The sequence below is a fragment of the Leucopleurus acutus genome, assembly GCF_964270905.1.
Source record: "Leucopleurus acutus genome assembly, chromosome: 2".
Classification (NCBI taxonomy): Eukaryota; Metazoa; Chordata; class Mammalia; order Artiodactyla; family Delphinidae; genus Leucopleurus; species Leucopleurus acutus.
The window spans coordinates 125681702-126164128 of NC_139143.1; the positions used below are offsets into that span (position 1 = coordinate 125681702).

General features: G+C 39.2%; 3 protein-coding genes across 11 annotated transcripts; 2 read left to right on the plus strand and 1 right to left on the minus strand.

Annotated features, from left to right (window-relative positions):
* Window positions 1-9074: 9074 nt before the first annotated feature.
* USP33 (ubiquitin specific peptidase 33) lies at window positions 9075-73048 on the plus strand. 2 transcript variants are annotated; one of them, XM_082863100.1, is made up of 24 exons: window positions 9075-9274; window positions 36467-36598; window positions 36802-36855; window positions 37288-37350; window positions 38487-38639; window positions 40877-40979; window positions 41719-41788; window positions 43288-43401; window positions 45875-45953; window positions 47085-47496; window positions 49821-49961; window positions 51230-51345; window positions 52510-52682; window positions 52783-52877; window positions 53877-53910; window positions 55544-55589; window positions 56034-56214; window positions 56617-56743; window positions 57889-58058; window positions 59206-59287; window positions 59932-60040; window positions 70212-70314; window positions 71484-71552; window positions 71954-73048. In XM_082863100.1, exons 2-24 carry the CDS (start codon window positions 36518-36520, stop codon window positions 72109-72111), a joined length of 2733 nt encoding a protein of 910 aa, XP_082719226.1. In that variant the 5' UTR covers window positions 9075-9274; window positions 36467-36517; the 3' UTR covers window positions 72112-73048. The 2 variants fall into 2 exon arrangements, with proteins under 2 accessions (XP_082719226.1, XP_082719227.1); XM_082863101.1 differs by having other exon boundaries at window positions 52807-52877.
* A 21147-nt stretch (window positions 73049-94195) lies between these two features.
* ZZZ3 (zinc finger ZZ-type containing 3) lies at window positions 94196-193889 on the plus strand. Of its 3 annotated transcripts, XM_082832740.1 has the most exons (14): window positions 94196-94326; window positions 136108-136241; window positions 137855-138008; window positions 143074-144629; window positions 173994-174132; window positions 177193-177340; window positions 177427-177542; window positions 178860-178931; window positions 179965-180066; window positions 180718-180813; window positions 183191-183343; window positions 189363-189497; window positions 192024-192124; window positions 192444-193889. In XM_082832740.1, exons 4-14 carry the CDS (start codon window positions 143125-143127, stop codon window positions 192586-192588), a joined length of 2712 nt encoding a protein of 903 aa, XP_082688866.1. In that variant the 5' UTR covers window positions 94196-94326; window positions 136108-136241; window positions 137855-138008; window positions 143074-143124; the 3' UTR covers window positions 192589-193889. The 3 variants fall into 3 exon arrangements, with proteins under 3 accessions (XP_082688866.1, XP_082688868.1, XP_082688867.1); XM_082832742.1 differs by having other exon boundaries at window positions 136108-138008; window positions 177430-177542; XM_082832741.1 differs by lacking the exon at window positions 137855-138008.
* Window positions 193890-199261: 5372 nt separating this feature from the next.
* On the minus strand, window positions 199262-436190 carry AK5 (adenylate kinase 5; the record flags this gene model as incomplete). 6 transcript variants are annotated; one of them, XM_082863290.1, is made up of 14 exons in its annotated part: window positions 199262-199324; window positions 215015-215203; window positions 227505-227621; window positions 230078-230241; window positions 259310-259354; window positions 261556-261598; window positions 312127-312203; window positions 319893-319983; window positions 387155-387346; window positions 420479-420592; window positions 420689-420858; window positions 424791-424958; window positions 431667-431853; window positions 436131-436190. In XM_082863290.1, the coding sequence occupies 14 exons, from the start codon at window positions 436188-436190 to the stop codon at window positions 199262-199264; spliced, it is 1680 nt and encodes a 559-aa protein (XP_082719416.1). The 6 variants fall into 6 exon arrangements, with proteins under 6 accessions (XP_082719416.1, XP_082719415.1, XP_082719418.1 ...); XM_082863289.1 differs by having other exon boundaries at window positions 199262-199330; XM_082863291.1 differs by having other exon boundaries at window positions 199275-199330; window positions 215011-215203.
* Window positions 436191-482427: the final 46237 nt, after the last annotated feature.

Below are 482427 nucleotides of genomic sequence, written 5' to 3' on the forward strand. Positions count from 1 at the left end.
AAAGATGCCACCAGAAAGCTACTAGAGTTAATCAATTAATTTGGTAAAGTTGCAGAATAGAAAATTAATTCACAGAAATCTCTTGCATTCCTCTACACTAACAATGAAAGATAAGAAAGAGAAATTAAGGACACAATCCCATTCACCATTGCAACAAAAAGTATAAAATACCTAGGACTCAACCTACCTAAGGAGGTAAAAAAGCTGCACTCAGAAAACTATAAGACACTGATGAAAGAAATCAAAGATGACACAAACAGATGGAGAGATATACCATGTTCTTGATTGGAAGAATCAATATTGTGAAAATGACTATACTACCCAAAGCAATCTGCAGTTCATTGTAATCCCTTTCAAATTACCAGTGGCTTTTTTTTTTTTACGGAACTAAAACAAAAAATCTTAAAATTTGTATGGAGACACAAAAGACCCCAAATAGCTAAAGCAGTCTTGAGGGAAAAAAATGGAGCTGGAGGAATCAGACTCCCTGACCTCAGACTATACTACAAAGCTACAGTAATCAAGACAATATGGTACTGGCACAAAAACAGAAATATAGATCAATGGAACAGGATAGAAAGCCCAGAGATAAAGCCACACACCTATGGTTAACTAATCTATGACAAAGGAGGCAAGGATATACAATGGAGAAAAGACAGTCTCTTCAATAAGTGTTGCTGGGAAAACTGGACAGCTACATGTAAAAGAATGAAATTACAACACTCCCTAACACCATACACAAAAATAAACTCAAAATGGATTAGAGACCTAAATATAAGACTGGACACTATAAATCTCTTAGAGGAAAACTCTTTGACATAAATCACAGCAAGATCTGTTTTGATCCACCTCCTAGAGTAATGGAAATATAAACAAAAATAAACAAATGGGACCTAATGAAACTTAAAACGTTTTGAAAAGCAAAGGAAACTACAAACAGGATGAAAAGACAACCCTCAGAATGGGAGAAAATATTTGCAAATGAATCAAAGGACAAAAGATTAATCTCCAAAATATATAAACAGCTCATGCAGCTCAATAGTAAAAAAACAAACAACCCAATCCAGAAATGGGCAGAAGCCCTCCATAGACATTTCTCCAAAAAAGACACACAGATGGCCAAGAAGCACATGAAAATTTGCTCAATATCACTAATTATTAGAGAAATGCAAATCAAAACTACAATGAGGTATCACCTCACACCAGTCAGAATGGACATCAACAGAAAATCTACAAACAACAAATGCTGGAGAGGGTGTGGAGAAAAGGAACCCTCCTGCCCTGCTGGTGGGAATGTAAATTGATACAGCCACTATGGAGAACAGTATGGAGGTTCCTTAGAAAACTAAAAATAGAATTACCATATGACCCAGCAATCCCACTACTGGGCATATACCCAGAAAAAGCCATAATTCAAAAAGACACATGCACCTCAATGTTCATTGCAGCACTATTTACAATAGCCAGGTCATGGAAACAACCTAAATGCCCATTGACAGACGAATGGATAAAGAAGTTGTGGTACATATATGCAATGGAATATTACTCAGCCATAAAAAGGAACGAAATTGGGTCATTTGTTGAGATGTGGATGGATCTAGAGACTGTCATACAGAGTGAAGTAAGTCAGAAAGAGAAAAATAAATATCGTATATTAATGCATATATGTGAAATCTAGAAAAATGGTACAGATGAACTGGTCTGCAAGGCAGAAATAGAGACACAGATGTAGAGAATAAATGTATGGCTACCAAGGGGGGAAAGTGGCTTGGGGGTGGTGGTGTGATGAATTGGGAGATTAGGATTGACATGTATACACTAATGTGTATAAAATAGATAACTAATAAGAACCCACTGTATAAGCAAATACATAAAATTAAATTAAAAAATGTAAAAAAAAAAAAAAAAAAGCCAGAGGGACTTCCCTGGTGATCCAGTGGCTAAGACTCTGGTCTCCCAAGGCAGGAGCTAGATACTGCATGCCACAGCAAAGATCCCACACGGGGCAGGGAATATCCTGCGTGCCTCAACTAAGACCTGGCACAGCCAAATAAATAAATAAATATTTAAAAAAATAAAGAGCAATCATAGTAAAATTAAACCTCAAGGAAACAAGAATTCTTATTTTGTACATTTAGAATTCATAACGTTACAAAGGTCTAGAAAACCATGTGCTATTTCTAAAAGTAATAAAATGGAAAGAACTGTATCTGCTGTCTATACATTTAAATGATAAACATTTTTAAATGTATAAGAAAATTACTGGGACTTCCCTGGTGGCGCAGTGGTTAAGAATCCGCCTGCCAACTCAGGGGCACGGGTTCGAGCCCTGGTCCAGAAAGATCCCATATGCCATGGAGCAACTAAGCCTGTGCGCCACAACTACTGAGCCTGTGTTCTAGAGCCTGTGAGCCACAATTACTGAAGCCCGTGAGCCTAGAGCCCATGCTCCGCAAGAGAAGGCACCGCAGTGAGAAGCCTGCGCACCACAACAAAGAGTAGCCCCTGCTCGCTGCAACTAGAGAAAGCCCAAGTGCAGCAATGAAGACACAACAGAGCAAAAAAAAAAAAAGAAAAAGAAAAAGGAAATTACTATCTCTTCAAGTTAGACACTATATCATATTTCTTTAATATTTTCACATTTATTCATCTCTTTAAGCAGCAAATTTATTAATTTGTCCATTTCCTACATTGTGCCCTGTAGTGTGCTCAATGCTGAAAATACTAGGGTGAGTAAGAAAAATCCCTGTGCATAGTTTGGTTCAGGAGACTGAAAAGTGAAAAAATTATTGCAATATATAATAATGACATTACACTGTATAATTTATAATCAGCAGTATAATATCACTAGAGAGCATGACATAGAATACAAGGAAGGACCCACATGATCTGGGAAAGTTGATGAAAGCTTCTCCTAGGAGGTGACTCTTGAGAGATGAGTAGAGTTCACTTTGAAGATAAAGGGCAAAGGACAAAAGGTCATTCTAAGGGATAGGGTTAGGGAAAGCAGCACTAAATAGGAGAGGCACAAGCAAGTGTTTTGCCTTTTAGGAGAATGGGATGTAGATTAGAATAGTTTGAGGGCAGTGTGTTTTGTTGGGTATAACAAAAAATGAGATAGGAGGAGTAAATTTGGCTAATACTAAAGCCAAAGGGGACTAGGGTTAGGGGAGCAGGTGCCTAGGGCACACAATTTGGAAAGGTATTCTCTGGTTCAGACCAGTGCAAGATCCTTAGATATTAACCCCTAGGAAATTTTCTCCTTTCACCCTAGACCCTTGGTAAGAAAAAATTCTCTGGGGCAACAAGGAGTCATTAAAGAGCTACATGATTGGATTTGTGTTTTAGGAAGAGTTGTGTTCAGAAGTATGGCACTGTACTAGAGTAGACTGAGACTAGAGTCAGAAAAACTTGTTAGTGAACTCTCAAAATAGAAATAAAGAGAATCCATAGAGGAAACTTCCTAAGTTCTGTCTCCCATGTAGTCGATTCAAAGTCTATTGATTTTTATCTCCTAAGTAGTTCTCACAGCCATCTCCACTGCTGGGCCCTTACCTTCCTTTGTCTGGATTCTGCAATAGTCTCCAAACTATGCTAATCATTACTATCCAAGTAATCTAATATATACATCTCATTATGTCGCTACCTTTCTCAAAGTTCTTCATGGATCTTTAGAGGGAAAAGTCTACTTAGCAGACATGATCACTCATGATCTGCCTTCTGCGTCTAGACTGTTGTGTTTCCCTGCCCTCAGTCTCTGCTCTAGTAATATCGACCCCTTACCCCTAAGTTCCCAAATTAGCACATGGCCTCTTGCTCATGTGCTTTCACCTATGCTGTTCTCTCTGCCTAAAAAAATCCTTCCCCATCTAGCTCATCAGAAATCTTCTTTCTCAGCCTTTAAACCAATATCGTGTGTGTGTGTGTGTGTGTGTGTGTGTGTGTGTGTGTGTGTGTGTGTGTGATATTGGGTTGACTTGACCCCCTATTTTTCTCTCTTGGAAACTTTCATTCCATTCATCCACATAATTGTCTTTGGAGCTGCTCTGTTCTTTTATGCCCCTGACCCTCTGGTTGAATGCCCCTAGGCATGCACTTAACCCAGGTGAAGACAATATGCCCATTATTTGGGACTTTTTAAACTAGGAACTCTGCTCTTAGAGTTGTAAGATGGAAAATTTAAGAAATGAATGAAAAAGAGATCATAATACCAGGGAAAAAAGCTAAAGCCTTTGCCTAAGATTTTGTCTGAGGAATAGAGAGGGATCCTCAGAAATATTCAGGGACAGTAATAAGAGAGAATAAAATTGGTTTCTGCTTACCCCCTACCAAATTCAGTTTGTTCATCAAATTAGGAACCACAGTTTCATTAGGTTTCTGTCACTTATAACCAAAAGCATAAAGCCTCAGTTTAAATCAGGGTTTCTCAACAGTGGCACTAAAAACGTTTTGGACTTTCCTGTCATGTTAATGCAAAGGAATGTGACTCTTTTTTCCTCCAGTCCTCTTCAAGGATATTGCCAAATATCTACCAGGGGGCTAATACCCACTGTCCCCAGTTGAGAGACAGCAAATATTTGAGGCCTGCAATGCTGATCTCTGAGAATATTGTGAACAAGACAGAAATACTTACAGTTCAGAGAAGATAGGCAAAAAATTAGGTGCACACAAAAATCTTAAAATAATTCAAATTCATAATAAATTCTCTGAAAGAAACAAACAGGGTACTGAAATGAGAAATAATGGGGTGAAGAGTGCTACTTTAATTAATTAATTTGTTTGTTTAAGAGTGCTACTTTATTATTTTTAAAATAAATTTATTTATTTTTGGCTGCATTGGGTCTTCGTTGCTGTGCATGGGATTTCTCTAGTTGTGGTGAGCAGGGGCTACTCTTCGTTGCAGTGAGCGGGCTTCTCATCGCGGTGGCTTCTCTTGTTGCGGAGCATGGCTCTAGGCATGTGGGCTTCAGTAGTCGTGGCACGCGGGCTCAGTAGTTGTGGCACATGGGCTTAGTTGCTCTGTGGCATGTGGGGTCTTCCCGGACCAGGGCTCGGACCCATGTCCCATGCATTGGCAGTCAGATTCTTAACCACTGCACCGCCAGGGAAGTCCAAGAGTGCTACTTTAAGCAGGGAATATCTGGGTAGGAATTAGGTAAATGAGGGATAGGAGTTTGGTATCAGGTCAAAGTATATCTGACAAAAGTGTGTCTGAGGGAACAGCATTTGCGAAGGCTTATTCAGTCTAATTACATGAGCATTGAAATGTATGTTTTGTGCTTTGCTATTTTACTTGCCCTTAGTTGCAAAAAAGGAGAAAGTATTTGCTTTGATATTCTTTTCCTGCCCTGCCCCATCCCGGTCATCAGCCCCATTTGGAGAGCCTTCACTACCTGGCCTGATGCACAGCTCCAGGGCATACAGTTCACATCATATTGGACACGAATGGCACCTCCAGAGTTCTATACCAGAATTAGTGTGATTCAGCTGGTTGTTCACACTATGGAATCTATAATCTCTCCTCTCTGAGAGGGGAGTTGATAGATTTCCCAATGATAGCATCATTCCTTACAGCCTACTGTTGAGGTATTATTTGAAGAAAAGTAAGGGATTAAGGATTCTAGATAAAGGGATAAAAGGATAAATGTAAACCATGAGTTCGCAGGGAGGGTGGGAATCCATGAACGCTAAAAGTGGGAGAGAGATTGCATTGTCAGAGTGCATTTGCTTCGTTTATAAGGACAGATCCACAACAAGGATTTGACCTGGTGTCCACATGAGAGGCACTTGCCTGCTGTCATCTAGGCAATGAGCCACACCTGCCTTGAACAGTCACATCATTTGTCTTCCCTTTGCCTTAGGACCCCTGAAGGACAGGTAAGCCAAAGAGGATGTTGGTTATCAAGCAGGTTGGTGGGGAGACTTTGGGGTTGAGCTAAATTTGCTCACACTCTGCGGTAACATAACATGCCTGATACATTTTCCATGCAGGAATTTCTGGAGCAATGACTTTTGCCTTTTGTCTATTTAATTGTCTTATTGATTCATGGAAACACACACACACACACACACACACACACACACACATATATGCACACATATATACACACATTTATATATGAACTCTTTATTAGTTATATTGGGTTGGCCAAAACGTTTGTTTGGTTTTCCTCTGTAAGATGGCTCTAGTAGTGCTGAGGTGTCCTTAACTCCATTCGAGACAATTTTGTTAGATTGTATGTGACAGCTGCCATATCAGCATGCATTAAAAAAAAAAAAAATTGGGCTTCCCTGGGCGCAGTGGTTGAGAGTCCGCCTGCCAATGCGGGGGGACACGGGTTCGTGCCCCGGTCTGGGAAGATCCCACGTGCTGCGGAGCGGCTGGGCCCGTGAGCCATGGCCGCTGAGCCTGCGCGTCCGGAGCCTGTGCTCCACAACGGGAGAGGCCACAACAGTGAGAGGCCCGCGTACCGCAAAAAAAAAAAAAAACTTATCAAAACTGGTGAATTTTTGTGTAGCCATTTTAATACGGAAGATGGAAGAAAAAAAGCAACATTTTTGGCATATTATGCTTTATTATTTCAAGAAAGGTAAAATTGCAACCGAAACGCAAAAAAAGATCTGTGCAGTGTATGGAGAAGGTGCTGTAACTGATCGAACGTGTCAGAAGTGGTTTGCGAAGTTTTGTGATGGAGGTTTCTCGCTGGATGATGCTCCACGGTCGGGTAGACAAGTTGAAGTTGATAGCAATCACATTGAGATATTAATTGAGAACAATCAATGTTATACCACACAGGAGAGAGCCGACATACTCAAAATATCCAAATCAAGCGTTGAAAATCATTTGCACCAGCTTGGTTATGTGAATTGCTTTGATGTTTGGGTTTCACATAAGTTAAGCAAAAAAACCCTTCTTGACCATATTTCCGCATGAGATTCTCTACTTAAACGTAATGAAAACGTTCCATTTTTGAAACAAATTGTGACGGGCGATGAAAAGTGGACACTGTACGATAACGTGGAATGGAAGAGATCGTGGGGCAAGGAAGTAAAACACCACCAACCACACCAAAGACCGGTCTTCATCCAAAGAAGGTGATGCTGTGTATATGGTGGGATTGGAAGGGAGTTTATTATGAGCTCCTTCCTGAAAACCAGACGATTAATTCCGACAAGTACTGCTCCCAATTAGACTAATTGAAAGCAGCACTCAACGAAAAGCGTCCGGAAAGAGTCAACAGAAAACGCATAATCTTCCATCAGGATAACACAAGACTGCATGTTTCTTTGATGACCAGGCAAAAGCTGTTACAGCTTGGCTGGCAAGTTCTGATTCATCCACCGTATTCACCAGACATTGCACCTTCGGATTTCCATTTATTTTGGTCTTTACAAAATTCTCTTAATGGAAAAAATTTCAGTTCCCTGGAAGACTGTAAAAGACACCTGGAACAGTTCTTTGCTCAAAAAGATAAAAAGTTTTGGGAAGTTGGAATCATGAAGTTGCCTGAAAAATGGCAGAAGGTAGTGGAATAAAACGGTGAATATGTTGTTCAATAAAGTTCATGGTGAAAATGAAAAATGTGTTTTTTATTTTTACATAAAAACTGAAGGAACTTTTTGGCCAACCCAATACATATTTAAAATATCTTCTATTTGCTGGCTTGATTTTTCATCTCTTAATGGTGTCTTTTGATGCAGAGATGAGTTTTTTATAGGTGACACAATTTTTGGCAGGAATATTACTAAATAAGGGAAACAGTTTCAAACCTCCTTTTTCAAAATGCTCTCTTCATTGTACAAGTTTCTTTCCAAAAGCAGTTCTCACTCATTTTTGAAACACAACTTTTACTTTGGGGCCATAGGATAAATGTATATATTAAAAAAATTTTTTTTATTAGCATATCGTTGACAGCTACTTGTCATCACAGCAAAGGTCAGAAAATTTAAAACACTTGTCTTTTTTCAAATAAACCTATAAAACTCTCCTTTAAGTCAGATAGTACTTCGCTACAAGACATCAGGGAACAAATGATTTTCATGATCGTTCTCTTATGTCTTTACAGAGGAGTATAAACATTTAAAAACATTTAGATATTTGATTTTTTAAAAATAAAAATTAACCACATTGCTGACATACTGAAGCATGTAAACTGCAATATTTTGAAATATGCTGACCATCAGTGAACCCAGGATAGGTTGTGGTGCAAACTGAGGCCTTGGTGTCAATCCCTATATAGGATGCTGGCAAAACTTCATTTCTTCTATTTTTACCATACGAATAGAATTGAAAGCTCTCATATTCTCTATTTGTTTCTGATGGAGATTGAGCCTCTTACATAATGCTTGAGTACAAGCTCCCATTTGGGAGGCCAAAAAGATAGAGGTAAACAGACATGTTGAAACTGGCAATTTGAACAATTAATTAATATTAATTTAACTATTTTTATTATTTGCATATCAATTGAACGGATTTTAACAGATCCATAAATTACAAGGCAGATCTCTTCAAATGCTCTAGTCACTAAGCAGATACTAAAGTTTCAATAAATATTTAATATGATCTTGATTTTGGCTTAAGGGAAAATGGGAGAGATGAATTTCTACTTTGTAGATGTGGAAAAAGAAACGCAATGACTTTCAGATAGTCTATGTCCTAAGACGTTGGGAGAAGAAAGAGGAGAGGAAGGGAAAAGGGTTGAATTGAATTAAGTAGTCTAATTTTTCTTTGCACAAAGTCGGAAACCTGAGGCCCTTCAGTGGACAGCCTTAACACAAATTCTGTAATGCATAGAGACAGACCTGCTAATGGTCGTAGTGTGACTGCAGAAGAGGGGAAGAACACGTGTAGAAACGAAAAGTGCCCCAGATCTAAAACTGCTCTGCACGTACGGTCCCTGTGCCGCTAGCTACTTTTGGAAGTCCCAGCGGTGAGAGCAGCTTGGGTCTCCACACCTGGAGCCGTTCTCCGCGGCCACGCCCCAGAGGCGGGACGAGCTTTCCTCGAAGCCCCGCCCCTGCCCGCCCTCCTCGCCCTCCTGCGACGCCCTAGAAGCCGGTGGCGGTCGCGAAAACACCGGAAGGAGCTGGAGCCGTTGCGGGAAGTGGCCGGGAGGCTGGTATCCCGCAGGCTGAGCTGCGGGTCCGTTTTCCGGCCTTCCAGAAGCGACGCCGCCCCCTCCTAGGCCAGGGGAAGAAAAGCGGAGCTGGTGGGAGGTGCGGCCGCAGGCCACCGTCGGCCGCGCTGGCGGGGCCCGTGGGGAAGGCCGTGGAGGTGAGCGCGTAGCTGTTGGGAGGGGCGCGGGGTCGAAGTGCGCCTCGCCTTTAGCTAGGGATCGGTCTGTGTTTTCGCTCCCGCGCGCCGGGGCTGTGGCTGCTGCAGCGGCTTCTTTTTCTTGGTTCCGGGTGGTGGTGGGTGCGCGGGTGGGTAGAAGGCCTAGCCCCCTCCGGTGCTCTGCGCTGCAGGGATGATTGGTGGCCTCCCCAGTAGGGGCGGTGGAGGATGCGAGTCAGTCGTAAATTTGAGGAAGGGTCCCCAGGGGGCGCTCCCCTGGGAAGCGGGAGGAAGGAGGGGTGAGAACAGTCCCGAAGCGGGTCTCCTCTCTTTTCCTCGGTCTCCTCATGCCGGCTTATCAGTCCAGCACGGTGGGCGCAGGCGACTGAAAGCCCCGCAGTGCGCTGGCTCCTGGGTTCTGGTTTCGCTTTGCGGCGTAGTTGGGGTGATCGGACCCATTCGTGCAGCCCCAGGGGTCCCGTTATTAATTGTTGTCAGCAGGAAAACCTAGGCGTCAACGTCACCGAAATTTTTCTTAGACGAATATTTAATCCTTACTGTTTCACCGGTTACTCCTTGCGGTCTGTCCATCCGCAGCTTTTGTTTGAGTCAGTTTCCATGGTGTGTGGTTTCCCAGACCGTTACTCTTACATATTTTACCTACTACAAAATGCTCTTCATTTGAATATTTACAGGGTGCAAATTGAGCTGTTGGATGACTATGGGTGTTTTGCACTCAAGTATTTTTAGGGTTTACGTCTCATATAATCAGTATAAGGCCGGGAAAATTGGGCCAGAGGGGATAACGCTGGCAGGAGCATAGGCTCTAAACTTACGATAAGGATCTCTAGACTTATTGCTTAATAGATGTATAGAATAGTAGAATTTTTTAGTTTAATCAGATTATTTTTCTTTTAAGGAAAACTTGTTTCAAAAAATAATGAGGCTGTTCTAGTTCCACTTCTGGTTGAGACAGTTGTATCATTTGGAAAGGTCTGACCAAAGCAGATAATAAGCTATTTGATTTGAACCTAATACGAATATTGTTAGTGAATTCATGCTATTAATATAAACATGGGGAAAAGTAGGAATCTTATTGAAAGACAGTGCTAATTTTAAGGAGAAGTAATAGTAATAAGTTATACTACACCGGAGGCTTTATGTTATTTAATTTACTTTGGCAGGATTAAAATAAAAAGGACAGTACAAAAGTATTGCAGGAATAAACTATTTGACCTCTTGCCATATGCAAGAGGGATAGTCTACTTAAGATTGCTTCTTATTTTTGATCTGGTTTATAGCCAGCTTTCACTTTTTTGTCTTGAGCTCTTTATAACTTACGCCTTTATAACCTATTTGTAAAAAATAACTGTGCATTTAATGACGTTAGATTGTAGTAAATAGATTATTTTAATCGTTTGAAATTCAGAGTTAAGGAGATAATTTTTACATTTATTTATTGTTAGAATTTTCAGTGACCTTTCACATATACAATCTTATTTGATCCTCATGCCAGTCCTCTGAGTTAGAAATGCCAAGAAGTAAAGTCTTTTCCCATGACAGAAGCATTTCAAGATTGTGTAAGGATCAGAATTTCCCTAAAGCCTGAAATAATCTTGAAGTAACCTTTGATATAAATTGGAATTCAGCTAAGCATTGGAACACTGTGAAGTATAACATGGGACAGACTCTGGACTCTTTGCAAGGAAATGAAGTACATACATGGTGAAAGATTTTTGGTGAGAAACATGAAATGTAGTCATTTCCCAAAAATAAAGGAATAAGTAACAGCTTTCTTTAGTGTTGTTTTTAAACTTTTTTTAAAGTCTGCATGTGATTTCAGGAGCATTTTGATAAATAGGTTAGTCCCAAAGAGTCTGAGATAAGCTCAGTTTGTTTGTCTGTAAAAAGGAGCATGAATTTTGTACTAATACTTAAGAATGCATATATAAAAATAAATGTTCTTTTCAAAAGTTACTCTAGAAGGCTATGTAGGTCAATATCTATGGGTCTATCAGGGAAAGAAAGCCCTTTGGAAAATAAAAAGAATGGAACATGGTTTCTACCCTTAAAGAATTTAAAGTCAGGCTTGTAGTCAAGTAGGGTAGGTTTTTACAGAACTGTGGTAAAATGTCTTATGACTATTACAATCAGGAATTTAGGTGAGGGAGACATTACTTGTGATTGAATCTTGATAGAGATGATATTTGAGATGAGTGAGCTTTGCAAGGTTTTCAACAGGCGAATATTGGAGAACATTTCTAAAAACAATAGATTATTGCGTTCCTGGAAAGGTACAACTTATATTTGAGAAAGGATCAGTACAATAGTTTGGCTGATAATAAGTTATGATTTATCTAAGTTAGAAATAGGAGATGAAAAAGACAAATCACGAAGGGCTTCATTGAAGATGTTTGGTTAGAAGAGGTATATGATCCATATGAATGCAGAATGAGCTGTAATTGGGAGATGATTGAGACCAAGAGAACACTTGGGCAGCTTTAGGTTAAGCAAGATCTTGAAAGTGTCACTTTTTTTTTTTTTTCAGTACGCGGGCCTCTCACTGTTGTGGCCTCTCTCGTTGCGGAGCACAGGCTCCGGACGCGCAGGCTCAGCGGCCATGGCTCACGGGCCCAGCTGCTCCGCGGCATGTGGGATCCTCCTGGACCAGGGCATGAACTCGTGTCCCCTGCATCGGCAGGCGGACTCACAGCCGCTGCGCCACCAGGGAAGCCCCGATAGTGTCACTTTTGTGGCCCTTGTAGTTTCTCCAAAGTGCTATCTTGTAAGCAGACCTTGAGATAACATGGGTGCAGGTGAGATGCCAGGAAGCACAAGTGAGGGAGTGGGTAAAGAGTCAGGAAAGGGAAAAAAAGCCAGTGATGGGCAACTGGGGGTTAATCCTGTGGAGATTTTTGTAGAGCTGCCTTAGAATTGTCCTACTAACTGAAGGGTAGATGGGGAGTTTTTCCACCTACTCTAGTCCTCACTGATGGAGATTGTTCTTGAAATGTTTCGAGCACTTCCCATTGTCTTAGCTAGGGTTGGGCAGGCTCCTGTTGGTGGAGGTGGGAAGCTGTCAGGATACTATCTGTACCAGCTGCAAGGTGAGCTGAAGGGATGGGGGCCGGATGTCAACTGTGTCTGTTAATAGGCATTCTTATTAAATAATCAAGATGTGAAATAAAAGCCTCAATTTAGGTGGAGATCTAGCAGAAATGTGAGTTGAGAAGTGGTGGATAAAAGAAGCAAGCAGTAGAATTTGGTAACTGGTAGAATATAGAAAATGAGGGATGCTAAAATGGCACTGAGGTTTGAGAGTTATGTAACTTGTGATTGAGGAGAGTTGACAGAAGGTCACTGACATTCAAATTAGTTATTTCAGGAGAATAAAGGAATTACAGTGTGTTGAAGAGTGTTGATAAAGTAGAGTGTAGGTGACCAGTCATTCAAAAGGGAAAGTAGGGTGGAGATTTGAACAGTGCTGCCACCCCTACTAGATACACAGTGTCTGACCCATACTTGATTGGGCCTTTGTTAAATTAGCCTCTAAATGCCTGGGGCTAGCGCGTCCTGAAATATGGCAGTATGGTGAAAATATGAGACTGAATGTGACATAAGAAGATTTCTTACATTTTTTAACTATTTATAAAATCCTGAAGGAGGAATTGCTAATATTTTTAGTAGAGGCATTATTTAGATGAATAAATGCTGATTCTTTTTTATAATCGACAATATTCTGGTAAAGAAAAAAATTGGCAAAATTTCTTAGAGTGGTTCTCATTTGAATATGGTGGTTGCAATTGTTTTTCCATGATTCTACATGTTCTGCTTAAGTAGTTTTAATGACTGTCCCATAATGTTGATATTCTGTTAATTTAATTACCCCTCCACCTTGCTCAGAAGTGACTTAGGGTGAAAATTACCATCAGCTGGTTTGTGCTTCGTTATATTCATTGATTCTTGTTCTCCATTTCTCTTCCTCTTGCTTCCTCCCTCTTCTCTCTTCCCCCTCTGCCTAGTGTTTGTCACAATTATTTCAACTAGATAAGGCTACAGTTGACTATACTTTGCTGTTATTGGACAGATTTTTTTTCTTTGTAGGAAATGCTGATTAATGTTTACAAATCTTGATTAAGGAATTTAATTTAAAGCGAGGTTGCCGGGTTGGAGCTATCTTTTGGGTGGTTTATTGTGGCAGTGTTAAGAATAGGTTCTAGAACAGCTAGATTGCAGGTAGAGCAATCAATTAGGAGATTATATAGTTCTCTTAATAGACTCAGTAAGCCTCTCATTAATTAGACTGTTAAGGGTCAAAGGGACAGATGTTTTTAAGAAAAGGGAAATTAGAAGATTAGTACTAAATTTCTTTTTCTTTGTTATGGTTTGAATGAAAATTAAGAACGATTAGGGGAAGAGTTATAGGACTGTGATATCTGTGTGAAGATTTTAAGGAGTTTGTGTTTGCTAGAATATTTGTTTAAAGGACAAGAGACACAGTTCTTAAAAGTGCTCATCAGGGGACTTCCCTGGTGGCACATTGTTTAAGAATCTGCTTGCCAATGCAGGGGACACGGGTTTAAGCCCTGGTCGGGGAAGCTCACATGCCGCGGAGCAACTAAGCCTGTGCACCACAACTACTGAGCCCGTGTGCCACAACTACTGAAGCCGGCGCGCCTAGAGCCCATGATCCGCAACAAAAGAAGCCACCGCAATGAGAAGGCCATGCACCACAACGAAGAGTATCTCCCGCTTGCCGAAAGTAGAGAAAGCCCGTGCACAGCAACGAAGACCCAACGCAGCCATAAATAAATAAATAAATTTAAAAATAAAACAGTGCTCATCAGGGGACTTCCCTGGTGGTGCAGTGGATAAGACTCCACGTCTTATCCACTGGGGGCCTGGGTTCGATCCCTGGTAAGGGAACTAGATCCCACATGTGTGCTGCAACTAAGAGTTCGCATGCCACAACTAAGGAGCCCATGAGCCACAACTTAAGACCCGGCACAACCAAACAAATATATATTTTTAAAAAGTGCTCATCAGCATATTTTATAGATTAAAAGTCTCCACGGACTCTTATTATGGATTGATTTAGAATAAAATAAACTTTTCTGCCTATTGTACTCTTTGCTGATATTAATACTTCTATTGTCAATGTTTTTGGCTTGCTTTTGTTGTATAGTAATTTTCTTCTATGGTAAATATGGAAAAATAAGCTGTAAGGTTATTATAATGTTGTATTTTTACAATTAAAATAATTTTGAAACCTAGTATTTAAAATAGTACAGTTGGGCTTCCCTGGTGGCACAGTGGTTAAGAATCCACCTGCCAGTGCAGGGGACATAGGTTCGAACTCTGGTCCAGGAAGATCCCACATGCTGCGGAGCAACTAAGCCTGTACGCCACAGCTACTGAGCCTGCGCTCTAGAGCCTGCAAACCGCAACTACTGAGTCCACATGCCACAACTACTGAAGCCTGCCCACCTAGAGCCCGTGCTCCGCAACAAGAGAAGGCACCGCAATGAGAAGCACATGCACTGCAACGAAGAGCAGCCCCCACTTGCCTCAACTAGAAGAAAGCCACACACAGCAACAAAGACCCAACACAGCTAAAAATAATAAATAAAATTAAAAATAAAATAAAATAGTACAGTTGGGGGCTTCCAGGGTGGTGTAGTGGTTAAGAATCCTCCTACCAATGCAGGGGACATGGGTTCGATCCTTGGTCCGGGAAGATCCCACGTGCCCCGGAACAACCAAGCCCGTGCACAACTACTGAGCCTTGCGCTCTAGTGCCTGCGAGCCACAACTACTGAAGCCCATGTGCCTAGAGCCCGTGCTCCGCAACAAGAGAAGCCACCACAATGAGAAGCCCGCGCACTGCAACAAAGAGTAGCCCCCGCTCGCTGCAACTAGAGAAATCCCAGGCAGAACAACAAAGACCCAATGCAGCCAAAAATAGATAATTATTTTTAAAAAAACAGTTTAAAAAAGTAAAAGATAAAATAGTACAGTTGGACTAGTCAGATTAGTTGTAGTAATGGAACAGTTGTATAGGTTGAAACTACTGACAGACAAATCAGTTTTTCTGCAGTCACAGAATCTTAGAATTGACTTTAGGGCAAAATGCTGTCCTTTGAAACACCTGACAGTTGGTCTTCCAGCCTCTGTGTGTAACAATGATGGGGAACATCCTACTTCCCAAGGTTCCACCTTCCATTTTTATATAACTCTAATTGTTGAAAATCTTCACCATTGACTGGAGTTACTATTTCTAAATTTCTCAAGTTACGTAAAAAAGAAAAGATCTCTCTTACTTTGGTCATAATGTCCAAATAATTGGAATGCATGTATCAAGTCCTCCAACTTTTTTTTTTTTTTGGCTGCTTGGAGCGACTTACGGGATTGTAGTCCCCCAGCCAGGGCCTGGGCAGTGAAAGTGCCGAGTCCTAACCACTGGACCGCCAGGGAACTCCCCTCAAGTCCTCCAACTTTTGCCTTCTGCTGTCTAAACATAACATCCATACTTTCAATTTTTGCTCATAATAGTTAACATTTATTGAGTGCTTACTCTCACTCTGTTCGAAGTAATTTATATATGTTAACAAATGTGTTATATAACACCCCCCCAACTCCACGAGGTAGATTTTTGTAATTATCTCAGTTTTATAGATGAGGGAACTGAGGCACAGAGAAGTGCCTTAACCCTGGTCACAAACCTAGGACATAGTGGAGCTTGGATTTGAACCCAGGTAGCCTTGCTCCGGAAACTTTACTTTTAGCCATAGTGTTGTCTTTATGAGGATACAGTTTTCAAATTATTTAAGACTGTCTATGGAAGGCATTTGTACTCTGTAGCTTTTAACGTTCTTCATAAATAAAACGTTCACTAAATAATCTACTTAGTTTATGAGTACAATAAGACTGGCTTCTCTTTTTATTGTGAAACCTATTCTGTTGATAAATTGAGTGAGAACTGCACTGTTGTTTCCTTCGTCTTTTAGCATCTAGAATCTAAATACCTGAAACCCTTTTTTTGGCCTTACTTTAGACAGTAGACTCTTTTTTTTAAAATTAATTAATTAATTTATTTTTGGGTGTGTTGGGTCTTCGTTTCTGTGCGAGGGCTTTCTCTAGTTGTGGCGAGCAGGGGCCACTCTTCATTGCGGTATGTGGGCCTCTCACTATCGCGGCCTCTCTTGTTGCGGAGCACAGGCTCCAGACGCGCAGGCTCAGTAGTTGTGGCTCACGGGCCCAGTCGCTCCGCGGCATGTGGGATCCTTCCAGACCAGGGCTCGAATCCGTGTCCCCTGCATTGGCAGGCAGATTCTCAACCCCTGTGCCACCAGGGAAGCCCCTGACAGTAGACTCTTTTAATGCCAATATAGAATACTATATCCATCCTTGTTAATCTTAGCTCATTTTTCTAAATAAAATGTCATTTCTTTAATTATTTTTATAATTTTATAATTAGATTTAACTAGCCTGTCTTCTGTGTCTTTATCCAGATTTTTGTTAAGAATTTTGAACAGTTCTGCCATCTGCTAATACAGAGTTTCTTCTGGATTCATATTAATCTTCTGTGTAACTAATAAATTAGCAACCAGTTCTCATGACAAATTTTTTTGTCACAGTCGCTTGATTCTGATTCTTTATAAATAGCTTTACTTTTTGGAATAGACTAGATAATGGAATACAGGCAGTTTTTCAATATTAAAAGTTTCTCCTTAGGTTACCAACTATGTCTTGATGTGTAACAAATATTAATAACACTGGTCCCTATGCTTTTCCTGTATTAAAACTTGAATGTCTGCTATTCTTTTATTAGGATGACCGGGTCAGAATTTGGGGCCTGAAGATTTGGGGATTGTACTGCTAAAAAGTAATATCTTCCCCACCCCCTTAAAAGTAATATTTTCAAAAGCAGTTTTGAATCTACAGATGGGCACTTGAGCCCCTGCCAAAGCTGTACATCATACAGCATGATGCTGTCATTTCAACCTGGAAGATTTTTCAGTTGTTATTACCATCATTATTGCTGAGGAGATTTCAAATTGTCCAGATAGGGTAGATAGAGGGAAAAGTTGTCTGATAAAAGATTGCAAAGGTCAGGACAAATTGAGATCAAATTATGGAAAGCCTTAATTTCCATGCACAGTTTGAATATCTTTTGCTCTCTAGTAATTCCCAACCTGTGATCCCCAAGCTTCCAGAGGAGTCTTAGAGTTTTGTAGATTAATAGTTTTGTAGATTGGTATATTTTGGAGATTAAACCCTTGTTGGTTTCTTCACTTGCATATATTTTCTTCCATTCTGAGGGTTGGCTTTTCGTTTTGTTTATGGTTTCCTTTGCTGTGCAAAAGTTTTTAAGTTTAATAAGATCCCATTTGTTTATTTTTGTTTTAATTTTCATTACTCTAGGAAGTGGATCAAAAAAGATCTTGTTGCAGTTTATGTCAAAGAGTGTTCTGCCTATGTTTTCCTATAAGAGTTTTATAGTGTCTGGCCTTACATTTAGGTCTTTGATCCATTTTAAGTTTATTTTTGTGTATGATGTTTGGGAGTGTTCTAATTTCATTCTTTTACATGTAGCTGTCCAGTTTTCCCAGCATCGCTTATTGAAGAGACTGTCTTTTCTCTATTGTATATTCTTGCCTCCTTTGTCATAGATTAGGTGACAATAGGTGCGTGGGTTTATCTCTGGGCTTTTTACCCTGTTCCATTGATCTGTATTTCTGTTTTTGTGCCAGTACCATACTCTCTCGATTACTGTAGCTTTGTAGTATAGTTTGAAGTCAGGGAGCCTGATTCCTCCAGTTCCGTTTTTCTTTCTCAAGATTGCTTTGGCCATTTGGGGTCTTTTGTGTTTCCATACAAATTGTAAAATGTTTTGTTCTAATTCTATGAAAAAATGCCATTGGTAATTTGATGGGGATTGCATTGAATCTGTAGATTGCTTTGGGTAGTATAGTCATTTTCACAGTATTGATTGTTCTGATCCAAGAACATCGTATATCTCTCCATCTGTTTGTTCATCTTTGATTTTTTTCATCAGTATCTTATAGTTTTCTTTTCTAAAAAATAAATTTATTTATTTTTATGTATTTGGCTGTGTCGGGTCTTAGTTCCAGTGTGCAGAATCTTTGTTGCGGCATGTGGGATCTGTCGTTTCAGTGAGCAGGCTTCTCTCTAGTTGTGGTGTGCGGGCTCTTGAGCGTGGGGACTCAGTAGTTGTGGCACGCGGGCTCTCTAGTTGTGGTGCACAGGCTCCAGAGCATGCAGGCTTAGTTGCCCCGTGACATGTGTGATCTTACTTCCGCGACCAGAGATCGAACCCGTGTCCCCTGCATTGGAAGGAGGATTCTTAACCACTGGACCACCAGGGAAGTCCCAGTATCTTATAGCTTTCTGAGTATAGGTCTTTGGCCTCCTTAGGTAGGTTTATTCATAGGTGTTTTATTCTTTTTGTTGTGTTGGTAAATGGGACTATTTCCTTAATTTCTCTTTCTGATCTTTCGTTGTTAGTGTATAGGAATGCAAGAGATTTCTGTGTATTAATTTTCTATCCTGCAACTTTACCAAATTCATTGATTAGCTCTAGTAGTTTTCTAGAAGCATCTTTAGGATTTTCTGTGTATAGTATCATGTTATCTGCAAATTAATTCTCATTAAGCTGTTTAAATACCAGAACATTAATAGCAGAATGGAGAGAACTGATCTTTCTCTAGTCCCCCTTTCTTCTTTGCTGTGAAGCAACATTCTGAGTACATAACCTTCAAAACGGTATTTTTATCCTTTTACAGTGGATATGTACATACAGATACTATGTGCTATTATGCATGTTTTGTTTTGGGGCTTTATTTTTTTTGAACATTGTTTTCTTATTTTTTTTTGTTTTTTTTTATTTTAACTGAAGTATAGTTAATTTACAATGTTGTATTAGTTTCCGGTGTACAGCAAAGTGATTCTGTTGTACATATATATATTTTTCACATTTTTTCATTATAGTTTATTACAGGATAATTAAATATAGTTCCCTGTGCTATACAGTAGGACCTTGTTTACCTGTTTTATATATAGTAGTTTGTATCTGATAATCCCAAACTCCTAATGTATTCTTCCCTCAGGTTTTAAATTTTTACTTCAGTGGTATCATAGAGAATGTATTATTTTGCATCTTCCTTTTTTTCCATTCAACATTATGTCCTTTAGATCTATTCATGTTGATAAATTATCCATCCAGTTCATGAAGTTAAACTGATGTGTAGTGTTCAGTCATGAATATATATACATATATATAGACGTATATATATGTATATGTGTATATATATCCAACCTTGTATTGATGCACTTAAAACATTTTACAGTCAAAAGTGAGATAACATACTGTCTCAAAAGCAGTGAGAAGAATATTTCCATCCCATTGGCAAACATTGGTATTAAGAAGAAAATGTATAGTTTAAATACTTTTATTATTAAGTAAATAAAACTAAGAGAATTAAGTTCCCATATTTAGGGATTAAGAAAATAAAACAGAAACCAAATAGGACATGGGGATTAAAGATAAAACTGTAATTAATGGAATTGGAAACAACAAAACAAAAATAGTGGGAAGGATAAATCCCAAAGCTGGTTCTTTGCAAGGACTGATGAATTAGATAAACCTCATATAGAAGAGAAGAAAATGGAGTAAAAATATGCAATATTAGGAATGAGGAAGGAGACATCATAGACACCCAGGTATCTGGAGAGGTTGACGGAATTTTATGCAAACCTTCTTGAGAATACTACATGTTATGCCATGATGCCAAAGTTGAAAGTGAAGATTAATGGATAATTTTTTTTTTTTTTTTGCGGTACGCGGGCCTCTCACTGTTGTGGCCTCTCCCGTTGCGGAGTACAGGCTCCGGACGCGCAGGCTCAGCGGCCGTGGCTCATGGGCCCAGCCGCTCCGCGGCACGTGGGATCTTCCCGGACCGGGGCACGAACCCATGTCCCCTGCATCGGCAGGTGGACTCTCAACCACTGCCCCACCAGGGAAGCCCTAATGGATAATTTTATACCAAAATATAAATTAATAAAGTTGACCCAAGAAGCAGAAAAGTTGAATTGACCAGTTCTTGCTCAAGGATTGAAAAGGTCATTGAAGATCTGTCCTTGAAAGAGGCAGCATAACAGATGGTTTCACAGCTGACTTTTATTTAGTTTATAAACATATAGTTTTTTTAAAAAACTGTATTGTATGTTATTAAAGATGCAAAGCTACTCAGTGCATTCTGTGAAGTACACATATTGGGTTGGCCAAAAAGTTCATACGGGTTTCTCCATAAGATGTTACAAACTTTTTGGCCAGCCCGATACTTTTATCCCTGATTAAAAATGCTATCAAAAAAGGTCAATCTCACTTACATCTAGAAATGCAAAATTTCTAAATACAATATTAGCCAATAGAATCTAGATATGAAATAATGGACTAATAGTACATTTTGACCCAGTAGGGTGTATTACATCAGTGCAAGGATCCTTAGTATCAAGTCTGTTAATATAATAGATAATATCAACAAATGAAACAAGGAGTCTAGGAAGCCATCAGTAGCTGCTGAAAAGACATTTTTTAAAAAAAAAAACATCTTTATTGGAGTATAATTGCTTTACAATGTTGTGTTAGTTTCTGCTGTATAACAAAGTGAATCAGCTGTATGCATATGTATATCCCCATATCTCCTCCCTCTTGAGTCTCCCTCCCACCCTCCTTATCCCACCCCTGTAGGTGGTCACAAAGCACCAAGCTGATCTCCCTGTGCTATGCAGCTGCTTCCCACTAGGTATCTATTTTACATTTGGTAGTGTATATATGTCAGTATTACTCTTTCACTTCATCCCACCTTCCCTTTCCCCATGTCCGCAAGTCCATTCTCCACATCTGTGTCTTTATTCCTGTCCTGCCCATAGGTTCATGAGAACCTTTTTTTTTTTTTTAAGATTCCATATATATGTGTTAGCATGTGGTATTTGTTTTTCTCTTTCTGGCTTACTTCAGTCTGTATGACAGACTCTAGGTCCATCCACTTCACTACAAGTAACTCAATTTCGTTTCTTTTTATGGCTGAGCAATATTCCATTGTATATATGTGCCACATCTTCTTTATCCATTCATCTGTCTATGGACACTTAGGTTGCTTCCATGTCCTGGCTATTGTAAATAGTGCTACAGTGAACATTGTGTTACATGACTCTTTTTGAATTATGGTTTTCTCAGTGTATATGTTTGGGATTGTTGGGTTATGTAGTAGTTCTATTTTTAGTTTTCTAAGGAACCTCCATAATGTTCTTCATAGAGACTGTGTCAATTTACATTCCCACCAACAGTGCAAGAGGGTTCCTTTTTCTCCACACCCTCTCCAGCATTTGTTTTTTGTAGACCTTGTGATAATGGCCATTCTGACCAGTGTGAGGTGATACCTCATTATAGTTGTGATTTGCCTTTCTCTAATGATTAGTGATGTTGAGCATCTTTTTTTTTTTTTTTTTTTCCTGTACGCGGGCCTCTCACTGCCGTGGCCTCTCCTGTTGCGGCGCACAGGCTCCGGATGCGCAGGCTCAGCGGCCATGGCTCACAGGCCCAGGCGCTCCGTGGCATGTGGGATCTTCCCGGATGGGGGCACGAACCCGTGTCCCCTGCATCAGCAGGCAGACTCTCAACAACTGCGCCACCAGGGAAGCCTGAGCATCTTTTCATGTGTTTGTTGGCAATCTGTATACTTTTTTTGGAGAAATCTCTGTTTAGGTCTTCTGCCCATTTTTGAATTGGGTTTTTTGATACTAAGCTGAATGAGCTGCTTGTATATTTTGGAGATTAATCCTTTGTCAGTTGCTTCGTTTGCAAATATTTTGTCCCATTCTGAGGGTTGTCTTTTTGTCTTGTTTATGGTTTCCTTTGCTGTGCAAAACCTGTTAAGTTTCATTAGGTCCCATTTGTTTATTTTTGTTTTTATTTCCATTTCTCTAGGAGGTGGATCAAAAAGGATCTTGCTGTGACTTATGTCATAGAGTTTTCTGCCTGTGTTTTCCTCTAAGAATTGTATAGTGTCTGGTCTTATATTTAGGTCTTTAATCCATTTTGTGTTTATTTTTGTGTATGGTGTTAGGAAGTGTTCTAGTTTCATTCTTTTACATGTAGCTGTCCAATTTGCCCAGCACAGCTTATTGAAGGGACTGTCTTTTCTCCATTTTATACTCTTGCCTCCTTTATCAAAGATAAGGTGACCATATGTGCGTGGGTTTATCTCTGGGCTTTCTATTCTGTTCCACTGATCTATGTTTCTGTTTTTTTGTGGCAGTACCATACTGTCTTGATTACTGTAGCTTTGTAGTATAGTCTGAAGTCAGGGAGCCTGATTCCTCCAGCTCTGTTATTCTTTCTCAAGATTGCTTTGGCTATTCGGGGTCTTTTGTGTTTCCATACAAATTGTGAAATTTTTTGTTCTAGTTCTGTGAAAAATGCCATTGGTAGTTTGATAGGGATTACACTGAATCTGTAGCTTGCTTTGGGTAGTCCAGTCACTTTTACAATGTTGATTCTTCCAATCCAAGAATGTGGTATATCTCTCCATTTGTTTGTATCATCTTTAATTTCTTTCATCAGCATCATAGTTTTCTGTGTACAGGTCTTTTGTCTCCTTAGGTAGGTTTATTCCTAGGTGTTTTAGTCTTTTTGTTGCAGTGGTAAATGGGAGTGTTTCCTTAATTTCTCTTTCAGATTTTTCATCATTAGTATATAGGCATGCAAGAGATTTCTGTTCATTAATCTTGTATCCTGGTACTTTACCAGATTCATTGATTAGCTCTAGTAGTTTTCTGGTAGCATCTTTAGGATTTTCTATGTATAGTATCATGTCATCTGCAAACAGTGAAAGCTTTACTTCTTCTTTTCTCATTTGGATTCCTTTTATTTCGTTTTCTTCTCTGATTGCTGTGGGTAAAACTTCCAAAATATGTTGAATAATAGTGGTGAGAGTGGGCAACTTTGTCTTGTTCCTGATCTTAGAGGAAATGGTTTCAGTTTTTCACCATTGAGAACTATGTTGGCTCTGGGTTTGTCATATATGGCGTTTATTATGTTGCGGTAAGTTCCCTCTATGCCTACTTTCTGGAGTGTTTTTATCATAAATGGGTGTTGAATTTTGTGGAAAGCTTTTTCCGCATTTATTGAGATGATCATATGGTTTTTATTTTTCAGTTTGTTAGTATGGTGTATCACATTGTTTGATTTGCATATATTGAAGAGTCCTTGCATTCCTGGGATAAACCCCACTTGATCATGGTGTATGATCCTTTTAATGTGTTGTTGGATTCTGTTTGCTAGTATTTTGTTGAGGATTTTTGCATTTATGTTCATCAGAGATATTGGCTTGCAGTTTTCTTTTTTTGTGACATCTTTGTCTGGTTTTGGTATCAGGGTGATGGTGGCCTCATAGAATGAGTTTAGGAGTGTTCCTCCCTCTGCTATATTTTGGAAGAGTTTGAGAAGGATAGGTGTTAGCTCTTTTCTAAATGTTTGATAGAATTCGCCTGTGAAGCCATCTGGCTCTGGGCTTTTGTTCGTTGGAAGATTTTCAATCACAGTTTCAGTTTCAGTGCTTGTGATTCGTCTGTTTATATTTTCTGTTCCTTCTTGGTTCAGTCTCAGAAGGTTGTGCTTTTCTAAGAATTTGTCCATTTCTTCCAGGTTGTTCATTTTATTGGCATATAGTTGCTTGTAGCAATCTCTCATGATCCTTTGTATTTCTGCAGTGTCTATTGTTACTTCTCATTTTTCATTTCTAATTATGTTGATTTGAGTCTTCTCCCTTTTTTTCTTGATGAGTCTGGCTAATGGTTTATCAATTTTGTTTATCTTCTCAAAGAACCAGATTTTAGTTTTATTGATCTTTGCTATTGTTTCCTTCATTTCTTTTTCATTTATTTCTGATCTGATCTTTATGATTTCTTTCGTTCTGCTAACTTTGGGGGGGGGTTTGCTTCTTTTTTCTTTAATTGCTTTAGGTGTAAGTTTAGGTTGTTTATTTGAGATTTTTTTTTGTTTTTTTAAGTAGGATTGTATTGCTTTTAACTTCTCTCTTAGAACTGCTTTTGCTGCATCCCATAGGTTTTGGGTCATCATTGTTTTCATTGTCATTTGTTTCTAGGTATTATTTGATTTCCTCTTTGATTTCCTCAGTGATCTATTGGTTATTTAGTGACGTATTATTTAGACTCCATGTTTTTGTATTTTTTACAGTTGTTTTCCTGTAATTGATATCTATTCTCATAGTGTTGTGATCAGAAAAGATACTTGATATGATTTCAGGTTTCTAAAATTTACCAAGGCTTGATTTGTGACCCAAGATATGGTCTATCCTGGAGAATGTTCCATGCGCAGTAGAGAAGAAAGTGTATTGTGTTGTTTTTGGATGGAATGTCCTACAAATATCAGTTAAGTCCATCTTGTTTAATGTGTCATTTAAAGTTTTTGTTCCTTATTTATTTTCATTTTGGATGATCTGTGCATTGGTGAAAGTGGCATATTAAACTCCCCTACTATGATTGTGTTACTGTTTCCTCTTTTATGACTGTTAGCATTTGCCTTATGTATTGAGGTTCTCCTATATTGGGTGCATAAATATTTACAATTGTTATATCTTCTTGGATCGATCCCTTGATCATTTTGTAGTGTCCTTCATTGTCTCTTTTAATAGTCTTTATTTAAAGTCTATTTTGTCTGATACAAGAATTGCTACTACAGCTTTCTTTTGATTTCCATTTGCATGGAATATCTTTTTCCATCCCCTCACTTTCAGTCTGTATGTGTCCCTAGGTCTGAAGTGGGTCTCTTGTAGACAGCAGATATATGGGTCTTATTTTTGTATCTGTTCATCCAGTATATGTGTTTTGGTTGGAGCATTTATCCATTTACATTTAATGTAATCATCAATATGTATGTTCCTTTTACCATTTTCTTCATTATTTTGGGTTTGTTTTTGTAGGTCTTTTCCTTCTCTTGTGTTTCCTTCCTAGAGAAGTTCCTTTAGCATTTGTTGTAAAGTTGGTTTGGTGGTGCTGAATTCTCTTAACTTTTGCTTATCTGTAAGCGTTTTAATTTCTCCATTGAATTTGAATAAGATCCTTGCTGACTAGAGTATTCTTTGTTGTAGGTTTTTCCCTTTCATCACTTTGAATATGTCCTGCCACTCCCTTCTGGCTTGCAGAGTTTCTTCTGAAAGATCATCTGTTAACCTTATGGGGATTCCCTTGTATGTTATTTGCTGCTTTTCTCTTGCTGATTTTAATATTTTTTTTGTAGTTAATTTTTGATAGTTTGATTAATATGTGTCTCAGAGTGTCTCTCTTTGGGTTCATCCTGTATGGGACTCTCTGTGGTTCCTGCACTTGATTGACTATTTCCTTTCCCATGTTAGGGAAGTGTTCGACTGTAATCTCTTCAGATATTTTCTCAGTCCCTTTCTTTTTCTCTTCTTCTTCTGGGACCCCTAAAATTGAATGTTGGTGCATTTAATGCTGTCCCAGACGTCTCTGAGACTGTCCTCAATTCTTTTCATTCTTTTTTCTTTATTTTCCTCCCTTGTAGTTATTTCCACCATTTTATCTTCCAGGTCAGTTATCTGTTCTTCTGCCCTGTTATTCTGCTATTGATTCCTTCTACAGTATTTTTAATTTCAGTAATTGTGTTGTTAATCACTGTTTGTTTCCTCTTTAGTTCTTCTAGAACCTTGTTAAATATTTCTTGTGTTTTCTCTATTGTGTTTCCGAGATTTTGGATCATCTTTACTATCATTACTCTGAATTCTTTTTCAGGTAGGTTGCCTATTTCGTCTTCATTTATTTGGTCTTGTAGGTTTTTACCTTGCTCCTTCATCTGTAACATATATATATATATTTTTTTAATTAAATTAAATTAATTTATTTATTTTTGGCTGTGTTGGGTCTTCGTTTCTGTGCGAGGGCTTTCTCTAGTTGCGGCGAGCAGGGGCCACTCTTCTTCGTGGTGTGCGGGCCTCTCACTGTCGTGGCCTCTCTTGTTGTGGAGCACAAGCTCTAGACGCGCAGGCTCAGTAGTTGTGGCTCACAGGCTTAGTTGCTCCATGGTATGTGGGATCTTCCCAGACCAGGGCTTGAACCTGTGTCCCCTGCATTGGCAGGCACATTCTCAACCACTGCACCACCAGGGAAGCCCTGTAACATATTTTTTTGTTGTTTCTTTTCTTTTTTCTTTCTTTTTTTTTTTATGGATGGATGGTGCTGTATTCCTGTCTTACTGGTTGTTTGGCCTGAGACATCCAGCAATAGAGTTTGGAGGCAGTTGGTTAGAGCTGGGTCTTGGTGCTGAGATGAGGACCTCTGGGGGGCCTCACTCTGGTTAATATTCCCTGGGGTCTGAAGTTCTCTGTTAGTCCAGTGAGTTCGACTTGGAACTCCCACCACGGGAGCTTGGGCCCGACCTCCAGCCTGGGAATTGAGATCCCGCAAGATGGTCGCTGGGGGTTCCTCCCGTCCCCTTAGGTCTCCGTGGTCCCCCTCCAGTGCCTGGTAGGTGCCATAATTGTGAGGAGATGTGAATTCCACGTCCTCCTAGTACACCATCTTGACTCCGCCATGAAAAGACATTCGATAGAGTTCATTAATACCATTTCTAACTAATATAATAATATAAATCAACTGTACTTCAGTTTTTAAAATTAATTTATTTTTGACTGCATTGGGTCTTTGTTTTTCTAGTGGCCAGCGGTGGCAACTCTTCATTGTGGTGCACGGGCTTTTCATTTCAGTGGCTTCTCTTGTTGCAGAGCACAGGCTCTAGGCACGCGGGCTTCAGTAGTTGCAGCACAGGGGTTCAGTAGTTGTGGCTCTCAGGTTCTAGAGCACAGGGTCTGTAGTTGTGGCACATGGGCTTAGTTGCTCTATGGCATGTGGGATCTTCCCGGAGCAGGGGCTTGAAGCTGTGTCCCCTGCATTGGCAGGCAGATTCTTAACCAGTGTGCCACCAAGGAAGTCCCTGTACTTCAATTTAGAAGAACATTTCTGATTTTAAAAATGTAAGTACACTAAGAATGGAAAAAAATTATAGCAGATATCCTAAATGGCAAAACATTAATAAAAGGACCCTGACATGGATGCTTACAGTCACCTTTATATTCAAGATTGTCTTTAGAGGTTCTAATAAATGCATTAAAACAGTAAAATTAAATAGCTGGTAGTAATATTGGAACAGAAGAGGTAAAATTATCAGGTTGTCTAGTGTACTTAGAGAGTAGACAAGGAAATGGAAATGGAACAGTGAAGGAAGTATGTTTTTACAGTTATCAAACTATTCTGTGTAGAATATTAGTCTCTGAATTAGATTAATATAATATGGGCATAGACAGATGAGTTTAAAAAAATAGAAAATCCAGAAATATTTTATGTGCCAATTTAATAAAGAATAAAGATAGAATTATAATTCAGTGGGAAATGTGTTGATTGTATAATAAAGGCACTGGTACAAATGTCTGCCCATCTGGAAGAAAATAAAATTGGATTCCTGTCTTAAGATAAACTCCAGATAGATTAAAAGCCTTGTTAAAAAAAAAATTTAAGGGTATTCTACAGCTTTAGCTCTATAAATTAGGGTGAAGGAAACCTTAAGATTGGAAACTCAGATGCTATTATAGAATGAGATCTGTCTGATTTTATAAATGCAAACTTTTAATAATAAAGCGTACCATAAGAAAGTTAACAATAGTTTTGGCACTAAGGTAGGCATATAGACTAATGGAAAAGCATAGAGCCCAAAATAACGCACACATATAGTCATATTTTAAGAAAATCTATTATCAGCTTTACTGAGGTATAATTGACAAAATTTTTTTAGGCTTTTTTGTTTTGTTTTGTTTTTGCGGTACGCGGGCCTCTCACTGTTGTGGCCTCTCCCGTTGCGGAGCACAGGCCCCAGACGCACAGGCTCAGTGGCCATGGCTCACGGGCCTAGCTACTCCACAGCATGTGGGATCTTTCTGGACCGGGGCACGAACCCGTGTCCCCTGCATCGGCAGGCGGACTCTCAACCATGGCGCCACCAGGGAAGCCCCTGACAAAAATTTTTATATATAAGGTGTACAATGTGGCAGTTTCATATAAACATACATTGGAAAGTAATTACCACAGTCAAGCTAGTTAGCATTCATTACCTCATGAAGTTACTTTAATTTTTTTTCTTGTCATGCCCCCACCCCTTCCCCTTTGGCAACCACCTGTTCTCTGTGTTTATGTGTTCGTTTCTGTTTTGTTTTTTAGATTCCATGTATACGTATTTGTCTTTCTTATTTTGACTTATTTCACTTAGTATAATACCCTCTAGGTCAATCCATGTAGTCACAAATGGCAAGGTTTCATTCTTTTTTATGGCTGAGTAGTATTCCATTTTGTGTATGTGTGTGTGTGTGTGTGTGTGTGTGTGTGTGTGTGTGTGTGTGTGTGTGTGTGTACACCCCACATATTTTTTATCCATTCATCTGTTGATGGATACTTAGGTTGTTTCCATATTTTGGCTGTTGTAAATAATATTGCATTAACATAGGGATGCCCATGTATGTTTTTGAATTAGTGTTTTTGTTTTCTTCAGAAAAGTATGCAGAAGTGGAATTGCTGGATCATATGATAGTTCTATTTTTAATTTTTTGAGGAACTTCCATACTGTTTCCCATAGTGGCTGTACCAATTTTCAATCCCACCAGCAGGGCACAAGGGTTCCCTTTTCTCCACATCCTCACCAACACTTGTTTGTTTTCCTTTTGATAATAGGCATTTTGACAGGTATGAGGTGATATCTCATTGCAGTTTTGATTTGCATTTGCCTGATGATTAGTGATGCTGAGCATCTTTTCATGTGTCTCTTGGCTAGCTGTATGTCTTTTATGGAAAATGTCTATTTAAAATGCCCGTTTTTAAATCAGGTTGCTTGCATCTTTGATGTTGGGTTGTATAAATTTTTTGTATATTTTGGATATTGATCCTTTATCAAATAAGGGGCAATTGTGGGGTCTTCTGTTGTGGCAGCGCTGACTGCTGTGGGTGTGCTAGTGGCTGGGGCTGGCCCCTGGCCTGGTTGGCTGCCAGGTGCTGCCTCTTGTAGAGGTTGCCAGTCAAGAGTGGAGTTTTGTTTCCTGCAGACCGCCAGCTTTCCCATACTCAAGCCCTGCTGGCCTTCAGAGCTAGATATTCTGGGGGCTCATTTTCACTGTGCAGATCCCTCAGGCTGGAGAGCCCAGTGTGGGGCTCAGAACCTTCACTCCTTGTGGAGAAACTCTGTAGTAGTGATTTCTTTTTTAATATTCCTTATTTTTGGCTGTGTCTGGTCTTAGTTATGGTACGTGGGATCTTTCATTGTGGCACGTGGACTCTTCATTGTGGTGCGTGGGCTTCTCTCTAGTTGTGGTGTGCAGGCTCTCTAAGTTAGTTGTGGCTTGTGGGCTCAGTAGTTGCGGTGCACAGTCTTAGTTGCCCTGCAGCATGTGTGGTCTTAGTTGCCCAACCAGGGATCCAACCTGCGTCCCCTGCACTGGAAGGTGGATTCTTAACCACTGGACCACCAGGGAATTCCCTGCAATTGTGATTATTCTCTTGTTTGTGGGTTGCCTACCCAGGTGTGTGGGTCTTGACTATATTGCATCTCTGCTCCTTCTATTTATTTCATGGTTCCTTCTTCATATCTTTAGTTCTGGAAAATCTTTTCTGCTAGTCTTCAGGTCATTCTCATAGATAGTTGCTCTGTAAATAGTTGTAATTTTTGTGTGTGTGCAGAAGGAGGTGAGCTTGGGGTCTGCCTACTTCACCATCTTAGTAAAGTATCCCCTGGTCAAATGTTTTTTGTCAAGAGTGCCAAGACTATTCAGTGGGAGAAAAAACAGTCTTTTCAAGAAAGGGTATTGGGCAAACTGTATATCCATATGCAAAAATATGACATTGGATCCCTACCTTACACAAACATACAAAAATTGACTTTAGTGGATCAAAGGCCTAAACATAAGAACTAAAACTCTTAGAAGAAAACATAGAGGGGGGAACTGTGACATTGGATTTGGCAGCGACTTCTTGGATCTGACACTAAAAGCACAGGTCACAAAAGTAGTAAATAGATAACTTGGATTATATCAGTTAGAAACTTCTGTGCATCAAAGGGCACAGTCAACAGAGTGAACAGGCCACCTATGGAATGGGCGAAAATATTTGCAAATCGTGTATCTGGTAAGGAGCTAAATATCCAGAGTACATAAAGGACTCCTACAACTGAACAACAAAAAAGCAAAAACTCGATTAAAAAAATGGCTCAAGTACTTGAATAGACTTTTCTCCAAAGAAGGTATATAAATAAATGCCTAACAAGCACATGAAAAGATGCTCAACATTACTAATTGCAAAAATGCAAATCAAAACCACAGTGAGATATCACCGCAATTGAATGTTATTCAGTCTGGAAAAGGAAGGAAATTCTGGCCCAAGCTATAAAAATCAATGAACGTTGAGGACATTATGCTAAGTAAAATAAATCACAAAGAAAATACTCTATTTCACTTGCGAAGTACCCTGACTAGTCAAATTTGTAGAGACAAAAAGTGAAATGGTGGTTGCCAGTGGTTGGTGGGAGGGGGAATGGAGAGTTGCTGTGTAATGCTGTGGAGTTTCACTTTTGCAAGATGGGATGAGTTCTGGAAATTGATTGCCCAACAGTGTGAGTGTACTTAATGCTACTGAACTGTACATTTAAAAATGGTTAGGATGGGCTTCCCTGGTGGCGCAGTGGCTGAGAGTCCGCCTGCCGATGCAGGGGACACGTGTTCGTGCCCCGGTCCGGGAAGATCCCACATGCCCGGAGCGGCTGGGCCCGTGAGCCATGGCCGCTGAGCCTGCGCGTCCGGAGCCTGTGCTCCGCAACGGGAAAGGCCACAACAGTGAGAGGCCTGCGTACGGGAGAAAAAAAAAGAAAAAAATGGTTAGGATGATAAACTTATGTGTATTTCATCAAAATTAAAAATTAAAAACTTAATAGACAAATAGTAAGTTTGAAAAATGGTTGCAGTATAGAAGACAGGATTCTGTTTACAAGAAGAGGCTATCAACCCAATTGTAAAAAGGGCAAAGATTTAAAGAGCCATTACATAAAATAACAAATCTAGGAGGCTATAAAATTCATGAAAAGACAGTCTCACAGGTTGTCAAGGTAATGCAAATTAAAGAGTCTCGTGCTCCACTGACTGAGCTAGCCACGCATGTCAAGACAATGCAAATTAAATACTAGTGAAATATAACAGCATACCCATCAAATGACAACAGTTAAAAAAAAGAAAGCCAGTAATACCTTTACTAGTATAGAAAATGGTGTTGATGTACAGAAAATGGTATTCCCTTATGAGTGGAAATATGAATTGTTATAGCATTTTTGGAAAGTAATATTGTAAAATCTATTTTTATAAATTGGCCCATGTAATACAAATATAAAAGCCCACCCATTATGTTTACATGGATTTTTTAGTGGCAGAATATGGAAGCAAAGTGAAAGTCTATTATTAGAAGAATTGATTGAATGCATGCATCCATGTGTGAATGCATTTCGTATGTATCCATGAAAATTTTGACATAAATGGATGTCTTTTAAAATATTATTGAAAAAATAAAATATTATTGACAAAAAAGATGGCCATGTATATCTCTGTATGTGTATTTGTGTATGATTTATATAGAAAATTATTAAAGCATACCTACAGGTTTTATAGTGCAGGTATGCTGGTGATAAATTCTTTCAGCTTTATTATGTCTAATGCAGTCTTTATTTTGCCTTAGTTTTTGAAAGATATTTTCCTAGGTATGGAGTTCTTGGTTGACAGTGTTCCTTCAGTAAACTGTAAAGATGTTGCTCCTCTGCCTTCCAGCTTATGTTGTTTCTAGTATACATTCTGGGTCTTTTGGGGCTGCTTTTAAGATGTCTGTCCTGTCACTGGTTTTAAGCAACTTGTTTTTGATATGCTGTGCTTTTATTTGTTCTTATATCTTGTGTTGCTTCAATTTGTAGGTTTTTTAGTTTTCATCCTGTTCAGACTTTTCCATCTAGCTGAGTGATGCTCTTGTTTAAGTTTCTCCATCTTTGTGTTTCATAGATTCTTTTGCTGTGTCTTCAAGTTCATTATTCTTTTGCCTTGTCTTATCTACTCTTAATCTCATCCATTGTATTTTTCACCTCAAATTTTTTTTTTTAACATCTAAATACTTGATTTGGGTCTTTCTTTTTTTTCCTATCTTTCATGTCTCTCCTTATCATTTGTATCCTTTATTCTATCATCTGTCTTATGTCTGGGTCCCTTAGTTTTTCTTCCCCACTGAGGGTCAGATTTTCCTTCATTGTATATCTTATAATTTTTTGGGGGTTTTTTTTTTGCGGTACGCGGGCCTCTCACTGCTGTGGCCTCTCCCCTTGCGGAGCACAGGCTCCAGACGCGCAGGCTCAGCGGCCATGGCTGATGGGCCCAGACGCTCCGCGGCACGTGGGATCTTCCCGGACCGGGGCACGAACCCGTGTCCCCTGCATCGGCAGGCGGACTCTCAACCACTGCGCCACCAGGGAAGCCCTATCTTATAATTTTTTTAATTAATTAATTAATTTGTTTATTTTTGGCTGCATTGGGTCTTTGTTGCTGTGCGTGGGCTTTCTCTAGTTGTGGCAAGCAGGGACTACTCTTTGTTGTGGTGCACTGGCTTCTCATTGTGGTGGCTTCTCTTGTTGTGGAGCACGGGCTCTAGGTGTGTGGGCTTCAGAAGTTGTGGCACGTGGGCTCAGTAGTTGTGGCTTGCAGGCTCTAGAGCACAGGCTCAGTAGTTGTGACGCATGGTCTTAGTTGCTCCACGGCATGTGGGATCTTCCCAGACCAGGACTCGAACCTGTGTCCCCTGCACTGGCAGGCAGATTGTTAACCTCTGTGCTGCCAGGGAAGCCCCTGTATATCTTATAGTTTTTGATTGGATGCCAGACATTTGATTTTTACCTTGTCAGGTGCTGGTTGTTTTCATTCCTTTAAATGTTCATTTTTTTTTTCTGAGGCACAGTTAAATTTCTTGGGAACAGTTTGACCCTGTAATGCTCTCTTTTGAACTTTTTGAAGGCAGAACCAAAGTAGTCTTTCTTCTAGGGATAATTTTTTCCCAATACTAAGGTGATACCCTTCTGAGTATGCTATTTTATTCCTTCTGTATTATGAAATCTTTCAACTCTGGTGGAAACACAGACAGACCTGGGTTGGCTTTGAGAATTGTTCTACCTGCTCCTTTCCAATAGTTCTTTCCCCTTCTTAGGGTAGTTTAATCACAGGCACATGCTCATCAGTACTGGTTGAAAACATAATGGTAGCCCTTTACGAATCTCCAGAGTTCACTTCTCTCTATTCAGTTCTTTACTGTCTGTTACTCACCTTGGCCTCCCTGAATTTTCAACTCTGTCTCTTCAACTTAGAGAGATCACCAAAATCTGTTTGGGTTTTCTTCTACCTGTACTGTGGCCTAGAAGGAAATTCTCTCCAGGCAGTAAGTTGGGGTAGTCACCTTGTTTTTATCTTCTTATGGATCAGTGTCCTGCAGTACCTGTTATCCAGTGTCTGTGTCTGAAAACCATTATTTTATATTTTTTGGTCTGGTTTCCTACTTATTTGAGAGGGTAAATCTGGTCCGTGTCACTCCATTATGGTTGCAAGTGGGAGTATTTGGGTAAGAGGGAAAAGATATCTAATTACAAAAGGAAGTGAGAGGTGGGTGGGAAACCCTCCTCCATATATAAATAAAAAATGGAAAATATTAATTATTTTAAGTTTAACTTCATGCTCTGAAAGTCAGGAGCATGGCTTATGTAATATTACGTAGTAATGTGGTATTTATAAATAATGACTTATTCAATATCAACCCCAGCCTTATTCCTGTTGTATTTTGTAAGTTGCAGTATAATATTGGACTTATCATTTGATTTGATTTGATAGAAGCTTTTTATTTAATGTGTTTTCTAATGTGTTAATATTTCAGCACATTTATAACTGTTTATTCTTTCCTAGAAAGTTTCTTAACTTTTTCCCAAATAATTTTCTCAAACCCCAAAGATGAATGAAAGTTCATAAAATGCCCTGTTATTAAGAATGTACAATCCGGGACTTCCCCTGGTGGCGCAGTGGTTAACAATCCGCCTGCTAGTGCAGGGGACACGGGTTCGATCCCTGGTCTGGGAAGATCCCACATGCTGCAGAGCAACTAAGCCCGTGCGCCATAGCTACTGAGCTTGTGCTCTAGAGCCCACGAGCCACAACTACTGAGCCCCTGTGCTGCAACTATTGAAGCCCACGTGCCTACAGCCCGTACTCCACAATAAGAGAAGCCACTGCATTGAGAAGTTTGCGCACCGCAACGAAGAGAGCCCCCACTCTCTGCAACTAGAGAAAGCCTGTGTGCAGCAACAAAGACCCAACATAGCGATAGATAGATAGATAGATGGGTAGAATGTGCAGTCCAAAGACGACCTAGAAATCCTTACTGAGTTAGACTTGAGATGTTTACTTGGAAATCACTCACTTAAACCATTCATAAGATAATCTGGGCATTGAATGCAGTGTATAAGTTTGCTCTATGATTCATAAGATTTAAAGTAGAGGTAGATAAAATTTAGTGACATTACAGTACATTGTGATGTCTTGGAGGAAATTAAGTTCACTGGGATTGCAAAATACTTTGCCTTCTGTTTACTTTAATGGAATTGAGGAAACTCCTGAAGAATATTAGGAAAATTATTATTGATTTGGGAAACTACCTCAGTCTTAAACTGGTTGTCTCATAGGGGAGGGAGGTCTGAGACCTTTACTGGTCATATAAAAAAACCTCAAGGGATGATGCAGAGTGCCTAATAAAGTTTTATGTGTATGTGTAGTATGTGCTACACACGTGACATATACTACCTCATTTAACCCTTACGGTAGGAGTACGGCATTCAGCACTTACTGGAATCTTCAGTCTATTTGACTTTAGAGTCCTTGGCTCTTACCCATGAGATATATAGGTGGATTCAAATCCTAGTTTGAATCCTATGTTAACAGTGTGAACTCAGTTAGGTTTTCTTCTCTTATTAGCCTTATATGCAGATGAAGATAATAATGGTGCCTATCTCAGTGTTGTTGGAAGGATCATATGATAATGTGGTTCTCAACCTGGGATGACTTTGTCCCCAGAGGACATAATTTTACACTGTCTAATGACATTGGTTGTCAAAGCTCAGAGTGGTAGTAGTGAGGGTGTTCTGGTATCTAGTGGGTAGAAGAAGGAATGTTGCTAAATATCTTACAGTGTACAGGACAACCCTCCACAAGAGAGAATTATCTGGCCTGAAGTGTCAGTGGTGCCAGGGTTGAGAAACTCTGATATAAATTGACTGTGCTGGTTTATTGCTAGGATACCAAACTATTTCATTATATCATCAGTGGGCTATTGCTAGTGTGAAAATGAAGGTTTCCATTTGAATTCTTTTTCTTTTCAATTCCAATTCTAGCCTAAGGGTTAATCTTTTTAAACGAAAAATAAGAAGGGATAAAAATACTTAAATTGAATAACCTGAAGTTTTTTCCCTTTTATTTACCTCTAAAAAATGAAATGGGAGGGCTTCCCTGGTGGTGCAGTGGTTGAGAGTCCGCCTGCCGACGCAGGGGACACGGGTTCGTGCCCCAGTCCGGGAGGATCCCACATGCTGCGGAGCGGCTGGGCCTGTGAGCCATGGCCGCTGAGCCTGCGCGTCCGGAGCCTGTGCTCCGCAGCGGGAGAGGCCACAGCAGTGAGAGGCCCGCGTAACACACACACACAAAAAAAAATGAAATGAGAGAAAGGGGAAAAAGCAGCAAAAGTAATGGAGAAACAAACTTACATTGACTCATAGGTATCAATTTTAATAAAATGATTATTTATTAGTAGAGAAACTTCCAGTGTTGAAATTAACTTCAATTGTGAAAGTACCCTAGATGTATTTGAAAATATACACTTTTGTAGGGCAAACTTATAAACATGTATGCTTCTTGTTTTATCTTTTAATAATTTTTAATATATTAGCACTTTTAAAATTGACTTTTCTGGTCAATTTTTCTGTAGGTATTACCTCATTTGGAAAGCCTTGAGAAACAGGAAAACATTTCTAACAAAATGTCAGCTTTTCGAGGTCATTGTCCGCATTTGGATTCAGTTGGTGAAATAACTAAAGAAGATTTAATACAAAAATCTCATGTAAGAAAGAGGGCTTTTTTTCTTCCTTTAAAAAATCCTTTAAAAGATCATATTCATTTTTCTCCCAGATATGTGTTTTCTGTAGATTACTACAATATTCTATGTTCATGAATCCAAATTTTTTATATATGATATTAGTGAATGTATATATTTGGCTGTATTTATGTAACGGTAATGTTGCCTGTGTGATTTTCCTTTCATAGGGTTCTTGTCAGGATTGTAAAGTCAGAGGACCAAACCTTTGGGCGTGCCTGGAGGTATGTGTATGTTTCTTCTCAAAAGTTTGATATAAAAATTTATATCTGAATAAGGTTAACTAGAAGATTTTTTTGACACTTAGAGGACTTCATAAATGAACATACTTTAAGAAGATCATTATCGATTATAAAAATTAAACTTTAAACTTTGGGCTTTAACTTACAGTGCTTTTTTGCAGAGTTTGGTAAATCACTAAAATATTTTACCCTCACCTTTTATTAGCGGAGACATATCTTTTAGCTTATAAATATTCCAGTTATATTCTTTTGTGCCTAGTACCTTTTGGTTAAAATAACTGACTTGGGAAGTCATTTAATCTTTCCGTTAAACCATGTGATCAGAACTTCATTGTAAATGTAATTGTAATGCTATTATTGTAAACTTACATGTTATAAAATACCTAATTTTCCTCTTTATATAATTATTTATAGAATAGATGTTCATATGTTGGCTGTGGTGAATCACAAATAGATCATAGCACCATACATTCTCAGGTATGTATGTAGAAAAATTTCGTGCAAGACGTTTTTCAAAGAGAGCCTGAAGGAAAGGGAAAGCAAATACAACATTAAGTTGTAATTCAAAATTTTGTCCGTTTTTCTTTTTTTTTTTAATAAATGAGTTAAATCTTAGCTTATAAAAAGGTGGGGAGGGGAATTGCTAAGATCAGTATTAGAAAGAGGTTGTAATTAAGAGAGTAGTGATTTAAGAAATGTACCTCCAGATGTATGGAGGTGGTAGCTGAAGATATTAGTAGGATATGGAAGTTGAAGTCAAGAATAGAAGCCTAGGCTATGACAGGGCCTGACTGACTTCAAGTCTCAACTCATATACCTTTTTCTCTACATCCTCCTTACTGGGGTCCTGTTTCTATGTCACCCTGGTTGTTTGGTGCTTGTGTGTAATTCTGGCATGCTTCTTTTACAGATTAGATAGAGCTCCCATTCTAAACTATACATTTTCTTGAGAATGAACTGTCTTGTTCATATTTATCTCTACAGCATTAACTGTTCTCAACCAGGGTTCTTCAAGAGAATTAATTAAGGCTCTCAGGCATCATGGTACATAGTTAATTTACTTCTCTTTGGTGCATCTAGAATGGTGGTACTCTGTACCATTCTTGGGAGAATTGAGAAAATAGTTACTCAGATCATTGTCTATAGGGCATTATTCTCTTGCAGAACTCTAGTTGAGAAAGGCTGGAGTTTCATATATCCAAGATCATATTCACTATCGCTTGAGCTGTTTTGTGCTTTGATTCATGTCATTTATATTCTTTGCCATTCTGATCTCCTGGAACAGTTAACTGTGCTATTGTCAATTTTCTTGTATTATAATTACTTGCTAACCGCAAAGCAGAGTCTTATAATAACTCTTGTGTTTATCTTTATAATGAATAGTGGTGAAAAATGACAATAGAATAACTTTTGGAGTAGGCTTAGATATTGTTACTATTCACTATGCATTAACAATTTATCTAAAAAATGGTTTTTTGTTGCTCCAGTTTAAATTTTCTCTTTTGAGTATATTGTTATTCATCAAAGGCCAGCAGTTTATCTTCTATGATCTTTTGAAATGTTTTCAACTATAATTTTGACTCTTCTTCCCTCTCTCCCATGAAATTATACAGGAGACAAAGCATTATTTAACTGTGAACCTTACCACTCTTCGAGTATGGTGTTATGCTTGCAGCAAAGAAGTATTTTTGGATAGAAAATTAGGAACTCAGCCTTCATTACCTCATGTAAAACCACTTCACCAAACACAAGAAAATAGTGTCCAGGTAATAATCTAAATCTGTGTAATTAAAATATCAAATATTTTCAGGTAATAATTTCAGAATTTGTCATGTAGCTGAAATCTAAAAGAGCCCTACCTCACCTGTACTTTAAAAAATTTCCATAATGTGCCTCTTTTCCTCGAATGAAACACCGAAGCTGGCCTTTGTTCTTTTATAGAGTGATGGATTAGAGTGAAATTGAAGCCCACACCTGTCTGAAGATGGAAAAGCACCTGATGTGTTTTTAAAAACTTAAAAAAACAGCTGGTTTAAATAATGTTTCTTTTTCTAGCCAGTCTGATTCTAGGAGAGGTGATGGGCCTTCTTTGATAGGCCCTAATTCAGCTCTCTTTTCCTCATTTCCCTCCCTGCTTCACCCCAATGTATATTACTGTAAACATTTTACTAATTTATTGAAAACCAGATAGAATACATTAAAGCTTAACATCAGTGTTTGGTTACAAAAGATGGGTAAGCTTGCAAAGATTGGTCACTTAATATTGAGACTTTTCTAGTCATATAAAAAATAGGAAAGGGAGGGACTTCCCTGGCCCTCCAGTGGGTAAGACTCCGCGCTTCCGCTGCAGGGCGCATGGGTTCGATCCCTAGTTGGGGAACTAAGATCCTGCCTGCCGCGTGGCGTGGCCAAAAAAAAAAAAAAAAAGAAAATATAGGAAAAGGAATGAAAAAAATAAGAATAGTTGGCGTCCTATCATCATTTGGTCTGTATGGTTTAGTTAACACATCAGTGAGTTTTTTCCTACTGTGTTATAGAAATCACATTGTATTTCTATAATTGTGTTCTTTGATACCAATTCTTAAGATATTTTGTGTTGTATCTTTGTATCACATTCTGATGGTAGATATTTGTGATAGTAAATTTGCTTGCCTCACACATTATATAACTTCAAGTGACTAGATTTTAGACGAGGTATACTTGTTGCATTTCTAGTTTCATAGTTGAATAACTCTAGTTTATAAATTACCATCATTACTGTTTCTCCTACTGATACGTATTTATCATTCAAAAACGTGTTTTTTGGTTTTCTTTTGAATGCCATGGTAGTTTGAAATTAAGTTTACCTGAACCCTCTAACACTGCTAACAAAAATGTGATAATTAAAAGTTTAATCACATGAGGAACTGATAACAGTTTATAATAATCTAAAGAATAAGTACAGATAGTTCACAAAGAAGAAATACAAATTAAAACACATCGAGAAAATAATCATCACTGACTAAAGGAAAGTAAGTTAAAACAGCTATCTGCCATTTCTGCCCAAATAGATTATGATTGCAAACTCTTAGTGAATGCTGAATCTGGTTGAATAAGTATACTGATACTTTTCTGATAGCTTGTAAATAATTTTCTGGTGAGTTATATTTATAACACATAAAAGGCATGAATTTAATTTCATACAACTTCCTGATGATCCCATTGTTGAAGAAATTACTCAGAAGAAAAAGAAAGTTATTTGTACAGATTTTTTTTAGCAGTATAAAATTTACAGGCTGTTTGAACCCAGTTCATCAGAACATTAATTATAGAATAACAGTATTGGAAACCATTCAAATGTCATTAAGATTTTTCAAACAGTTTTGTAGGAGGTAAGATTTTGAATGATTTTTTTTTAAAGCTGCTCTACTTCTCTGTATTTCAATACACCAAAGTGAGAATATGGGGCCTACCCAACTATCTAGTATCTACAGATGCCAGGAAGGTAAAGTAAATGTATAAAGTGGGTGGGTATAAGTGCATATATGCATGCCTTGAAGAAGAGAAATAGGCTGTAATAAGTTGGAGAGCACGTGCTAAGTACATTCTGCTGTTCAGTTTCCTCCTCCCACTGATGGTTGCTAAATGGGTTCAGTGTACTTTGATCTGCTATTAGAAGAGAACTTGCAGAATTTGATTTTTATGTGAGCTCACTCAATTTTTAAAATATTAGCTCAAAGTTTTGCTTTTGTTTCGGTTTTTGTCCTTTTTTTTTAAAACAGTGTGGACTAGCATTTGACCAAGTCACCAGTTGCAACCTCTTGAGTTAATCCAATTCTCAGGAATTAATATTGGAATTTTAAAAAATATTTAAAACTATTTCATACGCGTAAAAGGATGCAAAATAACTTTAGTAACAAGTATCAGGAGAGATTGTAGAAGTCTACAGATAAGCTGCGAACAAATTAAAAAAAATTTTTGACCTAAGGATTTGTTCAAGCCTGCTATCTTTTCTGTTATCCAGGATTTTAAAATACCCAGTAACACAACACTAAAAACTCCTCTGGTTGCTGTATTTGATGATCTGGACATAGAAGTGGAAGAAGAAGATGAACTTAAGGCAAGAGGTAAAATAATTCTCCTGTGTAACACTCCTTTGTATGCTACTGTCCATTTCTTTAGGAAATTGTATCATGTGAATATTTCAAAATCTAGAGATGATCAGAAGATAATTACAAAAATTTCTAGGAATCAGATTATCGGTTATGCTTTTTTAAAAAAATTATCAGTTTACATAATTAATCAGGGTGCATTTTTAAGTTCTACCTTTTTTTGTTTATTTATTGTATTATGCATCACTTGAAAATACCAAGGAAATATCCTTTTGTTTTTAATGATGCATGAGTGGAAGTAATGCTAGTTGACAGTATTTGATTGTAATAAATCAATAAAGTAATTGTATTTTAAAAATGTTCTGAAATTTGACCTAGTAAAATTGTATCTGTGAAAAAGCAAACGGACAACTTTGATGCTTCTTTTCTCTTGCATCACTTTACTAAAGCCCACAGTTCTTAGTATAAACTATCTGGATAGTTTAGTACAGACTTTTCTGTTTTATAGTTGATGTAAGGGAATCTTAACCCTTTAAGGATATATTTAAATAATTTTCTGAAAATTAACACTTTGGTGTAAGTCTGACCTCTTTGGTTATTCAAGTTGCTGTTTGTATTTCTATAATGTATTTTGTATTTCCTTAACATAGTTTGGGAACCATAATAATTACCTAGTTACATATTCAGCGAACACTCATAAAATTGAGTCATTGCATTATTGAATGATAACATAACTTATAATTTTTCCTAATAGGTCTTACAGGTTTGAAAAATATTGGAAATACTTGTTATATGAATGCAGCTTTGCAGGCTCTTTCCAATTGGTAAGTAGATAAATTAAGTTTGTTAGTATAGTTTTTTAAAGTTACTCTTGGAGGACTTCCCTGCTGGTGCAGTGGTTAGGAATCTGCCTGCCAAGGCAGGGGACACGGGTTTGATCCCTGGTCTGGGAAGATCCCACATGCCACGGAGCAACTAAGCCCGCGCGCCACAACTACTGAGTCTGTGCGCCACAACTACTGAGCCTGTGCTCCAGAGCCCACGAGCTACAACTACTGAGCCTGCGCACGTGCCGCAGCTACTGAAGCCTGCGAGCCTAGAGCCTGTGCTCCGCAACAAGAGAAGCCACTGCAATGAGAAGCCCGCACACTGCAACAAAGTGTAGCCCCCACTCACTGCAACGAGAGAAAGCCCGCGCACAGCAACAAAGACCTAGTGTAGCCAAAAATAAATAAATAAAATAAAATTATGAAAAAAAAATAATAGAGTTACTCTTGGAGCAGAAAACCGTGCTGCTGTAGTACACTGAGAAAAAAGGAGTGAGAAGAGAAAAGAAAGAAATATACATTAATAGTAATATGGGAAAGAGATGACAATTATATTCAATTCCCCTAGCCAACAGGATCCCATTAAATCCTTGCTGTACCTCTTCCCTCACCCCTCTCAACACATAGTGCTGCCTCCCCCGCTTTTCTGAAATGCCCCCACTTAAAAAATTATCTGGATTAACTAAAGCCTAAATGTGTAAATATTCCTGAAAAAGTTGTTTCCTCTTTCTTGTTGAGTAACTCTTAAGGTAGAGTAGGTAAGAAACTGAGTTGGGACATAATCCATTGTTGTCCCAATGGGGTTGCTTTGATCGTGCCTGTAGTTTCCTAAGACTGCTGGTCCTGGCTCAGACCCTAGGTGGTTGTATGTCTTTGAGGAAGTTATTTGTTTTTACATCTAGAAAACAAGGAGCTTAAACTAATTAATTCCTCAAATCACTTTTAGTTCAGAGGTCCTAGGAAAATATTTTATATTTTTCTGTAGGTGGAAAGTCTCTAATAAAGCAATTAGTTTTTTTTTTTTAATTATAGTCCTGTAAAGTAGGTAGGTGCAGTATGGAATGCTCTGCAGACGATCACCCAGGGAAGAGATGAAAAGTTGAGGAACCCTGATAGTTATATACCTGGTAAGAGCAGAAAAAACAATAAAGAGGGAAAAGAGTTACCAGAGAGGTCAAGAAGAAAAGTAAAAAAGTGCATTACATTGGTCAAGAGAAATGGGTGAACCACCTGTGACAAATGCTACTGAGGGGGAAATGAAAGGTGTTTACTGGATTTGGCAGCATTGAGGACTCTGATGTGGTGGGTCAAATCTGATTTGATGGGTTGAGCAAGATAATGAAGGAAAGAATGTGAAGCTGTAAAAGGGAGCAAAGAAGTAACAGATACAGGGCTCTATGTGCTGTCAGTTCATTGAATGACTAGAAGTCAATCAGTATTAAGCTGTGACTGCACTCTAACTTTTTTTTTTTTTAACCTTTTTTTTTTTAAACTAGCCCACCTTTGACACAGTTTTTTCTTGATTGTGGAGGACTAGCCCGAACAGATAAGAAACCAGCTATTTGTAAAAGTTATCTCAAACTGATGACAGAGCTGTGGCATAAAAGCAGGTATGTACTTAATATGTTTATTTTCATTATTATATTTTTAAATGAATATCATAAATATTAAACATTTGCAGGTGCATTTATAGAGCTGTAAAAGAGATTTGAGACATTCAGTTTTGGGCATGTTATATTTGAAAATGAACATCCAAATGAAATATCTGGACTGGAGATAAAATGTTGAACTGTTAAAGCTGCTGTTACTGACACTTTTGATTTTTAATTCAGGAGTAGGCATTCTCACAGTGCTAAAATCAGACCATAGAGGCATATATGAATGTTTATTTTTCTGTTTATCTTTATTTATTCTAAGTGTAGCATTAGAAAAATAATTGTTTGCTGTAATATTTTGTATTAGAACTATTCAGAAAGTTGCATTTAATAGTTCCTAAGAACTGCCCAGCCTTTCTTCTAAGAAAACAATCACCAAAGCTTTCATGTACTTATATTCTTAAGTGCTTCAGTTTTCTTTGAGATATTTGACTCCCTACTAAAGAGTATCTCTTGAGTTAAAAATTTGTTATTACTGTCATTTCAGTATGCTAGGAAAATATTGTTTTAATGAATTATTTTGGGATGTGAAGTTATATATCATTCACATTTCTAATATTCAAGAGACAGAATTCTCTCTTGTCATTTATCCCTATTGGGTATTACCTGTTGCTGCCAAGGGTTCTAACATTTCTAAGTTCCTTACTGCATAGCTAGAACTAACCCTTAACTGCTATGTTTAAGCTTCTTTGCCCTGCAACTATAAACTTAATATTCTTGGAAGTTTACTAAACTTCAGAAGTGTTATAGTACAGAATTTTAAGTGATTAAATCTTGCATCTGGTTTACTTTTCATTTTTGTTTTCATGAATATTTGATGGCTGGTATAAAATTTTTATTTAGATAGTGTACTAGATATACTTATCCCAGGAATTTTAAGTAATTAAAATATTATTTTAAGTAATTAGAAGTATTTTTTGAAAAATCATATAGTGGAGCATAATCATTTCATTGGGGGGAGAACAATAAATTATGTAGCTTAAATATCAAAAATAAGCTATTTTGATGAACCTGTGAAGCATAATACTAGGCAAGTTTTTTGTTTGCTTTTGTTCTCTTTTTTTCTCACTGTTTTCTTTTTTAAATGAAGGGGCAATCTTTTTTTCTTTTTTTAAAAATTAATTCATCAATTTATTTATTTTTGGCTATGTTGGGTCTTCATTGCTGTGCGCGGGCTTTCTCTAGTTGTGGTGAGCAGGGGCTACTCTTCGTTGCGGTGCACTGGCTTCTCGTTGTGGTGGCTCCTCTTGTTGCGGAGCACAGGCTGTAGGCGCGCGGGCATCAGTAGTTGTGGCTCGTGGGCTGTAGAGCGCAGGCTCAGTAGTTGTGGCACACGGGCTTAGTTGCTCCGCAGCATGTGGGATCTTCCCAGACCAGGGCTCAAACCCGTGTCCCCAGTATTGACAGGCAGATTCTTAACCACTGCGCCACCAGGGAAGTCCCTGTATTTTTAAATTTCATTTTATTTTTTTATACAGCAGGTTCGTATTAGTTATCTATTTTATACATATTAGTGTATATATGTCAACCCCAATCTCCCAATTCGTCCCACCACCACCACACACGCCCTCTTTTTAAAAAAAATATTTATTTATTTTATTTGTTTATTTGGCTGTGCCGGTTCTTAGTTGCGGCATGTGGGATCTAGTTCCCTGACCAGGGATCACACCTGGGTCCCCTGCATTGCGAGTGCGGAGTCTCAGCCACTGGACCACCAGGGAAGTCCCAGTATTGGGCAATTTTGAATGATTCTTTTTATTTTTTTTTTGCGGTACGTGGGCCTCTCACTGTTGTGGCCTCTCCCGTTGCGGAGCACAGGCTCTGGACGCGCAGGCTCAGCAGCCATGGCTCATGGGCTTAGCCGCTCCGTGGCATGTGGGATCTTCCCAGACCGGGGCACGAACCCATGTCCCCTGCATCGGCAGGCGGACTCTCAACCACTGCGCCACCAGGGAAGCCCTTGAATGATTTTCTGAAACACAAATACTTTTCAGTTTAACTCTTTGAATTTTTGATTGTTCGTTTCTTTTTTTTATTATTATTATTTATTTTTGGCTGTGTCAGGTCTTTATTGCTCACGCGGGCTTCTCTCTAGATGTGACACGCAGGCTCCAGAGTGTGCGGGCTCAGTAGTTGTACCACACAGGCTCTTTAGTTGCGTTGCATGGGCTCCAGAGCACTTGGGCTCTGTAGTTGCGGCATGCGGGCTCTTTAATTGTGGCACGTGGGCTCCTTAGTTTTGGAGCGTGGGCTTAGTTGCCCCACGGCATGTGGGATCATAGTTCCCTGACCAGGGATCAAACCTGTGTCCCCTGCATTGGAAGGTGGATTTTCAACCACTGGACCATCAGGGAAGTCCCTGATTGCTCATTTCTAAAATAAAAACTAAAAATCACAGATTTCTTCCTAAAACTGTTTTCTTCCTCAGGCCAGGATTTGTAGTGCCTACTAATCTGTTTCAAGGAATTAAAACTGTAAATCCAACATTTCGGGGGTATTCTCAGCAGGTACGTCTTTATTGCTCTTTATTCATAATATTAATCTTTAATACATTTGCAGAATGCTATTATGCATTATACTATTATATACTCATTTTTTTATTCTAAGAATAATAACCCCATATCATATTTTTGGCTTACATTTTTCCACTTTTAATTTCATATTTTTCTAGAAATTTTAAATTTGGGGGTGTTTAAATATGTCAGTATATTCTAGCGCTTTTAGCTTTGAAAAGTTCCACATCCAGAGATAAATTTTACCTGTATTTTCTGATTTAATAAAAAAAAAATTCTTTAGACATGTGTCATTTATTTCACATTACAATATAATCCAAATTTAATTTTCCGCAAACAGCTAACAAATTGTATGAAAGTACAGATTTAAGAATTTTCTTATCTGGTTTTAAAAGTTTCTTCTTTATTAATTTGATGCTTACATTAATGTATAATAAGGTCTAGTTTCTGGGCTTTCTAATCTGTTTCATCGACCTGTAATTTTTTGGATTGACACCAATGGCAGTTTCAATTACTGTACTTTATATAATGTTTTTTCATGTTAATACCTGGTCCTCACATGTGTTTCTTTTTCAAAACAATACCTGTTCTCTGTTAACTTTTTCTGTTGCAAATTCCTGGATCACAGAGACTTGGTAGACATAAGTTGGGGCCTACGAATTTGTATTTTCAATAAACATTCTAGGTTGATCAAGGATTTTTGAGATACAGTGCAAAATTGGATAAAGCTTTAGTTTTAAGCCAAACTTATACTTGAATTTAGGATATCTCTCTCAATTGTTATTGTCAGATGAGGCAAATCCTTACTCAAGTTTTTTAAAATAGCAGCAGTACTAAAGCTGACCTCCAGATCATCTTCAGTTTTTTGTTGCTGTTGTTTATTGTTTTTTTTAGTTTTAATTGAAATACATGTTCAGTTTTTTAATTACTTTCGTTTTATTTACATAACTTTTTAGAACTTAGTGCTTCCTATCCCTCCAATGCCTTATGTCTACAAAGTTGTATTTCCTTAGTATAATGCTACACATTTAGAAATCAGTTGCTAACCACATTTTGTATATTTTCTCATTTCTACATACATGTATTTTTAATGAAATGGTAATATCTATGTTGCTTATATATTAGGATGCTCAAGAATTCCTTCGATGTTTAATGGATCTGCTTCATGAAGAACTGAAAGAACAGGTCATGGAAGTAGAAGAGGATCCTCAAACTATAATGACTGAGGAGACCATGGAGGAAGACAAGAGCCAGTCAGATGCAGATTTTCAGTCTTGTGAATCTTGTAGCAGCAGTGATAAAACCGAAAATGAAAATGGGTCTAGAAGCTTTTCTGAAGATAATAATGAAACAACAATGTTAATTCAGGATGATGAAAACAATTCAGAAATGTCAAAAGATTGGCAAAAAGAGAAGATGTGCAATAAGATTAATAAAGCGAATTCTGAAGGAGAATTAGATAGAGACTCTGTGTCTGAAACAGTTGACTTCAACAATCAGGAAACTGTCAAAGTGCAAATACACAGCAGAGCTTCAGGTGACAATTTTTATAATTTTCAAATGATAGTGTTTCATTTTTAGACAAAGGGTGCAAAATGTGTGTTTTTATATATATATATATATATATACATATATATATATAATTTTGTGTGTGTGGGGGGGGTGGGTGGTACGCGGGCCTCTCACTGTTGTGGCCTCTCCCGTTGCGGAGCACAGGCTCCGGACGCGCAGGCTCAGCGGCCATGGCTCAGGGGCCCAGCCACTCCGCGGCATGTGGGATCTTCCCCGACCAGGGCACAAACCCATGTCCCCTGCATCGGCAGGTAGACTCTCAACCACTGCGCCACCAGGGAAGCCCCAAGATATGTTCATATTTAAGATGATATTTGTAATTTTACCATTTTCTGATTTGGGGGAGAGCGGAATTAGCCTGACATGTGACTTTAGAATACATTTCTAATTTACATGTTAATGTTCACAGTTTATATTTAGCATAATAAAAATGAAATAGAATAATTAATAGCTTTAGCTTAATATTTTGTGTGTAGTATATGACATTATAGTTCAACCATACTAATTGAAAGAAAGAGGGTATTAAATAGATGTTACTTTTGGGCTTTCTGACTAGTAGAGTTTAGTACTATTTGCATGTGAGTGTTAAGTTAATGTCATTTAAAGCAGATTCGGTTGAGATCTGCAAAATAGCAAAATAATCCAAATTGTAGACTGTTAGATTTAGATTGCTCTCATTGGAGTCATATCAGCTATGAAATACTTGGTGTATGTTTGGCATAGGAGTTTAATTAACTATAATGAACCCTGTTACGATAGATTATACCGTTATACATGTCATTGTTCCTGTGGGAAAGAGCAAGTGGCCAAATGAAAGATAGTTGAGCTAGGTTGCTTTGCATTTTACATTTATTTCTTCTAGGGTTAACTTGTGTTAGCTTAATGTGGTATTTAATTCTCCAAAGCACATAAAATTAAACCATCAGAGGTTCAGATTCTCTGACCTTAAAATAAGTGGCAGACAAGGAACATAAAAAATGTATCTTTTGTAATTACTGAAGAGTAGGAACTACTAAACAATTTACTTATGTTTTTGAACCCCACATTTTTTCTGGAGGAGAAGGATATTTCCTTAACCACAGGAATACTTGTGGTTCACCCATGTGCAGTGCATAAATGCCTTCTAGTCAGGAGAATGTGTTAGGCTCCTTGATTATACTGATGTTATGTTTAGAAGTTTAGATGTGGTTAGAAGTTGCTTAGTCAGTAGATATGTGAAATTTCAGTATTGAAAGACTTAGCCGTCTGCTGTCTAGCCTTTCCTCATCAAAAGCCTGATGAAGCCTGATTACTTGACCTACTGGTTCTTTATTGCTCCATAGCAAGTTTATGCTTACAATTAGTAACTAATTGATGACCTGGATCAGGGATCTGAGGTTTTACATTTTCTGATTGAAAAATGTGACAAAGACCGTATATGACATGCAAAACCCAACATATTTACTATCTGGTCTGTGACAGGAATCATTTGCCAATCCCTGACCTAGATGATATTAACTTTATTCCCTTCTGAAAGGCTAGAGCGAGTCTCCTCATCTTTCTTCCCCCAATATTATGCAGTCTGCTTTTAGTCATGGTTGGGATAATGAAAAATGCCTCTGTGAAAGTAATAAAAGTCATTTATTTTGCATTATCTGGAAAAATCCCTGAAATCATTCTGTTTCAGGGTCTGTTATGTACAATTCTCTTTTCTTCACTCAAATACTTTTTGAGCAGTCTCTTGCCCTGGAATATATGTTATGTACTAGGAATCCAACAGCAAATCAAGATAGCTCTCATAGAGCTTATATTTTCTTGATTCATAATTTAATTCCAAAAAAGGTGTTTTTTTCTGACAGAGGGTTTTATTTCCTTTTATAACAGAGTAAAATAATTTATAATTACTTTATGCCTAAATTTCTTGTTAGATTTTGCTTACTATGTCAGTTTGGGAGGATAATTTCTTTTTCTCCCATATAGTTTTAAAGCTTTCTAAAAAACTGCCCTAAATTGCTTTTGTTTTTTAAATACTGAGTTAGGACAAATATGATCCTCTTTGGCTTTATATTTCCACACTTATATTTGCACAGTTTCTGGATTGCCTACAACAGTAATGTGTTATAAACGTTAGTTAGATTCCTAGGGGGAAAATCACTGTTAGTTTGCTTAGCAAGCCTAATGTCTATCAGGTGTTTTACCTGACATTTATTAATGTGAGTTGTGTTCAAAATCTCAGATGAAGAAAGCTTTATTTGACAGGTGGAATCATTTTACTATTTAATGTAATAATACAAATTTTAAATATTACAGAATATATTACTGATGTCCATTTGAATGAGCTGTCTACATCACAGACCCTCCCATCAAGTGAAGGTGTTAACCCACGTTTATCAGCAAGCCCTCCGAAATCAGGCACTTTGTGGGCAGGATTGGCACCCACACACAAAAAAGGTAGAAGTTTCAGTTATTCAGGTTCCTTTGCTTTGATAGTTTAAAGTGTTAATTATGAAATATTATTCAAGCTTTTTAAATTGACAGCATAGTTTTACACAACCATGATTTAAAATTTGTGTGTGTGTGTGGCACAAATTTACATACAACAGAATTCACTCTTTTGGTGTAGGGGTCTGAGTTTCAACATGTGCACAGATTGTTACCATCACCACAAACAGAATATAGAACAGCTCCAGTACCCCAAAGAATTCCCTTATACTACCAGACCCTCCCACTACTCCTCCCAAAGCCCCAGCCCTGTGAATCTGTTCTCTATTCCTATTTTTCCTTTTGCAGAATGTCACATAAAGAGAATCATACAGACGTAGTCTTTTGAAACAGGCTGCTTTCACTTAGCGTAATGAATCTGAGATACAGTCATGTCGCAGGTCTGAATAGTTCTTTTTTATTACTGAGTAGTATTTCATTGTGTGACTGTACTACTGTTTATTCATTCACTGACAAATACTTGAATTTGTTTCCAGTTTTTGGCAATTATGAATAATGTTGCTATAAACATTTATGTACTGGTTTCTGTATGAACATAAATTTTCATTTGTTTAGGGTAAACACCTGGATGTGGGGTTATTGGGTTTTATGTTAGTTTTATGCTTAATGTTGTATGAAATTGTTTTTCGGAGTGGCTGTATCATTTTGCTTTCCGACCAGCTATGTATGAGAATTCCAGTATTAGAAAATGTAAAACTGTAAAACTCTTATAAGAGTTTTCATGACCTTGTGTTAGAATTCTTTAAAAACATCAAAGACATCAAAAGCATGATCCGTAAAAGAAAAAAAATTCAAATCTTTCTTGGCAAAAGACACCATTAAGAGAATGAAAAGATAAGATTGGAAGAAAATATTTGCAAATCGCGTAGCTGACAAAGGACTTGTATATAAAATATATAAAGAACTCTCAAAGCTTAATAGAAGCCTTTCTTCAAATAAAGCCTTACTTGGGAGCAAAAACAAATAAGTAAAAGCAAAACTATTCTGGTTGAAGTCAAGATGGGAAGCTGAATACTTTCTATTTCATCATGGTTTCTCTTTGAGGTTTTTGTGTGTGTGTGTGTGTGTGTGTGTGTTTTCTTTAGGTAATGCTTTTGAATGGTATTTTGACAAATTTCTTCAGCATAGTAATTTTGCTGTTAAAAGATTTCAGAAAAAAATGCTAAAGGAACTACTTTGATTTCTAAAAAATTTCTATGCTTGTTTTTCAATCCTAGCTCAGTCTGCATCATCTCCAAAGAGAAAAAAACAGCACAAGAAATACCGGAGTGTTATTTCAGACATATTTGATGGAACAATCATTAGTTCAGTGCAGTGTCTAACTTGTGATAGGGTGAGTATGAAAGAATTATAATACACAGGAAATTTCTGTCAAATGCTCTTTTTTTAAAAAAAAACCTGACAAAATGGTGTGAAAGTTTAATGTCTTTTCCTTGTTGTTGATGATTATACATGTATTTCTTGTGTTTGAAGAAATATAAATTGATTCTAGGAGTAGAACTTGGTTTTTGGAAGCAATAGTAACATACTGATTTAAGGATGGGTCTTGACCTGTCACTGAACAGGCATGCATTTAGCAGGAAGGATTAACTCAGTTCTTCATCTCTGGTCACATACAAAGGAGATATGTTGCTCAGCAACGAGAATTTGTAACACATGCATATTCTTCCAAGGCTGATGCAATTAGTAGGAAACTGTTGTTATTCACAGGCACAAGGCTATGTATGTATCTTCTCCACTTGGTTGTATGGCTTATAAATATTTTCCCATGTTAAGTTTGGATTCAGATAATAAAAGTAGTATCAGGTTCATAAACAAGAGCATGAATTAAAATCATCATGAGATTTTTAATAATACCTCTAAATTCCTGAGTTTCCTAGAGATTTTCTTAAGAACAGTTTTACTTCAGTGCAGTGATGAATATAATTAAGATGAATGTAAAATGAACTATCTCAAAAAAAAACCCAAAAAAACCCCAAAGTAAGTTTTCAGTTATTGTGTTAGAATTAAGTCAAATCTAAGGGTTTTCAATAGGGTTATCTTAATGTAGGCTATTTTGGTACCAGATATTTAAATGGAATTATCCTGAAATGTTTTCAGCTGTTTAGGTTTCGCATCTTGTTTTTTAAGCTACATTTAAAAACTATCACTAGAGGTCATTTTCAAAAATAAATGCAGTAGTGCTTAACAGTCTGGAACTCAGGCTACAGTGGCTGTGTGTGAGATACTTCTCTTTACTGCAATGTCCTTGACTAATGGGGATGTTAGTAGTTACCTCATAAGGTTTATGTGAAGATTAAATTTAGAACAGCACCTGGTACAAAGCAATTTTGCTTTCGTTATTACTATTTTAGCTTTTTTTACTATATAAAAAGCAGTTTGTTTTTTTGTTTTTTTCTTATTATAATTTGCTTTGATCTTTGCCGTCTAAAATCTATCCTCAAATGTTTGTGCTGGATTATTTTCATCCCATTGTTAAAACACAAAACAATTTTAGGTGTCTGTAACCCTCGAGACCTTTCAAGATCTGTCCTTGCCGATTCCTGGCAAGGAAGACCTTGCTAAGCTGCATTCATCAAGTCATCCAACATCTATAGTCAAAGCAGGATCATGTGGCGAAGCATATGCTCCACAAGGGTGGATAGCTTTTTTCATGGAATATGTGAAGAGGTATGTATGTGTTTTCTTTGTATTAGTTTATTGTTAAAACTGCTGTTTCTGCTGTACTGGCAGAACATTTCCTTTCTTTTTTCTGTCAATAATGTTTCAGGTTTGTTGTCTCATGTGTCCCTAGCTGGTTTTGGGGTCCAATAGTAACCTTGCAAGATTGTCTTGCTGCCTTCTTTGCCAGAGATGAACTAAAAGGTAAGAAATACGAAATAGTTTTCATCTATGGCTAAACTGTTGTGAGTGATCTGAAATACTAGTGGGACAAAATATAGAATGTATTCATAAAAGCTGAGTTTTTTTAAAAATTTATTTTTGGCTGTGTTGGGTCTTCCTTGCTGTGTGTGGGCTTTCTCTAGTTGCGTCGAGAGGGGGTTGCTCTTCTTTGCGGTGTGCGGGCTTCTCACTGCAGTGTCTTCTCTTGTTGCGGAGCACGGGCTGTAGGCATGCGAGCTTCAGCAGTTGTGGCATGTGCACTCGGTAGTTGTGGCTTGCAGGCTCTAGAGCGCATGCAGGCTTAGTAGTTGTGGCGCACGGGGTTAGTTGCTCTGCAGCATGTGGGATCTTCCTGGACCAGGGCTCGAACCAGTGTCCGCTGCATTGGCGGGCGGATACTTAACCACTGCGCCACCAGGGAAGCCCAAAGCTGAATTTTGAGGCAGCTCAAATAGTACTTGCCCATATTGCCATAGTGCCAGTATCTACCATGACAACATAAACACTATAAATAATATCCTGAAATAATTGATACAAATTCCTATAGTACTAGACAATACGGTATTTGAAGTGTCTAAAATCTTCCCTGGGATTGAAAAAAGAGAAAATTCAACCAAAATATAAAAAACTTACTTGTATATCTGGATTAGTCTGAATTTCTCTATAGTATTTAAGATCCAAGCCTTCACTATTTTTGTGTGTCCAGCACCTTGCTTGGACATATAACAAGCAGTCAGTAAATTTTGTTGAGTGAATAAGTGTACAGGATGTTATTTGAGATACGCCTTCAAGGTTGAAAAAAGAGCAGGTAAAGGGTGTTGTAGGTGTGGTAAACGTGCTGACTCGAGCAGAGACTAAAAAATGTGAGCCTTGTGTTACTGTTCTACTGGTTCAGCATTGCAAGCTCAAAGAATTGCAGAACCAAAAGAAAATAACTTGCTTTTAGTTTGAGAGGAATGACCAGATCTGTTCTGTTTTCAGGTGACAATATGTACAGTTGTGAAAAATGCAAAAAGTAAGTGTCATTGGCAATGCTTTCAATTGCATGTTTTGTATTTTAAATGGTATTTTTCTTGGGAATTTGAATTGGGCATGTAGGGTTAATTTTCCGTTTTATTTAGAAAAATATAAAGGCCAGTAAGCTTTGTCCTAGTAAAAAATGACTGGTTGTTCTGCAACACAAATCTGAGGTTAAAAATTTAACAAATTTAATCAGCTTAGCTAAGATGTGACAGTGTATTTTAAGATATAAAATAAGTATGTAATTTTGCATAAAACATTTTCCAAATATGTTGTAAATATATACTAGGATATATAACATATTTTTATTACATAGGTTAATTCTGTCATCATAAATAACGCAATATTCTTTTCTGGCTTACCACCTTAACAGGCTAGATTTAGGAAGTGAAAGTGACTGTAAAGGTACATAGTTTCAAGTTTGTGTAAAATTCAGAAAGGTTATACCATCTCTAATGTTACCTGCTGTATGAGGGCCGAATAAAGAAGACAGTTAAGAAAAGTATGATTTTATTTCTTTATATCTACTACTAGCTGCCTTTTTCTGTCTTGTAATAAGTTTAGGCTTTTAAGGCTTCTTGTTGATGAGTTAGAAAAGAAAAGTAAATGGAGAATTGAAAGCAAATACGTCTGAGGTAGAGTGAACTGGAAAATTTTTCTGAATCTCTCTGATAGAAAAATAATGGCCTCCGAATAAGATCTATTAATAGAGTCTTCATAATACAAACTTCTGGCTTTTGTCAAAAACCCAGGGAAATGTTGATCTGCAGCTGTTGGTCTTCTTCATTACAAAAAGGAATAGTATATTGTTAGGTCAATAAGGAAGAAAAGCTGCTTTGCACTTTCTAGAAAAAAATACACCTCTAGTGAATTGGAAAGTATTTATTATCAGTTTGTCCTTGAAGCCACAGCTGATAGCTGAAGACTGAGTTGGCCCAGAGGGGGAATCTTTCTTGGAAAAACAGTGCCAACTAGGAAAAAGATAATAGTGAAGATGGAAAAGAACTTGCATCTACCCCAGAATCCAGAGTAGAGATCTGTCAAGTATAAATTAATATTGATTATTGGGAATTCTCTGGCAGTCCAGTGGTTAGGACTCTGCGCTTTCACTGCCGAGGGCCCAGGTTCGATCGCTGGTTGGGGAACTAAGATCCTACAAGCCGCGTGGTGTGGCCGAAAAAAAATTTTTTTTGATTATTAATAATAACCTCTCTATTTTAAGTTATTTGTTTTCACATTTAGGAATAAAGGTTGTAATATATTGACCTGACCAACCAATTCTATAAAATTGGGATTTTATTTTACCCAGTTTTACGTGATACCTGAATGTTATAAAGGCATAGCCAGGCCATAGATAGTAGAAGATTTTCATCAAAGAATTATACAACTCTAAATTTTTATTACTGATGTCTTAATTTAAATAATTTTTTTACAATAAGGGGTTCCAGTGTTTTATTAGTATTTTTTTAATTGGTAGTGTATAATTCAGTAGTAAGCATTTTTAGTCTGATACCTTTACTTCTGCATTTTCTAAAAGATTTTGCTGTATATTTGAAAATACTAAAGGTTTTGTAGATTTGTATGGGAAACAGGTTTATTAAAATTGGTTTTCTCTTTTCACCCCTCAGATTGAGGAATGGAGTAAAGTTTTGTAAAGTACAAAAGTTTCCTGAGGTATGGGCTTTATCACAGTTTAATTTATTTTATGTGATAGGTAAGGTATTAATATAACACAGTGTAGTAAATTCTTTAGCTTTGGTCGAAGAATGGAATGGTTCTATTGACCAGTGGCTGTGTATACCCTATTAAGATTATCCATTTTTTAAATATTGAGTTGCATACCAAGTAAGTGCCCTTAGCAGTAAAACTGTGTTGAACACAGTTTAATCAGATACTGTAGGGTCTTGCAGGCATAAAGTGTAAAATTGGAGAAGCCAGTAGCTATGAACTTAGGAAGTACCATGTTTCATCATTTCCACATTTTAACGTCTCTGGAATCAGGTTATCAGAATTGCAGGGTAATGTTTAATCTTGACAATATGTATATTTAATAGACTCTTTTATGTAGCATATGAAACAGTAGAATTTTAAATAATCCTACGTTTCTCTTTTAAAAAGATTTTGTGCATCCATCTTAAAAGATTCAGACATGAACTGATGTTTTCCACCAAAATTAGTACCCATGTTTCATTTCCACTGGAAGGTCTGGATCTTCAGCCATTTCTTGCTAAAGATAGTCCAGCTCAAATTGTTACCTATGATCTTCTGTCAGTCATTTGTCACCATGGAACTGCAAGTAGTAAGTATCCAAGTTTGACATATGTTTTTAGATTTTAAAGAAAAGAAACATCTGAATTGATCTCTTAAACAAGACCCGACTGAACAAAAGAAAAAAGTATAAAAGTAGATTTTTATTAATTATTTTATTTTGGTTATTAAAAACATGTCAGAAATTTTAGGAAATTAAATAATTTTACTCTGAAGTTTAAAATACTGGAAATTATGTTTTATATGAAGATAAATAATAAGGACTTAAACATGATTATTTTTACACTGGGTTTTTAAGATTACGTTCTCTGTCCTGATTTTCATTTCCTCAAGTGGTGGTGGTAAGGGTATCTACTGGAAAAGAATACGAAGATAGTTCTTGCTACATCTTTTTATTACTGAAATTATTTAAATTTTTTCTGCTTTAATTCAGGTGGACACTATATTGCCTACTGCCGAAACAATTTAAATAATCTCTGGTATGAATTTGATGACCAAAGTGTCACTGAAGTTTCAGAATCTACTGTACAAAATGCAGAAGCTTATGTTCTCTTCTACAGGTGAGGAAATAACTCTCCTGGATAGGCTGTTTTGACAAATATGACAGAACATCTCATGTTGAGGTTAACAGTGACTTTTAAGACTTTCAAAGTGGATTTCTGAGTAAAGATTAGAAATTGCTTTACTTTCATTTCATTATGTGAGTAAAAGTGAAAGGTTGCATGCAGAATGATCTTTTGTTAAGAGAATGGTAAGTCATTTAGTTGAAGGGCAAAGGAATATATTTTGTTTTAGAAAGACTGGTTTTAATTTTAAAAATTAGGCACTGACAGTAGGAATTGTCTCCTAACATAACTAGTAAAGGAGGTATTGGACTTCCCTGGTGGTCCAGTGGTTAAGACTCCGCGCTTCCAATGCAGAGGGCATGGGTTCAATCCCTGGTCGGGGAAGTTCTGCATGCCACGCGGCATGGCCAAAATAAAAATTAAAAAAAAAAAAGGTATTAATATAAAAATAAATCCTTGGTACCTTTTAGTATCTTCTAAAAGATTGTAATAACTACTAAAACAGGAAAGCAGATTAACTGTTTAGATCTTATTAACAATCATTTGAATGTCTGTTCTATAGCAATAGTTATGTGGATACTAGTAGTTAAGATATAGTATCACGCCTAGAGTGTGTAATGTAGTGGGGGCAGGGTGGAACAAAGTATATCTCTCATGAATAATTTTCAAGACCTAACAAGATTCACAGTACAGTCCACCCTCCATATCCATTGGTTCCACATCCGAGGATTCAACCAATGGCATATTGAAAATATTGGGGGGGAAAAGATTCCAGAAAGTTCCAAAAAGCAAAACTTAAAATTGCACACCAGTACTATCTACATACCACTTACGCTGTATTTACCAGTGTTTGCATAGCAGTTACATTTTTTAGGTATTATAAGTAATCTAGAGATGATTTAAAGTATATGAGAGGCTGTGCATAGCTTATATGCACATGCTACACCATTTTATATAAGGGACTTAAGCATCCACAGATTTTGGTATTTGCAAGAGTCCTGGAACCAATCCCCCACGGATATAGAGGGATGACTGTGTTAATGTGTGTGCTAAGTCTAATAAGTGAGCGGAAAAATCCACTTACTAATCTAATGGAGTAAAATGCATATTGAATTTAATGAATCACTGTCCCTTAATAGGAAGAGCAGTGAAGAAGCACAAAAAGAGAGGCGGAGGATATCAAATTTGTTGAACATAATGGAACCAAGTCTCCTTCAGTTTTATATTTCTCGACAGTGGCTAAATAAATTTAAGACCTTTGCTGAACCTGGCCCTATTTCAAATAATGATTTTCTCTGTATTCATGGAGGTAAGAAACTCTATAATGGAAAGTAGTGGTAGGGATTTGCTGTTAAATAATTTACAAATAGGGAAAGAGCCAAGAATTTTCCTCTTCCATTTATTTTCCATTTCCCCATCTACATTCCAAGTTAAATGTGTTTATTTTGCTATGGTTTCAGAAATTAGCTTTTTCTTCTAATTATAGGCAATCTGTAGCCTTTTCATAGAACAGATATTTACTGAGTACCTGTTCCAAACCCTGTGCTAGAGCCTGAAAGTACCAGAAACACTATTTCTATTTGCATAGCTTTAATTTCATAGTAAAGACAGATGCATAAACAGGTAATTATGGTGCAGTGAACACTTCTATTGCCCATCATTTTTCTCAGCTGAGAGACATGCAGCTCCAACTGTATCCGTGGCTCTTATCCCTTTTGTCTAAATGAATAGCTGGCTCTTTTCCTAACTATGAAAATGTACTCGGAGTTTAGTAAAAAAACCTCATGCAGTTATTTGCTAAATGTAATTTATGCCTTTGTGACTGTGTTAGTGCTTGTTTCTATGACAACCTTAGCGTGACACCTTAATTAAATTTCATGGTTGAAGACTTGATATTCTCATTAATTAATTATTTTTGCAGTGAAACCACAAGAGATAGTAGAAATGTCCTATATTGGATTTAGAAATCTAAACCTTGAAAATATTTCTTTCTTTTTTTTTTTTTTGAAAATATTTCTGTATGTGAATTTTTCTCATATTATTTCCCTACTTGAGCTACTAACTTAAGTTTCTTCCGGTTCCAAATCTCCCTATAATCCTTTTATGGCATTTATCTGTGCCTGCCTTTTATTATGGTTATTCATATAAATTCTTCATTTCTACTGCTAGCTCATAAGCTCCATGAAGGAAAGATTGTCTCTGATTTATCTCTGGCTTGCCCCAATACACAGTCAAGGCTTAGTAAAGATTTATGTAAGTTAAGTACTTGAACATCTTGGTTAACTTATTTTTCTCTATTTCAAGAAATATGTTCATCTTTAGGAACATATACTTAATTTTTAACCTTTTGGGGAGAGGTTTTAAGAATAATGATTGGAAAAGATGCCAGTGATTAATCATTTAAAAGTAATATAACAGAATTTAAGAATGAGACAGACCCATTTAAACTTTTTTAGGTGTTCCTCCACGAAAAGCTAGTTATATTGAAGACCTGGTATTGATGCTGCCTCAGAACATTTGGGATAACCTATATAGCAGGTTTGTTTTTTTAAATCAGACAATATGGTATTGTGGAAATCAGTTTGTGAAATTCGTTAAAAGGAGATTGGATTATTTTGTATATGCTCCCTGTGCTGTATGTTGCTTATGTGGAATATTCCCTTCTTCCTTCATTTATTCACTCTGAAGTGTGAGTAGAGAGACTTTTGTGGCTAGTGTGGCCCTAGTCTAGATAATTAATTCTAAGTTTTATGTTCTGATAATCTGTATCTCTAAAAGTATGCCGTGACATTTTTCTTAAATATTTTTTCTTAAATATTGAAAATAATTCATTCTATGAATTCTTAGTGGCCAGGGGAAGCCTCCTTCTAATTAAAACTTGATTAAAACTGTGGCTGTGTATAACTTAAGATTTATATGTTGTATGCTAACTTTTGACAGCCACTTCTTTTACTTTATGTTGTTGCAACAAACATATTTTGTAACAAAAGTAGCTGTAAGGGAAAGTTGAAATACAGATGAATCAGTAAGTCAATAAACTGATAAAATCAGCGACCCTGAAAAACATAAAATCAGGCCCTTACGATAATTTGGTTTTTACATTTTACTAAAACTTGGACACATTTCCTAGAACATCAGCTTACTTCCAGATTATCATAATTATTAAATTCTTCATGCATTAGGTATGGAGGAGGACCAGCCGTCAACCATCTGTACATTTGTCACACTTGCCAGATTGAGGCGGAGAAAATTGAAAAAAGAAGAAAAATTGAATTGGAAATTTTTATTCGGGTAAAAAAATGATGCTTTTCAAATTATAAAAATGATCTAGAATAAAGATAAAGAACTGACAATTAGAGGAACGATGTTAGTGAAATGATTGGACGAAAGAGTTGTAATACATTTTAAGTCTCATGGGCTCATAACAGTGAGAGACCCCAGTCAGGTGACTATAGTTCTAGTGAGTTAAGTTCTTCTTTTGGGGGTTTTTGTTTTCATGGATTGGTAATAAATTTTGTTTTATGTATTGGCACTGGCAAGAAATCTCTTTATTGAAATGGTAAATTATAAGTTTCCTTAAGTTAGTGGTTTTTCTGAAAGCATCTACTCAGATTGCATTCTTTACTTCCACCCCTTTGTGAAATATAATATTGTTTGGGGGGACTCTCTATACTTATACCTAGTTCCCACAAAGTGAGTATGTTATGAGGCATTTCTTGATTGCAAGAAACAGAAAGTCTGATCACAGAATCAATAGGAAGAGCTGAATAACCAGGTTTTATTGGACAAAGACTAGTATAGTTCCATTTGTCTAGGTAGCAAGAAGTAAGTTTCTTCAAAGTGCTGCTGTCGGTAATACAGCTCCAACCATTTATTTATTATTCGGGTTCCTAATAGAGAATGCTACTAGAGTTTGAGTCACCTGAGAGGCATGTTCATTGATATTTCTATTGAAATTATATTGGTGGAGGGATAATTCTATAAGGGAAGATTGAGATTCTTTTAGTAAAAGAAGGGGAGAAGTTAATTGAGCAGATATTATAGATGAACAGTACATTCCATGTTGTGGCCACAGGCTTTTTCATAGATTTAGGGGTGTTTTGTGTGTGTGTGTGTGTGTGTGCCTTTGCCTAAAGTAAAGCGATTTTCACATACACAGGAAGATATTACAGGTGTGGATTGATCTACTGTGCTTGAGCCTCATTTGCTTTCTAAATATAAGGAGGCAAATTTTAGTTGAATAGTAAAAGTAGTTCATTCCACGAATGCTTAAATAAATGGCTAATGACTATATCCATTAGGGTTTTTTTTTCAATATTTATTTATTTATTTGGCTGCGCTGGATCTTAGTTGCGGCACACAGGACCTTCATTGCTGCGTGCAGGATCTTTAGCTGCGGCATATGAGCTCTTAGTTGCAGCATGCATGTGGGATCTAGTTCCCTGACCAGGGATTGAACCCGGCCCTGCTGTATTGGGAGCATGGGTTCTTAACCACTGGACCACCAGGGAAGTCCCATACATTAGGGTTTGATCAACAGAAGCCATTCTAAGTACTTTGAGTAGAATAGGAATACAGGCAATGAAAGACTTAAATAACTACTAAAAAGACTGGGCAGTGAAAATCAAGAAGACCATAGCTGACTTTCAGGAAATCTGGAAGGCTGCCATACTGGAGGTAGGAGTGGGGACAGCAGCTCAGAGTGGGGTCTCAGAGCCCAGACAAGGTAAAGAAACTTCTGTGTAGTGGTGTGGGCCTGGTCAAGGATGTTGGAGCCCAGGCAACGTAACAGTGGATGCCCGTGTTGGCTGGAGATTGCTGTGTGAGGCGGCACAGCTTAGTGGTGGTGGTAAAATTGAGGGATTGATTCCATGTGTAGGATTGATCAGATAATATGAGTGTAATGAGAGCCAGATTTCTTATTGTCAGATAAGGGAGTTACAGATACTGAAAGAGAGGAAACTAAAATGGACTCTTTGTTACTGGATTAAAATTGTAGGCATCTTTGTGAACTCACTGTGTTAGATACATATATACATACAGAGGTATAAATGTGTGTATATGTACACATATATAGAAATAAATGATGTACCTAAGTTAATTTCCTAACTCTGGCACTGAAAAGGCCTGGAAGCAGTAATAACTACAGTAGGATTGAGCATACCTAGCTCTCTTCGGATCTTGGCTTCTAAACATCTTTCTCTAGTAAAAGGAACCAGCCCTCCTTGGAGAAATGGCTGCTTTCAGGGCTGGGGCAGGGGAATTACAAGATGAGCTTGGAATTTCTTACTGTTCCAGAAATTAAAGAAGTTTTTGAAGAATGATGGGGAAATGTCAAAAGTACACAGAAGCCAGCTTGAAGGGACTTTTACTTGCCAAATTTGGGACAATTTATGCTTCAAAATAAATTATAATGGTATTATAATGCATTAAACAAAATAGGAGATATTGTGTTCATACTGTTATAAATAAGTGAATAAATTGAAAGACTGATGCGGAATGGAATATTAACATAGTTCCAGCTTATTCCCCACAAAATACGTATTAATTTTGAAGAGAAAAGACTAAGCAAGAAGAGTCTGGCACCAACTCAAGGAAGTCATTAAAGTGAACATCAGTAGCAGTGGAATATATCAAAATCATGTGCTAGGATAGGATACAGTGAGAAGAACACAGCATCGCTTGTTTGGTAGACAGTGCATAACCTGAGTTTCAAATGAGGAAAGCCAGGCAGACCCAAATTGGGGGACATTTTATAAAACAACTGGCTTGTAACCTTCAAAATTGTCAAGATCATGAAAGTCAAGACTGAGGAACTGTGCCACCTTAAAGGAAATATGAAGTTACATGCAACAAGTGATTCTTGCTTGTTTTTGTTTTTTGTTTGTTTTTTTGGCTGAGCGGCATGTGGCATCCTAGTTCCCGGACCAGGGATCGAATCCGCACCCCCTGCAATGGAAGCGTGGAGTCTTAACCACTGGATCGCTAGGGAAATCCCAACAAGTGATTCTGAACTGGATCTTCTGGCTATAAACAACATTATTGGATCAATTAGAAAAACTTGATGGAGTCTGAGGATTAGGTGCTAGTATTACATCGATGTTAATTTCCACATTTTTATCATTTGTGTTAAATGTGTAGGAAAAAGTCCTTGTGTGTTTAGCAACTTACTCTGAAATGGTCTAGGAAAAGAAAATTTCTTCATATTGTACGGGAGTTTTCCTGTAAGTTTGAGATTGTTTCAAAGCTAAAAAGAAGTTTTTAATTGCACAGAGCTTCTGGAAATTACCTATGTTGCTTACCACTGGCAAGTCTCAGGAGAATGCTCAGAAACTTGATAGACTTGATAAGCCGCTAATCTCAGGACCCTGGTGGGTTATCCTGAGGATGCTGCTGTTAAAGATGTTAGCTGCCCGTGGCACCGAATGAGGGATTCTTGGGAAGATGCTTGGAAGTGGTGGAAGAACCCTACTTGTGCCATCTGTGGAGGCCTCAGTCCTGCCGCAACTGCCACCTGAGGACGTGGGGGAAGTTTCTCTTTCTCTTGTGCCTTCCATATATTGCATATATCATTGGCAGTGACTGAGCTGGAGCACTACTGGCAAGCGATCCTGGAAAATGAAATGTTCTCTTTTCATAGAAGAGAGTGTAAGAAGGAATGGAAATGATGCATTAACAGACAATAAATACAGTATAGTTTGCCCCCCTTGTCATATGCATTCATGCGTCAGCAACAACAGTAGCAATAGTATCATGTTTCTGCCTAACATGATGCAGCTAGCTCATGTACCACTAGATGCAGCATTTATCCTTTCCCTAAACTTGGAAAACCCAAAGTCCCACCAGTCAGTGTATCCATTTCTGGATGATGATCATTCATATTTAGTTCAGTCAGTTTAGTCATAATCTCCCTTTTATATTCTGCAAGCTAAAGAATAAATGATAAGATTAACCACCACCAACATACCTTATATGAAATAGAGGAATGAAAGGAAATATAAATCGGTAATTTTTCACAAATTTAGAAATATTTACAAATATGTATTGGGTTGGCCAAAAAGTTCATTGGGTTAGTGAATACATTGTTCAATAAAATCTTGGTGAAAATGAAAAAGGTGTCTTTTAGTTCTACTTAAAACCAAATGAACTTTTTGGCCAACCCAGTGCATGGGGGAAGGAAGAAGTATGTGTCTACAGCTTATAACTACCCATTCCATATTCTCTGTTTTCTCATCCAGCACTTCAGCTGGTTATTTACCTGATGAAGTAACCCAGACCTTCGTTCCTGAAGAGTCTGAGCTCTTTGTAGTCTTGCCTGTGTTAGATTTCTCTAGTTGGCTATGAGCTTTTAATCTGTGGATATGGAAATACTGAATGGTGCTTATAGTGGATTGAATGCTGGCCCCCCAAAAAGGTGTTTCCGTGTCCTAATCCCTGTGAATTGACTTTATGAAAAGGGTCTTTTTATATATAAGTAAGGATCTTGAGACAAGATCAACCTGGATTATCTGCATGGACCCTAAGTCTAATGATAAGTGCCCTTATAAAGAGATGCACAGAGGAGAGATACACAGAGAGAAGAGGTGAAAGCCATATGAAGACAGAAGACAGAGACTGGAGTATACACTCACAAAGCAGAAGGTTGAAGAGGCAAGGAACCAAATCTCCCCTTCTCCACAAGAAGCACGGTCATGCCTACACCTTGGTTTGGACTTCTGACCTCCAGAACTTTGAGAGAAAAAATCATCTGGTTTCAGCCACCAAGTTTGTGGTGATTTGCTATAGCCCCCTTCTGAAACTAATACCGTGGGTATAACCTGATTTTCAGACATAGTTCCCCTTGTTTCTGTTGTGTAGTAGTCATTTTATTCTACTTTTTATATAACCCTACCCACTTTGTCTCTTGGTTCAGTGACATGAGGAACCCAAAATGGCCAGAGGAGTGTCTCATCTTCCAGTCCAGTAAAATCATTGTTGTGTCCCTTTGGAACCTAATACCTCTAAACTAGTAGAGGCCAAAGTTGTGATAATTAGAAGCAAAAAAGCTTTTGTATCAGTAGGTAGTAATAGATAAACTCTTCTACTTCCTTTACCTGGTACCTACTCTCATGTTTTCTGGTTGTGGGAAAAACAGCACCATAGGGTTGTTTCTAGTTTGAGGCATATACTACATCCCATAGGATAGTACCAACCCCACGGTGTTTTGCCACCCGGGCACAAAAACAGTATTCAGTAGGCCAGCAACTTTTAGGTGATGCCATATGGTAAAGTCAGTGAATTCTATGGATGTGAGCCCATTGCTTCATTTATTTTGTGTAAAATTAGTTACATAATCAGAGGTGATATGGGATATCATCTCAGGAAATGAGACATTCAGTAAGACCAACAACGGTGATACTGGAAGAAACACTATAGGTTAGGAAGGTAGGCCCAAATCCAGTTCTAAGCATTTGTAAATCATTTATCATCAAGGGGCTTGTATATATCCAGATTATATAAGATTATATAAAGAATTCGTACAACTCAAGAAGATAGATATTCCAATTTAAAAATAAGAAAATATTTTAATATACATTATCCTTAAGATATGAGTGATAAGCACATGAAAAGGTACACACTCTCAGCAGTCATCAGTAAAGTGCAAATTAAAGCCACAGTGAGATACCATTACATACTTCTTAGAATGGCTAAAATAAAGAAGTGGACAATATCAAGTTCTGACAAAAATGTTGGGCTTCCCTGGTGGCGCAGTGGTTGAGAGTCCACCTGCCGATGCAGGGGATGTGGGTTCGTGCCCCGGTCCGGGAAGATCCCACATGCAGCGGAGTGGCTGGGCCCGTGAGCCATGGGGAAGATCCCGCATGTAGCGGAGTGGCTGGGCCCGTGAGCCATGGCCGCTGGGCCTGCGCGTCCGGAGCCTGCGCTCCGCAGCGGGAGAGGCCACAACAGTGAGAGGCCCGCATACCTCAAAAAAAAAAAAAATGTAGAGCAACTAGAATTCTCATATAAACACTGTTGTTGGGCATGTGGTGTCACATGCCGGATGACAACCAGTTTGACAATTTCTTATAGGTTAAACAAACACTTAGCACATGACTCAGCAATCTCACTCCTAGGTATTTACTCCAGAGAATGAACAGTTACGTCTGCAAAAACCTGTACACAAATGTTCATGAGCAGAATTGCTCATAATTGCCCCAAACTGGAAATTGATGTCTATTAGGTGGCAAATGGATAAAAAGGCTGTGGTATACTACTAAGCATAAAAAAGGTAGAACTACTGATGCATGCAGCAATATGATGAATCTTAGGAACATTATGCCAAGTGAAAGGAACAAGACAAAAACGACTATGTAATGTCTAATTCCACTTATATGAAATATCTAAGAAAAAGATAGGGACTTCCCTGGTGGCACATTGGTAAGACTCTGTGCTCCTGATGCAGGGGGCCTGGGTTTGATCCCTGGTCAGGGAACTAGATCCCACGTGCATGCCGGAGCTAAGAGTTCACCTGCCACAACTAAGGAGCCTGCGAGCTGCAGCTAAGGAGCCCTTGAACCACAACGAAGACCCAGTGCAACCAAATTAATTAATTAATTAAAAAAAACGCAAAGTAGGTCAGTGGTTTCCTGGGGCTGAGAGGAAGTGATTGTAAACTGGCACAGGGGAGTTTTGGGAGTGTCAGAAGTGTTTTAAACTGGATTGTGTTGGTGGCTGCACAATTATAAACTTACTGAAAACCATTGAACTTTACACTAACACTGTGGATTATACTTAAATGAAGCTGTTTTATAAAATGCAAGTCTATAATTATTCCATAACACTAGGGTTTTTTTTGTCTTATTCTACCACCACCCCTTTGAAAAAAAGAAAAAAAGCAATGTCTTAGTATAAAAAAATAACAGGACTTACGTGGCAGTCCAGTGGTTAAGACTGAGCTCCCAATGCAGGCAGCCTGGGTTCCATCTCTAGTCAGGGAACTGGGACCCCGCATGCCACAAAAAAAATTAAAAAAAACAAAACAGAACACTAGAGTACAAAAATAGGTGCCCTTGCTAGACTGGAAATTAAGTGGAGTTTCTGAAAAATTGAGAAAGCAGATAGGATCAGTTTGAAGAAGCAGACCAATGTCATGGGAAATGACCACACAGGCTTTAAGCTTGGAAGCGGCAGATACTAATAGTGATTTCAGCACTCTGCCCCCTGCATTGTACTAAGCAGCAAGCACGAAGGTGTCTGCTTGGATTGAGCAGTGAATGTGGACCCTTGGGTTGGTTAAAGAAGGCGTTAACCTTAGCTAGCTTGTAATACCTAGAAAGAATTGTGTCTTCCTAAGTTATGCCTTAAAATAAATGATTGATTCTCAGAGAGATGCATAAGGATATTGTATCCTAAAAACAAAACAATACTCAATAGATGGGTTGACTGAATGGCAGAATAAATACTGCTGGAGAGCATATTAGTGTACTGAAAGATCTAGTGAAGGGTTTCTCCTAAAATGAAGCACAAGGATAAACAGGTGGAAAACAAAAGTTTTGACACGTTGGGTAGATACAGAATCCAATGTTTTTCTAATAGGTATTTTAGAAGAGAGTAGAGAGGTGGAACTCCTTTGAGAGCAACAGTTTAATTTCTGAGAACTAGAGAGAAACAGATGCCTTTAAATAACTGGGGTGATTATACTTAACTCAATTTTCAAAAGCCCCCACCTAGACACATAAGGAAGAAATGTCCTAATGCCAGAGAGAAAGTCCTGAAAGTGTCCAAACCTGGTAATGCTGTGAATGAAGTGGATTCATCTGACAGAATCAGTCTAACATTACATTTCAGAAATCTCAGTTCTCTAAGGATAAGTTGTACATCACAGGAAGTCCAAACTTTAATTCTTTACCTGGAGACAAACATGCCTTGATTTCATCAGAGGCAATCACAACATTATTCATTGTCTTTCATTGTTCTGTGGAAGCAGCTACCTTGTGTCCCAGAAGGATCCTTGCTCTCAAAGAGCTTACATTTAATAAATAACAAATACATTATATATCAAAAGGTAATGAGTTCTATGGTGAAGGAAGATATCTACAGGATAAGAGGATCAGGAGTATAGTGATGAGGGGAGGAGTCAGGTGCAGTTATAAACAGTGTGATCAAGATCGGCCTCATTGGGCTTCCCTGGTGGCGCAGTGGTTGAGAGTCCGCCTGCCGATGCAGGGGACATGGCTTCGTGTCCCGGTCCTGGAAGATGCCACATGCCGCGGAGTGGCTGGGCCCGTGAGCCATGGCCGCTGAGCCTGTGCGTCTGGAGCCTGTGCTCCGCAACGGGAGAGGCTGCAACGGTGAGAGGCCCGCGTACCGCAAAAAAAAAAAAAAAAAAAAGATCGGCCTCATTGAAAAGGTGACATTTAAGCAAAGACTTGAAGAAGGTGAGGGAGATATTCAAATATCTGTAAAAAGAAGGGATGCCCATGCAAAGGCTTTGAGAGACAGGAATGTATCTGCTTGATTTTGGGAGTAACAGAGAGGTTTGTGTGACCACAAGTGAATAAATGAGGAGGAAAGTACTAGAAGATGAAGTCAAATCATGGGGCCAGAACATAGAGGTACTTCTGAGCTATTATTATAAGGATCTCTGGGGACAGTGGCAGGGTTTGGATTAGATTTGATCATAGGGGAGAAATGAGCTGAACTTCACTGTTTTTTGTCCATAGGTAGTATGTACCGCGGGCATTTAGTTACCCAGCATGAGATATCTGCAGGAGTCTCACTGTCTTTTCACACTATTACAATTAGACAATTTTCAAATACCCTTCATTTTCCTCAGGCTCTGTTGCTGTTCCTCTCTCTTTTTTTTTTTTAATTAATTTATTTAATTTATTTTATTTTTGGCTGCGTTGGGTCTTCGTTGCTGCACGGGCTTTTCTCTAGTTGCGGCGAGCGGGGGCTACTCTTTGTCGCGGTGCAGAGTCTTCTCATTGCGGTGGCTTCTCTTGTTGCGGAGCACAGGCTCTAGGCACACGGGCTTAAGTAGTTGTGGTGCACGGGCTTAGTTGCTCCGTGGCATGTGGGATCTTCCCGGACCAGGGCTCGAACCCGTGTCTCCTGCATTGGCAGGCGGATTCTTAACCACTGCGCCACCAGGGAAGCCCCTGTTCCCCTCTTTCTATGCCAGTTTTTCTGTCAGTTTGGTTTTTGGTTTCGTCTTGTTTTGTTGGGTTTTTTTTTTTTTTTTTTTTTTGGTTTTTTGTTTGTTTTGTTTTGGCTGAGCTGCGTGGCTTGCGGGATCTCAGTTCCCTGACCAGGGACTGAAGCCGGGCCAGGGCAGTGAAAGCCCGGAATCCTAACCACTAGACCACTGGGGAACTCCCCAATTCGGTTTTTTAATTGAAAGTCGTAGAAGTCAGATTGGCTAACTTAAGCAAAAAAAGAAATTTATTGAAAAGAAGATTTGAATAACCAGACCTCCAGAAATTCAGGAACCAAGTTATTCCTGTATAGCTAACAAAATTGACATTGGAATGACTCCGTTCCAATCATTAGGTTACTCCTCTGAAGATTTCCATTTCTAGTAGTTTTGCCTAGTTTGAGTCATATACCCATTTCTTGGGCCTTGGGACTAGAGGAGGAAGTGGAACATCTTCAAGGACTGTCCCACCACTTTTGAGAATTTATCCTATATATATATATGTTGTTGTTTAAAATATTTATTTATTTATCTTTGGCTGCATTGGGTCTTAGTTGCTGTGCCTGGGCTTTCTCTATTTGTGGCAAGCGGGAGCCATTCTTCATTGTAGTGGCTTCTCTTGTTGCGAAGTACGGGCTCTAGGCACGTGGGCTTCAGTAGTTGTGGCTCACGGGCTTCAGTAGTTGTGGCTCACGGGCTCTAGAGCACAGGCTCAGTAGTTGGGGCGCACGGGCTCAGCTGCTCCGTGGCATGTGGGATCTTCCCTGACCATGGATCGAACCCATGTCCCCTGCATTGGCAGGCGGATTCTTAACCACTGCGCCACCAGGGAAGTCCTATATATATGTTTATTGTCTATGAAATAACACGTACAGAACTTTTCGTTTCAACATTCTGTTTGTAATAGCAACATGTCTACCAGTATCTTAAGTGAATGGAAGTAAGATGTAGACAGTGGGTATGGTATGTTTAAATAAGTTTTACACATCAGATTTTTAATAAATATGTGGAGTATTTATTGCCTTGAAGACTTTATCTTGACCATTTTCACTTATCCAATCATTATGCCCCTTTTGTGTATACTTGATAAACTTTGAGATATAACCTAGAATGTTTATTAGGTGTTACCATGTATCCTAGTATTAAGTTAACTTAGCATCAATGTAAGTCACATTCTTTGTGTGTGAGGAATTGGCCTTATCAGATGCTGAAGTAGAATGGTTGTATTGTTCTGCTACAAAGCAAGTTCTAGATTTTAGATGACTAATTTTTTTCCCTCTATAGCTCAACAGAGCATTCCAAGAGGAGGATTCTCCAGCTACTTTTTATTGCATCAGTATGCAGTGGTTTAGAGAATGGGAAAGTTTTGTGAAGGGTAAGGATGGAGGTAAGTGTTTAACTGAAAGACGAAATTCTTTGCAGATTTTTTTGTTTATTTAACAAATGTTTTTTGAATATCTACATGCACTTGGGATTACACTACTGAACAAGAGAGAAAAAATGTACATTCTAGTTCATATGTTGGTTATTTTTAATTTTTTAAAAACTTTCATGGATTATAGCATATTCATAGCAGATATAAAGGAACTGAATAAAAATTAGTCTGTGATCTTAACATTGAAAAATTTTTTAAAAATATCCTTCCAACAATAAGATTGGTTAAACCATAGTTTATCCATTACAATGGGATACTATGTGGACTTTAAAAATTATTTGTGTAACAGTGTTTAAAATTTAAAAATAAGATGTTCTTGATATATGAAAAAGGTTATGATGCAGTATGCATAGTTGGAACCTTTTGTTTTAAAAAAGAAAAAGGCAAACATATGCAAAGGCAGAAAGACCTCAAAGGTACTAGAACAGTTTGCCTGTCTTTCTGTAGTAGGATAACAGTATCTTTTTCCTTCTTGTGCCTTTTTGTTTTTTTAAACAGTTTTTGATAATGAACATGCACTGTACTTTTGTATCCAGGGGGAAAACAAGGTTTCTTTCCTTAAATTAAAAAAAGGATGCACTTTGGGAATTCGCTGGCAGTCCAGTGGTTAGGATTCCGCACTTTCACTGCTGAGGGCCTCGGTTCAGTCCCTGGTCGGGGAACTAAGATCCTGTAAGCCACAGGGCGCAGCTTTAAAAAAAAAAAAAAAAAAAAAAGGATGCATTTTAACATTTCATTTTATCATGCTTTTATTTTTAGTTTAATGGCGGTCTAAAACCAAGAATTGCATTTCTTTTTAAATTACAAAGAATTGTTCTTTTGTAGCATTAAAAGTGCATTTTAACCTGTAATCCCCAAATGGATACTTAAGAAATCATTTTTATTAAATTTTGGATGGTAGTGAGAGAACTTCTCTCAGCTTCTTTCCTGGTTCCATTTTGGGGGAATTAAGACCCAAAAAGGAAGAAGCTCAGAAGAAGACAGTTAAGAACTGACTATAATAATCTGACTAAAAAATAATCTGATTATACAGTTATATCCTTCATTAATTCAGGCATAGAAATATGTAGTTCTTTGGTACATTTATACATTTTGATTATTTGTTTTTCCTTTTGACTTAGATCCTCCAGGTCCTATTGATAACATGAAAATTGCAGTCACCAAATGTGGCAATGTGATACTCAGGCAAGGTAAGTTTGACTAATACTATTAAGCCTTTACTTGTTAGTAATTTGTCACACTGTTAAGAATATATCATCACTAGCCATCTATACCACCTTTATGTCCAGCTCAATGATGTAATTCATACGTGAATTAGGACAAATAGTGGAAAAATTGCCAATGTTTAATTTTTATCTGAAGAAAGATTTTAAGGCTGTTAATAGGAGGCAGGAAAAAGGATCTCTGACTTTTTAAGGCAGACCATAAAGTTGCAACTTGTAACAGTATGGGCCGGTAGTCTGAAGATTCATGTTCCAAAAGTTCTCAATTATTCCTAGAGTATTCATGCTGGGGGTACATTATGAAAGTTTTTGCAGTATGAATATGTAGGTTTGTAAATATTATTCTTTCTCTATATACTTAATTTTAGGAGCAGATTCTGGTCAGATTTCTGAAGAAACATGGAATTTTCTACAGTCTATATATGGTGGAGGGCCTGAAGTTATCCTAAGACCTCCGGTTGTTCATGTTGATCCTGATGCAGTACAAGCAGAAGAAAAAATTGAAGTAGAAACTCGGTCTTTGTAATTTTGAGGATATAGAGAGTTCTAATGAGAAATCATTTTCACTTCTGCTGACATGTTCCCATGCAAAAACATTCCTAAAAGCATGTTTATTTTCTTGATTTTTAATATTTTATCTTTCATTCCTTCTTACTGGGCATTATGGAAGAATGTGTCAAAATGTATAATATTCTACAGGTTGGTATATTTAATGCTAGATAACTTATCATAAAGTCTTTCAGTGTAATATTTTTGAAAAAAGAAGGAATAATTGTGATCATTTGGTAATCAGTAGGTTATCCTTGATCTTTATACTACATGTAAATCCATAGTATCCTTTGTAGCTTTGTAAATACTTTTGCTTTGAAAACTTTTCCATTACCCTAAGCCACCATAATTCTGACCAATCTTTTCAGTTCCCCAAAAACCTAATTTAATTGTATAGTTTTGACATGGCTTCATATAATAAAGAGCCTATTTTAAATGGAGAGTAGTAGTCAGAAAAATGTTGTTAATCTCCTAAAGCTCAGGAAACTGTTAGAGTGTCACGCCTTTTGCACTGCAGCATATAAACTAGCATATTAATATTTACAAAATGTCTTTTTGAGTGTATCAATGGTGTATTTAGTCTGAGTGGAATTTGTGTCAACAGATATTAGTAATTTATTGCCTCTTACACTGTAAAATGTTAAATTTCAGTTCCTATAACCCTGAATAGTATTCATTAATATCAGTAAAAAACTTAGGGTTAGTTTTAGGGCACTTTTTATTTTGAGAGCATGGAGTACAGAATGTGTCAATGAGATTGTTGATAAAGCTGAAGCCTCTTGCAAAATGATTTTTTAAATGAAATGCATAAAGTCTTTTTGAATAATATAATATGCACTGCTATTTGCTTGATTATGTGATGTCAAAAGTTTAACTATATTCCAAGTACAAAAACAAACTGGATTACTTTGAGAATGTTGAATAGCATTCACAATGGCTTTGTTTTGGTTTGGGGCAGCCGCCACCAGCTAAAACAGTGTTATTAAAATTAGTTCAATAAAAATGATTTAAAAATGTAGAACTTGGATGTATTTATTTGATAGATATTAAGGGTGAAGGGTATAAAGGTTGTTAATGTTAGTGTCTTGTTATTTCTTAATCAGAAGTATGCAAAATAAGAAGTCATTTGGTATAGTATTTAAAGTTTTGGTATTTAGTGAAATGAAATAATCAGCCATTAGAATCTATTTGAATTTAAAAAAAATAGTTTTTAGTTTTCTTCTTTCTCATGATTATGCTATAATCCTCTTCAAGGATTGAATGATATAACTGATCTGTCTTTTTTTTTTTTGGGGGGGGTAGGAGTTTTTATTAATTAATTAATTTATTTTTGCTGTGCGAGGGCTGTCTCTAGTTGCGGCAAGCGGGGGCCACTCTTCATCGCGGTGCGCGGGCCTCTCACTATCGCGGCCTCTCTTGTTGCGGAGCACAGGCTCCAAACGCGCAGGCTCAGTAGCTGTGGCTCACGGGCCTAGTTGCTCCGCGGCACGTAGGATCCTCCCAGACCAGGGCTCGAACCCGTGTCTCCTGCATTAGCAGGCAGATTCTCAACCGCTGCGCCACCAGGGAAGCCCAACTGATCTGTCTTGTATCACCAGAGATCAGTGTAATGCCTGGCATTTAGGAGATAATCAAAAAAGATTCATTTTTAATAGTGCTTGCTATTTATTACATATTTATGATGTTTCAGCCACTCAACTAAGGGCATTACTTATATATATATATAAAAATAAATTTATTTCTTTAGTTAGTTTAGGCTATGCTGGGTCTTTGTTGCTGTGCGCAGGCTTTCTCTAGTTGCGGTGAGTGGGGGCTATTCTTTGTTGCAGTGTGCAGGTTTCTCATTGCAGTGGCTTCTCTTTGTTGTGGAGCACAGGCTCTAGGCATGCGGGCTTCAGTAGTTGTGGTACACGGGCTCAATAGTTGTGGCTCGCGGGCTCTAGTGCACAGGTTCTGTAGTTGTGGCGCACGGGCTTAGTTGCTCTGCGGCATGTGGGATCTTCCCGGACCAGGGCTTGAACCCGTGTCCCCTGCATTGGCAGGCAGATTCTTAACCACTGCACCGCCAGGGAAGTCCCGCATTACTTATATTTAATCCCAATTACAACCCCATGACTTAGGTCAGGTGGTTTGCCCAAAGTCGTACAGCAAAGAAGTAGCAGATATGGGACTCCAACTAAAGTCATTGCAACTTTATACCACTGTTCTTATTCACCATATTTTCTCCCACTGAATTATTTTAAAACAGATTATAGTATTACTATTAGATTCATTAATAGCATCTGTCATTGGGATATATAATATGGTAAAGAATACTGGTCTTGGACTTCGCTGGTGGTCCAGTGCTTAAGACTCCGTGCTCCTACTGGGGCATGGGTTCGATCCCTGGTTGGGGAAGTTCCGCATGCCGTGCAGGGCAGCCAAAAAAAAAAAAAGAATACTGGTCTCTAAAGGTTTATATAATTTTTTTTACATTATAATAATCAAAATACATAACAAAAAGTACGTAAAGGATTATTAGCAGTCCCATAGACTCTCAGCTGAAAGTTGGCATATGTGTTAACAGGTGTCAAATAAAAGATATGGTTTATCTGAGGATGATTTTCTTGGAAATACTTAAGCTGAGAAATAGGAAAATTGCAGTTAAGGGATAGTGAGAGCCTACAATATTTTAAGAATACTACATTGATTTATAACACGAAGGTGATTAGTTTTTGGACTCTGGAGTTAGTTTGCTTCTGTTCAAATCCTAGTAGATAAGTCATCTTCCAGCTGTGAGTTGGAACAGAACTTAGAGTTCTCTATCTCCAGTTCTTTTCATCTCTTAAACGAGAATGTTTCAGGTTGGGTTTTCCAGGACGCAGACACTGAGATGGAGGTAGAAGTACAAATGATTCTTGGGAAGTAACATCAGTGAAAGAAAACGGGAGGAAGCAGGAGTTATCAGAACATAATGCTGACCTGACAGAGTTTCTGCCAGCTCCGTGGAAAGATCTGGAGCTAAGGTTGTCCATTAGAGAAGTCTTGCATTGGGCAGAAATGGGTAGGCTCTTGTACTGTCACTGACTAGTGGCTACCTGGAAAAGAGAGTGACCTCATATTGACACTGCAGGGACTAATAGCAAGATGCTATCAGCCAAGCACTCTCCTCTCATCTGGGTAATGAGTGCTTTCTTGAAGAGTGGTCTGAAAATCTGTGTGTATGCCATACTTGATCATAAGATTATGATAGTTATGTGTATTGTTATATATATTATACTTAACATAATTTGGCACTTGATGATGTAGTCCCTTATTCTCTTTCTCCTTTTCAAAATGTGTAACTTTTAAGGACACATCTTTGTAAGAGGGCTGCCAAAAATATTTAATCTGAATCTAATCATGAGGCGGGAGGGAATTGTGATAATTGTTTAAAAAAGGCACATTATACAGAACAGCTTTCCTGGACTCTTAAAAAAATTAGTGTTATGAAAGACAAAAAAAGACTGATGAAGTTTAAGAGAACATGACAACAAAATGTAATGTGTGATCCTGGATTGGAGGTAATAATTTATAAGGAGTGATACTGGGACAGTTGGGGAAATTTGGATAGGGAGTATATATTACATAATAGTAATGTATCAATGTTAAATTTCTTGAGTGTGATAACTACTGTAGTAATGTGAGGGAATGACCTTGGTAGGAAATACATGGTCAAGTTTTTAGGGTTAAAGTCATGCTATATGAAATAAACATATGTGAGAAATAAAGCAGGGAGAGAGAGTGCAAAGAGGTGGCAAGTGTTAATAATTGGCGAATCAAATCAAAACCACAATGACATGTCACCTCACACCTGTCACAATGGCTATCATTAAAAAGAACACAAATAACAAATGTTGGCCAGGATGTGGAGAAAAGGGAACCCTTGTACACTCTTGGTGGGAATGTAAATTGGTGCAGCCACTGTGGAAAACAGTATGGAGGTTTCTCAAAAAACTGAAAATAGAACTACTATATGACCCAGCAGTTCCATTCCTGGGTGTATATCCAGAAAATATAAAAACACGAATTCAAAAAGATACATGCACCCCAATGTTCATAACAGCATTATTTATAATTGCCAAGACATGGAATCAACCTAAGTTGATTCCATCTGCAGATGAATGGATAAACAAGTGTCCATCTGCAGATGAATGGATAAACAAGATGTGAAATGTATATATATATATACTCAGCCATAAAAAGAATGAAATGTCATTTGCAGCAACATGGATGGACTTGGAGGGTATTAGGCTAAGTGAAATAAGAAAGAGAAAGACAAATACTGTATGATATCACTTATATGTGGAATCTAAAAAATACAACAAACTAGGGAATATAACAAAAGAGAAGCCGACTCAGATACAGAGAACAAACTAGCGGTTACAAGTGGGTAGAGGGAAGGGGTGAGGGGCAATACAGGGGGAGGGGATTAAGAGATGCCGACTATTAGGTATAAAATAAGCTACGAGAGTATATTGTACAGCACAGGGAATATAGTTAATATGTTAAAATAACTATAAATGGAGTACAACCTTTAAAAATTGTGAATCACTGTATTGTACACCTGTAACATATAATATTATACATCAACTGTACTTTGATTTTTAAAAAGGTTAAGTAAAAAAATAATTGCCGAATATAGGGGTTCACCCTATTCTTGGAACTTCCAATAGGTTTGAAATTTTTCAAAATAAAAAGGGCATTTCCTGGCAGTCCAGTGGTTATTTAGGACTGCACTTCCAGTGCAGGGGGCATAGGTTCAATCCCTGGTCAGGGAACTAAGATCCCACGTACCGTGAGGCCAAAAAAAAAAAAAAAGTTGGGGTCAAAAAGCAGTTGTTACCAACCCTACTTCCCAAGTTTAAAAAATTTAATCTCCCTTGATCCTGACAATGACTCCATTGCTCAGAAAGGTTATGATTTTGCATTGCAAGATTATGGATTCGGGTTAATTAAGAAGTATATACTCCGATACTCATATATCCTGAACTATTACTAAACTGCTTGCAGTTTTAAAATGTAGTTTAAGAAGGCATAGAATTTCAGAACCATTTAGAATCACTGAACTTAAAAAGTGAAGATGGGAAGACTAACAATATCTATATACCTTTACATGGTAATCATAAGATACTTATTTTTGCATCAATTTAGTTCCCAGAGTTTAGTGACATCTTTAGTGATCCTTTGTCAATTCGTCAGGATAACATACTACCACACCAGCTCTTCCAAACCTTGCCTTTCCCTTGGTTGCAGTAAATAATCTTACCCCTCTTTTGTTAAGATTGAGGAGGCATAAGCTTCTTTGTCTTCTGTTGCCACCTCTTAATATTTGGCATCTTTCTGCATTAGAGAAAGGAGAAGCCCTTCTGTTTCCTTCTCTGACTTCCTGTCTTCACCCATGAATTTATTTATTCATTCAGGGTACTTTTCATGCCCTTTCACTTCCCTCAGTACATTGTTTTTTAATTAAAAAAAATTTTAATTGAAGTATAGTTGAGGTACAACATTATGTAAGTTACAGGTGTACAATATAGTGATTCACAATTCTTAAAGGTTATACTCCATTTATAGTTATTACAAAATATTGGCTATATTCGCCATGTTGTACAATATATCCTTGTAGCTTATTTTATACCTAATAATTTGCACCTCTTAATCCCTGACCCTTATATCGCCCCCACTTCCCTCTACCCACTGGTAACCACTAGTTCTCTGTATCTGTGAGTCTGCTTCTCTTTTGTTATATTCATTAGTTTGTTGTATTTTTTAGATTGCACACATAAGTGATATCGTACAGTATTTGTATTTTTCTGTCTGACTTATTTCACTTAGCCTAATACCCTCCAAGTCCATCCAAGTCCATCCATTTTCTGCAAATGGCAACATTTCATTCTTTTTTATGGCTGAAGTGGTAATCCATTGTAATACACCTCAGTACATTTTAAAATTAAGTATCGGGACTTCCCTGACGGTCCAGTGGTTAGGACTCAGCGCTTTCACTGCAGGGGGCACGGGTTTGATCCCTGGTCGGGGACCAAGATGCCACATGCACCACATCATGGCCAAAAACAAAACAAACAAATTTAAGTATCCACACCATAGACTTTCTCAAACTTCCCCTTTTCACTTGCACCTTCCCCTGCCTTCACTCTTGCTAAATTTTCCCTTATTGGGAGGGAGAAGATGAGGGAAGTTAGTATTTCCTAGACCAATTTGCCACACCATATATATTTTTTTATTGAGGTATAGTTGATTTACAATGTTGTGTTAGTTTCAGGTGTACAGCAAAGTGATTCAGTTATACATACATATATCGATATATCTATTTTTTTCAGATTCTTTTCCCTTATAGGTTATTACAAAATAATTGAGTATAGTTCCCTGTGTTATACAGTAGTTCCCTGTTGGTTACCTATTTTATATATAGTAGTGTGCATATGTTAAACTCCTAATTTTCCCTCCCTCCACCCTTCCCCCCTGGTAACCGTAAGTTCGTTCTCTAAGTCTGTGGGTTTCTTTCTGTTTTGTAAATGAGTTCATTTGTATCATTTTTTTAAGATTCTGCATATAAGTGATATATGATATATGTCTTTGTCTGACTTAACTTCACTTAGTATGATAATCTCCAGGTCCATCCATGTTGCTGCAAATGGCATTATTTCATTCTTTTTAATGGCTGAGTAATATTCCATTGTATATTGGAATTTCTTTATCCATTCACATATTGATGGACATTTAGGCTGCTTCTATGTCTTGGCTATTGTAAACAGCACTGCAATGAACACTGGGGTGCATGTATCCTTTCGAACAATGCTTTTCTCCAGATATATGCCCAGGAGTGGGATTTCTGGATCATATGGTAGCTGTTTTTAGTTTTTGAAGGAACCGCCATACTGTTCTCCATAGTGGCTCTACCAGTGTACATTCCCTTCAATGGTGTAGGAGAGCTGCCTTTTCTTCACACCCTCTCCAGCATTTATTTTTGTCGATTTTTATTTTATTTTCGGCTGCATTGGGTCTTTGTTGCTGCGCGTGGGCTTTTCTCTAGTTGCAGCAAGTGGGGGCCACTCTTCGTTGTGGTGCGCAGGCTTCTCATTGCAGTGGCTCCTCTTGTTGCAAAGCACGGGCTCTAGGCATGCGGGCTTCAGTAGTTGTGGCACACAGGCTCAGTAGTTGTGGCTCGCGGGCTCTAGAGCGCAGGCTCAGTAGTTGTGGCGCACGGGCTTAGTTGCTCCAAGGCATGTGGGATCTTCCCAGACCAGGGCTCAAACCCGTGTCCCCTGCATTGGCAGGCGGATTCTTAACCACTGCACCACCAAGGAAGCCCTGTTGTAGACTTTTTAATGATAGCCATTCTGACTGGTGTGAGGTGGTATCTCATAGTTTTGATTTGCATTGCTCTAAATAATTAGCGATGTTGAGCATCTTTTCATGTGCCTCTTGGTCATCTTTATGTCTTCTTCGGAGACATGTCTTTTAGGTCTTCTGCCCATTTTTTTATTGGGTTGTTTGCTTTTTTGATATTGAGCTGCATGAGCTGTTTGTAAATTTTGGAGATTAATCCCTTGTTAGTCAGGTTGTTTGCAAATATTTTCTCCCATTCCGTGGGTTGTCTTTTCTTTTTGTTTATGGTTTCCTTTGCTGTGCAAAAGCTTTTGAGTTTAAGTGGGTCCTATTTGTTTATTTTTGTTTTTATTTCCATTACTCTAGGTGACGGATTGAAAAGATATTCGTGAGATTTATGTCAAAGAGTGTTCTGCCTGGGACTTCCCTGGTGGCACAGTGGATAAGAATCTGCCTGCCAGTGCAGGGGACATGGGTTTGAGCCCTGGTCCGGGAAGATCCCACATGCCACAGAGCAGCTAAGCCTGTGTGCCACAACTACTGAGCCTGCGCTCTAGAGCCCGCGAGCCACAACTACTGAGGCCTGCATGCCTAGAGCCCATGCTCCGCAACAAGAGAAGCCACCTCAATGAGTAGCCCGTGCACCGCAATGAAGAGTAGCCCCTGCTCGCCACAACTAGAGAAAGCCATCACACAGCAATGAAGACCCAATGCAGCCAAAAATAAATAAATAAATTTATTTTTTAAAAAAAGTGTTCTGCCTATGTTTTCCTCTGAGAGTTTTATAGTATACAGTCTTACATTTAGATCTTTAATCCATTTTGAGTTTACTTTTGTGTATGGTGTTAAAGAACGTTCTAATTTCATTTTTTTACATGTAGCTGTCCAGTTTTCCCAGCAACATTTATTGAAGAGACTGTCTTTCCTCCATTGTGTAGTCTTGCCTCCTTTATCATAGATTAATTACCCGTAGGTGCATGGGTTTGTTTCTGGGCTTTCTATCCTGTTCCATTGACCAATATTTCTATATTTGTGATCTATATTTATTTTTGTGCCAGTATCATACTTACTGACAAAGTTCTTACTTGATTGGTCTACACTCTTGTTACTGAAACAAACTTGGGTCCCCTTGCCTGTGCACAGTAAAGCCAATCTACTGACACCAGGTCGTGGTGAAGGAAAGTGCAGCATTTACTGTAAGGCGCCAGACAATGAGTCCAGGGCAGCTAGTGTTCAAAACATCCCAACTCCCCCAGTAGGTTTCAGGGAGACATCTTTATAGGCAAAATTTGGGGGCAGGGCTGCCGGATGTGTAACTCTCCTTTAATTGGTTGGTGGTGAGGTAACAGGGTGGTATTCCAGGAATCTCAATCATCAGCCTTCTGGTTCCAGTTGGTCTGGGGTCCAGTGCTTATGCTCAGCCTGAAGTTACCATCTTCCACCTGGGTGGGGATCTTAGTTCTTGTAGAAGAACTCAGAGATATGTATCAAATTGTTATTCACATCCCCCAGGAGGAACCAGGATTTCACCCCATTCTGCATTATTGTTTCTTTTTTTAGAAAAATTATTAATTTATTTATTTTTGGCTGTGTTGGGTCTTCGTTGCTGCGCACGGGCTTTCACTTGTTGCAGTGAGCGGGGGGGGGGGGGGGGGGGTGGGGGTGGGGGGGTGGGGGGTGGGGCTACTCTTCATTGCGGTGCGTGGGCTTATCACTGTGGTGACTTCTCTTGTTGTGGAGCACAGGCTCTAGGCGTGTGGGCTTCAGTAGTTGTGGCTCACAGGCTCAGTAGTTGTGGTGCACAGGCTTAGTTGCTCTGTGGCATGTGGGATCTTCCCGGACCAGGGCTGGAACCCGTGTCCCCTGCATTGGCAGGCGGATTCTTAACCACTGCACCGCCAGGGAAGCCCCTGCACTATTGTTTCTTGATTGCTCCTCCTTTGTTTTTGCATTCCCTCATTTCCCTGGTTAGCAACTGTTTGTGTCTGCCTTTTGGAATACAGGGGAGGTCTAGGAGGCTGAATGAAGCCTATTTCCTACAAACAAGAAACAGGGGACATAGAAAGGGTTTATACCGGGAGGGCCGCACAGGGTCCTGCTCTGTTTCACTCCTTGCTTCCACTTCAGTATTTACCCTCTTTACTTTTCAAATCTCTGGCCTTTACTGTTGCCACCTGGCTCAAAAAAATTTTTTTCTCTTATATGGCTTATTAGCAATCATTACTATTTTCATAACTAACTTTGGAATATTATTTGCAGTTAATTATATCAGAAAGATGCAATTTCCTTGTATTTTGAAGCTACTCCCTTAAGTCTCAAAGGAAGATGATCAGTTTGAATATACTAGTTACCATTTTGAAGGATTGTGAGTAAAGAGATTAGGAAGAAACTGCTGTGTAACCCAGATTGGGACTTGAACCCACAGTATTTTAACTGAGATCACACACCTGGTCTCAGGACTTAATGAAGCTCAGGTTCTTGATGTCTCGTCACAGAAAGAATTCTGAGAGAGACAAAGTGATAGGTAAGAAGATTTGTTTGTGGAGAAACACACCCCACAGAGTGTGGGCCGTCTCAGAAGGTGAGAAAGGCACCAGGGTATGGGGGTTGTCAATTTTTATAGGGGTGGTAATTTCATAGGCTAATGAGTGGGAGGAGTATTCCAGCTATTTTGGGGAAGGGGTGGGGATTTCCAGAAGTTGGGCCACTGCCCACTTCTTGACCTTTATGGTCAGCCTGGGGACTGTCATGGCGCCTGTGGGTGTGTCATTTAGCTTGCTGATGTGTTACAATGAGCGTATACTGAGGCTCAAGTTCTAGTGGAAGTTGACTTGTCTGCCATCTTGGACCTATTTGCTTCTAATCAGTTTATGTCATGTCCTTGGGCTGTGTCATTCTTCTAAAGGTTGTGCCCTGCCCCCTTACCTCCTGTTTCTCTAGGGAAAAAACAATGGGCTATCATTCAAAACTATTAACAACACAACCACTACTAATCCCTACTAATTTTGAGTTCTTAGCAAGTGTCAGACATTAGGCTAAATGTGTTTACAAACAAATTAATGTTCCTGAGTACATACAACTATTAAGTGTCAGAATTCAAGCCCACATGTGTCTGATTCCAAAACCTATGCTTCTGTCAGAAGTCACAAGTAAATTTCCAGTTAGAAAGTCCAATGACTTTCTCAGTGACAACTATATCCTGAAACTTCCCTCCTTCAAGTTGCATGGTGCTGCTTTCCACCCATTTTTTTCTTCTCTGCATATCTGCCTACTGTGGCTTCTCTTTCTGGATGTTAAATGATAAATCTCTGTCGTTCTACCTTTGTAAATACATATCCTCTTATTTAGGGAGCTCGTTTACTCCCTTGCTTTCAACATCATGTCTTTTATTATTATTTTTTTTGGCTGTGCTGCACGGCTTGTGGCATCTTAGTTCCCTGACCAGGGATTGAACCCAGGTCCTTGGCACTGAGAGCAGGAATCCTAACCACTGGACCACCAGGGAATTCCCTGAATATCACTTCTTTTATTTTTTTTAACATCTTTATTGGAGTATAATTGCTTTACAATTGTGTGTTAGTTTCTGCTTTATAACAAAGTGAATCAGCTATACATATACATATGTTCCCATATCCCCTCCCTCTTGCATCTCCCTCCCTCCTACCCTCCCTATCCCACCCCTCTAGGTGCTCACAAAGCACCGGGCTGATCTCCCTGTGCTATGCGGCTGCTTTCTTTTACTTTTTTATTTTATTATTTTAAAAATATTTTTAAAAAATATTTATTTAGCCTGTGCCAGGTCTTAGTTGTGGCATGCAGACTGTTAGTTGCAGCATGCATGTGGGATCTAGTTCCCCAGTGGTCCACAAACTTTTTGGCACCAGGGATCGGTTCTGTGGAAGACAATTTTTCCACAAAATTGGGGGGGTAAGGTTCAGGCGGTAATGTGAGAAACGGGGTGTTCAGGCGGTAACGCGAACTATGGGCGGCGGCAGATGAAGCTTCGCTCGCTCGGCCGCTGCTCACCTCCTGCTGTGGGACCCAGTTCCTAACAGGCAGCGGACCGGTGCTTGTCCATGGCCCAGGGGTTGGGGACGCCTATACTGCCCTGATCAGGGATCGAACCCAGGCCCCCTGCATTGGGAGTGTGGAGTCTTACCCACTGGACAACCAGGGAAGTCCCAATATCACTTACTTGAAAATGATTCTCAAGTATATTTTACTACCCTCAATGCCTCTTACAAACTCAAATTTCTCTTTGCCGAATGTACCTACTTACATGTCAGTCACCTAAAACTTGAACAATCTGAAAAGCAATATAAGTAGTCATTGGCAGAATGGGCTTCAGAGCCAGTGTATCGATTACTTTTGCTACAATAATGCTATGTAACAACCACAAAAACTCAGTAGTATACAAGAACATTGATTTATTTCACAAGTCTGGGGAGTTGAGCTAATCAGGCCTTGGCTGATCTCCCCTGGGCTCACTCCTCACTCGTGTATCTGCAGTCAGCTGAGGGACGGCTAGGCTGGCCTCTAACCTTTGCTAGGCTCACTCATTTGTTTAGGGTTGGGCTGATGGAGGATGACTTCCATGGAGATGACCGGAGCAAACTGGTTCTGTTTCTTATGTCCTTCAACATGTTCTCTTGGTCATGGCAGAGGGACAAGTCGTTTTCAAGTCTCTGCATATGTCCTATCTGCTAATATTTGCTTGACCAAAAAGCAAGTTGTGTGGTGTAACTCAGAATCAAGGAGAGGGGAATACATTCTACTTTTAATGATAGGCACTTGGCAAAAGACGTGGATACAGAGAGATGTGAACAATTAAGGTCATTAATACAATCAATCTACAATAGTCAAATTGCTTACATTGAATACGGGCTCTTCCACCTATTAGCTGTGTGACCTTGGCAAGTTCTCTCACCTCAGTTTCCTCATCTGCAAAATGAGTATCTACCTTGAGTTGTTACGAAACTAAATGTTTAAAAGATACAAAGTACCTAGTAAATGCACAGCATCTCTCTCCCCAATTTTGGGTGCATATAACATGCCCTGTCAGATGCATAATCCCACAGTGCTTTTCACATGTCACCAATGGCAGAAAGTCCAGGACACCAGCCCATCCCTCTATAGCGCTCCAAATACTAAGTAGATGGTGACTTTGATAATTCATGTCTGAATTGTGTATTGTGTGGCAAAATTATGGAGGCATAGTTATTTATGATAGCAACTATCCAGGTGCAGATTTATCAGACAAGCCTTTTGGGTTTAAGTTCCTTCAATTCTCTGTCTCTCACCCATGTGAAGTTCTGCTACAGGACCTGAGGACACTGAAGTATGAGACTGTTCATGAACACAGCAGCTGGCATAGTTCTCTAACAGTAAAGTCATGATGCTACTCACATTGAAGACGATCCTTTGTAGTGTGACAAAGGGCCCCAAAGCTTACTGACTTAAAATCAAGATTTATTACTTTTCATAATTTTCTGGGTCTGGGTGGTTCTTCTCCCTGTGGTGTTGTCTGGAGTCACTCATGAGGTTAACTGAGCTGGCAGATTTGCTGTGCTGGGAAGTCCAAGAAGGCTTCTCACATAACCAGGGCCTTGGAGCTGTTGGCTGAGGCACTACATTTATTTCCATCAAGGCCTCTGTCTCCAGGATCTCATCCCCTAGGGCCTTTCCATATGGCTTCCCTCTGTAGAAGGATAGCCCAATCTTCCTTACTCCCCCGCAGCTACATTCCAGGAAGGTGAAAGAAAATGCTGCAGGCTTCTAAAGGGCTGGGACTGGACCTGACACAGTACCATTTTTGGCCATCTTCTTTTGGGAGGGAACTATATAAGGGCTTGAATACCAGGAGGCATAGTTCACTGGGAGACACCAATATAACTGTCTAACATGTTTGATGAGCCTGGTGAAGTGAGGGGGTCATACAATATTTGGTTATCCCACTTTTAATGATACAAGGATTGATCAGTGGGTTCAGATGGTAAGACCTCAATCCTTTCATCGTAAAGTTACTGATCAACTTATCAATGAATAGTATTATCTACTGATATTATTGCCTGATTCAGTTATTTCATTACAGGCTGAAAAATGGTGATTTTTCTAATTCTACCATTCTTTTTGAGGGACTTTTTCAAAATCTTCTTTACACTGTAAATGGACTGTGGAAAAAGAAAGTGGTTATGGATCTGTGATGTGATAAATGTCGAAACCAGTACTAACCTGGAGCCCTTGGGGTCAGTTGAGATCGCTCCTTTAGTGCTTGGTTTAAAGACCCTTGAGTGCAACCAGTTGGGGCTACTTGTAGTTCCCCTCTCACATTGCCACACATTCACATTCATGCAGTTCCCTCTGCTGAAAATGGTCTTTTTTCTCTGCAAAGTCATGCTGTAACTCAAATGCCAACCCTTGTAGAAAACCTTTCCCAAGTCCTCCTCTGTTGCCGCAATACTTTATTTATATCTCTATGTAGAACTTCTGCAGCTCAAACTTCGGTAAGCTACTTAACCTCTCTAAGCCTATTTTCTCATCAAAAAAAAAATGTGAATAGTGTCACATGTTGGGTTCTCCAGAAAGAAGACTCTTACATGATTAGTGTGCATATTTATTAGGGAATGCCCTTTGGATCATCACTTGTGAGAGAGAAGGGAAGAATGGGGCAGAGGGAGAAGTCGAGCTGCAATGCAGTCTTTTATTTTTATTTTTTTTATTATTTTTTTTAACATCTTTATTGGGGTATAATTGCTTTACAATGGTGTGTTAGTTTCTGCTTTATAACAAAGTGAATCAGTTATACATATACATATGTTCCCATATCTCTTCCCTGCAATGCAGTCTTAATGGAATGCAGGTTGTTCTGGGGATGGGATGATCCATCAGAACTGTCCCAACTTGAGGTGAGAGGGCTGGGCCTTCCAACAATTTGTAGACAGATATCTGCCTCCTGGGGAAGGGGTGTTACATTAGGCAATGCCAGAAGGGGTCTGACATCTGATGGCTATGGCTGTCTGTGGGCAACACTCCTGGCTGCTGGGGTAGTATGTCCCTCATTCCTGAAGGGGATCTGAGAAGTACATTTCAGTGTCCCACACTAATAGCATCTATCTCAGGATTACTGGAAGCCTAAAATAGGATACGGTATAAAAAGTACACAGCATACTGCCTGGCACACAGGACTCAAGAAGAGCTAATTGTTAAGGTTACTATAAATTAGTACGTGGCTCTTAAAAGCATATAGAGCAAGGTAGGGAAACCTTGTTTTGTTAATTTTTGTGTCTCTAGTCCTAGTATAGGGCCTGGAACTAATTAGATTCAATAAAGGCTTGTTGATGTGTCAGTATAAAAATATACCTGCCATCCCTGGTCTCCAAGCAGATATTATTTTGAGTTGAACTCTCAACTAAAACAAATACAAAAAGGCATTTCAAGCATTTAATAACTTTTATTAGCAAAATAAAAGGAGGCACATATCCACTTGCCTGAAAAAAAAGTTTCAAACACAAGGTAAACAAAAGCAATGAAGCACTACTGGACAATTGCTGAAGAGCTCCAGTTAAAATAGCTTCTACCACTGCATTTGATATTTTTAGAATATAATCTTCAAATTATACAGAGGGAAGGAGATTTAGTTCAGCTTTTTCACAGCTCATAAAAGGTGAGGTTGTCAATGAAACTACCAACCCAAAGTAAGTACTTATCTCCATCAATGGGTATTGGGCCTTTATTTTCCTCCATGATCACTATAGTTCCTTGATATAATTTAATACAGTATCATACACTGCTTTGTGCCAGACACAGGTTCTGTGGATATAGCAAGATCAAAGGTTACAAAGTCCCTGCCTAAAAGGATCTCTGGACTCCCTCTTGTGAGAGTACCAGAATCACAACTGCTGAACAATTATCAAGAGGAAGACACTGGAATTCCCCAAAAAAGATACCCCACATCCAAAGACAAAGGAGAAGCCACAATGAGATGGTAGGAGGGGCACAATCACAGTAAAATCAAATCCCATAACTGCTGGGTGGGTGACTCACAAACTGGAGAACACTTATACCACAGAAGTCCACCCACTGGAGTGAGGTTATGAGCCCCAGGTCAGGCTTCCCAACCTGGGGGTCTGTCAATGGGAGGAGGAATTCCTAGAGTATCAGACTTCGGAGGCTAGAGCGATTTGATTGCAGGACTTCAACAGGACTGGGGGAAAGAGACTCCACTCTTGGAGGGCACACACAAAGTGTGTGCATTGGGACCCAAGGGAAGGAACAGTGACCCCATAGGAGATTGAACCAGACCTACCTGCTAGTGTTGGAGGCTCTCCAGCAGAGGCGGGGGGTGGCTGTGTCTCACCGTGGGGAGAAGGACACTGGCAGCAGAAGTTCTGGGAAGTACTCCTTGGCATGAGCCCTCCCAGAGTCTGCCATTAGCCCCACCAAAGAGCCTGTAGGCTCCAGTGCTGGGTCGCCGCAGGCCAAACACCCAACAGGGAGGGAACCCAGCCCTACCCATCAGCAGACAAGCAGATTAAAGTTAGATTGATCTCTGCCCACCAGAGCAATACCCAGCTCTACTCATCACTAGTCTCTCCCATGAGGAAGCTTGCACAAGCCTCTTAGATAGCCTCATCCACCAGAGGGCAGACAGCAGAAGCAAGAACTACAGTTCTGCAGGCTGTGGAAGGAAAACCACATTCACAGAAAGACAGAGAAAATGAAAAGGCAGAGGACTTTGTACCAGATGAAGGAACAAGATAAAACCCCAGAAAAACAACTAAATGAAGTGGAGATAGGCAACCTTCCAGAAAAAGAATTCAGGATAATGATAGTGAAGATGATCCAGGACCTCAGAAAAAGAATGGAGGCAAAGATATAGAAGATGCAAAAAATGTTTAAAAAAGACCTAGAAGAATTAAAGAACAAATACCTAGAAGAATTAAAGGACAAACAGAGATGAACAATACAATAAATGAAATGAAAAATACACTAGAAGGAATCTATAGCAAAATAACTGAGGCAGAAGAACAGATAAGTGACCTGGAAGACAGAATGGTGGAATTCACTGCTGTGGAGCAGAATAAAGAAAAAAGAATATAAAGAAATGAAGATAGCCTAAGAGACCTCTGGGACAACATTAAACCCAACAACATTCACATTATAGGGGTCCCAGAAGGAGAAGAGAGACTGAAATGACCTGAGAAAATATTTGAAGAGATTATAGTCAAAAACTTCCATAACATGGGAAAGGAAATAGTCACCCAAGTCCAGGAAGTGCAGAGAGTCCCAGGCAGGATAAACCCAAGAAGAAACACGCCAAGACGCATAGTAACCAAACTGACAAAAACTAAAGACAAAGAAAAATTATTGAAAGCAACAAGGGAAAAATGACAACATACAAGGGAACTCCCATAAGGTTAACAGCTGATTTCTCAGCAGAAACTCTACAAGCCAGAAGGGAGTGGCATGATATATTTAAAGTGATAAAAGGGAAGAACCTACAACCAAGATTACTCTACCTGGCAAGGATCTCATTCAGATGGAGAAATCAAAAGCTTTACAGACAAGCAAAAGCTAAGAGAATTCAGCACCACCAAACCAGCTCTACAACAAATGCTAAAGGAACTTCTCTAAGTGGGAAACACAAGAGAAGAAAAGGACCTACAAAAACAAACCAATAACAATTAAGAAAATGGTAATAGGAACATACATATTGATAATTACCTTAAACGTGAATGGATTAAATGCTCCAAGCAAAAGAGCACGCTCTCTGAATGGATACAAAAACAAGACTCATATATATGCTGTCTACAAGAGACCCACTTCAAACCTAGGAACACATACAGACTGAAAGTGAGGGGACGGAAAAAGATATTCCATGCAAATGGAAATCAAAAGAAAGCTGGAGTAGCAATACTCATATCAGATAAAATAAACTTTAAAATAAAGAATGTTATAAGAGACAAGGAAGGACACTACATAATGATCAAGGGATCAATCAAAGAAGAAGATATAACAATTGTAAATATTTATGCACCCAACATAGGAGCACCTCAATACATAAGGCAAACGCTAACAGCTATAGAAGAGGAAATCGACAGTAACACAATAATAGTAGGGGACTTTAACACCTCACTTACACCAATGGACAGATCATTCAAAATGAAAATTAATAAGGAATCACAAGTTTTAAATGACACAATAGACCAGATAGATTTAATTGATATTTATAGGACATTCCATCCAAAAGCAGCAGATTACACTTTCTTCTCAAGTGCACATGGAACATTCTCCAGGATAGAGTACATCTTGGGTCACAAACCAAGCCTCAGTAAATTTAAGAAAATTGAAGTCACATCAAGCATCTTTTCTGACCACAACACTGTGAGATTAGAAATCAATTACAGGGAAAAGAAACGTAAAAAACACAAACACATGAGGCTAAACAATACATTACTAAATAACCAAGAGATCACTGAAGAAATCAAAGAGGAAATCAAAACATACCTAGAGACAAATTACAGTGAAAACACAATGATCCAAAACCTATGGGATGCAGCAAAAGCAGTTCTAAGAGGGAAGTTTATAGCAATACAAGCCTACCTCAAGAAACAAGAAAAATCTCAAATAAACAATCAAACCTTACATCTAAAGAAACTAGAGAAAGAAGAACAAACAAAACTCAAAGTTACAGAAGGAAAGGAATCATAAAGATCAGAGCATAAATAAATGAAATAGCAACAAAGAAAACAATAGCAAAGATTAGTAAAACTAAAAGCTGGTTCTCAGTTTGCAGGGCAGAAATAGAGACACAGATGTAGAGAACAAAAGTATGGACACCAAGGGGGGAAAGTGACAGGGGGGTGTTGTTGTTGTGATGAATTGGGAGATTGGGATTGACATATATACACTAATATGTATAAAATGGATAACTAATAAGAACATGCTGTATAAAAAAAAATTCAAAAATTCAAAAAACAAAAAAACCCTAAAAGCTGGTTCTTTGAGAAGATAAAATTGATAAACCATTAGCCAGACTCATCAAGAAAAAGAGGGCGATGACTCAAATCAATAAAATTAGAAATGAAAAAGGAGAAGTTACAACAGACACTGCAGAAATACAAAGCATCCTAACAGACTACTACAAGCAACTCTATGCCAATAAAATGGACAACCTGGAAGAAATGGACAAATTCTTAGAAAGGTAACCTTCCAAGACTGAACCAGGAAGTAACAGAAAATATGAACAGACCATTCACAAGTAATGAAATTAAAACTGTGATTAAAAATCTTCCAACAAACAAAAGTCTAGGACCAGATGGCTTCAAAGGTGAATTCTATCAAACATTTAGAGAAGAGCTAACACCCATCCTTCTCAAACTCTTCCAAAGCACTGCAGAGGAAGGAACACTCCCAAACTCATTCTATGAGGTCCCCATCACCCTGATACCAAAACCAGACAAAGATACTACAAAAAAAGAAAATTACAGACCAATATCACTGATGAATATAGATGCAAAAGTCCTCAACAGAACACTAGCAAACAGAACCCAACAACACATTAAAAGGATCATACACCATGATCAAGTGGGATTTATCCCAGGGTTGCAAGGATTCTTTAATATGCACAAATCAATCAATGTGATATACCATATTAACGAACTGAAGGATAAAAACCATATGATCATCTCAACAGATGCAGAAAAAGCTTTTGACAAAATTCAACATCCATTTATGATAAAAACTCTCCAGAAAGTGGGCATAGAGGGAACCTACCTCAACATAATGAAGGCCATATACGACAAACCCACGGCAAACATCGTTGTCAATGGTGAAAAACTGAAAGCATTTCCTCTAAGATCAGGAACAAGCCAAGGATGTCCACTCTCGCGACTATTATTCAACATAGTTTTGGAAGTCCTAGACACGGCAATCAGAGAAGAAAGAGAAATAAAAGGAATACAAATTGGAAAAGAAGAAGTAAAACTATTACTGCTTGTGGAGATGACATGATACTATACATGGATAATCCTAAAGATGCCATGAGAAAACTACTACAGCTAATCAATGAATTTGGTAAAGTTGCAGGATACAAAATTAATGCATAGAAATCTCTGGCATTCCTATACACTAATGATGAAAAATCTGGAAAAGAAATTAAGAAAACACTCCCATTTACCATTGCAAGAAAAAGAACAAAATACCTAGGAATAAACCTACCTAGGGAGAAAAAAGACCGGTATGCAGAAAACTAAAAGATATTGCTGAAAGAAATTAAAGATGGTAGAAACAGATGGAGAGATATACCATGTTCTTGGATTGGAAGAATCAATATTATGAAAATGACTATACTACCCAAAGCAATCTACAGATTCAATGCAATCCCTATTGAATTACCAACGGCATTTTTGGCATTTTTTACAGAACTAGAACAAAAAATCTTAAAATTTGTATGGAGACACAAAAGGCCCCAAATAGCCAAAGCAGTCTTAAGGGAAAAAAAGGGATCTGGGGAAATCATACCCCCTGACTTTAGACTATACTACAAAGGTACAGTAATCAAGACAGTATGGTACTGGCACAAAGACAGAAATATAGATCAATGGAACAGGATAGAAAGCCCAGAGATAAACCCATGCACCTATGGTCAACTAATCTATGACAAAGGAGGCAAGGATATACACTGGAGAAAAGACAGTGTCTTCAATAAGTGGTGCTGGGAAAACTGGATAGCTACATGTCAAAGAATAAAATTAGAACACTCCCTAACACCATACACAAAAATAAACTCAAAATGGATTAAAGACCTAAATGTAAGACTGGACGCTATAAAACTCTTAGAGGAAAACATAGGAAGAACACTCTTTGACGTAAATCACAGCAAGATCTTTTTTGATCCAGCTCCTAGAGTAATGGAAATTAAAACAATAATAAACAAATGGGACCTAATGAAACTTAAAAGCTTTTGCAAAGCAAAGGAAACTACAAACAAGATGAAAAGACAACCCTCAGAATGGGAGAAAGTATTTGCAAATGAATCAATGGACAAAGGATTAATCTCCAAAATATATAAACAGCTCATGGAGCTCAATATTAAGAAAACAACCCAATCCAAAAATGGGCAGAAGACCTAAATAGATATTTCTCCAAAGAAGACATACAGATGGCCAAGAAGCACATGAAAAGCTGCTCAACATCACTAATTATTAGAGAAATGCAAATCAAAAGTACAATGAGGTATCACCTCACACCAGTTAGAATGGACATCACCAGAAAATCTACAAACAATAAATGCTGGAGAGGGTGTGGAGAAAAGGGAACCCTCTTGCCCTGTTGGTGGGAATGTAAATTGATACAGCCACTATGGAGAACAGTATGGAGGTTCCTTAGAAAACTAAAAATAGAATTACCATATGACCCAGCAATCCCACTACTGGGCATATTCCCAGAGAAAACCATAATTCAAAAAGACACATGCACCCCAATGTTCATTGCAGCACTATTTACAATAGCCAGGTCATGGAAGCAACCTAAATGCTCATCGACAGATGAATGGATAAAGAAGATGTCACACATATATACCATGGAATATTACTCAGCCATAAAAAGGAATGAAAGTGGGTCATTTGTAGAGATGTGGATGGATCTAGAGACTGTCATACACAGTGAAGTAAGTCAGAAAGAAAAAAACACATATCGTATATTAACGCATATATGTGGAACCTACAAAAATGGTACAGATCAACCGGTTTGCAGGGCAGAAATAGAGACAGACGTAGAGAACAAACGTCCGGACACCAAGGGGGGAAAGCAGCGGGGGGTGGTGGTGTGATGAACTGGGAGACTGGGATTGACATATATACACTAATGTGTATAAAATTGATAACTAATAAGAACCTGTTATAGAAACAAATAAATAAAATTCATAAAAACCCCACGAGATCTCACATTCTTGGTGGCAGAGGACAGATAAATAAGGTCAGCAAGTGATAACTGTCATGAAGAAATGTAAGCGTGTAAAGACAGCAAAAGCGGCGGTGCAAGTGTGCTCCTTTGGATAGAGCGGTCTGCGAAGACTCAGATATCGATCTTTGACAAAGGACCTGAAATACGCGCCGAACGAGTTAAAAGAAATCTGGGGGAAGTGTTCCAGACAGAGGGAACAGCAAGCGCGAAGTCGTGAAGTGGATCGAGCCTGCGTGTTGCAGGAACAGAGGGAAAGCCAGAGAGGTGAGAGAGGGACCTATGCGGTGGGAGATGAGGTAGGCAGGAGCACATACAATATACACACAGATATTTTTCTACCTGAGACCACATTACTAAGGAAGGGCGGTATACAAATCTCTCAAGAGGCCACAAAAGGCAGGATGAAACGGACTTCCAACCGCGGCGCTCCAGGGACGCCCTTCCTCCAAGGCTAGAGCCAAGTTAGTCAGCCGTAGGAGATGGACTGGGTCCCGCCCTCAGAAGACCAACCCTTGCCCAGGAGCGGGGGCGGATCGCGGGGGTGGACCTCGCCTGGGCAGCCGGCGCTGCACCGGCCGCGGTTACCAGCAGGCGGTGTAGTGAGCGCGCCTGCAGCTGCAGCCGCAGCGGCAGCAGCCCGCCAGTCCCAGCAAGGACGAGAAAGGAGGGGACCGGAAGGAGCCACTGGTGCTGCGGGAAGTGGCAGGAACGGGAGGCGGGGACCCACCTGGAAGCGCCCCAGCGCCGCTGTCGAGCTTCCTGCGGCGGCGGCCAGCCGAGCCAGTGCCGTGGCGGGGGCGGAGAGCGGCCACGGCGACGGCGCCTCCCGGAGTGGCCTGCGGTGCTCGGCCCCGCCCGAAAGGTGAGCAGGCGCTCGGGGCACGTGGTGGGGGCCAGATGGGGGAGGGGGAATGGAGGAGGAGGGATCTTGGGGATGATCGGCTTTGGGACCCGGATTTGGAACCGAGTGCTAGGAGGGGGTGGATTGGAGGCGGCGGCGGCGACGGCGGCGACGGCGAAGCCCCCACGTGGGGCGGGGGGGCGCGCGCACGTGTGCGCGGGCAGAAGGGGGGCGGGGAGGGCTCTGGGGAGGGTGGCGGGCGCGCGCTCGCTCAGTAGTGGTCCACGTGACCGGCACGCCGAGAATGTTTCCACGTGACAGGCTCGGAGGCTGGCTGAGGCAGAAGATTGCTGTGTCTGTGTAGCGCAACCGTGGTCGTCGGAGGCTTTAGGGTTGTTTGCCGCTTTTCATCTCTACTAGGGGGGTATTAAGAGAAATATAAGGCGGAAAAGACTTCCCGCTCTTTCTCTGTTATACACATTCTTTTCGTAAATGAAACCCTTTCTAAATGCCGAAGTACTGATTTCTGTGTACCGCCATGTTGGTTCTGGGGAAAACTCGCGAGATGCTAGTGGGTTTGTTTCGCGAGATCTCCCGATTCTCGCGGGACCTTGTTGGCAGAGCAGTTGTCCTGGATGGCGGAGCCCTGGGTTCCGGGGGCCTGGGACCCGCAACTCTTTCTGCAAGGCAAGTTGCGAGGGAGGGGCCGGGGGCAAGTGCCTCTTGGTGCCGGGAGCCGTGCTGCGTCATCTTCCTGTAGTCTTGAAGGGAATACATTGACCCAATTGAGGCGACACGATCCTCCTCCCCACCCCCCTGCGGGCGCTTCGCCACCTGCAGAAGCCACCCCTCAGCCCGGGCTCCTTCTCCCCCGCTCAGTGATAGTTCCTCCCCCGTCTCACTGGAAGTACGGAGCCGTGCTAGCACAGACGTGAGGATTACATTGGATACCGTTCCTCTTACTTACAGACGTTCTTGTCAGTTTTTCCCCTTGTTACAATTTTCTGAAGAATTCCAGACCTGTTAACCATTCTGTCGCTTGTTTCTGCTGCAGAACCTTTCTCCACGGCCCCTTGTCAGACGCTTAAAATAGAACGCATTCCATTTTTTCTCTCTGGGCATCATTTACTCACATTTATTTGGTCATTGATAACTCCCTCATCACTCTAACTTTGTGTTTACGATAACTTTTGGCAGTATTTGGAGGGATCCTTTATATCTCTGACAATACCTGATGTCAGAATAAAACCATTCTTTTAATTTTTTTGCTACGTGCCTATTAACTCATAATTATCGATAAGTTTTTTTTTTCCGACAGGATTTTGATTACTATTGTTATGAGTTTGCCATCTTTGTTGTTCAGGGATGATTGATTTAGTTTACGTATTTAAGGCAATAGTGGAATGTTTTAAGTCGAATTTAAAAGCAAACTAATCTTCGTAAACTTTGATGTCAAAACTTGAGTTCAATTTTTCCTTAAATGAATTTGACGCAAGATTAGTTTTTCTCCAACCCGTCAATGTTTTATCAAAGATGAATTTATAGTATACTTTTTTTTTCGTATTTTTGAGCAGTCTGGATTTATTTAGTATTCGTAGTGGTAAATTAATCGCAAACTAATGAGATAATTAGGTAATCCGGTCATAATTTTTTTTAACTACAAACGTGTTATTTTCCTCTACACTTAGTACAGAGAAAAATAAAGGGTAAAATTCTTCCTGTTACATTCTACCAAGTTGCCTCCCTCAGTCCTAAATCTCTGTAAACACTCTTAGCGGTAGCTATGTATTATTCCAGATATTTTCCATGTGTTTTATTTTTTTTTAACAAAGAGGAGGAAACGGAGGGGTGTTGTTTTAAGATACTCTGTCACAACATTAGCAATCAGTAAAATTTTTTCTGCTCACTTATATTTTTATTTAGTGGTTTTTTGACTCATGCATACATGCTTTAAAAAAGTAAATTTTTTGTACAGATATTTTGGTGGTATAGTTTTGTGAAAATAGCTTGAGTGATAGCATTATTTTTACTGTAGAGTGGTATGCTGGTTGTTCTGTACAAAAATAAAGTACATGTGAAATTAGATTTAAAGATATAAATGTTTTGTCACTTGAGTTTTATATTTTTATGTTTAATAGTTGTGCTGTCTATTTACATTTATATTTATATGTTTATATTTCTTGATAACTTATATATTCTAAACTGTTACCCAAGTGTGTATATCAGAGTTTTCCAGAAGTTTAAAAAGTTATCAGCTTAATTAAATAGTTCTCAACTGAAGAGTGGAAGATACATCAGTAGTTAATACAGACAAACATCAGTAGTTAATACAGACAAACATACTCAAAAGTTGCTAAGCAGCATTTTGTGATTGTTTTTTGTATTTTTCCCTCCAAACTACCAGCAATATTATTTATCACACTTGTCACGTAAAAAAAGTGACCACTCGTTTTGGTCACTGTAGTTTTCTCTTGTAATAGTTAAAGTAGGAATGTTGGGGAATAAAAGTGAGTGTTGAGAGGTGAGATGTGGGAAAGAGGAAAAGGAGACACGGGAGTGTGTATAGGTTGATATTGAAATGGAATTGGAGAAGTTGCAGAGAAAAGAAAGGATGGTAGAAGGTTGACAGAGCCCATGGTCCAAAAATAGTCTGTTCATGATGGCAGGAGGGTGACTTGAGTTGACCAGAATTTGGAATCAGTATGTGTGGCAATTTTTTTCCTCTTAAATAATTTTTTTTAAACAGGTTTCAGCCCACCCCCAGATGTGCTTGATATCACCTGTCCCCCCCCCCAAAAAATAAAATCAACTGAAGTTGATGTTTAATCGGAACTTTGTGAATTCTTTACTTATTTTATGTTTTTAGAAGTAGGAGCTTGTGAAAATAACAGTGGATTCAAAAGATCACAGTTCTATAATGGCCTTTGCAAACTTTACAAAGTTTTGCTTGGGAATTGGGCCTTGAGAGTTGTCATGTGCATCTGATCCTTGTAATAATATATGTTACTTATTCGTACAACTTTGTTCTATAAACTGTTTTTGGTAGAGGATCTTAGGAATTAGCAAACTTTTACAGACACTAAAATACCCATATACTGGGTAGAAATATACTGAGACAATACAAGAAGAAGAGAAATATGTGAGTTGAGTTTTGCTTGAGTAAAAACCAGAAAATTTTATTTTCCTCTTTCTCAGTTATTACTGTCATAGTAGTGACCTATGAGAGCTAATGAGCTTCAGTAATCAGAGGATATTAACAAAAGTGATAATATGATGTCCTCACTTGGATTTTTTTCTTTAGATATGACACAATGCTAGTTTCCATAGACCTGTAACTTTGTAACTATATAGTGTAATACCTATGTTACATATTAATTATATGAAGAATGTACATTTTATTTCCTGCCTCTTCCTGAACCAGTGTCCAAGACAGATTACAGGAAATTACTTGACCAGAAATATCAAATACGTGCAGGTGCTTTTTTAAACAATCTGCCATTTCATATGAAAATTCATTGTCAGTTTAAGTACAAGGAATATTTGCTGCAAGTCTTTGCATGTTTTTTGTTTTGTTTTGTTTTTTGTTTTTTTGGCTTTGACAGTGAAAGCGCAGAGTCCTAACCACTGGACCACGAGGGAATTCCCAGTCTTGATTTTTAAAGTACTATTTAATATATATGTGGTATACACTGTAGTGCAGTTTTCTATAGTTAATATCCTGATAACCACTGTAATTATGCTTTAGAAAACACTATGTGTAAATATTTCCCAAAGTCATAAGTCTTGCCTTCTAGAACCATGCAGTATGGACTTTGCTATTTCATTTGAACTTGTCCTTCTCTCCTTCTTTTTCTTTTCATCTGTTATTTCTCAGCTTACTTAGGTAATTTTTCTCTGGTCAGAGACAAGTGAGTTGAGTAACTTTGAGGAGACTATCAAACTATTCAGTTATTATGATTATTTTGGAACTCCAGAATATGTTTAAGTTACAGTTAGTAATTAAACATTTTTTGAGTGATTGTGATTTTAGTCATTTCAAACAGCAGAGATCCTGAGGCTTCAAAATAACTGTAACCAAGTATGATAAGCCTATGAGCTTTATTCAGAAACTACTAACTGGAGTAAATAACTTAACATTTTGCAGCCCCAGCAGGGTTGGTTATCTGATTTTTCAGCCCACAGATTACAATTTGCAAGGTTGGCCATTGGAGTTAGGCACACTGACAACTGAAATGTCATCTTATTTCAAGGCTACTGAAGAACTATTAAAAAGTATATGGAACTATAAAAGGATAGTGTTTTAAGGCCATTTCGTGGAGACATACGGTTCTATAATCATCAACTTCTGAGGGAATCACAATGTTGTAGAGTAGTATAGTACATGGTCTGTCACAGTGATGATCTTAATCATAAATAAACTTTTACTCTATGTACTGTGTTTAAGGAACTAAGAAATTGGTGTCTTTTTAGAAGACTCTTATAAGGGTAAACATTTTCAAAGCTTTTTAATAAATTCATTTCAGTTTTCTAGAAAATTCACTTAACAGAAGTCATCTGATACCCCCCCAAAAAATGGGGCTGCTGTGTGTGGAATTTTCTTTGTTTTATTTTATTGCTTTTATCTACTTATTTCCTTATTTAGTATTTCAAGGAGTTGCCTCCCAAGTAAGACTCTATTACATTTAATATTTGATATCAGTAATAATTAACCAATTGGCTAAAGATAAGCACGTTTGTTGATGAAGGAATTTTCAGAGCAGATAATTAGAATTAGTAAATGACCTGTCTGTGAATCAGTTATATAGTTCTGAATCCTGGTAGTGAGTCTCCATCCTTAGCACAGCTGAATGTCCAGAGGTGAGAAATGTTTCTTTTTGTAGTAGATTTTGTTTGTTGCTTTGCTTGCCTTTTCAGTCTCTTTTAATATGTTAATTTAAACCTTACGCGCCCTTCAGTGGTAGAGTGATGGTATATAGCACTTGATTTAGGTATTAAGTGTGTATATTTGTGTGTGTTTTAATGATTTTGATGGCTGGTTTGAGGATTTTGAATCTTGGGAATTAATATAACCATATTAAAATTTTGATGTATTTCTTCTATTATTTAAAATATATCTTTTACATGTTTACAGATAAAACATTTAATTTCATGTCCTGCTTTTAACCTAATGTTAGGTAACATTTTCCCATTCTCACAATGAGGTTGTTTTTTTTTTGTTTTTTTTTTTTGTTTTGTTTTTTTTTTTTTGCGGTACGCGGCCTTTCACTGTTGTGGCCTCTCCCGTTGCGGAGCACAGGCTCCGGACGTGCAGGCTCAGCGGCCATGGCTCACCGGCCCAGCCGCTCTGCGGCATGTGGGATCTTCCCGGACCGGGGCGCGAACACATGTCTCCTGCATCGGCAGGCGGACTCTCAACCACTGCGCCACCAGGGATGCCTCACAATGAGTATTTTTAACCATCATTATAAGTGGTTGTATGATGTTCCATGTGTAGATGTATATCATTCTCCTGTTCTAGTTTTTTGCATAAGAGTGTGAAGAACATTTATATATAAGGTGTTTCTTATTTATAGTATTATCTTCTAGTATATTATAGGTATAATTTTTAGGTACATTTTAAAGGCTCTTAAAATCGTGTCACGATATTTGTCAAAAGGATCAATTTATATTCACATTGGAGTGGCTGTTGGCTCTATACATCAACATTAAGTATTGTTTATAAAAACGTAATACGGGGGATTTCCCTGGTGACACAGTGGTTGAGAGTCCACCTGCCGATACAGGGCACACCGGTTCGTGCCCCGGTCCGGGAAGATCCCACATGCCGCGGAGCGGCTGGGCCCGTGAGCCATGGCCGCTGAGCTTGCGCGTCCGGAGCCTGTGCACTGCAGTGGGAGAGGCCACAACAGTGAGAGGCCCGCGTACTGCCAAAAAAAAACACAAAAAACCGTAATAGGGGATAAGTCGTATTATAACATTTTTTTTCTTAGATTACTACTGGGGTGAAACATTATGCTTAATAGGTGTATTTCTTTTGTGAGTTTTTCAGATAAACAGAATTTTAAAATTAATATAATCAAATCATTGGCCTAATTTTGTTTTGTTTCTGATCTTACGAAATTCTTCCTTCTCTAGAAATGTAATAAATAATACTGATCTTAATACTATTTATTTTAGTTTTTCTAAGTTAGATTTAAATAAATTTAACTTTTTATCTCATGTGGCATTGGTATGAGAATGTAAATGTTTTCCTGCAAATCGGTAATTGTCTCAAGTCTATTTATTAAATAATTTTTCTTTGTTTTGCGTGTTTCATTTTTACATTTTAAATGTTTATATCTTATATTGCTTATTTTTAATCCCAAATTAAAAAAAATTAGTATTGTTTTTTAGATGATTCTTACTACATGTTTAATATCTTTTGCCCTGGTCTCTTTATTGTGTTTGTTTTCTTATCGATTTTTGAAAGCACTTTATAATTTGAGGATAATAAAAGCTTATTTTGTACAAAACAATGTTTTATAATGCCTTTTGTCAACCAAAATTTGAAATATTCTTTTCCCATATACCAGAATTAAGTAGGATTAAATGAAGCAATTTCTCCTTTCTTGAAAAGATAAAATATGAAACTATGTAAAGGTATACAGTACAAGAGGCTGTGAAGAGAAAAACTACTTTGGTAGATTTTGTGGAATTAAAGAAATAAACTTCTAAGATCAACAATTTAGGATGTGTGCTTAAGGTGTTTCCCTCATTAAATAGTGATATACAACTTGACATCATATCCCTCTAAAATATTTAGAAAAAAAAAGTGTTCATTTGCAGTTCTAGGACTCAAGTTCCAGAATCACAATTCCTTTGTTTTTCAACTGTTAAGAATGATGGCAATGTTGTGTGTTTACTGAAATTAAGTAATGAATCTGAGAAATTCTATGTGAGCATTCGTGAGGGCATCCATGCCAAGGAGAGCTTTTTAAATGTTTAAAGTTCTTATTGTTTACGAAGGTGTGGTTTGTTTTTTCCTTTATGAAATAATTATTCAAGATAATAAAATAATTTTTTAAAAAGTGAGATATTTATACTTACATTTTAAAACTGTAATGTTCCAAGCTATTATTTTATTAAATATTGACTAGCACTTTCTGTTGGCTACAGAATGGTATGGTTACATAATTGCTAGGAAGAAAAACCAGATTAACTTTGTATGAAAACGTAATATTTGAAAACTCATATGTCCTGTGCTTGGGTATTACATAAAGAGAATTGCAGATGAGGAACCAGGTGTGATGAAATTTCCTTTTACCTTGGATTGGGATGAGATTTATAGGGATTGGAACATAATTTATATCTTTTATTTCTACTAGAATTCTGCTACCCCCTAAGGGGTGAGTTTATTTTTCAGAAGTGCACTGAAGTGGTCCAGGAATAGCAGTTGCTAATTGTGTTCTGGCATTTACTTACCTCCTTACTAATAACTTTTTTTAAAAATTGGACAGAAGTTTAAGGAAAGTAGATACTGCAGCTCATATATACTTCCCCATTAGAAGCAGATTTATGTGTTTCATAAATAGAGTGAAATTTAGCTTGGCTGTATTATAGAGGGAGGTACCAAGATTTTTTCCTCCTGAAAAAGGTGTGTATGTTTGTGAGATTTATCTACTGAAAGCCCTTGAGGAGCTTTCTAGTACTTCTACATATTAACTCTCTACTCCCCACCCCAAACCTGTAATTCTTAATCTGAATGGTCTCCACTATTTTTTTTTTTAATACATTTATTTATTTATTTATTTTTGGCTGTGTTGGTTCTTTGTTGCTACTCATGGGCTTTGTCTAGTTGTGGCGAGCGGGAGCTGCTCTTCATTGTGGTGCGCAGGCTTCTCATGGCGGTGGCTTCTCGTTGCGGAGCACGGGCTCTAGGTGCGTGGGCTTCAGTAGTTGTGGCATGTGGGCTCAGTAGTTGTGGCTCGCCGGCTCTAGAGTGCAGGCTCAGTAGTTGTGGCACACAGGCTTAGTTGCTCCGCGGCATGTGGGATCTTTCCGGACCAGGGCTGGAACCCGTGTCCCCTGCATTGGCAGGCGGATTCTTAACCACTGCGCCACCAGGGACGTCCCTAAAAATTTTTAATGTTGCTTTTGCAGTAATACGTTTCATTTCCTGAGGGAGAAATTCCCCCCCCACTTTAAAAAAAAAAGTAAATATGATTAGCATATTAATACACACAGAAAGTTCTCCCAAATGTACAGTTCAGTGAATTTTCACAATATGAACACACCTGTGTATTACTGAGAAATAGAACATTATCAAAACCCCGGAAACTGTCTTGTGCTGTATTGTGGTCATTAACTCCCCACGCCCATGAGAAATCACTATTTCGATTTCTAGTACCGTAGAATAATTTTGTCTGGTTTTGAACTTTAACTTCCTTTATAAACGTTAATGCATTGTTATCCTGTTTTGATATAAGTAACGAGAAATCCTAGAACTTGATCTAGATTATACTTGGACATCTCAACACTTAGACATTTTTCTCATGGTATTCATAGTTTTCAGGAACTCTAGAAGGGGACATCAAAGAACCACCTTCTTTGCTTTCAGATTGTGTGGTATACCCTGTTTGTGTTTTAATGTTGTTTGGGCAAACAGGATGCTTTTAATTTCTGTCATTGATGGCCTTCAAGAGTACCTCACCTTTTTTTTTTTTTTCCTCCTACTTAAAAATTTTGTTTTGAAAACTTTGGTATAGCATTCCTGACCAGCTAATGGCTTTTTGGACTTTTATCCTATGAGTTGGCAGCTTTTTTTTCATTCTTTGAATTCCTTTCAAGCAGTGATTCCCATTCACATTTTTATGACAGCTATCCTGTAGTATCTGCTGTTATTTCAAAGAATGTCGTGAGTACCCACCCCTCCCTTTCCCTCTCCTCTCATAAAAAGTCTCAGGTTAAGTCATTTTACTTTTAAAATATTTATTTTGTATTTATGAACATTATAACATTGTGGTATACAGATTATAGACCAAATTATAGGCTACTAAAAAATTGAGTCAGCTGTACCTAGTTAGCAACTCCTTTCAGGCTGGCTTCAAGTGTTAAGTGTAACTTTCTTATGAGAAATTCTCCCTTTGTACTTTCTTTTCTACCCCTCCATTTCACTTTCTTAATTTTAAAGGAAGGCATAGGAAAGATTTATTACTGTGTTCCTGCACATAGTTTTTCTTTCATTTAAGTCCCACAGTTAGCCTGGAAGATACACTTAATTTCCTTTATAAACGAATTTTGCTTGCTGTCACTAAGTAATTATTAGGACCAGAATATTATAAATAGCCTGTAGCTGTCAAAATTAGGTGTTTTGTTCATGTATAATTTAAGAGTAACACGTACCTACATTTTGTACCCTAGTGCTCTTTCATTTGCTGAGCTTCTGTGGAAATTAAACGTTATGCAAAAATTTAGACTAATTTCTAAAACAAATTTTTTTTTTTTTTGCCTGGATATTTTAAATGTTTGACTTTGGGCATCATGTTATAGGAGAACATCTCATGAAGAGTGAAGGAGAAAGTAATTGACTTTTGTAAAGATTATAGAGTTACCACTAAATTTGAATAAATGCTGTTCTTGGTGAATGAGTCAGGACAATTTCCAGGTTGACCTCAGGCACATTTATGGGTAGGTACTTTTCTTTCTATAGTTAGCAAAATTTCATGAAGGAAATTTTGATTCGTGTGTAACTATAAGGCAGTTGTTCTCAAACTTTAGCATACATCATAATTGCCTGGAAGTTTTGTTTTTATTCTTTAAAAACAGTGCATGAGTGTCAGGTTTAACAGATTAGGAGATCACACAATACTAGGGTGTAGTAAGGGCACCTACATTTAAAAACAAACAAAAACCCCACAGATGTTTCTGATGTACATCCTAGCTGAGAACCTTTGAGCATTATTTCTTAAAATATCGTCCTGGGAATTTCAGTTGGCAATCTGTTAAAGGTGCAAATTCTCTCAAACTCGGGTGAAACCTAGAAATCTATTTTAAACTAGCCCTCCAAGTGATTCTGGTGTGTGCCAAAGCTTGAGAACCATCCTTGTAACTCAGAAGTGACCTTCCTTGACACCTGTCTGGGAGCTTGTTAGAAATGGAAATTTCAGACCTTCTCGATAACAATCTCATTTTAACTAGATTCCCAGGCAGTTTGAATGTATATTGAACATTGTGAAGGACAGCTCTAGATGATTTTTATTACCATTATAAAAATAATACTAATTTAAAATTATTGAACATTTGCTGTATGCTAGATAATGTAAATACTGTATTCATTATTATTTGGTCCTCACAACAACCTTGTAGGGATGTTATTTATGTATGTATGTATGTATGTGTTGGGTCTTTGTTGCTGTGCACAGGCCTCTCATTGTGGTGACCTCCCCCGTTTCAGAGCACGGGCTCCAGGTGCGCGGGCCTCAGCAGTTGTGGCTCGCGGGCTCCAGAGTGCAGGCTCAGTAACTGTGGCGCACGGGTTCAGCTGCCCTGAGGCATGTGGGATCCTCCCGGACCAGGGCTCCAACCCATGTCCCCTGCAATGGCAGGCGGACTCCCAACCACAGCACCACCAGGGAAGTCCAGGGATGTTTAGTTTTATCCTCATTTTGCAAATGAGCAAGTTGAGGCAGAGAGGTTAAGTATCTTGTTCAGTGTCACACAGGCATTGAATGCAGGGTTTAGGATATGAACTTAAGCATTCAAACTCTACTTTTGGGGTTTGAGATGCTATCATCAGGACCATTTATGTGCATGTATATGTGTCTTCCTTGTTTTTCGAGCTCCATTGTATTGACATATATTCTAATGAGTTTTTTGTGTGTCAAATTTTACAGTGGCATTTGAATTTTCTTCCAGATCTTATATTCAAGGACTGTTTTTGCTAAAATATTGTGTTTTATATACAAAAACAGAACTGGAAGTAGCTGTGATTTGAATACTTCGGTTTTTAAGAATAGAAATCACTTAAGTTTATTCATCAAGGTGTTACTTATCCAAACTCTTTGTTCCCTTATACTTTTGTTTTGTGTGCAATTGTAGTAAGGCAGCTCTTACTGGTTAGTGTTTCATTTAAAATTTTGCACAATGATAAGTTCATATATTCAAAAACTGTATTTGTTTGTTAAAGAGGACCGGGCTTCCCTGGTGGCGCAGTGGTTGACAGTCCGCCTGCCGATGCAGGGGACACGGGTTTGTGCCCCGGTCCAGGAGGATCCCACATGCCGCGGAGCGGCTGGGCCCGTGAGCCATGACCGCGGAGCCTGCGCGTCCGGAGCCTGTGCTCCGCCACGGGAGAGGCCACAACAGTGAGAGGCCCGCGTACCGGAAAAAAAAAAAAAAAAAAAAAAAAGGACCACAGTTGTAGTTCAGTACTTAGAGGCCCCGATGTGCTGAAACTATACTTGGGGTTCATTTCAAGTAAGCATGCATATTTGCAGAATAATAAGTCTAAATGATGGCGTTTATTTCAAGGTAATAGTATAAGAAAGCATTCTGGTCACCTTATTAATAATAGGTTATTTTGGGAGGATTTGAGTCATATTTTTTAAGTGTACAATTCACTGATTTTTAGTAAATTTACATTGTTGTGCAACCATTTCCACAGTCCAGTTTTAGAACATTTCCATCAATCTGATTTCTTTTTCTTTTTTTGTCAGTCTCACTTTCAGCTTATTATAGATTTTTAAAAAGTCAGCTGGTGGGTTTCCCTGGTGGCGCAGTGGTTGAGAGTCCGCCTGCCGATGCAGGGGACGCGGGTCCGTGCCCCGGTCCGGGAAGATCCCACATGCCGCGGAGCGACTGGGCCCGTGAGCCATGGCCGCTGAGCCTGGGCGGGCGTCCGGAGCCTGTGCTCTGCAATGGGAGAGGCCACAACACTGAGAGGCCCGCGTACCGCAAAAAAAAAAGAAAAAGTCAGCTGGTGCATTTTAGAAGTCCTTCAATATAGTATCATACTACATTATTAGTTGTAAAAACCTGTGTATAAACCTTAATCCATAAACCTTTTTTTAACTTACTTTTAAGAAATGGGAAAAAAAATTAGTGTTCTAGCTCTTAGTTTCTGTTCACTCAAATCAGTTAACTGATTGGCAGTACTCAAAGTGATGTGAATGGTAGTGTTTAGGCCTAGGAAACATTCTTTCGTTCACTTAATTGGCTATTCAATCGTATGAAGAGAGAATGAGGAGAAGAGAAAGAGAAGATAATTAAGGGAAACTATAGTTCCATGATGATATTGACAAATACAGAGTTCTGTTTGGTGGTTGCTTGGTTTCTGGAAAACTATGGTAAGCATTTCTGTTGTCTTGATCTGAATACCTCACAAGAATGACAGTTTTTTTTAAAAAAAAAAAACCTTTTTCGCTACATTGTTTTAAGAATTTTGAGGATGAGTAGCACATTATGCTGAATAAGGTAGTTCAGCCACCTGACTTTTTATGTCTCTCACCCTGGGTTTTTATGATTGCATATAAGGCTCTTTTAACACAAAAATGTCTGAAAATTACGTGTGGCATAATGTAATAGAATTTTTACTTTTTTTTTTTTTTTTTTTGGTGGTACGCGGGCCTTTCACTGTTGTGGCCTCTCCCGTTGCGGAGCACAGGCTCCGGACGCGCAGGCTCAGCGGCCGTGGCTCACGGGCCCAGCTGCTCCGCGGCACGTGGGATCTTCCCGGACCGGGGCATGAACCCGTGTCCCCTGCATTGGCAGGCGGACTCTCAACCACTGCGCCACCAGGGAAGCCCTTTACTTTTAATTAAGTGGATTAATTAAACAATACATTAACAATAAAGATTATCAGAGCTTTTGATACATTATTCGCTGGCAGTTTAGTCTCCTGAATGTGGAAGAGAACTGCTGGTATGAAATTGATTCCGACCAACAAGGAAGAACAGTGAGGGACGTGTGGAATTAACTATTATTGAACATTTGTTTTGGGCAGGTGGACCCATTTTATAGTCTCTTCTTTGTGTTGTAGGAAAAAGAACATGGGCTTGGAATCAGACCTGGATTTAAATCCTGGCTCTAGTACTTAGAAACTCTGTGACTTTAAGAAAATTGCTTATATATAAGCTCTTGTTTTCCTCAATATAAATGATACATACTTTCTACTTACATATAGTGTATAAGGCACTTGAGATAAAATAGGTGCTCATTAAATCTGTTCTTTATTGATGTCAAAATGGAGACTCAGAGAAGTTTGTTACACTAGTAAGTGACAGATAATCTGTCTGATTTCAAAGTCCATGTTTTTCCAAAATACTGTTCTTTGTCTCCTAGATAGAAATGGAAATCATGGGAATCAGAAGTTGAGACTGTGTCACTTTGGATTTTAAATTATTAGGTAGGAATTCACAGAAAAGCAAGTTTCAGAAAGGTCAGAAGAAAGATTGGTAATGACCACAGATGATGTAGACAATATTGATAGAAGGCACTTAAAAATGAAACATGTTATTTTAAAAAATGGAGCATGTATTAAAATTACAAAAAATTTCCACTGAGGGGAGAAAAATGCATGAGTCATTCAGAGAAAATATTGTGACTTTCACATAGGTAATTTCTAATAAACTTCAAAAGAAAATGTATCAAGAATACCTGCATTACTAATGGTTTATAACTGATGGTTAATACTAAAATGTGTCAGTAGGAATATGGGGAGGCTAGAGCTCTGAATGAGTTAAAGTTTGCAAAAAATGCTTAAGCCAACAAGGGAGGGCTTTAGCTAAACTCAGCAAGATAAGTAAGGAAGAAAGAGACCCATTCATTGGGGAGATATTAAATAATGACAACTACTCAAATCCTGTTTTACTTCTCTTATGTCTAGGAAGATGACTTTCATACTGGAAGGGACACAACCTTGTTTAAAGAGGAGACTATTCCATGATTGTTATGTGGTAAAGAGCACCTAGTTTCATTAAATAAATTTAGATCTCTAGTTCTAATGAATTACTTAGAGCAGTGAAGCATCATTGTTTCTTGATGTCTGTGGCTGCTTTTGGGTGTAAAGAAGACCATTTACAAGTTTTGGTAAAATAATATTGAGTAGTTAACAAATTTAAAAACTTGTCTTTTAAGTTCAACTTATATATTTTATTACTCTATTAATAAGTTGAGCAAGTTTCATATAAACTAAGAATATTTTTGTTATCCTGGGTGGGGGGATGACACTTTGATTACTGTATCTTAGTAATTCTTGCTGAAGAGATTAAATCTCCCTTAAAACATCCTTTCCAGGTAAAATGGCTTTTGTACTTGTTTTCTTTTTCTGTAATACACTTATATATTTGCATGCCTTGCTCCCTCATTTCTTAGGTTCAAATGTCACTTGGTCTAGAGAGGTTTTCCCTGATGAAGGAGTTTCCAAGGGGCATCATTTACATAGACTTCCCTGCGAATGATGCTTACTGGTGTGACCCTCTTTATACCATCTAAAAGAGCACTTCCTCCTTTCAGTTTCCCTGGTTTATTTTTCTTCACAGTAATTATCATATTTGATATTTATTGTTTGCCTCTTCTCATTAAAATATGAGATCCACGAAGGTTGAAATTGTGTTTTCATAATTCACTGATTTATGTTCACTGATTTAATTCTCAGAGCTTGGAACAATGCCTAGTTCATGGTGTATGCTCAGTGATTATTTGTTGAATGAATGACTTTATATTGTAAAGTACTTGGAACAATGTTGAGCACTAGGAAAATGCTCTTTGAATGTTAGCTGTTAGTAGCACTACTGCTGCTGCTTAACTTAATTACATTCCTTATATTTACACATTAATTATACTGGTTTTTATTTTATTTTTTTTAGCACTTTATATACCTTACAGAGTAAATGTAAAATTTCAACAAGCAGGACTTTCCCGAATACTTAAAACTCCTTTAAAATTAATAAGTGGAACTTATAACTATAGTCAGTCATAATTTCTCTTAAGCATTCCAATATTGCTTATTAACCAAACCAAATACTTTATACCTTTAAACTTAATGTCCTAAGGCTGAAGTCAGTTACTATTTTAAATTTAGAATTATAAGACTGTCAGATTCTATAATGTTAAAGTTCTCTTAAACACTATAAAAACTTAAAAAATACATAGTTGTAAACTTAACATGGAAATATTAATATTGTGGGTTTGATATATAATACTTAAATTTTAGTAGTATTTAATTCTAATTCACCTTGGCAGAGAGTCTGTTACTTAAGGGAATAGTTTTGTTGTCTCAAGCAAGTTGAAATTTCTGTGACACAGTTTATGAGCACAGACCAGTTACCATCTCTTGACTGGCTGATTATCAACCTGACATTGATTGGCTTCAGAAGCTGCCTTTGTCCAGGTGGTTTTTCTCATTCCGCACACGGACACATTGAACCTTTAACAAAAATCGTGATATGATAACAGTGGAACTCCAAGACAATGTCTTTTGGTTTCTTCTCCATTCAAGTTTAAGGCTTTTTGTAACTGCCTTTTAATTCCATTGCCTGATAAAGTTCTGTAAACCCCACCCAGGTTGTTTCACCACTTGATTGGATTCCAAGAATTCATTTTCTACCTATTTGGCTAATGCCACAGGTTTTAGATCATTTAAATGACACAAAGGAACTGAGAGAGATGTTGATAGCTTTTGTTAATTTGTGGTGAGTCAGAGTATGCCAGAAGATTAGAAGCAGACAGTCTTATTTAAAAAAAAAAACAAAAAGAGTAGTTTTTTAAATCATTTTCCAGTCCTTGGAGGTAAGGTAGAGAAATAGGCTAGTTCATCAGCATTAAGAACGTTACATTAATAGGTGTAAAATAACCTTTCTTAAATACTGGTACAGAGGGATTTATGTCAAACTTAAGAGATATATCTAAAAAGGCTTTTTTTGTCCTTGTCTATTTTAATATTTTTATTAATACTTCGCATAAATATACAGTTGTGCTTATTTTCTGAACAACTCAACTGGCAAGGATAGATGACTAAAAAGAGCTTTCAAAATTTTGTCTGAAATCACAGGCAGGAACCTATAGTTTGAGTTACTTAAAAGTGAAGAATTTCTGAAAAAGTATGGAATTCGATTGAAAAAGTTCTCTGAGTAGAATTCTATTCAGTTCACCAATTTTAAGGAACTGTACTAGAGAATAAAACATGAATTGCACTGTTCCCTCAAGGAGCCTGTAATCAAGTAAGGAATATACACACATCAAACTATACATTGTAAATTCTGTGATAGAAGATTTAAGTGTTATGGGAACAAAAGAGAGCATTTAATTCTGATGGATCACTGAATTGGGTTTTGAGGAAGAAAAGTTTTCTAGGAGTTGAAGATGGGAGAAAGTCATTGTGGTGTTTTGTTTTGTTTGTTCTCTTTTTTTTTTCTAATTAGGGGACTGAAAAATCAGCCAGGGCTGTGTTTATTAAGACATATTTGTGAATAGATAAATAATACATTGGAATGGGAGATTAATTAGGCTATTACAGTTGTTTAAATGGGGTGATGATGGCCTGACCTGGAGCAGTAACAGTAGGACAGAAAGAGTAGGTTTTTTCCAGGATATTTCAGAAGTAGAAGAAGTAGGGTTTATTGATTGTATACTGATGGGAAAAGGAAAGAGTTAAGATGTCTCAAAGTTTTTTAGTTTGGGTGATTAGATATATGTCCTTTAGATTGTTGACATAGGGAGGAGATAGTTTTTTGGAGGTAGAAAGAAAATGACTAGGGATTTGTACTTGTTGAATACAACTACTTTTGGGATATCTAGATTGAGAGCTCAGAATATGCCAGTCTGAAGTTTTGGGTATTGGTTGGGGCTAGAAATATAAAACTGTTTATAGATTAAATTTATCTGAAAGAGTTTGACTTCAGCTATGGAGAGAGGGTTAGAAAGGGCGGGACATGTACATTTTGTTGGGAGCAGAGAGGAGTCACATTGCATGAGAAAATGGAGGGGGAAAGCCTTAGAAAATTTATCTCAGGTAGGAGGAAATCTAGAAGGAAATGAAGGTCAAAGATGGGAGTTTCAAAGGAAGGAGAGAAGCGATGACTTGATTAAAAGCTCCAGGGTGTGGCTACTGAGAAGAGAAACCTTTGCAGCTGGGGGAAGAACTAGCTGGATTTGATAGAGAATTTTTGGAGTTTGGTTTTGCATAATCTCAGAGATCCAACTGTGTGAGTTGTTTAAAAAAGAACAAAACAAAACAAATGAGGTACCAGGTTGTATTAATGGGATTCTGTCCATAATAAGGGATATACTGTAATATGTATTCCATGTTGGTTAGAACATGTTTACAATGTTGGCCTTGCTTTTAGAAGCTGCATTTTAAGAACAGTAAATGAAAAATTGAATGTGTCAAGAGGAGGGTAACCAGATGATGATGAAGTGTCTGAGAACCTTTGAAGGAGTTTGGAGTGCTTACTGTGGAGAAGGGATGACGTGGTTGGAATGGGTGGAGAATGGGAAGCAGCAGCTATTTTCAGGTAGTGAAGGGCTGTAATGAAGTTTCATAGAGTGGAACTAGATCCAGGTATACTGCCAGACTTTTTTCCTTAACTGAGATATTCTTTTAAAAAATCACAGTTACAATGATCAAAATCAGGAAATTTAACATTAATATAATATCTAATTTATAGTCCATAATAAAATTTTGTCAGTTATCCTAATAATTACTTTCATCGCTTTAAGATCAAGGATCATGTGTTGTATTTAATTATCCTGTCTTTCTAGTCTCCTTTAATCTGGAACAGTTCCTCAAGTTTAGGCCCATTATTTTGTTGAATGTACCTCAGTTTATGTTTCTGATGTTTCCTTTTTTTAGATTCAGGCTATATGTACTGATACCTTCAATTCCAGTCACTGCAGTGTGTATTCCAGTTTTCCACCCTGATATATTTGTAACTCTCTTCTCCAATAAAGGTAATTAAAAGGTTTTTTTTTTTTTGCATCATGTTTAAAAGTACCCTGTTTCCACTTTGAACTGCTCAAAAATGGAGAAGGGGATATCTTGTGAGTTTAGAAACTCCCCTGAATTGGATAAAGGAAACTGACAACATTCTACAATGATCTCATTTTATTTATATGATAATTATCAATATTAAGATTGGTATGCTTTCCTCTTTTATACAAGAGAAAATCGCTCCTCAGAGAATTGTAGTTTGTTACCAAATATCTAAATATAAAGTTCATATTCATTTTCCTCTGAGTGTCAAAAAAGCTGTTAGGGTGTGTCTTCAGGGCTGAATAACGTCTGAGGGTGTTTTCAATCATTTCATTGGAAGTTTACTTTTTGTATGCCATTGTTAACTGCATGCTTTTCTGGGTGATTTTTATGAGGGGATCTATGATTTTTTTTTTTTAAAGTTAAAACAATTAATGCTCAATTTATTGATGACAAATTAGGGTGGCAAATGCACTTAGAGTACATATGGAATTTGAGTTCCTGAATTTTCCCAGAAAAGTTTTTATAAATGAAAAATATATGTTTTGTTTATGTTGTATGTTCATAAATGTGTGGTTCCTGTTGGAACAGCTATTGCTAGATATAAATTGGAAGAAATGGAGATTAGCCCAGAATGATTGGAACCTTGGATTTGGTCACAATGATAGTATAAAGGGAAGGGCTCTAAAATAATGGGATAGAAGTAATTGTGGCCTGTTACTTAAGAGGCATACCTTTACCTGCTAGAAAATGAAATGTGCCTCTTCATTATTATTGGTCCCTATTGATACGTCTCTACTGTAAGTTTATTCTTCTAGCTTCTTATTTATAGGAGTGTTAATTGCAAATGTAATAAACTTTTTCAAAACCTTTTTGTTGAGGTATAACATAAATACGAAAAACACATCATCATTAAGTATAAAGGTCAGTGAATTTCCAGAAACTGAACCAACAGCTAGATCAAGAAAGAGAGCATTAGCAGTACCTCCTTTCTTTTCTTCCTCCCTCCCTCCCTTCCAAAAAAAAAAAAAAAATATATATATATATATATATACACACACATGGCTGCACCAGATCTTAGTTGCAGCATGTGGGATCTAGTTCCCTGACTAGGGATTGAACCCAGGCCCCTGCACTGGGAGCATGGAGTCTTACCCACTGGACCACCAGGGAAGTCCCAGCAGTACCTCCTTTCAGTCACTTTCTACTTCCCCATGCCAAGGGTAACCTTTATCTTGACTTCTGATAGTATAGATTAGTTTCTCTGATTTGACCTTTATGTAAATGATATCACATAATGTTAATTTTCGAAAGATTTTAAACCTAAATGTTTTTACTACTTTTGTTATGAAATCATATAATCATAAAAGTTTTATCCTTTCACTTCTAGGGAAAATATTATCTTTTATATTTGTATGATTAGTTTAAAATGTGAGTCTGCGCTAACTTTTCCATCGATTTATAGGAATTTTCATAGCTCTGTATGGTGAAGTTTATGCTGACATTTCTGGAGAAATGAACAAAAATTACATTAATATATTTCTTCTGGATAAAGATAAAACTTTTTTTAGTGAAAAATAAAATCATAAGTGGTTTAGTTATAAAGCAGGGTTTAATTTGGAATATCCAATTTAGGTGTTTTCTATAAGATTTTGATGAACATACTGATTGGGAAAAGGGGTATTATTGTAGAAAGAGAGGTATAAAAAGATAAAGGACGTTAATGTTATCCAGCGCAGGCCCATCCCTCGTCCTAGGGGTGGAATATATTATCCAGGCTAAAGCCGGATCAGCTCACCACTGGCCAAGTGATTGGTTCATGAGAGATGAGCACATGACTGAAGTTAGTCCAATCAGAGTGAATCTCAAGGCTTTACTGTTACTGGAGTGTAAACTCAATAAAAGTAGGGACCTTCCTTACCTGTCTTATTTCCACTGCTTCCACAACATCTAAAACAAAGTAGATACTTAATAAATATGTTTGAATGTTAAATATCCAAAAATGGAGCTAAAAGTGGAATAAAAACTGGATTTTAATGACATCGAATTCCTGTACCTCAGCTAAATCTACCCCTAGGTCATTCAGTTACTAAGTCAGTAATTTTCTTTGTTTGCTTATACCAGTTTGAGTTTGGATTTCTCTCACTTGAAACCAACAGGTAATAGGGAAATAGGACAGGAAAAAAAAAAGATAAAAAGACTTTAGTGATAAGCGTTTGATATTAAAACCAGAAATTAGACGTGATAAAGGAGAACAGCATAAAACTATCTTTTAGTAGGGAAGCTTGATGACACTTGACATCTTTTTTTTCCCCCCCCCGATGTCCTGTGTTTCTTGGTAAATAATCTTTTACACTGGGGTTTCTTACAGTGGGCAGTTGGGCTGTGACCTTAAAACAATGGAGTGAACTGGCATTTGGCAGTGGTTCCTGAGAGATACCTTTAGTCTGAAGTTCTGATAATCAGCCATTTGGCATTCGGCACCTGTGTGTTTCTCTGATAAACATTGCTGCCTCAATGTCGAGTTACTCTGTGGTTTTTCAGATAAGAAAATATTCCTTAGGTAAATTGAAATACCTTAGAATCAGTATATATAACCATTCTGTAGCCTTGAGCAGAATATCAGAACGCCTTTACAGAACTTCTAGCAAGTGTCCCTTTTAACCTTTATTGATTTCTGCTATATTTATGACACGCCATCTTCAGTTTTTTGTTTTTTCTCCGAGATGTGTAGGAATTGGAAAAAAAATTAAAATCTGAGACCTTCACCGCCACACACTTTCTTTGAAATGCAGTTTTTTTCTTTTTTAAATCAGAATATCAGATTAAACATTTTAAAATTTAAAAAAGTTGATTAAGTTTATTAGAAAATGTTAAATGGAATAATAAATTGGTTAGCCTATATCTAAAATCGTCTTTCCTTAGTAACATTAAAACACTTAAAGGTACATCGAGTGATAGCAAATTATTGTAGTATAAGCAACCTTTCTATATAAAATATGCTTAATAAGGATTTTTTTTTTTTTTTTAAATGCGGTATGCGGGCCTCTCACTGTCGTGGCCTCTCCCGTTGCGGAGCACAGGCTCCGGACGCGCAGGCTCAGCGGCCATGGCTCACGGGCCCAGCCGCTCCGCGGCATGTGGGATCTTCCCGCACCGGGGCACGAACCCGTGTCCCCTGCATCGGCAGGAGGACTCTCAACCACTGCGCCACCAGGGAAGCCCCAAGGATATTTTAATGCATTGTTTTGTAGTCACCTTAAATTTAAAAGTTTTAACATATTCAGCTTTATATTAACAAGTATAAAATATAAAAATATAAAAGCTTTATCTGAAAAGCAACTTGACGGTGTTCATCACAACCCTAAAAAAGTTCATATCATAGGACCCAGTAAGTCTGTTTTAAACAAGTAGTCAGGGATGCAGAAATGTACAGAATGTACAAGGACATGCATCAAAGGGTTATTTATAATCAATAATAAAGTATCAGAAGTAGTCTAAATGTCCTAACAGAATGGATATGGTTGAATTAGGGACTGCTTACAAGGTTTTTCTATATCCATTAACAATTTTAAGACTTAACCGTGTGACATGTTACGTGTGTGTGAGGCAGGATGTAAAATTAAGAATGTGAATGTGAGGGCTTCCCTGGTGGCGCAGTGGTTGGGAGTCTGCCTGCCGATGCAGGGGACACGGGTTCGTGCCCCGGTACGGGAGGATCCCGCGTGCCGCGGAGCGGCTGGGCCCGTGGGCCATGGCCGCTGAGCCTGCGCGTCCGGAGCCTGTGCTCCGCAACGGGAGAGGCCACAACAGTGAGAGGTCCGCGTGCCACAAAAAAAAGAATGTGAATTTTGACTTAAAAAATGCACATATAATAGGAATGGAAGGGAATACACTAGTATATTAAGTGGTTGTTGAAATGGGTTAAGCTATATTTGTACTTTATATTAAGGATGTGTCTAATAATGATTGTATAGTAATTATTCATTTAACAAATAGTATTGGACATCAAGCTCTGACTGGGCTTTGGATTATAAAAGAGAAGAAAACAAAGTCCTTCTAGTGGAGATTATGTGTAAGTTGTGGGAGGTAGCAAGCAAATATTCCATTGAACCTTATTAAAAGGCTGTTATTTGATCATTTTTGATCTACTAAACTGGAAGTTTCATATGATTTAAACATATGTCAGATGGTGATAAGTGCTGTCGAAAAAACTGGAAGTAGGGTAAAGGGGATGGAGACTGTGGTTGTGTGGAGGCAAGGAGTGGCCATCAGAGAATATCATATGTAGGTGATCAGGGAAGCCTGATACAGTGATATCTGAGCAGAGGACTGAAAGAAGTGAGGGAATTAACCAGAAAAGTATTCCACACTGATACAACAGTAAATTGAAGTCCAGAAGCCTGCAGTTGTATACTGTGCTTTATGCTTGTGAGAATGCTTTACCTTGTTTTTGCAGTATCATGTGTTCTAAACACATGATCCTAGGTTAGGTCAATTATATTAGCACATTAAAATTTCTTAGGCAGAAAAACAGAATTAAGATAATGATTATCTTCTATGTGTTTTTTAGGCATGTGTATTTTCTGGATAACAGTTCCCAACTCTTTCCCTATAAAACTTCTCATTTATTATTTCCCCTCTAATCTATATTTTCAAAGGCTTTTACTAAAAAAATTGCATTATTAATCGTTATGATCAGCACTGAGATAACTAATGTGGCCATATAACTTTCTAGTCAAGAAACAGGTAGAGTGATAAGAATGTAAATATGGTTGATTTTCATTATTTGCAGGTTTTGTATTTATGATTTCACCTCCTGCTAAAATTCATTTGTAACACCAAAATCAATACTCCTGGAGCTTTCATGGTCATTCACAGACGTGCAGAGTGGTGAAAAATTTGAGTTGCCCAAGGCACATGTTCTTAACTGAGGTTGAACAGGGTCATGACCTGCCTTCTTTCAGCTCGCATACTGTAAACAGTGTTCTTTTCATGGTCTATTTAGTGCCATGTCTTTCACATTTTTGTGTTTTGGGGGGTGAGATTTTGTTGTTTAAAGTGAACTCCAAGTGTCGTGCTGAAGTGCTGTCTATGTTGTGATGGTTGTGATGTATCTTACAGAGAAAATAGAAAATATGTTAGACAAGTTTCATTTTAGTACTAGTTACAGTGCTGTTGGCTGTAAGTTCAATGTTAATGAATCAATAATGTATATTAAATAAGGTGTATTTAAACAGAAACGTACATAAAACAAGGTTATGTATTGATCAGATGATGAAAATGTGACCAGAGGCTTGCAGGAGCTTAACTCTGCATTTCCCTTAGGAGAAATGGTTCAGTATTGGCTAATTCAGTGTTTGTGGCAACTTTATGGAACATAACTACTGTGGATAATGAGAATCAACTATATGATACTTGTGTTATGGCAGTTTTAGGTTTTTGAAATATTAAAACTAGCTTGGGAACTCCTTAACCTCTATAGATTCTTAGAGGTGGTGGAGCATCCACTTAGAGGTGGATTAGTATACTGGTGAATTTTTTTTGTCCTTTCTGAGATAATTGATAGTAAAAATTCAAGAATTTAGAGGAATTGCTAGAGATCTGATAAGATTTCAAGGGTTTTGCATTTTGATATTCTGCCCTTGATGATGATATCAAAAAATATTTCTGGGCTTCCCTGGTGGTGCAGTGGTTGAGAGTCCGCCTGCCGGTGCAGGGGACATGGGTTCGTGCCCCGATCCGGGAAGATCCCACATGCCGCGGAGCGGCTGGGCCCGTGAGCCATGGCCCCTGAGCCTGCGCGTCTGGAGCCTGTGCTCCGCAACGGGAGAGGCCACGACAGTGAGAGGCCCGCGTACCGCAAAAAAAAAAAAAAAAAAAAAAAAAAAAATTTCTGGGAGGACTCTGTCCTGAGAGAAGAATGGTAAAATGTCCTAATTCAATATGACTCTTTACCTTAGTTTGTCTCCTGTTGATTTTTTTATTTGCTTTTAAGATTTTTCATAGTCTTTAAAAATTTTTTTAATTTTATATTGGCATATAGTTGATTAAAAATGTTGTGTTAGAAGACTTTTCCTAGTCTTCATTGTTGGTCCTTGATATCTGTGTTGACCAAAACCATTGAGAATTCTTAGGACAGATGGAACATGTCTTTTAGAAAGGGTTTAGAAAGGGAACATGTCTTTGTTAACTGTGACTGGCTTTTAAAGAAACTGGCATTACATAACATCCTTAAAGATAAAAATCACTGAATAAAGTTAATGGAAATTTATCCTTTTCTCCAAATTTAACTAATTGATAAATTCATAACCACTCTAGAGCATTACAGAATTTGAATTTAAAATCATTATAAATATAAGACCTTTAACAACTGAAGTATAGTGGATTTACAATATGTGTAAGACTTGTTTTTAATATTTTAAAACAAGCACTTACAATCATAATTATTTGTAACCATTTTCAAAATGTTATGTACAGCTAGGCAGCTCTGAAAGATAGTTTTAGTGAGGAATATTACTGAAAGGAAGACATTTATACAAATTGAAGTTAATAGAGGGATCTTTACGTCAGACATTTCACATAGGCCTTGCTGAATTATTAATACTTACATTGCAAATGTTTACTGAAGGTGAACCATTGTACAGAGCTGAGATTCTGTCTTAATGATGGTAAGTGCATAGTAACATAACGTGCTCAGTTAATTTATCTTGAAATAAATTAGTCCAAGAATCATTTCCAAACTAGTCTGTTCCATGAACAACCAAGCTAGTTTGGACCTCAGAATGATGTATAGATGCATTCCCATTTCATTTTTTGAAAGTCATCAGTCAACTAAGGGAATATTTTTGACTTACGAAGTTGAAAAGTTCAGATTGTTTATCTCGCTTCAGGCAGAACTAAATCAAATTGTTTAAATGATGGCCCTTTAGGGCTCTTTTTCCTTCTTTTGCTTGGGCACAGGGAGTTTCAACCTTATTTTTTGCTACTGTAGAGAAAAATCCTATCTGTTAGGCTATTTCATTAGCCATATAAACAGATCTCATGGAGGAACTGTGATTGGTGCTGCTTGAGTCATATGCTCTGTGTGTGTGTGTATGTGTACATATACATATATACATGTAGATGGAGTCAGCCATGTTTAAATCAACTGTATCAACACACATTAGTTTTACTTGTTCTTGAACTTTATATAAATGGAAACATACAGTATGTACTCCTTTGTGTCTGTCTTCTTTGGCTAAACATTATGCTTATGAGCTTTTTATTGTTGCATGAACTTTTAGCTTATTTTCATTGTTGTATACTATTTCATTGTGTGAATAATCAACAAGTTATATATCTATTGTTGATGGGCATTTAGGTAGTTACAAATAGTGCTGCTATGAACATTCTTATACATGTCTTTAGATGAACATATGCATGCATTTCTCTTTTTTCCCCCATATGTATACATTTCTATTGGCTATATACCTAGGATTGAAATGATTGGGTCAGACAGTGTGTATTTATTGAACTGTAGATATTGACAGTTTCCCAGAGTGGTTATATCAGTTTACACTTTTCCCAGTAGCGTATCAGAGTTCTTCTTGCTCCACATTCTTGGTCAATTTTTATTTTTTTATTTTTTGCCGTGGTGTAGGCTTGTGGGATCTTAGTTCCCCGACCAGGTATTGAACCCGGGCCCTTGGCAATGAAAGCACCAGAGTCTGAACCACTGAACTGCCAGGGAATTCCCTCTTGTCAATTTTTGTTTTGCCTTTTTAAAAAATCATAGTCATATGGTTTTGATTTTTGTTTCCTTGATGAATAATGAAGTAGAGCATCATTTCATGTTTATTGGCTAATTGGCTTTCATTTTTTGTGTGGTCAAATCTTTGCCTGTTTAAAAAATATTAGGTGTGTATCTTGTTCTTATTGGTTTATAGGAATTTTTAAAATATATTGGAACATGAGTCCTTTCTTGATTGAAATATACATTGCAAATATCTCTTCCCACTCTGGATTGGCCTTTTCATTCTCTTAATGGTATCTTGTGCTGAACAGAAGTTCTAAAATTGTAACATAATCCAGTTGATCCATTTTTTTTTCTTTTCTTTCTTTTCTTTTTTTGTTTTTTTTTTTTTTTGTCCACAACACGATGGGGATCTTAGTTCCCCAACCAGGGGTCGACCCAGTGCCCCCTGCAATGGAAGCAGTCCTAACCACTGGACCGTCAGGAAATTCCCAGTCCATTTTTTCAAATGCTGCTTTCTGTGACCTGTTAAAGAAAATCTTTGCCTGTTCCAAGATGATAAAGCTGTTCTCCTGCTAAGAAGTTTTTAAATTTTTCTAAAAAGTTAAAATTTTTTTTTTACCTTTCCCATTTAGATCCGTAGTCTGTCTGAATTGATTTTTGTGTATGGCATGAGGTAGTAGTCAAATCACATTTTATTCCATATGGATATCTAGTTGACTCTCTGTAATCTATTGAAGAAAACCTTTCTTTCCCCACTGTACTATAGTTTTACCTTTGTCATGAATCAGATGACCATATTTGCTCATACCCCTTTTGGTTAAAAAATAAGTAGCTGGGGCTCCCCTGGTGGCGCAGTGGTTGAGAATCTGCCTGCCAATACAGGGGACACGGGTTTGAGCCCTGGTCTGGTAAGATCCCACATGTGGCGGAGCAACTAGGCCGGTGAGCCGCAACTACTGAGCCTGCGCGTCTGGAGCCTGTGCTCTGCAACAAGAGAGGCCGTGATAGTGAGAGGCCCACGCACCGCGATGAAGAGTGGCCCCCGCTTGCCACGACTAGAGAAAGCCCTTGCACAGAAATGAAGACCCAACACAGCAAAAATAAATAAATTAATTAATAAACTCCTACCCCCAACAACAACAAAAAAAGTAGCTGTTTCTTTTAAATGTTTAAAAATACTGTCATGACTAAAATCCAGTCAAAGTAAAGGTAATTATAGAAGAAGCAATTTTAATTTTGATCTTACAAATCATTTGTTTGATCATGTTGTGTCAGTATTAACTATTTAATTGGCTTCCTTCTCTTAAGTTTTCTATTCTAGGAGACAAATAGGAGATAAATACAATGAAGGGCACTTTTCGTATCAAGCCTTAGGCTCTGTCTTATGTTCAGTCTTTACGCCTTTCCAAAGGTGGAAATCTTTTCCCTCTTCATGAACAGAGAGAGGGAATGAGTTTGCAGGAGAGACTGAATGACTTACAAAGAAGTATAAAACTCTTCTAGTTCTCTGTTAAATGATGTCATTGTTTAAACAAGAAGCATACACAGAAAACAGTAATGGACCTGTCAAAGTATCTTGTGCTTTTGATTAGCACTGGGATATTCTCACAGACTTCATGTAAGTAGGGTAATGGTGTTATTGATATTCTTAAGTAAATCTATATTTTAACTTCTGGTAAATTTGACTGTTGACAGCCATTGGGAGGAAGTATTAACATAGGTCATGTATCATCTGTTTATTAGATATAACCTCTCTTGTTTTCTTCTGGAAGGAGTTTTTCATTCACAGTGTTTATAGAATTATTACCATAATATAGAGAGCCACATAGTCTCATAGATTGAACTCTGGTTTGAGCAATAAGACCTAGGCTCAAATTCTGGCTTTACTAGTTGTGTGATCATAGGCGTTTCTTGAGTTTGTTGCCGTATGCTACAGGAAATGAAGATCATGCCTATCCTGTATACTTTTGAGATTATTGTGAAGGCATAATGAGAAAGTTGTTATTGTAAAGCACAGTATCAAAGTGGTTAAGACTCTTTTCTGCCACTTAATTATCTGTGTAATGTTGAAGAAAATATTTAACTTTTCAAGCCTTAGTTTTCTCATGTGTAAAATGGGAATAATAATAGGACCCCCCCCCCCAGGTTTCTGAGGGTTTTAAATGAGATGATGAATATAAACTATAGTGCCTAGCATTGGACATAATAAATGTTAACAATCATTATTATGTGTATCTATTGATTATGTAATACGTACTGGGAGTACTTTATATAAATTATTTCATTTAATTCTCAGGACAATTCTGTGTGGTAGGAATGCTTTTTCCCCATTTCACAGGTGAGGAATGAGTGTCAGTTAATTGCTCAAAGTCATATAACTAGTAAGTAGTTTAGTTTGGATTGGAACCTAAAACTCTCCCCCCACCCCAACACCCAGTATATTAAGATTCCTTTCAGATATATGCTGTAGGTACCTTTACACCATATAGACGAATCACCTTTGATTCATGTTTACAGATTTTTTCAAAGACTGATTTTGAGTTTTCCAGTGTTTTCAAATATCTTTTATTCCAGTCTTCCTAGGTTTCTTTAATTTGCTCGATAAACTAGAACTTATACTACAGAAATAAACATGCTTTGTTGATATGTAATTAAGAACAGTTAATAGTTTGTTTATAAGCCACTAGACTCCTTGAGTCTGGCTGACTTAGCTATTACAAAGTGACTTTAGACTTTGCCTCTGTTAAGGGAAAAATACTCTGATTTTATCCTCTCTTTGTAAGAGCTTACTTCAAGTTGAAGTGCAAAACTGTAATTGACTTTCTAGCCAAGGGAAGAAGGTCAAAAGACCCCAAAATGAAAAAGTACCTAGCATTAAATATTTCTGGTTGATGTCTTTTGATGCTGCGTCTGGGAAAATAGAAATAGATATTGTATTCAAGGGAAATTTGGAGAACTCTATTGAGGTTTTCTTCCTTATTCTTTTAATTTTTTTCCTGATGCATCCAGTTTTTGAACTTGGAATACTAATAGAGACCTTTAAATTATCCTTAGGCATTATGATGGCCTTTCACATTTCATTCCATCACTGTAAAATGGGCAGCATTCAAATGAACTCTCTCACTTGGTGCTATATATTTGTTTAAAAAGCATTTTTAAAAGAGTTTTTATGAAAAGGTTTATGTATTTGGGATCAAAAGATATTCTACTGATAATTCATCTGTGTAGTTGAGGATGTAAATCATTGGGAAAATGTGAATTTTTATCAACAACTTGGAATATATGTTCTTTGTGGAGTTAGATATAAGTGTTTATAAAAGATAACTTGTGTATTTGTAGGTCGTAATAACACCATTTCCCAAACATTAATCGTTCTCCTATAACTTTATTGTTTTGTTTGCTGAAGATTTGACTCCCTTAATTTTTCTTCAAACTAACATTAGAGCATTCACTTATATACCATAAGTCAGAGAAAGCAGATTAAATGATCTTCCTTACCCTTGTGCTGTGACATCATTAAAGTGCACATAATGTACAAAAAAATATATATGATGAATGATTGGATATGGGTATGGGTGGGTGGGTTGGATGATAGAGGAAAAGGGAATTAAAAAGGTTACTCCTAGGATTTTAGCTTTGGCAGTAGGGTATTTTGTAGTATCATTCATTTAGGTAAGTAATTCTGATGGACAGGTATTGGTATTGGGGCTGAAGGGAAGAGGTGAATTCACTTCTGAACAAGTAGAATTTGAGGTTTTTGTAGAGTCCAGCGGGCAGTTGGATATAGAACTGAAGCTCTGAAGGGAAATGTAGAAGCTGCTGTATAGATTGAGGAGCCCAAAGCATTGAAGTTATTGTGCAAGGATAAAAGAAGGCAGTAACAAAGGAGGGAGTAGGACAGAACCTTGCAGAGTACTCCTGAGCAGAGGAGGAGTAATTCTTAGAATCTTTGACTTTCTTTTAAAGCTCCACATCCAGATTATTAATGATAGTGAATTCGATTTGGCCTGCTTTCAAAAGCTAGGTTGAAGTGGCTACTTTCTTGCCACTTCCTCTGATAATGCACTGGTATTTCTCCCATAGCAGTAATATTCTCTGGAACTGTCCTTCATGTTTCTGCTCTTGCTATCTACAGTCTGTTCTGCACAGAGCTGTTGGAATGATCCTTTTAAATAAATGTCACATCATGGTACTCCTTGATTAAAATTCTCCAGTGGCTTTCATCTCACTCTGAATAAAATCCAAAGTCCTTACCATTGCCTACCAGATCCTACATGATCGCTATTCAAATGTTAGGTCGTTCTTAGAGATTGTCATACTGAGTGAGGTAAGTCAGACAGAGAATGACAAATGTCATATGATAACGCTTATATGTGGAATGTAAAAAAATGGTACAAATGAACCTGTTTACAAAACAGAAATAGAGTCACAGATGTAGAAAACAAACTTATGGTTACCAAGGGGGAAAGGTGGGGGAGGGATAGATTGGGATTGACATATACACACTACTATATATAAAATAGATAACTAATAAGAACCTACTGTATAGGACAGGGAACTCTACTCAATACTCTGTAATGACCAATATGGGAATAGAATCTAAAAAAGGGTGTATATATGTATATTATAACTGATTCACTTTGCTGTACAGCAGAAACTAACACAACATTGTAAATCAACTATACTCCAATAAAAAAAATTAATTAAAAAAATGTTAGGTCATTAGAGAATTCCCCCCTGACCACTCCCATCATTTTCATTGTCTTATCTTGCTTTTTTTTTTTTTTTTTTTTGCGGTACGTGGGCCTCTCACTGTTGTGGTCTCTCCCGTGGCAGAGCACAGGCTCCGGACGCACAGGCTCAGCGGCCATGGCTCACGGGCCCAGCCGCTCTGCGGCATGTGGGATCTTCCCGGACCGGGGCACGAACCTGTGTCCCCTGAATCGGCAGGCGGACTCTCAACCACTGCGCCACAAGGGAAGCCCTTTGCTTTATTTTTTGTAGTACTTATCTGACATAATTTATCTGTTGAATTGTTTATACAAAATGTAAGCTCTGTGAAAGCAGGAATTTACCTCTTCCCAGTGTCCAGAACAGTGCCAGGACCACAGTTGGTCCCAGTTAGTATTTGTTGAATGAGTGAAAACAAGTGACAATATTGGATGTAGTCACTTTCCTGCTTAAACGTTTATTCTTTTATTCCCTTTGTTCAAATTTATTAGGATACTCTTGTTCCCTTCCCATTATGCTCTTGAGTTCACATTCACACAGCAGTCAGAATGATCTTTTAAAACTGTATATTAGATTGTGTCATTCTCTTCTTTAAAATTCTTCTATGGAATAAATACTTCAGATTAAAAGTACATAACAAGGGCTTCCCTGGTGGCGCAGTGGTTGAGAGTCCGCCTGCCGATTCAGGGGACACAGGTTCGTGCCCCGGTCCGGGAAGATCCCACATGCCGTGGAGCGGCTGGGCCCGTGATCCATGGCCGCAGAGCCTGCGCGTCTGGAGCCTGTGCTCCGCAACGGGAGAGGCCACAACAGTGAGAGGCCCGTGTACTGCAAAAAAATAAAATAAAATAAATAAAAGTACATAACAAAATTAAAAAGTAAATTTAAAAAACCCCAAAGATCAAATTCCTATCATGGCCTACAAAGCCCTTCATGATCTGGCACCTGTCTGCTTTAAAGCTTATTTCATTATGCTTCCTCCCTTGCCCACTTAAGGTCCAGCCTAACTGGCCTCATTTCAGTTCCTCTGATATGCCAAGGCTTTTTCTGTTTCAGTACCTCCATTGATACTGTTTACCTTTTCTTAAACATTTTTCCCCTTACTGATTTATCCTCCATATTTACTTTTAATTTGCATAATGTCTCAGTAATAATGTTTAATTAATGTTTTCTAAGCATCAGGGAAATATGAGAGGCCTTGCTATAAACTAGTTTTGGTGAATGAAATACAAGTGAATAGAAGAGTATAGTAAGTAGTAATTTTCAGACTCCTAGGGGAATAGTTTGAGGGAGGGTGGGCAAGCTTACTGTCATGCAGTGACTTTACCCTTGTTTTTAACTAGAGCAGCTTTACTTTCTTCTGTTTCTTTAGCATATAATTTAAGAGTTCTTGCTTTAAAAAAGAGTTCGGAAAATACCACATGTGCTCAGTGGTATGATAAGAGCTATGCACAGGATTCCCTGAGAACATATAGCTTCTTTATGGCTAAAGTCTTTTTTTTTTAATTAATTAAATTTTGGGTGTGCGTTGGGTCTTCGTTGCTGTGTGCAGGCTTTCTGTAGTTGTGGCGAGCGGGGGCTACTCTTCCTTGCGGTGCGCGGGCTTCTCATTGTGGTGGCTTCTCGTTGCGGAGCACAGGCTCTAGGCGTGCAGGCTTCAGTAGTTGTGGCGCTCGGGCTTAGTTGCTCCATGGCATAGTGGGATCTTCCCGGACCAGGGCTGGAACCCGTGTCCCCTGCATTGGCAGGTGGATTCTTAACCTCTCCGCCACCAGGGAAGCCCCACATAGCTTCTTATAGGAGTTGGTTGCATCTGATCTGTGACTTGAAGGGCAAGATAAATGTTAACTAGCAAAGGAAAGAAGGTAAAGACACTTGAGGCAGAGGTAGTAGTTTTAATCCTTGGTTGTTTGTTTATCAAAATTATCCTTGGAACTCTTATATACCTCTACACTTTGTGATAATTCATCAAGCTGCACGTTTAAAATTTGTGTACTTCTCTGTATGTATACCATACTTTTAATAGGTAAGTTAAAAATAACATAAAAAATGAGATAACATAGGGGACTTCCCTGGCGTGGCGGTCCAGTGGCTAAGACTGTGCTTCTACTGCAGGGGGCATGGGTTCGGTCCCTGGTCAAGGAACTAAGATCCTGCATGCTGCGAGGTACAGCCAAAGAGAGAGAGAGAGAGAGAGATAATATAAAATTTAGATATAATAAAATCACCCCTTTAAAATGTATAATTCAGTAATTTTTAATATATTCACAAAGTTCCATAACCATCACCTTTAGAATACTTTCATCACTCTAAAAAGAAACCCCATACCCATTAGCAATCACTTTCTACCATCTCCTCCCTTCCTCCAGTCTCTGCAACCACTAATCTCCTTTTTGTAGCTTTTGGCTATGAATTTGCCTGTTCTGGATATTTCATATAAATAGAATTATACAATATGTGACCTTTTGTGACTGGCTTCTTTCACTTATGTTTTTAAGGTTCATCCATGTTGTAGCAGGTATCAACACCTCACTCCTTTTTATGGCTGAATGAATATTCCATTGTGTACCACATTTTATATATCCATTCAGCAGTTTATGGACATTTGGGTTGTTTTCACTTTTTGCCTATTATGAATAATGTTGCTATGAACATTCATGGACAAGTTTTTGTGTGAAAGTGTTTTCTTTTTGCTGGGTATATATCTAGGAGTGAAATTTCTGGGTCATATGGTAATTCTATCTTTAACTTATTAAGGACCTGCCAGACTTTTCCAAAGCAGCTGCAACATTTTGTATTTACACCAGCAAGTTATGAGGGTACCAATTTCTCCATATCCTGTCAGTATTGTTATCCATTTTTTTGTCATATTAATCATAGTGGGTATGAAGTAATATTTCGTTTTGGTTTTGACTTATATTTCCCTGATGACCAATGATATTCACCATCTTTTCATGTGCTTATTGGCTTTTTGTACATCTTTTTTGCAGAAATACGTATTCAAGTCCATTGCTCGTTTTTTAGATTGCTTGTCTTTTTGTTTAGTTGTAAAGGTTCTTTGTAGATGAGTGATTTACAGATATTTTCTGTCATTCTGTGGTTTGTCTCGTTATCTTGATACAGTTCTTAGAAGCACCAAAGGTTTAAATTTTGATGATTCCAGTTTATCTGTATTTTCCTTTGGTTGCTTCTTTCTTTTTAGTTTTAATTTTTAAATTGTGGTAGAATATCCATAACATAAAATTGGCCATTTTAAAAATTGAAGTATAGTTGATTTACACTATTGTGTTAGTTTCAGGTATAAAGCATAGTGATTCAGTATTTTTGCAGATTATATTCTATTATAGGTTATTACAAGATTAAAGTATATAATTCCCTGTGCTGTATGGTATATCCTTGTTGCTTATCTATTTTATAGTAGTTTGTATCTATCAATCCCATACTGCTAATTTGTCCCTCCCCCCTTCCCTCTCCCTTTTGGTAACCACAAGTTTGTTTTCTGTATCTGTGAGTCTGTTTTGCATATATATTCATTTGTATTATTTTTTAGATTTCACATGTAAGTGATATAATATAGTATATGTCTTCCTGTCTGACTTATTTCACTAAGCCTAATCTCTAAGTCTATCCATGTTGCTGCAAATGGCAGTATTTCATTCTTTTTGTGGCTAATATTCATGTGTGTGTGTGTGTGTGTGTGTGTGTGTGTGTGTGTGTTTGTCCGTAAAATTGACCATTTTTAAAGTGTACCGTTTTGTTTTTGTTTTTTGGCCGCATTGGGTCTTCGTTGCTGTGCGCAGGCTTTCCTAGTTGCGGTGAGTGGGGGCTACTCTTCATTGCGGTGCTTGGGCTCCAGGTGCATGGGCCTCAGTAGTTGTGGCACGCGGGCTCAGTAGTTGTGGCTCTCGGCCTTGGTTGCTCCGCGGCATGTGGGATTTTCCTGGACCAGGGCTCAAACCCGTGTGCCCTCCATTGGCAGGCAGATTGTTAACCACTGCGCCGCCAGGGAAGTCCCTAAAGTGTACAGTTTTAATGGCATTAAGTACATTCACATTGTTGGGCAGTCATCACTATCATCCACCTCTAGAACTAATTTGGTTTTGTAAAACTGTAACTCTATCCATTAAACAATAACTTTCCATTACCCTCTTTCCCTAGTCTCTGGAAACCACCAGTGTATTTTCTATCTCTATGAATTTGACTACTTTAGTTACCTCATATAAGTGGAATCGCGTAGTATTTGTCCTTGGTTGCTTGTGCTTTAAGGGTTATATGTAAGAAACCATTGTCTAATCCAGGGTAACAAGGATTTATATTTCTTCAAGGAATATTATAATTTTAGCTCCTACACATTGGTCTTTGATTCATTTTTAGTTAATTTTTGAATGTAATGCAAAAATAGGTGTCCAACTTTCTCTTGCATGTGGATATTCCATTTTTGTTAGCACCATTTTTGGGGAAGATTATTTTTTCCCCCATTGATTTATCTTGGTTCCCTTGTTGGAATAATTATCTTCTAAATACGGAATCTACAGTTATACCACTTCTTCTTTTTTTTTTTTAATTTATCTATTTATTTGGTTGTGTCGGGTCTTAGTTGCGGCATGTGGGATCTTTTGTTGTGGCATGTGGGCTTCTCTCTAGTTGTGGCACACAGGCTCCAGAATGCACGGGCTCTGTAGTTGCAGCACACAGGCTCTCTAGTTGAGGTTCATGAGCTCAGTTGCCCCGCGGCACGTGAGATCTTAGTTCCCCGACCAAGGGTCGAACCCACGTCCCCTGCGTTGGAAGGCGAATTCTTAACCACTGGACCACCAGGGAAGTCCCTCCTTGTTTCTTAATATTAATAATTTATATATTTTTTTCCTGATCAGTCTGGCAAGAGATTTATCAGTTTTATTGATGTTTGTTTTTCTGTTTTCAGTTTTCATTGGTTTCTGTTCTTTATTATTCCCTTTGTTTTTTTATATGGGTTATATTATTCTTTTTTTCCCTAGTTTCTTAAGGTGGAAGTTGATGTTGTTATGTTGAGTTCTTATTTCTTTTCTAATGTTTTCTGCTATAAATTTTCCTTTAAGTGCTGCTTTTGTTGCATCCCACAGATGCTAATATGTTGTGTTTTTATTTTCATTTAGTTACACTATTTTCTAATTTCTCCCTTCATTTCTCTTTCTTCTTTGACTCATGGGGTATTTAGAAACATGCTATTTATTTTGAGATATTTCGGGATTTTGAGATATACTTTTAGTATTGATTTCTAATTTAATTCCATCATGGTTAATTTATATTACTTGAATCTTTAAAAATTTATTGATATTCTTTCCAAGCAACTTTTTCCAAATAACTATTTTAAAACTGATTTTAGACCATTTACATTAGCTGTAGTTAAGTTTAAACCTACTACCTTGCTATTGTTTAAAATTTTTTCCTATATTGTCTTTGTTCTCTTTTCCCTCTTTCTGCCTTCTTTTGGATTTAGTATTTTTTTTTATGTTTTATTTTATTTCTTTTGTTGGCTTATTAACTATCATCTTTTTTTTTTTTTTTTGCAAGTGATTGCTTTTAGGGTTCATAGTCTACATCTTTAACTTATCACAGAGTATCTTGAAATTATATTATACCACTTCACATGTAATATAAGAACCTTACAACATTGTATTGTTGTAAGGTTGTTGTTGTGCTATTATTACCTTCCTGGTTGTTGTGCTACTATTGCCTTTCTGGTTGTTGTGCTATTATTACCTTTTACTTCTGTGCATGTTATAAACTTCACAGTATATTGGTATTATTTTGTTTTAAATAGTCAATTATCTTTTTTTAAAAAATAAATAAATTTATTTATTTATTTATTCATTTTTGGCTGCATTGAGTCTTTGTTGCTGCGTGCAGGCTTTCTCTAGTTGGCGGTGGCTTCTCTTGTTGCGGAGCACAGGCTCTAGGCGTGCGGGCTTCAGTAGTTGTGGTGCATGGGCTTAGTTGCTCCGAGGCATGTGGGATCTTCCGGGCCCAGGGCTCGAACCCGTGTCCCTGGCATTGGCAGGGGATTCTTAACCACTGCGCCACCTGGGAAGTCCCAGTTATCTTTTAAAGAGATATAACAACTAAGGGGAAAACTCTTTTAGATTTACCCTCATTTTCCATTTCTGGTGCTTTTCATTCATTTGGTTAGATCCAGAGTTCCAACCAGTATCTTTTTTCTTCTGCCTGAAGAACTTCTTTTAACATTTTTTGGGGGTGGGTGGGGGCTGTGCCACGCAGCATGCAGGATCTTAGTTCCCTAACCAGAGATCGAACCCACGTCCCGTGCAGTGGAAGCGCAGAGTCTTAACCACTGGACCGCCAGGGAAGTCCTCTAACATTTCCTATAGTTTATTTCTGTTGGTGATGGCATCTTCCAACATTTACCATTTGAAATCATCTTTATTTCAACTTAGAGAACATATCTTTCAAAAACTATCGAATTATCAGTTGATAGTTTCTTTCAGTATGAAGGTAAACTTCACTGTCTTGTGTTGTTTCTAGTGAATAGTCTGCTTTCAATCTTATTCTTCCCGTGTATATAATGTGTCATTTTTCTCCATCTGCTTTTAAGATATTCTTTTTTTTTTTAACTTATTTAAAGCAATTTGCTTATGATGTGCTGTGCTTTTCTTCATGTTTCTTGTGCTTGGGGTTTAGTCTCTGTGATCTGTGTGTTTATAATTTCCGTCAAATTTGAAAAATTTGGGGCCATTACTTTTTCAGACATTTTTTTCTGCTTTTGTGCACTCCAGTTACCCATCTACTAGGCCGCTTGACGTTGTCTCACAGCTCATTTATGCTTTTTTAATTCAGTTTTGTTTGTCTCTGTGCTTTACTTTGTAGTTTCTGTTGCTATGCTTTCATGTTCATTGACATTTTCTTTGCAGTATCTAATCTGCTGTTTATCCCAACCAGCATTTTTCATTACTAGAAGAATCAATTCTTAAAAATATCTTTCATATCTGTACCTAACATGCTTAACCTTTCCATTTATCTTTCTGAATGTATTAACAACAGTTATAATAACTGATTTAATGTTCCTGCCTAGTAAATCTTTCATGTATGTGTCCTTTTTAATTGATTGATTTTCTCATTATATGTAGTATCTTCCTGTTTCTTAGCATGTCTGGTAATTTTTTATTAGATGCCAGGCATTGTCAGTTTTACGTTGTTTGGTGCTAGACGTTTTTGTATTCCTATAAATATTTTTGAGTTTTTTTCTGGGATACAGTTAAGTTCCTTGCAAATGGATTTATTCTTTTGGGGCCTGCTTTTAATCTTTGTTAGGTGGGACTAGAGCAATCTTTAGTCTAGAGCTCATTTTGTCCCACTACTGAAGCAATGCCCTCCTGAGCACTGTACTTGATGTCTTATGAATTATGAGTTTTTCTACTCTAGCTGATAGGTATACAAACTATTCCTGGCCCTGTGTGAGCCACGGGCAGTGGTATACTAGAGCTTGTGAGGGCCAGTTTTCAAAATATTGGGAAGTTTGTGAGCTGGCTTAATTCTTAATAGAATTAAATTATATACACTTATAGTTAAATCAGTTATATTAAGAATAAAGGTGATAAATACTCAAAACTCATTACTTGCAAATTATATTATTACTTATTACTATTTTGATGCTTTGGTGGTAATTTATTATATCACTATTTTAGAAATATTCTGTAATGTTTAATGTGTTATCATGTATCTCTTCCCATCTTTGCACTCAGTGTTATTCCTTGATAGCTTGAAATTGGCCATGGGTAGGAGTATTCACACGAGAGTCATTGGTAACCCTGCAAACCAGGAACTATAAACCACCAACTGCCCTTGGTTGTTACACATTTTCTAGCATACCCCTGGCTATGGGTAAGAGTGGTTTTCCAGGCCTTGGATACACTGCATATACTGATCAGTGCTCAGCTCAAGACTTGAGGAGGATCTCAGCAGATCTCCTGAGGTCTTACTTGCTCTCTCTGAAGCTGCCTCCTCTCTGGTACAAGTGTTCTGGGAACCTTAGCTACTTGGGTCTCCCCAGACTCTGTGCTTCATTTTCTTAAATCAGGGAGACTGCTTTGCCTGGGATCACCCTCCTCACTCTGAAGCTTGGAAACTCTCCAAGCAGGAAGCTGGGGCTTTGCTTTATTTGTTTCTTCTCTTTCATCGATCACTCTCCTATATTGTCTGGTTTCCAGTGTCTGAAAAACATTTTCATATATTTTGCCCAGATTTTTAGTTGTTTCGGATAGGAACCTAAATCTCATCTCTGTTACCCTGTCTTGGCCAGAAGCGGAAGTCCCTTGGAAGTTTTAGATAAGAGAGTGACAGAAATGTGCGCTTTAGACCCCGCTGTAGACCATGCATTTGTAAGGGACAAGACTTAAAGTAGAGGGACCAATTATAAGTCATGTGGGTTAGTTCAAGTGAGAAGTGATGAAGGCCTAATGTTAGTCATGGATGACACTAGAGAGGTGGGGAACGATTTGAGAAACGTGTATGGGGAAGAATCTAGTTCAGGGTTTGTAAAAGGATGGGTCATGAGCCATTTACATCTCAGTCACCTGTAGTGTGTTTGATAAAAATGAAGATTCTGTGTCCTGCCCCACCTTTATTGAATCTGAATTTCTAAGGATGAGGTTTAAAAATTTGTATTTTAAATAAGCCCCTAGGGTAATGCTTACAAACACTAAAGTTTCAGAAGAAAGTGATGGAATTTTTTTTTTCAAAGGATGAGCCTCATCTTTGGGGGATCCCTACATTGGAATGACCTGAAGTGGTTAATTAAAAATAAAGATTTATGTGTGCATGTCCAGAACTGCTGAATCTGAATTTCTGGGGCAGTTAGTTCTAGGAATTTCCTAGGCACACTAAAGTTTGCCTGCTTTGCAGGTATAATCTTACTGAACTTCATAGTAACCCTGAGATGTAGTCGGCAGGTATTATGTCTCCTGTTTTATAGGTGAAGAAATGAAATGCAGAAGTGCAAAGTGGTTTTCTCTTGGTCAAACAGTTATTATTGATGGTGGGTAGAGAATCATATTTCCTTCTCCTTCCACCAAATCTGATGCTCTTTCTATTCCTTTCTGTTGACTATGTAATAGGCTTATCTCTGAAATCTGTAGGAGGCATCCAAGACATTGCATCTGTGGTTACAAACAATTTAGGGAGCCAGGAAAGTGTGATCTTCTTGGTCATACTTTGTACCAAGTGAAAATTCGGTTCAGCTCTCTATAGCAAGTAACTGTGATAAACTTAATTGTCTAGAAAAAGTATTTTTGTCTTTGACCATTATCTTAATGCTTTTTACAACCAGCTTTGAATGTCCCTCTCTCTGTTTTCTTTTAAAATCACTTAAAGCCATAGTGTACTGCAGTGCATGTGTTCAGTATTTTTCTTGTAACAACTGAAGAATTGGGTGTGAGATATAAATCTATATTATAACCTTTGTTCTAAGTTTTTATCCCCAAGGTCTTATAAAACTAAAAAAAAAAATTCAGTGTCTTATAATTTAGATTGCATTTAGCTTGGATGTCACTGTTTTACTTTTATAGTATGTTGTGTGGCTTATAACTTTGCTATATTAGTAGAACTGATATATTTTCTAGTGAGATTTTCTGTAGTCTTTTGAAGTGATTTCATACGTGCCATGAATCTGAGATCCGTAATCTGTTTAACACAGTAGTACTAGTGTTAGACTGCAAATGGTAGGAAAAGTAATTCTTTTCAGTCAAGATTGGTTTCTGGATTTGCTTTTGGAATTCTTGAATAGTCAATGAATTTTGTTAGTACGTGAAAACAAGCAAAGCTCTGTGGCAAAGAATAAATAAGCCCTTAGGAATGGGATTTAAATGGTTTGTTTTCTATTTTGTATGCGTTTCAAAAGACAAAGTAGCTAAGTTTTTTAAACTTCTGGAAGTAAGTTATATATTTAAATAGTTCACATTTAAAAATTATTGTAGCTTGTCACAATTCTAAGTAGCTTTTCTGCTCCAGAAAGCATATAGTATTTGTGCAGAATCTTAAATATGAAATGTATAGTGAATGAAATGAAGACTGCTATGAAGGGAATATAAGAAGAGTTTTGACTATTTTAACTCCTTGCTTGTTACAAGAGAATTTATATCAACTTTTAAATTTAGGAATACCTAGATCTGTATTAACTTTTTTTGGCATTTCCTAAAGTCTTTTTTAACGTTTGAAAACAAATGAGGTAATGCACTGACAGTCCAGTGGTTAGGACTCTGTGCTTCCACTGCAGGGGACCCAGGTTCAATCCCTGGTCGGGGAACTAGGATCCCACAAGATGTGTGGAGTGGCGGGGGAAAAAAAAAAAGAAAACAAATAATAGGAATGAAGTGTTTGAGGATAGATATTAGTATTTCTTAATCGCTGTCTATTTTTTTTTCCTCCAATTAAAAAAAGTTTAAATATAATTGATATTATGTTAGTTTTCTACTGTACTTTAGTGAAACTTTTCACTGAGAACATCTGTCAGGTTGACAACTCCAGTAACAAATTTTATCCACAAAACAGATGTAAGGCTATCTGTATTTTCTGTGCAGATTTTGGAATTTGGGATGGTACACCATGCTGAATCATTTTAGAATGCCATTGATAGATTTCTTTGACATACATATGACTTTTTTTAAGCTTATTTTTCCAATAATAAATGGGTAGAAATGACTTAAAGTTTTATATAATGCTTTTCATTATCATTGTAAGCACATTGATGTGTTTCTCAGACTTGTAACCTACAACCATGTGTATGTTTTTAAGAAGGTTACTTTTTTTTAAGGAACGTTTGTACAGCTACATCTTGATTTGTTTCTTCACTTATTTTGTCACATTTATTTTCTATTTATATTCAAAATAACGTGGTCAGATTAGTCACAGAGGGATAATCTAACCAAGACAAAAATGTTACTTTAAAAGACATAGAATGTTTTAAAGTCACATTTAGGGGAAAGTCATGATCTTTTTTACTGCATTCTTAAGCTTCTAGATTTATTCCCTAATACTGTTATAAAACACAAAAAAGTACTTTTCTATTAATGTCTGAGAAATTACAGATATATCTGTATGTCTACATTGGTAGTCAGAAAAGGAATCTAAGAAGCTCTAAAACTTGTAAGAATTTTAATTTAGAATTAAATTTGAAATATTTTATGTGGGTACTGTGAGAAGCATTTGTAAGAGTGTTAACAAATCATCTTAGCTGCTAAAAAGTAACATATTTTGTAGCTAAATATAAGGAATTATTTGTGAAATTTATTAGAAAATGCAGTGTGTGGTGTGTTAAGAAATATTATCAGTTTTATCCACAAATCTGTAAACAGTAACACATCCATAGTGACTATATTGTGGTTTCCCTTCACAGATATCAAGTTGTGCTAGTACAACCATATAAATAAGTAATACCTGAAGTCACAGTGTAACATGGACATTAACAGTGATGACAGATAAATGCAGACGCTTGGGAATCAAATACTAGGCGAAACACTTTTTAAAAAGGTAAGAAAAAATGTAATCTTAATTAAGGCCAAGTGGGCTTTAGTTAGTAGAAGTAATTGAAGTTTCCTTTTCACTGTATTAGGCTTTTAAGAAGCCTAATCTGCCTAATCATCTGCATGATCCTGTTTATCTTAATACTGGTAGGACTCAGCTGTAAGTATCAGTTCTTCTGTGAAAATAACTGTTGCAGATCTCCTTGCCTGGCAAATATCATAATGGATGATGTTTCAACAGCAAACCCTACCCAAATAGGATAGTAACGTGACTGATTGGAACTTGATAGAGCGCTGGAATGGGCGTGCCAGCGGATACTCAGAGACACATCCTAAACTGTGGATCCTCTTTGGCTCTGTTGTTTGCTACCATCTCCATACACCATACAGTATAATGCTTTACCATGTTTGTGAAAGGATTTCAGGGCTGAGTACAAAGGCGTTGGCAATTCGAATGTTATAAGAAGAGTGAAGTTTCAAGTCAAGGGTTACTTTTTTGTAGGACCATTTTTCACTGTGCACCCTCCTCATGTTAATTTAGAACATTTTTTAATGTAGTATTAAATAATTTTATTTAGACAATTTTCCTACCTTGTGCTTTTCAAGAATTTAGAAGACATATCTGGGAGAGGTTGCATCTATAGATATTAGATATTAGCCTTGTTGCCCTCTTGCTGACTTAAACTGTAATCTATTTATTTTTTCTAGGCAGTAAATCTAGTTTACAAAGCTTGATAATTGCATCAGTTTTTATTTAAAAAATTTTTTTGCATTAGTTTTTAAGTTGCAATCTTTTACCAAAAATAGTGTCACTTCTAGAGTATCTAGTTTTATGTTTATAATAAAGTGACAGTTTCCATCATGAACATCGTTAGTCTTTTTCCTGGTGTTCCTCCTTGTTTTTGGATGGGCACTCATAGTAACCCATTTATCCAGATTCTCTGAAAAGGATATCATAATACATTATTATAAAGTAAAACTGTAATTAGCCATACTGTCCAAGAAATGGATTATAATTAGATTAATTAAAATATCTGGCCAACTGGGTACTAAAGCCAGAAAATCCTTATGTTTTTGTTTTTGTTGAAAATCCATATGCCAAAAATAATAGAAATTTCCCTTTATAAAAAATTTCCCTTTGTAAAGTCTTGTAGCACTTTATATAACCAAAGTTATAGTGTATATATATTGCAGAAGACTTGGTTGATTCTTTGTTGTACATAATCTAAATTAATTTTGTTGTTCAGTTTCTAGTTTTAAATACCTGAAAGCCAAACTTTGGGAAGGCCTCTAGAATAAGAGTAAGAGATTATAAATTCCGTATGAGAAATCTTCTTATCAAGGGCAGTCTTTGGGTCACCTCAAAACAATATTGCCTTAGACTCTAGAAAAGAACTGAGTTACATTTTGACTCAAAATAATACTGAGTTGTTGTAAAGATTTAGTATGTTTCAAGCTCTTTTTGGTTTGTTTTTGTTGGTTTCTAAAAATCCTTTTCCAGTTTCTTGATATATCTGAGGCTACAAAGCTAACAAGAATGACCAAAGATGTTACTAAAATATTTTAGCATAAGTTAATTTGATTCTTTAATTCTTTTTTTTTATTATTTTATTTTTAAAGAAAGGAATTTAGGAAGTTCTAGTATTCTCCATGGCTGAAGCTGAGAGTCTGAAACCATGATGCTTAAGCTCTATTCTAGATCATAGCTCCAACTCCTTCAGGATATAAGGAAAAGAGATAATATTTCCACAATGATAGATCTTTGGTTATACAGGTAAGTTATTTAGTTTTGTAGTAGTGAAGACAACTATAGTCTGTTTGTTTGCCTGTAATTAAGGAGAGGAGGCTTGTTATTTTTCTATACTTCCTTCGGTGCATGGAAAATTGTGCAGTCTGGGTAGCTGTTCATAGGAGCGCAGAGCTATAGGGAATGGCGTAGGGATGATATATTTTTCCAACAAGGGATAAATGAAGTGACTTAAAGTACATTGGAATCTCTAGAGCATTATACCTTTCTTTGACACTCTAGGTATTTTTGATTCAAGGGTAGTATGAAATTCCTTGACTTCTCTTTCTCCCCACTTGTCTTTTTAAGTGTATATTCATTCAGCTCTCTCTATATCTATGTCTCTCTGCCTACCCCCTCGCCCCTCTCTGAATGGGGAAGAAAGAAGAGATCCCTTTAAACAGGGGATCAAGGTAGTATGTAATAGAGTTCCCAGGGTTCAAAGAGACTGATATTAAGAACCTTAAGTTGAATTACATAGATAGGTCCCCAGGTCTCACTCTCCTTCTTTTAACCTTATAGATACTTTTGACATTATAGATAATAGTGGTAATTGCTCAGCGAAGAAATTTGTCTTAAAAGAATTGTATGACAAGGATAGTCCCTAAACCGTTATTAAACAGTTCCTGTTTATGTTCTAGACAAATAGAAAAAGAATCATTGGTAACACTTCGCAATTGCTCTTGTTCTTTTTGCCTTTCACTTTGGTTTGTCTACATGGTATCATGACCAGTTCCTAAAAATTGTTCACTTACTAAAACTAAATAAATATCAGCTAGAACATTGATGTTAATGAAGGATTGCCAGTCCTTCAATTCCCAAAATAAACCATACTACTTCAGTAATTATAGTGGAAAGAAAAGCTTACAGGCAGTGTCTTTGAAATATCTTTTGAGATTTCTAAAGTAAAGGTGATAGATAGCTGGAGTAGTGTTTCATTAGGTGGACCATTTTACTTTCAGTCACTGAAACAGTGGTACAGATGTGATCACAGGGGCTGGAAATTTATGATCTGAAACATAGCTGATACTGTTTCAGAGAGCGTTTCAGAATCCTATAATTATATTTGAGAATCCTATAATTAGATCCTACAAGTAGATTCAAATTTGGGAGAGGGTAGTTCAGCAGTAAATAAATGGGTGAGACATTGAATTATAGGTAGGATTTGGGCCTTAATGTGAATGGACAGGGTAAAATTTGGTTGACTCTCCTTCTGAGATATGTCCTGCAATAGAATGAAAACTCACGAAGGTGGGGAAGAGAGGAATTCTAGTGATTGATTATATTCTCTTCCCTCTATTGTGGAAAATGCCATATTCATTAGTTTGTGGGTAACATAGGAAAAACGTCATTCTAGTTGCTAGATTGGGTTTTGCCCATATGAATCTGTTAACTAACAGTTTCCCTTAATTCTAAAACTAGAGTGATTGAATTACCAGTTCTAGTTGGGTGCTGGCTAATGTTTAAACCATGTTAACTATTTACTTAACTAGCAGGGGTATTTTCTGAGATACTTTGTTTGTAAATGAGTTTTTTTCTCTTCCTTTAGCAACCTAATTTTTGGCTGGAATATAATTTTGTACTCCAAACCTCTTCACTAAATTTCTTTAGTAACTCTTGTGTTATGCAGCTAAAATGAGGAAGACAACTGCTTTTAGTCTATAATACTTTACACAGCATGGCAAAACAATGTTGAGACTTGGTTGAGATAATTGGAACATTGTTAGTCTGTCTTTTCGGTAATTGAATTTTGCACTCAGTTTATCAGATAACTACAGAAAATATGTGTCTTTATAAATGCTTATTCAAAAATAGAAAAGATAATGAAGAAAAAGGTTAGAACAGAAGAAAAAAATCATTAGAAGGAAGAGTGTTGAAATTTCACTTAACTCTAATCTTCAGAATTTTAACCAATTTAATACCTTAAGTATATGTAATATGTTAATTTCAGGCAAGAGATTTTTATAGTCCTCTATTTGGTGCTTCCTTAGCCAAAGGGATAATGGTTTTATTTATAAATTTTTTATTATTAGGATCAAATAAATAATTAAAGGATATGTTATAATGGTCTAATTTAGTGTGAAACTTGATATATTTTAATAGACTACTGTCTGGATGCAGTGGTCTAAGGCACTGCTTCTCAAACCCTAATAGAGACATTTAATGACCTGGGAATCAAATTAATTGGGAGGTCTAAGGCAGGGCCTGATATTCTGCATTTGTAACAAGCTTCCAGTAGATGTCCATGGCGCTAGTTCTCAGGCCACACTTTTTTTTTTTTTTTTAAGACTTTTATACTTTACTTTAAGGACAGTAAATATGAGTCACCAAATTTCTATACAAAATATCCTATTGGTTTCTTTATTATTATTATTTTTTTTACTTTTTATTGGAGTATAGTCTATTTACAATGTTGTGTTAGTTTCAGGTGTTCAGGCCACACTTTGAGTTGCAAGAGTTTGAGGTACCACAAGGGTTCTTATCACAAAACAGTTTCATATAAAATATGGCCCAATAGCATAGGGTTTGAGAACTCTAAAACTTGGACTTCATTGTAGTTGTGAACGGAATAAAAATATTTTTAGGGAGCAAAAGAAATGAAAAAAGTTTTAATATTTCATGTTGATCAGTGTTTTGATTGATCACTGGAATGGTGCAGAAATAAAACAGACCCTCATTATAGGTGGTGTTTTATAATGATATATATATATTCTTTGTTAGTAGTTTTGGGTACTACGAATAATAGGATTACTTCATTAATAATGATAAGGCAGAAATTTTGCTCTCATTTGGGTTGGTGTGGAGAGAAAAGGTCTAGGAATGCCTGTTACCAGAGTCATTTGAAGTTTATATGCCCTCGATTGGCATCATATTTTTAAAAATAAAGATAAACAGTTTTTTGTGTGTGTGTTTATAAAATATTACTATTGCCAATATTATTTTTGAACCATAAATCATGAATATAATCAAATTGGCATTAAAGATATTTGCATTAGGTTTTATAAATAAAGTTTATAAAATTAGCTTATGTTTGTTATATTTACATAGGTATTTAATATTTAAAAATCTGTAATCTTCAAATTTGAAGGCTTCAGATTTGGATACATGAAACAAATACATTGATTTTAATATTTTTTAGTTTGTGCTCTTTTGAAACATCATCTGAAGTTTAACTTAAAGTTTTGTAATTAAAAGTGGATGTTTATGGGTCATTCACTGTTTATTACCTGTGAATAAAAATAGACTGTAATCTTGATAAGAAGATTTTAACAGAAGAGAATTATACATCAGGTCTGACTAATGAGTCCCAAAAGAGTAAAAGTTTACTTTGAAAAGCATTATTTTTAAGTTCTGATCAATGTTCCATACTTACTGTTCATGTGATTGCTATGGAATTCTCTAGAAAGAATTTTCACACTTTAATCCCAGGGCTGATTTTGTGAGTCTTGTAAGGTTTTAAAAAATTGTTAATTAAAAATTTAGAAGTATGCCATACTCTGAAACAAAACTAAATTCAACTGACTTACATATTTTACAGGATACTTCTTCACTTTATTCATTTTGTCAGCAGGCAGGAACAAGAAGGCAGTTTCTTCTTTTTGTATGTGATACCGTGTTGCTGTATCTTCTGTAGCTCTTAATAACCTTTCCAACTGTTAGATACTTCTAAGTTGAGGCAAAGGAGAGATTGTATTTGATTTGTGGGGAGAGGGGTAGAATGGCATTAGGAGGGTTATAGGAGAGTGAGCTTGTGGGAAAGCTGGCAAAAGGGATGAGGGAAGAGGTTCCTGTGCAGCTTTGTACTACGACCATTACTGGCCTCTTTTCTCTGTCCATCCTGCACCCCATTTGAAGTCAGGCAGTGAAGTGGCAAAGTACCTTTTGAAAGCTAAATAGAGGAGGAGCAGAAGAATGGAGACTTGAAATTTTAACAGCTCCTTTAATTCTGCTTGTTGGGAGAACCTTGGAAAATAATCACTGAATCGCTCAGTTTATACAAATGGATCAATCAGGGCAGTTTTCAGTTTCCCTCTCATTTGTATTATAGAAGCACCAAAGCATCCACACCAGAAAGCCTGCTCATCTCCTCAACATGCATTAATACTGTGGCATACACATATACTCAGGAGTTCAAAGAAGGAAAGGATGGGGTTATATGTGTATTCCTGATTTCTTAAATGTAATATTTGTTCGGCAGTGTGCTTCTTTCCCTTTTTCTTCTATCCTCTTTAGAATACTTCCTTTCACTTGCTAATTTGTGGCTCTACTTCTAGAGACTAGGGTGGCTTGGCTTTGCTCTGTATTGCTCTTGGCAAGTATAAGCTACGGTTGTGATTTCTGTTCATCTGCTTAGTTATAAAAAATTCTACTGCGATTTCTGTTCATCTGCTTAGTTATAAAAAATTCTACTGCAGCCAAATTTTTTTGGATGCCATGTGGTTTGTTATCAAAGAATTTGACCTGAAACTCATTTTAGTAAGAGTGAATTAAAAAGAGCAGAGCCTGTCTTTTTACCTCCCAGAAGTGTTGAGAAAACATGAGAAGTGATTGGGATAGTTTATATGATAGCTGCTATATAAATTCAAGATTATTATTTTAATAACCAAGATGAAGTCCTTTCTTTGAGAGAGATCTTTCTGGGCGCTTTGCCCCTGTATATCTGAGAGGTAGATACATAGCGAGGAAGGTTAAGAGCGTGGAATCTAGGGCCCTGCCCAGCAGTTTACTAGCTGTGTGAATTCGGACAGATTACTTAAACTGTATGTGCCTCAATCTCCTCATTTATGAAGTAGGAATGATAATAAGCACTTATTCTAATTGTTATTAGACTTAAGTGAGTTAACGTATGTAAAGCATATAGAACGATTCCTGGAATGTATTAAGTGCCATATAATTATTAGCTAATATTATCACTTTTGGAAATGTTAATAAAATAATTATATCACAAAATTTAATATGGCTATACATGGATTAAAAAGTTATAGCTTTATACTTTTGTTTTAGGTGTATTAACTATTACCTTTTTCTCATTATTTTGTTTACGTTTTTGAAGGTTTCCCAATGAGTGGATCATGATGACCGTATTGTAGGGACTTGCCATAGTATGGCTGCTTCCCGATCTACTCGTGTTACAAGATCAACAGTGGGGTTAAACGGCTTGGATGAATCTTTTTGTGGTAGAACTTTAAGGAATCGTAGCATTGCTCATCCTGAAGAAATCTCTTCTCATTCTCAAGTACGATCAAGATCACCAAAGAAGAGACCAGAGCCTGTGCAAATTCAGAAAGGAAATAATAATGGAAGAACTACTGATATAAAACAGCAGAGTACTCGAGAGTCATGGGTAAGCCCTAGGAAAAGAGGACTTCCTTCTTCAGAAAAAGATAACATAGAAAGGCAGTCTGTAGAAAATTGTGAAAGAAGGCAAACAGAACCTGTTTCACCAGTTTTAAAAAGAATTAAGCGTTGTCTTAGATCTGAAGCACCGAACAGTTCAGAAGAAGATTCACCTATAAAATCAGACAAGGAGTCAGTAGAACAGAGGAGTACAGTAGTGGACAATGATGCAGATTTTCAAGGGACTAAACGAGCTTGTCGATGTCTTATACTGGATGATTGTGAGAAAAGGGAAATTAAAAAGGTGAATGTCAGTGAGGAAGGGCCACTTAATTCTACAGTAGTTGAAGAAATCACGGGCTATTTGGCTGTCAATGGTGTTGATGACAGTGATTCAGCTGTTGTAAACTGTGATGACTGTCAGTCCGATGGGAACACTAAACAAAATAGCACTGGTTCCTATGTGTTGCAGGAGAAATCAGTAGCTGAAAATGGGGATTCGGATACCCACACTTCAATGTTCCTTGGTAGTAGGAAGGAGGACAGTTATATAGACCATAACGTGCCTTGCACAAATTCAGAAGTGCAGGTCAAGTTGGAGGACCACAAAATAGTAACTGCCTGCCTGCCTGTGGAACATGTTAATCAGCTGACTACTGAGCCAGCTACAGGCCCCTTTTCTGAAATTCATTCATCTTTAAGGGATTCTGAGGAGGAAGTAGATGTGGTGGGAGATAGCAGTGCCTCAAAAGAGCAGTGTAATGAAAACACCAATAACGCCCTGGACACAAGTCTTGAGAGTATGCCAGTCTCCGGAGAACCAGAACCATCTTCTGTTCTAGACTGTATTTCGGCTCAAATGATGTCTTTATCAGAACCTCAAGAACATCGGTATACTCTGAGAACTTCACCCCGGAGGGCGGCCCCTACCAGAGGTAGTCCCACTAAAAACAGTTCTCCTTGCAGAGAAAATGGACAACTTGAGGAGAATAATCTTAATCCCAGTGAAACAAATGCACCTGTTAGTGATAATATAAGTCAGTCTGTCACAAATCCCGATGAAATTTCTCACAATGAAAAAGGCATATGTTGTGACTCTGAAAATTATGGGAGTGAAGGACTAAGTAAGCCATCCTCAGAGGCAAGACTCAATATTGGACATTTGCCATCTGCCAAAGAGAGTGCCAATCCGCACATTACAGAAGAGGAAGATGATGATCCTGATGTTTATTACTTTGAATCAGATCATGTGGCACTGAAACACAACAAAGAGTATGTGTAAATATGGTAACCATGAATTCTGCTTTGTTTATTATTCCCCAAGTTTTCATTTATTCATAATGTCTATAGCATTTTTATTACAGCTAAAATTAATGCTTTAGCTGAAATTTTGGGTTTAACACAATGATATTCTCAACTCTTAAAAAAAAATTTTCCAAAAAAAAGACTAACATCCAGCTTTATTAGCCTTCTCAATGGTGATATGGTTTTCTAGTTTTAAGATTTCACACATCTCAAATTAGAAAAGACATGTGGAAACATGGTCGATGGTGTTTTTATTTTTTAATAAGTTTTATATTATTTGAGTTAATTTATAAAATAGAAACATCTTTAGTTATCACAGTACACTTGTAGAGCTTTATGAAGTGTATATGGTGTCCACATAATGTAGAACAATTAATGAGTGAATAAACATCATCCAAATAAGGGAAATCTGGCAGGCTACAAATCTACATTTATCTTAGTTATTTACATCTAATTTCCAATTAAAACTTTTGATTTAAACAATGTGCTTCATGCATCATCTTTGACTTTTGTGATGTAGAGAAGTAGATATTACTGTTAATACTGTGACAGCTAGTTGTATGTTGTAATTAGCTTATTAGCAAGAGTTAAGTCTGCTCTATAGTTTACATAAAGCATTTGAGACAGATTTCTTTATTTTCCTGATTCTAAATTATAAGGGGAGACTGTATCTTAAAATACTATCTGTTCTCAACCTTTGTGATAAAGGTACTTTTTAAAATAAAGAATTCCATGTCCAGATTTATCACGATTTTGCTTAGATTTTCTTTACAGTATTCTGGGCAATAACAAATGAATTGGAGCTATGTCTAAATCGTGAAAGGAACTGTTAACAAAAGTGCTTATCATAAATATCATGATCAGCAATAGTAAAAGATAGACTTAATCACGTTTACTTTTACAGAGTAGGCTTTTGAATAAATATCACAATCAGATTATATAAACTGTAAAAATACTTATTTGAGGAACCTTTTTAATGTTTTTGTTGTGGCAGCTGTCAGATCCTGCTATATATTGGATGAAAGTATCAAATCCTGCCTTGTAGAATATAATAATCTTTTGCCATGCATTATAGATAGTTTAGATTTGTACATGATAACATGGTGGCCTTTTAGCATAGGTCTCTTTTCTGAAAATTTTCTTCTGTTTTCTTTATAAACAGCATTTTAATATTGTGTTTCATAGATCATTTTATCTGAGCATTTTACTTATTTTGTGGAACTGTTAGCATTTTCATGTATTTGAAATGTTTGAAGTCCAGTTTGAGATGAAAAAAATTCATAAATGAAGTTTTTTCAATTTGAGATAAATTGAGTTCTTACCATTAGTATCATGTATCACTTTTCAAAAGTAGAGTTTTTTCCTGCAGGCACTAGGAAGCAGAGCATGTGTCTTGGGGGAAATACCGAAAAGTCTGGAAGTATGCATATTTACAAAATGATACTCTATTCTATTCTTTGCTTTTTATTGTTTCTTTGGCAAAAGAGGTACTCTCTTATTAAGGGTCAACTGGTTATTAATCATGGAAAATATTTTCCCATTAGTACATTATGTTACTTTTTTGGTAAGAGCTCTTCTGGTGATTCTGAAGAATGATGTTCCTATAAAATGATTCTCTAAAGATAGTGGCCATAACATTTGAAGAGTAAGGTGCATATTCCTAAACCTTTGAGAATGAGAACAATAGTTTCATGGGTTCCTTAGGATATACAGAGTACTTTGGAATTTGGATGATAGTTGCTTTATTAGGACAGTGTTCTCAAGTTAAATTAGTGCCTTGTTGGGTGACTTTGGGCAACAGAATTGATTCCTTCTTGCTTTTTTGCTTTTTCCAAATCTTTTGAAAATAGCACCTTTGACCTTTCACTTTTAACTTTTTTTTCCCCCAAAGGAAGCAGATCAGCAGAAGTGGGATGGAGAGGGAGCATCTTGATTAGCATCTTCGTTAAAGATAATTTAAGAAAAATTGGGATGAGGTGTTTGATCATATCACATGTAATCTCTTCCAGTAAAATCCCTGTTCCTATCTAGAACCAGGAGATGGTTAGAGAAAATGTTTTGACTCTTTTTACCCAAATTGTCATTGGTGAAAATAGCATCATGATACCTGTCTAGTGCTTTTAATTCTCAAATAAATTTCTGGCAGTTGGAAAATGTTAAAAGGTACTTTGGGGAAAGAAAGAAAGAAGAAAAAAAACCACTTGGGGTAGATGGATTATTGTCCTCCTGCACACACAGATCTCCACCACTAGGGAATGAGTACTTCCTGATGGCCAGTTTAGAAAATATATTATGAATAGAAGACACTGAGTGTGACGTAGCTCTTTGTCTGGAGCCAGGAGGCCATAGCTCTTTGTTCCAGTTACAGTTCTTTGAATTAACATTAATTAATCAGCAACCTTCTGTCCTAGCATTCATCCTATAATTTATCCATCTTGTTTACAGGGATATCATATACAAGGTCATCTAATCACTTCTAAATGTTTGAAAAGATATTCTATGTCGAGTCCTAGACTTAGACCCGATTCATGGTAATTAGGCCATAGGCCAGAGAAATGAGCCTACAGATGTTTTGGGTGCTTGCCCTGTTTCCTCTCTAGATACCATCCCTCTTCTCCAGCATATAAACCCATAGGTGCTTTTATGTATTTATTTATCCAAATGGAGAACTCCACTGTGATCAAGGGACTGAAGAGTATCTTCTTCTCTGGTGTGATTCCAGCTGTGGAGTATTTTACTACAATATGCCTTCTTAAAGATTAGGGGGTGGGGAATCAAAAAGAAATATACTTCAGCTCAAGACACTCTCATCTTCTAGGTTGATAGAGTCTGTTAAAGTGGTAGATAATACCTAATGACTCTCTTTTTGGCCTAAATAGCTGGACTAACTGAGATCATGTGCTTAAAACTGTGGATTGCTCTTTCTGTTTGAGAATGGACCTTTTGCTGATTTTGAATCAGAGACACTGAAACTGACCTCTAAATTTTGAAGTTCTGGTTCTAGGGAGAGAAGATATGGAAGATTTCAGGTCCTGGGATTTAATGTTCAGAGCTTTCCTTCCAATTCACAAGGCAGTCACTGGAAAATAAATTTTCAAATAAAAATGTGATTTGGTCAGTTGCCTCTGAATTCTCATTGTACAAGAATACTTAAATAAATTTGTACTTGAAGGGCCTTGGATAGCTTCATGAAAGCTTTTATGAACAGATAGAGGGTGGAAAGTCAGATTTAGGGTTTCTAGATTTTTGAGGTCTTACAAATGATTTAACTCATTGATAATATTGCTAATGTTGATATTGATTTGTAAGTTTCTAGATAATGAAAGCATAAGAGTAAGATAGTTATTGCTCATCTAAGAGTGTTGCTCATGTAGTGTTCAGGTAAAAATCTTGTTTTCAAATCATATTAAGGAATATTATAAGAATTGTAGTTTCAAACTTGATTCTCTGAAAACATTAATGCACTAAATAATTATATGTCCTTCTGTTGCACAGTGCTTATGAGGAATCATTTGATACTTCTTCAGTTTCAGAAGCTACATAGGAAAATCCTCATCAATTCTTCTAGATTCACTACTTCCTATGAGACTACTTTTATTGTTTGTCAAGGTAATTTCTTTCAAAGGGCCAGAAAACTCCAAGACTAGGGATGGATTTTGCTTAGAAAGCACTAGAGTTGAAATCCGGCCCTGGATAAAATAATTTTACATTTGTACTGTTTCATAATTTACAAAGTAATTTCATCTGGTTTCTCATTTGACACCCACAACTACTTGGAAATAGACAGCATAGGTGGCAGTCTCTGTTTCCTAACTCATAATCAAGGTTATTTACTTAAAGTATGATGAATTCTGGGTAGAAATGGGGTTAGAACTTCTGTCTTTCAGTTGATAGTCTGAACTAGGTTCCCTGATCCAATAAAGATTTATTCCATGGACTTTTGGGATTTCTAGGTTGAGGACTCTAATGGAGCAGATCTTGGATACCCAGTTTTCAAAATTTGTTAGCCCAAGTTTAAGCTCTGTAATTGTAATCATAATTATTTGGTTTTATCTGTCAGAGAATCAGCCTTATAGGTAAGTAACCTGTTTATTGAATGAAATACTTTCATGTTCATTTTTTTAAAAAAATAAATTTTATTTATTTTTGGCTGCGTTGGGTCTTCGTTGCTGTGTGCGGGTTTTCTCTAGTTGCAGCGAGTGGGGGCTTCTCTTCGTTGCGGTCCGCAGGCTTCTCATTGTGGTGGCTTCACTTGTTGCAGAGTGCGGGCTCTAGGCGCTTGGGGCTTCAGTAGTCATGGCTTGTGGGCTCTAGAGCGCAGGCTCAGTAGTTGTGGCTCGTGGGCTTAGTTACTCCACGGCATGTGGGATCTTCCCGGACCAGGGCTCGAACCCGTGTCCCCTGCATCGGCAGGAGAATTCTTAACCTGTGCCACCAGGGAAGCCCGTGTTCATTATTTTGAAGAACATTTTGTTAGTGTGTCTGTGAAGGATAACTTCCATGTACAGTAAACTGGGGAAATAAAATTACAGCTACAACTTGACTTTACATAGAGGATTTGGATAATGTGCAAAAAATACTTTATGGAGGGTAGTTTAGAATGCAATTAGGTATATTAAAGTCAAAAGTTACTAGGGAAAACTCATGGGAAAACACTGTGGAATACAAGAGCCAGATTGGCCCCAGTAGTTTGACACAAAGATTAATGGGAGGAGGGAGATAAGTGTCCTAAGTATAAAATTTTGGGTTGAAGTGGAGTAAGCCATTGACTAGTCAAAATATTCAGTGAATTCTTTGTTTTTTCCTTTGAATACCAACATCTTTTATTTCAACTAATGTCAATGGTTTCCAAAAGTAACTATCTGCCTGTGACTGAACTATATTTATACTCGAGTGTAATTTAATCTGTTCTTTTTGATTTAGGGTCATCTTTGCTGGCAGGGGTTATGTGGTGATACTTTTTCTGGCATCACTGCCAGAAGGTCTGTTTTCACCTGTGTTAAATGATTTGGGCTTCTCCGCTTTTTATGCTCTTAGAATGTGGCTTCTTTTCTAAGTTCTCTGGCTTCTTATGATTTTCTTAATTTTTGTTGACTTTCATTAGTCACTTGTGCTGTGATGGTACTTACTTTCTAATAATTCAGCCTTCCCTTCTAATTGCTTTCAGTTTTCTTTCAACTTGGAAACCAAGAATAACCAAGCTTATAAGAATTGTCTCATGATTTTTAAGAGATGCACTGAGAAATTTCTTTTTGAATTAGTAAATGAGCATTAGTTCATGAAATTTTTTTTTTTTAATTGTGGGTTTTCTTGTTTGCTTCCTCTCTGATTTGGAGGCTGTGTCTTATGTAAGTTACCAGGTATCTAAATTTTGAATAAACAATAGTTGTTTCTTTATACATGGCAATAAATACTCATTAGAAATAAAACCTATCTAAAATAATTATCATTTATTTGAGACTGATTGAAGCTTAGCCTTTAGTTGCAGGAGCTTTATTTTTGTAAATTTTTATAGTAGGCTAAAAATGTTGTATTTTTACGTATTAGTAGCCTATACCATATATACTGTTTCTTTGATGATGAACGTCATCAGGTATTATAATGTACAGTAATAAGTGGGAAGATCTGTCTGTGACTGTTCTACTCCTCCCCACCCTCCTCCCTTCCTCCCTCTTACTTTAGCGGAATCTCTCTACCACATTTCCTTTGCATTATTATGGAAAGCTGCTTCTACTTGTCTCTTTAATTTCTGATTTTAACAGAGGGAAATTTGTAAAGGGATGAGAGGAGACTGAGTAATTTGTTCAGGGTTCTCTCAGTAGATAGAATTCTCTGTAGTGTGTTATGATTTTATTTTCACATATCTAGTAATATTTGTGTGGTAGACATTGTAAATATGTTGTTGACTGTCTGGATTTTGTTCTTTCTTTAAAAAGTGTTGAAATTTGATCTGACAGGCAGTTAATTTACTTGATAATAAGCTTGGTCTTAATAAGGCTTATACTTTTAGCTCTGTTAGGGGGAAGTCCAGAGTAGCCTGTGCTCTAGATCTAGTTTAGCCTCACTTCTATGCCATGGCCTTTCTGGTGTCTCTTTTAAAAAGGTCTTTACTCTGGCTAGTTGAAACCCTAATGACTCTAGCTAGCCTCATGAGAATACTGGTAGTTACTCTTTGCTTGGTCCTGTGGAATCTCATGTTTTATATGTACAGCTTTATGTTCAAGCCAAAGACTCTAGGTTTCTGTGTTCCATCCTTTTCTGTTTCGCTTCTTCTTTGGTGCTCTGTCCCACAAATTCCAGCTGCTTCAGCTTGCCCAAACTCTGTTTTCTGTCTCTCTGCTCATCCAGACCCCTTCTTATTTCATGATACTGATGGTACTTCTATGTAGAAAGTGAGTATGATCCTAGGGCTTAGCTCATTTGTTTGCCCTCTCTCACAGGTCATAGTTCTGCTCTGCCTGTTGTCCATTGTCTGACAGTAATTGTTTCTATATTTTCTCCAGTTTGCTAGTTATGTATAGCAGGAGGGTATTCAGTGTTAGCTACTCTGTCATAACTGGAAGCGAAAATCTCTGATTTAATTTTAATATACATTAGGTGTGTTTTCTTCTCATGACACTCACGCCCAGCCTACGGTTTGGCCATTTGGAAATGATTTTTTGTTGATGCTCCTGTGACAGTGAGGGCTAGTTTTTTTGTTTTTGTTTTTTAAAAAAAATATTTATTTATTTATTTGGCTGCACCAGGTCTTAGTTGTGGCATGCAGACTCTTAGTTGCAGCATGCATGTAGGATCTAGTTCTGACCAGGGATCGAACCCGGGCCCCCTGCATTGGGAGTGTGGAGTCTTAGCCACTGGACCACCAGGGAAGTCCCTAGTTTTTAGTTATACCTTAAAAATCAGTTTAAGTGACTTCTTTTGCTAAGAAGCTTAAGTCAGAGAAATTGGACTAATAACGATTTGAATTGAAGAATGAAGGTAAAAAGAAACTTGACATTGTTTTAGTTGTGTTGATGAGGTATTGTTATGGTTGAGGCAGAAGTAAAAAATTGGGTTACTGGTTGATATATACTTCAGGAGGAGAGTAAAAGAGAAAGTGACATACAAGAAGATATGAAACATTATTTACTAGGTTTAGAATGGTAGCCATAAATGATTAAGGAGTAATGTAATATATCTGGATTTTAGTTAGCTCTTTTTCTTAGACCCTGCAGATCGTTTTGCTGGACCAAACTTTCTGTATTATATTTTCAGAAAGCCATGATGAATGTTCCCTTTTTACGACTATCAGTTTAATCCAGTTTCTTTTATATATTTTTTTCTTAAATAAAATTAAATGTAGAGTATTATGCAGAAATCTATTTTGCCTGGTACCGTAATTTTTATCATTTGTATTAAGTTGAAAAATTTTGGCTGAACTCTTTCTTTCTTTGCTACTTTTCACTTGTCTCACATTATCTTTCCCTATAATTTTTAAATGTATTTTTATCATGTTTTAAATAATAGGTCTCAGAATATAAAAGCATAAGATTATTTTGCTCTGCTTAAACTTTAGTTAGAGAGCAAGGGTCATGCTAAAAGTTTATTGGCAATGAGGGTAGGAAGTGGGAGTGAAAAAGATTACAATCAAAACCTAAAGTATCTTCTTAATAAACACTTCAAAACATATATATGGGTGTGAAGAGTCAGGTTAAAGGCAACAAATATAACATTTTCTGTCAAAATTAGAGTTTTTCTTAAGGCACCAATCATGAGTAGATAATGTTTGTGTTTTTCTTTTTATTTACTTATTTTTTATTTTTGGCTGCACCACACAGCATGCAGCGTCTTAGCTCCCCAACCAGGGCTGGAACCTGGGCCCCTACAGTGGAAGCATGGAGTCTTAACCACTGGACTGCCCGTGAATTCCCAGTGTTTGTGTTTTTAAAATGCTAACTCGTTTAATTGTAGAATCTCAATATTTAAAAAATTTTTATTTGTAAATTATTTTCAGAGGTTGGACTAGATTTGAGGAGTGTTCCAGTCCCCTTCCATTACTGTTCTAAACTGGTACTGTGGAGCTGGGTAAATGTCTTTAACTTCTATGGTTGTCAGTTTTCTCATCTATAAAGTTGACATGATTTGATTTCTGTAATTCTAATTATTGTTTCATATATGTCTGTCTATCTGTCTATCTGTATATATGATTTTGAATTCTCTTTGTCTGCTCTTCCCTTTACTTTTGGCCCTACTCAGGCTTCAGTTGTTTACTTTCTTCATATTTTGCATGCTCTCTGGGTATTCTCACTGCTGTGAAATTGCCATCTTATATACTGATGGGTTTCCAAATTTACATGTCCAATCAGATTATTCTTGAACTTTGGACCATTTATAAGATATCTCCATTTATATGTCTCACAATAACTCAGTGGAACATGTCTAAAGTTGAACTCATCGTTGCTTCCTCCATACACACCCAATAAACAACACCATCTTTTTAGTTAGTTGGTAGGATCTTTCATTTGCCCAGTCTAGAAAAACGTACTCCTATTTTTCTTCAGTTACTTCTTCACCATACCCTCCTCTCCCACCAATGTTGATTCAACTTTATTTCTTTATTATTAATGTCACTTTCTTAAATTAATCTTAAATTAATGCCACTATCTTCTCTTTTCTAGATTATTGGAAATGGTTCCTCAGTTGCTTTCTGTGATGAGAGTGTATTGTTTCCCCCATGGATTCCTGTATTGTAGCTGGCATAAATGTCTTTAAAGTAAAACCTATTCTTTTTTTTTTTTTTAAAGAAGATGTTGGGGGTAGGAGTTTATTTATTTATTTGTTTATTTATTTATGCTGTGTTGGGTCTTCGTTTCTGTGCGAGGGCTTTCTCTAGTTGTGGCAAGCGGAGGCCACTCTTCATCACAGTGTGCGGGCCTCTCACTATTGCGGCCTCTCTTGTTGCAGAGCACAGGCTCCAGACGCGCAGGCTCAGTAGTTGTGGCTCATGGTCCTAGTTGCTCTGCGGCATGTGGGATCCTCCCAGACCAGGGCTCGAACCCATGTACCCTGAATTAGCAGGCAGATTCTCAACCACTGCGCCACCAGGGAAGCCCCAAAACCTATTCTTTAAAATGAATTACTGCATGATTTTAAAATATTCTCCTTTACTTTCTGCCTCTCACTCTGTATTTGAAACAGATTAAGCCTTTAGTTCCTTGATGATTGTATTCTTTCACTCTAGAATTTCTCATATGCCTAACTACTTGCTCTAGTCCACTCTTACCCCCTTGCCCTGGTTACCTTCCTTTCCCTGTCTGCAAAGGGAGAAGGCTGTCACAGTTTAAATATCATATTCTCTGTGAGATCTTTCATATCTTCCCATGACTAATTAATTACTGCTTGTGTTCTCTGTCATAGCAAATTATAATTTCCTGTAAACATGTACCATACAGTGAACCTCAAGCTCTTTGAGGTGTCCATGCCTTACTAGTCGGTTGATGTATCATCATTGATATGTCAAGCCTTATCCTGCTTTGAAACTGTCAGAAAAATTTGGCATGCTTTACATACTAGAAATTTTTTTATGCCATTAGTTTGACTTTTAAGATTCTGAATTTATGGAGTTAGTATTAGTGATGATTTCCCCTTTTATTACTTAAAAATATCTAGACTTTAAATTTTCAAAAGAAAAAAATGAATAACCTGCATAATCATTCACATAGTTCACTAAACTCAGGAACTGGGAAGAGATAATGGCAGGGGGTGGGGAGATAAAAGGGTGTGTCTCATGATCAGGGATGGTTGTCTGAACACAGTACCTGGTTAAAATAATGTTTTTACATGGTCACATAAAAAAGTAAATTCAGTTGTTAATACCAGACCCAAAGAGAAGAAGTCATTGTATTATAAAACAAATTTACAAGTTTGGTATGATCAGAATGTTTTATACGGCTTCAGATATATTTTTACAATCTAGAGTTTTGCCAGCAGCCTTTAGAAAGCATATGGAATGATAAGAATTTGGTTGAGGTTGTCTTTATTGAATTGAAGGACTTGAAAGAAAATGTGTGTCCCTGTCTATGTATGTGTGTCTGTCCTGTTATTTAAAGATTTTCATCAGAGGTTATTATCCACCTTTCTCTGTACAAACTCATAATTTTGAGTAGATACTAGAAATAATTAAATATGACAAGACATATCCTGTGCCTTTGAAGTTATTGTGAAATGATCAGATACCCTAACAGATTTGTAGTTTGCTTATATTTGAGGTGTGTTGCCTGTTAGAGTATTAGCTTATAACTAGAAATTACTAGCTTGTCGCAATTATTTGAAACTTTAATTTATTTGCAATTCCAGAATAGAAGGTGAACTTCTTAGATGTTACAGAGGATTGTTTCTTAGAGTGGGTAATCTAAAACTCTTGAGTAGGGAAAATATGTGAATCTTGGTCTGACTGGTCAGGATTTTTTCTAGATGACTCTGCAACTTTTATAATATTGACCACAATACAGTTGCACTCAGCTTCCTATTTAAGGAAAACTCAAGAATTCTGTTGATTAGATTTAGAAAAACAGGTACTAGGAACAAGTTGAAAGATCATCTTTTAAGGTTTATTACTACAAGAAACCTGGAGTCTTTAGGGAGGGAAAAAACCGCATTATTTGGAGCCTATAAAAGTGTGGATTAAACAGAATGATACATTCTTTTAAAAACTCCCTGTGAAAGCCTTTGTATGGTTCTTCAAAAGGTATTCAATTTGAATACAAAATATTAAAATCCATTAATTAGTAAGGAACCTCTTCAGGTTATTTAAAACTAGTGAGAGAAATAAAGTCAAGGTTGTCGGAGCTTGTTTTAGTAAGAACTTGCTGGTTTCAGGAATCAGAAACCCATTCAAAGTATGTCAAATAAAAAAAAAGTTTATTTTGAATAAATAGTAGACAGTCTTATGAATATCCAGTGTCAGGAAATAAAGTCTAACCAAGCCTCATGAAATTATAACCTGTCAGTATCCAAGATTATACTCTCTTACCTCTGTTTCTCTTTGTGCAGCACGGACTGTGGTTTTTCTCTTTACCAATGTTTCTTTGCACACTTTTTGCCTTCTTTCTCCCATAATTTCAGTTTGCGAATGGCAATGACTTCCCACTGTGCTTGCCCTGATCCCCACACTGCGTCATCTTTATTCTGCAGAGCTGCTTCTCACATTCTCTAAAGAGAACCTGGTTATTGACTTTTCAGTAGATGGACTCTCCTGGGTCAGGTTTCTATCCCTGGCAAAATTATCAATGGTCAGGGGTGGAATTACTGTGGGAGGGAGGTGGGGTGGAGCTGGAGACAGTCTGTTGTGGCGTATCCTTTCTGCAAGGATATCTTCTAGGAAAGAGGTTGGTGGGCAGTGTAGGTGGTCAAAACATGCCCATTATAGACCAGTTGGTGTTTTGGGTCAAATTGTATTCTTGATCAGTTAGATATCTATAAAATGGGTTGTGGGAATCCTCGTACATTGCTAGTGGGAATGTAAAATAAAATGGTACACCTACTGTAGCAATCTGTTTGGAAGTTCCTTGATATATTAAACATAAAATTACCATATGATCCAGCAATTCCACTTTTAGATATATACTGAAAAGAATTTTTAAAAACAGGTATTCAGGTAAAAAACCCTTGTACACAGATGTTCATGGCAGCACTGTTCACAGTAGTAAGAGGGTGGATACAACTCAAATGTCCATAAACTGATGAATTGATTAAAAAATGAAGTTTTATCAATACAGTGGAATACTATTCAGCCATACAAAGGAATGAAGTACTTTTACATGTTACGACATGGATGAATTTTGAAAATATTATGCTAAGTGAAAGAAGCCAGACACAACAGGTCACATATTATATGATTTCATTTATGTGAAATATCTAGAAGAAGCATATTCACAGAGATAAAAAGCAGGTTAATGGTTGCTAGGGGCTGATGGTTGCACAACATTGTGAATGTACTAAATGCCACTTGATTGTATGCTTTAAAATGGTTAAAACGGTGAATTTTTTACTATGTGAATTTTAACACAGTAAAAAGAATGACAAAGTATGGGTGAGGTATGTGCATACCAGAGGATGCTCAAGAAAATCCATTGGGAGATAGGAAGAAAATGCTATTTATATGTATTTTTCCTTATTCTTAAGAATTTTGGGAGTTCTTTGTATTTGTTTATAATGTATATAATAAGTACAGTAAAACATATAATTTATAAGGAAGTATACATATATTGGAAGCAAGTGCCACAATTTTTATTTTATTTTTACCAGTAGAGCTGCTTGGTACAAAAATATGAAAATCATTGTTTTTAACAAGGAAAAGTCAGTTATTAATCATTAACTTTTTGCTTAAGCAGGGAGTTTTTAAAAAAAATATTAGTAGATTCTCTCTTGAAGTCAGGATCATAGAATCCTAATAATACATTGAGAGAAACTGTTGGCCTCAGCTGGCATTCACTTTACAGTGAAAACAACTTTGGGTTACTTTAGCCAAATCATGGTGATCTATTATAATTAGACTGACTTTTTTTTTTTTTTTTTTTTTTGCGGTACGCGGGTCTCTCACTGTTGCGGCCTCTCCCGTTGCGGAGCACAGGCTCCGGACGCGCAGGTTCAGCGGCCATGGCTCACGGGCCCAGCCGCTCCGCGGCATGTGGGATCTTCCCGGACCAGGGCACGAACCCGTGTCCCCTGCATCGGCAGGCGGACACTCAACCACTGCGCCACCAGGGAAGCCCTAGACTGACATTTTAAGTATTACTATCATTCTTAAGAAGAACACCAAAGGGATCTTAGGAATCAGAGACTTGTGAATTTTCTTCATACTGGAAATTGAAGCCAGCAATGCTAATGATAATAAATATGAATACTGGTTATTTAGAGAAAAACCAATGATTTGGGGGAGAGGAATCATGGTTTCTGCAAGGGCAAGGATGGGAAACATGCCTAGCCAATTAATGAGAATTCTTTAAGAGAAAATTGTTAATAAAGAGCACTCAGGAATGTATAACGTATGTAGACTTAGGAGCCTTCGGGAAGGTTCCGTGTTATAATTATTTCTTTTTAAATATGTGATTAAAAATATTAGTTAATTTGAAGGGATCTTTGACATACAGGAATCACATAGTGGTTATATTGATATTAGGTAACATGTGACTATAGGTAGTACTACTGATTTGCTAAGTTTTATTTAAAAAGCAAAAATAAGTAGAACATCTTTCACTTTACAGATATCAGTGCCTCACTTTACTGGACTCAACCATCATGCTCAAAATGTTCTTGGAACTCAGTTTCTACCAGCTTACAGAATATCCTCAGTGGCAATAATTTTTGAAGGATATTTAATTTTTACTTGGTTTCTTAATCAGGTTTGGTACAGAAATACAACATGGAGAAATAAATATACTTTGTGTCAGAAATGAAATTGTAGGTAATGAAACTGATGTTCTTTCATTCCTCACTAACCTGAACCTAATGTGACTAATGAACTTGGCTCTGAAGAATTTCAGAAAAACTTTATAGCCATTTTGCATATGCATCATCTATCACTATCTTCTTTCCTAGATTGTGAGTTTCTTTGAAGGTGGGACCAGGTTTGTTGTACATGATGTAGTTTCTTCACATTGATTTAATCATTACTGTCTTTGTTAAAGATTTAGAATATTTTATGGATCTCTCCGCACCTCCTCTGTCTCATTTTTCTAGTCATCATAGTAAAAAAATTCTGGGAAATAATACTGTGTAAAGACCATCCTACTCCTTGATTATATTCTATAGTTCTGCATCTGTTTAATTTTGAACAACCTTTCTTACTACCCTAAGTTGATGTACTGTGATGGTGGTGTTGCCATTTTTTTGTTAAGTAGAAAGAAGGCTTCCTTGAATTATTTGGTCTGCTGATCATCACTTGTGAAAGCAAAGAGAGAAAGAGAAGAGGGAGCAACTGGGGCTACACCATTGTGGAGATTGATGGTTGTAGATGCCTCTACTGCTGGTGCCATGCTGTGCAGTCATTCCTGCCACCCCATTCATTGAGGCTTCTTTGAAGAATAAATGAATATTCTTTTTACATTTGCTTGCTTCTCTAATATTAGAAGTGGATTATAACTTCTAGTCCATTGCCCATGGTTAGACTCTGAAGCTATGTTTTGATATGAAAGTAGATAAACATAAATATTGTGAAGGATTTGGAACTTGAAGCTAGCTAGGCACACCCTGGGCTCTTCTGTTGTTTTTTTTTTTTTTTCTCGTTTTATTTCTCTTTGCTTTCAAGACTGTACTCACATCTGATTTTTATATCCAGTCATCCATGTTATTTTTAATTCTTTGCTACTTTAGGATGAAGAAACAGTAGTTAATAAATCGTTTAATAAATGACTGGACCAGTCTAGGGTTCAGCGTGGTGAAAGTCAGCTCCTAGTTGTAGAAGTGGCAGCTATTATGCTAATCATCCATGTAATTAAACCTGGCTTTTATTTTTCTCTTTAGAGGAACAGCAAAATTGCTTGTTTACTGTTATGACCTACTGGATAAAGAGATTTATTCTAACACTTTACAGTTGCTGTGATGTTAATGGTTTCAGAGGCTGTTTTATCCCTCTAAATTTATAGGTGTAAAAACCTAGACCAGAAAAGATAAGTCATGTTCAAGATTGTAAAATTAGTGGCAGAGTTGCCACTTGTTCCATGTTTCCTGACTCTCAGACCAGGCATTTTCTACTCTTAATTTCTTATAAAAGTTTAAAATTGTTACTATTATTATTATTTTGGTCTGCATAACAGTCCTGAGGGTGTGCTAGTTAAATTTTACCACCTCAGTGAAGAAACTATAAACTTCTCCAAAATTTTTTAAATGGACTTTATTTTTTAGTACAGCTTCAGATTTACAGAAAAATTAAGAAGAAAGTACAGAGAATTCCCATATGTCCTGCAGTATTTCCTCTGTTAACATCTTGTAGTAGTATAATATATTTGTTATAATTAGCGAATTGATATATTTTTTATTAATTGTATATAATATAGTTCAGTTAACATATAAAATTTATTAAAGTAAACACTTTGTATTCAGAGTTCCTTGGTTCCGGAATCCCAATTAGTATACCACATTTCTTTTAATTTTCATGTCTCCTTAGGCTTCTCTTGGTTGTGGCAGTTTCTCAGACTTGTCTTGTTGATGACCTGGGCAATTTTGAGGGATACTGGTTAGGTATTATAGGTGCCTCTGTATTGTAATTTGTCTGACTTTTTTCCTCATGATTAGACTAGGGTTGTGGGCTTTTGGGAGGGAGACCGCAGAGGTAAAATGCCATTTTTATCATGTCATATCAAGGGATATACTGTTAATATGATTTATTGCTGTTGATGTTGACCTTGATCACTTCACTGAGGTAGTATTTGTTAGATTTCTTATTGTAAAGTTACTCTTCTACCAGTATCCATATTGTATCGTTTGGAAAGAAATCACTGTACAGCCCACACTTAAAGAGGGTAGATCATTTACATAAATTATTTGAAATTCTTCTGCGTGGGATATTTTTTTTTCTCTTTTCTTTCATTTAATCAGTCATTTATTTAAATCAGTATGGACTCATAAATATTTATTTTTATACCTTGGGGTATAATTTAGTACTGCTTTATTTTATTGCTCAAATTGTTCCAGCTTTGGCCATTGGGAACCTTTCTGATGGCTCCTGTGTCCCATTAAGGTGATACATTTTTGTTGTGTGTATTTGTTTTTTTGAGCACTTTCTTACTTTTTGGAACTTCAAAATACTCCAGACTCATCTTGTATGTTTCCTGCCCCAGTCCTAGAATCAGCCTTCTCTGCAAGGAACCTCAGTTCCCTTTATTGGAAAATGGTATTAGAAACCAGTATTTGAGTGCTGTGAGTACTCACTGATACTAGGGTTGCTGTTGCTTTTATTTAGTGTCACAGCAGATAGAGCAAGAAAATATATGTGTGTATACTAACCTGTGTATACACATATCTATAAATCTTTGTTTTAAATAATTTTTTTTTTTTTTTTTTTGCCGTACGCGGGCCTCTCACTGCTGCGGCCTCTCCCGTTGCAGAGCACAGGCTCCGGACGCGCAGGCTCAGCGGCCATGGCTCACGGGCCCAGCCGCTCCGCAGCATGTGGGATCCTCCCGGACCGGGGCACGAACCTGCGTCCCCTGCATCGGCAGGCGGACTCTCAACCACTGCACCACCAGGGAAGCCCTGTTTTAAATAAATTTATTTATTTTTATTTATTATTTTTGGCTGTGTTGGGACTTTGTTGCTGTGTGCGGCCTTCAGTAGTTGTGGCTTGCAGGCTCTAGAGCGCAGGCTCAGAAGTTGTGTCCCCCCACCAAAGAAGTGGAAGGAATAGCAGTGGAGAATAAGGAATTTTCTTTCTTTTGATTCTAATAAAATCAACGTATTTATTACATTATTTAAGACCTGGTCTTCACAAATTTATTCTATGGTTAGGGCTTCAAAAGTATAATTCAGCTAAATGCAAGTGAAAACAAGCTTCTATTTAAGAGAAATATGTTATACTCAAATTTCTTCAGAGATGGAAGAGTTATTCCTGCATGCTGTTGTATTAGGGATTGTGTGTTTAGACCAATACTTTAACAGCAGCTAGATGATGTTTTAGTCATTTACTGATGAAGGTAGAACTTGCCAACTATTACCCAAACAAGGTGGTAAAAGTAAAGATCGTCAGACACTTTAAAATAAGGGCACACTCTGTAAGTACTGATTTTCTTGGCATGGATTATTTTCGTTTTCCCTTAGCTAAGAAAAATAAATGATGTTTCTATTTTTAATATACAGGCTAATATTTTATAAACAGATTATATTTTTGCCTTTAGGTTTTTTTTCAGTCAAAGCCATGTAAGTGAAAAATTTTCCAGCTTAAAAAAATATTGTGTGTGTATATAATTTAAATGGAGAAAAGAGCTGGTCTAAAACAAAGCCAAGTATTCTTTAAATTTTTTTTTTTAACCAAAAACAACATAGGAGGCATAAGACTATGTCTAAGCATAAAGGGAACGAGGGCTGATACTATCAAATGCTCACTGAAAGTTTTTGAGATGTGGGAAGCCTCAATTCAAACATATTTGCATTCAGAAGCGAACAGCAAGGTTTGGAGATCCAGGGAATGGGTGTAGAACATAAGGGATTGGTGAGTTGACTGTTCTCACATAGCTTACTAGAGATATTACTTTTGGTACGTGACACTGCCTAAATTTGCTTTCTTGATTTGTAAAGACTTAAATTTAGCTCACAAATAATTTTTTAAAAACATTTTTATTGGAGTATAATTGATTTACAATGTTGTGTTAGCTTCAGGTGTACAGCAAAGTGAATCAGTTATACATGTACATATATCCAGTCTTTTTTTTCGATTCTTTTCCCATATAGGCCATTACAGAGTATTGAGCAGAGTACCCTGTGCTATGCAGTAGGTCCTCATTAGTTATCTCTTTTATGTATAGTAGTGTTTATGTGTCAATCCCAGTTTCCCAATTTATCCCTCCCCCCCTTAGCCCTGGTAACCCTGTTTGTTTTCTGTATCTGTGACTCTACTTTTGTTTTGTAAATAAGTTCATTTGTACCCTTTTGTTAGATTCTACATGTAAGTGATATCATATTTGTCTTTCTCTGACTTACTTCACTCAGTATGACAATCTGTAGCTCACAAATAATTTTTAAAAATTGTATTGCAGTTATACGTTATCTTTGCCCTTTAGTTGTTAAATTATTTCATTCATTCATCTCAACTGTGAATAGTAGTTTCTAATATTGATAATTCTTTTTTTTTTTTTTTTTTTTTTTTTTTTGCCGTAAGCTGGCCTCTCACTGTTGTGGCCTCTCCCGTTGCGGAGCACAGGCTCCGGATGCGCAGGCTCAGCGGCCATGGCTCACGGGCCCAGCCGCTCCGCGGCACGTGAGATCTTCCCGGACCGGGGCACAAACCCGTGTACCCTGTGTCGGCAGGCGGACTCTCAACCACTGCGCCACCAGGGAAGCCTGATAATTCTTTTTTAGAAGATACTTATTTATTTATTTGGCTGTGCCAGGTCTTAGTTGCGGCACGCAGGATTTTTAGTTGCGGCATGCTGGTTTATTTCCTTGACCAGGGATCGAACCTGGGCCCCCTGCATTGGGAGCACGGAGTCTTAACGGCTGCACCACCAGGGAAGTCCCTAATATTGATAATTCTTACTTTTTTTTTTTTTTTTTGCGGTACGCGGGCCTCTCACTGCTGTGGCCTCTCCTGCCGCAGAGCACAGGCTCCGGACACGCAGGCTCAGCGGCCATGGCTCACGGGCCCAGCTGCTCCGCGGCATGTGGGATCTTCCCGGACCGGGGCACGAACCCGTGTCCCCTGCATCGGCAGGCGGGCTCTCAACCACTGCGCCACCAGGGAAGCCCGATAATTCATAATGAATCTTTATTGCTTTTTAGGATTGATACAATGTAGCAGAATAGAGCTGCACATTAGAATCATTTATGATGTTTTAAAAATATATGAATGCCTAGTCTTGCCCTAGAGATTCTGATTTAGTCTGTGGAATCTCAATCACCCCTCTCTCTTTTTTAAAAAGCTCTCCAAATGATTGTAATATTCAGCCAGGTTTGAAAATCATTGCCTTACATAGGATAGTTTTAGAACCCATCTAAAAGTTTCAATACTGAGACTAATTTTATTTTTTTTTGGCCACGCTGCAGCTTGGGGGATCTTAGTTCCCCAACTAGGGATCCAACCTGAGCCCACGGCTGTGAAAATGCTGAGTCCTAACCACTGGACCGCCAGGGAATTCCCTACTAATTTTTTTTTTTTTTTTTTTTTTTCGGTACGCGGGCCTCTCACCTCTGTGGCCTCCCCCGTCGCGGAGCACAGGCTCCGGACGCGCAGGCGCAGCGGCCATGGCTCATGGGCCCAGCCGTTCTGCGGCATGTGGGATCTTCCTGGACCAGGGCTCAAACCTGTGTCCACTGCATCGGCAGGCGGACTCCCAACCACTGCGCCACCAGGGAAGCCCCCTACTAAATTTTAATGATTCAACTTAAAAAGAGAAATTTCAGATTGGTTTTTCAATTAAAATATTTCATTAAGAATTTTAAATTTGGATTTCCCTGGTGGCGCAGTGGTTAAGAATCTGCCTGCCAATGCAGGGGACACGGGTTTGAGCCCTGGTCCAGGAAGATCCCACATGCCGCAGAACAACTAAGCCCATACACCGCAACTACTGAGCCTGTGCTCTAGATCCTGCGAGCCACAACTACTGAAGCCCGAGTGCCACAACTACTGAAGCCCACGCGCCTAGAGCCCATGCTTCGCAACAATGAGAAGCTCGCGCACCGCAACAAAGAGTAGCCCCTGCTCGCCGCAACTAGAGAAAGCCCTCGCACAGCAAGGAAGACCCAATGCAGCCAGAAAATAAAAAATAAATAAAATTAAATTTAAAAAAAAGTTAAATTTATTTTTAGGAGAAAAACTTTTAAACTTAGAACATGTATTTTCCTTTTTTCTTTTTATGACCCTTAAAAGTGAGTGCTAATCTTTAATTTGGCATCTATAATAAGATGTCTTCTGACATTTATTAAGCATAACTATTATAATCTACAATAATATTAAAAAATTCTTATATTGTTTATAAGCCATTAGATGACAGGCAGCATAGAATTTTAAAGGGCCAGTCCAAATAGCATTATGTCAGAAGTGGTTTCATGGTAATATGTTGCACTCTGATCATATTTTTATTTATTTGGTCTTATACTTTGAAGAGCAAGTAATAAGTAAATGTCTGTAAATTATCAGATATAGTTTCCCTCAGTCTTCATTTGTGTTAATATTCATTTACTGAAAAAGATATGTCCTTGAGAACATCTTCCATCATTTCTTTGATTCTAAGAAACGATTGAAATCTTTCAGTTTTCTGGAACACTTCAGCTAATATATAGTAACATTTGAAGAACACAACAAAAATGCAAACTCAAATTACATGGATTTGTTATGATTAATTTAAAAATAGGTATTATTCTTACAAATATGATTTTCTAATGTCTTACTAGCCTAGCTGAAACTTGAATTGGCAGGCTCTTGAATAAATAGATGGTTCTAGTTTTAAGAAATTATTATTTTTTTCTAGACATAGTGATTTTTGTCTGCCATGTTCAGAGTGCTAGGTTTAACTAATTAGTTTAGAACTGTCTTAAAGATGGGGTGAAAAAAATTACAGTAGCTTGTTAATCATGCTCATAAATCATGTAAACATAAATGATTGTGTATGACCAGCATCTATTTTGACTTATTAAGTGTTCTTAGTTAAGTGTAGGTGAAATCCAAGTCGGTCACTGGCATTGTGATTTAGGGCTCACAAGTCTTTCAGTGCTAGGGTAATTACCTTTGGTTGAAGATGGTGCTTCAGTACTATAGATCCTTTTTTTTTTATTATATTTGATTAACAATGCTGTGTTAGTTTCAGGTGTACAGCAAGGTGATTCAGTTATACATGTATCTGTTCTTTTTCATACTCTTTTCCCATTTAGGTTATTACAGAGTAGTGAGCATAGCTCCCTGTGCTATACAGTAGGTCCTTGTTGGTTATCTATCTATTTATTTATTTATTTATTTTAAAAAGGTTGAGCCTTCTTTTAATTAATTTATTTTTATTTTTGGCTGTGTTGGGTCTTCGTTTCTGTGCAAGGGCTTTCTCTAGTTGTGGCAAGCGGGGGCCACTCTTTATCACGGTGCGCGGGCCTCTCACTATCGCGGCCTCTCTTGTTGCGGAGCACAGGCTCCAGACGCGCAGGCTCAGTAGTTGTGGCTCACGGGCCTAGTTGCTCCGCGGCATGTGGAGACCAGGGCTTGAACCCGTGTCCCCTGAATTAGCAGGCAGATTCTCAACCACTGCGCCACCAGGGAAGCCCTATTTATTTATTTTTATAAATTTATTTATTTTTGGCTGTGTTGGGTCTTCATTCGTGCGTGTGGGCTTTCTCTAGTTGTGGCGAGTGGGGGCTACTCTTCGTTGTGGTGCACAGGCTTCTCATTGTGTTGGCTTCTCGTTGTGGAGCACGGGCTCTAGGCACGTGGACTTCAGTAGTTGTGTCATGCGGGCTCAGAAGTTGTGGCTTGTGGGCTCTGGAGTGCAGGCTCAGTAGTTGAGGCATGCGGGCTCATTTGTTGTGGCTAGCGGGCTCTAGAGTGCAGGCTCAGTAGTTGTGGCGCATGGACTTAGTTGCTCCGCAGCATTTGCGATCTTCCCTGACCAGGAATCGAACCTGTGTCCACTGCATTGGCAGGCAGATTCTTAATCACTGCACCACCAGGGAAGCCCAGTTTTCTGTTTTAAATACAGCAGTATGTACATGTCATGTCCAAACTCCCAGTCTATCTCTCCCCACCACCCTTCCCCCTGGTAACCATAAGTTTGTTCTCTAAGTTTGTGAGTCTCTTTGTGTTTTGTATATAAGTTCATTTGTATCAATTTTTTTTTTAGATTCCATATATAAGCGATATCATATATTTGTCTTTCTCTGTCTGACTTACTTCATTTATTATGATAATCTCCAGGTCCATCCGTGTTGCTGCAAATGGCATTATTTCTTTTTAATGGATGAGTAATATTCCATTGTATACATGTACCACTTCCTCTTTATCCATTCATGTGTTGGTAGACATTTAGGTTGCTTCCATGTCTTGGCTATTGTGAACAGCAGTGCAGTGAACATTGATGTGCATATATTCTTTTGAACCATATTATTTTCCAGATATATGCCCAGGTGTGGGATTACTGAATCATATGGTAGCTCTATTTTTAGTTTTTGAAGGGGCCTCCATATTGTTCTCCATAGTGGCTATTCCAATTTACATTCTTACCAGCAGTGTAGGGGGATTCCCTTTTCTCCACACCCTCTCCAGCATATTGTTTATAGGTTTTGTTTTTTTGTTTGTTTGTTTTTTTTTTTTTTGGCTGCGTTGGGTCTTCGTTGCTGCATGCCAGCTTTCTCTAGTTGCAGCGAGTGGGGGCTACTCTTCCTTGTGGTGCGCGGGCTTCTCATTGCAGTGTCTTCTCTTGTTGCAGAGCACGGGCTCTAGGCATATGGGCTTCAGTAGTTGTGGCTTGCGGGCTCTAGAGCACAGGCTCAGTAGTTGTGGCGCACAGGCTTAGTTGCTCCATGGCATGTGGGATCTTCCTGGACAGGGATCAAACCCATGTCCCCTGCATTGGCAGGCAGATTCTTAACCACTGCGCCACCAGGGAAGCCCTTGTATGTAGATTTTTTGATGATGGCCATTCTGACTGGTGTGAGGTGATAGCTCATTGTGTGTGTGTGTGTTTTTCTTTTTTTAAGATTTATTTATTTGTTTGGTTGCACCAGGTCTTAGTTACAGCAGGTGGGCTCCTTAGTTGTGGCTTGTTGGCTCCTTAGTTGCAGCATGTGGGCTCCTTAGTTGTGGCAGGTGGGCTCCTCCTTAGTTGCAGCTCCAGGGCTCCTTAGTTATGGCTCGTGAACTCCTAAGTTGTGACACATGGGCTCCTTAGTTGTGGCATGCAAAGTCTTAGTTGTGGCATACATGAGGGATCTAGTTCCCTGACCAGGGGTCGAACCCAGGCCCCCTGCATTGGAAGCGCAGAGTCTTATCCATTGCGCCACCAGGGAAGTCCCCTCATTGTAGTTTTGATTTGCATTTTTCAAATAATTAGTGATGTTGAACATCTTTTCACATGCCTCTTAGCCATCTTTATGTGTTTGGAGAAATGTCTGTTTAGGTCTCCTGCCCATTTTTTGATTGGGTTGTTTGTCTTTTTGACGTTGATCCACATGAGTTGTTTGTAAATTTTGGAGACTAATCTCTTGTCGGTCGCATTGTTTGCATATATTTTCTCCCGTTGTGTGGGTTGTCTTTCGTCTTGTTTATGGTTTTCTTTGCTGTGCGAAAGCTCTTAGGTTTAATTAGGTCCCATTTGTTTATTTTTGTTTTTATTTCCATTACTCTAGGAGACAGATCGAAAAAGATCTTGCTGTGATTCATGTCAAAGAGTGTTCTGCTTTTGTTTCCTCTAAGAGTTTTATAGTATCTGGTCTTACATTTAGATCTTTAATCCCTTTTGAGTTTATTTTTGTATGCTGTGAACAAATGTTCTAATTTTATTTTTTAACAGGTAGCTGTCCAGTTTTCCCAGCACCATTTATTGAAGAGACTGTCTTTCCTCCATTGTATAGTCTTGCCTCTTTGTCATAGATTGACCATAGGTGCGTGGGTTTATTTCTGGGCTTTCTATCCTGTTCCATTGATCTATATTACTGTTTTGGTGCCAGTACCATACTGTTTTGATGACTGTAGTTTTGTAGTATAGACTGAAGTCAGGGAGCCTGATTCCTCCAGCTCCGTTTTTCTTTCTCAAGATTGCCTTGGCTATTCGGGGTCTTTTGTGTCTCCATACAAATTTTAAGATTTATTTTTTCTAGTTCTGTGAAAAATGCCATTGGTAATTTGATAGGGATTGCAATGAATCTGTAGATTGCCTCGGGTAGTATAGTCATTTTAACAATGTTGATTCTTCCAATCCAAGAACATGGTATATCGTTCCGTCTGTTTCTGTCATCTTCAGTTTCTTTCATCAGCGTCTTATAGTTTTCAGAGTACTGTACAAGTCTTTTGTCTCCTTAGGTTTATTCCCAGGTATTTTATTCTTTTTGATGTGACAGTAAATGGGATTGTTTCTTTAATTTCTCTTTCAGTCTTTTGTTGTTAGTGTATAGAAATGCAACAGATTTCTGTGTATTAATTTTGTATCCTGCAGCTTGACCAAATTCATTGATGAGCTCTAGTAGTTTTCTGGTAGCATCTGTAGGGTTTTCTTTGTATATACTGTCACGTCATCTGCAAACAGTGACAGTTTTACTTCTTCTTTCCAATTTGGATTTCTCTTATTTCTTTTTCTTCTCTGGTTGCCGTGGCTAGGACTTCCAAAACTGTGTTGAATAAAAGTGGTCAGAGTGGGCACCCTTGTCTTGTTCCTGATCTTAGAGGAAATGCTTTCAGCTTTTCACCATTGAGTATGATGTTAGCTCTAGGTTTGTCATATATGGCCTTTATTATGTTGAGGTATGTTCCCTCTATGCCCACTTTCTGGAGAGTCTTTATAAATGGGTATTGAATTTTGTCAAAAGCTTTTTCTCCATCTGTTGAGATGGTTATGTAGTTTTTATTGTTCAATTTGTTGATGTGGTGTATCACACTGATTCACGGCTATAGATCTTTTTTTTTTTTTCTTTTTTTTTTTTTTGGCGGTACGCAGGCCTCTCACTGCCGTGGCCTCTCCCGTTGCGGAGCACAGGCTCCAGACGCGCAGGCTCAGCGGCCATGGCTCATGGGCCCAGCCGCTCCGTGGCATGTGGGATCCTCCCGGACCGGGGCACGAACCCGCGTCCCCTGCATCGGCAGGCAGACTCCCAACCACTGCGCCACCAGGGAAGCCCCAGAATCAACCTTTCTAATGGTCCCTTTCCCATCTGCATTTAAACATGCTTACGTCTTTTCTGATTTAAAGATTATCTTTTCATTTCCCAAATACCTTTCAACTAATTACTTTCTCCCCTTCACAGCTAAATTTCTTGATTAAATTGATTATATTTCCCATTTCTCCTTTGTTAACTTTTCACTCAATCCTAAAGTATTGAAGTCTAGCTTAAACCTCCCAGCACGCCACTGAAGTGACTTACTAATGATTTCCTTGTGTGAAATCTAGTGGACATAGCCTTTTACCTTAGATTTTTTTTTAAATTAGAAGTTGGCTTCACTGGCCCTCCTTCTTGAAATTTTTTTCTTTTTTAGTATTTCTTTTGTCCAGGCAGTCACCAAGTGCTATAGAACCTACCATATAAATCTCTCAAATTACCTACTCACCTCATTCTTTCTCCATGCCCACTACCTTAATACAGTCTGTCTTTCCTCTTGGTTATTACAATAAGAGCTCATTAATTGGTCTCCTTCTGGAGTCTTGCTCCACTCTAATCCATTCTCCTTGTTCTGGTGTGAATGGTTTTTGTAAAAAGCAACATTTTTTTCCTTCAGCTTAAAACTCCTCCAGAGCTTCCCATTGCCCTTGAAATCAAGTTCAGTCTTGACTTTACAGACCCGTGTGTAATTGATCCCATTCTTCCTCTCGAGCCTCAACTCTGTCTTCACTCCCAGTCGTACCAAACCTCTTTTCTGGTCTTAGGTTCTGTGCTTTGCCTAGAAGCATTTCTGCATAATGTTCCTTCTGTTTGGTTGGAAAAATTCTTGAACTCTTCTTCCCTTCTACACCTCTTCCCCAGCTAATTCCCTTTCTTCTTTCTGGTCTCAGCTGAACTTCTTTTGGGAGGCTTTTCCAGACCCTCAGAGACCTCTGTTTAAAGCCCTCCTATATTGTGTGCATTCCTCTTTACAACACTCATACCCCATATTGTAATTGGCTGTTTACTTATTTGTGTCGCCCCCTTGACTGATACCTCTGATAGGAAAAGGCCCTTTGTATCCCGAGTGTTTAATGCAGTACTTTAGCATAGGAGGTGAATGAGTTAATGAAAACAGAATGAAATCATACTGCTTCTTCAGGTATTTGTAACTAAGAAAAACTATGTTAAAAACCGTACTTTGGCATCAGAGTATAGAAATATGTATGAAGCTTGTTTAAGCCTTCTATTTACGTTAGACCCAAATAAAACAAAAAGTGATGAGACAAGGAAAATATAGCTTAACTGTCATGCTTTTTTTTTTTGTTGTTGTTAAAGTATTGTAGACAGAGATTGTAGACTCCAATCTAGATCTATCCTAGGCCAGTTTCCAGGTACTAAGATAGACTCGGAAAAATCTGATAACTTTTATTGTAGAGGCCATTGAAAGAATGACTGTATCTTCAGGATATTGATGAAAACTTAAGGGAAATGCCTTTTTTTTTTTTTTTTTTTTTTTGGCGGTACGCGGGCCTCTCACTGTTGTGGCCTCTCCCATTGCGGAGCACAGGCTCCGGACGCGCAGGCCCAGCGGCCATGGCTCACGGGCCTAGCTGCTCCGCGGCACGTGGGATCTTCCTGGACCGGAGCATGAACCCGTGTCCCCTGCATCGGCAGGCGGACTCTCAACCACTGCGGCACCAGGGAAGCCCTTCAGGATTTTTTAATGCTTGAATTTCCTTTAAATATCTCTGTGAACATCTATGGTGATTGGGCACTGTCCTACCATCTTTTATTGGTTTTGACTGAGAGGTTTTTCTTCATATTGTGCCTTATCACAATTTGATTCTAGTTTGCCCCTTTGTACATTATAAAACAAGTCTATTTTCTTTTCCACATAACTGCATGTTACATAAAGATTGAAATAATATTTTATTGCAGGTTCCCATTTCTTGGCTAATTATTCCTCACATCACATTATGGAACAAATGGCTGGCATGATTTGTGCCTTGGTTTACTTATCTGTGAAATAAGGGTAATGGTACCTATCTTGTAAGTTGATTATGAGAATTGACTAATTGCACATTGTATAATATATATAGTACACATTCAGTAAATGTTTGACACTATTTGTTATTTCATATTACATAGTCTCCCATCCATCTTGTGTGGTCATGAACCTGTTTGTCTCTCAAAGCAGAGCTGAATGCAGTAGCGAGTATGATTCGATTAGCCCAGGAAGAGTACAGTGGCCACATCACCGGTTAATTTGAACTCAAATTGGAGTTTTCTTTTTAACTCATTGTGGAGAACTTCAAGCATACAAAAAAATGGACAGAATGGTATGATGGACCCTCACATGTCTATCCTCCATCCCCCACAACATGGCAGTCCTGTCCCATTCGTTCCCATCCAGTTCCTTTACTCCCTCTCTGGTGTAGTGGTAGATCCTCTATTATACCTAAGCTCTGTTCCTGATTTACTTTGATAATTACTGAAGCTTTTTTACTGATAATTACTGAAGATAATTACTGAAGGATAGTGCCTAAATTAATGAACAGATAAATCTTGCCTCAATTGATGCCTGGGTCAGATTCCAGTGGTTTGCTTTTAGAGGTGAAGTGAGTGGATGGGTAGGATTGAAATTAGATTTGTCTGTATTATACTGCTTTTTAGATGTCATGCCAGTTTTTTATTTTCTCCATCTCTGCTTAGGGATATGTATGATAATCTTATTGGTAAAATCTCTGAATACTCTAGGAAATTATTCAAATTAGCTGGCCTAGAAGACTTAAATTCACTATCTTCTTACAGTCTTTTTACTTATTCTGGACTTTTAAGTCTTTACCAATGATATATTAGGTCTTTCAATTTGCTAATCATTTAATCTTGATTGAAGAGAAGCAAAATAGGGAGTGAAGAGTTATACTTTCTTTGTAATCTCTGTTGGAATTATTTTTTAAAGTCAGAATCATTGTGGAATAATTTACATACAGTAAAAATTGTTATAATTTACTGACTTCAAATAGAGGCCTTTCTTCCCAGTGGCCGTGACTGACTGTAGCACTTTTTTCAAGCCTCTGCTTGTTTTTCCCTATAACTCTGTTCTTACTTGTGCCTCATTAATTGTTACTTGCTTACAGTAGTTTGCTGCAAGTTTAATAGACTCATAATCATTTTCATATTGATGATACAGAAGTGTGTCCTATTTAAAGCAGGGGTCAGTCATCACAGAGACACCATGTAAGTCTTTGGTTATTCAGCTACATGGGGTAGGTATTCTGAAGGTGAAATATGGCAATTAAGAGTATTATAGAGAGGTTAGGTTCTACCTGACTCAGTACAATCACCCTAAGATTGAGCGTGGGTGAGCCTGCCTGGTAAGAAAACACCAGCACCGTCAAGGTTTGTACACACCATATACCTCAGAGCAAACAGAGGCAGAGTGAAGGTGAGTTTAGGCTTAACCTCAGTAACTGATCCAGGAGTAATTTAGTACAGCCCTTGGTTTCCAATTCAGTTCTAACTTTTGAATGAAGTATCTCTAGCTTGAGAGAAGCCTTACCCTTCAGTGTTAGGAGTTTTTACCTTGATTATTAACCATCTCATCAGGGATTAGTGAACAAGGGACTTGAGAATAAGAATATGTTTTAGGCAGGGGGCTGAAACGGTGTTCTAATAGAGAATGTCATGTTGCAGTTACGCCATGGCTGTGAACATCAAAATTGCATTGTTTTACCCTTGAAATTTCTGCTTGTTTGCTAACTTCCGGACTTAAAAGTTTCAGTATACTTTTTTTTTTTTTCCAGTATACTTTTGATTGCACAGAACATCTGTCCATTTGTTCATTCAAAGAATATTTACTGAGCATCTATATGTTGGGAAGTGTGCTGCACACTGAATAAACAAAACAGTGGACTTTTCAGATGTGTTTGCCATTATGGAGTTTATAGTCTGTTGGGAAACAGAATGAAATTTATTGAAAGCCATAAAGAAAAATTGTGCTTCACTAATATTTTAAAGACCTAGTGACTTATTTTGAAGTGAACTTGGAGTGATTTGTTCTTGGTTCTTTTGCAAAATGCATTCGAGTATTCAGGGTTTTTGTGCTAACGTGTTTCCTTATGTGTATTGATATGTGAAATTAGACATTAGAGAGGCAGGACAATTTGAACTGGGGTTGGGGGAGGAGAATATGAACAGATAGTAGGTTTGTGTGGGTAAAATTCTATGTTAGCTGTGCTAAATAGACTGTTATAGGCAGGGAAGTAAGAAATATCTTTGAGTCCTTTCTTCTGTAAAAATGTTTAATACTTAAGAATTGACAGGGAAGTAAACTTCCTCTAGAATGGAGGTATAACAGAAAGAGCAAATGAGAACCATGCCAACTAAGATCATGTCTGAATTATGTGACAGTTTCTTGTAACTCTGGTCAAGAAAATTTGCCTCAGATTTCTTATTCCAACAGAGTACAACAGAGGGACTGAATTTGGTGATCCCTCCTGGTGCTAAAAATCTTACGATTTAAAAAAAAATTATTATTTTTTTAATTTAGCTGTTTCTTAATGACTTGGATTGCTGGAAAGTCAAGATGCTTGCTTTCTGACTTTCTGTACTTGTTCCGGTTCAAGAATTAAGAACTTTAGATGGGAGAATAAGGCTTTGCTTTCTCTAACTGCTATTTTCTGACTAGGTACTTCGTAACTCAGAAAGACCTCATTTATTCCCAGTAATATGTTTTACTAAAACTCTTTCAGGTAACTTTACAAAGACTGTGTGACTTAATAGTAGATCACGGCTTGAACTCAGTTTTTATTTATTGTTGTAACTAGAAAATTTTAGTGAGGGCTTTTTTTTTTTTTGTCTCTGTAGTTATCAGAGACTGTTACAGACGATTGCTGTACTCGAGGCTCAACGTTCTCAAGCAGTCCAGGACCTTGAAAGCTTAGGCAGACATCAGAGAGAAGCACTAAAAAATCCCATTGGATTTGTGGAAAAACTCCAGAAGAAGGTATATATTGAACAACTTTTAAGATTTATTGAGATGTATTTGGTAATAACTCGGTTTATTCTTTTTATATGATTATATACTTGTTTAAATGTTTAATTTTTTCCCCTTCTGTAATTAACCCATATTACTGAAGGCAGAATACTGCCTTCCTTCACCTCCACCAAACACACAATAAAATATACCTCAATGAAGATAGCTAGGAGCTTTAATTGGATGTGTGTTTAGAAACTTGATGTCCTGTTCCTAGCCATTTTTACAGTCTTTTTCTGTTACTTTCTTCCTTCCCCATCTTAAAAATATTTTCCCTGTTTTGCTTTCAGGACTTCAAGATTGTTGAAGCTAAAAGAAAAAATAGTATTTATTTACTGCTTAGTTTAGAGTTACTTTTCTAACTCTGAACGTAGTGAGATAGAAAACAATGGTGATACAAACAAAAACTATATTTTAAATGTCTTTAAGGTTATGGTTGCCAAGTCTATGAGAATGAGGTATATAAATTTTACTTAATTTTGAAATGTTCTTTTATTTTAGTGTAAAATTCCTTATAATTTTATTTTTTCCTTAAAACATAACTTTCATATTTAAGCAGTTAACCATTTGAAAGTGATTCAAGTTTTTATAACTTTCTTAGTGTGTAAACATGGAGATAATCTAGATGTGCATTTATGCCATAGTATGTGTCTTGAATTAGGGGCCCACTAATTATTCAGTAAATTTGAGAGGCAAATATTAATCAGCATTGTCTGAAAAGATTAAAACTGAAAAACTATGAAAAAGAATCCTCTTTTTCACCTTAAACAACACAAAAATTTAGCCTGTTCAGTATGAAAAATTTAGTTATTAGTTACTAGTTTTTAATGAGTCACAGAAGTGGTCTACCAGGTGTTGAGGGAACAGCCCTGGGGACTTCATTTTATTTAGATGATTTTTGTTTGGATTTGGATTTTTCTAGTTATGTTATTTACTTGACAAGCATTCCTTTCTCTGCTTTCAGAACACTGAATATCATAATAGACGTAGGATCTATATATTGATTTGTTAAACCTTCTAGAGTTTGTAGAACCCTATTGTACCCTCTGTGTTATAGTGGGCCCACTTAGGTGTTTATTGATTCTGCACTGCTGTCATGAAACAATTTGCTGGTGCAAAAAGATACAGTACTTACAGTGTTTACTTATCATTGATTCAACTAAAACAGATGGTGTTTTAACCTTAATCGCATTTTATTCATGTTCTTGGGTGGGCAAAAAGATGCAGTTATGCACATTTACTAGATACGTATGTGGTTGGTTATTTGCTGGTTTTCCATTTCTGTGTTTAGTTTAGAACTGAATTTCTTTTCATTTTATCTCAGAAACAGAGATGTGATATTGACTATCTTAAGAATTTTTTAAAAAATGTACAAATGTGTATTAAATCCCAGATACTTTGGTAATCATGAAAGACTTACGTTCCTTGGAAAGAAAATTTTCTGCTGGATTTAATTTAGAAGTTTGAGTTTTCACTTTTTCTGTGTCAACTCATGTATGCTTAAATTGTCTATTTTCTTTAGGTTTACCAGAGTAGTTAAGTTGTTGACATGTGATCTCTTTGTTTTACTGGACATCTAAAAACTCCTAATTGAAATTAAGGAAACTTGGATTATATATTGGTATATAGAATGCAGGGAACCTTTACGGCTTGTTAGCTTTCTTTGATATTACTACCATCATTATTTTAAAAGACACTCTGTTCTAATTTTTCTAAAGTTGAACCTTAGACTAATATGTGCTATTATGATGATGGTGCTAATATAATATGTCACAAGCAAAATAAGAATTAAGAATTCTGTGTCACAAAGTGGATTTTGCCTGCCAATTTCATAATTTATGACCTGATTTTTTTCTCAACGTTTTATTTTGAAAAATGTTAAGTAGACGAAAAAGTGGAAAGTACTGTATAGTTAGCACACACATCCACCCCCAGATTCTACCATTAACATTTTATTATATTTGCTTGATTGAATGTTTATGCAATTCTTCCATCCACCATTCTATCTTATTTCAAGATGGAAAGCATTTGATGCATTCCAGAGTTGCAGACATGCACACTTAACACCAAAACACTTCAGAAGGCATATCGTTAACTAAAATTTTTTTTTTAGCTTTTTCAGGTGAAATTTACATACAATGAAATTCAGAAATCCCAATTTTACCATTATATGAGTTCTGACAAATACACCCACCCATGAAACCCAAATCCCTATCAAAAGATTGACCATGGGCTTCCCTGGTGGCGCAGCGGTTGAGAGTCCGCCTGCCGATGCAGGGAACACGGGTTCGTGCCCCAGTCCGGGAAGATCCCACATGCCGTGGAGCGGCTAGGCCCATGAGCCATGGCCACTGAGCCTGCGCGTCCGGAGCCTGTGCTCTGCAACGGGAGAGGCCACAACAGTGAGAGGCCCGCGTACCGCAAAAAAAAAAAAAAAAAAAAAAGATTGATCATAATGACCTGGTTTTAGTAATTATGACAACTATTAACTTCTCTAAAGGTGGTTGGCAGAGTAATTGAATTCCAAGTAAACTAAAGATGTAGTTTTGATTCTCAAAATGTGATGTTTTTTTGTACACGTGCTGAGTTACATAGTGTGAAAATAATTAATAGTTTTATGGATAAGTCAGGAACACATGGGTCCATTAAAAATGAATTCTGTGTATCAAGTCATATCTATTATATTTCAGTCAAACACATTTCATGTGCTGTTCTTAGAGATAAAAATCTTTCTTTGCTATTTCTGTTTAAAGTGTGTTAGTGATAAAGTACAGTATGTTTATATAGTTCAGCTCTAGACCTCTAAAAATAGTGCTTATGTTTTGTTAAGTTCATTTTCCTTTACTTGGCTATCATTTCTGCCATTTAGTGTTTATACTGTATTAACTTCATTGGCTGTTGGATTCAAAAAGTGAGTAGAAATGCTCAGTTGATGATTATTTAGATTTGGAGTCATCTGAAAATTTGGTTGTAGTTGATAATTTCTTGAATTAAACTTAGTTTGTCACTTTCATTTTTTTCCCCCACCAGGCTGATATAGGGCTTCCATATCCACAGAGAGTTGTTCAATTGCCCGAGATTGTATGGGACCAATATACCAATAGCCTTGGGAACTTTGAAAGAGAATTTAAAAATCGCAAAAGACATACTAGGAGAGTTAAGCTAGTTTTTGATAAAGGTAAGAAATTACATGATACGAATTTAATTAGAGAACTACCTGACAAAGTCTTGCTTTAATAATCCTATACGTGGTTTTCTTTTTAGTAGGTTTACCTGCTAGACCAAAAAGTCCTTTAGATCCTAGGAAGGATGGAGAGTCCCTTTCATACTCTATGTTGCCTTTGAGTGATGGTCCAGAAGGCTCAAACAGTCGTCCTCAGGTAAGCAGGATAAAGTGTTAGAGCAGGAAAATTTGAATTGTAGACAAAACATTTTAACATTTTGCTGGTTTGTATTCTTAAAATTCAAGCAGTCTTTCACTTGAAGGTATAATGAGAACATGAACTTTGAAGTTAAGAAAAAGCTGGGTTGAAATCATAACTCCACCACTTACTAGCTGTGGAACTTCAGATGTCATCTATATTAAAGTCTCCAAGCTGCAGTTTCCTCTTATGTAAAATGTGATTAATATCACCCTATTTTGTAGAGCTGTTGTGAGGAATATAATGAGTAGTACATGTAACATGCCCAGTTCAGTGCCTGACACATAATACAGTATTTATTCTAAAAATAAGAGCTCTTTGTGTGTAGTGGAATGTAACTAGGATTTGCTGGTTGTAACCTGGCCTTGCTGCTGTTAGTTAGATGAACTTCAATAAACATGTGGGTTCAGAATGAAAAAGTAACATTTCTTTAAAATAAATAATAGCCATAAAGATAGTGGTATGTTGAGCTATGTAACTAGTTAAAAATATTATGTACATTTTAGTAAAATTGATATTAGGCTCCATTTTATGAGCAAGACATACATTTAGGATATTACTTTATTATTACTTAAATAAAAAGCCTAGCACATTAAAAATATTATAATGGAAAAAATTCCACATATAATTTCCTCATTGTTAGCAAAGAATATATATGGTACATTATTATTTCTAAAACTGCCCTAAACAATCAGTACATATGATCTCTTCAAGATGTTTCCCCACATCCTTAGGCTAGAAATAAAACTGTTCATATTTCAAAAGTAAAGAATAAATAGATAACAATAGATAGCACCTGGTGTGTATTCATGCTTTGTTTCCTTGATTTTTCTTTGTGAGGGTGGATGTGATGCTTTATTTAAAAGATTGGGATGGAAATACTCTTCTGAGGTACAAGACACTAATTGGAAAATGGATTTGTTAAAAATATTTGAATTCTTTGGTTTTCAGATGATTTGCAATCTACCAAAGAAAGGTAATTCAAATAAAATATAAGCAATGTAACAATGATTATTAAAAAAAAAGAAACATTTCTTTTTCTTTAAAATGAAGTTGCTGTCACCTATATCTCAAGATTGCTAGGAATATAAAACCAAATGAAATAAAAGAACATGAAAACATTTTGTAAGCAATAAATTATGTACACATTAAAAAAATAAATTTACTCACATATTTTGAAATTAATTAAAAATTTCACAATTTGTGTGTTATTTGGCTATATCAAAGGGCAGTCTTTGTTTTTTCTCTCTGACAAAAACCTTGTTTTATATGCAGATGATAAGAGGACGCCTGTGTGATGATACCAAACCTGAAACATTTAACCAGTTGTGGACTGTTGAAGAACAGGTAATAGGTATTTCTAAATTGTGTAGGTTTAAAAAAAAAAAAAAAAAAAAGCAGTTAAAATTAGGGCCAGTATTATGAGTAAAGTGTATATTGTTGTATGTAATCCCTCTTAACCATGAATTTAAAATATTTAAACTTGTTTCTGTATACCTTTTTGCATACTTCAAGAATTTTGCATTCTGAGAATATATGAATTCCATTTTGGGGATAATTTTTAAAGAAGGAACCTGGGTTTTGGGGAGGGGATTGAAAAAGATATTGAAACAGATGGAGTAAAGTTTTTGTAATGCAGCTTTGTGAGACAGAAAAACCTGGAGCCAAGTAAAGCTGTGCTTCAAAGTGAATTCTTGTTTTTGTTTGGAGAGGAGCTGGCAAAGCCAAGGTCAGAGTGTTCTCTACATTTTGGCATATAGCTAGGATTGTTTGTGGGTAAGGTTTGAGACACATCTCTATCTCATGTGAGGATTAGCCCCACAGCTATAATGAGTTTATCAGTTTATAAAAAGCTTCAGGAAACTTTTATTTCCAACATTTGGACTGTTTTGCATCCTTAGGACTATGGGAGAATTTAGGAGATAGGTCAGAATATTAAAATTAAATATTTGAATGAAGGACCACACAAAGGAGGAAAAGATCTCTTTTAGTATTCTGTCTAAATCCAAATGAATTTACATAGTTTTGTCAGATCCATAGTGGCAAGCCTAAACATAGTCTAGCAAGATAAAGTGGTCAGTGGAAATCACTAAAATATGTAACATATTAATTAATTATTTTCTTTGTTGGGGGTGCTTTCCTTTTTTTACTGAAGTGCATAGAAAATCTTTATAAGGTCTTTCATAGGTTTATTTTCTAATCTTATTTTTCTTGTGAAGTCTTAAATTCCTTACTAGAAATTTTTCCTATCATGAGAATTTCTAGTTGACCTATCCCCCAGAGTTGGGAGGGAGTATTATAGTTTAAGATGAAAGTTGAATGTATTTATTTAGAAACTCAGTATTAAACTTTCTTAAATTTGGTCTTTGGTTTGGCTTAGAAAAAGCTTGAACAACTACTCTTGAAATACCCTCCTGAAGAAGTAGAATCTCGACGCTGGCAGAAGATAGCAGATGAACTGGGCAATAGGACAGCAAAGCAGGTAATTGAGGAGATAGCCCCATATTGTTGGCATGTTTTTGATGGTTTTTTAAATGAAGGATAGTGAAGCTAAAATCAGTAGACCTGCCCCTTCATATTTAGCTACACAGTGCTATAGTATGTGGAGTTTTAAAAAACAACATTGTGTGTTTTTCTGTTGATTTTAGAAACAACTCTGAGATAATTCTGCTTTGGATCATTACTTAAAAATAAAAAAGTAATGGACTTGGTGTCTCTTGAATGTTTAATGAGTGCACCAGTTTGTGCTTTTTGGTTAGACTGTGCTAATAGATTTGTGATAGTGCCTTAGTAAGTATTCCCTGATTGTCTTTCTAAAAAAATATCTGTCAGTTTTCTCCTTCACATTCCCATTGATATTAATAGATGTGTTTTTATGCTACAAGCACTTGTGTTCACAAGTTGAAACTGTGTTTAGCTTTGGAATCAAACAGATTTAATTTATTTTAACAATTTTTTTGTCTCTATTTTAAAACATAAGTGTCTTTGGTGGCAGTTTAAAATTATTTCTAGATTTATGGTAGATTTTAAGTTGTTACTATTCATTAAGATACACATGTATGTTTTAAAAAACTATTCTGGTACTGCATGTCTTGTCATTTATTACGTTAAAAGGCTTGTCATGTTTCCTTAGGTTGCCAGCCGAGTGCAGAAGTATTTCATAAAACTAACTAAAGCTGGCATTCCAGTCCCAGGCAGAACACCAAACTTATATATATACTCCAAAAAGGTAAAAAGAAAATAGGTAAAAGTAAACCTTAGATCTCAGATTAAATTCATCAAAGTCAGAGTTCCTATGTAAAAGTTTATATATTTATCAGAACAGGGTTATTTTATTTTTAAAATTTGACTCACTGTAAACATTTTCTTATATATGGTAGGATTCCATTATTGCTACTCAGTGAGTTTCAATGATGATTATTCATTATTTTCTTAGGAGTAGGTTAGTTTATGTGAATGAGTGCTGTTTGAAAGATATTAGATTGTATGTCAAAAAGGCCTTTGTGATGTTAAAGTTTTTAGGGTGTTTGATTCTTTAATAAATATAATCAATTTCTGTTTTATACATATATTATATAAATCCAAGGTTAGAAATATTTATTAAGATATTTAATCCTCACTGTAATTCTAGAAGTGTAGGTAGTATCACCTTCACTTTACTCATGATAATATTAATAGATAGCTTTTGTTCTTACTGTTGAATGCTCTGGGCTAGGTACTGTTCTACAACCTTTTTATAGATGAGAAAACTAAGTACATTGAGTAAATTGTCTAGTCACATAGCTGGTAAGTCTGGGAATCATTGATCTTCTGATTCTGCACCTAAGCCTTTTCCACTGTTCTCTGCTGCTCTGTACAGTGAAAAAGCTACTGTCCCTCTCCTACATAGAACACTGCGTAGAATTATAGCCAATTTTTTGCTTTAATTGCAAAAAAATAAAGCACATCATTGGCCTTCTTTCATTTACTTGGTAAATCATCTGGGTACTTCCACTCCCCCGCAACTGCCACCATTCACCTAAAGAGAAGCTAGGAGCCAATCTAATGCTGTTACCCTTCCTTAGTGAAGCTAACTGTTTTACATTTAAGAATATTGTCTATATAGCTCCATGTTTTAAAAATTTTGTTCTTATTCTTTTTACCAAGCTATGGAAGCTTGTTTTAATTTGTCAGATGTTTTAAATATTTTGGATTTTTTTCTCCCCAAATATAGTATTATCTATTAGATATGTAGAGTTCATCCTGTAACTTCAGAATGTTGGAACTTTGATAACCACCATTAACTTAACAGCTTTAATTTTCGTGATTTCTAGGTTATCTTTAGATGTGTTGTGCACCTTATGTTTTCACCACTAAGACTAGACGATGATAACAAAAGGAATACTAAAGAAACCTAAATGTGTTCCGTTCTTTGGGTGCACTGAATTTTAAGTTAACAGACATTTTCACTGCAGAGATCTAGCCCAGTCATAGACGTGGTTAGAGGTTTTTTGTTTTGTTTTGTTTTAAATAAATTTAATTAATTAATTTATTTAGTTTTGGCTGTGTTGGGTCTTTGCTGCTGCGCACAGGCTTTCTCTAGTTGCGGTGAGCGGGGGGCTACTCTTTGTTGTGGTGCGCGGGCTTCTCATTGCTGTGTCTTCTCTTCTTGCGGAGCACAGGCTCTAGGAGTGTGGGCTTCCGCAGTTGTGGTATGCGGGTTCAGTAGTTGTGGCTCATGGGCTCTAGAGAGCAGGCTCAGTAATTGTGGCGCATGGGCTTAGTTGCTCCGCGGCATGTGGGGTCTTCCCGGACCAGGGCTTGAACTCGTGTCCCCTGCATTGGCAGGCGGATTCTTAACCACTGTGCCACCAGGGAAGTCCTGACATGGTTAGAGTTTGAATTTTGAAATGAAATGATGGTTCTCTATGTGGCTGAGGTTATTCTTTGTGGCGGTGCTGTTAGTGAAGAGAGGAAGTCTGCATAGGGGTTCAAAGGGAGGCCTTTGGCTCCACAGAGGCCTATTTTATAATCTTGATTCTACCACTGCCTAGCTGCAGTACCTTGAACAAGAAAGTTAACCTCCTCATGCCTCCGTTTTTTCACCTTTAAATTAGAAGTGATAATAACTACTTTACAGGAGTGTTTTGAGGGCTAAGTGACATTGACAAAGAGTAAGCAGTCAATCAGTGTTAGATACTATTTTCAGACATTCATCGTGTTGGGGAAATTTTCTTTTTACTTGATAGTTTCATATCTGGCTTTGGCTAACTTCATCCTCCTTGATCATCTGTAAGATGACCTTAGAGGAGCTCAGCATGTGAATGCCAAGAGTGTAATAAATGTTGGGGATACAAATATAAGCTACATAATGAGCATATGGTCCATTATATTCCACGCAGGTATTCTGCCTACATTTCTGTTTGTTGGTTTGGTTTGTTTTTATTTAAGGCTTGTTGTCTTTTTAAAAATCCAGATAAAATAGAAAAAGCAACCACGTAAGAGTATGCTGAAGGGTAGAGGTGCAGTCCTTCTGATTAGGCAGATTTGCAGGAAGTAGCATTTATATTTTTGATTCTTTTAATGATTGTCCACTATCCCAATTAAAAATTTGTTTTCTCACTTAGTCTTCAACAAGCAGACGACAGCACCCCCTTAATAAGCATCTCTTTAAACCTTCCACTTTCATGACTTCCCATGAACCACCAGTGTATATGGATGAAGATGATGACCGATCCTGTTTTCGTAGCCACATGAACACTGCTATGGAGGAGGCATCAGTAAGTTATCTATTTATACTATATTTATATCTGTCTTTCTATCTGTCTATCTTTATCTATGTATTATACAGATCAGGATACAGAATGGGAGCACCAGGATTTCCTAATTATTCTTATTCTTCAGAGAATATTGCTTTCTTTTCTTTTAATTAACTAGTCAAACTTGTTTTACAATGGGCTTTAAAAATGTTTTTATGAAGAAACTTTCAAGCATATACAAAAATAAACCCATGTGCACCCATTATTCAACTTTAACAATTATCAGTTTGTGGCAATCTTATTTTCATCTGTACTTCCTACCCACCCAACTTTCTGTCTGGGATTATTTTGGAGCAAGTTCCAGACATTACGAAATATCATTATCATGTTTATCAAAAGGTACTTCTTTATATAATCCAGATATACAGTCAATTCACATTTCCCCAGTCATAAATTGCAGTAGTGCCTCCCCCCCTGCCGCCCTTTTCTCTCTCTTCTGTTTTCCCCTCTCACATTTGTTTTGTTGAAAAACTGGGTTATTTGTCTTGTAGAATTTACCTCAGTGTGGATTTTGTTGTTTGTATCTCCTTGGTGTCATTTAATCTGTTCCTCTGTTCCCTGAATCTCCTATAAATTGATAGGTCTAGATAACTGATCAGATTCAGGTTTATTTGTTTTTTTTGTTTGTTAGGGTGGGCAGGACTACTTCATGTATACTTTTATCAGTTTGACATAGCATACATTGTTGCTTAGATCCATTAACTCATTAGATGTTACAAAATAGTAAAATTCTTTCTTCATTTATTTGATAGAATGTTCACAAAGTAACCCCCACATCAACTATTTGATTATCCTAAGTTACATACAGAAAACGCAGCTAACTGCTTGATTCTTCCCTTTATTTTCTTGTTTTTAAAATAATGAGTTTGTTCTCTGATATCCTCCAGATTGACTCATGAGGTTTGAAAATTTTTGTATTCTTATGAATTGTTGGACTTAAAATATATTTAATATGTTTCAGTGCATTGATATTATTGTCTTTATTAGTATACAACTTGGCCCATTGGTTGGTTGTAACCTATTCAAGCTGGATTTTGAGTTCTTTTGACAAGACTCTAGTAATCTTTTATAGCTTTCTTACTGTCCAGTAGGACAAGGAAATTCCAGGCTCATCTTGTATATTTCCTGCTTCAGACCTGGAGTCAGTTCTGCTTTCTTTTATTGAGAAATGGTATTTGGAGGCTCTGTCATGTTACAGGATGTTACTTGCTACTGGATTGATCATTGTATCTAAGCCTATATAGTGGACAGACCTGAGAAATATGTTATATATTTGTTAAAATTAAAAGACATCATAAATTCATCATTTTATTTCAAATTCAACTTAAGGACTGTGGGAATTTTACTTAACCCATATTGATCTTTAATATGTATCATTTTTCTCCCATGCTGAAAATTCCAGTTATCAGTGACATCAACATAATGCTTACTTTCTTTGTCTCACACTGCCCACAGTAGTCTCAGAATTTAATAATACTAACACTACCATCAACAATATGATCCTGAAAACAGGTTTTTTGGGTAGCACTGTTTTTGCAGAGCACAGGCTCCAGATGCTCAGGCTCAGCGGCCATGGCTCACGGTCCCAGCCGCTCCGCGGCATGTGGGATCTTCGCAGACCAGGGCACGAACCCATGTCCCCTGCGTCAGCAGGTGGACTCTCAACCATTGCGCCACCAGGGAAGCCCCGGGTAGCACTGTTTTTGCCTTAGGATATACCCAACTACACAAATAAAGTCAAATTATACTTTTTAAATCCTCTTGGACTAATTCCTCTCTGTGTTGTCATCAACTGGATGCTATTTTAGGTTAATTCATTTCATTTTACTTTACATTCAGAGATTCCTTTTTATTGCTGTTAATATTTTTTATTTTACTATGCTAAAATTCTTCCTCAATAAGTAACATGATTCTGATTCCTTGCTTAAAGGACATGAAGATTGCCTTATATCTTTCTTAGTACTTTGATTATATATGATAACTGGAAAAGGAGATTTTAATGAAAAGTCAGCAGATAAAAATAAGTCTCCTTTGTTCTGTTTCTAGATTAATCAAACACTGATTGTATAATTTGGTATGAAACTACTGTAAAATGACTGTATTCTTAAATTTTTTTTTTCTTTTTAAACTTGTCTTTTTGAAAAACAGCTAGATTCTGCTGTGTCTTAAGATATGGCATTTGTGTGTAATTTTGTATTTTGTGACTATTAGAATTACTCATTTGAGAAATGTTTATTTACACTTAATATGTAATAGGCTCTGCTAGAGGTCAGCTCCATAGTTATGAATAAAATGTCTATGATCATGGGGTTCTCATAAATCTTAGTTTTGTGGGAGGAGATAAATGTGTAATCACATCAATAAATTACAAAATTTTAAAAATGCTTCAAAAGTATGTGTCATTGTAATTATTTTAGAGGTACTTAATTCAGATTGAGAGTTTAAGTGGAAGACCCAAGGAAGTGATAGTCAAGTTGACCATTGAAGGATGAATAAAACTTAGCTAGGTGAGGAGTGATGATGGGATGCTTAAAAGAAGTACATTTTGAGAAAATTGGCAAAATATAGTATAGGTGGTTGAATTTGATTTAGCTTTTGTTTGGTTGATTTTATTTATTTATTTTTAAATGAGCACCAGTTCACATCACTCTGATTACTTTAAAATAGCTATTTAAATGTATATTTATGAATCCTCTAGTGTAAAATTTATAGATTTCAGTTTCTTTTCAGAAAAGCAGTAGCTAGAGAGACAATCTGTATACCATTTAGACCCCCTTGAAATTGGTCGTAGTATTTCTCCTTTAAGTAAATTTAAAATGATTATAACTAGGAAATCTGTTTATGGGTGAGCATTTTAAAAATATTTGTTTTTTTGTTCATTTTAAAGTAACATTGGTTTATAACATTATATGTTTCATGTGTACAGCATTGTAATTCAACTAATATATATGCGCTACAGTGTGCTCACCACCAAAAATTCTAGTTTCTATCCATCACCATACATTTGACCCCCTCTACCCATCTCTCCCTCCCCCTACCACTCTTCCCCTCTGTGGAAAGAACACCAATCTGTTCTCTGTACCTGTGTGTGTTTTTGTTTTAATTTGTTTGTTTGTTTATTTATTTTATGTTTTTTTAATATTCAACGTAAGAGTGAAATCTCGGTATTTGTCTTTCTCCTCTGACTTATTTCACTTTGCATCAATTCCCTCAAAGTCCATCCTTGTTGCCACAGCTGGCAAGATTTTATCTTTTTTTTTTGATGGCTGAATAGTATGGAATTTTAATTTTTAATTGTTCTGAATACCCATAACAGAAAATTTACCATCTCAGCCAATTTTGAGTGTACAGTTCAGTGGTGTTAAAGTACGTTTACGTTATTGTGCAGCGAATCTCCAGAACTCTTTATGTCTTGCAAAACTGAAACTCTGCATCCAGTAAACATCATCTCACTATTCCCTCCTCCTTCTAGCTCCTGGCAACTACCATTCTACTTTCTGTCTCTTTGAGTTTGACTACTCTGGGTACCTCATATAGGTAGAATCATACAGTTTTTGTCCTTTTGTGACTGGCTTATATCACTTAGCATAATGTCATCAAGGTTCATCCATCATGTAACGTGTCACAATTTCCACTTTACGGCCAAATAATATTCCATTGAGTGTGCATACCACATTTTATTTATCCATTCTTCTGTCAGTGGACACTTGGGTTGCTTCCACCTTTTGGCTGTTGTGACTAATGCTGCTGTGAACACGGGTGTACAAATATCTGTTGGAGTCTCTGCTCTCAAATTCTTTTGGGTATATACCCAGAAGTGGAATTGCTGGATCGTATGGTAATTCTGTTTCATTTTTTGAGGAACCACAGTACTGTTTTCAGTAATGGCTAGAACATTTTATATTCTCATCAACAGTGTACAAAAGTTTCAATTTCTCTACATCCTTGCCAACACTTATTATTGTTATTACTATTTTTTAATTTTGATAGTAGCCATCTTAGTGGGTGTGAGGTGATTTTACTTTTTTTTTAACATCTTTATTGGAGTATAATTGCTTAACAATGTGTTCATTTCTGCTGTATAACAGAGTGAATCAGCTATATGTATACATATATCTAACTTAATCTTGTTGACCAAATTTAATAATACTCTTAGACTTAAAATGCAAATTAAAAAATTTAGCAGAGTTTGTATTCTTTGTATTTGCCTAAAATATCTAAATTTAATACATTTTATTGTAAAATTTCTTACTACATTATTTAATTATTTGGGTTACATCATATTTATTGGTATTACGTATTTATTACATTATTTATGTTGTCTTTCTCAGGGGTAACATAGGAAGGCAGTAGCTATAATTTAACATCTTTAGTTGACAAGAATTTGAAATGGATGAAAGATAGTGGGAGATAAGGTAGTTGAAGTGTGAGATTGTAAAGAATCATTATCCAGCTGAGGCCTTTGGGCTTGACACTGTAGATAGCGAGGAAGCCATTTTTAGCAACAGTGAGACAGAGGAGGGAGTGGATACTATAGAGGACTGATTTGAGAGAGATTTTAGGTAGTATTAAATAGTGACAGAATTATGTTTTATTAGATATAACAGTATAAAATTAAGGATAACACTTAGATTTAGGCCTTGGGCTGCTAGGTGTGTAAGGGGTTAGTTATATGGACAAATCTGGGTTCAAATCACTTGATTCTGCAACTAATTAACTATGTAAGCTTGAGCATATGTTATAATTTCTATAAACATCAGTTTCCTTGATATAATATAAATATAGTAGTGAAGAATACGTAACATGGAGAGTAGGAGGAACGGGAGGTGCAGGGGTTGTCTGGTCCAGGATTGAGAATTGATGGAACATGGGCTTAATGAATTGGGGATGCTTTTAGGAGGGTTGTGGAAATCAGTGACCATGGGATCAGTCATGAGGTAGCAAAGGGAAGAAATGGATTCTGGGTGGCAGAGCACAAATAAATTGGGAAAATAGGAAGCAGTTAGTGATTCATCTGTCAACTTCAAATTCATATAGCTTTTACTGTTCATTTCTTTATTGTAAATAATAATCTTTGTAACTTAAGTTTATCCATTTGAGTAAGAGGAATGTACTGTCTTGATCATTGGGAGTACTGAGCAGAAAACAGAAGAGATTAGTTTGCTTGTTAAGAAAATGTCATATTTACCTGAGGAAGCTTAAAAATCTGTTAGATTGGAGAAGAGGAGCTTCCTGCAGATCAGGAAAAAGATTACAAGGAGTCTTCCAAGTCGCCATGAACTTGTTGGGATGGGGTTGAAGCTGCGTTAGTGTATGACAGAGGTGGGAGTCATGCCTTGTTCCCTTGGTACTTGCGTATGAAGATGCCTACTACTCAATATTACTATTGCATTAAGAATCCCTCCAGGGCTTCCCTGGTGGCGCAGTGGTTGAGAGTCCGCCTGCCAATGCAGGGGACACGGGTTCGTGCCCCGGTTCGGGAAGATCCCACATGCCGTGGAGCGGCTGGGCCCGTGAGCCATGGCCACTGAGCCTGTGCTCCGCAAAGGGAGAAGCCACAACAGTGAGAGGCCCGCGTACCGCAAAAAAAAAAAAAAAAAAAAAAGAAGCCCTCCAGAAGTATTAGTCTAAACTATTGCTGATAGCAGCGCTGATTTTCTATGAGCCCTAAAAGGTTGAGGGTCTCTTTGGCCTCTCCCGTTGCGGAGCACAGGCTCCGGACGCACAGGCTCAGCGGCCATGGCTCACGGGCCCAGCCACTCCGCGGCATGTGGGATCTTCCCAGACTGGGGCACAAACCCGTGTCCCCTGCATCGGCAGACGGACTCTCAACCACTGCGCCACCAGGGAAGCCCGAGGGTCTGTTAAATGTGAAAAATATCTTGTCAATAGAAAAATACTCTTTATCAGTATTTCTTATACTAGTTCATTTTAATTATGAAACTAACAGTTTTGTTTTGTGTTTTGTTTTTTTCAATAGGATGAAGAAAGTATTCCTATTATGTATAGGAACTTACCTGAATATAAGGAACTATTACAGTTTAAAAAGTTAAAAAAACAGAAACTTCAGCAAATGCAAGCTGAAAGTGGATTTGTGCAACATGTGGGCTTCAAGGTAAATTCTATTTAATTCTTCTATTCATTTAATTTTTGAAAGGGTGATAGGATATATTTAAGGTGGTTTTCGGAGCTTTAAGCTCCACGACTTTCAAGCACACAGATAAAAGTAAGTTTAGCTCTTGTCCTGTTCATTTATACAAAGTAGTGTGCCACAGTTACTGGTGTCAAGAGATTTATGATTCAGTAGAGATAGAGAAGAAAAATATACAGGTATACTTTGAGGTAATATATGAGATGAGAGGTTTTTCTAGCTATTTCCCCACCCCAAATTTACTGAGATATAACTGACAAATAAAAACTACATATTTGTGTACAAAAAATTTAAGATATAAAAAAAATTCACCTCGCATAGTTATCTGTTTTTTTTGAGATAAGAACACTTAACATCTGCTCTCTCAGCAAATTTCAAGTATGCAATGCAGTATTATTAACTATAATTACCGTGTTGTACATTAGACCTCCAGAACTTATTCATCTTATAACTGAAAGTTTGTACCCTTTGACCAATGACACCACGCCCACCTCTACCTCCCCCCACCCCACCCAGCCCCTGGCAACCCTCAGCAACCTCCATTCTAAATTTAACTTTTTTGGATTCTACATTTAAGCGAGATCATATAGTATTTGTCTTTCTGTGTCTGATATATTTCACTTAGCGTAATGTCCTTAGGTTTCATCCATGTTGTCACAAATGGCAGGATTTCTTTCTGTTTTATGGCTGAATAATACTCCGTTGTGTGTGTGTGTGTGTGTGTGTGTGTATATATATAGAGAGAGAACACATTTTCTTTGTCCATTCATCCATAGGGCTATTTCTTTTGTTGTTGCTGTTGTTCATGGATCAGAAATTTCTTTTCCCCTTTCAGATTCCGTTATCTCTGCTGTTTTTTGAGGGGCTAGTAGAAATACATTTATTCATGCCACAAAATTTTGAGATATCCATTTATGTTCCAGGCACTTTGCTAAGTGCTAGGGATTCAGCAGTAAACAAGATGGACTCACATCCTTCCCTATTCTGTTTTCATCTCATAAGTGATTTAGAGAAGTTAAATGAGTGAATTAGTTGAGTGTGACTAGTGTGCATACTGGAGAGTAGTGAGAGGCTATTTAGTTGCCTTGGAAATTTTGCTAAGGAGTTTAAACTCTTCTAAAATGTTGGAGAAACTTTGAAGGATTTTAAGCAGAGTAACATGAAATTTGCATTTTGGAAAGATCATCCTATTTTCTTAAACAATACAACCCTTAGGAAGGCAGTGGGTTTAGAGTGGATAACTCTTAATTCTGACTACAGTATTGTTAAATTCTTTAAATAATAATTTGTTCATGTATATTTTTTATGTAATTGAAAAAAAATTAAGTGAAGGGGGAAAAAGATCATTCTGGCATTAGTATGGAGAATGGATAGGAAGAAAGCAAGGCTGAGGGCAGGGAGACTAGTTGGAGATTCTCTTCATTAATTTAGACAAAAGATGAGAATGTCCTGAACTTGACTGGTGGCTGTAGAAATAGAGAGATTGACAGGTTTGAGAACACCTTAGATGTTAGAACTGGCTATACTTGGTGGGATTGGAGGAAGTAAAATTGAGACCATGAACTACAGATTTGCTGGTAGTGGTATACATAAAAATACTGATGTGTGCTGTGACTTAATAAATTTAAAACAAAATTCTTATACCTCTGATCCTCTGGAGTTGCTATTAGCCAGAATATATTAAATGATTTTCTTTTCTAGATCTTTCAGTGGTCCTGCTTCTCCATTTAGAGATTTTCCTAATTGACAGCTGTGTCTTTCCAGGAAGAAACTCTCTCCACTTCTCATAATTTTGTTGTAAGACCCAGCTGTGGCTTGTTTGCCAGTCTGTCAGCCACTCTAGTTGGCCTGATGATCAAAGAAACTAGAAATGAGATTTACTTTGATTTCCAAGATTGCGCAGAACACACCGAGGGCTACCACACTGCCACAACACTGAGAAAGAGCTAAATTTGCCTTTTCTTCATGGTGGGCGTTGGTTATTAGGAGCCTTCAAGGCTTTGGAAAGTAACTCAGTAAGGTGAAAGTTCAGAGAGGATTTTGTGTTCAGTTGGGTTTATGTTAGCTGTGGTATCCTGTTTTAAATACTTCTGTAACATATTTGGATAGTTTTAACAATGGTATTAAGTCAGTGGTTCTAAATCCCAGTCATTGTACACTGGTCTGAGGTACCTTTCAAGTCAATAGCTACTAATAATCAAATGCCCAAGTTTGCAGATGATTTACTTAAGATTTTTAAAAATAAATTAAAGCATATTATGATGTTCCTCTCACCCATCTGTATTGTAGCTCAATCTTGAATGGATAGAGTTTCAACTATTTTGCTAGAAATTGTGCCTAACTTATAACCATTTTTTGTGTTATCCCACTATCTTGTGCATGGGGAGAGAGGAGAGAATGTTTATGTGCACATTATGTGTTGCCCAGCAGGAAAAAAGAAAGCTTGAGAACAATATAGTTTAATACTTTTTCTCTCTGAATTTTTAATAGTGTGATAACTGTGGCATAGAACCTATCCAGGGTGTTCGGTGGCACTGCCAGGATTGTCCTCCAGAAATGTCTTTGGATTTCTGTGATTCTTGTTCAGACTGGTAAGTGTTATCTATCATTTTAAGTCTTAAATTTTGACAAGAGCTTCTCAGACACTAGTGAGTTTGATTTCTAAACTGCTTAGAAAATCACCACATTTAATGGGTTGAACTTTGTTGTTCTAGACAATTAAGAAATTATCCTTAATGACACCATATCTGAAGTAACTTTCCATTAGAGATTTTGAGAGATTATTGGATTTAAACAGGTAGAGCTGTGAGGAAGTTTGATAATATCTAGACCAAAATGCATCCAATGCCATGTAATGATGTGTTTGTATGTGTGTGTGTGTGTGTGTGTGTGTGTGTGTTTTCTTTTCAGCCTTCATGAAACAGATATTCACAAGGAAGATCACCAACTAGAACCTGTTTATAGGTCAGAGACATTCTTAGACAGAGACTACTGTGTGTCCCAGGGCACCAGTTATAATTACCTTGACCCAAACTACTTTCCAGCAAACAGATGACATGGAAGAGAACATCATATACTAGTCCTCTTCAACACATAGCAATGGTATCATTGTGAATTATGTGCACAGTTTGGAAAGATTCTCTACTTTCCCTGAAATGACACTCACAGCATGACAGCTTCCTGAGTGTTCTCGTCAACAGCTCTGCACCGTTGTGGCTCTAGATCACTGTTCAGCAGCTGAACATTCCTGGTGAGCAAAAGGGTTTCCCTGGTGAAATTCGCACCACCACCTTAAAGCCTTTTAGGTGGTGATCTTAAATGGGTGAGATGGAAATGAGAGCACATATTAAAGAGAGAGTAAATTCCAAAGGTTTCAAAGAACTTGGTCATAAATATGCTAATGAGAAGACAAAGTATTTATATTAAAAGTTTAGTAGCTTTCAGTTTTGTGAAAATAGTTTCCAGCACAGAAACTGACTTCCTTAGACAAAGTTTTAACCAATGATGGTGTTTGCTTCTAGGATATATACACTTTAAAAGAACTCACTGTCCCAGTGATGGCCGCTGATGGCCTTTAGTAAATTGGAGCTGCTTAACCATGTTGTCTAATTTCTTTTAACCACAATGAACTGTCCTTATTACCAACAGTGAAGCACTACAGGAGGCAACTGTGGCATTGCTTCCTTAACCAACTCATGGTGTGTGAATGTTATAAAATTGTCACTCAGATATATTTTTTAAATGTAATGTTATATAAGATGATCATGTGATGTGTACAAACTATGGTGAAAAGTGCCAGTGGTAGTAACCGTGTAAAGTCTCTAATTCACAACATTAATTCCTTTAAAATACACAGCCTTCTGCCTCTGTATTTGGAGTTGTCAGTGCAACTCATAGAAGAAAACTGCCTAATAGAAAAATCATATATATGGTAATAATTTCCCTCTTTTGTAGTCTGCACAAGATCCATAAAAGATTGTATTTTTATTACTATTTAAACAAGTGATTAAATTTAGTCTGTGCAGTGAGCAAGAGCTCACATGCATTCTTTTATACTGCTGGATTTTGTTGTGCATCATTTAAAACATTTTGTATGTTTCTTCTTATCTGTGTATACAGTATGTTCTTGAATAATGTTCATTTGTCAGAAGAACTGTGAGAAATAAACTATGTGGATACTGTCTGTTTATATTATAGAATGCTTGTTGTGACTTCCTTCGGCTAGATTTTGGATTTTATTTTTACTAGTATTAAAACCAAAACAATTTTTTTTAAGGTTTTTTTTTTTTTCCTTTACCTATCTGTCCATTAAAAAAGAGTAAGGACTATATGATGGAAAAGAAGGTAAACTTGAGAAGCTCTGTAAAAGATGGTAATGTTTTCACTCAGTGTGTGTGCTGAAACACTAAACTAGGTTAACAAAAAAGAATATGTACCATGGTTAAAGAAAAAGACAATTATTAATGTCCAGATGTGAAAACTAAACTTAGGTTGAAAACTTTTAACCTATCATTCTTTCTGATGAAATAAGCCCCCCATGTGTTAAATAAGTGGTTTTTGAAAATCGCTGTATTCCCTGGAAATTATTATTGACTACTGGAAAAGAAAATATAAATATTCTAAGATTAAGTATACTGACGCAATTTTTAGAGTCTCCTGTTTTTTCCAATTTTAAATCAAGGGGACATTATTTACCAGTCCTCTTCAATACATTGCAGGGTACTGAAATAATACCCTGAATTCTTTCAATTGAGAAAAGTAATACAGTTTTAACTATAGAAATATGAGAATTTTAAAGTAATATATTGATTAAAGAATACTGATGATTTTGATAAAATATATCACATCAGAAGAAAAGGAAATGGACTTGAATTAGAGTTTTTGCTCTGGAATTATTAGTTGGGGCAAGAAGAGGGGAATCATTAACATTCTGGGCATTTGGCTATTATACTTCAAGTGAATATGCCAGAGATCTACCTTCAACTTGTAGTAAAGTTGAAGTAGCACTTGATGGTAACTTCTGTGTTTGCATAGAAGTAATACCAGTCAGTTTTGGAGAACCATTCAGAGCCATTCAGAAATCCCATAAAGTATGAAGTGTGCTTTGAAAGAGTGATACAATTGATATTTATATAAGCAGAATAGACAAAATAAATCCACTTAAATGTATTTTTTAAGGACAAAGATTTTGAGAATTTTGAGTAACAAAATTTTCTGCTTGAGCAAAGATGTGTTTATTTTGCATTTTTCAGCTCCAAGCAAACAGTCCTCATGGCTTTAAAAGGGTAGTAGTAGTGGTAATGTGTTTTGTTGTTGTTTTAATGTGAGGACTGCAGGAATGCACAGGGCTCTCATTTGCAAGTAGGCCTTCCATCTCCTACATAGAAGCATTGGTTGTAAAAGACAACATAGACCTACTTATTAAAGCATCACTTATTTAGTAGTATTCAGTAGGTCAGTTGTAGTTCCTGAAATATTCTGCTCAAGTTATTTGCTAAGAACTGAAGGAACTTTTAATGACACCTAAAACCACTGCTTTAATGTTTTTAGGCAGAGGGGATTTTGGGTGGTGTGTGATGTGTGCTAAGAATAATAGCAGACACTGATAGAGTGCTTGTTACGTGCCAAGCAAGCATACAGTAACAAATTTAATCTTACAACCTTATGAGGCAGGTTCATTTTTATCCTGTTTTCATATGAGGAAATCTAGCCAGAGTGGTTAAGTAACTTGCCCAAGGTCATATAGTTAGTAAAGTGGTGATGCTTAGATTTTAGCCCAGACAGATTGCTTCAGAGTCAGCGTCTGAGCAAGAATGTTCCCTTTGTGTCAGGGGTCTCAGAGATGGTGGAGGTGGAGGTGTGCAGGAGTTGCTTTTCTGTCTTCTCTTCTGGTGCGGTATGCACCCTAGAGTACAGACGTGAGCGCACGTCCAGGTTTATAGCTCAGAATAGAGCAGCATATCTGTGGATGGGGAAACCCATCGATATGTGAAACCGTCTGCCCCATGATGAATTAGGAAAACACATAATTTACATATTCTAATTTGACAGCAAACATGTGGTCATGAGGCTTTAGGCAAAGCTGGGACTGAAGACTTGGGTCTTCTGCCTCAGGTACGATTTGTTTCCATGCATGTTTGGTGCCTCTCACTTAACCTAATAGTATGCTGTGTCCATTTTTCTCTCCTTTTCTCTTTTGTTTAAATTAAATTGCAGAACACAACAATTTACTGAGGTATGAGGAACATTTTTTTTATGAAATTAAAAAAATAATATATGACATGTATTAAGGATAAATACTTTGCAAATTTCTATGGTAGTTATAAACATAAGAGTGGCATGCTGTATAAACTATACTTCTTACTGTGGATAACAGAGTTTGAAGGGCATTATTCTAGGTACACTGGGTAGATTGAAAGCCTCCAGATAACAAGTAGATTTTTACACAAGATTATGTCCTATTTAGGTTCTAAAGGTTTGTTTTTATTTCATCTTGAAGAAAACTGGGCTTCTGTTTATATGATCCCAGGAAAAAAAAAAACAAAAAACCTTTTCCCCTACAGTTCAAGTAGCTGATTAAATGGATTTTTGAGCATGGTGTCACATTTAGCTCCATGAGAACAGAGACCATCTGTGTCTATATTTATCCCTAGGGCCTGGCTCTTAGTAGATTCTCAATAAATATTTATTGGTAGTAGGACCAATGTTTTGGTTACATTTTTCTCTAGGAAGTTAGAGAAACCACCTGTGTCTGAGTGTGTCTGTGAGTGCATCTGTGGGACCCTTAGAGGGTTTGCCTCAGGAGATCTCCTTTACAGGGGTCTGGGAGGAATAAAGGATCATTACATCCTATTTTATCTGGAGGATGTGGTTCAAACCTGGGTGGCTGAGATTTTGGTTCTCTCTGGGACCCCATTTTCTGCCATGTTTTTAGAGTGATATAATGTTAACTAGCATGGAAATTCTGGGTCCTAGTCTCAGTTGTGGAAGTGAGACCCTCAACAAACGTTGACAAAGAGCTGCCTCTTATTGAGCACTAGGAACTAGTAAATGATTTACATGTATTATTAACCTGCTTAATCAGCACAACACCTCTATGAGGTTGCTTACTATTGTGACCTCCATGGTACAGATGAGAAAACTAAGGTTCAGAGGATTTAAATGTTAGTTCTCCATAATGACTGCTATGTGTGGGACTGAGGATACAGAGCCTTGCCCTTCTGAAGCTTATATTCTAATGCCGAAGACCTGCGGTAAACAAGTAAATAAAAAATACTATGTAATTTTATGCAGACATAAATGCTGTGAAGAAAAATAATGCTTGAAAAAAAAATGATGGACGAATCGGGACCAGCCTGCCATTTAGAGGGAATAATCAAAGAACACCTCAACAACAAGGGTAAATTTGAACAGAGACCTAAATGGAGTGAGGGAGTTAGCCTTGTGGATAATCTGAAGGAAGAGGCAGAAGGATAGCAAGGGCAAGGGCCCTGATCCAGTACAGAGCTTAGCTTGTTCAGGCAACGTTAAGAGGGCCAGTGTAGCTTGAATCAAATGAGTAAGAGGAGAGTGGTAGTTGTTGAGGTGAGAGAGGGCAGAGGGCCAGATCAGGTGAGGCCTTGAATGTAGATCATTGTAAAGGAGTTTGGACTGTGTTCTGATGTGTTCTACATACAGACAAGGTCTTCTTCGAGGAGCAGAGACCTCTAAGGTCCTTTCCTGCTTTAGTGACTTCAGTGATGTCATATCAAGCCATTCAAGTCAGTCGACCTGTTTTAACAGTTCTGTAGAAGACTTGCTTTGCACCTCTAGATACTCTTCTTCCGGGCAAAGCCATTTACCCCTGCTGATCTTTTTCAAGAGGGTGGCCAACTGCAGCCATAAAAGCCATGGCTGGGCTTGTCTGCTGCCCTGCTGTCTATCAAAGCTGTGGTGGGCATGGGCTGTTGACCAATATGTGGTATGTGTTTAAAGAATGTTAATTCCTACAAAGAGTCACTTTGTGTTTTCTGGCACAACTGATGATTTTCATCCTGTAACTCTTTTTCTAATTTACTCAAATACTCCTTGTCCTCCCCTGTAGAGAGTGTTACAACTCGGGGTAGTAATGAAATATTTCACAACCGTGTGAGTTGTAGGAACATGCCCCTTTTTGTTAATAGAGGCGTAATTGTAACCAAAGAAATTTAATTTCTTCTTTAGCAAACACTGACATTTCTGTTTAAGAATGACTGCTAGAGTAAAAGGAAATACCATGTATCATGAATTACACTGGAAGTTCTTTCTGTAATAGCTCAAAACTGGCCTATGGCCAAAATTAAAACCATATGAGCATATCATAAATCTCAACTCTTACTGTGTTTGCTTCTAATTCTGTTTGGAATAAGGCTTCAAATGCTTTCCAGAATGATGTGAGTTACAAATAAATAGAAAAAAGTTATCCTGTGTTCCATTTACTTTATTTATACATATCCATTTCAAGAAAAAAAAAGATTTTAAAAATACAGTTCTGTCCCAGAAATGGATCCTTATCTGCACAACCATTGAAGAAAAAAAAAATCATGCAAACGGAAACTGTGGTCTTTTCTAGTGACTGAATGGAAGATGCAGTTATTCCAGTAGAATATATAAGAAACTCTTATTTGGCAACTGATAGCACAAAAGAGAAACCAAACTTCACCAGTTTGGTTTGAGGAAACACAATTTTACATACGGATAAAAGGTTTGCAAACCCCTGGAAATGGCCTGTATGGAACAAATACAGCATTGGTATCTGTTAAACATGGTGTACTGACATGCCCTTTCCACCCACGTCAGTTTTGTTACTATATTTCTTACTTGCTTGGTAACTAGATAATCATTTAAAACCAAAGCCATAAGTTGACATTAGTCCAGTGAATGTGATACCAAACCACCGCATGCTTTTAAATTCTGTTTGGTCATTGGTTTTAACGTATAATTCCCCAAATGCACCACCAGCTATAGAAGAGACTAGGTTATTAGATAATTTATTCAATTTGTTCACTTAGCCAATACGACACTATTCCAAGTAGCCAGTATCATAGAAATGAATAGAGAAATGTTACCGGTGACTAGTCTAGATTTTGCTATCTTGGAAAAGCTATACAATTTCACATACAAAAAAGCTCTTATCACATTTTTTCAAATTTAATCAAATTTCTTATGAACAATTTGTGTTGTCTCGTCAACCCAATCTCTTCAGCTCTGAGCTGGATGAGACTTGAGGAAACGTCCAGAGGAAGAGGCTCAGGCCTGCCCCCCCATCTTAAGGGCCTTAATCAGGTAACAAGAGATAGATCTTCAGAAGAGGAAGGAAGATGTGACAGGGCGTTAGGGATGCTAACTCCTCCCTATCTGCAGAGAGTAGAACCGAATGATCAGACCCTAGTAAGTCCTGAAGGCACAACTGACACAGATGGGCACTGCACTGCTGTTCATGTACTAATTTAGCTCAGAGGTGATAGAAAAGTGTGCTGCTGTGAGTGCAGACAGCTGTCTGACTTAGGAGGAAAAGGTTGGATAATACCAAATACACCATGCATGATTTCCAGACACCTTTCAGGTCAAGCTGGGAAGCAGACAGCAATGTCAGGATTTGGGGGTGGGGGGCATACAAAAGGTTTAAATGGAAACATACAGTGTTAAGGGATGAACTTTTAATATTTTTCTCTGTCTCCACTCTCCTTAACATACATGCATTTTTGCCTTCAGAAAATAGAGTCAATAGCTGTGCAAAGTTGAAGAAAAACTTCCTCTGGCGTCCCCTCTGCATTTATCTGTGTTAAAAAGGAAAGAAAGAGAAAGTTAGTCTTAAAAAATGTTTTTAAATAAGGCCACTTTTAGTAATAAAAAAGATTACCTGCTTATAAGTTGCTGTGCAAAATTTTAAAATACAGGACTCCAAAATCACAGAGAAAAGCGTAGTTGTTTGAAAACTAGGTGCCTAATTAAAAAAACAAGACACGACTACACACCTATTAGAATGGGCAAAATCTAAAACACGTCATCAAATACTGGTGAGGATGTGAAGCAACAGGAACTCTCATTCTTTGCTGATGGGAATGTGGAAGGGTACAGTCACTTGGGGAATGAGTTTGGCGGTTTCTTACAAATTAAACATGCTTAGCATATGATCCGGCAGCCTGTGCTCTGGTACTTACCCAAAGGAGTAGAACACGTATGTCCACACAAAATCCTGCACACACGTTTATAGGAGCTTTATTCATGATTGCCAAAACTTGGAAGCAACCGAGATGTCCTTAGGTGAGTGGATAAATAAACTGTGGTACATGCAAACAATGGGATATTATTTAGTGCTCAAAAGAAATGAGCTCTCAAGCCATGAAAAGACTTGGAGGAAACTTAAATGCATATTGCTAAATGAAAGAAGCCAATCTTAAAAGGCTGCATACAATATGATGTAATGGAAAAATGGCAAAACTGTGGAGACAGTAGAAAAGGTCGAGAGCTGGGGGGAGAGAGGAATGAGTAGGTGGAACGCAGGATTTTTATTGTAGTGAAACTATTCTGTGTGATATTATAATGGTGGATACATGTCGCTATACGTTTGTCAAAACCCACAGAACGTGCAACGCCAAGAGTGAACCCTAATGTAAACTATGGACTTTGAGTGGTAATGATGTGTTGATGTAGGTTCATCAGTTATAACGAATGTGCTACTCCTGTGTGGGATATTTTTGTTCTGGGGGGTTTTTTTTGGCCGCACCGTGCGGCTTACAGGATCTCTGTTCCCCGACCACGGATTGAACCCAGGTCCCCTGCAGTGAGAGCTCGGAATCCTAACCGCTAGGCCACCGGGGAACTCCGTGTGGGATGTTGATAGTGGGAGAGGTTGAGTGTGTTTTGGGACACGGGGAATATGAGAACTCTACTTTGTGCTCAATTTTGCTGTGAACCTACAGCCCGTCTAACAACGACAGCAAGAGCTAGGTGCTTATTGAGGTAGATAAAGTAATGTTAAAGGTCACGGAAAGGCTTTGAGTTAGTTAAAATGAGACCTTATGAGTGTTCTGGAGTGTTTGGAGCAGGGTAGGAATAGGGCAGAGGTTGGGGGATGAGAAGGACGGGTGTGGAAAAGAAAGCAAAAGTTGAGACCTCAACTTGCAGGTGTGCTAAGTGCTAAGGGCAGAGCCCTCTTGGAGATTGTTGATACGCCAGGGCAAGGAGCCAACAACAGAGGAAGTAGGAGGGAGCTGATTTCCTGGGCATGAAGGCACTACCACCCGCTCCTCTCAAAATTTCCTAATATTGTGCCAACCACTGAGATTTGTCCCACCGCACATGTAGCATCCATGATGCGAATGAGACTCATGGAGGGAGCGGGGTCGTGAGCTTGCTACAATGCAGCTTTTTCATACTTCATCTCCAGAGGTTCTCATTTGGTGAGTTCGGCTGGGCCTTCTAATCCGCGAATTTAATCAAGTTCTACAAATGATTTTGATGTGGATCATCTCGGACCACACTTTGAGAAACTCTAGATGATTGCTTCAGTTCCTGTCTACCTTCTTTGTGCAGACGAGTTTTGATTTCACAACCCCTGGGATTCCAGAGGTAGAATGAATGCTCAAAAGGAAAAAAAAAAAAAAAAAAAGTACACATTTAGGGACTTCCCTGGTGGTCCAGTGGGTAAGACTCCACGCTCCCAATGCAAGGGGGCCCGGGTTCAATCCCGGGTCAGGGAACTAGATCCCACATGCCACAACTAAGAGTTCGCACGCCACAACAAAGATCCTGTGTGCAACTAAGACCCGGCACAGCCAGATTAAAAAAAGGAAAATGTTTAAATGTCCTAGAAAATAGATAATAACGATGTTTGTAGAAGCATTGTTTATAGTAGTCCCAAACCGGAAAAAGTGCAAATGTCCATCAGCAGTAGATGGATAAATAAATTGTGGCATAGTCATATAATGGAATACTATAGTAATGGAAAAAACAAACTACAGCTACATCCAGCAACATGGATTAATCTCACAAGGTTGAGGGAAAGAAGTTGAAAAAATATGCATTCAGTACGATTCAATTTATATGAAGTTCAAAAATGAGCAAAGCTAAATTATATCGATTAGGGATCCATACACAGATGATATAACCACAGTGAACCAGGGAAATAATTATCATAAAAGTCAGGGTGGTGGTTACTTCCTGGGGAGAAGAAGGGAGATTTGATTGGGAGGGAGAGACATGTGGCAGAGCTTCTGTGACTGTGCTGTTTCTTGACCTGCATGGTGATTACACGGTGTTCATTTTATAATTCTTCAAATTTTACATATAACTTTTACACATTCCTGTATGTATGCTGTATCTCACAAGGAAAAAATAAAACCTAAAAACATTTTTTCAGCTTCTACCCCTCTTCCCCATAAACGTATCATACTTGATCCTTACAGGAGGGTTAAAGAGCAACCCGCAGTTGGTTTGTCTCCCTGGCTGGCGGCTCTCCATCTGGGGGGCAGGGACGTTGCTGTTTTCTGTCCCTCATAGCACCTTGCTTGTTGCTTCACCTCTTCTTCTTTTCCCTTTCAACCAACAAACATCTTCTGGGTGCCAACAATATATTACATGCTGGAGAAACCACGGTGAAATGGACATAATGGTCCTGCTCTCAAGGAGCTCACAGCTCAAGGGTAAAGACAAACAACAGGAATTCACGCTGTTGTCAGATAAGCACAGGAGCTCTGGATAAAGGGATACTTTACACCATCTTGGAAGGGCAGGAAGCTTCCTGAGGAAAGTTGTCGTCGTCATCATCATTAAAAATAATACACTTTACTACTAATGAAGCATAAGTGCTATATTTTTTCACTTCCACCCTTGCTTTACTTTCTCGCTTCCTTTTCTCCCCTCCCTCCTGCCCTCTCTTAATCCCGTCCATCCCTCCATCCCTGCTTTGCTCACTCCCTCACTCCCTACTGGGCTCCCTCCATCTATCACACCGTCCCTTTTCTGCTCCTCTCTCATTCCCTCTCCTCTCACTTGCTCCCTTCTTCCAACCCCTGCTCCCTCCTCCCCTCCTCCCTAGCACAAGTGCTTTTAAACAAACAGGTAATTCTAACAATGATCTTAGGCGACAGGTATTGTTATCCCCATTTCACAGATGATGAAACTCAGGTCCTGAAAGACGAATTAAATTTCCCAAGGTCATACAACTAAGCAAGTGTCAGACACCTGTTTCAAACCCAGGTCTCTGACTCCAAAGTCCTTGTACTTGTTGACTACATCCTTGTATATTACATCCACCAGTTCAAAATAGCTGGATGGTTGAACTTAGTGGGAGTAGCAAGGAGTGAAGCTGGAATAATAAAAAGAGGTTGACTATAAAGAGGCCAATAGACTATTATATAAGAATAATGGGGAGTCGGGTAATGGTTTTTATGGAATAGGTTGACATAATCAAACAGAAACATTTGTTTCCTCAGAGATTGGCTCTAGATAGGTATCTAGAAAGTATCCTCTAGATATCCAGTGATCCCACTCCTGGGCATATATTTGGAGAAAACTATAATTCGAAAAGATACATGCACCCCAATGTTCACAGCAGCATTATTTACAATAGTCAAGACATGGAAGCAACCTAAGTGTCCATTGACAGATGAATGGATAAAGAAGATGTGGTACATATATACAATGGAATATTACTCAACCATTAAAGAAGAGTGAAATAATGCCATTTGCAGCAACATGGATGGACCTAGAGATTATCATACTAAGTGAAGTAAGTCAGACAGAGAAAGACAAATATCATATGATATCGCTTATATGTGGAATCTAAAAAAAAATGATGCAAATGAACTTATTTACAAAACAGAAATAGACTCATAGACATAGAAAATAAATTTATGGCTACCAAAGGGGAAAGGCACGGGGGAGGGATAAATTAGGAGTTTGGGATTAAAATATACACACTGCCTTATGTAAAGTAGATAACCAGGGACTTCACTGGTGGTCCAGTGGTTAAGAATCCATCTTGCAATGCAGGGGACCCTGGTTCAATCCCGGGTCAGGGAACTAAGATCCCACATGCCGTGGGGCATCTAAGCCCTCATGCTGCAACTACTGAGCCCAGGTGTCACAACTAGAGAGCCTGTGTGCCACAACTAGAGAGAAGCCCACGCACCACAATGAAGAGCCCGCATGCTGCAATGAAAGATCCCGTGTGCCGCAACTAAGACCCAAAGCAGCCAATAAATAAATAAATATTTTTAAAAATTAAAAAAATAAAATAGATAACCAACAAGGACCTACTGTATAGCACAGGGAACTATACTCAATATCTTGTAATAACCTATAATGGAAAAGAATCTAAAAAATGAATATAAATGTATATGTATAACAATCACTTTGCTGTACACCTGAAACTAACACAACATCGTAAATCAACTATATTTCAATTAAAAAAAAAAGTACCCTCATTTTCCCATTCCTTCTTCACTTTCCTCACAGAAACAGGCTATTGTAGGAGCAGAAACACACTCTTGGAGCCCATTTTCTGACCCACTATCTGGACTTTATAGAAAGATATGGATTCTCTCTTGTAAAAGCTGGGCAACTTGGTTTCAGAAACAAGGGCTAATGAGCACAAGCATCTGAAGGGCGACACTTGATACTTTCTGACGTCTGAGACTGGGAGGCAGAAGGCTTTGCAGCGGGATCTTGTCAATCAGGCCAAGGCTGATGTTTGGGGGAAGCTGCAAGCTGGGTTGAGGGAGTGAGTCATGCCCTGGAGCTTTAGCTGAGCCATCTCCCGCTTCTATTTCCATCCAAAACCTCCCTCTTCATTTTGCTTTGTGGCTTAAATCCAGGGCTTGCTTTATTTAATTAAATAAAAGAAAGCTGCTCATTGCCATCCAGACTCACGTGCTGTGGTGTGTGCCTCTGTGGAGCCTAAGGACGTGAGGAGATTTCAAGACAGAATCAAATAATGAGACTTTCTAGATGCAAAAAGCAGCCTTTGACTTGGGTGAGTGGGAAATATATGAAGTTAATCTGAGACCCTCATTAGGCCCAAGAAGCAGAATTCTGAGAACAAAAATTGTGAGGCAATGAGATAACATCTTTTTTCTTATAGAAGCTCTGTGTGTGTGGGCGGGAGTGGGGGGGGGAAGGTATAGACTGGATTTTTATGGAGCAAAAGAGAGCCCAACTGAACTGAGTGGGATCAAAGCCTTCTGTCTACTCTCCAGATTTCTCCTTCAGTTCTTCAGAGATGACCTGATCATTTCCTGAATCTCATCTAATTCCCACATGGGGAATATTTTAAGAGAACAACAAGTGGTTTTTATATTTTCATATCTAACTGTGGAACTCATAGGAAATGGAAAAGAACCAACTTCCTAAGTGCTTTCTAAGCTATAGGAACTATTCTTAGTGCTTACAACTTGAGCAAATTTAAATGAGCTCACAAGGTGCTAGTGTTTAGTCCTTGATGAACAGATAAGAATCCTGTGTAAATAGCATACTAATTGTACAGTGTGAAGAGAACTTCCTCAGCAATTGTGCAAACTCGAAAATAAGGTGTCCTCCCACATACGGTAAGTTTTCACCCCATAATCAATGTGATAATATTAATTTACAGCAACCCTTTTTTCCCATGAAGAGTAAAAGTAAGCTTCATGATCTTTTCCCAGAGGATCTCCAATTCTGAATCAGCAGAGTCAGAATGTATGAGGTTTTCATATATTTAATTTAATTGAAAACCAGGTGAGTGGATTTGCTTCTGACTTGAAGAATTTATCACTTTTGGTCTGAGACTTGATATAAAATCCTGCAGTAAGTGATACCCTGATCAATATACAAAAGATTTTTTTAAATAAACTAAAGGCAAGTGAACAGGAAATATGATTAAATTTCTGAGGTTTCACCTGACTTCTGGAAGGAAAAGTAGAGCAGTCAGAGATAGTATTTCTGCCCAGCCATCAGCAGAACAGATTGCAAATTAGGAAAGTAGTCACACCACCTTGGGAATTGCACGTTTTGTCTACTCTTTAGTTCCTTGAATTTATGAACCATAAAACAGTTGGCTGGGGCATATACCTTGAGAAAACCATAATTCAAAAAGAGTCATGTTGGGCTTCCCTGGTGGCGCAGTGGTTGGGAGTCCGCCTGCCGATGCACGGGGCACAGGTTCGTGCCCCGGTCCGGGAAGATCCCACATGCCGCAGAGCAGCTGGGCCTGTGAGCCATGGCCGCTGAGACTGAGTGTCTGGAGCCTGTGCTCCGCAACGGGAGAGGCCACAACAATGAGAGGCCCGCGTACCACAAAAAAAAAAAACACACACACAAAAAAAAACAGGGTCATGTACCACAATGTTCATTGCAGCTCTATTTACAATAGCCAGGACATGGAAGCAACCTAAGTATCCATAGACAGATGAATGGATAAAGAAGATGTGGCACATATATACAATGGAATATTACTCAGCCATAAAAAGAAACGAAACTGAGTTATTTGTAGTGAGGTGGATGGACCTAGAGACTGTCATACAGAGTGAAGTAAGTCAGAAGGAGAAAAACAAATACTGTATGCTAACACATATATATGGAATCTAAAAAAAAAATTAAAAAAAAAAAGCTTCCGAAGAACCTAGGGGCAGGACAGGAATAAAGATGCAGATGTAGAGAATGGACTTGAGGACACGGAAAGGGGGAAGGGTAAGCTGGGACGAAGTGAGAGAGTGGCATGGACATATATACTTTACCAAATGTAAAATAGATAGCTATTGGGAAGCAGCCGCATAGCACAGGGAGATCAGCTCGGTGCTTTGTGACCACCTAGAAGGGTGGGATAGGGAGAGTGGGAGGGAGACGCAAGAGGGAATAGCTATGGGAACATATGTATATGTATAGCTGATTCACTTTGTTATAAAGCAGAAACTAACACACCATTGTGAAGCAATTATACTCCAATAAGGATGTTAAAAAAAAAAAACAGTTGGCTGGGGCTTCTCTGGTGGCGCAGCGGTTGAGAGTCCGCCTGCCGATGCAGGGGACACGGGTTCGAGCCTTGGTCTGGGAAGATCCCACATGCCGCGGAGCAACTAGACCCGTGGGCCACAGCTACTGAGCCTGCGCGTCTGGAGCCTGTGCTCCGCAACAAGAGAGGCCGCGACAGTGAGAGGCCCGCGCACCGCGATGAAGAGTGGCCCCCGCTCGCCGCAACTGGAGAGAGCCCTCGCACAGAAACGAGGACCCAACACAGCCAAAAATAAATAAATAAATAAATAAAAAAAAAAAAAAAAAAAAAAAACAGTTGGCTGGTTCAAACACTGCCCAGATGGAGTGTTTTTCCTGAATTTTCCTACACTGTTCAAAACATTGCTTGAGTTTCATTGGCGCCATGGGGCTCCTGGGAAAAAACCAAGCTGCTATTGAGTGTTTTATGATGATTGTGTGGGTGTTGGCCACCTTTTTCCTCTTCTAACCCAGTCCTCTGTTCAACCAGACAGAGCCCCACACCACAGGGATCCCTCACAGCCAGAGGAGAGCGTGGTGCCCAGCCATGGCCAAGTCCTTCACATGCAGCACTTGTGCACGTCTCTGGACAATCATTAGATGCGCTTTTCCAAAGTCGGGGTCATGGAAAAGGCTGCCCCTGGGGAGTTGTCCATTTCAGAGATCTGGTCAGGCCACACATTACTCCTCACTCTCAAGGCCTTAGAAAGAAGGAGGACTATGTACACCTTTACTTTAGAGAGCTTTAAGGACAAGCTTTAGCAAAAATACAAGGATGATTCATAATCTGCACATTAATGATGGTTCTATACACAGGACTTCCCAAAGTACCAGCAGTTTGTCCATTTAAAATGTTACCTGCTACTCCCTTTCCTTCTTTCTCTCCCTCTCAATTCTGTCTGTAGTTTAAATTTGACTAACATCTTCTCACAGACATGAAAAAACAAAAAAACAAAAAACTGTCCTTTCTTAAAGTGACTTTTCTAAAACAGATCTGATCAGCCATGTCCCTGCTTGAAATTAGTGGTTCCCTTCATTACTTGCAGTACCTAGTTCAAACTTTCTAGAAGAGGCTAGAACTATCCAGGATACAGTAAACACTAGCCACAGGTGGCTACTGAACACTTGAAATGTGGCTAGTATAAATGAGGAATTAAGTTTTTGATATTCTATAATTAAGGTGAATCTAACTTTTAAAACTAATATTTGACTCAATTATTGGAACATTAAAAAATATATTTGGGGCTTCCCTGGTGGCGCAGTGGTTGAGAGTCCGCCTGCCGATGCAGGGGAAACGGGTTCGTGCCCCGGTCCGGGAAGATCCCACATGCCGCAGAGCGGCTGGGCCTGTGAGCCATGGCCACTGAGCCTGCGCGTCCGGAGCCTGTGCTCTGCAACGGGAGAGGCCACAACAGTGAGAGGCCCACATACCACCAAAAAAAAAAAAAAAAATATATATATATATATATATATATATATATATATATATATATATGTATATTGAACAAGTTGGGTATGTGAAATCTACCTTTTCAACTGGAAATTTTATGAGATACAAATACCATTCTAGTATTTCTGATGAAAATTTAGAATCTGAATTGAGATATGCTTAAATACCAGATTTTGAAGACATAGATTGTAAAAAGAATATAAAACCATCTCATTAATGATTTTTTATATTGATTACATGTTAAAATGATAACATTTAGGCTATATTAGGTTAAATAAAATATATTGTTAAATTAATTTCACTTGTTTCTTTTTACTTTTTTTTGGTTAATGCGACTGCTAGGAAATTGTAAATTACCTATTTGGCCCAGATTATACCTCTGTTGGACAATGCTGATCTAGAATATTTATTGTATGAAGGAGGAATGAAGCCTCTACTTTGCTTTTTAGTCAAGTCTTCGCATGATCTAACAATTCCACTTCTGGATATTTACCCGAAGAAAACAAAAACACTAATTTGAAAACATATATGCATCATTATTCACGATAGCCAAGATACGGAAGCAACCTTAACGTCCACCAGTAGATGAATGGATAAAGAAGATGTGGTACATAAACAATGGAATACTACTCAGCCATAAAAAGAATGAACTCTTGCCATCTGTGACAACATAGATGGATCTAGAGGATATTATGCTAAGTGAAATAAGTCAAGACAGAGAAAGACAAATACCGCATGATCTCATTTATATGTGGAATCTAAGAAACAAAACAAGCAAACAAAACAAAATAAAAACAGACTCATAGACACAGAGAGAAAATGGGTGGTTGTCAGAAGGGAGGGGAAGGGGGTTTCGGGAGGTTGGCCCAAATTGGTGAAAGAGATTAAGAGGTACACACTTCCAGTTATAAAATAGATAAGTCATGGGGATGTGATATACAGCCTAAGGAATATGGTCAACAATACTGTAGTAACTTGGTAAGGGGACAGATGGTCACTAGATTCATTATGGTGATCATTTTGTAATGTATTTGAATTTCAAATCACTATGTTGTACACCTGAAACTAACGTTATATTGTGGCTACTAGAAAATTTAAAATTACACATACGGCTCACATTTAATTTCCATTGGATGGCACTAGGGTAGAAGGAAGAGAGTTACGTGTTCTTGAGAAAAACAGGGAACAGCGGTACATAAAAAATATAGCAAACGTTCCTGAGTTAAAAAAAACTGTCATGCCATTGAAAATCAGTGAAAAGCAGACCTATATCTGGACTCCAGTTTTAAATTACACGGAAAAACATTAAAATTTTTTCTTTAAAGATGCTAGTTGAAAAAAGTTTACTTCCAAATTTGTTTTTGCCTTTCTTCCAGCACACTAAATGCTTCAAAACAATGGGGCAACGTTTACTGACTTGCCATAGAGAAATACTGTGACCTAAATTTTATATACAGTGAAACGGTTATTTGTGTAACAAACCACCATAGTGACATTCTCAGGTATTCGTGGAGAGATTGAACTAAAAATTAGGTCAAGAGTTATTTTAGCCAACTGAAAGAAGAATTTGAGTACAGAGAATTCAAGGTATAAAAGTAATCTGAGTTTTTCCTTGCCTTGTGCTAGACTCCTATCTTAGGAATGCACTTGGCTAAGGGCTATCAAGTGGCTTTTGCATCCAAGGGGTAAAATTTGATTCGATGCTGCCTTCTGCTTCCACTCCTTTCATGGAAGTTGCAGCAACTACATTTCTCATTCTTGATCCCTCAGTTCACAGGAAGTCTCCTGCCAGGTTGGATGACTACCCAGAACAATAAATGGGTACAGCTGTATTTTGGGACTTACTAAAAATGACTAAGCTATTTATGAAGTTGGGACACTGCAGCAGAAGAACTGTTGAACGAATAACTTATTTTCTCCTTTACAAAAGCCAAGTTGCCAAGGAACTGGATTTTCTGCATCTGTTGAATGCATGTTTAATGAGTCATTGGCCTCTCTTTTTATGTTTTAAATTGATTAAGACTAATAAATAACCCAGGGATGGATATCATCTGTTACCAGGACCACTTCCTCTATGGCCTGGGGTTATTTCTGGGCTTATGATGCCATGAGCAAAAAGTATATTAAAAAATCAAGAGGGCCTCGCTGGTGGCGCAGTGGTTAAGAATCCACCTGCCAATGCAGGGGACACAGGTTCGAGCCCTGGTTCGGGAAGATCCCACATGCCGTGGAGCAACTAAGCCTGTGCAGCACAACTACTGAGCCTATGCTCTAGAGCCCACGAACCACAACTATGAGCCCGTGTGCCACAACTACTGAAGCCCGCGCGCCTAGAGCCCATGCTCTGCAACAAGAGAAGCCACCGCCATGAGAAGCCTGCGCACCACAACGAAGAGTAGCCCCTGCTCACTGCAACTAAGGAAAGCCACGCACAGCTTGCACAGCAACGAAGAAACAAAGCAGCCAAAAATAAATAAATTTATTTTAAAAAAATGAAGTAACACAAATGTAAGAAAATATATCAAAATGTTCATTAATTGTTATCTTTGGGTTGAAGATTTCTGGATAATTTTTATCTTTATGCTCTTAAATTTTCTAGTTTCTTTTTTTAAAGTAGTTGATACTTTTATCCTTAGCAAAAGGAGAGGTTTTAAATATCAATTTATACACTTCTGTACATGCCACTTGAGGAAGCTATTTCTGGAATTTCTCCCAGTTCACAAGATCTTCTCTTCTGGAAATTCCTTGTTCTCCCCTCAGTTTTTAGGGAAGAGTCCCAGGCAACCATGCAACCATGTTTTTATTAGTCAGGTCTTCATTCAAATGCTACCTCCTTAGAGACTTTCCAAGCACCTGTCTAAAGTCCCCACGCCTAACAAGTCACTCTGTTTTGTCTTATTCATAGAGCTAATCCTATTAGCAATTATTTTACTTCCTTGTCTACTGCTCTTCTCTTTTCAGTGAGGGACTTTGTCTTGTTTATTGCTGTGTCTCCACACGTGCTATGCGCTCAATAGAACAGCCACAACAAGTGAAAAAAAGCCCCACGTGACCCCGCCTGCCTGGCCATAGCTGATAGGACCAGGGACTGGAGCAAAACAAGGCCAGTCAGAATACTTCTCTCTGGAATTTGGAGCTGTTGTGGTAACATGAACATGGAAGCTGCACGTTTGCCATATTCTAGCTTCTGGGCCAGAGAAAGAGAAAAATCAAGATGAGAGAGAGAAGGAGGGAAAGACAGGTGTGAAGAGCATAGGGAAGCCTGGTCCCACGGGCTTCCTGGACCTGCTGCATTTCAGCCTCGGTTCACATAACCTTACAAGTAAGCTCCGTGTTTCAGGTCAGGCCGGCTAGGGTTGGTGCCTCTTACCTACAACCTCATGAATATACCTGTGGTCACCATCATGCTTTAAAAATTCATAGCCAAAATATTTGAAGGAAATAATCCAGAATGTTTGCCTCTGAGTGATGGGACTACCTAGTTTTCTATATTTTCTAAAACAAGTCTGTGTTACTTTTATGATTACAAAGATATGTTTTATGTTTTTTGTTTTTTTTCCCTGAGAAGCATGGAGTGACAGACCTAGGGTATTCCAGGAGATCCCATTCTGTCCATCCATTTTATTCTGCTGAGAGGTTTAGCTGTGAAATGACTCACCAAGTTCCCAAAGCTCATTCACACCACTGTGGCTTGGGTTTTCTTATGCCCAGGCCAGTATTCTCTCTAGCAGGCAACCTCTGGACAATTATTGTGCTGTTCACTTCAAAATGCTACATTTCAATTATTTCTTCAATAATAAATTCTCTCCCTCAAGGTGAAAAAAGCTTTCTCTTACAGGTCAACTCTAGTGAGTTGTGTGTGACTACCTGTATTGCTGTGTTGAGAGTTTCTGAGGCATCCAGACTGGGTAGGAAGGTAAGTACCACAGCTGACGAATGATGTCTGCCCTGAGTGCAAGGAGGAATGGAGTGACATGGATGAAAGTTCTAATTCTTTCTTAGATGCAGCGCAAAGCTGGCGTTGTGAGAGAGGAAAACGGAAGGTCAGGGGATCCATTTGGATCACATATACTTCTATCCCTTGGTTTATGTTACAAGAATTTCTAACTTTATTGTATGATGATGGCATAACAAAGACAAAGAATAAGGCAGTGGCTATATAAGTTTTGCTTTGCTTTTTTTATTACTTTTGTTTGAAATTTCATTGCACTTTTCTAGCTAGTTGGAGGCCAAAAGGGCTGATTATCATTAGGCAGTAAATGTGTCAGGGGATGGATCGACCGTAAGCATAACTGGGCAACACAGGTCTGAGGGAAGTGCTTTTGGAGGGTCCTGTGTTTCTGGGCTGGACCACTGGGCAGCTCTAATTCCTAAAGAAATCTCACTAGCTACTGATTCATCTCACTTGCATCTTGAAGTGCATTCACCAGCCCCATCTAGTTTAAGAAAATTTCTTGGGCTTCCCTGGTGGCGCAGTGGTTGAGAGTCCGCCTGCTGATGCAGGGAACACGGGTTCGTGCCCCGGTCTGGGAGGATCCCACGTGCCGCGGAGCGGCTGGGCCCGTGAGCCATGGCCGCTGAGCCTGCGCATCCGGAGCCTGTGCTCCGCAGCGGGAGAGGCCACAACAGTGAGAGGCCAACGTACAGCAAAAAAAAAAAAAAAAAAAAAAAAAAAATTTGCCAAGTGGATCATACATGTTACCTCACCACAGACCCAACAGCCAGCATCTCCAAAATGGGGGGTGGGGTGGAGCTGCAGAGATGAGCCACGTGGGACGGGAAACTCCCTTTCCCATTAACTTAGATATTAAATTTCTAAGGAGGATTCCAGAAATCAGCTTTGTCTGAGAACTTGCTTACCCCCGCATGCACGTGCCAATCGTTTGTGAGTGTGTAGAATTTAGGTTGGAATAATACAGTATAGAGGTAGAAGGGCTTTTCTGACTCTGAATTACTTAGGGACTTTTCTCACCTCTGCAAATCTTGAAAGTGGAAGGTAATTTCCATGTGTGTTCTAGGCGGCACGAAGGGTGGAAATCACCAATCCTGGAAAGGCCTCTGCCACCTGAATTCTGAATTCTTAAGACCCTGCTCTTACATAGTGCACTTTTTGTTTGCTTGTTTCTAAACATCTAGGTCTTTGTTTTATGTAGCAACCGGAGGTTACATGAAGTACAGCAAATAGGATTCGTCTTGCTCATCAAGTCCTAGCAGTTGGAAGTAGCTGCCTGGTGCGCTGTGCTAACAACATCATGAGGCCACGTCTGGGTCTTGAGGAAAGCACCACGATGCTGTAGCAGTGCCTGCTGTGGGTGCAGAAGGCGGGGATGATAGCTCTCATGTCACATACATGACACCTCTGAGTTAAATCATGGAGCACCTTTCAGATTCGACACAGGGCTAAGTTCGTAGGAGTCTGGAAAATGGACCATTAACAGGCTCAGAAGATAAGAATTCATTATCAGTGGTTTTCCCCAAGGAATGGATCATGTAGCTGTCTCCGAGACAAGTTTGTTATTGATTGACTCATGTCTCCTTGTAACTTCCTGGGAAAAGCAGATAGTAGCTGTTCACTCTCTCTCCTCTGCATTGGGTCCTCAGGGTTTGGTTCCTGCGTACTCCCCAGCCTCCCAGTGGTCTCCTGGCCTGACCTTCTTGGGACCCATGCTCCACAAGGCTGATGGAGGGAGCTTTCTAAATGGAAGCCCTGACTATGTCTGTCCCCTTTGGTAGTTCGCATCATCATCCTCAGGATAATTATTGGCTCTTATGATAGGTTCATCTTGATCTGGTCCTTGCTTGCCTCTCCACCTCCACCTCTTGTCACTTGTTTCCTTGGCACTATATGTCACAGCCAAGCTCTTTCTGTGTGAGGTTCTGTGTGAGGTGCTCTGCTCCCCGTACGGCACCTGCACCTCGGGCTCAGCTTAGTTCTCCTCTGGTGAGCTTCCTCAGTGCCTTCTGTCTCCCCTCAGACCAGGTTAAAGGGCCCTTGGAACTCACTCTGTGCTTGCTTTCACCCCATATTGTGACCCCCAGGTGTGTCTCTCTCCCCTACTAAACCCAAGGTTCTAGCAGGCAAGAACCGCATCTTATCACCTGCATCCAAACCACCAGGGCAGTGGATGGTCCATAGGAGGTGCTTGATACATAGTTATTAAATGAGTGAATGAATGGGGATTGGGTAGTTTTCCCAAATTCATGAACTTAACAGGGACTCAGCATGGATTAGCGCTCATGATCATTGAGTTGACACCACCCATTTCCTCATCGTTTCACCTCATCTGCTCTCCTGGCCCCATATGCTGCTTCTCCCAATAACACTAGTCATTGCAAGAAACTGAGGCAGCCAAGGGCCAATTATGAACTAGGCAAAACTCTAGAAATGCAAAGTTGTTGAATTTTAGATCTAGACGAGACCTTCTGGATCCTCCTGTGCAGCTGAGGTCTGGGAGGCAGAACTTATGCCTCATCCATGCCTCCCTCCCTCCCTCTCCCCTCCCCCTCCCCTCTCCCTCCCTCCCTCCCTCCCCCCGTCCCTCCCTCCTTCCCTCTCTCCCTCTTTCTTGGAAATAGGACTGGTTTCCAGCAACCATAATGGCATCTATGAACATTGTATAGCCAGCTTTTCATGGTCCATATGATGACATACAAAAGTGAAGAGAGGGCTTCCCTGGTGGCGCAGTGGTTGAGAGTCCGCCTGCCGATGCAGGGAACACGGGTTCGTGCCCTTGTGCGGGAAGATCCCACATGTCACAGAGCGGCTGGGCCCGTGAGCCATGGCCGCTGAGCCTGCGCGTCCGGAGCCTGTGCTCAGCAACGGGAGAGGCCACAACAGTGAGAGGCCCGCGTACCACAAAAAAAAAAAAAAAAAAAAAAAAAAAAGTGAAGAGAGTAAGGGACCCATATTTTGGCCCAAATTGTGCAGCTATATGCAGTTCTAATTCCAAGATCCCTTAACCGAAATTTCCTATTTTTTTCTCTTTTTTTTGAATAAAAAATGGGTGGCTGGTTCATTTTGGGGGGCTGTGAGGTGACTCACCTTACGTAGCTGTGTTTTTGTCTCATAGTAGGCGACCATGGGGATGGAGGCCCGGTAGTAGGTCTCAAGGCGCTTGGTGATAGCGGTTCTGTCGTCCGCGTGCGGGCTGCCCCCACTCCTCTGGAGAAGGCGGTTGGTCATGGTGTCTGCCGAGCAGTCCATACAGATCACCAAGCGAGGGTCTCCAATCTGGGGATGGGGAGGGGGCACAACATGCTCAGAAATTCCATTCAGCGAGGTTCTGGAAAGACCTGGGATCCCTAGTTCTTTACTTCTGCTTCCTCAGGGTCCCAGACCTACACTGTGGCAGAGTTGGGACAGGACATCACGGCTCCTTATTTCCACATCAGCGGCTTTCCACAGGCTGCCTCAGAGCTGTCTCTTGTCCTCAGCTTTTAGGTCACCTCATGTAATGCAGGAATTGTATAGAATGCTACCCAATGCAGTCACAATCTGTCCTCCACACTAAGGGGAGGGGTGTGTGTGTGTGTGTGTGTGTGTGTGTGTGTGTGTGTGTGTGTGGTGTTTCCTGCTGGGAGCCCTGCCTGACCTACTGAGACAAGCTAATCACCTCTTTCTTTGTCCACTACTATATCTTACATGAGCCACCAGGAGCACAATGTGGCTGTGTCTGTACTACGTGGTGGTCAGTACAGCATAATGGTTGAGCACACAAAGGTTCGAGTCAGGCAGCTGAGGGTCAAATCCTGGTGTGGTGACTTGTCTCCAAGATGGTCTTCATTGATTCATTACCTTCATGTACTTTAAGCTCTTCCCCCCATTGAGACATAGAGCCCATTCCTCTACCTCCTTGAATCTGAGCTGAACTGTAACTGACCAACAGAACATGGTGGAAATGATGCCACATGCTTTTATTATTTATTTATTAATTTTTAACACCTTTATTGGAGTATAATTGCTTTACAATGGTGTGTTAGTTTCTGCTGTATAACAAGAGTGAATCAGCTATACATATACATATATCCCCATATCTCCTCCCTCTTGCATCTCCCGCCCACCCTCCCTCTCCCACCCCTCTAGGTGGTCACAAAGCACCAAGCTGATCTCCCTGTGCTATGTGGCTGCTTCCCACTAGCTATCTATTTTATATTTGGTAGTGTATATAAGTCCATGCCACTCTCTCACTTCTTCCCAGCTTACCCTTCCCCCTCCCTGTGTCCTCAAGTCCATTCTCTAGTAGGTCTGCATATTTTTTCCCATTTTGCCCCTAGGTTCTTCATGACCATTTTTTTTTTTTAGATTCCAAATATGTGTTAGCATACAGTATTTGTTTTTCTCTTTCTGACTTACTTCACTCTGTATGACAGTCTCTAGGTCCATCCACCTCACTACAAATAACTCAGTTTCGCTTCTCTTTATGGCTGAGTAATATTCCATTGTATATATGTGCCACATCTTCTTTATCCATTCATCTGTCTATGGACACTTAGGTTGCTTCCATGTCCTGGCTATTGTAAAGCCACATGCTTTTAGAAGCAAGATCATAAGAAGTTTTGCAGTTCCTGCCTGGTCAACTGCCATCTAAGATGTCCAGTGACTCTGACTGCTAGGCTGGGAGGAAGCCCAAGCTAGCCACACAGAGAGGCCATGTGGACAGAGATGCCTGACCAGACCTTGGCTGTTGTAGACATCCCAGCCCCTGCTCCAGACATGTCTACTCAGCCTTACCAACTATCTGACTGCAGTTGAATAAAGGACCTCAAGCGAGAACCAGCCAGCTGAGCCCATCAACCCCCAGAACCTATGAGAGAAAATAACAAATTGTTTCTTTAAGTTACCTGACTTCATCATTAACTAAAGGTGTCACTCAATTTCTCTGCACCCCCAACTTTCTCATTTGTTCAATGAGGATGATCACAGAATTGCTGTGAGGATTAAATACAATTAAATAAGGTAATGTAAGTAGATTGCTTGGCACATGGAAACACTTGGTAAGTATCAGTCACTATGTTATGTCCCGTATTGGGCTATGATCTCTTTGTGTGTAGGCGTTAGGAATGCTCAGCTCCTGATCCCAAGTCTTGTATATAGTAGGTAACAAAGAAATGTTTTCCTGAATGAGTGATAGTGTATGATCGGTAGTGTGTCTCTCCCTATCTCCCCATCCTTCCCTTAAAGTGTTCTTTTGCTCATGATGTCTCTCTCTGGAGGATACCAACCTTGCCTCCACTACCAATCTCAACCCTGGATCAAAAGAAATTGTTGCTCTCTTCTGATCTTGCAATGTAAACGAAAGTTTACCGCCCCACTGTGGAAAGCGCCTGGGAGGGATGGGAACAAAGTCAGGGTAGGGGAGGACTTTACGACAACACGCAGAGCCGTTAAGTTGTCAGTAAGTGCTGTTCAATGATTTATCTACCCCCTCTGAAGGATGTACTTTAAGAAACAAAGTGGAAAAATTCTCCAAAATCTAGAAGAGTGAAATAAGCCTCTGGAACATGTCATCTAACTCTTCTGTCTTTATTAATTGAAAGAAAAAAAAAAAAAGAGCATTTGAGCAGTAAGAAAGCCGGGTGAAAGTTTAGAAGACAATGACCCTTGTCCACCAGCAGAGGGCGAGCTTGGGAGGCAGCCTAGGGCTCAGTTACAGAGTTTGGCTCCTGGAGCAGTTTCCGGTCGGGGTTGTGTTTGGATACTAGGCGAGTTTTCTTACTGTGGCGGTTTTCAGGGCACTTGTGAGGACACGGATGACAATTCAGGGACTCATTTAGGTACAAACAGAGATAATGTGTGTCTGAGCAGGAGCTGGCAGTAAATGAACCGAAATAAGTGCAGGACAGAGAGGGAGCTTCCACCTTGATTCTCAAAGTATGGGCTGTGAACCAGCCGCACAGGCTTCATCTGGGAGCTTGTTAGAAATGCAGATGCTCAGGCACCATCCTCGACCTGCTGACTCTGGATTTTAAGAAGATCCCCAGGTGATTCTTCACAAAATAATACCTTGAGAAGCTGCTCTCCTGCCAAGATTGGGGTTTGACCTAACCTCTTTCTCCTGGAGTCAGCACTCCCTTCCTACAAAGAAAGCTGTCAAGCAGCCATTCCATTTGGAAGTGGCCTGTACCACTGATTCTTTTTTTTTTTAATTAATAGATTTTAAGTTTTAGGTTTACGGGAAAATTGAGCAGATAGTACAGAAAGTTACCATATAATTCCCCTCCCCTGGTTTCCCCTATGATGTCTTTAGGGTGGTACATTTGTTACAATTAATGAAACAATACTGAAGCATTAACTGAAGTCCATAGTTGACATTAAAGTTCATCCTTTGTGTTGTACATTCTATGGGTTTTGACAGTTGCATCATGTCATGGTCCACCATTATAGCATAATACGTAATACTTTCACCCCTCTGAAAATCTCCTGTGCTCTTCCTATCCATTCCTCCCTCTCTCTCTTCCCTAACCCTGGCAACTACTGATCATTTTTTTTTACTGTTTCTATAGAATTGCCTTTCCCAGAATATCATAGTGTTGAACTCATCCAGTGTGTAGCCTTTTCAGGCTGGCTTCTTTCACTTAGCAATATGCGTTTAAGTTTCTTCCATGTCCTTTCATGGCTTCAGAGGTCATTTCTTCGACTGATGCTTTTAACACCTACAAGTTTTTGAAATGTTTGAGTGAAATACCATTCAATCATTTTTCAAAACGCTTTGATATATTTCTTTAGAAAGTCCCTTGGAGTAGCTCTGCCTTTTTTCCCTGGACCATGGTTAGCCTCTAACACAGCGGTCCCCAACCTTTTTGGCACCAGGGATGCATTCGTGGAAGACAATTTTTCCACAGACACGTGGGGCGGAGGGAGGGGGATGGTTTAGGCGGTAATAAGAGCGACGGGGAGCCATGGGGGGCGATGGGGAGAGGCAGATGAAGCTTCGCTCACTCACCCGCCACTCACCTCCTGCTGTGTGGCCCGGTTCCTAAGAGGTTGAGGACCCATACCAGTCTGCATCCTGGGGGCTGGGGACCCTGCTCTAACATCCCGTGGAGGGGAGAACAGAGAACTCTGTCCTTGTCTGGATGAGTCACAGAGACTTGGGGACAGCTCCATGTCCCCAGCACTCCCCTGCTGGCTCCCTGGAATTCTGCCACTGCAGTGCTGGGCTCTTCATGGCCTTTGGGTATTCAGGGGACCCTTATTAGAGCACAAGTGCCCTTGGGAGGGCATTGAGACATGTAAGAACATTTCAGCAGCGGGCGCACTGTGCCATCGCTCTAACTGCTGTGGGGAGCAAATGGAGGCCCACAGAGGTTAACTGGCCCCAAATCACTGAGGACTAGTTAGTGACAGTCCTGAGCCAGCTGCACGGAACTCCAAAGCCTGGTGACTTCACCCTAGTGGAGGGTGCCAGAGCCTTCAGAATGGGACTCAGGCCAGATGCCTGGTGGGCCAAGTGGAGCCAGGAGAGGAGGGTGGGGTAGTAGGAAAAGAAGTGGACGGTGTCAGAGGCCATTTAGTTTTATTTTGCGGAAACTTGCTTTCGCTGCCTCTGGGGATCTAGTTGGGATCAGCAGTCACTCCAGCTGAGAGCAGCCCGCCAGGATGAGGGTGTCAGCTGACTTGTGATGATGGCTTTGCCTGGAGAATTCCAGCAGGTGGAGCAGTAGGAGGCATTTTCCCTGCTCTCCTCTGCCCCCCACTTTAGTTTTCTTCTGATTAAGTCAGGACACGGGTTAGGCCATATTACCAGTGGGCAGGGTCCTGCCATTCAGGAACTTTCGACGGTTCAGAGTACCAGCTTTCTTGTTCTCTCTGGGTGCCTCAGTTGCCTCATTTTAAATGAGGATGACAAGAGTTTCTGCCTCATAGGACGGCTGCCGAGGATTAAATGAGTTAATACATGGCCCATTTCAAGCACTGCATAAATGTGAGATAATGTTATTTAATGTGGGCCTGGCAAGATTCATTTTCATCCCTTTGCACTTCGTAAAAGCCCCTATTGGTCAGATTTGAATTTAGAAAGAGTCAGAGGCCCCACCCGTGCTTTTAGCCTAAGTCGTACACTCCAGCGCGTCTACCAGCCTCACTGCACTGGGAGGGAAGGACCGGCTAACAACAGAGCCACAGGCCTATTTCCCATTTGCTCTCACTCCTGAGCTTTATCCCCTTGGGGAACCTCAGTAGAGGAGGGGTGATGGGGTCATTTCAGCATTGCTGAACACACAACCCTAATAATAATAATACCACCCCATCGCCACCGTAACGTCTGCCCTGGTGCTGCCATTACATAGCTCAAAAGTTCTGCAATGAACCGGAAGTTGGAAGAAGAGAGTGGAAAATCTCAAGTGGAAAATCCCAAGGTGGTCCCAAGGCTTGCCACAATTCCAAACCACTAGGACACACCAACTAGAAAGTTCCTTGGCCAGACTCATAACTTTTTTTTTTTCCTGCTAAGTGTTCATTCCAAAGATTAGAATGCACTTATAAACAGAACCACTGATTCTATAGATGAACAGTGTTACGAGACAGTTCAGAGCAACCAGGCAGAGCGATACACTGTCATTATCCACACATCTGGGAAACTCATCTGCATAGTCAGGCTAAGGGCAGAATTTCAGCTAAGAAGCTTCTGGGAGGAAAAGGCAAGAGCAAACCCGTGCATTTCACTTCTGTTAACGTGTGTTTAGCTTGGCTGCTGAAATGTTGGGTTAACACAGGAAAGCGTTTCCATTTCACACCAGGGAGTCAGGCTAAGCACACACCCTCCTTGAGATGAAAATAAACTATAATAATACCTACTGAATAGGATTGTAAAGATTAATACAATTAATACAATCCTGAATAGGACTGTAAAGATTAATACGATGACATGGGTAAAGCATCTAGTTCAGTTCCGGGCACATTTTAAGTGCTCAAAAAATAACAGCTATTATTCAGACAGTTATGTATCCTGTACGATTTTAACTGCATGAAGATAGGTACAACCAAGACCGGAAGAACAGACATCAGAGTGTTATCTCTGGGTGGTTGGTTAGTCTTTGTTTTACATTTTCCTGTATTGTCTCATATCTATATAATTCCTACTTCTATAATCAGGAAAAATATACATAATTTTGAAAAAAAACCATAACAATGTATTGAACATCATACGCAGGCTTATACATATATAAGGCACATTTCAAGGATTTCAGCCAATCCTCCCAACAAGCACTGAGGTAGCAATTTTTTCTTTTTTTAACTGAAATATAGTTGACACACAATATTATGTTCCTTTCAGGTGTACTACGTAATGCTTTAACACTCGCATACATTATGAAATGATCACCATGATGAGTCTAGTTACCATCTGTCCTCATACAAAGTTATTACGATATGACTGACCATATTCCCTATGCTGTGTGTTATATCCGTGACTTATTTACTAGACAACTGGAGGTTTGTACATCTCAATCCTCCTCACTTATTTTGCCCACTCCCCACCCCCTCCCTTCTGGCAACCACCTGTTGGTTCTCTGTATCTATGAGTCTGTTTTTGTTTGGTTGGTTTTTTAGATTCCACATATAAGTAGATCATGAGGTATTTGTCTTTCTTTATCTGACTCATTTCACTCAGCAAAATACCCTCTAGATCCATCTATGTTGTTGCAAATGACAAGATTTCTTTCTTTTTTTTTTTTTTAATGGCTGGAGGTAGCTATTTTCCACCTATATTTTATAGAAGAGGAAATTGAACTCTGTAGAATCAAATGACTTGTCTTGGACTTATAAAGCCAGGCTCTAAATACAGGCCTGTGCCACGAAGTGACTATAACCAGGGGTTCACAAATGGGGTGGGAGCTGGGGATGGTGGTTAGAAACCCCAACTCCTCCTTCATATTCCTTCTCTCTCTCTCTCTCTCTCTCTCTCTCACACACACACACACACACAGAGTGACAACCTTCCCTTCCTTAGCACACTATGTTGGATACTGAAGGCACAGATCATTAATTCGATGGGGGGAAAAGTAGGCTTGGGAACAGAAGATAGGGTGGTCATAGAGAAAGCACATACAGACTTACCCCTAAGCTGTGGACATGAGCTTGCACCTGGTCTTTAGTGGTGTTGTGTATGGTAGCCAAGCAGATCCTCAAAGGACCTGCCTCTCAGAGCAATCAGCTGTAGTATGCAAAAACATCAGCCTAACTAACTGAACGGGACTTTTTTCAGCCATAGATGGTCCCAAGCATCAGACACACATCAGTCTCTGTGATACAGAAGGGCTGGTGAGGCATCTATGGGCTGGAAAACCACCCGTAGGCCTGAATGGGCTTCAAACAGAGTCGCAGGCCTGACAGGTACACAAAAAACACTCACTGTGCTTTCAGCCAGGTTTATTACTCTGAATCTCTGGGGAAAATCATACATCTGTATTTGTCTTTGCCAAATTTCAAATGAAATGCTTGCCTGTAATTTGGACGGGGCTGTACAAATGATTGAGTCCCTTCAGGGCATAAATGAATCAACAGCGGCTGTTCCGTGTTTGTCGCATCTTTGTTGTTCTGGTCAGGTTTAAAGCAGTGCTTATTTTGGAGGGCTGGATGTGTTCTCTTGCACACAAGCCAAACTGATATTAGAATCTTCTAAATTGTTGTACCCAGGGACAAATCAAGATCACGCTTGATCTTTGCAAATTCCTTCCAGCAGAATGCAAAAGACTGTCTTCGTAGACATCTCACTTGAAGGTCGCCGGTTCATAAATGAAAGGGGCACTTGCATATTTTTGGAAGTGCATCATGAATTTTAGCATTGGTTGAAACTATCCAGTCATCATGTTGATGACTCTTTCTCACTCCAAAGTTCTAGTTAAGCCTCTTATCTGACACTTTCTAAAACCTGTCTGAATGGGACCCACAGCGGGGAAGGAAGTTTTGCTTTACTTCAGGAAGATCGTATGGATGATTTGAATTCATATTTACTCAAAGGCCAGGGATAGACTGGTTGGCCATCTAGAGTCCTGAACTCACCCATCCTGGGTTATAAGCAAAGGAGGAAGGCATGACGGAGCAGGAATTTATGGGCTTGAATGAAATGTGATTGAAAAATGGGTGACCCTAAAGTAGATAATATTTTATAACCTTTTATAGCTTAGGAAACACATTTATGTGTGTTACATCATTTGATGCTCACAAAACCCTCTAAGTAGGATTTGGCAGCTACATTATTTTCTCTGTTTTACAGAGGAGGAATCTGAAGTTGAGTGACATGCCCAGGGTCACACTAATCTATGACCAAGGTGAACATCCAGCTTTTTCGACTCCAGACAGCATAAGTGATGCGCTTTAAAGATGTCACCGTGGGAGGCTCTGCATGAGTGCAACAGTGCTGTCACTGCTGCAAACAGTTCGGACCCCATAGGCCTAAATTCAGATATTTGCCTTCAGACCCAGTTTAAAAAGTTCCCAAAGGAGAACAAAGATCGTAATTTTGTGGTTGTTTGCACACAGTAGTTGACAAAAAAGATGTTTCTCTTTACCCTACACCTTATTTATCACACTTGGCCATTTGGGGGTTTCAAAGAATATTCTACTACCACTGAGAGCAATTAAAAAAAAAAGACATTGGGCTTCCCTGGTGGTGCAGTGGTTGAGAGTCCACCTGCCAATGCGGGGGACACGGGTTCGAGCCCTGGTCCAGGAGGATCCCACATGCCGCGGAGCGACTGGGCCCGTGAGCCATAATTGCTGAGCCTGTGCATGCGATGAAGAGTGGCCCCCACTTGCCACAACTGGAGAAAGCCCTTGCACAGTAAACGAAGACCCAACACAGCCATAAATAAATAAATTAATTAATTTAAAAAAAAAAAAGACATTGAAAAGGATATTTTCCCCAGCACTTCCAAGCAAGTTCATGACCTTTCCGGACTGTCCCAGAGACCCTGCCAGTACTCTCGGACCTTAAGTTCACGGGCAAGGTCAAGTGTGGGATAATCTGGTGGGGTGCTGCCACCTTGAAGCCTGAACCTCAATCAACATTGCTGACTGGCAGCAGTGAGCGCTCATCTCCCTTGTGTGTGTGTGTGTTTTTCTTTTTTTTTTAAGGTTTTGCCCTCTTGTGTTTTAATGGCGTGTTCACACAACTGCCAATTTCTAATAAGCAGGGAGTCCCTAAAGGGCCCCGACCACCCCTTCCTCTTCTCTGGATCTCCCCTCACCCTCGGACTTGCAAAGGCCCTAATTCAGAGGTGGTGCAGGAAAGATGCCTTTGTTCCTCAGTTCAAGAGTATCCCCAGGAACCTTATTTACAGCCTGGACACTGGCTGGAAGATCAAAATAAACAAAAATGTAAGACAATCTGCGGAATACTTAATATTGTTAAGATGTCAATACTACAAAAGTGATCTACAGATTTAATGCAATCCCTATCAAAGTTCCAATGACATTTTTTTGTTGTTGTTGCAGAAATAGAAATATCCACCCTAAAATTCATGTGGAATCTCAAGGGACCCTGAATAGCCAAAGCAACCTTGAAAAAGAACAAAGTTGGAGGGCTCTTACTTCCTGATTTAAAAAACTATTAAAAAGCTACAGCAATCAAAACAGTGTGGTACTGGCATAAAGTCAGTAACTTAGACCAATGGAATATAATATAGAACCCAAAAATGAACTCTCGGATACACGGTCAAATGATTTTTGAAAAGGGTCCAAGACCACTCAATGGGGAAAAAACAGTCTTTTCAATCAGTGGTGTTGGGACAACTGGTGATCTCCATGCAAAGAATAGAGTTGGACCCTTACATTACACTGCTTACAAAAATTAGGTCAAAATGGATTAAAGACCTAAATGTAAGAGTGAAAACTGCAAAATTCTTAAGAGAAAACAGGGGAAAAACTTCATGACACTGGATTTGATAATAATTTCTTGGACATGATACCAAAAGCACAGGAAACAAAAGCAAAAATAGATAAATTGGATTATATCAAAATTAAAAACTTCTGTGACTCAAAGGACACAATCAAGAGTAAAAAGGCAGCCTATGTAATGGGAGAAAATCTTAGCAAATCATATATCTGATAGGGGGTTAAAATCCAGAACATACCCCAGACTCCTACAATTCAACAACAAAAAACAAATAACCTGGTTAAAAAATGGGCAAAAGACTTGAACAGACATTTCTCCAAAAAAGACATACAAATGGTCAACAAGCACATGAAAAGATGCTCAACATCATTAATCATTAGGGAAATGCAAACCCAAATCACAATGAGATACCACTTCACACCCATTAGGATGGTTACTATCAAAAAAACAGACAATAAGTGTTGGTGAGGATGTAGAGAAACTGAAACCATTATGCACTGCTGGCGGGAATGTAAAATGGTGCAGCCACTATGGCTGGCAGTATGTATACATATGTATTGATTCCTCAAAAAATTAAAAATAGAATTACCATATGATCTAGCAATTTCACTTCTGTGTATATACCCAAAAGAGTTGAAAGCAGGGTCTTGAAGAGCAATCTGTACATGTACATTCATAGCACCATTATTTACAATAGGCAAAAAGTTGAAGTAACCCAAGTGGCCATCGATGAATGAATGGATAAACAAAATATTATTCATCTTTAACAAGGAAGGAAATTTTAACATATGCTACAACATGAATGAACCTTGAGGACATTATGCTAAATGAAATAAGCTAGTGACAAAAGGACAAATCTGATTCCACTTATGTGAGGTACGTAGAGTAGTCAATTCATAATGACAGAAAGTGGAACAGTGGTTGTCAGGGGGCGGGGGACAGGGAAATGGGGAGTTTAATAAGTGTAGAGTTTCAGTTTTGCAAATTGAAAAGAGTTCTGGAGATTGGTTGCACAGCAATATGAATACACTTAACATGACTGAAGTGTACACTTAAAATCGGTTAAGATGGTAAATTTTATGTTCTGTAAATATACAGAACATGATAAAATATTACCATCATTTTTTAAAAAACTAGAACAATCCTCCCAATTCCATTTTGTAAAAAAGTAGTTGATTATGTAAAAGTCTGAGCTCCTAAAGTGGTTTGTTTGGTGGGAGAAGGCTGTTTAGATTTCTGGTACATGAGTGCCCATCAGGAACCACCTGGAACTGCCACAGTCCCAGGTGCTGCCACACAAAACCATTTCCCCCTGCCTACCCCCATCTTGTTGATAAAGGCTCCTGAGTTGAGATTCAGAAAGTCAGTCCCGGGGGTTAGGGCCCACCCTTGGCAACTGCGCCAGGGAATTTCTTCTCTGACTCTGGTTGCAAATAGGAAATGCAAGGGAAGGTGAGCAACTGTCCTTTAAGTATTTAGATACCATCTAAGGAAATTAATTAAAACAGAGACTCAGAAGGAGGTCAAACTAACTCCCAGGGAACACACAAGTACCATTACCCCTAATCAACGTTGCAGTGTTAGAGATGGATGGAGATAGGGCCCCCCAAATCTTAGTCCTACCAGTAGTTGTCACTTACCAGTGAGTTGGCACTTACTAGCTGTGGGGCTGTGGGCAAGTCATGTAACCTCTCTGGGCTTAACTCATCACCTTTACCATGAAGAAAATACCTCCTCTCTCTATCTAAAAGGTTATTAAAAATATATCAAATGAAATAACATATATAAAAATGCTTTTAAAACTAGTCTAAAGAGATGTCTATATAAATATTAATTCTTGTAGGCTCTGGAATCTTTGTTTAATAAATGAGGACAATTGTTTCCCTCTTCCTTGGACTTTGTAAAATTAGAGATAATGTGTGTAAAGTGTGTAGCCCAGGACTTAGCCCAGAGTAGGCTCAATAAATGATGGAACAATATTTTTTACTTCCTGCTGTTCCCCTGTGAGTGGCCTCCTAGTGAAGAGGGTGGGACATATATCTGATTCTGGGATGGTCATAGGGGTACATATATCTGATTCTGCCTGTCCAGCAACCTTTCTCCTTGCCTTCTTCTAAGGGCATCCTATTTTTCTTTGGGTAATTCCCTTGCCTTTCTTTTCATGGTTCAGGTGTGGTGCCCATTCTCCCTCCTTTCTTCCCATCCTTGCCCTGGTCCTCCAGGCTGGACCAGGATATTCCTGGATATCCACAGTGATTGGTTCAGTGATGAGCCCAGGACCTGATAATCCAGGATAATGAAAGAAAATCCTGGGTGTTTTGCTGGAGAATAGAAACACTTTTCTGTGAGATCACTTAGATGGTAGAATATAAGCCTGTAACAGGAAGAAAATGAGGCCGACGCAAAGAAAGAATATCCAAGAGATGGAGAACGTCAGATCACGGATGAACAAATTTGAATACGTGGATCCAACCAAGTGTGAGCTGCTCTTGGAAGTTTTAGTTACTTGAACCCATAAATCCACCACCAGCATTCCCACCCTCCACCCTTCTTTTGGCATGCATGGTGAGTTTCTGCCATTTGTAATAGAAAGTTTTATTTAATGTAATTGAGGAAGGCATAGACTTCAAATTTATCCCCCGGCCTCGATGATGTCCCCTACTTTTCTTCTGCTATGATCCCCATAACAACACTCACCCTACGTCCGAACTCTTCCCCTTGCTTCACTTCCTGAGGATAGCCATCAATCAGGAAACCCTTGGTGTTTCTGAGGTTGGCCACCATGGCCTCCTTCAGGAGCTCCAGAACGATGCCCTGGAGCAGAGGGAGAGCAGTCAGGACGCGAGCTCTTCCACAGAACAACACTGGAGTCAGCACAGTTCTCCCGAGCCATCCCATCACGGGAGGAAGAGAGATAACAGGAAGATGTTGAGAACAAACTTATGGATACCAAGGAGGGAAGGGGACGGGAGTGGGGTGAACTGGGGGACTGGGATTGACATCTATACACTAATATGTATAAAATAGATAACTAATGAGAACCCACTGTATAGCACAGGGAACTCTACTCAACGCTCTGTGGTGACCTAAGTGGGAAGGAAAACTAAAAAAGAGGGGATATATGTATATGTATAACTGATTCACTTTGCTGTACAGCAGAAACTAACACAGCAGTGTAAAGCAACTATACTCCAATAAAAATTAGTTTCAAAAAGATTAACAGCAGGCAGCAATATACTGTATTTCATCAACTCCAAATCTCACCCTCCTCCCATTTTAATGTTTATGGAATTGGTAGGTACCTTACAGTCAGTGCTGGGTCATAGTTTAATAGCGTTTTTTTTCTTACCGGTATATTTTTATTGGTTATATTTTACTGAGGTGTCTAAAAATAATGACACCTTAGATTAGGTGAAATATAGTGCTATATTTCATACAGTAGCACTCCTTGAATTAGGCCTAATGCCAGTTTAAAACTAGACAAAACACAGTATAAAATGTGCTTCACTGTTGATTTGTTCCAGTAACTATTTTATAAAATTTGACACGCACTGACTTGAGGAGACTTTCAGTAGCTATGAAGTAGCACTTTCTAGCAATATCACTGTTAAAAAATTTGGTTTAACTTGCGCTCATGGAAAATAAGGAAGGAGGGATACATGGAAGCTTAGGAATGGATGTAGGAAAATGCCACCAGCTGCCCAAACTGGGGGGAATTCCTTGTGTTCTCTGGGTCCCAGGCATCCTCTGACTTTTGGCAGGGACTTGAGGAATGCAGCCATCGTAAGGGCGGTCAGAAACTATCCCTAGATAATAACGAATTAAATCTGCATGAAGCTTACCTTCTAGTGAAAAAGACAGATAATAGACGAACAAGTAAATATATAGAAATAATCAGCTAGAGAGAACTACTAGGAGCGAAATTAAAGCAGGACAGAAGAAGCAGAATGTTACAGGTGCTATTTTAGAGGGGGTGCTCAGCAAGGGTCTCTTTGATAAATTGTGATATTTAAGTAGAGATCTGGATGAAATAAAGGCGCAAACTATATGCATATATGAAGGAAGAGGGCTCTGGCTAAGGAAAGAGCAAGTGCAAAGGCCCTGAGGAAGGAACAGCCTGGCCTGTGGGAGGAACAATGAGGAAGTGACTGGTTGGCTGAGAGTAAACGTGAGAGTGGTGGGGAAACAGCGTCAGAGAGCAAGCTGGAGTCCAGAGCCACGGGAAGGACTTTGGATTTCATTCTAAGTGTGGTGAGGAGCTGTTGGAAGCTTCTGGGGAAGGGGATAAACGTTTTCAAGAAATCACTCTGGCTGCTGTGAAAAGGGTAAACTGTGTGGGGAAAAGAGTGGGCAGAAGGAGGCCCACTGAGAGTCATCTGCAATGGTCTGTTTTCTTTCATGAGGACCATTCTGGCTTCCAGGTGGGAAACAGACTGTAGATCGTTGAAGAGGAAGCATAAATCTCTGTTAGCTAATAGGGGCTGCATTGTAGAAGCCCTGACTACAGAGCCTAGTGTGGGACCTAGTCTGGAAGGGATGAATGTTTTTTGATACCAGTGGCATCTAGCTTCTCAAAGACGAACAGTGACTTGAAAACAAACAAAAAAAGGTAAATAAAAGGGATATATATATATATATATTTTGCGGTACACGGGCCTCTCACTGTTGTGGCCTCTCCCGTTGCGGAGCACAGGCTCCAGACGCGCAGTCTCAGCGGTCATGGCTCACGGGCCCAGCCGCTCTGCGGCATGTGGGATCTACCCGGACCGAGGCACGAACCCGTGTCCCCTGCATCGGCAGGCAGACTCTCAACCACTGCGCCACCAGGGAAGCCCAAAAGGGATATTCTTTACTTCAGCCACACAGGGAAGATACCAAATTTCAAGTTAATGTCATTATACCTCTCAGAGCTAGACCAAAATGTTGTTTTTTATTTTCCAGTGGGTTCTAATTCTAAGTTCTGCTGCACCAAGCTCACTTCTGCTTTGAAGATTTTAACTCTAAAGCGGGGACCCATATTAGAAGAAAATATGAAACAAGGTAACATTCAAGGGGCTGGCAGAGCAACAAGACAGAAGGAACCTGGGCCTGGACAACTTGGTCTGGCAGATGGGTCTCTGCTGCTGACCTCCTGCCTACCTCTGGACTGTTACATAAGAAAGAAATGAAATACAGCTATTGTCCTTTTTGGGTTTCTTTGTTTCAGAAGCTTAGATTAATTGCAACACTCCCAAATCTCTCCCCAGCCAGAGAAGGCAGCTGTTGCTTACTGAGGGCACCAGCTCTCCACGTTCCATGATGTTTCTGATCAATTTGCTTCTTTCAGATTCTGATGACAGCTCATTCCGCAGGAGCTTGCCAGTCGAGAGATGTGTAAATCCATATTTTTCCACCAGCTTTTCACACTGTGTGCCTTTGCCAGAGCCTGGGCCACCTAGAAAAGAAGTCGTGTATCAGACATCCATCCCAAATCTGGTGCCTCATTTTGGGCTACAGTCACCATGGTGAGCAGGCCTCAGTGCTTCATCCACCAGCATGGACTGAACAGTGATGATTTACTGGGAGCATGTCCAGAGCTGTGGATACAGTGGAGAATGGGACACAGACCTTGCCCTCAACAGCTTACTGTCCATGGACGGCAGATGGTGTTGTAGACAAAACACAGCAGTCACTATAGGTGGTCTAGTGGGGAGGAGTTCCAGCTGTTACAGGGGGCAGAGTAGGGGTCCACAATCCCAATTTGGTAGACATGCATGTCAGAGAAGTTTCCTGGGGCACTGAATCCGCTCATGTGCAAAGCACGGACCACACTGCCTGATACACCGTGAATGTTCAACAAATGCTAGCCATTACTTTTTTTTTTTTTTTTTTTTTTTTTGCGGTACGCGGGCCTCTCACTGCTGTGGCCTCTCCCATTGCGGAGCACAGGCTCCGGACGTGCAGGCTCAGTGGCCATGGCTCACGGGCCTAGCTGCTCCGCAACATGTGGGATCTTCCCGGACCAGGGCATGAACCCGTGTCCCCTGCATCGGCAGGCAGACTCTCAACCACTGCGCCACCAGGGAAGCCCGCTAGCCATTACTTTTAAAATAAATTGTTTTCAAATTTATGGTTACCAAAGCGGCAAGAGGAGGGGGATAAATTAGGAGTTGGGGATTAACATATACACACTACTATATATAAAATAGATAACCAACAAGGACCTACTGTATAGCACAAGGAACTATACTCAATATTTTATAATAACCTATAAGAGAAAAGAATCTGAAAAAGAGAAGATAAATATATAACTGAATCACTGTGCTGTGCACCTGAAGCTAGCACAACATTGTAAATCAACTATATTTCAATAAAAAAATTGTTTTCATTTTCAAACACAAACCTACAGAAGAGTTATGAATACAACGAACTTTCTGAAACATTTAAGAATCAGCGGCCAGCATGATGCCTCATGGCTACAGAACACTTTAATGTCATTTCTTCCGGACAAGGAACCAAACACATCCTCCTAAATAACTACATCTTCAGACCCCATTCACATTCCAGTGGAATTGTCCCAGTCATCTCAATAATGTCCTCTGAAGCCGATGGATCAAGTTCAGAATCATGTGCTGCCTTTGGTTGTCATGTCCTTTTGGTCTTCTTCCCGAAGGAACGGTTCCTCTGTGTTTCCCTGACACTTTTGAAGATTATAAATAGTTATTTTATAGAATGTCCCTCAATATGAATTTTTCTGTTGTTTTCTAGCTATTATTACTGATGATCTCCCATAGTCTTTTGATGAACATTACATCTTGACTCTTTCCTTGCCGTTCCCTAAGTTCAACTAGTTGCTAAGTTGTAAGCTTTCACATCTTGAAAATAATAATAGTTAACCTTTGCCAAGTGCTTACTGTACTGGTCACTGTTCTAAGCATTTTGTGTATATTAATTTTAAATGATCTTAAGAGAGGCAGACACTGGTATTATTCCCATTTTACAGATGGGGAAGCGGAGGCACTGAGAAGTTAGCTGCCTTAGGTGGCAAGAGCAAGTAAGTAGCAGTCTAGGATTCGAAGCCTGGACTCTGGCTCTCAGAGGTGTTCCCACCTCTCGCGGCTGCTGCGCCCAGATTCACCTCCATGGTTCAGGTCCTTATGCTCTCGGTGTACGGCAGCCATCCTGCCTCTGCGTTGGGCAATGGGTGAGGCTTTGAGGTCCAGCAGACCTGCTAGCAGGATGATGTGCCTGAAAAGCATGTCACCACCCAGCTCAGAGCATTCAGTGCCTTGCCATTCCTCACAGAATGAAATCCCAACTTCTTAGAGTGGCATTTCTAGCTTCTAGAATCTAGTTCCATCCAACCTCTCCAACATTTTTCTTCATTTCTTATCCTCACCCAACATTGTTATGTCCAACTGTAGACTGTTCCTTCCTCAAGACATACTTTTTACAAAAAACTTTACTTTGAGATAATTGCAGATTCACATTCGTAAGAATAATATAGAGAGATCCCGTGTATCCTTTACCAATTTTCCCTTGTGGTGACATCTTGCAAAACTACAGCATAATATCACAACCAGAATATTAGCATTGATGCCATGAAGATATAGAACATTTCCATCACCACAAGAATCCCTCATGTTTTCCTTTTATAGCCACACCCACTTCTCTCCTACACACAACCCCTCCATCCTTAACTTCTGGCAACCACTAAATCTGTCTATAACTATGTCATTCTGAGAAAATTATATAAAAGGAACCATAGACATCAAGATATGCTTTTCCAATGTGCTTTTGCTATTCTCGGGTCCTCAGTCTGGAAGGTTTTGCTTCCCCCTCTAAATATCAAGGTCCTCTTTATCCCCTAGGCCTGGACCCAGTGCTGTCCCCTTCTGGCATCAGCTTGTCCCCCTCACCTCCCTTGGGGTGAGTGATGTAACCAGGACTTGGGTGCCCTTGGCCTTGTCTTATGCTTGGTCTAGGTCTCCCACTCGACTTTCTGCCCCACAGTGCCTATAGCACAGCCCCTGTACACTGTAGGGGCTTCTTAATGCCTAGAGGATTCCCTGTTAAAAGGAAATATTGAACTGAAATGTAAAACACTGTTGAGGTTTTTAGCATAGCAATGAGGATTTACAACTTGTTCTGCAATTTTCCTGGCTGGCCTCTCTTCATATTCAAAACTCCTTTCTCAGAACAATTGGCAAGACCCCTCTTGAGGGGCATTAGTTGTGGTCCCTCATCAGTAGAAGGGCCTCTTACTCCCTCTCCTGAGCCTTGGCAGGAAATCCAGGAAAGGTGCACGTTTTCTGACTTCTGCTCATCCGTACAGCTGCTCTCAGCCCAATGGGGTGGGTTCAGACCCCTCACAGTATTGTCATGGATGGCCTAGATGTAGTAGGAAAACAGCAATTACAAAGGCTTGCAAAAACAATGCAGACCATCTAGCAGGAGCGGCCAATTGCCAGCTGATGCCACCTTTTCTCCAAGCACTGTGACTCCTGTCTCCTGAGATAATGGAAATGGAGAGTGGAAACAAGCGAAGGCCACTTAGGGGAGAAGGGCTTCCAGATAAAGGAGTAAGGGGAACAAAGGGCTAGGCTCCTGCAGCGGCCGGATTTACCTAGAAACTCTTTTGCTGGGATGGCTGGAAACCAGTCACATGGGAAAGATATTTTCAGACTTGGCTTACAGGGCAAAAATGCTGCGTTCCAATTATTTTCTTCCTTCAGCAACCTACTAATATGACTATTACAGTTTTTGCTCCTCTAAAATGTTATTTAATAAATCTCAACACAAAGGCAATTAAAAATCTTCAGCTCAAATTAACCGCAGCTGTGTGTGAAACGGCAGCCACTGCCCCAGTTAGAAACCTTTCGAGGGAGCGACAGCTGCAAATTCTTAACATTCTTGGGCAAACGGTGCAGGCACAGCGGAATTTTAAGTAATCTACACAATGGTTTGATTCTTCCCACGGCTCCAAACCCGAGAACAAAGTGATTATTATCACTGCCGTGAAGGCACAAAAACTGCTAGGAGATGTATGAATTTTCATACACTGTCTCTGACATTTCTTTGAGGCCTTCACTTATGACTTTTAAATGAAAAGCAATGGAGCTTTGATATCCTTCTGGGATAATTTGTTACATGGGAAAAACTCTTTCAAGGTGCCACATATCTGAACAAGTGGGCTGTGTTCTCTGGTGACGAGACGGCTGACAGAGATGAGTAGCTGTCACATTTACTGTCATCTCACTGATTTTTCCTGTATCACTACTCAAGGCTCAACCCCTGAACACACCTATACACAACACTGCGTGCTGTGATTCAAAAAGACAGCCTGGGGTAGGAGGTTCCATTTCGAAAGGGTCTGTCAACCTTCAAAAAAAAAAAAAAGTGAAAATTCTTTATTCTCAAGCAATGTGATTAAAATTTTTTTCCATGTGAGGCCAAAGGTGCTATATTGTGAGAAGTGTAGATACTGGGAACGTCCAGCTCAATGCATCCCTTCCCTTAACGCTGCACCGAAGGAAGGGGAAGAACAGCCTGCAGGAGATTTGCGAGCCCAGGGTCCATGGCTGGATTCTCCCTCGCGCGTTCTCCTTGGTACCTGGTGTTCTCTGAGGTGGAAGTGAGACAAGGTGCATCACCTGAGCATGCCCGCCTGAGCCACCTTTGCCAGCGTGCTTTTTATCTTCTGGGGCAGTCCTCTCAGGGGACAGCTCCTGAATTCATTAGCTGGGCTCTGCAGGAGAAGACCTGCCTCCTATGTGACTTTGCAGGGTGCCTGGCCTCAGGGCGAAAAGAACAAAACGGCGAGCTGGTGTGTTAGAGCACATTCTGCACTCAGAAAGAAAGCCCAAGTAAATACTGATGTCAGGTTGTTAATTAGCTGGATCCCAAATACAAACAAATGCATGGACGTAAGTTTCTATTACACTTAACAGTGTTTTGATAATAATGGTGTAGAGCAGGCTCTAGTGTCCTTGGTTGACATTTTATTGTATCTTGTTAACTGTAGGCTGCAACATGGAACTAAGCATGAGGCCTATTAATACTGCTCTTCATTTGACAAACATCTGTTGGGCAGCTACTGGGGTCAGACACTGTGCTAAAAGCTGGGAAGCGAAAGATTCAGAGGCCCTGTCTTCTATCAGAGAACTCACCCTCTAAGGGGAAGCCGACAGGTGAGCCCAGCATCACAGCAGTGTGAGGGGGGCTACAAGCCAGGCCTGTCAACACCACTGCAGGGGCGATGGGCTGGACTCCTCGCTCAGGCAGGGGAAAGCACGTATGATTACCTTTGCTAACACTGGGGAAGTGTGGAAAAGAAGAGCAGAAGGCTGAGCTTGGTATCTTCAGCAAAGTGACTTGGAACATGAAAAGGTCTTGCAGAGAACGGTGGGACAGGGAGCATGGTGTACTGGGAAGGGCACAGGACAGATGGGTCAAGTAATAACCCCTGGCTCTACCACTTACTAGTCCAGTGGTTCTGGGTGAGTCTTAACTTCTCTGAGTCTTAGCTTCCTCATCTGTAAAATGGGGGGAAATAAGAACCAACTCTCTGCCTCATTCTACCTTTGCTCTCCCTCCTCCTCATCTTCCATTCCTGACCAGTCAATAAGCTACTTTGAAAAGCTGAGTCTACATTCAAAAAGTTTCTGAAATCTGTCCCTTTGTCCCAAATCTCCCTTGTCACATCTCTCTGCCAAAAAAAGTTGGTGCTTGATAAATGCTACTTATAACAAGAGGAGGTTACTCATCCCATTAGCTCTTCCTGAGTTACATCTGCAGGGTGTCATCCAGCATATCAAGGTTGGAATCAAACATAATCCAGGACTTCCCTGGTGGTGCAGTGGTTGAGAGTCCGCCTGCCGATGCAGGGGACACGGGCTCGTGCACCGGTCTGGGAAGATCCCACATGCCATGGAGCAGCTGGGCCCGTGAGCCATGGCCGCTGAGCCTGCGCGTCCGGAGCCTGTGCTCCGCAACGGGAGAGGCCACAACAGTGAGAGGTCCGCGCACCGCAAAAAAAAACAAACAAAAAAACATAATCCAACAACAAGTATGGGGACTAGCCATCACTCCGAGACGTCCAGACCACTTGCAGGTAATTAAGATATATATTAGTGTGTGTGTTCACACACACACACACACACACACACACACACACACACACACACACACACACACATATTTGACTGTACATTTACAAATATATGTATCTGGTTTGGAAAACTCATAAAGTTTATTTTCTCTAAGGCAAAGCAGAGGGGACAGCATTCTACAGGTTCTAATGTCATCAACAAAGCTTTGCAGGCCTTAATTCCCATCCCACCCCAGCCTCACTGTTCTCTAAACCTCTTTAGCACCAATAACCTTCATCACTAACCCACTTTTAGCTCGCCTTTGATCTAGATGAACTTGAGAGTTCATTACTTGGGTCTGTCCTCCCACCCTGCTCGCGTCTTCTTCTTCTCCCTGGCCCTTTTCTCTTGACCTCACTTCTTCTCGACTTGTTCTCTGTTCTCACTGTGACCGCATCGAGTAGGTCCATTCCCTTCGGGCTCCACTCACCTCCCTGACCAGCTGGACACCAGGCCCTTTCAAGTAACTCTGAATCCTTTGCACCCTTTGAATTCTATTGTGCCTGTGATGAGAACCACCAGCCTGCTCTCTGCCCAACCCACCATTTACTTGATTTGCATCTACTCTGGGTAGCTAAGAATTCCATACGAAGGTCAGAAAACCGAGCCAACTGGGCTTCTATCTAACCTCATAATAGCTTTTAATGCTTCCTGGCAGATAATCTTCTTTTGCTGATACCAAATTCGATGTCCAAGGATGGATTCTAATATATTTCCCCATTGTCCATAAATCCTCAAACATACTCTTGGTCCTCTCACTTTTAACAGGCATTTACATCTTCCTATTATTCACTAAGAAGGTGAAGATTATCTTCTTTCCTCAACATTTTCAAAATATGTGTGTCTTCATCCTTTGTCCTCCATCTCTCCTTTCTCTCATTTGGAAGATGCTATACAACTAGTCAGCCTAAGGCTAACTTCTCTGCTTTGGCTCTCGTAGCACCTCAGCGTTTTCCTCCATAGCATTTTTCACAGAATATAATTACTATCTGTCTGTCTGTCTATCAATCTATCAATCTATCTATCATCTATTATCTATATATCCATTGTCTATATCTTTCACCTATCTCTTATCATCTATCATATCTATCATCTATATCTATCATCTATATCTAACCATCATCTATATCTACCTATCATCTACCCATCTACTGTCGCTATCACCTATCCTATCTATCTATCATCTGTAGTTTACTTTAAGTCTGTCTTCCGTGTTAAACTTTACAGGATATGAGTATGCTTTGCTTACCACAGTGCCCAACATTGTGCCTCAAATACAGTTGTCTACTGTGTTTATAAGTTGTCTACATTATAATAGTGACTGAAATAGTAAATACTTTAATGGTGAATGGATCCTTTCTTCCTGCCTGCTCCAAAAACTTGATCCTCTCTTTCTAGTCCACATTAAATTCATTCCTCTCTGTTGGCACCATCTCTTCTGTAAACAACATGCTTAGCTCTTCCCCATCCAAATGAAAATATTTCCACCGTTGTCTGTATCCTCTAGTTATCTTTACATTCTTTCGCTTTTTTCCGGTAGCCTGAAACTGCCCATTTCCGTTTCCTCCTCTTTTATTGACTCCTTAGCCTCTTGCAAGCTACCTCCTACCCTCATCACTCTCTGAAATTGATCTTTAAAGTTCGACAGTGATTGCATAATTGTCATCTTATTCAATGACCTTCTTCTAGCCTTGACTGTCTTTGACTGTTTAGTAGCATTTAACACCACTGATAAACATCTTAAAATTCTCTTTTCCCTTGATTTCCAGACACACAATTTGCCCATTTTCTCTCCCTTCCTTTGCCAGACAGAAACTCACAGAGAGTACAAACTGCTTTGTTTATGTTGGTCTCCCCACAGAACCTTGCGAAGTATCACAGGCAATTGTTGAATAGAGTCAATGTCTAGGAGGCTTATGGCCCCACAAGAGTGACAACTATATTCCTTTTCCCATTAAAGGAACCCTGGACCAAAGGAATCGAGTTCTAGGTTCACACCCCAGACCTTTATCTGGTGAGATGACTTTAATGGAGTCACTGCTCCTCTCTGAGCTTCAACCTCTTCAATTACAAAATAGAGATGATCAAAATGCCTATTGGTTGTGAGGACAAAATGTGATAATGCACATAAATTGCTTGGAACGGTAGCTGGTACGGTGACATACTCAATAAGCATCACGTTGATTGTCTGTAAAATGAGGCAGCTTGTGTTAGTGCTGCCTAGAGGTCCTCCCAGCTCTAACATTCTGTGCTTTCACAAAGATTAGATACATCATTTCATATTGTGGTACTATTTTAACATCTTTAAAGACAGCCTTCACAGTCACAGCCTGTGAAGGTATCAAATCTTTTGTAAATCAAACTATCCTATTTTTAGATAGTCCTCAGTGTTGTTTAAAAATCTATCAGATTTCTACCTCTTGAAATATTTCTTTCTGTCTGAATGAAAATGGGCTTCAAGATCGGGTTCAGGTTTTTGTAACTGAATGATTCCTTTAAGAGAAAAGCTATTCTGCCATCACATCATGAAATGACTGTGCCCTAGGAATGATCCTCAACCACTGTGGGCCCATGAGTCACTTTAAATATCCTGTATCTTGGATGAGCTGTGTCACCATGCAGAGTTTCAGCAGGGTTGCTGGGAATTGGCTCTCTCTGACCAGAAACAGTTACGAAAAATAGATCTTTATCCTCAAAGACAGTACCTCTATTCGTTCTGAAATGCACTGCTGCTTCAGGTTATTTGCTGAATAGGATGAAGAATGCCAGTGATAGGGTCAGCTGAAGGTTATGTGGAAGAATTTCACACGGGACTGGGAACTTCTTGATAGCAGGGACTGTGCCTTATTTATTGGTACGTGGTGTATAGTAGGCACGCAATAGTTATCAGATCAATCAATGAATAAATGACTGAATGAATGGATGGTGAATGATCTGGGAGCTTCAGGGAGGTAGCCTCCTAACATTGGGAGTTAGGAGACCTTGGTTCTAGACCATTCCTGGTTTGAACTAGCCAAGAGATCTTGGGAGAGTCACTCTGCCTCCTCAGATGCTATAGCTTCCTTGTCTGTAAATCAGAGTCTGGATTAAATTAGTGTTTTCCTGTGCTATTTTATATTACATTTCCTAAATATTCCAGCTTCTCTTCAATAGTGCTTCTCGCCGAGGAAATATTACTCATCCCCACCTTTTGAACTTAAAAGTCCCCAAGTGACTTGCTTTGGCCAATGAACTGGGGGCAGAGGTGGATGTGTGTCATATTTAGGCAGAGGTTCTTATAGCCAATGCATGGTTTTCTGTGTCTCTTTTCTCTTTGCCATGAAACTAGTAATATTTTGGATAGTAGGGGCTCCATCAGAATGGTTACCAGAGTGCAGCCCAGTCAACTGTTGACAAGCATGTAGCATTAGTCCAGAAAAAGAAGACGAGGCGGAGGTGGAGGAGGAAGAAGAAAAAGAAGAAACATCTTTGTTGTTCTACATCACAGGGATTTTTAGTTATGCTTCTTACTACAGCATAACTTAGCTTCTTCTGACTGATACGTTCCCAAACTTGACTGTACATCAGAATCACCTGGGGAGGTTGAAAAATTGCTGAATCAGCAGATCTCTGAACCTCTGGGGTTGAGGCCTTGGAATTTATAGTTTTAGAAAGTTCCCCAGGGAAAGTATACAGATACTGGCAATTGACTTTGAAATATGTAAGGAAAAAAAGATGTACTGATGGATGGATAAAGGGGTGGATAGAGGGAAAGATACGTGATAAAACAGTTATTGTAAATGTTAATGGCAGAATCTAGGCAGTGGGTTTACGAGTGTTCACTGTAAAATTCTTTCAGCTTTGCTGAATATTTGAAATATTTTCAAAATAAAAAAGATCTTAAAAAAAATTTCCTCAGGTGATTCTGATGGTTAGCTTGATCTGAACTTCTAGACCAGATAATCTAAGGAAGGCCATTTGCTGCGAATGCCCCAGTGGTCACTGCAGGGAGTCTGTAGTATTGATCTTTCTTTTAATATTTACAATGTAGTAAGTCTTAGATAATGATTCTTTCTGAGATAATGATTCTATCATGAGTGAACACTTGCTATAATGGTTAATGAGAATCCGTATTGCCTTATCAAAAGCAAGGCTATCCTTTCTGTTGCAGATGAGGGAACTTTTTGTTTTCTCAGCATCGAGCTGGAGGTAACAGGAGGGGGACTATGGATGATTTTATACCAACAGAGTGGGTCAGAGACAAGTTCGAGGGGTCACTGCAGACCATTCAGATAAAGGTATCCGGTTCACAGTGCTTTTGGCTTGATATTTGACCCTAATAAGTATCTATCTATATGTTTTATTTGTAATAATTCATTTAATGCTTACAACTATGTGAAGTAGGTGCTCTATTATGCAGATGAAAAAACTATGCCCAAGGGCCAACTGTACCTTGGTAACCACTAAGCTCTATAGCCTCTCATATGTAAGGTCATTCTGGAAATCAGACCAACTTGCTGTGCAGAAAAGCACTGTACAGTCTTCAGTCAATCAGAATGGTCACCGGGAGATGGGTTTTCATCATGGACCCCTAGGATTGCCCGCTGAAATACGGGCTGTCCAGTAGATATTGCATGAAACATACTTATACTAAACACTGTCACTGCTTATCTAATCCAAATTTAATTGTGTCTCATATTTTTATTTGTTAAACCTGTCAAATCTATCAGGCCCCACCAGTTATTAGCTTAGAGACTTCTGGGAGACATGATTTTATCTCTGTTCTGACAACTGTAATGGTTTGTGATTCTGCGATTCATTCAGCTAATACCATCACAGCCATAGCGAGACAGGTGAAATGTCTAATTAAGACAAGACGCTGAAACTGGTTTCCATGACTCTAGCTCTTACGTAGACAGATGACAAGGAAGGTTCAGGTCTTGGGGGAGAGGAAATCACAGGCACCATGATGGTGATTCCTAAACATTTACACCCCATGATGTTCCTACAGCTCACAGCACTCCAACCCCATCTCATCCCAACAGGGACAGAGACAAGATTTCCAAACTGCTCACAAGTAAATACCACTAAAAACCCTGTCCTCTGTTTCTTCACCCGGAGATCTCCAGGGTCTATTCCAGACACAACTCAACAAACTTACAGACTGGAGCCTTCTAATAGGTGCTTCAACAGGCTCTGCTTGTTTGGGTCTCTGAATTCTTGGACTTCATTCTTCTAGAATACTCATCCTCTTCCAAATTCTTAAACTTATCAAGCCACCTTTTCCCCTGTTTTGTAGACCCTTCACACTATGATCTTAGGCACACATTAAATGACTATAATAGGCAATTTATAATCCAAATTCTCCTCTCTATTTTTTCCCTTCTTTTATTTTTTTAATTTTTTTTTTTCCTTTGCGGTACGCGGGCCTCTCACTGCTGTGGCCTCTCCCGCCGCGGAGCACAGGCTCCGGACACACAGGCTCAGCGACCATGGCTCACGGGCCCAGCTGCTCCACGGCATGCGGGATCCTCCCGGACCGGGGCACGAACCCGTGTCCCCTGCATTGGCAGGCGGGCTCTCAACCACTGCGCCACCAGGGTTGGCGCCACCTCCCTTCTCTTACATAAAATAATTTTTCTTGACTGTACAAGAAATATATGCTCCTTATTGAATATTTAGACAACTTGAAAAAGTGAAAAGAAGAAAAATCTCCCATGGTCTCACTCCCCAGATGTAACTGCCAAAAATACATTTTGTTTTGTTTCTTTGCAGCTTTTTTTTTCTACATATGATTTTCTGGTTTGGTTTTTGTTGGGAATCTGTCTGCTTTGATATTTCTTCTCTTTGGGCTTTTGTATTCTCATATGAAAATGAGCTTGTTGGACTAGATAAATTCCAAGGTCATTTCCAACACTACCATTCTATGTTTTTGTCTTTGTTAGGGAACTTGGAGAATATTTGTGCTTGTGGTCTATTTTTGTACTGTAAAAGGAAGTGAGGATATTTAAGATGGTTAGGGACATTTGCAGTGAATGTTAGTTGGATTCCATCTGGGGTTTTGTGTTCAATTTTGGGCCATACCATGGAAACTGGAAGTCTTATGCACTGTGATGAGAATATAAAATTGGTGTAAACTTTCTAAAGGGCAACTTGGTAATATAAGTCAAAAGTTTTAAAAGTTTTCAGGTCAATGGATTTATCCTAAGGGGAGAAAATCATGTTTTAGTTACATAGATACTCACAGCATTTTTAATGAAAGCAAAAAATTTAGTAAAAATGCATGACAATAGGCATAAACTCAATAAATTATAATATAGCAATACAAAGGAATAGTATGTGGTCATTAAAATGATGCATTGAGGAATGTACAGTGGAGAAAGGACAGCCTCTTCAATAAGTGGTGCTGGGAAAACTGGACAGCTATATGTAAAAGTATGAGATTAGATCACTCCCTAACACCATACACAAAAATAAGCTCAAAATGGATTAAAGACCTAAATGTAAGGCCAGAAACTATCAAACTCTTAGAGGAAAACATAGGCAGAACACTCTATGACATAAATCACAGCAAGATCCTTTTTGACCCACCTCCTAGAGAAATGGAAATAAAAACAAAAATAAACAAATGGGACCTAATGAAACTGCAACGCTTTTGCACAGCAAAGGAAACCATAAACAAGACCAAAAGACAACCCTCAGAATGGGAGAAAATATTTGCAAATGAAGCAACTGACAAAGGATTAATCTCCAAAATTTACAAGCAGCTCATGCAGCTCCATAACAAAAAAACAAACAACCCAATCCAAAAATGGACAGAAGACCTAAATAGACATTTCTCCAAAGAAGATATACAGATGGCCAGGAAGCACGTGAAAGAATGCTCAACATCATTAATCATTAGAGAAATGCAAATCAAAACTACAATGAGATATCATCTCACACCAGTCAGAATGGCCATCATCAAAAAATCTAGAAACAATAAATGCTGGAGAGGGTGTGGAGAAAAGGGAACACTCTTGCACTGCTGGTGGGAATGTGAATACAGCCACTATGGAGAACAGTATGGAGGTTCCTTAAAAAACTACAAATAGAACTACCATATTACCCAGCAATCCCACTACCGGGCATATACCCTGAGAAAACCATAATTTAAAAAGAGTCATGTACCAAAATGTTCATTGCAGATCTATTTACAATAGCCAGGAGATGGAAACAACCTAAGTGTCCATCATCGGATGAATGGATAAAGAAGATGTGGCACATATATGCAATGGAATATTACTCAGCCATAAAAAGAGACGAAATTGAGCTATCTGTAATGAGGTGGATGGACCTAGAGTCTGTCATACAGAGTGAAGTAATTCAGAAAGAGAAAGACAAATACTGTATGCTAACATATATATATGGAATTTAAGAAAAAGAAATGTCATGAAGAACCTAGGGGTAAGACAGGAATAAAGACACAGACCTACTAGAGAATGGACTTGAGGATATGGGGAGGGGGAAGGGTAAGCTGTGACAAAGTGAGAGAGTGGCATGGACGTATATACACTACCAAATGTAAAATAGATAGCTAGTGGGAAGCAGCCGCATAGCACAGGGAGATCAGCTCGGTGCTTGGTGACCACCTGGAAGGGTGGGATAGGGAGGATGGGAGGGAGGGAGACACAAGAGGGAAGAGATATGGGAACATATGTATATGTATAACTGATGCACTTTGTTATAAAGCAGAAACTAGCACACCATTGTAAAGCAATTATACTCCAATAAAGATGTAAAAAAAAAACACGATGCATTGAAAGAAGACAGATAAAACCAAATACATACAGTGTGATTCCATTTACATAAAGTTCAAAAATATCTATGGCATTTTTTGCAGGGGGCAGTGAATAGAAGAGGGCACAGGGACGCTTCTGGGATTTTTGTGGTTATGCTTTTTTTTTTAACATCTTTATTGGAGTATAATTGCTTTACAATGGTGTGTTAGTTTCTGCTTTATAACAAAGTGAATCAGCTATACATATACATACATCCCATCTCCTCCCTCTTGCGTTTCCCTCCCACCCTCCCTATCCCACCCCTCTAGGTGGTCACAAAGCACCAAGCTGATCTCCCTGTGCTATGCGGCTGCTTCCCACTAGCTATCTATTTTATATCTGGTAGTATATATGAGTCCATGCCACTCTCTCACTTTGTCCCAGCTTACCCTTCCCCCTCCCTGTGTCCTCAAGTCCATTCTCTACATCTGTGTCTTTATTCCTGTCCTACCCCTAGGTTCTTCAGAACCATGGATTCTGGTTATGTTTAATCTCTTGATCTGCGTGTTGGTAAGATGCGTGCATCCACTTAGTGAAAATCCATCAAGCTAAACACTTATGATCCAAGTGCTTTTCTGTTCTGTTTCAGTTCAGTTACAAAAAAACCTTTAAAAAATTAAATCATTTATTCAGTTTTACAGTCTTGGAAAGATGCCCATGATATCTCGTTAAGTATAAGAAGTAGGTTTCAAAGTTGCATGCTCTCATTTTGATGAAAAACATATACTTAAAATATATATACATAGAAAAAAATCTAAGAGGAATGTAAGTCAAAATCTTAATACTATTCACTCCCAGGCTTTGGGACTTTTGGTGATTTGTTGTTGTTGATACATGTTTTCTAGAAAGAAGATGTAATATTTTGTAAAAAGAAAAATCCTTAAACAAAAATTCTGGAGAAATTTTGGCTACATGTGTTCAAGAGACCTGATGGGGTGAAAAATGATGAAATTAGAATTTATGCATTCATTCCATAAGTTAATATGGAGAATCCACACGAGCAATACAGTATTTCAGTATTGAGGACACAAGGATAAGACAGTGCCCAACTCTCAAGGAGCTTACAGCCTATAGAATAACAGAAGAAGCTGGGCGTTCTTAATCAGATGAAAACATGACTCATAGGGAAGTTATACATGTCTTCAAATATTTGAATGGCTACAATGATGGAGAGGAAACTGATTTGTTCCGTGCTGCTCTGCAGGGTGGGATTAAACAAAACAGCGGAAGTTTTGACAGAGCAGGTTTTGACTAGATCTTAGGAAGACCTTCTTAAAGACAGTAGCTGTGCAACAGAAAGAGACCCTCTCACCTGCAGGGAGACCAAGCACATGCAGCCAGTTCTCTCCACTGGGGCCCAAGGATAGTCCCCTCCAGTGATGTTGTGCAGTGTTGGAGTTAACATTTTAATTTAGGGCTCTTCCTTCTTCGGAGAGGACTTGAAAACAAGGGCTCTAACCAGTTGTTTTTGTTCAGTCTGAGATACTGGAGATGCAAACCTTTTCTTTCTTTCTTTCTTTTTTAAAAAAAATATTTATTTATTTTATTTTATTTTTGGCTGCGTCAGGTCTTAGTTGCGGTGTCTGGGCTCTTAGTTGTGGCACGCGGGCTCCAGAGTGTGCGGGCTCAGTAGTTGCGGCATGCAGGCTCAGTAGTTGTGGAGTGCGGGCTCTCTAGTTGTGTGGGGGCTCGAGGGAGTGGGCTCTGTAGTTGTGGCATGCGGGCTTAGTTGCCTCATGGCATGTGGGATCTTTTCCCCGACCAGGGATTGAACCCACGTCCCCTGCATTGGAAGGCAGACTCTTAACCACTGGACCACCAGGGAAGTCCCACAAACCTTTTCCAAGTTTGCATCCTCCTACCCCTATTTTCCCTGAGAACATAAAAAAAAAAAATCCTGTAAAACTAGAAGGTAAATATGAGAGGTATATGGGCAGATTCATCAAGGGAAGTTTTTCCCTCCTGGTGCTGCCTCGCCTGTTTACCAGCCCTGGACTGGTCCTTGGTCAACATCTCTTTGATCACATCATTCCTCAGCATCCAGGGCTTCTGTGATTTGGCCATTTCTTTTCTGTTCCTGGGCCAGGAGGGGCATACTCCTACCACTGTGATTGGTTCCTTACTTAAAATTTCCCTTCTTGGAGCCCCCCATCTCCCCAACCCTCTCCCAAACTTAGAGGACCCCACCCATTCGCTGAGGCTCCCCTTGGTTCTCAGCTTCTCCAAAAAGGGGCTCCCGACCATTCAGCCATTGTGCTTTCTTCATCCCCTCATCCCTGCTAACACTCACTGAACAGCTCCTTTGTCTACCTGTCCTGTATTGGTTCTAAAGTTTTCATAAGCATTAATCCTTGCTTCATCAAATAGATTATAAGCTCCTTGAGGGGTGATGACATTAAAAATTTAAAAAATTCTCCCTTATATTTACTGTAGTGATGATGCATAGTTCAGCTTTTTCTTGCTCTCCTATCTTTAATGACAATTTAGCAACATATGAACTCCAGTCCATACTCCCTCCTCTGAAGGATGGTGACACTTGGAAATCAGTACAACCAATGGAATGATTTGCTAGCTCTTTGTTTTGTATTTTGTATGCTTCCTGGCATCTATGCTAGCTACATAGTTGTGACTGGAACTTGATTCTGATACAGAAGCCATATGCTACCTTACCCAGCAAAAGCCATATTTGTTTTTGTCTTTGTTTGGTGAGAAGGGGCCAGGAAGACTTCGTGAAGAGTCCATATTGCTCTTTCAGGACCCATCCAGAGGAAGAATCTCTTAGTTATAGCTGGTTCTTAAAAATGGCCAAGCCTTATAGTTTTACTTAAAACCTCTGCTCTTATAATTATGACTCCAAATGGTTATTAGAAGACAGGTTAATACTGTTATTTCTGACACCGTGTCTTTATTTACCACAGCTGAGCATGGGGAATGTGGGGACAATAACTTAATCTTAGCTCATCATCATCTTGCTTTCTCATTCATTCATTCATTCTAAAGACTTATATTGAACACCTACTAAGTGCCAGGTTTCTCACTGCTTAACATTCTCTTCCATTCTCAACAATAGATGTTGGAATGAATAGATGTTGCCCCCCCGCAAGACCAAGCTGAGGACTTCCAAGAAAAACACAACTGTGCTCTGCATACTGCTCTGCCCATGCCAGCTTCCCACGTGTTTACTCCAGGAGTTAGTCCAAGCAGAGAAATATATAATTGGACCAAATATGTTCCTTCCCCTTTAAACTAAGGTCATTGGGGAAGTGTGTGGTGCGAACATGGTGATCAGCTTTCTGGTAGAAGATGTTCCTTGAGGAGTGGTAGGACCATCAGGAGTGCCCCAGAAAATATGGGAAGAAAATATCAACTGGGTCACAGGAACCTGTCACGTTAAAGCAAAATAGCCGCATTCGCTTACGAGGAAAGAGTCCTTCATTGCCTTGACCATCTGATGGTTTAAATATATTTCATTTACAGCTAAAAAGGGACTTCCCTGGTGATGCAGCGGATAAGAATCCATCTGCCAACGTAGGGAACACGGGTTCGATCCCTGGTCCAGGAAGATCCCACGTGCAGCAGAGCAACTAAGCCCGTGCGCCACAACTACTGAGCCTGCGCTCTAGAGCCCGTGCGCCACAACTACTGAGCCCACAAGCCACAACTACCGAAGCCCGCGTACCTAGATCCTGTGCTCTGCAACAAGAGAAGACACCGCAGTGAGAAGCCCGTGCACTGAAATGAAGAGTAGCCCCTGCTCGCTGCAACTAGAGAAAGCCCGCGTGCAGCAACAAGGACCCAATGCAGCCAAAAATAAATAAATAAACAAATGAACATGTTTTTACAGCTAAAAAGGTGCTCTGAGACTCTCGGTCCTAGAGCTTGGAGCAAAATGAGAGGGAAATACTTTGGGAATGTTACATATAGGAAGGCCAAAGGCCAAAACAGTCACTGCCCCCTTAATCACTGGCTTGTTATTCTGCTTCGTTCCTCAAGGCTAAATATGGTCTCCCAGAGTAAAAACTTGTTGTGTTGTTGTAAACAACTTCAGGAACGTGTCCACAAGAGGAAATGGCAGCCAACAGGCAGGCCTAAGCCAAAGGTCTAAGAGATACTTCCTCACCTCAACTCACCCTGATCCTAGCCAGCCACACTTATTCTAGGTAACACCCCATTCAACAATCAATCCCTTAGGGAGTGTTTAATTTGAATGAACGACATCAGAAGCAGATACAGCAATTTAACCAATCTCTGAACATCTGTCATGGCTGCTGATGGGTTCCAATTGTAGGTTCCAATTAACTTCTGATTCCATCTTTCGTCCCCCTTTTATCAAGATATTCTCTTTCTTATTGGTTGTCTCCCCTAACTCAATATACAGTAGTTATACTGATGGCTACTGCTTGTTGAGTGTTTACTAGGAGCACTGTGACATGTGTTAACTCATTTCATTGTCACGTCAACCCTATGACCTTGGTACTATCATTGCTTCCACATCACAGATGAGGAAACTGAGGAAGAGTGAGTGTAAGGATGTTGCCCAAGGTCACACAGCTAGGACATGAGAAAGCTGGGATTTGAACTCAAGTGGTTCATACTCTTAACTAGACTCTGTACTGTCTCTCTATTTATACAAATGTGCTTGACTCTCTTATATTTAAGAACTATTTCACTCTGGAGCTTCTTTTTCCTTTAGATACTGTCCTAAGTCTTTTCTTTCTCTTAGAATTGAGTACATCTTCATTCCCTTACCTCTTAATCACCCCAAACCCACTGACTTTCCTTTCTCGTTTTCCACTGGAATTGCTCTTACCAAAGTTACCAATAGCTCTTTGGTTGCTAAACGCAACAGACACTTTTCACTACATTTTATTTAAACTTCCCTGGATGAAAACTCTCTCCTCCCTTGCCTTCTATGACACTATTTCTTCCTGTTTTCTTCTTTCCTCTCTTTCCTCCTTCTGCTCTGGCATGGGTGTTTCCAAGCCTCCAGATCTCAGCTTTCCTCTAGCCTCCCTCTACCCAAGCTCACTGGGTGATCTCTCCCACATACATGTCCTCACCTACCATTGATATCCTGGTGAATTCTACATCTCTGTCTATAGCCAGAACTTGTATTCTGGGTACCAGATCTCAAAAACCTCTTGTTGAATGGACATTATCTCTGGATGTCCCAGAAGCATCTCAGTCTTGAAATGTTTAGAACTGAACTCTTTATGGCTCCCCAAAACCCACTTCTACCCCACATTCCTTGTCTCCTTGAATGGCACCTCTGTCCACCCGGTGGTCTAAACCAGCCACTTCTGAGTCATGCTAATTCTTCTCATTCACCTGTACACACAATGGATTTTTTTTTTTTTTTGCAGTACGTGGGCCTCTCACTGTTGTGGCCTCTCCCATTGCGGAGCACAGGCTCTGGACGCGTAGGCTCAGCAGCCATGGCTCACGGGCCCAGCCGCTCCGCGGCATGTGGGATCTTCCCGGACCTCAACCCGTGTCCCCTGCATCGGCAGGCGGACTCTCAACCACTGCGCCACCAGGGAAGCCCTAGATCTATAAATCCTGTTGATTCTACGCCCCACAATCTCTTGGATCTGTTTCCTCTTTTCCCTTTCAACTGCCTCTTTGTTCCTCACCTGTATGACCATCCAGATGACCTGTGGACTGACCTCCCCACCGTAGCCTTGGCTCCCATTCCCTGCTGTCACGGTGCTCTTTCTGAAACCTGCGTCTGATGACACGTGACTGAGGAAAAGCCCTGACGGCTCCTCACTGCTACAGGATTAAGTTCATATCTCTTAGCCTGGTCACGATCCAGACCTTGTCTCATCTCCAGCTCTGCCTCGTACCACTTCCCACCCCCTCACCTCTGGGGCTCCCTCTTGCACACTTTTTCCCTCTCTGTGCGTGGGCCCACCCCAGTCATCTTCCCACTTGCACTTGGCCAATTCCTTTTCTTCCTCAGGACTCAGCTCTGACTCTCCCCTCTCCACCCTCACGTCCCCACTTCATCTTTCTCTCTATCACCTATGTTTCTGCCATTGCATGTACCAGCTGTACCATTTCTTTGTCCCCTTCCTACAACGTGAGCTCCTTGAGATTAGGTAGTCTTGTCTTTTTTCTTTGTACACTTAAGTCTATCTCTTTGCTGACATATAGTAGAAACTCAAAAAAATGTACCAAATGAATTAATGAAAGTAACCCAAAAGAATATATACCTAATGGAATAATTTAATATAGCAGCAAGGGAACAGATGTATCATTCGGGGAGTTAAGCAGCCCCCTTAAAGTCTATGTATCCTTTAGCTTAGGCCATTTTTTCCTCCACCTCCATACTAAGCCATCGTTTGAGATCAATATGGAGTCAGGGTACTCCATCCAACCCACAAGAAAGCACCAGAAGCACCAAGCATCCTCAGATCCACCCAGCACTACATCTTCAGACATTTGCTAGTTGCAGCCCTTGGCCTTCTGAAATAGTTTTGGTAAAGCTCACAAAAAGGTACCCACAATATGTCTTAGTAAAAGACGCAATGTATCAATATATTCTGAAATCAATGTGCTCTGGGAGGGGTTCAGTAATGCTTCAGATATGGCATCAAATTGTTTCCTTTTTTGAAGTTAATACGGAATTTCATATAACTGGGAGAGACATAGCTGGGGCACTCAGAGGTCTGTTTCATTGATACTCATTTGATGTCTTATTATTTTGTCATTGTTTTCAGACATCAATAGCTAAATATACAGGAACAAAGTAAAATAGAAAATTGAGGTACGTATTCAAAGAATTATGGCAAGCCCTTCCCTCATCTACCATAGTCTCACAACCACACCTAGATTTTGGCCTCCTCACTATATATTTACATACCCTTCGATAGCATGAGCTTTGAAGTCTGAGAAATTTGGTCTGAGTCTTAAGTCTGTCACTTACTAACTGTGCAACCTTAGGAAATTTACTTAACCTTTCTGGACCTCCATTTCTTCATCTGTAAAATGGGGAAGTATATGAGTACAGATGATTGATCTGATGATTAAATAAGATAATATGTATAAAGATGGCACAGTATATGGAACATAGTAAGTCCCCAGTATATGCCAGTTTTAATATTCTTATGAGGTAAATAAAATAAACATTTTTGAGGTAGAGGATGGGAACTTTGGCTTATTCAGTTGTCTTCACACTTCATTTCCTTGCGGCCATGTCTCTGCTGTACATGCTTCCAATTAAGAAAACAGTTCGCAACATGTCAACTCATTGGCTATTCAAACTTGGGGTGAATAGAGGACAAACATTATTTTGCCATTTAAAAGAAATTCAGAGAGGCTAGGAGATGAGTGACAAAGATGGCAGAGTAGAAGGACCCTAAGCTCACCTCCTGTCATGAGCACACCAAAATCACAATCTGCAGAATGACCATTGTTGAAAAAGACTGAAACCAGCTAGAAAAGATCCTCTACAGCTAAAGACATAAAGACGGAACCACAAGATAGGTAGGAGGGACAGACTAGAGATATAATCAAATCCCATACTCTTGGGTGGGCGACCCACAAACTGGAGAATAATTATGTTATAGAGAGGCTAAGGGATTGGTCCAAAGGCACACAGAGCTTGGACACAAACATAAGATTTTGGGTGTTCTCTCATCTCCAGTGCTGGGTCTTGGGTCTATAGCATCTGACAGCGTCCAGTGATCATCCTTCATGGGTCTTGGAACAAGCAAAAGGGGCTTTCAGTGAGTCAAGCTTGGAGATGTGGCCTTGACTGAGTGAACAGGCTCAGTACCTAAAACTTCACCAGGTGACTGTTGGTGAATTAACGGCATTTCCAAAAAGAGCTCAACAAATGGGTAGGGAGACAATGAGTGTGAGGGTGTGAGGTCACCTTCACTTTACCTGGTAAAACTTACTCACTTGTGCTCTTTTCCTTTTAACAATAATTTGCCCTTCTGGATGACGTAACTCAGCAACGTTCTTTTCTTTGAGGAAATAATTTTAAAAACATGGAGAAAAAAATCCCCTCTGCCATGTCATGCAGTGTTCCAAGGATTGTTTAATGTCTTTTTGAAACTCACAGTTCTTTAAGCATAGTGAGTCCTTGATAAAGGTTCATTAATTTGGTCTGTATAAATGAAGAAAGTGTTTTGTTCTAGTCAAACATACTTAGAGCTTTTTGCAGTGAAAAGGTTTATGTAATTAAGTAGGTTCATAGTCAGCACGCAATGCCTGCATTTCTCCAACGTTAGAAGATATCCCATTGTTTTGTAAATATATTTGAGATTGTCTTGGTCTTTCCAGTGTGTCTCCCGTTACTTCCATCCTGAGTGGCCTGGACTTTGAAAAACAGGTATCGGCCAGGGTGAGTGCCAAAGGGCCCCTTAGTAACTGCACCCCTTCAGGGGAGAAAGAGCCGTGGCAATCACGCGGCTGTGTCTAGAGCAGGGATGATGTTTCACAGTTAGGGCAAGCCACAGGCTTTGGAGTCAGATGGAAACTTATTTCTCTATGTGAACTCAGCCTAGCTCATGAGCTGCCTGTTTTCTTTTCATAGTGGAAACTCAACCAAGTCTAGGCTGGGTTTTCTTAGGCTAATCCAATCATTTTTGATAACCCTGATAGTCCAGTTCTTTGTGTCCCCCACCACCCCCCCGCAATTCCTATGTTAAATCCTAAAGTCTAATGTGATGGTATTAGGAGGTGGGGCCTTTGGGAGGTGCGTGGGTCACGAGGGTGGAGACCCCATGAATAAGATTAGTGTCCTTATAAAAGAGGCCCCAGAGAGCTCTCTAGCCCCTTCCGCCATGTGAGGGCACAGTGAGAAGATGGCTGTATAGGAACCAGGAACAGGTTCTCACCAGTCACTGAGTCTGTCGGTGTTTTGATCTTAGACTTCCTGTCTCTAGAACAGTGAGAAATAAATTTCTGTTTTTTAGTCTATGGTATTTTGTTAGCCCAAGTGGACTTGGACAGGCTCGAAGTTCAGTTTCCAAGTCAGCGCTGTCTCCCATCTGGAGGGTTTTCTTCACCCTTCCTTCAGTCCTGGTCTTCCTGGTGCTGTTAGTTCCCTGGGGTGTGTCCCCTCCACCTTCCATTCAGTCCCTTTTCTGAAGTCTCCTCCTGGTCCTCCAGATGCATTTCTCTTTGCCAGTTCTGACTAGCACCCAGACTTTCCTTTCAGGCATCCCTTGTATGACGGGGTACAGAGAAACGTTCAGAACTTTTCCAGGCCCACAGGAGCCCAGAGAACCAGGGACTTTTGGTAGATGCACCCCTTTCCCCTAACCTCACATTTGTGAGGTTATTTGCTTTTTTTTAAAAAAAATAATTTATTTATTTTTGGCTGCTTTGGGTCCTCGTTGCTGCGCTCGGGCTTTCTCTAGTTGTGGCAAGTGGGGGCTACTCTTCATTGCGGTGCATGGGCTTCTCATTGCGGTGGGTTCTCTTGTTGTGGAGCACAGGCTCTAGGCACGTGGGCTCAGTAGTTGTGGCACACGGGCTCAGTAGTTGTGGCACACAGGCTCAGTAGTTGTGGCACACCGGTTTAGTTGCTCTGCAGCATGTGGGATCTTCCTGGACCAGGGATTGAACCTGTGTCCCCTGCAATGGCAGGCAGATTCTTAACCACTGTGCCAACAGGGAAGTCCCGGTTATTTGCTTTTGAAAGGACAAGTGAAAACAAGGCACAAGGGAGTTTTTCCCTCCAAGATCTCCCAAACACTAAGTCTGGGGTTTCATATAGCTGCCGAACAACACACCCCCAAATCTAATTAACCCTAGGGTTCTCATAGTGTGGTCCACAGACTCCGGTCCCCTATTTTGATTACAATACTAAGAGGATATTTGCTTTTCACTGATGATGCAAAAGCAATGGATGTAAACCTGTGGTGCCAATCAAAGCCAATTATTCTAGTATTCTTCACCACCATGAACTCACAGAAAAAAAGAAAGAAAGAAAGAAAGAAAGAGAGAAAGAAAGAAAGAAGAAAACAATGCCATTGTTACTTAAGAATGCTCTTGATGAAGCAATGAAAAAGTTTAATTTTGACCTTAAGTACATATTATTGTAATATTTTGTGAGACAAAATGGGACGATGCGTAAGGCACTTCAGCACAGCCAGGTACATTTAATGGTTTTCTCAAGAAAAGCACTGTGTGATCGTTTGAGTTGTTGAACTAGCTGTTTTTTAGTTGAACACCATTTTTACCTTCTGAAAGACTGAATAACAGATAAAGCTATCGTTTCTCAAACTTGAGTATCTGGCAAACATTTTCTTGAAAAGTAATAAAGTGAGCCTGTCACTTCAAGGAAAACAACTGGCAGCATCTTTGCTAATGATAAAATCCAAACTTTCAAGCCCTGGATCCATCATTTACTAGTAAATTACTTAACTCTCTGACGTCTTACTTGAAAAATAGGATGGCGATAATACTCCATAGAGCAGATACATTAAGTAAGATAACATTATAAAGCATTTTGTACAGTGCCTGCTGTGTAAGTGTTCAGTAAACATTGGCTTCTATCATAGCTACATCAAGTTAAAACAATCAGATTTCATTTTCATTTGTAATGTGACCAAATACATGAGTCAATTCCACCAAAAGTGTTTAACCTGATCTCCAAGGAAATACTCTCTAAGAGTTAGATTTATTCATAGTTCTTTAATAACAGGGCAACTATGAAATGACAATAGACCTTAATAAAATAATGACAGGCATTGAGATATTGGGTTTTAAGCAAAAATTCTCATTTCTTTAGTTTTCCTCCAGGAAATAAATAGGACTAGTTGTGCGGTGGTGAAAAAATGCACAGAATAACACAAAATATTATACAAGTACCTCCCAAAGCTTACTAGTTAAAAGCGGTAGTTCAGCACCAATGCCAAGGTACACAAGGCCCTCTGTGTTCCTGCTACACTGAAAGCTACAGCCATTGAATGATGTCTTGATCATTATGCCATTAGTCTCACACTTCTCCTGTAAAGTCAGATGATTTTCCAAACTGAAGAACTTCTACCAAGGCTTTGGATAGGAATTCAATGGGAATGGGAATTCAGGTTATGTTACATTTGGGGGATAGGCAGGCCATGAAAAGCAGAGAAGGGAAAAAGAAGCCAAAATAGATTGGATAATAGCAAGATAATGATCAAGAGATTTAAAAAAAGAAAAAAGGAAAAAAATGTACCAGAAAAGGTTGTGAAAAACTGTAGGAGCCTGTTAATGGGATGTCACAGGGCTCTTTAAGATATTTTGCATTTTCCAAATAATTTTCTGTTTTCGGCAATGATTGCATCCCAGTCTTCAGCACAGTTCTTCTTCTTTTTTTTTTTAATTTATCAATTAATTAATTTTTGGCTGCATTGGGTCTTCATTGCTGTGTGAGGGCTTTCTCTAGTTGCGGCGAGCAGGGGCTACTCTTCGTTGCAGTTCATGGGCTTCTTACTGCAGTGGCTTCTCTTGTTGTGGAGCACGGGCTCTAGGAGCATGGGATTTAGTAGTTGTGGCTCACAGGCTCAGTAGTTGTGGCTCGCGGGCTCTAGAGCACAGGCTCGGTAGTTGTGACGCACGGGCTTAGTTGCTCTGCAGCATGTGGGATCTTCACGGACCAGGGCTCGAACCCGTGTCCCCTGCCTTGGCAAGCAGATTCTTAACCACTGCGCCACCAGGGAAGTCCCCAGCACAGTTCTTATATCTTGTTTGTGAACAACCATAGAACCCTTTTCAATCCTTTTGATCACCAGGCCCTATCCTGTGAGATCTCTTATCTGTTCTTTGGAAGGCATTTCTCTATAAATATCTACTGAGCTGCCTTCTCAGTAGCAATAATTTTCTCAGAGGCAATAATTTTCACAACATTCAAAGGGCCAACTAGGTCCATCCTTGTCACTTTTCCCTTTGATCCAGACGGTACACTTTCTCTGAACAATTTTTTGACTCAGAGGGTAGTCAGTGCAATTATTTGTCCCCACTTAAAACTATTTTGCAAATGAGCAGGAAATAGCAGCAGCTTGGAATGGGGCGGAGTTGTGTGGCTTGTTCTCCGTGAGAAGGCAGCAGCCACATGGCGTAAGAAGCGTCTGGTTAGGTTCATAGTTAACCTGAAAACCAACCTGCCAGAAGCAGCCTGTCAGTTCTGGTCCAGGAATTCCAACTGCTATTTCAGTTGTTACGGAAACTGACCACACTGCTTCCTAAAGAATTCATTATTCCAACAAATATTTGTTGTTCTAGTCATTCTGGGGCATCTAAGTGAGTGATGCAGACACAGGGATGGAGAAGCACAGCGGAGGAAGGCTGGAGATCAGAGAAGACCGCACAGAGACCTAAGAATTAAACCTGACCTTGGGGCATGATCAGTCAGGGGAGAAGACATTTCAGGTGAGAGGACTGGCAAAAGCAGGGGAAAGTTCAAGAGATAATAATGGTGCAGGTGAGGTTGGGGCTGAAGACTCCTGTGTGGGAAAAGGGGAAGACACGTTGAGGCCAGTAGGGAGAGAGCTTGGAGGCCAGACTAAGGAGTTGGACCCTTCTCTGGGCAAAAGGGAACCAGGAGACTTTAAACCAGGATACTTTAGGAATATTAATATTATTATCTTAAGACTAACAGTGAAGATGTCAACCTAGGTTCTGGCTAATACTATAACCCCACCTGTCTTGGTAGCTGTCAGGACAATAATTTGAAAAACGAAAAATTCAGCCATCTTCTCATATAGACAAAACCACACTTACTTTACTGAAATCAGCTGACTGTGGTTGATTAAAGCTCATCAAAACTGCTATGGGTGTGTCGACGACAGCCTGAGTATTTTTATGAGCTTCAAATTGACCTGCAATAATACAGCCTCAAAATACCATCCTGCCATCTGTCGAGAAAGTACAGTCGATCCTTGAACAATGCGGGGCTTAGGGGTGCGAACCCTCCCTGCAGTCAAAAATCCATGTATGACTTATAGCCAGCTCTCTGAATACTTGGTTCCTGCTGATACGTGGTTCTGAATCCGTGGATTTAACCAACCTGGACCGGGTAGTACTGTAGTATTTATTATTGAAAAAAATCAGCGTAGAGGTGGACCCGTGCAGTTCAAACCCATGCTGTTCAAGGCTTAAGTATATTTAGAAGTAAAGCCTTAATTTTCAAGCAGAATCCAGTAAATAGCCTAGAAGGAGAACCATCATTTTCCTTCTCATTGCAGTTGCTTTGTACATGGCCCAAACAGTAAGCTGAAATCCTTCTTTTCTAGAATAGTGACTGACTAACAAGTTGAAGCACAGGACAGTCTGGTTGATATAAAAAAAAAGAAAAACCTTTATTCAGAGCGGCAGTTTTTAGTGTGGTCTGTGGACCCTGGAGGGTCTTAAGGTTTGTCTGGTGCCAGACTTTTTTGTTTTCTTGGCCGCACTGCATGGCATGTGGGATCTTAGTTCCCCAACCAAGTATCAAACCCGCATCCCCTGCATTGGAAGCACGGTATCTCAACCACTGGATCACCAGGGAAGTCCTGATGCCAGATTTTATATTGTGCTATTTCACCTTCTGAAGGGCATGGGCTTAGTAACAGATGAGCTGAGATCTTTAGGCCTGGCTAGATAGAAGCAATATTTGAAAATACACTCAAAATTCAAGTATGGTGCCAAACAATGGGTACATCTGAAATAATATTATTCTTAGAGACAATAACAACCACCACAAAACATGCTGTACTATTTTAAAAAGCTTTTTTTTGGACCACATTATTAAAAACACAGATTGCTATGTGATAATAAAGCCTCATTCTTTGGATTCCTGAACTTCAAGTTTAAAGAGTTTCCCCTTTTCCTAATTTGGCCTCTAAGATAAAAGCTGGACAGAAAGTATAATTTATTGTGTATACTCTAGATGCCAAGATAATTGATTAAAATTTGTGTGGAAAAGGGAATTTTCTTTGAAATTATGATGATGAGTTTCTTTTAGGTAAGGAGTAGACATAATGTACTTTTACTTTCTGAAAAGAATGCAAACTAAGTGAGGCAATTGTCCATCCAGTTCCCAAGGCTAAGGTCAACTAGAGACAAGCAGGTCAGAAACAGAGTTCAGTTGAGCTCAAGAATTCTCACTGCTTAGACACGCTGTTCACTTTGGCTAGACTTCGTCTTCCTCTCACCTCCCACTAATCCCTTCAGTCATCCATCTTTTCCTTTAGTTCCCTGCTTAAATGTCGCTTTCACAGGGCCTTCCCTGATCACCCATTTTTACCCCAAACACTTCACCCTGCTTGTTCGCTGTTTCAGCTCATTTCCTTCCCAATGCTTTTCAAGGTTTGTGATAATAATTTGATTAGTTCTCCTTTTCCTCTAAGATGGAAACTCTCTGATCCCTGCTCACTGCCCAGCATGGGTCCAATATTCAGTAAGTAGTTGGTGGATGATTAAATGTGGGGGACCATCTAGGGTGACAACCCACATAACTCAGTGGTGGGGTGAGGAGGGCCCGGAAATGGGGAACCACAGCCATGGACCCTGGTCTCCTCTCTGCCACCAGTTGCTTGAATGACCTGCCTCAAACCCCTTAAGTTCTCTGTGACTCAGTTTCTTCATCTGACAATGAGGGAGGTTTACTGAGAGATTTCCAAGGAAGAATCCTGACTTTAGGGTGCAAGATTCTAAGTATATCTGAGTATATTTCTAGGGTGCTGATAACCATTCTTTTTCCCACTCATTGAGGAGGTGTGGACCTTTTCATTATTTCTGAATATAAATAGGTATTTTCTGAAAAATGTACAGTATTGAGTGTATTAACTTTTCTATAGACTTGACTAGCTAGAGGGAAAAGCACTAAGTTTTGGGAGGTGATCTGATGATATTTTGTCCTATTCTATGTAATCTTAACTGCTGTGCAACTAGTCCCATTTATTCCCAAGAGAAAAACTGGAAATCTGGTTCTCATACTAATAAGCTCTGTGACCTTGGACAAGTTGCTTAACCTTCTGAGGCTCACTTTTCTTGTCTGTGTAATAGATATGTAATAGGGATGGACCGCCAACCTATAAGATTGTGTAAGGATTAAACGAGATAACTTGGAACATAACAGGTGCTCAGAAAATGCTGGTTAACCTGAAATGAATTTTATCCCACAATTTGTTTCCCAATCAGTTTCTTTGTACTAGGGCATAAAACAAACGAGATTGTTTTTGTTGTTAGCTGTATGGAATGCAGGGTATGGTTATTAAGGTATACTTGAATATGTGGTTACTGATGTATTTAGTTTAGGGAGGAGCAGGTCATTGTTCAAACAGAAAAGGTGTTAGATTTTAATAGACGTAGGTATCCTTTTACCCGTGGGATTATAATGCATTTTATTATCATAGAGCTAAACTCAGGAGTTTGATATTCCTTAGAGTCCTGCTTTGTCTATGCTGAAAAGATACAAAGCCAAAGTAATATAAAACTGTATAAATGAAAGGAATGATCCGGAAGCCTCGGGGGTGTAATCTTGACTAAAAAAGGGCCAAGACTTCAAAACAGGTTGAGAAATGAGTAGTCTTTTTTCCTTACCACATTGTTATTATTAGCAATTACATTTGAAAATTTGAGGGTTGTTACTCACCAATCAGGAAAATAATTTTACACTTTCTCAAATCTTCCATGAAACCTTTAAAATAAGAATAATTTAAGTTATACAGAAAGAAAAACTGTATTGAAACCCTGGTTTTATACTATATAGTATATAGTATTATATAGTATATAGTATAGTATAATATATACTATTACATTATGTATTATAGTATACAGTATTCTATATAATATATAGAGAATAGATAGGATAGAGATAAAACAAAAGTCATGAAGGTGGGGAGTGAGAACTGAATCTTGGGAACCACTGCTTTAAGGCAAAGGAATGATTAGGGATTTTTGGCAAAGTGCGAAACTCTGCAGAGTTTGCGGAGCCCTAAAAGATTTCCAGTTGTCACGTGATGTAGTAGGTAGTCATGAAGTGGTTCACTTATATACACAATGCTACATTTTTGCAGGAATCCACTATTAGTTGAGTGAAAGGCCCAACTCTACCAGAGAGAGATAGAGACAGAGAGCGACAGAGAGAGAGAGAGAGAGGGAATAGGGCATGAAGAATTGAGTTGGGGTAGAAGAAGAAGGAGACAAGGGAAAAAGAGCTGGAAACAGAGGAAAGAGGTGAATTTGGGGGTCTTTGGAACCATTTGGTTTTCACATGAAAGGATTTTTTGTTATCGTTCTCTGAAATCAAACAGATGCTTCAGTCTCTTTACAGAGTAGCCCATGGTGACTGGAAAAATCGAGTGTTATCTGGAGCTTTCTGTTAAAGGCAGATAGATTGATGCTTTTAACTTGTGGAGCCAAATGGTCATCTCATGTTCTCCATACTTCTAGTTTGCTTTTTTCTTCTAGTTTGCTTTTTTCTTCTAGTTTACTTTTATGAAGCTGAGCAACATTTAATGTATTTGCAATCTAGGAAAGTGGTTATTATTGTTAGTATTAGTAGTAGTATGGTTATCTTATTCCAGTTTAAAAAAATAGTTCTTTTTTTAAAATTACTAGTTATTTTTAAAAATTAGTGATGGTACATTCATAAAATGATAGTACATTCATACAATGTGGTCATTACAAATTAAGTTTATAGAGAGTTTTCAATGACATGGGAACAGGCTTTTGTTATGATAGGTACAAAATATTGGAGATAATGTTTGTATATACACATGTATTCTCAACTAGGTAAAGATAGGTATATAGACAGTACACTGCAATAAAATAAACCAGAATGTTACCCATGATTATTCAGAGGTCATAAGGTCTTAGATGGCTCTTATTTTCTACCTTAAAAAAATTTCCACATGAATGTGTGTTAATTTTATAACCAGGAAAAGAGGAAACGTTATTCAGCAATCAATCAATCCCCATCCAGTTGGGGCTGAGTTGATTATTTGCACTTGCTTCATGTTTATGTGCCTTTTCCTCATGAGTCACCATTATGTGATTTGGTGACTGCAATTTTTACATCCTGCTTTTGCCATTATCATCAAATGACACTTTATCTACTACCCCATGCTCATGGAGCAGCAGGATTAGAGCTGGGGTTATTTAGAAAGCCAATTCACTTACTTGTATATGCTCCCAGTCAATGTAAATATATTTCCAGTGACCATAATTATAACAACAGTTATCACAGAGTGGAAATGATAGCAGGTATTTTTTTTCTAGGGCAATCATGAAACTTATCTTTTTCTGGTCAAATTCACATAATTTTATCTATTTTCAGTTCCATGTGTAGCTAATTATGGTTGGATTTTTTTAGTTTTGGCAAGACTTTTAACATGACAAAATTATGAAGCAGTATAATTTAGGTGTTTCTTAAGTTGCATCCCAATGGTACACTGCAGAGTAGTAACCACGATGCAGGAAAAAGACTTTTGTGTTCCAATAAAATTTGAAGAATGGTGAATTAAAGATAGCCAGCTCTCTTTCCTACAGGACATGTGGGAGTCTTGCTGTGCTCTTATATATGTGAATCTTCCAAAGGGGATTGGGTATTGTGTTTTCCAAACATTTTAACCAGAGCATCCTCTCTTCACTGAGTGTCTTGGGGCTCGTGTTCTCTGGGCAGTGAGGAAATGCATCTCTTAGTAAGGTGTCCCTTTGATTCTTTACATGGACCAAAAGGGGAGAGATCCAAAGAGTCCCAATCTTAATCATGTTCCCTGGCTAAGGGAAAAGTACAAGCTGTTGGTAGATTGTTATCTCTTAGTGGTGTTTAATAAAAAAGACATGCTCAGAGCTACTAAAATGACAACTTTGGTCTGATCAGTAAAGAAAGCTCACCTCCTATGGTGTCTTCTTCAAACACATTTAACTGGTCATCACCCTGTTTATAAAAAATCAAAATATTAGATGATAATACTAACAGGCATTGTACTAAACTTCTTGCCAGCATTAACATACTTAACCTTCCAAACGACTCTGTGAAGGAGGTACCATTATTGCCCAGCTTTTACAGATGAAAACCATACTGAGTTCAAGAAGTTAGTTGCCCAAGGCCACATAGTCATGAGGGACAAAGCCCAGATTTAAACCTGGGCTGTCTGTCCCCGGAGCTCATGCTCTTTGTAACAGGTGCAATATCCTGCCTTTTTACTTGGTGCATAACTCTCTGTGGTCAGAAAATCTGATGTAAAGAAGACAAAACTGCTAGAAGTACTTGAAGCCCACTGATAGGAGGAGTACAGCTATTTTACAAACAACTCCATGATTTACAGCTGGACTTGGCAAACTTTCTGGAAAGGGCCAGATAGTAAACATTTTCAGCATTGTGAGCCATATGGTCTCACTACTTAACCAACAGCCTCAGTTTGCCAATCCCTGAACGAAAGCATGAGATAAGGGAAGTTGGAATGACCAGCTTTGATTGATGCCTGCCTTTTAAATTTCCATTTTATGTTTTAATCAAACAGCTCCCCCTTTTTCCTTACAGAAAAACCTATGATGGTTGGGAAAAAAATCCAGAAAGGAAATCTGTAAAAAGGCATTGGTGAGATTTCTCACTCTCACCTATGTCTCTATCCATCCCATTTTCTCACTCCCTCATCCCTTAGAGATAACCACTCATAAAAGTTTTTTGGGGGGTATCTTTCCAGATACACAAAAACTGACTTCTAGATATCTATGGATACACTTGAGTATAACTATATGATCTTATTACGTCCATTACACAGAAAGAAGCAAACATATTATGTATGCATATGTGTTTATAATATACATACTAATCTGATAATACTGTTCTTCCCTTTGCTTTTTCACTTATCAATATATCCAGGAGAACCTTCTGTATCCGTACAGATGTTCTTGGGTTATACAGTATTCCACTGTGTATGGAAGGTACCATAGTTGTTATTGTTTTTAACTAGTTCTTTATTGATGGACCATTGAGTTGTTCGCAATCTTGGACTATTTTTGAAAAAGTAGCACAATGAGTAAACTCATATAAATGTCATTTCACACATATATACCTGTAGGATAAATTCCCAGAGAGCGTGCTGTGCAGGCAAAGAATAAATGTATTTATAATTTGGATAGATGTTTCCAAACTGCTCTCCCTAGAGGCTGTGTAGTTTTTCAGGGACAGCCTCTGGCTCATGCTTTACTCCAGCCTCTTGCCTCTAATTTGCTTTGATACAGGAGTCAGTTAAATGAGGTTGCCTGGTTGTATTAATGCTCCCTTTAGGTAAACTGCCACAAAAGCACTTTGTTTGAAAACAGAGCCTTGCCATCCTTTTTTAGAACATACGCCTTCAGGGCAACTTTATTGCTTGTCTTCCTAGATTTGCCTGTGTATCCAGAGCTATTCCAGGTGAGGGAAGAGTATTCAATGGACTAGTTATTCAGGGACACATTTACATTAATTAACTCCTTTCCATGAATAGAAGAAAACATCCACTATTCCTCAGTGAGCCTCCGCCCACTACCCTTACTGAAATCATTGCATTTCACATTGTGCAGGGATCGTCTAATCCAACTCTACCACCCCTGCTCTCCCATTTTACAGATGAGGAAATTGGTAGTTGCAGAGGCCATGTGAGGGGCCCGTGGCCATATCATCATGTCCTTAGTGAGGCCAGGGTTGGGATGAGAACTGCATCTCCTACCACACAGTCTGGCTCCTAGAGATTTAGTCCCATCATCTTAGCTACCATAGTGGACCTGTTAGTGTCCTGCTGCTCAGCTGGCTGGTACACCCATCCCCCAGCTGCTGCTAAGAGCACACAGGAGTCTGGTCCCTCCCTCAAGCTGGGATGACTGGTATAAGTTGTTCCCCAGTGGTCCCCCTGAGATCAAGTTGAAGCTAATATCCAGCTGGCTTCTCCCCCTGCCCTATCCTGCGTCTCTCCCTGTCTCGCGAGAGCACACCTAATAACACACTTGCAAAGAATCCCCATCTTAGCCTCTGCTTCTAGGGAAGCCCACGTGAGACAGGGACCTACTTGAAGCAATTAATATGTTTGCCTAAGATGCAGCTACATAGAAAGAGGCTCAGTAGCCTTTGCTGGAAAAGAATCGTTTAATCAGACTCTGCTTATTGCTTGTCAAACAGCTATTGAATATATTCAGGTAACGTTAAGAGGAAACCATGAGGTCTTTTCTCTCAATTTTTTTTTTGGGGGGGGGGTACACGGGCCTCTCACTGTTGTGGCCTCTCCCGTTGCAGAGCACAGGCTCCGGACGTGCAGGCTCAGCGGCCATGGCTCATGGGCCCAGCCACTCCGTGGCATGTGGTATCTTCCCGGACAGGGGCACGAACCCGTGTCCCCTGCATCGGCAGGCGGACTCTCAACCACTGCGCCACCAGGGAAGCCCCTTTTCTCTCAATTTTTAATATTATTGTTGAATTATCAGACTTACACCCACCTTATAGACCAAACTGTAACAGATCTTTCTTGTACCTGGCTATCATGTCTTGGGAGTTTGATCAGGGTTAATCTGAATTCATAAAACAATGCACCAGGTTATAAAAGGGCCTTTCTGACCTTTATTTGGCTTCTTGAGTCTGACCTGCTTTTATCCACAGGTCTTATTCACAGTCTTCTGTTCTGTTTGCCCAAGTGCTTCAGATGAGCCCCAGCTTCATTTCCATGAATGCATTGATAGTAAACAAGTTTCTGGAGCATAGATGCAACCGTCAAACACTCTCCGTCAGGAAAGTGCTGCACTGCACTTAGTGACATGAAAACCCAGGTGAATGGGCTGTTTGCAGGGTGTTATTTCCCGGTGATGCCCAATAAACTTCACAATTGATCTTTTGTATATAAAATTTATCTGACATCTAAACACACACACGTACATGAAACAACCAGTGAAAGGCAAACACTTCTGGTTTTGGTGAAAAGATGTCATACAGCCTCCGGGGGCCCTACTTCTTTTTCTTTTCAAATGCTAGGTGTGTTCTGCATAAGAGGCATTCATTTCAGAATGTCAGTTATATAAGGTGCAAAATGTTAGATAAGCTTCTTGGAGAAATGGCTGATAAGGTGTTTATATCCAGTTCCACTGTAGCTGCATCTTCTGTGAGGCATTCTTGGAGAAAACACAACCCACCAACAACCGAGTTCCACCCTGGGTACCTGTGGGTGCCTCTGGGGGTTGCAGCCTTTTACCTTGTTGCTGCTCTATCCACTAAGCCCTTTGTTGCCTGTAAGTCTGAATGCGGGGTTAGACTTTGTGGGTACAGTGAGACATAGAAGACTTTCTGCAGTGTAAAACTAGGCTTTCGGGGCAAGAAGCGGCATACCAAGTATGAAGAAACTTACGAAGAGAGGTAGTACAAAAACAGGCACAGATTTATGTAAGTGCCATCTGTGACTCACTAGTCTGGAACCCAGACACAGCCTGCAACGACGCTGTTAATACTGGCGAAGGTAGGAAAGGCTGCAGCAAAACCACTAGCCCCCAAAACCCAACTCAGGTTGCCACATTTTTTTTTTGTGCTCGGTATTTGATAATATGTTGGTAGTTGATGGTGAGAAATCTAGAATCCTGTTGAACACATTTAGAACCTCAGGGTAGGATTGGTGGCTTTATGGGGAAGCTGGATTTGGACTACAGATTGGTTTTGGTCTCTATCCCTCATTCCCAGTCAAGCCAGAGCCGTAGGAGAGTAAAAGCAACCTGCATTCAACTTTACTTCTCTGCGTGGATCTGTAGGCAAGCAACTCCTTCTGCAAGGCTGGATCCTGGTATTCTTTGTAGGAAGAGCAGCTAATTGGTGTGTGTTTGTGTTTTCCTTTTGGATCAGAGGTCCTATTATCTTCACCTTGAGATATGGATGTTTGGTCGCTCCCAGTGCCTTGAATTATTGGTGGGCAAGATCCAAACAACATAGCTTCATAGATGGTTCACCATCTATGGTGAAGTTCTTCATCCTGCTTTGATGTCAGCACAGCATCTGCTCCTGGTTACGGGACCAGTGGCCCTGTCACAAGCAGATCATGTCATAATATGAAGCTGACACTTAAACAGTGCTTTACAGCTGAGGACTGACCTCAGTGCCCTGATATCAAGCTACATTTCCTCATCAGCATCCTCTTACTGTTATGTGTGTGTGGGGGGGGCAGTCATCAGATCCTCTACTGCCCCTCCTTGAGTAGACGGTGTTGATTTTTAAAAACCTTTTGGGGACCACAAAACAAAACCTCCCCTGGGAAAGAGAGGGAAGTAGTAGGTCATTTGGGGAGTGTTTTCCTAGTTCTCGTTTGTATTAAACAGCGTGTGTGTGGATGTCCCTGGTGGCACAGTGGTTAAGAATCTACCTGCCAATGCAGGGGACACAGGTTCAATCCCTGGTTTGGGAAGATCCCACATGCCGGGGAGCAACTAAGCCCCTGCGCCACAGCTACTGAGCCTGCACTCTAGAGCCCGCAAGCTACAACTACTGAAGCCCATGAACCTAGAGCCGATACTCTGCAACAAGAGAAGCCTCCGCAGTGAGAAGCCCGTGCACCGCAACGAAGAGTAGCCCCTGCTCGCCACAACTAGAGAAAGCCTGTGCGCAGCAATGAAGACCCAATGCAGCCAAAAAATAAATTAAAAAAACAAACAAACAAGTGTGTGTGTTTCATGGCATAAAAAATGTGTATAGCTTCAAGTGGGATTATGAGAAAGAGGCTTTATATAATAATAAAAGGTCACAGCAAAGATTAATTTTTGGCCTTAAAATTCACAAATACTGCAAAGAAAAAACTATTTTCTTTCTCTGGCACTGAGCCCAGATAACAATCCATTTTTAATTTATTTTCAAAATCCAAAAAAAAATTGATTTCAAAGAGATTCTGTAGTTTCTGAGACAATGTGAGGAGCAGTGTTTTCTAACTTTTTCTTACTTCAACTAGTACTAAGCAGATCATCCAAATTCTGGGAGAATCATGACCCATGAAATGGCATATGAGGATTTTCCATTTAAATTTGTCTAAAGACACTATCTCTGATTATAAGAAGCAATAGCAGGGAAGTAGGGCTGGGGTTAAGATGCAAAAGGTCCTGCAGTTCTCAGAAGGGTTCATCTTTACTGAGAACCAGAATCTTAACAGGAAAGAAGAATAAGCAAAAAGGAACAAATAAAACAGTACCATGTCCCCATTTTGGAGCCTGAAAATGAGATTTTTGGATTCTCTTTCTTTATGCCTGTTAAGGAACAAAACCAGCAAAACACCTCACATAAACAATTTTAAAAATGCTTATCGGGGGGTTTCCCTGGTGGCGCAGTGGTTGAGAGTCCGCCTGCCGATGCAGGGGACACGCGTCCGTGCCCCGGTCCAGGAAGATCCCACATGCCGCGGAGCGGCTGGGCCCGTGAGCCATGGCCGCTGAGCCTGTGCGTCCGGAGCCTGTGCTCCGCAACGGGAGAGGCCACAACAGTGAGAGGCCCGCGTACCGCAAAAAAAAAAAAGTTATCGGAACTGCTCTTTGGGTAACATTTGGAGTGTTTGCAATATGTGTGATTTCATCTGGTCCTCCAGAAAACACTAGCAGGTAGGCAGGTTTGCTATTTCCCATATTTCAGATGGGGAAACTCAGGCTCAGAAAGCTTATGTGACTCGTGCAGGATGCTCCAGCCAGTGGGGTTCCCTGATTCCCAAGCTCGTGTTCTAAACACCTCTCCTGCTGCCCCAGAAGGAGGGTGATGACTTGTCTGTGTGTCAAGTGCAGGAGGACAGAGTGTATCGAGCGACTGCACCACAGCAGGGTAGGGAACGCTCATGGTGTCACATGAATAGAGATGAAGATGGATTCATCTGCTAAAAGAGGGACTGAAGCTGGATCCTGCTCAGCAAGTGATTTGAAAATGGAACTCTCAAGTTTTACTGGTGAATGAAGTTTTGAAATTCCTCAGATCTTCAGCAGGAGAATATTGGAAAATGGAACAATGCCTACATTGTATCAGCAGGAAGAAGGGAGAATGGTCCTTGAGAAATGCTTTGAGTGTTTACAGTTCTTTTCTAAAAATGTTTTCATTTAAAGTAATGGGCAATTTGGAAAAAAAAGTATGGGAAGTGGTATGTAATTTAATTACACCCAATAATTTATTTGACAGCAAGTTCCATTTCTCTTTCACTGAAGTCTACACAATTAGAGGTCTTGCTGTGGAAGTACTTGTATAATTGAGTAAACAGGGAGGAAAAAATATAGGGGATGCTAGGCTAGCCTTTTCCCCATCTTATTAAATTGCTTATTTAAACTACTTTAAATAGTGGTTTACAGATCTAGTTCTTGAGGAGGAATGATAATTTTCTTCTTTTATGTATAAATTGAAATGTTTGTGTCTCTAATGAGAAATTTTAAAGAAAGAAGTTTTTCCCTGATGTTTTCCTGTAAGTTCCTGTTTTCATCATCTTAAAAATACGTCCAACTCAACTCATTGCTGGAAGAGTACGGAGGAAACACTTGGTCTTGGCTTCATGTGCCAGATTTGGCCCTAGGGCTTTGCAAGGCTGGTGGTTTAAAGAAGGGACCAAAGTTCTCATTCTGATTTCATCTCATTTAAAGTGAATGTTGGCCATAAAGTCACACCTGACTAGAGTCTTACCAAGGAGAGTTATTTGGCCTTTGCCACTTTTGTTTTCTGATTCCTTATGAAACAGAAATAAAATGGCAAAGCTTAGTGTCAATCATTGGGAACTACAGAGCATACTGGCCTGTCTTGGGTACTTTTGTAGATGCTATGAGGATATAGGCTCTTCATGAGATAGCCTCAGCAAAATGGAAAATCAGATTATTAGATTAAAGCATACTGTAGGTGTGTTCATGTGTTCTTCAGAGAGAAAAATATTGCACAGAATCATTCATCATCCTTTGTCCCACCATCTTTCTTTAAAAAGGAAGTAAGGTTGGGAGAAGGCATATCTGGATGGGGTGAGCAAGTGGAGGGTTGGAAGAACTCCTTGCAAACTCCTCCTGATTCCTCTTCCTTCTGAGTCCTCTGCTCGTCACGGGTGTGCCCTCTGCTTTCTCGGTGGCCTGAAGTACTTCATGCCTATCACTATTACAGATGCAACAAACAGCTTTCCATGGACCACCCATACATCTACAGTCTAGCTCTGACCTTGCCTCTACTTCTCTCACTTTCGTTATTCTCCAACTTCAATGTCTGTGTTCAGTTCCTTGAGGTTTTAGGGGGTAAGGCTGAGTGAGGAGTGGGACAGGGTTAGTTAGTGGCCGTGGAGCATAGAGCAAAGAGGAGCTAAAGATGATCTCCAGGCTGGAGTTGGGAATCAAAGAGGCAGGTCGAAAGAAGTGTTCTTTCCACTAGAAGCAATCACTAGACTTGAGACCATGGGGCTTAAGTCTCTACAAGTCCCAGGAAGGGTTCAGGAGCAGAGAACTTGGAGAGACTGCAGGGTAGTTGCCATCTACAGCTGCTATCTACAACTTGGATAAAGTTCATGCTGTTTTGCCCAAGCTAGTTAAGATAAACCCTACATGAGATAAATAAATCTATTCATTTTCCTAGAACTTGACCTGTTTAATCTGGCCTCTGAACACCTGCCTTCTGTGTTTGTCCAGCGTGGAATTCCTTCCCCTTTACCCTGAGTTTGTTTACATTCTGCCTCTCCTCCCAACCCTCCTCCTCCCTGAGCCTTCTCCAGTCACTGCTGCATCAGTGAACTCCAGGTGCATCAGTAATTTGACCCAGAGCATCTGTGAATGGTAATAACAGCAACAGGAGCAGGTAACATTTTTGGATCACTTGTTACATGCCAAGCACAGTACTGAGCACGTAACATGGATGAACTCATTTAACTGTATTGTTGTTTAACTTCTTATGTGTAGGATTCACTTTCACAATAACCCCCCTGAAGATTGGAGGCTGTCTTTCATCTTTTTGTAACCCCAGTTACTACGATGGAGATGTGCTAAGTGAAGATTTGTAAATGATAAAGACAATAAGTCATTTTTTTTTCTCCAAAATTGGGGAAGAAGAGTCATATAGAAGGTACAATGTGTAGATTTCTCCGGAAAGAAGGGCAGAAGTAACCTAAGGAAGAAAGGTCTAAATGTCTAAGATCTATAGCTTTCCAACAGTGGAAAGGTTAATTTGGGAGGTGGAGAGCCCCCAGCACCAGAAGTATTCAAGCAGACGTGGAATGACTATCTGCCAGTGAGGAGATTCCTAGACATTGTAAGAGGTTAGACTACATGCTGTCTAAAGCAGCTTCCAATGCTGAGATTCTACTGTTCATTCAACAATTCTACAAATATTTATTGAGCTCTGTGGTAGACAGAATGCTATGCACATTCTCAAAGATGTCCACCTCCTAATTCTTGGGACCTATGGATATATTATCTTACATGGCCAAAGTGACTTGCAGATATGATTAAGTTAAGGTTCTTGAGATAGGGCAATCATCCTGGATTATCTGGGTGGGCCCAATGTAACCACAGGGATCATTATGAGAGGCAGGACGGACGCAATCAGAGAAGATGTGATGGCAGAAAATGTCGGAGTGATGCCATTTGCTGGGAGGCGGCTACAAGCCAAGAAATGTGGGCAACCTCTAGAAGCAGAAAGAGGCAAGGAAATGGATTTCCCCCAACTACTCCAGAAGGAATGCTATCTTGCCGGGACCCTGATTTTAGCCCTGTAAACCCGTTTTGAATTTCTGACCTCCAGAACTGTAAGATAACAAATTTGTGTTATTTTAATCCACCAAGTTTGTGGCAATTTGTTATAGCAGCAATAGGAAATGAATACAAGCTCCTCCTATATGCTAGGAACTATCCTGGATGCTGGGAATGTAATAGTGAACAAATAATTTTGACTCACTGACTTATATCAGGTATTAGTATATTAGTATATTAGGTATTTGAGTTTGCAGCAAAGGGTTACAGATGATGTTTATCCACTGAAGCTTTTATTTGAGCAGGATTCTATGTGGAAGAAGAATGGAGCCACTCTGGGTGGAGGTGGTATGGAAGGCACCAGAGCTCTGCCAGGGCCACCTCCTCTGCCCTCCTCCCTAAGCCCTTCGGCAGACACCCCTAGACCCCTACTCAACAGCCCACCTTCTTCTTGCAGGCTGCAGCCACCTCCCTCTTCCTCTGCATGATGGGTACAGGCTTGTGGCCAAATCTGGGCCAAAAGGATGTAAAAAGCAATCTTTGAGGGGTGGGTGCTTCAGAGGAGAGATTTCCTCCCTATTCAGAAGAGAGAGGGACCCACACGGGCAGAATCAGCCTCACTCACTTATTCCAGTTTTGCAAATGGCTGTGTGGGGAAAAGCGCTGTTTGGAGGCACTGCTGCCATCTTGCGACCTTGAAGGGAGGTCTGCCCACATGCCGAGAAGGGCAGATAGGAAAGAGGGAACCGGTCTGACTGTGTGTGGCCACTGCTGCACCAACTCCACAACCTTTTATCCCTGGACTGCGGTTAAGAGAGAAAACCACCTTTTAAATTGTTTAAGCCAACTGTAGTTAGGTTACGTGCAGGCAACCTCACTGAATCCTACTGAATTTATCCACAGTTGCAAAATCCTTTCTTGGGTGAACAATGGTGCAAGTATATAGAATTTCAGTTTTTGCCTCTACCTGAAGGCATTTACCACTAATTTGATACAGAAGTTATTAAAGGTTAATAATGTTCAGAATCCAGACTTAAAATCAACATGCTTTTAGAGCTTTTGGAGGACTCTATTTCAGTACTCTAAGCATTTGGCCGCTATACAGGTCTGGCATGTACACGTGCTGAAACTGGCAGTCTTACAGTTTCCAGGAAGGATGCTTTGTTGCTGCTTGTCTTGCTTTTCCATTACAAATTATGATTCCTTTATATTCCTTATCATCCGCTTAAGTTGTTTACTTAATGCTATCCGCTTTGCACTGACAGTCTTTGTGGACAGACTAAGATCAGCAAGTTCGATGGTTCACGGATAAACTTCCAGACTATTCCAGGTACAGACTTTGCGTCTCTAAACACCCCAACCTGCTGATGCAATAACACCCCGATGTGCAGAGTTAGTTTTTTTGGGGAAAAAGGCTAACAGGTGAAGTAGGCAGTGGAGACAATTTTAAAAAAGCATTTCAGGGGCTTCCCTGGTGGTGCAATGGTTAAGATTCTGCCTGTCAATGCAGGGGACACAGGTTCGAGCCCTGGTCCGGGAAGATCCCACATGCCGCGGAGCAAACAAGCCCGCGAGCCACAACTACTGAAGCCCGTGTACCTAGAGCCCATGCTCAGCAACAAGAAGCCACTGCAATGGGAAGCCTGCACACCGCAGCGAAGGGTAGCTCCCGCTCGCCACAACTAGAGAAAGTCTTCATGCAGCAATGAAGACCCAAAGCAGCCAAAAATCAATAAGTAAATAAATTTATTAAAAAAACAAAACAAAAGCATTTCAGTGCATTCTAAACCCTGAACTAATGTTTCCATCATTTTATCATATTGGTTATAATAACAATAACTACGTTTATTGGGCATTTTCTCATTTTCAGCCTACTGAAAAAGGTGCTATCGTTCCCAGTCTACATATTTGAAGCTGTGTCTTAGGGGTTAAGGGAGGTGCCTGAGTCATGGAGCTAATGTGAGGGCTGAGATTCGAACTCAGGTCCGTTTGATTCCAAAACCTGGGCACCAACATTTAAAGCTATAGCTTCTTGGGCTTCCCTGGTGGTGCAGTGGTTGAGAGTCTGCCTGACGATGCAGGGGACACGGGTTCATGCCCCGGTCCAGGAAGATCCCACATGCCACGGAGCGGCTGGGCCCATGAGCCATGGCCGCTGAGCCTGCGCGTCCGGAGCCTGTGCTCCGCAACGGGAGAGGCCACAACAGTGAGAGGCCCGCGTACCTCAAACAAACAAACAAACAAAAACAAAACAAAACTATAGCTTCTAAATGTGCCATTAAAATAAGAAAATTCAAAACCATGGAGACAAATTATGGGGATTGGGTTGTGTTTGCATCCATACGGTGTTTTTTTTCCTTGAAAATTCAAACACTGTTTTGGCATCACCACATACTGACCAAGCTTTTTGTCAAATAATTATTTTGTATTAAAAATAATTTTTATCTATGAATATTTCTTATTGAGGCACAATTGACAGGTAACATTATAGTAGTTTCAGGTGTACAACATAATGATAGTTGTATATGCAAAATGATACCACAATAAATCTAATTAGCATTTGTTACCATTCATAGTGATAAGAACGTTTAAGATCTACTCTCTCAGGAACTTTCAAACATGCAGTACAGTGTTATCAACTATAGTCACCATGCTGTACCTTATATCCCCATGACTTACTTATTTTCTAACGGGAAGTTCGAACTTGTTGATCCTACCTCCCACCTCTGGCAACCACCAATCTGTTCTCTGTACCTATGAATTTGTTTGTTTTTTGATTAAACCTATAAATAAGGTCATACAGTATTTGTTTGTCTCTATCTGGCATATTTCACTTAGCACAATGCCCTCAAGGTCCATCCTGGTTGTTACAAATGACAAAATTTTCTTTTCTACAGCTGCATAATATGCCATTGTATATGCATTCATTTTCTTTATCCATTGATTCTACCTATGCGTAATGACACTGCAAAAACACTTAAAAAAAGTCCAGTCCTGTGCCTCAAATATATTTGCCTTCTCTTTTCTAGCACGCAGTAGGTGCTCAAGTGTTACCATCACAGAGAAGTATCATTTGTTGAGTTCCTGCCAGGCACCACAGCAGTTGCTTTCACAGATATCTCATTATTCTTATGCTAATATCATGAGGTGGGCTATACTATCCTCCATTTGCAAGTGAGAAAATTAAGGCTCTGAATATTTTAGTTTATAGTTTTACTGCCTTAAAAAGAGGGAAAAGGCATATTGGTTGTTACAAAATAATTTTAAAAATTTTATATTGGAGTACAGTTGATTTACACTGTTGTGTTAGTTTCAGGTGTACAGCAAAGTGATTCAGTTATACATATACATATATCCACTCTTTTTTTAAAGATTCTTTTCCCATATAGTCCACTACAGAGTACTGAGTAGAGTTCTCTGTGCTATACAGTAGGTCTTTATTAGATATCTATTTTATATATAGTAGTGTGTATTGTTACAAAATAATTTTGAGGTTGTTCCTTTTCTGCATCATCATATCAAACAGTCTGTGATAGGTTAGTGGCAACTGTGGCCTCACATTTTCTCTCTTCCCTGCATTCTTGCCCTTGCAATGTCACTTTGCACATACTCTCATTGAGAGGTGAGTCTCATTCCATGCCCTTGAATCTGTGCCAATCAGACTTGCTCCAGCCAACAGAATGAGGAAGAGTGCTGGTGTGCCGTTTCTGAGGCTATGCTTCAAGAACCTTTCTTGCTTCCACATTCTCCCTTGGTCCCCCGCCCCTGCCATGAGGATGAATCTGAGGTAGCCTGCTTGAGGATGGGAGGCCATGTGGAACAGAGTTCCATTCATCCCAGAGAGGCCATCCTAGACCAGCCGGGCCCTGGCTGACCCAGCAGTTGACCAGTTAGGGTTCTATAAAGAAGCAGAACTAGCAGGATATAACTCTACCTACGTATCTCTATCTCTATCAGAGATTTACTACAAGGAATTGGCTTACACAATTGTGGAGGCTGGCTAGGCAATTCTGAAATCTAGAGGACAGGCTGGCAGGCTGGAAACTCTAGGGCAGGAGGTGACGCTGTAGACCATAGAATTTCCTCTGCCTCAGGGAAACCTCAGTTTTGCTCTTAAGGCCTTTCAGCTGATTGGATGAGGCCCACCCATATTATCAAGGATAATCTCACTATTGGTAGAAACGTAAATTGGTGCAGCTGCTATGGAAAACAGTATGGAGGTTCCTCAAAAAATTAAACATAGAGCTACCATACAACCCAGCAATTCCACTTCTGGGTTTTTATATGAAGGAGATGAAATCACTCTCTCTCTTTTTTTTTTTTTTAACATCTTTATTGGGGTATAATTGCTTTACAATGGTGTGTTAGTTCTGCTTTATAACAAAGTGAATCAGTTATACATATACATATGTTCCCATATCTCTTCCCTCTTGTGTCTCCCTCCCTCCCACCCTCCCTATCCCACCCCTCCAGGTGGTCACAAAGCACGGGGCCGATGTCCCTGTGCCATGCGGCTGCTTCTCACTAGCTATCTACCTTACGTTTGTTAGTGTGTATATGTCCATGACTCTCTCTCGCCCTGTCACAGCTCACCCTTCCCCCTCCCCATATCCTCAAGTCCGTTCTCCAGTAGGTCTGTGTCTTTATTCCCGTCTTACCCCTAGGTTCTTCATGACATTTTTTTCTCTTCTTAAATTCCATATATATGTGTTAGCATATGGTATTTGTCTTTTTCTTTCTGACTTACTTCACTCTGTATGACAGACTCTAGGTCTATCCACCTCATTACAAATAGCTCAATTTCGTTTCTTTTTATGGCTGAATAATATTCCATTGTATATACGTGCCACATCTTCTTTATCCATTCATCCGATGATGGACACTTAGGTTGTTTCCATCTCCGGGCTATTGTAAATAGAGTGCAATGAACATTTTGGTACATGAGTCTTTTTGAATTTTGGTTTTCTCAGGGTATATGCCCAGTAGTGGGATTGCTGGGTCATATGGTAGTTCTACTTGTAGTTTTTTAAGGAACCTCCATACTGTTCTCCATAGTGGCTGAACCAATTCACATTCCCACCAGCAGTGCAAGAGTGTTCCCTTTTCTCCACACCCTCTCCAGAATTTATTGTTTCTAGATTTTTTGATGATGGCCATTCTGACTGGTGTGAGATGATATCTCACTGTAGTTTTGATTTGCATTTCTCTAATGATTAATGATGTTGAGCATTCTTTCATGTGTTTGATGGCAGTCTGTATATCTTCTTTGGAGAAATGTCTATTTAGGTCTTCTGCCCATTTTTGGATTGGGTTGTTTGTTTTTTTGTTATTGAGCTGCATGAGCTGCTTGTAAATTTTGGAGATTAATCCTTTGTCAGTTGCTTCATTTGCAAATGTTTTCTCCCATTCTGAGGGTTGTCTTTTGGTCTTGTTTATGGTTTCCTTTGCTGTGCAAAAGCTTTGAAGTTTCATTAGGTCCCATTTGTTTATTTTTGTTTTTATTTCCATTACTCTAGGAGGTGGGTCAGAAAGGATCTTGCTGTGATTTATGTCATAGAGTGTTCTACCTATGTTTCCTCTAAGAGTTTGATAGTTTCTGGCCTTACATTTAGGTCTTTAATCCATTTTGAGCTTATTTTTGTGTATGGTGTTAGGAATTGATCTAATCTCATACTTTTACATGTATCTGTCCAGTTTTCCCAGCACCACTTATTGAAGAGGCTGTCCTTTCTCCACTGTACATTCCTGCCACCTTTATCAAAGATAAGGTGTCCATATGTGCATGGGTTTATCTCTGGGCTTTCTATCTTGTTCCATTGATCTATCTTTCTGTTTTTGTGCCAGTACCATACTGTCTTGATTACTATAGCTTTGCAGTATAGTCTGAAGTCAGGGAGCCTGATTCCTCCAGCTCCGTTTTTCGTTCTCAAGATTGCTTTGGCTATTTGGGGTCTTTTGTGTTTCCATACAAATTGCGAAATATTTTGTTCTAGTTCTGTGAAAAATGCCAGTGGTAGTTTGATAGGGATTGCATTGAAGCTATAGATTGCTTTGGGTAGTAGAGTCATTTTCACAATGTTGATTCTTCCAATCCAAGAACATGGTATATCTCTCCATCTATTTGTATCATCTTTAATTTCTTTCATCAGTGTCTTATAATATTCTGCATACAGGTCTTTTGTCTCCTTAGGTAGGTTTATTCCTAGATATTTTATTCTTTTTGTTGCAATGGTAAATGGGAGTGTTTTCTTGATTTCAATTTCAGATTTTTCATCATTAATGTATAGGAATGCCAGAGATTTCTGTGCATTAATTTTGCATCCTGCTACTTTACCAAATTCATTGATTAGCTCTAGTAGTTTTCTGGTAGCATCTTTAGGATTCTCTATGTATAGTATCATGTCATCTGCAAACAGTGACAGCTTTACTTCTTCTTTTCCAATTTGGATTCCTTTTATTTCCTTTTCTTCTCTGGTTGCTGTGGCTAAAACTTCCAAATCTATGTTGAATAACAGTGGTGAGAGTGGGCAACCTTGTCTTGTTCCTGATCTTAGTGGAAATGCTTTCAGTTTTTCACCATTGAGGAGGATGTTGGCTGTGGGCTTGTCATATATGACGTTTATTATGTTGAGGAATGTTCCCCCTATGCCTACTTTCTGCAGGGTTTTTATCATAAATGGGTGTTGAATTTTGTCAAAAGCTTTTTCTGCATCTAATGAGGAAATCACTTTCTTGAAAAGATATCTGCACTCCCATGTTTATCATAGCATTAATCACAGTAGCCAAGACAAGGAAGCAATCTAACTGTCCATTGACAGATGAATGGATAAAGAAAATGTGGTATATACACACAATGGAATATTATTCAGCCATAAAAAAGGGAATCCTGCCATTGGCAACAACATGGATGGATCTTGAGGGATTATGCTAAGTGAAATAAGTCAGACGGAGAAAGACAAATACTATATGATCTCACTTTTTTTGTGGAATCTAAAAAAATAAAACAACCCATAGATACAGAGAAGAGACTGGTGGTTGCCAGAGGTGGGGCTGGGGGATGAGCAAAATGAGTGAACGTGGCGAAAAGGTACAAATCTCCAGTTCTAAGGTAAATAAGTCCTGGGGATGTAATGATATACAGCATGGTGACTATAGTTAATAATATTGTATTGTATCTTTCACAGATGCTAAGAGAGTAGATCTTAAAAGACATCACAAGAAAACAAATTTGTTAACTATGTGTGGTAATGAGTGTTAACTAGACTTATTGCAGTGATCATTTTGCAATATATACATATGTCAAATCATTATGTTGCATACCTAAAAATAACACAATATTATGTCAGTTATATCTCAGTTTAAAAAAAGATGATCTCCTTTTCATAAAGTCAACTGATTGTAGATATTAAACCATAGTTACAAAATACCTTCACAGTAATGCTTGGATTGGTGTTTGATTAAATAATGAGGGACTTATATCCTAGTAGCCAAGTTAACACATAAAAGTGACCGTCACACTGTGGAAGTGTGAGAGCTGAGTCCAGCTTTGATCAGTGGATCTGCTCAGTCAACACTAGTGTCTCAAGAAAAATAATAAATGGATGTTGTTTTAAACTCTGGGCAATTTCACAGCAGTAGTTCACTGATACACAGCACCTCTTATTTTGAAACGGTATTTGGAAATCCTTCATCCCAAGCACTCTGCCCTCTCGATTTGGGCTCTCTGTTATAACTTTCCCAAGACAATGCAGAAGAGAGCTAAGTTTGGTTTCTGGAATGAACTAGCTGTGAGCCTCCTGGAACATGTTGTACTTTATATCACTTCTTTGTTCTAAAATCTTAGTACAAAGTTCCACAGGAGGAAAAGAGAAACATTTTATAATCTTTTGAAAAACCTTTGACAAAGAGTATTTGGGGAATACTTAAAAGGTACTGATAACATCATATTGGAAAAGCACACATTCAACCCACTACCAAAAAGCAACCAGATATAGAAGACAAGGAAGCCAGCCTGCTCTCTACTACTGCTCAGTCCCTCATACAGAACGCTGCGCAGAAAAAAGAAACAACTGCCAAAGCAGAAATAAAGGAAGCTCAGGTAAGACAAGGTTTTGACCATTAGCTTCGCAAATACACACATACATTGTCAGTCTTGGCCTTCCCGAGTGTTGTCCCTGCTCTGATTATACTCACTACTCAGCAGCAGGCCCTGTGCAAGAGATTGCAGGGTGGAAAGAGGGATACTCATGGTCGTATGTTCAGGAACCCTGCGCAGGAGAAATCAGGACCCCTGCTTTACAAGAAAGGAAACCGAGGCCTGGGGGTAGGGGTGACACAAGTGTCAATGTCACACCTCTGGACGTGAGCCAGGGGATCAGATACAAAGACCCAGTGAGCTTTTCCCGATCTATGAATGAACAAGAGAGGAGACGACATTATTTTCTACGCAGGAGTTATGTTAGCACATATTCCAGGAGTTACTATTTGTTATACATCCACACATGTCCACATCTAAGTTAATCTGGTCCCACAGAACACACTGTATTTTCTCTAGATTTCAATGTCTTGTATTTGTGTAGTGTCTCACCCAATGGAGAATGTTTCCATTTCTAACACCTGCCACGCAGTGTGGCATGCTAAGAAAGGTGCTGGATTCCTATGAGCTGGGTTTGAGTCCAAACTGCTGGGTGTTTTTGGTCATGTCAGTGAGGCCTTCATTCAACACCGAGGCCTGCTCTGCCAAGCACTGGCCTGGGTGAGCAAACACACATGGTCCCTGCACTTACGAGCTTCGTGTCTAGCTGGGGAGACATATTAATTAGATAATCACATAAAGAAATGTATATTAAATATGGATCTATATAAAACACAGGGTCTTAGGAAAGTTAAATCAGGAGCTCTGGGGCTTCCCTGGTGGCTCAGTGGTTGAGGGTCCGCTTGCCGATGCAGGGAATGTGGGTTCGTGCGTGCCCCGGTCCGGGGAGATCCCGCGTGCCGTGGGGCGGCTGGGCCCATGAGCTGTGGCCGCTGAGCCTGCGCGTCCGGAGCCTGTGCTCCGCGGCGGGAGAGGCCACAGCAGTGAGAGGCCCGCGCACCGCAATAAAAAAAAAAAAGTGAAACAGGAGCTCTGGTATGCACTGGGGTCAGGGAGTGGGCGCTAAGTTGGCCAAGTGGGCAAGGCGGGACGGTGGGTGGGGAAAGACAAGTCTGTCCCAGCTGGAAGAGCCCTCAGCTGCTGCAAAGGAGGAGCAGACCACACCCTAGAGGAGCCGCGGGAGGCCAGCAGGGCTGGACACAGAGTCGGGAGGCTGGGAGGACGGTGCGCTGAGGCATCCTGCGGGGCCTCAGGGCCACGGTGAGGACTCAGGTCTTACCCCAGGAACAAAGGGCAGAGAGGCATTGAGGACAAGCAGGGACGTGACATGATTGGTTCCGTGTTGCATTAAGATCATTCCGTGAACCATGGCTTAGAGGTGTCCTTCTGTCTAAAGTGATGAGAGCAATGCCCACGCCAGCAATGCCCACGCCAGAGGGTGGTGGTTAAGAGGAAATGAGGCAATTAAAAGTTTTATAAATAGCAAATTATTGTACACATCTAAGGTGCTTTTATTATATCCTTTGTTTCTTAGTATATCAGGGAGGAGTTTTTTCTTTTGTTTTTTTGTGTTTTTTTTGTGGTACACAGGCTTCTCACTGCTGTGGCCTTTCCCGTTGCGGAGCACAGCCTCCGGGCGCGCAGGCTCAGCGGCCATGGCTCATGGGCCCAGCCGCTCCGCGGCATGTGGGATCTTCCTGGACCGGGGCATGAACCCGTGTCCCCTGCATCAGCAGGCGGACTCTCAACCACTGCGCCACCAGGGAAGCCCAGGAGTTATTTTTTGTGTCTTCAGAAAAGTCACATCTCTTGTTTAATGTTCTAAGTCTGGGGTGCTAGAACCCACCCACTATTCCCACCTACTTTTCCCTTACAGGATCCACTCCACTACCTTAACAATAGAAATCTATAAGAGCGGCCTTCCGTGGAAGTTGGAGGTAAGCAAATGTTACCCCAGAAAATTCTGAGATGAAATCTGGGGCTCACGTTCCCAACCACGAAGACAGCAGGCCTAGCATCTGGCTTGGCAGGGAGAGGGAAGCAGGACACGCTACTTGAAATGCAAAGTGAGGCGCAGAGTCTTAGGAAAGACTTGGGGAAAATATCTCACCACACGTTACCTTCTTTCTTTCTTTGTAAAAAAAAGAATGTTCAGCTCAAGAACAACTAGAGTACATTTTTCTTCCTTTTTTTTCACTTAATTGAGCAGTTGCCACAGCAACTCAAGAACAGACTACTCACTGCCTTCAGTGAATTGCAGATACACATTTTTCATCAACTGAAAGTGGCAGTGAGCTTTTAAAGGAGGTAATCTTGAGCTGTTCCTTTTTTTTCCTGGCCTGATATCAGTATTCTCTCTCCACAGGACCCTGAAGTGGCAGCACTTTGCTTTCATGAATGAGAAAAAATGAGAAAAATATGTCCTGGGGAGAGAGGGCTTAGAAATTTCATCAGGATTTGGACCTGCCAGCAAGTCAACAACACTCCTCCAGGCTCATCTGTGTCATTGTCTGCTCCCACATACCCTCCTGGCTGTTCCCCTGTGTGCACAACCATTTCCAACCTCGATACTCAGCCTTTTATTTTTACCTAGAATGACCTGCCTAGCTTCCTACAACTCCTCTTGTTAGAAGGCCCATTTTAAGACTGAACTCAAGAAACTCTCTCCTTCCTCTCATTGGGATTAATCTCCTTCTCCGACGCGCTCACAGAGCGTGTTATGTCTCTGTGATAGTGCACACCACATCATACTCTCAGTTAGTTGTGAATTTTATTTATCTTTTCATCTTCCACAGTGCCTTGAACACAGAACATAGTAAGTGGCTCCCTCCTCATTAACTCGTAGCACTTCTATAATTTCTCAATGCAATGAACATTTATTGGACTCTCTGCTCAGCTCCCATCCTGCCCCTAAAATGTGACTCTAGCCACCGGTGACTGGATCAGCAGTGCACCCAAACCAAGTTTGGACAATTAACGTCCTTCCCTATGAATTCAGATGGAGAGAGATTGGCTTCTGTGTTGGCTGGACCAGTTGGTAGACCACCATGTAAATACGACTAGCAAAAGAAACAGGTCTGCAAAGAGAGAAAAGAAGGTAATGCATAGAGGGGTGCAGACATACAGTGGAGGGAAATTCTTAATGGCCTTTCAGCACCTAATTCAGCATTGTTCCAAGTGCTTGGGTACATTCTTCTTTGGATGTGTGAGAGGTCCCCAAAGCTTTATAATAAGTTTACCTTTATGGTGAAGCTAAACAGGTTTTTGTAACCTGCAACCAAAAGAATCTTAACTAAGGTACTCACATAATGAGGGTATGTTTTTGTAACATGCTTATCTTTCCCACAAGCCTGAGATCTTTGAAGGTAAGGACTAAGAGAATCTTAATTAAATTTGGTAACCCCAGAATCTGGCACTGTGTCCGGAATTTAGTAGGTGTTAAAAACATAGTTGTTGAATCGACATATTGACATTTTCTTGACTCAGATGAGATGCTTTATAAAAGCACTAAATCAATGTGGGCCTAACTTATTAACAGACTAACTCTGCTGAGCTCTGGCCACTTACTCCTCTCCAGACGAGAGGGGGAGTATTTGGGAGAATTCTCAATTGTTCCGAAGTCAGGCAGAGAGAAGGGGTGCTAGTTATTGGGTCTCCCTCAGACATTAGGAGGGAAGAAGAAGGTCCTCCCTCCCACATTCTCCTGTAATTTTTTTGAAATGGTTCATTAATTCACACCCAACTAATCCATATTTGTGATAATCCCACAGGATTATCCATTAAGATCAGAATTCTTTGCATGCCATAAAAAAGGATTTGATGTTAAGCTTCAGTTAAGGCAGCAGGGATACAATTAAATTAGTCAAGAGAAAAAATTTTCAGATACCCTGAGGCAATGCAGAGGTTCTAGTTTGCCACAGAATTGATATAAATTACTTTTCTTCATTAAAGCAGGGTTCAAGTTATTAATAATAATATTCTTAGCTTATCTCAAGAATATTTTCAGCAAATCCAGTTTTATTATATTAAGGCATAGAGACCTACAAAATTCCCCAATTATTGTGTGTTTTTTCTACTTTTATGCAACTTCTCAAAAATGGTGAGGAAGCATATTGACTAGTATTGAAAGAGGTTCACAACATAGTGTTATGTGAATAAATAGGCAACTAAAGAGTAGAATACTGTGATCCCATTTTTATAAAAATATATGTATACACAAAAGTTCTTTATAAAAATTAAAATGTTAGCATATTAAATGGTTTAAATGTGGGTCCATGGTTATAGATCCTTTTCCTTTTATTTATTTGTTTGCTTGTTTCATTTTAAAGTTTTTTATTTTTTTTATTGTGGTATAACTGACATATATTAGTTTCAGGTGTACAACATAATGATTTGATATTTATATATATTGATATTTATATATATATATATGATATATATATCATAAAATGATCACCACATAAGTCTAGTTAACATCTTTCACCATACATAGTTATAATTTTTTTTCTTGTGATGAGAACTTTTAAGATCTACTCTCTCAGCAACTTTCAAAAATGCAATACAGTACATTATTAACTATAGTTGCCATGTTGTATATTACATCCCCAGGTCTTATTTATTTTATAACTGGGAAATTTGTACCTTTTGACCCCCTTCACCCATTTCACCTACTTCCCCCCAGCCCCTGCTTCTGACAACCACCAAATTTGTTCTCTGTAACTATGAACTTGGGTTTTAAAAATTTTTTTTAATTCTACCTGTAAATGATATTATACAGTATTTGTCTTTTTTTTAACATCTTTATTGGAGTATAATTGCTTTACAGTGGTGTGTTAGTTTCTGCTGTATAACAAAGTGAATCAGCTATATGTATACATACATCCCCATATCCCCTCCCTCTTGCATCTCCCTCCCACCCTCCCTATCCCACCCCTCTAGGTGTTCACAAAGCACTGAGCTAATCTCCCTGTGCCATGTGACTGCTTCTCACTAGCTATCTATTTTACATTTGGTAGTGTATATATGTCCCTGCTACTCTCTCACCTCATCCCAGCTTACCCTTCCTTTTCCTTTTAAATACATCTTATAATTTCTATAAAATAAACATGTACTACTCAAGTAAAAAAAATATTAAACAGAAAATTCAGGACTCACATATAACTCATCCATTCATCCTTCTACCCATCCACCCATCCACCCATCCATTCATCCATCCATCCATCCAGTTATTCAACAAATATTTGTTAAGCCCCTACAACGTGCCAGGCCAAGTTAACCCAGATCAAGACAGCGAAAGTGTTCCTTGGCCTGTTCATCTTCTTGTGTGGAAGCTGTAATGCTAAAGTTTATGATGTGGATAATATAGACCATCTTGTCTCTTGTCTACAACTTTTTATTGGGATAAGAGCTTATGGACCTTGGAAAGACAGGAAATGGTCTTAGAAAGTAGAAAGTCAGAAATGCTTTCTACTTTGTTTGTCCTTCTACAAAGGAAATTACTGTTTGTCCTTCTACAAAGACTACTTACTGTTTGTCCTTCTACAAAGAAAATTTTCTGTTCTTCAAATGATATTCCTAGTATATTTTGGTTGACCCTCTGAATCATTTTAAACCAACTTGAAATGTAGATTGGCAGGATTGGCATATTAACTTCCAAAAGACAATGGGTATTATGTTTTTTTCATTTTTACTGGTGCTGATGTACATGAGCAAACGAATGTTCTAATCTGGGTTTGGTAAAAAATCCCTGTTTCAAGGATGGAGGAGTGTGTCTACATAAAAATATCCATTCTTTCTTTGTCATGCTTTGTATATTTCCTGTGACATTTATTATCATTTTAAAAGCTCTTCATCTGATTCATCTTTTGCAATGAAGCTAGGAATGACATAATCTCTATCTACCCCTTTGCTTATTTTGTGCGTATGGTGACCCATTCTGTTAAGGTCCGAGTCGCTTTATCAGCATCCATTAGACACAGTCCCTGCCTTTGAATATGTTCTTTTTTCTGTCTTGATGACTCTTTTTTTTTTTTTTCTGTACGCGGGCTTCTCACTGCTGCGGCCTCTCCCGCTGCGGAGCACAGGCTACGGACCCGGAGGCCCAGCGGCCACGGCTCATGGGCCCAGCCGCTCCGCGGCATGTGGGCTCCTCCCGGACCTGGGCACAAACCCGCGTCCCCCGCATCGGCAGGCGGCCCCCCAACCACTGCGCCACCAGGGAAGCCCTTGATGACTCTTTTGTTAAAGAAATTTATATTCTTGGACAAGATCTAGAACTGTGTCGTGTTTTTGAGATCCTAGATGTACCTGAAGCCTGAAATGATCACTCTGCTCATTGTAAGACTGAGATTTAGAGCCGTCACAGATTTCTCTGAATGTCAGTGTTTCCACTTGGTACTTGCACAGTACCAGATAAAAGATTGTAAGCTTTATTTCTTTAAAATAGGATAAATTTTTTTAATTTAATTTAAATTAAAATTTTAATGATTCAAAAGTCACAGGTATTTAAGCAACTATTTCCTAGTTCAAGAAACTTAAGACACATTTAAATAGTATCTCTTCTTCCTGCCCCAGCTCCTTATATTAGTAATGATGATAATAATAGCTCCCATCGATTGAGGCCTTACTATGTGCCAAATAGTATGGTAGCTGCTGGGGATATAGAGGTGAACAAGACAGTGCTCACAGGTATGCATTAGATCTGTATGTAGTTCTCAAAGTGTGGTTCCTGGAGTAGAAGCATCAGCATCACATGGGAACTTGTAAGAAATGCACATTCTCAGACTGTATCTCAGACTTACCGACTCGGAAGCTGTAGGCGTAGATATAATTACATGAATTCTTTTTTTTTTTTTTTAAGTTTTGGCTGCGTTGGGTCTTTGTTGCCGCACACAGGCTTCCTCTAGTTGCAGTGAGTGGGGGCTTCTCTTGTTGCGGAACACGGGCTCTAGGCACGTGGGCATCAGTAGTTGTGGTGCATGGGCTCAGTAGTTGTGGCTCGTGGGCTCTAGAGCTCAGGCTCAGTAGTTGTGGCATATGGGCTTAGTTGCTCCGTGGCATGTGGGATCTTCCCGGACCAGGGCTTGAACCCATGTCCCCTGCATTGGCAGGCAGATTCTTAACCACTGTGCCACCAGGGAAGCCCTTACATGAACTCTTAAAGAGAGGGATAGGATGGTCAGAGTCCAAATAGGAGATGTAAGAAAGTAGTAGTTGTCAGAGAGGGATGAAGGGAGGGAGGCAGAGGGATAGATAGGTTTGAAGAGGCTACACTGCTGACCTTGAAGGCAGAGGAGGGGGCCACAAGCTAAGGAATGCAGGCAGCCTCTGGAAGCCAGAAAAGACAAGGAAACAGATTCTCCCCTAGAGCCTCCAGAAGGCAGACAGCTCTGCTGACATCTCGACTTTAAGAACTTCTGACCCCCAGAACTATAAGTGATAAGTTCGTGCAGTCTTAAGTCACTAAGTCTGTGGTAATTTGTTATAGCAGTATTAGGAAACTAATACACTGCCTGACCATGCTGGACTAAAGCTTCGTACTTCAGAGCCCCCATGCACACAGAGCTGTTAACCTGTCTCACCTTTAATATAAATGGACAGCTGTGGATCCCAAAATTTAGGAAGAAACCTTCAAATATGAAAGAAAGGGGTCCAAATAAACAAAATACGTCCAGAAGAAATAAAAATAATGTAAGAAATGAGGAAAATTTAGAAAGTAATCTAAACATTATTATTCTCAGAAAATATATGAGATATTACAGCCCAAAATAAAAACTTATGACATGTGAAAGGAACAGTTAGAAAAGAAGAAAGAGCTCTTGAAAATTAAAAATATAATAGCTGGGGCTTCCCTGGTGGCGCAGTGGTTGAGAGTCCGCCTGCCGATGCAGGGGACACGGGTTCGTGCCCCGGTCCGGGAAGATCCCACATGCCGCGGAGCGGCTGGGCCCGTGAGCCATGGCCGCTGAGCCTGCGCGTCCGGAGCCTGTGCTCCGCAACGGGAGAGGCCACAACAGTGAAAGGCCGCGTACCGCAAAAAACAAAAACAAAAACAAACAAACAAAAAATATATATATATAATAGCTGAAATCAATTCCGTAGAACAATTGGAAGGTGAGCTTAAGGAATTTCTCAGAAAGCAAAACGTAACAGAAAAGTTAAGAGGCAGAAAATGGGAGAAGAGAATGAGAGGGTCAATTCAGGAAGCCTAATATCCAATAAAGCAGGGACAGGGGACATCCTTGGTGGTCCAGTGGTTTAGACTCAGCCCTGCCAATGCAAGGGGTGCACGTTCGATCCCTGGTTGGGGAACTAAGATCCCACATGCCGAGGGCGTGGCCAAAAAAAAGGATTAACTAAAAAGCAAGAACAGCAATAGCAGAAGGTAGAAAATGAGCCAAAAAAAAAAAAAAGATTATAAAATGTTCCAAGGTTGAAGGACCTGAGTCTCCACCTTGAAAGGTCACATCAAATGCCCAGTGCAATGAATGAAAAAAGATCCACACCAAGACTCATCACTGTGAAACTTCAGATCTTTAAAAACGTCCAGGGATGGGGGGAGGGTGGGAAGACATAGGTCACAATGACAGAGGATGGAAAACCAGAATAACCCCAGACTGCAGTCCGGTGAGGTAGAAGGCAATGGCATGATGCCTTCAACATTTTGAGGAAAGCTGACTGCCACTCTTGGATTAAATACCCAGGAACCCATCAGAAAATTATGAGGAAAGTGTAAAACCATTTAGTAATGGAAGACAAAAAGTTTTACCTTCCATCAGCTGTTTTTAGGGAAGCTATTATAGGATGTGCTCCAGAAAAATAAAAGAAACTTTAGAGAGGAAGACATCAGACCACAGACACTGGAAAGAGGGTCAAACAGGCCCACGCAGAGGAATTTTATAGACCTTCAGAACAAGCTGCACAAGACAGGTGAGAAGAGCAGGCTTTAGACTTCAGTGATGCCCTGCATGCCACTCCTTATCGTTCTTTGAGACTAGAGTGACCAACCATCCCTGTTTGCCAAGAGCAAGGGGTTCCCAGCATGTGGAACTTTCCGCTTTTAAATCAAGACAGAGCCAGGCAAGTTGGGATGCTTGGTAATCTTACTTGGAACTGTGGGCCCTGCTCATTCTTTCAAGTCTGCTTTTACATGTGTTCTCTCTTCCCTGCACACACGCTCTCTGCCTGGACAAATCCTACTCACCTTCTAGGCCCCAGCTCAAGTTTGGAGATGGGGAAATGTACCCATGTCCAGGCGGCTCTGCTCCAGCAGGTGTAATACCAGAACACAGTCTGCTAACCTCCTGAGAAGTCTTTTTAAAATTAATTATTAATTAATTAATTATTGGCTATGTTAGGTCTTCATTGCTGCGTGCGGGCTTTCTCTAGTTGCGGCGAGCTGGGGCTACCCTTCGTTGCAGTGCACGGGCTTCTCATTGCAGTGGCTTCTCTTGTTGTGGAGCATGGGCTCTAGGCACAGGGACTTCAACAGTTGTGGCTCACGGGCTCTAGAGTGCAGGCTCAGTAGTTGTGGTGCAAGGGCTTAGTTGCTCCGCAGCATGTGGGATCTTCCCAGACATCGAACCTGTGTCCCCTGCATTGGCAGGTAGATTCTTAAGCACTGTGCCACTGGGGAAGTCCCCTGAGAAGTCTTTATTCAGGCTGATGACGAATGAGCCCTCTCCCTGCTCAGAGGGGAAACGGCTTTTGGAGTGGGGTTTAGTTCCATTTTCCTGCAGGTTCAGAGACTACAGTCTAATCTTTGTAGGTATTTAAAAACTGAAAATCTTGAGAAATTATTTGCTGTTTTAGGAGCTTCTCTGGTGGTTTTCTCCACCAGACACTTTGCAAAGGCAAAGCTGAAAAACTGTATGGAACTTGCAAAATCCCTGGCACCCCACTTACACTTACTCTGACTTGGGGTCACCTTCATGAACTGGCACACATTTTTCACATTTAAACAAATTTGAAAAGATCATATTTTCTTACATTTTGGAAAGCACTGCTCCTGGTGCTTTTGATCTGCTCTACTATTTTTGGGCACTTGATCCCTTTCAGCTATCAGCCTTCTAAGCTAGTGGCGGTGGGTCTCACGCCAGCTGCCCATTAAAATCTCCTAGAGAGCTTTTAAAACATAGTTTTGCCCAGACTTCACTTTCCATAGTGAAGAGCTGCAGGTAGAAAGAAGTGCTATCTATTTAACTGACAATTTTTTTTCTTTATTAATAAATTAATAAATATTAACTTCCTGCTTTGGTAAATCTATTTGAAATCACTTTGGAAAACATAAAGACAACCAGATAGCTATGGTCTGGTTTATAGAATTTAAATATACGTCAGTTGAATGCAATCATTCTCAGAGTAAATAAAAGCTGATGAAAATTAAAATGATTAAAAATATCTAGAAATAAAGCTAGTGAGATATGTGATGAAGAAGTAATCATGTCTTACTTTCTGCTGTTGGTTCATTACAAAAGCAAATATAAATAAACAAGAGAATGCTAAGCGCTAGGAGTAGCATTGTCCAAGAAAGGGTATGATTAAAGTAGGAATTGAGGAGAGGGGAATGGGCCAATACTGCCCTTCCCAGCCAGGAGAGTGCAAATATTCCAGCAAAAAGGTTGGTAGTTTGTGAATTGAGGGGACCTGACCCCACTCCTACACCAACAGTCCCAGGAAACACCAAGACCAATAGTGGGTTTGGAAGGTGGATGTCTGGGATCTCAACTGTCCCTGTGGTCCAGCTGGTCACAGTAGCATGCCTGCTGTGAGTGCAGCAGTCCACTTTTGAGTGGATAAACACAGGCTTGAACAATAAGCCGTCTCATGTGGACCATAAAGAGCTAAAACCAAAGACTCTTCCTCAAACTTTTTGGACCAGGTAAGTCTTCTCAGACTCTACTAAGAACCTGAAGGAGAGGAAGAAGGGGTTTCTCATACCATGACTGAGAATGAAACTTCCATTACCTACAAGGACAGGGCCTGATTTAGAAAAATACAGAAATGTTACATGGAGGCAGTCTACAGTCCTTACCTAACTACTGTACCACTGTTTCTAAAAACGTTTCTAATTTAGCGTTGATATGTATACTTCAAGTACAGCATAACTGTGCTTACACAGTTTTTTACTGATAGAATTGCACAAAGTGACAGAATTGCATAAATCCAATTACTTTGGGTATATAATTATTTCATTTAAATATTTAAAAGAATCAGTTTGGTGAGAGCAGTTTGGAAATGTGTAGTAAAGTTGAAGATGTACAAATCCATTGAAAGATTAGCTGGCCAACTGGTTCCATTTTACTTGTGATGCCCAGAGGGCTGTGCTGATTTCCCATCTTTCCATTCACCCCAGCAGAGATTTGGAAGAGGAAGAGATTTAGGAAAGACAAGGGCCAGTCTCTTTCCACTTTCTCCCCTGTTATTTGTTATAGAGAAACTCCTACACAATTGAATAAGAAAGTGCCAGGATGTTCACTGCACCAAATTTACAGAATTAAACATTGGAAACAACCTAAATGCCTATTGTCAGAAGAATGGATAACTAAATTGTGTTATAGTCTTACATTGGAATGCTATGTTGCAGTAAAAATGAATGAAGCAGAGTTATGTTATCAGCGTACATTGAGGAGGATATGTACAAGATGGAACAATTTATAAGGGTCAGAAACATGAAAAAAAAAACCTACATTGCTTGGAAATACACAATCTATTTTACATCAAATAAATCTTTATTGAATACCTGCCCTGTGCCAGATGGAGTTTTAAGTGCTGGTGATATGTCAGTGAATAAAGCAAAGTGCCTGCTTTCCTGGAACATATATTCTAGTGACATAGCTGCACACAGAGTAGAAATATAAAGACAGATGTGGGATTAATAAAGACTGAATTCAGACTAGTAGACACCTCTGGAAAGGGCCAGGGGAAGTGATTGTGGCAGGGCACAGAAGCCTTCAATTATTTGCAATATTTTATTTCTTAAGCTGGAAAGTGGGTAAATGGTGTTTGCTATATCATTCTCTATATCTTTTAGTCTGTCTTATATATTTTATAAAAATCAATTTAGTTTTGTTTCCTACTTCTGCTTCTACAAATTTCTTTCGTTCCTTTAAAAACACGTTTTCCTCCATAGATAATAGGAAGGTCAAATGAAACATAAGAAGATTAATGGAGATGTTCTGGGAACTAGCTTTAAGTATTTAAGAAAGCCTATGTGTTTGGAAATGACACAAACTCTTGGACATTTTGAATAATATTGTTTCTAGAGAAAGGAAGAAGGTCATGAAAACACCAGCACAGAGCCGGGCCCAAAGAAACTAAGCAACTGCTTGTGAAATTAAGGACTGATTGTGGACTTAACTTGTTTGCAAGGAAAAGCCTGGGAGGGGTTCTGCTACACGTCCTAGAGACTTAACCTAGCCTGGCCACGAGGGTGACTGACATATTGGAGGACTGGCCTCTTGATCAACGGACTGCAGATATTTTAGTATTTAATGTACACTCTGCATCCTGAGTCATGTGGGACTAAATCTGATCCAGTTTGACAGCTCTTATTTCAAACAATTTAGATAAACAGCCTTATCTAAAAATTCTTCCTCCTTAGAATTCTTTTGTCCCATCAATAATCCTTGCTTTATTATTGAAGTGTATCTAATTAAAAAGAAGGGGAAATATTGCAATACTACCCTTAATACACTTTGGTCCAATAATCCCAGTATTAGTAATCTCTCCTAGAATAATGATCAGAGATTTGGGCAAAGTTGATGTGTAATGATATGCCAGGGCAGCAATGTTTATAGCAGTGAAAAGATGAAAAATAAGTGCCCTGCAGTGGGGGAATGATGAAAATAAATATAGCACTCCTAGTGCTATATTTATAGTAGAATAGTAGAATTCTATTTTATACTGTCATTAAAAATGTGTTTACAAAGGTGATTCAATGACATGGGAAAGTCTATATTATTAAATGAAAAATTTGATTATAACTTGATTAAATATCTATCTAGTAATCAATGAAATGCTCCAAAATTAATGTTAATTTTCTTTTTTATGCTCATTATAATTTTCCAAACTTTCCCTGGCATGTAGTTTTGATTTTATAAATAAGAAAAAAGTTGTTAAACTAAAAAAAAAACAAGGAAATGGAAGCATATGATGTACTGAAAGAGAAGCAATCTTGACATTTTGACGGACTTGACATTTTTTACAATCTTAGACATTTGTTTACAGGGCTTGCTCATTTTATATAAGCCTGTGAAGAGATTAACTCCTATGATTGCAAATACTAGGATAAAATATAAGCTAGTTTGTGTGTGTGTGTGTGTGAAGAGAGGTTTTCTGGGGATCATTATTATAGATTCTGGGGCAGCAGCATGACTTACTGGAAAGAGATGAACTTGGAGTGAAGACATTACTAGTTGTGTGACCTTGGGGATAATGATACTTTCCTCCCAGTGTTGTGGTTAAGATGAAGTCAGATCATGAGAGCTCTGGGCACAGGATAGGCACTTAATAAAAGCTGCTGACTCTGAATTTTCTTCAAGGTTATGAACATACAGTAAAAAACTGCAAGTTTTAGGTTGTGTTCTCTGCCAATTTCCTCTAGACAAGATTAATTAAAAAGCAAAGTGGTTTTAAAAGGAGTGTTGTTGCATTTACTGTTTAGAACCAAGCGTGTTCTTCATGAGTCAGCAAGCTTCTAAATCAAAGACAAGACAAGCAGGGCTTCCCTGGTGGCGCAGTGGTTAAGAGTCCGCCTGCCAATGCAGGGGACACAGGTTCGAGCCCTGGTCTGTGAAGATTCCACATGTCTCAGAGCAACGAGGCCTGTGCACCACAACTACTGAGCCTGCGCTCTAGAGCCCGCAAGCCACAACTATTGCAATCCGCGCACCTGGAGCCTGAGCACCGCAACGAAGAGTAGCCACCACTCGCCACAACTAGAGAAAGACCGTGCACAGCAACAAAGACCCAACGCAGCCAAAAAAAAAAAAAAAAAAGACAACACAAGCAAACAGAAGCCCCATCCCTAGGACTACATGGTGTGCCTCCAAAGTCCACCCCGTCTGTTCTTCTCTGGGCCCATTCCCACTCCTGACGTCGTGGGGAGTTCTAGCAAAATCATCCAAGGGTAAATAAGCTCCAACTGTCTTTGATTCCTCCTCACCCCAACACCCCCTCTTCCTTTACATCTTGGAACTGAACGTGGTTTCTTGGTTTTCCAAAGTCCCCTTCAAGGGCTATCCTGAAGTGGAACCATAGTGTGGTGGTTGAAACTTAGTCTCAGTAATGTCAGACTGCCTGGTTTTGAATCCTTGACATGTTACTTAACCTTTCTGGGTCTTAGTTCTACATCTGTAAAATGGGAATTAAAAAAAAAAAGCCTCACAAGATTGTGGCCAGATTTAATGCATGTAATGTGCTCTGAATAGTGCCTGAAACATAGAAAGCACTCAAGAAATTTTAGCTATTATTATGATTACTTTTCTTGCAGGTTCTTACTCTAAAAATCCCTCATAAATGCAAGGCTAGAGAGCAACGTCCTCAGTGAGGAGGTGGTGGAGGCTAGGAGCACAGGTTCTGGCACTGGAGAGGATGGAGAGGGTGCAGTGTGGTACAGCTCTGCCTCTCTCCTGCTGTGTGATCTGGGAAAAGTTGCTTAGTATCTCTAAGTCTCAAGTGAAACTTGGGGCTGCAGGTAGGGTTGTTAAGATAACTGAACACTACTTACCATTGTGCCTCATTCTCCGTAGGTACTTGATACATTTTAGCAATTATTATTGTTCTAAGTGTATGGTATATAATATCTCATTTAGTCTTCACAAAACCCCCGTTTTGCAAGTGAGGAAACTTTGGCATTGAGAAGTTCAAGGTCACACGGGTAGTAATTGGCAGAACCAGAACTTAAATCCAGACGGTCTAACACCCCAACCCATGGTTTTAACCACAGTACACCCCTGCACAACACCAGCTCTGCTTAATGATAAGGAACTCATTTGTGCTTCAGGGTCAATGGCCAACAATTACTTAATATGTTTCTACTCCTCCTAATAGGGTTACCTTTTAAAAGAAAACTCCTATGATTTTTGATATTTCATAATACAATAATTTTTACTGGTCTGAGTTTAAGCCTGAAAAGGATTGTACAATTAACAATGTTCTAAGATGATAGAAATTTTATTCAGCTGCAGTTAGTTACATTTGGTTAAATGATATAAGCTAATGATGAAAAATTGAGAGAGGCCTTCTAGTGACACAGTATCACCCCCCTTTAGATTCCACAGAGATAGGATTTTAGGTACTGAAGCAGGCTAGTGGGGGTGATATTTAGATATTTCTGGGATAATGATGGTGGGAGTTGATGTTACACACACACACACACACACACACTTTGGCCCTTTCTTAAACAAACAGACTCAGAGATGGGAAGGACCTTAGGAGGCATATAATTTTCCCACCCAGTACAAAAATCATTTTTTGTAAGCATCCCTGAAGAATGACTACCTAGAATTTGTTTGAATATCTTCAGTGAGGTATCCAGCTGGATAACACTAGTTAGAAAACTCCTTCCTACGTTGATCTGAATTCCACCTTTGTAATTACCAGCTCTAGGACCTGATTCTCTCTTACATAGTAATATAGAAGTCTAGTTCCCTCTTCGAAAATAATATGGTCCCTTACAGATAACCGAACTTCTTCACTGAACAGTTAATTGTTGAGCATGAGTCAGGTGCTATGCAAGGCACTGGAAACAGAGTTGTGGACCAGACCACAAGCCCCGCCCACCATGGCGTGGGGGGGCCATACTCTCAGGAAAACGTACTTCTCCACTTAGATATTTCCAGATCCTTCAACCACTTCTCGTCTGACAGTTTTTAGATCCCTTAACATCCTGCTACCCTCTTTGGAAAACATGTAAATTAAAAACATGTCACCATTGCATGTAGATTTGTTTTAATCCCTGTTCTCTGTTTATAGTTTATAGAATATCAGGCTTCTTCCTTGTACATCCCTTTGAGATTCTTCTTTATTCTGTTTGTGAAGAAAATATTTCTGAATTGCCTTCCTATACTTTCTCAAGCATTATTCAAAGAATTGAGGAATTATAGTGAAGTAGACATTGTCCGGGTCCCTAGGTATAATCTCCTGGGGGAGAAAGACATGTATACAAAGGACCATAACATATGTGATGAGTGCTATGACAGAAATAGGAATAAGTGCTGGTAAAAGTAAGGCAAGTCTGCTGAAACCTTTCAGGATGGGACTGGAATCCCAAGGAAATGTTCACTGTTTTATTATTTTCTTCCTCTCTGTGCTATTACTTAATGTATTTTGTAGGGAGGGGTCCTTCCAAAATCCTGAATGGTAAAACTGTTGTTCTATAGTATTTTCTATCTACATTCAAAAGAGGATATGAGAAACTTACAGTAAACAATCATTATGTTAAGACTTTATGTTTCTGTAACTACACGTATACTGCTTTACATCTGTTAGAATGCCTTGATAGAGAAATCAGCTCTTTAATCTTCACATTATTTTCTTCATTCTACAGATTTGGAAACTGAGGCTCAGGGAAGTAAGTGGATATGTCAACATCACGAAGCCACTAAGTGGTAGAACCAGAACTCAAACCCGTCCAGACCTCTAAGCCTGGGGGCCTTTATTTGCCTAGCTGCAACCACCATTCCTGATAAAACCATGGATTTGACACAAAAGTTCCTGAAACCCCATAGAAAAAGACAGATAATTCATCAGTTGGTGGACAATGGTAACCTCGCTCCTTGGCAACGACTCCGGGGAGCAAAGGGCACCCTCCCCACATCCCTTTCTTGCCACTCACATTTAAGTCTGTATGAGCCTGTGTTTGCTTTTAGATTGGGTTTTCAGGCTTTTGTGCACTCTCCCCACCCTTACTTCTGTAAATACATAATAAGCCCAGAAGGTTATCTGGTTTCCCATTAACAACAGTTTCCTGTCTTTTAAGTCTCCAAGTCACATCACATCAGGGGTCACACATGAGTTCTATTTCCTTTCCTTTATTATGCAGGGATGCTATTATGTTATCACAAATATTTTCATTTTGCCTTCAAAATGACAGGGCATTCAAGGTTATTCCGGTTAATAAGATGTCACAGGAATGAAATTAATTATAAAACCTGTCTGACAAGAATAATAAGGTTTTTGAAAAGAGAAAAACAAGCAGTCTCTACTGATCAGTCCTTCATATGTTTTTACCCCTGGAGTATATCCTATTGCTTTGAAAGAAGGAATTCTATCAGTTCTTATTTCCTTCTGCAAAGATTTCTCCTCTAGTCCTGTGATGGGTCACACCAGACCTGCATTGTGATGAGGCATCCACTTTCATGTCTCAGAGTTTGGAAATATACTGAACTTCTGGCTCAAAATGGTAACCTAAGTGACAATGTTGCTGTTTAATGTTTAATATCTATACTGAAAATACGAAGGATACCCCTGACTTTTCAGTGAAGAATGGTGAAAACACATCCTTATATAATTTATGAGGTTTGAAAATGGGACTTGTCTTTCTTCTTACAGAATCAATTAGCTGCAAAAGGCCCGTGGCCCATGGAGACAGTCAGGAAGGGCTGGCTGCCTGAACGTGCAGCAGATATTTTTGTTTTAATGTTTGGGGAAAGCTAGACTTACATCTTTCTGACCTTGGTCCTTCTCCCTCTCCTAAGTCCCTGCTTTCATGCTTCCAAGAGGCCACCAATAGTTTTCACTACCAAGTACAGGTACTTCTTACAGAGCTGAGAGGTAAACCTGGCCATTCCAGCTTCCCAGCTTCAGTCAGTCCTTGTAGAAATTGCCGGAAAAACCTGACTTATCCATTAGAATAGGACTCAGGGTGTCAGCTACAACTCGGTAAATCTCCAAATTATGATCGGTGCTGTATTGCTGAAATATACCGCTTTGGGAATGGCACTATTTTAAATCAGTTTTACACATACAACCTAACACAGGTTTTGGCTTAGTGTAATATTTCTTGATTTAGAAGCTGAATATCTCTACGGAAATTCTTTTGAAATACACACGTGTGCACACACACGTTAAAGTCTGTTATCTGCTCTGACCGGGGAGTGTGGCATTATGATTTTATTCAGTCAGTCTATTTTGATCCTGGCACTGTCCCTGTCACAGTGTAGTAGACACAAAAGAAGTACATGATAGCATCCTCCTTCTCAAGAAGGAAAGAAAGAAGAGGAAATGTTTACTGGATGGTCGACTGTGTCAGGTGCTTTTATGTGGATCATCTCTTTTAATGCAAATAGCCTGGGGGTATTATGTCTGTATTTTCAGATGAAGAAACTCAGGCTTGAAGAGGTTAAGTAACTTGCAACTCATAAGTCTGGCGCTGAATTTGAACTAGGTCTGTCTGGCTCCACAGTAATGCTCTTTCTCATAATGGATGCATGAAGGAGACAATCAAGGAGTAATAGGAGTCAGTGTGCAATGAAATACAAAATTACATATAATCAAGTGTTAAGACTTAGGGTATGAACCTCAAGTGCTTTGGGTGTTCAGTGGGACAGGCAAGAAATGAATGTCTTCTCTAATTATTAAAGAAGGTCTCAAGGAAGAAGAAGCAGGGTTTGAAATGATCCTTGTAGGATTGCTAGGATCAAATATTCTGTTTAATAAAGAGCTGGTTCATATTTGTGACATAGAGTTATATTTTTAAAGAAGTCAAATGTACTTCTAGGTCTTCTGGGCTTTGCTCCCTAACTGTGGTCTGTCCACTTCCCTTCCTGTCCTTGGTGCACCATCCCTTACACTGCTAATGCTCTGCCCTGTTAGCATATTCGGTAAAATTCCATTACTGAGTGAAGCATACTATGGACAATCTCTGAGCCCCTTGGGAGTTCCTCCGCCCTCTTTAGTATCTATAGTCCTAGAAGAGTGTATGGCATCTCTGGGACACCCAACTAACATTTGCTAAAAAAATGGAAAAAAATGAAAAGGATTGATTGGTCAAAACCCAATTTTCAGGACTAATGTCAAATGGGCTCTCATACTCTATATTAGACTCCAGTCCTGTTAGGTTTCCTTAGTTCATTCTTTGCTGGATTCCACAACATTTCAATCCTCCACTTGCCTCAAATCTTGCACTCTTAACAGATGGTTTTGCCTCATCAGCATCCCACTATTAAACATACAAACCCACACTCCCATCCGATCAATGTTCCTTCTGTTACAACGCGCGTGTGGTCCCTCTTCTGTTCTTAGGCCTGTCTCTCCACCTGTGCTTGAAAACCCTGTGCTTTAGTTCCTCCTGCATTCAGAGGAAATTGCCTCTCTGTTGTCTATTATCCTTCTCATGAATGAGTGGATCCTTCCTATGAGTTTTTAAACATGTTCAAGTGTCTTCTATTACAAACAAACAAGACAGCCTCCCCCAGCAGCTCTTTGGAAGGTCAACAATTTCGTTTCTATATACAATGGTCATTTTCCATTCTTCCTTTTTCTAATCTTTGAATCAACACTTGACACTCTCTGCTTCTTGAAATACTGTTTTCTTTGGCTTTTAGAATATCACATTCTGCTGACTTTCCTCCTATCTTTCTAACAGCTTCTTTCACATCTCTTTTGCTGCCTTGTCTTCCTCTACCCAGCCTTTAAATTTCCTCAGTACTCAGCTTTAGACCCCCTTCTGTCTCTTCTCAATTCTGCTCTCTTTCTTTAAGTATCTCATCTCCACTCAGTTTCAAGCTCTACCTATACTCAGAAGCTCACAAATTTATATGTCCAGCCCAGATCTTTCCTCTAAGCACCAGACCTGTGTACTTAACTCTTCACTTGAATTCTCTACTTGGGTGCATTAAAGCACTTTGTACTCAGCATGTCTAAGATGATACTCATGCTCTTTCCTTATGGAGCTGGTGTCTTCTTAGTGTTCTTGCTCGGTAAATGTCACTACCATCCACCCAGCTGTACAAGTTAAAAACCCAGGAATCATCTTCAACAGCTTACTCCCTCTTGGCTCTCATTTCCATTCCAACACAAAGTCCTGCTGATTTTACCTCACAAGTACCTCTCAAATTCATCCCTTCCTGTCAATCTCCTCCACTACTCCACTCCAAGGTACCATTCATGATCTCTTGCCTGGACTGCTGCAGCCTCTCCCTGGACTTCCCGGATCCATTCTCACCTTCCTCCAAGTGTTCTTCATATTGCAGCCAGAACAATCTTTTTTTTTTTTAATTTAAACACAAATATAATGTTAACACACCCTCCTCTACCTGAAACAAGAGAAAACAACTCTTCAGTACTTCCCACTGCCCCACTCACCAGGCTCATCTCACACCCCTTACCCCTTTACTCTGCAATTAGTCACACTGGCCTCATTCCAGATGCTGTGCCTCTTCCTGCTTATACAGGCTATTTCCTCTTTCTGAACATCTCCTGTGCCCCCCATCCTTTCCTTTTCTTTCACTTTCTCACACATACCTGGTTACCTCTTACTCATCTTTCAGATCTCAACTGAAGCATCTCTTGTCTTAGAAAAGCCTCTCCTCACCTCACTGATCACCTGACCACGTCTATGCACTGCACTATGTACTTCTTTTATTTTTATTTTATATTAGAGTTTAGTTGATTAACAATGTTGTGTTAATTTCAGGTGTACAGCAAAGTGATTCAGTTATACATATACGTGTATCTATTCTTTTTCAAATTCTTTTCCCATTTAGGTTTTTACAGAATATTGAGCAGAGTTCCCTGTGCTCTACAGTAGGTCCTTATTGGTTATCTATTTTAAATACAGCAGTGTGTACATATCAATCCCAAACTCCCAATCTATCCCTCTCCTCCTCCTGGTAACCATAAGTTTGTTCTCTAAGTCTGTGAGTCTCTTTCTGTTTTGTAAATACATTCATTTGAATCACTTTTTTAGGTTCTACATATAAGTGATATCATATGATATTTGTCTTTCTCTTTCTGACTTACTTCATTTAGTATGATAATCTTCAGGTCCATCCATGTTGCTGCAAATGGCATTATTTTATTCTTTTTAATGTCTGAGTAATAGTCCATTGTATATATGTACCACATCTTCTTTATCCATTCATCTGTCCATAGACATTTAGGTTGTTTCCATGTCTTGGCTATTGTAAACAGCACTGCAATGAACATTGGGGTGCATGTCTCCTTTTGAAACATGGTTTTCTCTGGATATATGCCCAGAAGTGGGATTGCTGGGTCATATGGGTAGTTCTAGTTTTAATTTTGAAGGAATCTCCATACTGTTCTCCAGAGTGTCTGTACCAATTTATATTCCTATCAACAGCCTAGGAGGATTCCCTTTTCTCCACACCCTCTCCAGCATTTATTGTTTGTAGATTTTTTGATGATGGCCATTCTGACTGGTGTGAGGTGATATCTCATTGCAGTTTTGATTTGCATTTCTCTAATAATTAGCAATGTTAAGCATCTTTTAATATGCCTCTTGGCCATCTGTATGTCTTCTTTGGAGAAATGTCTATTTAGATCTTCTGCCTATTTTTTAATTAGGTTGTTTGCTTTTTTGATATTGAGCCACGTGTGCTGTTTGTAAACTTTGGAGATTAATCCCTTGTCAGTTGCATTGTTTGCAAATATTTTCTCCAATGCTGTAGGTTGTCTTTTTGTTTTGTTTATGGTTTCCTTTGCTGTTCAAAAGCTTTTGAGCTTCATGAGATCCCATTTGTTTATTTTCGGTTTTATTTCCATTACTCTAGGAGATGGATCAAAAAAGATATTGCTGCAATTTATGTCAAAGAGTGTTCTATGTTTTCCTCTAAGATTTTTATAGTAACTTGTCTTGCATTTAGGTCTTTAATCCATTTTGAGTTTATTTTTGTGTATGGTGTTAAAAAATGTTCTAATTTTATTTTTTAACATGTAGCTGTCCAGTTTTCCCAGCACTATTTGTTGAACAGAATGTCTTTTCACCATTGTATAGTCTTGCCTCCTTTGCTGTATATTAATTGACCATAGGTGTGTGTTTTTTTCTGGGCTTTCTATCCTGTTTCATTGATCTATATTTCTGTTTTTGTGCCACACCATATTATTTTGATAACAGTAGCTTTGTAGTATAGTCTGAAGTCAGGGAGCCTGATTCCTCCATCTCCGTTTTTCTTTCTCAAGATTGCTTTGGCTATTTGGGGTCTTTTTTTTTTTTTTTAACATCTTTATTGGAGTATAACTGCTTTACAATTGTGTGTTAGTTTCTCCTGTATCACAAAGTGAATCAATTATATGTATACACATATCCCCATATCCCCTCCCTCTTGCATCTTTCTCCCACCTTCCTATCCCACCCCTCTAGGTGGTTATTCAGGGTCTTTTTTGTCTCCGTACATATTTTAAGATTTTTTATTCTAGTTCGGTGAAAAATGCCATTGGTAATTTGATAGGGATTGCGTTGAATCTGTAGATTGCCTTGGGTTGTGTAGTCATTTTGACAATATCGATTCTTCCAATCCAAGAACATGGTATATCTTTCCATCTGTTTGTGTCATCTTTGATTTCTTTCATCAGCATGTTATAGTTTTTGGAGTACATGTCTCTTGCCTCCTTAGATAGGTTTATTCTTAGGTATTCTATTGTTTTTGATGTGATGGTAAATGGGATTGTTTCTTTAATTTTTCTGTCTGATCTTTCATTGTTAATGTATAGAAATGCAAAATATTTCTGTGTATTAATTTTGTATCCTGCAACTTGACCAAATTCATTGATGAGCTCTAGTAGTTTTCAGGTAGCATCTTTAAGATTTTCTATGTGTCATGTCATCTGCAAACAGTGACAGTTTTACCTCTTCTTTTCCAATTTGGCTTCCCTTTATTTCTTTTTCTTCTCTGATTGCCATGGCTAGGAGTTCCAAAATTATGCTGAATAAAAGTGGCAAGAGTGGACATCCTTGGACATCCTTGTTCTGTTCCTGATCGTAGGGGAAATGCTTTCAGCTTTTCACTGTTGAGAATGATGTTAGCTGTAGATTTGTCATATATGGCCTTTATTATGTTGAGGTATGTTCCCTCTATGCTCACTTTCTAGAGAGTTTTTATCATAAATCGGTGTTGAATTTTGTCAAAAGCTTTTTCTGCATCTATTGAGATGATCATATAGTTTTTATTCTTCAATTTGTTGATGTGGTGTTTCATACTGACTGATTCGTGGATATTGAAAAATCCTTTCATCTCTGGGATAAATCCCACTTGATCATACACACTGCACTATGTACTTCTTCTCCCAAACACTTAATTCAGTTTTAATATTATATTTATGTGATTATTCTACTATTATCTATTTCTACCATAAAAGCCATGATAGTAGGAACCATGTCTTCTTTTGCTCACCATATATTTTCAGTAGCTCATATAAGAGTCTGGAACATCAGATATTCTCTACTTTAGTTGAATGAATACATAAATTAATAAAGTTGAAGTCATGGGCAAGGCTGAAGCAGTTGTAAAAGAAGAGGGACCCTCCCACTCCTGACAGAGCCCATTAAGGCATCTGGATGGGTTTTAAACAGAATGAGTATATAACAGTGTCAGACATATTCTTCCTTCCTTGAAAGCTGGCATTAAACAAACAAACAAGAAAAAGGAACTTGGTGAACACAATATTTTAAAGGCAGGGCAGAGTAAGAAAAATCATGCTGGGGGGTGGGGAGGAGACAAAGAAATAATGGCCATAGAGGTGGCATAAGCCAAGGGAGCCAAGAGTTCTGAGAAAGCAGAAGTGCCATCAAGCATCTGGAGCCCCAGACATTGTAAGAAACAGGAAATGTTCTCCTGACTTGACATTAATTAGATGACTCTTAATTGTCTCTTAGGGGAATAGGTAGGCAGAAGTTGTTTTATAGAACAGAATGGAAGGTGAGGATGTAGGAGCAGGGCAGCTGACATCTCTTTCACCAAATATGGTGTTGAAGGAAAGGGGAGAGGAAAGACAGTATCCTACTTGGCCTTTCTATGACACTTGGCACTGTTGATGGCTATCTCTTTCTTCAAAGTGGGGATGGTGGCTTGTTAGATAGAGAAAAAAGATACTCTGAAGATGAGAACTTTAGAAAGATAAAGCAGTATCAGTTACTGGCACAAGGTCCTGGGGCAAATGGAAGGAATGGGATCAAGGACTTGGGCAGATGCTGCATCTAGAAACTCTGTTGTTAGGAGCATATACATTATGAATTGTTATGTCTTCCTGGAGTATTGACTGCTCCCCCCCCCCCTTAACCATTATGTACTGCCCTTCTTTATCCCTGATAACTTTCCTTGCTCTGAAGTTTTGTCCTGTCTGAAATTAATATAGCTATTCCTGCTTTCTTTTTTTCTTTTCTTTTTTTTTTTTTGCCGTACGCGGGCTTCTCACTGTTGTGGCCTCTCCCGTTGCAGAGCACAGGCTCCGGACGCGCAGGCTCAGCGACCATGGCTCACGGACCCAGCCACTCCGCGGCATGTGGGATCCTCCCAGACCAGGACACGAACCCGGGTCCCCTGCATTGGCAGGCGGACTCTCAACCACTGCGCCACCAGGGAAGCCCCCTGCTTTCTTTTAATTAGTGTTAACCTGACATATCTTTCTCCGTTCCTTTACATTTATCTATATGTGTCTTTATATTTAAGATAGGTATCTTGTAGACAGCATGTGGTTGGATCTTGTATTTTGATCTACTTTGAAAAACTTTGTCTTTGAAGTATTTAGATCACTGATATTTAAATTGTTTGTTGATATAGTTGGATTATCATCTAGCATATTTGTTACTATTTTCTATTTATTGCCCATGTTCTTTGTTTTTATTTTTGTCTTCCAAACTTTTTCTGCATTGGTGGCTTTAACTGAACATTTTATATCATTCCATTTTCTCTCCTTTCTTAGCATATCGATTATATTTCTTTTTAAACCTTTTTTTTAAAAGGGTGGTTGCCCTAGAATTTGCAATATACATTTAAACTAATCCAAATCCACTTTCAAATAAGTGGACAGTACAAGTACCTTGTAATAACAAAATATTCCTAATTCCTCCCTTCCATCCCTTGCTGTCATTCATTTCATTCATACATAAACACACATAATCAAATATATTGTTGCTATTATTTTGAGCACACTATTATTGGTTAGATCAATTAAGAATAAGAAAAATAAGTTTTTATTTTACCTTCACTTATTCATTCTCTGATACTCTTCCTTTCTTTATGTAGATCCAAATTTCTGACCTACATCATTTTCCCTCTCTCTAAAGAACTTCTTTTAGCATTTCTTGCAAGGCAGGTCTACTGGTAACAAATTGGCTCAGTTTTTGTTTGTCTGAGATAGTCTATTTCTCTTTCACTTCTGAAGGATAATTTCACAGGATACTAAAGTCTAGGGTTTTTTTCCTTCAACACTTTAAATATTTTACTCCACCCTCTTCTTGCTTGTATGGTTTCTGAGGAGAAGTCAGATGTTTTTCTTATCTTTGCTTCTCTGTAGGTAAGATATACTTTTCCTCTTGCTTCTTTCAAGATGTTTTTCTTTGTCTTTGATTTTCTGCAGTTTGAATATGATTATGGGTAGATGTAGTTTTTGTTTGTTTTTATATTTAACCTGCTTGGTGTTCTCTGAGGCTTCCTGAATCTGTGGTTTGGTGCCTGACATTAATTTGGGGAAATTCCCATCATTATTGCCTCAAATATTTCTTCTGTTTCTTTCTCTCTTTCTTTTCTTTCCAGTATTCCCATTACATATGTTGATATATTACACCTTTTGTAATTGTCTCACAGCTTTTGAATATTCTGGGGTTTTTTTTCAGTCTTTTTTCTCTTGACATTCAGTTTTGGAACTTTCTCTTGTCATATCCTCAAGATCAGAGATATTTTTCCTCACCCATGTCCAGTGTATTATTGAGCCCAACAGAGACATTCTCCATTTCTGTTACAGTGATTCTGATCTCTAAGATTTCTTTTTTATTCTTAGGATTTTCATCTCTCTGATTACATTAGCCCTATGTTTTTGCATGTTGTCTACTTTTTCAATTTAAGCCCTTAGCATATTAATCATAGTTTTAAAGAACTCCTATTCTGATAAGTCCAGTATTCCTGACTTATCTGAAGACTCTTGTTCTAATGCTTGTTCAGTCTCTCCAAACTGTGTTTTTACCTTTAGTATGCCTTATAATTTTTTGTTGAAAGGTGTATGTGATGTACTAAGTAAAAAGAACTGCAGTAAATAAGCTTTTAGTACTGTAGTGGTAAAGTGTCGGGGGAGGAGACACGTTCTATGGAGTGTACATAGTCCTATGATTAGGTCACAGTCTTTTGTTGAGCCTGTGCCCCTGGACTGTGAACTTCACCACTGCTTCTCAGGTTTCCCCCACTTAGATGAGACAGGATGGGTATTTCCATTCTCCTAGGTAGGTTAGGCTCTAATAAAACCCCAGTAGGTTAGTTTCTCCTGAGAGCAGAGGCCTTGTGAAGAACAGAGTGCTCGGGTGGCTTTCAAAATGATTTTTTTTTCTCCTCCACCTGCTGGAAAAATGAGGAGATTGAATTCACTGTGAGAATCTGGTAGAGCTCCTAGTGGTAAAACCCACAAAAGTTTGGGGACCCCATGACTGGATGCCCATGGAGTTTTTATCCTCAGACTTGCCTACATTGAGTCTCCAGCAATTCATCAATTACAGTTTAGGTTTTCTTACCCTGGTCCTGGTTCTTGTGGAGGTTTTCTGCTCTGGTAAGTTGTGATTCTCTGAATCTGCCTGTTTCTCCAATTTTAGGAGCAGCAGTTTGCCTTGTGACCTCACTTCTAAGAAGAGACTTTTCACTTTGTTCAGCTTTTTACTTGTTAGGACAGTGGTAATTTTTAAGCTCCTACATGCCAGACTGAAAACCATAAGTGCTCCATTAGGATTCACTTAATTGAAGCAATGGTGGCCTCTGTCAGCTACAGAAAGACACTGATTGCTGAAAAGTTGGGTCTAGGGGAGGAGAGAAAGGGGTTCATATTTATGAAGCATTTGTTCCGTACAAGGTACTTTACACTCCCTACTTCTCCAAACAGCATGTCTAAGTGGGGTTACTGTCATCACTTTTGAGAAGAGGAAACCCAGGCTCGAAAGAGTTAGCAAGAGTTAGTAAGTTATCAAAACGTTACATATTAAGTAGAAGAACTGGAAATCGTTTTATTGACTTTTTAAAAAAATGGACATTTATTGAGCACACACTGAGTGTTGGGCAGGAGAGCAGAACACAGTTCCTGCAATGCAAGAGGATATTACAACACAGGGTCTCATGGACCCCCCAAGAAGGTGACATGTAATGAGAAGGGCTTCCTCAAGGAGAAGTGTGGTTCTGATGGAGCATGAGTAGGGGTTAACCAGCATAGGGGTGATAGGGTTGCGGAAGCTTCCATATAGAGGAAAGAGACTGTGCAAAGCACAACCCACTTGGGGGGAACTGCAAATGGCTTGGTGTGGCTGGAGCATTCAGTGTGTTTTGGTGATTGGCAAGGGATGAGTTTGGGGAAGGAGGGGAGAGGGTCAGACTCTAATTTGAAAGTTCCCATGTATTATGATAAGAGGTTCTGATTTAATTCTGACATCAATGAGGAGCCATGAAGAGTTTTAAGCAGTGGAATGTGATGATTGACTTGGCTTTTCAGCAAGATGATTTTGATGGGTGAGGAGCCTGGGGAAGGGAGACTGGTTAGGAGACTGTCTCAGTGGTCCTGGGGAAGAAGGGTCAGGGTGGGAACCAGGACAGTGGCAGGGGACCTGGGGAGGGAAGGAGAGATGCCTGCACAGGAGAACTGACCAGGTGACCAGCTTCTTGATCAAACTGATGTAGGGAGGGAGAGAAAGGAAGGAGACTAGGAAGATGCCCTGGTCTCTGGCTTGGGCAGCTGGGAGGATGGTGGTATCCTTCACAGAAATAGGGGAAGCAGAAGGAAGAACAGATTTTGTGGGGGAAGATTGTGAGTTCAGTTTTGGACATGTTGAGTTTGAGATGCACATGGGAAATTCAGCCAGTGCTGTTTAGCAGACAGACATAGGCACTGGGAACCCACCAGGGAATTTTGAGTGAAGCTGAAATGCTCACATTTCCTCACTATTCCTTGTGAACAGAGCCCCAACACCGTTGAGGTTTCCATGCCTTAGGAAAAGAGAAACTGGCTGTGGTCAAGCTTCTAAAAGGAGAATAAGTGCAGTGAGGACTGAAGGGTCCCTGGCCAGGATGCTGGCGGGTACCCACACTGAAATAATAGACCAACAGAGCAGAGCTCAGCAAGGAAAGCAAGAAAGAGTGAGCCAAGAAGTAGGAGGAGTGCCAGAGAGAGAACACATGGTGGGGGCCAGAGCTTTGTGGCCCAGGCTGGCTTCGCACTCACTAAACCTGTCTCTCTCTTCCTGGGCACCTGAGTAAGCTCCGTTTTCCATCCTTTTGCCTCTTCGCACAGAGGGAGAGCCAGTGACTAGGGATGTCAAATGATCGTGGGAGGAAGAAATGTGCAATGAAGAGCAGGTCCCCCTTCCCATGCCTTTTCCCTTCCCATCCATGATCCCTCTGGAGGTCTCGCTGGAAGGAAAACACTCAGACTTTGAGTTTTATTTGTTACCGTACCAGAGCCTCACCTATCTTTCCTGATCCTGGCTCTGCAGTCAGACGGCTGCGTTTCAATTCTGTCTTTACCTCTTGCCAGCTGTGTGACCTTAAATAAACTGCTTAATTTCTCTGTACGTCACTTTCCTTATCAGTAAAATGGGGGTAATAATATCAATTTCACGTAATTGTCTCAGGATAAAATGAGGTAATAAATGTGAAGCACTTAGAACAGTATTAAATACTATAGAAGTGTTAGAAGCTAATGGAGAGGACACTGTCAAGAAATGGGGATGGTTTATAGCCGCGGTCAGCAAACTACGGCCTGCAGGTCAAATCCACTCTGCTTCCTGTTTATGCACAGCCTCTCAGTTAAGAATGGGCTTTACATTTTCGAATAGTTGAAATAAATCACAGGAAAATATGTGGAATTCAAATTTCAGTGTCCATAAATAAAGTTTTACTGGAGCACAGCCATACTCTTGTTTAAGTATAGTTGTGGCTGCTTTTGCACTACAATGGCAGGCTTTGAGTAGCTGCAGCAAATCCCTTATGGTTCACAAAGTCTAAAATATTTACGACCTGGCCCTTTACAGTAAAAGTGTGGTGGATCAAAGGCAGCAAAGGTCAAGAAAGATAACTAAAAAGTGGTAACTGGGGGACTTCTCTGTGGTGTAGTGGTTAAGAGTCCGCCTGCCTATACTACAAGGCTACAGTAATCAAGACAATATGGTACTGGCACAAAAACAAAAACATAGATCAATGGAACAAGATAGAAAGCCCAGAGATAAACCCACGCACCTATGGTCAACTAATCTATGACAAAGGAGGCAAGGATATACAATGGAGAAAAGACAGTCTCTTCAATAAGTGGTGCTGGAAAAACTGGACAGCTACATGTAAAACAATGAAATTAGAACATTCCCTAACATCATACACAAAAATAAACTCAAAATGGATTAGAGACCTAAATGTAAGACCGGACACTATAAAACTCTTAGAGGAAAACATGGGAAGAACACTCTTTGACATAAATCACAGCAAGATCTTTTTTGATCCACCTCCTAGAGTAATGGAAATAAAAACAAAAATAAACAAATGGGACCTAACGAAACTTCAAAGCTTTTGCACAGCAAAGGAAACCATAAAGAAGATGAAAAGACAACCCTCAGAATGGGAGAAAATATTCACAAATGAATCAATGGACAAAGGATTAATCTCCAAAATATATAAACAGCTCATGCAGCTGTTTAATATTAAAGAAACAAACAACCCAATCCAAAAATGGGCAGAAGATCTAAATAGACATTTCTCCAAAGAAGACATACAGATGGTCAAGAAGCACATGAAAAGTTGCTCAACATCACTAATTATTAGAGAAATGCAAATCAAAACTACAATGAGGTATCACCTCACACCGGTTAGAATGGGCATCATCAGAAAATCTACAAACAACAAATGCTGGAGAGGGTGTGGAGAAAAGGGAAGCCTCTTGCTCTGTTGGTGGGAATGTAAATTGATACAGCCACTATGGAGGACAGTATGGAGGTTCCTTAAAAAACTAAAAATAGAATTACCATGTGATCCAGCAATCCCACTACAGGGCATATAACCAGAGAAAACCATAATTCAAAAAGACACATGCACCCCAATGTTCATTGCAGCACTATTTACAATAGTCAGGTCATGGAAACAACCTAAATGCCCATCGACAGATGAATGGATAAAGAAGATGTGGTACATATATACAATGGAATATTACTCAGCCATAAAAAGGAATGAAATTGAGTCATTTGTTGAGACGTGGATGGATCTAGAGACTGACATACAGAGTGAAGTAAGTCAGAAAGAGAAAAACAAATATCGTATATTAATGCACGTATGTGGTACCTAGAAATATGGTACAGATGAACCGGTTTGCAGGGCAGAAGTTGAGACACAGATGTAGAGAACAAATGTATGGACACCAAGTAGGGAAAAACATGGTGGGGTGGGGATGGTGGTGTGCTGAATTGGGCTATTGGAATTGACATGTATACACTGATGTGTATAAAATTGATGACTAATAAGAACCTACAGTATAAACAAACAAACAAACAAAAAACAACTAATACTAAAAAAAAGAAAAAAAGAGTCCGCCTGCCAATGCAGGGGACACGGGTTCGAGCCCTGGTCTGGGAAGATCCCACATGCTGTGGAGCAACTAAGCCCGTGCGCCACAACTACTGAGCCTGCACTCTAGAGTCTGCGAGCCACAACTACTGAAGCCCGTGGGCCTAGAGCCCGTGCTCAGCAACAAGAGAAGCCACCGCAGTGAGAAGCCCGCACACTCCAGCGAAGAGTAGCCCTCGCTCGCCGCAACTAGAGGAAGCCCGTGAGCAGCAAGGAAGACCCAATGCAGCCAAAAATAAATTAATTAATTTATTAAAAAAAAAAAGTGTTAACTGGAATTGGTGATAGATTACCAATGACCTTGATAATGGCTTTATTTGGAGTGTGAAAGCATAAACTAGATTTTGGTGTTGGGGTGATCATAGTTTGATTCCTGACTCAACTGCTTGTTAGCTGTTTGGTCTTGAGAAGTCATTTAACCTCTATGAGCTCCAGTTTCCTGAGCTGTAAATTGGGGATAAACAGAGCTACCTTCTTGAGGTACTGTAAAGATTAGCAATAATGCATGTAAACCATAAAACACAGTGTCTAGCTTACAGTAAGTACTCAATAAATGCAAGCCCTTGCTTCATTTAATCTTCTGTCCCCCAAATTTCTGTTCCTTTATAGGTGATGCCTTTTCACCTTTAATATTTTATTTTTGTCCTCTGTGCTCTAGATGTTTTACATTATATGCCAAGTCTTTGCTCAAATCTCACCTCTTTAATGAGGCCGTCCTAGTTAATATTGACTCTCCTGTTTAATACTGTAATCTGCCCTCCCCAACCCAGCATTCCTAACCCTCCTACCGTGTTCTACTTTTTTTTTCTTCTCATAGCACTTAACAATCTAGAGAGTTTACTAATATATTATGTTTATTGTTTACTATCTGTCTTCCCCACCTGTATGGAAGATCCTTGCCTGTTTTATACAATTAGATATTCCAAGTGCCTAAATGGTACCTGGCACATAGTAGGTGCTCTATTAATATTTGTTGAGGAACTAAATGGAAAAAGAATAGGTGAGGATTTTTTTTTCCTGCTCAGGACTGGATGTGCTTCTTCAATCTGGGGACTTGTTTTTTCTCACCTCTTTAAAGTTCTCAACCATTATCTGTTAAAATGCAGCTCTGCCCCATCCACTCCATTTTATCCTCCTGGAACTCCTGTTAGAATATGTTGACCCAATCATTCTATCCTCAGTGTCTCCTAAGTTCTTTCTTTGACAATGATTTAGCTCTCTGTTTCATTTGAAGGAAATTTCCTCAGCTCTATCATTGTCTGTCTCTCTCTTTTTATCGGGGTATAGTTGTTTTACAATGTTGTGTTAGTTTCTACTGTACAGCGAAGTGGAGTTCCCTGTACTGTGCAGCAGGTTCTTATTAGTTATCTCTTTTATATATATTAGTGTATATATGTCAATCCCAATCTCCCAATTCATCCCACCCCCCACCCCTATCACTGTCTCTTTTTAGCTGTATCTAGTCTACTCTTCAACCGTTAATTGAATTTTTATTGCAATGACAATATTTTTTTTGTGCCTAGAATTTCTATTTCTTCCTCCCTATTCCTTCCTGCTTCTTCCTTTCCATTCTTTCCTGTACTTGTTTCATGGTTTCTAATCTTCCCTTTATCTCCCTGGATATTTTAAATATTCCCAGATTAAGATTTCTTTCAGGCTTTTCTGTTATCCCCAGTCCTTGGAGTGTGAACGCTTCCATTTGTTTAATCAGCTGGATTTCTTGCTACGGTTCATTCCTTGGTGCGGTCTGTAATTTTGGATGGTGAGCTCACCCTTCACAGTGGTTGTCTGGCATTTGCCCTTGCTGGGGTCTTAAGAGTTAGCAACTGAAAAGGCTCCAGAAAGGCACCACTGAATGGCCTGTCTTTGGAGGTGAGGATGAGGGTGGCAGAGTGCAGGTGTTAAGGAAGGTGCCCTGAGTTCACTTCCCCACTGTGAAACTATTTGCGTAACTGTGCGCAAATTACTCTTGGAGTCTTAATTCTCTTAATTATAAAATAAAGATAATAATTCCTATTTCCTAGAGATGTTGTGAGGAATTAGTACAATAGTCAAGTTAAGGAACTTAGCACAATGTTTAGTATGTATGAAGTGCTTAATATATGCTAAAAATATTTTAAATACTTGTCAATATCTTCTCCTTGCTTTGTGATATAAGGGAAGAAACATAATGCTTGTGAAAATAGCTTCTGAATATGTATATGAAACAGAGAGACAGCCATTACATTTGGACACTGGTCAGATCTATCCCCTTTATTTATTACACATATTAGCTGAAAATGGGGGAAAAACAATTCCAGAAGAACACGCTCACTTGGCTTTCAGCCACCACAGAGGAGCACTGATGAGAGGTGGAAGGAAATTTCAGACATGATGCTTTTTAAAAAATAAGGCCTAATTAGAGACTGGGATCATTTGCCAACTATTTTGGATCATTCAAATAGAGCAGGAGGAAGAGTTCTTCTTCTGAGAAAAAAATGACCCAGATAAATTTCTTTGGTTTTATTCAAATAGAAAATATATTAATATCTTGGCTGTGTTGTCCTCGGTCATCAGTCTCTTTCAAAGGTTAGAAAGAGAAAAGCAGAGCCCTGAACCTGTAACCAATGCTTAGTAAATACCGTGGGCTTATTACAGGGAAGGGCTAGAGACACAGGCAAATTCTTGGCCAAGAGAACCTCATGTAACTTCACTTCTATCTCATGTAACTTTTGACCACAAATCTTTCCTCAATTAATTGCCACTTTGAATCTGTGGATAAGGGAGGGTTAAAGGGCCAAAGTTAATGTATAAAAGCTGTATGATTTATCATGGAATAGATTATTTTAGTTCTCTGTAAACATTTCACAGAATGATTTGTAATTCTAATTTTCATGAAACATTTATAAAGACTAAAATTAGAAACATTTAAATAGAGAAATATTTTTAGATTCTAAGTACCTGATCTTCATAATCAGATCCTGTATCAGTGATCTCTCCAGTGTCCAACAGCATCGAAGGATCAAGGTCACTTGAACCTAAGATTAGGAAAACAAAGATTACCTGATGGAGGCCATCCGTGTACATTTCTGAGGCAAACAAACGCCCACCAAGTTTCCATATTGTCTTATTTACAAATATTTCCAGACTCTTCCCATCTGCCAGGCACTGTTTGGCCTGCAGATGGAAAATGCAGATGTAACAGAGCAGGACCCTATGGGCCCTTCCCAGGACAGACCTCCTCCCCCATATCCTCTGCTTTAGCTCCTCTCTGAAGTACCTAGATAACAGTATCTGATGCACATTTCCTGCATTGTTTTACAGAGGTTAAAACCACCACCAAATGGAAGAAATTACCTACATGATGATCATGAACACCTAGCTCCCAGATTTACTAGTGCCTAAGGATTGAGAATGTTAACCCCTGTGACACTGCCCAGTCACCTCACCATCAACCAATCAGAGAGCTGTGCACGAGCTGATCACATACCCTGGGACACCTCTCCCTCACCTGGCTTTTAAAAATACTTTGTTGAAACCCACAGAGAATTTGGGCTTTTTGAGCACTAGCTCTTCTGAACTCCTTGTTGGTCACCCTGCAATAAATGCTTCACTTTCCTTCACCACAACCCGGTGTCAGTAGACTGGTTTTACTGCATGTGGGGGAGTAGACCCAAGTACGGTTTGGTAACACAGATACCTAGACACTGTCTGTGCCCTTAAGAAGACAATGATCTTGTGGAGGAGATGAATTTATCAACAGCAAGGTTCAGAAACCAAAAAGAAAGACTAATTCTGATTAGTAGTGGAGGAGATGATGGGGGTGGGATTCTTCACAAGGAAATAGTTTGTGAGTCTAAACTGTGAGGGTGAATACGGGTGGTCCAGGAGGAGAAGTGGTTTAAGGGTGTGCCATGGTGGCTGAGGAAGAAGGAACACCAGGAGCAAAGTACAGAGTGAGAGTAGAGCAAGGGGTTTCCAGGAAAAGAAGGGCTGAGTTTGCTCACTCCATGAGAACCTGAGAAGTTTTTCCTCTAGCCTTTGGGTCACCTTAGTCCCCGAAGGTGAGAAAAATCAGGTTAACTTAATGTATTAATATAGAGTTTTTTCCCCCTAGGTGCTACAGGTTACACTGAATTACCTTCCCATTAATCCCCAAGGCTCACACTTAAACCAGTAATTTTCTTAATGGGACTCCTGAAGCACAATTGATTCATCGTCCTCATCTAATGACTCTTTCTTGCTGGGAAGTATATATTACCTAACTAGCCAGAAAGACAGAATTCAGTGCTGTCCATAAAAAGCCAGGCACCCTGTGAAGAAACCAACCACTCCACGCTTCATTGTAAACTTGCCCTTGCCAAATAACTCTTGTTCAGAATATGCAATGAGTAATGTTTAATGAAGATGAATCTTCAAAAAAATGTCAAGCATCTCACACACTTCTCAGATATGGACCTCTCCCAGAGATGCTGCTTCCATACTTTCTTCCAGAAAAAGAATCAAGGTGTGTCCCTAAACAGTCTTTCGTCATTTCTACTCTTCTCATCATTACCCCTGCTGTTCACCAAATTGACTAAGTACTAACCCATTATCAAATCGACTAAGTACACCATTGTTTATTGTGTTTGTAATTTAAAAAAAATTACAAACAGTAATTTTTGTAATTACAGTAAGCAGTAACACCATTGTTTATTGTGTTTGTAATTAAAAAAAAATTTTTTTTAAATACAGTAAAGGCTTTCAAAATGGAGATACTTGACCCATCAAACCATTTTGGAAAAGTAACTAACTGTAGAGCTACCATGTATAGTTGCATAAATGTGTACTGCACAATTCTTGGTGATGCCCTTGGCAACACAGTGTTAATGAGGTGCTTGTAGAATGGAGTTAGGAGGACTATTAATAAAGTGAGACTAGAGGGGTGATATGGAAACATTTTTAATTTTATATATAATTTTTTAAGTAGAAGGATTATATACTTGTAATTTTTCTGTCTCTGTGTTTTAAGTATTTTTCGGATAAATACTTTTATTTATAAGGTGTACCTTATAAATAAAAGGCGTACCTTAGGGCCAAACTACCTGATGTCTCAGAACCCAGTTGGAAGACCATTTTGCACTTATGTGTTGGGAGACAGTAAAGATGTCAGAAGTAAAACGTACATTTTTCCATTTTAAGATCATGGACATTTTAGAATTTAATATTTCATAGAATCCTACCCTGTCACTTTAGAAAAGAGGAAAATGAGCTGTGGAGAAGTTATATATCTTGGCCAAGGTCATGCAGAAAGTGACTGAGATCAAAGACAGAAGTCACTGCTCCCATTTCTAACATAGCCTGCTGACTCCAAGTTGTAAGCAGGGAAAATCCAAATGGCTTTATAAACACGATCTTTCATTACAGTGCTCTATAGGGGAGGACCTTGGAGGGGTGTGCTATCTCTTCTACATTCTGAGAAAATAGGAACAGTGAACGGCCGATGATGAAGTGGGTCACTGGGTGGCTGCGGAAAGGGGAGAATAGAAAGTGGAATAAAGAGGTGTCACTCCAGCCTGTGACAGTCAAGGTGGCTGCTACTGACAGCACCGTTAAAGGCAATGCCAATTTTAACTAGCTTTTGCTACTTCCGCAATATGGATATTATTCACCATTGACTAGTGGTGATAGATACTCAAATGATACCCTCCCCTTAGAATTTAGAGTGATTCATGTGCAGCGAGCAACGTGATCTGAACACAAAGGCTCATTAAACATATAGCTGTTTCAGTTCCTGTGTCCTACTTATTTAATTAGAAACTGTTCTTTTGGCCGTTTTAATAAAGTACAATGTGAAGGACTCTTAGACAACCCAGTTAACAGAGATATTACACATTAATATTTGAAAATGGAAAAAGATTATTAGAAAACTATCTTCAGCGATGGTAGAATGAAGAGGTCTTTGTTTAAAAAGCAACTTCTGCTTATAAGGAAGAAGAGATTGGCTTTCCTAATAAAATGTTTTGAACAGAAATTTTATTGTATCATCAAGGGGTGGAATTTCTTGACGTGCTGTTGCTCTTGGCAACAGTACTAATAGATCATAGAAGGCATAGCTCAGATGATGATTGAATAGCTTTCATTTTCTTTTAGTATTGGTTGCTTAGTTTGCTGAAAATGGGACGTTTAATAACAGTCTAAGGCTTGACATACAAAATAGGGAGGTAAATATAACCATATGTACACATTTTTGCCATCTTTCATTGGATAATTTAACACATAAAACAACTGCAATGATCTTGTTACTCAAAGACAGCAAAATTAGGGCCTTTTGCAAAAGTGATGGTATGGCTTTCATTTCCCCCTATTTTGAACTTCTTGATTTCTTTTCAGATTTAAAAGTATCCTTCCCATAGATAACAGAGAAAGGTATGAGTTGAAACAGAACCCCACAGGGGGCACTCAGTGTCACTAGTTTTAGACATTGAATGGTCTTCGGAAATATTTTCAGGTTGTTTCCTTAAATTTAAGTGGGACGATGACAAATTGGCTTCAGAGGTACAGGAAGGCTAACCATACTGCCTTCTGGGACACTGGTAAAGACTTGTTTCCTCCTAGTGGATCTTCGATCTGAAGTTTGAGGAAGGCCCTCCTCCCACTTGGAGTACCAGATAGAGGGAGACTCCTGCAAGGCGGGGTTTCCTGCACCGTGAAGGGCGTCTGCAGATAAAGCTCCTCTCACATTTCTCCTGCCCCGTCTGAGGAAAGCGGTCTCTCCCTTCTCCTGTCTCTTCTGCTAAACCGTCAGCAGCTTTAGGTGGGGTTGTATTTCTTCTCTGAATCTAAGAACAAAACTTAGAAATTCTATGCATTCAATACATATATGCTGAATGACTGAAAAATGGATAAAAGGACAGTTATGTTTCACTTTTGTGGATCTCAGTCTTTTTTGTTTTTAGCATATTTATTGGAGTATAATTGCTTTACAGTGGTGTGGATCTCAATCTTAATCATTCGCTCCATTCGCTCTTTGAACATTAAATCCCTCCTAAGCGCCTTAGGCATTAGGCACGGAGAATCCAGCTCTAATTCCAACAGGCTTGGAAGTGTTAGTAGCAGTTTGTGTTAGAATTCCTTTGAAGAAGGGCATTGTATTTCTTTGGAAAAAAATATCCTGGCAGTATTTGGGACTAGAAGGAAGCTCCTCGAGGGAACTGGGTGTTGGGGGACTGTTCTGGGTGAGAAGAGAAGGGGGGATTTTCTTTTTTTTTAGTTACTTCATGACAGCGGTGGGGGAAGGGAGGAAGAGAGGGAGAAGAGGGTAGAAGTCAACCTAGGAAAATGGGGAAAGGCTGTGCTGCATAAGATGTGGTCTCTCCCTGCGACCCCTCAAATCCTCAGCAAAGATACTAACCTATACTTAACCTTTTAAACGGGACAGCCGCATGCTTTATACACATAAGCCATTTACTCTTCACTGTCCTATGAGGTAGCGTTAATATTCTTTCCTTATAGATGGGGACACTGAAGCCCAGAGACACTGAGTGATGTAGGCAGATGACTCTGCTAGAAGTATTACTGGAGGGCTCCATGGAGGAGGAAACACCACAGACAGGGTGCAGAGGTTCAGGGATGGCATTCTCTGGCCTGGAGGCAAGGAAGTGCACACTCTGCTCTGGAGCCAAAGGAAATTTGGTGTGGCTGTGAGTTGATGGGCCCAGGTGAGTAGCCCAGCTGAGGTGGCCAGCTAGAAGAGAAAGGGCTAATGTGGCATCTCGCATGAGATTCATCCCGGATTTCAAACCAACGCTCACGCATACTCTGTCCTCATGAAGTCTTGCACTCTTGTAAAGGAAATAGAGTTTTAACAAACAATCCTATACCTAATTATATAATCACAGTTGCGATGAATGCCCTGAAGGTAAAGGGCAGAGCGCTACACAGGGATGTAGTCTGGGATGGGGTCTGAGAACGTTTCCTTGAGGAAATCACATTTAAACTGAGATACAAAGCAGGACCCGGCCAGATGAAGGACCGGATGAAGGAGTGAGAGAGTAGAGGGATGCAAATGGAGATAGGTGGTTCCAAGTACTTTGTGCAAATGGCCAGAGGCGGGAAGGTACCTGAGGCATTCAGGTGCTGGAGGAAGCTGGTGTGAGGGAGGGGAGAGGTGACGCTCTGACGGGGACATGACCACTGCAGGAAAGCCAAGGATATTTTTGTCACGGTTAGAACCCTGGTGCTCAGCCTGCAGGAAAGTCATGGAAGGTTTTGCTTTGTTTTGTTTTTTGTCAAGGGGCTGCATTCTGGGAGGATCCCCATGGCAGCAACAGGATTCCTAACAGACGGACAGGCCGGGCCAGGAATGACAAAGGCTTCGATGAGTTCGCTAGGGATAGTGAAGGAGGCCCGGACTCCCAAGGTGTCTCTGAGGAACGACGATCCATGATCGGTGTGAGGTGTGAGGTGTGAGGGCAGGGACACTTTTGCCTGGCTCTCTTAAAAGAGAAAAACTGCATGATCTCCCTTGCATGTGGAACCTAAAAAAGTCAAATACATAGAGGCAGAGAGTAGAATGGTGGTTGCCACAGACACGCAGGTGGGGGAAGTGGGGAGATTTTGACCAAAGGGTACAAAGTTGCAGTTACGTAGGAAGAATATGCCTAGAGATCCAATGCACAGCAAGGTGACGACAGTTCATAATATGTATTGAATACTGGAAAATTGCTAAGAGAATATGTTTCAGATGCTCATTCATCAAACACAGAAGAATGGTAACTATATGAAGATGAAGTATGTTAATTAGTTGGACTGTAGTAATCATTTCACAAATCAAATCATTGCGTAGTATATCTTAAACATATACGATTTTTATGTAAAAAATTTAAAGGAATTGAAAGCTATTCACGTGGAGGTGATATGGGAGCAGTGGGGCAGCTGAGATACTGCAGAGAGAGGATTGAGGAGAAGGGAAGAGCCACGGGAGAAAACCTGGGGGCTGCTGTGTCACAGAGCAGAGGCCACGGACATGACTTGTTTAATTGACTGAGTTTAATTGACCAACATTTACAAGCTGGGAGATTTCACCTGCTGGTGCAGGCTCACCAGGGCTGTTACAGATTGAACAAGTTTACTTTAAGGCTGGAGCAGAACCCAGTTTTCAGGGGTCTTGGAAGTGGAAGGGATCTAGGGGGAGTTGAGGCTGTGAGCACAGACCCCTCTGTTCATAAGCTCGGAGTTGTAGAGAGGAAGGAGTGGTCTCCTGGAAGCCTCTGCTATGGGCCAGGCACTGTGCACTCTACCAAGGGGACATGAAGAGGACAAAGACACAGTTTACTGAATTGCACACAAGCCAGCCCAGCTACATCACTATAGGACGAGGCTACTTTGGAGCAATGCTACTTGAGAGCCATAAAGTGCTGGGAGTTCTAAAGAAGGGGCCGCTTAAATCTTCTCCTCTGCTCCACTGTTTGGAAACTGAGGGTATCTAGCCGATAGATATTTGTTATTAGAGGTCTAAATGAATGTTCTAAATGAAACATTAAAATAAAAGCACAGGTGTCAGCAGTTTTCAGAGCAGTGGTACTTCTGTTTACATGATCTTACATGCTTCTCAACAACACTCCCTCTTGCCCTGCGATAGGCCATCTTTCTGTAAATATCACTGGAAAATGAGGCAGGCGAGTTTACGTCAGCTGTCTGTGCTCTGCGGGTCTGTCCAGAAAGACTACTGCCTTTTAAAAAACTCTGTCTTTCTTCGAACCTACTTGCAGTGAGCTTCAAATACGGCTTCAAACTTTTAGGTGTTTAGCCTTTTCCTTTACAGCCTGGAACTTTTGGTCTTTATTCACTGAGGCCGTAACTGAGAAGAAAGGTGAGGACTGAGAAAGATTTGAGAGTCATCCACGTAGAATTGATGGTTGAAACCAGGACGGACAAGGAACTGACCCAGAGAAAGAGTAAAAGAGAGTGAGAGAAGGGTCAAGGACAGAAATGTGAGTACCGCCTACTTAAAGGGGTATGATTACCCTGCACGATTGTCCAACGTCAAACTTCTAGACATAGGAAGACAAGGGGCAGAGCCACAACAGGGGCTGTGGGTCGGGATGGGAGCAGCTATCACACCAAAGAGGAGGCATTTCCCAGGTGGCACAGGAGAGACAGGTATGAGTTAGGGAGTTCTGGAGGAACTGTAACTTTTATTGTTGCACAAATTGTGGGTTAGATCATTATAAAATTATAGTAACAGAGGTCCTTTGCTACATTGTGACTGCCTGCTAATTTGCACTTTCAATGACTGGAAGAAAGGCAGTAACTGTTAAGAGCCAGATGTATGGCTCTTTTCTATGTCGTTTTGTGCCTTTATTTTATTTTTTTGCAGTACGCAGGCCTCTCACCGTTGGGGCCCCTCCCGCCGCGGAGCACAGGCTCCGGACGCGCAGGCTCAGCGGCCATGGCCCACGGGCCCAGCCGCTCCGCGGCACGTGGGATCTTCCCGGACCGGGGCACGAACCCGCGTCCCCTGCATCGCAGGCGGACTCCCAACACTGGCCACCAGGGAAGCCAGGTGCCCTGGCCACCAGGGAAGCCCAGTGCCTTTACTTTTAAACCAGAAGTTGTAAAGACCTGAGGACAACATCATGCTTACGACCTTACGGCAGTTTGTTGAGCTCCAACCTTACTACAAAGCCCTAGACGCTCGGCAGGGGATCAGGGTATACTGCAGCCCAAAGGACACAGCGACTTACCTGCTGCAGCCTCTTTGTTTGGAAATAACTTGCTGTCAACTGCCATGCTGATGTCATAGAACACCTCATCCTCGTCTCGGTCGGCATCAAACTGGGAGAAATCACGACAGACAAGTTGGGAACGTGAGGATACATAAATTAATTCATTCCAAAATATAATGAACATTCAACACACAACTGTATCTCTAATGAAGCAGGACAACAGGAACTGAGTCTTTAATCAGATATTTAGAGGGTTTTTCAAGCCCGGACCTCATATCAAACAGAGAGGGGTGTTAGGGAGTAAGTGTACGGCCACTAACGGTTAAGAAAATTGTGTAGAATTTTCTTAATTTCTAAAACAAGCTTTGGAAAAACCCATAACTTGTGCTTTTCTGGCTCGTAGTTTTGTTTTGAAATCTTCCCTGCCGCCGCCTCCTTCATGAAAAAATATTTCTAAACGACATGGGGGTAGATTTTCTAATTTATTGTTAAGAAAAGAAAAAAGAGACCCCTCAAACCAAATTTTAGCTACCATACAAATACTATAGATGCTATTCTATAGGTATAGTCTACAGACACTATAGGTTCAGATGTAACAAAAATTATGGATTCAAATATTTTATCATTCTCTAAAATTTACATAATTTTAAATATTAAAAATGTGGTTATATTTATAAATCCTCTATTTCCCAAGTTATTCAGTGTTTTTTAAATATTTATTTATTTGGTTGTGCTGGGACTTAGTTGCAGCACGTGGGATCTTCACTGCTGCCTGCGGGGTCTTTAGTTGCAGCATGTGAGATCTAGTTCCCTGACCAGGGATTGAACCGGGGCCCCCTGCACTGGGAGTGTGGAGTCTTAGCCACTGGACCACCAGGGAAGTCCCTCAGTGGTTTTTAGAAATACACTTTTGTCTCTTTGTTTTTTTAAAATAGGCTTACTGAGTTATAACTGATATACAATAAACTGCATGTATTTAAAGTGTACAAAATGGTAAGCTTTGACATCTGTATACACCTGTGAAACCATCATAAAAATCAAAATAGTGAACATCTCCATCACCTCCCCCCAAAGTTTCCTTGTGCCCCTTGGGAATCCCTTCCTCCTGCCCCCCCCCACCATCAGGTAATCATTGATATGTTTTCTGTGACTAGAGATTGCTTTGCATCTTCTAGAATTTCATGTAAAAGGAATTGTACAACATGAAATATTTTTGTCTGGATTCTTTCATTCTCCACAATTATTTTGAGATTTATCAAGTTTATTCCTTTTCATTGCTGAGTAGTATTCCATTGTATGGATATACTATTAATTCCATCCTGGGTATGTTTCATCTTGGACATTGTAGCTTTTATCCATAGATGTTTGATTTGAGTCTTTAAAAATATCTATGTCTCTATTTAAGGTGTTAAACACATGAACTACAATTATAACTTCTAATATCCTTCTCTACTGATTCCTACAACTGAGTTGGTTTTCACTGATTTCCCCCATTATTATGGGGCATATTTTCCTGTTTCTTTGCATGCCTGGTAATTTTTTACTGGATTCTGGGCATTGACAATTTGACCATGTTGGATGGTAGGTGTTTTTGTATTTGTATATTCTTGAGCTTCATTCTGGAATGCAGTTTAGTTACTTGGAAACAACTTGATCCTTTCAGGTCTTGTGTTTAAGATTTGTTGGACTGGACCAGAGCAGTGTTTAGTTTAGGGTTAATTATTCCGCCCTGCTGAGGCAAGACACTTTGAAGTACTCTACCCATTTCCTTGTGAATTAAGGGATTTTCCAGTCTGGCTGTGGAAACAGGCACTCTTCTCAGGCTGGTGTGAGCCCCAGCTACTGTTTCTGCTGATCCTTTTGGGTGTTTTTTCCCTCAGCCTTGGGCAGTTTGCTCATATGCATGCCCTGATTAGTACTCTGCTGGATGCTGGAGGGGAACCCTCTGCAGATCTCCAGAGTTCTCTCTCTGTGCATCTCTGGTACTCTGTCCTCTGCAGTCCAGCCACCTTGGATCTCTTGCACTCTCAGCTCCATTTCCTCAACTCTTGGAGTCTACCATCTCCACAAGGCTTCCTTCTCCCTGCACTGTAGCTGGAAAGTCTCCAGTAATAAGCTGGGGACAATCACAGGGCCCATCATATTTGTTTCCTTTCTCTCAGGGAATCACCTCATTGTCTGATGTCCAGTGTCTTAAAATTGTTTTTTTTTAAAATATATATTTTCTGTTTATTTATTTTTGTTTGTTTCATGGGATGGAAAATACAGTCTCTTTTATTTCATCTTGGGGTTTTTTTTTTGTTTGTTTTGTTTTGGTTTTTTTTTCGGTACGCGGGCCTCTTACTGTTGTGGCCTCTCCCGTTGCGGAGCACAGGCTCCGGATGCGCAGGCTCAGCGGCCATGGCTCACGGGCCCAGCCGCTCCACGGCATGTGGGATCCTCCCAGACCGGGGCATGAACTCGCGTCTCCTGCATCGGCAGGGTGGACTCTCAACCACTGCGTCACCAGGGAAGCCCCCATCTTGGTTTTTAACCTTAATTATTATCTTGAAGATATTTGAAAAGATTTAAGTGATTTATTCCTTTATATTTCCTACTGAAGTGCTTCATTATTTTTAGTGAGAGGAATTTAGAAGCCCAAATTAGAAAGTTATTACCTAATCTCCCCTTACACAGTTAAAGCTCATCATATGGTGCTTTAAAGTATTTTCACTATGTCACATCAGCCCACGGGAAAGGTGAGGCAGATTGTTTTGTTTCTATTTTACAGGTGAGGAAATACCTACTCAGATATTATGACTTTCTCAAGTCAAACAGCTGACAAGCAGAAGTAGGACTTGCACTTAGGATGACTGACACTTTCCATCCTATCAGGCTACATGTGATCATCATAGTCAGACAAATATAGCCCTGCTGCTCAAATGAGTGTTAACAGCCCTTCTGTCTAAACGCAAGGGTGAGAAAAGCAGATGGTGGTTAGGGCAGATACGAGGGGACCACCAAGGCAAGATTAGTGCCACCTTTATGCACTGCTTCCCACACCCATAGACCATGGCTGGTTTTTTTCTTTCAAAATGTCTGTCAGCTATCATCAGTAACGGGTAAGTTCTACTAAGAGGGGATTTGTTTTTATTTTTCTCTTGGGCTTTTGAAAGATGGGTGGCAGCATATAATTTTATAAATAAAAAAGCATAAGCTTATGTTTTAGCCGTAGTTCCCCAGAGAACAGAACGTAAGGCAAAACTTATAGGTTAACACTTTATTGGGGGCGCGCGTATGCATGTAATCCCAGGGCAGTAAGTTTGAAAGAAAAAGGGAAGTGAGACAGAGAAGGAAGCAAAGCAAATGTAAGGTGGCATGTTACTGATCTGGTCCCCAGCTTCACAAAGTCACAGCTGTCTCCAGAAAGGCTAAACGGAACCAGTACATCTCAGAACAGTCTGAGGAGGGAGGTAGGGAGAGGCATTTATATGCTGTCTTTTCAGTTTCCTGCTTCCACTGGTCCAAGTTTTCCTTATGAAGAGTTAAGTCCCCCCACCTCTTGGTGGGGCAGCCCCTGGGAAGCCAGATCCCATGCCCCAGGGAGTGGCAAAAAATCTGGATCTAGAAGTGCTGGAAGGTGCCCAACCCCCTGCAGGTATGGTCTGGTTGAGCCTGGGAGCCATCTCTGCACAGGCTCCCACCAGGCTGGGGACGATGAAGCCCAGCCTTCATCCTTAAGAGGCTGGCTGGGTCCGTCAGCCACGCCGGAAGGCAGGGCATCGGTGGACAGCTCTCCATTCAACAAGTGACCGAGGCCCAGGGCACATGGGCCAAGTGAGTCAGGGGAAGCTTGTAAACTGGTTTAGGCAGCTTAAAACTCAACCAGAGCTTGATTTGAATTTCTGCTTTCCCTGTAGCAGCAGTCTGATCTTGAACAACTCATTTCCTTGTTCTTAGCATATATACAATGCAATTATTATTATTATTATTATTATTATTATTATTTTGCGGTACGCGGGCCTCTCACTGCTGTGGCCTCTCCCGTTGCAGAGCACAGGCTCCGGACGTGCAGGCTCAGCGGCCATGGCTCGCAGGCCCAGCCGCTCCGGGGCATGTGGGATCTTCCCGGACTGGGGCACGAACCTGTCTCCCCTGCATCGGCAGGCAGACTCTCAACCACTGCGCCACCAGGGAAGCCCCATACAATGTGATTATTGTGAGGACTAAAGAGGTGGTGTATTCAATACCCCAATAAAGAGCCTGGCATAACTGCAGTCCTTCTTTTTCCTCCTTAAGGCTGAGGGAGTATGTTCTATAGACCTTTGATTGCTTCTGTACTTTGAACAAGGCGTGTGTATGCTACACACACACACACACACACACACACACATACACATGCATACACTTATTTTTTTTTAAACTTGGGGATTGTGTAATAAGGAATACAACTGACTTTGAGATTTTCTAGGAGATATTCTATCCTCCAACTGATTTGAACAAGGATATGTTTAGCTCTGGCAGACTAAAGTACTTAATTGTCCAATCCAAAAGGCAAAATGCAAAAAGTAAAACATCATTCATGAAAGCATTCAACAAATATTTGCTGAGTATCTACTATGTCCTAGGTAGATTCTTCAACTGACCACTCTTAAGTGATTGGACTACGAACAAGGAGCCCCAAGGAAGGAAGATGACACCCACACAGCCAACTCAACTCTGGGATTATAGAGATGTTGTTGAAGCCCACTGACTCTTGCATCAGGACCACAGAATTTAACCTCGTCTTCCTTATTTTCTGTAACATCCCACTTTGACAGCTCCAGGACTAGCATGGGACTCTTGTCTCTAGTCGTTTGGCAAATTATGTGGCATCCGGACCTTGGAGGGCACTCTGATTGGGTACTATCAGGACAACTGCCACTTAACGGACAAAGACCTTTACAAATTGGTAACATTCAGTGTTGGAGAGGTTGTGTGTATGGTGAGTGGAGAAGTGGCTTTTCGATCATCAGACTTTTTACTTACTATCTGTTTTTGCACAAACCATACACATCCGTGGTTCTCAGCCAGGAATAATTGTGTCCACCCCTCCCACCCCTGCCCCAAAATTTGGCAATCCTGGTAGATATTTTTGGTTGTCACAACTGGAAGTGGGGAGGCTATTGTCTAGGGATGCTGGGGCACGAACCTTACAGTACACAGGACGGCCCTCTCACGATGGAGAATTATCCAGTCTAAAATGTCAATAGTGCTGAAGTTGAGAGACCCTCATCTACACCAAAGCATTCTCAGTTTTTGGGTTTCTAAATAGTGTTTTGAAACTGAAGTAGCAATGATCTCCTTTCTTTCCTTTCTCCCTCCCTCCCTCCCTCCCTCCCTTCCTTCTTTCCCTCTCTCTGATTTTGACCTGCAAGAACCCATGCTGTAAACTTCAAAATACAGAGGATAGTAGAAGTGATAATACTGCAGGGGTAGCATAGGTATAGGGTGATGAAGGTTCTAGAAATAACAGTTTCTATAGATCTCGTGGGTCAGAAACAAGCTTTGGGGGCAGATGTAACTGTATGCCACTAGGCCAGATGATGTCCGAGGTTGTTCCCAGCTCTGAAATTCTGTGATTAGGTGGGCCCTTTATCTTTTTGGTGACTGTTATTTAATATCTAGCAATCTTAACAAACCTCTTGTCTTATTCTGAGGGAAAGAACTCGCAGAGGACACGGTCTGCATGATTGTTTTATGTCATTTAATGTAAGAGGGCTGGGGAGGTCAATTGGAAATTTCAAAATGAGATGCTTACCAAATTCCCCAGTTCACTCACAACATGTTTTAAGTTGAATAACAAATGTTGTAACAGCTTTCAAAATCATACAAAATATATCTAGATTAGGAAAGGAAATTATAGTAGATTGAGCAGAATTAGGCACCATCTGAGGAGAAAGCAACAATGACGGTTTGCAATTTTTTCTTTTTTTTTTTTGCAGTTATGGGGGCCTCTCACTGCTGTGGCCTCTCCCGTTGCGGAGCACAGGCTCCGGACGCGCAGGCCCAGCTGCCATGGCCCACGGGCCCAGCCGCTCCGCGGCATGTGGGATCCTCTAGGACTGGGGCACGAACCCACGTGCCCTGCATTTGCAGGCGGACTCTCAACCACTGCGCCACCAGGGAAGCACAACGGTTTGCAATTTTAATGGCAGAAATGAGCCCTTGTTTGTTTTCTTTTGGCTCTGATTTTCAGACTGCAAGAGGCTGCCCAGATCTTCTCCACAGAGACAAGGCATTCTGTATTCTTAGCTCTGCTAGCTGGGAATGTTAGGTGTATAAAATATCCTGAAAGGACTCGAAAGGGAGGATAACAGTTCAGTCTTTCTAGATTCCACTTTCATTAAACTTAGCTCTGTCTCCTGTATTTTCTCTGCTTCAACATTTGAAAAGGAAATAAATTGGCTCTGTTATTAGTATTGTCTCAGTTTTATATATCCCATAAGTATCCTTCTCTGAGCATCATACCAGCTTCTTCAACATTTTACTTCTCCCTGGTTTCCTGCAAGGGATTTCAATTAAGTATGCTGTCTACCAGATGGTTTTCATCATTTGCTACTGGAGACCCTTCAACATGCAAAACACTGGCCCTTCAAATCTTTTCTTTTATATGTCTCGAGACTTCCTTCTAAAGAACTGATTGGTTGGTGTCCTCTTTACAGTACTTTGTTTTCCTCCAACGAAAATTGGAGTTTGTACTAAAATAGTGATCATTAAAAAAACTTATGGTCCCGGGAGTGAAATCTGTAGTTATGAGCGATGGAGTAATCACAGTTTATATTATTCTGCAGAACTGTCTTTCTAAAGCTTCATAATTAAACACAAAATTTGAAGAGAAGCATCGAAGTAGAGTTGGTTGGGGGTGGGGTGGGTAGGGACAACATTCTGTCTGGGAAAGCCAAATCATGTAGGTGGTGGAACCAGGATCTGAATCCAGATCTGTCTACATCGAACGGCCAAGGCTGTTAGGATCAGGTCTCAGCTCCACGGGGCAGCCACAGATCTTAGCTGGGCTCTTGCAGAACAAACCAGAATTAAAGCCCTAAAGGAGAACTCTCAGGACAGACTGAAGCCAAGCAAAGCCAGGTCCAGATGCGATATACTCAAATATTCTTGATCTTGTTTTCCATTTTGAGGCCATAGTAGGTGATTTTATTTCTCTGTAAAATATGTGTACCCTGCCAGATGGATGTGTCTGTTGGCAGAAGAACCTCTCTGCAGGCCGGCCAGGAGCATCAGAAGAAGCAAGGACAGGCAAAGCTGACCGCAAGAGGCAGAAGATGTCCCAACTCCAAATAGAGCTCTCTCTCGCGGTCTTTAGCTTAAAGTTATCAATTTCACAGGGAAGCTGGCTACTGCTCCTCCATCCTGTTTGTCTACTGTTGACTCTAGTTGTACCTTCTCCAGTAGCCTTCTACAACTTAAACAACCCTGTCCTTTAGTGTGTTAAGAGGACTGAAGTCTTCTAGCGTGGATTCTGTTTTTCTCCTCTCATTACCACTCAATCCTTCCTCAGTAATCAGAGAAAGAGTAGGCCTGCCCTCCTTCTAAGAGCCTCTCTGGGGTTGGAGAGTAGATTTCTGGTCTGGGTCCATTTTCAGTCTAGCACTTCCTGTGGAAGCTGCTCTGGTTTTGCCCCAGGGGTTCCCTATCCCCCAGCACCTGAGGCACAGCCTTGGCTCAGCTGCTCCTCCTTACATCCCAGCCAGGGCTTCAGCCCTGCCCCTGACTGGGCGGCAACATTCCAGACTCCTTTCCCAGAGCTCCTTACTCTGGGTTGTCTCATTAGGGGATGGGGGATCCAAAGCCAGACCGCCTGCAATAAGAGGGGAGAAACTAGGTCTCAGGACTTGCAGACGGTTGCTGGGAAGAGTCAAAGCGTAAAGAATCCAAGTTGGTGGTGGAAACTGGGTCTGGAACAATTTTTGAGCTGAATGGTATGTGGCTACAGTAGTTGATTTTTAATACTTTGCAGGCTAAAGTAGAGCCCTAGAGCAGACATCCTCAAACTGAGCAATGTCCAGATAATGAACCGATATCAAGTGCTCAATATTTTGCTCATGGATCTGTTGGCACTAGGAGAGGACAATTTTCAGGTTAAGTTGCTCCATGTGGCATCTTAAAAAAACGCCAAACTCCAGAAACAAGAGAGTAGAATGGTGGTTGCCAGGGCCTAAGGGGTGGAGGAAATGGGGAGATGTCAGTCAAAGGGTACACATTTCCATTATAAGATGAATAAATTCTGTGGATCCAATATTCAACATGGTGACTATAGTTAACAATACTGTATCATATACTAGAAAGTTGCTAAGAGAGTAGATCTTAAATGTTCTCACCACACACACACATACACACACACACACTAATCATGTGAGGTGATGGGTGTGTTAACAACCTTATCATGGGAATCATTTCACAACATATATGTGTATCAAATCATCTCATTGTATATCTGAAACTTATACAATGTAATATGTCAATTATATCTCAAGCTGGAAAAAAAGTGAAGTAAAATTAAGTTGCCACAGAAAGCATATATATAAAGGGCATAGATATCCTTTTTATTCTTTTCGGCCTTGCCTTGAGGCTTGTGGCCTCAGTTCCCTGACCGGGGATTGAACCCGGGCTCTTGTCAGTGAAACCACGGAAGCCTAACCACTAGGCCAGGGAACTCATTTTGTTTTTGGCCGTACCGCGTGGCTTGCAGAATCTTAGTTCCCCAACCAGAGATCGAAACTGTAATTAGTCTAATGGAGGTGTAGCTGAAAAAAAACCCTATTTTAGTACACGTGAACGGATTTAATATATTTTTAAGATGATACTACTAAATGATGCGTTGTTTCTCACTCGGAAGTTAATTAAAGAAATAGATCTGCAGCCCAGCAAATAGGTTGATACAGTGGATTTTGTCAGATAAGAAAAGTTTTAGAATGCGTCTTAGGATCAGGATGGATCTACAAGATGCAATTCAACTCAGTAAAGATTTATCAAGCACCTACTTTATCCTAGGTATGCGCTGGGTACTGAAAATTCATGAAAAGAGGATTAAATCATGTAAGCTTTTCTGTAATTATTAAGGCACAAACAAGGATTAAAATACTTTGAAAAGATTTGATAAAGAAAGGTTACAGGAAGAAAATGGAGGAAAATAGGCAAGATATACTCACTGTAGACAAGAATCACATCACGTGGTTCCTATATTTTCTCTACTTCACCTAGCAGGGTGCTGAGCCCAGCAGTTAGACAACAAATACTTGTCAGACTCAGTTAACCAGAAAATTCAATTAATTAAAGTACCCTTTCCCTTCCTATTTTCTCTTTTTTCTCTCTCGTCCCAGCATTCCAGCAATTTGAGACTTTATAAAACTACAAGGTGGTGGCATAAAGATTTAAACCTCTGCCAAGAAATCGTGCAAACTAAAACTAGTTAAGAGCCTCAGAAATCAAATTTCAGCCTCCTGTGACATTTGGTACCTCTCATGATTACAGGCTCCATTCTCTCTAGTGCTCAAGTGTCTCCTCTGTAGAGCCCTAAGTGGTACCCTGGAAGCCTGAAAAAACCACCTGCTGCCAAAGCGCCAGATGTGTGACTAGGGACTAATTTAGGCCTTGGGAAGATCAGGCTCCTTCTTTCTTTTACCAATTTTTTCCTTTCCTTTTTTTTTCTCCCAGTTGAGATGCTTCATTCTTTTATTTTTAAAAATATCTCACCAGCGGTGTTGACTTTAACAACCCTAGCCAAATGTGGCCAGTTCATAATCACATGGGAGATTTAGTGGAGATCAAGTGGAATCAAAGAGATCAGCTCAGAAAACGAAAAGCAAAGGGAAATGTATCTTGCAATGTCAACACAGGACCTTAGGATGAAACATGTTGCTTACAAGCAGAAAAAGAGTTAGGATTTTAAATCAAATTCCTTTTTAGTTAGTACACACTTTCTATGTTACCAGTACTGAGAGATTGTCTCTCTATACAAATTTCTTTAGGATGGCAAAATTTCTTTAACACTGATGAAAACAGATTTTATTGGAGTAGCCAGCAATTGTTCTGGATAATAAAATAGCTCTTAGAAGGATCATGCTAATGTTTCCCCTTGTTGGATACATGGACAAGAAGTATTATAAGTATGACTTTGGAGAAATAATTTAATTTAATTCAGTCAAATATGGCAGTGCCTTTGCCCTCATGGAGTTTAAGGTCTATGTTGAGAAACTGATAAGTAAATCATTAATAACAGTTCCGTGCAAGAAGGGCCTTGATGAGGTGTACATGGGATGTCCTGGGGGTTGGGACTGTGCAGGTGGGCAGTGTGGGGTTAGGGGAGGGTCAGAGAAGGTTTCCTGAAGAAGCTGATCCGTGAGTCAGTCTGAACAAGTGAGACTAAGTGAAGTGAAGAAAGGAAAGGAAGGGCATTTCTTTCAGTGACAAGGAATAAAGGTACGAAAGCCACAGTTTCTTTGAAGAAAATGAAGGTGACTTTGCCTTAAAATTTTGGGATTCACCTTCTGAGAAGGGATTGGGTGGTGATGCACCTTCTTGCTTCCTGAAGTTATTTGACAGCTTTCTTGGGGTTTTTGATCTGGTAGCTGCTTCCTCTACCAGAAATCCCTGGGCATGTGCATGTACTAACTGTGTGCTGGGCTGTGTCCACAGGAAGGTGACAGATGAGTTCATGGGCATAACAATAGTTACCATTTATTAAGCACTTTCTATCTGCCAGGCAATAGGTGAAGCACTTTGTAAACATCTCAATAACACCCAGAACAACCCGAGGTGTCACTCTCCCAAGGAAATAGTTAGCTCAGAAAGGTAATACTTATTTAAGGTCAAACTGGTGAAGAACAGGGTTTGGGTATGAGCTCAGGTGTGTCTTACTTCTGTCTTACCGTACTACACGTGTGCTCTTAAGAACTAAGCTACTAAAAAAAAAAAAAAAAAAGAACTAAGCTACTTTGCTCTGTGAAGAATAAATCCTATGCAGTTAGTTATCCCACATTCATTTCTTTTTTTTTGTTTTAATTGGAGTGTAGTTGCTTTACAATGTTGTGTTAGTTTCTGCTGTGCAACGAAGTGAATCAGCTGTATGTATACATATATCCCATCCCTCTGGGACCTCCCTCCCGCCCACCCCCCAACCCACCCATCTAGGTCACCACAGAGCACTGAGCTGAGCTCCCTGCGCTATACAGCAGGTTCCCACTAGCTATCAATTTTATACATGGTAGTGTGTATACGTCTTTTTCCCCTGTATTTTTAGTTTTAAGGTCATTTCCAATTTCAGAGCCATTTAAACAACCATCCTCACTTTTTCCTTTATGCACTAACCCCAGGTTTAGTACTTTGTGAAAATGTGGTTAGTACCAAGTTCCCAAAAAATCAATCTGGTCTTTGTTTCAGAGTAATTAACTTATTAACAAGATGGCTATGATTTGATGGTAAAAAGTAATTAAAAAAAAAGAATGGATGATTATTTAACAATTTAATAGCCATTGGGCCCTTTGGATAATTCAGCTATTTTGTTCCAAGTTTTAGGAAAAATATAAATGAAGCAAGCAAGAAAAATAAAATTATGAGAATGGAAATCAGATTTATAATAATAGGATTTATATTTAGGTCCATGGACAGAGGAGAGGAATTAATGTGCAAATGGATAAAAAAGCCCTATAAATTCTTCTGATGCTGACTTTATGTGGTTTTTGCTGACTCAACTAAAACGATGGTTACTCTTCACATTCCTCTGCTAAAGTCATTAGACCTTTGACTAGAAGCAACATGTAGAAAAAGAGATTACTTGTCATCCATAAGCAATATCTATATTTTATTTGTTGAATTGTGAAGTGGGTCATCTAGAAATTCCATTGGCCACATATCACTCAAGCAATCTTGCACTTAGCAAATTCAGATCATGTGTGGCCCTGGGTTGATTCTGCTGGGTAAGTATGGTATTGATAGATCTTTCAGGCAGTAGCTGAGGTGGGTGGCTAGAGAGGATGAAGATGAGTGAAAAAGGGGATACAGATGCAGAATATGCCTCTATCTCATCCCATGGAAACTTGTACACGTGTGTCCTGCTTCACCTTCTCCATCACTTTTGTTTGTTTGAGGCTAATTTTTGTTTAATTATTCCTCTTTTTCATTTTCAGATACACTTGAGACCCTAGAAGAAATACTGTCTAGCCTCCCATAGATATCAGCAATGAGAGATTCTGTTCTATGAAGGTGTGACTTCCCTCAAAGATGAAATGAGCATAGCCTCTGAAAAGTGATTAGCCTCTCTCTGTGCTGTCTCCAGCCAAGTCTGCTTCTCTTTATGATTTATCTCTGCCATCGTGGACATGGTGAACTTCATCCTAAAGGGGCTGGGAAGTGGTAAGCTTACCTAAGGTATAAAAGGTGCATAGTATTTGCAAAGCAACAGACTTCTCCAAAATTTTATAGACAGCATTCCACATGGTACACATGGGAGACCAAAAGCCAATGAGAATCTGTTAAGAGCCTCAGGACAAAAAGCTGAGCCTGAGAAAACCAAAACTAATGTCAATTTCAAATGCAACCTTCAGGCTCATAGAATAAGGCAGCTTTGATTACACAAAAGCAAAGGCAAATATATCAGCTTTTACAAAATGATGAAGTGACTTTGTAGGATATTCAGGAAATTTATCACATCCTGCAAGACCTCTTGCAAGCTATTGGAAGGTTCTCATAGATGGTTTTCATTTACTCAATAAATATTTGAGTACCTAACATGTGCTGTGGGTATGGTATGCAAAGATGTTTTACTCCAGTATCACATAGTAGAATAAAGAAGACTGCGTTTTCGCCTGTTATGAATGTCCTCTCCATTAAAGGTGAGAAAATGACACTATTGAGTGTGTGGAAACTTTTATTAATTTATTCATTAAAAACACATCTTGTGCACCTACTATATGCCATGCATTGGAGGTTCAGTGCTCGGTAAAATAATACTCTTGCCCTTGAAGAATTCATAGTCCAGTGAGGGGACATTCACTTGAACCCTAACATTAGTATAGAATAAAGGCAGTCACAGAGCTATAGAGAAATGTACATGGGAGATCAGAGGAGAAAGGAGGATTAATTGGTCTCAGAGAGGAAAGGGGGATTAAGAAGGATGTGTGGATAGATGGGATTTGAGGATTAGAAAAAGTGTCAGAGGAGACGAAGGCATTTGAGTCCCAAATATTTAGGACCCATAAATATTCTTGTCTGGGTTTGTGGCTGCCCCAGATCTAATAAAGATACTCTTCTTTATCTGACAACAATTTAGGAATCAGAATACACGCAGCCAGATCTACTCAATTCTTTATCTGGTTGGAGAATTAGGTTTCTCAATAATGTCAATAATAATTCATTGTTTTGCTTTGACCACAGGTAACCCTCAAGGGAAATGATGAGGTGTAGAGAAAGACTCTTAAGCTAGATGACCTGGATTCAAATCCTAGTCCTACCATTACTAGTTGTGTGACTGTGATTCTCTAAGCCTCTTTCCTCATCCATAGAAAGGTGATAGCCATAGTGCCTACATCACAGGGTTGTGGACTGCTAAAAGGGTTAAGTAAGATAATCCATTATTACTGTAGAGCTTGGCACATAGTAAATCTCAAAAAGCGTTACCTATTACTATACTAGGGAGTAGCAAATGGTTGTCTATGTAGAATCACATTTCCTGGAAGCACTTAAAATGGGATAAATTCTTTTAAGTCCAAAATGATTTACATCTCTTTCTGACAACTTCTTAGATCTCATCATTGCTTCTGCTTTTTAAAAATCTCCCTGGTTGTAATCAACGATGCACCTATAAAAATTTTTAAAAATCAATAAAAATCTCCCTGGCTTACATTTATTTTATAAATATCATTATAACATTGATAAAGGAAATAAAAGCCACAATAGCAACAAATCACCCCAATCTGTGCCTCACTTTCACTTTTCCACAATCTTTTTTGGACCAAACGTTCTGTAACTGAATAAATGAATAAATAAATGAATTGTGATCTCAACAGTTCTGTCTCAAAAAGAAGTATAAGGTATCATAAAAATCATGCCCTAAGAACTAGGCTACATTTCTGTGTTTACCCCCAAAGCTGGGAATAACTGTAATATAAAATGATTTCCTGAATTTTAAAATATTTAAAAAGAAGTCCCATCACTATTTCCTGGTAGGAAAGGCAAAAATGGAAGATTGAGGGCAAAGTGATAAATTTGGAATGAGAAACTACAGCAATGACGTTAATACTAGCACCAAAACAGGTTTCCACGGAGTATAAAAAGCAGTCCTTTGGCCACTAAAAGGCCATTTCCTTTTGGCATAAAATCATGACCTACTTAGCGGTCTTGTCAGGAGAGTGAGAATCCTGATTATGAATGTGCAGATTCAGGTTCTGCGTTTCCCTGGTCGCAATGAACCCAGCTGGACGACAACCGAGGGGGTTAAACATAATCCCCTGAGCACACACTGAAGAGAAGGCAATACGAGTTCTCTATTTAAAATTCAGATACTTTTTTTTTTTTTTTTTTTGCGGTACGCGTGCCTCTCACTGTTGTGGCCTCTCCCGTTGTGGAGCACAGGCTCCGGACGCGCAGGCTCAGCGGCCATGGCTCACGGGTCCAGCCGCTCCGCGGCATGTGGGATCTTCCCGCACCGGGGCACGAACCCGTGTCCCCTGCATCGGCAGGATGACTCTCAACCACTGCGCCACCAGGGAAGCCCCAGATACATAATTTTTAAAGATTTGTAAGTAGCCAGATACTTGTCTCACTTTAAGATAATATTAGTATTCATTTAAAATGTGTTATTTTAAGTTTTTCAACATGTCAGGTGAATTACAGAGGGATGTGGCTTAAACTTTAAGTGGCTTAGCTTATAAACGGCACAGAGCAAACTAGTAATTACCCTGAAGAAGAGCAAAGCCACTCAGTAGAACGGCCCCAAATGTGTTTGAGGATTTCCTCCATAAGATTCATGAGAGTTTAAGTCTGGAAACTTGCTCCTTGGAGGAATACTGAAAAATAATTAACATCCATTTTAATCTCATGCCGTCTAATAGTATTTATGGTATATTTTTAACTGCAGCCAGGCCTAAACATAAACAACCAATTTAGAAAGTATAATTATATATGTGCTTATTCAGTGGTTAATCTATCACATAGCAGAGACAAAAAGACTGGGAATCTTCTAGATATTTCAACCACTCTGCATGTTCCAAGGATTCTAGAATTTCTTATTTTATTCAAGCACCACCTTGGAGTTGATATGCCCGGCCTTTCAGAAGGAGGGAGGTGTAGCTGGTAGTTCCATCTTTTACAAGGAAAACGAAGCCACTCTGTGAAGCTATAAATGACCCGGGGTCAGTGGTTTTCAACATTGGTTTTACTCTATTCCACCTTCCTCATTTCTGAGCATTTGGTACAATGAAGAGGTTAAGAGTGTGAGCTCTGATATCACACCAGCTATGTGACTCTGGAAAACACATCATCTCAGTTTCTGCAGGTATAAAAGGGGGGTAATAACAGTTCCTACCTCACAAAAATCATCCATGCATAGTGTCTGCACATGGCAAATGTTTTATAAATGCTAGTTATTGTTATTATCTATTTTTTATTATCTGGTTTTCGGTGTCTTTCCTGTAGCATCTATCCATTTATTTACCCACCCATTAGCTATTAATTGAGCACCTGCTAAGGACAGACACTGGGCCACATCAATAGCCTGAGGATGTTTTTACTTGAAGAAGGTCCTGAGAGAGACAAATATATATACCAGGTTGGTAAACCCTTCCCCAGCTGCTGAGAGTATTGGCTGCGAACAGCTCACCCCCAGACCCTTTCCTGGAGGACTGCTCTTGGCTGACGGGTGCTGCCTGGAAGCAGCCCCCTATCCCCTGGGCCATCTCTGTGCAATCCTCTGTACGGAGCTGCTGGTGAGATCAGGCTGAGTCTGGACTGCTCCTGAAATTTTTAATTTGTATCTGCCTTCTTTCCCTGCCTTCTCCTGTTCCCCTCACTCAATGACAGGTGTATTCTGAGAGCAATCCCTCAACAGACCCTCTCAGAAGCTCTGCTGCTGCAGAATACAACCCAAGACAAAACATGCCCATGTAGTATTCATACACAAATTTTGATAATGCAGCTTTCAAATAAATATACCAATAATGATTAACCATAAATTTCTAGAACTTCTTTAAAATACACAGATAAAAATAATCTATTGTTCTTCTAAAGCGATTGAACATGTACTTTTAAAGTATTCTTTAATTTAAGGCTTCACTCTGCCTTTTTTTAATCTTAGCTTTCTTAGAATTTCCTCACTTTTAAACTAAGAAATCATGCTGTAAAATGGATATAAAGTAAATAGAACAAAAATCTTATTTATGAATTTTTAAAAAACATTTTGGGGTTTGTTTTTTATTTCTTACATTCTTTCAAAACTGGAATAAAGGGCTTCTTTTCTGGATGCGTTGGTGATTTTGATCATCTCTCTGGTGCAGTGTTTATTCCCATTGATATTTTTTCTTTTACTCTTTATGAGTGATCTGGGTTTGTCATTCTGTGTAGAAGTTGGTTGTTAGCTTCACAAATTCTGGGCTCTACGCGCTCACCTAAGTGTCCAGTGTTACAGTTTTACCAACTGTTTAATGACAGTGGTAATGAGCCACCCAAGACACATACAGCAGTCTGGCAAAATACAAGTTTCACAAAGTGAAACGTGCTCTGGTCAAAACTTTCACATCTCTGTTTTATAAACTATGACAGATAATGAGGTTATGAATAATTATAGATGAGTGCGTGGTCTAGGCATTTCATCCTATTGGAGATCACGTTGTATCAAAGAAGTTTTTTGTGAAGCTAAGCATAACTGATTGTAACTGGGTATGAATTCAGACAGGAGCAGAATGTGCTTCTTAATATTCTGCAAGTGTCCTTTCAAACAGCTAACTATCTTTTATAACTGGTGATCCTTCCCCAAACCACAGAATCACAGCGTTATATCAGACCTCGAGTGTCCAGCTGAGGCTCAATTCTCACTCGAATTTACAAAGACCCATGTTTGAGGTCTGCCTGCCATATAAATCATCCTGTTTTAAAAAAGAAGTTTAGAGGAACTGTGGTTTCAAAATAATGACAATTGTTAAAATAGTAATAATTTGCAATTATTTTACCTCCCCAATTTCACATTAATCACTTTATCAATTTCTTTAAAAAGGTAAAATTGTATTCATTTCCTCTAGCTTCCTCTTTTCTGTAGTCTTCTCCCTTCTCACTGTGTCCTCCAGTCACTTTTCTGTACTTTACTTACATAATTCAGCATTTCTGCTGCACCAGGCAATCTCTGTGCTCCAGATAATGCCACTTTTTCTCTTTTCTTCTTTCGTATCAGTGAGGCCCAGAAATTCTTCTTGTGGTAGCTATAGATTCATCCAATTTCTTTCCCAGCATTTGGAACAAGAATTTGCAAATATCTTTCCCACATGTTTCAAAGTTGAACATTACCATTCCTTCCCCATCTCTGCCATTTTCTTCTCTCAGGAGGATGTGGTCTTGACATTCACCAATACTGCATCACATCAAAATAATTCTACAGTGTCCCTCTGGACATCAGAAAATCATCCTTAGGCTCTCTAGCTTAAATACATGGCAGGCCTCCAAATACAGTCCATTGCAACTTAGGCTTTGGTTTAGTCAAAGAAGTCAGTTACTGTAATCAATGCCATAAGCTTTACACATCCTTAATTATGCTATTCGGTTATCACTGAACCTTCTATTTTCCAGGCAGGATAGTTCTCTTTCCCTGAGCTAGATCCTTTTCCTTCCAGTCCTCCAGTTCATCTCTACTTTCTGCCACATTCTCTGATCTTCTGAATTTGCTTCCTTAATCTGTGGTCTGGGACTCAGCCTGTCTATTGAAACAGCAACTCTTCTGATCACCCCATCAAAAACATCTTGCTACTTGGCCATTCTCCTTTAGGCCAAGAGGAGAAAGCTCGAGGCTCGGATCAATCTTCTTCTTCTTTTTATTAAAATAGATCTCATCCTTCCCACACTTTGTTTTCAGTAGTGCATGAGTTCTCTTAAGTGTCAGGTGTTATGTAGCTGACAAGATTTAAAAGTATTTCTCCCACATTTCATTCTAAATTATCACAGTTTCCCATACATGAGGAATGCTTACTGTGAAAAAAGAAAGGTAAGACGCAGAATATTCTACATGGATTTTGGGTTACTCTGAGACACTAAAGATTTGGCAGCAAAGGCTGTACCTGAATGCTGAGAACAGCTTACAGAGAGAGAGAGAGAGAGAGAGAGAGAGAGAGAGAGAGAGAGAGAGAGAGAATGAACAAGAGAGCAAATGATAGGGGTTGTGATCCCCCAGAAGAGAATATACAGTTTAATTTTCTCCCTAAATGTAGCATATGACAGGGACAGGGCATCTCTGATTCACTTTTCCTCCCCTTTAATGACAACCACCTGCTAATCTAGCAGCTTGACTTATGCCATAAAATATAGACATCACCACGGAGATCTTTGAGGCTGGTCTGAAGAAGCAATGAATACCCAACCCTTGTGATAGTCTGTGGGCAGAGTTATGGAAGATGAAAAACGTCATGGAGTGGAATAAGGGATTCAAACCTTGGGCTTGTTAAGGCCCCATTTATTTATGCATATGACAATGGAACTTTTAAACAATGTGATTGTTAATGTGCCATTAGGTCAGAATGGATGAAGAATCAGTGATGCTTGTTCTTGTTTAAAATGGCAGGATAATCAGAAAATAAGTAGCTTGGAAATCAGTGTTAGAAAAAGTATCCAGGTGGTGGTTTTAGCAGCCAATTTTAACCTAGAAATAATGGTTTATCTTGCTTTAAGCAAACATTTAATGGTGGAAAATCTAGTCTTAAGCAAAAGATAAATGAGGGGATTATTATTTACTTTTCAAGCGACTTGATTGTTCTCTAAAAGTGCAACTAGGCAGACACACCAGGTCCTGCTAATTCTCAGCAGAATGTAACTGATTTTGAACAAGATACAAGAGGCTCATTCTCGCTCCATTTTGCTAACAAACTTGCCTGTGATTTGGGATGTGTCTGGTTACATTTCTTTACCTATAAATGGAGACATTCTGGGTCCAGTCAGTAGTTTCCAACTTGCGAGTCTCCCTGGGGTTTCAGAAAGCAGTGATAAGCATCCCTCAGTAACTTTTCTAGGTATTTTGTATTTCAGAATACAGTGGAGGTTGTACCTTTATTCACAAAAATTCTCAAAGAGCCAACTAACACCTTGCGTTTATTTGCTTGCCCTTGTTAACTTGGTAAAGTAACAGTAGTTAGCTTATGCTAGTCAAAGGCTCTGTCTGATTGGTTGTAATGACATTCTAGAAATTTCCAGTGACAGGATAAATTAATTTTATTTCTTTAAAATTTATTTTATTGAAGTATAGTTGATTTACAATGTTGTGTAATTTTTACACACATATTCTTTTTCATATTTTTTCCATTAGTTTATCACAGGATATTGAATATAGTGCCCTATGCTATAAAAATAATTTTCAAAATTCCTTGGAGGTGTAAATATTGTGAATCTCTAAGCTTTTCCATCTGTAATATTCTAATGTCTTTCCTTTCCATTGCCACAGCCATTGTTACAGTTAAAATCGCTCTCACCCCCTAACTGGAATATTGCAATAACTGCTTAATTCTTCTCCGATCTCTGGTCTGATCTCCTGATCGTAGCATCCCACATACCACCACCAGGCTGATCTTGCCTAAGTCTTGCTCAAAAATGTTCAGGGACATGTTATTTCCTATGAAATAAAGTCCACACTTGGCATTGCCTCTCCAGATTGCTCCTTCAGAATTATTCCCATTACATCCCCCTTTTAAAATATGAATTTTGGGACTTCCCTGATGGTCCAGTGATTAAGAATTTGCTTTCCAATGCAGGGGACGCAGGTTCGATTGCTGGTCAGGGAACTAAGATCCCACATGCTGCGGGACAACTAAGCCTGTGAGCCACAACTATTGAGCCTGCGCACTCTGGTGCCCGTGTGCCACAGCTAGAGAGCTCGCGTGTTGCAACGAAGGACCTCGCATGCCTCAACAAAGATCCTGCGTGCTGCAACTAAGACCCAACACAGCCAAATAAATAAATAAAAATTTAAAAAATATACAAACCTTACGTTGCTGCCAAGCTGGTTTACTACTGGTATGGGCTAATTGTGTCCCCCAAATGCAAATATTGGAGCCATGACCTTCAATACCTTAGATTGTGACTGTTTGGGGAGATAGGGCCTTTAAAGAGGTAAGCAATAAAAATGGGGTCGTTAGGATGGGCTCTAATCCAATATCACTTATGTCCTTATAAGCAGAGGAGGTTTGGACACAGACAACACAGACAGAGGGAAGACCATGTGAGGAAAAAGCAAGAAGGTGGCTATCTTCCACCTAGAGAGAGGTCTCAGAAGAAACCAAGCCCACTGACACCCTGATCTTGGACTTCTGGCCTCCAGAATGTGGGAAAATAAATTTCTGTTGTGGAAGCCATCTGTTCTGTGGTATTTTGTTACAGCGGCCATAGCAAACTAATACACTATGGGTCTCACCATCACATCTGAGCTGCTTTTCTTTGCTCCCACTTGCCTCCTGTCATGCCCGTGGGAAAGGCCGCGGCACCCCTCCGCTCACTGCCTGCTTCTTACCACTGCGCGACTCTGCCTCTCTTCTCCGTGAGCTGAAGGCCACGTCAGACCATCTCTTCTCTGAAGTCCTGAGGCTTTCCATTCCATTACTTTTATTTAGTACTGGGAATATGCTGCCTTACAGTGTTGTCATTCTGAATAAACCACAGACTCATGGAAGGAATGGAATGTCTTATAGATCCTATATTCCTTCACAGAGCCTAAAATAGATTGGGCTTTACTAAAAGGGCTCGGAGATAACGAATATTGATTGATTTATAAAAATTAATCTACACGTATTGCCAGGAACACAGCTATTCTATTAAGCAAGGTTATGACTATTCCAAATTTTTTTTTTTTAATTAATTTATTTTTGTCTGCGTTGGGTCTTCGTTGCTGCGCGCGGGCTTTGTTTCTAGTTGCGGCGAGCCGGGGCTACTCTTCATTGTGGTGCGTGGGTGGCTTCTCTTGTCATGAAGCACGGGCTCTAGGCGTGCGGGCTTCAGTAGTTGTGGCTCGCGGGCTCTAGAGCACAGGCTCAGTAGTTGAGGCGCACCGGCTTAGTTGCTCCATGGCAGGTGGGATCTTCGCAGACCAGGGCTCGAACCCATGTCCCTTGCATTGGCAGGCAGGTTCGTTTTTAATTTTTAAAAAAATTTTTATTTTTTAAATTTTATTTATTTTTTTATACAGCAGGTTCTTATCAGTTATCCATTTTATACATATTAGTGTATATATGTCAATCCCAGTCTCCCAATTGGCAGGCAGGTTCTTAACCACTGCGCCACCAGGGAAGTCCCCAAATCATTTTTTAAACTTAAAAATAATTAAATCAAAACAGTACATCCACAGAGTTAAAAAGAAAAAGAATATGTTATTGTAAGGCTTAGTGAAAAAGAGCACTCTACTTTTTCTTGCAGGTAAAACACATTTTTACTTTAGATGTTTCTTCTGGAAGTTACTGCAATTATGAATAATATAGTTATACTGCTATTTCTTGATTTATCAGTTTTAGGATTTATCTCTTACACCTCTTTGCACCTCTTTATTGTTGTGATCTCTCGATAATATTAGATCACTTTTCCATTAAATAATTAATGCTTTCTTATGCATCTTGCTCCTGTCCTGTGGTGACACTATTTTCTCCTATTGCTCTGAAGATGTAACTAGAATATTATTAATGTTTTCTCTCATTTCCTGCATGTCTCATCATTTTCATCATTTTCTGTTGTTTATATTGCACCTGCTTTCATGCTGGAAACTCTCCTCAAAATTCTTTTTGGTCGGAGTATTTTTAAAAAAAATTTTATTGGACTATAGTTGATTTACAGTGTTGTGTTACTTTCTGCTGTACAGCAAAGTGAATCAGTTATACATATACATATATCCACTCTTTTAGATTCTTTTCCCATATAGGTCATTACAGAGTATTGGGTATAGTTCCTGTGCTATACAGTAGGTCCTTATTAGTTATCTATTTTATAAATAGTAGTGTGTATATGTCAGTCCAAATCTCCCAATATATCCCTCCCCCACTTCTCCCCTGGTATGGTTGGCATATTAATGAGTGAGGACATTTTGCCAAGAGACCTCTCAAACGTTAGAATATCCTTCACTGGGGCCCATTAGTTTCTCTCGAGAGGTGTGACTGATCTCTAGCCAGAGGAGAGGGTCTTGACCACTGACGCAGTGCACAGGGCAGGGCAAAGGGCCGTGGTCTAATGACCTTGTGGCCAGGCTCTCAATCCACCTTCAGCCTATATCTCACCTTGGCTGCTGTACTAGGTGTTATGGGCTGACTTGTGTCCCCCAAAATTCATATACTGAAGTCCTCATCCTCAGTACCTCAGAATGCGACTGCATTTAGAGATAGGGTCTTTAAAGAGGTAATCACATTAAAATGAGGTCATACAGGTGGGCCCTAATCCAGTATGGCTGGTCCTTATAAGAGGAGATTAGGACACAGATGACACAGAGGGAAGACCATGTGAAAACCCAGGGAGAAGACGGCCATCTGCAAGCCAAAGAGAGAGAGGTCTCAGAAGAAACCAAGCCTGTGGACACTTTGATCTCAGACGTCTAAGCCTCCAGACCTATGAGAAAATAAATTTCTGTTGTTTAAGCTGCCCAGTCTGTGGTACTTTGTTATGGCGGTCCTAGCTAACTAATATGCTTGGTGTGTTTCATCTTGAGTTTTTCCTGGTTTATTTCTGTGGAGAAGAGCTCTCAGAATTTCTCCCAGGGGGAGGAGCATGGGAAACCATGCTCTGTTCATGGGAATCAGGTGGGAGGAGCCAGCTCTTTTTCAATAAATGTCTGTATTTGGTGCTGAGCTTATCTTTATGTTCTGCCATACCTGGTACTTCCAAATCCTGAACCTCTCCAAGGCCTTGCTTTTTCTTGTTCATAACCTCCTTTTATACAACTTAAACTGTGACTTCCTTCTTTCCTGTTAAATCAGTCACTTGTATCCTTCCTGCCTTCTGTCTTACAAAAATTTATTGGACTTTCTTAGTCATGGATGGCCTCTCCTGTTGTCATTGTCCTTGTACTTTGTACATTAAAAAAATCCTTCCTCATCACTTTACTGGACTCTTGAGACGGAGAGGAAATAAACATGAGTAGGTCAACTAACCGTTCTTAATCTGACTCAAATCTTTACTTAAAGTTAAAAATTGGAAATAAAAGCCATTTTCAATTAGTTACTTAAAAGCAGGATTAAATGTAGTAATGGTTAAGTCTTACTTCTGATTAAAAATATTATTTACAATTGGATCTTAAATTTTATGATTTCATTGTATGGCTATATAGATAGCTTACCTAAGGATTTAAAATGGAATAAATAATAGTTATACCATGTAAAAAAATAGGGTATAATGCTGAATCAAATTTGATCTCATTTATAAATAATAAAATTAATACAGCATAAATTACAAAACAACAAATTTTTAGAGTAGTTTTATTGTAATATGAATTGACTTGTGTATTATAGCGTTTTAATAATGTGCATTATTAGTACCAGGAATAAAGAGTATATTCACCAGAATCTGTTAATAGATTACTATGAAGTGGGGGAGATGCTCAAGACAGGGCAGTTTAGCTCTTCTGTCAAGATATTTTGGATATTCTGTTTTCATAAAATTAAACTGAGATTTTACAATGTGTAAGTATGTGCTTCTGTTTTTGTTCCCCTCTATCTGACTCCTAATAATGGATATTTGGACCAAACTTTACCTAGTTAGGCTTCAAATTACTTCTGTTTATTAAGCAGCCACTAGACTTTAATTTCTCTTCTGAATTACGTGGCATTACATAGGTCATTAAAGGATTCCGAGTTCCATTTCTTGACTGGTTGCCTTTTACAGGACTATGTGCAGTGCTACCATTTTTTGCATAAACAGTTGTTAAGGAAGGGGGGTAAGGTGGTGATAGTCGCTATGGATTCCTGAATGTGTGTATTATCTCTAACCCTCTCAGAGAATTACTGTTTGATTTCATATTTACGTTCTGTACAAGCCCTTGGCAAAACACTGCCTTTGCAAGTTAAAGTTAATTTAAAAAATTGCATTTTTCAAATGTTTCAATATTTATGGAGCTTTTCGACCTAAAACTGCAAATATTTCTTTGCCTTTATGACCCTTCTGAATGTGTTCACATAGTGTTTTCTTGGCATTTTTAAAAACATATATTCAATGTGTTATCACATTTTGCAATCATTTCTACTGTCACACACGGATCAGGTACCGTTCTTGGTGTTCAACATTTATCCACTCATTCAGCCCACTAACATATCTATGAAATAGGCACTATTTTCTCCTCATTTTACACATGAGGAAATTAAGGAACACCGAGTTTAAGAGTTTAACCCTACTGTTCAACATCTAGTAAGGGACAGACCTGCACCCACGCAATTCATTTCCACTAATCTATACTTCCTCTCACTCCATGACTACTGAATAATCCATAGTCCTGCTGTTCATCAATTTTTTATTATTATTAGTGCCATCATTACATACTTTTAGAAGAATTACTGAATAAAAGGGGTGTGCTCATTTTGATTGATGTTTTTTTACACTTTGAATTGGCTTCCATAGCTATCGTTGGGCATTGGCTACTTCTAATTTTCCTTAAGAGTCAAACAGACTAGTCGAAAAAAGTTTCCTATTTCTTTTCTTCCTTGTTCTTCTCTTTCCCTTCCCTTTTCCTTTGTTTTCTCTTTTTCTTTTCCTATTTTTCCTTTGCATTCCTTCAGAGGCAGCATGGTGTGGTAGAAAGAACTTGGGTAAACCAAGATCTGAACCTCTCTGACCTCTCTGATTTATTTAACCTTTCTGGATCTCAGTTTCCTCATCTTTAAAACACAGTCAGCAATATCTACCTGGAGTATTTTAGTAAGGATGGGAAATCATATCTATAAAGTGTCTGGTGCAGTGCTTACTCAAGTAAGTTCTCAGTAAGTGTAGTAGCTATAATTATTATTACACAGTCCTAGTAATATTGCTACATAAAATGATAGGGTCATTTTGAAAGATCTTGTTACATAGTTTCAACTATTTTTCATAATGATTGTATAAAACTTACATGGCTGCCTGAAATGTATTAGTGTAAACTACAGCTCTGTTATTGTAGAACTTCATTATTTTTGATAATTTAAGTAGTGTGAGGTGGCACTGCACATTTTGGTTAATCAGTATTTCCTTGATTACCAGCCAAGTGTGAACAGTTTTTTCCTAAATGATATTTATTCATATCTATCTGTAAATACGGACTTGTTATTGTGCTTTTAGCTTTCTTTAAATGTGAAGTTTAGATGTGAATATAACTATCACATTCATGTTGGTTTCATTATATCTCTAGTATAACATATTTTAATAATAAAATTCATTTACTTATTATTTCTTATGTTGGTCCAAACGTAAAAGCAAATATATTTACTTTCAGACTTGGAGCAATCATAGCACTGCATTTTTCCCTGAAAAACCCATATATTTTGCTGTTTTGTTCAACTGGAGCTTACTGTAGCCTATGGTATAAAGTTTGAGTTACACTGATTTTTCTTTATATTGACAACTGTTCATTCCACAGAGCATTATCACCATTTAAAAATACTTGATTTAACATACATCTATATTTTGCACTTTTCAATCATTTTATTAAGTTCTTTATATTTTGACATTACATTTTGATATTTTGATTGGATTTGAACTTTGAGTCTTCTTAAATATTACAGTCAGGAGCAAGGTATATGTTGGCTTTCACTCAAACTGTTCTTTATTTCTCCCATTAAGGCTTGGCAATTTTATCTGCTCAGTGTTGGAGAATGTCATATTAGTTTAAGTAGAAGATATTTATTATTTTCATTGATACAGTAAATGGGAACCCTTTTTTCTTTATTATTTCTCAGTTTTTGACCAGTCCCTTTACTAAATTTTCAATGCCTTTAATTTTTGTCAATTTGATTACTATGTGTCTCGGCCTGTTTCTCCTCGGGTTTATCCTGCCTGGGACTCTCTGTGCTTCCTGGACTTGGGTGGTGGCTATTTCCTTTCCCATGTTAGGGAAGTTTTCGACTATAATCTTTTCAAATATTTTCTCGGGTTTTTTCTCTCCCTCTTCTCCTTCTGGGACCCCTATAGTGCGAATGTTGGCAACGTTTAATGTTGTCCCAGAGGTCTCTTAGGCTGTCTTCATTTCTTTTCATTCTTTTTTCTTTATTCTGTTCCGTGGCTGTGATTTCCACCATTCTCTCTTCTGAGTCACTAATCTGTTCTTCTGCCTCAGTTATTCTGCTATTGATTCCTTCTAGTGTATTTTTCATTTCAATAATTGTATTGTTCATCTCTGTTTGTTTGTTCTTTAATTCTTCTAGGTCTTTGTTAAACATTTCTTGCATCTTCTCAATCTTTGTCTCCATTCTATTTCCAAGGATCATCTTCACTATCATTATTCTGAATTCTTTTTCTGGAAGGTTGCCTATCTCCACTTCATTTAGTTGTTTTTCTGGGGTTTTATCTTGTTCCTTCATCTGGGATATAATCCTCTGCCTTTTTATTTTGTCTATCTTTCTGTGATTGTGGTTTTCATTCTGCAGGCTGCAGGATTGTAGTTCTTCTTGCTTCTGCTGTGTGTCCTCTGGTGGATAACGCCATCTAAGAGGCTTGTGCAAGCTTCCTGATGGGAGGGACTGGTGGTGGGTAGAGCTGGGTGTTGCCCTGGTGCATAGAGCTCAGCAAAACTTTAATCTGCTTGTCTGCTGATGGGTGGGGCCGGGTTCCCTCCCTGTCGGTTGTTTGGCCTGAGGCGACCCAACACTGGAGCCTACAGGCTCTTTGGTGGGGCTAATGGTGGACTCCAGGAGGGCTCATGCCAATGAGTACTTCCCAGAACTGCTGCTGCCAGTGTCCTTGTCCCCATGGTGAGCCACAGCCACTCCCTGCCTCTGCAGGAGACCCTCCAACACTAGCAGGTAGGTCTGGTTCAGTCTCCTATGGGGTCATTGCTCCTTCCCCTGGGTCCCAATGTGCACACTACATTGTGTGTGCCCTCCAAGAGTGGAGTCTCTGTTTCCACCAGTCCTGTTGAAGTACTGCAATCAAATCCCACTGGCCTTCAAAGTCTGATTCTCTGGGGATTCCTCCTTCCATTGCTGGACCCCCAGGTTGGGAAGCCTGATGTGGGGCTCAGAACCTTCACACCAGTGGGTGGACTTCTGTGGTATAATTGTTCTCCAGTTTGTGAGTCACCCACGCAGTGGTTATAGGATTTGATTTTATGGTGATTGTGCCCCTCCTACCATCTCATTGCGGCTTCTCCTTTGTCTTTAGATATGGGGTGTCTTTTTTGGTGAGTTCCAGTGTCTTCCTGTCGATGGTTGTTCAGCAGTTAGTTGTGATTCCAGTGTTCTCGCAAGAAGGAGTGAGCGCACATCCTTCTACTCTGCCATCTTGACCCAATCCTCCTACTAAATTTTCTAACAGCTTGTTGTAGACTACATTGTGTCCTCCCCCTAAAGATATATGTTGAAGCTCTAACCCTCAGTGTGATTGTATTTGGAGACAGGGCCTTTAGGGAAGTAACTAAGGTTAAATGAGGTCATAAGGGTGGGGACCTAATCTGATAGAACTAGTGTCCTTATGAGATGAGGAAGAGACGTCAGAGCTTCTCTCTCTCTGCCATGTGAAGACATAAAGAGAAGGAAGCCCTCTAAAAGCCAGAAACAGAAGTCTCAAAAGAAACCCAAGCCTGATGTCACCCTGATCTTGAACTTCTAGCCTCCAAAACTGTGAGAAAATAAATTTCTGTTGTTAAAGCCACATGGTCTATGGTATTTTGTTACAGCAACCCAAGCAGACTAATATAGAGCTTTTAGTTTAGTATCCTGGATTTTCTAGCTATGAATAGTTTGCAATGGTGATATTTGTCCTCTCTATTTCTCTATTGATCCCCCTTTTTTGAACTTATTACAATGGCAGGAATCGAATAATGCAGAAAGCTCAAGTACAAGAAAGTGAACTCTTGTTTTGTTTGGAAATGTCTGAAATATGTCTTTGTTAAGTATAGTGACTCTTAATTTTAAGTAAATCTTATTATAAAAGAATCATTTCATGCTTAAATTTTTACTTTTCAAAAAATCCAGGCAGATGTACATTTCTATTAAATGTCTTTTTGAGGAATCTATTCATAAACTCATCATGAGTTTTTAAAATCATGCTGTTGATATTTATCATAATAATGGTTTTTCTCATATGGTACTACATTGTGTTCTAGGGGTAAGCTTAATTTAGTTATGGCAGTCAAACTGATGAACATATTCATTCATTCTCTTTGCATTTCTTTTATTAGGCTTATCAGTGAGTTGTCTGCACAAGAGGTTACTTTTAGCAATAAACTTAGCCAAATTTAGGTTCCAGATGACAGGTACCTCAAGAATCCTGTGATACTGGCTGCAGAAGTGTTACTGTTACTGTTAACAATAACATCATACCATGTAGGGTTTGAGGGCTGGAAGATCCCTTAGAGAACATCTAGTATCCAATGTTAACTCTTGGTTAACAGTTGAAGAAACTGAGGCCCCAAAATGTGAATGACTTACTCAAGAGCCCACAGATAGTTGGTGGCATAAGCTAGAATCACAACATATAGAAACTGTGTTGTAAGCTCTTAGAAGGGATAGCAATATTGAAGTCAAATAGTCATTGCCATCATTCTCCCCAGTCTTACATTTTGTGCACAATTTCTAAGCACAGACAGAGGAATAACTAAAGGATTAGGATATCGGTCTTACAATAAAATTTAAGAGGAATTGGTTCATCTAATTTATGGGGGGAAACATTGAAAGGTCTTAATATCATCTTCATGCAAAAAAAAAAATTCTTAATGAAAGGAATGCTTGAAAATCTGTTTCACAAAAGTTCACAGAGGAACTGCTGGGTGAAAACTGCTGCCTGAGATACCCAGGCAGTGTGGCAATGGACTTCAACCTGCACAGCATCTCCCTGCACTGAGAGGTGGGGGAAGGTGCCATATGTACATGGTGAGGGAGGCCTGGCGAAGAGTCCCTGAAAGTTAATCATTGGGTTTAAGTTTTTTTCTCATTAAACTATTACTATTTTCTAGAGTTTAGCTGAATACAATAGGGAATGCTGAGTGCTCTAGGTAATAATGATAGGAGAATACTGGTAATGAAGAGATAGACTTACCTGGGAACCCCAAAAGTTTATGGACTTTTGTTTATGAGCTGAAGAACGATGGTTCAGAATTCCTATTTCAGAATTCTGTTAAGCAAACCTCTGAAGTAATCCTGTTGAGTACTCAGTAAAGACATATTTTATAACCGCCTCTTTGTGTATCTGTCTCACCCTCAGGTACACGATGTCTTTGAAAGCAGGGACTCTGGGCTGTTCTTTGCAGCCTCTGGTGCTGAGCACAGTGCCTTGCACAAACTCGCCTGGAGTTAAATATTGGTTGAAGAAATAAATGGACAACTGGAATCTGGGCTAAACTGAATCTCTTGTTTAAGAAAGAGAGAATTTTCTTTATTAATGTTCCGAGAGGACTTGAACCTTAAAGCATTAATAAAAGTAAATTGAAAAGTGAAGTTAAGATTTTAGTTTCACCTCTTCCACATCCCCTCCTTGGTCTAAATTCCAGTCACAATAAACCTGCTGTTTCCTGACCATGCCATGCTTTTGCCGCCATGCTCTCTCTGCCTAGACTGCCTTGGTCTCCACTCTTCGCCCAGCTAAATCCTATTTTCCTTCATGGCTCGGCTCAGAGACACCTCCTCTTGGAGATTTTCCCTGACCTTCTTAGAGGGCCCAGTCTCTGCGGCACACTTCTATCTTGACAGTACTTGGTACTCAGTATTGTGGGGTTAACTGTCTGTCCCCACGACCAGTTAGTGCGTTCCTTGAGGGAAGGGTTGTGTCTTAACCATGTTTGTGCCCCATGCTTAGCACAGCGCCTGGTACAGCAGAGGTGGTCAATACATGCATGTTGATTGAATGAAGACGTGTGCTCACAATTTTCCATTGGGGTTTAACACAGTGTGTTATATATAGCAACTATTTGAGAAGCTGAATGAACATCCTCCAGATACATACAGGAGGGAGAGGGTAGAGCCCAAATGGCTGGAAACACAGGCTCTGGAGTCGTGACTCGTGCTAGACCTGCTCTTGCACTTACTAGTTCTGTGACCTTAGGCAGTCATGTACCTTCTCTAAACCTTAGTTTCTAGTGTGTAAAACCAGGGATAACAATACTGCTCACAATGGCATGGGGATTTGGGAGGACTGGCAGTGAAATGCTTAGTACGGTATCAGATGCTTGGCAAGTGCTCTTAAAAGTGAGCTCTTAACTATATGGTTACCAAAGGGGAAAGGGGGTGGGGAACAGATAAACTGGGAATTTGGGATTAACAGATACACACCACTGTATATAAAACAGATAAACAAGGACCCACTGTATAGCACAGGGGACTATATTCAATATCTTGTAATAACCTATAATGGACAAGAATCTGAAAAAGAATATATGTATATGTAAAACTGAATCACTTTGCTGATTCATTACACCTGAAACATTGTAAATCAACTACAATTAAAAAAAAATTTTTTTTTAGGGCTTCCCTGGTGGCTCAGTGGTTGAGAGTCCACCTGCTGATGCAGGGGACACCGGTTCATGCCCGGTCCGGGAGGATCCCACGTGCCGCTGGGCCCGTAAGCCATGGCCGCTGAGCCTGTGCGTCCGGAGCCTGTGCTCCGCAATGGGAGAGGCCACAACAGTGAGAGGCCCGCGTACCGCAAAGAAAAAAAAATTTTTTTTAAAGTGAACTGTTATGATGAAGTGAAGCCCTGAGAGCTCTAGGCTCGGGTTTTGCATGTTACTGCACTTTCCTTCCAGCCTCCAGGGTTGAGGTGTGGTGTCCTCAGCAGTTCCTTTTTTTTTTCTTCCTCCGGTTTTATTGAGATATAATTGACATACAGCACTGGATAATGTTCTCAGCAGTTCTTTTCACCGCCCAGCCCTGCTGGGGAAGATGCCAATAGGAGCTGCACCTGGCAGCCATCACATGTCAGCTGGCCTACGCAGTGCATATGCCTTCTGAACAGTTTCCAGCACTCTACTCTGTGGGCTCAGTGCGAACCTTCAGGATGTTGTCATTAATAATTATTAGTTCCTTGGAACCCTGCAAGCTGTTGACATGCTACAGAAACAGAAAACCCACAGGGGAGAGTCAAATATGTTTTAGATTCCTTTGGCTTTCAAGGCCTGTGTGAAATGCATAGTTTAAGCACTGACCCAGATCAGTTATTTATGAGTTTTAGGTTCTTGTCATGTACAAGTCATAATCTGAAAAATGCCATGCAACAAAAACATGGAGAGCAAACAGCACTGTCCACAAAGTCTACTATCTCTCTTGTTTCTGCCCCAACATTTATTTTCTTTTCAAATTTCAACTTGGACATCTTGCCTATTCTTTAAAGACAGATATACCTGCCTCAGCCCACGTGTGCTAGCCACAGGGTTAAGGAAACCAGTAATTAAATCATAAATTCAGGACATAGAACATGCTCCTCCATCCTCAAATTTACTACATTTGCAGGTCTCTTACTCACCATGAAGATTATTTGAATCACTAGAAACAAAGGACCCTAAATGGCACTTTAAAAGTGTGCAGAGTACAGCCCTCAGGAATCTCTGATGCTAATCTGTTGGACTCATAAATCCAAAGGACAAATAATCATCCTGTTACCTGCTGTCAGCAGAGAAAGGAAGCAAGAAACCTGAAGCTTCTCCCTTTCAGGGGTCTGCGTTAATGATGGTGATTAATGTACTCTGCAAACCACAGTGAGCAGGTCTCCAGAGGAGGTGCCAAAGATGCCAACTGCACCCATTGCGGGGGGGGGGGCACTTACGCACAGGGAGACAGTCTGAAGCTTCCTGCCAGGGCTCACCCAGAGCTAGGGATCTCTGCCATACACTGATCCCTCCTACTTAATCACTGGTCCTTCTCATGCTGGATCACCCTAGACCCACCAAGGTCAAAAGGCACATGACATGTTTGCACCACAGGACCGTGGGACAATGCTGCATTAGTGGTTAGGACTGGGGAGCAAAATTAAGAAACATGATTTTACAGAATGAATGCAGTGTGTTCTCTCTTGTGCCCACTGTGGTGTGTTTTTGCCCAGACTTCCCAAGCCTGTGAAAGCATGTCCCCCATCCAGATGAGCAGCTGGAATAATAACCCACCTCAAACACTGTTTATTGTACCTCTTTTCTGTTCAAACCTATGGCAGTTTGCTGTCCTAAGATATCTAAGCCTCCCCTCAGTCTAGAGAGTCTAAGTACTTCTGTCACTTTAGTTGCATCAACCCTAGTCCTTGTAGCCTTTGCAGCTCCATTATTCTCCCTGGAGAGCTTCCTCAGTTTCGCATACTTTTTCACATACACTCACTTCAGTTCATATGATGACGTCTCCCCGGTTTCTTCATCAATGCAACCTTGTTTTAGTATACACCTTTAATTAATCAGGCACCTTCAAACACTATTATGCCGTTTCACGTGTAGTGTAAGGCTCTTATGATCGTATATTCCTACCTTTCATCTTTTATGCTCCTGCATTTTACAATTTACATTGTTGTACATCTTACTTTTAAATATGCTATAAACACAAATTACACGCCTATTGATTTTACTTTATTTATTTACTTATTTATTTATTTTTGGCCGCACCACACGGCTTGTGGGATCTTAGTTCCCTGACCAGGGACTGAACCCGGACCCTCGGCAGTGAAGGCGCAGAGTCCGAACCACTGGACAGCCGGGGAATTCCCTGATTTTACTTTAGACAGTTTTCTTTTCAAGTAATTAAAAAATAAGAAAAAATAAGTTTTCCTTTAACTTTTCTTGAATTGTAGGCCTGCTGGCAATGAATTCTTTCAGTTTTGTATTTGTCTGAGGAAGTCTTCATTTCTTCATTTTTGACAGGTATTTTCACTGGTACAGAATTCTTTGTTGACCTTTTTATTTTTGTTTCAGCACTTTGAAGATGTAACTTCATTATCTTCTGGCTTCTGAGTCTTCTGAGAAGAAGTGTGTTGTGATTCTTATCTTTGTTCCTCCGTATACAACGTGTCTTTTATTCTCTGGCTGCCTTCAAGACTTTCTCTTTGTCTCTTATTTGCAGCAGTTTGATTATTATATGCTTAGACGTTGTGTTTGTTTTTGTATTTACACTGCTTGGTGTTCTCTGAGCTTCTTGTATCTGTGGTTTGGTGTCCATCATTAATTTCTGGAAAATTATTTCTTCAATTTAAATTAAATTTAAATTGTTTTGCTCTATTCTCTTTCCTTCCTCTTCTGGGATTCAAGTAACATGTATGTTAGATTATTTGGTACGTTCAGTTCTGTGGGCTTTTTGTTTGTTTTCCCCTGTTTTTCCCCTCTGTGTTTCACTTTGGGTAACTTCTATTGAACTACATTGCAGATTTCTGATACTTTCCTTGGCTGTGTTGAATAAAGCTGTTTCATAATTTTTATTAAAAGAATGTAATAAAACAACATAAGTGTTATTAAGGAAGAGGTATTCACAAGTTGCTAGAGAAACACAGAGGAGGAAAGTTTCACCGAGATTGTGACATTCAAGTTAAGTCTTAAAGAATGAGTAGGAATTCTCCAAGGGTAAAAGGTGTGCAAAGTAGCATCTTTTACAAAAGCCAGAGGTATAAAAATGTATTCCCCACTTAAGGAACCACTAGTATTTCAGCAGAGTCAGAAAGGAACATGGTAGAGTAGTCCTAAGTTCATGCTAAGGAATCCTCATTTTATTCAAGAGGTAACAGGAAAGCAATGAAGGATTTTAAGCAGTTGAGTGACATGACCATACATGTCACCCATGAAGCGTGTGCTTATTGTCTGGAAGGGATTGGGTTGGAAAAAGGGAAATTGGTAGGTTATTGTAGAAATGCCAGCAAGAAGGAAAGGGAGTGGGTGGAGGGCCTAAATGATAGCTGTAGCAGTAGGGATAAAGAGGAGGGGCCAACCCAAAGAGATACCTAGGGATTAGGATGATGAGAACTTGGTCACTGATTAGAGGGTGGCCTAGAGAGACTGAGGCTCCTTAGGAGATGGTATTAACATTTTTTTGAGGTAAGGACGTAGGGTAGAAGCAGGGTTGGGGAAGGGCAGAAATTGTAAATTCAGTCTTGGACGGACTGTGTTAAACTGTCCATGGGACATCCAAATAGAGAGGACCCCAGTATCGAGGAGCCTGATGTATGGGCTTGGAGCTGCCGCAGAGTATGAGGAGAAGAGGTGGTAGGGGTCAAGAGAGAAACCAAGAATGACAACACAAAGTCTGAGAGGAGAATCAGCCTACAAAAGATGAGGAGAGGATGTTCTTCGTACTTCTGGGGCAAGTGACTGTCACATTACTTTGAACACTCAGGTGGAGTGATGTAATTGCTTACTTCAGCTTTACTACAGAGCCATGTTATTTAATGGTATCACTTAATGAAAGTGGGACTTCTGTTTATTTCTCATTTTATCCAAATCCCTTTGTACATTGGCTGACATTGTGCAACCTTTCTAGTAAACACACCACCAAAAAGCTAATGGTTCTTTTGGAAAATCAAAGAGGAAAAAAAAAAAAAATCAAAGAGAAGACCCACAGGAACACCTACACACACCACTGATTAAACCAGTAATAATTTTAAAAGATGGGTTTTTTTCCTGGCATTGAGTGCACTGAAGTTTTCACTTTTTAGCTTGGTTTTACATCAACTGTAGACATGGCAGGCGCTTGGAAGTGAGCATCCTCAGAGCCTGCCTCAAACTGCTCGCCCTCCCTCTTGATTTGTACTAAGTAAGTAGGAGGAGAGAGGCAGAGAGCCTGAACTGTGTGCCTGTAGACTGTAAGTCAAATTATAGTCATGTTCCCTAATTATTGTTCAGTGTCTGGAGTTTCAAGTAACATAAACCAGTGGTGCCTTCTTTGAGTTTTCAGGCAGCGCCAGAAGTCTGAGGCTGTGGCGAATATGTTAAAGCACTGAAGCACGACCTTTACTGCTACTTTTTTTCATAAGAAACTGAAAAACATTAAAAAAATTACACATTAGCTGTTACACAAATCTCTAATAACTTAAGCACCTAGCTCTTTGGTATTTTACAATATATTTGCATTCACATTCTTTCACTTGAGCATAACAGCAACCTAGTGAAATGGATATTAACATGATTTGTCCATTTCCAAAGATGAGAAAACAGAGGTTCAGAAATTAAGTCATTAGGTCACACATATACCAAGCGGCAGGGTTGAGAATCAAACCCGGCTTCCAAACTCCAAACCATGATCCTTTCCTTATACGACATTGTCTCTTGTATGGAACCAGTACTTTGAATCTGTTTGATTACTGCAGTCTCTCTGAATAGCTGCATTCTATTGTGTGGGCATAGGGAAAAAGTAGCCAGTGCAACATTAAGATGATCCAGTGGGATACAGTTTCCCAGCCCTACAGGTTATCTGCTGTACAATATCTCCAGACAGGGACCTAGGAGGCACAGCAGGGACCCTGAAGAACAGCTGCAAATTCAGTGCATCAAAATATTTGTGACTTACAGAGACTGTAAAACAACAACAGCAACTTTTCTCACATTGAGCAAAACATGAGGAGAATATAGATGGGACACAGAGCATCAACACTCTAGGGAAGTCCAGTTCTAAGACGGTTACTTCTCCTTTCCACTTGCTCCAGTATTTCTTTCTAGGCATGGATGGCAGATCTCAGCAGGCAAACTGTCATCTCGTTTCCTGCCTTTATGGCTGGCACTATTAGGCATCCAAAACACTCTGATAGAGCTTGAATTGCTCACCTGCCTCAGCGCAGCATCAAGGGGGGCTACTGATCAAGTTTTGCATGCCAGACAAAAAGCTTCAGCATTCCTGCTTTACATCAATGATCTGAACTGCCTTGTGTTATACTGCAGCACTGTGAGCACAAGGTGTTTTTTTTGAGGAACACAGGCTCCGGACGCGCAGGCTCAGCGGCCATGGCTCACGGGCCCAGCCGCTCCACGGCATGTGGGATCTTCCCGGACCGGGGCACGAACCCGCGTCCCCTGCATCGGCAGGCGGACTCTCAACCTCTGTGCCACCAGGGAAGCCCAGCACAAGGTTTTGACCCAGCTTGAGTCTCTAGAGCTGTGTGGTCTTGGCCAAGTACTTTCAAGTCTCTCTCTCTCTCGCCTCAATTTCCTCATCTCTAAGATGAGGCTAATAATACCTTAAAGTATATCGTTATTGAGAGGACTAAATGAAATAATAAATATGAGTCACTTAGCTCACTGCTTGGCACGTAATAAGCACAGAGTAAACAGTGATCCTGTTATTGATGTTACATAATTCATGTCAAAGGAATTCATTTATTCATTTTATGAATTAATAAGAATGCACTTACTAATACTGTTAAAATTGAGGAATCAGAGAAACTTAGTGAACATTCAACTAATGTATTCACAGCTTTTTCAATGTAACTTTTAGGTCTCTCTATTATATGTAAAACAAACTTGTACTTACAGAAAATAAAGCATATTTGGAAGGAATATTGTTAAACCTCATACCTTTTGGTTTCCTTCTCTTGGTTCTTAGAAAAAGCATTAACTCAATTGGCATCAAAGAACTGAATTGAAATGTAATAGGGAATTTAAACTCAAAAGGAAATTCTTTTTTTTTTTTTTTTTTTTGCGGTACGCGTGCCTCTCACTGTTGTGGCCTCTCCCGTTGCGGAGCACAGGCTCCGGACGCGCAGGCTCAGCGGCCATGGCTCACGGGCCCAGCCGCTCCGCGGCATGTGGGATCTTCCCGGACCGGGGCACGGACGCGTGTCCCCTGCATCGGCAGGCGGACTCTCAACCATTGCGCCACCAGGGAAGCCCAGTCCCCGTATTTTCATGCCTGTTACTGTGAAAGGGAAATGGCATGCATTTTTCTCTGTGTTGTGCAATTTGTGTTCTTAGAATTTTTTAAAACACTTTTCTAAAATTTCATAGTATTTCATAGTAATAATCCAGTAGTATTATTCAAGGTCAGGTAAGTGACAGTGATTAAAAATGTATGAAGAGAGTGGGTTATTATTTGTGATTTATCAGAGAATAGCACATGCTAACAGAGCATGCTGCATTAGTAAGGATTAGGGATAATAACAACAAACAAAATCACAAGCGGATTGAGAGATCCAAAGGTTCAGATGAGTGCATGCCTTCATGGAGGATGGCAGGTCTCCCTCTCACAGGTCATTTCTGAGAGGGTCAAGCAGCCTGAGCAGAACTAGTTAAATCAAGGAATTCTGTCACTTCAATCCCTCTTCCTTCTCCCAGGAAGGAACTTTCCAAGGAGTGTCGATAAGCACCAAATTTTTTTTAACATCTCTATTGGAGTATAATTGCTTTACAGTGGTGTGTTAGTTTCTGCTTTATAACAAAGTGAATCAGTTATACATATACATATGTTTCCATATCTCTTCCCTCTTGCGTCTCCCTCCCTCCCACCCTCCCTATCCCACCCCTCCAGGTGGTCACAAAGCACCGAGCTGATCTCCCTGTGCTATGTGGCTGCTTCCCACTAGCTATCTATTTTATGTTTGGTAGTGTATATATGTCCATGCCACGCTCTCACTTTGTCAAAGCTTCCCCTTCCCCTTCCCCCTCCCCCGTCCTCAAGTCCATTCTCCAGTAGGTCTGTGTCTTTATTCCCATCTTGCCCTTAGATTCTTCATGACCATTTTTTTCCCTTAGATTCCATATATATGTGTTAGCATACGGTATTTGTTTTTCTCTTTCTGACTTACTTCCCTCTGTATGACAGACTCTACGTCCATCCACCTCACTGCAAATAACTCAATTTTGTTTCTTTTTATGGCTGAGTAATATTCCATTGTATATATGTGCCACATCTTCTTTATCCATTCATCTGTTGATGGATGCCTAGGTTGCTTCCATGTCCTGGCTATTGTAAATAGAGCTGCAATGAACATTGTGGTACATGACTCTTTTTGAATTATGGTTTTCTCAGGGTATATGCCCAGGTGTGGGATTGCTGGGTCGTATGGTAGTTCTATGTTTAGTTTTTTAAGGACCCTCCATACTGTTCTCCCTAGTGGCTGTATCAATTTACATTCCCACCAGCAGTGCAAGAGGGTTCCCTTTTCTCCACACCCTCTCCAGCATTTATTTATTGTTTGTAGATTTTTTGATGATGGCCATTCTGACCGTAAGCACCAAAATTTAACAACTAAAAATTGTCTTCCCTTTCCCTCTATTATTCTCTAGTTTGCACACTAAATATGGAGTCGTGAAATAATGGAGACTTTAATGTATCAAACGTTTATTAGGCTCCTAACATTAGGAGGCTCCTAAATGTTAAGTCCTCCTAATAATCCTGTGGAGTAGGAGTTATTACTTCTATTTTATAGAGAAGCAAGCTGACCCCAGTGAAAGGTGAGCTGCTCCAATGTCATGCGGGTGGCAAATGACAGAGCTACTGTCAGAACACAGGACTGCCTGACTTGAGAGCCCATATTCTCTGCAACCAAACTTTCAAGTCGATTCTCAAATGCCTGAGGGTTGCGCAACAGTGAGAATAAAATGAACCAGGCCAGGGCACTCCAGGCAGAAAAGGCTTACTAGCAGACCTAAAAGTATCATTGAATTGACTTCCAAACTCGTTGCTTTTGCTGCCTCCTTAGAAACCTTTCCAAATAGCACCTCCAAGTCTATAAAATATAAGATGTTCCATCTGGACATCTCTAGTCTTCAAGGAAAATTTTAAGGTTGGGCCCCTGTTGCCTCTTGCCTATCTAGATAGACTAGCCAGCTCCTGGACAAGCTAGGACTGTTCTTTCAAGTAAGCCACATACATATGTTCTTGGAAGGCTGTCAATAATGCCAGGAAGGGCTCCTGGTTATGTGAGAACTATAGTTAGGAATAAAAGCACATTATCATGAATCAGAGCCTAAGCAGAATTCTGACTGCAAGAGAGAAGCCCTGAACTGTGTGAAGACATGTGAATGGAAAAGGAGTGTGGACATTTATAGTCTCCCCATGCCCACATCCTCTCTTGTTCTGCATGGGATGGAATCAGCAGGTAATGAAAAATGACATCCAGCCACACACACATGATTTAAAGAAAACAAAAAGAATAAAAAGGCAGATTGGGACTTCCGTGGCGGCGCAGTGGTTAAGAATCCTCCTGCTAATGCAGGGGACACGGGTTCGAGCCCTGGCCCGGGCAGAACCCACATGCCGCAGAGCAACTAAGCCTGTGCGCCACAACTACTGAAGCACACACGCCGTGCTCCGCAATAAGAGAAGCCACTGCAATGAGAAGCCCGCGCACCGCAACGAAGACCCAACGCAGCCAAAAAAAAAAAAAAAGGCGGATTGGTAGAAAGGAAGACTTTAGAGAGTAGCTGTGGAACAAAGTATGGCAGTCATTGTTAACTTCAGGATAGCAACAGACAGCCAGAAGGATCCTGGAGGTACTTGCCTGGTTGAGAAGGCACTGGGCTTTTTTGAAGCAATGCCCGGTTGGGAGGGAGGGTCCCGAGCCTGGTTCCCTGGCTGCTGGCCCTGCACTGCGAGGCAGGCTTGCTGAGCTGGACTGGCCAGGGCTGGAGGCTGGCTCACTCCTACACGAGGTGAGGTAAAATATCCCCTTTCTTCTACTCACTGTGGCTTTCCAGAAGTACTAAATGGGAGGATAACCAAGGGAAGGAATGCCTTCAGTGTTTCTACACCAATCTACGGTCTGTGAAAGAATTTCAATCTAAATCGGCTATAAAATGGAAAATCTCCTGCCTGTGCCCTCAGGAAGACAAAACTTAAGGACTAAAAGACCCATTTCCCTGTAAATGCCCAATTTATAGAAAACTGATAATATTGGAATTTTCTTTAATGACAGAGATTTGGTCAGGGGTTGCCTCATATTCACCCTTGGGAAGCTTGACTCATGGTTTCCAGAGGCATGAACAAGAACTGATCTAGGTCAGGTGGTCTCACGAAATAAGCTGAACGAGCTTTGTAGGACTTGCATTGGTTTTGTCTGCTCGGGAGATTTTCAAAGCTGGTCTTGGTTTGGTTTTGATTTTAAGTCTCTAATTGAACTCTCCCCTCTTAACATTCTCTGCCCATAAATACAGCCTACCCCAAACCATCAACGGACTCGCCTGTATTCCTCTGCTATTCCCGAATGAACTCATCTTTTTAACAATTTTGTGCTTGCCTTTTATTTAGGTTGACATGTCCCTTTTGACAACCTAGATCCATCTGAAGTTTTAAAACCCCATTCACTAAGACAGAGTAAATTATTCAGTTATCATACATGGAGCTGAAAAATAAAGTGTAATCCAAATTCCCCCCAGTCTGTTTGCAATTTCTTTTGCTTGGTGTGAAGGTTTACTTTTGAGGCAGCCTGTAAGGCGTGAGGGTGCCTGAGAGTTTGTGAGAGAGATCATGTAGGGGATGATTTGTCAGAGGCTGAAAGGGAGAATTTGCTTCCTTTCAGCTTTGAGATTTGGGGCTTAATCACTTTTCAGTGACTTTTGGAAAAAAGTGTCAGGCAGCCAAGCCCACTCCTGGACTTCTCCTCAGGGCTGGAGGTGAAGTGTGAAAACAAAAGCAGTGTACATGTTGCCTGGGACAGGTGTGAGCAGGTTTGAAGCAGCTGGGCGGGACCAGAGCTGTGAAGAAGGCATCTACCTCATCTCTGGTCCCAGACTCGTGTCACTTCAGCCTGTTTACAAGGGCAGAAACATGCCTCTGAGAAAAGTGTCTCTCAACAGCACTGGATGCTGTTTGGGGAAGAAAAGTAATGCTGGGAAATTACGTGGCTTTCTCAAAGCTGATGTAATTGCTACGTCACAGCAATAGTACGTGCCACATTTGAAACGGCAGGTACTGGCAGTGACTTTAAAGTTGTATTTTGGAAGAGCATGGCTGTACTCTCAACTCCAGAACTTGTCCATTTTCCTTTAATAATTTATAATGAATTTATCCTGAATGCTTTTTCAAAATGCTTCTTGAAACTACTTAAATGTGTACTAACTTTAAAAGTAATAATGACGTGTGAAGTAAAATATCAATAATCTTTCCTTGTAATACAAGTAATTCTAATACACAGATTCTTATTTTTATTTGCATTTACCATTTTCATATACTGTATATTATACAAAAGGCAGTATAGTCCCATTTTGTCTTCAAACAAATAGATGGAGGAGGCCAAAATTAATATAGCTCTCATGTTTAATTGATACAGGAGATACAAAGATTTTATGTGTGATAACAGACTACGATGGTAAGAAAAGACTGTACTAACTTGAATAATTTGGGAGTGCCTACAACACTACAAAAGAGATGTTTATATTACTTGTTTGAAGAAGAAAATTAGAGAAAATAAAAGTAGTCTGTTTTTATCAAAAAAAACAATTTGCTAATATAACACTTCCTTAGAAATTTAGATTGTTATTTGTGTTTTAAAAGTAGATCTTGCTAAACATATATTTTTTGAATAAATTTGAGGTTGTGTATTAGAGAGAGAACAAGCTTTGGAATTAGACAGATCTTGGTTTAAAATCTGTATCTGTATCATATCCTGATTAAGAAAGGTTATTTAACCTCTCTGAGCCTCAGCTATCTTGTTGTAGAATAGACGACAAAACCTCCTTTGAATAAGGTTTTGAATAAGGATGAAAATGAGCACCATTTCAGTGAACCAGGCATTTGGTAGTCTGGTACAAACTGCAAATAGTGTAGGTTGTTTAAGGAGTGATATATGACCACATTTGATTGTTAAATGGAGCTGGATTATTAAATTAATATTATATATATCTTTAAAGATGTATATATAACTATTAAACTATTATAACATTATTCAATCAGGAGAAAAAAGAACCCTCTATAATATACCTTGCAAGTTCTCCTGAGAATTTTAATTTTGGAACCAAAGGCCAACAGACGGTAACTGCAGAGTCTCGGCCTTTCTGAAGTTGATGCTACTACTCACAGACAGATCATTGACTTTTGTCAATGATGGGTGTGGGCTAATATGAATTAATTGTAATTATTCAAGAAATTTAAAAAAGCATTAAGCTCTCCACTTGGAAAGTATATAAGCCAAAAGTTAATTTTAAATCACTGAGTGATTTACCAGCATTTTAGCCCAGTGACAATACCTTGTCATTATAACTTGACCTTAGTGAAGAGAGAGATTTTAGACTGAAAATAGTCCACAAGTTAAAACCACATGTTCTTTCCTGATAATTTAACTCTAAGACATATGGTTTATGTTCACACATGCATCCAAAGCAGAGTGTCAAAAATAAAGTAACTAAGAACAGATAACTTGATACCAAACTTTTTGGGACTCACAGTGAAAATAAAACTTTGTAATCATTATTCCTGGGGTAGAGGTAGAAGCGGGTGATAGAAAGAGGATTGGCTTTGCAGCTAGGCAGACACAGAAGGAACTCTGGCTCTGCCACTCACTTGCTATATGAACTTGGGCAAATTCCTTAATCTGTAAATATTACAATCTTATCCACATTACAGTTAAAGATCGTTAAACAGATGAGAGATAATAATGACAACCAAAACCAAAAATAGCAATAGTATATTCAAATTACAGAGGCTTACAATGTGCTAGGTACTGGACTAAATGTTTTATATACTTTTAATCTGTATAGAAGTTCTCTGGAGATAGCACTAGCCTAGTTCACAGATGAACAAATGGAGGCTTAAGGAGGCTAAGTAGGATCTTAACCTCTCTGACTCCAAACCTTGGTTATTTTGACTGCTTCCAAAGGTACAGAAAAGACTTAGCACCGGTACACAAAGTCTGTGACATCCTTGAAAAATAGTAGCTGTGATGATAATGATCCTATTTCCATTATATGGTTTTTGGAAAAAAACTGTTTATAAAAACAACATTTATGTATAATGTTTGGCAATAAAAAAGTACTACAAAAAAGATAACAAGAAACGTCTTGTAAAATTATCACCTAGAGGTATCCAAAATTAAGATTTTGCTGTATTTCCTTCAAGATTAAAAAAAGTATAATGTCACAAGATAGTTTAAAATTTTGCACATTTCTATGGTACTAAAAGTCTTTGAAAACATGACTCCATGTTTATAAACATTTCATTGTTTTAATGTGCCGAGATTGAGTAGTTCTCCTATTGTTGGACTTTATTTCCTTTTTTTGCTCTTGTAAATTTGTTAATCCATTCAACAAATGTTTATTGAACATGTACTATGTACCATGTACTATTATAGGCATTATGAAATAACAATGAATAAAGTATTCAAAAAAATTGCTGCCTTCATGGAGCTTACAATCTAATAGGGAGAGGTAGACAATGAATAAAATAAATTAAATGGCATATTAGAAGGTAATAAAAGTCCTGGAGACAAATAAAGCAGATAAAGGGGATAGAGAGTGCCGGTGAAAAGATGTTGCAATTTTGAATAATGGGTCAAGTAAGATCTCAAAGAGAAGGTAACATCTGAACAAAGACTTGAAGGCTGTAAGAAGCAAGGCATGTGGATATCAGGGAGAAGCGCCCCAGGGATAAGGAACAACAAAAGTAAGGCCCTGTGACAGAACTGTGCCTGCAGCATTCTGAGAACAGTAGCGAGTACAGTGAGTGAAATGAATAAACAAAGAGGAAAGAAGGAGGCATGAGGTCAGAGCGATAACAGGACACCACAGCAGATATAAGACCACACGGGTAAAGACTTTGGTATTTACTCTGAGATGAGATGCTGTTAAAGGATTTGAACAGGGCAATGACATAAGCTAATTAGCTTTTTAAAATGTTTCCTTGGGCTGCTACGTGACTAGCCTTCAGGGGACACAGAAGCAAGAAGACCAGTTAGGAGGCTAACATGATAATGCAGGAGAGAGATGGTGTATCCTGGGCTAGGGTGGTAGTGATGGAGGTCCTGAGAAACAGAAGAATTTTGATATACTTTGAATGAAGAGCCAGTAGGATTTGTTGGCAGACTGGAGAGGAGTCAAAGATTATGAAGTTTTTGGCTTAAGCTACCACAGAAGGACAGAGGTGGCATCAGCTGAAGACTGGAATAGAACAGGGTTGGGGGGGGGTGTGGTGGGAGATCAGGAAGCCGGAGGTCAGTTAAGTCTGAGATGCCTATTAGACGCCCAGATGGAGATGTCAAGTGGGCAGTTGGATAGGGGAGCCCAGAGTTCAAGGAAGAGGTTGAACTTGGAGGTATGAATTTGGAAGTCAGCAGTGTATAGAGAATTTATAGATATGAGGGTGGATGAAATCACCAAGGAAGCAAATATATCTTTGATGAATATTCTTCTTCATAAACACTTATCCTTATCTATGGTCATTTCACCAGAACACATTTCTAGGAGTGAAATTATTGAGTCAAAAGGCATGTCATTGCCAAGGCTCTTGATATATGTTGCCAAATTACTTTTCAAAGCGGCAACAGTTTATATTATCAGCCAACACTGAGTACTATACTTTAAATAATCTCTTTTAATTTGACACATAAAAATAGAGTTTTATAGAAAACAAAGTTATGGTTACCAAAAGGGAAAGGTGGGGTTGGAGGGATAAGTTAGGAGTTTGGGACTGGCAGATTCAAGTTGCTATATATAAAATAGATAAACAACAAGTCCTATTGTACAGCATAGGGAACTATGCTCAATATCTTGTAATAAACTGTAATGAAAAAGAATCTGGAAAAAAAAATATGACTGAATCACTTTGCTGTACACCAGAAAGTGACCAACATTGTAAATCAACTACGCTTCAATAACAAAAATAAAAACAGTCTTACTGTTGATTTGAGTTTTCTGATGACTAGTGAAGTAAAAAGTTTTTACAGTGTGTTTGTTGATCATTTTTATTTCTTCTGTGCATTGGTTAATGGCCTGCTCAGAGTAAGACTTCTGTTGGAGTACTTTTTAAAAATTTTGTAATTTGCATAATTTATAGCTTTATTATTTTAGTTAATTATTTCTAACCCTTTGTTTTTATGTATAGGATAAGTACAAGCTAAGAAGAGGGATCAGACTGATGCCAAAGTGGCCTTTCCAGGGATTCATGAGTTGTGACATTTTATTTGCTTGGGCAGATAATGGTGGCTGTGATATTGTGATTTATAATAAGAAATACTTATGTGATCTTAGTTCCTATTTCCAGAACAGAGTTCCTAAAACCCTTAGAATTTCCTAACTAATGAGAATGATAAAGAACAAATGTCTTTTGTTCTGTTAATGAGGTGACTTTTGCATCTCCCCACTCAGGATGGGGGCTGGTGGTCCAAAGAACCTACGCCATGATTAGAGGGCTGGAACTTCCAGTCCCACCCGCTACCTCCCACCAGGGAGGGCAGAGGAGTAGAGCTGGATACTGAGTTCAGTCACCAATGGCCAGTGATTTAATCAATCATGCCTCTGTAGTGAAGTCTCCATAAATACACAAAAGAAGACAGAGGGTTTGGAAAGCTTCTGGGCTGGTGAACACATGGAGATCTGGGGAGAGTGGTGTGCTCATAGCCATGCCTCATGCCTTTTCTCCGTAAGTGTTTCTTCTAACTGGCTGTTCCTGAGTTATATCCTCTTATAATAAGCCAGTAATCTAGTAAGTTAATTGTTTCTCTGAGTTTTGTGAGTCGCTCTAGTAAATTAATTGAACCCAAGGTAGGGGTCAATGGAACCTCCAAGCTATAGTTAGTAGGTCAGAAGCACAGACCTGGCTTCTGAAGTGGGGATGGTGGGGGACAGTCTTGTGGGACTGAGTCCTTAACCAGTAGAATCTGATGCAATTTCCGAACAGACAGTACCAGAATTGAGTTGAATTGTAGGACACCCAGCTAGCATCAGAGAATTGCTTATTGCTGTGGGGATGCCCTCACCCACCCACCACATATACATGTTGGAACTGTATCTTGAACTTTTAGCAGTTTTAAAGTATTAAAGTATTGAACCACAATTGGGGAAGCATATATAATACAGCCATTATTAAATACACATAATAAACAGAAAAGTCAAAACAACACAGAAGTCTCTTAAAACGTAAAACACTGTGCTCACTGAAATGAAATTACCTGAAAACTAGAACTATTGCTAATATTGCTAAAGGGTGCGTAGCAAACATTTTTAAGTAAACTATTTTTTAGTCTAATAATACACGGCAGGGAAGAAAATAATAATAACAGCGAACATTTACATAGTACTTATTACATGCCTAGTGATGTTTTAAGAACTTTATAGATACTGCCTCATTCTTTCAACAACTCTATGAGGTAGGCAGCAGTTAGAAACTCCTTTTATATAGGAGGAATTTGAACCCCAGAAAGGTTAAGTAACCTGCCCAAGATGCCCCAGTAGAACCCAGAGTCTAACACACACAGTCTGGGTCAAGAACCCAGACTGTTTCAGTTGCCTGATAAATATTATTTCATGTATGCTTTTTTTTTTAAGTTTTATTGGAGTATAGTTGATTTACAGTGTTGTGTTAGTTTCAGGTGTGCAGCAGAGTGAATCAGTTACACATATATATATTTCATGTACTCTTGATAGCGACCTTCAGAGGTAGATTTACCTGCTCATTCTAGAGATGGAGAAACTAGATGCAGGACTTGCTCAGGTCTTGCGTGTAGGGAGTGATACAGGCTGGATTTGACCCAGGTCACTTTGAGACCATGCAGTTGGGGTTCCTTCCCTTAATACAACACTGTCTCCTAGAAAATAGTTAAGAGCTGAACTGTGCAGTACACATGTTAAGTGGTAAAGGAATTCAGAAACAGAGGAGACTGACAGAGGCTGGAATAGTCAGGGAAAAGAGGTGAAATAACCAGGGACAAAAGACAGGATCTGAAAGGAAGAACGGAAGAGAAAGGGCAACTTAGGCAAGAGGGGCGAAGGCTGGAGGATGAATTGGGACGGCCTGTGTGGGGAATGTTCAGGAGATTTCGTACTGGTTCGTGGGCTTTTATTGTCTGTCCTGTTCTTCTGGTAATTGTCTTCTGGATTTTATTTTGACACATATTAATTATGTGGCTTCCTGTCTCTTCCCCTGAATAGATTCTCTTCCTGTGAGTTGCTATCAAGCTGTAGTTTCTAAAAAGCAGGGAACTTGTTCAGTTTTGATTCCTAGCCTATAAGGACTTAACATATATTTGTTGAAATTGGTTGAATTGCTGGTTTGGACCTGTTCTAGACTTTTAGATAAGGCTTCTTACATTCATGGGGTCGTGTCAGCCTCTTCCTTTCAACCATGTCCCTTCCACCAGCATTGAAACTCACTCAAGTCTCCCCTCTCTGAAACAAAAGCAATGGATGTAAAACAAAAGCAACAACTGTTTCCTCAGCTACACTCTTCCATCTAACTACTGCTTTATTTTTCTCTTTTCCCCCACAGTCAAATACCTTGAGTTTCTGACACCTGCCTATCCAGCTCTCTTCTCACCTCGCACTTATTCCACTGCTTACTCCTATCTGGTGTCTACTCCAAACGAGCAATGGACAATAAAATTCTCTAACTACCCTCCAATTTATAACAGGAATGGGTTTTTATCAGTCCTCATCTTACTTGACTTCCCACAGAAGCAACTTTGGACAGTTGATGCCTCTCTTCCTGGAGCACTTTTAATTTAGGTATGGTATAGGTATGGCACTCGGTTCTCCTTTTCTCCCCCATCTTTGACTACTTTCTCTTCCCCTCCTTGCCTCATCTTCCTCTACCAGCCTTCAGATGTTGCTTTTAATTAAGACTCTATTGCTCCTTATGTAATCTATTCACCACCAACAATACATACTTATTGAATTAATGAATGGTCAAACAACCTAGTACCTTCCTTGGGCTGAGCCCTAAGAAAATCCATTTCTTTCTCCTTCTGCTGACTGTTTCATTTAACTTTTTTCCTATGCTATTCCTGCATTTTCTACATCTTGCTAAACTCTCTACTTGGTCCCTTTCCCAATTTATCCCTGAGCCTCAGCTAATCCAAGATCTATCCCTTGCTCTGTTAATTCAATTCCTGGCTTTGACGAAGTTATTTAACTTTGGACAACTTTGATAGCATGAATTCCCAGTAGACTTCATGGAGAGAGAAAAAACACTGCCGCTGAATTTGACAGTTGTTTGACATACCGTGAAACCAAATAAATAATTTGAAGGAAAGCTAGTGAATCATCTGGGGAGAGGTTCTGTAGAGTTCAAGGAAGCTTAGTATGTACTTTTCCCTCATGGAAAATATTGCACTGGTTTCCTGTAGATATCATATTGCTGTGTTTTGTTTATTTGAGCTGAATTCTCCCACTTCTTATTTATTTAAACTGGTTGACAATGTTATTTTTGATCTTTGAGCGTATGAGTTCTTAGTAATTTTCTTTTTTCTAGATTATCAACAGGATACATATTATAGTAGAAAAATTTGTAGAAAAAGAGAAGAAAAAAGATAAAAATTATTCTTAATTCCACCTTTCAGACATAACCAAACATGCGAATTTTCCATAGTAACATAATTATGTAAAAATACCCCTTATATGCTTCTGGCAAAAAAAATAGTTTAGATTTTTTTTCTGTAACATAAAATAACAGAATCTTAAGAAGCTTTCTCGTTTTATAATTCTTTTTTTTTTTTTTTTTAGTCCAGGGGTCTTTCTCTATAAAATACTAGTTTTAATTTAAACAAATCATTATAAATGATCTGAGTTTACAAAAATAGACCTTTTCTTTCCTCTTTCTCTTTCTTTTTTTTCCCAAGATGGGCTGGAAATTTACTATTCCACTGGCAAATCACATTATTGGGGGTAAAATTATAATTATGTCTGAGGTAAGAAAAAAATAATTCTCTGAAGCATGACTCATTTTAAAATTGAAAGAGCCAAGGATAGAAGGAATTCAAGATCTGAGAACTCTTTTTAAATAATTAGGCTAAGTTCTACTCATAGTCAAAAGAAGAGCTTAACCCTCTGCTTTTCTCTAATGTTTTCATATTTTAGCTTCATTTCTTGGACCAGACCGTGAACTCTCTGGGGTCAGGAGCTGTGTTAAGTCTTTTCTGGATCCCCACAGTGGTTTGCAGAGTGCTCTGTAAATGCATAATAAATATGGGCTTTTTGATGCCTCAAATCATATGGACCAGAGTAAATAATAATCTCATTTGTGTGCTCTACAAGTGACTTACAAAGGACCCTCACATCTTTTCTAATCTGGACTTCATGTCAATTCTCTGAAGTAGGTACACTAGGTTATTCATTACTATTACGGCTTTAAAAGGAAAAATAAATATCTTGCAAACATGTTCATGATATAATTTTTTTTTTTTTTTTTGTGGTACTCGGGCCTCTCACTGCCGTGGCCTCTCCCGTTGCGGAGCACAGGCTCCGGACGCGCAGGCTCAGCGGCCATGGCTCACGGGCCCAGCCGCTCCGCGGCATGTGGGATCTTCCCGGACCGGGGCACGAACCTGTGTCCCCTGCATGGGCAGGCGGACTCTCAACCACTGCGCCACCAGGGAAGCCCCATCATATAATTTTAAGTTAAAAAATGTTTAACGTATAGCACAATATGATTTCAGCTGCCATACTATCAAAATATCATAGAAAAACACTGCATGGAAAAGACCCAAAATGTTAACAGTGTTTTTTTCTGGGTTGCAGAATAATGCGTGCTTTTTATTTTCTCCTTATACTTGTCTACATTCTTTACCCCCAGCACCCACTCACATGTAGGCATACACACACACACACACACACACACACACACACACACACACACACACACCCTCTCCACAAATATCACTTGTTTTCAAAAGGAGGATTAAAATTTTTACATAAAAAGAATTAAAAACAGAAGTAAACAGACTCCATTTTTAATCCTCTGGATTGAAACTTGAAAGCTGCTCATCCTTCAGGCAGCTCTGCTTGCCAATGTTGAGAAGGAAAAGGATAGAAAATAACAGCATGCATCTGCCAAGGCAGATTTGTGGTTGACATTTCTTCTGAAAAATGTCTCCATTAAAATAAGTAGCTGTTGGTGTCGTCTCCTGATTTAGTCATTTTGAAAAGTAATGAGTGCTTTTCAGAAGTGGATTTCTGCTTTCCCATGGAATCCATCGCTTGGAATAGATATACCTTAGACATTATGAGCACACGATGAATTTATCACTGGGTATAGTCATCTTCCTAAAACATACTTGCATGATGCTGTTCAGCACAGTGAAGTGCTCAACAAGTGTAAGCTATTATTCATTATGAATATTTTGGACATATTTTTATTAGACTTTTTCTAAGTGTTTTAGAGCTCGGACTATGGATTACGCTAATAGCTGCAGATGTCATTTATTTAACCACCCATGTGATATGAGTCCTTTATTCATAGTATTTCTAACCTTAATTCATCTTGCAAGTCAGTTAACTCCAGCCCCATTTTACAGATGAGAATACTCCAGTTCAGAGGAGTTAAGAAACTTGCCAGAATTCAAACCCTGGTCTTTGTGACTTCAAAACCAGCCTTTGGGGACTTCCCTGGTGGTCCAGTGGTTAAGAATCCGTGCTTCCACTGCAGGGGGCATGGGTTTGGTCCCTGGTCAGGGAACTAAGATCCTGCATGCCGCGTGGTGTGGCCAAAAAAAAAAAAAAAAAAAAGCCAGCCTTTGGCCCATGATACCACACTATGTTTTGCTGAATGTCATATTTATCATTGAGTTCCTTGTAGTATTTTCCTAGCACAGGGCTCCTTTGAATATATTAGAAATTGAGCAGGGTTTTTGAATGATACAGGCATGAACAAATGTATGGAACCAGCAGCCCTACCCATCGTTCTTGGTGTCTGAGACCATTCTCAGGGAGGGAGAAAGGGGAAAGAAATCAAGGAAGAGATTTGCTTCCAAGTGAAAGCAAGCTTAGAAGAAGAAAAGAGAGAAGAAAGAAATCAACATCAAGAGTCTATAAAATAGCTTCCGAAGGGCTTTTACAACTCGTGAGAGGTTTGGCAACGCTTCTTCCAGCTGGGTTCAATTTTTTTAGTTCATCATTTCACAGGAGCTGCAACAGGTACCTTTAAAAAATGTCTCTGGATCACAGGAAATTTTCTCTTGTCATAAATCTGATATAATAAAAGAATCAAGATAAGAAAGTAGCACAGCACATGTGGTTGCTATAGCATTAATACTTCTGGCCAGTGCAGGGGGCAATATTATCCAAATAATAATAATAACAGCCATGCCTGATTAGTGCTTTCTCTCTGCTGGGCACTGTATTGAATGCTTTAATTACCTTTTCTCCCTTAATCTTCACAGCCTACCTAGGAGGTACATAATATGAGATTCAGTTTTCCAATGTCATAACTGAGGACCTGAGAGTTTCTGTAACTTGTGCAAGGCCAAGAGCTGGTTAGAGGCCTACAACCATGATCGGTTTGCCTCTGAGTTTTTAATCACGGGCCTTGCTTTTCTCTGTTGATAAATGGTGCTGTTTTCACTTGTCTGGCCATGTTCATCTTTTTCTCTTTATGTCTCCAATCCAGTATGTGATTAGGGTGTTGGTTTAAATCTATGTTTCATTCAGTAAATATTTATTGAGCATCTACTACATGCCAAACAGTGTTCTAGGAGTTTGGGATATTAGTGATAAAGAAATCACTCAAAATACTTTCCCTCATGGAACTTTTGCTTCAAACATTGCATATTCTTTCTGAAATTTGCATTATTTGAAGAATTCTAATTTACCTTATGAGAGTGTGGAACAATAAAAACAAAAAAAATCAAAATCTGATGTGCAGTTTAAGAGTTAAATTTTGAATCAAGAGACCTAACACTTAAAAGGAAAACAAAGCATGTTTAGGGCAATGTAAAGACTAGAATTCTTTTCTTTTTTTTTGGCTGCATGGCTTGTGGGATTTTAGTTCCCCGAACGGGGATCGAACCTCGGTCCCTGGCAGTGAGAACATAGAGTCCTAACCACTGGACTGCCAGGGAATTCCTGTAGAATACTTAAAAGATGTAACCTAGGATTAACTGCAAAGATGCGAAAAAAGGTTTTCAAGGTGAAAGGTGTTTTTTGGCTTTGTTTTTGCTCCCTCCCCCCATATATGGACTTACGGGCTCCAAGTTAGGTGCTAGAAATAAAATATTGAAGACAACAGTAAAGTGATACAAAAGAAAGTAGACAGTGGAATTATAAAGACAGTAGAATTATATTTGAAAGATACTAGAATCATAAAGAAGTAGAATTATAAAATAGGGTAATAACTGTCATGATAGGAATCAAAAGGGGTGTTGGAGATCTCATAGGTGGAGGCATCTGTCCCAGACAGAGTGGATTCCCAGAGGAAGCCATCTCGAGTGTAACAGCCCAGCGAGGTCAACGCGGTGGCAAAGATGATCAGGACTGCAGGGAGAGGGAAAAGCTCGGGCAACAGCCCCCAGCTCAAGAGAATGCAGTGTGTGAGCAACTACAAGTAGGAGAAAATAATTTGAGCCAACTGAAGTTTCCTATGTTTTTTCTCTTCTCTTCCAGTTTTAAAGCAGAGATGTCATTTCACAGAACATGGAGTAGAGCAGTGCCATTATGGAATTGTCTACCCATACAATTTTAGGAAATTAATTAGTTGGTATTGTTAATAACAAATTTCAGTGTTTTAGAAATTCAGATGGAATTGATGAAATGAAAATGCAATCAGAAGCTGCAGTCATCCAACACTGCTAATAGAGCCAAGAGGATTGCACCCGAGGCTTTAAGATCTTCTGAGAGAGAGAGGGTTTAGTTGGAAATTACTACTGAATTCAGTTGTAAGGGATCATATAATCTTTTGGGACTTCTGTCAGAATGAATTTATCAAGAACATTTGAACTCTAAAGCCGTGGTAGAAAAACTAAAAATAAACATTATCAAGTATGTATCAAATGATGGCCATGTCTGTATTCACATTTTTAAGCAGAAGTTTCAGGATAGAAGAAAAATCACATTTCCCATTGCATAACAATCTCAATATTTTCAAACTTAATTTTCAGGTAAGAAACAAGATTCTTGGGACTTCCCTGGTGGTCCAGTGCATAAGACTCTGTGCTCCCAATGCAGGGGGCCCAGGTTTGATCCCTGGTCGGGGAACTAGATCCCGCATGCATGCTGCAATTAAGAGCCGGCATGCCGCAACTAAGAAGCAACTAAATTGGGAGATTGGGATTGACATACATACACTATTGATACGATGTATAAAATAATTAACCAATGAGAACCTACTGTATAGCACTGGGAACTCTACTCAATGCTCTGGGTGACCTAAATGGGAAGGAAATCCAAAAACGAGGAGATATATGTATACATATTGCTGATTCACTCTGCTGTACAGTAGAAACTAACAATATTGTGAAGCAACTATACTCCAATTAAGTTTTTTAAAATAAATAAATTAAAAAAAAAAAGAAGCAACTAAGAAGTCCCCATGCCACAACTAAAAATCCCTCATGCTGCAATTAAGACCCAGCTCAGCCAAAATAAATAAATGGATAATAAAATAAGTAAATAAATATTTAAAAAAAGAAACAAGATTCTTTTAAAAAAATCCATTGTTTCTTTTTTTCTTCCTTGATCCTGAATTTGACAGCAATTGTAGAAATTGTTTGAAGCAATACTTAGTATTTTCTGAGAAGTCTCTCAAGGTTGCTGACACCTTCAAGTAACCTGTGAATTGGCAACGGTTAGAGACCAGACCATAGGGGAAAGCATGAATTTTTGAAAGCTTGAATTTAAAACACTACTGAAAAGCTACTTATCCAATCCAAATGAATGAAGTCTAAACAAGGTCTTGTTACCACTAAACTTATTAGAACTAACTCATTCAATGCAACTCATAACTTAATGCATTAATTCAACAAATACTGATATTTTAAAGCACTCTGTGTATCTGGTACTGCTCTGGCTGCACAGTCCCTGCTAAGCTGGTTACTGAAGAGAACAGCTACAACTTATGCACACCCAGGTTTCTTTTCTACAGACGTCCTTTTAAATTCAGGGTTGTTTTGCTACTTCATATAGAAGATCTGAAGGCCAGAAATCAATGGCTTCATTAATATTTGAGTACCCCCAATTAACTAGAAATCTCAAAACAATTGCTTAAAAAGAAATTGATGAATGAGTAGATTTTTAAGTTTATTTGATACTGTGTGCAATTAAATTCCTAAATTAGGGAAGGGGCAATCAACAAGAAATTAGAATGGTTAATACAAAATTTCTTTTATTTCCTCACTCCTTCCCTGGCTGTTCAGCCTTTGATTCAGTCTTTTCTGTCCACCTCTTTCTGTTTCCAATCCTGAACTTGGTAATGACCAGGACCCCTCACTCAGTAATTTCAAATGTCTGATTACTTCCTTGAATGCGTGGAGTAAGTTCCATAGACTGTCCAGAGTGTTCGGACTTCATTCTGTCCCACGGGAGTTACCATGGAGAAGGCAGAGGCAATTGCTCCACCTTGCAGCCCTTTGTGCATCCTTCTATCATCATAATGGTCAGATGCTTTGAGGCCACTCGTTTATCCCTCTCTCCCCCTTTCCACCTGAGCTCCTTCAGAGCAGGGGCATGTCTGCATATCTGTCTATGCCTCACCTGCTAGGTCACCACCCTTGGGACTGAGGCTTCCAGAGGCTGGCTAGGTGAGAGGCAGGACGAGAGGGGAGCCAGTCACAGCAGATGAGACAACAGCACGTGCTGAGTCTGAAGGGTGAGGCAGGGCAGACCAGAGACGGAAGAGTAATGTCAGAGTGAGACACAAAGTGGGTGAGGCAAGAGTCAGGTTGTACAGTTTAGGATTTATCTGAGAAAGGATAGCAAAGCTCTTGTCTTTACCCGAAATCAGCTAAGTTAGCTGTAACACCTGGCACATCCAAGGCACTAAATAATTTTAATACCTACCTAACAGGGTTGAGTGATTAAAAGTGGTAAAGATTAAAAGAGGTAAAGAGCTGGCATAGCATTTGATCTAGTATGTTAGTCCTTCTCCATTTCTCCTAGAATTAGATTTCTCAGTCAATAACATCTTGTCATTCCCATTACTATGGGCTTTACCAATATCTTTCCTGACTGTTTTTTTTTTTTTTTTTTTTTGCAGTACGCGGGCCTCTCACTGTTGTGGCCTCTCCCGTTGCGGAGCACAGGCTCCGGATGCGCAGGCTCAGCGGCCATGGCTCACGGGCCCAGCTCCGCGGCATGTGGGATCTTCCCGGACCGGGGCACGAACTCATGTCCCCTGCATCGGCAGGCGGACTCTCAACCACTGCGCCACCAGGGAAGTCCCTTTCCTGACTGTTTTGAGAGGGAGGCTAACTCTTTTCATGGCTGCAAGTCTGGCTCAATTCCTTCTTATTAACTGAGTGGACTCTGTGAGACAGAACCTATTTCAAACCTCAGCACCCTCATTTACTGGCTCTGGCATTTATGGTATGTTCCTGAACATCTCTGAACCTGTTCCTTTCATTAAACTTTAAGGACGATTGTGAGACTTGGGTATAAAGTGGATAAAGGTCCTGGAATATTAAAAGCACTTACTGAAATGTAGCTATCACGAAGCACAGACACTTTCTACTCAAACTATTTTGGACAGAATTCGTAGCAAATGTATTTCCCAATATCTTTTTAAACCAAGAAAATGGAATTTTTTTTAAACCTTGTAGTGGTTATCGCAGGTTGGTTTATTTAACATTTGTCCTAACACTTTTCCTTTGCTTTCCTCTACATCAGAGGCTGGGAAGATAAATAATTCATTTCCCAGCCTCCCTTGAAGGCAGGGGGAAACCTGTGACCCAGTTCTGACTGATGAGACCTAAGTGTGAGTCAATGAGGGAGAGAGAGGGGATTTATGGGAAAGCTCTCGCTTTCTTGGCAAAGGGTAATAGATATGGTTACCCAGCCTTTTGCCCTAACCTCTTTGTCCTATTTGGAATTCTGGATTTGATGACTAGAGCAGCAGCAGCCATTTTGCTACAATGAAGAAACACGTCAAAGACGGTGGAACAGAAGGATAGAAGGAGCATGGTTCCTTGATGACACCATTAAGTCACTGTACCAGCCTTAGATCATCCATCTCTGTACTTATTTTTACACAAGTCAAATAAACCTGTTTGTTTAAGCCGTAGCTATTCAGCTATTCTGTCACTTGTAATCAAATATATCGTTAACAGGTAAAAACCTTATATTTTTGATTATAACTGACTACTGTGCAGAGGTTTAATGGAACTATGTCCTCATATCTGTAAAATGTATAGGGCTCTCTGCCATGAAAATAAATGGTTCCAAATATATCTATAAGTATTTACTTAATTTATTTACTCAATGAGTTATTTTGAAACAACTATTTGTGGAAAGAATAATTGGAAATTCAATGGACTCTGCTGTCTCTTTGCTTGGATTTTCATGTCACTTTACAATGCTTTAGCTAATCACAATCCTTAGTACATTAGTTTTCTTTTCTCATCCTCTTTTCTTTCAACTTTGGCATGAATGCTGTCCAAATAAGAAATCAAAATAATTAAATTGGTAAAATGTATGTTACATCTCATATGCAGGTGATTTATGCGTGCTATTCTTCCTCAAGCACTTTTTTGGTTACTCCCACATTTGCGGTTGGTTCCAGACAGTTGTAGGTTCTGCCCCATGGAGAAGTAAAACCCTGTGGCACCCATAGTCACCATCCCAGCTTAGGTCCTTATCAAATCCCTTCCAGATGTTTTCACCATTCAATGTTTTACACACAGCTACGAGCTTATATTTCCAGTTGTGTCATTCCCTTGCTCAGAGCCTTTAAAGCTCACCCCTGCCCATAGAATAACCCTTCCTCCTTAGCTGAGCACTTCAGGGCCTTCCTCATTTTGATCTCAGCACATCTGTCCCCCCTACCTTTCTAATTCTCACTACTTCGTCATATACCCTCCCCACCTTGTGTCTGTTCATGTCTGCTTATAATTTCCTTCCTTTCCATTTCTGGGTTCTCTTCCCCAACCCACAAGTGCCAATGTTTCTAGGAAAGCCTTTCTTAATCTTTCCAGGAGTAAGTCACTTCCCTGACCCTGACTCTTCCTGGCCTATTACACCTCTGTGTGTGACACTTACCCCCTCCTGTACTATATTCAAGTTATTTATGTTTACGTTATTGCCTGCACACAAACTCCTTGAAGGCAGATCTACCTCCATATCATCTTTCTATTCTCTACAGTGCCTGATGTGGTCCCTTTGTTTGACAGGCGATAGGCCCTCAATAAAACTGTTTGAATAGATGACTATAAAAGGACTGTCATAATGGGGAAGATGAATTATAAAACTCCAAGTAGATAAGGATAGGGTTTTGCCTGAAGCAGAACTGCAGCCATGGTTTTACATTTGATTTGTAGAACTGAGCAAGATCAGAAATGATGGGTAGTGTAGATAAAAAAATATACAAGGCCCGGGCTTCCCTGGTGGCGCAGTGGTTGAGAGTCCGCCTGCCAGTGCAGGGGACATGGGTTCATGCCCCGGTCCGGGAAGATCCCACATGCTGCGGAGCGGCTGGGCCCGTGAGCCATGGCCGCTGAGCCTGCGCGTCCGGAGTCCGCGCGTGCTCCGCGAAGGGAGGGGCCACAGCAGTGAGAGGCCCGCGTACCGCCAAAAAAAAAAAAAAATACAAGGCCCAATAACTGGCCATTCCCAGTAAAATTTTCTTCCTGTAATGTGTGCTCAGATTAATCAATTATCTTAATTATTTTACATCTGTTATCTAGTAAAATTACTTTTTGAAAAACCTCTCAGTGTAATGCAGCAACAGAATGAATTTTCTCATTTATTCTTTCCAAAGAAACATAAATGAAGTGATTACAGCCGAATAGAGGTGCTTATCAAATGATAAATGCCTGGAGAAAGCAGTAATGGGCTTTCTCTTCAAGATCCAGAGTGCATAAGTGCCCTGTTTCAATGAAGGGACAACATAGCAATCACAGGTGCTGCCTCTGGGGTCAGCGCTCTGCATCTGGGCCAAGGCTCTACTGCTCTTATGGGATCCTGGGCCAGCTACACTTTGGTGTGCTTCAGCTTTCTCATTTACAAAATGGAGATGATAATAATATCAGACTCATGGAGATCTGGTGAGGATTAAGGACCTACCACATGTGAAGCATTTTGAATAGTACCAAGCACATATTAAGCACTTATAAATTGTTAGCTATTGTTTTTTGACACCATCTATTCATAATATATTCTTGTATTTTCCTCACTGGTAAGTCTTAAATGCTTGTTCTTTTTCTTTTCTTTTGTCTTCATTTTTATTTTTGGTCACTTAATTTAGCTATAGTGTCTCTATTTAAAAATATCGATCAATTCCAATTAGTTTCATCTGAAACAGAAAGAACTTAGTCCAAGAACTTTACAAAAAATATTATTTTCTTACTCATGTTTCTGATAAGTCTCAGTATAAAATATTAAAATAAATTAAGATCTAATTCTGGAAGTGTGGAATGTTCACTGACACGATTTTTTTTTTTAATTTAATCAATCTATTTACTTTTGGCTGTGTTGGGTCTTCACTGCTGTGCACGGGCTTTCTCTAGTTGTGCCGAGCAGGGCCTACTCTTTGTTGCGGTGCGTGGGCTTATTGGGGTGGTCTCTCTCGTTGCGGAGCATGGGCTCTAGGAGCATGGGCTTCAGTAGATGTGGCACGTGGGCTCAGTAGTTGTGGCTCGTGGGCTTAGTTGCTCCACGGCATGTGGGATCTTCCTGGACCAGGGCTCGAACCTGTGTCCCCTGCATTGGCAGGCGGATTCTTAACCACTGAGCCACCAGGGAAGCCCTTGCTGACACTATTATCATAATTATTGTTCTGATCAGAGAGCTTCTCCTGGAGAAGTGACCAGCTGAAAATGTGTGTGTGTGTGTGTGTGTGTGTGTGTGTGTACATTTTCCTGTCAGGAACTGAAGAGTTGAAACAAGAGTTTACAAGAAGCTGTTAGTGTGACATGACATTCAGCTACCAACTATCTACTAATCTGCTTTATTTTACTTAAAAAAAATTATAAACAAAGACAAGCTATTGTAGAAGGCAGGCCTTAAACTAAAGTATTCTTAGATAATTATTTGTCAATAATAGTTCTTGGAATTGGGATTTTCTTAATGTGAATTTTCAACATGTGTTCACTTGAATATTATCTTGATTTTATCCATACTACTTATTTCATGGTTATCATGTAAGGACCCTAGTTTACACTTCAGCTTATTAAAGAGTAGTGCGTAGAGCTTTTTGGACTCTATTTCATGGGTATTTGTAAAAATAAAATCAGTAGAAAAATATCTTATATCCTTTTGGGGATGGAACCATGTTCATTCTTTAAGTTCGTCCTCATTTTTCCTGTAAACATCTGTATGAAACATCACAATGAGTATATTGCATTTGTTGGTGTGAGAGCTCTTCTCATCAGGCACCGACGATAGGTTCGCCATGTGGTTGGCATTAATTTCCCACTTTGAAAGGAGCTGCATTCTCTGAGCCATTTAGTTTGCTCTCTGACAGTGGAGTATGGATAGGCCTGATACTGAGTGAGCTTTGGGTATGGAAAAGTTGTGAGTCAGAGTGCTCGCTTGTTACTAAGACAGAACGACAGAATTAGCTGTAAATACAGTATCTGCTTGTTCTCCCTTTTGTTTTGATGCTGTTTAGGAACCAGCATAATTTGCCCCAGAATGCGGATGTTACTTTGCTACAAGTAGGTTGCCACTTTATGAGCAAATAGTGATGTCTCAGTGCTTTTATTTTCCTTTCTATATATAAAAGATCCGAGAATGAAACTGGTATCATAATCATATTTTAGTTTTTAGAGCCCACAATAATGACAGTTATGAAAGTAATCAGATTCACTTTTCAATTTAGTTCTGGAATTTTAAAGCCAGGATACAAAGGTCTGTGTCACTAGGTAAATTAAATGGGTCCCACTGACTAACCCACAGAGATGGTACCCTCCTAAAGTAGGCCATGGTACTTTTTCTAGGGCAGCGCTGTCTTGCCAGCTTTGCACACAGTAGGATTTGATAAATGCCTGTTGCCCAGACAGTGTGATTCCTTATAAGTTGCTCTTAAGTCAAGCCACAAATGGGTATTTCTCATGTTTCTTTGGGGTGCTTCACATTGAGGCTCTATCAGTGTTAGGTTTGATGCCAGAAAGTACTGTCAACTAGATTTAAAATACTTTGAATTAAAAAATTTATTTATGTATTTATTTTTACAGTAGGTCCTTGTTGGTTATCTATTTTATTTTTTTAATATATTTTTTCCTTTGTCTTTTTAAAAATATTTATTTCATTATTTATTTACTTATTTAGGCTGCACCAGGTCTTAGTTGCAGCACGTGGGATCTTCAGTTGTGGCATGCATGTGGGATCTAGTTTCCTGACCAGGGATCGAACCCGGGCCCCCTGCATTGGGAGCGCAGAGTCTTATGCTCTGGACCACCAGGGAAGTTGCATGGTTATCTATTTTAAATATAGCAGTGTGTGCACGTCAATCCCAAACTTTCAGTCTATCCCTCCCGCCCACTCCCCCCCGCCCGGTAACCATAAGTTCATTCTCTACATCTGTGAGTCTGTTCTGTTTTGGAAATAATTTCATCTGTATGAAAAAGTACTTTGAATTTAAAACAATTCAGAGGGCCATATATCCGGGTGCACGTATATACCATCATCACCCAAGCAAATATCTTACAGAATACCCCCATAGCCTTTCCTATTTATTAACCTTTGAAAACCTCTCCCTGACTATTTTCTATCTTAGTTACTAAATCCACCAAATAGGAATTAGTGGGGGCTTTTGGTTATGTAACAATGAATGCTTAAACAGCATATAATCAGTGATGTTATATAAAGGAAATATAGCTTCATTATGTTACGTATTACAAATTTATCAACCTCAAGCATTGGGATGCAATAAGAGAATTTTCCTCCTAGTAATTTTAGGAGTATGGGTTTGTCTGAGTAAACTGTTATCGGGTATTTTCATTGCCTTTCTTCTGTTTATGTGGGCTGCTGAATTTACAGAGGGCTTGTGCTGTTCAGATTTCTTTCCTACCACCCCATGCAGTGATGCTAGTGGAGATGGCGATAATTAACCAATGGCTGTGCACTAGGAGTTTAGGAATAAGTGTACTTGTACTTAAAATCTTAGTGTTGATGCCTATGAAAACTGAAGTTAATTAAGAAATAATTATTCAGCAGTTCTGTCTAAATTAACTTTTACTATTCCTGTTTATTTTCTCTCTGGCTAGGAGTGCCTGGTGGGATGGGAATTACATAGTTTCAGTGGTAAATTTGAAATACACCATGGGCGCATTCTCAAATTTGAAGGAAGTCATAGGGGCAGATTAAGCAAATGTAGTGCTAATGGGGTTATCTGGGGGCTCAGGGACAATGCCTAGTGAATCACTAATAGTGTGGTTTTGACAAGGACGTGTTTTCTATGCCAGGGGTTCCCCAGAACTGATGCCAGTTTATGATATGATATTTTGTTACGATAACAAAATGACAAAAATAAGGCAAATGTTGCGAATTTTTCTTATAGTCAAACAGATTTGTTTAGAGACTTTATTTGGAGGTATGTTATTCCTAATTTTTTTGTGCTAAAAATATCCCTTTCAAACAATGGCAATAATAGACCTTTTTTTTCCTTTCTAATGCCCACATTTAGTAAAATTTTTTAAAAAGTCAACTTGGGAAATGCAAATTAAAACAAGATACTACTACAGACCTACTAGGATGGACAAAATCTGGAACACTGACAACCCCAAATGTGTTACTGCTGAGAATGCGAAACGGCACAGTCACTTTGGAAGACAGTTCAGCAGTTTCTATCAAAAGTACACATACTCTTACCAGCAAACATGCTCCTTGGTATTTATCGAAATGAACTGAAAACTTATGTCCGCACAAAAATCTGTACATGGATATTTACAGCAGCTTTATTCATAATTGCAAAAACTTGGAAGCCACCAAGATGCCCTTCAGTAGGTGAATAGATAAACTGTGGTATATCCAGACAATGGAATGTTATTTAGTGCTCCAAAAAAATGAGCTATCAAGCCATTGGAGGAAACTAAAATGAAAGAAGCCAATCTGAAAAGGCTATATAGATTCCAACTATATGACATTTTGGAAAAGGTAAAACTATAAAGACAGTAAAAAGATCAGTGGTTGCCAGGAGCCAGGCTGGGGGATGTGGATGGGTGAGGGATGAACAAGCAGAGCACAGAGGTGTTTAAGGGCAGTGAAAATACTCTATATGATATTGTAATGATGGGTACATGTCACTGTACATTTGTCCAAAAGCATAGCATGTACCACACCAAGTGTGAACCCTAAGGTCAACTATGAATTTTGAGAGATTATGACCTGTCAATATAGGTCCATTAACTGTAACAAATATAACACTCTGGTGGAGGATGTTGATAATGGGGGAGCCCATGCATGTGTAGGGGCAGGAAGAATACACGAAATCTCTGTATCCTCCTTTCAGTTTTGCTGTGGGCCTAAAACAGCTCTAAAAAAATAAAGTCTTAAAAAAAAAACCAACTTCATCTTAGCCCCATTAAAATTTTTTTCCCGATCTATTAATTACTGAAATTAGGGAATCACTGGCCTATGTGGCCTTGTTATATGCTAAGATGGTTTATAATTAGTCCCTCACCTGCTTCCCTAGGAAAATTGGTGTTGGTGAACAAGAAATAATCCTGTCTTAACATCTTTCACATTTCCTGGCTGAAGAGATCCAGTCAGTTAAGCAGAGTATTAGTTAGTCGGCCTCTTCATACATCCTATGACTCTAGCTTACTTCTCATTTTTAAGTTATGCTTCTCTTGCTTCCTCCTATAAAAAGTCCAGAAGAAAAATGACCATCAGCTTACTTCACAGTCTAAAACTAAATGTGGACCTTCACTGATTGTCATCCACATTAGGTAGCATTTGTTCAATGCACATGAGTGTGCAACCATTTCCCTGGTAAGTTGAGTGTTGTTTCAGCTGAGTGGAATATCCAATGGCACATACATTCTGGAAAATAATAACATAAACACTACATCTTACCCTATTATTTTTCAAGCATCTAAAAAGACCCTTTTCTTAAAAATATAAACAAAACAGCATATATTTTTTAAAGAGTTCATCAAGCTTGTAAAGACTTGAACTGTTTCAACTAGTAATATTTCTTTTTTTTTTTCTTGGCCATGCTGCACGGCTTGTGGAATTTTAAGTTCCCTGACCAGGGATCGAACAAGGGCCCTCCACAGCGAGAGCACAAGAGTATTAACCACTGGACCACCAGGGAATTCCCACTATTTCTTTAAAAAGTGTTCCACCTTGTGAAGATGACTAAAACAAAAACTAAATAAAATAAAATAAAGATAAAAAATTATCTCTAAGCAGACACATTATTGGGGTTTTTATACAGTTTCACGAAATCCAAGAGCTCCAAAATGTCATGAGACATAGTTTACTCAGTAAGACCAAATAAGTAGCTTTCCTAGTCCCAGGAATACTAAAACAAACTTCAAAGAAAAACTTCTGATAAACTTTGGGAAGTCACAGCATCCTAATCTTTAATTAGGAGCAAAAAGCTGTAAAAGACATGATGAGAATTCATCCTTGCATGGGTGACTGTATACAGACAAGTATTAGAAAAGAATAAAAGTGAAGCAGTCCATGTGATGGGAACCATGTCAATAAGATACAGTATTCAGGCAACAGCCTGTTTTCCTGGCCATTTTGATTAGGTTTTGTCTTCAAACTGGATTTGTTCTTCAGTCAAATCTGCCAACCAATACAGTTAATGTTGAAGTGAAAAAGAAAAAGAAATGGGTTGACCTCTGTTACAATTCAGCTACCATATTGACACATACCCATTATATAGCTTGATTACACGGGTGATAAAGAAGTCAAAGAAAACACTGGGACAATTTTCTAACTGATTAACAAACACTTTTAAAGAAAAAAAAGAGAATCTGGGAAAAGTTTTTAAAATCTAAATTCTTCATTTTGCACTTATCTATGGGAGAAAAGGCAACAGAGTACCCTCCAAGAGCACGGATTTGTTAGTGGTAATTGTAGGTTCCAAAAATGGTCATTAGAGGTGGAAGGAAGAAAAAGGAGGAAATACGAAAATTACAAAGTAATTTCAATCACTTATATTTCACTTACAACATTCCTGGCACCGTTCTAAGCACTTGATGTCCACTTACTCCACACAATTACACTGAGGTAGGACCGATAATCATACCCACTGCATGGGTCGGGCATCTGAGTCACAGACAAGATAAGTAACCTTCAGGAGGTCACACGGGTGGTAGGTGATGCAGCAGGAATCTGGACCAGGCAATGTGGCTACATGGTGCATCCGAACCACGACCTCTGTGTTGCCATCGTCTGCCAGGCTACATGCATTGTCTCATTTCACCCATACAACATTATGCGGTCGGTAACATCATCTCCAAGTTATAGATAGAGACTGAGTCCTAGAGCACCATGAATTTATTAAACGGCAGTGGAGCTGAGATTCCAGGTGAAGGGTTTCAGACTCTAAATCCCTAGGGAAGAGGAGCACCAAGATAAAGTTTCTCACCTGGACTGAGAGGTATGTGATCTCTGTGGTCTTTAAGAACCTCACACCAAAATCAATGATGAATCCTACTCGCGGGCGGAGAGAGTCTGTTCTACTCACTATGGGGCATTCCTGTAGTGCACGACATATGTGTGAGGCCCCCTGTACATTCTCCTTTACAGCAGTCATCACACTTGATAACTCATTGTTTAATGTCTGTTTCCCCATAGACTGCAAGCTCTGTTCATTTACTGGCAACGTACTGTATACCAGAGAGGCACTGTTCTAGGAGTTTGAAGTGTGTCAGGAAATAAAATAAAGATCCTTACCTTTTGTTTATTTAGCATTGCACCCCTAGCACCTAGCAGAGGGTCTGGCACCCATTGGTTCTCAATAAATATTTACTGAATGAATAAATGAATCAATTAGGAGGGGCAGGTAGAAGCAAAAGAAAAAAAATTACAGAGAAAAGGAAATATTTGGGTTTAATCTATTAACTCCCAGATTTTTATTAAAATCTTAATATGTTTTTGATTAATCAGGATAACCGTTTTAATAATTTAACGCATCTTTAAAAGCAGAAATGCCACCAAGTATATTTTAATTCCCAGAGCGACCTATGATCCAGGTTCTGAAGGAGGACATGTGCTTCAGGACACTGCACTCACTCTTTTGTCAGACTAAAATTTCCAGTGACATTTCCCAGAGCTTAGCCTGTGTTTGTGTTCGATTTTCAAAAGGTGACTTTTGAAAGTCACCTTTCAAGTCACCTTTTGCAAGTCTTCTCCCAGTAATTAGAGGCATTTATCTTAAAGCTCATCGGGGTTTAGCAGGGAGGTTACAGGCTGTCATCCGCATTGTTATTGACTCCCTCAATTAGAGGCAATGGCATTTCACCTCCATGCAAAATATTAGTAGATTAACAGTCCCCACTCTGCATTCATTTGGGAAATATCTTCTGCTTGTGATGATGAACGTGACAAGCAGGGAGTAATCAGAGACACTCTGGTAATACCTTTAAGCCTTGCAAACATCAGTTAAAACTCTGGCTCTGCAGTTTGCAGTTGGGCTTTTGTCTGTAGGGTAAATTTCTATTTTTATGACACGACACAGAAGTCAGCATTGCTAATTTCCAGGAGAAACAAGCAACAACCCCAACAAAAAAGAGCCAGAGAAACATCCACTCTGATTTTCTTGAATCTTTCATGTCACTCAACGTCTCTTTTAGACCATAAATGGACTCTGGCATTGTGGACAACTTTCATGTCAGATTTATAATTCTCTGACATGACAACTTTGACTCAAAGGGCAAATTCTAATAAATATTTCTTTATAGTGATAAAAAGACTGCAAAGAGATTATTATTCAAATGTCGTTGACTGTCTCTTTCAATCTAAGGGCATTTTAGGCTAATGAAGAGATTTTTAACACAGTAAATTGTTAGGTCATAGGAGCTCTGAGGATGGGCTTCAGTAGATTTACCTAAAATTTATGGAAAGCATCTTATGTGCATTTTATTGGGATGGGCATGTATCCCTTTCATCAGATTCTCCACAGCTTGTAGCCCCACTAGACAAGAATCTCTGGTCTCGTGAGAAGAGCTAAGGGCTGAAGGGAGGGTTATGCCGAGGTCTGCTACCACCACGGAGTACCCCAAGCTGCTTTGGTTTTAGTGTCTTCTTCTGCAAAATGCCTCAGCTGGCCAACGATCCTCTGTCTCCTCTATTCCATAATTGAATCTCTGATGTGTGGGGACCATAAATTTAGCTAAGTTTTCACCTTCAGCTTCCTGTATTCTAATAACTGTACTAACCAGTGATTCAGCTTCATCCTTCTTTGGCACATTCAGTATCATTAACCACAAAACAAACTATTTATGAACAAAGTTAATATTTGCATTGTATCGATGGAGCAGGAAGATCGATGCCTTCCATTTTGAGACAATATCACTTCTTTATGACAAGTCAAACCCTTAATAACTTTTTGGGCCACCAAAATCTCATTTTTTTATGTGGTAACCTATGATAAAGTCTAACTTACAATTTAAGTCTAATATAACACTGTATCAATTCTGTTTATAAGCCTATCAATTTTATTAGGTTTTCAAAGACAGAAGAGTTGAGAAACTGGGCCAATATTGCTTAGAATGATCAAAAAATTATTTAAAAATACTTTAAAATTTGGGGGCCACAGAATTCTAGCCAAGGTTAAAATTTATCATTTTTTGTAAAATCAATTAAACTAAAGTGAAAGTGCTTTTACCATCATGGCTTAATAAAGGCAAATCAGGTCAAAATTACCAATTATTTTTCATTGGATCTCCACCCAAGAAAAGTCACTTTTTTAAGGTAGAAGTATTTCTAAATGAGAAGAACATAGGATAATTAGAAATCTGAAAGATCACTCTTGTACTAGACATGTAAATTATATCTGACTTACTGTCATGATGAGCCCCTTTTCCTGGAAGTATTTAACCAATGGAGCAGCGTTCTGCTTGAAGTTCGTTAGTCTCCTTTGGGTAGCTTTCAAATTGTCATCAGGCCGCCCCTGTTGCTCTGCGCGCCTCAGTAATCTTTCTTTGAGCCTCTGACTGGTACAGGCCAGGAACACCACCAAGTCAGGAGTACAGATCTGTGGAGAGCATCAAACAAGTAGACAGGCATTCAACATACCAACCAATGTGAGTGTGGGCAGTGGCATTTCTCTCTTCTGGGTCTGTGGAGGCTGCCATATTTTTGACCCTCTATGTTTTTGCCAGCATATTTCCAGGGCTACGGCTCCACACAAGGCCAGGAGGAGCTATTGCTATTACAGTCCATGTAAATGGTATACTTCAACTCACAGAGTCGTGTACAGTGGCCCTCCAAATTTCTGGAAAATACTTTTTGCCTATTCTCAAATAAGTTTGCAAGTTAAGATCAATATAGGCCAAACTCTGCCAAAGGTAGATGTGACCTGTTTAGAGGGGAAATGACTATTGAGCTACAGATATTCTCTACAGTAAACAAGTACTGCTGTTATTATTACTATGTGCTGCCCTTTTAAAAGTATGTACTGTATGCCAGGCCCAGTGCTAAGTTATTTCCTTATGCTGTTGCTAAACTTTACAACAATCTGCAAGGTAAATATTATCTCCATTTTAAAGATGAGCAAACTGAGGCTCTGAGAAATTAAGTACTTGTCTGAGGTCACATGGTCAGTAAGGTCAAAGGTGATACTTGAACCCAGGTCTGTCTGGTCTATGGTCTGTGTTCCCTCCACTATTACAAAGAATCAAATGGCTCAAAGGCCTTCATAAATTTCTGAAAATACCAAGGAATAACATGAAAAGAACCTATGAACTAAACAGTTTTTATTTAACTCAATTAGAACTAGTAATGTATGTAAAAGATAACATGATCATTTAAAGTGAATGTATTTTCTTGTTGAAAATGGGACAAGAAAAAGAGGCAGTTTTGCATAGCGCTTTAAAGAAATGATCTCCAAAAATTTTTTATTGTAACCTCACATTAGTAAATTATTTGAGCATCTACCTCAATAAATATATACCTATTAAATTATAAATTATGCATGAATGTATGATAGCCATGTACTACCATACTAATATATTGTATATATTACATACGTACATACATATGTACGTATGTAATATATTGTATAATAGTATGTATGTTGTAAAATACACACAAAAATACAATTTTTAAAGGATGACATATGATAATCGTAATTTTAACATTTTCTTCCCACACTACAGTGGTTTGCCTTGTGCACTCTTGAGACCACTGGTTAGAAAATGGACCCTGGAGTCTGGGAAACATGGATTACTGTTCTTGCCCTAGGATTTATCAGCTGAGCTATGGGCATATGGCTTAACTTTACTAAGCCTCCATATCTTCATCTGTCAAAAGAGATACATGAACCTCCTGCCTGAGTTATTATAAAGATTAAACAAGATCAGCACAAACTTGATCAATGGTAGGTGCTCAACAAATTTTAGCCATGTTTACTATCTCTTGGTTGTCATGATTCTATATTGTCCTGGTTCTCATTTAACTTTTTGTTCGGTATTTTTTTTTTCTCTTTGCTCAAATTTTTTTCCTTAAAAATGTAACACAAATAATGATGTTTATGAGCCTTAGATAATGTTTTCTTTTGTTTTTCCCTCTCCAGGTTCTTATTCTCTCAGCTCCCTTCCACTGTTCTGGTTTCAACCACCTATCTTTTGTTGATGGATTCCAAATGTACATTTTCAGCACTAACTTTCAACAGCACTTATATCCTATATGATCAAATGCTTATATGACGGCTCTACCTGAAAGTCTTGTTTTTTTTTAAGTTTTTTTGATGTGGATCATTTTTAAAGTCTTTATTGAATTTTTTACAATATCGCTTCTGTTTTTATGTTTTGGTTTTTCGGCCGTGAGGCATGTGGGATCTTAGCTCCCCAACCAGGGATTGAACCCACACCCCCTGCACTGGAAGGCGAAGCCTTAACCACTGGACTGCCAGGGAAGTCCCTGAAAGTCTTAATATTACGTGTGACTCAGCAAGGCCAAATCAGTTCCAGCACCTTTTTACCTGAATGAAATTCCCATCTTGCTTATATATGTATTTGTTTATTTATTTTTATGGTAGCAACACTACTTTCCTGAATCTCTCAACTAGAAGTCTTTTTTAAAACTTTTTTTTAATGGAATGAAAGATTATTCTTTTAAAAAAATTAATTAATTTATTTATTTTTGGCTGCGTTGGGTCTTTGTTGCTGTGCGCAGGCTTTCTCTAGTTGCGGTGAGTAGGTACCGGAGCTACTCTTCGCTCTGATGCGTAGGCTTCTCATTGCAGTTGCGGAGCACGGGATCTAGGCACATGGGCTTCAGTAGTTGTGGCTTGTGGGCTCTAGAGAGCAGGCTTAGTATTTGTGGTGCTCAGGCTTAGTTGCTCTGTGGCATGTGGGATCTTCCCGGACCAGGGCTCGAACCTGTGTTCCCTGCATTGGCAGGTGGATTCTTAACCACTGTGCCACCAAGGAAGCCCTGAATGAAAGATTCTTTAAATTCTATAGTGTTTTACAATTTTCAAAAGTTTCACAAATGTGATTTCATATAATCCCATAATAACTCCTTTTAAAATTCCCTACTCTTATATTGCCCCTCCCCCCTTCCCCCGGTAACCACTAGTTTGTTCTCTGTATCTGTGAGTCTGCTTCTTTTTTGTTTTATTCCCTAGTTTGTTGTATTTTTAAGATTCCGCATATAAGTGATATCATATAGCATTTGTCTTTCTCTGTCTGACTTATTTCACTTAGCATAATGCCCTCCAAGTCTATCCATGTTGCTGCAAGTGGCATATACACCACATCTTCATCCATTCATCTGCTGACGGACATTTAGGTTACTTCCCTACCTTGGCAACTATAAATAACGCTGCTATGAACATTGTATCTTTTTGAATTCTCAGCTAGAAATCTTAATATCATTCATAACCCTTATCAAAACTTCAATCTCTCAGAGCTATCACCATGGACTGTGGAGTTTGGTCTTGAAACACTATTCAGATTCCCTTTCTCCCAGTTCCCACTGCCACTGTGTAAGCACAGGCACATACTTGCATAAGTGATTAAGAGCATGAATTTTAGAATCAGATCATCCTGATTTTATATCTAGAATCTGCTATTAGTCATTTGTCCTTGGGCAAAAGGTTCAATATCTCTGAACTTCAGTTTTCTCAACTATTTTTCCCTTCCCATCTCAGTAGTTTAATATGTCCCATAAAACACTTTTAAGTAGCTTTTGAGAACCCTTAACAATTTATAAAATCACTTTGTAATTTTTGTGTGATATATGGTAAAGAGATTATCTGAAGTTAAAACTTTTATACTATCAAATATTATAATGCAAAATTCAAATTAAATAAAATCCTTGGTAATATTCAGTCTTACCCAACATAACAAATGACATCTTTTTAAATTTACTTTGAATAGCATATAAGGGAGAAGACAATTTTTGACAAATAAATTAAAATGACAGGGCTTCCCTGGTGGTGCAGTGGTTAAGAATCTGCCGGCCAATGCAGGAGACACGGGTTTGAGCCCTGGTCTGGGAAGATCCCACATGCCGTGGAGCAACTAAGCCCGTGCGCCACAACTGCTGAGCCCATGCACCACAACTACTGAAGGCCGCGCGCCTAGAGCCCATGCTCCTCAACAAGAGAAGCTACCACAATAGAAGCCCTCGTATCACAAGAAAGAGTAGCCGCCACTTGCCGCAATAAATAAATAAAAATAAATTTATTAAAAAAAAATTAAAATGACGTTATATTGTTCTTGGTTTGGTCATATTGTATATTAAAATATGGAAAAAACTTCAACTACTAGCTCAGTGTTGAATGCAGGTAAAACTTGCATTTAGAAATTCTTGCATTTTGCGTTTAAACAAATTAAATGCTTTACTTTAATACATTTTGTGTTTTGTTTCAGACTGCAATGTATGTGCTTCTCCCTACTTAACACAATGAGGTTATGGGGAGACTTAAATATGTAATCATCACTATGTTTTTTCTTTTAGAATTGGCTTTTGAAATTAGCTTGAAATTTAAGACTTTACACTTTGAATAAAACTGCATTTTGTTTATTTTAATTAATAGACTTAAAAAAAAGCAGTTATAAGTTTATAGGAAACGAGTAGAATATCTAAGATATTTGTTGTTGCTGTTGTTTCTTTAATTTCTCCCAATACTTTTTATTGCAGAGCTCTGTAGTTTTCTATGTAATGTTCTTGCCCATTTAAAAATTATTCCTACCTATTTGATATTTATTTTTATTTTTTAACATATTTTTTATATCTAAGATTTTTGATCAATGAATGCAACTTCAGGTCTGATATAGATGACTTTGAAGTGAATCTGCAAAGCTATTTAATTTTATAATTGTAATTAACTTGCTGTCTTTTCCTGGTATAAACTAAACAGCATATAGCCAATGACACAAAAAATTAAAATGTGGAACAGGCGAGACCTCCATGGTAGCTGGGATAAAAGGCTGACTGCTCAACAGTGATCTCAGCCACAAGCATGCTCACCTGATTCCTAGTCACCCCCGCATATGCCCACTCATTAGGACCCTCGTTCTCCAACATTGCTCAATTTTAAAAGAAAAAATTTAATTGTTTATGGTTTTTTCCCAAAAAATGTAGAATAGAAGTAGACACCATTCTTTCCCAGAAGATGTGAAGCACCTAGAAAGTTTTCATGAAATTCACTCATGAAACATTGAAAAGTATCACCAAACGAAGTGGATCCTTGGCATACCTTTTCTTAGCCTATGTTCTCAAAATGTATTTGCCGATTGAATGAATGAGTGAGTAAATAAAAAATGAGAACAAAGACCAAGATACCACTTTTGTCTACATGGAAGTAAACTTCCCAATTGCTGATATTTTTTCTGCCATTGGATCAACTAAATCAATCTTTTTTTCCCTGTCATTATATGCACAAGTCAATCTTCCTCTATCCATTTTCTCAAAGTCCCTTATCTGAATGATTACTCTGTTAAAAAGAACCTATGACCATCTTTGATTAGCAAAGAGGTATTATTCACAGGATCAGACTACTGAGTGAGCTTATTTTAGTGAGCTCTCTTCTTAACTGTCAGTGCTTTTGACTGTCATATTCTTTATGAAGACATGTTCAAAGGTCTACACTCCATAGTTCAGATCACTGTCAGAAACCAAGAAGCAAAGTATGAAAAAAAAAAAAAAAACCCACAAAGAGAGAAGATCACAGTTGGAACAAAAACTGGAATCACTGAAATAAGAGATGAGAAAATCTTGCAGGTTATCTAGCCCAAATTAATGCCAAACCTGTAATCATCTCTACAATCTCTTGACAAGTGATTTTTAAACTTGAACCTTTAAACTTGAATGTTCTTTGTGAGCATTTCTTGTGATGCCTCACTACTTTTGAGGCAGCCCCTTTCATTACTGGATAACTCTAATAACTGGGAAGTTCTTTCTAATACTGGGCTAAAATTTTCTTTCTTAATTCTGCCTATAGGGAAAATGTAAAAGAAATCATTTCTTTCACCCATTAAGCATTTATTGAATATACACCATTATTGCAGAGGCTAGACTAGATCAAAAAGGGAAAAAGGATAGATACCTGGACTTCACTATCATTTAACATGGAGATAATTTCCGGGCAAAGCTCTTAATGGACTATGGGGCTGAGGGGACAAAAACTGGAATATGGGGTCTACCATGGAGGAGGAGCTCTAGAAACTACTACTGCTGCTCCCAACTTAGGTTCCTGGTTGGAATTCTAAAGGGCTATACCATCAGAGTTTGTGTGAATCAGCCTTCACAGGACTAAATTCCATTTAGAATCATCCCATATCCTCATTATACTAAATGTGTTAATATCCAATTAGGCATTGAAAACAGAATTAGTGAACTAAAAGTTCAGGAGAAAATATCCAGACTGAAGCAAGGGGGAGAGAGGGGTAGGAAAAGTACAGAAAAGAGCAACAGAGGCATATGAGACAATGCTTAGAAAATTCTAGAAGAAGAAGAGAGAAAATGAAGAAGCAGTGTTTGAAAATGTAATAGCTAAGAATTTTCCAAACTCATAAATAATATCAAGTCCCAGATTCAAGAAGCAATATAAAAACCAAGAAGAAAAAACTCAGATCTAAGCACATCATAGTAAAACTGCTGAAAGCCTAGACAGACACACACACAAAAATCTTTAAAGCAGCCAGAAAAAAGAAATGATAGATTACCTTCAGAGGAGCAATAACAAGACAGCTAAATTTGCCAAAGAAACAATGAAAGCCAGAAAATGATGAAATGACATCTTTAAAGTGCCAATAAAAAATAACTGCCCATCTAGGTTTCAATATCCAGTCAAAATATCTTTCAAAAACTAAAAGTAAATACAGATATTTTCAAACAAACAAACACTGAGAGAATGCTCATCAGAAATTCTACTCTAATGGAAATATTAAAGAATATTCTTCTGGTAGAAGAAAAATGATCCAAGATAGAAATCTGGCCCAGAGGAATGAATGAAGAGCAATGAAATGATAACTCTGTGGGTGAACCTAAATGAAGATTGACCATATAAAAAATATTAAAAGTATCTTGTGGTACTTAAAACAGAGATGAGTCATGAGGCAGGTAAATGAAGTTCAACCTTTCTAAGGTCTTGCTTAGGAAGTGGTAAAAGTCCTGATTGCTATGAGACGTGAACAAGTTAACAATGCATGTCAGAATCTGTAGAACAGGAATCAGCGAACTTTTTTTGTGAAGGGTCAGACAGCAAACATTTTAGGTTTTTCAGGCCATGTGGTCTTGTAGCATCAAAGCAGCCACAGGCAGGAAAGCAGGAGTGGGGATTGGGGAGAATGCAGAGGAGGGGTCAAACCAGTGCAAAGGTGCAGTGTCGGGTTAGTCACTGTGATGGAGACTGGGATGCCATGCTGCTGGCTCTTCTAAAGGGACATGTGTGAGGAGCCTCTATTTATCAGAGCCTGTCCCCTGCCGGTCAAAAGTACCCCCTTGGCACACTGCCTCCTTCACACTTTCACAATGTGGATATCTCAGGGCAGGAAGTCAGTGAGTTGCTGTCCTGGGCAGCATTACAGGGGTACAAAACTGGTCACAGCAGCAAAGGTCAAATGAAAGGTGAGCTGAGAGAATATAAGGCAGGGCATCAGAGGTGCTAGATACAGCAGTACACTTGAAATATAAAGACACAGAAATGCTAAAAGTAAAGGGATGGGAAAAACATACCATGGAAACATTAACCAATAGAATGCTGGTAAAACCATACAAATATCAAATCCAATAAAAAATGGGCAAAGGAAACAAAATATCAATTGAAAGTATACACTAGGAAAGTGGGCCTTGAAAGTTCTCATCATGAGGAAAAATTTTTATAACTATGTATGGTGATGGACATTAACTAGACTTACTCTGGTGATCATTTTGCAGTATATACAAATATGGAATCATTAGGTTGTAGACCTGAAACTAATATAATTGTAATTAATACAATTATTCCTCAATACATTTTTTAAATTAATAGAATGCCTAACAATCCATTTTCTACAAAATAAAGAGCAAAGGACTTGAACAGACATTTCTCATTAGAGGACATACAAATGGCCAACAGGTACAAAAAAAGTGTGCTCAGAATCACTAATCATCAGGGGAGTGCAAATCAAAACCACAACGGGGGAATTCCTTGGCAGTCCAGCGGTTAGGGCTTGGCGTTTTCACTGCTGGGGCCCAGGTTCAATCCCTGGTTGGGGAACTAAGATCTCTCAAGCTGTGCAGTGCGGCAAAAGATACCCCCCAAAACAAACAACAACAACAACAAAACAACACGATGAGATATCACCTCACACCTGTTAGAAGGGCCATTATCAAAAGACAAAAGATAAGTGTTGGTGAGGATGTGAGGAAAAGGGAACCCTTGTGCACTGTTGGTGGGGATGTCAATTGGTTCAGCGACGATGGAAAACAGCATGGAGATTCCTCAAAAAAAATTAAAAATAGAACTACCTCAATTCAGTAATCCCACTTCTGGGTATATATCCAAAGGAAATAAAATCAGTACCTCAAAGAGATATCTGCACTCCCTTGATCACTGCAGCATTATTTACAATAGCCAAGATATGGAAACAACCTAAAAGTCCCTTGATGAATCAATAGGTAAAGAAAATTAGTATTTTTTATATATATATATATATATATATATATATATACACACACACACACACACACACACACACACACAAAGGGCTAAATATTCAGCCTTAAACAAGCAGGAAAACCTGCCATTTGTGACAACATGGATGAACCTAGAAGACATTATGTTAAGTGTAATAAGCCAGACACAGAAAAACAAATATTGCATGATCTCACTTTTATGTGGAGTCTAACGCAGTCAAACCCACAAAAGCAGAGAGTAGAATGGTTGTTGTCAGCCGCTGGGTGGAGGGGAGATGGGGAGATGTTGGTCAAAGGGTGCAAGGTATCAGTTATGCAAGATGAATAAGTTCTGGAGATCTAATGTACAGCAATGTGACCACAGATAGTTAATAGTACTGTATTGTGTACTTGAACTTTGCTTAGAGGGTAGATCTCAAATGTTCTCATCACAAAAAAAATTTTTTTTAAAAAGAAGAAAGTTGTAACTGTGTGAAGTGTGGCTATGTTAGTGAGCTGGATTGTGGTGACTACTTCACAATGTATATATATACCAAAAGGTCAAATTGTATGCCTTAAACATATGCAATTTTTATTTGCCAATTATACCTCAATAAAGGTGAAAAAAAATCAGACAAGTAGTTGACTTTAGGGAGAGAAATATTACTACAGGTAAAGAGTGTCATTTCGTTATGATAAAAGATTTAATTATCCAGGAAGACATAATAACTCTTAATTTGCATTACCCAATAATATATGCTCAAAGTATACTGAACTTGGACAGAACTAAAAGTAGAAAGTTACAAATCCACAGTCAGAGTGGGAGATTTTCATAAATCTTTCCAAATAACTGATAGAACAAGTGGCAAAAAAATCAATATGGAAAAAAATCAGTAAGGTTATAGAAGAGTTTAATACAATTAACAAATTGATATATATTTATAAACTATAACCATCAAGTTGAACACAAAAATTTTAAAATACGGACAGAAAATTTAAGAAAGTTGACCATATTCTGAGCCATAAAGGAAATCTAAACAAATTTCAAATGATCACACAGATTATCTTTAATGACTACAACAGAAATAAACTTTGCGTAAATAATAAAAATATAAATAGAAAATCCCTGTTTGGAAATTAAGCAATACATTTCAATATAATTCCTGGGTCAAAGAAATCACAATGGAAATAAAAATATTTTTAATTAAATTATGATCAAATTATATATAACATTCCAAAACTTGTGGGATGTAGCTATATCCATAATTACAGGGACATTTAATGCCTTAAATGAATATATTAGGGGAAAAAAGAAAGGTTGAAATTAGTGATCTAAGCATCCATCTCAAAATGGTTAAAAAAAAAAAGAAGAAGAAAAAATCAGACCTTTTAGGTCTACTAAAAAAGGAAAAATATAAGAGCATAAATTAAATTACATACATAGTTAAAATGCATAATAAACACATTATAGCTAAGGGTTCATTCTTTGAAAACACTAATAAAATCGATAATCCCTGGTGAAACTAATCAAGGAAAAGAAAAGGCAAAATATTGAGAATAAAAAGGAAGGTACCCCTAAACATCGTACAGCGATTAAGATGATAAAATAGGATATTAAGAAACACTTCATGAAAACAAATTGGAAAATATATATGAAATGGACAGATTTCTAGAAAAACACAACTCTCCCCCCCCCCCAAAAAAAGAATAACCAGAAAACCAGAATGGCTCTTTATTTATGGAAGATATTAAATCCACAGTTCAAAACTCTTGCACAAAGAAAACTCTGAATCCAGATGGCTTCACTAGTGAATTGTATCAGACACCAATCTAACAGAAACCCTTCTACTAAATATAAAGAAGTAAATACTTCCCAATTCATTTTATTAGGTCTGCATAATCTTTGAATCCAAAGTCTGACAAGGACATTGAAAGAAAGAAAAGTTATAGGTCAATCTCACTCATGAACGCAAGCAAATATTCTAAGTAAAATATTAGCAAATGAATCCATCAATGTATAAAAAGGATTATATACAACATGACCAATTCAGGTTTATTCCATGAATGAAAAATGTGTTTACCTTTCAAAAATCAAGCACTGTTATTTACCAAACCAACAGAATAAAAAAGAAAAAAAAAATCATGTGATCATCTTAAATATGAAAAAAGCACTTGGTAAAACTTAACATCCCTTCACGATAAATACTCTTATCAAACTAGGAATTCAAGAGAATGTCCTTAATCTGATAAATAATAAATACATAGAAGTTACAGCAGGCATCATACTTAACTGGGAAATGCTGAAATCTTCCCTCTGAGATGAGATAAAGATGCCCATTATCATTATTTCTAGTCAACACTGTAATGGAGATTTTAGACAGTAAATTAAGACATGAAAAAAAAACCCCACAGAATTGAAAGGAAAGAAATATAATAGTCATTTGAGATAATATGATCGTATGTGTAAAAAATCCAGAAGAATTTAAAAGCCATAAGAATAAATATGCATATTCAGTATGGTCTCTGCCTAGAAGGACAGTATACAAAAATCAATTTTATTTCTATATACTAAGAACAAACAATTTAAAATGAAATAAAAATGCTAGTTAAATAATTAAAAAATCATTTAATTGCCTAGGGGAAAATCTAGTGAAAAATGGTACGGTACAAGAATACTACACAGAGCTTGGCAGAAATTAAAGATTTAAATAAAATGAGGTATATGCCATATTCATGAATGGAACACAATATCATAATGTCATTCTTCCCAAACTGATCTATAGATTTAATGTAATCTTTAAATTCAAGCAGGGTTTTTCTTTGTGTATGTGTGTATGGGAATTGAAAAATTGACTCTGAAATTTATTTGGAAATTCAGACGGCCAAGAATAGCCAAGGCAATCTTCAAGACAATCTTGAAAAAAAAGAATAAAGTGATAGAACTTACTGCCAGATAGTGTGACTTATTACAAATCTACAGTAATTAAGACACTGTGGTATTGGTTTTAAGGAAGACCAGTAAACCACTGGAACAGAGAGAGAACTCAGAATCAGATCCACTGCCCAAATATATGATTTACAACAAAAGTGAGGAAAGCACAGTCTTTTCAATACATGGTACTGGGTCAATTGGATGTTCATATGGAAAACAATGACTCTTGACTCCCTACGTTATAGGATATTCAAAGATTCATTCCAAATGGATTTTCAGATCTAAATGTGAAAAGTAAAATGATAAAGATTTGAGAAGGTGACATATAAGAAAATAGCTTCTAGACCTTAGGGAAGACAAGGATTTCTTAAATAGGGCCTAAAACACCCTAACCATAACAGAAAAGTTTGATAAATTGGATGGCTTTAAAATTAAAAAACACTAATATATTTATTAAAATAGACTAGTAAGAGAATGAAAATGTCAGTTGCATAGTGGAAGAAGATATTTGCAACACATATAATCAACAAAAGGCTTGTTTTGAAAACATGAAAAGTAATCTTACAAATCAATAAGAGAAGGAGAAAACAATAGAAAAATGGGCAAGAAACTTGATCAGGTATTTTTATAAAAGAGGATATCCAAATGACTAATGAATTGAAAAGGTGCCAACATCATTAATAATCCAGGGAATGCAAATTGAAATACGTACCCACCAGAATGGCTAAAATTAAGAAAGAAGACCAACAATATCAAATGTTAGCAAGAATGTATAACGGTTGGAGCAAGTTTGTGATAATTCATCAAACAGCACACTCAAAACCTGTGTACCTACTATGTGCTAGATTCTATTCTATACACCAAAGACTAACAATGACCACAAATCAGGTATGTCCTTTCCCTGGCTGAGCTTATGGCCAGTTGGAGGAGACAAATTTTAATCAAAGAATCGCACAGATAAATATAAATCTATAACTGTGGTAAGTAGCTCTTACTATGAGAATATTATAATAGGGAGATCCAAACTTATCATGGAGATCATGGAAGGCTCCTATGAGGAACTGACAATTGAGCTGAAATCTGAAGATAAGAAAGGATTAACTAGAGAAAGAAGGGGAGGAAAGAGTGGTCTTTCCAAAAGACCAGAAATTCATAGAGAAGAGCCAGCATGTGGGCCTAAGAGGAATGCAACACCCAAATTTTGCATGACGTTTGAGAATCTTTTAGACATCATCCTCCTAGAGAGGAGACCATCTAAACAGGTAGGCAATTTTTTTTTTCCAGGATAGGGGAAGCAATTAATGTCTTGATTGGGAATCTCTCCAAATTAAGTTTGACATGTACAAGTAGTAAATTCTAGACACAGGAACAGATGAACTGGGACCCTGGCAAACATGAAGTTCTGTCATCTGTTTTCTTGGTCTGCTCTCTTTTCCCAATTAACATGCATGGGCTCTGCAGCACACAACTTGGTTATAAACTCCACGACTTAAGCTATTACATTAAGACCCTTGGGTTTACAGAAAAGGACAAGAAGTAGGATAATGTGAATCTCTAAGGAAAGCAAGTTCAAGACTCTTCTTCCATTCTTCCTCATCCTCTTCTCTTCACTTTTGAGGAGAAAGGTGCGGCCAAAATTGGTCAGAGCAAGACTTTTCACTGAGCTACAGTCTTAGGTAGGGGCATGGTTTCTCTCACTTAAGATCCTCTCTTTTACTTCCAAGAGGTTGAGAAGTAATCTCCATTTCTCTTTCTCTTTGTTGCTCATCTTTTTTTTTTTTTTTTTGAACTTGCTTCTTTCTAGTGCAGCTAGTGAGATCGGCTGGACTTAATTTTCAGAAGGCTTGCATTGGGCACCTCTAAGCACTGGCACAATTTATGGCTTCCTGGCTCTACTTCCTGTCTTCTCCTCCAATGGCATTCTCTGGATGAACATTTCTGTGACGACACTGTGACAATCTGAGACTTAGTGGGTGGGATTAGGGTTGGAGGAGCTCTCCTGGCCTGATTTGGTCCTAGGCTCTAAGCTGCTGATAGCCTAGAGGAAAGGAATTCTCCTTGTGGTTCAGATGGTACTCTTGGGCTCCACTGGGTTTAAAGACAAAGTTTCACAGTAAAAGAATATACATTTCTTGGGCTTCCCTGGTGGCGCAGTGGTTGAGAGTCTGCCTGCCGATGCAGGGGACACGGATTCGTCCCCCGGTCCGGGAAGATCCCACATGCCGCGGAACGGCTAGGCCCGTGAGCCATGGCCGCTGAGCCTGCGTGTCCGGAGCCTGTGCTCCGCAACGGGAGAGGCCACAACAGTGAGAGGCCCGCGTACCGCAAAAAAAAAAAAATAATAATAATAATATACATTTCTTTTGCTGTTAGTTGCTGTCCCTGCACGTATTTGATTTAGGGATCATGGTGGAGGACTAGTAGACTAAGGATAGGTTTGCTTGTTCCCCAAATATCATTTTAATCTCTCATATTTCCAATGATCAGTACAGAGTATTAGGCTTTGATTAGGAAGAGGAATAAGACATTTTCTCTGACCTTAGGGAGCTATAGTTTAGTAGTTGAGATGAAACAATACTTATAATACAATATGACTAGCACAATGTTTAAAAAAATATGGGAATAAAGAGGAGGGCCTCTTCCATATGGCTATTCTTATAATACCGGATGTCAGTTAAAGTATTCTCCCTAGCGTTCTTTTTTACAAGAAAACTGCCATTCCAGATTTCCATTACTGTTACAATTGCGTGAAATTACAGGAATTAAATGAAATTTGTTTCACTGAGGCAAACTCTGATAACAATGTGCAGAAGACCCTACAGCTGTTACTGAGAGAGTAGTTGTTACACAAGCTGCCCTTGCATGGGCATCCTTGGAAACTTGTTAGAAATGCAAATTCATGAGCTCCACTCCATTCTACTGAATCAAAAGCTCTGGAGATGGGACCCAGGAAACTATGTTTTAACCTTTGCTTTATATTATAAGAAACACTGTATATAGACATGAGTGCTTGAAACAGTAACTTAATGAAGTTGTAGACTCTTTAAAAGTAAAATAAAAACAATAAAAATCCTAAGTGGATCAATATAATTAAGTACAAAAATGAAAGAAAGTAATCGTTTTGTTTCACTTAGGGAGAAAGCTAGTATGTGAAACTTTATTTTTTATAGTTTGGGCGTTTCTCATTGCAAAACTCTATTCTATCCATTTCCATGGCCAATGGTGATCTCTTACAGTCCAATGCATATTGCTTCCACTACTTTAGTTAAATAGTTATCTACGTTACTCTGTCTTTTCATAATTTGTCACACGTCAAATTAATGATATCTGCTGAACAGAGTATATCATTAATGTTTTCAAAAAAAATATCATTAGTTTATGAAAAGTACATTTCTGTGGTTTGATTTTTATGGTGCAAATCTTCATTTCAATAAAAGCAATTGGAGGACATTAAGCTGCCAAGATGGAGGAATCTAATGAAGAGGAAAAGAATAAGGTTTTATTTAATATATACCAGGATGACAATATGGAAATAAATGTAAATTTATAATGCTATTTTTTCCAAGATATTTTTTCCCCAGCACTAATTTGATTATGCAGGCATCTACTTCATTCATTTATTTATTCATTCACTTAATATTTACTAGGATCCTATCGGGAGCCAGAAATTGAAGTTCTGGAAAGGTAAACCAAGACTAGATGGGCTGGCATTGCTTTCCATGCTAAGCAGTTGGGGTTTTATCTTATAAACATGGAAGTAACACGTTTTATTTTGTGCCTTAGAGTGAATGCCAATGGTAGTGCAGGGGGCAGATTGGATAGGGAGAGACTGAAGGCAAGCAGATCAACTAATGGAAGAGCTAATGAACCTGAACTGTCTACAATGATGTGCCCCTTATGAATAGAGGGCAAATAAAGTACAATGTAAAACACGATCATTATTCTTAATACTGTCTTTATAGATGTGCTTGATTTTAATGATCATTTAGGAAATAGGAGAAATCAGTAGTGCCAGCATTAGGCAAATGACCCTGAAATAAAACAAAAAGACCTTCTGACATTGGAGGGGAGAGTGGAATGAAGACAAATGGGTAGAGTCTAAAAATACAACAGCTGTTCTTACACCTGTGGGATGAGCCATTCCTGCCTGGTTCATAGTGGTCGGTTTCTGCACTCTTCATTGCTACTGCATGTGACACAGGACTGATTAGACCACAGAAAGCAGTATCTAATAAGAAAGCAGTCAAACAATTGTATGATGATGTTGGCTGATGTTGCCAGACCCAGCCAAGAAAATCACCATAGAGACAGACCTTGAAGTGGAAGATCTCAGCATGTGGCTATTGCTCACCCTTAGCCAACTTCTAAACCAGCGCCTCTCTATAACTTGCCTCTTTACAAATATTTAATATATAAATGCATAATACTGACAACAGGAGTAACTATCCAAGAGATCCTGTCATTGGTATGTGGGCATAAACCCCATTTATATTGTCCACTACATTCTAAATTCATGGACGCAAAGAAGAGAGGGAAGGATTCTTAATGATCATGTGGTCCAAATCCCTGTCTGGTTTACTGCATAGCAATCAGTTTTCCAAAAAAAAAAAAAACAACTGTTAGAGCTAAATACAGGGTATATTTTTGGTTGCAGCAAATAAGATAAAATATATTCATTTTATAAAGCAAGAACAGTGCAGTTTCTCCCTGACTTACCGATTTTAGACAACAGGATTTTATGCTTTGAGACATACTGCATCCATTCAAAGGAAGTATTAGAAAAGTGACTCAGAAATTAAAGCAAAAAGCTCATTTTTGAATCTTTTAAAAGCATTTCTTGAAGGAAAATGAAATTCAAGAGTATATTAAGTGCTAACTGATATGGGAATGTAAAGTAGATAAGAAATTATGTGATAGTTCCATTAATACTCCATGCGCAGACTTACTGAGTGGAATACAGGCTGAAAATTCACCACTAAAAGCCATTATTGAAGATTTCTATTTGAAGTTTAGATGGAAATACTTTTTTGCCCTTCAGCTTTGGTATCAGTCCAAAGAAAAATCTGGTATCTTTTTCTCAAGTGTAAGTTATCTTCATATATGTGGCTTGAAAGAAGCTAATACTTCAAAAGAAGATGCATGCTGATAGAGGGAACTTACCTCAACATAATAAAGGCCGTATATGACAAACCCAGAGCCAACATCATTCTCAATGGTGAAAAACTGAAACCATTTCCACTAAGATCAGGAGGAAGACAAGGTTGCCCACTCTCACCACTATTATTCAACATACTTTTGGAAGCTTTAGCCACAGAAATCAGAGAAGAAAAAGAAATAAAAGGAATCCATATTGGAAAAGAAGTAGAGCTGTCACTGTTTGCAGATGACATGATACTATTCATAGAGAATCCTAAAGACACTACCAGAAAACTACTAGTGCTAATCAATGAATTTGGTAAAGTAGCAGGATACAAAATTAATGCACAGAAATCTCTTGCATTCCTATACACTAATGATGAAAAATCTGAAAGAGAAATTAAGGAAACACTCCCATTTACCATCGCAACAAAAAGAATAAAATACCTAGGAATAAAACTACCTAAGGAGACAAAAGACCTGTATGCTGAAAACTATAAAACACTGATGAAAGAAATTAAAGATGATACAAACAGATGGAGAGATATACCATGTTCTTGGATTGGAAGAATCAACATTGTGAAAATGACTCTACTACCCAAAGCAATCTACAGATTCAATGCAATCCTTATCAAACTACCAATGGCATTTTTCACAGAACTAGAACAAAAAATTTCACAATTTGTATGGAAACACAAAAGACCCCGAATAGCCAAAGCAATCTTGAGAAAGAAAAACGGAGCTGGAGGAATCAGGCTCCCTGACTTCAGACTATACTACAAAGCTACAGTAATCAAGACAGTATGGTACTGGCACAAAAACAGAAATATAGATCAATGGAACAATATCAAAAGCCCAGAGATAAACCCATGCATATATAGTCACCTTACTTTTGATAAAGGAAGCAAGAATATACAATGGAGAAAAGACAGCCTCTTCAATAAGTGGTGCTGGGAAAACTCAACAGCTACATGTAAAAGAATGAAATTAGAACACTCCCTAACACCATACACAAAAATAAACTCAAAATGGATTAAAGGCCAAAATGTAAGGCTAGACACTATAAAACTCTTAGAGGAAAACATAGGCAGAACAGTCTATGACATAAATCACAGCAAGATCCCTTTTGACCCACCTCCTAGGGAAATGGAAATAAAAAAAAAAAATAAACAAATGGGACCTAATGAAACTTCAAAGCTTTTGCACAGCAAAGGAAACCATAAACAAGATGAAAGACAACCCTCAGAATGGGAGAAAATATTTGCAAATTAAGCAACCGACAAAGGACTAATCTCCAAAATTTATAAGCAGCTCATGCAGCTCAATATTCAAAAAAAACCAACCCAATCCAAAAATGGACAGAAGACCTAAATAGACATTTCTCCAAAGAAGATATACAGACAGCCAACAAACACATGAAAGAATGCTCAGCATCACTAATCATTAGAGAAATGCAAATCAAAACTACAATGAGGTATCACCTCACACCAGTCAGAATGCCCATCATCAAAAAATCTACAAGCAATAAATGCTGGAGAGGGTGTGGAGAAAAGGAACCCTCTTGCACTGTTAGTGGGAATGTAAATTGATACAGCCACTATGGAGAACAGTATGGAGGCTCCTTAAAAAACTAAAAATAGAACTACCATATGACCCAGCAATCCCACTACTGGGCGTATACCCTGAGAAAACCATAATTCAAAAAGAGTCATTACCACTATGTTCATTGCAGCTCTATTTACAATAGCCAGGACATAGAAGCAACCTAAGTGTCCATCAACAGATGAATGGTTAAAGAAGATGTGGCATATATATATACAATGGAACATTACTCAGCCATAAAAAGAAACGAAACTGAGTTATTTGTAGTGAGGTGGATGGACCTAGAGTCTGTCATACAGAGTGAAGTATGTCAGAAAGAGAAAAATACTATATGCTAACACATATATATGGAATCTAAAAAAAAAAGAAAAAAATACATGGTTATGAAGAACCTAGGGGCAGGTCAGGAATTATGATGCAGATGTAGAGAATGAACTTGAGGACACGGGGCGGGGGAAGGGTGAGCTGGGACGAGGTGAGAGAGTAACATTGACATATATACACTACCAAATGTAAAATAGATGGCTAGTGGGAAGCAGCCACATAGCACAGGGAGATCAACTCGGTACTTTGTGACCACCTAGAGGGATGGGATAGGGAGGGTGGGAGGGAGACGCAAGAGGGAGGAGATATGGGCATATATGTATATGTATAGCTGATTCACTTTGTTATAAAGCAGAAACTAACACACCATTGTAAAGCAATTATACTCCAATAAAGAGGTAAAAAAAAAAAGAGCATGCTGAATACAGTTCTCTTTCACACTTATCTATGTTGATTGCTTAGCATTTACTTAAACACAAAGGCTGTCTCCAAGGAAATTTAGAAAAGACTATTAAGTTATTAGTAGATGGAGGAGGGGGGATGGTATTTCCCTCTCTTCCTTAGACATTACATTCTCTCTCTGCTTAGCTTATCTTAGAGTAACTCTTCTGATTCATATAGATAATGATGGAAAATACTTTACACTCATATCCTCAAACAATCATTGAGGCATTAAGTAAGACCCAAATTCCAGTCAGAATTTGAGAACGTATCTTTAGAACATCTTGTTTTTAAGATTTTCTCGGACATCATAAGTATGAGAACCACTAAGGAAGATTCCTTCATTCTTCCACTCATTCAATCTGTAAGTGTTTATAAACTATTTTAATATGTTCCCACAGTGGTTAATTAGATCCCTCTTTTTTCATTCATTTCTTTTTGTTTTTTACGCTGATAAGCGGAGTTCTAGCACTACTTGGAAATGCATTTATAGGTGTTCAGTTCAACATATATTGAGCATCTACTATGAGCCAACTACCATACTGGATGAAGGAGATGCAGAAGGGGCAACACATGGTGCTTGCCCACAAGGATCTCCCAATCCCAATGTGGAAGCAGACATAAGGTATTATTTCAATACAATGGAAATTCCACTATGTTGGAATACAGTTCCAAAATGAAATCCAGGGGCAGGGCACAGCAGAGACACAGAAAAGGGCCTGGAGTTGTGAAGCTTGTGGCCCATGTGAATACCAAATGACTAAAAGGGATATATATCTTCTTTCGCCAGAAACTTTCCAGGGCTCCACTTTTCCTGGGGTAAGTGTGTAGAGAGAGGAAGAAATGAAGAAATTATATCCAAGTCTATGCTTGGTAAGCAAAACTAGATCTATGAGAAATCCTGCTGATATAATGAAATTCCTCTTCTATCACTTATTCATTCACTTAGTGAGATCTTGTTGAATACTACCAAGCACCAGAAGTATAATAGTTGCATTTTGTATTAATAATGTATCTCATAATCTTGCCTCCAGCTCTAAATTGCTCTGATGTAACAGAATGTGATGAACTCAAGGTTTATTTTAGAAGTTGATGGCCTGGTAGCCATGGTTACATCTAGAGTACTGAGCTAAGCTGAGAGACTACCCGATGAAGTGACCAGCACTATATGTGAAATCAGGAGTCTTTCTGACAACCAGGAGTAGTCTCTGTGGGTATCCCCATCCTATCCCCTGCTCCTTAAATGCAACCCCACTTCTAGGAGGTGGGTAAAGGATATGTTTTTTTCCTTTAAAGATCTAATAAATGGGCTTAGTAGATTCAGTGTTTTAGAACATCTGGGATAGGAATTCAAAGTGTTATAATCTCAAGTCTATACACCTCAGATATGGCCCATCTGGAAGCTTTCTATCTGGAATGGGCAGAGTTTCATCATTGCTAATGATCATAGCACTCTGGATTCAGCTTCAACATCTTTCTCAACATAGCAGGCCAGGGAGCCATTACCAGTTGAATATAGTACACCAGATGAAATATTTTTGTCACTGCTGGTTTATACACATTAGTGAGGTGGCTCCATAAGCCACACATAAAAATTAGTTTCAGTCTCATTCTATAGTCACAATGAGTAACACACACACACACAAGCAATACAATTAACTAGATTTTCAATGCTAAGTAGTGGTGGAGAGAAGACGGTTTTTTAAAAAATTAAAACCAAGGAAGTTTTTCCCAGAATGGTTGATTTCCACTTTCAATATTCTACTCAGCGGTTTCAGCAGGCTGATCTTTAGCTTACTTTCCCATTAGTAAATGAGTAATTTTCCAAGGCTCTAGAAGACAACAGCTATTGTAAAAATGGGTCTTTTCAAACTGTCCTGGTGCCACTGAGCTGAAACCAGACTTTTGAGTCTTCTTTGGCCACAGCAACTGCCTTCATCTTGGCCTTTCTGCTCTAACAGGGAGCCAGAGCACTGAAATATAAAACTCTAACAGGATATTTTTTTTCATTTAGTGCTTTGAAATGTATGAGTGATTTGGGAAGAAACAAATCTGAGCTGGAAACACTTTCCAAATATTTCTCTCCCTTCTATCTATCTGTCTATTTATCTACCTACCCCTGTGTATGTATACACATACATGCACATGTATACATACACACAGCTGAAAGAATAATATATATTAGAATACTTGGTAGTTCAAATACAACATACTTGGGTGAGTTTTCAGAAGGCTCATTATTAAATTTTAATAGAAAGCAAAGAACCATGGATATGAAAAGGCCCACCAGAGATTTTAAACTATTATCCTTTTATTACCACTTACTCATTTCCTCGCTCATTCAGTAAATATTGAGTGTTCAGTGTGTGCAAAAATAATATTAAAGAATTTCTAAAAATTTCTAGACAAGAAGAATCAATGGTTGGTTCTAATAACTTGCTTTAATGCTTAACAACTGGTACTTTTAAAGAGGTTTTCATTATATGTAATTCAAAATTATTCTCTTAAATACAAATACATTTACTCGGCAGAGAAGAATCAGACAATACACTATTGATAACACTCTTAGACATGCTTGAAAAACAGTTATGCGGAAATGACTATGAAGACAAACAATGATTTTGAAGTAAACATCACAGAACTAATAAAGCTAAATGTGCTTTCTCCTTCAAAACAGATCCTTTGGGGAATTAAAAAGTCATTTTAATATGTTGTCCACTGTTCAAAATGTTTTGGGGGCTACCTTTTGGATCTAAGTCTAAAGAGGCTCTTCTGTGGGGTACAACCCAGTCCTTTGAGACTAGACTTGACCTTTTCAATTGCTCAGGAAGACAATATAGTTGGGTGGAAAGAGCACTGGGCATAGAAGTGTGGGTTGCTTCTTCTAGCTCAAGAGTTACTCTGGCTTTCACATTAACTAGATTTATGAAATCCAGCCAGTCACTTAACCTCTCTGGGAATCAATTTTCTCATTTATAAAATGAGATTGGTACTACCAAGCTTTTTTAATTCAAAGATTCTCTTTAAAGGTTTTTAAAAATTGCTAAGAGTTTCCATGTAGTAAAAGCTGTACTTTTGCTGTCAGCTGATTGAGAAAGTGCTTATTTTGCCTACTTTTGTTTGCCTCTGGAATGACTCAGAACCCCAGAGGCAGAGACCACCAGTTATGATATGCAGGGTAAAGTAGCCTCTAAAATTTGTACTTCTGTGAATCTGTGTGCTCATGGAGGATATTATTTAAAGCACGAATGGGGAGATTTTTCTTTTTGGCCATGATTCACACAGATACAAAAGAGAGAACTGCAGATTACACCAGATTAAATGCAATAATCAAGTGCTACTCACCACATTAGAAAATTAGTCACTACTACTTTTTTGATGCAAACAAACACAAGTGTATTATTCTTTGTCCCATTCACATTTATAGAGTGGTACCAATGACTATGTATTTGAACAGAGGCACCCTTCTAAGTCAATATTTTAATAAGGAATCATCATGGGAAGTTAAATAATAAGCCAGAGATGGCTCACCCTATTTTTATAATACATAGAAATTTGCTGCTAATATATAGAACTACAATTGATTTGTACCTTGACCTTGTATTCTGTGACCTTGCTAAATTTATTAGTTTTGGTAGTCATTTTGTAGATTCCTTAGGATTTTCTTTGTAAACAATCATATCATACACACCTACCGACAGTTTCACTTCTTCCTTTTCTATATTTATGCCTTTAACTTATTTTTCTTGTCTTAGCTATTATTAGAATCTCCAGTACAAAGTTTAATAGAAGTGGTAAGAGTAGACATCTCTGCAGTTCCCAATCTTAGGGAGAAAGCACTCAATATTTCATAATTAGGTATGATATTAGCTACTGGTTTTTTTATAGATGCCCCTTATCAGATTAAAAGAGTTCCTCCTAGGCTTCCCTGGTGGCGCAGTGGTTGAGAGTCCGCCTGCCGATGCAGGGGACACGGGTTCGTGCCCCGATCCGGGAAGATCCCACATGCCATGGAACGGCTAGGCCCGTGAGCCATGGCCACTGAGCCTGCGCATCCGGAGCCTGTGCTCCGCAACGGGAGAGGCCACAACAGTGAGAGGCCCGCGTATCGCAAAAAAAAAAAAGAGTTCCTCCTGGGACTTCTCTGGTGGTCCAGTGGCTAAGACTCCATGCTCCCAATGCAGGGGGCCTGGGTTTGATCCCTGGTCAGGGAACTAGATCCCATGTGCGGCAACTAAGAGTTTGCATGGTGAAACTAAAGATCCCGCATGCCGCAACTAAAGATCCCGCATGCCGCAACTAAAGATTCCGCGCGCTGCAACTAAGGCCCGGTGCGGCCACATAAATAAATAAATAAATATTAAATAAATAAATAAGTTCCTCCCTTCTATTCCCAATTTGCTGAGTTTTTTACATAAACCAATGCTGAATGTTGTCAAATGCTTTTTCTGCCATTTTGGCCAAAAAACATACTCTATAAGATTTCAAGCTTTTAAAATGTATTAAGACTTGTGCTATGGCCGAGTATATAGGTTATCTTCATGAAGGTCCCTTGTGCATTTGAAAACAATGTCTACTGTGCAGTTGTTGGATACTGTATTCCAGTTATGTTTATTGTTCCTCAGATCTTCCAGGTCTTTACTGATGTTTTGTCTCGTTTTTATGTGAAATAACGAGAAAGGATTGTTAAAATTATCAAGTATGAGTGTGGATTTGTCTCTCACCTTATTTCTGTCAACTGTTTGATTCACATATTCTGAAACATTTTTATTAGGTATATACACATTATAATTTTCCTATCTTTCTGATGAATTGACCTTTCTATCACTGTGAAGTGTTCTCTTTATTTCTGTTAAGAGTTTTTGTCTTAGAGTCTACTTTACCTAATACCAATAAAGTCATACCAGCTTTCTTTTTTTAAAAATTTTATTTATTTATTTATTTTTATTTTTGGCTGAGCTGGGTCTTCGTTGCTCTGCGTGGGCTTTCTCTAGTTGTGGTGAGCGGGGGCTACTGTTCGTTGTGGTGTGTGGGCTTCTCATTGTCGTGGCTTCTCTTGTTGAGGAGCACAGGTTCTAGGCGTGTGAGCTTCAGTAGTTGTGGCACGTGGGCTCAGTAGTTGTGGCTCGCGGGCTCTAGAGCTCAGGCTCAGTAGTTGTGGCGCACGGGCTTAGGTGCTCCGCAGCATGTGGGATCTTCCCAGGCCAGGGCTCGAACCCGTGTCCCTTGCATTGGCAGGCAGATTCTTAACCACTGCGCCACCAGGGAAGCCCCAGCTTTCTTATATTTAGTATTTTCAGGGTATATCTTTTTCTGTCCTTTATTTTCAACCTGTCTGTGCCTTTATTTTATTTATTTTTTTTGCGGTACGAGGGCCTCTCACTGTTGTGGCCTCTCCCATTGCAGAGCACAGGCTCCGGACGCGCAGGCTCAGCGGCCATGGCTCACAGACCCAGCCGCTCCGCGGCATGTGGGATCTTCCCGGACCGGGGCACGAACCCGTGTCCCCTGCATCGGCAGGCGGACTCTCAACCACTGCGCCACCAGGGAAGCCCCTGTGCCTTTATTTTTAAAAAGCAACTATTATAAAACTAAAGTATGTTTGTTTCTACCCAAATAATGAAAATCCCAGTTGAATCTTTCTGTAAAGGTAGGAGTCCTTTTGTAATGTAAACAATGACCCTGTTTATTCTTCATAGAAATTCAGCATCTCTGACCTTGTTTTCTCATAACACAGGGCACACTTGTGCACATATTTACTCTACACAGAATGTGATGTGCTTAGAGTCAGTGAGGCTAAATTGGTAGGATCTGAGAAGAGTACTGTGGGCTTCCAAAATATATGACAGCCAGTTTAATTTGAATTTATATTTTTGGTAATTACTGAGGAGACTCAAATTATAACTGCATCTGCATTTTCTCAAGGAACTGGCCTTTTCTATTAAAGACATTAAGGGAATTGGGCCTCGAAAATAAGGAAATACGGGAGTTTCTGTTTGAATGAATCACTGTGCAAAAAATACAAAATGTTAACATTGGGAAAGCCTTTTATCACTCATCCTTATCAAGCATTCTGGGCAAATAAAACCAATGGGTGCTGGCATAAAAAATGAAGATACAGTTACAGAACAACGACTATATGCAGTAGCTCATTACAGGGCTGTGAGGATGACAAAACGTAGATGCAAGACTCTCTGCCTTAATGAATTTGTAATTGTGCAGTATCTTTTCCCTTTGCCTCTCTTGCTCCACTCTCCACCGTTCTCTCACCAACTCTGGGCCCTGGCTGGCTGACTTTCTGGAATGAATCAACGGGTTCTGTCGCTCTGTGGTTTTCAGTTGGTTTGGGGCTGTGGTCAACATCAGGAGGAGATCAGAGGAAGGGAGGAGATGAAAGTCTGTTCCCTTGGTTCTGTTCCTCTGGGTTTATCATAAGCTGGCCACCTCTCTCTATTGAAGGTCAAGGCTTCGGTAAGGAAGCCTTCTTCATATATCTGTCTTCTCTCTGAGTTCAAGGAACTTCTTCCCCTTACTGCACTGTGAGCCTGGGGATGGTAACCGATCCCACTTTTACCAGCCTTGTGATATTGAACTATCCTTTGTAGTTTCCTTGTGTCCTATACATACCCTTTCAATAATTTTTAATAAAACTTTTCTGTTTAGCCTGTTTGCATGTTCTATATCTTTCCTGTTGGAACCTGACTGACACAGAAATCTAAAGAACGAATAGTTATCAATTTAAGGTACTATATGATAAGTGCTATACAAATATTACAGACAGTAAAATATTTTGCTCAACGAGCTGACAGTAGAGAGAAATCTCCAAGACTTGGGATCCTAAGGGAAGGTGTCCGGGGGAGGGTGAGATTTGACAAACAGCAAAAAATGACTATCAAGGAGGGACAAATAATGAGACAACAAGGGCAAAAAGTGTTCAAGAGATGTTAAGACAAGCCAAGTTCATCTCAGATCAGATTGCACGGGGCAGTGATTTCACAGAGACCCAAGAACCCTATGACACTAATACTGAGAACACAGCTTATGTGAAATTCCTCCCATTCTAAGGAATTTCTCTCCCACTCAAGAAAGCAAGTGTGAAGACTAGTGAAGATGACATTATTGGGATAACTGTGGGCTTATGCTCTAATTTCAGAACTTCAGTATTATTAGCAACAGCAGGCTTGCTTCATAACTATGGCAACATGCTATGGCTGAGAACCTTTGCTATGTGCTGTTAAACACTAAATCAATTTGCACTTTAGTGTGCTTAAGAATCAGCTTTGCTAAAGATTTTTAACTTGTTAACTTGCAGATTCTTGGGTTCCACTCACGAAAAATTCTGTGAAGGGACTTGAACAATGCACATTTTTTGGCAAGGCACGTACCTGATTCTGAAACAAACCATACAGGGAGAAACATGTTCGTGGATAGTAATTGGCATTAAAGCCTTTCGACCAGAAGAATGAATTAATGACAATGGTCTTTTAGAAAGATTAATCTGGTCACAGGACACAAGATAGACTGGATGTGGAGAGAATAAGGACCAGAAAGGTGGAAAACTGAAGACAATAGATGGAAGTGAGCACGTAGCATGAAAAGACTAGGAAGAAAGGAAATGAAGGGAAGGGACAGATGTGAGCAAAGTGAAGAATGAGTAGGTATTTATTTACTGAGTGTCATGGTGTGGTGGTTTAAAACATGCTGACAAGTTTTTGGGTTTTTTTTTGACACTCTCCTAATTAAAAAAAACTGGATTCTAAGTTCCTGCTCCTTGAATATGGGAGAATTAGTGACTAATTTCTAACAAACAGAAAGTGATCGATGTGATGCATGACCTTTGAAGCTAGGGTAGAAAAAGTGATAGGGCTTCCTCTGGCTCTCTTGGGTGACATGCCTTTGGAGCCCTGAGCTACTGTGAAGTCCAGTCACCCTGAGACCTCCATGTGATGGGATAGGAAAAGATGCTTGAGGAACTCCAGCTGTTCCAGACCCCAGCTATTTGAGTCTTCCTCCCAAATCAAGCATCAGACACGTTAGTAAAGAAGCCTAACTCCAACTACCATTTAAATATGATGTCCTGAGAGATCGTGATATATATATATGTATAGCTGATTCACTTTGTTATACAGCAGAAACTAACACACCACTGTAAAGCAATTATATTCCAATAAAGATGTTAAAAAAAAAAAGCTTCAAGTCATTAATTCCAGGGGGAAAACATCCACATTTTCTTTATTATTTTGCATGAGCATGCTAACGCTTAGAAAAAAATTTGTTAATTAAAATTAAATCACTCCCCTTTAGAAGCAAATCAAATTTGTCTCCCTTAGGAATAGGAAATCAAATTATGAATCTGTCAAGTCAATTCACTACGAAAGCAGGATGACAGCCCTCTGAGCATTTTTCATTTTATCTCCAAGCATTTTTTAAAACTATATTTATCTAGTTGAGAATTTCTCATATATCCAGTCTCACTCACTCAAACTCAGAACTTAACTCTATTCTCAGACGTAGCCATGTTTCTTAAGTCCTCATCAATGGACTGTGAGAAGTGATGTGTGCTGCCTTGGGGTCTGGGACTTAAGCAGTTGAGCATGTACCTTCTCCACTCTTCTCCCTCTTCCAACCACCTGGAAGTAACCATGGTAGCGACCTAGCTTTCACCACGCAGATGTCAACCATGTCCCAGGGAAGTGGTTATCAAAGTGTGCTCTCGAGACCCCTGGGGATTGCTGAGACCCTTTCAGGGAGGAAACAGATCAAAACTATTTTCATACTAACACTGAGAAACTGTGTGCCTTTTCACTCTCATTCTCTCACAGATGTACAGGAGTTTTCCAGGGGCTACATGAAGTGTGATATCATAGCAGCTGGACTGCAAAAGCAGACATAAGAACCCAGCTCTCTCATATTAAGCTAGAACTTAAAGGGATTTGTAAAAATGTAAAGCAGTGTTTCTCATATCTTTTTTTTTTTTTTTTTTTGTGGTACGCGGGCCTCTCACTGTTGTGGCCTCTCCCGCTGCGGAGCACAGGCTCCGGATGTGCAGGCTCAGCGGCCATGGCTCACGGGCCCAGCCGCTCCGCGGCATGTGGGATCCTCCCGGACCGGGGCACGAACCCACGTCCCCTGCATCGGCAGGCGGACTCTCAACCACTGCGCCACCAGGGAAGCCCTCTCATATCATTTTTTTTTTTTTCAGTTTTGGAAAACATGATTGCTTTTCATAAAAATGTGTTATCTTTGTTAACCTGTATGGATTTATTGTAATTTTTAATGACAATATTTAAAGATTTCAGTTTTAATTTCTCATATGCTAAATATCAACAGATACAGTCCATGTACATGAAAGCTTTTTGAATTCTTTAATAATTTTTAAAAGTGTTAAAGAGTCTTATGACCTAAAAAAACTGAGAACCATTGCCCTAGGGGCTGGAAGAACGATAACTTGGAAAGAACCTGCATCTGTGAATGAATGTGAGGACTGAAGCTATGAATGAATGAGGGCCCTCATTCACGGAGAGGCTGTCACATACAAGAGAAATAAGTTACTGTGTTACTCCACTGTACCACTGTCTTTTTATTATAGCATCTTGGCTTCACTCTAAAAAATACAGACAATAGTCATATGAGTAGGACACTACTACATCAAAAACTAAATTATATGGTATTGGTTTTCTTGGGCAATAAAGGTACAGATATTTTAGATTGGAAGTTGGTGACCCTTGTTATACCATTGCAAAACGATTGGTATAACTATTGTGATAACTTGGAAGGCAGACCATGTTCTTATGGAGCCCATAGTTAGAGATGAAATGGCTAGAAAGAGCTAGAATGTTAGTATGTGTTGATGTTCTCTGTTGTGTTTGGCAACATATAACAAGAAAAAGATAAGCCCGAGAAAGAACTGACCAATTTGCAAGCAGATAAAGAAAAACGAAAGTATCTGGTAATTTAAGACCTTATAAGATTGAAAAAGCCAACTGCTTCTATACCTCTAGACAGCAGAATATATGGCTAGTGCTGTTCAAAGGACTCCCAATAACTACCCAACTCCTTCCAAAAGTAGGGACCCAGCCCTAAGGCAAAACCCAGACTAAGAATGTTGCCTTCCTACCCAAGCCTGTTGTTTTATATGGCCTCAAAGTAACTGCCATCAAGATGAGAAAACAAACAAAGCAGCTTAATATCTATTGATATGTCCAGAAAAGGACTTTGAATGTAGTTACAGGTACATGGAACTACCTGCAAGCAAAAGGAGCAGAAGCCTACCAAATTTTTGAGAAAATGCAAAGCAACTATAAGCCTAGCCAGAAAAAGCTTGTGTATTTTTCACACTTAAAATACCTCCCCTAAGGAAGGCGTAGTCTCCAGCACATCACTTTGATGTAACCTGTGACCATGCAGAATAATAGACAATAAGAACTTCTCAGAGGGCCACGGGACTCAGAAGAGAACAGGCAAAGAGTTACTCCTTGAGAGAGAAAATGGAGTTGCCAATGGGCTAAGCCAGGAAATCACTCCACTTTCAGGGCAGAGACCCTTGGCAATCCCTGCCTCACAGCATTTATTTGCTGTGGTTCAGGGACTACCATTTATATTGCCCAAATTCCCTTTTCTGAATAGGAGCCTCTATTTCCCTTCTTCTGGTATTACTCCTCCATTGCTTATTGTTAGCAGGGAGGTTAGATAACTTGATGTTTATAGGTGTCTGTGATGAGGAATCAAATCTGGACCGAATGGAGAGAACTGAATATCAATAAAGATTCTCGACTTTTGAACTAGATGATGGGGTTCTGGTTTGTGTTCTTTAGGGAGAGAGTGAGTCCATTCTGTGTGGGAAGAAGGGAGCATGGAGACATTTGGATGGTCAGAGGGGCAAACTTGCGTAGAAGCTGCTAGTCAGTTCTCCCATCCTTCCACAGTAATAGAACTGGACTAAGTTTCCCAGCCTGCCCTGCAATTACAACACATCTAAATTCTCAACAAGGTCATGTGAGCAGAAGTGATGGATGCCACTTCCAGATCTGGGACTTCAGACCTTCATGTTCTCTTCCCCTTACGTGCCAGTTGGAACCCATATGTGACGGCAACCCTGCTTCGATCAGACAGATGATGACATGGCCTAGGAGGTGGCAGAACAACAACCTGGAAAAAACCTAAATGATCTCAAGGAGAAAAGCTGCCCAGCCAATCTGGACTGTTCATGTTGACATTTTTCCCTATGAGAAAAAAAAATACACTTCTTTGTGCACTTAAGTGTTAGGTCTTTTTGTTACAATGGTCTTACCATCACTAGTGTATATGGCTGATGTCAGAAATCCATCTCTTCTTATGCTCTGGACCTGTGAGGAAGTCTTGGGGAAAAATTTCTGCCTGTGTGTTTATACATGTCCACATGTTCAGTAAAAAAAAAAAAGCTGGTTAAAGAAAAACTTTGAGGAGTGTGGTATAATAAAATATATATATTTAGTGTTTGTCCCTGATTCCTGACACAGAGCTTCTAAAACACTTGGAATTTCCTGAGTGATAGGAATGTCTTTTGTTGTTTTTAATTAGCACCTTCTGACTACACTTGAGTCTAAGCTAATGAGGTGACTCAGGGCAGGGCCACTGGATAGCCTCAGGATGGAGTTGGTTTGCTGGAAAGACCAAGCATGAGACAAGAAGGTGAGAACTTTCAGCCCCATTCCCCCGCCTCCACGGAGGGGAAGGGGATTTGAAGACTGGGTTATAAAAACTCTTCAGCAATGAAGTTTGGGGAGCTTTTGTGTTTGTGAACACACTGACGTGCTGGGAGGGAGGTGCACCCAGAGACGGCATGCAAGGTCCCTGCCATCGTCAACCCCATACCTTGCCCTACACATCTCTTCTATTTGGCTGTTCCTGAGTTGTATTCTTTTTTTTTTTTCTGAGTTGTATTCTTTATAATAAACTGGTAAATGTAAATAAAGCATTTTCCTGATTTCTGTGAGTTGGTCTAGTGAATTATCAAATCTGTGGGGGATGCCATGGAAAGCTCCAAATTTACAGCTGTTTGGAGAGAATACAGGTGCCCTTAGGGCTTTTGAATGATGTCTGAAGCGGGGGGCAGTCATGTAGGACTGAGCCTTAACCTGCAGCGTCTGTGCTAACTCCAGATATTTAGTGTCACAGTTGAATTCAATTCTTGGACATCTAGTTGGTGTCAGAGGATTGGAGAATTGGTGTGGAAACTCCCACACATTTGGTGTCAGAAATGGTACCCAAAAAAATGACATCACAGGAGCTTAAGCCTATATAGGGTGTGGAGTAATAGGGACTGACCCTAACACTTTGCTTTACATAAACCCTGCAGCTTTGCCTCTGCACTCTCCGAACTCCTGCAGCTCATCAAAGGCAGCACCAACTTCAGACACCACTGGACTGCCTGAGGGGGCAAGAACCTCTAGGCTGCTACAGTGGCAACCTAAGAAAATGTTACATTGGACTTTCCTAGCCTCAGAAGTGTGGCTCAGAACAGTAAATGCAAGTGACTGTACATTCTACAGAGAGATACCAGACCATCTCATGGAATCTGCTAGCGGGTGTCCCCAAACTGATACCGTGACCCTTCACCCATTGTGGTGAAGGCCCATCACTCATGACCAGGCTACAGAAGAGAAGGTGGAGACTGATCAGGTGTGCGGAGAGAGCTGCTGGAGAGTCATGCATTTTCTGTCCCTTCCTCACTACTTGCCCCATTGCAACATAAGGAAGAATTTCAGGATTCTGAGACAACACTTTAGGTTTCTGAGCCTGAACCAGGCCCAAGCTGAGGATAGCAGACATGTTAAATTGAATGAGAAACTGAAGTTTTGATTTATATTGGACTGGGCTTTTTTTTATTAATTTTTTTTCCAGCTTTACTGAGATATAATTGTGGACTCGGCTTTTTAATACCTAAAAATGAAACTATCTGTGACCAGGAAAACTCTAGGATCTGCCTGAGTTATTATCCAGGGGAGAAGCAAGAGACATAGCATGTTTGAAAAGCGACAGACAGAAAGAATCACTCAGCTTTTCTGCTTGTACTCGCCAAGTGCATTTCATTTGAAATGAAGTGTGGACCAGGTTTGGGTGTGAATCCCTGCCTGATTGGCTCTCATGCTTCCACTGTAGCCACGAATCACATGGAATGGCTGACATAGTACCCATTTTCAACAGCAATATCATTTGGCAACAATAGCAAAAACAAAAAATTGATTTTTCTAGTTTTTCTCTCTTCAAGGCCAGAGCAATTAGAACCAAGCCCGTAAGCTGAGTAAGATAGAGATTCTGGACTTGCGTGGGAGGGAGAGATCTGAGGAGGGGAGAAAGATATTGCAGCACGATAAGCATCCCCAAAACAGTTAATGTGAATATTCAAAGACAGCTTTCATGAAGCCATCTTTGGCCTTGAACTGCCTAACTCCACACTTCTTTTATATGAGACATAAACTGACAACTTCTTTGACTTAGTTCTCCTTGATATATCGGTCATATATTAAAGGCTTCTCTAAATAAGAAAAAGAAAAACAAGTTTGTAGAAAAATAGGCAAAGGAAAGCAGGCATTCACACAGGGAAGAAATACAAATGGTGAATAAGTATCTGAAAATATACTTAACCTCAGTAATAACTCAAGAAATATAAATATAAAAAGTGAAATACTGTTTCTTACTTAACAGGTTGGCAAAAATTTTAAATATGAATTATCTGGTTGGAAAGGGTCTGGAGAAATATACTGTTATTCAACATCGATGGGACTATAACTTGGAAAATTCTTTTTGGAGGACAGTTTGGAAATAGCTATGAAAATTAAAACTGCATTTGTATGTGAGCATGCACACATGTCCATGCCTGGGTATGTAAAAGTGTAGTATATAGAAAAAGGCCTGGAAGGATATATAATAAGCTTAACACTATTTCTATGTCTCAGGAGAGGATGGGCAGTGGAATGGAAGAAGGCCATTAATGGACGTTCACTTTTTACACCAGGACTTAAAATTTGTTATTTTTTTGTAATTAACATTTTTCAATGAAAAATTAGACACACTAGCTTTACAAAGATTAAACAGATATACAAAATATTTTAATTGATTTATTTCTCTTTCAAATAGATTACTGGGTATTGAGCAGGCATAGTCTACTCAAATTTGAGTAAACTTTGGCACACTGAGCCTTGCCTTGTTATAGACAGGTGGTTTAGTGTTTCATACACCGGTGAAGAGGGCTTCCTTAGCTGTGAGTGTAGGGTGATATTTTACATCCCCAGGCAGTACTGAATAAGGCTTGTTTTAAGTGATTAAAGATTAAAAATACAATCTTAGGGAAAGTATTCTGAAGTAAAGGTTAGAGAGATGTGCATTTTTATTAAAAAATAATTCTATTATTGGTTTTTATCTTTTCTTTTTGGCAGAGACTGTGTTCAGTTTTTAAGCATGTGTGCCAACAAAATGACCTTCTGCCAACCCAAATGAATGTACTTGTTCATTTTCAGACTAGAATTCATTCCAAATAAGAGCAAGTCTTCCAAGAAATATATATATATATATATTTAATCTCAAATATTTAAGCAAAAAAAAAAAAAAAAGGTCATTTAAAAGATAAGGAGACATTCTTACTTGGTCCTCAAAAGATAGAGCCTGGGCAACATCTCTGGGAAATCCATCGATAACAATGCCCAATTCCTCAGGCATTTGCATCAATTTTTGTTTTATCTCTGTAATTGTTGTTTCCTTTTTTAAGAAAAAAGATGAAAAACCACAGTTAAACTTACACTCACAAGTGGTATAAAAATCTTTGCAGAATAGAAGCAAATTATACAACAGTACCTGAGGGGCCAATTCTCCAGTGGTAATTATTTTGGCAATAAGACTCCATTTCCTATTGCTGCTGGCACTGTGGATCTTCTTCCTTAATAATTCTCCCACAGAAATGTATTGAAATCCATAACGTTCAGCGATTTTCAAACTCTGAGTACCCTTTCCACTTCCGGGACCACCTATCATTTAAAACAGGCAAAATTGGGACCTTCTGATACAATAAGAAACACCCTTTCATACAACTATTATCTTCATCTTGAGATGCAGAGTCTAGATCAGTACCAGGGCAGAAACCATTCTACTTGTGGCATCTCAGTGCTACCTCTGAATGCAGAGAAGGTGTAGATTTAGCCGAGGAAAGGGTAGAATTGTCGTGATTGATTGTATTAGATGAAAGAGACATTTTTTTCCCTTACCGATTTTAGTAAACTACTAGTTTTAAAAATTGAATAATGCAGTTGAAAGAAAGCGCTCCCGTTTTTCTGTGTAAACTCTAATACTTTTATCCTCTGTAATCAAAGAAAAATCTATGAGATACAAAAAACAATGACTGCAAAGGCAGAAATGTGTTACATCCGAACAAAGAGTTAACGTGCAGTTTCGTGAAACGTAAAAATTAGTTTTAACCAAAGGCACACCAATATTGACATGGCTTATTTAAATCTTTCTTTGAATTGTCTGTTCATCCATCTCCTTTCCTTATATCCTTTAAAATTCAAAAGTTTTATGCAATAAATACGCAGAGTGAATGGAAGAGATCTTTAAGGCAGAACAATTTCGTAGAACTCATGATAGTTTTGATTTTGTGATACATTAGCATGAAATAATCAATAGTTTGCAAAATAAATCAATACCAATAATCAGTAACTGCCATTTATTTTTTAAAAGCATAAGCACTAAAAAATTATAAAATGTATGTCTCAGATTTTATTTCCAAATCATATTACATTATTTTAGTAAATTTATATTTCTAGACAACCTAGACTAACTGGAATCTAAAGTCTGAGCAAATTTCAAAATAAAGCACGTAACAATCATCCCAGTCTGATTTGTTATTTGTTGGCAATTATAAAAATAAAATATTTTAAAATACTTAATCATAAATTATTGACTGTAGAAAAAATATTTTAAAAAGTCAATGATAATAAGTAATGAATTGTTTTTGGTGCTATTCACTGAAACATAATTATAATTGGTTAAGCAATATTAAAAATAAAAATTCAACAGAAAAGTGAGTTGATGTTGTCTCTACTAATTCAATTTATCAAGTTTTTTGGGGGGTAGCAATCATTTTACATACCATTATTTAGTATATTTTAAGAAATTCTTGTTGCAAATAACATAAGCAAAAAAGAATGGTGTTTGCTTCGCTTTGTTCTGGATTTTGTAAGAAGAGTTCTGAGTGAGTGAACTTGGTTGGCTAGGGGTTATTTCCTCTTTAAAAATTTTAATGTGCAGAATTCTAAGATCAACTAGTATACTGAGACCCTTTCCTTAACCTCAATCCCAAATAATGATCCTAATAAAACTGGTTTTTGCCTTTGCATTGCCTTATTAAACTTATGATAGAAATTTGTTTACATTTTTGACATTGTCTTTCTAAGAAACTCTAAATCCAACCCTATTAGACTTACCACTATAAACTACTACTGTATTAAATTCATTACTTCACAAATGAAAAGTTTTGGTTCCAAGTAGCTGCTCTTGGCCTATTAAGCCATGGGTAAACCATGGACTGGCTTGAAGACAAATAATTATATGATCAATGCCATCGACAAATTCAAACTAATTTGATCCCTGAAGAATGAAAATTATCTTTCATATTTTCACACCTGATCTGACAAATCATCAAAATAAGAGAACATATTGAATTTTTAAAACTTCAGACATGCTAAGAAAGTTACGGCACTTCAAGGAAAAACATTTTTTTGTCAATTAATGGAGGCATTAGCAGACAACAAAAGAATACGACTAGCACAATTGACAGAGAAGAGCATTAATTTATTGGATGAGTTTGATTACCGGAGCTTCCTAACAAACTAGTCTTACTTTCTTCTCCCTGAAACCAGAGTAAGTTTAATTTTGCTATATTTATTTAATTCTACTACTTATAAATATTAGGATCCATCTAACTCTTAGATTTTATGATTATGCTAACATAAGAGAGATTCATTAATATCTGTGCCAAGAAGGTTACCTTCTTTAAAAAAAAAAAATCTGTATTGCCGGAAGGGAAATTTTGCTTATTTGGATGTGGATATCTGTACCTCCCCCACTCTTTTTCAGGTTGGAACTAATAAAACTTTGTAAGGTTCAGGTACAATTATTTTATAATTCCTCAAAAGTCATAAAATTGTCTCAATTTTCTCAGATAACCTCAGATTCACTTTTTCTGTTCTTCTCTTATCTCAGTCCTCTAAAAGTTATTTACACTCATTGGTTCTGTATCATTCTTGTAATACATAAAATGTTACAACACACAGTGTAAGTCTAAAACCAAAATCATACCCTTGGGAAGCAAGTTGATTTTATTGAGTAAAAAAGAACTGTGAAGTGTAGGAGATTTAAGCATTTATATCTTCTCCACAGATCTTAGTTTACTGAAATAGTTTAATCATTTTCATATAAAATTCACAATGCACAAAAAATTCACATATATGTGCTGTTTTATGCAAGAACAACTTGTTTTACACCTTTTTCATGGACAATCAAGCCTTCATTTGTTTATCCTGATAATAATCGCCAATATTGTACTAACAGCAAGAAAAACAAAAATGAAAGACTATCTCATTTTAAAAAGGTGAAATAATTTCCAATTATTCTCCACCTGTAGCTCTATTTTTTAATGAAGCATTTCCTTGTCTTCTAGGTAAGAACCCCAAAATTTTAAGCACACACACAAAAATTCCACCTTCAAGAATAGATAGAGATTTATGGCATAATAGTGGCTGCCATAAACCATGAGAATATTTTGACTTTTAGAAAGCTGATTTCTGTACTCTCGTCTTACAGTTATTTTTCTATAATATAACAATTCAGGGATAAACATATTTGCAATTTCATTTTCATTACACTTACAGATGTACAAACATCCCTCCTTCTAGACTGGTAAACTTAAATTCTTGTTCTAGTTTGGTGTGTTTATTTGCATGTTTTTTCCCCAGTTGCCATCATCGTTACATCTTCTGGGAGCAGTACTTCTTTGCTTGGGGGCTGTATACATTTGGCCCTCGGTTAACAGTTACTGGCTAGAATAGCTTTAACATCTTACGCTAGATTTTTGCTTTTGGTCACCTTTGTGAAAGCTGAGTCAAATTGGAAAGTGAGACAATGACTACAAATGTTTCATGTTGACAGGGCTCTTCAAAATTTTACAGCTTTTGAGGAAGTTAGAATTTGCAAAAGTGGTCAAAAATGCATTCTGCAAAATTACTTAAGACATTTTCAATATCTAATCCTTGTGAAATGGCATCAGACTGATACTTTCATATTCAACATAAGATTCATAGTGGCAATTTAAAAAATTAACTATTATCCTTGTTATTTTCATTAATACTCAGATGTTACGTGCTGTGTAAAACACTATTCTATTAGATTTGCTTGTCTAATAACATCAAACTTAGATTTTATCATTGGTGCCAGCCTGTCATAGGAAGATTCATTTACATGAATCTTTACCAACATATTATTATTGTTGTTTACTTTTTGCTCTGAAGTTAATAGTGAATAAAAATTCAATTTGTTGAATTAAAGGGAAAAAAACACGTCATGTTTAGAAAACTTCTAATGGATTCAGCTATCTACGTTAAAAATTAAGCAAATAAAAACCATAAGATGCTAAATCTTCATTTATTACAGAGAATTTCTACGACATTGTAATGAGATTCTATAAAAGTGCCATAAGCATTAGATTATATAATTATAACAATATATGTTTTATTGAAAAGTATGCTAAAAATATTTCCATCTACTGTCTCTCAAGTTTTTGTTTCCATTGTTTGTCATTATCCAACTACTTGCAAATATGATGTATAGTTGACATAATTTTTGAAATGTAAATATATAAACAAAATGAGCAACAGTATGAAAATTTTGCTTTCTGTCCTCGTACCTATGACAAGAATGATTTTTGGTCGAGGTCTAGTAGGATCAAAGACCTCATACTCCTCAATTAACTCCGCAGTCTCTGAGAGGTCTGTGTCACTTTCTATGGAGAATTGATGGATTGGAGGGAGCCGATCATACCGTCGATAAGGAAAGTTTGAATTTTCAGGCATTACTGCAAAAGAGTAAGATAACTTTGAAACGGAAAAAAAAGCACAATAAAACATTTTTTTGCACTTAACCAATTAGTTGAAGAAATTTAAAAATGAAATGAGTCTGATTTTTTTCAACTGGAAGAAGACTCCCGTCCCCTTAAGTCGTCAGCAAACTTTTCCTTAAAGGGCCAGATAATAAACATTGTGGGCTTTGAGGAACGGAGAGTCTCATACTCCACTTAGCCAGGAAAACAGTTGTAGACAATAAATAAACAAATGGGGACTTCCCTGGTGGCTCAGTGGTTAAGGATCCGCCTGCCAAGGCGTGGTACACGGGTTCAAGCCCTGGTCGGGAGGAACCCACATGCCGCAGAGCATCTAGGCCCATGTGCCACAACTACTGAGCCTGTGCTCTAGAGCCCACGAGCGACAGCTACTGAGCCCGCGTGCCACAGCTACTGCAGCCCGTGCACCTAGAGCCCGTGCTCCACTGCAAGAGAAGCTGCCACAATGAGAAGCCTGAGCACCGCAACGAAGAATAGCTCCCGCTCACCCAACTAGAGAAAGCCCGCACGTAGCAACGAAGACCCAACATGGCCAAGAATTAAATCAATCAATTAATCAATCAATCAATCAATAAACAAACAAATGGATGTGCTTGTGTTCCAATTAAACTTTGTTTATAAAAAACAGGCAGTGAGGGGCTTCCCTGGTGGTGCAGTGGTTGAGAATCCGCCTGCCGATGCAGGGGACACGGGCTCGTGCCTTGGTCCGGGAAGATCACACATGCCGCGGAGCAGCTAGGCCCGTGAGCCATGGCCGCTGAGCCTGCGTCTCCGGAGCCTGTGCTCCGCAACGCGAGAGGCCACAGCAGTGAGAGGCCCGCGTACCGCAAAACAAAATAAAACAAAACAAAACAGGCAGTGAGCCAGACTTGGCCACGGGTCATAGTTTGCCAACCTCTGCCCTCGAGGAACCTTCTTAAGTACTGCCTAGTCTTGCTTGGTAGTTGGTATACATCCTAGTCACCGAAAACGGTGCTCCTAGAGTTTTGTAGCACACACCTTCACAACTTTCATAACCATATGCAGCTGCCGATCGAGGCAATGCTTATGCACAACGTGTTTCATTTATCCATAAATATAGATACGCAATCACTATGATCCAGGTACCCTGCTGTAGTCCAGTGGAATGGCTTGGTGGCATAATGCACAAAAACTTAAGGTACTGTCACAAGACAGGTGAAGAGTAGCAAACAATTTCTATATTCGGAACATCTTTCAACATCACTTAACTTTACATTCTCAATATTTATTATCTTTAATCTCCTTGATTTAAAAAGGTAACTATGAAGATTTAAATTTACATCTACAACAGCAATAAATCTTTGCTATTTATTGTCAGACATGTTAGTGTGTTGAGGATGGTTCAGTAGAAGAATACAATAAGAGGTAGTCCTGTCCCCACAGAGCCTACAAACTAGAGCTCACATGCTTATATCTGAGAGCGGTATGCACACCAGGCAGGGTAAGTGCTAAAATGAATATCTCTTATGGTAAACACCATAGGAGTTCAATTGATGCGTAGATCCATTTAGGCAGGAGTGGTAGAAAAAGACTGCAAAAGAGGCAGGACTTGAACTTCGAAAGACTAGAACAGGTGATGAAAAGTGGAAAGTATTTCTCAGTTGGTAGAAATGAAACACAAAGACTCAGAATCGGAAATACAAATGACATGTTCAAATAGATCAGAGGACAGAGCCGGCAAGCCCAAGTGAGGCAGATGCTCTCTACCAGCTATTGCTGTTTGATTCATGGATCTTTCCTTCCTCATTCATGTGCTGGTATTCAAGGAGGCAAAGAGAAGCCCTAACTACCCAAAAAGCACCTGCACAAAGGAGACGGAGGTCACCTGGCCTGCCATGAGTAATTTGGCTAAGCGGATTACTGGATTTTAGCACGGCATAATACTCACATTTCCTCTGGAGATCAGGTAGAACTTTCCATTCTCTGTTGATACAGTAAATGAGGTCATTGACTACTGACTCATGGAACTCACTTTAATTCCACGAAAAGAGTGAAGCAGTCTACAGATGACAGTGGATATTCTTTTTTTTTTAATTTTATTTATTTTTGGCTGTGTTGGGTCTTCGTTGCTGTGTGCAGGCTTTCTCTAGTTGTGGCGAGTGGGGGTTACTCTTCACTGCAGTGTGCAGGCTTCTCACTGCGGTGGCTTCTTTTGTGGAGCATGGGCTCTAGGCGCCCGGGCTTAGTAGTTGTGGCACGTGGGCTCAGTAGTTGTGGCACGTGGGCTCTAGAGCGCAGGCTCGGTAGTTGTGGTGCACGGGCTTAGCTGCTCCACAGCATGTGGGATCTTCTTGGACCAGGGATTGAACCGGTGTTCCCTGCATTGGCAGGCGGATTCTTATCCACTGCGTCACCAGGGAAGTCCCAACAGTGGGTATTCTTTAGAAAATTCTGGGAAGAGCTATGTCAGGAAAGGCACTAACAACATTATCCAGTTCTGCCTTGAAATTGAACTGCTTCACCCAATGCAGGGCAAAACTCTAAGCATTACCATTGATTACCTTCTTCCCTCACTCTTCATATCTATTCCCATAGACTTCTCTCCAAAGCATATCCCAAATGCACACGTTTTTCTCCATCTCCACTACCACAACTCATCCCCAAGCCGCCATCATTTATCTGGACCACTGTAGACTCTACGAGTTGCTTGCTCCTACACCACAGTCCATTGCTTGAAATGTTCTTTCCTTGTTGATCCCATGGCTGACTGCTTCTTGTCATTCGCACCTCAGCTTAAATGTCACCTCCTATAAGAGGACTTTACTGACCTTTTAATCTAGGGTAGCCAGCCAGTTAATTTCAAGGACATCATCCCTTACAATAATGCTCTGCACAGCACCTACCACTTCACCATTGTTTGTCCTCTTCCACTAGAATAAGTTCTATAACAGCAGGGACCTTTCCTATCTGGAACTTTGTATCCCTGGGAGCTAGAACTATGCTTGGCACAAAGTTAGTGTCCAATAAATACTTTCTGAACCAATAACAAAGAGAACAATCTTGCTGAAGTAGATGGTGCCCATGGAGAAAAGCCAGAAGATAGGTAGGTAGAGTGTGGCCACAATGTGGAGGGCCTTGATCACCAGGGTAAAGGGTTTAGCTTTAATCTGGTAGAAAGCCAGTGGAGGTTTCTGGGGGGTAGAGAAATGACATGATGAAATATGAAATATATTTTTTAGGAAAATTAACCTGGTGGTGATTAGAATGGATTTGAGCAGGGAGAAACTAGGAGCAGAAAGGGTAGCAGCTAGGAGACTGTTAAAGTAGTTCACAGGTAAGAGGTGAGGGCTTAGACTAGAGGGGAAGTAGGGGAAATGGAAATGAGTGGTTGGATATGAAGGACATGGTTCGGATTCAGATATGAGAGATGACAGAAGATGACAGCTCAAAAACAACTGCCAGGTGTCAAGTCTAAAACAATAAGGAACATATTGCATTTCATCCAGTATCTTTCCGCCCTCTCTTTTAGGCTCTAGAAATACTGGGCTTCTCTCCTTCCTGTCTTTATCCTGGCTTCTTCCTCTATGTCAGAAATCTCTGTTCTCTGTTCACTGGTATACTCTCATCTCCATCCTTCTCTAGTTGACACCTACTCACCTCTCCGTCTCTTAGTATTAGCATATCACTTCTTCCAGGAAGCCTACCCTGAACCCCGGCTTAGGTTGGATCCATCTGCCTGTTAATATGGTTAGTTCTGTAGCATATGGTATTTTCTATAGCATCCATTGTGCTTCTAATTATATTTTTAACACCTGACTTCATCACTATAGGGCAGGTGCCATGTTTGTTCATGAGGGCAGGCGCCATGTTTGTTATTTTTTGGTGGTTACATTCTCGGTCTTAAAAGAGTGTCTGACACATAGTAGTACTCAATAAGTGGAGGAGGGCTGGTTTTGAAGCAAATATGATATGTTTGGTTTTGGACATGTTGAGTAAAGCTGACAACGAGATATTCCAGAAGAAAAGCTCTATGGACAGTTGGAGCTATGGGACTAAAACTCTTATTTGTGAGTAATTATTTGTTCAATTGTATACAAACGGTAGAAAAAAATGGCTGCTCACCTCATATTTACGGTACAATGCTTTAAAGAACTGTCAGCTAATAATTTATCCTTGCTTTTATCATATTTTTACTTAGGAAAGTAATTTGCTTAAAAATTATTAAAATGTTCTATTTCACGGAATAATTTTTCATGATAATTATATATTAGCATGGTTATGTCAATATTTCAGCAAAAAAATGCATGAATCACTTTTTGTTTCTAGACATAATAATAGTGCTTACAGTTACAGGGAAGTTAGCAATTCTGTTGATTTTAATAAGCTATTCTGTAAATCATAGTTAAAAACCTACAAAGCACACACGTGCAAAGCATTTCATAAAATAATATTTTATTATTATAAGATTAATCAGTTTAGAAACCATTTTCTGTCTTTTAGCCTACATTCCAGATATTAAACAGTGTGATACAACATTCTTGTCACCATAGTATGTGAAAGGTTTTATTTGATGATTAATTAAAAGATCTCTGAGTTGGAATTCCGGTAAAGTACTAGCAGATATGGAGATTCTAAAATTAACTAGTGATTTCAGTTCTAATGAAAGTTAAATCTACATTTTCCATTCCTATTTTAGCTTATCCTGCTAGATCAAGAGTTCCAAACTGGTCATCTGTGGGCCCAACGTAGCCTCATAGATGTGCTTTGCTCAGCTCGACATTTTTCCAAAATTTGTGCTTGACTCCCTTTAGACAATGATTGTTCACTCTAGTTCTGTTCTCTAGTTTGACCACAGTCTCCACCATTCTCTATTACATACTTGGCCTGCCTGGCTTCTACATATAATCAAGTCAAGTAACAGTATAAAACAGAAGCATTCAAATTTCATTTTGTTACAAAATGGCCACTTTATATAACCAGCTTTTCGACTAAGTGAATGTCACATCCTCTTAGACTTAAATTTAAGAACATAAAAATATCTTAGACTAAATCCAGTAATACCTAAGGTTTGTTAGTGCTTTAAGGTTTAAAAAGAAATTCCCCATATTTATGTCACTTGATTTAACAAGGGCCTAGGGCATGTATTTAACATTGAGCCAGATTCTAACATATGATGACACCCTGGGAAGGAAGTTAGCCCTTTTGGGAAGGTGTATGAACCCTTCAAGCTCACAAAAATATCATTTTATTCACTTAAGCAGTAATTTACCAAGTGGTGTGCTGCAGTGGTAACTGCTTAAAGGTTCTCTCTTGAGCACCCAAGCCTAAATCACCTAGTGGTGACCCTGGATTGACAGGGAAGGAGTCTTCTCCTCTCTGGAGATGTTTCTGAGACAACGTCATTTCTGCTTTTTCTCCCTGCTTGTGTTTCTTAAAAATTAACACACTCTGACTTTTCCCCACATCATGTTCAAATAAAATCTAAGTGGGTCATGACTAAGTAAGATAAAACAAATTAAGATTTATTTCCCCCTTGTATTTATTGCAAATAGAATTGTCTCCGCTTCAAATTCTGTCTGTATAACTGAAACTTTTCGTGGTACAATTTTTGAGAATGGCTTAAATTTTGAAAACAGAATGATTTGGGCCACTGGGAAAGAATTAATTGGTTTCCTCTGATTGGAACTGATTTCATTTTGCACATACTATTGTACTTCTCAATTTTATCTGGAGCCCAAAAGGCTGCTTAGCTGATTTGGAACTAATTTTGATAAGCACATATTTCAGAAAGCTGGAATACCATGAATCTCCTCTAGCGAATTCCAGTTCTTAGTTCCAAACTATCCCTAAAACTGTTAAACAAGTTTATGCATCCCATTTCTTTTGTAGCACCCAAATGCCTAATCTCATGCATTGCATTCAGTAGCTGCTAAATAAATCCTTCTTGAGTTAACTAGTATAAACTTTACATGCATTTATGCAGGTGCATTAATATGAACTCTGAATTTGGAAACACAGTAATAAGTTAAATCTCTTCTGAGTTAATCAAAAAATGTGGTAGTTATACAGTAACTATCAATTCTGTCTGTCAACTACTCATTTATTTGGAAAAGTCTAATTTGCAATTTTAAGAAAAATTCAGTATGCTAATGTAATTCATTTTACAAAATAACGAAGTCAGGACTTCCCTGGGGGCGCAGTGGTTAAGAATTCACCTGCCGATGCAGGGGACAAGGATTCGAGCCCTAGTCCGGGAAGATCCCACATGCCACAGAGCAACTAAGCCCGTGCGCCACAACTACTGAGTCCGCATGACACAACTACTGAAGCCCCCGTGCCTAGAGCCCATGTTCCACAACAAGAGAAACCACAGCAATGAGAAGTCCGCGCACCGCAATGAAGACCCAACGTAGCCAAAAATAAATTAATTAATTAATTAAGAAGAATAAACAAAATTAATGAAGTCAGTAAAAAATTTCATTGAGCTTACAAAATTACATACAACGGTATGTAATTTTGTTTGTCTTATCATGGAGGTGATTAGAATTAGTAGCAGAGACAGAATAGTCACATTCCAGGGCCAAATATCCTTTTAGGTGCTGGGAAACCTACTAAATTAAATCATTGCCTACAGTTTGTATGATAGGTTTTAAAGAAAATTGCTCTAAGTATAAACTGTCTATTATTCTACAAATACATTACCATTTCTTAGAAAGGATCTCCGTGACTGCCCTCCATTGAGCGGAGGTAAGGTCTTCTTCTCCTGGCTTACAAATGAATCCCACTTCACCTTGTCACAGCCGCCTAGTTCCTTTACTTTCTGTAAACAACTTTCCAAGTACTCTACTGGGTCTTCAGGCTTAGAACACATCAGTCCATTCAAAAGGCTCTGAAATACAACACAATATGCCCACAGAAAATATGTTTTTAAACCACCTTTGTCAAAATAGTGTATATCCCGTCTTTAAATTCTGGGTTGTTTTGATTCTTTGCATTTAAAAAAAAATAAACAATTAGAGTTGAAATTATGCTCTGATTGAATAATTAAAATACCCCCTTAAATTCTTGACCAATTAGTTTTCAGCTCAGCATTCTCTGTCTTTTAAACAATTAAGGCCAACTATACTGTTTAAAATAGAAGAACCTTATCAATATGAGATAAAGTGCAGTGTGTAAAAATGCCCCAGTCATGATTTATCTCATTCCTACCCATCCTTAAAGGCTCCAAGCCTCAGTTTCAGAGAATTTTTTAAGGATTAAAAAATGTAAATATTTTGTAAATATAATGTATTTTACATACATATAATGTATGTAAATATTTGTAAAGTACATATTAAGTGCCTGGAACATAGTAAATAATAAATGTTGGTGGTTGTAATCATCATCATCATCATCATCATCATCAGGAAGTCTCCCCTGAGCCCTCAGGTTGGCTTGTGGACCCAACACCCTTCCTTGGTGTTCATGATACCCAGAAAAAACTATCTTACCTGTCATTCATACTAAAACCACCAGTTTATGTGTTGGTCTCCTCTTCTAACCTACAAACTCTTCAACAATACAGTGTGGGTCTTATTTATTTCACAATATCCAGCCTCTGACACTTTCCCTCGCACAAGGTAGGTACATACTGAACTGTTCTCTACTTAGAAAAAAAAATTTCACTCAAAACATAAAGACTGAGTTTAAATAAACACATTTGATATATAATAAATCACTACAATATCCATTGATATTACAGAGGAAAACCTGGTGTCTGATATTTCATAAGTATTAATTTCTAAAAATGCTATAAATTTGGAAATGCTGATTCCTGGGAACTGAACTGATGTGCAAAATATTTTCCTTTGGAGTATTTCATGGAAAAAGCATAGAGGATTATTACCACCATTATTAATGCACAAAACACACACCCTTTGAAAAGCTGACATCTTTCCTAAATACAGTATTTTATTTTCAAATTATTCTTGTGCAATTTGCTCTAAATGGTAGGCAGTTCCTACCAGGTACATTTGTTCTCTGAAATCCTAAATAACGTAGGTTAGAATGTTCAATCAGAGGAGTTCAACTGCAGAGGGAGCAGAAAAAACTAACCTGGGCATCCACAACCAGTTTGTATGTCAGGGTCTGTGCTACACACACACACATTGCGTTTAACTCCTTGGATTCCTCCTACCTCAATGTAGCTAACTCTGTGGCAGGGTTTACTCTGTTTCTTTGCATGCTTTAGCTTACCCAATGCACTTTCAGCCCTATGTGGCATTATTATCACCATTTATAGACTAGGAAATCCTGGCTCAGAGATGTTAGTGAGTTGATCTAGGTTACTCAGCTAGAAACTCGTAGGCCTAGGATTCCAAGTCAATGGTTTTGATTCCAAAACCCATATATTCCTCTCTCTACATCTTGCAAAAATATGATATGGGATTTAAAAAGTGCCAGATTTTCTGTGCCCCATACATAATCCAACTGCAATTCGAGTCACTCAAGATTAGGTTTTTAGTTTTTTGATCCCTATTATTGCCTAAAATGAGTGAACGCACTCAGTGAAGATTTTTTTTTTTTTTTACTGGAAAACATGGTTCCAGCCTCCCTAAACATATCTGACTCCACAAAGGGTACTGATTTTAGGAGGAGGAATGAGGTCCACTCCTTCATAGATAATTTAAATCCATTCTTCTAACAGTCAGCCAGAATCGGGGATCCAAAACAACCAGCAAACATTTTTAACTCGGTCTACTTGAGTCAACCCTTTGAGAACCTGAACAATCTAATTTGTCTTGCCCCAGTATTCAAATTAATTGCCAAATCTTTGCTCTAAGGTACAGCGATACAAGATCAATATATACACCATAAGGTTAACTAGAGTTAAGAACTCATCTAAAAATGGAAACACATTTCAAACTTGAACCTACCAGAGATATCCCATTTAGCCCATATGATGTTTCAAGTCAGAAAGAAATCTGAAAAGGTCAGTTAGATATAGCTAGTTGCTTGACAATATGTAGATTCAATAATCAATCACTTGGTCTACAATGGTGTCTAGTATCCACAACTGTGCCCAATGTTTTGGGCTTGATAGATATCTAACTGCTAAACTTTGTATGCCTAGAAACTTTGTATACCTACATTGTGGTTTTGAGGGAGAAAATCTCCCTCAAACTTAAAGTGTTTGGTTTAAGTTTGGAAACTTAAAGCGTTTGGTTTAAGTTTGGAAACTTAAAGCATTTGGTTTTGCTGTCTACACTCATCACATGGAGAACTGCCAAGTTTTACTTCTCTCTTGTGCTGTGCACAGCACAGATTCTTCTTACTGGAAGGATGGAGCTTTTGGAGGTCACCAGCAGTCTCCTTCCAGCTTCCCATTGCCTTGGATTGCATTTAAGTACACTGTATATCTGTATTTCACCTAAGCAAGTTGACTTCCCTTTCTGGGTGTGCACTATTTTAAAACATCACATTCATATGCAGAAAAGCCAAGGAAAAGCATAGCACCTGAACAAAAATGCCTGCCATCACTTATTTGCACAGTGTAGATTTTCATACACAGCTATCAAAATCCTCTGTGGTTACCAAGGCGCAAAAACAGTACTCACATTTATATAGAAAAAAAGGTGTACTATTAAGAAGCACTTTGCAATCAGGTGGCCCTGCTGCAGATGTTTCTAATTACTCTTTTAGGGATGACATTGATCTCAGTAGCAGTATTTATGACAAAACCCTGCAAGCTCTTCATCTCCATATTTAGTTTTTGAAAATTAAAAAAAAGAAAAGAAAAACTCTTAACGAGAATCCTGCATACGCCCAAGACCTGTCCTTATGCAACACCTCCTGATTATTTTCAAATACTAGTAACACACTTGCTTGATTGGGGTTTCACATACTAGGCGTGTGCTCAGTGGGTGATCTACCTGGAAATCTTGTCTTCAGATGGATCTGAAACCGGTGGCTTATGGAGGTGAGAGGAAAATGGAGATCTGTAATTATGGCGGCCCATTTAAAGATAATTTGGGAAAACAGAGACAAGATTATTTTCCCAAGTAGTGTTATAAAATTCCTTTTAGCAGAACAAACCCCCCAAATAGGAGAACGAGCAACGCATAACTTTTAGTTTACTGTATCAGTCCACAGTCTATCACCTTTCAGAAATGGGGGAACAGGTTTCAGAGGTCGCTCTATGAAGCTTGGCTCGCTTCCATTTTTTTTTTTTTCCCTTAACCTAAGTAAAAACACATAGGATTCAGGAATGTTCTAAAATTCAAATACGGAGAGAAGGAGAGGAAACAAGACGATCCGCGACGTAGCCTATGGTTTATAACTAACCAAGGTTCTAGTTCATCCATCAAGCCTCCTCTCCCACATTCCCAAAGTGTTCCCCATTTCTCGGGTCTCTGGTGCAGATGATGCTGTGATGCGGTCGGAAGACAGAGCAACAGGAGTCACGCCCGCCTCGCCACTCCCTCTCTGATTCGCCTTCTCTACGTGGGTTGGTGAGGACAGGCGAAAGCTATGGGCTGGGGAGGTGAGGAAGGAGAACCATCCCTTCCAAGGTGACGGGAAAACGTGCTCAGGAGTTCATTCACCGAAAGCGCAGAGCAGCGCTGGGTGAGAGCCACCCGGGAGGTAGCGCTGCACTTGATGGGTTTGGATTTGTTTTTTGCATCTTCATCCCTCTCTCCCAAGCTGTCCCTGTGGTGGGCTGCGTTCGTCCTCACTTCCCCGTCAACGCGGGGGTCCCAACCCTCGGCGCGCGAAGGGACTAAGGCTCTCGATTCCCAGTTCCGAGTCCTTGCTGGCTGCTGGGCGCCAGCGTACCCACCTGGCCTGATCCTCACCCCGTGAGAGCGCGGCCGGCCGCTGCCAGCAGCCCATCCTGGGGGTCCACATGGGAGGGATGCGCTGGGGGCAGCCTGCTTCCAGAACCCTGTTCGAAGACTGAAACTTGATTTTCGAGATGGAGGCTTCTGAGTCCAGCCTTCCGGCAAGGACCCCGCAACCCGCCAGACAGGCAGCTACCCCTGGGCAAGCAGGCGAGCAAGCTTCCGCAAGCGTCTTCACTTCCGTGCCCTGCGTCGGCAAGGTGGGACGGCGAACGGCCTCTCACCCCGAGCCCCGGGGATGCCCTCCCCGACCCTCCCGTCCTCTCTGCCAGACCTAGCCCCCTACCTCGAAAAGCTGCGGGATTTCCCTCCGGGCCAGATACTCCTTGGCTTCGTTGGTGTTCATGGCTGTTCCGCGCGCGCCCTGGGGCGCAGGCGGGAGGCTCCCGGGCTGCGGCGATCAGGGCTGGGGCTGGCGGTGTCCGCACCGAACACCGCGCAGCCCTCGCTCTCACGCGGAAATACACGCTCGGCTCTGCCTACCCAGGCCGGGCCCCCCTCCGCCTCTCCGTGGCGACTGTGGTCTCAGAGCTCCCACCGCCCCCTCCTCAGTGCTGGTCCCCACGCCGGAGCTGCGGGCTCGGAGCCGCGGCTTCCCGGGCTCTAGGCTGCGCGGCCGCCAGCGGAGGGGCGGAGGGGGCGGAGGGAGCGGTGGGAGTGGAGGAAGGAGAACAGCGCGGCGGACGCCAGGCAGCAGCCCGCCCGACGCCAGGCAGCAGCCCGCCCGCCTGCTTGTCCCGCTCGGCGCGCCGCGCTCTGAGCCTCCCGTATGCGGGCGGCGACGGCGGCGGCCAGTCACGCTGCTCGAGCGGAGCGTGGCGCGGGGGTGGGGAAGGGTGCGCGCGGGGGGCTTGCAGTCACGCCCCCCGTGTCGCACCACCGCCTGGCGCGCTTCTCTGCGCGCGCCGACCCCGGAACGCAGCAACCTGGGACCAGGTGGCCAAAGGAACAGAATCGGGGTCTGTAGCAATGTGCGACCCTTTCACCTCTCCCGACCCCCCCCCCCCCCCGCCACACGAGTTACTCGTGCATGCCCGAGGAGCTCCCAGGAAGAAACCTAATTGTCACAGAATTTATCATTTATTCCTAAGGTTACCGGTCTTTCATAACAGGGAGCTGGGAGTAAGGAGAAAAGGGGATTGAGGGTGTTGACTCCATCCCCTTAAGATAATTTTTAGATCTTGAGTATTTCTATCCTTCAGGAACGTTTTGCTAGCTGGTCTCGAATTTTTTTCCCTGTTAGTGTCACAAACCCTTACAGATTTCAGAATAAGGCCTTACAGTGAGGTTGAAATCTTCCCTAACAGAAGGATTAGTAAGTAATCAACTAGTTAATTATGTCTGTAGAGAGGAATGGGAAGGTGGAGGCGAGAAGTGGGTGGTGGTTGAGAGCCGGAGACGGCTTAAACTGGAAACATGCTTGGTAGGTGACTGGGCGCCACCGTTAATCAGATCGGAGGAGTGTGCTGTTGGTGGACCATGGGCCGTTGGAGCACCCTGGGGTGGGTATGGGTTGATGTGATAAAGCAGCGTTACGGGTCAAGTATCTTCCCATTTCCATTATGATGTCTTTTCATTGCCTGCTTGAAAATGGTCCATGCCACCCTGGGAACATGACCTCTAATTCCATACAAGACCCAACACGTGGGAGGGCATGTCAGAGAAAGGAGGCTCTTGCCATCGGGGATCAGGCCAGGGAGAGAGGCAACACCACCACTGCTTCCAGGAACCAGTGTCTGGATGTCCATTTCAAGTTCATCTTTTGCAGATCTTTTCTTGGTTTTATTTCTTGTCACAGTAAAGACTGCTACTCATGCCTTCACTATAGCTGCAGTTTTGTTTTATCCAGGGAGGGAACTCAAGAATTAATTGAGTTTTGTAAAGTAAATGAAGTTTTCTGAACATTTGTGAAACCATGTATCATATGGTAGCCTTAAATGAGGCAGGTGTTCTATAGAAATTGGTTTCTGCCCTCAGAATATGCCACATCATTTATAGTTCCAGCTTCTGACGTTCTTTACCTTGTGTAAGAGCAGGTTTTGACAGTAGTGAAGCATTGTCTGTTCCCTGTGCAACAATGCTTGATAACTACCAGGATCCATGGCCTGAAAGCTTACTTTATGAGCAGGCACAGCTGAGGCAAAGCACCTAGGACTGAAGAGGCCACTTTCTGCTGGACCTTTCAAGGTCACCCTTTACAGACAAGAGTCTGGCAGAGTACAGCTCACATCTTCTCTCCTAGGGAGGAATGAATCCTGAATGGATATATGATTCTAAGTGCACTTTAGTGTAGTCAGGCAAGGATAACAACTTGCTTGTATAGAGTGGATAATGAAGACTGCATTGCACTAAATATTCTAAATAGCCTGAAAAAACATAGTAGCTGGAGATGTGGCAGATTTTCAGGTAGCCTCATACACTGACAATCAGTGCTCTTTGGTGTGTTCCAGATGTACGAAAGAAGCAAGTATTCACAATTACTTTTGCAAAGGGAGTTGTAGCCTGTTATGGAAGGGCTATATGGGGAAAGTGTAATGCTTAAAAGCCAGGCTGATTGTTTGGAAGAGAGGCAATAGAAAGGACAAGGAACAACAAATACATTCTTGCCATGGGAAAGCTGGCTCATCTCTCCCTGATATGAAATTCTAAGGGTGGGTAAATAAAGGGTTTCTCTGTTTACTTGGGGATACGTCGTTGCAAGGAATCAAGATGCTTACTGCATACCTAGCGTCTCCAGGCAGAATCTCTTCTGCTCCCATATTGGGAGAGTGTGCTGCGTTATACAGCAGTGAATAAGACATACATAATTCCTCTGTCAAGCAATATACATTCTCCTGGAGAGTGCATGTAAGAAGTCCAGATGGACCATAAGCAAATAAAAATGCAGAAACAACATAAGATAGTGATAAATGAAGAGCAGATAAATAATTAACCCCTCTCCCACCAAAGACATAAGTGAGAACATATCAGATAGTGATAAATGTAATGATGAAAATCAAACATGCTTAACTGTTGATTTGATGCAAAAGGGTGGAGTCCAGATTCTTTGCTGGAAGTAGCAGAGCAAGTGGGAATGGTGATAACCTTTGAGGGGATAGCTAGAACTTTCCAAAGTTCTTGAGGAGGAGCCTCTTGGTGGGAATGTTTCTCCGGCTCACTGCTGACACACAGGCTATGTCTCAGCAAAGGGCTGAACCTTGCTCTGTCGCTATTAAGCAGCTGTCTCAGAGTAGAGACCATTGACTGCATCCACTTGCGAAGGCTCAAGGGCTCTGCACCCAGGGCAGCAACTTCCCAAACCCCACAGAGATGGTTGGAAGCCATGCTTAAATGCTCATTCATTCCTAACAGATATTTATGCCATTTATAATTTAAATAGGGCAAGTTTAACTGCAGAAAATTTTACTGATAAAGTGTCAAATATTTCTCATGTTGCAGTTTCTCACCCCAGGAGAGGAGTCTAACGGGATCTACCACAGGCCCTGGTATAGTTGATAGTAATGATGTCATGACAAATTTGGCCATAATACAAGGTAAAAAATTCATTGAGTGTTATGAGTCAGGCATTGTGACAAGCACTTTATAAAGTATATTGCATATGCCATATTTAATTCTCAAATCAACCTGTGAGATATGTATTACTTGCATTATGTAAATGAAATAACTGAGATTCAGAGAGCCTAATTCCAAGATTATACTAGTAGTTACTATCAGTCCAACTGCAAATCCCTATGCATCCTCATTCCTTAGAACTTCATCATCACCATGCCTTTCAATGCCACAAAGGCCTGCAACCTTCCATTCTTCCTTTCCTATTCCCTTCCTTCCTTTCTTTTTTTTTTTAGCAGATGTTATTTTGTATTTGAGGGGAAATGTGTTTCAAAACACAAGTACAACAACAAAACATGTATAACAAGTTTATCTCTATAGATTTTCTAATTGTTTAAGGTTCTTTTCTATTTGAAAGTTTTTTCATGATTCAGAGGTTGAAAAGATAACGCAACATTCCTATTTGTTGAAATCTTGAGTGTTGAATTTCTCTCATTCTGCACAAAACCCCCCCAATATCTCCCTCCTAATTATTCTATTTCCCTCACTAATTGACAACCCACTGGGCTATTTGTATTTTCAGGGCCATTTGTAAATATTTTGTTTATCCAGAAAAAAATCTAAATACATAAGACTATCCATATTGTGTACATTGGCCTGATAAGTATACCACTTATTTACAGGGTTTTTTTTAGATGGTCTTTCTGAGGCTTTTACTTTTTTGTAAATGTGGAGTATACATACTGGTCTGTGAAATCTGGGGTAAATGCAGGATGAAATAATGATGTATAACACAACTCTTCAGCCAAAGCAGAATTTCCCTATGCTCTATTTCTTTTCTCCACACTGGCCGAGTAGCTGAGCCAGACACTTGGATTCTGGATCTCAAAGACCTCTAGGAATTTTTGGGTTAGTGGAGGTTAGAGGTAAGAGATTGAAAACTCTCCTACAATGTCTGAAAGCTTTAGGAAAATTTCCAAGTATACAATTTATACACTAAGAATAGGAAAATCCTATATATTTATCTATTCATTAATATGTTCATTGATCAAACAATTATGAAATAACCTTGTATGATCCATACCTGTGTCTGGAGCTACGAATACAAACAGCAAGACTCAAAGGGTTCGCTGTCTAGTAGGGAGACATGGGCTTGTAGTAATTAAGTACAGGTAAACGTAATACTATGTTTTAATAATATGATAGAAGTAGATATGTGGAGGTGGGGGACACAAAGGTACATGACTCATATAAATATGTATATGGTAAAAAAAAAAGCACTTAGAACAGAACTCACACACACTACTGGGGGAATGTAAACTTGCACAACCACTTTAGAAAACTGGGAATAACTATGGAAGCTGATGTATTTTTATATTCACCAAAAGATATGTATTAGAATTTTCACAGAAGCACTATTTTAAATAGTCCTAAACTAAAATATACTCCAACGATCACCAACAAGTAGAACACATAAGTTGTGTTAGATTCACAGCATGGAATACTAGAAGCAATGAGGATCAACAGTCTACAGCTACATGTAACAACATGGATGAATCTCACAGGCATAATATTGAGTAATCACCAGACAAAAAATATACAAGCTGTATGATTTCATTTATATAAAGGACAAAAACAGGCCAAAAAAATCTATGCTGTTAGAAATCAGGACAGTGGTTACCCATAGGAGAATGAAGCGACAGAGCTCAAGAAGGATTTAGGGGAAACTGCTCACGTTCTGCTCCTTGATTCGGGTGCAGGTTACACGGGTGTGCTCATCTTGTGAAAACGCATTCAGCTGTGCGAATAGAATGTGCACTTCTCTGTGTGTATATTAAACTTCAGTAAAGACATATGTTGAAAAGTAAAAGATGGTGAGGTATGGGATTCAAACCCAAGACCATCTCATTCTTAAGTCCCATGCCCTCCTAACAGCTCCATGCTATTTTATCATTTAATAAGCAGATCAAAAGTGAATTTGCAATCCATGGCCCTTTGCTTGTGCCTTTATTATTGCACTTAGAGTCAAATTGTTGCACTCAACACTATGTTGTTTGTAAGTAATAATTTACTTACAGTTTAGTCTCTCTCACTGTAAGATTCTGAGCTTCTCATCAGTAGGACCATGTCCTAGAAATCTCTATTTTCTCAGTGCTTTGGACAATGTCTGGCTTAAAATAGATACACGTGAATGCAGGAATGAACTATCTGTGTCTATATGTATAGAATGCTTAGGACTCAGCCAAAGAAATTTAGAAAGATATCCTAGCAGGAAAAAGTAAACTTTCTAATATTTTTTAAAAACAAATAGGTTGAAATCTTTAAAAATTGCACCATGATGACTTGAAAGAGTTAATGCCATTTGTAGGGATTCCTGATTTACCATGTGGGAGTTTAGGTGCTGAGAAAATCTAACTCAGACAATGTTTTTGTAAGGTCTAGAAATATAATGGTTTATAAATACATGATTAAGCTACACAAATTAAAATGAAAAGTGTTTTGTAATCATTCATTCAGTCAAATATTTCTTGAGTTCCTAGTATGTGCCAGGCACTGCTGTGCTACTCAGCACATAGACAAATAAAATACATGCGTATAACATATATCTAGAAGGTGGAAACAATAAAATAATATTTTATAAATCATATATGTATTTTTTATATTTATAAATCATATAGGTTGTTAGAATGTGATAAATACCATGCAAAAAGAAAAACCAGAGGAGAGTAAGGAGGGACAGAGGACAATTTCAGTTTTTTTAAAAAAATTTATACAATTTTAAAGGTTATTTTTCATTTACAGTTATTACAAAATATTGGCTATATTCCCCATGTCGTACAATACATCCTTGAGCCTATCTTACACCCAATAATTTGTACGTCCCATTTCCCTACCCTTATATTGCTCCTCCCCCCTGTAAGCACTAATTTGTTCTCTATATCTGTGAATCTGCTTCTTTTATTTTTTATTCACTAGTTGTTATATTTTTTAGATTCCATATATAAGCAATATCATACAGTTTTTATTTTTGTCTGACTTATTTCATTTAGCATAATGCCCTCCAAATCCATCCATTTGTTGCAAATGGCAAAATTTAGGTCTTTTTTATGGCTGAGTAGTATTCCATTGTATCTATATACCACATCTTCTTTATCCATTCATCTGTTGATGGATACTTAAGTTGCTTCCATATCTTGGCAATTGTAAATAATGGTGCTATGAACATTGTGGTGCATGTATCTTTTCGAATTAGTGTTTTCGTTTTTTTTCAGATATATACCCAGGAGTGGAATTGCTGGGTCATATGGTAGTTCTATTTTTAGTTTTTTGAGAAACCGCCAAACTGTTTCCCACAGTAGCTGCACCAATTTATATTCCCACCAACAGTGTACAAGTGTTCCCTTTTCTCCACATCCTCATGAACATTTGTTATTTGTAAACTTTTGATGACAGCCATTCTGATAGCTGTGACGTGATATCTCATTGTGGTTTTGATTTGCATTTCCCTGATGATTAGCAATGTTGAGCATCTTTTCATGAGCCCGTGGCCGATTACAATTTTAAATAGTGTAGTGAAAGAAGGTGTCATGGAGAACGTGACATTCCAGCAAAGATTTGAGAAGGTGATGGAGTTAACCCTGCCAGTATCTGGGGGAGCAGCCAGTTCAAATATCCTAGGGGGGAAGGATGCCTGACATGTTTTGGCAGCAGCAAGGGGGTGGGTTGACTGGAGTGAAGTGAAGGAGGGGAAGGGCAGAGGAGAATGCAGCCAAATCATGTAGGACCTTGTAAACCTAGTAAGTTCTTAGACTTTTCCTCTGAATGAAATGGGAAATTAGTGAAGAGTTTTGAGCCAAGACTAACATGATCTGACTTATATTAAAAAAATTTTTTAATTTTATATTGGAGTATAGTTAATTTACAATGTTTTATTAGTTTCAGGCGTACATATATCTATTCTTTTTCAGATTCTTTTCCCATATAGGTTATTACAGAATATTGAGTAGAGTTCCCTGTGCTATACAGTAGGTCCTTATTGTTTATCTGTTTTATATATAGCAGTGTGTATATGTTAATCACAAACTCCTAATTTATCCCTCCCCCCCCACCTTTCCCCTTTGGTAACCATAAGTTTGTTTTCTATCTGACTTAAATTTTTAAAAGGCACATCTGTCTGCTGGTTTAGGAAAAGGACAGAGGGCAAAGGTAGGCGCATGGAGAACAGTTGGGAGGCTATGTGATTCAGATGAGATGAAGTCAGTAGAGGCGATGAGAACTGGTTAGATTCTAGATATATTTTGAAGATAGAACAAACAGGATTTTTGGACAGATTGCATGTGGTAAATGAGAGAAAGAGAAAACATCAAGGATGACTTCATGTTTTTTGGCCTGAGGGTAGTAGACTATTAACTAATTGGCCACAAGTAGCTTGCTAACTTAGAAAAGCAGATACATGGAAGGGAATTTTGACTTGCTCTGAAGGAGGCCTGGCACATGGTGAGCTCTCTCTGCTACTCACTGACCAATTTTCTGTTTTCATACACAACCTTTGGCTTAAGTGCGGCCATCTGAGCTCATGTTAGGTTAATGTACATGTCACAGGAAGTCAACCTCTTGTGCAAGTAGAAGAGAGGAATTTCCAGTTATTTCAGGAACATATTTGGAACTTAATGTTTTAGGATTTCAATGTCCATTCATTGGCATGACTGTTTTACCTACCAATGGGAAATCTGTAATTCCGTCAAATCGGGTCTTCACCAGTCAACCTAACTTGGCTAAGATAAATACAAATAAGGAAACAACTTGAGCTCCAAGGAGCTTCTAAATTTAAATGCTCTAGCTAAAATACATAGAGAAGCATTTTCATTTTGACTTAAATGAATATTCTGACAGAAGCTTTGAAGTGAAAGCTTTTTTGAGTCTCATAGAAGCCCCAGAGAAAAATAAATCCATGACATCAATTTATGTTTTTAAGTTTGTTTTCACAGAATGCAAAGAACACATTTGAGTTTTTATTATTCTTTTTTATCATTATGGAAAAATGGCAATTCTGTGAGCCTAGAGGCCTAAAATTTCTAAATCACACATATGTGTCAGAACCAGTATGCCCTTTTAAGTGTCTACATTTCTTACTTTTGTCTTTTTACTACATGCCTTATGAACAGTCTATTAGTAATGCATATATTAATCAGCTTAGGATGAGTAAGATATAATCTTTCCATCCAAGGAATGAAATGTACTCTTTCTCAAGAGTCACAAGGCATTCATGTTGGTGTGCTAGAAATTTTTAAAACTTACCAGAATTTACCATCTGCTACTGTTTTTTAAAATCTTTTTCATTTAGTCACATTTTCTCTATTAACTGTTCTTCTATAATACAATTAATTAGCATTCACAGTGTTTTTCTAATTAGGTGAAATCATAAAACTAAATATCTAGTAGAGATAACATGGGCAGTGACTAATTTAAAGAGGTCCCTTCCCCGAATAAATCAACATTTTAGATTTTGCAAAGGAAAACTAATACTAAAGCATTTCTCCAGTCATGTCAGTCTCTTGTGCAAACATTTTAGTGGCTACCATTGTCTGCACTGTCCAATATGGTACACTAGCCACCTATGGCTATTTAAAGTTAACACATTATTTAATAATAATTTTAAAACAATAAAATTAAAACTTTAGTTTCTCAGTTGAACTAGACACACTGCAAGTACTAAATAGTCATGTGTGGCTAGTGGTCACCATGTTTGGATGGAATTAGATATAAATGTAGATATAGATATAGAACATTTCTCTCATCACAGAAAATTCTTTTGGAAAGTGCTGGTATAGAGAATAACTTGTAATTTTTTTAGCATGGAATTCCAAGCACTCCATTATTTCATTCCAGTTTACCTTACTAGGTATATCTTCCGCTATACTGATCACATGTGACCTATGAATCCTATACTTTTGTATTTCTGAGCCCTTATTTATTTGATTCCCTCAGCTTATTATTAATTTCATCTGTTTTCCATTTAGTGAAATATTCCCATAGCTACAAGGATCCAGTTAAATGTACCTTCTTCATAAAAGCCATCTATATTCAGCCCTGGTGGATTTAAGTAATTTCTTCCTTGCTGTTCTCTAGAATGTGCTTGTACAGGTATCCCCTGGTTTTTGATAGTTCGCTTTACGCCACTTTGCATTTATGAAAGACTTGCATTAGTACTTGTTTTCTCTAACCAAAAGAAATCCAAAGATTTTTGCTTTTACAAAAAAGGAGAAAATAAAAAATGGCATTCAGCACTTGTTTTGTAGCTAGCGTTACAGAGGCAGCACATGACCTGTGCAGCAAGAGTGGTACCACCAAGCTCCTTCCCTGGGAACTGCGCTCAGCACCCCAGCATCAAGCTGCCATAGCTTTGAACTGTGTCTGTGAGCATCTGTGCTTTATCTTGATTTATTTATTATCTTTCAGCATCCTTTTTCTTTTTCATCGAATTATAATTGACCTACACTATGAAGTTAGTTTCAGGTGTACAACATAGTGATTTGATATTTTTTACATTAGGAAATGATCACAATGTCTAGTTACCATTTGCCACCATGCAAAGTTATTACAATATTATTGACTATAATCCCTATGCTCTACTTTACAACCCTGTGATTTATTTGTTAACTGGAAGTCTGTACCCCTTAATCTCCTTCACCTATTTTGCCTGTCCCCCCACCACTCTCCCTTCTGGCAACCACCAGTTTGTTCTCTGTATCTATGAGTCTGTTCCTGTTTTGTTTTGTTTTGTTTGTTCATTTGTTTTGTTTTTTAGATTCTACATATAAGTGAAATAGTACAGTATTTGTCATTCTCTGTCTGACTTATTTCACTAAGCATAATACCCTCTAGGTTCATCCATGTTGTTGCAAATGGTAAGATTTCACTCGTTTTTATGGCTGAGTAATATTCCATTGTATATATATACCACATCTTCTTTGTTTATTCATCTATCAGTGGATACTTAGGCTGCTTCCATATCTTAGCTATTGTATATAATACTGCAACGAACAAGGGGTGCATACGTCTTTTTGAATTAGTGTTTTCATTTTCTCGAATAAACACCTGGAATTAGAATTGCTGGATCATGTGGTAGCTCTATTTTTAATTTTTTGAGGAACCTCCATACTGTTTTTATAATGGCTGCACCAATTTATATTCCCACCAACCGTGCACAAGAGTTCCCTTTTCTCCACATTCTCACCAGCACTTGTTATTTCTTGTCTTTTTGATGATAGCCATATCTTGATTTTTTTGTGCATCTGTTAGCAAGATCTGTCCTAAGATACCTGCGTCTTTGCTTTACACCGTTTTGGCTTACAAATTACTTAATAGGAAAGGTCTACTTTCAGAAAGTGTGGAAAACCTGTATCTCTATTGTACCCTGTATAGGATTTATGTACTTTTGTTCCTATCATCTGCTCCAGCCCCCAAAGTATGTCTTCATGGTTGTACCACTATACAGCTCATCAGTGTCATGTACGTGAAGAATACTCTAAAATGATGATTTGAGTAATTTATAATACATTTAAATATTACTTCTTCTTCAACCCCATTGTTTGATATGTTTTGAATTTGTAAATTTGTTTGCTCCATTATTTTTTAGGATGATCATTTTCAAACCCCATCTCCGTTGACTAGCCTAGATTTGGGGGCGGGGGGCAGTGGAGAGATTAACCGTATCAAGTTATAAATACAAGTTTCTCTTCATGTCTGTAATTCGACACTTGAGCATTTCAACTGCCTTCTCTATTATCTCTCATGCCTATAGCTAGAAAACAGGATGCATTTTAAGCCAATCAAACAGAGTGTCTACTAATCCCTGGTAATTGGTGTTATGGGCTAGGTGTCTTTTCATTCATCTGCCACTGGTCACTAGTTTTGCAGAATCACAATCATCAGAACAAAAAAAGGTTGTTATGACCTTGTTTCTGCCTTTCTGAAAAACTGTTGACCATTACTACACTTCCATTTTTAAAGCAAAACAAAGCCTCTCACCGGTTAATCTATTATCAAATTATAAGCTCCAAATGGATTCCCAGAAGTCATCACTCCTCTCATCTCTAGAAAACACAGCACAAGACCATAGCACATTCCTTTTAGGGAAATTTTGAATTGTGTTTTTCTTGTCTTTCACAACAGTCTCACTTGTAATTTTTCAGAAATTGGCAGGTGTTATTTGTGAAGATTATTCATGCTAACGAAATGTTGAAAGTCCCAATGTTGGAACTGCCTTTGTGGAAAGAGAAGAGGAAGTTTTTGTCAATCTCTGTTATCCTGAGTACATGCCTTCAAAAGAAGGTGTTTCCTAACATGACCCTGGTGGCTTCCTGGCGACAGTCATCCTGATATCTTTGGACTTGATAGCTACCATTCAATATGAGTAGAAAGAGAAAGTATTCTTATGCTCACCCTGAAGTCAATGTATTCATTAAATGGCCTTTGAATTTATTACAAGCACATATCAACTTATCTATCTGCTGGCTACACCAATGACCTGTCAGCAGGTGTCTTCCACACCTGTTTATCTCCAGCCCTAGCCTCTCTCCTGGGCTCAGTTCTGCCATTAAAACAGGTTGCTAGATACTTAATCTTTCATTCAGCTAACATTTATTGTTCACATATATATGCCAGACACGGTGCTAGGATTTTAGGAGACAAAGACACAGCCAGTGTGGCAAAATGCTCATAGTGTCCACAGAGGAAAAGGCTACTAAACCAAAGACGACAATGCAGCAGAGGACACTAGAGCAGAGTGGAAAGAGGATAGGCTGTGGAGTCCTAATTTCCACTCTTGTCTCTTTCTTACCCAGCTATCTGATACCCACAGGTTATTAACCAGTCTAAGCCTCAGTTTTCTCTATTACAAAAGTGAGAATATTATTCTTTAACTCACTGAGTTATTTGAGGCTTAATGGAGCCAGTAAGTGCAGAGTTGAAGCTCAGCCGAATTCTTTGTCTCCAGAGTCCGTTTTGTTGCCTACTGAATTTCTTATTCTATCTTTTAAGACCCTGATCTTAATTATCCACTGTTTCCTCTCCCACATTGTAAGCTCAAATTAAACTGATTCACTTCCTGTTCCTTGGATACATTTGCCTGATGCCTTTTTCCTTTGCTCAGGCTCTTCTTTCTGCCTGGAATAGCTCACCAGTTCTGCACATCTAAATTCTTCCTGCTTCGGGGCTCTTGATGAAATATAATCCTCTTCACAAAGCTTTCCTTGGTTTCTGCAGCATGAAATGACTGGTTCCCATATAATCCTGTAGAATTCTGTTCTAACGTTTTTTAAATGTTGTTTTTATGAGATGTGGTACGTCAAATACTAGAATGAGAATGATCATTAATATCTATGCATTGAAGTATTATAACTGTGACAACAGTTTGTCATTTGAGCTTGTGGAAGATGACGTGGTGGAACAATCTTACCCCTGAAATAAAAAGAAACTAATGGAGTGTGGAATGGGGATGCTCCTCCTTCCCCATATTCAATCCTCAATTTGCCCCTGCTATTCTCACTTCACCACTTTAACTTCCCTCTCATTGTCTTCAGGAAGCCCCTTCTATGTTTTAAAGTAAATTAGAAATGGTGGTAATAAACCAGACCTAAAAACCACCTCGTATAAGTCTTTATGAACCACTTCAAAGTGAAGTTGCTACCTTGATTCTTGGTAAATATGGGTTTGCTGGCTGATTTTTCCTTGAACCATCTTTCAAAAGTCTTGAATTCTTGGAAAGGTATGAATGTCTAGAGCTTCAAACTGTTTTAATCGTTGAAGAAAGAATGGATTTCACTGGTAATCTCATTTGCTGTCATTAGACCATTCAACCAGTAAATACGTTGAATCTTCATAAGCAAGAAATATTTTCCATAGCAGCAATTTGGTACCTATTGTTCTTAAGTTTGAGAATACATAATGAATTAAATTATTCAGTGACAAAGTAACTGCACGTTCTGTGTCTGTGCAAATGTTAGTAAAGTTCAGAGATTCCTATTAAATTCTTAGGCTCTCTGATGAGTAAACATGATTTTATGGTGAACTATCACCAGTCTTATGGCAGTTATGAGCATCCAGGTAGGGACCAGAAGATGCTGGACCAAACGAGTGAACAGCCCTGTATAGTTTTACATGTCCACTGTGAGTGCCAATTGTACCTTGTTTTGTAGTAATGGCCATCATCTTCACTTTTACATTAATATGAATGTGTATGAATTAGCTGTACAATATGAATGTATATATGAATATGTACACATGGTTTCAATCAACTCTGTGAACAACTTGGCCTATTAATCCTAATTCACAGACACACACACGCCACAAAATGGAGCAAATGAGCTCTTCCTGTTTGCTTCCTTATATTCTTTCTGCTAGAAATTTTAGAACAATTTTAGTTGTTGATTTAGCAACTCTATACATTAAATCTCAAAACCTTGGTCATTTTTTGTCTTTATCAGCCAGGCTGCAAACTTCATAGCATAAATACTGCCTCTTTTTTTTTCCCTTGAGGCAGTTACAGACTTTGTTCTTAACTTTCCAAGTTCTTTAAAATTTTTTATTTCTGTTAATAGTAAAAGATTTTTTGTGTTCAATGTCTCTGCTATATATTTCCTACATTCTCTATGATTTTATATACTATTTTTTTCTTGCTTATCTGATCTCTTTATTTAAACAAAATTCTGAACTATTTTATTCTGTATAGAAGGCCTATATTATTCAACTGACCCATGGATAACGATCTGCTGATGGCCACTGCCCACTGTTGAATGTCTATCTGAGGCATTTCATTTTGAAATACCTGATCCATGACAGTGTCAGGGACTGGTGATATAATTCTACAAATCTGCTTTCTATGTCAACTCTACTCACATCCAGCTGCTGCATCTTCATTTCCGCCTCAGCCATATGGTGTAGTTCCCAACCTGGGCACCCTCCTGGAAGAGAGATGGCAGATCTAATGCATGGGTACAACGGATGCCACTGGGCAGAGTGTTTATCCTTCTTTGCCAGTGGCACTTACCACTTTCTCTCTAGTGGTTAGAACAGACTCTGGTAATAATTCGTTGAGTGATTAATGTGAACAGAGAGCACTTCTTCTTTTTTTTTTTTTTTTTTTTTTTTTTGCGGTACGCGGGCCTCTCACTGTTGTGGCCTCTTCCATTGCGGAGCACAGGCTCCGGACGCATAGGCTCAGCAGCCATGGCTCACGGGCCCAGCCGCTCCGCGGCATGTGGGATCTTCCCGGACCGGGGCACGAACCCGTGTCCCCTGCATCGGCAGGTGGACTCTCAACCACTGCGCCACCAGGGAAGCCCCAGAGAGCACTTCTTCATGGCCCCTGACTTCTTGTGACTAAAAGTTTGAATGTGAGGACAGGGAGAAGGAATCTCATCTCTCTCCTTTGGTACTTTGCTCGATGGAAAAAACAACTCAACCCGACAATGACATAATCTGTCTACTATTGCAGCACCAGATGGCAACATCAAAAGGATCCTAAGGGACCTGGGAAATCAGTTCTACATGTGACTGTGAACCGCGTATGGAAAAGATTCCACCGGTGTCTTAATTGAACTAGTCAGGCTAGTGCCTTAAGTTATTCTGGAACCGATAAGTTCACAGCTGACTTATAATCATTTCCCTTCATGTGATTTGAACTGTGAGTCATCTGTTCTGCTGAAATTGTGGACACATTGGTGTATTTTTAACTTACTATGAGCCACTCTTCTAGAATAAAACAGAACAGAAACGCAATATGCAATTGTCTAAGGGGCAATGATGTACAAGGTCTTGAGTGGAGATCTATGTCTTGGATCCTGGAGGCGCTCATGAAGGGCTCCAGGGCTGAGGCTCTCAGCCCCTATTACCCAGGGCTGCCTTCCCATTCCAGGAGAAGAAGAAACACAATTTCCCACAGTGAATCATTCCTTGGGGTTCCTGTAGCCTTTGGTTTCTGTGTCTGCCTCTTTTCTGGACTCAGTCTTATTCACCTTTGCAACTCCCAAACCAAGCGCTAGTACCTAAATCATGGTAGAATCTACATACCTGTTTGTTGAATCCAACTATCCATTATTCATTCCTTTATCTAACAGATACTTATTATGCACTTATTATATACAAGAGTCTGTGCTAAGCATTGGGGATACAGCAGAAAACAAAATAGACAGTTCCTGCCCTGACAGAGCTTAATTTAGTGTGTTAATTTTAGTGAGGGTGGGGTAAGTCAGATTATACATGAAAAACTATACAAATAATTCCAAATTCAATATTTGTAAGTGCTCCAAAGGACTAGGGAGTCCTGACCAAACTACTAATAAACTAACAATATAACACTAGCCAAATTACTTAACCTCTCTGAGTTTCAGTTTCCTCATTTGTAAAATAAGAGATTTGCGTGAATTAACATCTAAAGTCCCTTTTAGGCCTGAACTTTATGATTCAGTGAATCATAGTGAAGAAATATGTTTTGTACAAAGAGCAGCTGATTAAAATTCGTCATTAAATAATTATACCAGTAACAATTATCAGAAAGAATTCATTTAATAAATTTTCAGACTCTCCGTGACTATAGTGGGAACTTCACCACACAGAGAGAAATAAAGTAGGGAATCTTCTGGACAAAAGCAAAACCAAACCAAACCACAATTACATTAAGAATTAAAGTAAAATGAATGAAATGTCTTAAATCTTAAATACTAGGCATCATTACAGGACAGTGTGAAGTATTAACTGAAATCTTCTCTAGCTCCAGAAGGTTACAAACAGTGCAAGGCTTACAAAAGAGATAACATCTTTCTGAGAATAAAATTACTAAATGCTTTAATGCTGAGTTTGAAAAAAACCCAGTTCTAGAACATTCTTTGGCATAAATCATATTTTTTTTTGGATCTATCTCTGAAAGTAAAGGAAGTAAGAGCAAAAATAAACAAATGGGACTTAGTTAAACTTAAAAGCTTTTGCACAGCACAGGGAACCACTGACAAAATGAAAAGACAACCTACTGAACGGGAGAAAATATTTGTAAGTGATATGACCAATAAGGGATTAATATCCAACGTATATAAAAAGATCATACAACTCAACAAACAGCCCAATTAAAAAATGGGCAGAAGAGCTAAGTAGACATTTTTCCAAAGAAGAAATGCAGATGGCCAACAGGCACATGAAAAGATGCTCAATATTGCTAATCATCAGGGAAATGCAAATCAAAACAACGAGATATCACCTCACACCTGTCAGTTCGTCTATCATCAAAAAGAGCACAAACAGCAAATATTGATGAGGATGTAGAGAAATGGGAACCCGTGTACACTGTTGGTGCAGCTACTGTGGGAAACAGTTTGGTGGTTTCTCAAAAAACTAAAAATAGAGCTACCATATGACCCAGCAATTCCACTCATGGGTATATATCTTAAAAAAAACCCACTAATTCAAAAAGACACATGCACCCCAATGTTCATAGCAACATTATTTACAGTAGCCAGATATGGAAGCAACCTAAGTGTCCATCAACAGATGAATGGATAACAAAGATGTGGCGTGTATATATACGTATATATATGTATACACACACACACACACGTACAATGGAATACTACTCAGCTATAAAAAAAAGTGAATTTTTGCCGTTTGCAGGAACATGGATGGGTTTGGAGGGTATTATGTTAAGTGAAATAAGTCAGATGGAGAAAGACAAATACTGTACGATATCACTTATAAGTGGAATCTAAAAAATACAACCAACTAGTGAGTATAACAAAAAAGAAGCAGACTCACAGATATAGAGAACAAACTAGTGGCTACCAGTGGGGAGGGGCAATATAGGGGTAGGGGAGTAAGAGGTACAAACTATTATGTATAAAATAAGCTACAAGGACATATTGTACAACATGGGGAATAAAGCCAATATTTTATAGTAACTATAAATGGAGTATAACTTTAAAAATTGTGAATCACTATATTGTACACTTGTAATTTATATAATATTGTACAGCAACTACACTTCAATTAAAAAAAAACTTAAAAATTTTTTTAAAATTTAAAAATCCTAGTTCTTAGCAAGAGACTTCTGGTTTGTTCCCACATGAGAGGGGAAAATTGGATTGATGACTTTTACCAATGAGACAGAGATGAGGAGGTGAGAAACTGGGAAATTAGAGTGTTTTAGGGGTTTTCTCTCCCTTTCATCATGGAGGAAGGAAGAGAGGTGCTCAAATAGTTTCCTTCCTTGAAGATGAGGGAAGGGAGCCCAAGAGTTTCCCTCCTTGGGAAAATTGGCAGGGTAGCTGGTAGGAGAACAGCCTGACATCTCAAGCCTGGTGGTTGCTTGCTGACTCTTGGCTTGTTGACTTGTCCTAGGGCTATTGGAGGGAGGGAAGGAACACTGAGAAGAGGTTTTGTGACTGTAGTTGGCCAGGTGGGTGGGAGCAGGAACTACTCCCTGCAAGTTCACTACTTCCAAGAGATACAGCGGATACCTGTGAGCAGATGGGGCCTCCCCATGGATGCCGCAGAGCATCCATGAAATGGGGTGAGGGAGAGACTTGCTGGGGACTGCTACAGCCCGAGATAGAGAGGCACACACAGAAAAGAGATGTAGCATGATGCTAAACAGGAATCCTCCAGCTGAACAGGCCCAGTCTCACAAGGTACCATCAGTGTCCAAGGGGAGTTTTAGGGATCTGAATCCTTCATCTGTGGGTTCTGTTGGATCCCCTACTCACTCCACACTGAGACAGTAGATCAGAAGCCAGACCGGTGGTGATAACCACAGAAGGGGAATAATTAACTCTGCCACAGCAGGGTGGAAGTATTCATAAAAGGGAACAATGGTTACTTCCAAGAAAGATGAAATCAGTCAAGTAGCCCTGGGCGGTCAAGAAAGGAATGTTTGTCTCTTTCTTCTTGCCTGAGATGAGACAGGGAGGACTGGCTTCCGCCCAAGGCAATAGGTTTCAGATCATCGCTCCAGCAGCTCAAAATCAAGCAGCAGCTGAACTAAAGGACATCACCCAGGGACCAGGGGAAGCAGAGGACCAGGTGCCTGACAGACTCTTCCCTGGCACCTCCCCAATGAGGCCACACCCTACCTTCATCACATGAAGGCCATTTTAGGGAAAGAAGCACGGAAAGGCTGTCTGAGAGACCACATATGTTTATCTAAGAGAGACTGAAATACTACCCAAATGAGTATTTAAATGATTATGTAGTACTCAGCTTTAAAACATATTGAACTCACAGTTAATTTTGTTCCTACTCTTTGTTGGATGAGGGGCTCAAGGGAAATCAGGAATAGCTGTAACCAAAATAAAGAATTTACATTTACTTTATACACCTAAGTTTTCAAGTCGGGAGTCCTGACCTGACTCTGGATTCCTATACGCTATTACTGAGTGAGATAAATAATTGGATCACAAAAAGTCTGAAAAATTCGGTTCTTTTATAAAAGTAATGTATTGAGGAAGTAATGTAATATAGAACAAGCATCTATGACCAAACCTATTTTGATAAGAAACAGCACAGCTTCATTTCCCGGCTCTGCGGCTTATTAGGTGTGTGGCCTTGGGCACGTTGCATAATCTCTCTGACTTAATTTCTCCATCTTTAGAAAATGTAAAATAACAGCTATTGTGTTGGATTATTATAAGGCTTAGGAGTAATGAATGTAGAGTTCAAGTACAATCTCTGACACACAAACCATGCTAAACATTGACAATTGCCATTCTTATCATTATTATATGTTGTGATCTTCTTACATTTTCTATAACAGGGAAGCCAGAATTACTATTTGCTTTAGATGAATCAAGCTTAAGAAATCTCTTAGCTAGTTCTCCTATTGTATAATATAGACAGCCTATGCTTACCAAAAGCCACACTGGGGGTTAAATTCTACTTGTTGACGTTACTTTGTAGTGTCTTTTAAGTTAAAATATATTTCTTCAATGAATCACAGGAAAATAAATGAGAGGGAGTTCCTGGGTGGTCCAGTGGTTAAGACTCTGCACTTCCACTGCAAGGGGCATGGGTTTGATCCCTAGTCAGGGAACTAAGATCCTGTATGCTGCGAGGCTTGGCCCAAAAAAGAAAGAAAGAAAGAAAGAAATGAGAATAAAATGTGAAAATTAACTTTAGAAATAAATGAAATTCTTGAGACTGGTTTTCTAGACAATAAAAATGGAGAGCTGAGAAATTTTTATTTGATCCTCAAAAGTAGCTAATTAGGTTATTTTCAGCCCCCAGTTCTTCCTTTTCAGAACTAGTAGGAATTATTTTGTTCTAAAACATCAAAAATTACTTTAATTCTCTTTAAAGAGCTAAATAGGCACCTGTCTAGATGGAAAAGGCATAGAGAGAAACTATTTATTAAAATGATAGATATCAAGAAAGTATTCCTAAAATAGCATAGTTTACTAGTTCTCTAAATGCATAAATAACAAAAGGTACAGAGATTTTCTGTCTTTGGCAATATCTTTTTCTTATTTATCCATTGCATTTCTCCATACTAAAAAGGTGTTTAATAATATTCATTGAAAAAACCAACAGTGCAACATCTCTCAAGCTTCCTAATTCAAAATGACCTAAAGTGTAAAAACATGACTAAAACCATTGAGATGAAAATAGAGAAGTTGTAGTGCATCCATCTATTTCTATAATCTAGGTATCTTTTATTGTTTAAATCAAACATTTGTGCTTTTGACTGAATTTCTTAGCTCTTGTCTCTATGATTAATCATAATAAAGAAATTAATTAGTTAATCACAATTGAATGCTGCACTGTTACTCCTAAGCCATATAATAATCCAATATCACACTTTTAATATCGCTTTAATGTTTTTGCTCCCTGTGGTTACAATTCCCGTATACTCCATTTTAGCTGTCATACCTGGGTGCTCTGGGATACTAGTAAATTCAAATATTCTGTGTTGTTGGTCCCTCATCCTCACTCATCTATGAACACTAAACACCTCCTTCTTACAGGCTCTGTCTCCCCTTGTCTTTGTGCCATCCTCGGGAAGGAGGATTTTTTTTTTTTTTTTTTTTTTTTTGCGATATGCGGGCCTCTTACTGTTGTGGCCTCTCCTGTTGCAGAGCACAGGCTCTGGACGTGCAGGCTCAGTGGCCATGGCTCACGGGCCCAGCCGCTCCGCGGCATGTGGGATCCTCCCGGACCGGGGCACGAACCCGTGTCCCCTGCATCAGCAGGCAGACTCTCAACCACTGCGCCACCAGGGAAGCCCGGGAAGGAGGATTTTATGAATTTTTCAAGTAGATGGAAAAGAAGTCAGGTGAAGTCCACAATTAGTTGTTGATTCACACTCCCAACATATGCATACGGAAGTTTCAAATTAAAATCAGGATGAACTTAGACGTGGCAGAATAATACATCCTAGTTTTCCTCTCACCTCATTGACTACTCCTTTTTTGTTACTTTTGTTGGTTCCTCTTCATCTTCCCAACTCTTAATTGTAGAGGGTACCAGGCCTCAGCCCTTGGACCCTTTTTTCTCGTTATGGATCCACTCCCATTATGACATCATCCAGTCTCGTGGCTTTATATGCCATCAATAGGCTTAGTCTTCCCAAATTTATAATCCCAGCCTAGACTTTTCCTCAAGCTACAGAAACCCTTGTATATAATTTCCTACTTGATGATCCTACTCTAAAGTCTAACTGGTACCTCAAATTTAATATTGCAAAGCCAGCTGCCTGGTCATCCCTCTTCTGCCTGTCCTTTCAAAGTCTTCTCTACCTCAGTTAATGGTCACTCAAAACTTTCAGTTGCTCAGGTCAGAAGCTTTGGGTCATCCTTGACTCTTATCTTTCTTTCATCTGCCACAAACCGTTTGCTGTGGCTTTACAACATACAGAAACTTCCCTCTGTCTGCATCACTACCACCTCAGTCCAAATGCCATCATTTCTCACCGGCATTATTGGAATAGCCTTCTCACAGTTCTCCCTACTACCATGCCCTGTGGCCTACCAATATTCTCAACACAGCAGCTAAAGTGATCCTGTTAAAAATTAAGTCCAATCATGTCATTCTTTGCCCAAAATCCTCCAGCGGCTTCCCATCACACTCAGAGAAAAAGTCAAAATTTTACAGTGGCCAAAAGCAGTCTACACAGAGGACCTTCAAGATGGCAGAGGAGTAAGACATGGGGATCACCTTCCTTCCCACAAATACATCAAAAATACATCTACAAGTGGAATAACTCCTACAGAACACCTACTAAACACTGGCAGAAGACCTCAGACTTCCCAAAAGGCAAGAAAATCCCCACGTACCTGGGTAGGGCAAAAGAAAAAAGAAAAAAACAGAGACAAAAGAATAGGGATGGGACCTGCACCAGTGGGAGGGAGCTGTGAAGCAGGAAAAGGTTCCACACACTAGGAAGCCCCTGCACTGGAAGAGATGGGGGGTGGGCTAGGGGGAAGCTTCGGAGCGACTGAGGAGAGCGCAGCAACAGGGGTGCAGAGGGCAAAGAGGAGAGGTTCCCGCACAGAGGATCAACGTTGACCAGCACTCACCAGCCCGAGAGGCTTGTCTTCTCAACCGCGGGGGCGGGTGGGGGCTGGGAGCTGAGGCTTGGACTTTAGAGGTCAGATCCCAGGGAGAAGACTGGAGTTGGCTGCATGAACACAGCCTGAAGGGGGCTGGTGCACCACAGTAGCCGGGAGGGAGTCCGAGAAAAAGTCTGGACCTGCCTAAGAGGCAAGAGACAATTGTTTCAGGGTGTGTGAGGAGAGAGGATTCAGAGCACTGTCTAAACGAGCTCCAGAGACAGGTGCAAGCCATGGCTATCAGTGCGGACACCAGAGACCAACATGAGATGCTAAGGCTGTTGCTGCAGCCACCTAGAAGCCTGTGTGCAAGAACAGGTCACCATCAATACCGCCCCTCCCGGGAACCTGTGCAACCTGCCACTGCCAGGGTCACTGCTGACCTCGCTGCCACAGGCTTGCCCCGCATTACATACCCCTCCCTCCCCCCCGCCTCAGTGACCCAGAGCCTGCTAATCAGATGCTACTTTAACCCCATCCTGCCTGGGCGGGAAATGACGCCCTCAGGTGACCTACATGCAGAGGCGGGGCCAAATCCAAAGCTGAGCCCCTGGGAGCTGTGAGAACAAAGAAGAGAAAGGGAAATTTCTCCCAGCAGCCTCAGGAGCAGTGGATTAAAGCTCCACAATCAACTTGATGTACCCTGCATCTGTGAGATACCAAAATAGACAATGAATCATTCACGTGGTGGACTTTGGGAACAACTGTAGACTTGGGGTTTGCTTTCTGCATCTAATTTGTTTCTGGTTTTATGTTTATCTTAGTTTAGTATTTAGAGCTTATTATCATTGATAGATTTGTTTATTGATTGGGTTGCTCTCTTCCTTTTTATTATATATATATATTTGCCTTTTTCTCTTTTTGTGAGTGTGTATGTGTATACTTCTTTGTGTGATTTTGTCTGTATAGCTTTGCTTTTACCATTTGGTCCTAGTGTTCTGTCTGTCCTTTTTGTTCTCTTATTTTTTTTTAGTGTAGTTTTTAGCGCTTGTTATCATTGGTGGATTTGTTTATTGGTTTGGTTGTTCTCTTTTTCTTTTCTCTTTTTAAAAAATATTTTATTACTTTTTTATGTTTTATAATATATTTTTATTTTAATAACTTTATTTTATTTTTTCTTTCATTCTTTTTTTCCTCCTTTTTCTTCTGAGCCATGTGGCTGACAGGATCCTGGTGCTCAGGCGGGGTGTCAGGCCTGAGCCTCTTAGGTAGGAGAGCCGACTTCAGGACATGGGACCACCAGAAACCTCCCAGCCCCATGTAATATCAAATGGTGAAAGCTCTTCCAGGGATCTGCATCTCAATGCTAAGACCCAGCTCCACTCAACGACCAGCAAGCCACAGTGCTAGACACCCCATACCAAACAACTAGCAAGACAGGAACACAACTCCACGCATTAGCAGAGATGCTGCCTTAAATTATAATAAGGTCACAGACACCCCAAAACACACCACCGGATGTGCTCCTGCCACCAGAAAGACAAGATCCAGCCTCATCCACCAGAACACAGGCACAGTCCCCTCCACCAGGAAGCCTACACAACCCACTGAAACAAACGTACCCACTGGGGGCAGACACTAAAAACAACGGGAACTACAAACCTGCACCTGTGAAAAGGAGACCCCAAACACAGTAAGTTAAGCAACATGAGAAGACAGAGAAATATGCAGCAGATGAAGGAGCAAGGTAAAAATGCACCAGATCAAACAAATGAAGAGGAAATAGGCAGTCTACCTGAAAAAGAACTCAGAGTAATGATAGTAAAGATGATCCAAAATCTTGGAAATAGAATGGAGAAAATACAAGAAATGTTTAACAAGGTCCTAGAAGAACTAAAGAGCAAACAAACACTGATGAACAACAAAATAAATGAAATTAAAAATTCTCTAGAAGGAATCAATAGCAGAATAACTGAGGCAGAAGAACGGATAAGTGACCCCAAAGATAAAATAGTGGAAATAACTACTGCAGAGCAGAATAAAGAAAAAAGAATAAAAAGAATTGAGGACAGTCTCAGAGACCTCTGGGACAACATTAAAGGCACCAACATTCTAATTATAGGGGTCTCAGAAGAAGAGAAAAAGAAAGGGACTGAGAAAATATTTGAAGAGATTATAGTTGAAAACTTCCCTAATATGGGAAACGAAATAGGCACTCAAGTCCAGGAAGTCTAGAGAGTCCCATACAGAATAAATCTAAGGAAAAACACTCCAAGACACATATTAATCAAACTATCAAAAATTAAATACAAAGAAAAAAATGTTAAAAGCATCAAGGGAAAAGCAACAAATAACATACAAGGGAATCCCCATAGGTTAACAGCTGATTTCTCAGCAGATATACTGCAGGCCAGAAGGGAGTGGCAGGACATATGTAAAGTGATGAAAGGGAAAAACCTACAACCAAGATTACTCTACCTAGCAAGGATCTCATTCAGATTCGATGGAGAAATTAAAATCTTTACAGACAAGCAAAGGCTAAGAGAGTTCAGCACCACGAAAACAGCTTTGCAACAAATGCTAAAGGAACTTCTCTAGGCAGGAAACACAAGAGAAGGAAAAGACCTACAATAACAAACCCAAAACAAATAAGAAAACGATAATAGGAACATACATATTGATAATTACTTTTTTTTTACATCTTTATTGGAGTATAATTGCTTTACAATGGTTTGTTATTTTCTACTTTATAACAAAGTGAATCAGTTATACATATACATATGTTCCCATATCTCTTTCCTCTTGTGTCTCCCTCCCTCCCGCCCTCCCTAACCTACCCCTCTAGGTGGTCACAAAGCACCAAGCTGATCTCCCTGTGCTATGTGGCTGCTTCCCACTAGCTATCTATTTTACCTTTGGTAGTGTATGTATGTCCATGCCACTCTCTCACTTTATCACAGCTTACCCTTCCCCCTCCCCGTATCCTCAAGTCCATTCTCTAGAAGGTCTGTGTCTTTATTTCTGTCTTACCCCTAGGTTCTTCATGACATTATTCTCCCTTAAATTCCATATATATATGTTAGCATACTGTATTTGTCTTTCTCTTTCTGACTTACTTCACTCTGTATGACAGACTCTAGGTCCATTCACCTCATTACAAATAGCTCAATTTCATTTCATTTTATGGCTGAGTAATATTCCATTGTATAAATGTGCCACATCTTCTTTATCCATTTATCTGTTGATGGATGCCTGGTGGCTTCCAAGTCCTGGCTATTGTAAACAGAGCTGCAATGAACATTTTGGTACATGACTTTTTTTGAATTATGGTTTTCTCAGGGTATATGCCTAGTAGTGGGATTGCTGTGTCATATGGTAGTTCTATTTTTAGTTTTTTAAGGAACCTCCATACTGTTAACCATAGTGGCTGTAACAACTCACATTCCCACCAGCAGTGCAAGAGTGTTCCCTTTTCTCCACCCCCTCTCCAGCATTTATTGTTTGTAGATTTTTTGATGATGGCCATTCTGACTGGTGTGAGATGATATCTCATTGTAGTTTTGATTTGCATATCTCTAATGACTAATGATGTTGAGCATTCTTTCATGTGTTTGTTGGCAGTCTGTATATCTTCTTTGGAGAAATGTCTATTTAGGTCTTCTGCCCATTTTTGGATTGGGTTGTTTGTTTTTTTGTTATTGAGCTGCATGAGCTGCTTGTAAATTTTGGAGATTAATCCTTTGTCAGTTGCTTCATTTGCAAATATTTTCTCCCATTCTGAGGGTTGTCTTTTGGTCTTGTTTATGGTTTCCTTTGCTGTGCAAAAGCTTTGCAGTTTCATTAGGTCCCATTTGTTTATTTTTGTTTTTATTTCCATTTCTCTAGGAGGTGGGTCAAAAAGGATCTTGCTCTGATTTATGTCATAGAGTGTTCTGCCTATGTTTTCCTCTAAGAGTTTGATAGTTTCTGGCCTTACATTTAGGTCTTTAATCCATTTTGAGCTTGTTTTTGTGTATGGTGTTAGGGAGTGTTCTAATTTCATTCTTTACATGTAGCTGTCCAGTTTTCCCAGCACCACTTATTGAAGAGGCTGTCCTTTCTCCACTGTACATTCCTGCCTCCTTTATCAAAGATAAGCTGACCATATATGTGTGGGTTTACCTTTGGGCTTTCTATCCTGTTCCATTGATCTATCTTTCTTTTTTTGTGCCAGTACCATACTGTCTTGATTACTGTAGCTTTGTAGTATAGTCTGAAGTCAGGGAGCCTGATTCCTCCAGCTCCGTTTTTCATTCTGAAGATTGCTCTGGCTATTTGGGGTCTTTTGTGTTTCCATACCAATTGTGAAATTTTTTGTTCTAGCTCTGTGGAAAATGCCAGTGGTAGTTTGATAGGGATTACATTGAATATGTAAATTGCTTTGATTAGTAGAGTCATTTTCACAATGTTGATTCTTCCAATCCAAGAACATGGTATATCTCTCCATCTATTTGTATCATCTTTAATTTGTTTCATCAGTGTCTTATAATTTTCTGCATACAGGTCTCTTGTCTACTTAGGTAGGTTTATTCCTAGATATTTTTTTGTTTGCAATGGTAAATGGGAGTATTTTCCTGATTTCACTTTCAGATTTCTCATCATTAGTGTATAGGAATGCCAGAGATTTCTGTGCATTAATTTTGTATCCTGTTACTTTACCAAATTCATTGATTAGCTCTAGTAGTTTTCTGGTAGCATCTTTAGGATTCTCTATGTATAGTATCATGTCATCTGCAAACAGTGACAGCTTTCCTTCTTCTTTTCCAATTTGGATACCTTTTATTTCCTTTTCTTCTCTGATTGCAGTGGCTAAAACTTCCAAAACTATGTTCAATAAGAGTGGTGAGACTGGGCAACCTGGTCTTGTTCCTGATCCTAGAGGAAATGCTTTCAGTTTTTCACAATTGAGGATGATGTTGGCTGTGGGTTTGTCATATATGGCCTTTATTATGTTGAGGAAATTTCCCTCTATGCCTGCTTTCTAGAGCGTTTTTATCATAAATCTGTGTTGAATTTTGTCAAAAGCTTTCTCTGCATCTATTGAGATGACCATATGGTTTTTCTTTCAGTTTGTTAATATGGTGTATCACATTGAATGATTTGCATTTATTGAATAATCCTTGCATTCCTGGAATAAACCCCACTTGATCATGGTGTATGATCCTTTTAATGTGCTGTTGGATTCTGTTTGCTAGTATTTTGTTGAGGATTTTTGCATCTATGTTCATCAGTGATATTGGCCTGTAGTTTTCTTTCTTTGTGATGTCTTTGTCTGGTTTTGGTATCAGAGTGATGGTGGCCTCATAGAATGAGTTTGGGAGTGTTCCTCCCTCTGCTATATTTTGGAAGAGTTTAAGAAGGATAGGTGTTAGCTCTTCTCTATATGTTTGATAGAATTCGCCTGTGAAGACATCTGGTTATGGGCTTTTGTTTGTTGGAAGATTTTTAATCACAGTTTCAATTTCAGTGCTTGTGATTGGTCTGTTGCTATTTTCTATTTCTTCCTGCTTCAGTGTTGGCAGGTTGTGCATTTCTAAGAATTTGTCCATTTCTTCCAGGTTGTCCATTTTATTGGCATAGAGTTGCTTGTAGTAATCTCTCATGATATTTTGTATTTCTGCAGTGTCAGTTGTTACTTCTTTTTCATTTCTAATTCTATTGATTTGAGTCTTCTCCCTTTTTTTCTTGATGAGTCTGGCTAATGGTTTATCAATTTTGTGTATCTTCTCAAAGAACCAGCTTTTAGTTTTATTGATCTTTGCTATCGTTTCCTTCATTTCTTTTTCATTTATTTCTGATCTGATCTTTATGATTTCTTTCCTTCTGCTAACCTTGGGGTTCTTTTGTTCTTCTTTCTCTAACTGCTTTAGGTGCAAGGTTAGGTTGTTTATTCGAGATGTTTGCTGTTTCTTAAGGTAGGATTGTATTGCTATAAACTTCCCTCTTAGAACTGCTTTTCCTGCATCCCATAGGTTTTGGGTTGTCATGTCTCCATTGTCATTTGTTTCTAGGTATTTTTTGATTTCCTCTTTGATTTCTTCAGTGATCACTTCGTTTTAAGTAGTGTATTGTTTAGCCACCATGTGTTTGTATGTTTTACAGATCATTTCCGGTAATTGATCTCTAGTCTCATAGCATTGTGGTTGGAAAAGATACTTGATACAATTTCAATTTTCTTTAATTTACCAAGGCTTGCTTTGTGACCCAAGATATGATGTATCCTGGAGAATGTTCCATGAGCACTTGAGAAAAATGAGTATTCTGTTGTTTTTGGATGGAATGTCTTATAAATATCAATTAAGTCCATCTTGTTTAATGTATCATTTAAAGCTTGTGTTTCCTTATTTATTTTCATTTTGGATGATCTGCCCATTGGTGAAAGTGGGGTGTTAAGGTCTCCTACTATGAATGTGTTACTGTCAATTTCCCCTTTTATGGCTGTTAGCATCTGCCTTATGTATTGAGGTGCTCCTATGTTAGGTGCATAAATATTTACAATTGTTATATCTTCTTCTTTGATTGATCCCTTGATCGTTATGTAGTGTCCTTCTTTGTTTCTTCTAATAGTCTTTATTTTAAAGTCTATTTTTTCTGATATGAGAATTGCTACTCCAGCTTTCTTTTGGTTTCCATTTGCATGGAATATCTTTTTCCATCCCCTCACTTTCAGTCTGTATGTGTCTCTAGGTCTGAAGTGGGTCTCTTGTAGACAGCATATATATGGGTCTTTTTTTTTGTATTCATTCAGCCAGTCCGTGTCTTTTGGTGGGAGCATTTAATTCATTTACATTTAAGGTAATTATCGATATGTATGTTCCTATTCCGACTTTCTTAATTGTTTTGGGTTTGTTATTATAGGTCTTTTCCTTCTCTTGTGTTTCTTGCCTAGAGAAGATCCTTTAGCATTCTTTGTAAAGGTGGTTTGGTGGTGCTGAACTCTCAGCTTTTGCTTGTCTGTAAAGGTTTTAATTTCTCCATCAAATCTGAATGAGATCCTCGCTGGGTAGAGTAATCTTGGTTGTAGGTTTTTCTCCTTCATCACTTTAAATATGCCCTGCCAGTCCTTTCTGGCTTGCAGAGTTTCTGCTGAAAGGTCAGCTATTAACCTTATGGGGATTCCCTTGTATGTTATTTGTTGCTTTTCCCTTGCTGCTTTTAGTATATTTTTTTTGTATTTATTTTTTGACAGTTTGATTAATATGTGTCTTGGCGTGTTTCTCCTTGGATTTATCCTGTATGGCACTCTGTGCTTCCTGGACTTGATTAACTATTTCCTTTCCCAGATTAGGGAAGTTTTCAACTATAATCTCTTCAAATATTTTCTCAGTCCCTTTCTTTTTCTCTTCTTCTTCTGGAACCCCTATAATTAGAATATTGGTGCGTTTAATGTTGTCCCAGAGGTCTCTGAGACTGTCCTCAGTTCTTTTCATTCTTTTTTCTTTATTCTGTTCTGCAGTAGTTATTTCCACTATTTTATCTTCCAGGTCACTTATCTGTTCATCTGCCTCAGTTATTCTGCTATTGATCCCTTCTAGAGTATTTTTAATTTCATTTATTGTGTTGTTCATCGTTGCTTGTTTCATCTTTAATTCTTCTAAGTCCTTGTTAAATGTTTCTTGCATTTTCTCTATTCTATTTCCAAGATTTTGGATCATCTTTACTATCATTATTCTGAATTCTTTTTCAGGTAGACTGCCTATTTCCTCTTCATTTTTTAGGTCTGGTGGGTTTTTATCTTGTTCCTTTATCTGCTGTGTGTTTTTCTGTCTTCTCATTTTGCTTATCTTACTGTGTTTGGTGTCTCCTTTTTGCAGGCTGCAGATTCGTAGTCACCGTTGTTTTTGGTGTCTGTTCCCAGTGGCTAAAGTTGGTTCAGTGGGTTGTGTAGGCTTCCTGGTGGAGGGGACTAGTGCCTGTGTTCTGGTGGATGAGGCTGGATCTTATCTTTCTGGTGGGCAGGTCCACGTCTGGTGGTGTGTTTTGGGGTGTCTGTGGACTTTTTATGATTTTAGGCAGCCACTCTGCTAATGGGTGGGGTTGTGTTCCTGTCTTGCTAGTTGCTTGGCATAGGATGTCCAGCACTGTAGCTTGCTGGTTGTTGAGTGAAGCTGGGTGTTGGTGTTGAGATGGAGATCTCTGGGAGATTTTCGCCATTTGATATTACGTGGAGGTGGGAGGTCTCGTGACCAGTGTCCTGAAGTTGGTTCTCTCACCTCAGAGGCAGAGCACTGTCTCTTGGCTGCACAACCAAGAGCCTTTCATCCACATGGCTCAGAATAAAAGTGAGAAAAAGTAGAAAGAAAGAAAATAAGAGGATAAAAGTAAATAAAATAAAGTAAGGTAAAATAAAAGAGTTATTAAAATAAAAAATAATTGTTAAGAAAAAATTTTTTAAAAAGTAAAAAAAAAAAAAGGACGGAGAGAACCCTCGGAGAAATGGTGAAAGCAAAGTTATACAGACAAAATCTCACACAGAAGCATACACATACACACACACAAAAAGAGGAAAAGGGGAAAAAATCATAAATCTTGCTCTCAAACTCCACCTCCTCAATTTCGGATGACTCGTTGTCTATTCAGGTATTCCACAGTTGCAGTGTACATCAAGTTGATTGTGGACATTTAATCTGCTGCTCCTGAGGCTGCTGGGAGAGATTTCCCTTTCTCTTCTTTGTTTGCACAGCTCCCGGGTTCAGCTTTGGATTTGGCCCCACCTCTGCATGTAGGTTGCTGGAGGGCATCTGTTCTTCGCTCAGACAGGACCGGGTTAAAGGAGCTGCTGATTCGGGGGCTCTGGCTCACTCAGCCGGGGGGGGGGGGGGGAGGGAGGAGAGGTATGGAGTGTGGGGCAAGCCTGCGGTGGCGGAGGCCAGCATGACATTGCACCACCCTGAGGCGTGCCGTGCTGCGTTCTCCCGGGGAAGTTGTCCGTGGATCCCGGGACCCTGGCAGTGGCGGGCTGCACAGACTCCCGGGAGGGGAGGTGTGGATAGTGACCTGTGCTCGTACAAAGGTTTCTTAGTGGCGGCAGCAGCAGCCTTAGCATCTCATGCCCGTCTCTGGGGTCTGTGCTTTTAGCCGCGGCCCGCGCCTGTCTCTGGAGCTCCTTTAAGCAGCGCTCTTAATCCCCTCTCCTCGTGCACCAGGAAACAAAGAGGGAAGAAAAAGTCTCTTGCCTCTTCAGCAGGTCCAGACTCCCTCCTGGCTAGCCGTGGTGCACTAACCCCCTTCAGGCTGTGTTCACACCACCAGTCCTCTCCCTGCGCTCCAACCGAAGCACAAGCCTCAGCTCCCAGCCCCACCCACCCCTGCAGGTGAGCAGGCAAGCCTCTCGGGCTGGTGAGTGCTGGTCGTCACCGATCCTCTGTGTGGGAATCTCTCCACTTTGCCCTCCGCACCCCTGTGGCTGTGCTCTCCTCCGTGGCTCCGAAGCTCCCCACCTCCGCCACCCACAGTCTCCGCCCGTGAAGGGGCTTCTAGTGTGTGGAAACCTTTCTTCCTTCACGGTTCCCTCCCCCTGGTGCAGGTCCCATCCCTATTCTTTTGTCTCTGTTTATTCTTTTGCCCTACCCAGGTACGTGGGGAGTTTCTTGCCTTTTGGGAGTTCTGAGGTCTTCTGCCAGTGTTCAGCAGGTGTTCTGTAGGAGTTGCTCCATGTGTAGATGTATTTCTGATGTATCTGTTGGGATGAAGGTGATCTCCGTGTTACCCTTCTGCCATCTTTCCACTCTCCTTGATAATTACTTTAAGTGTACAAGGATTAAATGCTCTACCCAAAAGAAATAGACTGGCTGAATAGATACAAAAAAAGACCTGTATATATGCTGTCAACAAGAGACCCACTTCAGACCTAGGGACACATACAGACTGAAAGTGAGGGGATGGATAAAGATATTCCATGCAAATGGAAATCAAAAGAAAGTTGGAGTAGCAATTCTCATATCAGAAAAAATAGACTTTAAAATAAAGACTATTAGAAGAGACCAAGAAGGACACTACATAATGATCAAGGGATCAATCAAAGAAGAAGATATAACAATTGTAAATATTTATGCACCCAACATAGGAGCACCTCAATACATAAGGCAAATACTAACAGCCATAAAGGGGAAATTGACAGTAACACAGTCATAGTAGGGGACTTTAACACCCCACTTTCACCAATGGACAGATAAAGCAAAATGTAAATAAATAAGGAAAGACAAGCTTTAGATGATACATTAAACAAGACGGACTTAATTGATATTTATAAGACATTCCATCCAAAAACAACAGAATACAATTTCTTCTCAAGCGCTCATGGAACATTCTACAGGATAGATCATATCTAGGTGACAAATCAAGCCTCAGTAATTTAAGAAAATTGAAATCATATCAAATATCATTTGTGATCACAACACTATGAGACTAGATATCAATTACAGGAAAAAAACTGTAAAAAATACAAACACATTGAGGGTAAACAATAAACTACTAAATAACCAAGAGATCACTGAAGAAATCAGAGAGGAAATCAAAAAATACCTAGAAACATATGACAATGAAAACACAATAACCCAAAACCTATGAGATGCAGCAAAAGCAGTTATAAGAGGGAAGTTTACAGCAATACAATCCTACCTTAAGAAACAGGAAACAACTCAAATAAACAACCTAACCTTGCACCTAAAGCAGTTAGAGAAAGAAGAACAAAAGAACCCCAAAGTTAGCAGAAGGAAAGAAATCATAAAGATCAGATCAGAAATAAATGAAAAAGAAATGAAGGAAACGATAGCAAAGATCAATAAAACTAAAAGCTGGTTCTTTGGGAAGATAAACAAAAGTGATAAACCATTAGCTAGACTCATTAAGAAAGAAAGGGAGAAAACTCAACTCAACAGAATTAGAAATGAAAAAGGAGAAGTAACAACTGACACTGCAGAAATACAAAGGACTATGAAAGATTACTACAAGCAGCTCTATGCCAATAAAATGGACAACCTGGAAGAAATGGACAAATTCTTAGAAAAGCACAACCTCCTGAGACTGAACCAGGAATAGAAAATATAAACAGACCAGTCAGAAGCACTGAAATTGACACTGTGATTAAAAATCTTCCAACAAACAAAAGCCCATGGCTTCACAGGCAAATTCTATCAAACATTTAGAGAAGAGATAACTCCTATCCTTTTCAAACTCTTCCAAATTATAGCAAAGGGAGGAACACTCCCAAACTCATTCTATGAGGCCACCATCACCCTGATACCAAAACCAGACTAAGATGTCACAAAGAAAGAAAACTACAGGTCAATATCACTGATGAACATAGATGCAAAAATCCTCAACAAAATACTAGCAAACAGAATCCAACAGCACATTAAAAGGATCATACACCATGATCAAGTGTGGCTTATCCCAGCAATGCAAAGATTCTTCAATATATGCAAATCAATCGATGTGATAAACCATATTAACAAATTGAAGGAGAAAAACCATATAATCATCTCAATAGATGCACAAAAAGCTTTTGACAAAATTCAACACCTGTTTATGATAAAAACCCTCCAGAAAGTAGGCATAGAGGGAACTTACCTCAACATAATAAAGGTCATATATGACCCACCCACAGCCAACATCATTCTCAATGGTGAAAAACTGAAACCATTTCCTCTAAGATCAGGAAAAAGACAAGGTTGCCCACTCTCACCACTATTACTCAACATAGTTTTGGAAGTCTTAGCCACAGCAATCAGAGAAGAAAACTAAATAAAAGGATTCCAAATCGGAAAAGAAGTAAAGCTGTCACTGTTTGCAGATGACATGATACTATACATAGGGAATCCTAAAGATGCTACCAGAAAACTACTAGAGCTAAGTAATGAATTTGGTAAAGTAGCAGAATTCAGAATAATGCACAAAAATCTCTTGCATTCCTATACATTAACGATGAAAAATCTGAAAGAGAGATTAAAGAAATACTCCCATTTACTATTGCAACAAAAGGAATAAAATACCTAGGAATAAAGCTACCTAAGGAGAAAAAAGATCTGTATGCAGAAAACTATAAGACACTGATGAAAGAAATTAAAGATGATACAAATAGATGGAGAGGTATACCATGTTCTTGGATTGGAAGAATCAACATTGTGAAAATGACTCTACTACCCAAAGCAATCTACAGATTCAATGCAATCCCTATCAAACTACCAATGGCATTTTTCACAGAACTAAAACAAAAAATTTTACAATTTGTATGGAAACACAAAAGACCCCGAATAGCCAAAGCAATCTTGAGAAAGAATAACAGAGCTGGAGGAATCAGGCTCCTGGACTTCAGACTATATTACAAATCTACAGTAATCACAACAGTATGGTACTGCACAAGGACAGAAATATAGATCAATGGAACAGAATAGAAAGCCCAGAGATAAACCCATGCTTGTAGGGTCAACTTATTTTTTATAAAGGAGGAAAGAATATACAATGGAGAAAAGACAGCCACTTTAATAATTGGTGCTGGGAAAACTGGACAGCTACTGTAAAAGAATGAAATTAGAACACTCCCTAACACCATACACAAAAATAAACTCAAAATGGATAAAAGACTTAAATGTAAGTCCAAACACTATAAAACTCTTAGAGGAAAACATAGGCAGAACACTCTATGACATAAATCACAGCAAGATCCTTTTTGACCCACTTCCTAGAGAAATGAAAATAAACAAAGGGGACCTAATGAAACGTAATAGCTTTTGCACAGCAAAGGAAACCATAAACAAGATGAAAAGACAACACTCAGAATGGAAGAAAATATTTGCAAATGAAGCAACTGACAAAGGATTAATCTCCAAAATTTACAAGCAGCTCATGCAGCTCAATATCAAAAAAACAAACAACCCCATCCAAAAATGGGCAGAAGACCTAAATAAACATTTCTCGAAAGAAGATATACAGATTGCCAACAAACAGATGAAAGGATGCTCAACGTCACTAATCATTAGAGAAATGCAAATCAAAACTACATGAGATATCATCTCACACCAGTCAGAATGGCCATCATCAAAAAACCTACAAACAATAAATGCTGGAGAGGGTGTGGAGAAAAGGGAACCCTCCTGCTCTGTTGGTGGGAATGTGAATTGGTACAGCCACTATGGAGAATAGTATAGAGGGATCTTAAAAACTCAAAATAGAATTACCATACGACACAGCAATCCCACTACTGGGCATATACCCTGAGAAAACCATAATTCAAAAAGAGTCATGTACTACAATGTTCATTGCAGCTCTATTTACAATAGCCAGGACATGGAAGCAACTTAAATGTCCATCGACAGATGAATAGATGTGGCACATATCTACAATGGAATCTTACTCATAAAAGGAACGAAACTGAGTTAATTGTAGTGAGGTGGGTGGATCTAGAGTCTGTCATACAGAGTGAAGTAAGTAAGAAAGAGAAAAACAAATACTGTATGCTAACACATATACATGTTAAAAAAAAAAAGGTTCTGAAGAACCTAGGGGCAGGACAAGAATAAAGATGCAGATGTAGAGAATGGACTTGAGGACACAGGGAGGGGGAAGGGTAAGCTGGGACAAAGTGAGAGAGTGGCATGGACTTATATATACTACCAAATGTACAATAGATAGCTAGTGGGAAGCAGCTGCATAACAGGGAGATCAGCTTGGTGCTTTGTGACCACCTAGAGGGGTGGGATAGGGAGGGTGGCAGGGAGACGCAAGAGGGAGGAGATATGGCGATATATGTAAATGTATAGCTGATTCACTTCGTTATAAAGCAGAAGCTAACACACCATTGTAAAACAATTATACTCCAGTAAGGATGTAAAGAAAAAAAAAGCTGAGAAAAAAATGTAAATACTTGACTACAACAGTTGGCAAGTTATTTATTTAATTAAAAATCTGGTTGAATTTCGTGGTTAATATAGACAATAATTATTTTTAAACTTATAACGTTATCTGTTAATATCTTTGCAGTTTGATTTAGAAATTTCCTTGGAATGGATATTTTTTCCTCCACATTTTGCTACTAACTCAATGTTTTCAGATGCAATGAATGATGACACATTGTGTTTCATGTAGGGAATATTTTTAGCATTTCCAGCTTTAAAAAAGTATTTAAGCCACTTAAATTATTAACCATAGATGTCATATTTATCCGTCATTTTAGGTATTTTAAGTCACACTAGGAAAAAGATCTAATGCATTTCTAACTTTAATATCCCATTTCCTCACCACATTTTCTTATCCTTTTCCTCTTACCCTTGCCTTCCTGCTCTAATCCCTCCTCACTCAGCCTCTTAGCACTTTGTTGCACTATACTTTTCTAGATCATTTCCCTATGATATTTCTAAATATTTGGAAAGGCAGTCTCATGCACACAGTCTTTCAGTCTCTTCTTGACTCATAAGAATGGGCCTGGGACCTGGAACATTTACTTATCAAGAGATAAAGTGCACCTGCAGCCTGTGTTCGACTTGTCACCTGTGTGGGAATAGCTTTCCGTGTTTCACACCCAATCTCTACTCTTTTGTTCTGTTTAGTGTGTGTGTGTCATATGACACCTGACCAGCCCCACTGCTATATCTGTCCCCTACAGGAAACTGATGAGGTCCTTCTGTTGCCGCACAAGAGGGGTTCGTGCAGGCCAGTTGTTCTGTGTTGGCTGCTGAGAGGGACCCGCTGGCTATGGGAAACCATTGTGCACTCCTGAAGCTGATCTTGCCCTGTCTCTTTACGTAAGTAAAGCATCATTCCTTCCAGTGCTTGACAGTGTTGTGTTTTCCTTGGAGACTTTGATAATAACATGCAGTGGGCAGAAGTGTTTGGACTTCTACTTCTGGTGACAGACAAGAGATGCCACTTGCCTGACACCAAATCTTCAGTAAACGTACTGCTTCTTTATTTTATTTTGCTTTCATGGAAATTACTGGTAGGCTTGAACTTTGTGCCCAAGTGCAGTACCTGAGTGGAGACATAGGAAGAATATAGAAAGGGCCCTGTACTCACACAAAGCTTGAAATTAAGGCATCAAGTCAAGTTTCCACAAATCCCCAAGGGAAAGCGGAAGCCTCAACTGATACTGAGTTACAATTGCATTCTAATCTTGAAAGGTCAGTGAGAGAATCTACTTGTCAAGGGACCACTAAACATAGTAACTTCATTGTACTATAGCTACTACCATCTTTTTTTAAAATCCAAAAGACTGGGAACTATTGCCCTAGCCAGCAGTTCCCAATTCTATCAGACCCATAGATACTGTAATTTGTATACAAACTTCCCAAAAGTAAATATATATATGTTTATATATACATATATATGTATAATATAAAGCAGGAGGAAAGGAAAGCAATTTATAATAAAATAACATGTTGAATAGAAACTAGCTAGCCAAAATTTTACTTTGAAAAACTTACAGTGAACTAGATCAAATCCATACACACATTTCTTTTTTCTTTACCTAATATTTATTTATTTATTTGGCTGCACCGGGTCTTAGTTGCGGCTCGCAAGATCATTGTTGTGGCACGCAGGATCTTCGTTGCGATGTGCGGGATCTTTAGTTGCAGCATGTGGGATCTTTTTTCAGTTGCAGCATGCGGGAACTAGTTCCCCGACCAAGGATTGAATTCCAGCTCCCTGCATTGGGAGCATGGAGTCTTAACCTCTGGACCACCAGGGAAGTCCCATACATGCATTTCTTCATTTTTAATTCATAGAAAAATCCCTTTTAAATTTTTGCATGCAAAGAGATAGCATAGCTTAAGAGGGCAACTCTAGAGTCTGACTGCCAAGTTTTGAATCTTGATTCTGCTCTTTCCAGCAAGTTACTTAAGCTCTTTGGCAAGTTACTCAAGCTCTTAGTGTTTTACTTTCCTCATGTGAAAAATGTGGCTAGAATTAGTACTATCATAGGGAGTTCTGGTGAGCTTTCAATGAGTTAATGCATGTCAAGCACTTAGACCAGGCTCAATAAACACTAGCTCTTATTATTATTGTGAAATGGTTCGAATGAGTCCACTGGACATGCCAACACAGAAACAAAGTACATTTGCAAATCTTCTATAAATATTTATCCTGTTTCTCCCTTATATTAAACTACTTTGAAAATAAAAAGAATCTTTCTTCTGAAATTGAAGAGAGCTCTAGGCAAGGGCTCCAGAACGAGAAGGAGAGGAGCTCAGATTGTAAGGACATGTAAGCCGGTAAGCAGAAGCAATCCCTAAACATAGCTGGGAAGGATGTTTCTGAGCTCATAAACTTATAGACTCAAGGTTTAAAATTCTCAAAAGGTATAGAAGTGAAAAAGTAAATTTGTGCTTTTTCACCCTCTATGCTAACACTTTATGCTGTTGCCTAGGGTTACTGTGATTAATAGTGTCTTATTTTTCTTTCCAGGAAGTATCTATAAATACAAAGGCATATATATTTTTATTTTAAATAAAAGTTTCTCTCTGCTTGCCTCTGTGATACTATAGCATACCATAACACCTGGATAAAATTCCATCATGTTTGAGAGGAATTCACTGAGGATGGTTTGACTTACAATACAGAGTGTACAGCAGAGTTGAAAGTCACTTTGGAGAGTCTGTTGGGTCCATTCCAAAGTAGCAGGCAGTTATCCTCTAAAGCAAATGACATTGAAGTACAGGAAGCTTGTGTGCTGCCAAGTGGGAAAGAAGCGCATATAGATTAAAACATCAAGGACACAGAAGCCAAACTTGGGTTTCAGACATGGATCCCAAATGGGAATCCACTCCAAACTGCAGCTGTTGATTTCTGATGAAGGACTTTATCATGTGAGAGGTTTTGGCAGTATCCTTTAGGATGAGTGGCAGCAGGAATCTAGTTATTTCATATTGGTAATGAATTTCTCAAGCCACCTGGGCAGGTTCACTGATTCTACACACATCCTTTCTTCCCTCACATACGATATTTTGTGGTAAACACAACAAATATATGAGTCTACTCTGTGCCAGCCATCACGTTAGGATAAGGTTATAAAAGTAACCAACACTTCGTCCTTGACCTCACAGAGTTCAAGTACAATTAAGAAGTTTCCATTAGTGGTCTGGAGGGAATGCCAGGTGTAACCCACTTCGAGCCTGAAGCTCTTAGCTGTAGGGAGGAAAGCACAGAGAGGGCATCCTTAGATACTATGGATACATTTTTAGAATAGTTCTTTATTCACAAATATTCATTTTTTCAACAAATATATACTTAGTACAAATATTTGGTTGGTAAGCCCTGGTAAGTCATTGTAAGAACATTGGCTTTTACTCTGGGTGGGATGGAAGGGATTAGAGTTTTTAGCAGAGGAGTGATGTGATCTGACTTACATGTTAACAGATTTACTATGGCTGCTGCATGGAGAGTAGAGTTTAGAGAGAGAGGGGGCAGAAAAGCCAGTTAGAGGGTTATTACAATGAGAGAGAGAGAGAGAGAGAGTGAGAGAGAAAGAGAGAGAGAGTGATGGTGGCTTGGACCAGGGTGTTGATGGCAGAGGTGGTAAAAATCAATTGTATTCAGGGTATATTCTGAAGACATGTTTGAGGATGAATTAGACTGAGTTTTGAGCATGTTGTCAATGGAGAGTTGGCTGTAACAGGGGTTAGGCTTTAAGCAAGCATATATGCTGTATGCTGGAATATGACGAAGTGAATATGAATGTAAGAGAATGGATTGTAATGATTTTTTTAATTAATTAATTTATCTATTTTTGCCTGTGTTGGGTCTTTGTTGCTGTGCGCGGGCTTTCTCTAGTTGCGTTGAGCGGGGGCTACTCTTTGCTGTGGTGCACAGGCTTCTCATTGCAGTGGCTTCTCTTGTTATGGAGCATGGGTTCTAGGTGAGTGGGCTTCAGTAGTTGTGGCATGCAGGCTCAGTAGTTGTGACTCGCGGGCTCTAGAGCACAGGCTCGGTAGTTGTGGCAGATGGGCTTCGTTGCTCCACAGCATGTGGGATCTTCCTGGACCAGGGCTCGAACCCATGTCCCCTGCATTGGCAGGCGGATTCTTAACCACTGCACTACGAAGGAAGCCTGGATTGTAATGGCTCAATGTGGAAGTCAAATTATTTGAAGAGGGACATGAGCACTTGAGATGAGGTGAGGAAAAGTGAAAAGGTGATAGAATCAATGAATCGTTGGTTTTGATATGATCAGAGATGTTTGGAGACAGGGTTCTAAAAGAGTGAGCTAGAAAAATAGGTGGTGGTGGGAAGTTAGAGGCTGGAAATTTAGATTATGGAAGGTTTTCAATTTTTGGTAATAACAAGGTCTAAGATATATCATAGGAATGAGTGGCTGATGTAAAGTGATGGACAAGATCATGGAGGAGAGGAGGTAAAGGATCATGGAGGAGAGGCTAGACTACTGGAAGGATCATCCACCTGGATTTTGAAGTGACTGAGAATGAAGACAGTAATTGTGTTGAAGAGAGTGACGTAAGCCAGGAATTAAAATTTGGTGGACGATTGCAACAAGAAGAGGTAAGGTGTAGTATAGACAGATGATTTGAGATTCAAAATCAGAGGATTTTAGAAAGGAAAGAAAAAGAATGACCTGGAGGTGAAGTAAGGAGGACACCTATCTTACATCTTATTTTACCCGCAAGGCCCGATATTTCCAGGTAAATGGAAGAAAAGCAGCTTGTATGTAGAGGATCCCGGGGCGAGCCAGGTTTACAATGAAGCAAGAAGGTGAAGGAAATGATGAGAGAAGGGACTGAGAAAATAAGAGAATTTGCTGATGATGATCCATGAGTTCCAGAGAGCACGGGGCTCCCTCCTCCCTCCTGCCACTGGAAAAGCAGAGCCCTCTCAGCAGGCATGTTTCCCAGGCTTTGGTAAATCATGACTCTGTACTAGCAGAGTACGTATTCTTTTGGATTTTTGAAGTGGAAATGCCTTTTACATTTTAGGATTAATACACTTTGTCTCCTAGGAAGGACCTAGATGTAGAACCAATCCATCTACCCACTATAGGTTTCCTGTAATGGTCACCTGAAGGGACTCATCAGAAACAGAAAAGGGACCCATTTAGATTGATGATCTAGGCCCCTAGGACTAAGATTATTAAGCAAATATCCGGGAACAGAGACTTCCTGAACCTCTCCGTAAGTCTCCTGTTTGGTAAAGGAATTAACACAAAGGTAGAAGAGACGTGAAGCTCCTGGAACATTTTGTGGTGCAACACTGATAGATTTTTTTTATCCAGCAGAATTGCTGGATAAAAGTTCAGAGCCAGACTGTATTCATCACGTAGGTTTTGTTATGCTCACCACCTTGACCTCTGCAATGTGATTAGGGTGCCCGAGAAAGCCAGGATTGCATACATCTTAAATTGATCAAATCTGACAATGTTTGGCACTAAAGGAATATACTGCTTTTCTTTTCTTAATGGAGTTAGATTTTCTTTATAAGCCTTTTTTTTTTGTAATAAAATAAATCATCACTACACTTCACTCACAACCCTCAGCTTGGATTTTTAAAAGCACTTTCTTCCCTGATGATAACATTTGGGGGTAAAAATGGATCCTTTCTCCAAGTAATTTCAAAAGCATTTAATTGACTTGTTTTTAGAAGATTCCATTTCTATGTTCTTAGAATAGAAGTCGAATGGTATTTGACATACTTAAACTGTACAGATTATATTTGATGTCCTTTATAGCTATCGTTAGAAGAGCAGTAGTGAAAATTGAATGGCTGTATCACTATTGCTTAATTATCTACAATGACTTTTCTCTGACATCCATAACCTCATATATAACCCTTGTGGCACTATTACATATTGCTTAGGTATGATTTTATTCTTAATTTTTAGCATTTTTGTGTCTTTTGGGGTCTGTATCAAAACTAGAATATTGTAATTATTCAAGGAGCAACATAGTCTTTAGGCCTATATATGTAGCAGGTGCAAATTCCACAGACACAAACAAGTAGGCTGTGCAAAAGATGATAACTCACTTTATTTTTCCATAATAAAATTTAATTTCTACTTCCAGCACTTGTTTCCACCTCATAGTAGAGAACTGTATCTTGTAATTTGAGGTAAACTCAGGTAAATATGGTAATTTCTAGTAATTTAGCTTTAAATGTAGGCCAGTTCAGAGCGCTCTCCCTCCTCTCCCTAGGATGGCATCTCATTTAAGGGGGGAGAGAGAGGGAGCAGGTGTTAGAGGGGTCATGTATAGCATTATGGCATTGAATAAGCAGAGAATTCTCCCCTGGAATCCTCTGAGGTGGCTGGTAATTGCTCATGTTGAAATATACTAGGTCTGCATCTGGTTTCCTGTTGGCACAGTTCACACAGAGGTCTGCAGATATGACCCCTTTGAAGGACTCTGAGACCCTTTGGTCCTCTGGCTGTTTGTGTATTTCATTCTCTGAATCAAGGAGAAGCTGTCCCTTCCCTTCCCCAGGGCCGTGAGCCACCCACAGCTGTCACTGGGCTTCTCTGTCCCACTGCCTTCCCCTTGTGTGGCCCAAGGCACTTCTTTGGGACGCTTTGTGACTCACGTGCAGAGCACTGATGTGAAGCAGACACAAGCCTTGTCTAGAGACTCCCCTCAAGGTTCACATGGTGGGCCTGTTATCTACTACCTTCCCCAAGACTGGCTCTTGGATGGGCAGGAAAAAGGCCTATTGTGAGGACCTGTCAGAGTCTAAGCTTTCTTCTTTCACTTGAAACTCTTCTCCCTAGAAGATGGTAAGTGGGTGTTACTTTGGCACTTTTTTGGAAGAAACATTAAGCCTCAATTTTTCTCAAGTGCAGCTTTTTTTTTTTTTTTTTTTTTTTCGGTATGTGGGCCTCTTACTGTCTTACTGTTGTGGCCTCTCCTGTTGCAGATCACAGGCTCCGGACGCACAGGCTCAGCGGCCATGGCTCACGGGCCCAGTCGCTCCGCGGCATGTGGGATCTTCCCGGACCGAGGCACGAACCCGTGTCCCCTTCATCGGCAGGAGGACTCTCAACCACTGCGTCACCAGGGAAGCCCTACATTTTTTTTTTTTTTAAGTGCAGCTTTTTAAAACAAAAATGTTTCAAGGGCCTACTTTGGAATTCAAAATATGAGTGTTGACCATTTCTACATTCCTGCAATCCTCTGGAGGCAATGGATGCCCTGACCAAGTAGGGGAGTTACTTATGTAAGGAAGTGCTGGGGAATGGACAGAGGAGAATGTAGAGAGGGCACAGACACACTGGCGAGAGTCTGAAGCTACTATCCCACAGCATTTACTCTCATCTGTGACCATCTCCATCCATATAGTCCTCTCTGGGTCCTCTCTGTGTTCTGCGACATTAGTCTATTTTAATTTTCTTCCTATCTCTTTAATTCGTTCTTTTTTCTCCCTTTCTACTCTTGTCTCAAACCGAGAGGTTCTGGTTTTGGCTCTTGATTTTTCTGTCTTCTTAAACCTCTGACTCTTTGAAATTTCATGCATTCCAACACCTCCATCTGGTTCTATCTCTACAAACAGGGCCTACCTCCAATCCCTACCTCCAATCTCACATTTCAGTGACCTTGAAGACACTTCTACTTGGACCTAACATCACCTCAAAATAACACGTCCAAATCCAAATTCTTCACCTTCACATCACCTTTTAAAACTAACCTTCGCTTTTCTCCCCATGTCTGTTAATGGCATCCCCATTTTTGCATTCACCGTATCCAGAACTCTCCCCCTTTTGACATCTAATAGTCAACAAATCTCACGGATTCTTTCTTTGAAATATCTCTTATATTTGCAACCCCATTCACATTCTGCCTCTCGCCACCGGACTGTGGCAGCTTATGTAACCTGACTTGAGAATTTCTTCAGCCTCACTTCCTCCTGCCATGTCTACCTCCTGTGGATCTCTCAGTTACTCTCACCTTGTTGTGACTCTACATCTTGGCTCTCATATTCCATATTGCTTTTTAGATGGATGAATAGATTTTGGTTGTTCTAGTCTGGCTCTGTTTTTAGTGTCTTTCAGCGTATCTGTTCTTCAATTTCGTGTGCCGGCCCTGCGCACTGTCTTGATTGGTGAGGGATCCACTTGCTAGAGCCTAGTCATCTGACTTCTGCCTAACTGGGAAAGGGCTTCATATTAACGTGCCTTGCTGCCTGCAGTCTGCTGAACACCATTCTCAGGTTAATGGTAGCCTTATCCTGTCTCTTCCTTCCTTCCTCGTCCTCAGGGATTCTTCGTCACCTACAGGAGAAGATTCCAGCATGTGGAATCTTGCATTTAAGCTCCTCCACATTCTATCATGAATCAGCTTTCTAGCTTTACTACTAACGACTGTCATAAAAGAACCCTCAGTCAGCCCCGCTAAATAGATCCAATTACCGTCTCTCTAGAACTTTTTTTGCTTTTGGACATCTGCAATTTTATTTGTGTCCTTCTGGGTATTTGAGATCCCTCCCCCACCTCCCCCACCCCCATCCCCAATTCATCTATGGAAAACATACTCTTGTTTCAAATTTTAGCTTAAATTGCTTCTTGAAGCTTTCCTACCAGCTTACTGTATCTTTCCCTCTGGAAACACAAAACAATACCAGGAACTGAAATAATGACTCATTATAATCATATCAACAGATATATAAAATGTAAAGATATCTACATATAACAGTTGTATGTAAGTGATTTTACCCATGTTACCGCAATTGGATTAACCAGGCTCTGGATGGATTTCTGTGAAAAAAAGGAGAGATGATTTTTATTTGCTCTAGCAAAGATCATAATGACCTCTGAATCCCCAAATCTAGCCCTTCTTCCCAGGCCTCTTCCTTCTTGATGTTTGTTGCATGTGTCCTCCCCAAGCCCCTACACCCCAAATTCTCTCCCTATTGGTCCTTCTACTTCCACATTGATCACCCCCTTTCAGGCTGGTTTTCCATCTTTCTTTGCCTAAACCCTGGTCTGCAGGTGCTCCCTCAGTGATATCACCACTGATTTCAAGGACCAGCTTATGACACAAATGTTGAAGTCTACCCTTGACTCTTCTACTAGTAAGCTCAGTCTAGACCTATGTTTTTGGCTTGGCAGCTCTGTAGATAATTCAAACTCTAAGTAACCCAAACTGAACTCACTATTACCCTCCATGACTGCAATTGCTCCTTCTTCTGTATATGCCTTTCGTGTTGGAAACAGCATCATCTCAGTCACCCATTCTGAGAGAATCCTCAGCTGCTACTCTCTCCTCTTCCCTCAACACCAATTCACTCCTCTCCTTGAAATTCTTCAGAGCATTTTGTAACACTCAGACTTATGTGCAAGTTTTACCATGGCCCTAAATGTGGTGTCTGCCTAATTCTCCAACCTCATCTCATGCCACTATTCTCCTTTTGCTGAACTCTAATAACTCGGATTTTCTACCTCATGGCTGGCCTATTAGGATTCTTTATATGCTAGCTTAAAGACCACCTTCTCAGAGTCACAACTGACCTAAGTAAAGTAGCTCCCCTTGTATTATTTTCCATTAACTATCATTCTATTTCTTTGTTTCTTTGTTCTTAATATAAACCACAAATTTCTCTTCCACTGGCAAATAAGCTTCCTGAGAACAGGTGCCATGCCTACTTTTTCATTGTTTTAGCTGCAGGTGCTTGCCATGTGGTAGGAACTCACTCAAATTTTATTGAGTGAAAAAATCAGTCATCAAATTCTGTGGATTCTACCTTCAAAATGCCCCTTGAATACACCTTCCCTTTCCATTACTGCTTTTTCTCTAGCTAGACTCTTATTAATTGAGAAGCAATGAAGGATAGTGGTTAAATATACAGGCTCAGGAGTAAGACATTTTGGGTTTGAGTCCTAGCCTTAACACTTCCTACCCATGGACCCTTTAAGCAAATGATTTAGCAACTGTATACCTAAGTTTAACATCTGTAAAATGGAGATAATAGCATCTTCTTTATAGAGGTGTAATAAGAATATACATAAATAGGCAAATAATTAGCATATGAACATTATAAGCATTGTCTGTTAGCTATCACTACTTTTCTCATTTAAACTATTATCATAGCCGCCTGTCTCTAGTATCTTTACCGCTGTCTTCCTAAAACATAAATTTGATTGTATTACTTTGCTACTTGGAAAAACACTTTTTTATAATGGCTGTGTACTGTCCACAGGATGAAACTCAGCACTTGGCATTGAGTCCAAAGTTCTTCACAGTCTAGCCCCATTTCTCATCACTCAGACCCATGCTCCTACATTCCAGTTACTTGGGTTACTCATCCTTCCTCAAAAATTAACAGCATGAAAAAAAAATTAACAGCATGCTTTTCCCCAGTTTGTATCTTGGATTGTGTCCTTACCTCTGCCTGGAATTTTCCTTGCCCCTTCCGATCAGACAAATTCTTATTCTTTCCCCCCATCTCTGAACACCCAGTTCTAATATTGCCTGCTCAGTGAAACCCTCCCTGACTCTTCCTAATAATAATTATAGCAATACTAAAAATAATGACAGCTGT

Excerpts from the sequence above, each read along its gene's own strand:
- ZZZ3 (XM_082832740.1), top strand. The coding sequence starts at position 143,125 with ATGGCTGCTTCCCGATCTACTCGTGTTACAAGATCAACAGTGGGGTTA. Across the intron at positions 180,814-183,190 it reads TATATATATACTCCAAAAAG|TCTTCAACAAGCAGACGACA; the intron begins GTAAAAAGAAAA and ends TTTCTCACTTAG. Across the intron at positions 189,498-192,023 it reads TGCAACATGTGGGCTTCAAG|TGTGATAACTGTGGCATAGA; the intron begins GTAAATTCTATT and ends AATTTTTAATAG.
- USP33 (XM_082863100.1), top strand. The coding sequence starts at position 36,518 with ATGTCAGCTTTTCGAGGTCATTGTCCGCATTTGGATTCAGTTGGTGAA. Across the intron at positions 37,351-38,486 it reads ATAGCACCATACATTCTCAG|GAGACAAAGCATTATTTAAC; the intron begins GTATGTATGTAG and ends GAAATTATACAG. Across the intron at positions 38,640-40,876 it reads CACAAGAAAATAGTGTCCAG|GATTTTAAAATACCCAGTAA; the intron begins GTAATAATCTAA and ends TCTGTTATCCAG.